This window comes from Myotis yumanensis, unplaced genomic scaffold (genome assembly GCF_028538775.1).
Source record: "Myotis yumanensis isolate MYYU_CA2020_CCGP unplaced genomic scaffold, mMyoYum1.0.hap1 SCAF_9, whole genome shotgun sequence".
Lineage (NCBI taxonomy): Eukaryota > Metazoa > Chordata > Mammalia > Chiroptera > Vespertilionidae > Myotis > Myotis yumanensis.
This window is the reverse complement of record NW_027223760.1, coordinates 51,484,213-52,060,928: the sequence shown is the minus strand read 5'-3', so window position 1 is coordinate 52,060,928 and position 576,716 is coordinate 51,484,213. Positions and strand designations below refer to the sequence as shown.

Below are 576,716 nucleotides of genomic sequence, written 5' to 3'. Positions count from 1 at the left end.
AAGACTGTTCCTACTTTCCATGGTTGTCAGAGCCATATCCCAGGTGAAGAGAGGCTCCACTCCCTCTGTGCTGACACAATATGAGGTTTCAAAGAGATCATCAGCAAGACACTCCTATAGAAACTAGTGGGGACTGCGCTAAATTGCAATATCTCATCCAAATCTGCAGTTTATCCTCATTGTTCATATGATCTTTACAGGTGACATCAGTGTAGTTAAGTTTCTGCACTCAACTACATTTCTTGAAGATCCACAATATCAGGGAATATTTGTCATCCACATTTGTGTTTTTTACATGCTCGACAATACCTAGAAAAGTGGTTCTCAACTCTTTTTGACTATCAGAAATCCTGTGAAGCTTTAAAATTCAGCACTGACTTTGCCCTCCAAGACCCTTTTGTAATAGGTCTGAAGAGGTACCAAGGCATGTCTATTTTTTAAACTTCCCTCCTAAATGTCCATTAAAAAATAAATGGATTCAGAAAGAAAGAGAGTATTACTCCGCCTTAATCTTGCCATTTGTGACAACGTGGATGAAACTGGAGGACACTATGCTAAGTGAAATAAGCCAGAAACAGAAAAACAAATACTGCATGGTTTCACTTATATGAGGTATTTACATTAGTCAAATTTACAGAAGCAAAGAGTGGAATGCTGGTTTCCAGGTGCTAGGGGTGGGGGGAATAAGAAGATCTTGGCAAATGGATAAAATGTTATCAGTTTGCTAAAATCTTAAATTATGCTAGATGAATCAATTCTGAGGATCTAATAATGTACTAGTACACCAATATGACTGTAGTTAACAATACTGTTATTGTCTGCTTGAAATTTACTAAGAGAGTAGATATTAAATGTTCTCCCCCAACACACAAATATAAAAAAAAAATGGTAACTATGTGTGGTGATGGATAAGTTAATTTGCTTGATTGTGCTGAGGATTGGTTAGGGTTAGGGTTAGGGTTAGAATATCACCTCATCAACTCAATAATCATCACCTCTAGTTTCCTAGATGATTCAGGGAATAGCCAGGGTTGCCAAGCACCAAAACAGGAAATACTAAAAAACTGTTGTTAAATAAACTGACTGGTATTTTTCAGTAGTCACAGTAAAAAAAAAAAAAAAAAAATTAATCATATTATTATTTAAAGAGTTGCTTTGTTTGCAAAGTAAAAAATAACTGTTGACAGACACTTGCTCTCAGATCTATTTTGACAAAAAAGAAAAAATTCCAGTAAAGCCTTTATGGTTACTTTCCCTCCCCCCACCCCCCCCAAAAAATTTAAAGATGTAATGATTTCAGTATCTAAAATTAATAGCAAGAACATAGCCATTTAATAAGAGACCAATTGATTTTGGGTACAGACATAAATTAAGTTAAATGATGTTGTGTCCACAAATAGGTTGTAATTTTGATCTAAAAGGTGATCAAATAAAATAAACAGATCAACATTATTTCCATGGAAGAAAGGTAAAGTATATTTAAATTCATTTACCCAGTGCATGCATTCTTATAAAATATATAACATGAATTTAATAAACTTCCTAATCAGGTAGAGAACATTTCAGAACACAGGGGAATAATTTGATTTTTGTAAAAAAATGACTTTTCTCAGCTACCTCTGAACTGTCATTGTTAACTCTATTGCTTTCAACTCTAATAGAAGAAATCTATGTGAATTGACTGTACAAAGTGATTTTTTTCATTCAACACTGACATACATCACCTCTCTTGAAGAATTAATTAACCCAAAAAGATACAGATTGAAAAGAAATCACCACAATTTACATGTGTAATGTAATTTCCTAGGATGTAATTTTGTACCAGAAAGTAGGTAATTTTCCTATTATTGTGAAAAACTATAAATGTTAATAGCTAAAAAGAAATCATGAGTTGTTTTGAATCTTACTCAGAAAACAGCTCCCTAGAAATTACTACAGCTCTGCCATGTGCCAAATGTCACCCCATTTTCCTATGCACATGAGTACTTTACTGTTTTTTTTTTCCTTCTTTTTGTTTATAAACACATTCTTTTATTTTTATTGAATTTATTTGGGTGATATTAGTTAATAAAATTATATAGGGTTCATGTGTACAATTCTATAATGCTATCATTTGTATATTGTGTTGTGTGTTCACCACCACAAGTCAAATCTCGTTCCATCACCATTTATTCTCCCTTCACCCTCTTCTATCTGCCCCACACCCCTTTATCTTTGGTAATCACCACACTGTTTTCAATGTCTATGAATTGCTTTTCTTTGGCTTAACCGCTTCAACTGTTTCACCCAGCCCCCAGGTCTCCCTCCCCTTTGATAGTTGTCAGTCTGTTCTCTGTATCTATGCGTCTGTTTAGACATAGTACTTGTCTTTCTCTGGCGGGCTTATTTCACTTAGCATAATTCTCTCCAGGTCCATCCATGCTGTTGCAAAAGGTAAGATTTCCTTCTTTTTTTATGGCCAAGTAGTATTTCATTGTGTAAATGTACCACAGCTTTTTTATTCACTCATCTACTGATGAGCACTTGGGCTGCTTCCAAATATTGACTATTGTAAATAACACTGCTATGAACATAGGGGTGCATATATATATTTTTCTGATTGGTGTTTCTGTATTCTTGAGATATATTCCTAGGAGTGGAATCGCTGGGTCATAAAGCAGTTCCATTTTTAATTTTTTGAGGTAAATCAATACTGCTTTCCACAGTGGCTGCACCATTCTGCATGCTCACCAACAGTACACGAGGGTTTCCTTTTCTCCACATCCTCACCAACATTGCTTGTTGATTTATTGATGATAGCCATTCTGGCAGGTATGAAGTGATATCTAATTGCAGTTTAATTTGTAATTCTCTCATGATAATGACCTTGAGCATCTTTTAATATGTCTATTGGACATCTCTATGTCCTCTTTGGAAAAGTGTCTAGGTCCTTTGCCCATTTTTATTGAATTATTTGTTTGTTTGTTTTGTTTGGTGTTGAGTTTTATAAGTTCTTAAATGGATAAATTTTTAGAAACATACAATATTCCAAAACTGAATCAGAAAATCTAAATAGACCCATTACAACAAATTAAATTGAAATAGTAATCAATAGACTCCCAACAAACAAAACTCCTGGACCAAGTGAATTTTACCAAACATATAAAGAAGAACACCTTTCCTACTCACACTATTTCCAAATATACAAGAAGAGGAAATACTCCCAAGCTCATTTTATGAGGCCAGCATTGTCATAAAATTCCAAAACCAGAGAGAGACACCACAAAGAAAAAAAATTATAGGCTAATATCCCTGATGAACACAGATGTTAAAATCCTCAAACATATTTGCAAACCAGATCCAGCAATACATTAAAAAGATCATACACCATGAAGTAGTAGGATTGATTCCAGGGATACAAGGTTGGTACAATATCCACAAATCAATAAACATGATATACTGCCGTAGACCAATTCCAGCATGCCATAATTTCAATAGTTTCATCAAAAGGTTAATGAGACTTGGGGACTCAACAGGGTTGAGTCACACATGTAGTCACCTGATGGGAATGGCTAAAGGCATTTCCCCAAACCTGAATAGGAAACTGATTGTGGCTGCCAGACAGTTAAAGGGCATCTTAATCTACATGTTATTGCCTCCTACTGGCCAAACACCTGAACAGCCGTAGGCTATTCCCCTAACTGACAATGCTTCTGTACCCTTTGAAACCTTACTTACCCTTTGAAGTGTATTATCTCCACCTTGCCTTAGGACAAATTGTGTTAATAAAAGCAAGGGTCCTAGACAAGGAGGAACTCTTCAGTTCCTTTAGCTGAAGGTCTTCTGACCCCCAATGCCTTTCAAAATTATATCTCGCCTCCGGACTCTTTATTAGTCTCTGGATTCCTATGTCATCTGCGCACAGCCTTTTCCAGATTCCTGAAGCCTTCTTGATGCTGGGACATGAACTCCAGCAATATACCACATAAACAAAATGAAGGGTGAAAATCTCATAGTATTTATTATGGTTAATAGTATTGTTCTTAATAGTTGATCTTGACCCTAGTGTGGCAAACAGAATTTAGAGAGCCAAGAACTTCTGAGCATTCCTTGAGCATTGAAAGGACAAGAATATGAGGGTATGAGTGCCTAATCTTCACCTGCTCCCTCTGGCAGATTTTCTCTCTAGACTAACAGAACTCTGGGGTTATAAAAAGATCAAGAGCTCAGCCAGTGTGGCTCAGCAGTTGAGCATCGAACTATGACGAGAAGGTCTTGGTTCAATTCCTGATCAGGGCACAAGCCTGGGTTGCAGGCTTGATCCCCAGTGCAGGCTATGATTCTCTCTCATCATTGATGTTTCTATCACTCTCTCTCTCTTTCTCTCTGAATGCAATACCTTAACCAATAAAGAAATTAAAAAAAAAAAATATATATATATATATATATATATATTTAAAAAGAAAAGATCAAGAATATCTACTCCAAACAAAAAGGAATATGAAGCTCTTTTTTATTATTCTGCTCTTATGTATAGGAATTAAAAGTCTGAATTTGTTATTTAAGAATTTCACTTTTTTTTCTTTCTTATTTTGTCTATTGTTTGTTTACCATTATTTCTTCACTGGAAATCATTAACGGTTACTAGATTAAATTGGTCAATCAAAATAGAAAACTACCAACATATAACAAAAAGCATTTTAAAATATAGGTCACTGATGACCTATATTTTGTGTGGGCATGGGCGTGCATGCACACACACACACACACACACACACACAGTGCAAGAGCCCCAACATATTAAAAGTGTATTATCCTTAATTGTGTGTTCTAATAATCTTGGGGTCAGATATTTGAAATTCCTGTCAAATATCAGATTTGTTAAAATAGCTGCTGCTTTCTAATATTTTCCTCTAAAAGAGGCTTTACTTTTTAGGGTTTAGAAATAGATGCCTGTGCCTCAGTAACTATAAAGGGCATGCTGTAATGCATATCCCAGTGGAAACCCCTTTGCTGGGTAGGGACTGCCTAAATGTTTAATGACATTAGCTCCCTGCAAAAGGACATTCACTTCCTACATATGCAAATTTTCTTAATGCGAACCTCCCATATCAGGTAGAATGTATAAAGTTAATGATGCCAGGTAATTACAATCACTATGGTTACTGCAGTCCCCTGAGAAAAATAATGTGATAATATACATGAGTTTTGACTTTCTTTGGAAACAACAGCTTATAATTTGAAAACAGACAGAAAATATTTTCCTTATCTTCCTCTAACTCCTATGGCAGAAACAGGTACAAATAGATTATGCTCTTTATTAACTGATAAACTGATAAGAAAAAGCAAAAATACAATGTTAGTGCTTGTTTATTTTCTACTTTCAATGCCTTTATTTGGAATCATTTTAAATCCCTTTTTCCATTCAATCAGGAAAACACCAAGGCCTTTGAAGCCAAATTTTTTTTCTTAAGTCCTGATCTTGTTAATCCCAGGGAGGCTATATAACTACTGTTTACTGCTATTGTGCTGAAATGACATGACCAGTAATTTTAAACTGGGTAACGAAGTTCTCAAATAATTGTCAGTGATTTGAGAAGCCCGGGAGTGGTAGTGAAAGGATGATTCTTAGGAATCCTTGCTGCGTTGATTTTTTTAATAATTATAATTATTTCATGTTTTCTGAAATATCAGGAAGCAGATAAATAATAAAGCCAAAAGTCTACAACTCTGTAGGCACATGCTGAGCATTTGTTAAGTCTATATTCATCTTATATGAACGTGATCATACAATAAAGTATATTTATAGCTAAGGAGGTTTGGGGGGGGTATTGGATTCACTGATACCTCAGTCCCTCCCACCCCATTATCTCACATCCCTGCTCATTTATTTCCCCAAACACTGATGAAAGTATAACCCTGTTCTTTTAAATCACCCAGGAAAATACTTAGATATCCCCTATGAAGATACTGAATCAAACTGTCTATACCTAGAGCATCATGTAATGAGTATGGCCCACAACGTCACCTCCCTTTAACCTACTAGTTGATTACACTAAACTGTGACTTTCACTCATCCTAAATGAAGGGCCTTTCTAACTCAAGAATCAGGCTTTGGCTAAGAGTTGGTGGCACACAGATACATATTGAGAATTTTGTGTTCTTGAAATAGCTGACAAATATAGTCCCCTGCAAAATGGAAACTAATAGGGTAAGATTCAGCTTTATGCCATTACGTGTTTTAACAATTAACCATTTTAAACTGTTTTTGAGAACACTGGTTGGTTTTCTTAATCTTTCAAATGAAATTCAATACAGCCCATTAGAGATGAAATGAGTTATGGTCAAGCAATGAAAATTATATATATATATACATATATATATATATTTGTTGTTTCTTATTATTTAATTAATATACTATAGGTCTTAGAGAAGTTTTGGGTTCACAGCATAATTTAACAGAAAGTACAGAGAGTTCCATATACCCCTTGGCCCTACATGCTCACAACTTACATCCCATACCAAACTACCAACATCCCATACCACAGTGGTACATTTGTTACAGTGAACCTACATTGTAGTAAAACTACGTTGACACATAATTTACATTAGGGTTCATTCTTAGTGTTATACATTCTTTCAGTTTTGAAAAATGTGTAATGATATCTATTCACCATTGTATTATCATACAGAATAGTTTTACTGCCCTCAATATCCCCTGTACACCACCTATTCAACCCTCACTCCCATCCCCTGTCAACCTCTGATGTTTTTTATATCTCTGTAATTTTGTCTTTTCTGGGAAGTTACGTAGTAGGAATCATACAGCATTTTCAAATTGGCTTCATTCACATAGTAATATTTATTATTTAAGTTTATTCTATATCTTTTCATGTCTTGATAAATCATTTCATTTTTACCATTGACTAATACACAGATTATTCATTTAATCAAGTAGTTTTGATAGCTTCAATTTTGGCAATTATGGGTAAAGCTGCCATAAAAATCTGTGCACAGATTTTTGTATGAACATATGCTTTTAATTTGTTGGGGTAAATACAAAGGAGCAAATAATATATATTTTAAATACTACTATTTCAGTGATGCTACCTCAAGTGGACATATGTGTTAACATTTGATTTGTTAAAACTATTGGTTTATAATAATCACTTAAGCAAAGGTTTATAAGGTTTTAAGTCCATTGAGAATATATGATTAAATTTTTGAAATTTTGACATTTAAAAATAATTATTTTATCCATTAAATGTTGATTGATCAAATTAAATACTTTTATTGAGAGGTCTAAATACCTTTGGAGCCTTGGTAGTGTTCTCAAAAGATTAGAAATCCTATTCATTAGGATTTTATAACCTAATACTTCCATGAGTTAATAATGCTAATGTCTTACTAATAGAATTTTGATAGGTTTGAAGCTTTGTATTTTATTTTAAACTTTCAATGAAAGTTGCAAAATAAGTACTGTATTTTCACTTTTAGAAAAACTGGAAATTATCCCAATACTTGTCATATACATCTACCTGGATTTCTTTGCACTATTCACTTATGGACAAAATAAATGACCAATAGCTTACATTTTTACTATTCCTGATCCACAACACAATATCCAGAAACTATCAATAACATTAAATTATTATGTTATTGATAATAATGCATTGTTTGAATGATAACTACATATCATTTATTATTTCCTGTTCAAAGGATGTCAGAGATTCAAACCCTACTTATTATTTCAGAGATAAACACCATTTTCCACTAAAAGGAACTCCATGAGTATGTGCAGAATTCATTTAAAAATATGTGGTTTTATTGATTTTAGATAGAGAGGAAGATGAGAAGGATAAAGAGCTAGCAGTATTGATCAGCTGCCTCCTACATGCCCCCTACAGGGGATTGAGCCCACAACCTGGGCATGTGCCCTGATTTGGTATTGAACTGGTTACCTCTTGGTTCATGCAAAGGTTGATGTTCAACCACTGATCCGCATTAGCCAGACTGTATAATTAATTGTATTAATTAATTTCTTTATATTTTTATTTATTTCAGAGAGGAAGGAAGGGGTAGAGAGAGATAGAACATCTACACTAATAAAAGAGAAACATGGTAATTAGCGTACGACCGCTACCCTTTTCATTGGCTAATCAGTGAGTATATGCAAATTAACTGTCAGCCAACATGGCGGCCGGCAGCCAGGCAGCTGAGAACAGGATGCTTGGTTGCCCCAGCAATAGAGGAAACCAAGGTTCCCGCCTGCAGCTGCGGGGCTCTGAGCTCCTGAAGCAACAGCTCCAAAAGATACAATGTTTCAATTATAGAAGCTAAAAGATGGTGGTTAATCTGCATACTTAGGCTCCAAGCCGTAGAGCGAAGCCAAACAGCCCTGAAGCCGCAGAGCAGAGAGGCCTCACTGCCCCGGGATCAGCGGAGCCGAGAGGCCTCCCGGCCAGGGATCAGCAGAGCCGAGAGGCCTCCTGGCCTGGGATCAGCAGAGCCGAGAGGCCTCCGGGCCCCGGGATCAGCGGAGCCGAGAGGCCTCTCTGCCGCCTGGATCAGCGGAGCCTGATGGAAGCCCTGTGTGTTTATGCACCCTGGGGGTTCAGAGGTCCTGTCCTAGGCAGAGGCCTATTGTGAAATTTTCGACTCTGAGAAGCAGCCTACGGGCTGGAAGGCAGCTCCTCTGACCTCAGTGCTGGAGAAGACCATTAAGCAGAAAACTAAAGAAACCGATTTTACATCATTTCCCAGGTGGAGAACAGTTGGCATGTAAGCCCCTGACCAGTGCCCAGCCTCTCCTCTGTCAGTCTATCTCACTCTTAGGTACCATGTTCTTTGTTCTGTCTTAACTGCAACTCATTTTTAAACTAGATTGCTTTTAAAAGAAGACTAAATAAAGTTTCCCTTAAGTTATTTAGGTGGCGCTGGGGCTGCTGGGTCTGCTGGGGGCTGATAGAAGACACAAACAAGCAACAGGGGGCCTGTACCCAGCAGCCCCAAGGCCCGCCACCTTGGTGCTGGGGCTGCTGTGGGTATCAGAGACACAAACCCGCAGGCCCGGCACCCAGCAGACCCAAGGCCTTCGTGGCAGAACTAAGGAGCAGCAAGCCAAGCGGTAGGAAGCAGCAAGCAGGTGGGCAGTAACAAGGGAGGGGTCCCGGACTGCAAGAGGGCACATGCTGGGCTAAGGGACACCCCCACCCATCCCCAGTGCACGAAATCTGTGCACTGGGCCTCTAGTCAATAATAAGATTGATCTGCTGCCTCCTGCACAGCTCCCTACTAGGGATTGAGTTCACAACCCCGGCATGCACCCTTGACTGGAATAGAACCTGGGAACCTTCAATCCACAGGCCAATGCTCTATCCATGGAGCCAAACCAGGTAGGGCTAGAACCCATTTTATATTTTGGTCCTTTTCTCTTTATTTCCCATTTCCTGACTACATTTGCAATTGAAAATAATGACAACCACAACCCCACAAACATGTTAGAGTAAAGGCAAAAGGGAACTACTCCTCAGGGGTTCAGGTCTCTGGGATTTGGTTAGGTCACATTTGTAATCAAAGAGGCTGAGTTATATCCAGACGGCCCAAGCAGCATCAAGTATCTTTCAATAATTGATAAAATGTCCAGCCTCCACACTTTCTTTATTAGAGTCATTCAGTGTTAAACCATTGCTGTAAATTCCATCACAGGATTTCTCATTCCCTGTACTATGATTATGCAGGCAGTAGCTCTGAGATTCCCCTGTCAAATTTATCTCTGAATAAGTGCTCCTTTTCCATTTTACTTCAATGTATGACTCCCCAACCACTTAATGCATTTGAATAAAAATATTTATTTTACTACTTCCGCAGCAGACTAGCTCTGCGATGTCTCTGACTTCACAATCTGAATAGCACTGAAAACACTATAATGTGACTACTTGTCATTTATAAGCTATCATTTGCACAACACAGTACTATGACATGATAATAGTGCTTCTTAGAGAATTGTTAGACACTTGGGAGCAAGCTAATATCGTCTGGAGTAGGGATTGGATTGTTCTCTGGAATGGAGCACATTAAGAGTTAAATGAACAAGAACTTCTCAGAAAGAAAATCCCCCAACTCTCTCTGGCTTACTGAAGGGGAGGATTAGGTGCACATGCATAAAAGAATTATCAACTAGGAAATGCCAGCGAATATAAATTTGAATTTATATGTAGACACCAACTAAAAGTGAAGGAGAAAACACTGTGAAATTTCCTGAAATTATAGATAATCCTATACTTCAGCTACCTACTTCAGCTTTTAATTATGGATAAGAAGTTTATCTAAAATATTTGGCTTTGCTTCCTTCCTCCTACCACCCTCCCTTTTACCTTCCTGATCCTCTTCCTTCTTTGATTATCATGATATTAGAAAAATAAATAGCAAAGTTCATGTGTTTTACTTTCTAAGGTAAAAGTCATGTTTTGTATTTAAAATGTGTAGAACATAAACATTTCACCGTGATGCCTTCCATCCACTTGTCAAAATCCTATCTGCTCCATTCCAAAAAGTATAATTTAGATTAATTATAAAATTAGCATATTTTCACAAGAAAGTTAAAACAGAAAACAAACCACATGCCACCTATTCCAAGAAATTCTCTTGCCATCCCCTGGGCAAAATTAATTTATTTTTTCTCTGAAATTGCACAACCCATTTCTTTTATGGCCCTCTTTACATTCAACTCATATAACAGTTATGTATAAAAGAGTGGGAAGCTGAAAAAGATAAAACCTCTTCCCAGTACCTAGATACTAGTACGACCAATATAAGACAATTAATTAACCAAGAACATGGGATAATGTCCAATTCAAGTAGTTTGAAAACAACAGACTTACCATCATGCAGTCTCCATCTAGCTTTCAATTTTTACATCACAGAGCACTTCTCAAAATGAACATCTGGGCAAAATAAAGCATTAAAAATAATAAAAAAACAACAACCCTAGAATCTTGCAATTTAAATTGGAAAGGAGTCTTGAGGAAAATAAAAACCAAACAATCCAGTAGGCTAATGCCTCAACGGTAGTGAACCCTGTATGATAGAAGTGGATATTATAGGTCCAATTAACTATCAGCAGTATCAAATAAGAACCCAAAAGATAGTTAGCAGTTGGTATTATTACTCTAAGAAGAGTATTGCCATATACAGTAAACAAATAACATTCTGCAATGTTCCCATAGGCAAAGTTAAAAGAATGAGAAGAGAAAGTTGTTTACATCGTATTGGTTTAAATACTTGAAAATGTATAGTTGGAGTCAGCAGAATGGAGTGCTTAAAAGTATAGCTTTTAAAATCAATTAGATCTTGATACAAATGTTGGTTTTGTTCCTGTAACTTTAGGCAACTTACTTAACCTAAATGTTTTCATCTATAACATCAAAATACCAATATATATTTATCAGGAGAGTATATAAGCTACTTAACATAGATCCTGCAAATATAACAATGAATTGTAACTATTATTTGGAAAAGTTGGAAGATGAGAAAAACATTTCTGATCACATGAATATTAAACACTTCAGGACACTAAAATGAGAGGTATACCATCATATTTAAAGATCACCTCCTACCTCCATTTCTGTAATTGGCAGTCATCCCATATTCTCTTGGGTGCATTGAGTTGGCAAAAAAAAAAAAAAGACTTCCATCAATTCTTAGTGTTGCCACCTAGAAAATAAAAACAAACAAAAAAGTGTCAGTGTCAAACTAAGTATAAGATCAAAATGTCAAAATGCAAAGGCTGACAAAAATTGTCCCTCTACCTTATGAATGATTAATTCTATAAAGAAATGAAAATCTTCTGCCTTGAGCACAAAGAATGTAACCATTACTATGCTATAAATACCCCAGGCTGAATCCGGGGATAGAGAAGGAAAAGGACAGTGAAACTCATGACATCTTTAAAAAGCCCTTTTCTTACAGGGTTCTAAATCAAAAACAGATTATTCACCAAAAGCTTTTTGATACCTTGAAGGGTTTCTTGGCTGTTTCTTTGGAAGCTATCATTCACTAGTTCTCACTGATCAACATTAGCTGTCACTCAGAGATGAACTTAAATTGCTGCCACAGAGATGGGAAATCAGTACCAGGAAGAAAGTGCCTTTGTAAACCCAGCAAACATATTTTCTTTAAAATGGAAAGGCTGACCATGTGATAGATGCTTTTCATATAATGGATAAAACCACTTTCTACCTCGGGAAGCATGCACACGGCCTCTAGACCTGCAGCTCTCAGGTTTTTTCCCTTCAGATGTAACTTTACTGCGTGCCTACAAGCACCTCCATCTTGCATTTCTCCTTTATCTCCCCATTTCCTTTATTCTTCTGCTTTAAGAAAGGACAATTAAAATAACTTGTATGTTGGAAAATAAGGCTTTGAGTAGAGATTAAAGGAGCTACAGTTATTTGGCAAACATTAGATGGAGAATTGAAATTTTTAAAAGTGCAAAGTATTTTATGGTTGATTCAATTTAATTCAACAAATGATTGTTGGACCCTGAATATGTGCATGGCTTTGTGCTAGGCATCATAAAAGAATATGAAAATGACACAAGTGAGAAACTGACCTGAAGAGACTTTAATGTAGAAGGCAAATATTTTAAATCATGGCGATTAGTAGCAGTTTGCTGTTAATGCTATAATAGATCTAAAGAAAATTCAGACATATCATTGTTGGGGGGAGGGGCCAGTGCTGTGAGAAACAAACAAATATCTTTCAATGGTTCTATCTGAAAAAGCTGAATGGAGTCTCAGTGACAGTAGTGGACCTCAAGGGTCAAAAAGGCAATCTACTAATAAATTGGGAGAATGAAGAGATTAGCCAAAGAACATATGTGCATAGCCATTGGACACAGACAACAGTGTGGTGATGGTCAGAGGGAGGAGAGGTGGGGGGGTAGATAGAGGTGGGCCAAGGGGGGGAGGGATCTGTAATTGTGTCAAAAACAAAATAATAAAAACATTCATACATATATATTCAATAAATAAACAAATAAATTGGGGAAATGATCATGGTAATGAATTCTGCAGATACTGAGACTTCAAGACTGGTTGGGCTTAGAATAAATAAGGAGTAGGATAGGAAAGAGCTACAGAGGTAGTTTGGCATTAGATTAACATGCTAGGCTAAGAAAGCTGGGTTATAAGAAGCCTTTACAATTTTGAAGCAGTGATGCTACATGATCAGAGTCATAGCTTAGGAAGATAAATAGACTGCCAGACAGAGATGGATTGGAGGTAGATAAGACTAAGTTCCTGCAAGAGAAGTAATTTCTAATAAATAATTAGGAAAGAAAGTGAGAATAGCAGGACCAGCTTTGGGGAAGATTGAGACTGATGGCAACAAGAGTTTAAGTATTAGGATGTTGTTCTCTCTTTCAGCAAAATTTTTGGTGAGGCTTCTGGATGTCATGCCAGGGCCAGGCATCAGGTATATAAAAGAGATTGAACATATCACACTATAATCCAATTTATTGATTGGTGTCATTTTTCTAGCATAGAATTTGGAAGTAATTACACATTGAAATCTGTTTTCACCCAGTCTATAATTTCAGAAATTTTACAAAAAAGTTTGCTTTTGCCTAAAGTTCAAATGTTTGCATAAATGTAAACATTGAGAATAAAAGTTTGAAGTGATTACTTTAGGTCCTTACAATGAACATTGGGTATAAAGAAAAGTTGATAATTCTGACAAGTATATTTTTTAAATAATGTAATAGAAATATATGACTAATATGTTAGATCCTGAACTGCCCTACACTTAAAATTTTGATGAACTGAAATTAAGAATAACAACAAATAAAAAAATTATATAGCATTGTTACTTGGTAAGTGTATTACATTTATATATTTGACTAAACATGGAAGTTTATTGTAGGCCCTTCATTGTGAACTTTCCCAGCATGATTTAATAAAAACTGTAGTATACGAATATACAAACTAGTGTAAGAGTCATTACTTTCATTAAGAATATTGCAGTGAATAAATTAACCCAAAACAATAAAACCTGAACAGTTGATATATGTAAGTCATTTACATCTTGTAGACTCATTTGGGGTAGGGAAGAATAAATGTGTTATGGTGGAAGTTTCATTAGCCCTTGCATTTCAATTGACTTTGAAAGCACACAATAAGAATACAAAAGCAATAAATATCATCCATAAACAAGAATACCATACAGGGTTGTGGGTGTTTTTTTTTTTAACAAGATGTTCTGTGCCATTACACTTTAATAGTCCTGCTGAATTTTCAATATGAAGAAAGCTAAGGAGGCCTGCCGTGGTGCCATCACTGTAATCTGCAGCCATATTTTATCCTGCTTTATTACATCACTCTGCATTCAAAGCGCTGTACATGATCATGTCTCATGGGAAATGCCAAAGATGCTGCAGGAAACTTTAAAGGTAATATAGTAGCATTCTGTGCCTGATGCTACACAGCTTGGCTTAGGAGATGTGAATTAAACACTCAGGGTAAGTCACATCATAACTACATGTCATGTCCACCAGATTTATAAGCCTGAGGATTTATTGACAGATACAGATATTTTAAAGGTGTTTTCATTTAGCATCTTATTAGTGTCCTGGTAGATATATACCTAAATGGCCTGCTCACTGCACTCCTGGGGGAGAGTAAAGCCAAAGAGATTTCCTTTGACTGCTTGCCAGGTGCTCCTCTACACTAGTCTTTGGGAGATAAGATTTCTTTTTAAACCTGTCTAGATCAGCATTACCTTTTTTTTTTTTTTAGATTTGTATCTCCCATGCTAGACCAGAATGAAAATTCTAGATTTCAGCATTGACAATGCTGAGTTAAAATCTAATTGGTGCTCCAACAAAGAACTAAAATTAAAATCAGAAAAAATAAATAATCTTCCTAGTACATTGCTGGTGGGAATGTAGACTGGGGCAGTCACTATGGAACACAGTATGGAGTTTCCTCAAAAAATTAAAAATAGAACTGCCATTTGATCCATGATCCCTCTTCTAGGAATATATCCCAAGAAACCTGAAACACCAATCAGAAATAATATATGCACCCCTATGTTCATAGCAGTGCAATTTACAATAGCACTGTAAGATCTGGAAACAGCCCAATTGTCCAACAGTAGATGAGGGGATAAAAAAGCTGTGTTACATTTATACCATGGAATACTATGCAACTATAAAAAAAAGAAGGATCTCTTACCCTTTGAGACATGGAAGGACCTGGAGAGGATTATGCTAAGTGAAATAAGCCAGTCAGAGAAAGACAAGTATCACATGATCTCACTCATATGTGGAATCTAATGAACAAAATAGATCCAGAGACACAGAATCATGGAACAGACTGTGGAATCAGAGGGAAGGCGGAGGTGGGTGGGTGGGTGGGAAGAGATCAACCAAAGAACTAATATGCATATATGCATAACCCCTGGATACAGATGATAGTGTGGTGAAGGCCTGGAGGTGGGGGCTGTTGGGGAGTGGAGGGAGTCAATGGAGGGAAAAAGGGACATCTAATACTTTCAACAATAAAGATACATTTCAAAAAATAATCTCCCTGTAACAAACATTAAGAAAAATGTAAAATGCTTCTTGAATATAGCAGTTACAAAGGAAGGGTCTTTGAAGATGCATTTGAGGATTGGGTGAATTAATACCTGGTAAGCCCCATTTACCACAGCTGGTTGTGCCTCCAGAATAGAAACTTTGTGGTAGCTCCTCCAGTCCAGTAATAACGTGCAGGCAGACATTCAGGGTAAGACTGACAAGCATAACTCTCAACATCTCTCAGTCCCCTGGAGGGTTTGTACTAGAGATTCAATTCGGGTACTTCAACCTGAAAGACATCGGAGGCCTAAAACCACTCGTGTCTGGCCGCCTGTAAGACACCTACACCCTCACCAGGTGTCTCACTTGAATGACACTCCTCTTCCTTCAGCTCTCAGATTTGCCACTTCCTCAGAAGTCTGTTTTGACCGTCCTGGCCTAAAGTAGCCCCCATTCTCAACTCATTTTCTTTTTATCAACTGCTTCCTTTGCTTCTTTGGAGTTTCAAAATCTGTAGTCATTAGGTTTATAGATTTGTTTCCTTCATACTTGTTGAGGATTATGACACTGAATGTTAGCTCCAAAGAGGGAGGTATCATGGCTCTTTTGCATGACTCCATAGCAGCTTCTTGCATAAGGCATAGCATGTGGTCAGGCTTAATCCACATGTTGGAAGGGAGTAAGAAAAGAAATATGTAAAAAAGGATGGAAGGTAGGGAGAGAGGGAAGAAGAGAGGGAAGGATGGAAAAGAGGGTGCAGGGAGCTGCCAGGAGAGGAGAGAGAGGAGGGAAGGGGAGGAAAAGGAGGGAGGAAGGAAGGGAAGGGGAGGGGAGGGGAGGGGAGGGGAAAGGTAGGAGGGAAGGTGGGGGACACCAGAGAAAAGATCAGCAAACTATATGGTTTATAACTCTATTTTTTGTTCTTTGTTTTATTAGACTTAGACTAACTGGCACTATTGTTTGACTAGGGTGAAATGACATAACTGCTTTTGGCCTCATATTCTTTTCTTTTAAAGACTATTCTCTCTGAAGTATAAGTATTCAGTCATAACTACTCTCCCTGTTGTGTGTAGTTCATTCTAAAGTTATCTTTTTTCATTGTTTAAAGAATTACATGTCTCTGTTTTTCCTGATTGACCCCCCAAGCCACTCCCACCCATGAGGGCAAGCCTCCACTGCCCCAGTGTCTGTGTCCATTGGTTATGCTAATATGCATTCATACAAGTCCTTTAGTTGATCTCTAACCTCCCCCACCCCTTCCTTCTCTCTGAGGTTGGACAGTCTGTTCAGTGCTACCTTGTCTCTGGATCTATTTTTGTTCATCAGTTTATGTTGATCATTATATCCCACATATGAGATTATGTGATATTTATCTTTTTCTGACTGGCTTATTTCCTCATTTTTAAAAATTAAAAATAATAACCAGAGTTGCTTGATTGTTGCCAAGGCTAAATGACACAACAATTGTGGAGCTCTCTGCAAATTGTCAAGCATGAGACATAGAAATGTGTAATCTATAAAGCCTTAAAGAAATGTAAGTTGTTACTGTTGTTTAAAGTTACTGATTTCTCCACTGAACATAACTGCACAACTAATGGTTTCATTCTGGTTTCCCTCCATCCATAAGAATACCTGCTATAGGCCGAAACCAGTTTGGCTCAGTGGATAGAGCGTCGGCCTGCGGACTCAAGGGTCCCAGGTTCGATTCCGGTCAAGGCCATGTACCTTGGTTGCGGGCACATCCCCAGTAGGAGATGTGCAGGAGGCAGCTGGTCGATGTTTCTCGCTCATCGATGTTTCTAACTCTCTATCTCTCTCCCTTCCTCTCTGTAAAAAATCAATAAAATATATTTAAAAAAAAAAAAAAAAAAAGAATACCTGCTATAAGAAAATACAAAGTTTCTATTCTGGAGGCACAACCAGCTGTGGTAAATGGCGCTTGCCATGTATTAATTCACCCTATCCTCAAATGCATCTTCAAAGACATTTAAGAGGATTACTCTTAACTGTACATACAGATGTTCCTCGCCTGTGTTGGGGTTATGTTCTGATAAATCCATCACAATTTGAAAATATCATAACTTGAAAATGTATTTAATATACCTAATCTACCCAACATCATAGCTTAGCCTATATTTAATGTGTTCAGAACACTTACATTAGCCTACAGTAAGCAGAATCATCTGAAACAATAAACAGACTAGAATATGGGCTATTTACCCTTTGATCACATGGCTGCTCAGAGAGAGTATTGTACAGCATACATACCATTAGCCCAGGAAAAGATAAAAATTCAAAGTATGATTTCTACTGAATGTGTTACGCTGTCACACATAGTAAAGTTGGAAATCATAGGTTGAATTATCGAAAATATGGGGCCATCTATAGTCTCTTTATTCAACAAATGGTTGTTGTTATAGTATTTGAATAGGCCCTTACCACAGGGAAATATCCTATACAACAGCGGTTCTCAACCTGTGGGTCGCGACCCCTTTGGCAGTCGAATGACCCTTTCACAGGGGTCGCCTAAGACCATCCTGCATATCAGATATTTACATTATGATTCATAACAGTAGCAACATTACAGTTATGAAGTAGCAATGAAAATAATTTTATGGTTGGGTCACAACATGAGGAACTGTATTTAAAGGGCCAGAAGGTTGAGAACCACTGTTATATAATAAAAGGCTAATATGCAAATAGACCAAATGGCGGAACAACCGAACAACCGATTGCTATGACATGCACTGACCACCAGTGGGCGTGCATGGAACATGGCGGGCATTAGCCACAGTGGGATGGTGTAGCAGGTGAGCGGGGGCACCAGACCAAGGCGGGACGCAAGTCACTGTCATCAGGGCGAGCCTTTGGTGGTTATGAAAAGTCTTTGCTCCTGTACCGCCATCCCACCTGGCCTGGAGCTTGCACTCGCTACCGATGCCGGAGTCACCGTTCGCACCCACTGCCAGCGCCCAGCACTGGCCTGGATCGCTCAGCATCATCAGCAGATACGAGCAGTGGCTGCCGGCCCTGATCGCCCCTCAGGGCTTCTCCACGTCCCCCTGTTCCTAAGGGGTGATCGGGGCACCAGCCCCACTCACACCTGCTGCTGGCGCCGGCCCAAATCACTCTGCGCTGCGTCAGCAGGTTCGAGCAGGGCTGGCACCATCAGCACATGGGGGTGGCAGGGGCGGGAGTGGGGCTGCTGGCAGACAGGGGACCAGCAGACAGGGGACCAGGACTGTGGCGGGAGGGTCTGGGCGGGGGCGTGGAGGATGGGCCAAAGCCCACCCTTCTGCCCACTGCAGCCTTGCAGCCCACAGTTACTTTCAAGGTACACGAATTTGTGCACTGGGCCCCTAGTAACAATAATAATAACTTACATTTCTGAACAGTTATTATAAGCTTCAAACCATTCCACAATCCTAAGCTCTTTGTACCATCTATTTCATTTAAGTGTTATAAAATCCTGTGAGATCACAATTATTATTCTTATCTTTGTTTTACAGTGAGTAAACTGAGATACAGAGAGATTACTTATAAGTAACTTGCTCAAGAACCCAGTCCAATAAGATATAAAAGCTGGTTTGGAAGAGGGTATCTAGCTCCAGCACCAGCCCCTGCAGGTCTCTTACAGGGTAATCTACATATAACTCTGTGATTATAGGCCCAGTGGAATTATTCCTGCAAATAGATTGTGATCTGGAATTGTGTTCAGTCAATAGCCCTGAATGATTCTCTTTTGCATACTTAGTAAGACTATAAAATAGTAACAGAGAGATGCTAGAATTGAAAAATATCCAAGTTTTTAAAGGATTTTCAAAATACTTAAAAAAATTTGGCCTTGGGTTTAGCCTGAGGTTATTTTTTACTTTTTCAAAGTGTTCATTGTGTATTTACTGATTTGCAAACTGGTCCCCGTCAAAGGGTGCAGGGAGAGACCAAAGAAAGAGGCAGGCTACCGACTGGTAGGCAGGAACTTATATATGAGGCTTGGGCCACATAAGGCAAGCAGATCTCTGCACCTGCCCACCAGAATCCTGAAAGTTTACATAGAGGCCTTAACTTAGTTCAGTCATGAACTCAATCCAATGGTCTCAACACCTTACTCTCTCAAGGCTGTGTTCTTGGAAGCTCCTAGACTGGGGAAGGTGGTTGGAGGTATATTCCAAGGACAGTGGGAAAGATGAAAAGCCTCTGATGGCCCAGGTCCAGCTTGCAGGTCAACTGGCAGTCACATCCCCATGACCTCCACCAACAGTATTGCCCTTAGACATTTTCAAACAGGAACGAATGAGTATCAGAAACGCTAAAACATTTCTGCATGTTACACAGATCTCTCTAACTCACCCCACCTCCTCTTAATGCTAAAAGCTCTCCTGTTAGTACCAGTAGGTGAGACCAGTCCTGAAAGGTATGCTCTCTCCCATTGGCTGTTTGCTTTGGCAATCGGTGGTTCAACCAATTAGAGATTGGTGTGGGGCGAGTGGGGAGAGCAGATGAAGAGGGGGTTTTGTTCTATACTGCTCAAGTAGAAATTCATTCTTTTCAAGGCTATTACTAGAACTATTGTGCTAACAATGAGACATAACAAAATAGGCAATATTTATTAAGTTTTTACCCTGTGCTTCTTGGACTCTGTTAACCATTTTTTAACATAAACATTAGACTTCCTATCGACCAGTCTATGTAATATATACTCCTGTTACCTCCTTTTCACACGAGAAATTGTTTCAGAGTTATTTATCCACGATCTCACACTATGTGAATGGTGAATCTAATATTTAAAGCCAAATCACCCTGAATTCAAATTCAAAGGCCTTATATCCATGTGTAATATTGCCTTTCCAAGAACACCCTCTACTGATACCTCAAAAACTTCTCTCACCATATGAATGTCTCTCTCTCTCTCTCTCTCTCTCTCTCTCTCTCTTCTTCAGATTTCTGCTCTGCTAATTAGGGACTTACTAGCTCTCTACAGAGAGGGTGAGGAACTACTCATGGGCCCTACCTATGCTGACGTTTGGGTTACCATAGAAATGCTATAAAAATACTTGGCTGCTTCTGTACTTATATGATGAAATATAGAGTTCTTTTTCAGCATATCTTATGAGTCTTGTGGCATGCAGCATCATAAAACAGAAAGATCTCCCTTATTCAAATGTTACAGTCTGAAACTAAACCTTTTAAATGCTACAGCTTTCATACATGTTTTATTCTCAATTACAGTTGATGAAGAATATGCTTACTAAAAATTCCATTCATGTCCCACTTCCTTCGACAGGCCATTGGACATGGCAGCATGACCCTCACCTAGTCTACTGAAATCTATATTTCTGTCTTAACCAGCTTATACCATTAAATAATATTTCTCCTGATCTCACTGTGCTGGCTCCAAGAGCTTCTGTATGGACTGGAGAAAATAATTAAACTTGCTAAGAATTTTCTATTAAATGAAAACTAATAAGGAGTCCAAATTAAAGCAGTGTTGGAAATAGCATATCAGAAGTTAGAAGTGGGAGAAAGATTGGCCAGTTCTTTCAAACACTCAAAGCTCTTTTGGTGAGATAAAGGGATGCTAATGCACAGATTTTCATGGATTCTTCATTTCTCATTTGCAATACCTTCCATAAAGAAACACCTCTGCTATGTGATCGGTAAGGATCAATGGAAACTTGATTTTAACCTCTCCTCAATCCTCTAATTAAAAGAGCTATGATTCTTATCAAGGCATTCTATAATAAAGATGCTGCATATGTTAAGTATCTCCTAAAATTGAGCAATAATATTCCAATAGTTTCTATACTATTCCTAGAAAAATATTCTCATTTTATGACTAATTTAACAAGCAAAGAAACACTTAGACCTTACAGTATTTTGTACCTTTAAAGGCTTTTATAAATATCCAATTAATGCCTATCATAATTTGGCAGCCAGATATTAACTATTCTTTTTTTCATAAATAAACAACATGGGTTGCAGAAAACACCGTGACTTTCCCCAGACACCACACCTATAAGACTGTCTGGACTGAAACTGAGAAGGTGGGAGAATGATCTGTACCTATAAGATTCATACAAGACTTTACAAGATTCTATTTTTAGGATTGTTTTTGTTTTAAGTACCACTCTGCACAAATGTTTGTCATTCTGCTGCCACAAGTGAACAATAGAAGTAAAATTCTGATGAGTTTAATTCAAAAGATGTAATACCCACAAGTTTTAGTTCTGGTGAAACTCTAATTAGTGAGATAGTAATATTTCTCCACCCTTAAATTTATTACCATATGTAATGTTGGAGCAATGACAGGAGATTTTTTATATTTTTTATGAACAAGTAAGAGCAAATAACTTGCTCTGACAATTTTCTATCATGGATTAGTTTCTGAATGAAACAAGAATATTTCTGAACTTTATAATATTAAAAGTTGCATTTTAAACTAATGTTTGTAGAAAATACTATGGGCTAGGCAAAGTGTTCAGCATTTGCACTAATAAATTCTAAACTTTCATTCTCATAGTATGGTAGATTCTTCCCTTTATTAGATGGAAATATGAGACTTGCGGAGGTTAAGGAAACTGCCTACTGTCATCCAATCAGCTAGCAGAAAAGCCAGAATTAAAGTTTGAGTCTGCTAATTTCACCAAGCCCAGGTTCTGAAATCACCACTCACTAATACTTCTGTTTTCTTTAATAATTTACATTTAGATCATAAAACTATAGCACTCTAAGTAAAAAATTAATAATATCAAAAGGAAAGGGTATTTTCAGGACTCCTTACGACTAAAAACTAACAGGATATGACAATGAATTGATCTTTGCTCCTACACTCTCTCGTGCCATAACCTAGGTGGGGGACTGAGTTGCCTTCAACACCAAGGCTAGAGTAACACTGCTCAGGCTCCCCTTTCTGTGTTTTTAGATCTTCTTTGCTCTTCCTTGCAGTTACGTTTCACAAAAAACAAGGCTATAAAATGAGCGCAGGTATCACAGTAAGGCCGGGAAATGCATCTTTTTTCTACATACATTTTTAAATCAGCCCTTTTAGTTCCATAAATTTATCCCACTGATATTGGGACCACAATAAATGAATAGATTAATTAAGGGTAAATAGACATCTTTATGGTTTCCTGTCTTCTCTGTGAGAACATGATATGATTTCCATTTGTTAAAATATCTTTTCATGAGTCTCTAAAGCAGCGGTTCTCAACCTGTGGGTCGTGACCCCTTTGGGGGTTGAACGACCCTTTCACAGGGGTCGCCTAAGACCATTGAAAACACATATATGATTACATATTGTTTTTGTGATTAATCACTATGCTTTAAGTATGTTCAATTTGTAACAATAAAATTTCGGGTCACCACATGAGGAACTGTATTAAAGGGTCGCAGCATTAGGAAGGTTGAGAACCACTTGGAAAGTGTTTTAAAGTTTTCTTCATCTAAGTCTTGGCTATTCTTTTTTAAGCCCCAGGTGGTTCATCATTCTCTTGCTGTTATTAAAAAGTTGGGTTTTGTTGTTGTTGTTTTTTGTTACATTTTATAGTTACTTGTTTCAATATATAAAGGCAATGTATATGAAAGCACTTTATATTACTATGCGCCCACCTTACAGAATTTTCTTTGTTTTTCATAAAATTTCAGTTAGTTATCTTAGGTTTTCCAGGTAAACAGTTATATGACCACTTTACATTGACTCACTAATTTCTATCTCTCCTTTTTCTTTACTAATTACATTACATTTTCTTTACTAATTTCATTCGCTAGTCATTTGAAACAAAGTTAAATAAAAATGGTTTAAAGAATATCTTGTCTCGAATCTAATGAACAAACTGAACTATCAAGAAAAATAGAGACAGACTCACATATATATGAGAGCAGGCTGACAGTTGGAGGGGGCTGGAGGTGTGGAGTGATTGAGCAGAAAAGAAAAAAAGAGAGAGAGAAAGAACTTATTGACATGGACAAGAGTGTGGTGATTGGGGGAGGAGGAGAAGTGGAGGTAGAAGAAGGTATAGGGGGAATAAATGGTGATGGAAACTAAATTAAATCTTAAAAAGAACATCTTGTCTTTTCCCCTTATTTTAAAGAGAAATATGTATGAAAATAATATGTAAATATGAGAAATATGTCATAAAATAATTATATTGTGAAGATGAAAAGACAAACTAGGCTAGAATGGTAAGAGCTGGAGAAGAAGTAAAGCTGCTGAGGGTAAGTATAAGACTAAAGGGTAGGTTGAGGTAACTATACTGCCTAGCAAACACCAGCATCCATAGGAAGTTTGTTAATGAATAAATGAATTGAGGTGGTTTCAAAATGGTTAAAGGGGGTATGAAATATGAGTGGAGATAGGGGAGAGGGGGAACCCAAATGCCAGTAACATTAACTTACAATTATTTTTTAGAAAATGGTTAAATGTCTAAATGGATTTTAATAGCATATAAATATTGTAAATTGTAAACTATAAATTAACAAGACTTTCATTTATAATTAGTGGAATCTAGCTATTTAAAACCATTCAAGAGCAATTCATTATTAATCTACATCTTTTCTAGAAGGCTTTACCTTAAGTGCTGAGGGAATTTGGAGATGTTAAATCCTAGTGCCCCTTTCCCTGGAATTAGAAGTGTAATTGAGTAAATGCATAAACCGAAATATACTGTGTAGTATAGGAAAAGTACCAGACATGGTACAAAACAAGTGCTTAGGTTAGAAGAATGAACTGGGAGGATTGATCAGGGAAGGCTACATGTTTGAGGCTGAATTTGAACAAAAGAGAGTGGGGCTTTGACTGAGAATGTGGAATGAGATGATTATGTAGCACAGAAGTGTGTATTTCTGGCATTGTATTTCTGGCATAAGCAAAGGTGAAGTGAAAATATTAGGTAATAATAGAATCATTTTATAGTAGAAAAATATTTTTTTTGTAGAGGAATAAGTCAAAATTACTAAAAAGGTAAATCAGGGACATGATCCAGAACCTTTCATAGTTAAAGAAAGTTTGGGGATTTATTTTTTTCAGTATAATCAGAGAGATACAGAAAGTTTTCTGGTCAAGAAGATGTATGATTAGAGTATTCTTATTTATTTAAAAACAAGAAGAATGGATGGGAGTAGGAAGGAGCCACTGCCCAGGGCACAACTTTAAAATGCTATCTAGAATTTTTGTCTTAGCCATTATTACAATTCGGCACATCTATTTTTTGAACTTTAGTTCTATGAATGCCAGTTTTGATTTATGTAAATATTGAAAAGAAGGAGAATTAAAAGTTCTTACTTTAATATCGCCATGCATTTGCGTGAACTACTGACATTATTCAACAGAATTTTTAATTAATAAGTCTCCTAAAATTTAGCTACCAAGTGTGCTCCTTGTAAAGTCTACTCCCATGAAAGTTTTAATTTCTTTTTTAATGATAAAAATCAATAGCCTATCATATTTTAATTTCTAAAATCAACCATGATTTGTATATTTCTCTGGCACATAAGCAACCTAAGTAGAACTGCCACTGGACAAGAATTCACATTATTAAATGGAACTGGAAAAAAAATACAAATTTTTAATCAAAGAGGAAAAATAGACAGCTACTCCTAGAAAGTACATGGTAGCAACCCTACACACTCAAAATATAGCATACATAAAATTATATTTGATAATAAATTAGATTAGACTAACAGATTAATTGAACTAAAGAATCCCAGATTTTGGCCATTGTGGTGAATAGATTTTGGATACATCCTATCTAATAATAGACAAACATAGTAATTGACCATACCTCTGCTACGCTTCCCATTGGCTAATCAGCAAGATATGCAAATTAACTTCCAACAAAGATGGCGGCCGGCAGCCACGCAGCTGAAGCGAATAGGAGGCTTGCTTGCTCCCGTGATGGAGGAAGCCAAGGTTCCCGCCTGCCGTGGCCCAGCTCTGAGCTCTGGAAGCAACAATGTTTCAATTATAGAAGCTAAACAAACCCCAGATGCCTGCTTTCAGCCAGCCACGGCCTCAGAGCTGGTGCCAGGCCTCAGAGCTGGAGCTGGCTCTCAGCTCCAGTGACAGCTATAGGAGGTAAATAAATCCCAGAATAAAAAAAAAAAAAGAAGAAAAAAAAAAGAGGCTGGGAGCTTCAGTCACCCACCAGCCTGAAAACGACCCTCAGGCCCTCACCCAGACTGGCCAGGCACCCCAGTGGGGACCCCCACCCTGAAGGGGGTGTGACCAGCTGCAAACAGGCATCAGCTCGTCATCCAGGCTGGCCAGGCACCCAAGCGGAACCCCCACCCTGATCCGGATCACCCTTCAGGGCAAACCAGCCGGCCCCCACCCGTGCACCAGGCCTCTATCCTATATAGTAAAAGGGTAATATGCAAACTGACCTTAACTGGGAATGACTGGTCACTATGACACACACTGAACACCAGGGGGCAGACTCTCAATGCAGGAGCTGCCCTCTGGTGGTCAGTTCGCTCTCACATGGGAGAGCTCTGCTCAGCCACAAGCCAGGCTGATGGCTGCCAGCACAGTGGTGGTGGTGGGAGCCTCTCCTGCCTCCTCAGCAGCACTAAGGATGTCTGACTGCAGCTTAGGTCTGCTCCCACTGGCAAATGGACATCCCCCGAGGGCTGCCAGGATGCTTGATTGCCATCTTAGACCCAATCCCCTGGGGAGCAGGCCTAAGCCAGCGAGTGGTCACCCCTGAGGGGTCCCAGACTGCGAAAGGGCACAGGCCAGGCTGAGGGAGCCCCTACCCCCGAGTGCACAAATTTTTGTGCACCGGGCCTCTAGTATAACTATAGAGCTAATACTCAACAAAGGAGAGAATAAAGGTTTCATAACTGCAAATAAGCAGACTGTAACTTCATAATATAAAAATAATTAAACAATATACAGATGGGAGAGAAAGAAATGAGATGATTTAATCACAATTTTTTATCCAAAAATCAATACAGACTAAAATTGAAATATTAAAAGAAATACACATAATGAACTCATAACCTTAAAGGTCTTCATAATATTTCCTTTATAAGTTGAGAAATTTCTTTACATTCTTATGTAAATGCATAATGTCAGAGCCAGCTAGAGCACTGCTCAGCACTGCTGCTCTGAGTTGCTCTGAGTTCATGTTTTCCTCTAGATTCTTCCCAACGACACCAGGGCAGTTTCCTACTCAAACCCTGCCCACCGTACTAACTGTTGGGAATTTAGTCCAAGTTCCTCCTTTGTCCTCTGCTCACTAGTAACAGGTGTTGGGTCCAAGCTCCTCTGCCCAGGGCTGGACCTCCTCGGATGCCTGGTCTTAGACGGAGAAGTTGTGGGTGTATAAGAATGAATCTTTATTGCAGACGCCAGTGGCCATATAGCCATCAGACAACACAGTCTCTAACATCAGTCCATAAAACAGGCAGCCATACACTGGCTGGTAAGTACATACCTTTCTTACAAAGCAGTAGCATTAGTCTCTGTACCCACAGCTATTATCTGAGCATCCACATGCTGCTTCTAAACTCACTGCCTTACATCATAGTGGTATCTGACCTCTCTGGCTCAGCAGCTTCTCTTGTCTCTCTTTCCCAGCACACTCTAGCTGGTTAACATGCATGGTAGCTATATCTGAGCTTTCTATGAGCTTTAGCCTTTCATTGTAATAGTATCAGCTCTCAGCTCTGTCTCTCCAGCTTCGTCTTCTTCACACTCCTTTAGACTAACTGTTCAGTAACCTAGATGTTACTCCTTAGACAAAGAAGGCTTCATGCCAATAGTTGCATCACTCATATTTTGGCTACAGAATGGCACATCTACGCAGTGTAAGGCTTGCAGCGACCTTGCACCTGCATGAAAGTATCTTGTCCTTGAGCACCCAGAATAGGCCCAAGCTTAGAGTGGCCTTGAACATCTGGTGTATTCTTAGACAGGGCTCCACACATAAGTATTACATTTCATAAAAAAATCGTTCTTATAGTTTCAATTTATTTTGCTAAAATTAAGAGTGAAGAAGCAGACTCGGGCTTTTGATAGCCACCACAGTGAGAAGGGAAGCATTGCCTTTGTATCCCTGGTCAGGTATGTTAGAAAGGGCATGGAAGAGGTGAAATAGAACTTGGCTCCCCACATTTTCTTCCTGTAGTATTTCCTTCACGAAACCAGACTCATGGAAATGAAGGGCAAATGGCACCGGCTATGCACTCTGAGTCTCCATACCCATGGCAAACTGGGGCTCTGCTTTTTTCCTATTTGTGCAGAATGGCAGGAGGGACAAGTGACCGGGACATGAGTTCCCATGGAGAATAGGAACAGTTACAAATAAGGTGCTTTCCTCTGTCACCACTGAGCATAGCCTATTGTCAGTGAGAACCCAAAGTATTAAATGGAAATTTCATTTATGTGTAAAGGGAGCTTTAGATTTATTTTTTTTTAAAAAAAAGAAAGAAATGTTCTTCAAAGGCTCCCTCCTTTTGAAATAGACAGAAAGGCAAGGTGAAATCCATGTAAGGACTGTTCAAAGGCAGCATGATCTCAGTAAAAGGAGCAAAATGAAAATATGTTCAAAGTCATCTTTGTTTTGTCAGAAATATTTTACAAATGAAATCAAGAAATATTTGCTTAGAGCAATAAAAGTCAGACTCTCCAGAATGAAAATGCTACACATGGATATTTGTAGAAAACTGTTCTTCATTTAAAGTAAATTTACTTTACAGAACATTGAACTTAGAGGATTAAGGTGGATATCTATTAAGTTTCAGGAAATGGGCAGCCAGGAATGCAAAAACTTTCTGCCTAAAATACATTATAAAGTACATTTCAGAAATATCTAAGAAAATGTTACTCTATCTAGTACAGTGATATAATAATGTGTGAAAAATCTTGAGCAAAACACTCGCTTCTAAAATACTGAGAGTATCATGGGCCAGAAGAATCAACTGGCTCATCAAAATTTTCAATGCATTTGTGGTCCTTCATGCCAGTTTTATGTTGCAATACAATAAGATAATATAATTTTACTAATTTTGATAAAGCACACCTAAACTTATGCGAAGGGATTCTTGCATTCTCAAGGAGTGTATTCTTCATTTAGTTCATGAAGGAGGAAACTTACTTAAAGCTGATAATTCTTGGGTGGGGTAAAGGGGGATTCAAAGGCATTTGATCACTAGATGTAATGAAAAGGAAGTCACGAGTGTTCTAAGAGTGGAGAATGGGATTGGCCATCCTCTGCTCAAATTTCCATAGTGGGAAAACGATGTCCTGTCTCACCCAAGTTAACTACTTGAGGAAGAGATCCCTCTCAGGCTTGGGCATGGGGAAGGAGACTAGGTACAGTTGGCTATTCTAAATTCCAAGACTGTCACCTTTGACTAAAGTTGTGTCTGGCAATTAGATCAAGTGGTATAAGCAGCATTTACTGATCAGGAAAAAACAAAAACAAAAAAAAACCCTGTGCTTTGATTCCTGTTCAGCACTATTTTGCTGAGTAATTCCAAAATAGTTGGAGTCACAGTTTCTTCATCTGTGAAATGAAAATAGTAACATCTACCTCTCAGAGTTCTTTTGAGTAGTAATCAATACTTAATACTACTTACTAAAAAGAAATTGAATATATATATATATATATATATATATATATATACACACACATATATATATATACACACACATATATGTGTGTGTGTGTGTAAACATAATATTTATGAATACACACACAAATAGGTTAGCTGTCTGGCAGTCTGGCACTCAGTGTGGCAAAGAAAAAATATTATGTACATGAACAGAAAATGGCTTTTGTGTTAAATATTGTGAATACACACATATACATAAAATACTATATGTTTCCTTCCTTCGAGGATTTTATATATAAACACTAGAGGCCTGGTGCATGAAATTTGTGCATGGGGTGGTCCCTCAGCCTGGCCTGCATCCTCTCACAATCCAGGACCCCTTGGGGGATGACTGGCAGTCAGACATCCCTCTCACAATCCAGGACTGCTGGCTCCTAACTGCTCGCCTGCCTGCCTGATTGCCCCTAACCACTCTGCCTGCCTGCCTGATCACCCCTAACTGCTTGCCTGCCTGCCTGATCACCCCTAACCACTCTGCCTGCCTGCCTGATCACCCCTAACTGCTTGCCTTATTGCCCCTAACCACTCTGCCTGCCTGCCTGATCACTCCTAACTGCTTGCCTGCCTGCCTGATCACCCCTAACCACTCTGCCTGCCTGCCTGATTGCCTCTAACTGCCTCTGCCTTGGCCCCTGTTGCCATGCTTCATCCAGAAGGACATCCAGAAGGTCATTTGGCTGTCTGGTCTAATTAGCATATTATGCTTTTATTAGTATAGATTATATTTTATTTACTAACTTAATCTAAATAAAGGTTCTAGGTACAATTATTACCATCTCTCTATTATAGATGAGAAAATAAGACCCAGTAGTAGTAATAAGCATTTGTAGTAGGAGTAGTTTCTGTTATGGTAAACAAGATCTGATGTCATCTAAAGTGTGTGATCACAAAAACAGAAACTCATACAATGAAGAAATAGGCCTATCCATAGATGGTTTGAATAAAAAGTTAATGGAGTAAAGAAAATAAATAAAAAAACAAATTTTTGCATAGGGAATGAGCATTGGGCTTAAGCCTAGTGGGTCACAAGCATCAGGAATAACTTTTTTTAAATACATCTGTTTTCTGTTACTCTAGTTTATTTCTTTTTAAATTTAATTTGTTGGGGTGACATTGGTTAGTAAAATTATACAGGTTTTACATATATGATTCCACAATACATCCTCTGTATATGGTATTGTGTGTTTACACCCTAGGTGGCGTCTCCCTCCATCATTATATATCCCCTTTTACCTTCTGTGTCAAGATATAGTGGAATTAGTGTAACTCAAAATTGACAGCCAAGAATGTGTAGTTTTGTTGTTATTATTACTTATCGATGACGCTATCATGTAAGGATTTTTTAAAGTGGAATGAGAAACTGCATAAAATCTGATCAAAATTTCAACAGTTAAAGGAAGAGAGAGCCTGGAATTAATTGTGGAGGCCCATGTGGAAGAGTTTTCAACTATTTATATTCTTATAATTGGGGAAGCAAGTGTGTGTGTGTGTGTGTGTGTGTGTGTGTGTGTGTGTGTTTGTGTGTGTGTGTGTGAAAGAATAGTGATTCTGCAATGTTATACAGATAGGAATGTAGAGTCTTCAATGATGTTTAAAGATAATCTTTTAAAATATTTTATCTTTTAAAATGCTTTCACGCACATTACCAACCAACAAGCTCTTAAATAAAATGAAAGGTAGAAGACAGCCATTTATTTCATTGCTAGATTTGAAAACTAAAGAATCTTGTAACCATAGCATTTGTTCAATCACAAATGCAGCAAATGACAGATACCAAAAGGCAACCTATATCTCCCATTTCCCAGTTAATTGCTTTACCCCCCTATGTCACATAATCTTTCAACTACATGTGTCATTGTTCCCTTTTCCACATCAAGTAATTATCTAACTTGCAGTATACTTTCTCTGAGGGTGCTCTTGTGAAATTAAAAAAAATAATAATCATAGAAGAGTTAAGATTCATGAAAAGTAGAAATGCAATTTATAAATATTAAATGATAGGTGACTAGAAGTATAAAATAGTTATGCTCTAAGTTTCTAGCAATAATTACACATACTTTTTCAGAGATGTTCTCTTGGGATTCTACTTATTTTTAAATCCAGTACTTGGCAATGCCCTCCCTTAATTTGCCTTTTGTATTGCACGCTTCCTCCTGCACATAAAGTCTGCTACATAATATTGGCATAAATAATTGTAGGATAGATTATTCTTGTAAAATGGTGTTAATTGGGTACCATGGAAAGAAAAGCAGTGAGAATGAATGTTGTGAGGATACTTTAAATCCAAGAGAAGGACTGGCTTACTTGATTGTTGGGAATAGTCTGTCCATAAGGAAGACTGGTTCCTAATGAGGATGGATGCATCACCTAAGTGCATACGAAACGGCAGCAGTGAGGACGAAATTGTGATGCATGTAGAGAGCCTTTACTTTGAACGATGCCTGTTATAAGACCATGTTTGAAGCGAGTAGAATGCATTCTCCTATGGATTGCACAATAAGTAAAATGACATGATGGAAACAAATATCATCAAGCTATAAGAGGCCAGAAATTGTGAGTTCTTTGTTTTCTAAACAAAAGAATTTTCCACTGTCCAAATGTCTGACAGACATTGAGTCTTTTACTCAGCTGAGAATTTGTTTCATTTTCTTAATCAAGATGAATTGCTGTAGACTAAAAAAAATTATTTTCTAGGGGGAAAAAGACCTTTAGGAGGTTTAGTATATTAATAGCTAATGATTTAGTTCAGATTTTATTGAAAACAATTGAGGCAGATAAAATAATAAAGGTAAGAAAATAATGAGTCCCAGCTACCTGCTAGAAGCATGTAAATAATTGTGTATATATAGTTTTTTTACTTACCAGTAATTTCAAAGAAGACATACATATAAATATATAGGAAATATTTATTCTCAAAATGAATATTCCACTTAATATTTTGCACAGAAAACATTATAGGAGATACCTATATTTTTGTCTTTCATGCTATTATGAAAGGATAAGAAATTCTATTTCATTTTCAAATAACAATAATACCGTTTTCTGATTATATAGTACATTCTGTCTGCGAATTCAAAAGGTCAACTCCATGCAAGGTGTAACAGGATTTTATCATTAAATTAATGATATTTCTGGTAGTGAAAATTCAGAAGTGATAAATAGCATTTGATTTTTGCTGTGTTGCTACAATACAGGCACTGAGAAAAATTTAGAAATTTGTGACTTCATATTTTCAGATCCATAAAGAGAACCATCTGAAAAGCTCTATAAATTTACATTATTTTTTCAGGAGTGTATTTTGAATCCTAAAGGTGAAAAACATGTCTAATACAAAGGGTTCATCTTCAATATAAAGTCCGCATTTGAGACCATTTACAGTTTTGCTTGGATTTGAAAATCTGTGATATGGTACTCAATAAATTTCTATAAAAATAAAAGACAACATTTATTGCAATGTAATCTGAAATTCTTATATTTCATCTTTTGTTACATATTTCATATGTATTTCAATATATTCTCAATATATTGGGGAAAAACAATGAAAAATCATACTTTTGTCTGAATCAGTGGGTCCTCTGTAGTTATTTTATACATTTCATCCTCCAGGAAAGAGGTTTAGTGATATAACTTTTAGCAAAGAAGATGAAAGACAAATGATAAGTTCTACGTGTTTCCTGTAGATGTCAGTTACCAGTGATACTGAGTATTGATTACACTGTAATTGTGGGTGAGATTGTAAAGAATATAATCACATATCCAAAAGGTATTTTACATAACAACTACATCTCAGAATTTCAGAGGAAGAAATAAACCTCAGGAATCATCTAATTATCTCCCTAATTGTACAGCTAAAGAAAGTAGAACGCAGAAATTAAAGTAACTTGGCCTTAGGTTATGCAGTATAAGTTACCAGTAGAGCTAGTTCAAATATCTAGGTCTACTAATTCACTGACGTTATTCTCAATTATTGATTTAAGAGTACATTAAGACTCCCAATTTGCCTATTTATGTATATTAAAATGATATAAATATCAAAGAGCAATTAAATTTTCAGCATAACACTTAGTCCCAATAATTTCTTAGATGATTGATTTAATTAATCAGCATACACTGCAACTAAACTCACTGTGACCTGAATAAACTATGACCGAACTCCAGTGAGTAATCTGTACCCATTAATTTGTTCAGTCACTATGTAGTAAGTTACTACTAAGTGCCAGGCACTGTTCTAGGCCTTCAGAGTACAGCAGCAAACAAAAACAAATTGCTATAAATTAAAAAAAAAAAATTAGGGGAAGATGGTACAAAATAAATGTTAGTGTATGATAAGAACTTTAGAGAAAAAAATAAAACACTGGGTAAGAAAGCCTAAGGCTAGCTGGAGTTTCACTTAAATAGGGAGTTCCTAGAAGCCCACATTGGAAGCTAAAGTTGATTGGTTCATGAAAAAGCCATGAGGATGAACATTACTTGCAGTAGAAATAGCAACTGCTAAGATCTTCCATGGGGTGATTCCTGGTATGCTCAAGAAACAGCAAAAGGCAGAGAACATGGATTATGTGAGGGGGATACGAATAGAGATCAGAACAGGGAGGTAAGGGAACTAGACTGGGCAGGTAAGGGATTGGACTTGTTGGGGTCCATAAAGATGTCTTGGACTTTGCTATTTGAAGCCCTCCAAGAGCTTTAAGTAGAGATGTGATATGACCTTTGTTTCGTTTTAACAAGGTCGCAGTGGTTGCCATGTTAAAGACAGACTTTAGTGGAACAACAGTAGAAGCGGGGAGACCAAGAGGAGACTATTGCAACAAAGCAGGCAAGAGATGATTCAATGCTGGCATTGAAGACTATTAGCCCAAAACTCAGTGCTCTTGGGGAATCCATTTTCTATACTATAACAGATTAGTCAGCAAACAAATCACTCGAATAGGGTAATTTGAGATTTTAATAAAGAAGTTATTCCCAAGGGTGGGCCAAGGTTTAAAGACATTATCAGTGGATAATATAATACATTGAGGCTAGTAATAACAGGGGAAAGTACTACCCCCTAGGTCAAAGGGGCAATGAGAGCAACCTATTGCTAGAACATAAAATGGATAGCTATAGAGAGAGGGCCCCCTCATGGAGGTTACAACCAAAAGGGTCATAGTCAACTGACCACAAGCTGGAAGAGAGATAGATATCATGGAAATCAATAGCCCTATATCACCCTCCTCCCTCCCTCTGATTTCCTATTGATGCAGCCTATTGAACAAACCCAACCAGAAACCAGAAGGTAAGGATGGACTCTGATGTGGCTCCTATGGGTGGACTCTTGGAGACAGAGCAGGGTGGGAAGAAAACAGGAAGCACAAAGACAAGATAACACATTGTCCCAACTCACCCCAAATATATTCATGTCTGGTAATAATTCATGAATATGACTAATTCATTAAATTAGTTATTTTTTCTTATCTTGGACAATGATATATAAAGTTGATATAGTATGAATTTATTTTAATGAAAATATTCAGTATATCAGTGAAAAAAATGTTTTTACTCATGTCTATACTATTAAATAAGATATTTCAGAGTTATTAAGAGTTACTGAACATGTACTGGACATTTAAAAAGTTTTCAAGGTGATAATATATTCAAAGTTTTCAAAGTTTTACTTATTTTCTTAACCAGTTTCTCCTCTTTTTCTCTTATCTCGGCCTTCACCCTCAGTCTAAATAGATATTTCAGATGCAGGAAAATCACCCATTTCTCAAGATTAGGTAATTTCTTAAGCTGATTCTAACTTTCAGAGTAAGTCAGAGTAAACTCGGTACCTTTTAGTCTGGTAGAGTTCTTAAGCATAGAAAATAACAGTACTACAATGAAAACAAATATCACATTTTATAATGCTTTTTTCTCAAAGTATTTTACATATAATAACTCAACTTATAAGGAAAACCTACAAATATGGCTGAGGTAGTTAAATCTCTGGATTTTATTTTTAAAATACTAGTAGATATTGTCATCGGTCCAATAAACAAAACAGTAAGTGGAACATAAATTCAAATGACTTTGGTTACCCAGAAACACTTCCTGGCCCTTCCATTCAGTGAAAACTACAGTATGAAAATTTCGTGGGACAGAAAAACAATTTTCCCTGCCTTCTAATTGTACATTCAGATATACTTCTGCTGTGGTTCCTAGGTGCATTTCCAGCCATTAAGCAATTAGAGTGAACCAGGTGAATAGGGACACAGAACCCATCTCACTGAAAACTCACTGTAAGGTATCTTTCTTCCCATTTTCTCTGCTTAACCAACCCATCATACAAGAAACATTTCTTAGATCTTTGTTTTTGCTTCTATAAGAAAACATGTTCCAAGTTCTACTATGATGTTTGCTGGTTAGTTTCTTAGATCACAACATTCTATTTAATATATAATTTATTTGAATTATAGTATTGCAAGAGTTATAATTGTATATTTTGCTCTGGGAAAATACATTACCAGTTCTGGGCTGGTGGAGTAGAAAGAATGTGTGCTTTAATCAGATATTTATTTTATTTTGGAAACATTTTGATATTGCTCACTGTAAGATTCTAAAACATTTTGTAAATGTCACCTCATTTGTTCCTCATAACAACCCTATGAAGATGGCTTATCTTTATCATTCAAGGGTTATTATTATCACTCAAATTTCATGAATAAGGATACTGAATCACAGTGGTTAAATAATTGATCAAAGTTATGTAACTTGTAAGTGGTAGAAAGGCAGTTTTATCTATTCTATTTTAATTGTTTTTATTGATTCTTTTAGAGAGAGATAGGAAAGGAGAGGGATAGAGAGGGAGCGAGAGACATCAATGAGAGAGAAACATCATTGATAAGCTGCCCCCTGCACACTCCCACTGGGGATAGAGTCTGCAACCTGGGCACGTGCCCTGACCAGGAATCAAACCAATGACCTCTTGGTTCCCAGATAGACCCTCAACCACTGAATGACAATTTTAAATAAGTCAGGCTCTATTACTAATATAGGGAAAATATAACTTACCTCATAAAATTATAAGGATTTGTTGAGATATTTAAGTGCTATCGCCCTAAAGTGCCTGGCAAGTAGCCAGGACTCAATAAATGTTACTACCATTAGCTGATTTTATTAAAAACTGGTGCCAATAATGTCAATCCCAATCTCCTTCCAATGCCCTTACATTTATAAAATACTGTACTGCAGTTATCCCTAAACATAAGAGAAGGATGAAGAACCTTGCTCTTCAGTTGACCCAGCCCCAAGAACTAGTCAAGTTATTCGTCTCCCTCTGCAAACTGCCTAAGGCTGGAGGTGTCTTCATCCCCATCGGAATGTCTTCTTTTCCTCTTTCCCGGGATTGGAAAGGACAAAGCCTTCCGTGCATGGAGTAAACAGCACTGAGTAATTCACAGACAGAAATAGGACTTACATCCATGATTCCTGAATATGTAAAGAACACAAAAACTTCAGGTGTTTATCAAACAATGCAAGAAGAATGGGATATTACAGGCCACTTAAGTAGTCACAGCATCCACCAGTGTTCTGATGCCTATGAAGATATTCAATATAAAGAAAGAAGAGTAAAAGACCATGAATAAAAAAGTACAGTGCTTATCCAAATAAGTCATCCATCTCTGTGATCTTCAATAACCTAGTGAATTTAAAGTTTCAGTTTTCTTATTTGCAAAGCAGAGGCCATGATGCCTTTTCTATTCAATTCAGAGTCTGTGGGAGTATTATCTATTCTCCCTATGCTCTGGTTCCTTCTCCAACACAACAAACTATGCTTGGGATTCTTCCTTAAAACAAATTAATTATTGCCAGGCCGCGGTGTGCCTCAGTGGTTGAACAATGACCTGTGAACCAGGAAGTCACAGTTCAATTCCCAGTCAGGGCACATGCCTGGGTTGTGAGCTCTATCCCCAGTGTGGGGCATGTAGGAGGCAGCCAATCAATGATTCTCTCTCATCACTGATGTTTCTATCTCCTTTCTCTCTGAAAGCAATAAATTTTTTTTAAAAAAAGGTTAAATGAGATAGTGAAAGTAAACATGTTTTCTAACTCTAGGAAAATGTTACATGGGGTACTATGGGCCAGTATGCAACCAGTAACAGTGGGCTCTGCCACTGTCCATTTGGCCCAGCATCCTTGAGGGCAGAATATGAAAGAAAACATTGCTTATGTTCTCTATGACACAAAGGATAACCAAGTAGATATTTTATGCATAAATGCACTAAATCTCCAAAACAACCTACTGCAGAAGTTTAAGTTATAACATGATATGATTTCTAATTATGTCTTTCTGTAGGATTCTGGAATTTGTGTTAAAAGGTCACTGAAAGTTTGGAAATGGCATCTCTAAAATTAAAACTGAGTGGCTATGGTCATGTTTATTTGCTCAAGTCCGTGGTCGGCAAACTGCGGCTCACGAGCCACATGCGGCTCTTTGGCCCCTTGAGTGTGGCTCTTCCTAAGCCTTAGGGGTACCCTAATTAAGCTAATAACAATGTACCTACCTATATAGTTTAAGTTTAAAAAATTTGGTTCTCAAAAGAAATTTCAATCATTGTACTGTTGATATTTGGCTCTGTTGACTAATGAGTTTGCCGACCACTGGCTCAAGGCATGGATGGTGATATAAAATTATGATCTACATCAGCTGGCTATGCAGCATCTTCATAAATGCACTGACTCATGCTGTGATTTCAGTCACGTGACATGAGTTTTTTAATTAACTCCCTCTTTTAATTAACCACTCTCCTTTAATAACCCCCCTGTTCAAACTCCTTTTGTTTTTGTTTTACCTTTACTACCTTCTACAAATTTATGTAGATAACCTGGGCAAATGGTGAAAGGACGATAAAGAAACCTCTTTGCTTTCTAAATTTGCATTTTGATTTGTGTGGTGTTAAAACTGTTCAGAAATGGTTAAATAGGGAAAGCATCTACCCAAAGGTAAGAACGTGAGTGAAAATGAGAAACAGCTGGGGGTATCCAGCTAAATGGTTTCCCTATAAATATCCATTGGAATTATTCAGGGAGAAAGAAAAAAAGATTTAGAAGTTTAATATAACAAAGGGCTCGAGAAATTGCTTAAAACAGAATCCTTTTATGCTAAAAGTGGGGGATAATGAAGTGTTGAGAAGGCAATTATCACCTGTAATCTAAATATCAATTGACTGCATGTGGAAACTAATGGATTTGTAAACTACCAAAGTGAACTATAGCTTCTGCAAGGAGTGAAAATGGTATATGCCTTCATTCATTGAAGAAGTATTAAGAATAGAGAGCTTTCATTGCAGCTTTAAAATATCCTAAATAGTCTTAGGATCCATCTGGCATCTTGTCATCTCCATAGCTAGACAACTCTTAGACCTTATTCATTGGCCCACTGGACTTAGCATTTTTGGAGATATACTAGTAGGCACCATCCTAAAATTGTCTATGTTTAACAATTGTGACTTGCTGAATCAATACAGCTGAATTTGACACAAGTTCAGTGTCATTCCTTTGATAATTAAAACACCTTTCTGGACTTGAGATACTGAACAAGCAATGCCTCACCTCATCCAAACCCTGTGAATACTTTAAACCAAGAAATATCTAATTTCAACAAAAGACTCATTCTAAATAACGCAGTTGATAGGGATGTGGCACAAAAATCTCACCTTGTAACAGGAGCCCAGTGTGACACCCTTGATCATCCCCTATATATGACTACAGAGTAGTGAGTTCCTTTAAATTTCCCCATTATTTGTCAACACAAAGCCTGTTCTTTTCATTCCAAGGAGACGAAGCTATACCTTGATATGATGAAAGTCCCTCACAGAGTTCCTCTGGTTTTCTTGAAAATAATTGCATTCTTTCAGAGTTATGTCGACATTTTCTGGAACATGAACAATCTGATTGCTGAGAAAGGTCTTTGTTCTCATGGTCGATAGGCAAAAAGCTCAAAAGATCTGCTTTGAGTGTTTTATGTTTAAAGTACCCTGGGAGAGCTGTCAGGAAGACAGCTGAACATATGCGACTGAAGTTCTGGGGAGAGATCTGGACTGAAGACATGAATTTGGGAGGCATCAGAATATAAGCAATTGTTATTTATGCGCATGGAACTAGGTAAGATCATCTAAGTGCCAGCTGTTAGAGGCCAGAGATAAGTCACATGTTTGGAGAAAACCTAAAAAATCTTTTGAGACTAAAACGTAAAACTTGAAACCATTTTTGCTACAAAAAAAAAATCATCACAGATGAGTGACCCACACTAAATTTAGGTTTTGTTTGGTTCATCTATAGCAAAACTTTATTTTGTTTAGTTACATAGGGCCTCCCACAATGCTCCAAGTTAGTCTTGTAATTCTATCATTTTTATGTTCTATTTTCAAAGAATGAATTAGCATGTTAAAGATACTGATGATTTACATCAGTGGTTCTCAACCTTGGCTGCACATTAGAATAACCTGGGAATCTTTTTAAACTCCTGATATCTGGGCCTCATCCTCCGAAAATTCTGTTTCTTTGTTATGGGGTGGGGCCACAACATTAGTAACAAAGAAACAGAATTTCCGGAGGATGAGGCCCAGAAATCAGGACTTTAAAAAGATTCCCAGGTGATTCTAATGTGCAGCCAAGGTTGAGAACCACTGATTTACATGAAGACTTCATTGAAGCAATTAGATGTGTAAATGACAAAGAGCTGGTGATGAATGTGCTGACAAAGGTATAGCTCAGGTACTGAATGACAGAAACCGCTTCCAGAGAAAAACTCAGTAGTTCAGTGATGAACTGGAATATTGGGAAAAAATGAAATTAGTTTATATGAAAAGTTACATGTTACAGTTGAAGCAATTATTCAAGTAGAAACTTATCTCTGTGATAGTTTTTACTTTTCTTAATTTTGTAGGTTAAAAAAAGGCTACCTTTCAATGAACCATATAACTCAGGTACTTAAAATAAAATGCAAATCCAAGCTGTGTGATAACCGTGTTAAAAGTTGATAGATCTGGCCCTCACTTCCCAGCAACGTGACTCTGGAGACTTACCATCTAGGCCACTGTCAAACTGTGAAAATAATACCTTAGAACATAGAGTTATAGTCTTCTTGTTCCACAAACATTGTTTGAGGTATTTGTCCCTGTTATTAAACATATCAGAAAATCATTTCAATGGTTGCAATAGTCCATTTACTAAAAGTTCTAAACCACTATTTATCTTATTACCCTCTTTTTGGATATTTAGATTATTTTATTCTTGCCTCACTGTTCTAATTTAGGTTTTGCTGTGAACCTCAACCTTTTGATGGTGCAGAAGCTCTAGGAGCCTATTCACTGAACCCTTCTCTTAGATGTTTGCATACCCTCTATTCCTCTCATCTCTTGTCATACCTTCAGACCTCTTCTCCATTTTGACCCTCACATTGTTGACCTATGCTGGAAAAAAATCAATGACAAGAAAATGTCCCAAGCAGCTACAATCACATCTACTCCCTGTTTGTATCTCTGCCTGTACACCCTGCCTCCCTTCTGTTACTTTGCATAAACAGCCTGTGCTATCATTGAAGGGCATCTCTTCCACTTGTACACCTGCTCAAATACATCACTCCAATTGTTTTTCTTTGTCCTCGATACTATTTTTTTCCTCTTGACTAAATTATCTTAAGAGCATACAAGTGTTCTCCTATTTCTCCCATCTTAAAAAATGGGGGGGGGTCCTCAATAACACATCATTATCTGTTCTCCTTTAGAGGAAAACTTCTAGGCAGTTTTTTAAATAAGCTGTCTTTCGTTTCTTCCTTCTCATTTTCTCTTGAATCCAGTCCAATCAGGATTTCACCCCATATGCCACCGAAACTTCCCTCAAGGTTATCACTATCTGCACATTGTTCAAAGCCAATAATAAATTCTCCATCCTCATCTTATCTAAAAGGCCAGCAGTACCTAATATGGCTGATGATGGTCTCCTTAATACACTCTCTTCATTTGGCATCAACGATTGCTTGTTCTCTGCTTTCTGTCCCATTTTACTGTCTGCTCCTTCTCATTTCACTTTGCTGGTTTTACAATATCTACATGACCTCCAACAACTGAAAATCCCCACGTCTCAGTTCTAATCTTAAAACTTTTTTCTTCTACCGCTTTACTCTCCTATGACCTCACCCGTGAATTTAAACACCACTTACATGCTGAAAACCTCCAGCTGAGACCTGTCTGCTGAACACTAGTCTTAGACGTGCACTTGCCTACTAGACATGTCAGCGGGGATGTGTGAGGTATCTCAAAGACTAATCTCATGGCCTGTACCTCCACATCTCCAAACCTGCCCTGCCCACAATTTTTCTAAAATCAATACATGGATACTCTGTCCTTCCCACTGCTCAGACCAAAAAAAGTCATTCATGATCACTCTTTTCCTGTTATACCTCTCCTCTGCCAGCACATTCTTCTGTTTCTTCCTTCAAAATATATGCAGTGTCTAAACATTGCTCCTATCTTCACTACGTATACTCTGATAGCAGCAACCATTACCACTCAGACATATTATTTAATAACCTCCTCACTCAGGAGCATGCAAACGTTTTTCTGTGAAAAACCAGGTGGTAAGTATTTTAGGTACTGCAGGCCATCAGGTCCCTGTTGCAACTATTCAACACTGCCACAATGTGAAAGCAGCCTCATGCAACTGAATGAGTGTGGCTGTGTTCTAATAAAACTTTATTTACTGAAACAGGAAGCTGGTCAGATCTAATCTATGAGCCGAGCCATGGTTTGCCAACACCTAATCTAGTTCAACATTCTGACATCCTAGTATCTAGTTTCAATACAAGAGCCACAGTGATCCCTTTGAAATGAAAATCATAGCACATGATGCCTCTACTCAAAACTGCTCATAATCCCAGTAAAAGCCAAAATTTCTAATGCAGTATAGTTTCTAAACAATATTTCCCCCAAATATTCACAGTGCGGTTCCCTATGATGCAGCCGCACTGATCTTTGTGCTGTTCTCTGACCTTGCCCCAGTGCAGGAGGGCATCAGTCCTTTCCGTTCACTCTGTCTGGAGAAACCCATAGCACCCATGTACCTGCAGAGCTCATTCTCCACCTTCCTTAGGTCCCTGGTCAAATGTCCCATTTTCAGTGACACATTTCCTCCCTTAGAAATTACACTTCAGAGAAGCATGGTACAGACTGATGAATTTCAGAGGGAAGGGGATGGAGTAGTGGGAAGAGATTAATCAAAGAATTTACATGCATATGTGCATAACCCATGGACAGACAATAGTGCAGTGAAGGCCTGGGGAGGGGTTGGGAGTGGGGTAGAGGAGGTCAATGGGGCGGGGGGAGGGATACATCTGTAATACTTTCAACAATAAAGATAAGTTAATATAAAAAAAGAAGAAATTATAATCACCCTCCTCCCATTTTCTTTACAAAAAAGTTGCCTTTTTTTTTCTACTTTTTTCCATAGAAATGTTCACCACCAGCAGCTGGCATGTTAAAATGTTTAATTTCCTTATTTGCTTACCCCCCCCCCCCCTTAGAATATACCCCAGTAGGATATTGAGACATACTTGAGGGTGATTTTGTTTCTATTATTCCCTACTTTGTCCCTAAAGTCTAGAACAGTTTCTGGTACATGGCTAAAAACCAATAAATATTTGTTGAATGAAACATTGTAGATGAACATGGGAAGGGCAAGAGAGGGTCTTGCCCTTGATGCACAAAAGATAAATTACTGTATCAAATGATAGAGGTTATTTAAAGCTTTTAATGCAATTATCCAGCTTTTATCTCTAAACTGTTTGCATGAAGTTTTGATGCCCTTGTTTTCCCCTCTCCCTGTGATAGTTCATTTTATGTGTCAACTTGATTGAACTAAGGGATACACAGACAGCTGGTAAAACATTATTTTGGGGTGTTTTTGAGAGGGAGCTTCCAGAAGAGGTTAGCATTTGAATTGGTGAACAGAGGAAAGACGATGGCCCTCCCCAATGTGGGCTGGCATCATCCAATCCGCTGAGGGCCTGTACTGTGGAGGAAGGGTGAACTCAAGAGCTCCCTGGTTGATCAGAGACATCCATCTTCTCTTGCCCTTGTGCATAAAGACTCCAGGTTCTCAGGCTTCCTGCCTCAGACCAGGATTTACAACATTTGTCTCACAGGTCTCAGGCTTTCAGACTCAATTTAAATTCTACTGCTGGCCCTCCTGGTCCTCTAGCTTGCAGAGAGCACATCCTGAGATTTTGTAGCCTCTTTAACTGCATGAGCCAATTCCTATAATAAATCTTCTTATATACATCTATATCTATATTTATCTACTACTAGAGGCCTGGTGTATGAAAATTCATGCACTCACAGGGCGGAGTGGGGGGGGGGGCGGGTTCCCTAAGCCTGGCCTGTGCCCTCTCACAGTCCGGGATGCCTTGGGGGATGTCCACCTGCCAGCTTATGCCCACTCCCTCAGGGGATCAGGCCTAAGCTGGCAGTCAGACATCCCTCTGGCAGCCCTAGAGCCCTCAGGGGATATCCAATTGATGGCTTAGGCCTGCTCCCCGGGGATAGGGCCTAAGCAGCAGTCGGACATCCTTAGCACTGCAGAAGAGGCAGGAGAGGCTCCCAACACCACTGCTGCACTCACAGCCATAAGCCCAGCTTGTGGCTGAGTGGAGCTCCCCCTGTGGGAGCGCACTGACCACCAGGGGGCAGCTCCTGCATTGAGTGTCTGGCACCTGATGGTCTGCCGCATCATAGCAACCAGTCATTCTGCATTTAGGGTCAATTTGCATATTACCCTTTTATTATATAGGATTGGTTTTGCTTCCCTGGAGAACCTTGACTAATATAATCTCCAAAATGGAAATGACTGCTTATTTGACAAGTTTTCAATATTACCCAACAGAACTGCACATATATGGTCATATGTGTACCCTTTCTAGCTTACATAATCTCATGTTTTTCATGATGCTTATAAATAAAATAGATAGGTCCAATATTTTACCGAGAATCAAAGACCTTCAGTGACTACTTTAAAGTATTCTATGAATTACAGCACTTATCCCTCTAAACTCTAATCATCATTTGTGTTATTGGTGACTCCTACTAGACCATCATGCTTTTGAGCAGGCATAACTAATTTAACAATTAATTTAGTAATTCATTGAACTGGCAATTCCCCAAATCTCTCTTTCAGGTATGAGAAAAGCAAGGAGTGAATAGTTAGCAGGGCTGGAATCAGGGCTTGGTCTCTCTTCTAGCATGGTCTTCTCTCCATTACATCATGCTTCCTTTCTTCCTTTCACAAATAGTTGTCACAGAAGTAGAAAGATCCTTGGAATCAACTTCAAAAACAAAGGCAAACAAAACCCTTACACACTCAACTCTAACTCTAACAAGACAACAGATAATTCATGAAATGAAAAGACTTACATGAGCACAACAGTAGACTTGATTTCACCAGTTTATTTTGAAAACAGAGGCAGTGACAAATTAATCAGTGGCTGCATAGAGAACCTGGCCAGAATAGAGAAGGGCTAGCAGATAAACCCCTTCCAGGACTCTGTGATAGAAATTCTAAAATTTGTTAAGTTTTGGTTCCTGAACTACTGACATCAGCACCACACAGGATGCTTGCTAAGAATTCAGAGTTTGTGACCGCATTGCAATCCCTGAATCTGGAGCTAACACTGGAATCTGAATTTTTTACTATTTACCAGATTTTTCTATACACATTAGCTTTATAATCAGAGCCTTGTTATTCAAACTTTGCTCTGGAACCAGCCAGAATGTGTTAGTGACAATACATGTTCTCAGGCCTCTACTCAAACCAACTGCATCAGTCTGTGCTTTCACGAGATCCCTGGATGATTTGAATACAAATTACTAGTTTGAGAAGTATTACTCTTGAGAGCATCATCCTGCAAGTAATGAGACATAAAGAAACTACTATTTCTCCTATTAGCTAGTCTTTCTTCACACTTTCCCTCAATCGCTGTCCTTGACTACTTTACAAAGTGGACCATTGCCACACATAACGTGGGATTATGTAATGCAAAACAGAATGTTAGAAGAGGATAGGCCCTTGAGAGCATCTTGCTGAACTTTATTTTACAGATGCAGAAAATCAGACCCAGATTGGTCATCTGGGCTCACAATATAACAGATAGCTAAGCCATGAACATACTCCAGGCCCTTGGATTCTGATTTCCTCCTGGCTACTTTGTAATTATAGACTGCTTCCTTCCAGAAGTTTGCCACAATTGGGGTTTTATGAAAATTTTGGCCTTTAACTTACGTAGTTCTTTTCACTGCAAAGTCAAATAGTCAGGGAAGAAATTCATTGTGTTCGTCAAATCATCATTCTTTCTAAAAAGGGACTAATTACAAAAATGAACTAGACTCCTCTATAATCAGGAAGATTATTTTTTAATCTAATTCATTTTTCAGGATAATTACTCAAAATCAATCACTGTCGGTTTATAACAATAATCAGAGAGGAGTTAGAAAATATTGGTGATACTGCAGGGTTCAATTTCTTCCCCAGATAAGAATATCAAATCAATCCAGCAACTTGGAATTGCATTACAGCTATTTCTAAATCAAGTTTAGCTGCATCATTTTACATTTTAAGCCCTTTGGTCTCCAATATTCATTTTTCTGTGTGTGAAAATATATGCACAGTGGATATAAGATGGTATTTTAGAACTAATTACAGCTCCTTTCAGCTTCCTAAAGGAGGCTTTCTTAGCATGAGCAAATGCTTTCCTTCATTTCTTTCTTTGCAACTTTTTGTCTAGGTAAAGAGGACAGAGTCTTGAATGATTCTCTTTTGAGTTGTGAAAGGGACAAATAAGAAAGAGATGTGCCAGTAGAGCAACAATACAGTAAATTTTACATACGAATGATGATCCACTCAAACAGGATTTGTTTCTTAAACAACCTGAGTTATTCTGCCTCTGTACCATAACACCTGTGAAATCATTCCGCACAGTGCCTAACACAGGGGTTCTAAATAAATATTACTATTGTTTTTATAAACCGCAAACCGTAACATAAACATTTCCCTCACATATTAAAGTTAAACTTTTAAATTCCAGTTAATTTGTTCGGAAGAGAAAGCATTACATAACTCAAAGTATAACTGTTCTTACTTAGAAACTGTGGGATAATGTCGGTCGGGGGACAAACAGTTTTAACAGAGGAATCCAGTGTGTGGATTCAGATTGTTTAGTGGGAGAAAAAAAACTGTGCTGACTCATGGTCCATCTGACAATGTTTTTCTGGCCAAATGTTTCATTACATAAGGATTTCTTCTTTGGTATGGCCACTTGCTGTTGAAACTGCTGTGTCTCAGTGTTCACAGTGACCTCAGATGTCACAAGAACAATGCAAGCACAGTGGGTTACTATGTATTTACAAGAGGTAGATACTCAGTCTAAAATGCATTTAGTGGGATAGATCTTGAGATAGCTTTAGATGTACATTCAATAAATATTTTAGCCTCACCTTAGCCTCGGTTTCTTTTCTAAATTGGGGATACAAATAGCTACTTTAGAAGGTCCCTGGAAGGGATTCATGTGATGCTTTATAAAAGGTTTGTAGCAGGTACCTGACCCAAGTTACAAATTCAACATTACTGAGAGAGAGATAAAAACATCAATGATGAGAGAGAATCATTGCTTGCCTGCCTCCTGCATGCCCCACACTAGGGGTAGAGCCTGCAACCTGGGTATGTGCCCTGACAGGGAATCAAACCGTGACCTCCTGGTTCATAGTTGATGATGAACCACTAGGTCATGCCAGTCAGGCCATAGTATTTCTTTAATCTCCTGTAGGATATACTAGTTACAGCCTGACACTATGCCTGCGACTTCCTCCTATAGTCCATTAGGATGAAACAGGACACCACATGTCCTTCTGGGTCCCCTTCATGAAAATCTGGACTCCATTCTCTCAAAGACAATAACAGAGTTCCTTTGCCTTTCCCAAGCTACACTGCAAAACTTCAAATTCAATTCTGCTGTATTTTACAATATATTTCACTTTTAAATCTCTATTTTACTATTTCCCTAACTATTAACAATATTTACCATAAAACTTGTACAAGGAAATGTCTCATTCCAAGGATAGGTAGAGCAACAGTAAGTAAATATCAAGTTTAGGTTTTAGACAGAAGGGTTTAGAAAATTATCATGAATATTTCAAAACCAATAATCCATGATGCATATGACTTTGTAAACATCCATATTTTTCCCCAGAAATCAGAAATTTTTTTTTTTGTAGGGTAGGGAGAATCATTTCATTTTCTTACTTACAATTGCCTATTTGGTTGCAAGTAATAGAAACAAACCAAAAAAGAAACACTTAGATTACACTGTGAAGTTCACAGAATAGAAGAGTTTATCATTAAGTTCTAAGTAAGACCAGAAATCAGGGCAGCTCTAAAGAGTTTAATCTCTTAGAAATTGAGTTGTACAGAGTAAAAATGCTACTAAAATTGGAGTTTGCTAGAGATTACTAAATAATATGAAGTATTGCAAAGATTTATGGCAGAAAGATGAGAAAATAAACATCTTTTAACTGAAATGGTATAAAACAATCCATTGTTTGGATCATTGGAATCACAAAATGAAAGATAAAAAGAAAATACTTATCCCATAGAAATAGTGCCAAAATAAGCACAGTTAACCAAGATAATTCAATGTTCTAAGACTGTCTTCTAATTTTCAAATCATACTGAATAGAAATAAAGCTTTGGGAAAGTTGGTGCTAAAATGGACTATCAGTATTTAAAGGATGTATGTTTTTACTTTAAAAGGAACCATACAAGAAAGCAAGACAAAATACAAGGAAAAACATTGCTTGTAGCTTGATGTATGCTATTAATAACTTGTACCTTATCCTTTATGAAGCAAGGATGTTGACCAAACTAACAGTATTTATGTAGGAACACTGAAGTTAGCCAATTATTCAAGTCCATCTATAAACTTTACCCTACTTATCTAACTTAATTGTCAAGGTCCAGCCCCAGCGGTCCAGCGGTTCCCAAAGGTGTGGATGGAGTCGGCGAAGAATGAAGGACACGAAGGACACGGAGACTGCATTCAGATGATCAGCATAGCCAGGTTCTCTGTTTATTGTCCTGTTACATCTGTATTTATACCATTTGATCCTATAAGCATGCCTCTATAGTTACATCATCATATGTTTTGGATCCTCCTTTGACCTTCTACAGTTCCTTGTTTTATGTTTATAGTTTCTTATCTGACCTTTGATAAAAATCTTATCTCTATCTAGCTCTGTTGATTTTAATCTTGTCTAGGTTAGTCTCTGTGTTCCATTATAAGGGCTAGTTTATTGTCTCTATTCCAAGGTCATTATCCTATTGCTATAAGGAGATTTTCCTATTCTATGGTCTGAGTAAGGATTATGTAGCTTAAGCGTGATTGTTCATAGTTAAGGTGATTAACTACCCGCCTGGCACTTAGTTAAGGGGTTTTACTGATTTATTCCCTTCTCTAGCCCCATTAATCCCTAACTCCAGGGAAACATTCCCACCTGGGGAAACAACTTTTCTCGGGGAGGTGGCTCTGGTTATAACACATAGCACTAAAAAGGGGAAGCAAACATATTAAGAACAGTATGCCATATACGCCAGGTCCCTTGGAACATATGCTGTGCAGATGTTGCTTCCCTGCAGCAACTGTGTCAAGCAGCAAGGATGGACCGGCTTCCAGCACTTAATATCATATAAAGGTATATTTTTATGAAAGACATCGCAAAGAATATATTTTATATGGAAGAAAAAGGACATAGTGGGTGATTGGGAATAAAAGTAGAAAGAGAATAAATTAGCCAAAATCATTTAAAAATATAATTGAAGAAAGTTTCTAAAACTAAAAAATAGAACTTAAAAAAATAAAGCAAATCAGATATCAACATGCTTTAAAATATTTTCTTTAGCTTCTATAATAACATTCAACTTTAGAATACAGTAGAATACTATCTAAAGAATCCTGAAAGGATGGTTGTATAAGAAACCTATATATGTAGGCAATTTGTCTTTCAGAAACAAAATAACGAATAGGCTTCCTCTAGCAACCCTAGACACTCAAAATATAGCATACATGCTAGTAAAATTATATTTGATAAAAAACTAGATTGGACTAACAGATTAATTGAACAAAAGAATCCCAGATTGCCCTAACTGGTTTGGCTCAGTGGACAGAGTGTCGGCCTGCACACTGAAGGGTCCCAGGTTCTATTCTGGTCAAGGGCATGTACCTTGGTTGCCGGCATATCCCCAGTAGCGGGTGTGCAGGAGGCAGCTGATCGATGTTTCTCTCTTATCAATGTTTATAACTTCTCTATCCCTCTCCCTTCCTCTCTGTAAAAAATCAATAAAATATATTTTTTTTAAAAAAGGAATCCCAGATTGTAGCATTGTGGTGAATAGATTTTGGATACATCTACACTAATAAAAGAGAAACATGGTAATTAGCATACGACCGCTACACTTCCCATTGGCTAATCAACATATCCTTATGCAAATTAACTCTCAGCCAAGATGGCGGCCGGCAGCCAGGCAGCTGGAAGCGAACATGAGGCTTGCCTGCTCCAGTGACTGCAGACTGCAACATTCCCCGCCTGCACTGCCGGCCTCTGAGCTGGCAGTTTGAAACATTCTAACAAATATAGGCCGGGATCTCAGAGCTGGAATTATACATTGTTTCGATTATAGAACTGAAACAAACCAGATACCTGCTCTCAGAGCTAGAGCCAGAGCTAAAGCTGGCCCAGAATAAAATTTAAAAAAGGAGCGGTTGGGAGCTTCAATCAACAACCGCCAGCCTGAAAGCAGCCCTCAGCCCCTCATCCAGGCTGGCCAGGCACCCCAGTGGGGACCCCCACCCTGAAGGGTGTGTGACCAGCTGCAAACAGCCATCATCCCCTCATCCAGGCTGGCCAGGCATCCCAGTGGGGACCCCCACCTTGATCCAGGACACCCTTCAGGGCAAACCAGCCGGCCCCCAGGCCTCTATCCTATATAGTAAAAGGGTAATATGTCTCCCAGCACTGGGATCAGCGGGGCCGCGAGGCCTCCTGGCACTGGATCAGCGTGAGAGGGGGCAGCGCCCAAACACCCTGATCGCCCTGCGGCTCTGTGTGTGACAGGGTGCGGCATCCCAACCCCCTGATCGGCCCTGCTCTGTGTGTGACAGGGTGCGGCACCCCAACCTCCCCACCCCCCCACCACAGGCCCTGCTGTGTGTGTGACAGGGGGCGGTGCCCAACCCCCTGATTGGTCCTGCTCTGTGCGTGACAGAGTACAGAGCCCCAACCCCCCTGATGGGCCCTTCTCTGTGCGTGACAGGGGGCAGCGCCCCAACCCCCTGATTGGCCCTGCAGGGTACGGAACCCCAAACCCCCTGATTGGCCCTGCTCTGTGCGTGACAGGGGGTGGCATCGCAACCTCCCCATCGACCCTGCCTTGAGTGTGACAGGGGCGGTGCCCCAACCCCCCAATCAGCCATACCCTGAGTGTGACTGAGGGTGGCATCGCAACCTCCCAATCTGCCCTGCTCTGTGCATGACAGGGGGCGGCGCCCCAACTCCCCAATCAGCCCTGCTCTGAGCCCAACCAGGGGCTGCACCTAGGGATTGGGCCTGCCCTCTGCCACCCGGGAGCAGGCCTAAGCCAGCAGGTCGTTATCTCCCAAGGGGTCCCAGACTGCGAGAGGGCACAGGCCAGGCTGAGGGCCTCCCCCCTTCCCCCCGACCCTGAGTGCACAAATTTTTGTGCACCGGGCCTCTAGTAAAACTATAAAGCTAATACTCAACAAAGGAGAGAATAAAGGTTTCATAACTGCAAATAAGCAGACTGTAACTTCATAATATAAAAATAAGTAAACTAATATGAAGATGGGAGAGAAAGAAATGAGATAATTTAATCATATCTTTTGTCCAAAAATTAATACAGACTAAAATTGAAGTATTAAAAGAAATACACATAATGAACTCATAACCTTAAAGGTCTTCATAATATTTCCTTTATAAGTTGAGAAATGTCTTTGCATTCTTATGTCAATTATTATAGAGAAATATTGATCAGAAATTTGGCAGTTCCCTTTAGTTTGACCTTATTTTTCACTTTGTAGAATATATTTTATCTAGTAATTTATATTAAAATCATGTTTAATACAATCTCAGGTTTTAAAATTACTTCATCTGCCTATATATTTTTATAGAGATAAGTCTTGAACAATGTTACTTAAATGTTAACAAATGATTATATCTAAGATATATCAGATACAGTCTATTTGCTTTTCTTTTCTTACCTTTTCATTTTTTGACTACTTTGACTTTTAATAATATACATATTATATACATTGCATGTATATTATATATACAGTTATATATATATATAATTTTAATGAAAGAGAAAATTTATTATTTCAAAAAGTATACTCATATTATAATATACATAGATTTAGTATTTAAAATATTACTTCTTAAAACTATAAATTGGAGGGTATAGTATCTATCTTAGAATTGACACAGACTAATAGTAAAAACATAGAACATGCCAGGCCGGCATGGCTCAGTGGTTGAGTGTCCACCTATGAACCAAGAGGTCACGGTTTCATTCCCGGTTAGGGTACATGCCCACGGCACATGCCCGGGTTGTGGGTTCGATCCTCAGTGTGGGGCATGCAGGAGGCAGCTGATCAATGATTCTCTCATCATTGATGTTTCTATTTCTCTCTCCCTCTCTCTTTCTCTCTAAAATCAATAAAAATATATTTAAAAATACACATAGAACAGTTCCTAGCACCTAGTAAGAATGAGATATATATTAGCATGTTAGTTACTCCTTCAATTAATCACATTTATACCCACAGGGTTGTTATTTTTACTTAAGTGAGAATTTGATAAGTTTTAATTTGTAAATACTAATATTATATATTTTCTTATGAAAAATGAAAATAACAATAACTATGTACTGAAGTATTATGAGGATTTAAAGAATGAATTACTTATAAATATATATTTTATTGATTTTTTACAGAGAGGAAGGGAGAGGGATAGAGAGTTAGAAACATCTCTGAAAGAGAAACATCGACCAGCTGCCTCCTGCACACCCCCCACTGGGGATGTGCCCGCAACCAAGGTACATGCCCTTGACGAGAATTGAACCTGGGACTTTTCAGTCCGCAGGCTGACGCTCTATCCACTGAGCCAAACTGGTTAGGGCTAAAGAATGAATTACTTAAATGCTGGTGCTAGGTAGTTGTCTAGGCTAATTCTCTAATTAATTCACTACTTTATACCACCACATTGTACTCATTTTTAATTAAATATGTTATGGCTAAACTATTGTGCTAGACACAGTGGTGTACAAAATAGATTCAAGGTTTTTTATGAATAGTTAAAATTTTGAGTGGTAAATAGTGTAACTTAAAATTTCTAATGTCATGATTAACATAGTCAATAGATTTCAATATTGATTGTAAAAGAGTTTAAATGCTTTAACTGCAGTTTTATTTGCACCCTTGTATAAATTAACTCTGACATAATCTTTAACCATAAGTTTATTGAAAGCTTCAATAAGTTTTTAACATTTAATACTGATTCAGATGGAGTTCTAACCTAAATCCTCCTTCATTCCATGTATTTTCTTTCAGAAGACCATGAAGCCATTCTAAAGAAAAAGCAGTTGTAAGGTCAAAAGATCCTCACTGTCCAAAAACCAATGACTTCCCAATAGAAACTATGCGTGTTCTTATTACAGCTAAATTACTTTTTGACAAATCCCTTAGCGTTTCTTACATTAATACATTATTTTAATTAAGGCAATGCATTTCTTTAGTAAAAGAACATTATAACACTCTGGCTCTAAAAATAATAAATTATCAAATTTATATTGTCAGCACAAAATAATCCAATAATAAACACATTCCCTAGAAATTATCTGTTTAAGAATGAGTACAAATTATTGTCTAATACAGTCTTTTAAGAGCCACATTTTAAATTATCATAAAAATAGTGAATTGTTTAGATAAAAAGTTAACTACTTAAGCTAAATATTTGCACACTCTCATACATATAGTAGGAAAATAATGTTTTTAGTGTTTAAGTATTAAATATTTAATAATTATAATTTGCCAGTTTTATATTATACATGATTCACATAAATGCTTTACTATATTACTAGCAATTTAGAGGAAATGATGCTACTTTTTATAATTCTCTGCTGTAAGAGAATTTTGGTGTTGAGTGCGTATTATTGAATAGCTTGTAAGTATAAAATTCATAGACTAATTCTGCAAAGTGTTATACAATGAAATAAGTTCACTCTTGAGAGAAATATTATCAGAATGATAAAACTGGTTTTAGTCAAAGTTTGACACTAAGTCATTATGGGAAAGGGATATTCCCCTTGGTTAGCCAAAAGATGTTAGAATTGGGTAAACCAATAACAACAAATATGTTGTTAAGTGAACAGAGAACTGGGAAACGCAGAGCCAACAGTGGGATGTCTTGTCACACCAGGTAAGTATTGTAAGGACTAAGCCCACCATACGACTGCTGAAGGGGAGTCTCTGTCACACTGTTCCAGCTGAAATCCAGACTCAGCTACTAGACAGGAAAGCAGGCAGGACAATTGCCCCTGATGCAACTTTACTGCCTCCAGGAGGAAATGTTTTCACTGCTGTGGCATTTTTACCAAAAGCAAAGGTCAGACTATCTTCAAATAAACATGCCAATATGTTATGATTACCACACATGTAATCTTTTCTTTTTTATCTTTATTGTTGAAAGTATTACATGTGCCCCCTTTCCCCCACATGGACCAGTTCGACTCCTGGTCAGGGCACATGTCTGGGTTGTGAGCTCAATCCGAGGTAGGGGGCATGCAGGAGGCAGCCGATCTATGTTTCTCTCTCTCTTCCTCTCTATCTAAAAATCAATAAAAATATTTGTAAAACAAATAAAGAGAAATAAGGCAGCTAATAGGTTAAATGAGATTTTGGAAATATTATGGTGTTAGTAAGATAAAAACGGGGGTTTAAAGTCCACCAAAGAAGAAAAACATTTCTTAATGATTTTAACCAAGATTCTAGAATCATCTTAATCACACTGATTGGTCCAAGACAATGTTACTGCAAGGGAAAAATTAAATTCTCTCCTGGGTAGCTATGATCAATCCCCATTATTTAAGGATTCCATATTTGCAATTTTGCTTACTCACTAAAACTTATTTGTAGCCCCTTAAAAATCAATATTTTGGGTGTTTTCACAGTCATTTGTAGACATGCAAGAGGGGTGAACATTTTGAGCTGCCCAGCGCTCACATGCTCAGCTGAGGGCCATAACAAGGTGACCCTCTGCTTTCTTGTTTCAGTTCTCATACTGTAAACAGGTATCCTTTTGTGATGTCATTGTTTAAAATTATTGCAAAGCATAGTGCTGAAGTGCTGCCTAGTGTTCTTAAGCATAAGAAGGCTGTGTTTGCCTTATGGTGAAAATATACACGTTAGCTAAGTTACCTTTAGGCATGAATTATAATACTGCTGGCCGTGTGTTCAGTGTTAATGAATCACAATGTAAGTTAAATAAGGTCTCTTTAAAGAGAAACCCACATAAAACAGTTACATATTAACTGATTGATGAGAATATTGTGACCAGAGGCCCCCAGGAACCTAACCTTATGTTTCCCCTGGGAGTACTCATTCAATATTCACTAATTCAGTGACTTTATAGTACATTATAACTACCCAAAATAGTGAGAGTTGATTATAACATGATCCATAAGATCTAACATTATTTAATAGAAAGCATTAAGCATGTATTCAAAAATTATAAGTTGTAGCAGCAAAAAGACCAAAACACTGAAAGTCAAAATAGTAAAATACAAACACATGATAGAATGAGATCATCAGATGATGCCTATAAAGAAATTATCAGAGAAGATAGTTTAGTTTGAATTTTGTTCTAAATATTGACTTTGTTATGATAAAGATGATAAACACTATAAGATCCCTATAACACTCGCCCCTTTCCCCCCTGGAATATCTATAGCTCTCACTGTCTTGATGATTCCTTATTTGGCAGTTTAGGTGAATATTTATTACTAATATGCCATTATAAATGAACAGATATAAATTGTGACCGAAGGGTAGAATCCATAGACAGTAATTAAATAGAAAGTTTGGAATGATAAAATAAATATTAAATAATTGATATGTTTAAGAGCAGACTAGACAAAGCAGAAGGATTAGAAAACAAAAAAAAAGTGGTGAGTAAAAAAAATCTAGATTGAAGAAAATACATGAGTAAAAAACTGAAAATACAATGAAGAGTGAAAGAGATACATGGGACATAATGAAAAACTTAAATGTAATTTTAAATGGAGTGTAAAAAAGTGACAAGAGAAAATATGAGGTAGAATCAATATTTAAGTGGGTATTAGTCAAAATTATAGGTATTTGTCAAATTGATAAATCATATTCTGTCACAAAAATTAGAAGCTCTTTGAACTTCCACTCAGGCACATCCTGATAAAACTGCTATAAACCAAAGACAAAGAGAAGAATGGTAAGAGCAATAAAAAGTGAGAAGAGAGTTTATTTTCAAAGGGCTAACAGTAAGATTGATACCTGGCTTTTAAACAAATATATTGAAAGCAAAAGACAATGCAATAACAACTTTAAATGGCAGAAAGAATCTATATTCAGTAAAAATATCCCCTTAAAATAAGTACAAGTAAATACTTTTTTTCATTTAAAAAATTGAGAAAATGTGTTGACAGGAGACCTGTGGTATCTTCAAAATATTTCTTCAGGTAGAAGAAATACAATTCCAAATGATGCTATTATAATACAGAAATAACGATGATCAAAAAGTATAAACTTGCAATAAGTCTAAAGAAATATTGACTGTTTAACATGCGGCCTAAGCCCATAGCCAGATGCCTGCACTTGTCCATCCGCAGCTCCTGTTTCCTGAGACTCTACCTGGGACAGACAAAAGTGCATCTCCCTTTCTTCAGTTTTCAATATCATGTCTTGAATTTCCATGTGGAGAACTGAACCAGAAACCTGCCAGGGAGGTCTGTTTAATCTGACTTCTAGTTCCCTGCAGAGGAGCAGAGAGGATGTAGGGAGAATAACCTGCATGGTCCATCCTTCCACACCCATTCACCCAGGGGATTTCACGTAGCATTAAAGTACTGGAAAGGATGGAAAACAAAACAAAGCTAAAAAAAAATGGATGGGAATGAAATCGTTCATTAATTATTTTTTTTTTTTAATATATTTTATTGATTTTTTTTTTTTTTTTTTTTTTACAGAAAGGAAGGGAGAGGGATAGAGAGCTAGAAACATCGATAAGAGAGAAGCATCGATCAGCTGCCTCCTGCACATCTCCTACTGGGGATGTGCCTGCAACCAAGGTACATGCCCTTGACCGGAATCGAACCTGGGACCCTTCAGTCCCCAGGCCGATGCTCTATCCAGTGAGCCAAACCTCCTAGGGCATCATTAATTATTTTAATGACTCAGGAAACAACTTGCTACCTCTAGGTCAGGAGAAGCAAAATGGAAGTTGTGTTACCCAGTACCCACATCACTGTGCTCTGGGGGTTGTTAGAGCAGGTGGACCGCGTGTGGGGATCAAGGAAAGGGAAAATTCTGCATAGTCCTCACCCAACCAGGAGGGTGGTGTTGCCACGCACTGAATATGCAATACTAAAGAAACATAATCAACCCTAACTTGCATAAAGCAAAAATCTATATTCCCACTGATGCTGCAGTAGACCGAGAACCCACAATCATAGTAAAAGGGCCGTGGGGGGGCGGGGGGGCTACATAAATAGGCAGAAAAAGTAAAGAAAACCAACTAACACATAGCCTGCAGCAAGGAAAATATTTCTATTATAAAAATCATATAAAATACTAGCAGTTAACATAGATTATTAACAAATCAATCAATATTTTAATTGTGTTCATTTGAAACCTATGCCTATTAAAGTTTCCAGAAGTAGAAATATTAACAAGCATTTAAAAATCATTCCAATGATGATGTGCATAATACCAAATTCCATGCAGATTGACAAGACCAATGCTTGCCCTAGAGATTATAAACAGTACTAACATGGAAATTTAATATAAACACTGTAGGTCAAGAGGAAATATGGGATACTAAGAGCTTTCACCTGTTTAAAATGCAAGAGTAAATATCTTCAGAAAATGATTTAAATCATGCTCTGAACAGATAGCTCTATGATTTAAATATCTAAAATCAGCAGTTTTCCTGTTCATTTGTATTATCCAAAAATATTTCAACCTGCTCACAAAGGACACATTGAAATAGGTATTACTGACCTTGAATGCCTTCCAAACTACCATTCTCTGATACTAGACACGATCGCCATCATGAGAGGGAACATACCATGTCAAATGTATTTTCTCTAAGAGCATTTATTAAAAACAGTCTACCTTTCTATGCCCCATGTGTTGAGGGAGGCAAAAAGGAAATAATTGGGAAAATGATCGATCTTCTTGCCCAATAATTTCAATCTAGTAGGTAATAAAAACTAATATATTTGAAAAACTCAAAGGAAGCCAGGATAACTGGGTTGTAATGAACGGAGAAGAATAACGCTAAATGAGGCTGGAGAGATATCATCACACCAAATCATTCACAGATAAGAGAGCCACATTGAAGAGTTTGGTCTTTAAGAGTAATGGGATTATACAAAACAAAATTCAACTGTACAGTGCCAAGATCAAGTATGTGTAATTTTGAAGGATTGCTTTATCTGCTATACAGAGAATGGATTGTGTGATTTGATTGCAGCGGTTAAGTAGAGAGACACTGGTGAACCTTGACTGGAGAAAAAAATATTGGAGAATGGAAAAGAATGGGGTGGTCTGAGAGACACCAAGTGAGTAAAATCAATAGAAAATGTTTATAAAGGGGATGCAGAAAGTGGTGAAAGGGACACTGAGGATGATGCCAAGGATTAAGGCCAGCAAGAAAACGTGAATATTGATGCCAAACACTAAAGCAAAACACCTCCGATCCTCTTAAAGTGGCTTCCACCCTCACTGCAGCCCCCTAAGGAGCTTAGAAAGGCCCTTAATGATATTATATCTCCAAAGCCAACAGCCATTTCTTGGTGCTCTCTGTAGCTATTATAGGTTCCCTTGGCTTCTCCTATGTCTCTAATTTTTTATTGTTCCCAATACGGAGTCTTCTTGGAGGATTTATTCCCAGCCAATATTTGGCCATGTTTCCTGTCTTCAGCGATAGTATTACTGGCTCCCCACCCCAGGTACTGCAGTCAAAACCTCAGACTCATTTTAACTCCTCTCTCTCACTTTCTTCTTCTGTCAAATTAGTTGGCAAATCTTACTGATTTTTTTGTCATCTCTGCTTATTTTATTTATTTATTTATTTATTTATTTTTATATTTATTGTGTAAAGTTTTACATATGTTGGGGGGAAAAGGAGACATATATAAAAATCTTATTGATGTTATATCTAAAACATCTCTCATTCATCTCATCCTCTTCATTTCTACACCCTCATTCTACTTCCATTTCTATATATCTTACAGGTCCCACCAATTTCAAATCTATTTTTCATTTCAGTTTACACATTGCTGACTTATTCACTTTTTACAGCTTCTTAATTTCTTCTTCAAAATCTTTAGTTTCTCTGAGAAAAAATTCCCCATGGCATCACCTGGTTTATAATGCTCTGCATATCTGAAGTAACTTATATCCCAATCTTGAAGGAAACTTCCCTCTTTACTGGCCATTCTAAGACTTACCAGTCCACAAGTCCATGCCCTAGAACATGATATCATGTAAGTTTTACATATATGTGTGTGGAAGGCCCCCTGCCAGGGAAGGCGCTGGCTTTCTTTTAAATTCATGTCAACAGAACCCAGGATGAAGGCAGAGCCTTATCTTGGGGGCATATCTAATCAAGAGCTGGGAATGCCTCAGTTGACCTGCAAAGCCAGGTGCCCGGAAATGGGTTCTTGTCTAAATCTAGTCAAGCACCAGGAATGAATGCGATTCGAACCCACCCGGAGGTGACTGTTTACGAGGAAGCTACAAGAACGCACACATTCCCCCTTCTATTTCCCTTAGTAAAACTTCCTGGTATTGGGCTATAAATAAAAGTTGCTGCACTGGCTCTGGGCCCTGTTCATCTATCGGAGAGCAGACGCCACACACGGTCCCAGCTTTCCTCTATTTCTGTCTCAGTCTTGTTTCATGCATTTTCCTTAAACCTCGTCACGTTCTATTCAAGATTTCATCAACCCCCGAGTTCTCTCTCTGTGCTGGTTGCAAGAAGAGAGAATGCCATTCCCCCCATATCTGATGCCATGAACAGGGATCCCCATATATATGTACTAGTATATATATGCACATATATATCTATGGAAAACATATGAAAAAGTTGTCAAACTAGTTTGAATCTGTGAACTAAAAATGTGGCTTAGGAACAGAAGTGGGAGACACATTATGCTATTGAATCTTTTATATTTTGTAGCATGCAACATGTATCTTCAAAAAAATATTCAAACCACCTTTTCAGAACATTAAGATGTAATGATGTCACTTTTATCTCAATATTTAAAGGCCACCATTTAATATTCAGCAACATTCAGGTAGTAAAATTATACCTCGCTTGTCAAAAAACAGTGTACCTTAAACCCAAAGAATTCTTTGTCATTTCAGAGAAATATTCTACCTTAGGCAAGCTAAGGGAAATATTCATTTAGTTTACTCCTAATTTTAAACTGGACCCAAGATTTGCATTTATATGTATTTAGGGTCTACTCACATACAAAGTGAGCAGCGGAGTGAAAGATATCCAACAGCTGTGCAGACCTATTTCTTTTTTGCTTTCTCAGTGTTTCTTTTCATGTTTTGTTTGTATTTTAGATAACATTTCAGTTTTCCTTTAGAAAATCAACTATTTTATGCTTTTGGTCCATGGTGTCTGAGTTCAGTTCATTGTAGCTGCCCCTGGAATATGAGTTTACCTCACAGGGAAACCAAGAATCAGCCAATGAACTTGACTGGCATCAATTCAAAGATGGACAAAACGATCCAATGAAAGTTATTCCCTCGGCTTTTCTGCAATGTTTAGGTAAGCAGCACTCTCTATTTGTGTTATTAAACAAGTAGAATATAAGCCTGGCACTGCTGGTGGTGAACGGAGTCATTCCATTCTGCCTGAAATTAAAGACAAACTGTAGAAATAAAGTCAAATCATGGAGATACATGGATTTCCAATAACCTGGATTAAACACTAAATCCAGTTATGCCTGAATAACTCTGGACTCTTTAGGTAGACATGCCAGTGAATTCCCATTGGTAAAAATAATTCCAGTTGGGTTTGTATGGCTTGCAACCAGAATCTGACTAATACAACAAACTATTTTTCATTTCTTACAATCATAATGAAATAATTATATATTAATTATCTAATAAAATTATTACTTAAATTATTTGATCAATTATCATTCTTGCCAGGTCATAAACTCCAGCAGCAAGGGATCATATCTGCCTTGTTTACTGCTCTTCCCCAGTCCCAGCAGAGAGTCAATATGAGTCAAAGACTGAATCAATTTCCAAAAAAGATAAAAATACTTGGAAAATTCTATTTCAAATTCTGTTGTACTTAAGATTTCAAGTGATGGAAACTTGCCTCTCAGATTTTTTGGTTATAAATTATCTCAATTTCCAATATAGAGACCAGAACCTAAAAAGAATATCAAGCCTTGGTTAGATTTTTATGACCAAGCCAACTGGTTTGAGTCTCATTTTCAGTAAGGAAGAGCAATTTCAAGATTAATAGTCACAAATAAGCTTTTAAAATTACTCCAGGAGCTCTTTATTCAGAAAGAAGCTCCATTTTAAAAAGAAATATGAATTATGATATATGTTTTTATAACATATTTTGAAATGTCAGTAAAGAATGTACAATCTCTGGTATTGTTTTCCATTAATGTTTAGATATTTTGTTCTTTCAAAATAGATCCATTGATTATATTTATCCCTCAATGCTTGTCTAAATTCCATTTACATCAATAATATTTCTTGTTTTCAAATATTTATTCATATTTAAAAATTATGTGCATATTGGGTTTGACTTTTTTTTTTAATGTGAATTCCAGCAGTGGAAATACAAGCGCTGCTGCATGAGATAGCTTTTTCAGAGTTTATTTCAAATAAACTGGGCTTGAACTTATTATGCCGATTAGGGGATGAGAAACAAAAATAGATGATTATTAAATGTGTTCAACATAGATACCTCAGAGAGATTTCTGTGTAATTTGTTTGCTTACTTTTTTTCATTTTCAATATATAATTACAAATTCTCCATGACTGACCTTTTTTTATTCAAATGAATTTTAATAATAGAACTCTTTTATCAGATAATTCTTGATGCTATCCACCATCTGCTAGGACAAAGCTGTAGAACAAAACAGCTTATTATCATCAAAATATAATGCCAGTATTAGTATCAATAGAATTTTACAAATTTCATAACACATAGATGTTTATTTAAAGTTGCAAGCAAATTTTCCTTCCTTATAAATAGATACAAATCCACTCCAATGAAACATTAGTCAAGAAGATTCTGAATCTTAATAAAACATACCTGCAGATATTTAGCAGGATTATATCTGGAAAAAATAACAATAGTTGCACCCTCTTAGTATTAGTCACCTTGGGCTGCTGAAACAAATCACCACAATCTCAAATTATTTTGGAGTAATTTATTGTCTCACCATTCTGGAGGCTAGCAGTCAGAAATGAAGATGGCAGCAAGCCATGCTCCCTCTAGAGGGCCTAAGGGAGGAGCCTTCCTTGCCTCTTCCTCATGGTTGCAATTCTTGGCACTCCTTAGCTCACAACTGCACCATTCACATTTAATATATGTACTGAAATTGAAATCTTAAAAATATGAAAAAAATATTTTAAAAAATATATTTTTTTTGTTAATTCTTACCTGAGAATATTTTTCCATTGATTTTTAGAGAGAGTCGAAGGGAGGGGGAGAGATAGAGAAAAATATTGGTGTGAGAGAAACATTGACTGGTTGCCTCCTGCATGCGCTGACCAGGGCCAGGGATCCAGCCTGCAACTGAGATGCACGTCCCTGACTGGAATTGAACCCAGGACCCTCTCAGTCTGCAGGCTGATGCTCTATCCACTGAGGCAAATCAGCTAAGGCTAAAACTATTAACACTGATGCCCTTACCAGTGTGGTTCAGTTGTTTGGTTGTCGTCCCATGCACTGAGAGGTCACCAGTTCAATTCCTGGTCAGGGTATATGCCCAGGATATATGCCCAGGTTGCAGGCTTGATCTCCAGTAGGGAACATGCAGGAGGCAGCTGATTGATTTTTCTCTCTCATCAAAGTTTCTCTCTCTCTCTCCTTTCCTCTCTAAAATGAATTTTTTAAATATTTTGAAAATACTAGATTTAAAAGGATATGTTTAAAATATAAATACATCATTAAGTTTTGAAAGATACCACAGAACATGAATTGTTCTTTCTGATTTTCCTTGGTCTTACTGTCAGAGAAAATTCTGGATATAACTAAACTAGAAATCTGACTTCCAATTCTCTAGCTTAGGGGAAAGAATTGAGTCAAATGAAAAATACTGGATTTTCACAGGCCTGGATATGAGTCATGCCACCATGAATTGGCTAACACATTTTACCTTGTGCTTGCCTGATTTGTAGATCAAGCTATCAGGAACACAGTACTCTCTCGTGTTTCAAAATTATATTTTTCTGTAAACTTGACCAACCTCACTCACTAATTCAAAAATAATCTAAATTGAAATTGTTGATAGTAGATTAGTAGAAAGCAGGTGAATTTGAGTTTTGAGGATTTTTACGGGATTTAAAATACTTAATTGTTGGCATTTTCAAATGTGACTATGCCCCGGGGCCTAATGGAATGTATCACAGTTATAAAAAAACACACACAAAATGATCTAACTACATTACATGTTTAGAGAAACACAAAATATGTTTTGCTGTCTAGATTGCATCAAAGCCAGTGAAGCTGGCAATGATCAGTCAGGGACCCTCCTGCCTCAGGCTCAGGGGTTATATCCTGCATCTTGGAGAGAGAGGAAGAGAGAGGAAGAGAGAGGGGAGAGAGAGAGAGAGAGAGAGAGAGAGAGAGAGAGAGAGAGAGAGAACATCATCTGACCTCTCCTGCTCAGGCAAAGCAGCTCCACCCCTTTTCCCAGGCACATGCCCTACATAAGCAGGTCTAAACCTATATAAGTGATGTGATTCCCCACATTCATAAAACGCATAAAATTTCCTTGCAGGAATAATTTGGACTAATCCTGATTTTTAAAAAAATGGGGGTTGTTCTAAAAAAAGTCTTTTAATATACAAGCTTAAGAAAATACTATTGAAAATATTACTACTATTATTACTACTGTGGCTGCTACTGCTATTCATACAATTGAAAAAGCAAACATCTGAAGGGCTAAACAAAAGACACAATAATTCTTAGTTTGTGTGACAGATACTGCCCCCCACCAAGCAACCAGGTGGTCTGTAGTTTTCAATTCTGGACCAACAAGAGAATGAGCCTCAAACAGCACCGTCTTTTAGCATACGTGGGCACTCCGTCGCTGCTACAACCTGCAGTGGTTTCTATGAAATCTCTAAACTGATGGAAGGCCTACCTTCCAGCTGAAGACTGCTGCTGCCTTAACACAAGGCCATGCCTTGTTAATATACTTAAGTCAAAGGCCAAGGAGGAATCATTTAAGTTTAGTAAGTTTCCCAGGAAAATGCAGGTCCAGAATCTTATGGCCTGCAGATGAGCCCAGGCCTGGGGCAGGATTCCTGGAGGGAGACCACAGAGATGATAGCAAACACTGATGCTGTTACCTTTGAACATTCTAAATATTTCCATTTCCCCTGATGAAACTACATTTATTATTCAAAGAATGAGTTCTCCAAGCCAAAGCTATGGAAGTTCAAATATACGATAAGATAATGGCATAAATAAGGCCCTTTACTTTAGTATTTTTCCTCATTTTGTTCACTCTACTCACCCCATAGAAATTTTACCTGAGAAACCTCATCATAAAATATCAGTTGTTTAGTAACTGCAACATTATTATATAGTGTTTTCTGCTGGTCAGGTCACCGCATGCGTGACTGGCTAGCCACTGTAGCCTTCCTAACTGATATGCAATAGCTGAGCAGGCGTTCAACACCCTGCTCAATAAATGGTTTCAAGTTGTCCTAACTAAACAGCATCAGTTCAGTAAACTAACATTAATGTGGACAGAGAATCAAACCCTAAATGATTTAAAGAAAAAGGAAACACTAATTTTTGAGACTTATTATATGTTTGTCATTTTGGCTGAGCAATTTATTTTATAATTTATTTCTCACTCAAACCCTGAAAGTTAACTATTTTTTATCACCATTTTACTCTTGAGGAATTCACACTCAAAAAGTTAAGAAACATGTCCAAAGTCACATGTTTATATGTGGGAAAACCTGAATTCCAACTGATCTGCTAACTCCAAGTGCTCCTTGGCTCACACTCGGCCACACTGTTTCTCACTGGCACTAATGTTCACTGCCTGCTCAAATGGCATCATTATGGAACTGAAGCCTAGTTTTGAGGATCATATCCCTACGATTCCCGCCATGAACAAAAATAGCAAAAGAGCTGACTTTTAAAGATTCTATGACTTTGACTTTGGGTAGTGGGCACACAATGCAATATACAGAATGTGGATCACAGAAAAGTACACTTGAACCTTATATACCCTTATTAACCAATGTCACCCCAATAAGTTTAAATTAAAAAAAATAAAGATACTACTATCTAAGTGTTTTACATGCATTATTTCACTTCCTCCTAATGATTCTATGTGCGGGCCTTACTATTAAGTCCATTTTATAAACGAAAAACTGATAAAAGGAGGCTTATTGAAGGTTTCTTAGTCAGAGCAAGGTAACAACCCAAAGCCAGAGCTGCTGCTAACCATGCTGATGGGGGGTTGTGTGTATTTGAGTCTTTTTACAATTCTTTCATCATAGTAAGTCTTTCATTAAAGACTGTTTCTTTTCATTGCATCTTGTCATACTGTGTTATTATAGTTTCTTAACAAATAAAGAGAATAGGAGATGTCTTTTTAAAATGTCCAACTGATCATTCACAAACAAGAAATTGGATATTGACATTTATCTCTCTCAATGAAGACTATGCCAGCATGAGAACTGAGCAATAAACATCGTTCAACTTTTCATTGTTTCTGTGTACTCTGCATCCATATCTATAAGCATTTTTCTTGATATTAGTGTATTGACAAGTAGAAATTTTAAAGGAAAAAAGGCATTTTCATAAATTTTAGAAATAAAACATTTGTTGGCTCTGGTGTTTGTTAGCCAAAGTGTGCTTTAAATGTTTGGTCACAGGTTGAACCTATATATACTCAATAAAGAGGATAATCCTATATAGTAAAATCCTAATATGCTAAGTGTCTGGTCGGCTGTTCAACCAATCAAAGCATAATATGCTAATGATATGCTGAGGCCACTCAACCGCTCACTATGATGTGCACTGGCCACCAGGGGGCAGTCAACCAGTTGATCAGTTGCTATGATGTGCACTGACCACCAGAGGGCAGACGCTCCAACCGGTAGGTTAGCTTACTGCTGGGGTCCAGCCAATCAGGACTGAGTGAGACAAGCTGGACATGCTCTGGAGCTTTCCTGCGGTCCCTCCCCCGCTGGCCAACCTCCAGCATCCCTCCCCAGCCCCGATCTTGCACTGGTGGGGTCCCTTGGCCTGGCCTGTGGCCTCTCACAATCCGGGACCCCTCAGGGGATGTCGCAGAGCCAGTTTCAGCCCAATCCTGCAGGCCAGGCCAAGGGACCCCACTGGTGCATGAATTTGTGCACCAGGCCTCTGGTAATTACATAAATTGTCCTATTAATTAAAATTAAAAGATACATTATTTGATATACTCTGCTTATGTTATAGTCTCTTTTGTGCATGCTCTTTAAAGCCTATGTTTTATACTAACCACAACTTTTGACCATGGTATTCTCAATTTCTTTAAAATTTCTCAGAATTAATGTATTTGGGGTTATTCTATCACTAGGATTATGTAATAGAGAAGTAAAATAATATAATAAGATTTAAAATAAGAACTTTTAGAAATCGGGTAATATTGATGATAGCAAAATAATTCTGAGATTAAAGGAAAAAATACAAACTATAACAAAAGCAAACACAAATAATATTAATACAGATATGCTCTATTGTAATTTATCAGAGTCACAATTAACCTCAGCAGTCTTTGTTTGAAACTATATATCAATTCCAAGTATGTGTTTGATGTAGTATTTTCTTTTCTTGCAAACAAATTTGTGTATGCTCTTTGCTGGCTAAATAAATAAAACCTGTTTTCCTATATATAAATAGAACCTATGTGACAATTGGGCTTCTCTAAGCCCACTGAGAAAAAAAAAAAATTTAGAGGTAGCAACTCACTTTAGATTACAATTAGGAAAATAGTGAAAGTTTGTGTAGTGTGGGGGTGAGGAAGGCAGTACTTCTGGAAAAATCTAAAGAGAAATGTTTTTTAGCTTACAAAAGAATTTCTGGGCTAAAGAGTATTTAAACAAAAGCAGTTGAGAGCCCATTATAAGTTTCAATATGTTTATTTGATAAACATTTCCCAACACAATGGGATACTTTATCATTAGTAAAAAGGAGGCCATCATCCTATATAATAAAAGCCTAATATGCAAATTGACCAAATGGTGGAATGACCAGTAGCTATGATGTGCATTGACCACCAAGGGGCAGCCACTCAGCTCACGGCTGGCAAGTGCAGTGGTGGTGGCAGGAGCCTCTCTGCCTCCACTGCAGGTGAGCGGTAAAGAGTGAGGGGTCCTGGACTGTGAGAGGGATGTCTTACTGCTGGCTTAGGCCCGATCCCTGGAAGCCAGCAGGCGGACATCCCCCGAGGGTTCCCAAATTGCGAGAGGGCGCAGGCCGGGCTGGGGGACTCCCTTTCCCCCAATGCACAAAATTCGTGCACTGGGCCTCTAGTAGTCAAAGAATATCATTAGCATTGATAAGGATATATGTGCTCTGGAAAGAGCATATGCTGTAGGTAGTGTGTCTGCTGTGCAAGGTTCAAACTAAGGTGCCATTGCTTATTTGACTATGAAAGTAGCTTTATTAACCTTTCTGACATCTCCATTACATTGTGCATGGTGTGAGGGGAAATACAATGTCTTATTCATAGCCGCAAACCTAGAATAACCTGATACATCATAGGAGTCAGTCATCATATACAGAAAGTAAAGAATTAAGCAAGTTCCTATCTCTTGCTAAAAGCATAGACTTTATTCTGCAAAAAAATTATAGAAATTGTTTGACAAGTTAATATATTAATTCAACTCTGAAGTAGGGAGAAAGGAAGAAAAGTTTGAAAACAGTTGCAATATATTATATATTGATTTCAGAGAGGAAGGAAGAGGGAGAGATAGAAACATCAATGATAAGAGAGAATCATTGATCACTTGCCTCCTGCTCACCCCCTACTGGAGATCTAACCCAGGACCTGGGCATGTGCCCTGCCCAGGAATCGAACCATGACCTCCTGGTTCATAGGTGGATGCTCAACCACTAAGCAACACCAACCAGGCGATTGCCATATTTTTTAAACAAATGGTTTCAAGGCAATGGCAGTGGGGGGGGGGGGGGGGGGGATGTAAATTAAAAATAAACAAAAATGGGCAAATATTACAAAAGTAAATTTTGTGATTTCATGTGGATTTTAAGACAATGAGGGAAGCCACACAAATGAGAATGATTTCCCAGTACTGCCCACCAGCAAATATTTTTCCTAAGCTTTACTTTTTATTTCCAACTACCTACTCTCTGCAGTCTCCCAAACAATTCAGTCTCAGCATTACAAGACATATTTATGTTCAGACTCTTCCCATGTTCCTGTCCACATAAATAGTCAAGTTGTTTTGTTGCCCGTTCTTTTTGTTGTTGTTGTTTTATTGCTTAAAGTATTACAAAGAGTATTACATATGTCTCCTTTTTCCCCCGCCCTTGACAATCCCCTGGCCTCCCCTACCCCCCAGTGTCTTATGTCCATTGGTTATGCTTATATGCATGCATACAAGTCCTTCGGTTAATCTCTCACCCCCCCGCCCCTCGCCCGCCCTCCAATCCTCCCCGGCCTTCCCGCTGTAGTTTGACAGTCTGTTCGAGGCTGCTCTGCCTCTGTATCTTGTTGCCCATTCTTGCCTTGTGACCAATACCACTGTCTCCAGTCTTTCCAAGTAGATCTCTCACTTGATCTCATGTGAAGAGGGCCTGCCATAGACAGAATGCACAGGTTTTCTTCATTAAGTAGGGAAAAGAGGTTGTAAACAGTTCAGTTTTAGGAGGATAACTGTAGTTTTAAAAATGCAAGAAAGTTTGTGAGGCATATTGTAAAAAATAATATGAAAGGAGCCACTGCAGGAGAGAGCTAGAGCTGCCATCCCAGAGGAACGGACTTGCACTCATCTGCCTCAAACCTTGGGAATATTAAAACTGGGCAAAATAGCCTTTGGGCTAGGCCTAAAGCAGCCTTGTATACCAAACAACTGCTTGCAAAGCCAGCAGGGAAGCACACATCCTAACTATGGACTGAAAATTAAAGACATTTTTTAGAATTAGCAATACCAGGTTTGCTTATCTGCACATATAGAAATTTCTTCCTTAGCTTATTAATAACCACAGACATCCCTTCTGGTCATGTAATTATTCCCCTTTCCTTTTTCATCAATACTCCTTGTCTTCACTTCCTAATCCAGAACACCATTTGGGTTTCTGCCTGAATTAGTGCTTCTGAATAGCTATTTTCTGGATTTCAGATAAAGGCATGTGGCTTTGCCCTTTGACCTTTTATTTTTAGGTTACCAATATCTATGTTGTAAGGATAAAGGAGGGAGGAGGGATAAACGAATATCTATGTAAGAATCATCCAAATATGAAGAGAAATTTTTTTAAAATATATTTTTATTTATTTCAGAAAGGAAGGAGAGAGAGAGAGAGAGAGAGAGAGAGAGAGAAAACATCAATGATGAGAAAGAATCATTGAATGGCTGCCTCCTGCATGCCCCCTACTGGGGATCGAGCCTGCAAACTGAGCATATGCCCTTGACTGGAATTGAACCTGGGACACTTCAGTCTGCAGGCCAAAGCTCTACCCACTGAGCCAAGCTGGCCAGGGCTGAAGAGAAATTTTGAGTTTATTTGAGCCCAAACTAATGACATATTTCGGGTAGGAAGATTTCAAATGGGTCAGACAAGAACAGTTTTGTAGTTTCTCTTATGCATATGAAATTAAGGAGGGAACAAAGGAAGATTACATAAAGGTGGGAAAGCAAGGCCAAGATTGGATTATACATTAGTTCAGATTATGTGCTCTCACACTTCTGAAGGAGGGGCCTGAAGGGGGGTCATGTGTGAGGAGGGCTGCAAATGGGGTATTTCACAGGCGTGTTAACCTAGATGCACAGAAATAAAGGACAGGGCTTGCTGAAGGCAAAGATAACACTTTTGGTAAAGAAGTTATATGCCTGGGACATGACTACACACCATGACCTGCCCAGTTACCAATTTATAATCAGATCATCCTGTGAGATTTCCATAGAACCCCCCTTTTTTGGTTTATAAGAGTAAAGAAGAAAATACAATAAAATGGACAAAAACAATGTATTAGACTCCCACGTGACAATAGGGTCACAGGCAGACAAGAAATTGACTGTTCTTTGTTCTTTCCGGGTATTCGGCTTAAAAGAAAAGACTGAGTACCAGGATGTGGCAGGGGAGCACCTGGAGGCCGTCCATGAAAGCATAAAGCGGAGGTAGCCCTTGCTCCTAACACAGACAAGAAGATACTATAAAGCAGGGGTGGGAACATCTAGCCCATGGGCCAGGTTGTATAAGGCAGTGGTTGGCAAACTCATTAGTCAACAGAGCCAAATATCAACAGTACAACGATTGAAATTCCTTTTGAGAGCCAAATTTTTTAAGCTTAAACTATATAGGTAGGTACATTGTTATTAACTTAATTAGGGTACTCCTAAGCTGGCCTTTGCTAAAAACGTCCTCAATCTGATTGAGGTACGTTCGCTGAGGTCGACCCTTTCCAACTCTCCCATCCACACTTGTCTTGTACACTTGTTTTGTCTCACTCCTTTCCGAAAACCGACTTTGTGCATGGGCCATGAAGTTTCAATCGCACTGTACATGCACGCCCCCACATGGTATTTTGTGGAAGAGCCACACACAAGGGGCCAAAGAGCCACATGTGGCTCGAGAGCCGCAGTTTGCTGACCACTGGTATAAGGTCCACAAAATCATTTATTCTGGCTCTGCAAAGGTATTAAGGCTGAGCTAATTAAATTTTTGACCAAAGATAGCAGGCTAATTTTTTAAAAATATATATATTTTTATTGATTGCCGAGAGGAAGGAAGAGGGAGAGATAGAAACATCAATGATGAGAAAGAAACATTGATCAGCTGCCTCCTGCACACCCTCCATTGGGGATTGAGCCTACAACTCTGGCATGTGTCCTGACTGGGAATTGAACCATGACCTCCTAGTTCAGTGGTTGGCAAACCGCGGCTCAGGAGCCACATGCGGCTCTTTGGCCCCTTGAGTGTGGCTCTTCCACAAAATACCACGTGTGGGCGCGCATATACAGTGCGATTGAAACTTCATGGCCCATGCACAGAAGTCAGTTTTCAGCCTGGGCGAGTCTATTTCGAAGAAGTGGCGTTAGAAGAAGTGGTGGGGGGTGTAAGAAGTGGGGGGTGTTGGTTGGTCGATGGGAGACGCGGTGCAGGCGGGCCACGGGATACGCAGCGCAGGGGAGGCACGTGCGATTCATGCACGAGTTGAATGAGCCAGTCAGTTAGCAGTCTCATTGTGCAGTGGTTAGTGCTAATCGCGTCCGTTTTTAGCAAAGGCCAGCTTAGGAGTACCCTAATTAAGTTAATAACAATGTACCTACCTATATAGTTTAAGTTTAAAAAATTTGGCTCTCAAAAGAAATTTCAATCTTTGCACTGTTGATATTTGGCTCTGTTGACTAATGAGTTTGCCGACCACTGTCCTAGTTCGTAGGTCGACATTCAACCACCCAGTCACACTGGCTAGGGTGTAATTGAAATTATTTTGAAGTTTAAAAACTATAGTAAGGGAATATATAAGTATTATTTATATAAGATTGAAGCGGGTAAAGACTCCCTCAGCTTAACAGCTAAAGCACACACCCTAAAGGAAAATAGGGGTGGATTTGACCACATAAATATTAAACATTTTTTTGGAGAAACTGTTAAAGTTAAAAGTAAAAGCCTTGGAGAAATAATTACAGCATAGATAGGGAAGGAGCATAAAAAGAAGTTAAATATATAGCTTTGAAACTTTATATATACAAAATCTTTAATACCAGCCTAGCTGTTACTAGCTATGCAACTTTCTACAGAATGTATCCATTTCTCTCATTCTTTCTTCAACTCAAAAGTGGGGATTACAATTTTATTTAACAGGGTTACTAAGAAAATTATGTAGGATTATATATCTAAAAGTAGAATGAGTAGCACATGACATAAATCAATAAATATTGGTTAGGAAGGCAAAGGTTTAATATTGTATTAATATACATAATTTATAGGGTTCTTTTAAAAATTAATATGAGAAAAACAAACACCTCAAGGAAAAATTGGCATCAGACATAAACAAAATCTACTAAATTAGTGCAAATGGTAAATCCATCAGAAAAAAAATTCAACCTCACACAGACCAGTACAAATGTCTTAAGAGATGGTTCTAAATTGAACCTAGTTTATATATTATTAATAGATAATGCCTAAGTATTGCGTGAATAAATCTGAAATAAATTTTTCTTATTTTCTTAATTATAGATACTAACTTTAAGCCTTATTAATGTTTTAGGAGTTAAGAAAAATAGAATAAACCATAAGGATAAATAAGATTAAAAGAGAAATAATTTTAAAGGAAATAAATGCATGAAGCCAATGACAAGACAAGGTTTGAATGTAACTTAAAAAAAAAAAAGGCAAAATCAAGGCAGTAGAAGACATATAACAACTCCCAGTTACCATAAGCTAAATATTTATAACAGAAACTCAAGATAGTAATTTAGTAAAAACAGACCACAAAGAAGGAGAAGGGAGGTGGGGAAAGGCGGAATTAGTTGGTGTCAATCACGCATAAAATTAAAATGAGGTATTTTCGTATTCTAAAGTCTTATGTTTTGGAAAGTCCCACTGTTAGGTGGAGAACCTCACCTTCTTTCCCTCCCGCACTCATCTTTTCTCATGATTCATTCTCTTTTCTGATCATATTGTCATCACAGGTGCTGTGGCTCAATAATTAAAAAAAGGTCAACTGTGCCATTGACAGATGGTCCAGACAGCCTCTCTCCAGACCTACCTTCCAACTTCCTCCCTTCATTCATTCAAAAATTGTCAATCTTGGTTTATTGCGAGAAGGAAATTAGATGCCACTTGTGAATCCACTTTAAAAGTACAAAGCAATTGGATAACATTATTAAGATCTGTTTTGAAGGAGCAATTCAGAAAACTTCTGAACACTGAGGTTTGCAAGGCTCTGTTTAATGATTCAAACTCCTATGCCCATTGCTAATGTTTAACCTCGTCATTTGTTCCCCAGCAATGTTATCATCAGCCCCTGGCCCGTATCTGGAGAACTTTGATGCCAGTCTTCCATAAAGAGAGTAACAGTTCAAGGACCTGTGAAATCCCAGTTGACAAAAAAGGGTAATGAGACCACAAAACTGCTTATACTCCGACCCTGAAGATTGAGTATAAATTGATTAAGCATCAATGTGTCCTATGTTTTTGTCCAATCGATTAGAAGAAAAAAAAAACTAATTACCTTGGAATTGGAATAGGGACTGAAAGAAAAGGGAAGCAAAATAGAGACCCACATCACAAAGCAAGAAGGTTACAACCCAAGCCTGCACTGCAGATGTGCAGTAATTGAGCCTTGTCAGGAATAGGCGAACAGAGGGAGAAGGCACCTTACTCACATTGCCTAAGCGGGCCTCCCAACTCCCAGACTGGCTTCCGCTCCCCTATGTCACGCCACCTCCCATTAGAGCCTGTGTTTGTCAGTCTGGGTGTTTTACAAAGTGGTTCATCTCATCCAGTATTTTATGAAACAGATTTTTGTCATAAGGTTGGATCGCAGTGAGGAGACAGGGTAATGTGAAGCTTCAAGTAACAGAGAGTGAGCTCATTATAAATTATTCATGGAAAATATGCCTCTAGAGCAGGGGTGGGCAAACTTTTTGACTCGAGGGCCACAATGGGTTCTTAAACTGGACTGGAGGGCCGGAACAAAAGCATAGATGGAGTGTTTGTGTGAACTAATATAAATTCAAAGTAAACATCATTACATAAAAGGGTACGGTCTTTTTTTTTTTTTTTTTTTAGTTTTATTCATTTCAAACGGGCCGGATCTGGCCCACGGGCCGTAGTTTGCCCACGGCTGCTCTAGAGTCTAGACGGAAAACATACCCCATGTGTGATGAACCCTCATCAACACAAACCTGCCCTATTTTTATTTCCCACTTTGGCTTGACACTTTACATACACAAAGTCTCTCTGAGATTACCGTGGTTTGGTTGATTGCCAATGGCTGATATTACATCGTTGCAATGAAAACGACATTAGCCATGCCTTTGATGTGCCCTGCATAAAGTGGAGATGGCAGGATATGTCGCTGAATATATGTAGCCTACATCTGGCTGAGACAAGATACACATTCCTTCTTCATTCTGAGTTGTGTTACTTGAAATGTTAATTTCCCCGAGCTGAGATTTTTTTTTAAAACCCACCAAATTAAATTTTCTCAAGCACTAAAGTGCAGTTGATAATCTTAATATGAAAGTCTCATTATTTTTCCAAGTTTAATTTTGGCCTATTTACAGACCATTTAGATAAAGCAAATTAAAGAGGCCATTCTGTGCGTGTGTGTGTGTGTCTGTGTGTGTGCGTGTGCGCGCATGTAGGTTTGCGCACGCACGCTTGCGCTACACTGTACACTAGCATGTAAATGAGGAATATCTTAGTTAGGTGGCCAATTATTCTCACTGAATATGTATTTGTGTCTATGCATAGATAAATGCGTAGATACCTTGTTGTAGCTTTGCAAAAATGTACCTGAATTGATTCTTAGGTGGGCCAAAAAGACATCTTGCTCTTAATTTCTCTCTGAAGTGACAAATTATCTAGCTCCAGAATGTTGCTTACCATTACTGGTTGTGGCCTTAGGGACAGTTACTTTATTACCTTCTGAACGGAACTTCAAAGGAATTAATTAATTGATGCTCTTAGCAGCCTCATCCTGACAAAAACATATGATGCTCAAATGTTAAACATGGAACCTCAGATGAAACTGTCAGGAAAAAGCTGAATGTGGTTATTAATATGGCTTTTGATAAATATCTGCTCAGCCTCATACTGTGCCTCGTCTGTTCTCATCTTGAAAAGTAGTTAATCTGATTGATGAAGATCCTGGTTCAGATTCTCTCCCATGCTGAGTTTAATAACGGCACCTTTTTCTTTTCTTTTCTTTTTTTTAAAATCTTATTTCCAAGTGGAAATGTTTGTGACTTCTGGTTTGACTGTTTTCAGGAGCACAAGCTTTAAGTGGAGTCCCTGGCATCTCCAGAGACGGTAGGAGTTCCTTACTGTCACACATCACAGAAGCACGAGGGCTGGTTTTCCAGGGCCTAGCTCTTTACAAAGTGAGGTTTAATGGGGATGCTGTCAAATACTAATGCTAACCCTCCAGGCACAGAGGAGCAAGCCCATCAGGACAAACCAGGCAGCCAGCACAGATAGCCTACCTGCCTTGGCTCATTATCATGATCACAGTCTCCCATGAGCCATGACATTTTTCCATCATAATTCAAATCATTCCACTTATGGATTAAGCAGAGTCACAACAATGGCTGACACAACAGAAAATGGGCTGTGCTTCGTGGAGTGCTTGCTCCAGTTTGTGGAGCCACTTGAGTTCCCTTTACCCACCTTAACTGCCTAGTGTTAGCACACATGGCTCCCTATTTTACTGAAAAGGAAATTCAAAGCAAGAAGATAGTTCAACAATTAATCTGATTGCATGCAGTCAAAGATCAGTTTTGAAATAATTTCTTCATTTCATAGTAACCGATCATTATGGCCATTCAAGAAATACACAGTTTTCTTTGTTTTGATCAACTGTATTTGGATAACATGAATGTGATCACATTATAAATTAGTGCTCAAGAGAGAAAACTGGGTACTAAAATTCCCATTCTTTCAATAAAAGGCCTACAATCAGGCAGGCAACGATGCTCCTGCATTCATTTTATGATCACAAATCAAGCAGAGCCACTGGTGTTTGTCATTTTATTTGTAGATGCAGATTTCAACATCTTTCTGCACCACCTGGTTATGTCACTTGGACCTTCAACTCTGGAAGCTAAGTATGCTTATTAGCTCAAGTTCCTTTTCTGCATCAGTTACTGATGGGTTATTTGATAAGAGGCTTAGTTCACTGTCTTCAATTATTTTCTAAATGTGCTTTTAAATGTCATGTGTGTGCCTGTGTGTGTGTGCATGCTTTCATAAATTTCATATACATACTTGCATGAAGTCTCCAAGCAATGTATATCTTAAATTTTGCATTAACCAATATTGGGTAAGGTAAACATACTTAACTGAAACTGGTCTCTTCATTCAGTGTGTGACTTAATTAATAAGGATTTTAAACTTGTGCCATATCTCACAAAGTTTTTTCTGTAAATATAGCATATTTTATACATTGAATAACCTAAAATGGTCAATTTCCCCTTTATAAAATTATTTCTGGGTCATTTATGGGAAAAAGTCTCTGCTTATCAACCTGACTCTATGGAAATATAACATAGAACTTCACGTTGAAATATCCAGTAACACTTATCCCGATAGGTCTGCTATTCAGGGGAAAACAAAGCCATTACTGTAATTAAAACAGTCACTTGATGAGTTTAATAATCCCAAACAGAGTATCACTTAGCTTCTGAAAAGCAGTAAGACTGGCAGGAAGACTTCAGGACAAAGAGACTTATTTCTTGTCTGACTGTTATGTAACCCTGGGAAAGTACATTCACCTACTCAGTGTCTATAAAAAGCTAGATGCTTTCTTAGGTTTCCCAGTTCCAGCATTCCGTGATTATAAAAATATATTTTTTAAGTTATCTCTTTTATTTGGTGTGAATTTTTAAATAAAAATTAAGAATCACATTGCCAGAGAGAGGGCCCTGATCTGTATCTTGAAGATGAGGAAATATCCTGCCAAGACTAAAGAGGCAGCTGTAGAAGCACATTTGGAGCAGAGGGAGAAGCCTGCAAAGGCCTCGGGGCAGAGTAGGTGGTGCCCAGAGAAAAGTTAGGGTGAGAGGTTCCCCGCTGGAATGTGTGGCAGGCAGATTTCAAAGATGGCCCTCCCTTATCCCCACTTCCTGGTACTCATGCTTTGTAATTCCCTTCTCTTGAGTATGGGCAGGGCTTAAACTATGCTCAGGTTCCTAGCTCACAGAATTTGTGGGATAATAAACATGTGTTGTACTAAGCCCTCAAGTTGTTGCACAGCAATGGAAAACTGATACAAATGTAAAATTCATCAAAACAGGGAGTCTGCTGCACTTAGAACTTGGGCACCTCATACATAAAAAATGCCGAACATATTCTTTAATTGACCGTGGAAAGAAGAAAGGAAGGAAGAAAAGAAGAAAGAAAAACTAGGACTACAAAACATATCAATATTAACATTAGATTTTTTTACTAATCGTCTTTCAAATTACTCATTCTTAATTTTAGGAAAAAATGTAAATGACTTCATTTCCAACCTTTGGGGACAAATGCCATCTCTCTATATAAAAGCCCAGTGACCAGAATGGCAGAATGACCAGTTGCTCCGGTGGCCAACCGGCCAATTCAGCCCCCCTGCAATCTCCTGCAGCCCCTCCCCCTGGCCAGCTCATCCCCAACTGGCCCCCCCCCACCACCCTGATTGTGGGCGGGGCCAGCTGGCCAACCATCCATGGCCCTTCCCCCCACCACCAGGCCCTGCCAGACCCCACCCGTGCATGAATTCGTGCACTGAGCCTCTAGTATAGACATATGAAATGACTATGTAAAAGATATGCAGGGAAAATGGTGTCCTGGGGACATGAAAATTCAATGAAGATGAAAATGAAGGAAGTTGTCTATATTAACTTAAAGAAGCTGGAAAATTATTCTTAATTGAAAGAGAGGTTCCGTCACTGGTTGTGCTACCACCACATCATTTAGTTAATCATTAAACTTATAAATTTCTTGTATTCTCTCCAACACATCTCCTGACAAAAGCAGGATGAACTAAAAAGAAAAGGCAGAAATACCAAGGCTAGCTAAGCCTGTCGGCAGGAATCAAATAAGGAACCTAAGGATCCCCACTAAAAAACTGGTTTGCACCAGAAAGATCCAAAATGACACCTGACACCCCTTCCCAAACAACCTTTTGATGAACTTTTCTTCATTAACACATTACAAATTACATGCACTTTTTTAATGTTAAACTGAGACAAGCGAAGCATGGGTAGGCATGGTCCGTGCATGTTTGAAAACTGTAATGCTCCCTTAGAAATCTAAGAAACTTCACCCTTCCCTGTGCCCACCTACTTCCCCAGACACTTGAATATTTTGCTAATTCCCCAGAAATGGGTAGAAAGAATCATTAGGCATTCGATGATCCTTCTCCATTCCTTGGCCAAGAAATAAGTTTCTGACTTGCTTTGCCAAATACTGTCTGATCCTATTTCTATAAATGACACTGAGCAGAATGCCACAATCAGAGGTCTTTGACCCACCAGGGTCGGTGACAGTTCTGCAGGATGCAGATGAAAGGCTTAGGGATGAGAGAAGAACATTTATAAGAAAAGAAAGTATGAGAAACCAAAGAACTTATATTTATATATGCATAATCCATGGACACAGATAATAGTGTGGTGAAGGCCTAGGGTGGGGCCGGAACTGGGTGGATGGGAGCAATGAGGAACATCTGCAATAGTGTCAACAATAAAGATAAAAAAGAAAATAAGTATAGCTTTTTGACTCGGAAAACAACAGTAGCCTAACAGGAAAGGTGAAAAATTGGTGGGGGACAAAAATGACAAATGAGAGGCATGAAGATTAACTGGCGATGGTGCTTCACAGTCCTGACTCCTCTACAGTCATCCTAGCCCTGAGCTTGTCATGAGGAATCCTGGTCCAGTTATGCATGTAACAATAAGTATGCTATTTGCTTTATACTAAGATGAGGGTTGGGCTTAGTTTTAGAGATAGGTATAGTTAAAGGCTTATCCTCATGGAATAAATATCCCCATATCAGGAGAATCTAAGTTATCAATATTGCATGATTTATATTTTAATGGATCTTTTTATTGTACCTTCCAAGAAATGAAAATAAAAAAAGAACAACAAAATACAATTCTTTCAGAAGGAAGTACAATTACTTAAGTGTCTTTAATTAAAGATTAGCTTTTTCTCTGTGATGCAACAAATGACACTGTAGGGACATACATGGATTAGTGAAAAAGAAAAGTCAGAACTCGAAGTCAGCGAGACCAGCCCCATTGGGTCATTTCTGTTGAAGGCAAATTTCCCTCATATACAAGTTATACCATTAAGAAATCAATATATGGAAAAGAGTCATTCATTTGAGTGTGAATATACATGTGAATATATAGTCAAGGGTATATTTAATGTCTATATTCAAATTAATTCACCAAAATCTCTCTCTAATCTACTATAGGAAATATATTTATGTTGCAATTTTATCACTTTTGGGCAAAAAGCAAGAGAGCTTAATATTTCAGGATTTCCTGGTGGAACTCCTAATCTGAATAAACAAATCATTAGATATTTTAAATAAACTTTTGTTATTTCAGAATAGTTGTTGATTATGAAATTACTTCAAAGGTAGTACAGTTACTAAACATCCCACACCCAGTTACACCTATTATTAACATCTTTCATAGTATGATTTAATTGTTGTAGTTAGCGAACCAATAGTGATACATTACAATTAACCAATGTTTAGATAGTACACATAGTTGCTCAGTTTTTACCTAATGTTATTTTTCTGTTCCAGAATACCATGTAGGACAAGCCTCTTAACTGTGATGCTGTTTCAGATATTTTTTGTTTTGTTCTATTTTGATCAGCTTGATAGTTTTTGAGAAGTACTGGTCAGGCATTCTGTAGAATGTCCACAGGTCTGCCTGAGATTTTTCCCCTAATTAAACTGTGGTAATTTGCTTTAAGGATAAAGACTATTCTCATCACATCATATCAAGAGTTCATACTATCAATATAACATTTAAAAAAATATTTTTGTTGATTTCTAAAGACAAAGGAAGGAAGAGGAAGAGAGAGAGAGAGAGAGAGAGAGAGAGAGAGAGAGAGAGAGTTGATGTGAGAGCGAAACATGGATTGGCTCTTCTGCACACCCCCACTGGGAATCAAACCAGCAACCTGGGCACGTGCCCTGACTGAGAATCGAACTAGCAACCTTTTGGTGCACAGGATGACAACCAACCAACTGAGCCACACCAGGCAGGGCTCAATATAACCTTTAAGTGTTGATATTTATCTTGATCACCTGGCTTGAGATAGTGTTTGCTAGGTATTTCCACTATAAAGTTACTCATTTTTCCTCCTTTCTGTACTGCACTCTTTGGAAGGAAGTCACAATGCACAATGCATATTGCACACTAAAGAAATAGGGAGCGATGCTTCCCCTTCTACAGGGCTAAGTATCCACATAAATTATTTGGAATGTTTCTGTATTAGAGATTAGTCTGTTCTCCCCAATTATTTATTCAATCATTTAGTTATGGCAATATGAACTCATAGATATTTATTTTATAATTTGAGTTATTAGTTAATTATACTTTATTTTGTTGCTTAAATTATTTCAGCTTTGGCCACTGGGGGCTTTTTCAATTTATTCCTGCGTCCTTTTACCACACCCCTGGTCATGTGGATTTTGATTTGGGGTCGGGGGTGGACACTTCCTTACTTTCTAGTACAACATGATGCTCCAGGCTCATCTTATGCATTTCCTTACCCAGGCATAGAATCGGCATTTCTCCAAAGAGATTTAGCAGCATTTCTGGGGACTGGAATCAGAAACCACAATCTGGGTACTAGGACTCTTGGTAATCTGCGTTTCATTGGAAATCTCCATTCCAAAAACAAGCATTGATTTTGTATGTTTCAAATGACACCAGCTTAGAATTCACTGGGAATGGGGAGCCCTGTGAAAGCCTAGGGAAAATTTAAACCTTATATTTCAATAACATGACAACCCACAAAACCCATGTAAATGCTTCTCCCTATAGCAGAGCACTTAGACACAGAAATACTGTATCTGCTCTCAAGGAACATGCTTTTTTAGGAATTGTTTCACTTTAGCATTTGACTGTTCCTCTAATTGAAATGTTTAAAATACATTAATTCCAAGTTAGAGGAAGAGAAAGGGGGGCCTGGGAAAGGCAGCGTGAACATTAGTGACTATCAGAGAAATTAAAAATTGAATTAAAGAACCTCGATAATGTCTTTTTAAAATTAAAATCAGTAAACTTAGTTGCATTATGAAGATTGTAAGTTTTACCAAAAATAAAGGTAATCACATGAAAAGCTTTGTTTTAGAATTTATTATTTCACAGAGAAACGTACAAGATTCCATTATCTCATCAGATTATCTTAAATTGTGAAAACAAAGTGCACATCAGTGGCATCAAATTCCATAGGTTCATCCAAAAAAAAAAAAAGTATACGTTTTTCTAAAAGCCCAGTCTATTAAACCAAACACTGTTAATTCAACAATGTAGTATTTAACAAATTATTTAAAACAAAACCAAACAGGATACTTCTTCACTCTCAGCTATCAGAAGAGGTGATCATTCATTCTGGTTTTCATTCATTTTTCACGATAAAAATACAGCTGAAGATATATAGGGAAATGCAAATGGACAGGATAAGTGTCAAATGTTTAAGAATGATTTATAGTATATTTTACTACTTCCTAACTAAATAAATTGGTAAGACAGAGTAAGAACCTAAGAGGTATTACTTTATTTCAGGACTTAGGCAGTCTAGAAAGGATAGCCAGCTGTGTGAAAGAATGAAAAACACTAGGGCAGAACCATACAATGAAAAGATGTATTTAGAAGGACATGAAGCCCCTTTACTCACATTCCATTGGGCTGGGCAAATCATATATATATAGTGTGGTGTCAAAAGAGAAGAAAGAAATAGACACCTTTAAAAGAAGGATAACACAAGTCCAAACATGACATTAAAAGTGTGGAGATGTATAATCCCAGCATAGATACGGAAAAATTACATTTGAAGATCTGTACCAACTTTAAAAGGTGTGTGTGTGTGTGTGTGTGTGTGTGTGTGTGTATTGTAATTATCTATTTTAAATAATACTTAAAAGAGCATTTCCATAGACAATAAAAAACAGTAGCCTTCATTATAGTTAATTTATCATTTTAGTCAATCTTAATAATAATGCATAGTATAAAATGAATTATTTGGCTACAGTGATAACCATTAATTGTGAAACTGGCAGAAAATGAACAATCTGTGTAGGCCACAGTCTGCATTCATTGAAAATAAACAGAAGTAAGGGCTCTCTGATTATTAAATTTAGACATTGAATGAAATTCACATTCTAAAGAATAGTTTAAATAAACAATATACATTTTTCTCCTAGTGTTTACTTAACAGATTCATGAATAATTACCTATACCAGGAACTGAGGTATAAAAAAGATTACTTGGTCTGCTTTATGTTTCTAAGCAAGATATCCAGAGACAAAGATGCAATAATTTTTATAATTTCATGGCAATTTTCAGGGAAAAGTACCAATTTCACAGTGATATCCAGGGAAATGTGATAATTTCATGCAGATTTAATTCTCTGTTTCTAAACTATCCACAAACACAGCTCACAGGAGTGTAAAAACAGACAGCTTCCAATAAATTTTCAGTATTGTAATTATTAAAATGAATAAACCAGGTAAGTAGAGAATTTTGAAAGTTAGAAGAGTGGATCCTAGAAAATTAAAGGGATGACTATATATTCCCTTGAAGAAAACTCTTCAAAAATGTAATTTTCAATTAAAAATTATTTCAAATCAAATACAATTCCCCATTGAGAAATTCCTAATTAAATTTTGACACAATGTTGCCAATTTTCCCATAGGTAACACAAATTGTCATCTGACAACTCAGCTTGCAAAATCTAGTAAATGTTGATTATTCATGTAATGCAAAAATATGTTTAGTTAATTTTAAAATACGTGTGTTTTTTTTTTTTAAATTACACAATGACATAACAACTCAGGGGCCTGGGACAAGTGAATACTGTTCTGTATGCTCTTTATTAATGCATCAGGACACAATTAGCCAGACCTTTTATTTCAGTCTCTTTTCCACATAGAAATGGTAAACCTTTTAATAAATTTATTTAAGATACATAGAGTTCTTACAATAGCGAATAAAACAAATACACAAACAAATAATTCAACATAAACTTCTTAAGGGTCAATCTACTTCCCATGTAAAGATTTTCTTCAAGCTCCCAATTTAATTCACCTCCAGGATCTACTGTCTTTTGATCCTATTTCAGCTCACTATAAGACCTTGGAAGAGTTTTACCATTTAGGGAGGAGAAGGTAATACAAGAATTAAGAGAAAAATGTGAATATACAGGAGAGGTTAGAATATACTAGTATTCTTGGAGTCTCTCAATGAGGAGACAGCAAACCAGCCTTCCTTACTCATTTTCCTGTATTGCACATATAGTTATTTACATGTCAACAGGTCTTTCGTAAGCATTAACTCATGAAACAGGGGGTTGTGTCTATGAACATAATGTAATGAGACTGGTGTCCTGTTGATGGAACCAGAAAAAAGTAATACCCCCCACCCCCCCCAAAAAAAAAGTACTGAAAATGAACTCAGTGGGGTAACTATTTTAAAGAAAACTAAGGTTATAAAAAAGTTAAGATGAGTATTTTAAAACCTGCTAAAGTTGTGAAAAGTCTTTTTTAATAGAAACAAAACACTCTGAGTATAGGAAAAAACTGTGCATAATTGTCATGTTTGTGGTTGACTATGTTCATTTGAGTAAAGTTGTATATTCATATCTATACATCCATACAAACTCATGAATTATGTAAAAAAGTCACAACTCAAGGATTTTTCAGACATCTATGATAAAATAGGAGCATACTAATGAAAATCCCCAGTGACAGAGACTTGACTTGGGGTGGTAAACAGACAATCCAGTGTACAGATGATGTGTTGTGAATTGTGCACCTGAAACCTGTATAATTTTGTTATCCAGTGTCACCTAAATAAATTCAATAAAAAGGAAAAAGGCAACTGCTTTGGTTTTCTTTAATTTTTTTATTTTTTATTTTAAATATATTTTATTGATTTTTTTACAGAGAGGAAGGGAGAGAGATAGAGAGCTAGAAACATCGATGAGAGAGAAACATCGACCAGCTGCCTCCTGCACATCTCCCACTGGGGATGTGCCCGCAACCCAGGCACACGCCCTTGACCGGAATCGAACCTGGGACCTTTCAGTCTGCAGGCTGATGCTCTATCCACTGAGCCAAACCGGTTTCGGCAGGTTTTCTTTATTAATGGCAACATAAAATGATCTATAGCAATTATTCTCAATGCAATTCTCTCCTGCAATTTTTTTTAAGTTGGCAAGGCACATTTTCTCTGCCATCTTTTCTACTACTTCAGAAATATCTTTAACCATGTACTCGTGATTATTGAAGACAATGTTTCCAGAACATAGCAAGCAAAAGATAGGGTAGCACAAATAAAATTTGAGAAAACAGGGAGTCAGGGCCAGATCACAAAGACTTTCAGTGGGATACGGTGGTTGGACTGTATTCTAGGAGCAATGGGAAACTTGTAACATTGTTTTTATAGGCAGTATAGGGACATCCTCTGATTTCCTTTTTTATTTTACAGTTTATATTTGATATTATACTGTATTTGTTTCAGATATATAGCATAGTGGTTAGAAAATGATATACTTTACAGAGTTGTCCCGCGATATTTTAAGTACCCCTGGCCCATACACAGTTATTACAATACTAGAGGCCCGGTGCACAAAAATTTGTGCACTTGGGGGGGAGAGGGGGTCCGTCAGCCCATCCTGTGCCCTCTCGCAGTCTGGGACCCCTCAGGAGATAATGACCTGCTGGCTTAGGCCTGCTCCCAGGTGGCAGAGGGCAGGCCCAATCCCTAGGTGCAGCCCTTGATCAGGCTCAGAGCAGGGCCGATTGGGGAGTTGGGGCGCTGCCCCCTGTCATGCACAGAGCAGGGCGGATCGGGAGGTTGCGATGCCACCCCTAGTCACGCTCAGGGTACAGCCGATTGGGGGGTTGGGGCACCGCCCCCTGTCACACTCAAGGCAGGATCGATAGGGAAGTTGCGGCGCCACCCCATCACTCACAGAGCAGGGCGGATCAGGGGATTGGGGCGCTGCCCCCTGTCATGCACAGAGCAGGGCCCATCAGGGGGGTTGGGGCTCCGTACCCCGTCACACACAGAGCAGGGCCAATCAGGGGGTTGGGGCACCGCCACTGTCACACTCAGGGCAGGGCCGATGGGGAGGTTATGGCTCTACCCCGTCACACACAGAGCAGGGCCCGTGGGGGGTGGGGGGGGAGGTTGGGGCGCCGCCCTTTATCACCCACAGAGCAGGGCCGATCAGGGGGTTGGGGCGCTGCACCTTGTCACACACAGAGTCGCAGGGCGATCAGGGGTTTAGGGAGCTCCCCGCATCAGGCACAGAGCAGGGCTGATCCGGGGGTTGGGGCACCTTCCCCTGTCACGAACAGAGCAGGGTGGATAGGGAGGTTGTGGCCTTGCCCCCTGTCACACACAGAGCTGCAGGGCAATCAGGGGGTTTGGTTGCTGCCCCCTGTCACGCTGATCCCAGTGCTGGGAGGCCTCGCAGCTCCGCTGATCCCGGTGCCGGGAGGCATATTACCCTTTTACTATATAGAATAGAGGCCTGTGCACGGGTGGGGGCTGGCTGGTTCGCCCTGAAGGGTGTCCTGGATCAGGGTGGGGGTCCCCACTGGGGTGCTTGGCCAGTCTGGCTGAGGGGCTGAGGGCTGTTTTCAGGCTGGCGGGTGACTGAAGCTCCTAACCACTCCTTTTTTTCTTTCTTTTTTTTTTTTATACTGGGCCAGCTTTAGCTCTGAGGCCTCGGCTGCTGAAAGCAAGTTTCTGGCCTTTGTTTACCTTCTGCATTTGATATAATGTTGCTGTCCAGGTGGCTGAAGCCCGGCTGACTAACGCAGGTTTCTGGGGTTTTGTTTAGCTTCTATATTTGCAACATAGGTGCTTAGAGTTGCAGCTGAGAGGCCGGCAAGTCAGGCGGGGAACGTTGGAGTCCGCAGTCACTGGAGCAAGGAAGCCTCCCTGTTCGCTTCAGTGCAGGGCTGCCGGCCGCCATCTTGGCTGGCAGTTAATTTGCATATCTCCCTGATTAGCCAATGGGAAGAGTAGCGGATATATGGCTAATTACCATGTTTCTCTTTTATTAGATAGGATTATTGACTATATTCTTTATGCTATACTTTATATCTCTTGACTTTTTTGTAACTACCAATTTGTACTTCTTAATCCCTTCACCCAGGCCTCTAAACCTCCTCCCCTCTGTCAACTGTCAGTCTGTTTTCTGTATCCATGAGTCTGCTTCCATTTTGTTTATTTACTTTGTTTTTTAGATTCCACATATAAATGAAATCATATGGTATTTGTCTTTCTTGGTCACCTTCTTACACCATATACGAGAACAAACTTAAAATGTAATAAAGACTTAAATGTTAGACTCAAACCATAAAACTCCTAAAAGAAAACATAGGCAGTAAAATCTCAAATATTTCTCTTATCAATATTTTTACTGACATATCTTCTTAAGAATGACAAACAAAAAAACAAATGAATGGGGCTATATCAAACTAAAAACATTTTGCATACAAAAGAAGACCATTAACAAAATGAAAAGACCACCCACTGAATGGGAGAAGATATTCGCCAGTGATATATCCAATAAGCGGTCAATATCCAAAATTTATAAAGAAAGACAACTCAACACCAGAGGAATAAACAACCCAATTAAAAAGTGGACAGAAGACTTGAACAGACACTTCTCCAAAGAAGACATACTGATGGCCAACAGACATATGAAAAGTTTCTCAATATCTCTAATCATCAGAGAAATGCAAATCAAAACTACAATGAGATACCACCTCACACCTATCAGAATGACGATCATCAATAAATCAGAAAACAGGTGCTGATGAGGATGCGGAGAAAAGGGAATCCTAGTGCACTGCTGGTGGGAATGCAAATGGGGTAACCACTATGGAAAACACTGCAGTTTCCTCAAAAATTAAAAATGGACTTGCCTTATGACACAGTGATTCCACTTCTGAATATATTAAAAAAATGAAACACTAATTTAAAATAATATATGCACCACTATGTTTTGTAGCATTATTTACAATAGCCAAGATATGGAAGAAATCCAAGTGCCCATCAATAGATGAGTGAATAAAAAAATCTGAGACAACCCAGCTGGTGTGGCTTCGTGGTTGAGCATCAATCCCCAGGATGGGGCATGCAGAAAGCAGCCAATTGATGTCTCTCTCTCATCAATGTTTCTCTCTCTCTCTCTCTCTCTCTCTCTCTCTCTCTCTCCCCTCCTCTCTAAAATCATTAAAAACGGTCTTTTTAAAAAAAGTGTGGTACCTATACAAAATGGAATACTATGTGGCCATGAAAAAGAGTGAAATTTTACCCTTTGCAACCATATGGATGAGCTTAGAGAGCATTATGCTAAGTGATTTACACTTTTAATATGTTCTTCTGGTAAATGTAAAAACTTGTTTGGAAGTGGGATGAATAGAAGCAGGAAAACAAATAAGGAAGAGATTACAGTCTGTAGAGGGCCTTGAATATCAGGTTTTGGAGCCTGGAATGATAAGATGGTAAAGATTTGCTAACAGTAAATGAATAGGACCAATTCTGTATATTCTAAAAAACAAAAAACAAACAAACAAAAAAAACCTCTGCTAATATATATGCTGGAAAGCTACTGTATAGATAAATATGCATGTATATGTGTGTGTAGAAACAATATGGCCTGAAGTAAAGAAATGACAATAGGAATGAAAAATAGAACACCCGTATGAAAAAATACTGAAAAATTTGTCCATTTTGGTAACTTAGAGATGGACAATTTGAGAAACATAAAATGTTAAAGAGAATTTGGGGGACAACTCAGTTAAATTTTGAAGGTGCTATAATAAAAAAAAATATAAACATTTAGAACAAACTTAAAAATTATCTTTAGGAAAGTTGTCTAGATTTGAGAGCCATTAAAATAGTTAAATAATAAGAGATAAGGACACTCAAAGCAGCTGTAAAGATAAAACATAAGAGCGTTGGTGACATAACCTTAAGGATCACTTAAATATTCAATGGATTAGAACTGAAAGCATGCTTTCTGAACAGCCTGTGATAACATCTTACGTGATCAAGTAAATAATGCATCATTTGATCCAGTCCTGATTAATGTCCCAAGATTCTAATTAGCAAATTGAGGATATCTAGTCCCTTTGATATCTTAACATCTGATAATCAATATACTCTTAATCATTTCTAGCCATATCTTTCTTCAATGGCCTCATCAATAATGAAAAAAATATACTCTTATGTTTTGCCTAATGCTTCTAAGGACATTGGATGGCATCCGTTGCTAGTAGCAAATTTTAAAAAACTGCAACAGTATGAATACAAATCTGGTAAATGCACTGACATTATCAGTGTAGAAATAGTTATGAAATAGTAAGTGATCATCACTACTGAACCTAAAAAGCAATGATAGGTTCAAGAAAAGTATCTCCTGTGGTCAGCTTAAAAAGTATTGCCATATTCACTATTTGTTTTCTGTGCACTGCATGACAATACCAAACTAGAAAATGGGCAGGTATATTTTAATTTCCCAACTTTTGAAAAATTTAAAACTTTTGAAAATATTTTTCCTAAGGTTAGCATTGTGATCTTGTAAATGGATATGGATTTAAAAAATATGAAGAGAACCCTGTTAAGCAATGAATAGATGGAAAATGCAGCTTGAAGCCAGAACAAACTGAGTTAGGATAAAAATTATTACAGTGTTTCCAAGGTAAGATTTGGACCTCTGATTCTAGACAAAGATCTAAAGTGGTAAAGCTGAATGCAGGAATAAGAAAACATGGGTCACTGATGATACTAACTATATATTATTTTAAAGCAGTATTTGGTATAATTCAACTCTCTCCCGCCTCCCCCCCCAAAAAAACAGCAGCAACCAGTTATTGTTTTGCTCATCACTGTGCCTGGCACTGAATATATTTTGTAATATTTATTAAATCAATATACGAATGAATAAATACATGAATTTGTAGAATGAAGTAATTTAGTCATAACACTAGTGCAATTCATGCTAATTAAGATGTTCCTATAAAAACGTAGGCAACAGAAAATCCAAGGAACTCTAATTTTAGTTGAAGCAATTGATTTACATTATTTTATATATATTCATATCAATGTCTCCCAACTTGAAGTTATGTGTCATATTTTAAGACTTTCTAGAGAAAATGATACTGAGTTGTTTGGTTCTAAAATTAACTTTAGCCTTAAAATAAAATACAATTTATAACTCTAACATCTTCTTTTTAAATGAATGGGGTATAATATGTTGTTGATAACAGACATACTTGATTAGACTGTCTAGTTAACTGATAGTGCTGGCAATTGAAATCAGTGAATATAGTTGAAATAGTCAATTATGAAACTGAAAAAGACAAAATGAAGGCTAATATTTCAGAGTTCTATTGCAAAGTGAAATAAATGAATAGTTATCCTGGTGTTTGGATTCTGTTTGAAATGTTACATGTGGCATTTTCCAACAAAAGATGCAATTAACGTCATGGCTGGCACTGGCATATTGCATCAGAACACTTCACTGGATGTCTGTCAAAATCAAAGCAGCTGTCACAATTTAACTTAAAAAAAAAAAGTCTTTTAAAGAATTTCCTGTATACTGATGTTAAGTCAAACCAGTAATTATACAGATAACAGCCAGAAATTTGGACTAGAAAATGAATATATTTATACCCCCAAAATAGTTTTGCTTTACCCTTCCTTGAGTTTTTTAATTTATTTAAGATCTGACTTTGAAAAATGAACAACTCACAAACTCACAAAGTTGGTAACACTATTATGACATTAACGTATCATTCTACGGAACAAAAGGCATTTTTTTCCCCACTAAAAGACACCTCAGATGCCTGCCACAGAAAAATACAGCATTTTATTCCTTATAAATCCGCTATCCTTAGAACAATATGTTCCCCCTTTCAGTACCAAGATTATTGGGTTTCCACAATGACATTCATTTCAGTGATTGAGAAGAGGAAGCATAGATAACTCAAAGCAAGTGACCTTGCGAATAAAGACAAACCTCAGGGGCCAGACTATGTAGTGTATATTTGTGTAACACAAGTACGTATTTTCCTTTTTTTTTCTTTCACTATTCTTCAAATAAAAAAACCTTAGAACATGAAATCTAAGAGAAAATAAATTTACAGATCTCCTTAAAGCTTTCAATTGGGATAGCAATTCTTAGAATGTATTTGGTATTTTGCAGGTCTCTATCCATAACATAGTTTAAAGATAAATTGTAAATAGACCTGGGCCAGAATTTTTATATGACGTTCAGAAGGTCATTTTTACCTTCCTAATTCTACATTTCTTTACTTCAGAAATTGTTCCCCCCTCACTCTTCTTTAAGTTATGCTTTAGAAAAGAACAAAATATTATACAGATGCTAAAAATACATGAGCCCCAAGAAATACTGTGAAAACTAATTATAACATTGAATAAATATGGGAGCCATATTTATTTTATCGCTCTCTTAGAGATTAAAACGGATTTCATTTGAAGTATTTGTCAAAGATTTTTTTGTTTTAATTTGTTGAGAAAAGGGCTGAACCGAATCATGTTGGTGTCAGTGAGAGTAGCCCAGTTCTCTAGGAAAGAAGTTCAGAAGACCTTTGTGTTTTGGGAATTCAAGAGATAATTGACCAGCTGCTTGGGTAAACTCATATTAGGATAGAATTGAGTGAGGAGGGGAGAGAGTGTTTCTAAGAACATTAGGTAGCAGATGCCCTAACCAGGGCTGATCAGTCCTCTCAGGTTTACCTTGTACAAAGCTGAGTAATTTGTGTTTTAACTGAAGGATCTTAAGGCTGGGCCTTCAGCTGCAGGATCCCTAGCATAGACCTCTGTGAACTAGGCCGGCATTAAAGAGGGAGGCCACCCTCGGTCAAGACCACTACAGACTCAGCAAGGATCTGAACTTGCACAAAGTCATTTCAGCAGGCTGCATCTCTCAGGCCACTCTCCAAATTGCATTTTGTTTGCCAGTAAGATAAAATGATATTAACATGACAATTGTCTTGGAAGAGCCCAAAGAACCCCATTTGAAATGGGTAAATGATTCTGGTTCTTTTAGAATATAAAAGATATGTGCAGGTATAAAGGGGAAAGTTGTTAATGTCCCTGTTAATAATACAATTGAGAATTTTGGTAACTTATTAGAAAAAATAAGAAAACTGTCAACAATTTTGTATTTAATGTTTCTATCTGGTTATAAAGGCATATGATGGCATGTAGAATGTGGTAGGATTTGATAAAAATAAAATTCCCCAAACAGCAACAACAACAAAAAGTTAAGAATGGGGAACTAAAATAAACTGTGCTTTATTTGGAACTTTCTTTCAGTTAAAAAAAAGAAAGTCTATGCAATTCAATAGAGGAGCCTTTTCAACAAAAGGTGATAGAACAATTAAATATCTACACGCAAAAAAAAAAAAAATAGACAAATAAACCTCAACCCAAGACTCACATATTATACACATTTAACTAAAAAGTGATCACAGAAGCATATGTAAAATGTGAACTATACAACTTTGAGAAAAACACATTGAGAAAATTTTGGGGATTTAGAGCTAAGCAAAGAGTTCTTAGCCCTGACACCAAAACAATCCATAAAACAAATATTTGATAAACTGGACATCAATAACATTATCAGCTTTTTCTTTGCTAAAGGTTCTGTGAAGAGCATAAAAACACACAAGCTACAAACTGGTAGAAAATATCTGCAGATCACATATCTAACGAAGACGAGGATACAGAATACATGACTCCCACAATTCAACAATTTAAAAAATCCCAATTACAAAATGGAAAAATCACTGTGTAAGCTTGAATAGGTACTGCATGTCTGGAAAACAGTTTAACAGTTTCTTTAGAAACTGTTAAACGTGCACTCCATATGACCCCACATTGCACTTATGGGCATTGATTCCAGAGGAAAGAAAAGTTACATTCACATAAACAAACAAAATAATTAGTGCACAGGTGAATAATTAAACAAACTGTGGTACATTCATACCATATAATACTACTCAGCAATAAAAAACAAACTTCTGATACACACAACAATTTGGATGACTCAGTAAACTATGAGTGCAAAAAAATAATCCCCAAAGGTGTAATGTTATATATTATGGACTGAATTCCAGTGTCCATCCCAAATCCACATGTTGAAGCCCTAAACCACAATTGGATTGGTGTTTGCATGTGGTGCTTTAAAAAAGTGGTTAGGGTTAAATGAGGTCATGATGCTAGGGATTTCATAATGACATTAGTGCCCTTCTAAAAAGACACACCAGGGAGAAACCAAGATGGCGGCATAGGTAAACACCTGAAATTGCTGCCTCCCACAACAACTTCAAAAATACAATGAAAAGACAAAACGGACATCATCCAGAACTACAGGAAGGCTGGCTGAGTGGAAATTCTACAACTAGAAGGAAAGAGAAAAGCACACTGAGACTCAGAGGAGCTGCGGAAGTAAAGTGCAGAGGTACGGAGGCTCGAGCGGGGGCACGGAAAGGGGCTGGCACCTGAGGACATAGCTGTCTTTTTGAATCGTGAGGGAGTCACAAGCTCCTGACTGCTCTGAACTCCGGTTCCAGGAAGTCTCTGGGGTCCCAGGACTCATATGGGGAGAAACTGGACTGTCTGGCAGCAGGCAGAACTCGGAACTTGAGGGCGGCTTTCCCTCAGAGGTGCTTGCAGAAATTACCAGGACACTGAGATACGGGGCCTTTTAGGGGCAGGGCTGAGTATCAGCCATAGCTGCTTGCTCCACCCTGTTGATTCCTTGAGACCCCGCTCCACCCAGGCTGTGGCAGAGGCTTTTGCATATGAATGCCCTGGCCCTTTGCAACCTGAAAATTACTTAACAAATTGCAGCTGGGCCAGACAGACCCAGAAGTTCCAAGAGAAGGCCCAAGGCCCCTCAGCAGCTTGCATTGCTTCACAGCTGGGCCTCATCTGGGCACCTCCAAACCCCCAAAAAGGAAGGGGAATCTGCAGATCTCTTCGTAGCTCCTGCTGGGTAGCCTCGGAAAGAGGCTAAATTAGCACCTCCTTAGATCCAAGAGCCAGTGTACCCAGTGCTCCAAGTGGGACCATCCAGATTACAACTCCTCAGATCCATAAGGGACACACTAAGGGGGCAGACTCAGTGAGCACCAAAGCCCCACTGAAGCAAGTCTTGACCCAGAAAGGTGTCTTCAGCACAGAAGTTCTCCCACTGCAGACACTGCTGATTCTCAATGTCAATTGGCCTGGAGGTCAATTCCTCCCAGTGATACCTACAGCAATCAAGGCTTAACTACAACAAGACTGTGCACAAAGCCCACAAGGGGGTGCACCAAGAGTGTCCACCTCAGATAACTGGGGAGGCTGAGCCACTGGGCCCTATAGGACACCTAGGCCACAAAACCACTCTACCAACGCAGGGAAGCATAAAAAATGCAGAGACAAAGAAACATGTCACAAATGACCTGTTTGGAGGAAAGCAAACGACTGGATATAGAGTTCAAAACCACGTTTATAAGGTTTTTCAAGAATTTTCTGGAAACCACCAATAAATTTAGTGAGACCTTGGAGGATATGAAAAAAGACCAACTAGAAATTAAGCATACACTGACTGAAATAAAGAATAATATACAGAGATCCAACTGCAGACTAGAGGATCCCAAGAATCAAGTCAAAGATTTGAAATACAAAGAAACAAAAAATACCCAACTGAAAAAGCAAAAAGAAAAAAGAATCCAAAAATATGAAGATAGTGTAAGGAGCCTCTGGGACAGCTACAAGCAAACCAACATCCGAATTATAGGGGTGCCAGAAGAAGAGAGAGGACAAGATATTGAAAACCTATTTGAAGAAATAATGACAGAAAACTTCCCCCACCTGGTGAAAGAAATAGACTTACAAGTCCAGGAAGCGCAGAGAACCCCAAACAAAAGGAATCCAAAGAGGACCACACCAAGACACATCATAATTAAAATGCCAAGAGCAAAAGACAAAGAGAGAATCTTAAAAGCAGCAAGAGAAAAAAAGTCAGTTACCTACAAGGGAGTACCCATACGACTGTCAGCTGATTTCTCAACAGAAACTTTGCAGGCCAGAAGGGAGTGGCAAGAAATATTCAAAGTGATGAATAGCAAGAACCTACAACCAAGATTACTTTATCCAGCAAAGCTATCATTCAGAAGTGAAGGTCAGATAAAGACCTTCACAGATAAGAAAAAGCTAAAGGAGTTCATCACCACCAAACCAGCATTATATGAAATGCTGAAAGATATTCTTTAAGAAGAGGAAGAAGAAAAAGGAACTCTTATCATTTGCCACAGCATGGATGGAACTGGAGAGCATTATGCTAAGTGAAATAAGCCAGTCAGAGAAGGATAAATACCACATGATCTCACTCATTTGTGGAATATAATGAACAACATAAACTGATGAACAAGGACTGATCCAGAGACGGAGAGGCATTGATTGGACTGTCAGGCCTTGGAGGGAAGGTAGGGGAGGGTGGGGGTAAGGGGGAAAGATCAACCAAAGGACTTATATGCAAGCATATAGGCCTAACCAATGGACACGGACAATGGCGGGGGGGGGGGGGGGTGAGAGCATGAGGGGGGGGTGTTAAGGAGTAATGTGGGAATAAGGACACATATGTAATATCTTAATCAATAAAAAAATATTAAAAATAATAATAAAATAAAAAAAATAAAAAGAAACACCAGCCCTAGCTTGTTTGGCTCAATGGATAGAGCATCAGCCTGCAGAGTGAAGGTTCCCATGTTCTATTCTGGTCAGGGGCACATGCCCAGGTTGCAGGCTTGATTCTCAGTAGGGGGCATGCAGGAGGCAGCCAAACAATGATTCTCTCCTATCATTGATGTTCCTATCTCTCTCTCCCTCTTCCTTCCTATCTGAAATCAATAAAAATATTTTTTTAAAAGAAGAGACACCAGAGAGCTTGCTTTCACTCTCTCTCCACAATGTGAGAACACAGTTATAAGGTGGTCTCATCCAGAAAGAGCTCTCACCAGGAGCCAAACTGGCCAACACCTGGATCTTGAACTACTCAGCTACCAGAATGGTGAGAAAATTTCTGTTCTTTAATCCACCCAATCTATTGTGTATTTTGCTATGGCTGCATGAGAGACTAAGATGCTATATGATTCCATTTATATAGCATTGTTGAAATGACAAAGTTATTGAAATCAGAATGGGTTAGGTTGCCAGGGTTAAGGTATGAGGGGGCAGGGCAAAATAAAAGTGGGTGTGGCCAAAAATGACACCATGAGCTGTGGTAAGGAAAACGTTTTTTATCTTCATTCCATCAATGTCAATAAAATGGTTATTATATTATCTTATATAATAAAAGGGTAATATGCAAATTGACCTTAACAGCAGAATGACCAGAATGACCACTCGACCAGTCACTATGAGGTACACTGACCACCTCTTGGTCCCTTTCCCCATCCTGCAAGCTCTGATCACCCAATGGTGAACAGTGAACCAGGGGTGGGTGGTGGGGGATGCAGGTGGTGCCAGGCCAAGGCCCCTGCCCCACCAGTCTCCCCACACACAGAAGGCAACCCATGGCAAGGGCGGGGCTGGCTAGTGGGTGGGAACGGCTGACTTCTTGGTCCCTTCCTACAGCCAACAGGCCCTGATCGCCCAATGGCAAATGAGGAACCGGGGGTGAGTGGCGGCAGGGGGTGGGGCCGTCTGTGGGCAGCCAGGGAAGATGACCCTGATTGCAGGCCAGGCCTAGGGACCGTACCTGTGCACAAATTCCATGCGCTGGGCCTCTAGTATATGCAAAATGCTATTGGAGTGAATAAAGGGTACTTAAGCTCTCTCTACATTTTTCTTACTAGTAGTAAAGCCACTATATCTCAAAATAACGAAGTTTAAATGTGGCTATAAATCAGAGAGAGAGAGAGAGAGAGAGAGAGAATAACAGGTTCTAATATCCCCAGCAATAATTTTAAAAATATGAGGAAATAGATAAATGAAGGCAAAATTTCCTGTTTCAGAGAATAATTATCTTTTTTATATATAGTGAAGAGAATGGATATGGAAAATATTTGGTTTGGAGAAAATCCCCTCAAGCAAAGTATATTCTTTATGTTCAAGATGGATTGCTGTTTTAGAGTAACCTATCAAAGCATCTAAAATGGAGATCTGCTCTCACAAATTTCCAGAAAGTTCCCTGTGTCATAGACAACTGTTTTGTCATAGACAAAAATCTGCCAGGTATTACTGGTTATTATGGTAAATAAAAAGGACCTGATTCTACAATTCAGAATTGAAAGTGAATGCCAACCTTCCTCTTACAAAAAAATAAGTAAATAATAAATTGATAGATAGATAGATAGATAGATAGATGATAGGTAGATAGATAGATAGATTGAAAGTTACACGGTTTACATTGCAGGTATTATCACTTGTCAAAAGGTAGAAAGAAAAAGAAGCAACTGAACTCTTCACCATGCTGTTTACTATTTTATTCTTTTACCAAGTAAATTTCTGTTAAATCTGGGTGTTTGGGGCTGATTTCACAGCTGGAATACCTAGACACAGAGTTTAAAAAGGAAACAACTGTATTTTTAAAGTGTAAAGAAATCCATGCATTTATTGATTTTCTTGTCTTTCCCTTCAAATTCTTTGAACTATGATCAAAAAAAGTCTCCATTTTATATGCCACAATTTTATTTTAATAGCTTTTTCTCCATAACAGACTCAGCGCTCTGCCTTCCTAACTAAATAGGAAAAAGCCGTCTCAGAGGGAAAAAAAAATAACTGAGCTAAAGCCAACTCCAAACCATCATTAAACGTGTGAACATTTGAAAGGTCAGTGAAAGGCCGTCTGGTGGCTTAACTCTCTCTGCCTTAGCTACTCTGCCCAGTAGGGCCTCGCTGGGCACAGATATAGATGACATGGTTTATCATTTCCATCCCTGATATATCAATGGTATTATATTCCCTCCTAGTTCCAGCAGCCGAGGAGCACACTTCTGAGAATTCAGAGAATATTTAGGCCCTTAAAACATGTGCATTTTAACTAGTTTCTGATATTGGAATATCATGGACAAACTTCTTGCCAGGAGATGTCAACCAACCTACCATGGAGAAACTTCCAGATATGAGAAATTTGCTCTGTCACAAAAGGTTCTTTGAAATTATTTTTAGACAGCTCTGACAGGTAGATATAGCTTTTTACAATTTAAGTGAATAGGTGCCTAATGCTTCTGATTCTAGTCTTTGGTGCCTATTCAAGATAAGTTAATTCTTCTCTTATTTGACAGCTTGCATAATACTTGAAGACAGTAAACATATCTACCCTAAATTTCCTCTTTATCATGTCTACCCTAAGTCTTCTTGTCCCATTTCATTCTAAAATGGCTTTAAAGTAATTTTAAGTTATTTTGCCTTTCTTATTTTTACCTGTCAGTTAAGCAAGCATTAGACTAATCTTTTTAAAGAACCATATTCTTTGGTAAATACAGTATGATGATTACATATGGATTCAAATTTTGCTCTGGCACTAATTCCATGGCCTTTGCAATTAGCTCACCCTCTTATTGCCTCAATTTCTTTATTTGTAAAATACTGATTATGCAAATACATATCTCATAAGGTTTTTATATGAATTAAATATGGTCATAAATGCAAAAATTTTAAACTGGCTATCAGGCAGTGCTCATTAAATGTTGGCCATCGTGCCCTGAATGGTGCGCTAAGTGGTTAGAGTTTCAGCCTGTGCACCGAAGTGTTGTGGGTTTGATTCTGGCCACAGTCAGGGCACCAATTGGTGTACATCTCACATCAATATTTCTCTCTCTCTCTCTCTTCCTTCCTCCCTCCTTCCCTCCCTCCCTCCCTTCCCTTGATCATTCTAACAAATAAATGGGGAAAATATTCTCAGGTGAGGATTAACAACAACAACAAAAATGTTAGCTACCGTCATCGCTATTCCTGATAAATTATAAGAAGACTTTGGTGAGACAGGACAATTGTCACACTCATTCTTTGCTAATCCTATATAATAAAAGCCTAATATGCAAATCAATCAAACAACAGAATGACCAGCAGAACAAATGGTCGCTATGATGTGCAATGATAACCAGGGGGCAGATGCTCAACGCAGGAGCTTCCTCCAGCCCACAGGCCCCAGGCCAGCTAAGGTGAGTGCAAGCAGGGGGCCCCCAGTCGCCTTGCCAGTTGCCCTGCAGATCGGCCCTAATTGCCGGCCAGGCCTAGGGACCCTACATGTGTACAAATTTTGTGCACCGGGCCTCTAGTCTTCTATAATGTACTCTAAACTCTGATTTGATTTTTGATACCTAAGTAACATACAACCCACAAATCTATAAGAATTCTTACAAATGGACTAAGAATAAGCATATAAATATTTAATGGAAAAGTTGCTCTTGAAGCAGATTCTAAAAACTAGTAAAATTAAGAATAGAGCAATGCCAGAATTTTTTGTTTTAAGTAAAGAAATATGGACCCTGGTGTGTGCTCCTGGACCAACACCTGGTCTGCCTAGTTGAAGCAGAAAAGAGAAATGGTTGAATAGAGGAAGATAATTTTGAAAAGGCCCATTGACCCCAATCCAATTATGAAACACTTTAGACTCTTACAGTGGGAGTTTCAGGTGGAGCATGGCCTGTGGTCAGTCTAGGTAGGTTTTGGACACAGTTAGATACAGGGGGAAGTTGGATATTAGATTAGTAGTAATGCCTAACACACTGCCTCTGCAGTTTTCAGTGTTTTAAATCGAAAGTGACCCTTGTTTAAATTAGTTTAACTTGGATTTCCTGGTCCTTATAATTGAAAGAGGACAAAGGACCATATAACAGTGTTAACAAAAAACAAACAAACATGGGTTTGACACCAAATTGAACTGAATTTTAAAATATAAATTTAATTAACCTTCCTAATGTTTTCATCTGAAAAACAAAATGGAGAAGGAATTTGGAACGATTTTCCTTGGTTCTAAATAGAAGATATGGAGTAACATTTTTATCTAAAAAGAAGATGAAAATATCTGAATTGTCAGAGGTGGTGAGAGACATATAGAACAGTGCCTTTTTTGGGTCACATTTATCTTAGCAAAAAGCTTATATATAACTCTGACATTCTTTCTAATTAGTGAGAAAGAATGGGGGTGATTTCACAGCTGGAATACCTACTATAGAAATAACTATGTAGCGAGCCTATTTTGCTATCTACCCCTAAGTCCCCTGAAATTATACATTTGGACCTGGTGAAAACTGCTTTTACTGAAGCCAGGTCCCTGCCTTTTGGTCTATAGTGAATCTTTCTTTTAAAATATATTGTCCACATGCTGTTCCATCTCTTCAGAAATTGTTAGGTGATCGCTATTGCAGGTACCATGCAATCTGATTCAAAAGGAGCATAGACACTCACCTTGTGACAATTTTGCCTAAGGAAAACTTCCACTCATTCATTCTTTTCTGGTTCACTGGTTGAGGGAAAGCTCCCCAGAGCTTGGCAGTTGCAGCCATTGCATAAGTTACTAAATCTCCATTTGAATATGGACCCTGACTCTTGCACCATTACCCAACTGTACCCCTTAACTCTGTTGAATTACAGAGTAAGCCCAGAGAAGAATTGTACTTCCCAGCAAGGACACGTGAGAAGTTCCATCAGAATCCGATCTGTACGATGGAGAGAGCACGTGGAAACATTCACGAGTGACTTTAAAATGGGAAACAGAACTGGGAGTTTTCCATCATCACTGCCAGTTCCCCTGGGGTCTGTGACAGCCTCACCCCGCGCTGTGGAATAGCCTTATGAAGGGGCGGAAAGCAGCCCCGATGGTGAGATCATCATCCCACAAAACACTGTTATTTACAGATGAAGCAACCTGTCCTTCACCACCCGGCCAGCTATTTCTCCCAGCTTCACTTCCTCAGACACAGTGTTATTAGGAATGACATCTTGCACAGAAAGTGCCAATTCTCTAGTGCTGTAATGACATTTCTTAAAGCACTGTCTACGAAAATGCTCTATGAAATTGTGATTTTTTTGTGTGGCCAGGTCAGTGACTCCAGAATAAAAGAGATAAACTCACAAAAGTTATATTTTATTACATGAAGTCATCATTCCTAAGAACCTGAAACTGAAGTTGGTAACACTTTCCATTTACTTGTCAGGAAACTAGAATAACATGGGAAAGAAAGCATACTATTTCATTTCATTCTCTACCCTGTAAAAGAAAAGGACTTGGGCTATCAACAAGCTGCAGTTTTTCAGTATTTAAGGGACACAAAATAATGCAGCAACCACACATAACATACATAAATATGAGGATATCATAGCATCATAATTTTTAAAAGGCAATTTTTAATTTTTATATCCATATCTATATGTGTAGATATATTATGTCTTACCTAAGCTTAGCAGTCATCATTAAAATAATTTATTAAGCACCTGACTATGAATTTTAGGACAAAGGCAGATAAATTTAAGAAAACCTGGCCTCTGCATTCTAGAAGTTGATCATCACAAGTACACTTATATGAGATAATTAATGAGTACAGTCAGTGCTCTCTCTATATACATATATGTGTATATATATGTATAAAATCTGGAATGTACTCATGCCCCATCTTCCTGACACTTCACGATCCTTCTCCAATAACACTAGATTTAATGACTTTCATTTAATTTGATTAATGTTAAAATTTAAAATCTAATAAAATTTTATCAATTTAAATAAATCATAATGCTTAACTATTAATGAGAATTCAAATTTAAATAAATCATAAAATTTCAATGTTAATGACTGAAAATGCATAATCCATTGAATTCCTTAATATAATAACTATACTTAATATAAAACAATAGCAAAACGCACTACTGACATGAAACTCTGCACGTTAGCCCTGTTCTCATCTCCCTCACTGTCAACAATGGAAAACTAGCAGCTTCCATAATAATTTTACATATTTTATTTTGAGTGGAGAAGAACCACAAAGAAACAGTAGAATTTCTAATTAACTACATTCTCCAAATCTAATACATATCAAATAAAACATGCTTTTTTGTGACTTTTTTTTTGTGATGGCAACATTTTTTTGTTCTCAGTCACATGAGGAGAAATGAGAGAGTGATGCACTGAGTTACAAATAGTGTACTATGAAAATATTATTTATTTTACATGAGAAGAAATGAAAAGACAAACATTTTGACAAATGGTTATTTTTCTAAATTAAAAAATATTTCTTACCTGAGGATGTGTCTTTATTTTTTTTTAGAGAGGGAGCGAAAGAGAGAGAGAGAGAGGAGAGAGAGAGAGAGAGAGAAAGAGAAACATCAATTGTTTGCCTCACATATGCACCCTGACCAGGATTGAACCTGCAACCTTTTGGAGTACAGGATGATGCTCCAACCAACTGAGCCACCTGGCCAGGCCCAAACTATTCTTGTTGAATAAAGCAATTTCATAAAGTTCATATCATTGACCACTCCTACACTCCACAGAATTGATATATCCACTATATTTTAATGAATCCTCTATGATGTATACCAATAATTTTTAATTCTCATTTTACCTTTTAGTTTTCTTATCATTAGCTATATATATATATATATATACATATATATATATACACACACAAACATATACATATACACATATGCCTAAGCGACTGGAAAGACCCAAACATCAGAACAACTGGTCGCTATGATGCGTACTGACCACCAAGGGGCAGATGCTCAATGCATGAGCTGCCCCCTGGTGGTCAGTGTGCTCCCACAGCCAACCTCCCCCCCCCCCCCCCACCCGCCCCGCAACCCCCTGCTGGCCAACCTCCTGTGGTCCCTCCCCCTCCTGCCGGCCAACTTCCCAACTTCCCGTGGTCCCTCTCCCAGGCCAGCAGGCCCCGATTGCCTAATTGGGGCTGGCCCTTGCGCTGAGATGAGGAACCAGGAATGGATGGCGGCGGATGAGGCCCCTTTCCCAGGGGAGCTGAAGGCTGGCTCCCTCTTCAGGGCGGGCGACCAACCTCCCATGCCTCATCCCTCCCCCTGACCAGCTTGACCTGATCAGCCCACTCCCTGCCCTCGCGTTGGTGGGGAGGCAGAGAGGGAAGGGGGGGAGGTGGGGAACCGGTGGTGGTGGAGCACTAATGATGGCCATGTTGGCATCTGGCATCTGTTCCTTCCATGCCAGCTGGGCGACTGTTGCCTCCTTTCCCGACCCTGCTGGGTTCTTTGAGCACCAGCTGAGACAGAGAAGGGGGTGTGTGTGGCAGCAGTGCGGCCACTTTCCCAGGGGGGCTGAGGGCCGTCTCCCTCCTCAGGGTCGCTGGCCAACCTCTTGTACCCTGTCCCTCCCCCATCCAGTGGGGGAGGCAAGGAACCATACAGTGGTAGGGCATCAACAATGGCAGCATCGGTGTCCATTCCTTCTGCACCCAGCCCTGCGACCATGGCCTTCTCTCCAGCCAGGCCTGATTGGCCTGGCACTGATCTGTCCTGATCTCTGGCCCAGGCCTAGGGACCCCACCCGTGCAGAATTTCATGCACCAGGCCCTAGTGTTATAATAAACAGTCTACACAAGTGTTAGCTTCCAAACACTGATTCCCTGCAATTGGAATGGCTGAGCCTGAGAGGTTGTGCATTAAGAAATCTGGATATATATAAACCAAAGTTAAAATGTAACTTTACATTGCCATAAACAGTATATGAGAACTTACTAAAACTATTTATCAGAAGTTTTATTTTTTGCTAAGCTAGTTAACAACAACAAAAATGTAACTATTTCATTATTATACATCTATTTAACTAAGGAGACTGAGCAGTTTTTTATATGCCTCGCAGTTGTCATATTTCTTTTTTCTGTGAATTGTCTTGTGTTCCTTGTCCAATTTTTTATATTTTTATTTTTTAATTAAAACTATATTCAGAAAAGTGAAAACCATAACAATTCTGCTCCCAGTACAAAAAAAAATAATGGTGACATCTCTCAATATTTTATTTTTAAGAAATAAAAGCAGCAGTGATAGCATTGAAGTTCCTCCCTTTTTCCTTCCAGTTTCTTTTTTTTTTTTTTTTTTTAATATATTTTATTGACTTTTTACAGAGAGGAAGGGAGAGAGATAGAGAGTCAGAAACATCGATGAGAGAGAAACATCAATCAGCTGCCTCCTGCACATCTCCCACTGGGGATGCGCCCGCAACCCAGGCACATGCCCCTGACCGGAATCGAACCTGGGACCCCTCAGTCCGCAGGCCGACGCTCTATCCATTGAGCCAAACCGGTTTCGGCTCCTTCCAGTTTCTATCCCTCTTTTTTCTCCCTTCCCCAGCATATATTTGAATGTATTTTTTCTATCTATATATTTTTACTTCTTCGTGGCATATATAGTGTTTTGTTTTATTAATTTATTTAAATGTGGTTATATGGTACTTATTGTCCTGTAACTTTGTGTTTTATTTAATATTATAATTCATTAGTGTTGTGACTACAGATCTAGCTCAGTATTTTTAACTGATAAATATTTCATCATACGAGTACATCTCATTTAATTCATCTGTTTTTATACACAATGACAATTGTGTTGTTTTTCTATTTGTCTCTTTAAGAATAAGTTAATAATTTTAATACATATTTCCTTGAAAGGTGAGAGTTTCTCTAGGGCGATGCTTCTTACATGTTAACCTTAATAGATGTCACCAGGGAATCTTGCTCCACTCTAAGTTCTGATTCAAGTTCAGGGGTGAAGCCCCAGGGGCTGCATTTCTAACAAACTCCCAGGTCACGCTGCTGCTGCTGGCCCAAGGACCTCATTTGAGTTGCAGAGTAGCATCTAACTAGAAAAAGTATTTCTAGTTACAGCATGAGTGAATTCTTATTTTTGCCAAATATCCCTCAAGTGTCCTCTAAAGAATTTGAACTATTTTTATTACTAGATGTGTAAGAGAATTCCACCCCACCCCCACTTCTTACCAACACTTAGCATTGTGATACATCTTTCCTTAAAAGTGTGTGACATGTTATATCTGGGATTTTCTTTCAATCAATTGAAGCCTATTCTGCAAATTTCAATTCATTTTATTTTGAGTAGATCCTAGTTTTCTTTCTTTCTTTCTTTGACTGAATCAATCACACATTGCCAGAAGTTAAGCTGCTTCTCTTCAAAGAAAACAAGAAAACGCTGGTCGTGTCTGATGCTTTAACAATAGTTCTATTCAAACCAGTCACTTCAGACACTCATTACATTTTCATCTACTCCAAGGGAGGAACCAATTTCTCATTTGGATTACTTGGTGATTGGCATCAACATGAGTAGAAATAAAAAAGGCATATTACTGTGTAGATGACAAATGTCACCTGGTTGATGGCAATTATAAGGTGCCATTGCCTTTAGGACACACTATGGTTTCAAAGATGCTTAAATGCCTCAAAAGAAAGTGCATTTTATAATAGAATATGGTGAAAAGCCAATTATTCCAACACTATTTTTTGAGCAGGTAATTCTTTTTCCACTAACCTGGCTTTCTCTTATCATATTCTAAGATGCAATGCATACTCGCATCTTCCTTGGGAATTTCTGTTGTTTTTCCCCCCCATAGATCTATTTCTCCATTCCTGCATCAGTACATACTGTATCATCCACCAGAGTATAGGTCTTAATAATTAAACGATTACATCATCACAACTCCCCTATTCATTTCTTATTCCTTATTTTGGTTATGAACTTGGTTCTTCTTAGATATCTACTATTCTATAAACTTTAATTTCAGCTAATCAACTTCCATACCAAAATCATATTGGGTTTTTGATGGCAACTGTAGATAACTTAGCATCAATTCAGATGACCTCTTTATAAAATTAAGCCTTCCCATTACTGAATATTTTTCATACTGTCTTACCTATCTTCAGTGGGAATTTAACTTTCTTTCTAATGACATTTTGCACACCGTGAAAAATTATTACTGTAAGTCTTATTAGTTTTATGACCACTGTTAATATAATTTTTTCTAAAATTTCTCTTTGGAAATGCTGGTGATGAAATATGATTTTTTAATTATTCCTGCTGTATATCACAATTTCCTAATTATCTTATTTGGACTGTATGTGTCGATTATTTTGGATTTTCTATGAGGACATTATGATGTGCACAAGAATCAAATAGTCTTACCCCTCACTTCCTCTCTCTCTCCCTTCCCACCACTCTCTCTCATCGTTCATTAACTGATTTGACCAGAACCTTTGCTACAATATTAAATGAAAGGCATGGAAACAGGTATCTTTGTCTTGTTCCTGATTTTGTTGAAATGCTTCTAAAAATCATGATTAATTTGCTATATTTAAATACATTTTACTGATTAAAAGCATACTCTTCCATTTAGAATTGGCTTAATGTTTTGTTATGAATGAAGAGCCATTTTTTTCCCTGGGAAATTGTCCATTCCATCTGGGTTTACAAAAAACTGATATAAAAATGTAGAAGCCATTACCCACCCACCCACCCCCAATTTTTAAATTGCAGCATTGAGGTATAATTGAAAAAACTGTAAAATGTTTTAAGTGTACATTGTGTTGATTTGATATATGTAAACATTGTAAAGATTCCTCCATCTAGTTAACTATTAAATGTGAGAACACTTAAAAAGTTCTCTCCTCACAAATTTCAATTATACAATACAGTGTTATCAACTGTAGTCACCAGGTTTCACACGAGATCCACAGATCTTATTCATCTTACAGATGAAAACGTATACCCTTTTAAATTACTTTAAATGCTATAAATGTAATTGATTATTACTACACAAATATTGTACCTTTACTTAATTTAATTTTGACGCTACTCCGGTATTCTGGGTTTACTATCTCTTTTTTAGTATATATTTTTAGCATTTCCTTAGGAACAAAATAAGTTAGACAGCAAAAGTTAAGAGCCATGTGATTTCACTCACATGTGGGATATAAAACTGAAAGCAACAAATGAGCAACCAAGAAAAACAAACATAAACTCATAGCTACAGACAACAGTATGGTGGTTACCAGAAGAAAAGGGGTGGAGGGGAGTAGTAAAGGGTAAAGGAGGTAAAATATGTGGTGGCAGAAGATAATCTGACTTTGGGTGATGGGCACACAATGCAACATACAGATCACGTATCATAGAAATGTACACTTGAATTTTATATAATCTTTTTAACCAAAGTCACTCCAATAAATTTAATTAAAAAACAGCTTTAAAGATTTCTAGGTGAGGGAGTCTTAGGCCTTACTTTTTCAGAGAGAAAAATAAATATATCCTATGAAAAACAAAAAGAACAAAATAAAAAAAGGTATAAACAATAAACAAATGGAAAATATAAGTGCATATTGTAAGAAGCGCCATGGAGATTACTTATTGGTGAGACAGAGAATAATACAGGGATAGGGTACTATATATTTTACATATTATGCTTGAGGAAGAACCCTCCATTAGTTCGGGAGCTAAAAGGCAAAGAATAGTTTAAGTGTCTTTTGCAGGGCAAGCAAAGAGCACTTGCAAAGGCTTTGGGTTTGGAGCAGATATATTAGGAAAATATGAAAATACAGGAGTATCTGTAGTTTAGCCACTAGAGAGGATGGATTGAATGAGGTGAGAAGAATAGAGTCAGGTCATGCAGAATTGTGCATCCCATTGTAAGTAGTTTGTATATTATTCAAAGGATCATGGTTAGACACTAGAAAGTTTTAATCAGTTGTAATGTGAGAGCAACTTGAAGCAATGTGAAGAACCAACAGCAGGGAAGATACAGAGTAACAGGGAGTTAGAGGCTGTGGTAGATTCGGTGGCTTAGAAGGGGGTGGAAGCAGTAGAAATGGAGAGAAAGAGATCCATTTGTGGTATATTCTTGAAGAAGAAACATCAGTAATTACTGAAGTCAGAAAAGGCAAGAATCAAAGCAATTGGAGGGATGGTAGGTTTGAGGATTAAAGATAATTAATATAAAATACCTGGCACAGCCTGGCTGGTGTTGGTAAGTGGTTAGTGTCGACCTATGAACCAGGAGGTCACGGTTTGATTCGTGGTCAGGGCATGCCCCGGGTTGCGGGCTTGATCCCAACTGTGAGCAAGAGGCAGCTGCTCAATGATTCTCTCTCATCGTTGAGGTTTCTCTCCCTCTCCCTTCCCCTTTGAAATCAATAAAAATATATTTTAAAAGAAAATACCTGGCATATAATAGGTACGTAAAACATTAATTTTATACTTTCATTATTTTTAAGTTTGCCATGTTCCTCTTTATAATTTGAATCTTGTGAGGCTTTTAACGTAAAGAACTACTGCAACAATGTAATTCTTGCCATTTATTAAAATTATGTTTTTCACTGAAGGCACAATTTATAGACCTATGACTGTTAAAGCATAGAATTTCAAATAATAAGACATGTCTTTTTTGGCACAATTTGCTCTCAGATAACCATTTGCTATTTTCATAACAGAATCAAGGTGGGGTGTGTGTGTGTGTGTGATTTAACACAACTCATTTTTCCTCTGTAAAGCTTTTGAAGAATTGAAAAAATTCACTTTTTGTCATTTCAAATGGAACTTACCTAATTAGCTGGATTATGCAGATATATTGCATTTGCTGCACTTGGAATTATTCTCTATCCCTCTCCCACTAATCATCAGCAATATGAACTTTTTCTCAAAGTGATATTCTCTATTTTTTTCCAACCCCTATTAGGCAACATCTCACAATGAAAGTCTTTGATACAGACATTTTCCTAATTAATAATTTTATAAATGGAACAGTCTGACAGAAACACACACACACACAAGCTCATTCATTGTGCTTTTTGTATGAAATTGTTCACTCTGGCTAACAAAATACATCCATTATTTTAATAAGCAATATAAAAAATAACAAACTAAAAGTTTGGTTTTTATTGTTTTGCATCTGTGGCTTTTATTTCTCATTGCTTTTTTTGGCAGAGCCTGTTAAATGACCGTAGAAGATGTTTTAACGTTTTTCCGTCCACTTTATCAGTTCATGCTCAAAATATCATTGAGTTCTGTAGAAACTGCTTGGGTCCTCATTAATAAGCAACACTGCTGACTTTCTAATATGTTGTGAGTTTTTAGGATTAAAACTAACCCTACTATTCCCACTGCAAAGCCATTCTGCAGCACTCCCTCTCTGATACCGCCTCTGTGAGCCCCCTTTTTCCTTAAAAGCGGCATGTGCCAGAATCAACAAGTAACCTGCCAATATGGCCTAGCGCTTGATATCTTAATACTAGTTTTTAAATTTAATTATTTTATTTTTCAACAGATAACACATGCACATGACAGAAGATTAAAAAGAGTTTCAAAGTGTACACATTAAAACAAATAATACACTTGGTCTCCCTCCTTCTCCTGGCCCCCAGTCTTTCCCTATCCTGGAGGCAGCCACTGTTAGGCATGTCCTGCTTCTCAATCCGGAATATTCTACTTACTTCCATGTATGTGTGGAAGTATGTGTATGCGTGTGTGCATTTTTATGCACCTGCATAGATGCATGCATACATGCCCATTTATATATTGGTGTGCATCGGTTAACTATTACTATGCCATGCAACACCCAAAAATTAGTGGCTTAAAATAACAAGCCTTTTCCTTACTCATGATTCTGTGCCTTAGCAATATGGGCTGGGCTGGCACCACTTGAGGGTTTTCTGATGATGTCTTTGGGAGTCACTCACAGTCTGTAGTCATCAGGAGCTCAAAGGGGGCTGAAAGGTTGGAAATGGCCTCACTTCCATTTCTGACAGTTGGTACTTGCAGTTGAGACTTTGTTTCTTCTTCCTAACAGAATCAAGGTTTTGTGTGCGTGTGCGTGTGTGTCTGTGTGTGTGGGTTCTTCAGATGGTGGTCTCAGGACAGCAAGAGGGCAAGAGCAGAAGATACAGAGCCTTTGAACCTTAGTCCTGGAACATGTACAGAGTCAATTCAGCTGCATGTTATTGGTCAAAGCTTATACAAGGCAGCTCAGGAATGGGGAAGAGATAAGTTGTAAAATGTACATATATCTGCATAAGTGTATATGTTCGTACATACACACAAGCGCATATTCACACAGACATTACAATGTCATACAACTGTGGAACATCTTGCTTTTTTACATAACAGTACACTTGGTACTATTTCTCTGACTATTTCTATGAATAATCTTCTCTCTTCAGTCATACCTACTGCACTTCCACATGCATGAGCCTGTAGAATACATTCCTAGTATTGACTTGCTGGCTGTGTGAATTTTAAATCTTAACATATATTTAAAAAGTGCTTTCTGTTCTGGTTTGAATTGTGTTCCTCCCTGCACTCCAAATCCAGTACACCCAATGCCTCAGGATGTGAACTTATTTGAAAATAGGGTCACTGCAGCTTTAATTAGTTGAGAGGAAGTCATCCTGGAATAGGTTGGGTTCCTAGTCTAACATGATTGGTGTCCTTATAAATGGGGAAAATTTGAAAATACACACACGCACACACACATGCGCACACACACACACACGAGGCTATGGGAAGATGGAGTTAGGCTGCCACAATTGTCTGGCAATGCCAGGGAACTACCAGGAACAGAAAGGCCTGCAGCTGGTCTTTCGCTAGCACCTGCCAGGGAAAGCAAAGAGCATGCCCTGTCAACACCTTGATTTGGGGCTTCTAGTATCAAAATTGTGAGACATTAATTTCTGTTGTTCAAAGCCACCAGGTTTTCACTACTTTCTTACAGCAGTTGTAGAAAACTAATGTGCTCTGTATAAATATGGTATCCCCAGCAACATGCTTGAGTGTGCCTCTTTCTTCACTTGCTTGCCAGGTTTTTACTTCTGCCAATTTAATGGGTTAAAAATCATAACTTGTAGTGTTTTTCCTATTCTTTTTTTAAGTAAGATTGATTGCAGTTTTTCATATATTTAACAGCCACTTGTATTTTTTTTCCAGAAAATTAGCAACTTGGCATAATCTGGATCTTAGAAAGAAAACATCAACATTATGTTTTCTCTAAACAATGCATATCTTAGTGACTTGGTGGCTCTGTAGAATAAAAAGAAAGTACTTACTTCTATAATATCATGGGATTTTTTTTTTTCTTTTCAGGCCAGAGTCTCAATTAAAGACATTGAACTTTATCTCCTTCCTCAACCCACCTTTTCCCTTATACTCTTGCTCCAGAGTAGCTATGCCCTTATGTACTTCTATGAATGTTACCTATACCTATGCTTCCTCCAATGAAATAGGAGAGAGAGAGAGAGAGAGAGAGAGAGAGAGAGAGAGAGACACCATGGAGACAACCCAGAAATGTATAATTGGAAGTTAGTGGAAGTACCTGGTAATTATAATTATATAACTGAATTTCCCTAGCAAGGATAAAATGAAGGCATCGTTTTTAAAAAAATGAACCTGTGTTCTGAAGCCCAATCCCGTCTTTTTTATATAGGCACCTACAGCTCCCAGACATATTTCCTGAGAAAGCCAGAGAGCACAATCCTGTTTTTATGACATAACCTCCAAAACCATGTAGTTACTTTCACCCCATTCTGTTCATCAAGGGAGTCACATAGCCCCACCCAGTTATAAAAGGAGGGAAGATTGACTCCACTACTTCTGTGGTTTGACAAGGTCCTAGAAGAATATGCAGAATCAGAAATATCACTCTAGCCAATTTTTTAAAAAATCCATTCTCTCATATCTCATTAGCAACTCATTTTACTTCATGCCACTTTCTGCCTTGTTTACAACCCTGACTCCTATGTATTGTTCCTCATCTAAGTAAACACACCTACTGCAATAAACTGGACTCTATAACAAGTATGTGTTTTCTTAAAATCATACATGGATGGACTACATAGAATGGAGTTCATGTATCCAGTGTGTTGGCCCACTACCTATTATTTTTTTGTGTTCATGACTAAATTGATACCGCATTTTCACAAATAAATTCATTTTCTAAAAGTACAAACTTCTTAGCAAGCCCAAGTGACTAACCCAAACTGGTTTATTATAAATAAGATGGAACACAGAAAGTTTCCCAAGGTTAGTGAGAAAACAGCCAGACAAAATGGCAAATTTCATTCTAGCTCCTCACTTTTGTCTATGTCTGATTTAGCTAAAATTCAGATACGTATGTCCTCTGGTTCTAAAGCATGAATAGTAGGTAGTGGAGAAGATCGATTAAGAAGTTCAAATAAAAACTAAGAAAGCTGTTTCAGGACCACTTTGAGAGGGCTTTGAAGTTCATGGCTAGGGGGAGTTATGAGACTACAGATTTAAGCTATTTGGAATGAAAGGAACGGCTTTCGTTTCACCAGTTATGCTAAATTCTTGCCTTTAGAAATAACTTTCTCCAGAACTAGTGTCATGGTGTAAAAACTTTACTTTTTTTTAATCTCTGCTATCCTGTGTAGCATCTCCTGGAGATACATTAGGAATCTATAAAAAGTTCTTCTGTAATTAATATTATGCAAGAAAGTAAACTCTTTTCTCATAGATGATATAGATAGATAGATAGATAGATAGATAGATAGATAGATGATAGATAGATAGATAGATAGATATGAATACACATTAAAAGGCATGAATAAGCATCTACTTCATTTCAAAATACTGTATACAAGCCATGTGCATAGGGAATATTAAATAGTTACAGTATGGCTTTGCAGCAGCACAGGAGGAAAAGCCCTGGACTTGTAAATCAGAGATCAGAATTTGACTCCTGAGTCACTCCTGAGTTGCCCTCTGACCTTCAGGAAATCATTGAATTTAATTAATCTCCCTATCTATAAAATGGAGATGCCAACTATTCTATTATGAGGACAAAATGGAATGTTACATTGAAGTTGCTTTGAGAAGCACAAATAATGGTATGATTGCCTATTTGTGTGGCTAATTCTGCACATGCTTTCTTCATTCTCCCCCCTGTCTATATTTGCACCTTCATGAAGAGCATCACCACTCACCCCGTCACCCAGTGCAGAAACCTGGGGTTACACGAGACCCCTCCTTTCCGAGGTACTCTCTATCCTGGGTGCTTTCGCACGCTCTCCCACTGCCAGGCCTGCACTGTCCTCTCCTGATGCTGACTAAATCAATTCACCGCGTACAACTTAATCATGAAGTTCCTCCTCTGAGAAACATGTTATGACATTCCAGTCATAGTAGATAAGCAGAAATTTTGGTGATTTTTAAATCATGTCCCTGAAATTTCTTTTGTATTATTCGCATTGGCATAGGATAAAAACTACCATTAAAGCATTTCTAGGCTGATAACAAAATGGATAGTTAAGTGTGAGAGGCAAAAATAATTAACCTCTATCATTAACAATTCATCACCCTATTAAAGAAAATCTTAAAAATCAAATTAATATAATTATGCAGTCTATATTCTCCCACCACAATACAATAAAACCAGACATTAATTTCAGATATGAACAAGAAACCAACTAATGATTTTTTTAAAAAGGCTATTTGAAATAAAAATAATTCAAATATAAAACCTAAAATGAAACATAAAATCACATAGAAATGTAATAATTAAAATTTAGAATCTATATTTAAATAAATAAATAAACTTAATTTTAAGTATGTTCATTCTAACAAATCCATCATAAATATAAAAAATCAAGATAAAATGAAACCAGGTAAGTTATAAATCATTTGTAAAATCAGAAACTGTGAAAAGAAAATAACAGTAAGTAAAGTGAATTGTTTAAAAAACAACGAGGTATAGTAAGTATAATTGTACTCTAACTAAACTTGAAAATCTCTATGAAATCAATGTTATTTATATAAAAATTTAACAGAAACTGAACCCCAGAGAAGAACACCTGAAAAGATCGAGAACTTATAAAGTGATTGAGAAAGTTATACTAAAAATTTCCAGGAATTAAAAATAGGAACAGATTATTTTCATATTTCATAAACCCCTTCTAAAAAATAAAATTATTAATGATAAGCACTATTCTACAGCATAAATACAGACCTGCCTGATATTTTTACACACAAAAAAACTTTAGTCCAAAAAAACACAGCTTAATAGCAAACCGATGCCTGCCATTTGATCATCTGACTTTCAATTTGTGTGACTGTTCACACATGGCCTTGCTCTACTTGTTGATAATCATGTGAGCAACTTCCTCCCTCATTCCCAGCTGCCCTACAGCAGGACTGCCTGAGTATTTAGGTGTCTTCTGGCTCCAAAGTGTAAATTCCACATCTGCAAATATAACTATTATTTAAGCCACACTATTTCTATAATAGTTTCCAAACTTTAAAACACCCCACCCTTTTGAGTGATATAAAGTTATAAACGTATACATATTGATGTTCGTTTTATCTACTTATGCATTCCTGTACTTACTATTTTGAGGCACTGTAGCATTATAGAGCCCCGTTTTAATGTTTATAAAGAATAAAGTGTCAGAAAAGTCCCCGGGTGGCAGATATCTAACAGCATGCATATGGGGATGAGTTCTGAACATTTTGAGTCAAACAAGTTCAGTCACTCTTCTTTTTAGAAAGCCAGGCATCTTCTTGGTGAAAATCCTCATACCAAAATTTCAAATGAGCAGACAATTTTCAGATAATTTCAGATTCTCAGATAATTGCCGAACACAAGATTTGTGTTAGCATCATTGAACATCAAGACAGAATATGTCAATTAAGACCAAGGTAGACTCACCATATATGTATTAATTGGTGAATGAACTTGAAATAGAACTCTAAGACTATAAGCTTTTATGTTGTCCTGACTTACTCAGAGGCTGCATTCCTTTATTAATTACATGTAGGGAATTTGACATGAGAACTATGCACCTAATGTGAGTCAACTGTGCATGGAAATTCATGAGCTCAATTCTGATGAAATCAATGAGTACAATGCAGAAGGCCATAGACAAGTTTACACATGAAGAAAGCACCACTATATAAACTTGACTCTTAAACACTAAACTTTTCTCTTTATATCACTAAATTGCCTAATCAAGAAGGTCAAAGACTGCAGAGCAGCTGAAGGTCAGAATAATGGGGTTAAGATGCCAGAGATGTGAGATCCATTCCACACATTCTTGTTTAATACGACACAGCAGGCATCTTTAACAGGCTTTCACACTGATTCTTAAGCCAAATCAATAGTGGTATATACTCTACAATCCTGAATAGTAGTGATTTTATATCATTTTATGAGAGTATTCAAAAAAATTATTTCCTGGAAACAGTTCAGTTGTGGTAGCTCATTGGTGCAAATTCCTTAGTCATGAACTTGTAAATCATCAAAAATCAAATCCTAAAGATGAGTAGGTTCTTACACAAGACTTTCATAGGGTATAATCAAAAGAAATATAATACCACCACTTGTAAATACATCAGCAGAAAACAATAAAGCGGGCAGACTCTCAGATAGCTATATATTATTGATAAATTTAAAGTATGTGTCAAGCTGAAATTCCAATAGAATGTGGTAGTCGTAATGCATAGCATTGATTTTTATCCACAGAAAATTAGACTTAACTTATATACACCATGGGATCTCACAAATGCTTGGAAGCTTAATGTTGAGGAGAAGAGTTGAATAACTGACTATGACATGTCTCTCAGAATTCTAAACCTTTGTCCTTCAAACTACTTCATTATTGTATCACAAGTGTTGTCTTCACCACATACTAAGATCTCTTCCCTTTGAAACCCAGATGCTGATACTAAAAGATCATTTTGTTTGATTATGTCAGTCTTGATCATAGCCTAAATTCCATCTCTTCTCTCATCTTTGGGCACTACTGGATTATAAACTGAAGAAATTGACATTCTCTCTCCGTTAACCTTTAGAGATGCTCAAGGAACTATGCCTTTCTTGTGAAGCCATCTAATTGCTAATCTATAATCCTTTTAATATGCCCAGCTTTTTGGATTGATCTATTGCCAGCTGGCCTAACACTGCCCACAGCTATATTAATCCTATTATTCACATCCTATTACAGAGTATCAGTGAAACTCTTTAATGAATCCTGAAAAGCTTACTTGCCAGATACCAATATTAAGGATGATTACACATGTATTCGCTCTCTTATTCTTAATTATAAGCTTCTGATTGTACTAATTGTATTCAGTGGGGTTCAGAGCTTTTCTTCTGCACAGCTATCTGTGAGCTGACACTGGGTTTGGGGAAATATCCGTTTTTCTAAATGTCATTACCATACATATTATTTTTATCTTTCTCAATGGTAAATAAATTCACAAGATAAAATGTAATATATTTAGAGATTAAATCCTGTTGTAAGGTAAATAAAGTGTATGGTATATGGTAGAATTAAGTAGGATTTATCAAGAGAAGATAAAATATTCTAGAGAAAGGTCTGCCTTTTGAGTTCCTGATATATTCACAGTACCATTAATCCCCTAATAGGATGGATAAATCTGTCCTGGATGATAAGCCTACTTGTTAAGGGAAGTATGTTCTCTATTGAATTAATCACCCCATATGAAAACTGAAACTATCATCAGCCTGAAAAACTATGATACCTTATCATCAATTTTAGTCTGATGAGTGGCTAAAGAGAGTAGCTTTTTTTTTTTAATCCAGTGAAATGCATTGGCAATGATACTGCTTTTATTTTTTTAAAACTGAATAAGTAGCCCAAACCGGTTTGGCTCAGTGGATAAAGTGTCAGCCTGAGGACTGAAGGGTCCCAGGTTCGATTCCGGTCAAGGGCATGTACCTTGGTTGCGGGCACATCCTCAGTTGGGGTATGCAGGAGGCAGCTGATTGATGTTTCTCTCTCATCGATGTTTCTGATTCTCTATCCCTCTCCCTTCATCTCTGTAAAAATCAATAAAATATATTAAAAAAACTGAATAAGTACATTTATAAAACAAAAACAATATTGTTGATGAAGTTATTGTTTTTTTTTTCATGAAAGGGCAAATAGTGGAGCTTTATGCTTATTAAAAGTTCTGGGGACTGGAGTTTCTATTTGGAGGAGGCCTTTGAGATCGCAGAACGGAAGCAAGTGTCTGTACAATGAGACTCTCGCCAATTCCAAGGAGCTATGGATCTTGGCCATACCTAGCATCTTGGGAGATAATTAAAGACAAATATGCACATACATGGATCTTATTGCACCTCCTTCTAGAGAACCTGTCTTGCAGAGAAAGTTCTAGAAGGTAAAGACATCATTGCCCTCTAACATCTATTCACTGTCTCTTTGTAAAATCATAATGATGCCATGAGTTATATTTGAAGACCAGGGTCTTAAGCAAAACTTTATATTGATTGGTCTCTCTTCTAGCCCTACATCCACAGAAATACCACCACTGGTTTCTGCTCCAGTGTGTGAGTGTGAGAAAAGTAGGATGTCAATAAAATATAGGACATCAGGTTAAATTAGATATGTTTTTAAGGATAAGTATATTACAGGTATTGCATAAGAAATACTTATATAAACAAATTATCCAATATATATCTGAAATTTAAACTTAACTTGATATTATATAATTTTATTTGCTAAATATGGCAACTCCAGAGACAGGGCCTGAAATTTTTGGGGGAAAGGATAGAGGAAACATTCTATACTGACACTGTAGGTATTTCTCTAGCTATGGCTCTTCCTGTACTGGTACAACAATAAGAAAAATTACTTTAAAGATATGGCTTTATAGAAATAATAATAAAATTATCAATCTTAGTATTTTACCATTTTGCTGGACACCTGCTATTCCTTTCCCTGGCTTTTTAAAATTTATTTTCATTTTGAAGCACTATTATTTAGCTCAGCCTTTTGGAACACGATTTTTAAAGAAAGACTATGTATGAAAGTAAAGTAATATTGCATCAGATGAGACCTTTGTCTGTCCAGGTGCAATTTTCAAAACAGCAAGAGAGAAAGATTTTACACAGTAAACTAAAAGCATTTAAAACGGAAACTCAAACCAACTAAAATAAATGCACACTTCGTGGTAACCCTCATAGCCCCTAAATGCATTTTAAACAGTAAGTTTCTTTTCTTTTTATGGTGCAGAGCTGCATGTAACCATAAGGGAGGACAGCAAATGTATATACTGAGCCAGTGAGGCAGGAATCACGCCAGGTCCACATTCCCCCACCTGCAAACCTCCTTCTTTCCTGATGTGTTTACCTTAGAATGTGGTTAGAGTTTGGTCAGCAGTGCAAAGTTAGGGTGAGGGAGGGACGAATATTTGCATACTCACACTTTTGTGCAAATGGTCCATGGAGTTATTCAAAGACAGCAAATCTGGTAGAAAGGAAAGTAAGGTATAGATTAAATTGGGTATAAATTGTGAGTTCTAGCTGAGTCTTTTTAAACATAATCCTGGGTTTTTACTAGTCCCACTTTCAATTCCAGTTTTTGGAAGTCCTTAATACAATGAAATTACCCTGAATCCTGATATCCAAATAAAACATCTCTTTTTCTCTCTCTCACTCACAGACTGTTAGAGATTTTTCACTTTCCCCATTGATTTATTTCAAATTGCACCCAAGCCTCCAAGAGTAATTATTATTTTTTTCATAGTACATCATTGTTATAATTTTATGTTATAAGCCTTATTAGCAACTCTTTAATATGGCTATAATGAAATCCTATAAAGTTCATAGCATCCTACAATTTACTCACAAATGTTTATAATTAAAAAAAAAAAACATTTACAAGGCTATTGAGAACATTTAGAAACAAAGATCAAATACATGCTTGGTAATAAAATCAATGTATACCCCGAAAGGCTCTTCTAAAGGCTTAACAGATTGTGTATATTTAACACCAAAACAAAATAAACAAAGCTGGATTCAATGCAACTGGCCAGCAGATGAGTGGGATATATCCTTCCTCACTTAATTTGTATTGTTATGAAGTCAGTAAATGAAACTATTAACAGCAAAATACTTTCTAAAAATAAAATAAAAACAACAATGTAAATAATTTGCTAAGGGACAATTTATTATAAATTTATTGTATTCAAAGTAAAATTAATATTGTACTGAATCAAAAAAAATCATCATATGGTCAAAAGTAGTATGTATTTCAAATTCCAGGAATAAAATATTTTCCAATTGCTTTTTTGTTTTTGTTTTGTTATTCTTTTGCAGTTGACAAAGAGAGGTATTTTTATTTTTATTTTATTTTTTTCAAAAATATATTTTATTGATTTTTTACAGAAAAGAAGGGAGAGGGATAGAGAGTTAGAAACATCAATGAGAGAGATTGATCAGCTGCCTCCTGCACGCTCCCCACTGGGGATGTGCCCGCAACCAGGGTACATGCCCTTGACTGGAATCGAACCCGGGACCCTTGAGTCCGCAGGCCGACGCTCTATCCACTGAGCCAAACCGGTTCGGCTGAGAGGTATTTTTAATTGTATTTTCAGATTATTGTGCTCAAATACACATATATTATTATGAAACTCTGAGTTTTGACATGTGCATACACTACAAAACTACCCAATCAAAATACCTAATATTTTCATCACTGCAGAATGTTCTCTCAATCCTCAATCACAAATAGATGACCACTATTCTAATTCTATTAAAACTAGATTAATTTTGCATCCTTTTAACTTCATATGAATATATTGGTTCAGTATACACCTTCCCACCCTCTGGCTTCTTACTCAGCACAACGTTTATAGGATTCACCCATGTGGTTGCATCATTCTTTTCATCAGTGAGTAGCATTTCATTATGTGAATATAACAAGTTTGCTTCTCTGTTCTCTATTTGATGGACATATGACAAGTTTGCCGTTTGAGACTACTATAAGTAATACTGCTAGGGACATTTGTACATAAATCTTTGTTGAATATATGCTTTTTTTTTTTTTACTTTTGAGTATATAATTCAAATTCATAGGGTAGGTATATATTCAAATTTATAAGAAACAGCCAAACACTACTTATCTAGTCCATGGTGGGCAAACATCTTCTTAAGAGTGCCTCAAACAGATTGTCAAACTGCAGCGGGAAGGCTGGGGAGGGTTGGGGGACAGGAGGGTGGGGGGTAAGAGATCAACCGAAGGACTTGTATGCATGCATATAAGCATAACTAATGGACATAAGACACTGGGGGGTAGGCGAGGCCTGGGGATTGTCAAGGGGGGGGGGGGGAAGGACACATATGTAATACCCTTTGTAATACTTTAAGCAATAAAAAAATAAAAAAAGAGTCCACATATCTAATATTTTAGAGTCATATGTTGCAAATACTCAATTTTGCTTTTATAGCACATAAATAGACAATACATAAGTTAATAGGTATAATAGTATTGCAATAAAACTTTATCAAAACAGGAGGTCAGCACATACGCCATAGTTTGCCAGCTTCCAACCTACTCCAACAATCTCTGCCTTTTAATTATTTAGTCCATTGACATTTCATGGAGTTATTAATGTGGTTATGCTCAGGGATACCATTTTGTTATTTTTCTTCTACTTATACCAACTGGTTTTTGTTTCATTCTCCTTTCCAGTTTTCTCTTGGATTAACTGAGTATCTTTTAATATTCTACTTAAATTGCTCTATTAGCTTTTTCTCCATACTTCTTTGTATTATTTAGAGCTGAGGGTTAAATGTGCATTTTCAAGTTATTATAGCTACTTAGAGTTAGAGTATCATTCACACAAAATGTGAAAACTTTGAAGCATGCAATTTTATTTATACCACCTATGTCCATTCCTTGTGCCATTGTCAGAAATTTTAATTATCCATTCATTATAAACAAATAAATTAACATTTTGCCAGAGAAAGGTAAGTATTACATGATCTGACTCAGATGTAGAATCTAATGAACAAACAAAATTTTAAAAATTAGCATTTTTAGTTAAATAGTTTGTTATTTTTCAAAGAAGTTAAGAGAAGGTTAAAAAAAAAGTCTCTCATATTTACTCATGTATTTACCAATTGTGGTGCATTCCAGCCTTTTGGTAAATTTAAATTTTTAGTTGCTATCATTTTCTTTTGCCTAAAGAACTTTTTTCAACATTTCTTATATTGCAAGTTTGCTGATAAAATATTTTCTCAACACTTTTGTCACTGAAATAGTTTTTAGTTTACCTTCAGCTTTGAAAATTATCTTTGCTAAATATATAATCTTAAACTAGAGGTGTATTATTCTTTGTGTTTGTCATGCTTACTCTTTGATAATATCCTTGGATCTATATTTTAATGTTTTTCATCAAAATTTGAAAAGATTTAACTGTTATTTCTTCTAAAAATGTTGTGCCTTATTTTCTCACCCTCTCTTTCTGGGACCATGGGTCATTCTTTCCCATGTTTTTGCATGGGACATTGGCTTGTTGCAAGCTGTTTATTACAGGACTGTGGGGATCTTCTCTTCCTCTGAAGTATATGGATTTCCCTTCTGGCTTCCAGTTCAATTAATGACTCTTCTTGCCTTCATAGATTTTTAGATGGCATCTGATTTGGTTTTGGTCTTAGTCTGGGGCAAAAATTTTAGTCCTAACATTTAATCATAAAACCTAAAGTGTAGCCATTTTTTGGCTTCATTGTAAAATCCATAGGATTTATTACCAAATACCTTATACATAGGAGAATTCAAATGCAGGTTCTGTCTACTTTGCAGTGGAAAGATAGTCAAATTCATGCTCAACTTTTAAGAATTCAATTGTTGCTTTTCCTTGGACTTTTGGAGTCCCCTCTGGATGTGTATAGGATTTGAGGAGAGGATATTACAGATATGTGGGCTCCCCTTCTGTGAATTCTTCCATTTTCTAATTTCCTCTATTAACTGACAGATTCCTGTGCATCCCTCAACTTGCATATCTTGAACCAAAACTCCAAATAAATTCCAAATTTTTTAACAAATTAAGTTAGCATTTAAACGTCTCTTCTGTATTCATTATGAAAGGTCACAAAGTTGTAGAGATGAATCAGACATGATATGTTATTTGCTGTAGAAAACACACATGAGGCTTTATAAAATGCAAATTTGTAATCAGTGCGATATATATAAAGATTGATGACAGATAACTCACTTTTGGATAAACACCTTAACTGAGAACATTGATTGAAAATTTAATAATATTATTTTGCTTTTATAAACAAAGATACACAAGATATATAGTCACTATTTAGATTAATCTTACTCTCTCTTTTATACAACAGGAATATCTGTGTTGAGTATAACACAAAGGATAGAATTGAAGAAATCAAATCCACCTAATTAGTTTTATTGCATAATACTGAAAATTGCCTAACCTAAAAGTATTAAGGCGTGTTGGTAAGATATTTGAAAATATAGAAAGAAAAGTTGTTTTTTTTTCTATGATAATATATATCATATGTTCATTCATATATAGTCATATATATTCAAGTCATATATATTCAATGAGAAATTTTATGTATCTATAAGCCACTGAGCATGCTATCTATATATATAAAACCCTAATATGCAAATAGACCAAACAGTGGAACAACCAAATGGATTGATTGCTATGATATGTGCTGACCACCAGGGGGCGTTGGCAGCAGGCGGTAGAGTGCAGAATAGGGCAGGCATTGGGATGGTGGAGCTGGTGAGTGGGGGTACCAGACCAAGGTGGGGCGCCGGTTGGTCGCTGTCATTGGGGCGAGCCTCTGGTGGTTACTGAAAATTCTTTGCTCCCATACGTTGCGATCCCACCCAGCACTCGCACCTGCTGCAGGTGCCAGCCCCACTTACACCCACAGCCAGCGCTGGAGCCACTGCTCACACCCACTGCCGGCGCCCAGTACTGGTCCTGATTGCTCAGAGCATCAGTGGGTATAAGTGGGGCTGGTGCCATCAGTGCATGGGAGCAGCGGGAGTGAGACTACCAGCAGACAGGGGGCCAGGGGCTGCGGTGAGATGGGCTAGGCAGGGGTGCAGAGGATGGGCCAAGACCCATCCGTGTGCCCACCGCAGCCTTGCGGCCCACAGTTTTTTTCAAGGTGCATGAATTTGTGCACTGAGCCCCTAATAATTATTATAAAAGATGAAAAGTGTCAATAGAGGACTACATACAGTGTTTTGTTAACACAGAAGGGTAGTTGATCAAGTATGCTTTGGTAAGGTTGCTAATAAGCTAGTCACTGAAGCTTTCTCAAAGAAGATAACATTAATGCTAAGCAAGCAATCCTGTGAGAAATCTTTCAGAATTTGTAATAATGATCTGAAAATAGTTCCCTTGGCTTTCCAATGATGTGTGAAATGCTCTTATTGTGAAAGATGAGAATAAGTTAACCAAATTTGGGCTTTTTGCAGTATTGCTAGTGAATAGACATACCTACAGTAGGTAAAAGATAATAGAGCTAAGAGATACTTTAGGTCGTATTTTTTAATTACTCAAAGTAGCAGAAATATCATTATCACTGACTACAGTTAATTCTGGTATATGGTCAGTGGCATGACTGGAATTCCTTAGCTTTCTCTGAAGAAACGTATCAGGAAGGAGAGGGGATAATGATTCTAATTTTCGTGACACTTGAAAAGATCTGTGGCATCTAAATTATGATATAAAATTTATTCTAAAATGAAGGTGAACAGAATTACGATAAATTGAAAATTAAATATTCATTATATATGAAACCATATTATATTTATGTCCTTTATGCATAATTTATAACAATAGTATTTAAGCACTTCTTATAATCAATGGTATGTTTATACCTACCATACAGTCCTACTTTCTTAAATTACTAACAATACATTAGGGTTAGAGTCAGAGATAGGAAAATGAAAATAAATAAATAACATTTTAATAGGACACACACAATAGTTGTTTCTCTACTTCAAAATACCTATTTACTTATGACTGATTTCTTTGATATTGAGCCTGGCCAAAAACACCGAGAGAAAAAAATAGTTTTATTCAGGAAAAAAAAAAGTCACATTAAAATACATAGCATTAAAAAAGTAGAATTCCTGACTTCACATCTACCTGGATTTATCCTGCTTATGATACAAGCATATTTGCTCCTTGCCAGCTGGTACCATGAAACACTTCCTAAGTAGAAGGTTCCTGAGGGATGAAAGGGGAGAAGTGATTCTTCTTCCTGGAAATTAGCTCTTCTTGGCAAGCTTCTGCAGGGAGGCAACCAGGACCGTGAGCACCTCCCACGGCAGCTTTCTCTGGGACCCCAGAAATTAGCTTTCCAGCGCACTATCCCCACAGTTTCCCAGAGAGTTCCGGGTGCACTATGTCAGTGACTTTTCCACCATCCAGTTGGCCATGGCACACCCTCTCCAATAAAATCTGGACTTCATCCCTGGCGGAAAGAAATTCTTGTCCATATTTGTTTCTGACTTGGTGCTCGGTCTTAGCCCTAGAGATAGTGGCTACTCCTTATATTTGCATTCCTGTATCCTTTTTTGTATCCTCACCTGAGGATATTTTTCCATTGATTTTTAGAGAATGCGGAAAAAAGGGAGAGAGACAGAGAGAAAGAAACATCCATCGGTTGCCTCCTGCACTCGCCTGTTCCAGGGCCGGGCATCCAGCTTGGAAGGTATGTGCCCTTGATGGGAATCAAACCCAGGACAACCTCTCGATCCACTGATCTAAACCAGCTGGGGCGCATTCCTGTATTCTTTAGAGTTCTTTCCCCTTAGCAGGCAATCTTCTGTTTAAACTTCCTTTTCAAATCACTATGTAGTTCTGTATCCTCATTTGATTTTGAGTGCTACAATGATACAAGATATAAATCTAAAAGAAGTAGAGGGCTGCTGTAAGAAAAGAGGTCCTTGCCAAAACCGGTTTGGCTCAGTGGATAGAGCGTCGGCCTGTGGACTGAAAGGTCCCGGGTTCGATTCCGGTCAAGGGCATGTACCTGGGTTGTGGGCACATCTCCAATAGGGAGTGTGCAAGAGGCAGCTGGTCGATGTTTCTCTCCCATCGATGTTTCTAACTATCTATCTCTCTCCCTTCCTCTCTGAAAAAAATCAATAAAATATATTTTAAAAAAAAGAAAAGAGGTCCAATGACGGAGTCCTGTGCTTTCCAACATTTAGAGATTGAACAGAACTGGAAGACTAAACAGTGGAGTCTGAACAAAAAGTGACAACGAGGTAGGAGAAAGACCAAAAGGAAAAGGAAATCCAAGTGAAGAAACTGTTTCAAGAAAAAAAAAATGATCAGTTATATCAAATACATCTGTTAGGTCAAATAAGATATGAACTGAGAATTAACCATTCCATCTCACAGTGTGAGTCTATGTGAGCCTGACAGTAGTACTATCCATGACTGCTACGAGAAAAAAGATAGAATAGGAAATAAAGAATTGAAGATTACCAATATAGATAAATCATTAGAATCCCTTTTCAATAAAGGGAAGTATTATATCGGAGTGTTAGGTGAAAGGAAATGTACAATCTAAAGAAGGTTGTTGCCATTGTTACTGTTATTGTTTAAAACAAGAGAAATAACAGCATGTTTCATTACTAAAGTGAATAATCACTTTGATGGAAAAATTAATGATGCAGGAGATAGATGCAAGAATTACTGTTTCTCCAAATAATTTGAAAAAAATATATTTAAAATCATTTGTAATGCCATCAAGCTAATGGTGCATGTAGGATTAGAACTCAAAATTCAGACCAAAGCCCTGACAGCTACAAGAAAATATGTGATGAATCAGACATTTTGATTTAAATGTGATCAAATTCAAATATACATGATATATATATATATATATATATATAATGTTAAATTATAAGTTTCTACTAACAACAGTACTCTATTTTAGGAATAGTTATAAATGCAAAATTATTTCAAAATAATTTGATATTTTATAACTGCTTTAGACCTTGTCACTATTTAACGATCACAAATGTAAAAAGAAGCATATATATTTTAGGTATGTACACCCACATATATGAGTGATCAATGATAAAATAACAATGCCTACATTTAATGCGGTCTATCTCACCTTATATTTAATTACAGTATTCTTATTATATGTGAATTATCTCAAGAAAAGAGCCATAAATAGTTCAAATGTTGTAAGAATTAAGAAAACTACTTTAATATGCTAAGTGCTTTTCTATATTTTTTATCAGTTTACATTATAAGAAAAAATAGTTAAATTTTTTTCTGACTAGGGTACTTCTTTTCATGTCACACAAAGGCTTAATTATCAAACATGGGACTCCAGGATGCTCCTCACCCCATTCCTGCTATGCAGTATATCCACTTCTCTGAAGAGTATTATTTTGTGTATTATGGACAAAAGATCATAGAGTTCTGATTGATCCAACCACAATCACCACTGAGCCCCTACTGAGCTTTTCTGTGTTGCTCAGTACTGATATTTTCAAAAACACCATTGTGTGAGGAATAGCCAGTGGTACTTAAAATCAACATGAACATTGTTCTATCAAATCATGTGGATCTTCCCCAAAAGTCTCTTTTTCTTTGCTATCTAGCATATACCACCAATTAAACCATGGGACACTGACAGGAAATAATGACACTAATTTTCCCAAGTCAACAGTGTTCAGCACCCAGAGAGCATATTAAACTTTTGTCTTGCTTTTCCTTTCTGGAGGATGTAAAATCTTAGATCCATCTTTTATATCCTTTGTGAAATATGGTAATGCCTTATTTATTGACAATCTGACTCATTTGATTAATATGACACAATAAGTACTATGTATACTGGCAACTTTCTAGGCAAGAGTAGCTGATCATTCGTATTTGGCTATGTTTTTGTTTCTAACAGTCAATTTTTGCATTAATTACAGGGTATTTATACTGATTTATATAATCCAGCATTAATAGTGCTCAGAACCCCTCTTTGGATTTCTGACATCTTTGTCAGCCATGAGCAAAAATAGAATCATCCATCTGAAAAACCTAGCTGATTGGACACCAAAATATATCTCACCAAATATCAGTCCCCTTTTAGGTTCCAAGAAGCACTAATTGCATAAAATTGTATAGATTGATAATGACTTTTAGTTGTCTGTGTTTTTGAAACCCAAGGTCATATGTTATATATATTGTTTTGAGAATGTTTACTATGCAGTACCTTTTATTTTCTTAAAAATCATGAAATGACTCACATAGAATTCAATAATACACTAATCCATCCATTATGTGATTTTTTTACCATCCTATAAGCTGCTGTATAATTTTTCATATTCAAATATTTTTACAAAAATAAACCATTTCAGGTACATGGATGGTTGGTTAGTATGAGTTCCAATAAAGAGCCTCTGAAATACATCCTCATATAACTTTTAGATTAAAAGATATTTGTAAATGTGTATGACTATCTGATATGGGAATTGATTGATCTAACAAGATTAAACTGCGTTATGTTCCACAAAAAATGTTATAACCTTGAGGCAAAGCCATCAAATAGAAATAGCAACATTAATCAAAAAGGGGCTCTCCACAGTAATTGGGGCTTTAATAGAAATAAGTGTATCGAAGCAAAAACAGTTAACACTGTGTACTCTGCTGAATAAGCAAACCCATCTTAACATTTGCTGTAATAGAGAAGGATCTTCCTCAAAATGATGGATTCTTATCTCAGCTGGGAGCTAAGTTTCACCATCAAATCAGTCTTGCTTTCCTGCTGAATATTTCAACTCGACAAGTACTTATGTGCTGGGTGATATGCTAAACTCAAGTTTTTGTTTTATTTTTTCCTTACAGGATACAAAGATCAGATCAATGAAGTTCTTACTTTTAATATTATTATAAGTAAACCAGTCAGTTTTCTTAATTATCAAATGGCCAAAATTTGTAATTGATGATTGTTATGAAAAGACAAATTTTTCTTGGAAAATTATGAGGGTATAATTATTAAATACATATAGATCAAATAACAACATGGCCCACCTATGCTAATGTTTTATTTCCAACAAGTTCAACATAGATAGGCATGTTCTGCCACATAGAACATGAGAGAAATTGGCCATTGCACTATAACCCATTACTCATTATTTTTACTAATGTTTGAGGACTTTCATCTATAATAGTATTTCAAGGCTTCCAAATGTTTCATGGTTAAAAAATATGAAAGTCTAATTCTATATTCCTAATGCTCTCTGGATACAACCACTCAAAAAAAAATAGCTCAGAATATTTCAAGTCCCAGCAATCTTGTAGTCTCCTTTAATGTCCATCACTTTCCCATTCCTGAGCACCTTTTCCTGTTGTCTCCTACCTATAGTAGTCTTACATCATTTTCCAATCATCGGATATGCTCATTCTAATCCTTATTTTTCCTTGCAAAGTTTATTTATGCTGTGAGATATTTTTCAGTTAGCACAGCCAGGCATTACTATATACACTTAGTTTTAAGACCACCTTTCTTTTCTCAGTGTGAGTACACATCTATTTTATACAGGAGGGTACCAGAATGTCATTTTCTGGGATAAAGAACAAACACAGGTTAATGTCCAAGTACATGAAAGAGCTATAAGCTTTCATAATTGCCGTTTCTTTTATTAATGGCTATACAAAGCATAACTCTCCAATAATCTAAGTGTGATCCTATTATGTTGGAGAAAGTGTCATGCTGTGAAATATTGACTAAAATTGGTCCCTTTCACCAATGTAAGCCAGTATTATTCACATACTAGTATTCATATAAATTTCAAGCTGAGTATTTCTTACTGAGAAGCAATAAAGAGAGTAATATAACAGGGAGATCTAAATTAGAACACAGATTTTTTTATGACAACAGAAATGCAAATATGATCCTAATTAATATGTTAATAGCTCTTCTCTATTTATAAATAGTAACTGCAGTCTAGCTTGGACTACTATGAATATAATATCTTTACATTTTCTTCTCCAATAAATAGGTAAAGTTCCTTAGGATAGGAATAAAGTCTATATCCTTCAACTTTTTCATAGAAAGAAAATGTACTGTTCAATAAAGATCTGAGTGTATTAATATAATTGTGATATAGCTTAAATCTGAGACTTTTTCTCACCATGTGCTATATCAGCTGAGAAGAAAAAAATTGGAGCAACATCTTTGACGTTTTCAGGTTTAAGGCCCATCAGGTAACTTTTTAGTTACTTGTGAACCCAGTCATTAATTCACTTATCCAGCCACTTATATAATATCAGAAAATTGAGTTTCTGAAAATGGTTGCAAGCAGCTACCAAAGTAAAGAAATCTAAGGGTTTTACTTTTGATTTAGTTATAGTAATTCAATGGCATGGAAAGTGTTTTCTAAGTAAAAAGAACTCATTGTCCTATTTTCTCTACTTGTGTATGTGTAAAATTACAATAAAATTTTAAAATAAAAAATAAAAGTTATTCTTTTGTTATAGAGAAATAGATTTGCCCTTTAATAAAAATCTCTTGGCACAATTCAGAATTTTTAAGTGTCTTTGAAAAGAAGCTAATATTTACAGCCTTGTGTTGCTATCTGACTTTCATTCTGTCCAATCTTTCCACACAAAAAAGAGGATATGCCAGTATTTCCCTTGAAAATATGTAGCTGATAGAGTACAATAAGAATACATGTTGTCCTGGTAAATCCTAAATAGATATCTGATATGAACTCCAAGGGATATTAAGAAAAAAACAATATTCCCAGGTAATAGAATCCTGTGCCAGGTTACCAGTTACAGAGAAGGGAGCAAGGCTGAAAATGTGACATGAAAAAAAATAGCTCCCTGCAAGCAGTTACCAAAGTAAAGAAATCTGAGGGTTTTACTTTTGATTTAGTTATAATAATTCAATGGCATGGAAAGTGTTTCTAAGTAAAAAACAATCAGAAACAATAACAAAGCAAAATATATTATTTGAGCATGAAAAGCAACTTAACTAGGAGGAGAAATCCTCTTCTGTTTGGAGGAATTCTAATTTCTTCAAATAAATATTTACTATCTATGCTGATGCAGAATTCAATTTCAAGCACAAAGGGAATAAAACATCAGTTTTAGTAATGGATTTCAATCTGGGATGGAAGACAAAAATAGGTGCATGTATTAAAATATGCTAATTTTAGTGTTCACATAATATCATAATTTGTTTTTAATGTACTTTGACAAACTAGAAACAACCAACATTAACAGGAAATAACAAATGTGGTTAGTCTATGCACCCAGTTGTTAATTTACTAGTAGTGATTATTGTACTTCTTGTCATGCATTTATAATGAAATAGCAGAAAAATAAATTAATCTAAAAAACAGTAAGGAGTGGCACTGTTGTTGAATTTATCAGCACTCCAGAGCCTAAAAGAAATAAATGAGGAGCAACAAGAAATCCATTTTATGTACTATATTCTATTCCTAGCACAAAAGAGTTCCATTGAACGCATGGAAAAGTTGCCAGAGCCCTGGGAAAATGTATTCTATTTGACCTATCAAAAGAAAACTCTATCAGCTTAATGGAACCGATTCAGGTTTCCAAATGGATTGAATGACACTGATAACTCCATTCACAGGAATGCTCAATGTAAAACATAAATATCTTAATAGAAATGGGGATGAGACTGGTAATTACATAAACATTTAATGATGAAAATTTCACATATATGGAAGCACTATGAGTCATTTAGAATTGATTTGAAGTAAAAGATTAAAAATGGTAGACTACTTATAGACTCTCCTTTGCCTATTTGGAAGCCTTTTGTCAATTTTCATATAAGTTGTAACCATAGTAACCTTATTCTGTCCTTAAATGCTATAGAAATTGAATAAATTATGGAGTCATGATCCAATAATAGTCAGAATGGATGAAACTAATCTTTAAAAATATACCTCTTGCCCTGGCCAGTGTGTTCAGTGGTTAGAGCATCAGCATGTGCATCAAAGAGTTGCAGGTTTGAATCCCAGTCAAGGGCATGTACCTGAGTTGCAGGTTTGATCCCTGACCCTGGTTGGGGTACATGCAGGAAGCAATCAATAAATGTGTATCTCTCACTCTCTCTCTCCTTCCCTCCCTCCCTCCATTCTACTCTCTAAAAAAAAGGAAGAAGGAAAAAATACATGTCTCACTAACTGAGCATCATTTCCAGAGATGACATGAGTATTATTTAGTAATATAGTTACTTAGGCACTGAATTTTCTTTTCATTTCTTCATTTATTCAACCAACCAATATTAACTACATGTTTATTAAGTGCCAGGAAACACAGTTAGGTTCCTTGCATAAAAAATATTATTCAAAATAATTCCCTCTATAGACTGTTCAATCATTTAAAAGTGGGTGTTGAAATATAGTTACGAGTATTTTGAGGAGTAGCATAAATTTGACCATTGTTTCTTAATAATTTTGGAAGTGAGTGATTTTAAATATCATTCTCTGATGTTGATACAGCAATATGATTCATCTGTCATTCATCTACTACTCATTTATGCTTATTAGTGCTTATCTGTTTAAACATTTTAACTGAATTTATTTTGTAAAGAAGAGACAGGTATTATAATAGGGAAATTCTAAATATGAGCACAATCCTCTGCATGTAGGCACATTGAAATTATTTGTCAACAAAAATAATGTTTTAAGTAAATCTAATTAAAAAAACTTCAAGTTTCCAGAGCTGTGACATATTATGCAGTTTGCTATAACTTAGAAGAAGCCATTTTTGATTGATTTACATCATCGTCAAGGAAGAGGGATAATCTTACTCTGCTGCTTACTGACCATATGATTTAGTTTCTTCATGTCTTAATTTCCTAAATTAAAGTAGAATCCTTCTGTCCCAGAACATTAGAGGACTGATAACGGCTGATCCACACATGGCATACAATATGTGGTAGGATTTTTTCCCTTCACATTTTTACAGTTGGACAAATTTGCAATGTCTTGAAAACCTTCACATTCCCTGGAGATGGGTAGCAAAGGAAAGACTATCTAGTCTAGAGTGGTCCTCTTGGAATTGCTACATTCTCTAAATATAGTCAACAAATGGGAGTGGAGCCTAAGGCTCAGACGAGAAAAATTTTGATGGTTTTAGATGCTACACCTGAAATATCTCCATGTACTTAATAGCTTTCTACCTATCCCTTACCAGCTATATATCAGAGAAGGGAAACTTACCAACTCCTTACCTTTTCCCTTCTAGATTCACTATCCATATTTTATTTCAACCCAGTTAAGTATAGTTGGTCTCCTCAAATCAAAGGTGGGTCTTCCACCTGGACTCCCACTCCTGTCTTTTTCTTTCTCTAATGGATTTGGCCCATTCTGAAATTTGTACAATCTCCCACCTTCAAAACAAAACATTCAACAACTCATGTGTTCCGAGGCAACTACTGTCAGTATATATCCATTTCAGATTCACATTACGACTACCAGAAAAATCTTCTTGAATATACAGCCTGTTGCCTAAACCTACTCCACCATGGCTTCTTCCTCCCCACTAGTATACCTGAACTGTTTTAGATAAGATGACCAATACCCTCTATTTTGATAAACCTGATGGGTGCTAAACCTAATAGAGGCTTTTCTGTCCTAGTTCTTCTTCTCTTTCAGTATGATGAAACATAAATTGACCTCATAACTTTCTGAAACACACTTCTCCTTGACTTCCATATCACCAAAATATCCTAGTCTTTTTTTTAAACCTCCAATTTTCACATTTTACACTCAGACCCATCTCCTTTACCTTCTCTTTAAATGTTAGAATTCGTTAGCGGTTCATTCATCAACTCCTTCCTATCTTCGTATTCCTTCCTAAAAAAAATCAATCATTCGATAGACTTCAATACCACTACTTTACTAATGACCCCTTAATTTATGTCTCCATCTCAACTATCTGTCTGACCTACAAAATCATGTATAGCTAAGTCACTTTGTGCTGGGAATTAACTCTGCCCCATATTCCTTGGTCTTGATATAATGTCCTCACTTTTCAGCAGGCCCTTTCCTAAGGTGTATATTATAGTTACCCCTTCTCCCTAACCTCCACACACTCATAGATACATCATTGTAAGTTACACTCTATCATGATCATAAATAACCTGGGATGCACTGCTCTGTACACAAATCTGAGGACCGATCTGAGGGCACTCAATGGTCAGCCCCAGCACCTGGGCCTTGGCAAGAGCCAGAGCCATGGATCTTTTTGCTCATATTGTGGTTCCTCTGCAACTTCTTAAGTTCACCCTCCCTCTTTGTAGCGGCCAGCCCTTGAAGTGATAGTTACTAGGAGAGCATAGTCGGTCCTCAGTTATGTGGGAGATCCGTTCCTACAGCGACGTAACATGATTATCACCCTAAGTTGGAACCCACCTATATAAGCACCTAGGTCACTCACATGGAGCACATACACAGTGGTAATGAAGTGAAACAGTAAAAAAAATTTAAAAGAAAGATAACAATTTCTGACCTTTACTTGTGGAAAATAAGTAATAAAAAGCATAAAGCACATATGTACATATGTCGAAATGACGGAACTTTTTTTTTTTTAATAAATAAATGGGAGATGGCGACGAAATCACCAAACAACTTACATGGAGTCCGACGTAACTGGAGGACTGTCTGTATTAAGATTCTCCTTAGTTTAGAGCAGGGGTGAGGAATGTCCGACCCATGGGCCATATAAGGCCTGTGAAATCATTTGGTTTGGCCCTGCTCAGGCATTAGGGGTGAGTTAATTAAATGTTTGACCAAATGCAGCAGGTTAATTTTTAAGTTGATAACTCTGTAGGGCCCGCAAATGATGTTATAAATATCCAAATGGCCTTTGGCACAAAAAAGGTTCCCCACCCCTGGTTTAGAACATGGTTTTTTAATCAGGGGGAGTGGACACATATGTTTGGAGTAGATCTGATTCCCATCTACTACACAGTCTGGCCGCACTAAAGTTCCCAGGGAAGAAAGCTGAGTTGATCTCATGTCAGTTTGAGATACATTTTAATACTCTTTCTTTTTCCTATCTCCACCCAAACTAGTTTCATAAGAATTCTGCTGAAGAGACACAAGGCTATCAAACTTTCTCAGATAGTACCGTAAGCTTTTGAAATGAAGTCATGTTTTTAAAGTGGAAGTTAATTTTCAGTTAGCTTATGCTCCTTATCCCTAGAGTAGGATAAGTAAGTGTGCAATTGATTTTAATTTAATATTCATGGTATATTACAGCTGCCAGAGAATATCAGAATTTTTTTAAAAGAAAGAAAGCACAGCCTAGACCTAAACCTATCCTTAGAATTACAGTCAGAGTTGCAAGGACACTCTTGAATACATAAGAGCGTGTATGTAGGAAATAACTGTATAAACATATTTTTAAAGGCAGTGCTCACATCAAACATTTAAAAGCAGGCATGTGCTGTGGAGACCTTAAACAGAGCTGTTTCTCTATGTCATAATCTACTTAGCATTAAAATATAGCTGCAGGGTCTCCTCATACAAACTTCCACCTGGTACATTTCTGTCCAGATCTTGGCTGATTCTTCCCCATTCTGCAGTTCTCAGTTCAAAGGTCACTTCCTGAGAGAGGACTCCCTTGACCACTTAACTAGGCATAAACCAGCTCCCTCCCATTACATTTACCACTACTTTAAGTTACGTTGTGTAGTCATTTGGGTTCTTTTCTGCCTCCCCCAAAGAGCACACTCTAATATAAGTTCTGTAAGATCATTGTCTACTTTCATCATTATAGTAAGAACAGCATTTCCAACATATGTGCGTGTGTGACACATGCCTTTGGCACGGTATAACACAGAAGCACTGATATGAAAATAAGCCGGGGGAATCGAAGATGGCGGCATAGGTAAACACCGGCTATGCCGCCATAAACAACCATTTCAAAAATACAACTAAAAGACGGAACGGACATCAACCAGAACCACAGGAAGGCTGGCTGAGGAGAGACTCTTCAACTAGAAGGAAAAACAACAGCAAACCGAGGCTCAGAGGAGGCGCAGTGTGGAAAATTTAAAGGTACGGTGGTGCGGCGGTGCGTGCGCAAAGCGGGCTGGTGGCTGAGGGCGCGGTTGTCGTTTTCAATCAGGAGCGAGTAGACTCTGGGCTACAGATCCGGGCGAGTCTCTAGGGACCCAGACTCAAACGGGAGAAGCGGGACTGTCTGGCTACGGTCCCTCCGAGGTTTGCAGCGGTTGCGGGGACAGAGAGGCAGAGTCCCTGGGGACGGACTGAGAGCAGACATAGCTGCTCCCTCCCCTGGCCCTGTTGAGCCCGCCCCGCCCAAGCCCTGCACAGAGCCATTTGCCGATCGCCTCAGGCAAAGGCTGGATTAGCGCCTCTCCAGAGGACAGAAGTTTTCCACACAGCTGATTCCTACAGCCAGTCGGCCTGGTGGTCAAATCCCTCTAGTGTTAACTACAACAATTAAGGCTTGGCTAGAACAAGACTGCGCACAAAGACCACAAGGGGGTGCACCAAGAAATTATAAAAGATGCAGAGACAAAAAAACATGACAGAAATGGAGGATATGGAGCTAAAAATCACAATTTTGAGGGCTTGCTATAAACTTGAGGAGAGCCTCACGAAAACTAATGAGACCCTCGATGCTACAATAAAGAAATTAGAAAGTAAGCATACACAGACTGAAATAAAGAATATTATACCCAATAGCAGACCAGAGGAGCACAAGAATCAAACCAAAGATTTGACAAAAAACACCCAACTGGAAAAGCAAAATGAAAAAAGAATCCGAAAGTGTGAAGATAGTGTAAGGAGCCTCTGGGACAGTTTCAAGCGGACTAATATCAGAATTATTGGGGTGCCAGAAGATGAGAGACAGCAAGATATTGAAAACCTATTTCAAGAAATAATGGCAGAAAACTTCCCCCACCTGGTGAAAGAAATGGACTTACAGGTCCAAGAAGCGCAGAGAACCCCAAACAAAAGGAATCCAAAGAGGACCACACCAAGACACATCATCATTAAAATGCCAAGAGCAAAAGACAAAGAGAGAATCTTAAAAGCAGCAAGAGAAAGAGACTCAATTACCTACAAGGGAATACCCATACGACTGTCAGCTGATTTCTCAACAGAAACTTTGCAGGCCAGAAGGGAATGGCAAGAAATATTCAAAGTGCTGAATACCAAGAACCTACAACCAAGAGTACTTTATCCAGCAAAGCTATCATTCAGAATTGAAGGTCAGATAAAGAGCTTCACAGACAAGGAAAAGCTAAAGGAGTTCATCACCACTAAACCAGTATTACACGAAATACTGAAAGGTATCCTTTAAGAAGAGGAAGAAGAAAAAGGTAAAGATACAAATTGACAACAACAAATATGCATCTATCAACAAGTGAATCTAAGAATCAAGTGAATAAATAATCTGATGTACAGAATGAACTGGTGCTTATAATGAATCAGGGACATAGAAAGGGAATGGACTGACTATTCTTGGGGGGGAAAGGGGAATGGGAGATTCGGGAAGAGACTGGACAAAAATCGTGCACCTATGGATGAGGACAGTGGGTGGGGAGTGAGGGCGGAGGGTGGGGCAGGAACTGGAAGGAGGGGAGTTATGGGGGGGGGGGGGGAGAGGAACAAATGTAATCCGAACAATAAAAATTTAATAAAAATAAAAAAATAAAAAATAAAAACAAAAACAACACAGAAGCACTTAACTCTTTCTAAGAGTCAGTGACCTCATCTGGAAAGTGAGTCTGAATATTATTCTACAAGATTGGTAGGAGTCAAAATGGAAATCAAAGGTGTGAAAGCATTTTATACACAGGAAAATCCTTAATATATAAATTGAAACTACAAATACACTTTGAGCCTACAGTTATATATAAAATGAAACTTTAATAGTGCTTACTTTCACTAAGTGGTACCTATAACCAGTATGAAACTGTCTGGTTAGTAACACCTCTAAGTTCTTGGCTCATGAGGTACAGTGTAAGGGTGATATTGTGAATTTCAGGGTTGTTTTTTTCTTTTACTTCCCCCGCAAGTCCTGTTCCATGTCTCAAGTTCTCCTCCATTCCTTTCCATTAATCTGCTAACTTAGGTTCTGCTATTAAATAATGAATTAGTGTTCATTTTTTAGAAAGGCTCATTTTACAGAAAGGGTTTTGACACTTAACATGGCATTGCTTGTGCAATCAGGTCTAATGCTTTTTTTAAAAAATCAATTTATAAATAGACTAGTTCTCTGATGCAAACTCTATTTCATCTTATTTTTTAACCTAAAAATTTAGAGAGAAAACTAGAACTCATAGGACAGAGATTTCCCTTTGATCTTTACATTGACAGCAACTTTTTTCTCAATAAGTTGGTTGAGGTCATTGAAAATAAAGAAAAATATAAGACACACACATAAGAATAAGATTATAATGGCATCATTTGCTCTTATGAGTTTTAGTCCAAAGATCCCAAGCATGTTTTGCAAATGCTTTACTCTCCCATACAATTTTAGAGATTGAAAGGATTCAAAAAGATGTATGAAGACTGGAAGAAAACCTAGGCCATTCTTAAGTGGCTTAGTTGGATAAACAAATCACAGTTGAGAAGTAGTTTGTCAGGTGTATCATGAATGATCTCTCAGCAGTCTCTCAAAATAGAACACATCCGGTCTGGCACAAATGTGACCTGCACCGAACCTATCCGACCTCTCTAAGTAACATGAAGCACATGCTCCTCTTTTCCTTGGCTTACTCAGGGTGGGGAACCTTTTTCCTGCCAAGGGCCATTTGGATATTTACTAGTATAACATCATTCACGGGCCATACAAAATTATCAACTTAAAAATTAGCCTGCTATATTTAGTCAAATATTTAATTAACTCACGCCAAATGCCTTGGCAGGGCCAGACCAAATGATTTCATGGGCCTTATATGGCCCATAGGCCAGACTTCCCCATCCCTAGTTTATATGAACACAAAAATATCTGACCTTTCTAAGAACATTTCTTTAATATTTCTTCTCCCCTCTAAGCTGAGAATTTCTGTCAGGCAGAAATTGTTTAGATTTTTAGGTTGAATGGTTACTGAATAATTCGAGTTTTCATATATATAATTACTAGTATTATATATATAACTGTCCTTGGAGCCTAAGGAGATACATAGGTCATTTTCCCTCTCTGCTTCATGTATCTCCATTCTGTTTTCTCTCCTGAGGCCTTATTTTATTTGTAGGTATTTCTTCTCTCCCATCTCTGTTGTCACATTACACATACCCATAGTAACGTTACTCTTATATCTAGACTTAATATGCACATGGAAACCACATGGGTTCCCTCTGGATTTAAATAGGACTATGTAGTCACTTCCTAATCACCTGCCTGGCTGTGACTCTTGGGATTTTCAGTGGCCTTCCTTGCTGGCAATTTTTGACATGTCTCAGATTGAATTCATTTAACCTTTCATTAATACTTGTTATGCTTAGACTTATTTCGTAGGTAAGGAAGCTGAGCCACAGGAATGGTTGATTAATTTGCCTAGCCTTACATAATGACTACTGGCAAAGTAGAGACCAGACTCAGCTCTGCCTGACCCCTACCTAGTGTTCTCCTCAATACTGCTCAATGGATGAAGGTCATATTTCTGTCTTACTATATATCAGACATATTACTAGGACATATTTTGTAAAAACAACTATTTATAACTCTTTAAAATACTTAATATTGGAACTTACAGAGATATGCACATGGGTAATATGCTTTTCCTAACACTAATATTAAGGGACACAATTCCCAAGATTGTTAAAAAAAAAAAAAAGCATACACACACACACACTCACACTCACACAAACACACTCACACTCACATTCATACGTCCACAGAGAAATGAATATCAAGCAACATATCTCCTGATACTACCTTAAAAATATCTTTAAATACTTCAAGAATTTAGGGCTTGGAACCAAATAGTAAAACCTTCAACACAGGTTGCTAAAGACTTTGTCATCTGTTAGAAGGCCACTAAACTATAAATATATTTGTTCAACAAATAATTCTGGGTTCAGGTGCTACTCTGGGTACTGGTAGGTACAACAGTAAAAAAAGACAGTGGTCTTCATGTTCTCTTGGACTACATGCATGTTTTGTGTTGTAGCAACAGTGGCTCTCATTCTGATTCTTGAGTAAGCTAGGTCTTTCCTACCATTATATCTTCATGTATGCATTTGCTCTCCACCTAGAATGTTCTGTCATACCATCTGCTCAAACCCAAACCACAAATTTCGTTTTAGCTGGCTAGCACTTGCTTACCTCTCAATTCTCAACTTAAAGGCCACTTCTCTCAAAGGTTATGTTTTTCTTTCCCTGATCAAAATTGGATGTTTGTTTGTTTAAAACACATCTCGCCTCTGAGATGTAAAACTCTGAAGTGTAAGAGATTCAAATCTGATTTGTTCACCAATTTATACCCAGCACCTATCACAGTGCCTGACACAAGTAGTCCACATAGTTCGATTCTTGTTTCTTTACTTACTAACATCCTGAACCAGCACTATCAAGACTTCTGCTTCCCTTTTCCTCAATATCAACCAAAGGAACAAAAGAAGGGAAACACAGAATTAAGACTTGTGCAGAACCCATGTGTTGATGGGACAGATTCTGCTTTGACTTGGGGCAGGAAGAAGCCAGGACAGTTGCAGGAGTTTAAATGAAAAAGCCCTGTTAGAATTATGGTTTTTCTTATCCCATCAACTTCCTTAGAACCAACAGTGCTTTTCTCCTAATAAAAGGTCAGAGGCTCAGACCTTTTCCTCAAGCATTTTTACAAGTAAATCAGTACTATGCAAATGACCTTTGTTTTTGAGGAACTGTGAAAAAAATAATGATATATTTCCTGGATTCAGAGGGGAATGAACAACTAGCATTTATTAAGCACATTTTCTGTGTCAAACTACGAAGTGTTTTATTGTCTTTATCTTATTCTACCCCTTAAGAGAATAGCAGAAGTAATCACCATTTTAGAGACGAATAAACTGAGGCTGAGAAATTAAATTACCCCCTAGCTGGTTTGACTCAATGGACAGAGTGTTGGCCTGCGGATTGAAGGGTCCCGGGTTCCATTCCAGTCAAGGGCACATGCCCAGGTTGTGGGCTCAATTCCCAGTAGGGGGCAGGAAGGAGGCAGCTGATCAATGATTCTCTCTCATCATTGATGTTTCTATCTCTCTCTCCCTCTCCATTACTCTCTGAAATCAATAAAAAAAACTATTTAAAAAAATAATTTATCCATAATCATAGTGTTATAAGAATATAAACAGAATATAAGCCTATTTATATATAATTCCAAGACACATGCTTTTTCTTTGATATGTTTATTTTGTAAAGCACAAAGCAAGTTTCATAATAAAACTAAATGTGTGGTGCCTTCAAAATTTCTTGCAGGTATGGTGGAAAGATGAATCCTATTCTATGAAGTTCTGTCATCTTCTCTTGGAAGCATTGGCAATAAAGGTGAGCCATGGATAAAAATGTTGCTATTATTATTATAATCATAATATAAATAAAAATAATAATGGCACTTATAATAAAATAAATATTCATACTTTGGGGTCTCAGAAAAATCTGTTAAGGTACTCAGAGTGATTCTCAACCTGTGGGTTGTGACCCCTTTGGGGGTCAAACGACCCTTTCACAGGGGTCGCCTCAGACCATTGGAAAACACATATATAATTACATATTGTTTTTGTGATTAATCACTATGCTTTATGTTCAATTTGTAACAATGAAATTGGGGGTCACCACAACATGAGGAACTGTATTAAAGGGTCACGGCATTAGGAAGGTTGAGAACCACTGGAATGCATAACACCACATGCTTTATGATGGTCTAAAAATCAAGTACTGTAAATAAATATCCCATAAGCAAATAAAAATTTTGTCATACATTGCTCTTGGGTTTTATATTTGACAAATCCTCTAAACAATAAAAGCAGATGGTAGAGCTAGAGAGTTCCATAATTTAGACCTAACACCCACTTTGATTGGAATTATGTTGGAAAGTAATTATTAACTCTGTATCTAGAAAACAGTGATTTATTTCAATCACCTTGTTTTTTTCAATAGGATTCTAGTTCTTTATTATATTGATTTTTTTAATATCACCTAGCAAAATAATACTGTATGCACCCCTCAAAACAAGTATAGAATCTACTCCTACCCATTTGATGTAGTTTTCATTAAATGCAAACCAAACATGCATGAAAGTTAAAAGAAACTAAGTTTACCAGAAGAAAACCTCTTAGTTTACCAGGGCTAACTTTGTATATATATTTTGGTCTTGAAATAGAGTTAAATACTAAAGAAAATGACTAAATATGAGTGAACTTTAAAAAAGCTGCAGGATTAGAATTAAGTGATTATGAGATTACATTTGCTAAGTTGGAATTTCTTAAAAAAAACACACATTTAGAATAGTGATAATGCTAATTTAGTATTGTAAGATTGCACACATTCATTTGCTAGAAATGTCTTATGCTTCCTTCTCCCATCTTCCATTCTTCCAGGATGTCTTTGTAGATACCACAATGTGTTGAGGGAATGAATTCATGATGATTTGATTTGGTCATTAGCAAGTGAACAATTGGCCACGCTGCTGTCCTGTCATTTCAGATGTGACTAAGAAATAAAACTTTAATTTCAGACTGAAAATGAAAGGGGGAAATTGATGTTTCCTATTACCCTATCCTAAAGTATTTAGCCACTTAGTCATTTTAGAAGAAAAATACATTCATAATTCTGAAGGCTATCATTTAGTTCTATTCACTGTCATTTTATGTGATCAGTCACTTGATTCTGACTCAAAATCCTCAATTAATTTCAATAGCAATTCTGAGTATGTATTTAATAGCAGGATCAAGGGAGGTGGATTTTGTTCTCATTTCATAGCATTTTCTTCTATTATCCCAGCAATCATTTCCCCCCGAGACAACCACCTGAATAGATGGAAACTATTGTTGTGACGGGTTGCTTTGCATCAACTTCATTTTTAACTACTAATCAGAGAAACCTAATTAAATGTGCTATTTTCTTCTTCAATTTTTGAAAGTAGAGGCTTAAAAAGAATTCTCTCACTTTTCCAATTATCAAGTCTGGCTTTAGTGCCGATATAAAATTTGGGTGTTGATTTTCCTGACATCTCAAACTAAAATTTAAGAAGAAAAAAAAAAAGGAAACTATCAGAAACTTAGTTATCTGTAATAAAATTATGTTATCTCTGCTTACTAGGTTGCTTTAGAACTATAGCTTTGAAATCTGTCACAGGTCTTAAAATTGCTGGAGTAGCTGAGGAGAACTGCATTAAAATGCAAATTTCCAGCTGTTAATATTCTTTCAAAAACCAATAATCCCTCAAGGCCACCAATATGTCATAATACTTAATGGAAAAATATCTCTTAGGCAGAATGGCCTTTCTCAGTTGACTTTTTATTAAACTTAAAATATTATATGGTTAAAAAATTTAAAAAGGGAACATAAATATAGGACTCAACCAAAATGTCATCCAATATGTAACTAAATAGAAGGGAGGGAGAGACCCAAATTATGTCACTAATTTGTAAGGAGTACACCTTGCTTATTACTTATTAATCAAGTAATAATTGGTAACCTCTTAGAAAACAACCCAATAATTATATATTTGTGTTGGTTTATGTGTTTGCAAATGTGTTTCATTTTGAAACTGACGAACAGAATTATTTTTTGGCAACGTGAACTCATTAGGCAAATGACAAAAACTAGACATAGAATTAAATATCATTACTTTTTAAATAAGGTTTCTAGAAAAACGAAGTTTTGTGAACAGTTTGTTGCTGCAATATGTGTGGGATTTGCAAGAAATAAGACTCAATTTTTTCTAATATTTTAATGAAAAAATTTGTTCAGAGAAGTTGAAAGAATTGTAAATTGTACATCTATATATATATCCCACCCAGGTTCTATAAGCAACACTTTAATACTTAGTTTGTTACATATCTAAGCATCTGTACATTATACTGAGAAATTCTTACTCTAGATTGATTGGTCCTGAACTGGTAAAAGTCTAGCCAATTCACCAGTTAATTAACCAAGTAGTTAAAAATTATGCCAGTTCCGTGTGGCTCAGTGGTTGAGTGTCGACCTATGAACCATGAACCAGGAGGTCACGGTTTAATTACCGGTCTAGAGTTGCTGGCTCAATTCCCAGTGGGGAAGGGGAGGGCTTGTGGGAGGTGGCCAGTTGACGATTCTCTCTCTTCAATGATGTTTCTATCTCTCTTTTCCTCTTGGAAATCAATAAAAATATATTTTTAAAAAAGGGAAAGACTATCCTTAATATGAAATTTTCTAAAATTCACATTTTAAGTACTTATATTAGGACAATGTCTGCATATGGGTAAGGTCATTCAACCAAATCTCTGATCCAAATGTGTCTATGATTCTATTAAAAATTAACCCAAATAATGTAAACTATTAGATACAAGCACTCTTTGACATCTTTGAATTTCTCCTACACTAGACTACATCTAGAATTTGGTTTAGTTTTTAATGTTTTTGATTGAGAAATTAAGTAGTCCAATTTACTAATCTATAATCCAAGATAGGCAAATGCCTCTAAAATGTGCCCTGCTGACTGGCCGGAGTGGCTCAGTAGTTGAGTGTCGACCTATGAACCAGGAGGCCATGGTTCAATTCTCCGTCAGGGCACATGCCCGGGTTGTGGGCTCAATCCCCAGTGTGGGCATGCAGGAGGTAGCTGATCAATTATTTTCTCTCATCATTGATGTTTCTCTCTCTCCCTCCCTTTCCCTTTCTCTCTAAAATTAATGCATATATATATATATATATATATATATATAATTTTTTTTAAAAGGGGCCTGTTATCCAAAGAGCTTTCTGTCTTATCAACTGCCATTATTTTGTCTGAGGTGTAATTTCCCTATTGACTAGTGGCAACAATGGAAACTAGGTATAAACCTGAATATGCATGCTTGTTTGTGTGTATCGATCAATGAAGTCCCACATATTCAGTATGTGCAAGACAGCCTCACCGGTGCAACTGAATTTAAGTTATCCCAAATTGTAAATAAATGACAAATCAGTTATTAATAACAACAGGTCAGATTTTAGAAATAAAGAAGCACAGAAAGGTTTATAATTTACTCAGGATCCCACAGGTAATAACAGGTGAGTTTGAGTGAATGCCCAAACCTTACTAAATCCAAAGTTATCCTTTTTTCTATACCAGAAAGTTCTCTGAGAATTACCTGTGTGTCTCAGTTTTATGTGCCAACTTGGTGAGGTTACAGTCCTCACTCATCCAACCAAACACAAATCTAGGTGTTGCTCTGAAGGTATTTTACCGATGTGATTCAAGTCCCTAATTAGATGACACTAAGTAAGGGAGATTATCCCAGATAATTTGGGTGGGCCTGGCTCATTCAAAAAGGGGGCGGGGGGAGTGTCTTAAGAGCAGCACGCAGGCTTCCCTGACAAAGTAAAAACTCTACTGATGGACAGCAGCTTCAGCTCTGCGCATGTCTGAGTGTCCCAGCATGCCTTTCCTGACAGCCTGCCCTGTGGCCTTTGGACTTGCCTAGCCAGTACTCACAATTCTGTAAGGCAATTCTTTAAAAAAAAAAAAATATATATATATATATATATATATATATATATATATATATATATTTGTTGATTTCAGAGAGGAAGGGAGAGGGAGGGTGAAAAAAATACATCAATGATGAGAGAGAATCATTGATTGCCTGCCTTCTGCATGCTCCCTACTCAGGATTAAGCCTGCAACCCGGGCATGTGCCCTGACCAGGAATCGAACCATGATCTCCTGGTTCATGGGTCAATGCTCAATGACTGAGACACACTGGCCCGGCTGTAAGGCAATTCTTAGAAATGAATCTGTTAATATATATCTCCCACTGATTGTTTCTCGGCTTGCTCCCTGACTGATACAAACCCAAACACATAAACATTCTGGACCTTCGTTTCATAAAGTTGATCTCTGTACTAGAAAATATTTCTTTCTAGAAGTGATGCCTTGCTTAAGCATTGTTGGTGTTATTCCCAGTAACTGGCCACCTTTCTAGAGTTTTCTACTATAGGTACTATTTGCATATTTACATGGTCTTTAGCAGTATCCTATTTTTTGGAATATAGTGAGGATATGATCTCCTTCTTATCACCACCACCCCCTCCAAAGAAATAGGAAAACTAGAAGAGTGTGGTATCACACAGGCCAAAGAAATAGAGTTTTAGTAAAAAATTTTTAAAGGGTATCAAGAACAGTCAGGATAGTCAGTTTATTTATGAATGTTGTAGACTGATTCATGATTCCTATATTCTCTGATAAAGCTTTGTCATTCAGTTACTCCTCCTGCCATTTAATACTTTTTAATTATATCATAGTGCACAAATTGGAAGTTGACAAAAGACCCAATAATGGCAAACAAATAGGTTTTCAGAGTGGCTAGAATGCCATCCTCTACCCAACCAGTAGGGACTTCTGAGATCTCAGAATAGAATCATGGAAAAAGAGTTTAGAAATAAGAGGATAAAACCCTAGCCGGTTTGGCTCACTGAATAGAGTGTCAGCCTGTGAAGTGCAAAGGTCTCAGGTTCAATTCCTGTCAAGGGCACATGCCTGGGTTGTGGGCTCGATCCCCAGTGGGGGACTTGCAGGAGGCAGCCAATCCATGATTCTTCTCTCATCATGGATGTTTCTATCTCTCTCTCCCTCCCCCTTCCTCTCTGAAATCAATAAAAATATGTTTTGAAAAAAGAAATAAGAGGATGAAAAAGGAATGAACAGAAAATGCATTTTTCTTTTTGTTAGAAGTCCTGTAACTAACAGGCCCATTAGGATAAAGTTCATACCTCAGTTATTTTCATGTGTTATAGCTGCTTAGTTATTTAAGGATTATATTTATATTTGGGTTCTGTGGGGTGTTTTTTTTTACTGAGTAGAGGCCTTTTTTCTACATACTGTGATGCTTTGTCTCCAAATAAGGACTTAGAAAATAAATATTCATCCAATCATTTTTATAGATATTTAAATATCCAGGAATATTCCCTTTATTTTAAGTGATAAAATTGGCCCATCATGGTCTTATCAATTGCTCTGCAAAATATGCACAGCACTTGACAAAATTCTTCATTATGTGCAGGCTATCATGAGTAAGCACATTATATAATCTTTATGTAATTTTCTAATGCCAGAAATAAAGCAAAGCGCCCCAAACAGACCTCTAAAATTATAATGCAATCCACTATGAAAGCCTCCAAATCCTCAAGTTGCTTTCAAGCATAGTTTTGTGCTGCCAGCAGAGTTGCTGATTTTTCAGCTCTCCCTTATAAAATATTTCTTTTCTTTCTGTTTCTGATCCTCTACCTTGCTGGGCAGCCTCATGCCTGGCAGGATTCTTTAGTCCCAAACTAATTGGCAAAAATCCTCCTGGGAAGACAGATTTCCAGCGTTTTAACATCTCACACTATGTCTGTGATCTTGCCTCTGTAAGGGCTGTTGGACATAAGCAACTCAATGTGCAGTTTGTCAAATGGCATAATTAATGTACAACTGAAATTTATTGTTATCTTTCTACCGGATCCCCCCTGGTGCTTGCATATTAACATCAGAGTGCATTTCATTATTTTTCTGAGTTTATTATTATGATGTTCAGAACACTTAATCTTTTTCATACATTCAAACCAGAACACCACTCTTTTACTTTCCAAATTGTTCTCTCAGAGATTATATACTCGCAAGGTCATATTAAATCCTAGAGAAAGGAATAAAGCCTGTTTTTTCCTAGTTAATTCAGTTGCTTATGCATATTTGCTCTGTCTACATGATTTTCTTTTTATTCTTCTTCTTCCATGTTTGGTTACAGCTCTCTGAAAAGAAATTAGCCCAAAAAAAGAACATATAAACACATGCTATCAAAGTAAGTGTGCTTGAATACTACATGTAGATGACCCCTCTCTCTCCACTTACTATCATTGGTTACCACGTAAATCATGCAAAACAGCTCTCAGTTCTGAAGCTTCAAGAGGGTCTCAAGTTTAAAGGATGACTACAGAATAATAATGTTCTGTCAACATCACTCTGGACTGGAACCAGGACTAATTGAGGGGCTTGAAACCTCATGATATCAATTGTTTTGATTGTTCTCTCAGTTCTTGTTTATGGTCCTCTCTATAGTTTTCTACATTTTTTTGCAGCAAAGAATTTTATATTTCACATATAAGATATTTCAAAGTGACTTTCTATGTAATTATAAATCTGTATCTGAACAAACAGAATGTGTAGCTAAGTTCATTATACCAAGCAGTCAACAGGTCAAAGCTGCTAGATTGCATTAGAAGCCCAAAGTGATGTATGCAACATAGCAAAACAAAGGCCCGTTTCCATAAAGCTTACTTATAGAATATTAATATCAGAAATAAAATATCTGAAAACAATTCAGTCCTGTATTTTTTAGTAAGTAAACAAAGGTTCTCCAAAACCACTTTGTTAAGGAATTGTCACAGAGGCTCAATCTCCAAAAATCTTGTTTGATACATTGTATTTTCTTTGAAAATGATTTAGGATTAATAGAATACAAAACTTATACACAATTAAGGTGGTATTAATTTATGTTAACATAACACAGTTCAAATCCTCCAAATTATATCGTAGAGTAAATGAATTCTGGATTTTATATAGAAAGCCTCCAAATAAGATTTTAGTTTATTTTGTTTTAATTCATAAAGCTATATTTAAAATTTAAATACTAAGAGAAACTGAAGCATTGTAGTCCTATAAAATAGAGTTTCAAAATCACTTTCAACTGTATAAACTTATGCATAATAAATATGCACATATAAATGTGTATATGTGACTAAATTAAAGTCATTAGGATATTTCTACAGCAAAAGTCTATTTCATATCCGCTTTCTAGAGATTGATTGGGTTTATGCAAAAAGAATCCACATAATTTTTATGATGACACCATTATCCCTAGAATTACTTACCCTTACTATTGAGTAGGGACCATGAGAAAAATAAAAATAAATTTCTGTTGTGGAAATACAGCAATTTACAGCTAGCACAGCCTACTGCTTGTTGTAATTTAGACATGTCTGGAAAAGGCTGGTTAATATTGGATATTGCCTAAATATTATTTTATTCAAAGTAATCTATCATGAAAAATGAAGAGATCATTTCATGATAAGATTTTACTGGTATGACTGTGAAGCAAACATTATCAATCATATACCCTGAGCTCAGGTCATTAAAAAGAAGAAGAAAATCATTGAACTATTGTTGCTTGAGATAACACTGTTTGAAATTAAGGAATAGCTAGTTCTTTCATTTTTGTCATTTTCAGGAAGCAACGTTATTTGAACAAAACACTCATTTTTTAAAAAATGTTCTTCATGCAGCAAAGAACTACTATAATTTTAAAAATGCCATTTACTAATCTTCTGTGAGTATAATATCTTATATCTAATACCAACGGCGGGCTGCCCAAGAAAAACAAAATCAACCCTGTTCTATCTGGACATTGTGGCTGATTTATTACTTCATGAGGTTTAATCAAGTTTTCCCCATCCCCACCTCAATAGTTTAATTTTTTAAACCAAATTGCTTCTCAGTAATTATTTGTTCTCTAATGCAATTAATCAGTAATTGCAGCTTATCCATTTCTCGATGAAGAAAGGAAATTTTAGTAAGTAAACACGAGTACAGTAATTTTATGTAGTTACACGGCAAACAGGCCTGACAACAAAATCTACCACTAAAACTCATGTTACTAATTTCCCAAGCTGTTGGGTGTGCAGCAGAAACTAGTTGCTGACCCAGGTAAGAGGAACAAGAGAAAGATTATCAAGGGGAGACTGAATTTCTAAAGACTTTTTTGATGTCAGGAGCATATGCATTATTTTTAATTTCTCAGAATATATAGCATTATATATAAGTGTGGATTTCTTCTAGAATACTACATTTGCAATGGGGTATATCTGAGCTATGTGTTATCCTCATTTTATTTCACCTCAAATGAGTACACTGGCAAATACACAGGATTTGGGGTGAATTTAAGTTCTCCTTTGTATCCATCCTCTTAATTCCCTCTCTGAGTCATTTATTTAAATCTATGAAATAAAATATTTAATGCCCACTTCATAGAATTGTTTATAAAATGTTAAGTAGTAGCTCAATAATCTAAATCTGCTCCCACAATTTAAAATTAATGTTATGGTAATAAAAATGATAGGGATGGCAATATTTGAACCTGTAACCCAATTTTTCCTAGAAATCTCGGCTTTTAATTAAGAAGTAGTTATCATGAAAAAAACCATAATTATCCATCTCTAAATATGGAGGCCAGTATTTGTAAGAAGAAGGCACTCTTCAACACTAACCACTGAACACCTTCTAAAATCTTTTATGGGACAATTTAGCCCCAATATATATAATTCAAGAGAAAATTTTCAAATAAACAATCTAACCTTATGCCTCAGGAAACTAGGAAAAGAACACATTAAACAAAAAGTTAGAAAAAGGAAGGAAATAATAAAGATTGGAACCGAAATAAATGAAATAGAAACCAGAAAAACAGTAAAACATATCAGTAAAACTAAGAATTGGTTCTTGAAAGGATAAAATTGAAAAACCTTTAGCTAGACTAATAAAAAAAGAGGAGATAATGCAAAGAAATAAAATTATAAATGAAAGAAGAGACAGAATAACTGATACCACAAAAATACAAAAGAGATGACTATGAGCAATTATATGTCAAAAAATTAGATAACTAAGAAAAATGGACAAATTGCTAGAAATATACAATCTACCAAGACTGGATCATGATGAAATAGAAAATCTGAACAGATAATTAAGGAGTAAGGAGATTGGAAATGTAATTAAAAAAACACAAACACCAGATGAGCATTTTGTACACATAATGAGATGCTAAAACACAGTATCCAAAAAATATGTTGACAACACAGTATACTGTTGAGTGTCAGTTAATTATGCTTGTGATCATGAGCCTGCTAGGAGCTGCAGCTCACTGCAGATACCCAGCATCATGAGAGATTTTCATATCACATATTGCTAGCCTGGGAAAAGATCAAAATTCAAAACACCAAGTATGGTTCTACTAAATTGAGTATCACTTTCATACCATCATCAAGTTGAAAAATCACAAATTGTACTATTGTAAGTTGGGTACTGTTTATCAGGAGTCATTGAATTACAATTATTATGGGTGCTAAAAAAATATTAGGAACAGAAGCTTGTAACAGGATCATGACCAAAGTGAATGGAGAATTGTCAATCTGTGATGGTTAATCTTATGTGTTAACTTGGCTAGGCCACAGTACCCAAATATTTGGTCAAATGCTAATCTAGGTGTTGCTTTGAAAGTATTCTTTAGGTAAGATTAACAATTTGTTCAGTATATTTTTAGAAAAGCAGATTATCCTCCATATATGGGTGCACCCTATCCAATCAGTTCGAGATCTTAAGAGACAAAGACAAGTATCAAAGAAAGAAAGAGTTGTGCCTCCAGACAGCCTCTGCACTCAAAGCCACAACATCAACTCTTCACTGGGTCTCCAGTCTGCCTTGCAAATTTTGGTCTTGGCAGCCCCCACCATTATCTGAGCCAATTCCTTAGAGTAGATCTCCTTCAATATATACATATTTGGTTCTGTTTCTGTGGAGAAACTAAGTAATATACAGCAAAGAAAGACAACACTAAGGAAGTAATGTTTGGTTTGAACTTTAAAAGAGTAAAGAGGAGTGAGTAGAAACAATATTCCAGCAGGAGGAAGGCTTGTCCAAGAACCTCAGGCGGGAACATACACTGCATGTTCAAGGAGTGAATGCAGGGCAACTGAGGGGAGTGCCATGGCATGTGTTAAGTCACACAAAGTCCGAGTGGGTAGAAGGTGGTCATTGTAGTTAAAGACAATTCACACAAGACCATCTTCATTTGTATTTGACTATAATTATTAAACTACTTCAGAAAATTAGATCTACAGAGCATTGGTATTAGCCATCATTTAAATCATCTTTACCCTTTTCTTCTCTACATTAATGGGATGACAGAGAATGAACAACTAACTGCTTTTTACCACCCAAACTCAGGCACATTCTAGGAAAAGTAATGGAAGCAAACCCCACGCGGCTCAAATAGATGTTTAAAAATGTGAGAAAAGATCAAGTATCTGCTACATTAAATCAAAACATCAGTAAAACATTAGCAGAGCTTGAGTGAGCCTGACAAAAGTTCACAAAACAATTCACTTGAGATAATGAGAAGGAAGTTCAAGTGTGAGGCAGGCAGAATAAGATTCAGATTATTTAATATTCCTTCGTTATTGTACTTTCTAAAATGCAATTTGGCCTTATCCTAAAATGTCAGTGCACATTGTTATAAATTTCACTGCACATCTATTCATAGTATAGCTTCTTTTAGACCTTTTCATGCTGTTGTGCACGTTCTCAAATATTTCTGAAACCACACATGCAGTAGTGTTAAAGAATTAGGAAAAAGCAAAAAGGCAAAAGAAAAAAATAAACAAAGCAAAAAAATTGAAATAGTTTCACTGTAGATTCTTTTTACAGTAACGCCTGAGAAAATGAAAAAAAAATATTAATTACAAGAAAACTAAACAAAAAATAGAAATGCAATTTGTAATATATATTTGAGCAGGAAACAATGCTTACACAGCTATAATAATGTAAATGTTGAGTATTTATTTAAGTAACTGGATGGAAGAGGGCTATCTTTATCTTCTCTAATAGAAAATCAATTTTACCTCTAAAATTGATGAATAAGAAGTATGAGGAGAAGAATACTATTTAGCCATATAAGTTGAAAATTTGGGTAAGGGTTTTTGAAATATTGATGAGTGAAGCAAGTGTCTATTTTATCAGAAAATATAATATACATCTATGTTATAGTTATATGTGTGTAATTATAATATATAAGATATAATTAATATGTATTATATTGATACAAATAAGAATAATTTAAAATAACACATTGTTCCTGTTCTCAAGGTGATCATAATTTTCCTTATATCTTGAAACTTCAGTCTTCACATTTTAAAAGCTCATTAATGTGAATAATATTGAACATCACAATAATATTATAGATTTTTCTAGGTATTCATTTACTGTAAGAAGCTTTCAAAACTGGGTTCATCTCTGAGATGCTGTGCTTGCAATTCAAAGCAGCTACCTCCAGATGGTGGCGATGGTTTGCTTTCTAGTTATCCAGGTACAGCAACACATATACACACGCAGTCTGTAGATTCTATTACATTTTGAAAATGAAATGTATTTTAATAAACACTGACTTTATAATTATTCAAAGTGATGTATACACTTTTGGAACACCCTGTATATACTTTGTTCCTTAACTTAAACTAGTTTCCCTGTTTACTTTAATGAATATGGGTTTTGATTTCCATTTACTATAGAGCAATTAGGATTCCTTGGCAACCAGCATCAAATGCCTTGCCTAATTTGCATGTAGCTGAGTCAGTCTTTGGTGAATCCCAATTAGGTCCTAGTTTTCTTGAATCTCAGTCTAGGGCTTTTTCTACTCTAGGATATTTTTCTGTAGTCTTCTAAAAAAAAATGACCCTCCCCATCACCTTTGGATTGTTGAACTCAAAAAATGAGTCAAATCAGAGACACTAAGAGAGATATTGGTGGGTAGAGGAATTTTTGCTGTATCCTGAAATCCTTTCATTTATGAAACTCCATCTGGGCAGAGAGCCAGCCCTGACTTTGTAGCTCCTGGGACCAGAGTTTCTGTTAAATAGCAGTATGGGACGAAGAAGAGAAAAAACTAGGCCTGGTTGCCTAGCACTGTGCTCTAGAACAGAAACAGGCAATCTTTTCTGTAAAGAATCAGAGAGTGTAATTTTAGGCTCTGTGGGTTAAAAAGCCTTGTAGCAACTACTCAAACTGCTGTTGTAGCATGAATGCCGCCACAGACCTACACACAAACAAGAGTATGGTTGTGTTCCAATAAAACTTCATTCATGGACACTACAATTTGAAATTGATATAATGCTTACATGTCATGAAAGTTTATTTTTTCAATCATTTAAATTGTAAAAACAAGTCTTAGATCATGAGCCATACATAAAGAGGTGGTAACCATAGTTTGTCAACTCTTGCTCTAGAGAATCATACAGATAAAAATGGTAAAAGATCCAATGCAATATAAAATGTACATAAAACACACACAATATTATTTGAGTCCAGTACCACAATGTCCACTAAGCCGTTAATACTTTATAATACTCATAGCTTCCCCTCAGATATATTTCTTGGGGGAAAAGTACATCCCCAATCTGTATGATATATTACTACAAACTTTTTAATGGAAGAGGCTCCTTTTCCCCCTTCCTTTCCATCATGAGCTTGATGCTCCACAACCACTGTCCTTGTGGCTGAGCATGGCAAGTGTAGTTTCTATAATCAGAAATGCACTTTTCTTCTCCTGCCCACACTAAGCCCAGATGGCACCCTATTATACCAATCAGAAGTGTAACAAAAAGTTTCTTTCCAAACCTAAAAGAATGATCTGTGGCAAATACAAAATGCCCTTACAAAGCCAAGCAAGGTAATTTGAAAAAAAATGTAATGAGTTTCAGGTTCATGAAATGTGATATTGACAACAGCAGAAATAAATTGCTCCTATTTAACTGCAGTCCAGCTCAGAAGAGATGAACATAAGCCATGCTCCAATAATACAGCTGAAGCTGGACCCTGAAAGACACACTCTATTAAGACCAAAGTGCTATTAAGGAGACAGACTTATACTGTAAAGTTGGAAGGGGCAGAGGAGACGAGGAAAGCCTCAATCTATACATCTCGTGGACTTGACAGCACTTCACTTCTTATAAATCTGTCTAAGTAAAGTTATTAAGTGGCTGAGAAATATACCATTGGCAGCCAACCTGGGACAACAATGGAAAATGGATAGCCAACAGACAAGACAGACAAATAAAAGGGCCAGGGAAGATGCTTGTTCACTGATTCTGAGAGGTAATAAACACTGCAAATGGGATTGTGGCTGAATCTTCCAGCACCAAGAAATAGCAGATTCTGAATGGAGACTAAATAAGTGCATTATCACCTGCTATTTTCTAAATATGGCTGAGTTAGAAGATCTGAATTCGATTGGGAAATGGTCTGTAATTTACTAGTTATAATAAATGTGCTGAACAAAGTCAAAATAAAGACACCAAAACATGAACTCTAGGATAGCTCACTCATCATGTATTCCAGAAGAAAATTTAAAATATTTTAAAAATAGCAGTGTATGCCTTACTTCCCTTTCCTGAGGCTTTACTATCCAATATGACCAATAAGCAAAAAAGTAGTTATTTAGTAATATGTAAGATAAGGCACAAGTTTGCCCATTTTACTTCTGCTGTCACTAAATCTAAGTTATGGTGAAGTATCATAACAAAGCACACATTCAGGAGGTCATTTTAAATTTTGCTAAAATACCAAATAGATGTGTCTTGCCTTACGAAATAGATCAGTGGGGAAAATACATAAAGAAATTGTGTCTATTGAATCTTATTTCCCAAGCCTTATAATAAATAAACTAATAAATACATTGAAGGCACATAGTAAAATGGTAGAGCAAGTGCTGATGTGATACTCAGGAGTTCTGGGTTCAAATCCTGACTCTACCACTAACTAGATACATGACTTTTAGCAATTTCATTTGCTTCTCAGTTTCCTCATCTGCAAAATGAATAGATTCAAATTTCTCTTAAGAATACTTCCAACTGCCGTGGCTGGTTTGGCTCAGTGGATAGAGTGTTGACCTGCGGACTGAAAGGTCCCAGGTTCGATTCCGGTCAAGGGCATGTGCCTTGGTTGCGTGCACATCCCCAGTGATCGATGTTTCTCTCTCATCGATGTTTCTAACACTCTATCTCTCTCCCTTCCTCTCTGTAAAAAATCAATAAAATATATATTTTTTAAAAAAGAATACTTCCAACTGACTTTCTGTGACACTACATTAGTGTGAATATCTTACCCCAATGTTAGACAGGTATAATTAAAAGCTGCATAGAATTCAAAATTTAAAATCTTACTTTTGATTAAACATAGAAAAATAATTCACACCACCACAATGGGTTAATGCCAAGGATCCATGGTTATTTTTATGTTTGAAATAAATAAAGATCTAGTGTGGGGACTACTAGAAGGCACAAAATGGGCCATATCTTATCCCAGGGACATGTTTTGATTGCTTTGAACTGTGTAAGCCAACAATATGTTTTTAATTTTTTAAACTAAGTCTCATCTCCTAAAAATATAGAGACTTTTTAATAAAAAAGATATCAGATCCAGAAACATTGAGTTTTTATTTCTACATTGCAACCGTAAGTTAAGGAACAGCTGCTCTCCTGAGATAGTGAATGAACCTTCCATTCATCACCATCCTCACTATTCCCTATTGTCTCCAGATACCGAAGCCCTGTGTCAGCTGCCATTTATCATCTTTCCTGCACAGTCAGGTGTTTTTTTGGGTTTTTTTAAGCAGAGTTAAGAGAAAATGAAATATTTGTTGAACTCATCTCTCTATCAAAAATTAAAAAGAAAACTACCAGCTTTCAAGAAAACTGGAAGAATACATATGCCTGAGAAGAAAAGTCCATGACCGCTCACATAACCTGCAAATAAAATGATACGGAAAGAATTTAACTTAGTCAATGAAGGAAACCATTTTGCAAGAGTTTCCACCAGCTTGGTCCCTGAAGGCATTTAATTCTGAAAACCTGGAATGAAGAGACACCTAGGGTTGTTTGGATAAAGAAAACCTAATAGAGAAAAAAAACCATGGAATGTCTCTCACATTCCTCTTCCACAAGCCACAGCTGCATTTTATTTCCCAGAATTTTGTGTAAATTGTCAGCTTTTAAAAATAGGTAACTCCAAATGTAAACAAAGGAGCATCTCAAAGAATTATCTCCCTAAATTTCTGTCAACATTTAAAAAAAAAAAAAAAGGTGTATTTTAGCCTCAAGAGAAGGGATTTCTGAGAACTGAATGAGATGCACCCAGGAACAGATATTCGCTTGCTGACACAGTGCAGAGTGCCAGGATCCTTGCATGTGGAGGAAACTAGACTTCAATAACTCTAAGGTCTATGTTGTTAGAAGAGTGAAAGGAAAGGAAGGAAACACGTGGACACTTGATGCATTTCTGAAAAGTAATCCTCAAATCTAACACATGTTAAATACCATAAAAGGGGAGGAGAGCGTCTTTACTCCATTTTAGTATCATTTACTAAAGATGCAACAGGAACAGTTGCCACATTGGTCTGATCATCAGCAGTGCCCCCTATCATACCGATAACCGTCTGGGAACTCTAATGCAGAAGGCCGAAAGGGGACCTCAGTTTCTGTGTGTCTTAAAATCCCCCAGGTAGTTTTTATTATCATCTAGTTTTAGTAACCACTGAACTATTTTATATTACAGCTAATCTCAAGAAGGAATCATATAGATGATCACATTTGTCTGCTAAGTTTCTAGACAATAACACAGACGTCTAAGACTCGTAAGCCCTGGCCAGTGTGGCTCAGTTGATTTGAGTGTCCTCCCATACAATAAAAGGTTGCAGGTTTCATTCCAAGTCAGGGCACATGCCTGGGTTTCGGGTTTGGTCCCCAGTAGGGGGCGTACAAGAGGCAGCCAATTGGTGGTTCTCTCTCACATGTTTCTCTCCTTCTCCCTTCCTCTTTTTTTTAAATCAATAAAATATATTTAAAAGAATCTTAATAAGGATTCTTAGTAAGAATGTCTTCAACAGATCTACAAGAACGCTCATTCTACTGACATTTAATAAAAAGAATCATTTAGAATTCATTTCTAAGTATGACTTGTAAAAAAGTTGAATCCAGTGGAATGCTACCTTCATTTCTAGTAAATGACACAACCTTCAACCAAAACAGTAAAGCATCCCAATACTGATAATAACAGTAGTAGTAGGAATGATGGCTAAAAGAGCAAATTAAAATAATATAGTTATTCTTTGAGACGTAATAAATGCCACTTACAAACCTAGACAATGCACACATTTTTGTCTTTGTTCATATTCACAATTATTCAATTTTCCCATTATATAGACAAGGAAACTGAGGCTCAAGGAAATTAAAGAATTTGTCATTTAGATAGGAGGTCCAATCTCTGTGATGCCCAAGTCCTTGGTCTTATTCATTTCACTGAGCATTTCTGGCTACAAAAAAAAAAAAAAAAAAAAAAAAAAAAAAAAAAAGGTGGTGGGAGGAGTTGGGCATTTTTACAAGCCAAGAAAAGGGCATAGTTACAAGCCAAATTTAGTACGGGGAGTAAAGGCGGAACAGCACTGAGGAGAGTCAGGCTCATTAACTCCCCTCTCCTCTTCTTGCCATAATTAGCCCTTCACCCATGCTGCCTGTTTCTCAAGGCTATTAGATAAGCCAGACAATAAGCAGCCTGTCAAAGAACTCCTGTTTGAATGAAAAGAAACCCAAAACTGAAAAGTAACTCAAACTTAACTCAACCAAGACCTTTTTTACATCATTAATTGAAGTACATTTTAAGTTATTGCATTTTTTTTCCCCTCTCTAGAAATATTAAAAAATACTAAGGAGCTCATGAGTGCCCAGATTAAAAAAAAATCCCCATCCTATTTTATTGTTTTATTTTAGCCTCTTCTTTGATTTGTAATGTATTGCAATTTCATCTACACTTTTCACTTTCATTTTTATAGCAGATCAATTAAAGGTGACTGAACAAATGCTTGATTATACTCTGAAAGCCAATTTTAATATTACTTCCTGATAAGACTCTAAATTATGAGAGATGCAATCTCTCTCATTTCCTTTTACTTACTGAGAAATTCTAGTGTTGTAAATCAACTAGCAGGTATTTATAAATATACATGGAATTTTATTTATCAGTTCTTTATCATGCAAACTAAATAAATAATAACATAATAAAAACAAAGCTGGGCCCTAGCTGATTTGGCTCAGTGGATAGAGCATTGATCTGCAGACTGAAAGGTCCCGGGTTCAATTCCAGTCAAGGGCACATGTCCAGGTTGTGGGCTCAATCCCCAATGAGGGGCGTGCAGGAGGCAGCCAATCAATGATTCTCTCATCATTGATGTCTCTATCTCTCTCTCCCTCTCCCTTCCTCTCTGATTAAAAAATAATAATAAAAATTTAAAAAAATAAAGCAGGAAAACAATGAATCACAGAACTAGATTCTTGTTACTCCCTTATATTAAATCAAACAAATTTAATATTAGACAAAGGCAAGCCACTTTGGCAAATGGGTGTGGATAACTTACGTACATACCAAAGAAACAGTTTCATTCAAAGTTTCCAGAAATATTTTAAAAGCTGGAAGAATATCAACTAGTCTAATTAAGAACAATTTTGCATTGATACATTTAGACTTTCTGTTGTTTTGTAAAATTATAGAATACTAGAGGCCTGGTGCATGAAATTTGTGCACGGGAGTGGGGGTGGTCTTACAGCCCAGCTTGCACCCGCTCTAATTCAGGACCCCTCAGGGGATGTCCGACTGCCTCTCACAATCTGGGACCGCTGGCTCCTAACTGCTCACCTGCCTGCCTGCCTGATCACCCCTAACCACCTCTGCCTGCCTGCCTGATCACCCCTAACTGCTCCCCTGCTGACATGATCTCCCCTAACTGCCTCTGCCTTGCCCCCACCCAGGACCCAGGATTCCCTCCTCCGGCTGGTTGTAGGCACCGGGGACCTGGGCTTCCCTCCCTCTGGCTGGCCGCAGGCACCCAGGACCCAGGCCGGCTTTGCCTGGGCCAGCCGCAGCTGCAGGGGAGCGTGAGCTGGCAGCTTTGCCCAGGCTGCAGCCGCAGGCACCCGGGACTGTGGGGCAGGCGGCTTGTTCCTCTCCGGGCTGCATCCACAGGTGCTGGTGCCTGGCACTGCGGGGTGGGTGGCTTGTCCCTCTCCTAGGTCACAGGCACAGGCACAGCTGCTGGCACCCAGGACCCTGGTTCCTGCTGGCAGCCAGAGGGAAACCTGGCTCCCGGGTACCAGAGGGAAGCCGGTTCCAGCAGCTGGGGGAAGGAAGGCCTACTCTTGCACAAATTTCATTCATTGGGACTCTAGTAGATAGATAGATAGATGATAGATAGATAGATAGATAGATAGATAGATAGATAATAGACTAAATAGTCAATACAATTTTCATCAAGTGAAAGAAGATATTAAAAATCATATCACTTCAAAAGTACCAGGCAGTCAAGAATACAGTACAGTATATTTTCTACGTGATATATGACAAATTCCACAAGTATAAATCACAGAACCAGTGAACCACTTAAGCCAGCATCCTCCTATCTAATAATAGAGAAACATGGTAATTAGCTGTACCTCCACTACCCTTCCCATTGGCTAATCAGGGCGATATGCAAATTAACTGCCAACCAAGATGGCGGCCGGCAGCCAGGCAGCTTGAAGCGAACAGGAGGCTTGCTTGCTTCAGTGACGGAGGAAGCTAACGTTCCCCGCCTGCTGCCGGCCTCTGAGCTTGCAGTTTAAGAAACATTGTTACAAATATAGAAGCTAAACAAAACCCCAGAAACCTGCTTTTAGCAAGCAGGGCTTCAGCCAGCAGGACCACAATAGTGTTTCAATTATAGAACCCAAACAAACCCAGTACCTGCTTTCAGCAGCCGAGGTCTCAAGCTGGAGCCGGCCTCAGAGCTAAAGGAGAGGTTGGGAGCTTCAGTCACCTGCCAGCCTGAAAACGGCCCTCAGCCCCTCGCCCAGACTGGCCAGGCACCCCAGTGGGGATCCCCACCCTGATCCAGGACACCCTTCAGGGCAAACCAGCCGGCCTCCACCTGTGCACCAGGCCTCTATCCTATATAGTAAAAGGGTAATATGCCTCCCAGCACCGGGATCAGCTGAGCTGCGAGGCCTCACATCCTGGGATCAGCGGAGCCACAAGGTCTCCCAGCAATGGAATAGGCGGAGCAGCAAGGCCTCCTGGCCCCTGAAGCAGCATGACAGGGGACAGCGCCCAAACTCCCTGATCACCCTGCGGCTCTGTTTGTGATAGGGAGCAGGGTCACAATCTCCCTATCTGCCCTGCTCTGTTCATGACAGGGGAAGGCGCTCCAACTCCCTGATCGGACCTGCTCTGTGTGTGACGGGGGGTGGCGCCGCAACCTCCCCATCGACCCTGCCTTGAGTGTGACAGGGGTCGGCTCCCCAACCCCCCAATCGGCCCTACCCTGAGCGTGCCTGAGGGTGTCATCCCAACCTCCTGATCCACCCTGCTCTGTGCATGACGGGGGGATCTCCCCAACCCCCTGATCGGCCCTGCTCTGTGTGTGACAGGGTACGGAGCCCCAACCCCCCTGATGGGCCCTGCATTGTGTGTGACAGGGGGCAGCGCCCCAACCCCCCAATCGGCCCTACCCTGAGCGTGACTGAGGGTGGCATCGAAACCTCCTGATCCGCCCTGCTCTGTGCATTATAGGGGGCTGCGCCCCAACTCCCCAATCAGCCCTGCTCTGAGCCCGACCAGGGGCTGCACCTAGGGATTGGGCCTTCCCTCTGCCATCTGGGAGTGGGCCTAAGCCAGCAGGTCATTATCTCCCGAGGGGTCCCAGACTGTGAGACGACACAAGTGGGGTTGAGGGACACCCCCCACCCGCCAGTGCACAAATTTTTGTGCATCAGGCCTCTAGTTTAATAAATAAGTGGCTTATGGATGAAAACAGTTATTGACTATCCAAATAAAGAGAGATAGTATATGTCGGATCTTTAAAGGTTCCAAAATCTCTCGTTGACTCCATTTCTTAGTAATATTTGCAATGAAAAACTTCAGCAGTGTACAAGTGCATACAAATTCAGAGACTACAATTTTGCCACGAGAATGAACATGCTAAATCAGGATAAAGTAAATGGGAATTGAGTACTAGTCAAATCAATTTCTAACTCAGTTTTTCTTATCTGAGGCTCAGAAATAAAAGCCAAATTAGAGAACTGAGTGATTACTATAAATTCTTTTTTATCCTGCACAGATTTTCTACAGAAGTCTGAGGGATGAGAAAGTTGCAGTAGCAGTGGTCAGCAAACTCATTAGTCAACAGAGCCAAATGTCAACAGTACAACGATTGAAATTTCTTTTGAGAGCCAAATTTTTTAAACTTAAACTATATAGGTAGGTAAATTGTTATTAACTTAATTAGGGTATTCCTAAGGCTTAGGAAGAGCCACACTCAAGAGGCCAAAGAGCCGCATGTGGCTCACGAGCTGCCTTTTGCTAACCACGGCCTTATAGTGTCTGTTACAAAACATCTCCTGGCAGCTGAAATCAAATGAGTCAAACCCTGATGGAGGGAATCCTACAGAGGCTTCAGACATGCTATTCGTGTAATACTCACAAAATGCTTAAATATAAATGGAATATACTTAATTCCATTATATTTGGTCCTGCACATTCAGACTCAGCATTAATGCTCATTGTGTATATTTTGACGTATGTTTGGAGCCATATCCTTTGGTCTGGTAAACCTACTTCACTTAAAACTGCTGAGTATGCATTGAATATATATATTTGTCTGTGACCATCCATGGTGCCTTAGTTTACCCATCTTCCCTGAGTAATATAGTCCATTTTTTAACTTTTCTGTTTATTGCCCTTTAAAAAAACCAGAGTGCTAGTTTCAAGGTCTGTATAGGAATAGGTTGTATTCTAGTGTGTATATTTGCAAAATTAGAATCTGCTGTTTTAAGAGATGTAGTGGTATTTAATGATGCTTAGAGACGTGAATGTTAAATTTTAGTTGGGACGAAGTCAAAAACTGCCTTTCCGCCCATTTACCATAAGAGGGAGATATTCATGAAACGTACTGTTTTCATTGCTTAGATTGTGAGCATATATGTGAAACAATGACTAATTTAGTATTTAAGAAGTAATATCTGGAGATGATATATCATAGAATTGTATACTTGAAACGTATTTAATTTTATCAACCAATGTCAGCTCAATAAATTTAATTGAAAAAAAAAGTAATTTCCATATATATTTGTTTATACTGACTAGTGAGATAAAACATATTTTCTGAAATGTAAGAAATTTGGGGATTGGTGCAATAAATGCATTGTTTAATTGCATATGATTAGGTGTTTTTCTACTACTAGGTCAGTACCTGCTTTGTAATGCGTTTGACACCTATCCTTAGCATGACACGTCTTGCCCACACTGATCAGGCCCCTGCTTATTTCTCCAGGCTCATTTCTTACACTTTCTCCTCCCATTCAACTACTGTCAGTGTCATGGCTCTCTTATATGTTTGAGTCTGACCACATTGTGTCTTCCTTCTGAAATTCTCCTCCTCTTGCCTTCCTGAGCCTCATGAAGTCTTTCCTGTGAAGTTTTACTCTTGCAGTGAAGCCTCTGCTGGTTGGCCTGTGTCCCATCTTAATGGAATGACCATGCCCTTCTTTGTGTTTTCCTTACCAGTAAGTAAATGTCCCTTGAGTGAATGAATAAATATAAAAATATGTCATATTTGGGAGATATCACACACTTATAATATTTTAAAAAGTCCATATCCCCGATAAATTGGGTTTTTAGCAATATCAATGCCTGCTTCCAGGAAAAGAGTGGACCTTGACAATTTTTCAAGAATTTGAATATCTTTCATATGATAGAACCATGAATTGCACTGTAGAGATTCAAAATAAATATAAGACATGATGCTTATGCCTAAAAAATTAAAAATGTAATTGGGGAGACTATACTTGAAGTGCCGTTTGTTGTCACATAATATCAACACTATAATGGGGTTTTAAAATATATTCCTATAAAATTTTGAATTAATATACTCCAAAGTATATTAAGGGATTTTTCTGGGTCAGAGAATCAGTAATTTTGGTTTGTTTTTTCTCTGTAATTTCCTAATTGTAAATTGTGTGGGTTTTTTTTGTTTTTGTTTCATTAAGCATAAATTATTTTGTAATAATACTAGTAAGATAAAAAGTGTTCTGTCACCCTAGCTGGTTTGGCTCAGTGGATAGAGTGTCGGCCTGCGGACTGAGGGGTCCCAGGTTCGATACTGGTCAAGTGCATGTACCTTGGTTGTGGACACATCCCCAGTAGGAGGTGTGCAGGAGGCAGCTGATCGATGTTTCTCTCTCATCGATGTTTCTAACTCTCTTTCCCTCTCCCTTCCTCTCTGTAAAAAATCAATAAAATATATTTTAAAAAATGTGTTCTGTCTGACAAAAAATGTAAAAGGAGCTAGAAACATTAATAGGTTAGTAATGCAAGTTTGGAATTGAAAAACATAAATTGATAATATTTGAAAAGGTAATTTGGTAATATATCAAAGCATATAAGAATTAGATAATACCCTTTGACACAAATACAATAATTAATAAAAAATAACTCCTCACAAATATACTGAAAGTTATAAAAACAGAAGAATATCCATTGCAATGTTATTCACAATAATTTAAGAAACAGATGCAAGACAAATGCCCCAAAATAAGTGAACAATTTAGTTAATTATAATATACTAGAGGCCTGGTGCACGAAATTCGTGCATGGGTGTAGTCCCTAGGCCTGGCCGATGATTGAAGCATGAGCATCTGGCACGGAAGGGCAGGTCCCAGCTGATCTCTGGACCCTGGGCAGCACCTGGGCCCCCGGATTCCCGTATGCCCCCCTCCACCTGAGTCACAGCGCCGAGTCCCCATGCGGAGATGCAGTGAGCATGGCCAGACACCACGGGCAGGGCACAGTGTGGGCCTCTGGACCACCCAGCGGTGCTGCACAGAAGCCAGGTGGGCAGCACACTCTCTCCAGGCTGGCCTCGCAGACCAGCTCCTGCACAAACCCACGGGGAGCCCAACAGGCCCCTGAAGTCCCAGCAGCTGCAGCCCAGCTCACCCAGAAGAAGCCACACGGGTGCAGGGCCATCTCTTCTTGGGTACCCAGCACCTGAGCTCAGGGGCTTCCCCAGCGTGAGAGCACTGGCATCCTGGGGAAGGGTAGCAGGGGGAGAGAGAGCGAGCTCAGCAGACACCCCGCATTCTCACTGCACCTCCGTCCCAGTCACTCCCACCCCCAGGTAGCTGGCGAGAGGTCGCAGCGTGTCACTGATACCTGCCATGTTTCACGCCGCCCCCTGGTGGTCAGCGCATGTCATAGTGAGCGGTCGAACTCCCAGTCTCCTGGTCAAACACCTGGTCGAACGACCAACAGAGGGGACAATTTGCATATTAGGCTTTTATCATATAATATCATTTTAGTGAACTTAATCTGTATTCATTAAAGTAATGTAAACTATAGAAACAAAGACAAACATTATACACACTGTTAAAATAAAAACATTTATTATAATCTATGGCTGCAATGATATAAAATATGTTTATAAAGATGATAAAAATATGCAAAATTCGATATTTATAAAGTTACAGAAAGGTGCTATGTGTTGTTTCTGTTTTTAAAACTTTTATTTTAATGTCATAGTTTTGTTGTTACTGTTTTATATTTTAAACAATAAACAATAATTTTAAATAGAAAGTGAAGGAATCTACATGATGCAAGTAAATAATTTTCTGTTATATGTTGTTTTAAGTGATATTTTCAAATTCCTATGTTATGAGCATGTTATTTAGTGCATCAATCAATGCCATGTAGCCACTAAATACTAAGTTTAATATCATATTTTGTGATATTGCCTTGTACACAGTGTTATATAGTATTTAGAGGATTCAACTTTATGTTTATATCAAGGCCACCTATCAGACACTAAATGAATATATTCTGTTTGACAAACGTTTTCAAATATAACTACCAATAAATTTTACTAGGATAGTTGTCTTGTTCCCACTCTAAATCTTACAGCATTACCTCCTTTAACTTCATCTTATTTCCTGGTTTATTAAATCTCAATCCATAATCGAATTTAGGTGACTCCCCTGGTTAAAAATGCACTCATTCCTTATGTTGTCTGGCTATTGTTTTGGTTATCTCCCAAGTTTACTTATAAAAATAAAGGATCATTTGGCTAGCCCTAACCGGTTTGGCTCAGTGGATAGAGCGTCAGCCTGGGGACTGAAGGGTCCCAGGTTCGATTCCGGTCAAGGGCATGTACCTTGGTTGCGGTCACATCCCCAGTGGGGAGTGTGCAGGAGGCAGCTGATCGATGTTTCTCTCTCATCGATGTTTCTAACTCTCTATCCTTCTCCCTTCCTCTCTGTGAAAAATCAATAAAATGTATAAAAAAAAAAAAAAGGATCATTTGGCTATTTTTGAATAAAGTGAGAAAAGTCGCAGAAACACTTCAAGGAAAGCGGAACTGAGAACCTGGTTGCTCCAAATGTTTCCTTGCAGAGCATGTGCCATCTAACACCAGATGGATAAAGCTGGACAGGACGGCAGATGAGGGGAATCCCCCAGCGGAGAACCGTTTCCCTGCTCTCACAGAGCAGGTGTACGGAAGACAGAAGAGATCAGAACTTGTTAGCAGGGCAAGCCAAAAAATTCAGGAATGTGCAAATTGAACAGGTGAAAATGTAACTGGTGATAATTGAAAGCTAATTATCGTCAGCTAGCAATTGGCAACCAGGTGCTTGGAGTCACCTAAAAGGCAAAGCAGGGAGGACTGTGAAGATATTTGCTTTTGGCACAGATGAGATTAATGAGTTTCCTGACTGAGGCTTCAGTATAGGAAAATGATTAGTCTGTTTATTGCTGCTGTGTTTTAGTCTGCCTAGGAGCCAACCAGGAAATAGCAAGGGTTGCAAAGCAAAGTAATTATGGCTTGTAAGAAGTGCCTTATTATTTTTCTAAATTGGTTTTTCCCAAGTGAATAAAGGCAGAACTATTCTAACCGCCAAAGTCATGTCTACTGGCTAAAAGCCATCGTGGAGTATGGTGTCTTTACTTTTTTAAAGCAGGGCTAAACACAAAATATTCCAGGTAAAGAAATGGCTTCAGGTCTATTAATACATATTACATATTCCTTAAAGGCATTTTTTCTTTTAGAATCTACCTTCCCTCTGAGATTCCACAGTCTGCTCCATGCTTCTAGAAGTGAACAAAAAGTTCTAGTTTTGCAGAAGTGTAATAGGTTTCTTTTTCTAGATGTTTAGGTGGGGTTTTTTTGTTCTATTTTGTTGTATTGGAAATTCAGCGCAGCGAGCTAAACAGGAGATGTCATAATCAAAGAGCAAATTTAGAGTCTTTATTTCAAAAGCCCGCGGCTCCGGGAGGACCTGGGTCTCCCAAATTCTCTCGGCCCAGAATGAACCTAGGGGTTAGCTTCTAAAGGCAAACAACAACAAAAAACTATGTGCTGGAATGGGGGCAGTGTGCTTAGCAGATATCTTGCAGAAAGCTTGTAGCCTTGAGCACAGCTCAGATAACCAGAAGACACCTGGCATGGGAGGAACCAAAGACGGACCAGACCCCATAGCTGGCAGAGTGGCTTTCAGGACCAGGTCATTAAGAGGGGGCAGTGACTAGGCTAAAAAGAATGTGCATTAGGTTACTGGCACAAATTCAGATTGCTAGCCCTTCCCCCAAAATGTCTCCTTTTCCCCACTATTCGATCAAGCGTGCTTACAGAAGCTAGAAATAGCAGTGTTACTTCTATCAGGGAGGCTATCTGGTTTAGTTACTTCCTGGAATTAATAGAACAAAGGACCATCTGTGTTTAGCAGAAAATTTTAAATAGCAGTTCTTACAAAATGGAGGTTACAGGAATAATGGAGGTTACAGGATGGAGTCAGTCCTTTCAAGGCCCATTGTTCAATTTAAGACACCTATGTATACACAAAGACCATAAATATGCTATCTTTTTTACTTCCCATATTTTTATCTATAGTCTTCTTGAAGTGGTTTTCGTATATATGACATAGGACTTACAATTCATTTTTTAAAAATCTTTATTGTTGAAAGCTTTACTTATGTCCTCTTTCTTGTCTCCCATTGATTCCTTACAGCCTGCCCTCCCATCGCCCCAGGCCTTCACCACTCTATTGTCTGTGTCCATGGGTTATGCATATATGCATACAAGCTCTTTGGTTGATCTCCTCCCTCCCCCATCAATTCATTTTTTTATGTAGATTTTCAGTTGATTCAGCGGCACTTATTGAAAAGCCTATATTTTTCTGCTGTCCTGAAATTCTGCCTTTGTCATTAAATCAAGTGTTTGCATCTGTGTGGTTCTTCATCCTGACTAGCTTTTCTAATAAATTGACCTATTTTTCTGCCCTTGAACAATTAATATATTTGAGTAATTTATGTTTTTATATCTTGTAGTGTAAGTTACAGCTTTAATCTTTTCTTCCATTTTGCCTTGGCTATCTTCAAGTGTATATTAATTACCATATGAACTTCAAGCTAGATCTTGTTAATTTGACAAAAAAACAAAAACCCTGATATTTTTATTAGGATTGCATTAAATCTATGAATCAATTTAAGGAGAAATGACATTTGTACAATCTACTATTTCCAAGAATCTACTATTTCCCTCCATTTTACTGTTTTAATGTCGAGTCTACATTAAAAATAATTTTTGTTTTCACTTTTATTTTTTGTATACTCAAATTAGAAAAATTTTCTTTCCTAATTTTCTAAAAGTTATTATAAACAAACAAATTATCAAATGACTGTCCTGGATCTATTATTTTCTTGATGTACTGATTATATTAAATTAATTAACTATCAAAACTTAGCCTTTCTATATGTAGCATTATGCAGTCAATTGAGTAAATTTTCTGGAGAAGTTTTATAAAACTGTATTAGAGAGAAACACTTGGAAGCAAGATCTCAACAGACTGAGATAAATGCTTCAGAGAATAAATTTATATATTTATTTATATTTTTAAAAAATCTTTGTTGAAAGTATTACAGATGTGGCCTTTTCCACTCATTGGCCCCTTATTGCCCCCTCACCTCACACACACCCCTACACCCCTATTGTCTGTGTCCATATGTTATGCATATATGAATACAAGTTCTTTGGTTGACCTCTTCCCACCTGCCTTCCCTCTGATATTCAACAGTCTGTTCTGTGCTTCTGTGTCTCTGGATCTCTTTTATTCAACAGTTTATTTTGTTCAACAGATTTTCCAAGTGTCCTTGAAAAACATGCTTGTTTTACAACTAGTAGTTGCAAAACATAACATACACACACATATGTTTTTGTGTTTTGGTGTGTATTTATGTAATATGTAATTATATATTTTATATAATATATACAGATAACTTGTATCTCCACATGTTATTGCTTCATATGCTTTTAAAATATGTTAATAGGTACACAAATATAGAATAACTAGAGGCCCAATGGAAAAAATTCATTCAAGAGTAGGCTTTCCTTCCCCCGGCTGCCAGCACCACCTTCCCTCTGGCACCCTGGACCCGGGCTTCCCTCAAAGCCCCAGCTTCATCCGGAAGGAAGTCTGATCTAATTAGCATATTATGCTTTTATTATTATAGATAGATATGTCTTCCTGAGACATTAACCTTTCTTTTACTATAAATTATATCTCTATCTCTAGAATGTATCTTAGCTTAAAAATCTACTTTTTATAATACTGGATTACAATATTAACCTTTTTAGATTACTATATCTTACATTTTGCTTCCAACTTTCCATGACTTTAAATTTCAGCTATCCCTCTCGTAAGCAACATCTAAGTGATTTTAATATTTTCATTTATTCTTGCAATAATTTTCACTTGTAGTATTAGTCCATTTAGTAGTACATTTGATGCAATTATTGGTAATATAAGTTTTAAATATTACTACTTCACAAATGCACACACTCACAAACACATCAGAATGTATACATATGTAAACTCCACAAGATATTATTTTTAGTATTCTGATCATTCACTATTTAACTTTATCCATATATTTACTCTTTCTGATCACAAGTACTACTAGTATGTGATTTGGTACATCTCCCAATGGCTTCAGATTATTTTTTAATAGAGTGTTACTAATTGTTCTGCCTGGGGAGTTTGTTGTTATGCAAGAAAGTTCACCAAAGCTGGTCAACTGAACAGAAATTTAGGAACTATGAGTCAAAACCAGGGCTCACTCTAGAAGAAAGAAATAGTGGTAATTAAAAAAGGGGGGAGGGGGCTTCATTAAATATGGAAAAGAGTTCATGGTCGAGCAGAGAATTTTAAAGCAGTGTATTGCTTACAATTCAAATCAATTTCTGACCCAAATTAGAAGATCTCACAAACTGGAATTTATATAAAACTGTGGACACACTATGCTAGAGTTTTTTTAGAACTTTATTCTATTTTAACTTAAAAACTCATTTGTCCTAATTTAATACTGTGTGTGAAAACTCTGTTGTGCTACCGTTTGAAATTTTCAATTGCTTATGAACATGCTTCTGTACTCCCAGACACCTTCATATAGCACATATCAAATTGTTAATGTTTGTTTATTTGCTAGTCTTCCCTACTAGACCGCAAGCCCATCAGAATGGAGAGAGAACTTGGCTACAGATCTCATATCCCCAACACTTAGTACAGTACAGTAGGACCTTCATAAATATTCATTCATTGATTTTAAATATTTTGTGCTAAATTATCAAATATTTTCAAGTCATTTATTCATTTATTCAATGCTACCTGTTAAGTATTTGACAGTGAGTATGAACAATTCCTTTGAGAAGATACATTCCAAAAGATTATTTGTTGATGTTTTTGTGGTGGAGATTTGATCATGCTTAATTGTCATTCTGAATAACCTAAGAGGGAGATTATTTAAAAAGAATAAAAAAGAAGAATTCAGTTTCTAAGAAGACAAAGTTTCTTTAGTTGTAACCAGGAGCACCTGGATTGCTAGCTCTTCCACTGTAATAGGAGAGGTAATGTGTAGAAGGACAAGCTACGTTTGAGAATGGGTTCTCTTTTGTCTATCCCTATCCTTTTTTGTATCTGTAAATAGAAAGTAAAATAATATGCTGACACTTAGGGAAGTGAGACAGTAGACCTTAGAAATTTTAAATTGAGAAGAGTGAGATCCTTTGAAATATCAATGTGAAGAGTGAGAGGGTTGGCCAGAGAAATGTACCAAGATTGCTGAATAATACTTAGAGTCAACCTGAACTTAAGTCATGACTTTATAGAAGCAGCAGTCTGTTTGATGGCAATATTTTCTCTTTGTGCTCCTGAGCACTAGTACAAATCAAGCAGATAGTTGGGTTCATCTGGGAATGAGTCTCCAGAGAGGTGTGACAAAAGGAAAGGGAATTATGAAATAAGTGAGAGATTTTTTATGTGATAGGCCTTGGGATTTGAATTGAGGATGAAGGTAGTGAAGAAAGGAGGGAGCTAGGGAGCTGGGAAATGAAGCAGGGGATGGAAGGGCTGAAAAGACCTAAGAGAGGTGTTACTGAACAAATATATTGGAAAAAGAGCAGATCTGGATCAGAAAGTTGTACTATTGAATTAGCAGTTTTAGGATACAGCATTTACGGGGCAAGATATGACTATGGAAGTATGTTGTTGTCATGAAGAGGAAAAAAAACAACACAGAAAATGTGGTCAATGAATTGACCAGTGAAAGATAGTGATCTACTTCCATATAGATTATAAAAACATTCAAGATGATGGAGCTCCTTTGGTTCAAAGAAATGGGTCAATCAGCCTCACTCTAGAATTCTTTAATGCTTCAGACATAACTCTGTATGAGGTAGGGAACCCCAAGCATCAAGAGTTTGAAAAACATTGATGTAAGTTAGTGAATGGTCTCTTTAAAAAAATTAAATTATCTCTCATTTTTCTGCGGTGTCAAAGCAGACAACTGTAAAATGGAGAGAGTATCATTTAGGGAAGGTAGTTTCTGAAATGAGACCATTCGTCAAAACACACTTATATAAACACAATGAAAACTAGTTTGTATACTTTCACTGTTGAACCAATACTTCAGCATCAAAATGGTTGTGCCTGCCCAGCAGCTCCATTGCTATTTCACCCGAAGCTAAAGTGGTGTGAGTAGAAGACCATTATTCTTTACCCCCAGTTATAATCCTGGATCACCCCAAGGGAAAGGGAAATGTTCTTGTACCTATAATCCTCATCCTTACACACATACTAAAAGTAGGACAAAATTCTAGAAAGCTTTTATCCACAGAAAAAGGCATGGAGGGTGACATTTTACACGATTTGTTTCTAGGGACACTTACATCCTTATTTTTAAGGAAGCAAAGCAGTATAGAGAAAAGAATAAAACAGCACAAATAGAAACAAGACAAATAACCACTTCTGAATTGCTAGCAGAGGGTGAGGAGAGGTTAAGTACCAAACAGTTTTCAAAAAAGATTCATAGAACTAATTCAGCTTGTTCTTCTTTGGCAGGAGAAAATTCAGGCCCTTGTAAACACTCCAACACTTTGGGAAGAAGAGTGAGTCCTCTTGCCCTGCAGAAAGTAGGTCACACATATGCCAGGTAGTGTTGGATTATTTAAGGGATCATTATTTTCTTCATGAGTTTCCCCTTAGACCTTTGTTCTCTACCTTTCCCTTATTCATGTCCATGGTTTGGTCATTCCACTGCTCATTAGCATCTAAATTAAAGAGTCGGAACTTAGGTTAAGTTGAGATTTGTTAGATGCTCTTAGAGGGGGATAGAGGTGGGAGAGTAGCGGCAGGTTCAGGAATAAGGTTCATTTATACCAATTATTTTCTTCCTGCCCTACATTTCATTCTTGGAGATACTCTCCATTCTCTCTTCTAAGGCATCATGCTCTATGCTCCCACTGAGTGGGCACTGGTCCATGTAACCTAGTACCCTAACCTTAAATGATGGGAGTGGTAGAACAGTCAACTCAAGATGAACCTGTTAGCCATTTTTCTTTAGGTTGGGATGCAAGAGATTGCCTCTAGTCCAGATTGGGACTTCCAGTTCACACCTAAACAGAGCCAATATTTAGACACAGAAGAATTGAAACAGACACATGGTGAGGAGCAGCTAAGAGACCATAGAGTCCTAAGGAAGAATCAGCACAATTAACTTTCCAATTCCTGGTTCTTGTAGCTCGCAGTGTCTGCCACTAATTCCTGACCCTGAATTTGCAGTCTGACTCCAGAATGTTTCAAAACACACACACACACACACACACACACACACACACACACCTCCTACCGTCTCTCTTTACTTTTAAATTGAGTTCTGTTCCTTATATCTAAGGAACACTTGGTATCCTAAAATTCATTACTGGAATACTAAAATAACTTGAGGCACAAGCAGAATTAACATTTTTTAAAAAGTAAATTATTGCTTGTATAAGGAAATGACATTGTATCGTATGTAAATTAAAAGGTCACTAACTGCAGGGATCGGGCCATAAACTGGCAGTCGGACATACCTCTCACAATTTGAGACCACCTGCTCTTAACCGCTTGCCTGCCTGCCTCCCTGATCACCCCTAACCACTCTCCTGCCTGCCAGATTGCCCCTAACCACCTCTGCCTTGGCCCCCACACCCAGGACCCAGGCTTCCCTCCCTCTGCCTGGCCACAGGCACCTGGGATCCCGGGCGGAACCGCCCAGCCCTGGCTTTGTCAGGAAGGATGTCTCGAATAATGTCCAGAAGACATCCAGTCTATCTGGTCTAATTGGCATATCACCCTTTTATTAGTAGATAGATAGTTAGATAGATAGATAGATAGATAGATAGATAGATAGGTAGGTAGATAGATATGGAAGGATGAAAAATATATTAAAGGTGTAAGAAACTGACAGGCCTATGAGGAATGAATTGGGGGGAAATGTCTGAGCAATTGATTAATAAAGTTGATAGACTTTCAGCACAAGGTATCTTTAGTTTTGATTCCATAATCAGCTGCATGTTTCACTTTGGGGAAAATTACATTATGGAAAGACATAAAACTGGAAATACATAAAAGAGATAAACGATTGAAGAAGTAAAACAAGTCTATCAAATGCAGGAGAGGAGGCATTTTTACCTTCCAGAGTAAGACCTGGATCCCAGGGGCATCCATGTTCTTGCCTCAGCACAAACAGAGTCACCACTCTTTCCTTGAACAAGCAGAGAAAATCTCTGACCTTTGGCTCTATGTGGTAAATTATTCTAATTTTAAAAAAGGAATGTTACCTGGGACTACTAGCACTATAGTATGCTTGTCTGTCTAATTGCAGCATTCTTCTCTAATGCCACCGCTGCTCAACTACCAAGCCCCACAAATTCCTCCATCACTGAGTTCTATGAGTTGTATAATCAATCTCTCTCTCTCTCTCTCTCTCTCTCTCTCTCTCTCTCACACACACACACACACACACACAAGCGCGCGCTCACACACACACACACACACACACACACACACACAACCACTACCACCTAATGATGTGTTTAATGCCACCTACCCTAACTATAACTATGTGCTGGATAGGGTCCAACCAGTGAGATCTTTAAATAAGATTTATCAATGACCCTCACTGCCTACAGGATAAAACCTCAACTCTTTAGCCTAGAATACAAGGTTCCTTGTGATATGGCCCTTCCCACTTTTGAGCCTCATCCCATGCCAATCCCTCTCACTCTAGCCTTGTTCTTACTCAATGTGTTTCTTTCTCACCTTTCCCATGGCACATATTGTACATTCTACCTGGAATATCTTATCCCTTCAGCTCACCAGACCTGACTATCAGTCACTTCTAAAAACTCAATTCAGATTCACTTCCTCTGGAAATATTCACACGTTGCCATTCCCTCCCTACTCTAAGACTGGGCAAGGCATAATTGCCTATTTATGGTACTTTTTCCTCTACTTGACTGTAACCTCTTTAGGAAAGGGAGTATGACTTGCTTCCTATCTTCCCAACATCTACCATAATGTCTAACCCATAATATAAGATCAATACATGTCAGTTTAATAGATATTAAATTAATTTTTGTTTGATTTTGATAGCTGATACCTCTAACAAGCTCACTTTGGGTCTCCTATAGATTAAAACTTAACTAAAAGCTGTTTGGGTCTCACTTTTAAGTTGACTTCTTTTATAGGATTATTTTTAGAAAGAAAGTTTATTATTGATATTAATTTCCACAGTCCAGCCATTCATCTGAACTTTATTCTAGAACAAATGGTCTTTGTGTACAAATGAAATTATTAAAATATTAACATTTTAAAACTACTGCTAAGAAAAGGTAATTCTATATAGGAAAAATATCGAAATTTATTAGCTTTATAATTATAACATTTTAATTAGCAGCAGAAGTAAAAAGGCAAAGCCCATTTTATTTTGCTCATCTCATCAGATGCTCTTACTCTTTCAGAGAGGCAGTTTGGGTTGCATTTGCATACCCTGTCAGGTGTCTAAAACCCAAGTCATTACAGAGATTTGCTAATCTTGGGAAATTCTGCTGCTCATCTGTAATAAGAAGTACTCTCCCAAGAAAAAAAGACTCCCTGGTGGAGTCTTTTTGCAACATTAGATGCAAAGCAAAGCAATTCTGCTCAAGATGGCCTTGAGATGGAGACCATTCATGGATTTTAGCATCCATGAAATTGGAGGAATAAGCATACCTTGAAGATGGTTTTATTTTCTTTTAGCAAGCAGGATAGTGCTTTCTTGCTTTACTGCTTCTTGAAAAGTTTTTGGATCTTCAAATGGCATTAAAAGCTAGAGAATAGAAAACAAAAACTGCAAGCAATTGCCCAGCTAATGTGTGCCTCAGATGCAAAGTTGGGAAAAAGTAGAGCATCTTCAAAGAGGGTAATCAGCTTGTAATGAGTGATAAAAATTCGATTATCTACCAGTGCAAATTTGTGCAACAAATTGCTAACAGCCACGTATGGCCTAGAAACCTATTTGCTAGTTTCAAATCATTTTGACTTTCAAATGAAAAAAATAACCACAAAGACCTCAAACATATTTTGTTCAGGTTTGTTAGCGTCTATCAAATACAGCTTTATTTGCCATTTATGTACTTCAAATTATCTTCAAAATATATCTTTTAAACATAAACCATTTTGGAGTAACAATTTCAAAATATATTCATGGGATAATAATTGATGTTTCTTGAAACAAGAAAATATCAAAATAAACTAGATTTTCATGGTCAAAACATTTCAGAAATCTCTTGAGTAAGCGAAGGTAAACAGGTTTCTTTACTGTTGGATGTCTTAAGGACCTCACTGAACCAATATGCATGTGAATCTCATGACTGAAATGGTTTACCAAACTCATTTGACCATTGAATCTTTTTTAAAGAGCATAACAAGACCACTACTCTACTTTTACCTATTAAAGGCCATATGAAGTACTTGTGACCAAATAGTCATAAAAACATGCAATCTCTGTTACTTCGTTGGATTTTGCTTCTGTATGTCTGTTTTGTTTCACTGCAGTTGCTATACTGCAATGATTCAGGGACAGCCAATTCTCAACATGACATCAAGAGACTTCTAATCATGTGGTCTGACCATTTGGCTTGAAAATAAATGAAATCAGTATGTTAGAGAAAAATACCAAAAATGTTATGAGGTCCATTCTGACCAGCATTTTCACTGTTTAGCTCCATAGCTCATCTCTTGTCCATATCTACTGCCATCTTTTAGCAACCAGACTGTGGAGTAAGTTCTTTCTAGAGAATCATTCTCAATCCAGCCATTCTGTAGATCAAATAAAAATGGGTGTCACTCTCTTTTGGCCCCAAATCTCTAGAACCCCCAAATCTTAAGTCACTTGGTAGCAAAACTCCAACATATCTCGAAGCTGCAAAAAGATAACATTATCATCTTCCCAGAACTGGTAAAGTCCTTGAAATGTTTTTTTCAAAATAATCACTCACTTCTAAAATGGGTACTTAAGTGCAATAAAATTGTCTGTTTGCATTTCCCTGGTTTTGTTGTTTATTTTTTTCTTTGAGGTTTTAATTGCAGAGTAGTTGTAAGTCCAATGAGAACAGGGCTTTTGGAATGTTGTGTTAATCAATGTAACCCTACTGCCTATTACAGTGTCTGATGTACCGCATAAAATATTGTTGAATGAATGAATTACCTTTAGAAAATAAATTTCCCTATCTCTGTGATGATAGAAACCCCTTCTATCTATTATAAGTAAAAGAAAAATGAGAAGTGGCAAGATAATCTGGCCATTCTGATTTTACTCAATATCAGTGGGCTCATTACTGACTTCCTAGGTTAATTCAATAAATTCTACCCTTTACAACTATAAATAATATGTCAACTGGTATCACCTAGCCCTTTGACATGCAAATAAAAGGGATTATTGCAAACCAAATGTAAGGGGTATCTCTCTCAATCTCTCTTGGAATTCTTGGGGGGCCTATATCCCTCCTAGTCATCACTGGCTTCAAGTTATTCTTGCCTCTTAGTTCAGTTTGTCTGTCTGCCCCATATATATTGCCCCTTTCCTTCACTGAGTCACTGCCCTAGGAGAAAGCATCCCGATTCCTTCATTCTGCACAACAACCACTAATGTAAGGTTATGTCTGCAATTGGCTTTTACTAGAGATCTGAGTCAATGGATGAGGTTATATCACAGCAGAATGAACAAACAAGAATTGAATACTTTGTAGTTCAGCTCTGAACATTCTTTGTAGTTCAGCTCTTAATATTCCTTTGGCTATCCCATGACAAGGAAAGTGTAATTGCACATTCTCTTCACAGATTCCTGTGTTCTCATCATGACACCTCTCCTGTCTTGCTACTTACTTCTTATGCAGAGATTTTCCCACACAGCTGTCTGGGAGAATTCAAATGAAAACTTCTCAACCAAACTCATTTTCATACATAATTTTTTCTTATTGAATGGTGTTCTAATTCCAACCCCTCCTCATACTACTTCCCATACCACCTGCAGATAAATGGTGATCCAGGGCTCAAAGGTGAGAGTCGGGTGTGGACTTCTGGGAGCATGAACCTTATTTGAAGATAGATTTTTACCTGCCTTGGGACTGATGGACCCACTGGAAGGACTAAGTCATACTCAAGGTGACATGGACCATTTGAGAGCATCCTTTAAAAGCCCCATTTCTTTTGGAAATATTCCATTTTAAAATCATATTTTTTTTGACACCATCTTTTTCAGCCATGTGTATTTTGTCTTATAAAAGGATACTTAGAAAAAAAACTTTGGAATATGTAGAAAAGTAAAAGAGAAAATACTCATTAGCCCACCTCCAAATAGAACCATACTAATCATTTGAGCATACTTTATTCCATTCTTTTTTCTATACAGGGTTCCTCTATGTGAAGTTGTTAAAACCATTTATATAAATTCATTGATACACCCTTTTTCACCAAAAATATCTTAAGCATTTAAAAAACCATTGTCATAATTTTAATATCTTCACAATTGAAATTAGTATATCTAAAAATATGAACATATTTAAGGCTCATGATATTTATTGCCAATTGCTTCTAAAAAGTTTATATGATTTTTCACATTATGGTGTTTATAACTTTACTACATCAGCTTTTCTGTTGTTTGATCTGAATCAAATATTTGCTGCTGCCAAGGCTGTTGAACTTGAGAATAACAGAGACAACACAAAGTCTTTGAGTTGGCATGGGGTCAGTGAAGGTTTCTGACTATCTTTCATCTTTCCCTGTTTGACTGGGATGATCTGCTCTCTTGGTTATGGAGCAGTCACCTTGCAGACTGTTTCCCTAGTTACTAACAAAAAATTGTGCTTTTAAATGTTGGTCTTTGGGGTTTGTTATTATCTTTGTTAGCTATACAGGGACCATTGTTTTTTGTAACATTTTTCGAATATCAAAATGACACATAGTAACTGTAAAAAATAGAAAGATATAGACAAGTATAAGAAAGAAGTTTTTAATTTTTGATTGTGCAACCAGCTAGCAATGATCTCTAACATTAAGTACATTTCCTTCTGAATGTAATAAAACACACGATGCCACACTCACTGTGTTGCTACCATAACCTCACAACAACCAGGACCGTATTATACAGACAGCCTGAATTCCTGACTTTCTCAAGAAACATTATACTATGAGATTTCCTCATGCCATTAAATATTCTTTGACAATATGAATTTTAAAAGTAGATAGTATCCCACAATATGGATATACCATAATTTATTTAACAGCTCTGTTATTAGACATTTAACCTTTTTTCTTTTTCATTTTACATGATCTTCTTGCATGTTAAAAGATGTAATAAAGGTCCTTGTACATTAATCTTTCCATGGAATTTTGATTATCACCTAAGGATAAATTCTTATGAAGAATTTCTGAGCCAAAATTTATGAGCATTTTTTAAAGGCTTTCAGTAAAGACTTCCAAACTGCCCTTCAACAACTTTACACTAATTTACTTTCCTTATTCTGTTGTTAAGGGGATAACAGCTTGCAAAGACAGAAAGAGTAGATAAAAGATTGTGGAAATTTAACTAATATTTATTAATACCCACCTATGAGCATTGGATAAGTTTATACTTAAAAAAAAGCAAATATACAAACATACTCACAATGAACCTGAATAATTTTTACTGACTGCTCATGAGGTAATTTGCAACAACAATATTTCAAAAAGTAACAGGAATTTCTTTAATTTTTAAAAACAAAACTAGACCAAAAGATGCCTCCTTATACACAAATTTATTTTGTTTTAAAATTCATTATGGACAGAGACAAGTTACAGTGTGTACTCTCTTCCTAAAGTGTGTGCTCTATTTCTTCCAAGTTGCATTTAATATTTTTTATTCAAATTACTCTTAAAAAGTCCATATAATAAAACTAAGCTATCTTCATCTTCATGGGCAAAATTCTCCTGTTTAATACAATGCATTATAATAAGCAAATTGAGTGTGCCATTAAAATGTATGAAATTCTTTTAACACCTCTAGGATACAATTATATATAAAAACATATATTGTAAAAAGAAAACAACCTTTCTTTTCAAAGTAATTAACAGCATGGAAACCACTATTTACCGAGAGCAACATTGAGTGGCATAATTCAGTTCAATTCAAATTCATTAAGCATGAAAGATACAGTCGGTTTATAGTTGTGAGTACAGGAAACATAGAGTATATTCTTGTGTTATTATTTATGAATTATTGTACTATTTGTTTCATTTATTATTTCATATCCTTAGTTATAATTTATTTTCTAGGTAATGACGGCTGGCAATTTAACCTACTTTTGCCCAGGCCTGTATATTCTCAATGTGGTATTAGATTCTACTGGTTTATGGGAAGCCATCAGAGGGGAATGCAGTCTGGTGAGACAAGACTACACAAACAAGAAGGGGTTCGATCATATAAAACCATATGTCAAAAGAAATAGTTCAGTAAGATATAAAGAACAAGGAAAGTAGAAACCAGATAATTTGCATACTTCTTAGTACAAGATATTCAATCCAAATTATCCAAAAGTTACATAGATTCTAGCAAAGCAAATAGTTGTGGTTTTCTTATTCAGTTCATATATAATTTAGTACATAATATATTTTTACTAATATTGCGATCAATATATAGTCTTTGCAGAGGGAATAATAAAGTAGAGTGATAAATATAGTAACTATAGCTTTATAGTTTTTAGAAACAGAGAAATGCATTCTATCTACACATGCCATCTAGATGCGTTTATGTATACTTTCACTATAATATGTATCTAGAAAGAGAAATGTGTTCTTCCAGTCATCAAAGACGTACAAGTTATATACAAAATTACAGCTATCTACACCACATGAAAATAAAAAAAATCACTTATTATCCATATTGAAATTACTGTCACTAGAGTCCTAAGAATGTCCAGATTTATAACTCCAATATGGCAGAAAGATTAATGCTCTAAGTGACCAGCACTACTGCTGACTGACTGGGGGAGGTTAATATGATCACACAGACTGAGTAAATCCAGGGTTCAGAGTCAAAGCAAACTTTGGCTGCGTTATCCAAGTGGAGCACCTGGTCAGTTCCAAATTGATCTGATAGTGGGACATGCCTCTTCCTTTTCTCGGGCTGGCTAAGTAGAACACTCCAAATCAACCTCCAGACAGATGATTTATAGAAAGAAAGGAACAGTATGCAGCCATATAAAAGCCCCAGGGCTTGTTCTCACCAGTTAAAATTTTGCCTGAGGTCAGCCTTTGTTGAGATTTGACCACGATATTTTTTAATAATAGCAAAATAGAGGGCTTTTCTGTAATCAGTAACCTACTATTTTCAGTGTTTCTCCAACTGACAATTCCCTTGTCTACTTACAGTTCTTGTACTTCCAACATCCTATTAAGTAAATTTTCTAAACTTGACTTTATTGCTGGTTCGTAATATTGCTCATAACCAAGATTTAGGGAGTCTGATTAGGCATTACAGGCTAAGATGCCACTCATTTCCTTAATAAATTGTCCTATTGAAAACAATTTGTGTAAATGATGAATCAGTCTTGGAGCCAGGGACAGTAGGCCAAAGGTTCTCATCTATGGCTGCACCTCACTTGCGGAGCTTTTAAAAACTGCTGATGCACAGGCTCCAACCTAGAGATAGATACTCATGTAAGTGGTGTGAGGTGGGGGTCTGAGTATCCGTATTGATTCTTAAAGCTCCGCAGCTCCCTTGTCAAATCTAATATGCAAGTGGTTTAGAGCTACTGATTTAGACTAAAGGTGCATGTAAGGACACATGAACAGAGGTAGTGAAAAGAAGAGTCATTTATGAATAGCTTTGACTCAAGGACCTTCAGAAGCCCATTTGCTTGTGGTAAAGAAACAATGTTGTATTGTCCTTACTGTTACATTTGAATTCTCAGGTTAAACAATATCCTGTACTAAAATCAATAATAGCAGCTAGCATTTATGAACTGGCCACTATGTATAAAGCACCATGGTAAGTCACTTCATAAACATTATCTTATTTAACCCTTATAACCCTAGGAGGGAGGTATTACTACCTCTTATTTCATAGGCCAGGAATCTGAGGTCAAGAGAAGTAAAATGATTTGCACTAAGTGAAACCAAAAACAGCTTAAAACGCAAACCCATATACAGAGCCTTTCCCAAACTCCCCCTACTTTCCATTTCTACCTCCAATTTATCAAACAAAAGCTCATCTGGCTTTAAATATACTCATTGTGAAGTCAAGTCAGCACATTCCAGAGCGTGCAACCTGTCCTCCTCAACTAATTAATACAAAGAATTAAATGTTAATACAATTGTCTGTATTTTGGCCTCAAAAAGAAGTCAACGATGGAGCAAACTTTAAAAAAATCTTCAAAAACATATGAGCTACTTTCTATCCCTCTGAAAGAACTTGAATCCCAAATGAGATGCTCCTGCCTGCAGAATAGCAGTGGAAACAGATATTTGAGCTATCGATATGCTTTGGGGTGATGAATTTACAGGACTTACTTGGACATAAATCATCTCAGAAACAGATTTAAATCCCATTGCATTTCCATACAATTTTCAGCTACTAGTAAGTAGCAACCCTGAGCAAAAACACTCATTACAAATATAAATATATATGTGGAAAGGGCGTGAAATAGTGGAATTCTTTAATATCAGCTAAATTTTTTTAAATTGTTCAAAAATAAAAATCTTTTCTCCAGGATAATTGTTTTACCAACCCAGCTTCCTCTAATGGGGACATTTGACCCAAAATATTTCATGCAAATGAGTAGAAGATGAAGATATTATGGGTAAAGTCCTTAACACTGAAGTTATAAAATCACTTTTTAGAGAAGTTGAATTACCAAGTTATCCCATTCCTGTTTCATAAGAAATAGCATTTTAGAAATCAGGATCAGATTCATGGTTACTTGCTTTACAATCTTTAATAGAGAACCTCTTATATAGTAGTTTTTCACCAACGTTAATGTAAAATGTATCAATGAACATTTCATCTTCAAATATCAAGTGAAAGAAAACATTTTCTAATATTTAGAAAAAAGAGTGATATTGTATTCACATCATTCCAGAGTTTTTCTCGAGAATTGATGCCACCTCAGCGCCTTATCTCAAAGTCAAAGGCATGAACTGGATTCAGGTTTAAGGAAACCATTTGGCACAAAACATTATAATTCAGTCCTTTTTTCATGACTCTAAGCTAATTCATCAATCCAGTAAGAGCAAATACATCTAAAACATTTATTTGTTTAAAGTATTACATATGTCTTCTTTTTCCCCCACTGACCTCTCCCCAGCCATTCTCACCCCCCAGAACATGCCCTCACCCCCACCCCCACTGTCTGTATCTATAGGTATGCTTATATGCATGCACACAAGTCCTTCTGTTGATCTCTTACCCTCCCTCCCTTCCCTCTGAGTTTGGATGGTCTATTTGAAGCTTCTGTGTCTCTGGATCTATTTTTGTTCATCAGTTTATGTTGTTCATTATATTCCACAAATGAGTGAGATCATGTGATATTTATCTTTCTCTGACTGGCTAATGCTCACCAGGCCCATCCATGCTGTTGCAAATGGTAAGAGTTCCTCCTTTTGTACAGCAGTGTAGTATTCCATTGTGTAGATGTACCGTGGTTTTTTAATCCACTCATATGCTGATGGGCACTTAGGTCATTTCCAAATCTTAGCTATTGTCAATTGTGCTGCAATGAACATAGGAGTGTATATATCCTTTCTGACTGGTGTTTCTGATTTCTTGGAATATATTCCTAGAAGTGGGATTACTGGGTCAAATGGGAGTTCCATTTTTAATTTTTTGAGGCATATAGACCAATGGAATAGAACAGGGAACCCAGAAATTGATCCAAGCCATTATGCTCGGTAAATATTTGAATAAGGAGGCAAGAGCATACAATGGAGTCAAGACAGTCTCTTCAATGAATGGTGTTGGGAAAATTGGACAGATACATGCAAAAAAAAATGAAACTAGACCACCAACTTATACCATACACAAAAATAAAGTCAAAATGGAACTTAAACATAAGACGGGAAACCATAAAAATATTAGAAGAATCCATAGGCAGCAAAATATCAGATATATGTCATAGCAATATCTTTACTGTTACAGCTCCAAGGAAATGTTAATTAAGGAGAAAATAAATAGATGGGACTACATCAAAATAAAAACCTTCTGCACAGCAAAAGAAACCATCAACAAAACAATGAATGAGCCCATGGCATGGGAAAACATATTTGCCAATGTTTTATCCAATAAGGGTTTAAGCTCCAAAATTTATAAGGAACTCATACAACTTAACAAAAGGAAGATAAACAATCTAATAAAAAAATCAGAAAAAGGACCTAAAGAGACACTTTTCAAAAGAGGACATACAGAAGGCCAAGAGACATATGAAAACATGCTCAAAGTAATCATCTGAGAGATGCAAATCAAAACAACAATGAGGTACCATCTCACACCTGTTAGAATGGCTATCATCAACCAATCAACAAACAACAAATGCTGGTGAGAATGTGGAGGAAAAGGAACCCTCACACACTGCTGGTGGAAATGCAGACTGGTGAAGCCACTGTGGAAAACAGTATGGAGTTTCCTCAAAAAATAAAAGATTTATTTTAAATAATGTAAATTTTCTCATATTATTAAATGCTTAAGTTAGTTTTTTCTTCTTTTATCAATTGACTGTATTGATCTGTGTATATGAACTTAGCATTGTGCTTATATTAAGAAATAACACCACAGTGAAAGGCTAATGAGATAGGAATCAGAAGACAAGTCCACCTCCTAACTTTCTCTAGACCTGTGACTTAGATCCAATGAGATAACCTCACACCTCAATTTTCTCATGGCTCATATTCTGATACTAGGGCCAATCTGAGAAGACAACTTTGATGGAATAAAATAACATATGTATATAAAATAATTTTAAAAGATGAAAAACACTATTTCCCAAAGCACAATACAAAGAAAATGGTCCCATGAAGTAGTCTACAAAGAAATTTCAGCAGTCAAGTAAGTTTTGAAAATGCTAGGTGATTCCCAATTTATATTCAAAGTTGAAATACTTTCAAGAAGTTTCATAATCATAGTAAAACTCAGTTTCTAGCTCAGTATTCCCCCAACTAATTTGACCATTTTTTTTTTTTACTGTGACATTCCTGCTGCTTAGATGTGCTACACAGTGTGATTTGGAACATGGTGTAGAGTACATTACATTAAAAAACACTGTGATAATGTTAAATTAGGCATAATTTGGAAAAGAGTACAATTTCAGTTAAATGTATTATTAAAAGTGTTTTTAACTTATAGATTAGAACAAAGGTGATGCCCAAAATGTAAGGACAAAATGTTAAAAAATATAGAAAATTCTCAGTTTAAGGAATGTTTTGATACTATAATTTCTCCCATATCATCTTCATTATGAGTAGCTATGAATTAAAGGATTTTCTTCATTTTGTTTTCAATAATAACAACCCCCAAATATTTCTTCTAATGGGAAAAGTCTTAGATTACATTTTTCTCTAATCTTTCTAATCTCACTAATTTTTTTATATTATACTTGTACAAGAGGGAACATCTCTCCCTTGCCACCACACTCACAAATCCTTATTTCTGTAAGAAAAAAATCTGTTCTAAAGATACTCCTGGCCTCTCTGCTCCTTCAGGATTTCTGCCCCTGGGGAACAGTGTCGTATATCTGACAAGTACATGTGCGAAGAATAACTGGGCACGTTTAACTCTGCTGTACCCGTCCAGTTGAGAACAAGCTTGCCCTCCAAAAGTAGGAATTCCCACCTTGCTCATTCTTAAGAATAGTTTGTCTGGTTTTCATAGCATTAAAGAACACTGTGTTATTTTTTTATGTTTTATAGAAAATATGGCCCTTCCTAGATTAACACCTATAATCTGTTTCCAGCTTCAAACAAAATGAAACTCACATAAAGGTCACACTTCATTCATTAATGTAGAAGAGGACGTTTAATAGTGCAAGCACCTCTTCCAATTCTCGAACATTTGCAGATAATTATTTGATTTCCTAGAGAATTTAATGGAAGCCTCAGAACAAAGGTGCCATGTAAAGGTGATTCCAAAGAAAGCGTATTTTACAAGGAAGCAAAATAATCAAAGTAGCTTTATCTTCTCCTGATATGTCAACGGGAGCCTGAAATGTAATTTCTCAAAAGGTCTGATGAGGCAAACTTCTGGTGGCAGTTTCTGGAGGAGCTGAAATGGAAAGCCTGTCAGCCACAGTTCTTGCCAAAGCTGGGGCTATCTGTCTTTCACTGAAGAGATTTGAGTGACATAGCACAGTATCCACTACATTCAACCATATGGATGTCTATAAAGAACACTGTGTATATAAAGCCATAAGTAAAAAAAAAAATTTAATTAAATAAGAATAAAATTAGATACAAGTAAAGCCATAAGGAGGTTAATGATAAAAGGATTTTAAAGGTATACTGTAAAAACACTAATAAATTATTTTTAAGTTTATTCAAGATCCCAGAATATTACCAGAAAAATTGAATTTTTCATAATGAAAAATTTTTAAAACTTTATGAATGGCAAACATTCGCAATGTGTATGTACCTAACACTAGAAATTCAAAATACATGCAACCAAGAAAATGGTAGACATTAGAGAAAAACTAGACAAAACTAAAATTAATAGTTTCAGGCTTTAATAATCTTCTAGTAGTGAGGGAAAAATAATTATATACAAAATGGTGAGGGTATAGAATACTGAAATATCATCAACCAACCAGACATATTGGCATTACAGAAGATCCATGCTGTGAACCATCCACTAAAGCAGACCACAGGCCGAATCATTCAGTAAATCTCAGTAAATCTAAAGAAACTGAAACCATGTAGAGTATGTTCTCTGACCACTATTGGATTAAAATAGGCACCCAAAACAAAAAGATGTCTGAAAATTCCATAAATATTTGTAAATTGAACAGCGTATTTCTAAATACACCCTGGCTCTTAAAATGACAAGGAAGCATAGTATATTAAAATGAGGAAAAATGAAATCAAAACACATCAACATGTATAAACACACAGATCAACGGAACAATGGCAGACCACTTTTATACTTCCAATTAATTTTTGTAAAGTTGTCAAGATAATTAAATTGGGAAAAATAGTCTTTTCAATAAATGTTTCTGGAAAAACTGTATGTCCATTTGAAAAAACACTTCAACCCACACCTCACATAACACAAAAGCTAACTTCAAATGCTGCATAGATCAAAACAAGGAAACAAAAAAGCTAAAACTCCAGAACCTCCAAAAGAAAATAAAGAGTAGAGACATATTTCTTAGGGAAAACACCAAAAAAGCAATAACCATAAAAAATAATATATTGGACTCTACTTTTCTTAAGTTACTATTCAGAAAATGAAAGGCAAGCTAAGGTGAGGAAAATTATTTGCAGCACATAACGGGGTAGACAAAAGTAGATTTACAGTTGTTCGTATAGAAAAAGACATGCAAGTTTTGATTATTACAATAGCTTTATTAACTCAAAATAATGTCACAATGTAACTGTAAATCTACTTTTACCCACCCCTGTATATCTGAAACAGGGCCGATATTCAAAATACAGCCCTGGGCAAAGTAAGTTTACAGTTGCTTGTATGGAAAATAATATAATTAATAAATAATGTTTTGTGTACTCACAACTATAAACCTACTTTTGCCCAAGACTGTATATGAAGAACTTCAACTAATTAAATATTTTAAAGAGTCAAATACATTAAAAGACACTAAAAAACGGTATATAAATAGCAATAGGCATCTGAAAAGATATTCAACCTCATGAGGGATCATGAGGGAAATGTTAACTAAAACTAAATCTTAAGGAGATATTATTACAAAGCTACTAGAATTGCTAAGATTAAAATGACTGTCAATACCTAGTATTGTGGAAGACGGAGGGCCAATGTAGCTCACATTCCTGGTGGTAGAAATGTAAAAATGTATATAGCCACTTTGTAAACTAGCTTGCTTTTTTTCTTAAAGGTAAGCATACCTTGAAAAAACAACTTAGCAATTCCACTGTTATGTATTTACCTAAAAGGATTGAAAACACAGTCCACATGTTCACAAGTATTCAAAGCAGCTTTATTCAGAATAGCCCCAAACTGGAAGCAACCCAACTGGCCATCAACACGTAAACAAACATATTGTAGTAGTTCTACACATGGAATACTACTTGACAATGAAAAATCTATTGATTCATCCTGGCCAGTGTTGTTCAGTAGATAGAAAATCATCCCATGCACCGAAGGGTCCCAAGTTCAATTCCCAGTCAGGGCAAATACACAGTTTATGGGTTCAATCCCCAGTTGGGGTGGATGTGTGAGGCAAATGATTGATTTTACTCTCTCCCCCTCCCCCTCCCCCTTCTTCTCTCCCTTCCTTTCTGTCTAGACTCAATGAGAAGTATATCCTTGGGTGAAGGTTAAAAAAAGTCTATTGATTCCTAGAATACCAGTGCATGATGCATGGTAGGCATTCTGGAAATACATTTTGAATAAGTGAATACTCGGGTGAAAAGTTATGCAGATGGCTCCATACCACCTTTCCTTGGCCTCCTTCATGTCCCACTGCAAAAGCTCAGGAGGCATCTTGTTGGAAATCTAAGGATTCATGAAATATATTTGTAAGCCATGACTTCGTCTAGAAATGCTATTTTACAAATATGTAAGTGGGAGCCCCCAGGGAGGGTGGGGAAAATAAGATTGAAGTGTAATAGAGAGAGTGTTAGACTTGAAGTCTGCTGAGTTAGGTCGAGTCCTATTTTCACTGTACGGCATTTTCCTTGACAGAGCCCTATCAGATACCCTAAACATTCCATTTCTTTCAATGCGTCAGGAATTGACTTCTACCTTTACCCATAAACTCTAAATATGTGACTGAAAAAGAAAGGAAAAAAAGGATGATTGAAGGTGTGTGTTAAAAACTTTATTTACCCTCTACCTACTCCTTCATGCCTCCATAATTATCCCTTTAATCCAAAACCATCATTATAAATGGTTATTGGAGTTAAAATAAAATTAAGAATTTATATTGGAGGGAAAGTACAATAAAAGTCATAAAATCCTTTCTGCAGTTTAATAGATTACTTTGTCCTTCAATCTAAGTGTCTCTGTAGTAAAATTTCTGTCTTAGTGTGCTAGCACTGCATCTTCCACAAAACAGGTATCAACATTTCTATGAATAGTATGAATGAAATACTATCTAGCAGATGTTAATTTCAAGTCACATGATCAATTGTGAAGTAAATGCAATTTTACCTCCCTATAACTTAATTTTTATCTTAAGCTCAAATCCAACCATATGGAAAGCTCTAAAATCTCAGCCAATTGAGGCCAATTTCAGTCTATCTAGGGGTTCTCCCCACCTGTTCCCAAGGTTGCATAAAACTTGCACAAGGCATACATAATGCCATGGTGTTGGGAGGAGGTGGCACCTGATTCTCATTCATCATCAACCCACTTTGGTCTCCTCAGAGATACACATCCCACCTGGCTCCAGTTGTCAGGTACAGTAGAGTGCTCCTGCATATGCCCAACCTCAAGGTCAGGTGAGTATATTGGGTTCTGTCAAGTTTATGCCACTCCTGAATAAAATACTTTCTGCTTTTCTCATTATACTTTTTTAAATCCTCCAACCCAGGTATGTGCCCTTGACTTGGGATGAACCCGTGACCCTTCAGTCAATGGGCTGATGATCTAACCATGTAGCCACACTGGCCAGGGCTCTCATGTGGCCTTTTACACCCCATTCCCAATGGCCTGGAATGGCCTAGAACTTCAAACAGCCATCTTAACTCCCCTGCCAGGCTCACTGCTTCCCCAGATTCCATCCCAAAGCAAGTTCCTTCTGCTACCAGATCCCCAAGAGCACAAGGCATTTCCCAGAGACATGCCAATATTCATAATCTTCCTTCCAATAGTGAATTCCCTTTGTTGATAGTATGAAGAAGGAGCACCTATTCTGAGTGGGAGTAATGAATGATGAGGTATTGGCTCTGTATGATCTTGTTTCCAACAAACTCTACTAGGTATGATGTAGAACTTGGGCCTTAATGCTCCAAATTCCCCATTTTGATATACTAGTACATAATTCAAGCTAAAAACATCAATAAAGAAAATGTTCTTGGTCAGAGCCATTAGCTCTGCTAAATTTTCAAATCTACACTTATAGGTGTAGCAGAGGCCAGAATGTGGAAAGTCAGAGAAAGCTCACATGGTCCAAAGAAGTAAATGTGTGTATAGAGGGGTTGGGAGCATGTACTTCAAAAGGTCATGCCTAGCCCTAACCAGTTTGGCTCAGTGGATAGAGCATCGGCCTGCGGATTGAAAGGTCCAAGGTTCGATTCCGGTTAAGGGCATGTACCTTGGTTTCGGGCACATCCCCAGTAGGGGGTGTGCAGGAGGCAGCTGATTGATATTTCTAACTCTCTATCCCTCTCACTTCCTCTCTGTAAAAAATCAGTAAACTATATATATATATATATATATATATATATATATATATATGATCATGCCTGAGTAATAGCTGAAAATAAATAAAAGAAAAACCTGTAAATTAAAGGAAATAAAGAACTACATTTGCAAACTCAGCTAATCCCTTAATTTTTATAACTTATGGGGAGGAAAATTTTACAAGTATTTCAGACTTAAACACAAGTGTGATTTTAATGATAAACTCAATTTTTCCTTAAATTTGGAATAAAATTAAAAAGTGGAGATCAGCTTAGTTAACAACGAGAAGAGGACTCAAATTCTCTATAACATGAAAATATTTTGAACTTGATTCTAGTAAAACCATTGGAGTATGAACCATTATAGTTTCTGAATTATAGTTAAATTATAGTTTCATTATAGTTAAAGAATGTTAATTTTCAATATTAGGAAATATTGGAACAAGTATAAGTATCCCTGTTATATTCAGAGGGCCAGGCTACAACAGGCAAAAGTATCACTAAGTACATATTCTACTCCCTGTTTTTGTATATAGATCAGGTCTCTAAAAAACTTGAGAAAGTAAAGCAAGAAAATGGTTACAATTTTTTTGGTGTGTTTCATTTAAGAATAAGATGTAGAAACAGCAACAAAATGAAACACGACAGAAAAAAGACTGAGCAATCCTTCCAAATTTCTCCACCTACTTAAGGTTTATGCATAACACGGCCATGCATTTTTGTCTTCCCTCTGTGGGGAAAAAACAATTCAAGGTGTATAGCAGAAGGACACATTATGAAATGACATGAAGAGTGTTGACTGAGAACTATATTAAAATTACTTCACTCATTTTTGAGGAAAAATAAAACTGAAGCCATTTGTTGACACTTTCCTAAACATACCGTAGGATTTCCCTGAAGCAACATCCCTATGCAGGGACTGAGTGGTAATTCAAAATTACATCATAGCTATTTTCATCCCCTGCCCTGCAACTTTCCATCCTTATGAAGCTCCAAGACACTTCCGGCTCTAAATCAACAAGATTTCACAAAGACGGGTTTGGGGAACCATACTGGCTGCCACAGTAGTAGACTGGCTTAGGCAATTCTCAGGTAAGTCACAGCCTACCTCCAAGCATCAACTCTTCATTGCAACAGGGTCAGAATAGGAGCATTTACCTCATAAAGCCACGCTGCTTACATAAGGGACCGAATGGACACCACTCAGCACAGTAATGGGCTCATCCTTAAGTGCCCAGTAGGTATTAGCCATGATCCAGGACTTGCACCCCTTTCTCTTTGGGGTAAAGGGAGTAATAAAAGAAAACAGTCAGCCTGGCAGGTGTGATCAATGGTTGAGCATTGACCTATGAACCAGGAGGTCACGGTTCTGGGTCAGGGCACATTCCCAGGTTATGGACTCCATCCCCAGCTCGGGGCGTGCAGGAGGCAGCCGCTTAATGATTCTCTCTCATTGATGTTTCTATCTCTTGCTCCCTCTCCCTTCCTCTCTGAAATCAATAAAAATATTATTTTTTTTAAAAAAAGAAAAGAATCATTGCTTACCTCTTTTAAGAAGGTCGTAAGTTCTGGTTCAGATGGCAACGCAGAAAGATCCTGAAGTCTCCTCCTCCCCTGCGCAGCACAAATCTATTGCTGCATATGGGCAATTTCCTCTAAAAACTAACTAGCAGAGGCACACCTTCCATCGGGCACATGAGAGGAGCCCACTGCAAGCTGGTCGGCGAGGATGAGACACCATCTCACCATAAACCCCAACACAGTCAGGACAGGGCCCATCAAAACCAGGGGCTTTTTTCTGAGGAGCGAAGGGTTCAGACCCCACATCAGGCACCCCAACTATTAAGACCTGAACCTGAGAGAGGAGGCCCCAAAACAGATGGCTTTGAAACTGACAGGACTGGCGTCCAGGAGACCCGCACAAGATTGTGGGGAACTGAGGACAGGCTTTTAAAGGGCCAGCGCAGACTACCTGACCCAGGCCCAGCTGGGCCCTTTGAAAAGCCCCCAGGCCTCACGTGAAAGCAATTCTTTTGCTAATTTTGAAACAGGGCCCTGCTGGCAGACACCACTTCACATGCTTTTTCTGCCTTACTAAAGCCGCCAACAGGTGCCACCTTTGTTTTTTTAACTTGTTAAAATAAAAAAAAAACACAAAGACCGACCTTGAAAATTTCCTGAGCTCACATAATCCTACACGTAATCAAATCACGTAATCATACAAACAGAAATTAATTTAGTTTATTTTGCAAGTCTAACTTGACCCACATCATTTCTTGCTCATATCTCTAGAAATCATAAGCAAGACATTTCCCCAAGATTGATGAGGCAACCACTATCCAATTCCCCCTTAATTTAAGAAAAATTGAATATTATCGCCAATCACTGTGAAGAATAAACAGTCACTGCTCCCTCACTATATAAGCTGCTTTATCACAATATACCCCTAGGTCTCACTCCATGTTTTGCTTGGAGTGCTCCCAGTTACAATCTGTCTTTTGGTGTACGCACAATAAACTTTGGCTGATTACTGCTTTGGTGATTCATTTATTTCTAAACTTTTGACAGTTCATGGCTTCCAAAGTGAGATCCAAGGAAGACCCCAAAAACTCAGAGGCCAGTGAACAAAAGGGTGCTGGTACCCACAGTCCATTGGCTGCACTGTTTTCTCGCTGACCCTGAAGTTTGGAAGTAAATCATTCTCAGACCTGAGCTCTGCTCTCTGAATTGTGAGCTTTCCCACTTGATGGTGCAGGTCTGTGTTTTGTTTGGTGACGCTTCTCGGTAAGTAACCCTATTCTGTTCAAAGGGGAGGAAAACATGTGATTCCCAGATTTGAAACAGCTGTTAAGAAACAGCTGCTATTCATACCTCTTAAGCAACCTAGGCAAAGGTGGGTTCCACCTGGTCTAAAACTCTTTTATTTCCTTCAAAAAAACTCCTGCTTCCTATATGTATACCCACTGTGGAGCAGGACCTTGTGCCTTTATAGGAAATGGTTAACATTTTGGATGATTTGGGATTCTAGTGGCCACTTTGGGGCAACTAACAAATCTAAGTCCACCTTAAGACCCACCCTTGACAAGAGAGTCTCAAACCTCTGCCAATGGAAGGCATTCTGTAGTATGCAGAAGCTTCTAAAAGACAAAGGGACTTGAAAAATAGCTCAAAAAAAGCTAACTGTTTTTTAGAGTTCAGAAAAATGGCATAAAATTATGTTTCATCAACCCCCAGGTATTGAGTTAAAATGTTCAATGAAACCATATTTCTTTCTTTCCTCTAAAGAAGAAGGAGATGGGGGTGGGGTGAGACAGAAAAAGAAAAATAGCTCAAAAACAATTCTTACAACATGCAAATAAAATATCTTTAATAAAAACCATTGGTCATCTGAACAGGTTACTTTAACTTTGTCCATCTGCCAGAAACACAATTTTGTTCCAATTGTTTTTTAAAAAAAATTAAGTTCTTTATTGTTTAATGTATTACATAAGTCTCCTTTTTCCCCCATTGACCTCTCCCCAGCCGCACCCAACCTCCAGCACAATCCCTCCCCCGCTCCCCCATCTGTGTCCATTGGTTATGCTCATATGCATGCATATAAGTCCTTTGGTTGATCTCTTACCCCCCTACCTGTGGTTGGCAAACTGCGGCTCTTTGGCCTCTTGAGTGTGGCTCTTCCTAAGCCTTAGGAGTACCCTAATTAAGTTAATAACAATGTACCTACCTATATAGTGTAAGTTTAAAAAATTTGGCTCTCAAAGTAAGTTTCAATCATTGTATTGTTGATATTTGGCTCTGTTGACTAATGAGTTTGCCGACCACTGCCTGCCTTCCCTCATAGGTTGTTTATAAACTAGCAAGTTTTGTATTGTGCTTGATTCATGGCTAAAATTTTAGAATGGAAACTATAACCTTTCTGTTTGCATCTCTCTGTATGTTTATGGGCATATATATATATATGTACATATATATATATTAAAGATGTGATATTTTTCTATGTCTGGGTGTTATTGCCAAAATTAACTTATAAAAAGGAGATTAATATCAAAAGTATACTGGTGCAAAATTAGAATATGGTTTTCTCTCTGTTAAAAGGACAGTTTCCTTGTATTTATTGGTGGGTGGGCCTTGACGGCCTTATACTGAGATACGTGTAAAAAAAAAAGAGAGAGAGAATTATTGCATGGTCTCACTTACATATGGAATCTTAAAAAACAAAACAAAAAAACAAGCTCATAGATACAGAAAACAGATTGGTGGCTGCTAGAGGTGGGGAAGTGATGTCAAAATGGGTGAAGGAGGTCAAAGTGTACATGCTTCCAGTTATAAAATACATATGAATGAAATATATAGTATGGTGACTATCTATATATATAAAAGCCTAAGCGACCAGCCAATCAGCTGACCAGCCAATTGGCCAGTAGGTATGACGTGCACTGACTACCAGGGGGCAGACGCTCAACACAGGAGCTGCCAAGCAACAGCAACTTTGTAGAGTGCTCTCTCGCACTCCGGGACCCCTCCGGGGATGTTGGACTGCTGGTTTCAGCCTGATCCCCACAGGCCAGGCCAAGGGACCCCACCTGCGGGAGGGACCCCACTCAGTTCGCAGATGCCCTTAGAGTCCCAGCACCACCCCAGGTATGGCCAGTCAGGGAGGGACAATGGAAAGTTGGCACCAGGGCATGTCTGGCCTGTCTTGCCCAGTCCTGCCCACCGGCCACCTTCTAATTAATTTCCTTTCAATGTGCACGAATCTATGCATCAGGACTCTAGTAGTTAATTACACTGTATTACATATTTGAAACTTGCTAAGAGAGCAACCTTAAAAGTTCTCATCACAAGAAAAAAATATTCATAACTATGTATAGTGATAGAAGTTAGCTAGATTTATTATAGAGATCATCTCAAAATATATACAACATTTAATCATTATGTTGTACACCTGAAACTAAGCTAAGAAGTAAATTATACTAAATTTTTAAAAATTCCATGAAACACTTTCAACATGCTTAGGCTATGTCATTTGACTATGCTTTCTACCGAAAACTTGTTTAAAATGCAAAGAAATTCATTCTAATAATAAAATTGCATTTCAGAAAATTGATGAAGTAACAGAAAAAATATTTTATTTAAAAAAATACTTATTTGGCAATAGTAGCATTCTAACAATTTTCTTGCATTATTTCTTTAAATACAAATACAGTTTACTTCTATATATGAGTCAAGGAATTTGATCATCAGAGAGCAGTCATCCTCCTTATCTCTTTGGAGGCCTGACATAGAATTAGGAACTAAAGAGCCCGCACCTGCCAGGTGTATGATGTGAACAGACCTTTAGCTGTGTGTCTAATTCACTGGTTGGAATTTGGGAACCAACACCTGATACCTCCACTAGCAACTGCAATGGCAACAGCCACTATAGCCACCGACAGAAGGTCTGTAAATTTTTTGCATCCATCACTTCTGGGACCTTTCAAGTCATCTTCCAATCCATCAGTGATACATGCATATTCCTGCAAATGCAGAACTCTAAACACTAAAATGTTTTTAATCAAATGTGGAACACCTGGCCAGTTGCTTGGCAAAAGTAGTCTCTCCTAATTGTAGGCTGTTTCTCTAGACCTTCCTCACACAAACAAATTGAGACTGAAACACTCTCACGGGATTTCTGTTCTTTGCCGTCCTAGTAAAAAGAGAAATAATTATAAATTTACTTAAAAATATTTCTAATAGAATCAGATATAAAACCCGATGATACACTGTAAATTTTTATTAAGAAAGATTGTTTTCCTCATGTTCCCAACCCCTGAAATCACTTTTTTATATGCATGGGACTCCTGAGAAAAGTTTGACCTACCAGTTTTTCAGGATTCAGTTCTGGGTATTAAGGTTCTCAGTTTCTGTCATCTACAAATTAGGTAAATAGTAATTATTTTTATGGAAATAAATGCTTTTACATTTTTAATTTTTGAATGCATCAACTGATTTGCATTCTATTTAAATGAAATGAAAAGATAAATGTACAATAGATTGATAATTGAATAGATATCAATAAATGTCTGAAAGTGGTACATCAATCAAGTCTTCCAAAGCTTTATAAACACAGCCATTGGAATTTGCTTCAGGCTAAAACTTGGCATTCAAAGTTGATGGTGGAGACACAAATTCCTTTTCCAAAGAGCTGTTCTCATTGGTGAAGCTGTTCTTACATGTAAAGCCGTGGGTTCAAGGGAAAAGACAAACACTTTCTCAGGCTTCTCATGATTTTTTTAATCTATTCTGTGCAAAAATATGGCTTACAGTTTATTGCTGAAATGTAGGAACCTGAAGATTCCCAGTCCACAGTTTCAAATATAACAAGTTTCTCAATTACTTGCAGAATAGTAACTCCCAGAACTTCAGGACTGACCTGTTAATAGTTTATACCCCTTTTACTCATGCAGAAAAATTCTCACAAAAGCCATAGACCCCCTAAAATGCCCAATTATAACGATACCATGACAATTCATTGTTTTTATCATAACTACGTAAATCAATAACTTGTATAATTTTTCTTCCATGAGGTAAAAAGCTGTGATAATCATGTCTTCATAACTTCACTCTTACTAAAATGTTTCTGAAGCGAATAGATAATAACAAGCCCATGTTCACATCAGGTGTCATCTATTTCCAACTTGAAGTTTTTTTCTGTATCTTAGCTAAGCTGTGAAATAATATTTGAGACTAAAGAAAATGGTTTCCGTAGTGCAGCTTAAAGTTGACTTTTTCCAAATAACAAATGATTTTCTAGCATAACTAAAACTTTACAGTACTTTTTTGAAGCAACAAGTTGCCCTAATAAAGTTTTTATTTGAACCTTTGAAACTTCATATTCATCATCTTCCTTCACCCACTTCCTTGTCTAAAACAGGAAGAGTATACTGATACAAATAGCTTGTCTTTTGAATCAAAGTTCTGTATTATCATGACCTTTCTATATTACAAATGGAGGTGTTGATGAAGTAGGAGTTTAGGAGAAGTGTGTACAGGTCCAGAAAAAAAAAAGTCCTGAAAGCTTGGAATTTTAAAAATGGAAAACCTTATTAGAAGGAAGTTTGCTATATTTTCTTTTTCTTTTATTTTTCTTCTAAAGAAAAACTACAGAAAACTGATTCAGTTCATTGAATGTTAGTTATCTATGTTCTGAATGTTTACAAAATTTTAAAATAAACATTTCATCAGGAGGCTAAAGAGCAGGGCAGCCAAGCAGAGTTAAAGCATATTTTCATGTCATGTCAAATTGTGGATAGCAAAAGGACAGATTAGATCACATGGTGAAAGTCATGGTCCACCAAGCAAATGATCCTAGAAAACATTATCTTTCCCTTCTCACTTATTCCCCTTTTTGTTAAGAGAGAACTAACTCCTAGGTGATCACTCTGATAAATAAACCCCAGAATAACAAGATTTAGCCATGGAAAGTATGTCCAGCAGCTAGAACTCATGAGCTCTTATTGCCTGGTGATCCAGAGAGTCTGTTTTAACATTAGCTTCTAAATCCCATGGCAAATTAATTAATACCTTGATATAAATGGTTGTCTAGTTATATTGGAAAATTTTGAGAGATGGACATTTAACAGGATGGTGTATCTTTAATTTGCTGATGAAGCCTCTCATTAGTTAAATCAATTACTGAGCTCTTCCTTTAGAACTCTTGTGGTTCAGGGTTCCCTGTAGTACCTTCTGTTATTTTCTATATGAAAACACATTTATTTCTTTATATGCAGCATGAAAGGGAAATGAGAAGGGGTAAGTGTTCTTTATTCAGCCTCTTTAGTTGACCTTTTAAACTCTTCATATCCCAATCCCAAATTTGTGCCTTTAAAAATGAGTTACCTTACATATTTCTTCTTCTGTTTATTTTGCTGGGATTGTATAGAGTAATTGTTTTTAAGAAAAAGTTTAATGTCTGTAAACAATGCTATATAGATAAGTTGACCTCACTTAGTATAGGTAAATCGAGCACTAAAGCATTCTACTGCTGCTGTAATATTCTCAATTGAGCTGAGTCATTACAGTAGAATATCAGCCACAGTCTTCAGACACCTTTTCTTTTTTTTTTTTAAGAAAAAAGATTACCTTCCTCTCAATCCCCCTGCTAAATAAAGACTCTGTACAAGAAAAAGCCCAACCAGTTGCAATTAATTTAGGAGATCTCAATGATCCCCTTGTGTTCATTGATTTTTGGTATTCTTGAATAATTAACATGACAGTAAAGCAAAAATGTATGCAATGCCCTATGCCACAATTGTTTTCCAGCCTTAATATGGAAACTCCTAAGTTGTTTTGACTGGGAAACTAATAGCAGGTTAGATAGTTCTGTACAAGTTTAGAGATATATGATGCAAAACCATGTGTTTCAATACATTCCTCTGGTCAGAACCACTTAAATCATCATCCTACACAAGCACATATTGAAACTCAACTTTAAGCATTTTATTTTTATGTACATTTCATTTTGTCCAGAAATAAAATATCTAAATACAGACAGACTGTAATGGTATAAGTGTATAGCTGTCAACAATACTTGAGCTGAATAAATGCTTTGTACATTAACTTTCCTTTTTTAATGGAATTCACAGCTACATTGATAAAATGGATTCCTCATATCCTTTTTTTTTCTTTTTTAACCAATAACAAGCAGAGAGACAAGTACAAGTTAATATTAATAAGCAGCTCAAATAACACTTGATTAAACTATGTACAATACAAACCATTCATACAAATGAAGACTAGGATATTGAATTTATTACAATATTTGTGTGTAGTAAAGATAAGACAGACACTTATAACTTACATGGTGTCTGTCAGGCATTTCCTTTCTTACAGAATGATCAGAACTTGTTTTAAGCAGCTTTAGCTGGTCTCAACTTTGCAAAAAGTCCAATGGTTGGTGATGAAAGCTGTACTCCAGTATCTGCCCACATGTAAATTCCAAATGTTGGCTCATCTTTACTGAGAACAGGCTCCCTCCATAGAAAAAAGAGCCATCTTGTATCACCTTGAATGTGCCTACAGTATGCTGGAAAAAAAGTTACTACACTTTGTTGTTGTTCATAAAATAAAGAATACTGAGCTCTAAAGACATATTTTTTCCATTTTAACAAGCATATACTCCTACAGTAGTATTTACCAGTACAGCTACTCCAAGCAATAGGTATGCATGAATGGGGACTATTGATTAGCATGTGCTCAAGACTTTAAAGGGGATTTCCACAACAGCAAGTGTTAGAAACTATCCACTGTCAAGTTAATCCTTTTGCCTGATTATATTTGATCCTGAACCATTATGAGTCAGACAATGCAAGCCCTCTGAACAGGAGTCGTGACAGATGCCAGCTGAAATGTGTTCAGTGTGTGTGTTTGTGTACATCTATGTGTGAGATCGTGTCTTCAAGTGTGGCTTGAAAACCTATGGTGATTTACAACTATACTGAGAGATGAAGCTGACTGGGCAGAAATTACATCAGATTGTTTTCCACTAGCAGATTTGCAGCCAGTTGACAAGAGCAGCAGTGTAGACATATTCCAGGCAACAGATGTGACCTTCTTCTCTGAGGTGACAGCCCTGTCATATGACCTTTAACTCCTCAGGCTTCAGTCTCAATCCACCTCACGATCACCCTCATCCCGAGGGGAAGTAAGGTGTGTCGCTGTGATAGTTGTAGTCGGGGCACACTTTCTGTACCAGTTTATAATCTGTACTATAAAAGGAAATGTAAATACAGATCACCTTGAAGGGCTTGGAGCAGAGCCAGGATACATGACTTTGGGTCTGCTCCTGGTAACAGGTTTTTGAAGGGTCATAGTTGCAGAGTGTGTTCTTGGTGGCCTTGTCAACCTTTTCATATTCGATGCGACAGTTAAAGGACTTGGAATCTTTGGCATCAATCACGGTTTGTTGTGCCAAGTCGAATTCCACTATTTTTGTCGGGGGCACCAAGCTGACAGATACATTCCCTTGACCCGTGGAATTATGCCTGAAGTAAACACTGAATGTCCCATTGCCATGATCTACAATTTTTCCAGTTATCAACAGGTTTAGCTTCACTGTTTTGATGTTGGAATGAAAGTCACCCCATCCAAACATTTTCTTAAACTTGCCCGTCTTAACAATGGGCCTTCGCTTGGCCCTGGGCCGAGGCTCTTGAAGGTCCGTGGAGTTCCTCAGCCAGTCCCAGAGGTCTTGCTCAGAATAAGGTTCTGGGGTGTCATATCGCAGGTCTAAATCTGTATCGTTTTCTTTGCCACGAAAAGTCTGTGACAGGAGGCGGCTGATAGACAAGTCTTTGCTGCTTTCTGTCCATATGTGCTTTAGTGTGGATTTGCTGCTTCCCGATTTTAGAAGTTCTGACTTTCCACCATTTGTTAAATTGGCACATGTGACCTGAAAACAGAACAGAAAATGGCATTTACATCTCAGTGTCTGAACATCCAGCACACAGATCAAAGCCCGTTCAAAGAGATGCAGAATCAAATGATGACACTTCTTAAAGTACCTTCAGCATCTGGCCAATATTTATTAATATGTAACAAAATACCACTCCTGGTTTTACATAATTATGTAAGAGATAAGGTATAGGTAAATTCAAAAAAGAAAAGAAAGCCACCACTAAACCTGATGAAAAGACTGTAAAAACATTGACTTTGATGAGTCATAGGTTCATCTAACATGAATAAAGCAAATTTAATTCAAACAGAAATCAAACTAAAGTTATGATTTCTTACCACCAAAATCTAAACAGTTTTAAAATAAAATTTTATAATTCTTTTTTCTACTTCAGAATTACTATAAGCTTTAAAACTGTATGACTCTCTGAAATATGTCAACCAACATCCTATAGACTTTTGTTAATCTATGTCACAATCATGTCAGAAAACTTAGTTTTGCAGAGACTCTGGTATTTTTCACCAGGTCAAAACAAAATGTTTATTATCATTTATTATGAGTAAGGAACATATTGCATAAGACATACTTTTTTATCTTAAGGGTTTTAAAATGTGGTTTAGGAAAAGGGACATAAATGAAAACATCTAATACACAATATCCCATACATAATTGTCAATCTAGAGGGGCTGTACATCCATGGTGCACTGGCTCATGAAGCAGTAATGAAATTGTCCCAAAGAAGGAGGCAAAAGGGAATTAAAGTACAATTTACCAGTGGCATCTGGGAGGGTGGAAGAAAAAAATGTAGAAGCAGGAGACATGATTTCAAGAAAGAAGAACCAATATATTTGAAAGGATTATAAGATTATGGCAGGCAGACAAACCTCTGGTTTTCAGGTAGAATAGAAATTCAGTTCTAAATTATACTCTCCACAGCTGTAGTAATTATGAGTGTGAGCTCCAGAGTCAGACTGCCTGAATCTCAATTCAGGATGTGATGTATGATGCAGCCAAGTTCCTTAACTTGTTTATGTTTCTGTTTTACTCTTCAAAAGAATAGGAAAATGACACCCACTCCTTCCCAGAGCTATTGTGAGAATTAAACAGAATACTCCATTTAAAACACTAAGACAGAGAGTGCCTGAACTATGTTGAGTGTTCAACATTAGTATTACTAACTACTATATACTCTGAATCCCACTGGGTAATATTTTATGTAAATGAATTACTTATAATTGAGAGCAAAAATATTTTTTCTAAAATAAATCTTCCTTTACATAACCAAAACCTAAAACAATTAAAAAGGAAACATATATTCTTGAAAGTGCTACCTTGACAACCAAAAAAAAATATGACAGGTTGAGTAGACAGTAAAACTTACGTTAACAAATGATGAGCATAAGTTTAGCTATTAAATTGTTTAATGACCAGATGCAGTGGACTTTTGCCTTCAATGGGATGATGTGAAAGGCTTCCAGTAGTGCCAACAGTCAAGAAAACACTCTAGAACATCTCAGTTTGGGTAGAGAACCAGAGCAGGTTTCAGCTGTTATCAACACTGTCTTGAATACTCATATTCTCTCTTTCACTTAGATTAGGAGAGGAGCAGGGCAATGTCTAAAAAAGAATATCAATCACAAAAAACCAGGAAGGGTCCATAGGAAAGTTGCCAGACCCTTTCAGAACCCCAATTTATGTTGTTGTATTAATAATTCAATAACTATATAGTGAGACTCTGCTAATATTGCATTAAATAATCCTATATAATAAAACCCTAATATGCAAATCGACCAAAAGGCAGAACAACTGGTCACTATGACGCGCACTGACCACCAGGGGTAGACGCTCAACGCAGGAGCTGCCCCTCATGGCCAGTGCGCTTCCACAGGAGGAGTGCCACTCAGCCAGAAGCCAGGCTCACGGCTGGCAAGCGCAGCAGCGGTGGCAGGAGCTTCTCCCGCCTCCAAGGCAGCGCTCAGGAGCAGCGAGCCTAGCTTCTGGCTGAGCAGCGCTCCACATGGGGAGTGCCATGGAGGTGGCAGGAGCTAAGAACCCCTAGGGTGTTGTCTGCCTGCCAGCTTAAGCCTGCTTAGGCCGGCACATGAACATCCCCTGAGGGGTCCCAGACTGCGAGAGGGTGCAGGCCTGGCTGAGGGACCCCTCCTTTCCCCAGTGCACGAATGTCATGCACCAGGCCTATAGTAGAAATATAAGAATGCGACATGGTCTTTGCCCTCAAGGACGTCCCAGTCTAATGGGAGAATCAATTCAGCAAATAACAGTGATGTGACCAATACTATGTACAACATTGTAGGAGGCACAGTCAGAGTTAAAAGGTTGGGATGTAGCAGAAAATAAGATCCTCAGACCTGAAAGATAAAAGAGGTTTGAGGGTTAAGAAGATAGAGATTGGATCAGAGGAGTTCTAAGCATAAGGAACAAACTGGGCAAAAGAACCAAGCTGAAAGGACATGTCAAACTTGAGACTAGAAAATAGTCTCTGAGCCTTGGGGAGCACTGATAGGGAGGAGAAACAGAGAAACAACTTGCAAGAAGTCAATAGAATTTGAATAAGGTACCCTGAGGTCAAACTGTGCAGGTTCTGCAAAGACATTTAAGCCTTATCTTACAAGTAATGGGAAATCACCATATTTTGTTCTGTTTTGTTTTCAAGAACGCTGTCCTGGCTCTAGAAGAATCACTGAGTGGACTTTGAACGGTGGGTTGATTGGTAGGAAGAGGACTTGGAAAAAGAATGACTAGTTAAATAACTAATTGCAATATTTTATTTCAGAAAGTCAATGAGCCTGAACCAAGGCAGAGAAAAAGAGAGAAAAAAAAAGAAATGGACGTACAAGATATTTTAGAGATAGGATTAACTCAAATTGATAATATATTGGCTACGTAGGAACATGAAAAAGTTAATGTGTTTGCTTACACTATAAGGGATACAGAACAAGTTAGCTGGAAAACAAAATTAAAATCTCATGGGGACATTGAACATTGAAGTGCCTGCAAGTCATTCTGATGAGGCTATTTAAAAGAATGTTTGTAAGATGGGTCCGAAAGTCTGGAGAAATGAGGAGGTGGTGATGTTGATGTAGTATGAGTGGAGGGTACTGTATAGATAGAGCATGGTATAGAGAAGAAGGTGGTGATGACATGTAAAAAAATGCCAATGCTTTGAGGACAAGCAGAAGAGGTGCCAAGGTAGGTAGAGACAAAAGAGAATAATTGAAGGAAAATAATATTGTAGAAACCACGTGAAGATGGGGGGAGGAAAGGCAGGCATGGGCAAGATTGAAATTCCAAGTAAAAGTCTAAAAGAGCTAATAATGCCAATGTGAAAGAAGAACAACTAGCTTGATAGATCTGCTCCCAGATGCAGTCAGGAATCATTGCCTTTCTCCTTCTATCGTACTGCTTCACATCTTAAGAACTTTCATCTTTGAAGCATATAAATATGCACATAAAATAGAAATAGATTTTGAGCCCTACTGAATGAACAACATCATTGTAAAAGAAAACCCTGTGCCCAGAACACCCTCTGCCATTGATTTTACAAACATATTAAGAGAGTTTCCTTTTAAAAGTCACCTAAAGATCCTTTGATGTCAGTACATGTGAGTGATAACAAAACTGGGGAGGATATGGCATAAAGATGAGTACAAAGAAAATCCTGACAACTTCAAATTTATCTATTCTGAAAGGGCCAAGCATTGTGCCTTTTTTCCTACAATTAATGATAATTTTCTTTATAATAACAAAAACACCAAAATGCTATGCTCCCTAGCTGAATATAATGTTCCATGTCAAAAGAGGCCAATGCCCATTTCAGGAGCTGGCTCACTGATTCAATGAGACCATTTCCACAAATTATATGTGTTGCTTGTCTCATTATTTTAGAAACATTGAGAATAATAATGATTCTTAACATGATGAGGTATACACATTTTAAAATAGATGTTTGTCTTGCAAACATTGCTAAATAGGTATAAAGAAAAAGGTCATTTCTTTCCACCATAAACAAAGACAGGTAACATGAAAGACATGTCTGGGGCAGGACCTGTGTATAGGACTAGGGAGAAAAGACTACCATGCAATGTTGGGAGTGTTACTATACTTTGATCTAACTCCTTTTTATGTCTTAGGGCCATACTTTAATATATTTTCAGCATAGGTATATAATCATAACATCAATATGTTAGCTATTAAAATACTGTTTGAAGACACCACTTTTGGGTATTAACCACTCTTTAACTTCATTGCCACCTCAATTATGCTCCTGGCCTTATGAGATAAAATATAAAAATTACACTCCTTCCCTAACCAGTTTGGCTCAGTGGCTAGAGCATCGGCCTGCAGACTCAAGGGTCCCAGGTTCAATTCCGGTCAAGGGCATGTACCTTGGTTGTGAGCACATCCCCAGTAGGGGTTGTGCAGGAGGCAGCTGATCAATGTTTCTCTCTCATCAATGTTTCTAACTCTCTATCCCTCTCCCTTCCTCTCTGTAAAAAATCAATAAAATATATATATTTTTAAAAATACACTCCTTTTACATATACTTTCTCCAACTAGAGGTACCTCCAGATGTTTGTGTACCTCTTTTTACAAGCAATAAGATGCCTGGTAATTTCTGCCAACTTGCACATGGTACTGTTGATCTATTACTGTTTAATATAAATAATTTCAAATTGCTTTGAAAATCATGTACTTATTTCATCAACTGTATGAATACTTGAAGCCAAACAAAAATTTTAAACAACCTGAAGCTTAAATAATGGATCTCTCATCAGTGAATAACTAATCAACAAAATGCAAAATGGCCTTGCTCTATGATTACAACATCATTTTGGCAGTTTTATGATTCACAATGTTAAATATATGTTGCATACTATTAACTGTTAGTGGTTAAGGGCACACTACACTATAGACATTGCAATTAGCATTTTGCATATGGCTCTGATTTTATTTTGAATCACATGCTAGCGTGTGCGCTCTCTCTCTCTCTCTCTCTCTCTCACCCCCCCCCCCCCCACACACACACGCGTGCTCTTCCTAGTTATTCCATGGAGCATGTCCTTTATTTTTAAAAATAATTTAAATCATGCAGTTCTATATTCATACACTTGATAAGGGTTAGCTAGCTAGCCTAATGAGGCAAATAGGAAGGGGGGGGGGGGCGGGTCCAGGAAAGATGGAAGTATTTCTGGCCTGAGCAATTAAAATAGCTATAAACCAAGGACAGAGGTATCTCTGGCTTGAGCAATTAAATGCAGCCCTCACCTGAGCAGCTGGGAGAGCTATGAGGAGTAATAAAACATCTCCAGCCAGAACAACTGAGAGAGGGTCTATGGGAGAGGAGTGCATAGATTGGGTCTGGAGACGCCAAAATGCTTATCTTACTTATACAAAGGATAGAGAAATGACACAGGATAAGGGGGGAAGAAGACATACATTCACAGAGGATAAAGAGAAGTCACAGGATATTGGGAAGAAGGAAACATATTTTCACAGAGGATAGAGGAATGTTGTAAGAGGAGAGAAGAGAGAGAGGGGGTACCACATGGGCTTTGAGCTTTGAAACTAATACTATATAGCAGAATAACCAATGAGGAAAGCATGGTGGTACCAAATTAAGGACAGAGACCAATTAGAAAAGGTCATGTTCAGACAAAGAGCTACAGCCTTTATAACTCAGTAGATGCAGATTGTTTAGATTTTTCTTTCCCATTAGAGAGAGAGAGAGAGAGAGAGCAGGTCTTTCCCATTTGGGGGCTTCTCCTCAGGGGATCCCCTTTGGGGACATCCATGCCCAGATGAAGTTTATATATGCTTCCAATAAACATCTACATTTTTATTGAAGAAATCTGTTAGTTCACGAATTTATTCTTCAACTTCATTTGACAAGGACCCATGAGAAAAATCTACACCCTGAACCCCAAAGTTTCACACTTAACAAAACACTGGAGGCCCAGTGCTCAAATTTGTGCATGCGTGGGGTCTGGCCGGCCGTCACAATAGGAGTGGGGGGAAATTGATGATGGGGCCTGCCGGGGAAAGGGCCGCAGGTGGTTGGCTGGCCGGCCCCGCCCACTGGTCAAACTCATGGTCGAACTCCCAGCCAAGGGGACAATTTGCATATTAGTCTTTTATTAAATAGGATTATAGGAGATGAAGTAAAAAGTAAAAGCCTGACTTCATCATCAGCCCCTGCTCTCTTTGCAAAGACACCTCTCTCTCCAGAAACTGTCAATACTTTATTCATATTTGCAGTACTTTTTCATATGTAAATATTTTACAGAAATAGTGTCGTATTTTATGAATTACATTTTATATGTTTCCCATCAATATTATCTTTACTAAATGGGCATATAGAATTCTATAGTATGAATGTATCATATTTCTACTTTTTGGTGTACCTTTTGTGATAGATCCTTAATCACTACATTGTTTCACAGCCAGGCTATCTACAGTTATTTTTTAGCCTTGATTCCATTGGTTTTTCTGCTCATTGCTGTTTCAGATACCTCATTCTCTCCTCTCTTGAGTTGGATTTTCATTTTTATGGGTGTACAGATTGTGAGATTATTTTAGAAAGAGTACATAGGGGACAAACTATATGAGTTGTTCAAGCCTAAAAATGTCTTTATTGGCAATAAGCTTACACTGGGTATAATATTCAGTCATCTTTTCATTTACTTTGTTCTTTTTTATATTTCTCTCACTGCAATTTTAGGATTTCCTCTATTTCAGGCATTGTCAAGTCTTACAAGGTGGGCTACCTATGCCCATGCTTTCTCTAATCTCTTTCTTAACTAATGTAGAGAAAAGCACATAGACACATCTAGATATGTTAGGCTCTTTTTCATAAAGTTTCCCCAAGAGGACTATAAACTCTTTGAGGGATGTTTTTTCTATATTATGCTATTTTTTTAACTTGGAGGAGCGAGTACCTAGCATAGAGAAGCACTCAATAAATTGCCTGTATGGTTTACATCCTTAGTACATCTATTTCAATAGTGAAGGTTCATTGATACTTTAGTCACAATCAAGATTTGGGGGGAGGACATGTGGCCCTCCGAGATTTCCCTCTTACAAGTTTAGAAGCTGCCCCTCATTGGCAATACCTGGAGTGCCTGTATTATATATGAAAAGCCGCAGGAAATGGGTTGGTGTTTCAATACATCAAAAATACATCATTTCCTTCTGCTACAAAGCAGTGCTCCAGGAACAGCATTAACAATGGAAAAGCAGAAAAGAAACTCCATGCCTCTCCCTTCACCCGGGAGGTGCCGGAAGGCCATATTTCAGAGGAACTAAGAGAATGGGCTTTGCGTTAGGGATCACAGGGCTAAATCCAAAATTGGCTCCTCTGTCACTAATGACCATTTACAGTCACATTTTCTCCAGTTACAAAGTAGAGACGACACTTCACTCATTGAATTTTCATGAAGTTAAAAAGAAAAAGATTTTACATATGAACCATGGGAAACAGTATGAGTTCAACACATGAAGGCTATTGTGCTTAGCTAGGTTATGGAGCCCTGATAAAAAAGAAAGCAGGGCTTTCAGAAAGCACACTGCTATTCTCTTCCTTGTCTTCTGAGTGGTGGCATTACATCTTCCCAGAAAATCTAAACAAACTGAGGTGGAAATTATTATAACTGTAACAACCCTGTGGTCATCTTTCGCAGGAGGTGGTGGTAGGAGATCACACTGATTGTGTTACCATTTAGTATTGGCAAATGTGGGCAATAATTTATCTTTAACATAACAACTTTAGGAGAAGACATTTTGACCAGCTGGGACATTGCATGTCATCCTCAAGAACTAGAAACATTGCCATGTTTCTACCAGTTTGATGAATCATACAATGGCTAAGAATTTTAGGTGTCTATCCCATGGGCTCTTATGATCCCATGAAGGTTGGCTCATTTCTAGCATAGGGTACCATCTGTTCCCTACACTATTGTATTGAAGACTGGTTCTGAATTCATGGGTAATTGAGCTTCTCACAAGTTTGTATAACCATAATAATTAGTTTTGGCTTTTATTTCTTTTCCTGTAGGTACTCTTATGAAAATGTGCTTGGTTGCCCTAGCACATGGTTGGCTCAATGGATAGAGTGTCAGCCTGTGGACCAAAGGGTCCTGGGTTTGATTCTTGGTTGCAGCCTCCTCCCTGGCCTGGGCTCTGATTGGGGCTTGTGCAGGAGGCAACCAATTGGTATGTTTCTGTCACATCAATGTTTCCCTCTGTCTTTCCCTCTCTCTTCCAATCTCCCTAAAAAAATCAATGGAAAAATATCCTCAGTGAGGATTAACAAAAAAATAAAAATAAAATAAAATATGTGGTTTTTTTAAAAGTGCTTGGTTTTTTTAACCACAGGGAGAAAAATATGCCTTGTGAAGAGCCATTACTTATTGTTTCTGCTAAGAAATAGAACTTTTCAGCCTATGAAAATATTGTCTCTGCTTTGTAAAAAATAAATATACACATAACTTTTGATATATAGACAATAATATTGATGAGAAATTGAGAATTTTTATTCCACATAGCCCAACTTAATTTATTCTTTCAAAACACAATTACAGATTTACCCAGGTTTACATTAAAAATGTTGCTTCTGTCGTGACCAGTTTGGCTCAGTGGATAGAGAGTCACCCTGCAGACTGAAGGGTCCCAGGTTCGATTCCGGTCAAGGGCATGTACCTTGGTTGCAGGCACATCCCCAGTAGGGGGTGTGCAGGAGGCAGCTGATCGATGTTTCTCTTTCATCGATGTTTCTAACTCTCTATCCCTCTCCCTTCCTCTCTGTAATAAATCAATAAAAATATATTTTTTAAAAATGTTGCTTCTTTTGTTGGTATTTTATATTACTACCATTTAAAATGTATACAGAATATTTCCTATCAGGGCCCCTGGGCATGCAGTTATAATAATGAATAAAATTATTAAAATAACATGTTGAAACACTATGCCTTGGCTAAAACAAAGCCTCTTAAGCAACTTTTTAAAATTATTTATAAAGTGATTTGAATTTGTCTTTAAATCTAGATGTCTGTAAGGAAAAGAGATATGTTGCATATGTAGGAATAGATGGGGTAGATCTAGAGTCATTCTTTCTGAATTAGAGGTAAATATGAGTGATTGTCCATAATAAGGCTTGTGATATAAATGCTAATGGAAATTTATGGCTTCTTAAAGTCAAATGAAGCACATACCTCTCTAGAATGGACCAAATGAGGAATGATTGACCTACCTCCCAACCCTATTTTCAGCAACTTATCTGAACACTAGAGGCCCAGTGCACAAATTCGTGCACGGGTGGGGTCCCTCTGGGTGTCCTGCAGGGATCAGGCTGAAACCCACAGTCCAATGCCACCTGCAGCTCCTATCTGCCGCTCCTGCTCATCCAGGCCCCACTGTGCCTGCCATGGGCTCATGCCCAATCAGTCCCAATCGGGAGAGGCTCACGCTGCCACAGCACTGCTCACCAGCCATGAGCCCTGCATCTGGCGCCCTCCCAAAGGGAGTGGCCTGTGGGATCGGGATGAAACTGGCTCTCCAACATCCCCCGAGAGGTCCTGGATTGCGAGAGGGCACAGGCCAGGCCCAGGGACCCCATGGGTGCATGATCGGGCTGGGGAGGGACCGCAGGAGGGCTCCAGGGTGTGACCGGCCCATCTCACTCAGTCCTGATCAGCCAGACCCCAGCAGCAAGCTAACCTACCAGTCAGAGCATCTGCCCCCTGGTGGTCAGTGCATGTCATAGCAACTGGTCAACCAGTTGACTGTCTGCCACCTGGTGCTCAGTGCATGTCATAGCAAGTGGTTGAGCAGCCTCAGCATATCATTAACATATTATGCTTTCATTGGTTGGTTGGCTGTTCTGCAGTTCGGTCTATTTCCATATTACCCTTTTATTATATAGGACTAGAGGCCCAGTGCATGAAATTCGTGCACTGGGGGGGAGGTGAATGTCCCTCAGTCCAGCCTTCCGACTGCTGGTTTAGGCCCAATCCCACAGGGACTGCTGGCTCCCAACCACTTGCCTGCCTGCCTGCCTGATTGCCCCTAACCACTTCTGCCTGCCAGCCTGATCACCCCTAACTGCTCCCTTGCCAGCCTGATCGATACCTAACTGCTCCCCTGCAGTCCTGGTCACCCCCAACTTCCCTCCCCTACAAGCCCGGTTGCCCCCAACTGCCCTCCCCTACAGGTCTGGTCCCCCCCAACTGCCCTCCCTCCCCTGCAGGCCTGGTCCCCCCCCCCCCAACTGCCTGCCCCTGCCGGCCCAGTCACCTTCAACTGCCCTCCCCTGATGGCATGGTCACCCTCAAACGCCCTCCCCTGCTAGCCTGGTTGCCCACAACTGCCCTCCCCTGCCAGCCATCTTGTACCCACATGGGAGCAGCCATCTTGTGTGAGGGTGTAACCATCAATTTGCATGTTACCTCTTTATTATATAGGATGCGTTCTCATGTGCAGCAATGGTATATGAGAACATACTGAGTAGTAATAACAGTATAACTAATCCAATAGGAATTCAAATTCCTAAAGAAACAATAACTTTGAAATATTTAGAGATATTATCCTTGATATCCTCTGATTATCCAGAGGTTGATCTGGAAAGCTTTCGGTCTACAACAAAGGAAGAAATCATTATATAAATGAAGTGACAGAAATTAGTTTTCAGAGGAGTATCCCTGTGCCATTTAGATCCTGAATTGCTTCAAAATTCTTCTAGGACCTCTTTTCTATGAAGCAATAATATGTGGACAATGCCCAGTGCTTCCCAGGTGCAGAGTGGACAACAAGCCAGACAGTCAACCCAGAAATATGGAAGGAGGCAGAGATCCTGGAAATACAGTTCTTCCACATGCCTATATAAGTCCCATGGACTAGGAATCTTCAGTGTTCTGAGAAGAGACCAAATCTCGCACAGTGAATGAACCCTTCACCCTTTCATCAAAGGTTGCTAATGCTGGAGTTTGAGTTATGACAGTGAATAAGTAACTATTTGAGAGTCATGCCCTGATTAGAAGCAAGATGTGATAAAAGCAAATTCAGCCCAGAGCACTAGGCCCCACAAGACTCTTAAGAGTAGCTCAGAGAAGACACAAGTGCTGTGCTGAGGGAACTTCAAAGGCCACTCTTCCCATGAGAAAACAATACCTTGAAAGTTCTTACACCAACCTGTTTTTTCTAATGCTCCTCCCATAAGAAGATTGGCACCTATACTTTGACCTTCTGTTTCTTCCTTGCAGGATTCCTTGCAGGGTATGGGTAAACATACTCTGTCCTTTACAGATCTCTTATCTAGTTATCTCAGACTTTGAAACCAGAGATACCTGCTTCCACTAGTCTGGCTAGATCTAACTTTGTTCTCCATGCACCCTCTCCCCCCCCCCCTCCCCCCCCCCCCCCCCCCCCCCGTCTTCATTTCTTAAAGTATGGCATGTGGAATCTCATTATCTCAGAGATCCAGGTGCCAAGGAAAGGGATGTTTAGGCCGAAAGACCTCAAGTACATGCAAAAAGATGGCTTCTGGGTCTGGTGCTGTGGATTTAAGTTCATCAGACATAAAACTGAATGGTGTGCCTGGACCCCAAAAAGAGGAAGACTTTCCACTTTTTGTTACCGAGGGAATTCAGTAAACAGTTTTACTAAATCAAAGAAGGATGCACACCCAACGATTATAGTACAGGAGATGGGTCATGAAGGAAATGAAGCAAACAGACCAGAAATGACTGAAGATGATTTAAGATAAGTCAGTCACAAGAGAGAGGTTGGATGAAAATGCATGTGTAGTCAGAGTTCTGAGACCCCCATTGGTCTTTTTTTTTATTCTTTATTGTTGAATGTATTACATATGTCCCCTTTTCCCTCCATTGTCCTCTTACAGCCTGCCCCCAATCCCTAACCCCTGCCTTCACCCCCCCCCCTATTGTCTTTGTCCATTGGTTATGTTTATATGCATACAAGTTCTTTGGTTGACCTCTTGCCCCCCAACCCTCCTTCCTGCCCCACTCCCCTGCCTTCCTTCTGAGGTTTGACGGTCTGTTCGATGACACTTTGTTTCTGAATCTATTTTTGTTCATCAGTTTATGCTGTTCATTATAATCTACACATGAGTGAGATCATGTCATCATTATCTTTCTCTGACTGGCTTATTTCACTTAGCAATGAGCTTTAAAATGACTTATCACACCATTAGTCATTTGGACTGCTGTGTACACTGTGGCTAGAAGCCATCATAGGAGAACTGGAAGGGGGCAGGCTGTTAAGGTAGACTTTCCTCCCAGGGTTTGTCTCTACACTCTCTTATTTGCAAACTTGGAGAGGTAGTTTAATTACCCTTCCCCAAAGAGCTGGGTAATACTCCCGCTGCCACCAGAGGGCACAGCTAGGACATCTGACAGCTGTCTCCATGGCTCTGAAGTCAGACAGAATTGTCATTAAGGGTCTCAGAGCTCTTTGAGAAAAGATGGATCAGCAGCCTTTCTGCAACTGCTGACTACTGAAGACCCTGGAACCCACTTCTTCTATCGGCTGCAGAGACCAGGAAGATGCTGCTTTGCTCAAGGAGCTACTGTAGAAGTCATCACCAACTAGAGCAGCTGTTATTGAGGCTTCAATTCCTGACAGAGGAGGTGTGCAGGGACAAGGTGTTTAAATTTATGTATTTAGAAAATAGCCTAGGCCGATGCAACATATTCCTACATCTCTAGCCTCATCTTGGCTATTCCTCCCTTTGGCCTCCAGGTTCTGTTCACAGCAGACTTTTTTACGTGTTCTCTTTCTTCCAGGTTCAGGGTCTTTGCACACTGCTTCCCCATTCTGGAAACCTTTCTACCCATTCCCATTTGCTTAGCTACTTCCTATTCATTCTCTAGCCCACCTTAAACTTTGCCGTAGGAATTGTTGATCCTCTCTGAGCAACCTATACTATTAGTTCATAAAAGTAATGCTATTATCTCTCTCTCTATTTACCATCTATCTATGTACATTATTTCCCTGAAACTGTCATCTTCATGGTGGATCCATGTAATACACTGCTTACGATTTTTGTTTACCACACTTTATAAAATGCCAGATTCCAAGTAGGCACTCTACAAATATCGGTTGAATGAATAAATGCATGTTTGAATAGACAGCCTCCCCACACATAATGATATCCCTTTGTAGATAAGCTTGCTTCATCCACAGATAAACAGCTCATTTTCTTGCATAGATGAACGTGTTTAATATTATAAGCTTTCATGGAGGCTTCATGTAATTCTGTAAACAGGCACAGTGATGCAAGAGAACAGGTGATATTTCTCTAGGAAAATACAAGTATGTGACTGCTACAGACCGTTATAACCAGTCAAGAATGTTACATCAAAAATCTCCAAATAAATGTATTTTCATTTAAATAAAAGCGAAAAGTAAATAAGAACAAAAATGCCTCGATGAACACAAGTGTACTTTGGAGGTTTGAAAAACATCAGAAAAACTTAATGAAATGATGAGTGTGGTCTCTTGCGTGGCATAATTTAGTGCTATCCTCTGGATTTTCTTTCGTGACTTTCAGAAATTTGATTCTAAGACTGTAATGAAGGAAAAACGCTTATGGGTATCTAAAAACAGAGGTTTCTTCAACAAAAAACTGTCAGACTTCCCAGGGACATTTTATTTGCACTATTCAAGTGGACATTTGTATTAACAAATAATAATAGCTTTGTAACAGGCAGTTAGGCATATGTTACACTATTCTTTGCATAAATGCCCATTTGCTTTGAAAATGCAGTGGGGTTTTATAAATGTAAAGCAATGCAACCAATTTTATGGACGTGTTTGAAAAGGCTCAGACTTGAGCTGTAAAAGTGTCCATTAACAGTACCAATTTAAATGCTATTAAAAATATGAGTCTTAAAGTCTCATATTTTTGAGCAGCGATTTTCAACCATTTTCATCTCAAGGTACACATAAACTAATTAGTAAAATCCTGAGGCACACATATAACATATTTGTGTGCCTGATCTGACAAAAATAAGTATCATTTCGATTCTTTCACATGGGATGGCTATTGTGTTGGCCGTTATAATTTTTTTTGGGGGGGAAGAGGTCAGGGCCCCTAACTAAATAGTCAGGTGTTGCATGATTTAAAAATTATTGTAGCACACTGGTTGAAAATCACTGTTTGAGGTGTTAGAGTGTAAATAAATAGAGTGTGACTGTGAAATTTGTGCTTTGTGGCTGGATAGGGGAAATTCATGACTGTTTTGAGTTAGAATCGCAAAACATCTGAGGCTAAGGGGGATCTTGGAAATTATTTTCTAATTTAGGAAGCTGAGTCTAATAAGCTGAACTAGTTTACCTAAAGTTCCCAAGATGGCTGGGGACAGAATTAAAACTGTAGCAGAGGTTTTCTGGCATCCAGTCCTTTTGAGAGCTGATACTGTATGTCTACTTCAGAGTTTACCAAAGCTCTGGGAACTAGGATGTCAACTTCAAAATAAGAAACTAGCTTACTGCCCTGACTGGTTTGGCTCAGTGGATATGGTGTCAGTCTGCAGACTGAAAGATCCCAGGATTGACTCCAGTCAAAGGCATGTACCTTGGTTGCGGGCACATCCCCAGTGGCGGGTGTGCAGGAGGCAGCTGATCGATGTTTCTCTCTCATCGATGTTTCTAACTCTCTATCCCTCTCCCTTCCTCTCTGTAAAAAATCAATAAAATATATTTTTTTAAAAAGAAACTAGCTTATCTTTTTTAAAGAGTCTTCTAATTTAGTGGAAGGAAGGTATATGGAAATCGGGCAACACTTGCCAACGTATAAACAGAGGCACTAACAGTGCATTGCAGTTACAGCTTAGGGTCCCCTGCATTGACTGTGTCCACAAACCCATGCTCAGACCTTCTGACACTTAAGTCTGAACAATAACTGCTCCGGAGGACCAGAGAATGAAAATGAGGGAAACACTATCACAAGTTTTCAGTTAAGCAAATGAGAACACAGAGGGAATTATTCTCCAGTGTCTAAAAGAGCAAGGGCTTTACATTTGTTTCGAAAAACCTTCTTCGTTCCTATTTTCAGAAGACTTTTTTTTTTTAAAGCAAAGTTGAAGCAAGAGTCTGTCAGATTCTCTCTTCTATAAATCCATCAGCAAGGACTTGTTAAGTAATGAGGATTTTTAAAATTTTCAAACGTTTTACTCATTTCAAACCCATCTGCATGTCTGCTCACTCTAAAAAACATACATCAGTCTTTTTTACTCTCTGATGGATAAAGGTCCTCATATTTTGGAGCCACTCTCCCGCTATGAGCCTGGAAAGCCAGTAATTCTCAGCAGAGAGTGCTCCAGTAAAGCCAGAGTAAAATGAGCTGCAATAGATGCTGACAATCATGTCAGACTTGACATTGGGGGTGTTAGAATGTGTAAGCATTAAACAGCATATTCCAGGAATATCACTGATATGCTTCTAGTCAAAATATTTATGTCAGAGTTTGACATAGTGTTAAAGGAAGGTGTGAAATTTATGTTTTTTCTCAAAGTGGAGGTTAGTTTTCAACAGTCAAGAAGTACATTTCTAAGTGAAATGATCTTTTGCCAACTAATCTTGGTTCTTTGGATAAACTGCAAGGATGACCAAGTATAATTTGAATCTGTCCAGAAAATAGTATTTCTGTTTACATATTTTTGAAATTGTATAATTTTGATATAATTTCCATCTCACAGAAAGTTACGAGAGACATACATATACTCTTTATCCAAGTTCATCAATGAATTCCATTTGATCACATGCTGCTTTATTGTTCACATGCCCATTTATGCTTAAAGAAGTTCTGGAGTAGTTCCTAAGAAAAATTACATTATTATATAACCATAATATAGCTATCAAAATCAGAAATTTTTAATCTTGATACATACTGTAATTTAATCGATAGTCAATATCAAATGCCATCTACTGTACCCATAGTAGCCTTTATACAATTTTTTCTCATCCAGGATTCAATCTGTGTCATGCATTGCATTTAGTGGTCACAACCCTTCAGCAGTATTTTGTTCTGTTTCTTGTCCTTTACATTTTTGCAAAATGTAAAGTTATAGGCTAGTTAATTTGTAAAATGTTCCTTCGATTGTCTGATGTGCAACTGCTAATCATTTTATAAGAAAGTTCTAGAGCTTTTGATTGACAAAGATGATAGAGGGGAAAGAGTGTTCCTTGATTTGAGAGTGAAGAAAGCAATGTTTTGAGTAGTTGTAGAGAAAAAATTATTGGACTGTGCTAAATCATAGCCTTGTAAATCAAATTATTTAATAACATTTTATAGGTAATTAATTTGCTTTACATATAATTGTTTTATTATTTTTAATAAGAAATTCATTAAATTTTATTATTTTGCGGCCTATTTCATGTCACATTTTGTTTAAATGAAGCTAATAGGTGTGTTTTTGTTTTGTTTTTAAACCTATTTCTTGGATTAACTAAATTTATCAGTCTGAGGCTGATAATTATTTTTATTTTAAAAAGAAAGATGTGTTTTCATTTAATCCTCACCCAAGGATATGTTTATTGATTTTAAAGTGAGGTGAAGAGAGACAGAGAGAAACATTGATGTAAGAGAGAAACATCAATTAACTACCTCCCATACTTGCCCAATGGTGGGTCGAGCACACAACCTAGGTATTTGCCCAGCCCAGGAACTGAACCCATAACTTTCTGATGCAGGGATCCCATAACTCCCACCAACTGAGCCACCTGGCCAGGGCTATTATTTTTTATTATATATTATATATTATATATTAGCATGTTATATGAGTGGATTGATCTCCAACATCATTCCTGGGATGTAGATACCGATAACTCATTGATAGACTGTGGGAATCTAAGGCCCACTGGCAAAGAGACAAGCTTAGAATCACAAATTCAGAAAGCAACAACATTCAGGTTCTGACTTCAAATCCCAGGATTATTCTGCTGTTACCAAAAGAAAAGTGGTTGTATAACTATTGTTATTTGACAAGAGTACACATGGTGATACGGTCTCTTAATGGGCATGAGCCAATTGAACTTGACCAAATAGAGGTATTCCCATGTTTCAACCCTGGACATAGAACTTCAAGTTCAAGTGTAACTTGAATTATCATTCCCTAAAAAGTGCTGTCAAGCATATCACATGGTTCATTATATACCAGGTGCTCAGGTGTGCAGATGCTCCACTCTATCTAGCAGATGCTTCATGGCCAAATGACAATTTTAAAGCCATAATTTCTTAAACCTCAACTTAAACTTCATTATATATTAGAGATAGCAACACCCTTGTCCCAACATTATTTTGAGAATTAGAGACCATGTATGTGAATGTTTTTTACTCAATGAATGGTAGATGTTAATAGCAATTGCTTTAATTTGGTTTATTTTGACTCATCAAGATGGCTATATTGATCCACACAGTTAACTTTGTATGAAAGAATTTAATTTCCATCATTTAAATTCATGTAGGAAAAATTGCATGTTTTAAGTATCTTGGCATAGTGGCTAAAAGTGTGGACTCGAGCAAGGCCACGGGCTCACGTCCCAGCTCTTAAGGCAGATGCCCTTGGCCATGGGAATTGCCTAAATGGTGACTTTCCAAGTCATTCTGGCAACCAGAGAACTATTGAAATGGTAATACACCAAACACAATGATTTTCACTAATAATCCTAGTTTTACAATATAAAATTATTACTTTACAAAGAAACCTGATTCAAACTATAAATTTTTGCATTTGTTTCATTATTTTTAATAACACAGGAGAGAGAAATACCACCCAACATCCCCATCAGAGTTGTACTATCCAAGCCATAACATTTTTTATCTATTCTTCATAGAGAATCCCATTGAAGTTCCATAGAAACCCTTACTTTCTATTATGTCAACGACACCTTCGCTGGCCTGGAGCCATCATCAGCTCTGAGCACTGAACCATGAAGCACTATCTCTGTAACTAGGCCAAACAGGCCATGACCTGACAGGCTACAAAGTGGTCATTATCGCCTATTCAATCTGAAATCTGTGCTTTGCATATTTTAAAACAACTATCCAGTTGTGTTATAGAGGTATAGCTGCCAAATGAATAATTAGATTTTTAGGAGACTATAAAGAGGACCAAAATGCTTTCTACTGTGCCAAAAACAAAGTGGATTCAAATTTTATTCTTCTTCCTCCTCTGTTTTTATCCTCACTCTCTGGCACTCAGACCAAAAATATTTCAGTAACCAATAAATAGACTTCTGCTGCACAATTAACAATAGTCTGGGTTGATGTTCCGTGGGTGCCAAAGCACTCTGTTGTGCACTCTGGTGTTTCCTCGTGCACTTGGGCAGAACACTGTGGAAGGTCGGCACCTAATATTGTTTTGTTAGGTTGATGTGATTACAAAGAGTCTTATAAAATGTAGAATGACTGAATATAAGTATAAATGTCAGAGCTCAGAAGAGATTTGCTTTTATGGTTTAAAATTTAATTTTTTTCCCCCTACTCCCTGGAGATGCCTAAGTAACTCATTTCATACAACAGCTTTAATGGTAGAGATGCAAGTGACTTTAGAAAGATTTGGAATAGGATTGAAATATAACTACATAAAATATCCTATTAACTCTTGCCCCCTGTTTTACATTTTGAAGAAGATTTTTAACTAAACTCTTGAAGCTCCGTACCTATGATGTCATTAAACATTTTTCACTTCAGTGGATTGTGACTCCAGAAAATTTGCAACTACTCTTTTCAGCAGGGGATTAAACTTGCAGGGAATAAATTAAATTGGGTTAAAATGTCTAACGGGGTTTTCAGATGAGTGCTTTATTCAAGTAGCACAGAGACATGTTAACTTGGAAATGGAATTCTAGTTGAGTAAATAACTTTTGTCAAGAACCTACTGCTCAGATACTGCACTGCTCTAAGCCCACTTTATTAATGTTGGTTTGCAATCTTCAGCGCAGGTGCAGAAAGGAATTTTAAATGCAATTAAAGTGAGCTGGAAGGCCACGAAAGTATGTTTTAATCAAATGCGGAGTTCAAGCCTGCTTTACATATAATATGTGCAAAGAGAGATCTCTTTTTCATATTAAGTATGATTACATAAATACTGTTTTGAGAGAAGCAAATGCATTTCAAGGAGCAATGCAAAGAAAGAATAGTACCACATAGTAAGGAACATTGTAAGCACCTAAAAAAATATTGTGCCAGGAACACAATAATAGTTATGGGTTTTGAACCATGAATCATCAAGCCAAAATGACTGTGTATAAATGTGTGCTCCTGTGTATGTATGTATGTGTGTGTATATATATATATATATATATATGATTTTTATGTTTATACATACACATACATGTATACATACATATAATACCATTTTTTAAAAATTATGGTTGAAGATTTATTAGAGAAATCTAGAATTCATTAGTCTCAAAGTCATTTCAAACTTGATATAAATGTTATAAATGTTCTATCAGATTCACAAGTGATAACAAAATAGGGCAAGAAGTTATGAAATTAGTATTCCTGGAGGCATTCTTAATTCAAGAGAGAGGATGCATCATTCACAACGTCATGCTTGCATGATCCTTTGGGAACTTATGAAGGGAAGAAAAGTAGTAGAAGAAAGATGAAGGAGTAGGGCAAGTTGGGTTCATTTCCAATCAGAGGATGGGTGAATGTGTCCTGGCACCTTCCTGCTGTGCTACCCATCATTTTAGATGGTGGGCCTTAGGTAAGTGAGGGAATTATCCTGCAGGAAGGGCCAGGGTCCCCAGCATAGCAGCAGCGGTGGGGCAGGGTCAGCAGAACAGTTCAATGGCTCAGGGCAGTGGCTGAGGGTCCCCCCCACCATGCACAAATTTCATACACTGGGCATCTAGTATCTTTAATATTTACTCTTCTGTAGTGCATAGGTAGAATTCCTATGAATTATTGTGGATACAATAAATTGGATCAAATTCTACTGTACTTAATTATAAGTTTATCTAGAGGCCCGATGCATGAAGATTCATGCAAGAATGGGCCTTCCTTACCCTGGCTGCCAGCACCACCTTCGCTCTGGCCCAGAGCCACCTTTCCGCCTTCCCACGCTGTCCAGAGTCCCGGAGTGGCTGGGGCAGTGCGGAACTTCTGCAGCCTGCCCCACCCCTGGCCTCTCAGTGCCTGCGCATGAAAATTAACCCAGCATCTTTGTTGGGTTAATTTGCATATCACTCCGGATTGGATGGTGGGTATCATGAAGGCATGGTCAATTTACATCTTTCTCTTTTATTGGTGTAGATTATAATTTTTGTAAGTCAATATTTTTTTTTTTGAAGAAAACCTCTCTTTATTTCATTACAGAGGAGCTTTCAGGCCACACTGAAAAAGTTTCAACTAAAAAAAATATTTTTCTTTTACACAGAGGAACCTACAGAGTTGCTTCTTCAGTCAATATTTCATTAAACGGACTTTTGCATGAAACTATGTTGGTGCTCCTGCTGCCCCTCCTCCCCCGGCACCCTCCCTCCATTGAGCCATTAATCCTAATCCCAGTGTTCAGGATTTGGAAATGTTGTATTAACTAAATTCCTTTCCCAGTACTTTTTAAAGAAAGACGTACACATTGAAGTTATATTCCAGGCCGCCTTGAAGGGGAGATGACATGACACGGTTGCCTGGTGTTGGGGGTATGTAATGCTGAAAAGAGGTACCTGAAATTTACATGACATTTGCATTGCTTTACTACTGTAGGAAAGTTTTAAAGAATAATTTAAGTTTCTTTAACACCTAAAGATGCCAGTGCTTCTCCGTCTGCTTACCCCATTTGTTGGCATGTGAACCCAATCAGTGTTACCAGACACCATCATCTCTATATGCACATGTCAGTCACATTGTCTATGTCCAGCACTAAATTTTCCAATCAGGATTTCCATTCCTAGTAATGGCCCCAATTTAGGTGCACACCTTCCTTCCTCTCTCACTTCGACGGACGATTTCTGTTTACTGCCTCACACCTGCAGTCTGTTGTATTCCGATTACCAATCTGCCACTTTCATGATCTAAAATGTTCTCCTGGAGACTCTTATCTAATGTGTGTTACTTTCTTTCCCAAAACTCCAGTTGTCTTCAAATCATGACTCCATATAACCTTCCCAAGTCACTTTATTTGGAATTAAACAGTAACTTGGGCATTTTTGCCTTTGTTATAATTAATTTGCACAGCCTGAAAGGATATCTGGTTCAAATGTTAGAGAGCCACGAGTTCAATTGCTGCTCATCTCTGCCACTGTGTGACCATGAGATGAGCAGACAGCCAACCTTTCTGAGCTTCAGATTCCTCATCTGCAAAAGTAGAGATGCTAATAATATTGTCCATAGGGCTAATACAAGAAGTAAAAGAGGTGATGTTTGTGAAGTGTCTAGGACAGAGTAATTAATGGGATCGGGGCTGTTACTATTTCAGGGGTCTTCTTAAGTTTTAGTTAAATGTTTAATTTGTGATTTTCCTCTTTCCTTCATTCTATTGCAGTTTACCAAGGGCAGACCAGGCACATAATTTTTTTTTTACGTCTTCCCAAATCACAGAAGGAAGAATTCTTCATTCAGTGGGCACTCTACAATATTGACTGACTTTTCAAAGGAATTTGAACTGCTCATTTCTCTGAGCAGTTGATTTACTTTGCTATCTTAGAGTGCCGTGAAAATGTAGCAATATAAAATCTGGTGATATTATGATAGTTGCTGACACAAAGATTTATTATCTAGATGAGACTGTTAATGTACATTGAATTCAGAAAAACAGCCTTGTAAAAATGTTGGATATTTTATTTTAAAAAAAAGAAGAAGAGAATTAGTCCTGAAATTGAGCATACTGAATTCAACATAGAATTAAGGACACATGCTTACTTGTGTTCACTATCAATCGAAACATAGAATCTAGCACCTTAAACCCAGTATCTAAGAGGCAATACCAGGACTATGGCCACATTAGCAAATATCCAATAAATCAAGACCCACCTTTCATTTTTCTTTTGGCAAAGGAACCTTTGAGTTTTCAGGGGAAAAAAAAACCACAACAACAACATTTGAACAAACAAAACAATCTGATCAAGTAGAATTTCTGGTTGTGAAGCCAGAAAGTAAATGGCAGATAATATAAACACAATTGTCTCACAGCTGGATGGCATTCAAACCAGTATTCCTGACTCCAGCCCCTCTCTGCCTTAGTCCACCTTCCATATTATTCTTCCCCAAATATGCTTTCAATATGTCGATTGTCTACTCAAAAACGTCAATGGTTTCCTCATCTCTGTAGGATATTTCTTAGCCTGGCATTCAAGTTCTTCAATCAGGATCATATTTACCCAATTCTGTTCCCTATTATCATTAAAACATGTCCTCAGTTCTTCCCAGTTCATTTTCAGCTCCTTCTTGAATTCAAATCTGTATTCATCCTGCAATAATCTACATCTCACACTATGTGCATGCCCCACATATATCTACACACACACACACACACACACACACACACACACCCTACTCATATTCTCATGGCCACACAAAATACCCTCTTTTCCTATAAATCATGTGTACCCCTAACACCCAGCAACAATCTTGTCTCCAACCAAGAAACATGCCAGATCATGCTTATCTCCCTTTTTCTAAATATACATAGGCCTCCTGAAACCACGTATTCTGATACTGCTTGCAATATGTCTCAACTGTATTCAGTTGGTGTGTCCTATGTTTCCAACCAGATTATGAGCTTCTACAGGAAAAAGCTGCTGCCTTCATTTCAACTTCCACGTCCACCTCAGCGATTCGCTCTGTATAGGACACAGTAAATCTTCTGATGAAAAAAATCACATTTTTTGTGCAAGTAAATATGTCTAACCCATGGCTGTACCAGGCACAAAATAATATTTGATTGATTTAAAAATGAGAGCAGATAAAAGGCAAACACACACACACACACACACACACACACACACACACACAAATACTAGTATACAAACATCTGGAAGGCAGCTGGAGTCAATAAATAGTATGTCAATAAAGTTTTTGTTTTCATACCTAGGAGTAAGATGCGGTCATTATTTGGAAATGAGTCTTTCCTCAGTTTTCCTTTTTACTAGGAACACTCCTGGGATATGACTTGAAAGATATTTTGCTTTATCAAAATTTAAAACTGCTGCATATGGAGATGTAGCAGAAGGTGTGGGAAATAAATTTATTTTCTATGGAATACAGTATCCTTGCTTTATCACAAAACCATGTTTGCGACATGCTCCATTCAATAACCATGTAGGCAAACCTGAAGAGATTTATGTTGGCAGTTGATTACACTTGGCCTTCAATGCCATTTGATTAATGGGTTTCCCCTTGAGCCTGTTTTACTGAAAAGGAATCAAGGTTTAATTCCCCAATCCCAGGGAAATGTGCCTTTTTAAAATGCAAAATGTGAATTTCAGAAGAAAGAGAACGAACCTCATGCATTAGTAAGCCACCCTCCCCTCTTATAAGGAGTCTTGATTAAAAGATGAAAATCCACCCCAAGATTTCCAGATAGGCATGGAGGCCCATTTGCTCTAGCTGCCTGGAGACTTTTTAATAGCAGGCACTTTGAGCTTTTAATGAAAATCAGGTTGAACAGTGTGGCACCAGGAAGCTGCCAAACCTGTCTATCTGCCAGAATAAACTGCTCAACTTGCGGCACCCCTCCTCTTCTAATCAAGAGCTCAAACACCCCCACGAAGACTCAGAATGGGTCTTAAAACCAATGCTCATCCTTATGAGGAAGACTTTAAAAATATCAATACAGCCACTGACTAATTATTCAATTCTGTACATAGGGCAAAGGAGATTCTTTCCTGACCCCTGCAGTGATTAATTTATGCCCCAAAGCATAAGATTTGATTACGCTTAGCATGTATAACATGTGAGCCTATTACTGGTCATAAAATTATTCAGCCACCAGAGTTGGTTCAATGGCCTCCTGAGGCAGTAAGTTCAGCTATTTGGCTGCCTGCTGGTAAAGATATATAGCCTGACATTAGCTCAGAGTTCACCTGCTACTTGTTTTATCAGTACATGTTTGATGTATATGATTTCTAAATCCCCAGAAAATTATTGCACCTGGTAAAAAGAGTAGAGAAATAATTTGTCCATAAAAAACTTAAAGACTGTATTCTCTTGAAATAGGATGTTTTAATTGAAGTGAATGTTCTGATTTAGTCAGAAATCTTTTGGGTTTTCCACTCTTGTTTAAAATCTTTATAAAAACACATTAGTCCATGTTTCTAGCTCAGTATGTACAGTATGGTGTACTCAGTTTAATTAATACCGCTCTGATAACTTTAACCCCCAGAGTGCCTCAAGATCTTCCTATTGAACATTAATTATGATGCTCAGAACAGTAGGTGGCAAAGAGGGAAGGAACTAGGTTTGCAATGCTCAAATCATGTAACAAATCTGGGAAATATTTAGGCTCTTTATGTTGGTTTTATTTTTTTATATTTCACCTCATTTCACACAAAAAATGTGAGGCATCCTACGCATCACAAAACACCTTTTTTTTAATGGAAAGTATTGGGCAAAAGGAAATTGTGGGTAACATACCTATGAACAAGCAAAAGGATAAGAAAGGTATTTTCAAAATAACATGCCATACAGGACCCAACAGGCATAGCTTCGGCTACAAGATGTAAGATGTGACCAGGGCAGAGAGAAAATCAGGGTCAACCACAAAATTCAGTGTTCAAAAAATTAAAGAACAACTATAATAACAACAACCAAACTCTTGTTTTTGAGAAACACAGGCTTTTATCTTAACGATGTGTAGTCGTAATATTAATGTAATTATTATCTTTGATAAGTAAGTTTATAATAAAGTAATTTTATGAGGATTCTCATAAAAAAGGACACTATTGGGTGATGTTGTCCAGTGTGGCTCACACTCTAATGTGCATGTGGGTCATCTGGGGAACTGACTAAAAGGCAGATCCTGATTCAGTACATCGACAGGCAGTAAGTTCAGCTATTTGGCTGCCTGCTGGTAAAGATATATAGCCTGACATTAGCTCAGAATTCACCTGCTACTTGTTTTATCAGTACATGTTTGATGTAAATGATTTCTAAATTCCCAGAAAATTATTGCACCTGGTAAAAAGTAGAGAAATAATTTGTCCATAAAGAATTTAAAGACTGTATTCTCTTGAAATGGGATGTTTTAATTGAAGTGAATGTTCTGATTCACTTCAATCGACAGGTAGGGCCTGGGATTCTGAGTTTCTAATAGGCTCTCGGGTAATGTCAATGCACTGGATTTTGGACAATGTGTTGAGTAGCAGGATGTAGAGACTATTAAGGGTATCTTGCTAGCAATCCATCAATAATAAACTTAACTTCCTATAGCATTCCTCATGATGCTGATGGCATGATACCAATGCAGCAAAGGCAATCCTGTAAAAGTAATTCTATGACGTTGAGTATAAAAACATGCATTCTAGCCCAGCCAGCATGGCTCAGTGGTTGAGCATTGACCTATGAACCAGAAGGTGACAGTTTGATTCCCGGTCACATGCCCAGGTTTCAGGCTCGATCCCCAGTGGGGGGTGTGCAGGAGGCAGCCAATCAATGATTCTCTCTCATCATTGATGTTTCTATCTCTCTCTCCCTCTCCCTTCCTCTCTGAAATATTTTTTATATATGTATATAAAAACATGTGTTCTAGGCATACATATCTCTTAATGTCTACTTTTGCCCAAAGGCAAAATTTAAAACACCTAAACAAGCAAAGGGTGAAGGGTGAACAACACGTCTTCCTTCATGGCAGTTGAGTGAATGAAGTAAGAGGCATTAAATCCCTCATGTCTGATGATTTTTCTGAGTGAAGAAAAAAATGAATTCTCTATAGACTATGATTTGGTTCTTTGTCACTACAGTGATTCAAAATGTAGGACAAATCTTTTGTAATATAGTATGTTATAAATATTTTCAGTTTTGAATTGCCCCCATGAAATTTTCATATTAATATGTATGAATGAATATTAAATTATTTAAACATTTATGTTTTCTATTAGAGCAAAGTTTCAAGCATTGATTATCTTTAAAAGAAAATAAAAGCTCTTAGCTGTGATATTTAAATAATTACTTTAAACTATGTAAAAATAAAGACTAAAAAAGAAAAAATTGAAAGTAAATTATTTCTAAAATAAAATTTTATTTCTCTTTTGAAACAAAATTACAAAGTTAAAAGAAGCGTCCTTTTAGTTCACCTCACCAAACCAGTATTACAAAAAAAATTAAGATTTTTATTTAAGAAGAACATAAAATGATAAAAAATATCAATAATGAAATGGCAATAAATACCTACCTATGGGTGAAAAGTAAGAGGATTATGAAGTTCAAATTGATATTTACAGAATAGTCATGAACTGTAAGAATTTTATCAAGTAATTTCACCTTTCTGAGCATGTATCTCTTTAAAATATCACTATAACCATACCACCTAGGCCTTTCTCACAGGAGGCATAATGTAGGTGAATGCACTTTGAGCATAGAGTACTATATAATCATAAGCTTCTCTCTATTATTATCCATACTAAATGGAGGCAGGAAATAATAGGTGAATGAAACTCATAGATAATCTTAAAATCTTCTTTTAGACAGGTTTATTTTCTTTCCCATCTAACCAGTCTTTACAGGGCACATGCAAAACAGCTCAGTAAGGCTCAGGTCTAGCCATTTATGGAGATGCTAATAAGCAGTAATGTAAATCCAAGGATAGTACTTGGAAGAATAACAGAATATTAGGAGCTTAGCTAATTCCTCATATGAATGGAATAATGGAAACATAGACATAAACCATTTATATATAAACTGCTTCTCTTGGAAGCTGAATTTGAAAATTTAACAGTTACCTAAAGAAAGTGTATAAATAAATAGTAGGCAATATAATACAAATAAAATTGGGCATAGAAAGGGCTCTTTTTTATTGTTTACATTGAGATCATGAATAATTATTTGGGAAGGGATTACCTCATAGATAAATCGGTGCATTTGAGTCAATCACTTTGCAAGTTAGGAATGCAAGACATTAAATAATGAAGACTGTACCACTTAGAAAGACCTATCAGAGACTTCCGGGTATTCACCTAAAAAGATTCAGAATTTCATTCCAAACCAGACAGAATTACAGACTTGATGTTTATCATTTAAGAATTTGAGCTCTGCTGAATTAAACAAGAATCTCCCTAACAGCATATGAACACTCATTCATTCAACCAACAAATATTTACTATCTTCTTTGTAGCAAATGCTAGGTTCTGAGGACACAAAAATGAAGAAGAGCTCTGACATCCACACAGCTGATGACAACCCCGGGAAGCACTGAGAGGCAGTGGGAGAGCAATTGACTCTACCTGAAGGTGCTAGGAAAGGATTCTCAACTGTGACATTTAAACTGAATCTCAAAAAGTTAAATCAAGTCTGCTATTTGGAAAGTAGGAAAAGGGCAGTAAGGGAAAAGGCAGCTGCACTGCAAAGGCAGACAGTCATGAAAGACAGCAACATATTAGGGGGACAATAGGAAGTACTGTGTTGCAGGAATTGAGGATGCAAGGGTGGGAGTGGAAGGCACAGGCAGCCAAAGGAGATGACACTGGAGAAGTCAGGGCCGATGAATGAATGGATTTGTTACGATGCGAGGGCGTTTGGGCTTGCTTCTGTGGAAAGCAGGGTCCCAATGACATCTTTAATAGCACAGTGAAGTAATTTATTAATTTTCACATGGCAGATTCGGTATTAGTATAGAATCTGAATTTTATTGGAGAGAAACCAGGGTTCAGGAGAACTACTGAAGTTGTCCAGGCAATAGACAGGGGGACCTAGGTGCTAAAGTGGCAGAAATGAGAGTAAAGAAGAGGAATGTGGTCTGCAGATATCCCTTATATACACTGATAGGATATACACCCGAGAAAGAGGGAAGGTGGGAAGATGGTGCCGCGGTCTTGATATTGGGAGAGTAAGAGCTGAGAGAGTGGTGAAGTCTTCCACTCGAATAGAGCAGACGTCAGCAACCTTTTCCTGCGAAGGTCCAGATCTTAGGCTACTTTAAGCCTTTGAGAGCCAGTATGCATCACACCTACTCAGCTCTGCTATTGTAGCACAGAAGCAGCCACAGGCAATACATACACAAGTACATGTGGCTGTTACAATAAAACATTGTGGATACTAAAATTTGAATTTATCTAATTTTCACATGTCATGAAATATCATTCTTTTCCTTTTCTTTTAAAGTATAAAAACCATCCTCACCCTTCTGAAATTCCATGTAAACATGAGCAGTGGGCTAGATTTTCCCCCAAGGACAATAATTTGCCAATCTCTACAATAGAAAAAACATGTGAAGAAACTGCAATCGGGTTAAGTTTAAGGTGCTGTGGGACAATCAGGTGAGGATGTACAGAAGGCAGGTACTCGGGTCTGGATCTCAGCAAAGGGAACTGTCCCACATGTTCTAGTAACACCATTCTTTGCCGTCATAAAGGACCAACTATGTGAGAAGGCAAATACAATGGAGAAATGAAAGACTGTATAATTCCCCAACGCTGCTTTTAAAGTACTTTTTAATTGCAGGTAAAGAAACATTTGAGGATTTCATATTGTCAAACCCAGACATTTATCTCTATAATAGGCAGTTAGAGGCCAAGGCCAAAGAGCGAAAGCATCTATGACAGAATTTATAAAAGTAATGAAAGATGATCGAGTACAGGAACTGTCAAAGAAGTAACTAACAATTCATCCTTTATGGGTGCAAGACAGAAATGAAGTTGGCTTTAATTTTAGAAGAGGAATTTCATTTGTTACCTGTCAAACACTGATGCAAAAGATAAATAGCACTCACAGAAACCTCCTTCTTAGGCAATATGTAACACCACTCCACAACTCTGTGCTTGTTAAGTAACATTCCAACCACCCATAAACGATCCTAAATAGGAATGGCTTACAATTCAATTTGGTAAAGAAAGGATGACTGTTTCGGGTGCCGCACAGGATAACTTTTTGGACACATGCAGCCATGCCTTTCACAGGCAGAGGAATCAACAGTACATTTATCATGGGCTTTCACCATTTATTTGGTTGAGGCGCAGTATCTCCGGTCCACACCGGATTTTTAACAGATGAAATATTTCCTAAACCAAGTAATTTGATTCTGTGCAGATAGGAACCACAGGTAGTGTAATTAATTTCTTTTATATCTTCAACAAAGTACATGGATCTTCCCTTTCTATCCATAAGACAAAGCGAGACACAAATCACCATGAAAAGCAAGGTGCAATGTGAAGATTAGAAAATATCCTATGATGTTGTAAATCAAAGCTATTCATTGCCTCACAATAAAGGGGAAGTGTTAAAAATCAACCTTTTAATAGCATGTCAATTTCCAATGTAAAGTGGCCCAAACAGAAGAAAACAGATTTAGTATTTTTTCTATTCTCCCCATTATCAAAACGCTATCAAAAGAATCCTTTGAGATAGTAAAAAAGTGTCATTGATATATTCCCTTACAACTGTTTATATTTTTCTAAGTGTTGCAAATTCTCATAAAATTAAAATGAAAATGCTATAGTCCTTAGAACTATAGGTCACAAAACTGTCATATTGGTTCAAGACTACTTTTTTACATCAAAATTACTGCCAGTTAAGTCCTTCTCGGTATTCTTCTACAGAACAGTAACATTGTTGGCACTTCAAAAGATAACGTATTGACACTAAAAAGAACATTTTACTAGGTGAATTTCTATAATAGAAATATTAGAGATAAAAAATGACCAGCTTTTCTAATAAATAACTATTCATTTAAAAAATCTCAAAGTAAAAATCTATGTTTTCTATTTGTAATAGCCATGAAACATTTACCTAACCAATATGAGAAAAGCTTGTGATAAAAAAAGATATTTAAAAAAACAAAAGAAACATATTTTCAGGTTTAAATTAGAAACCATGGTAAAACCTAGCCTTTTCTACATGATATCCCAACAACTAGAAGCGAAAAAAAAAGCCACAATCAGAATTTGTTCTTCAGATAATGGGCCAAACAATTATTATATCTGTCATTCCCCTTCAAAGTTAATTAATTTAATCACTAAATTGGCTGAATTAACAACTTTATTTTATTACCAGTAGAGACACAGCTTTAAAATACTTTCCTTAGGCCCAGGATTTTAGCAGGACATTCTACTACAAGGAATAAACTTCTGAAAATAAATTTTTATACTGATGGGTCTAATGCAATGAAGATGGGCTTTGGGGACATTCTGAGCTAGATTCAAAACCAGCACCTGGGTTAATGAGCTATGTGTTCTTGGGCAAAGTACATTAATCTAAGAGCATATTGAGTCTAATTCTATCTAGCTTAACATCTGTCATCACCAGAAACCTAAGCTTTCCAGGTTATCTAGCATTACCTAGATCTGTGGCTCTCAATTTACCAATCTATAGGTTCCCTTGATCTAACAATAGTTTATCACTTTGAAATAAAAGTAATCAATATTGTAACCTACACATTTTTCAAAATAGCAGCATAGAGTCCCATAAGATTTATTTCAATATGTAAATGTATGGATACTAGTCTACATTACATGTTGATATCAGATGCTTATACCTATACAAAGAGTCATCAATAAGATAATGACAGATGCAGATAGATATAGAGGTGAGGTATTGGCCACTTAAATATTATGGGCAGCATTGCTGCCAATGACTTGACTTTCCAAATGGTGAACAGCTATTGCACAGTTTTGAACAAAACAAGTACAGTATTTTCTTCAATATACACACCACTTGCAATATTAGAAAACAGTGCAAACTGAAACTATGCACAAAAACACGTTTATATATAACTGTAAATAGGTTTTCACCTCTATGACTCTCCAGCTGCATGTTCAGAGATCACATGGAATATGAGTGGGAAAATGTGTGATTGTGTAGAACTCACCCACGTATTGCAAGATGTCTCCTATTCCTGCCTTCAATAGTCTTTTCCCTCCTCTTCAACTCTCTCTCCCCATACTACCCTCTCCCCAGCAATTCTTTACATAACTCCCAGAGAAATCCTTTCAAAAATGTTAATAGCCTGTGTTACTTGGGCTAAACCCACCGTTGACTTTCTGTCACACTTAGAAAACAGTCCAACCTCGTTTGCATGACCTTCAGGCCCTAGATGATCCTGCCTGTAGCCAACCTCTATGATCTCATTTCTACAGTGTCCTCTATGCTTCATGCTCCAGACACACAGACTCTCTTGCTGGTCCTAGAACACATCCAACTTATTCCCAACGTTGAGCTGTCTATGTGTAGCTCTCTCTGTCTGCAACACACTCACCTGACCCTTGCTCTGGCTCCTGTATCCCACTGGTGTTCTTCACCTGGATGTTGAATTCTCCTTAATGGATATGTATTCACTCTCTCCTTAAGTCATCCTTCTCCCTATGTTTCTAAATGGCACACCCAGTTGTCCAGGCTAAAATCTCTGACAACTCCTTCTCCTTACCTCAGTGTTTATGTTCACCTAATCAATGAGGACTCCTTTTAGTCTTTATTTCTAAAACATATCCCAAATTTACCACAGCCACTGTTACTATTTTTGTCTGAGCTACTATCATCTCTCACCTGTGCCATTTCACAAGCCATCTAACTAGTCATGCTACCTCCATTCTTACCCTCTGTGATCCTTTCTCCACACAGTCTCCAGAGTGATCTTTTAAAAAGATAAATCCGATTGTGTCACTCCCCATTTCAAGCCCTAGACTGATAGCTTAGAGGAGAACACAAACTCTGGGCACCATAATTGACAAGGCGTTGACATCCTGGTCCCTTGCCTTGTCATTCACCTTCGCTTCACTCACTCTCTATACAACTGATATAAGGACAAGACACACTCATTCCCAACCTAGGACTTTTGTTCTATCCTGGAACTACATACCTAGAAATTACATAAAATACAACCTATATTTGTATGGCTGGCATCTTGCTAACATTCAGGTGTCTGTTTAAAATGTCACATCCCCAGAGAGGTCTTTCCCAACCTATCAGATACGAAGAAATCCCCGCTTACTCCCTCTCACAATGCCTGCCTTTATTTTCATCATAGAATTGATCTGTATGTGACACTTTGGGGTTTCCATAGTCATTTATTAATGCCCCTCCCCTGAACAGAACACCTGTGAAAGCAACATCCTTAATGTTTGTACCTAGTGCCTGAAAAATCGTTCTTCAGAGTGGCTGCTGAAAAAAAAATCTCTAAAATGAACAAATGAATGAGAGGTTCAGTATTCTTATAGGATCTTCCTGGATAAAATTACTTAGCTTCATGATTTTCAAACTAGAGCAGTGATGGCGAACCTTTTGAGCTCGGTGTGTCAGCATTTTGAAAAACCCTAACTTAACTCTGGTGCCGTGTCACATATAGAAATTTTTTGATATTTGCAACCATAGTAAAACAAAGATTTATATTTTAGATATTTATTTTATATATTTAAATGCCATTTAACAAAGAAAAATCAACCCAATAAATGAGTTCGCATGTCACCTCTGACACGCATGTCATAGGTTCGCCATCACTGAACTAGAGTATGTGCATCACCAGAAAACATGAGTTAGTTTGCCAAATAGTTCAAATCACTGGAACATGTGTCATATCTCCCTGAAACCATTTTTTCATGAATGTATTTAAAACAATATATGGATGTCAAAATAGATAAGAATAGTAAAGAATTAGAATATACAACTTATATGAGTTTTAAACATACAATAAGATTTCTGTGCAAATTAATGATTTTAGCACTTGCTACAGGCTATGCTTCCCCATCCCCATTATATGGTGTTATTCTCCTCAGTTTTAATGAGTACAGTAATGTTTAAAAAGATTAAGAAGCAAAGGAATGACTCCATGAACAATAATTGGAGCAAGCATGTTTAATGCTCTATTAAAAAATATCAACAGAGTGATCAGTAAGATTTTCTATTTGTTGAGTAATTTCCAATGTTCCAAGTCTTGACATTTACGAGTTGTTGTTGTTTTTCTAGAAAAGCTTCAAGTGTAGTTAGATCCTGTGAGTGGCAGTGAATGCTAGCTGTGTTAGAGGTCAAGCTAGAAGACCAGGACCAAGAGCTATTCAAAAGCCCTTAACCAGGAAAGCTAAAGCGCTCTTATAGCTACCTATCCCTCAGGAAACTAAGAGGTGAGGGTCATAGAAATAGCAATTCAGGGAAGTCTGACTATGAGAATCTGATAAATAAGATATAAAAAGGTGTTCAATAAGCATTTAAGTCAGCAGTAAATTGACTTCCACTAAAGTAATGAAGACATCTAGGAAGACAGCATAACAATAATAATTCGGGTAAACAAACTGCATTCCCTAAAGGAGTAAGTGTCTCTGTCAATAACCAACTGGGTGACTTTGAACAGGTACTCAGTTTCGTCACCTGTGATATGGAGATCATAATATCTAATTCTTAAAGAGATTGATAGGACTACATGAGACGGTATACATCACAGACCCGGCACCCACCAAGCCCTTAAGTTGCAACTATTATTGTTACCAGATAATGCACATACTGCTACAAAAATTAAAAGTACCTTATTCTAATTCCAGATTTAATATAAAAGGGAGTTTGGATCAATATTAGTAATGAATATGTCATGTTATTTTCTAAGAGAAATATTTTCATAAATGTTGATTACTCTAGTTCTGCCAGATATCTACAATTATGGCCTATGCTTTTAAAAGTCTGAAACATCTAATGTTTGGTTTTAAAGTAATAATGTATTCAGAGATATTCTTTGCTAGATGGACCAAATAATCAACATAATCCCAAATCCTGTCCTGAAGTTTTCTTTTTTAACTTAATTTAGCACAGATTTTATGGCATATTCTCATTTTCCTCAACTTTTTTTTTATATGTACACCCATGAAAGCTATCTAAAGGCAAAGGTCATTTTTGTTGCTGTTATTGTTAATCTTCACCTGAGGATATTTTTTCCATTGATTTTTAGAGAGAGTGTAAGGGAGAGGGGACGGGAGGAGAGAGAAACAATGTGAGAGAGACACATTGATTGGCTGCCTCCCGCACACACCCCACCAGGCTGGGGGATAGGAACTGCAATCTAGACACACACCCTTGTCCAGGAATCCAACCCATGACGATTTGGTACATCAGCTAATGCTCTAACCACTGAGGACACTGGCCAGGGCAAGGCAGAGGCTATTTTATGTGACTGCTTTACATGAATTGTGGTGGGGAAGGGGTTGGTACAGGGAGAGGAGTGAGATGAATGTTAAAAGTGACTGACATTTGTTAATTATACCATTATTAATTTCTCCACTTTCCTGCTCGAATGTATAATAATCAATTGAATTATGAATCAAATAACACCCTATGAAGAAAATAGATGTGTTATAATAACCTGGCTAAGCAAAAATTAAATATGCAGGATTCCCAGTTCCCTGGTTTCTCCAATCTGACATGGTGCTAGGGCTTGATTCAGACTAAATTTCACAAAGAGCTCTTTTTCTCCAACATATGGACAGGGTGAGAAATGATATCACCATCCTAGAAACATGTTATTCCAGTGGTTCCCCCAGCATCACTGTGTTTACTGTCTGTGGGACACCGAAAGCTCATTTTCTCAAAGGAAGCTGTGGTTCTTTGACCAGCACACAGTACATGGGTGACAAGGTACAATTCAACCTTCCCCTGGGTGCACATAATGACACACCTGAGTCACAGAGACAACCCTACACTTGTGCTTGGAAGAGGACGGAGCCATGAATGTTTCCCAACATCATAAGCACTTTGTGACATGCAGCTTGAGGAGACTACCCTCCAGAGTGCATCTGGTTGGCCCATAATGCTCCTGGGGTGATAGGTCACAATGACTATCCCTTTCAGTCAGGGCTTACTGGTCAACAAGAGAAGGAATTTTCCAGAAAGTTGTTTTCTGGACTTGAACTTTTCTTCATAGAGCACTGACTTTTCCAAAGATATATTTGGAAAATATATATGAACAATTGTATTACCAATTACATACTGAATGAATACATGAATAACAAGAACCACAAGTAGAATGACCATATAATTTGTTATTCAAATCAAGACACTTGAGAGCAAAAAGGGAAACTATAGTAATAATGCCAAACAGAGAAGAAATCATGTAGTGATTTTAGGAGAAAAATAGTTTAAAATAAGCATATACTCATTTATGCAAACTAAAACTTGGCCAGTGTTGGGGGCGGGGGGCGAGGTTTTCTGTGATGGAAGAGGAGTACTAATAAGATACAAGAGATAACGGGAAAAATAGAAAAAAAATTATTGATTGATTTCCCTCTTGGGGCCAAGGTTTTAAACAATAAAAACTCCAACAGTAATACTATGTATAGTAGTGACAACAATCTATGATGTGAATATTACTCCCATTTTACAGATAAGGAAACCAAAGTTTTAAAAGATTAAGTCTCCCCCGCAGCCTGCCTGAGTGACTCAGTGGTTGAGCTTCGACCTATGAACCAGGAGGTCATGGTTTGATTCCCGGTCAGGGTATGCCTGGGTTTTTAGCTTAATCCCCAAAGTGGGGCATGCAGGAGGCAGCCGATCAATGATTCTTTCTCATCATTGATGTTCCTATCTCTCTCTCTCCCTCTCCCTTCCTCTCTGAAGTCAATAAAAATATATTTAAAATTAAAAATAAAAATAAATAAATTGCCGAAACCGGTTTGGCTCAGTGGATGGAGCGTCGGCCTGCGGACTGAGGGGTCCCGGGTTCGATTCCGGCCAAGGGCATGTGCCTGGGTTGTGGGCACATCCCCAGTGGGGGGTGTGCAGGAGGTGGCTGATGGATGTTTCTCTCTCATCGATGTTTCTGGCTCTCTATCTCTCTCCCATCCTCTCTGTGGAAAATCAATAAAATATATTTAAAAAAAATAAAATAAAAAATAAAAATAAATAAATTTTAAAAAGGTTAAGTCTCTTACCAATGACACTTAGATAAAAAGATGAAAAGTACAGCATAGTGAATACAGTCAACAATATTGTAATAACTATGTATGGTGCCAGGTGGGTACTTGAATTATTGGAAGGAATTATTTATAAAGTATTTGATTGTCTAACCACTATGCTATATACCTGAAATTAATATAAAATAATGTGGAATGCAAACTGTAATTGAAATTCACCTCCTCCAAAGGTGTTTATTAACCTAAAGGGCATCCACTCTGTTATGCTCAAACATAATAATCTCCACACAGCACTTGATATTCTCTTGTGTGTTTTTTATTTCTTTATTTTGTAATTGTTTATTTCCTTTCTCTCCAAATAAAAATGTGAATTCCATCAGAATAGACAACATGTCCATCTTACTCACTATTATATCCCCTGTGTCTAGATGAAAATCTGATACATAACAGGAATCAGAAAGCATTTGGTAAGCAAATGTTTGAATATTTGCTTTACCTTTATATGATAATTGTAGGAATAAAAATTTTCAATTTCCACTTTCCAATTTAAAAACATATTTTGTGTAGGAATAATTTGTTATAATTATTTATGATTTTTTAAAAGTATGTTTATCAATGTCTGAATGTGCAAATTCTTTGATTTTTGTTGAGGTGACTTCAAAAAGTTCCCGAAAGCACTTACTAGTAGTGAAACTACAAACTCTTACATGGACTTATTTTGCAAAACTAGCACTGCCTATAGTCTTCACTTTTAGGAAGACGATTCTTTTTTTAAAAAATAGTTCTTCATTGTTGAAAGTATTACATTAGTCCCCCTTCTTCCCCCATTAGCCCCCTCCAGCCCTCCCCTACCCTAGGCCTTCACCACCCTATTGTCTGTGTCCATGGGTTATGCATATATGCATACAAGGTCTTTGGTTGATCACCTTCCATCCACCCACCCTCCCCCACCTTCCCTTCAAGATTCCTCACTCTGTTCCATGCTTCCATGTCTCTGGGTCCACTCTGTTCATCAGTGTATTTTGTTAGTTAGCTTCCACATATGAGTGAGATCATGTGATACTTAAGACTTGATTCTTAGTTGGAGCTGTGACCAACATTGGTTTAGGAAGCTTTCTGATAACATATCAATTAAGGGACACAAAACCTTGCCTCCAGAATGTTTTTGTATCTTCCACAGTTGAACAATTTAATATAATGTCTAGTCAGGACACCTTAACTTCAGAGTTAAAATTTCATTGAATGTACAGAACAAGGTTGGATGTCCCATTGAATGCTTGCTGACCAATAAAATGTTTGTTTAATTTAACAAATACCCCCCACTGGAGAGGTAGTAGGCATTTCCTTAAAGAAGATAACCTATCTTCCAACAGGGTTGAAAAAAACACTAGGGCTGAGTGGGCCATATGTTACCCTAACCAATCAGGGTCACAGTCAAGTGATTCGCCCAGTACTTAACTAAAAGGAAGTCTCGGAGGAGATCTTATTCACATCTGGTTGGATGAAAGAGGAGCAGTGCAAGAGCCAATGAGCACAGAGACTCATCCAAGCTGGGCAAGGGCAATGCTTTCCAGAAAGTCAGTAAGCCAAAAGCAAGAGCACCAGAGGAGGATTCAAGTTCACGCTGCCCATGATCTCAGGAAAACACTGAGGAAAGCATCAAGCCACTATCCTGACAGCATTTCATAAACAGGATAGTAAAAACCATAAGCATAAAAGCTAACATATTAATAAACGGAAATAACCAAGATTATTTATTTCCCATGTATGTGCTCCAAAATTCCAGCCAGAAGTCAAAAGGCACACCATTCTCACAATTAAAGTTTCCTTTGTTCTCAACCCACTCTATCACATGTGATCATGCTGACATTTCTTGGCTAAGACTATTTTTGTCTTTGAACTTATAGGCAGCTATCAGCAGATCCGGAAATGTTTATTATCCTCGAATTCCCTGCATTCATCAGTATTGCTCCTTTTCTTGTTCTGTGTTAAAGAAAATGACATTAAATAACACTCCTGGTCAATCAGCAATATTTACACAGACTAAAAATATTAATCACAAGCGTCTTCCCAACCAAAGCATCCACGGTGTGCACTAATTGGTTTTAAGATGAAAATAAGACAGGCCACCGCAGAATACATAGCTCTCCCAATTCCCACGTGCAGAGTACGTACATCCAGTTATTGAGTAACGGACTCTTTGTTGCCTCTACTGTCTTGTGTGTTCAAATGAGGTTTCTGAGCAGGGGGAGCCTACTAAACAAGATAATCAGGTCTTAGGTTTAAAGAATAACCTAAATCCTTCACATTCTTCTGACAGACTTCAGCAAGGGACTCAGTAATAATTACCAACTTGGAAAGCCTGCCACAGGGGAACGAGTCTAGGTTGCTTTATTAAAATAACCCAATCTTCTTTCTCAAAATACTCACATTACTGCAAGAGGAAAGCATCTGAGAAAAGTGGTAAAGGAAGGGAAGGAAACCCACATTTACCTGAGCTTATTATGCTTTGTGAGTAAGGGGACAGTGAAGTCCTGATCTGTCTGGCACAATTCATATTCTATGCCAGTTGTCCGAGAGTTAATTACTACTAGTGGTGTCCCCTTTCATTATCAGAAAGTTTGCAATGTAGACAATAAATTATATGGTTACTCTGTGGGGTAGGGAGCAAGCACTATGCTCATGATGGATCCATAGACCTACAGACACAGAGAGAGAAAGATACCTTCTCTCTCTCTATTCCACCCTGCTCTGTTCCCCAGAGGCTGGCCTGTATGGAATGCATTAGTATGTTCTTTCTGCATGAATCAGAGGCACTAGTAAAAATGAGGGAATAAAGGAAAGTAGGATATTTATTCCCTGATCTCATCCCTCTACCAAAGGCCTCAGTCCAGATGACTTTGTCTCCTATAAGCACAGCACTCTTTCTGGGTTCTGTGAACTCTGCACTCCCCCTGGGCATGAGGCCTAGCCAAAGCAATGGCTCCTCCCTCTTGCCAGCCCAGGACACTTCATAATACCTTGCAGATGTCCTTTAACCATGCCCATACCTTTATACTAGTAACAGTCTCTTCCCTCAGTCTCCCACTTGAGTATTTCCTGTTTTCTGACAAGAAACTGACTAAGAGAGTGTTTGTTGTGTTTTTTTACTTCATCTACACAGGAAACTTATGTAGCAGAAAGCACACCCATTTTCCTTGTGAAAAAATTAAGGTTCAGAGAAGCTACCTTATTTTTCCAGCTAGCATGTAACAGCAGAGATTCAAATTGTGTGCCCCTCACTCTGAAACCTACGGGTTGTCCTCCTATATCACGTTCATCAAGCTATAGACTCTCTTCCTGTATTAGACAATGAGGAACACAATAAATTCTTTAAAATTCCAGTGATATATGCATTCATTCACCAAATACTTTTTGAACAAGTGACCATTATGAATTAGGACATGTGCTAATTAGAGAAAGCACTAGAAGAGGTCAATAAAAAGGTCATGGAAAATAAAAGTACCTTGAAACGTTAACTGACATCAGTTTTAAAATGTGACATTACAGCAGCCAAGAGCTTCTTAGACGGATGTGCTCAAAAGCAATAATCCAGTTCTCCAACATTTATCGATTACATTCTGATGAATTGAAATCTTGATTGATATCTGTGTCCTAACAAGAAAACTCTATCTGTAATCTCAAAGTCAGTTTCTCAATAAAGCTGTCAGATGCTGAGCTGGGAAAGAACAGGACCTATGTTTCTCCTTTTCTCGCAGGCACTCCCTCCAGTATAAGAATGACTGTCTTTTGATGAGTACCAAAGGCTTAAAGTTAAAAAGAAGATAAATCCACTTATCTACTTTGAATAAAACATACTAAGCTAGAATATTACTTACTTTATGACCTTTGGCTCCCTTAACTATATTTCCTATTTCTGCTGGAAAATTCGTGATTTGAGAAATCTACAGATTTGGTTTGGCCTAAGGAGAAGAGAATATGCACCATAAGAACAGAAGCAGCAACCTAAGATATTGTGGTGATTGGAAAAAATGAGAAGCACATTTACCCAGATACATACTACAGTATGTTAAATAATAGGATAGAACAAATTTATTGAAAAGATTGAATTAATCATAAGATACCCAAAGGAATTTATGACATATAATAAATTATTAATGCTATTGATTATATTAGTGTTGTTAAAATGTTTACATTTCCATTTACCAAGTTTCTGAATAATGAGTTCTGCTAGAGTAAGCAGGGCTCTCTGTCCAAGTTACCAGGGAAAAGCAAGTCATAATGCACATCTCATAATGCGTGCATTTGTACAAAGAGCCACATCAAGTTTCCAAACATGGACACATTAATTTCTATAGTAATAAAAGCGTAATATGCTAATTAGACCAGATGTCCTTCCAGACGACCTTCTGGACAAAGCCAGGCTACAAGAGAAGCCCGGGTCCCAGGTGTCAGAGGGAAGCCGGTACCAGCTGCAGGGGGAAGGAAGGCCTACTCTTGCACAAATTTCGTGCATCGGGCCTCTAACTTACTTATCTTAACTTACTTATTGACATCAAGTTAACTAAGCATACATTTGTACCATTTGAGAATAAAAGAAACACAGTGCAATGGTTCTGATTTTAAAGTTCTAGAAAAATGAAATTTCATTTATTTGTATTAAACCTGACCAACAGACTTATTTTTCAGAAAAAAAAATAATTTTCAGAATGTGTCAGCATAGTAACTGTATCACTAATTATACCATTTACTAGCATGCAACAGATGCACTAGATATCGTATTTCTCCTTAAAAATCTCATCAAGGTTATCATCTCTATTTCACAAATGAGAAAATGGATTGTCAGTGCAGTTATTTTACTTGGCCTGAAGTCATTTTGCTTCCAAGTAGGAATGCCAGTATTTAAATCCATTTCTCTCTTATGCTATGTCCAGGCATATCTAGAGGAGAACATACCCAGAAATATAAATTTACATGAAGAGGAACCATGTTTCTATGGTTTAAAAAATTAGGCTAAAATGATGTTTCAATATTTTTCCCAACCAACTATCTTCATGTTGATTTTTCCCAAGTTAAACATCAAATGGAAAAAAGGGAATAACACTAGATGTAACACTAGTCTTCTTCAACTCAAATGAAAAGATTTAATGAAATTTGGACTCCCTGTCTCCACATTTTAGCAATTCTCATTTTTGGAGTCCCTTTCTCATGGTTTCTTTTCTCTAGCTACACAAATGCCTCACTCACATGTGTATTAGCTCACTTAAGGCAATGCCCAGTCCTCTATAACCATACCGAGCCTTATAACCCTAACACTCCACCACTCAGACCTACCTCACCGTAGCTTACCTGCTCAGTATCCTCAGAACCTAAGCACTGATGGGCCATGTGCTACAAACTTTACCTAAAGGAGCAGTATGGTGAGGGATAACTTTAACATATAGCATACCTTTAAGTGAGAGAGGGAGGGCTTTTTAAAAATTTAACACTTCCTAAATGATACCATATTGACAGTGATGGAAAGTTAGTTGTCTTCATGGAAAGTTTATCTTTCTTTTTTTCCCCTTTAAAATAACTTTGTATAAGCAGCAACATTAGCATAATCTGTGTACCATAATGTGTAGGTCAGAATAAAATGCAGCTTTTTCGGCCACATATGCAATAATGATGTGAATGACCTCAGTTCAACTTTCTCATAAAATTAAGCTAATTGGAAGGAACCTAGATTCGAGTTGCATGTGGCATTCCTGACCCAGCATTTTAAACATTACTCTCTTTTCTCTTTGATTTAACAATATTAGCATGTAGGCAGGTGAAATGATGTCCAGTGTCCCTTTGTCTTTAGTACATTCATGGGACTAACCTTCTTGATTTTTTCCCCTAACTTATCATAGCAGGAATCTAATTCTCCTATGATCAATTGCATCTGTGTTCAGATGGCCATCCATTTTGCCAGAGCATGCCGTTGGCCCTACAACACAGCCAGGCACTTTCCAATGTGATTTTCCCAAAGGTCACATCCAAGTGTAACAAATTCACCTGATATTTCCTACATCATTTGCATGTAATTTGCTTACGCCTAAATAGAGTATGATTCTGAAGAGTACAAATCTAATTTAAGTGTTCCTGACCCACCACAGTGAAATGATAACTGTGCTTTCTGAATTTTGACAACAGTACAGAATTTCCATTAGATATAAATAGAAATCACCCAACACTTGAGGAATTAATGTATTCTAAATGCAAACTAGAAGCAGGACGCTTATAGATATAAAATATAAGGCACACTTAATAAAATTAAGGTCATACCTAACAAGGAGCTTTAGAAATACCTAATGAAGTACTTAATTTTTAAAAATGGCTCTTTTTTTATTGGGACAGAAGAGGGTACAGGATGCATTATTTGTTTTAAGAAGCCAGGCATGTCTCTTTACCTCATACATCCAATTAGAAAAAAAAAACTCCTTTGGTTTAGGAAATTATAAGCCATTGAAAGCAAATAAGCATGATACAAGAAAACCACTGAGAGTTATTAAACCTTCGTGTGAATGAGTTTAAGGGATAAATGACAATGAACATGTTTTGAAGGGAACAGGCAGAAACTACTCTTGTGAAAAAATCCAAAGCCACTGTCAAGAGAGAGAAAGAGACAAAGGAATAGGCTAAGGAACCAGAAGATTAAGTTTCCCTATGTCCAATTCTGCCCAGAACCAGCCCCCAAAACACATACTGAAGTTAGACAAAGAACACACTGAATCTGAGTCTTTTCTACTCACATTCTAGATTACCCACACTCCACATCAAGTCCCTTTCACAAATATTTAAACAATTAACACAGCAAATACCTGCAAGATTCTAAATGTCACTGAGGGAGCAAAAGTCATAGATTTAAAGGCAGTAAGCAAAAACGGTTCCTGAGGAATAAGACAAACAGCATAGGAAACATCGGATATTGGATGAACTGATTGGGGACTTTCTTTTCAGGGTGTCAAAGGTAGATTTAGAATATAATTCATGATTATATCTGGTTTGCTCTTTAAAGTAAAGGTCCTTCAGACATATACAATCTCTTCTTGCAGTCACGTTTCTGTAATTATGCCATGTTACTCGTAAGACTCTCTGAGCATCTGGACCTCTAGTGCTGAGTACCAGGTCTAGACTTTCCCTTTTATTTCAAGCAACAGCCTCTTCTTCCAACATACATCCCATCTTGAAGCATACGGGAGGGATAAGATTAAGAATTAATGAAATCAGAGTGTGGCCTGAGAGAAAACAGACAAGAGAGTAGAAAGACTGCATGTAACCTTTAGCATCCCAGTCTCACATAGCAAAAGTCCAAGATTCAAAGCCAGGATCCCAGTCAAATGCCTTCTTGAAAATAGCCTTGGTGTAAGGAAACATACATGCACTCCCACGGTGATCACAGCTAAAGGCAAAGGTGCCTCCCAGGCAGAGATAAGAAATTAACGAGCTCAGAGGTGGCTTGATCTGTAGAAAATTGCTTCCTGAAAAGTCAAACCTGTGAGCCTCATGAGACACACTTCACCATTACCAAACCAACCCAGCTCTTGTCCGATACACCAAGCTAAATTATTCACTGTTCTCTAAATACAATCCAATTCTTTCATCTCTGTGTGCTGCCTGAAAGGGTTCCCCACCCCACCCCCAAATTTCTACTTCCAAAACCTACCAGAACTCTAAGATGCAACTCACATGCAATGTCTATAAGGATGAGTCACCCCAGAGGCTCACTCTCCTAGTCTGAACTCTTACGATAATCATCATTTTCTAACATGGTTTCTGCTTTTTTGGAATATTGCATATTTCTTATCATCTCTATCAATCTTTAAATTCCTTGGGAGTAGATTTTTCATGTGTACACTGTCTTGAACATAGTATGTGTCAATAATTATTTGTCAAATGAATGAATAAATGAATGGATGACCAGTTAGAATGGTCTATAAAAAGAAAATAGATCAAGAAACCAGGAATAAAAAAGGCTGTCACTTTTTTAAAAAATTTACACCACTTTAAGAATTTAGGGAATCATTTAGGCAAACCCAGAAATGATCTTGTCAGTTGTACCGGAAGAGTATAAACTGTATCGATGCATTTTCTTTCTGAGAACTACTATCATACTGCACACAACTGGCCCATTTCTGTCTGAAAATCCTAAATTATAGTGACAAATGCCATAGAATATGAGATCTTGGGAAACCATGGAGATGAAACCTCCCTCCTTTCTTCTGGGACACTGGGTCAGTAGCTAAATGAGGAGTAGAACCCAGATTTCTTGAGTTGAAATCAGGGCTCTTTTTGTTCCAGTAAGCTGCCTCACGGAAAATCCATCTTCCCTGATGTCTGAAAGTATTCAACATCACATTTTAATGACCTGAACTATAAAAAGGTTAATAGTGTGTGCATTCCTTTAAATGGCATATGTTGCGCTACATATCTGAAGAGGTATCCTTCATCCTTTGTAAAATAATACAATGACCTCTTCTGACTGGTGGTCAATACTTCTATTTATTCATGCCCAGAATCTAGTCACTGGGCATTCATTTCCATTAAGCACAGTGGGCATGAGATCATGTTTCAATTTTGTATCTGTATATTATTTCCACTGCTGATAATTTAAAGTGATAAATATACATATTTCCCCCCAATGTTATAAAAGTAGGAGAGAAAAGTCTTGCCTCTTATTGTTATGACCTTTATAGGAACCAAAGAAATCTGGTAAGGTGGAGGTAATCTCTTGTATTCATTGCAAAGACTGTGTTAAACATGAAAATATAATCATTGAATCATATTGTTTGTACTGTAAAGATTTTCCAGAGGAATGTAACCCCATATCCAGTTGTATGTCAGAATCTTGTAGGATGTCTTTAAAAACACAGATTGTGGATCACGACCATGACTTTGACTATAAAGTCAGAGTGCATCTCCTAACCACCACCCTGGGACTCCAATCCCAAGGAGCTTCTGATGCTTAGTTGGGTTAAGGAATTATTACTCCAAAGGCCTGTGCCACTGATAGATGTCTGAGTTCTCTTCCCACCTGTGTAGATCCACTCAGATTTTGCTCTTGTTGCACCAACCACCCTGGCTGGGGGCTCCGTATTCTCTCATGCCCACCTAAAGTATCACAGCAGATTTCTATATCCCTGTATTTGGTTTTGGCCTTAGACTCTGAGCAATCACAATCCATTGTCATTACAGGCTGTGGCCCTTGCTTGTCCTTTCAATGACGTAGGCTCCCCAGTGTGTACTGCTGAAAGTGATCAATGGCCTCTGCCCCGAGGACTCATCCAGATCCCCCTTCTGCTGGCCTGCTTCTTTCCTCTCTACTCTTCTCCTGCTCCTTTCCTCTCCTGCTTCTCCCCTCTGGCTCCTGATAACCGTCCCCAGGATTCTTCTGGTTTTGCATCTCAACTTTCAGATTTCTAGAAGAGAGGCATGGTCTCTACCAGCCTCACTGAAATGCACCAGGCACATTGGAGCGGGCCACGCTCCTCCAGACTCCCAGTAGTAGAGCAATACTTAACAAAAATGGATCAAGTTCTCCAAGTAGACCATGTCTCGAAACCGTCTGGACTCAGCCTGCCATTGTGCTAATGCTTCTCAAGAGTCATGACCTCCCTGTAGTAACAATCACAAACTCCTTAATGCAGTAAAATAAAGATTGCATATTCCCATACATGTTGTATTATGAAATCAAAATCCTTACACATGACACTATTAAAATTGAAGACGTGCCTCACCTAATGAAATTGTCCTCTCAGAAGCCCTGTAACCTCACTGCTGTCTAGTCATGGAGTCTCATGGTCTACTGATCCAGTGAGGTGAGGACAGTGTTACCATCCCACCTAGTGGACTTTTCCCACTCCGAGTAGTTTTATTAAATTATGTAGTGAATCATATGTTATACAGATATATTATAATAAACATATGGGAAAAATACTGGTAAAATTATCTCAAAATAAATCAAAATCACTGAACTTTTATAGAAAGAAATATAAATCAATTCCAGATGAAATTTGGTATTTCTGCATCATATATAGCTTTGGTCACAAAATAAGTACTTATTCACAAAATGTGGTGTGATATGATTTAAAAAAAATCTCAAATCTGAACGTAAGAAGACTGGATTATTATTATTATAGCTCAGGAATTAAATGACTTGAAAAGGCCACTTAATTCTCCCACAAATATCTATTTATCTATCTACTTAATGTGATATAATAAATTTTTCTTCATCCCTGTGTCCTAGTATAGAGCATCTAGGACCCTTGGATGATAGAAGCGATAGGAATATCCTTTGTTATTACATAGCAAGTCCTACACGATGGAACTTAACCTGTGGAGTCTGAGCTAACTCCATGTAGTGTTAGAATTGCAATGTGTGCAAAACCCACACACATGGTGTCAGAAGTATTGAAAGTCCAGAACAAGAGGATTTTTTGTTTGTTTGTTTGTTGTTTTGTTTTGCTAATATAAAGGGACTGCAGTAAATTATATGAGACAAGCATTCTACTGGACATTAGCACCATCTCTGTTGCTAACTAGCTATGTGACCTGGAGCAGCTCACTCTGCCTCTCTGAACCTATTTGCTCAGGTGTAAAACAAGGGATCGAACTGGATACTCTCTTCAGGGCTGTCCCAGCTGAAGCATTCAGCAGGTTTCTGATGGCTTCAGATCACGATCATCCTTTCCCAGCACTAACATTCTGTTAATAGAAATTTCCCTCATGGATGATGGGGGAGCTGTTTTATCTCTTCTTTGCTTATAAAATAGGCTGACAGCAGATATTTTCGACTGAAGCTGCCTCATTAGCAGCAGCAGCTCCAGGTGTTACCTTCATATCAATAACTCTTACAATGATCTCTTGTATTATGTGAATTTCCTCCTTTGATTACTGCATGATAATTCTACAATTTTCCAGTCATTAGTACTGGTAGATCTTTTGACAAAGTACTTCACATATCGACACCGGCTTCCTGATTCTACTAGGAACATATTTTTGTTTTTGTATTGTTTTTAAATGCTTTTCAGTCATCAAATGAGTTTTACTTAAGCATCTGTGCTTACTACCTACCATTTACGCTTGAATCATTTGGGGAAATATTCTATAAGAATTGAGATGTGTTTTGCTCAGAGTACAATCTACAATCTTAGATTATTCACTTTGGAGGAACAGACTCCTTATTTTTGTAACATTATCTGGAACTGACCATTCATATGATGTCACATAGCCCATGTTATTTTCCATGCTCTGTGCTTTCTGCACACGCTGTTCCCTCCATCTGAAACACTCCCTTTTCCCTCTTCACCACCAATCCCTACCTCCTCACCGTGTTTAATGCACATCCATATCCCCAATGCCCATCAGAGTACCTTAAGCATGAAATGTTTGATATGAATGTAACTTCTTTTGTACAACTACCCAAAAGGCAAACCCACAAATGGCACTGAATGAAAGGTTTCCAATGATGAGCGTAGTAACCCTTCCATAAATACAACCCCATGTCTGAAAAAGTAATAGATTTTCAAGTAGCTGATTTAGCTTAAATCTTACTGAAGGGATTGTAGCAAATAGACCTCAGTGATTATGTCCACCAAGAAACAATCCTTCTCCCAATTCAGACACATCTGGTGAAGTCCATTAATCAAAGGACTTTCAGCTTTCACCAAAAATAATAATAGAAATTAATTTTTGACAAATAAGAATTAAGACAGAAAATTGAAAATAGGATTCTAATAATAATTCTTCTGGAGTTTCCCTTAATTTACCTGACAATTGCTTACCAATTAAACATATGTAATTGATTATAGTAAAATTCTGGCCAATATGTGAAATACACAGATAAATAAAATGCAGGTTCAATTTCATAAAAATTTGTAGTACTGTGGTGCCTTGAGAATACATTTATCCAGTTCATGAAGTTGAAAATTGTAGTGAATTATATTTAAGTGTAAATATTTCTTAGAGTTTAGGGGACACTCAGGTATGATGGTGAGTTGAGTAAAGAAAAGTCTAGAAAGATGAACCAAAGGAAGGGAGAAGAGAACTGTGAGAATGAAACAGATATCAGATGTAATATTAGAGTCCCAAGCAACTCTGCTGTGGGTCCACTCTAAGTAAACAAAGTGACAACAAAAATGAGAAGAGGAGTTATTAATTATTAGCAGTTTCGGTGCAGACCAAAAACCTGGACACAGTGATGACAGCCTGGAGTTGCCATTGGCAGAAGCAACAATCTCATACAAAGTGACCCACTACCCAACAGGCCCCACAGGACCTGTGAGAGAGAGTCTGTGACTTGGCTGAGAACAGAGGAGTGAGCAGTACAAGCTCGGTCCCAGGGAGGCCTTTGTTCCTGACACCAGCAGCACTGCCCATTGGTGCAAACAGCTCCAATGCAGGAGCCAGTAAGCGACAACCAGAGGAAGTTTAAATGCAACTGGAGAAAAACCACACTGAACTGCAAAAACTATATGAGAAACTCCCACTGAGATATTCTGAAATTGGGGGAGGCGGGGGTTGTACCTCAGAGAGGCAACAGCTAAAGTTCAAGATTCCAGGCAGAATACAGAAAAGGGAAAGTTTCTCTACATAGGGGGAGAGGTGTGAACTTACGTATTGGCAGTGAGACCAATCACCCAGCCAGAGTTTTATTGAGCCTTTGAACTAACTGCCAGCATAACATTCTTCTGCACCCATAACCTGGTGAGTCCTGTAGACAATGATACCAGCAATCTAAGAAACAGGATAATCACCTTCTTTGGAGAGTGCTTAAAATAAGGATGAATTTCTTCCTTTGCTCAACCGATTAGCTCAGATGTTTCCGCCTGCTCCATCACTCTTCAACTCATTCTAGGTATTTTCATTTTTTCATTAGTACCATATAAAATAGAGATGCTTGTATTTTCTGAGACTAAATATTATTTTTTAAAGCTTCAGATAATCTATATCTGTTATACACTAGATCTTTGGACAACTGATCGATACTATAATCTAATTACAATGAAAACATCAGAAGATGGACTGAGTGCATCTTTTCAAATAAACCTCAGTTAACTGATAGCTTAAAAATGCATGGTTTTATTTTCAATAAAAAAATCTTGTTTTCATAGGTAAATTTATCTTTGGTTTTCTTGTTCTAAATTCAATAGACTTGAGTTTTCTTTCAATCTGAGGTCTTACATCTTCGGAAACTAAGGATGGGAACATAGGCTTATCTCTCCTTTTTCCATTTCAAATTATTGGATGGGCTCCATGTCGCCTGGAGCTCTTGTCAGACTTCACAGTCCAATACCTTGATCATCTGGCTTTGTGCTATCACAGTCCTTCTTTACCTCTCTGGGGAACTTCATGTCTGTTGCTGGCATCTGTCCCCTGCTTTCCTCTGTAAATGTCTTAGCAAATAATTCATTTACTATCTACAGTTCCTATTAACAAGCTAGCACTTTCTCTACCGTCTACCATTTCTTAAACGTACTTCTAAATATTTTCCCATTAAAAATCTATATAGTTTTTATATTCACACTCTGGTGACCTTCTACTTAAATGGGATACAATTAACACACTCTCTAAAGAGTCAAAAATTCTGATATAAATATAATAACTTTAGAAAATTTTTAGTTTTAGTTTTCTTCCCCAACTCTGCAATATCAATCTGGTTAAATGTAGCATGAGGAATTTTGGAGAAAAACAAAAAAAGGACCTTAAAAAAAGGGCCTGTTCTCTTCATTTCCTTAGGTCTCAATACCAGACTTGGAAGAATAAAATACATCTGTAAATGTACTTCTCTCTATTATCAGGACAAGACTGATGTATCAGACAGGACACCAGAGCGGGACATCACATTTAATTTGTAAAACTCTCTGAAACTACAAGTTAAATGAGGCTGTTAAAACAAACAAAATATAGACACCCAATTTGTTCAAGAACATACACTTATGCCAGGGTTAGCTTTTCTGCACTGACCAAATATAAGTATGGTAAATATAAGTATGGTAAAAAGAATGATAAACTTATTTTGGTTCAGAGTATCTTTCCCTCTTAATCACTTCAGTTTGTTCTTTCCAATTCCTGAAAAATAAGGAAATTTTAAACAACAGAGTATAAAACTACAGATCATATCGGTACGTTTACTTCTGGCCTTTTAGTTCCATATCATGAATATTAGCTTTATTTGAATTGCTACTCTTGCAACCAGTTAAGCAACTAACCAATATGTCAGAAGCACTGGGAACTCTACAGACATAACCAAGCTCTCTACAAATAAACAAGCATCCCTTGAATTCTGGAGTCACCAGTTACCACGTCTTTTCTAATGATCTAAAGGTATGTATTCAGAATTTTCTCTACAGATTCATGCATTTTTCCTGTGCTTAGACTTGGCTAGGCACAGCAACATTTTAAAGAAATACATTCCAATAATGTACCAACAAAAGCCCCTTTGTGTCCAAAAAGTCTTTTCTAACATGTTTTCTAGCTAAAATAAAGCTCACAAGTGCATAGGTGGAGACTGATTTGGGGCTCTCAGGTGGATCATTATGCAAATAGCTTCAGCTTGTTGCTACTCACTTTCACTCACTCCGCCCAACTGGCTCAGAGCTCCAGAACTCTAGTCTTTGCTTTGGCAGAATATTTTGAACACAACTTAATGTTCTTCTTTTTTTTTTTTTACCGGCTCCCCCTTCCCCAGGAAAAGTTATCCTGACCCTTTTATTGTTGAAATTAAAAAATAAAAGAAACTTAAATACAATGGTGAACATTTAGGGCAAAACAGAATAATAAATTTAATGTTCACAGTTAACGGCAGTTGGCTTATAGGTAAGAGAATAATCGAAGTTGCTCCAGTTCAGCTTCCAGGGCAATTCTCTCCTCAAGAACATCCTTTAATTGTTGCTGCAATTCACTCTTCAATCTGGCCAGAACTGTGTTGGTTTCCTTGCGGCATCTAATTGGTGTCTGAATAGCTTTTTTATCTTTCCCAGCAGACCTAGGAAAAGAAGGCTGTGATGTAAGAACACAGCTAAGATGCCCATCTTTTGTGTATGTTCATCAACCTCTGGCCTTGACTCCTCTTCTGATTTTAATCTTCTTTGAACAGGTCTGGGTGGTGGAGCAAGAGGGGTTGTACCTTTGTCCCCATTGGTGGGAGCACTAGCAGTTGTCTTTCCTTCAATTTTACTATCCGCTTTGGCAACTTAAAGAGAATTTGCAGGGTCAGAAGTCTTTTCAACCAGCAAGACTTCTGGATATTTCTCAGCTTAATCATCTCATCTTGCATTTGCATTTTGCCTGAAACCTGCAAAATGTGGCTGTGCTGGTATCTGCCGAGGTGAGGAACCAGCGTGTGTTATTAGGCCATTGGCATCCTCTGGGCAATGCACTGCGGGACCAGGAGCCTGCGAGCACTGTGGTCCTGGAAGCACTGCAGGAGGATGGGCAATATCACCAGCCTGTTGTTGTCCTGTGGTGGCTGTAAAGGTCCTCCTCACATCCAAAGATGATGCTCTACCAGCGGTTCTCAACCTGTGGGTCGCGACCCCTTTGGCGGTCAAACGAACCCCTTTCACAGGGGTCGCCTAAGACCATCCTGCATATCAGATATTTACATTAGAATTCATAGCAGTAGCAATATTACAGTTATGAAGTAGCAATGAAAATAATTTTATGGTTGGGTCACAACATGAGGAACTGTATTTAAAGGGCCAGAAGGTGAGAACCACTGCTCTAGACTGAGAGGGCTGTGGCCTTAAAGGAGGAGGTGGTGGTGCTGTGTTATCAGGTGACTTTCCTGAATGAGACTCTTTTCCTTCAGACTCAGAACAGAACGGGGAAATGTAAAACTTAATGTTTCTCAGCTTGTTCCCTTATAGCACACAATAGAAGTTTAGGATAATACACATCTTAAGAACAGGAAGTCATAATCCTTTTTGGTTGTTCCATCTAGGATACTCTTTTCCAAGGCTCTATGTAAAGTATAGAAACAGCTGTTTTGAAATGTTAATATCCAATTAAAAGGTTACATGTTGTTTAAACTAACACATCTGTGGCACTGACCACAGGGGTTAAATTGTTTAATTGTTTTGAAAAATATCGAAGATTTTGCCTATAATTCTAAGGTCTAGCCCTAGAGCTTGGCTAGTTTTTCCAGCCAAAGCAGCATTGAAAGCTTTTCATAATTAGATGCAGATGGAGTCAAGGTTGGCAATGAGTGACAAAAAGAGAGACTAGACGGAACCTGTGTTCTGGGCTAGAAATGAAATTACTAACTTATTGGAAGACATTTAAATCTTATAAATGACCGTTAAAATACATGAAAGAGATCCATGTCTGTCTACACAAGACCTTCATATCTTTGTACATGTTACCCTTTTCAGGGAATATACAATCACCCTTCCCCTCCTTCCCCTGGATAACCCACACTCATATATTAGAAAGCTCCATAGACGACCCATCACCCTACCTATCCATGGTGTTCCCTTAGCATCCTCTACTCATCACATTGTATTAAAGTTATCCGTGAACTCTGCAGTGGCCAGTGAGCAACATGGAAGAAGAATGTGTGTTCTCTATTTCTATAACCCCAGTACCCGCCCCAGGTCCTGGCATACTATAAATGCTCAATGACTAATGAATGAATGAATCTTAAACTTTAGGAAAAAAGCAACAATGTGAAGAAATTATAAACAGGACAAGATAAGTAGTACATGTATATCAATTCTTATCTCTAAAGAAGGGGATGGACAGAACCAATATGTATTAAATACATAGCAAGTGCCAGGGTATTACATGTGCTCTCTTAGGCACTTCGAAGTATGCTTAGCCCCATTTTAGAGATGAACTAAACTTACCAAGACAGTAAATAACCTACCAGTTTTATAGCAAATAAATGGAAGAGCTAGAATCCAAATCTAGGTCTCTCTGACTCCTATCCTCTCCCTGCACCCAAGATGGGGGAGACTTAGCCTACCTTTGCTTTGTTCTATTTTAGAATTTACCCACGCACACAGTGTCCAAAAAACCCTGTCAGCAATGGTAGGAAAACGCCAGGACTGCTCTGTCCCTAAGTTGGCTTAGAAAAATTGCATATTTCACCCAGAATTGCCCACACTGACTGGTGGGGGCTTGGCTCTGATACCCCTGAAATAGTCGCCTGTTTCTAGGTCAATTGTTCCTGAGGAGCATTCGTCCATACCTCATCAGAGTGATGCAGAAGCTCTCTCGTTAGTTGCATCCCTTCTGTGATAGGCCTCCAGAGAGCCTGATTTACTCTTTGGTGCATGCTGCTGGCTGTCAGCATGATTCACCCAAAATTGACAAGAACCTGCTTCATTAGCGCAGCTACAATCCCACCTCTCTGTCACTACAGTCACATTTTAGCAGTGTGTCTTGTGATTAGGTTCTCCCGTGCTTCTCATCTCTGGCCTTCTGCTTTTCTGAGCTCCCCAAGCCCTGGATTCCTTTAGAGTGAGTTTACCTCCCTTTCTGCCTCCAGAGCTTTGCTTGTCAGCCTCGGACCCTCAGTGGCTCTCCATTGTATCGTCATAGAGATTGCTTCACCAGAAATAACTTTTTAAATAAGATGCATATTCTGAACATAAAATATAGCAAAGCTCCACAGAGCAGCATAAAGGTAAATGAATAGACTTTGGGAGAGGACAAAGGGACACAATGAAGAGTCGAGAATTCTCTCATGTACTCAGTGTGTGTCTTCAGCAAACCACAAAATCTTTCTAATATCCAGTTTTCCAATTTGTACAATAGAAATATTACTATCTGCCTGCAAAGACTGAATTAAGTGTGTGCGTGTATGTATGTATGTGTGTGTGTGTGGGGGGGGGGGGGGAGGGGTGTGAACCAGGGACTTAAATTTAAGTTGCATCTTACAATATAATAAAGGTCATATTCATGTTTTCACAATAGATTTACACCTCCTAGAAAGAAATCAGTTGTTTGTAAATTTAGGCACAACCCTAATACTGTATTGTATTTGCAAATGCAAAGAGATGATAGATCCTTACTGTGTTATTTGGAGTAGCTTTCTGAACTACAGTGCTCTTTAACTTCTTTATCCATGAATAAATAAAGTATTAATGATATTGATCTTCTTATTTTAGGCTCAAAGAGTGGCTTTTTTAAGTCACTGAAGATATTCAGTGCTTAGCCAATGTTAGGCATAAAATAATTCTAGGAATGTTACCAAACATAATTATTTCCAAGTCACACCATAGCCCCATTATCATTACTATTAATGATAATAATAATAGCACCTACTAAATATAGAACACTTATTCTTTGTCAGGAACTGTTGTAATCTCTTTACATGTATTAACTCAGTTAATTGTCACACACACACACACACACACATACACACATATTCCAACTACATTGCACAAAACTATTATTATCCCAAATTTATACATGAAAGCGTGGAGCACAGTTAAGTAGCTGCCAGTATAATATAGCTACCATCTGATGAACATAGACTACAAACCCTGGTGCTCATCTCCAGAACCCACACTCTTGACCCCCACAATAGCTTCTCCAACTTGAAAAACACCATTTGCAGAACTGACAGTTGGCTTTCACAAACAAACATACAACCTCCATCTACACTTGCCTTCTTACGAATATACCCAAAATATTTTCCCATGGTGGCCTCCAATTTAGGGAGATTACCACAGGCATTTTTCATCAAACTGTATTTGACAACTTAATGTTACTGTCAGTATTTATTTGGTTTAAAAGCATATAGCTCAATTGAAACTATCTGTGATAATAATGCGTGCTTGTTTTTATTGTTGGCTATCTCTTCAATATATATTTTACTTTATTTGTCATGCTTTCCTTTTTATATAGACAATTTATATCCCTTTTATAAGGCATAAAATAATTACATCCAAATTGGCAGTAGTATTTTTACACAACATATGAAAACAGACCAATAATGACTAGTAATTTCTGAGGAATCATTTTGTGTCAGCAACTGTGCTAAGATGTTTTCTATATATCATCTCATTTGTACCAGCTTAGCGAGGTAGAAATTATCTCAGTGTTCTCACATAAGGATATATAACTTTACAAAGGCAATCCCAATGCTGGTGACAAAGAAAGATGAAACCTAGGTCTCTCCAACATAAAATCCAGGCACGTTTCACTCTACCACCCTCCCTCTTACCTTAACAGCACACGAGGGAAAGAATAGATGCTTGGGCTGGGAAAAGCAATGCAGAAACAGATGGTAAAGTGGGCTCTGGGAGAAAAGGGAACAAAATCCCCAAAGTTGAAAAGGGAGAAAAGATCCCTCTTGTAACCCACAGCAGTCAGTACATAATGTTGGTATGAACTGAAATCACTTATGTCACCTCTATGAAACAATATTTCTTCCTTGACTTTGGTCATTTTTATTTCTTCAAAATACAAACCTTTTTTTCCCCAATTGCTTCAGCCATCACAGCAGTTGAGCTCTATAGAGATTAGAAAGCAATTAGACAAAATGAGTTTGAGTTTCTTTTTCGGTCTTTTCTAAACACGCAACAGAATGTTTATATTTATTATTTATTTCATCCCTAAACACCCTCTTCAGAAATGGAGAACTAATTAAGATTTACGTAATAATTTTATGACGGAGCCAGTACCAGACCCAGTTTTTCTGAACAGGGGTGTTTTTCTGAACGAAACTTCTCTAAGACATTAGAACTATTCAAAACAAGACCTAGAATGACCTTAGAAACCATCACAGAATAGCTCCTTCACTATGAAAAAGAGCCTCATTAAGACCTCCAGGAATATAAATAGTATTTCTGTTTTTAAGGGCCTTAATGGAAGTAATTATACGACCTTCCAAAGGACCTCATTCCGATGCTCTAAAATGTTTCTCTCCCTGAAAATGAGGGAAAGCATCAGTATGTTCATTCTTTCTGGCAAATATCTGAAAGATAATCCCAAAAGCCAAACTTTATATTGGCAATCGGAAAAGTGCTTTTAGAATGCTCAGGCACATATTCATCCAAGAAAGCTTCAATGGCCGAGGACAGCAGGGTGCTTAATATGATAAAACCCTTAGTCAATCAGATGGTCTTCCCCACATGATAGTACTTTCCTATAACAACTTACCCAGTTGATTTCTTTTTCACATGGAACTCAAACTGTTTAAGCACAACTACGCACATAAATAGCATGTGTTATTTATTGAACACTAGAGGCCCACTGAACGAAATTTGTGTACTGGTAGAATCCCTAGCAGCTGCCTGCTGCTGGCTGCGTACTCCCTCTCTTCCCCTGGCTGCCTGCTGGCCCCGGCTACTGGGGCTTCCCTCCTTTTCCCCCCTGGCCCCACCCCCTGGTCAAACTCCCAGACGACCTCCCGGTCAAGGGGACAATTTGCATACTATGCTTTTATTATATAGGATATTTGTACAGAAATACTTCTGCCATTACAGTAAGGGATCTAAAAAATGGACATCCTTTATTAGAGCTGAATGGCACTAAATTGGAATGCCCAACTTGACTTTGTCCACAGACCACGGCAGGGCAATTTTTGAGGGATTTCTTGTTAAGGAGCAGGATAGTCATTCAGGAAGATGCCCACATCATAGGTAGGCCTGACCATGTCAGAGGTGCTATCAGCTTGGGTACACCTGACACATTGTATATTGACCTCAAGGATTAGAAAGCGATCCCAAAGGGGTGCACATGGTGCAGGACCTTCCAGGTGAGAAATCATTGGAGAAACAGAAACAAGACAGCCCTGTCTCTACCTCCCTATGTTGAAAAAGAAAACTCTTAGAAGAGGGTAAAGGAGGTATAAATGGTGATGGAAGGAGACTTAACTTGGGGTGGTGAACACACAACATAATATACAGATGATGTGCTATAGAATTGTATACCTGAAACCTATATAATTTTATTAACCAAAGTCACCCCAATAAATTCAATAAAAAATTAAAGAAAAAACTCTTATGTGATTCAAGCACTTCAGGTATAAAAAAGTTGTTCAAATTGCTTTCATATGGTAATATATATCAGGCCCTGTTTTATCACTGACTTTTATTTCAAAGACTATTTCTTTTTAATGAGGACAAAGAGCAACCTAAAAATGAAGTGACTAGGAATAATGTTCAAATGAAACAGTGAAGGATAAATTTCAGTGAGACTAAAGGAAATAAAAAAGGAAAAGAACTTGTACATATTGGCAGAAAATAAGTTTATCTGAGAAGCTTTGTATTGGACAATTCAGATAATAGTTGGTACCATTAAAAGAAATCTGTAGATCTAAAATGTCCTGAGTTTAGGTTAGTTAAGTTCAACCTATGTATGGTTGGATAAGTCTAAATTGGTTTTAAATTGGCTCTAGGTGGAAATGTTTATTAAGAAAAGAGGTGATAGAAATTGAGATATATTTCTAGATAGAAAATGTAGATTTGGAAAAAGAGGATTTTCCAGATGGGAGTCTATTGTGGTAAGAAAGCCAAGAACACTCCTTGAGGACCATATACATTTAGGAAGAAGAAAAAGAATTTTAAAAATCAGAACAAAAGAAAGAGGATCAAAAGCAAAGGGAAGTTCATCTCAGAGATGTAGCAGCCATTCCGAATGCCAAAAATATCACTGGGTTGGATGACTAGCAGTCATTGCTAACTTTGAAGGGAGCAATCCCAGTACTTGTTTATAGTAGAAAACATCCAAAGTACTTAACAATTGAAGATTAAGTCCTGAATTTAGGGTACATAACAAAATATTAAGCATTAAAAACTGATATTTTCAGCCCAGCTGGTGTAGTTCAGTGATTGAGCATCGACCTATGAACCAGGAAGTTGAGGTTCAATTTCTGGTCATGGCACATGCCTGGTTGTGGGTTCAGTCCCCAATAGTGGGCATGCAGGAGGCAGCCGATCAATGATTCTCTCTCATCATTGATGTTTTTATCTCTTCCTCTCCCTTCCTCTCTGAAATAAATAAAAATATATTAAAAATAATTTTCAAATAATAAATGAGATGAGGTAGTTTTCATGCTACAAATATGCAAAGAGTATATCTACTGATATTAACAGACAATTTCATAGCAGTATATATATATTTTCATACGTATGTTTTTATATATACAAATATGATATGTATATATCAGAGTATGCATATATATCAATATATGCTTATATATTATATATATCCCTAAATATCCCTGTATTCATAGACTATATATATATATATATATATATATATATAACCAATGAGAGTCTATCAAGATTAGCATATAAAATTGAATGTTATCCAATACTAGCTATAGTTATATCCATATCTGGAGAATGGAATTAAAGGTGTGGTTTTTTTCTCTTTTATGTATTTTTAAGTTTTTACAATGAATAGATAAAATTTTAATAACAGAAAGAAAATAAATGTCAGTCAAGGCAAGGGAGAAGCAATTTTAGATGAGAAGTAGGTGCATGGAAAGTAAATTTAGTTCAGATTACTCATTTAACAAATTTCGCAATGAAAGGGGGAAGAAAGAGGGCAGCTGTCCCCAGCAGCACCAGGAAAGGAGGTGTTCTTGGTCCTGTGAAAGGAGACAGCAGAGAGAAAGATGAAAGAGAGAATACTTGAGGGAGGAGATGAGATGGAATTAGCCTTCTCTTCCTCTGCAATAAGACAAAAAAGAAAAGCACCAGTGACAATACCAAGAACTGAGATAGAGAGAATGTGTTAGGAATGGAAAGTTACAGCATGATATAGGGTGTCCCAAATTCAGTAAAAAAGATAGTGGAATCTTCTTTTAAAAGAAAATCAGCTGAGAAATGTGGCAGTGGGGGTGGGGATTGAGCAAAAAAGACAAAAAACTCGTGGACAAGGACAACAGGGTGGTGATTGCCAGGGGAGGGGGAGAGGGGGAATGAGGGAGGGTGTGGGGGATAAATGGTGATGGAGGAGACTTGATTTGGGGTGATGAACACACAATACAGTGTACAGATGATGTGTTGTAGAATTGTGTACCTGAAACCTGTCTAATTTTGTTAACCAGTGTCACCCCAATAAATTCAATAAAAAGGAAAAGAATCATAATTAGGATGAGGGGTTAATAGACCCAGATAGCCACTTTCTTCAAGAGAGGGAAGCTATCTTCATGAATCAAGAGCATCAGACACTGGAAACATAATTATTTCTGTGTGTCACAGGGTTCAATTCCCTTCAGCTCTGTTAGGTTTGAGAAAGTTACCTTTGGCTCCCTTGGCTAATGAGTCCAGTAATTAATGCTCTTATTAATTTCCATTAATTAGAATATTAAGTTAACCTATTTTGTTTATTAGTTTATTTTGTTCATGGAACAGACTGATGAATCTCAGAGGGAAGGTGGGGGGCGGGGGCAGGGGGAAGAGATAAACCAAAGAACTTATATGCATATATTCATGACACATGGACACACAATCGTGTGGTGAAGGCCTGGAGGGGAGTGCAAGGGGGGAAGTGGTCAATGGGAAAAAATGGGAGACATCTCTAATACTTTCAGCAATAAAGGTACATTTTAAAAATTAAAGTGCCTGTCAAATTAAAAAAAAAAAAAGAATGGATGAAGAAGACATGGTACATATATACAATGGAATATTACCTGGCCATCAAAAGAATAAAATTTTATCATTCGTGACAGCATGGATGGACCTAGAGGGTATTATTTTAAGTTAAATAAGTCAGACAGAGAAAGACAAATACCATATGATTTCACGTATATGTGAAATCTAAAAACCAAAATAAAACAGAAACAGACTCATAGATACAGAGAACAAACTGATGGTTGTCAGATGGATTGGGGGTTGGAGACTGGGTGAGAAAGGTGAAGGGGTTAAAAAGTACAAATTAGCAGTTACAAAATAGGTATAGGGATGTAAAGCTTAGGAAATATAGTAAGTAATATTATAGTAACTATATGGTATCAGGTGGGTGCAAGACTTAATGGGGGTTCACTACATAAGTTAGTAAATGTCTAATCACTATGCTGTATATCTGAAACTAATATAATATTGAATGTCAACTGTAATTTAAAAATAAATGTTTAAAATATATATATAAAAATTAATAAATTAAAAAATAAAATATTAAGTTAACTTGATTAATTTTGTAAAGAATACCTTCATTTATTTTTTGCCAACTGAAGAAATTGGAACAAATTTAAAACAGGTTTTTTAGCCTCAAAATAGGATGATCTGCAACAGAAGCAGACCTTAGCTATTATTTGAGTGCAATGACATATACATGCAGCCAATTATAGATGAAAAAGCCATGAAATTTTTTTAGCAGAAAGGGACCTTAAAAATCACCAAACACTGGAACCATACAAGTGACAAATGTGTGAATCAGACAGATTGTTAAGATTAGAGAGAGTGATGGGACCCATGGTGAAATGTCAAGTGTGTGTTCCTCCTAAAGGATTTAAAAAAGGAAAATTGTGCACATCATGCCTGCCCAAGGGAAGAGAAAGAAGAATCAGCCAGCAGACGCCATGGGGAACACTGTTCTCTACCAATCCCCTCATTTTCACAAGTAAGGATATATTATGATTCCATGTATATTAAATGACTCCCAGGTCCCAATGTTCTAGCCCAGAGCTCTCTCTATTGCCATTCTCTGACCTGAGTGTCAATCCTTTGTATGTAGACATTCCATCTTCCAACACACCGAAAAAATGCAGCCATATCAGATCAGATGACCGCACCCATTCCTTCCATTCTTTAGCACTTACTGTGTTATAATTATTGAACCTCTTGACAGAGACAAGAACAGGTGACTTGGATAATCTAATTTAGAAATGCCTTCACTCATTTAAGAGTACATAACCTGTATGGAGGTTTATAAAAAAATTAAAACTAAAGCTACCCTATGATCAAGCAATCATGCTGCTGGGCATATATCCAAAGAAAATAAAATCAGAATCTTAAGGAGGTAACTGCACTCTCATGTTTATTGCTGCATTATTCACAACAGCAAAGACATGGAAACAACCTAAATGTCCATCAACCAAACAATGGATAGAGACACTACAGTATAAATATACAATTCAGTCATGAAACAAAAGAAATCCTGCCATTTACAACAATATGGATGAAACTTGAGGACATTACGCCAAGTGAAATAAGCCAGAAAGAGAAACACAAATGATCCCACTATGTTTAGAATCTAAAAAAGTCAAATTCAGAACCAGAGAGTATAATCAATAGTGGTTACCAGGGGCTGGCAGATGAGGAAAATGGGTAAAGGTTGGTCAAAGGATATAAACTTTCAATTATAAGATGAATAAGTTCTGGGGTATAATGCATAGCATATTTGATAATACTATATAGTAAACTGGAATTTGTTAAGTATTGTTTTTTGGTTTTTTTTTTTAATATATTTTATTGATTTTTTACAGAGAGGAAGGGAGAGAGATAGAGAGTTAGAAACATCGATGAGAGAGAAACATCGATCAGCCGCCTCCTGCACATCTCCCACTGGGGATGTGCCCGCAACCCAGGTACATGCCCTTGACCGGAATCGAACCTGGGACCTTTCAGTCCGCAGGCCGACGCTCTATCCACTGAGCCAAACCGGTTTTGGCAAGGAATTTGTTAAGTATTAAGTATTCTCATCACCACACACACACACACACACACACACACACACACTGACATCTTAAATATGTACAAATTTTATTTATACCCCAATAAAGCCATAAAATAAGGCATAACTTTTTTGTTGTTGCATCTTATAAATATTTGATTCAGTTGTGCTGCTTAGTGATGGAGATACATTCTGAGAAATGAATTATTAGGAGATTTCATCACTATTTGAACTTTATAGAGTGCAGTTACACACACCTAGATGGTATAGCCCATTACATAGTTAGGCTGTATGGTATAGTCTATTGCTCCCAGGCTACAAGCCTGTACAGCATGTTATTGTACAAAACAGCATAAGATTAAGTCAAGCACACGAGAAAATTATACAATCAAGAGACACAGTAGACATGAGATGTGTGAGGTGCCTGCCATTGTAACATGATATACTGTTTACACAAATCTTTTTTTAATAAGTAGGAAGGGTAGACTCTAACATAACAAAATACAGTATAAATACATAAACCAATAACATAGTCACTTATTATCATTATCAAGTATCATGTACGGTACATAACTGTATGTGCTATACTTGCATACTATTGGCAGCTCACTAGGTTTGTTTACAGGAGCATCACCACAACATGTGAGCAATGTGTGCTATGATGTCATGATAGGTAAGATATCACTAGGCAATAGGAACTTTTCAACTCCATTATAATTGTATGGGACTACCATCATGCATTCTGTTTGTTTTGTGACCAAAACATCCCATGTGGCGCATGACTAGAATCACACATATCTGTGAATATTTAGGTAACAACAATGGCAGCAGCACAAACATCACAAATTATGGCTTGCTAATAACACTGCTATATTGAGTAGATTTAAAACGCTAGTTGTGCTTTAGTGGAAAAAGTAGGGAGCCTGAATTCGAACGGCCATGGTTAAGCTCTGACTCGGACACTCACTTTCTGTCTGATGTTAGGCATGCAACCTCACTTTCCAATTTTCTCATTTGCAAAAGGGCAAAATGGTAACGCCAACCTATCACCCAGAGATGATGAGAATGGCAAGCCTTTCCTTCACAAACTTTACAAATATATCGGCATGTAGGTAACATTTTAAATTCTGCACAGTTCCCATTTAAGATATCTAGAATAACAAAAGCATAATATGCTAATTACACCAGACATCCTTCCAAACGACCTTCCAGATGAAGTCGGAGCTGCGAGGGAAGCCTGGGTCCCGGGTGCCGGAGGGAAGCCGGTGCCGGCAACCAGGGGCAGGAAGGCCTACTGTAGCATGAATTTCGTGCATCGGGCCTCTAGTAAAATCATTCTTATGTTTGAAATTATCACAGTACACTTTCTCATTCTGGTTAAATAAACTCATGAACAAGTTTGAGCAATTTAAGCCAAACTTATCTCCAAAGATTGAGGGAACCTGTTCTGACAGTTATGAACTGAATTAAATGACAAGCAATTGCCTGCCTTTCTTACTTATGGGAATCAGAAGGCACTCACATCACTTAAGTGCCAGTTACAAGTTTATTATACAGTGTTGAGTCAAAGATGGAAACAGATGCATCTCCAATTGAGATGTACATATTCAATATGCAATATATTTTAAAATATGCAATAATTATTTAAACTGGAAATAATTATGCCAAGGCATAAGACCCTGACAAAGTCATTTTCAAGCTTCTGAGAAAGTTTTTGTTTGGAGGCTACCTGAGAAATCTTTGTATTTTTATTCACATAACATGTTATTTAATTTACAACCATAAGTTAATTATTTTTTGTACTTAGCATGTTTCAAATATCTATACGTTTTCCTTAGTTTTAGAATGCAGAATTCTATGTATCAGTCATACTTGATGGTTCAGTATTTGAAAACATATGCAATGGATTATTTTAATATTATAGAGGATCTAGGGCTTCTCATCATTTAGGAAAGTAAAAATGTAGCAATATCTTTATACTTGAAAACTTTTTATCTCAACCTGGTAATTTTTTTTTAAATCCTCACTGAAGGACATGCTTAGAGAGAGGAAAGGAGAGAGAAAGAGAGGAAGAGAGAGAGGGAGAGGGAGAGAGAGAGAGAGAGAGAGAGAGAGAGACATTGATCAGTTTTGATCAGTTGCCTTCCATATGAGCCCCGACCAGGCATTGAGCCTGCAACTCAGGTATGTGCCCCAACCAGAAATCGAAATAGCAACCTTTCAGTGCACAGGACAAAGCTCAACCAACTGAGCCACTCTAGCCAGGCTCAACCTGGTTATTTCATGTAGTTATTACACATTCTGGGTTTAATTGGGCAAAAGTAATTGTATTTGCCTTTTGTTTTGTCTTTGTTTTACAGGGCCTTTTTAAATGTCCCTCCCTTTATCTATTAATTATTGCTCTAGGCCAGTGGTCGGCAAACTGGGGCTCGCGAGCCACATGTGGCTCTTTGGCCCCTTGAGTGTGGCTCTTCCACAAAATACCATGTGCGGGCGCGCATGTACAGTGCGATTGAAACTTTGTGGCCCGTGCGCAAAAGTCGGTATTTTGTGGAAGAGCCACACTCAAGGGGCCAAAGAGCTGCGTGTGGCTCGCGACCCGCAGTTTGCCGACCACTGCCTAGGCAGTTGTTAGATCCAACTAGATTGAGTGAGACTTATCTTTTGATGTCTGGATTTCATGAGCCAAATTGGTATTTAAGAATCAGTAGCGGAAGGAGATTATCACTTTGACATCGGTATTACTCAGGACGAAAAAAAGATGTCTTTTTACTGGTATAACCCATCCTTAGTCCGAGCTGTTCTCCATCAATATCGATTTGTGTGATGTAACTTTAAGATAACTCAAAAGTTTCAAATCTATTATTTCGAGGATAAAACAAGTACTGAAATGTTCCGAGGTTAGAAAATGAAGACACCCCAATATTCCAAGTTATTCTTGCTTTGACTACTTATTATTCAGACCTGATTTGGAGAGGAAGCAATCACTGCTGTCCTTTTCTATGCCACTGAGCAGCTTCTTAATCAAAAGAGATTACTCGAGGAAAAGATCACTCCATCTAAGGCTATGCTATATATAATGGTGTTAGCCACTTTTTTATTTTCATAAAGGAATGATATATAAATTATGTCCTCTGATTTCCATGTAATTGACATTTCTCCTTTGTAAAATTAACCATTTTTAAGCTGGGAAATTTTAACCTACAGAAGACAAATGGGAAAGCTAAAAATAAATGTTTAACCTTCAGAATGACCTTAAACTGGTTCCTACACTGCATCCCAAAAGGTGTTTGCCTACTTCCAAACCTATTCTTTGGAAGGGTTGTGAATCTTTCCCTTGTTTGGTACTGCTCCTTCAATTATCATAAATATTTTACAATTATCTTTGTGCCAAATAAACCTCCGATTGTTATTATTGAAAAGGATTTCTGTTCCAGTGCTGTCCGATTTATTTTCAATTTATATTTCCTGTCTTCAGGTGACAAAAAGTGAGTTTCACATCTGAGCCTTGTTGATCTAAACATTCAACACGTTTGCCATTGTAATTTCAAAAATATATAGTGACTCGAAGGTGGGAGGGTATGTTCTTCATTTTGAGTAGTTTTGTTAGTCACAACACGATGTTCCTGCTTAATGCCTCCTTTAAGAAATTACACACATGTGCTTATGAAAATCAAAGCACAGTTTTAGTTTGTGCCCATCTCTACCCCTGACTAGGTTGTTGTGACCGTCACCACACAAAGTAGTGCCTATCTGGTAAGGTAATTTGGAGGATTGAAATGAGTTGATACACATAAAACATTTTCACAGATGGCACGTAATAAGATGCTGGATATATGTTCTGCCATTATCATTATTATATTGTTATCAGTTTAAAGTCATCTAAAGTCATATTGCAAGATGAAAATCTCATTGGCATTTTTTCCATGCGGGATTATGCCACTCCTATGTGTTTCCAAGACACCCAACACCAATCCCACCCCAGCACTTCTCTCTACACTGCACAATGTCCTGAATTGCCCATCTATGCAACCACATACACATCCCTAGCACAGGATGATGGGTTTCATCAGGGCTGAGACTATTCAGGTGACTGTACATCCTCAGGCAATTTCACAATAAACAATAATTCAAATAAATAAGTCAACATATTTATTACTAATTCATATTAATCTACTTATCTTAAAAGCTAGTCCCTTTTGATAATACTTAATGAAGGGTCTAAAGAACAATAATCCTTAGTACTGGGGGCATCCGAAGTTTTTCTAGATAGTAAGGTTTCCTGGATTTAAAAAGTCTTTTAAATTCCATTTTATCTTATCTTTGTTCTTGTCAGTAGCACTCTGATAATCTTACTTTTCAACTATGTTAATTAGCCTTCAAAACTGCTAGGGTTCTCCTGCAGTCCTTCAGGTAGGGCTCCAAACCATAGCCTCACAGCCACCTGTCCTTTGGCTCCAAGCCATAAAAGGCTCCCATCTGACAGTTGATCCAATTCAAACTATTCTAGTTCAGCCACACACAAAAAATCATTCTCATGCTGACTTCCCCTTTGTCATTCTTCTATGAGCCGCAGCATTCTAATATTAAGGATCTGATACGAATCTTATCCACATAATTCATCATTTCTTTTAAACTGTTTAAAACTAATCGACCTTCCCCTAATATATTCTCACACAATTTAAAGAATTCTGTCTCATGAAGTTATATAGATATATTACTCTATGTTATTTTATTTTCTCATAAATTGGTTGATCTTCTCTTCCCTACTAGAATGTAAGCACCTAGAAAGTAGAACCATAAAGTAATAGATTTGTTTAGAGAGAGCTGGCTATCAATGTATTTTTATAAATAAGTGGTAATGTAATGTAGGGACAGGATGGATCGAAATGACTGTTTTCATCTTACTTAATTATGCATTCTAAAATCAATGACACAGATGATAAAGGGGCTTAGTTGTTGTTGTTTTTTTTTAAATATCTGAATGTGGCCACATTTAATTTACATGATTTTTTAAAATCTCAAAATCAATTCATAACCAGCAATCAGAATAAAGCTAAATTTCCTTGATGCTTCATGCTTCATATCATGTTAGTTAGACTTATCTTGGCTGTAGTTACAATATGTTCTGATATAATAAACAAATTGAAACTCAAGAAAGAACTTCTTTCTTAAATACATCACACTGTCAATACAGTAAATAGAAATTTGGTCATTAGTCAAACATTTATTGAACACTTACTATAAAATTAGACACTATGGTTACAGTAAGTACCAAGGATAAAATGATGACTAAAAACATTATTAGGAACATATTAGGAACACATAATTTAGGCACTTAGATAATTTAAACATACTAAACATACTAGAGGCCTGTGCACAACATTCGTGCCCTGTGGGGGGAGGGGGTAGTCCCTCAGCCCTGCCTATGCCCTCTTGCAGTCCGGGAGCCCTTGGGGGATGTCCGACTGCTGCGGAGGCGGGAGAGGCTCCCACCACCACCACTGTGCTCACCAGCAGTGAGCCCAGCTTCTGGCTGAACAATGCTCCCCTGTGGGAGTGCATTGACCACCAGGGGGCAGCTCCTGCATTGAGCGTCTGCCCCCTGGTGGTCAGTGTGCATCATAGCAACCAGTCATTCCCCAGTTTGGTCTATTTGCATATTAGCCTTTTATTATATAGGATAAGTATTAGAACCAATTTGATTCATACGTACATGGAAAATACATATGAATGTATCTATTAGAAATACTGCATTTCTGAAGTCACCAAATACTTGTCCATAAACACGTGTTGAGTGAAATTAATTTTTAATTGTTGCATGTTAATGAATTTGCTTTCTCCTTCATAAAACTACTTCTTTTCCAACACTTCTATTATTATTGACACCAAGAAACTTTTAATTTCTGAAGGTTGTGATTATTAGTATTATCTTTCGAGTCTCTTGATGCTAGACTGACACCTGAATGATACCTGAATCTTATAGCCACTATTACTGTAGCTATTGTCACATGTCTCATGGGATGTTTTATAGACCAATCTGTCTATCAACGCTGGGGATGGGGTGGTTTTCAAAGGAGTGAGTATTCCCTTTGCACCTGAATCCCTCAATGTGACCCTACATGATAATAAATTTTTATTATATGTCCTCTCAGTAGAATACAGTTTTAATGGTATTGTGGTATAAATTCAGATTAGTAATAATAAAACAGCCATATTCATTCTGTGGATGTTAAAAATCAGATCAGCTGGGCTGTAATAAGTACTTGTCTTTCTTCCCGTTGTCTTTAACTCCAGCTAAAAATTCTTCCTGAATGTCAATTTAAAAAGGTAAATACTAGTTGGAATCTGACCTTATGAAATCTGCAATAAGTGACTCACTTGAAAAAATCTAATATAATTTGTTTCTGTTATAAAGAAAAAAAATTCTTGAACACTAATTCTGAATTCTCTCAGGAGAAATGGCAGAAGAAATAGATAATATCCAAAAGCAACTTGAAGAGTTTGCCAAGAGTTAAAGGCTAGAGAGGTCTTTGAGTTCTGTAGTCCTACTGGTATACCACCTTCTGAGAATATGTTTATATATCAAGAGAGAGGAAAAAAAGAAAAATAGGATGAAAGCCAAATTCTCTATTTCTGAACTTTGACACATAGAATCCAAATAAGGTTACCTAACTGTTATGTTAATATTACCACTTTTAATCTATACTTTTCTAATGATAATGGTCATGCAAAAGTATATAGAAGGGAAGATATAAACTTGTGTACTATAAGAAATGAAAACAAGAAAATGAATGAGGTCCGATGTACATAATCTTTCTAATAAAATGAAAAATCCCCTGAAAAGTTCAATCAGCTAGAGCCTTAACAGTTAAGAAAATTCTCTGAGGAGGTAGATGGATTTCTCTTCTGCATTTGAGAGGGAAAATGTTCCACAGATTTGAGAAGAGAGAAATCAAAGTTATAAGTTGTTAGTATACACTATATTTAATAGAAAATCCTGTCATTTCTGTAATTGTGAAAAACAGAAAAGCATATTTGAGAAATTAGAAGCTGAGAAATTGTATACCAATAATGTTTGAAGTTATTTGAGCCAAAGTCTTAAGAACTATTTTATGATAGTGCAATGCCTCCCTGCCCAAGCACTATAGAAATCTTCTAGTCAAACTCTTAGTTTAGTGGTTGAGGATATAAAGCAATGTCACACAGAGCAACACTAGAGTACAAGGTGCCTTTTAAAAATCCTGCCACCAAAACAACTACTAAAATGTAGAGTCAGATAAAATTACATTGTAATTCATATACACTAAAATGTATTTGGTTAGGAACATTTATTTATAATGAGTGATATTAAAAGGTGACTCTGAAGTCAATAAATACTAATAATTATAATTCCCGCTCTGCTTTTAGATTTCTACAAGAACATGAATTTCTCTGCACCATCAAAGTCTCCAAGCAAAAGCATAGAAACCTAACAGTTACTTGCATAGTTAGGGAGTAAAAGAATGGATAAGTGCACCTAAGGCATTTTTCCCTTAATTTGTACGAAAGGCATCATCTGTAGACAACAAACTAAGGTACCTATGACACATAGGTGATCATGAGAGAGAGTAACTTATTCCCATAAAAGAGATTATTTTAATGCCACTGTCCAAAAATTAGTTCCATATGGGACTTACCTGTCTTAGTTATTGCCAAACCCCAGTACCTAGAACAGGCCTTTCCACATAGTACATACCCAAACATGTGTTTAATAAATTAATGTTCTTAGAAATCTCCTGAATTTCTAATAATTGAGGGTTAGTTGAGTAAATCTTGTTATATCCATGTAACTGAATTTGAGCAAATATAAAATATAAGTTTTAGAGGTATATTAATTGATATAAGATACTTATGAGATGAGGTAGGTTGCTCTCTATGCAGAATGAATAAAAAGAGACTATTAAACCATAAGTCAATTTTAATTTCATTTATTTCTCTATATAAGATAAATAATATTGTGGCTATACTTATATATAAATACTTTGAGGTGTATATACTAAAGTGTAGCACTGTTTATTTCTGGGTAGTGAAGATATAGGGGATTTTTATAGATTTTTTTATTTTTTATGTTCTACAATACTAATTTATTGCTTGTGGAATTTTGAAAATCATTTTTAAAAGAAAGCTTGGCCAAATGTGTGCTTACATGGAAGGTTGATTTGGTCAAGTAAAGATTGATACTGCAGCTAGGAGCTCCATAAAGTGAAAAAGTCCTTTATAAATTGTTAACAAAATAATTTAAAATTTTCTGAGATTAAAAATAGAGAGAAAGAGCAGGGAGTAGAGTGGGAGGTGCAAGGGTAAATGACCCTATATTGTTCTGTGTGCCAGAAAATAATACAACTGAGTAGAAGTGAGACTTCAAAATAAACTTATACTCATTCTCAATAATTCATATACTGCATAAAACAGAAGATGAGGTAAGTATTTCAACCATGAGGTACCCATTATAATCATTTGAAAAAATGTATTGAAAAATAGTTCTATTATGATAGTGATCAGATGTTGATGACACTGATTTGGAACTATTTTGAAACATTTTCCTTCAAGGATCACAACATGTGATAAAGACAAAATATGAACTTGAAATGATGAGCCAAAGTTAAGTGTTCTGAAGTCGGTCATCCAAAAGACTTCTAGGTACAGAGGAATAATATTTGACAACTTAAAATTATAATGTCGCAAATTAAATCTCCTCTTTTGGATAAATCTTCAATGATACGTGCCTGAATTTGTGGATATTTTATCCACTGCATCTTTTTTTTTTTTTTTTTTTTTTAAATTAAATCTTTATTGTTCAGATTATTACATTTGTTCCTCTTTTTTCCCCCCATAACTCCCCTCCTTCCAGCTCCCACCCCACCCTCCACCCTCACTCCCCACCCACTGTGTTCATCCATAGGTGCATGATTTTTGTCCAGTCACTTCCCGCATCTCCCACACCCCTTTTTCCCCCAAGAATAGTCAGTCTATTCCCTTTCTATGTCCCTGATTCTATTATAATCACCAGTTCATTCTGTACATCAGGTTATTTATTCACTTGATTCTTAGATTCATTTGTTGATAGATGCATGTTTGTTGTTCATAATTTGTATCTTTACCTTTTTCTTCTTCTTCCTCTTCTTAAAGGATACCTTTCAGCATTTCATATAATACTGGTTTGGCGGTGATGAACTCCTTTAGCTTTTCCTTATCTGTGAAGCTCTTTATCTGACCTTCAATTCTGAATGATAGCTTTGCTGGATAAAGTAATCTTGGTTGTAGGTTCTTGGTATTCAGCACTTTGAATATTTCTTGCCATTCCCTTCTGGCCTGCAAAGTTTCTGTTGAGAAATCAGCTGACAGTCGTATGGGTATTCCCTTGTAGGTAATTGAGCCTCTTTCTCTTGCTGCTTTTAAGATTTTCTCTTTGTCTTTTGCTCTTGGCATTTTAATGATGATGTGTCTTGGTGTGGTCCTCTTTGGATTCCTTTTGTTTGGGGTTCTCTGCGCTTCTTGGACCTGTAAGTCCATTTCTTTCACCAGGTGGGGGAAGTTTTCTGCCATTATTTCTTGAAATAGGTTTTCAATATCTTGCTGTCTCTCATCTTCTGGGACTCCAATGACTCTGATATTAGACCGCTTAAAACTGTCCCTGAGGCTCCTTACACTATCTTCACACTTTCGGATTCTTTTTTCATTTTGCTTTTCCAATTGGGTGTTTTTTGTCGAATCTTTGGTTTGATTATTGTACTCCTCTGGTCTGCTATTGGGTATAATATTCTTTATTTCAGTCCGTGTATGCTTACTTTCTAATTTCTTTATCGTAGCATCGAGGGTCTCATTAGTTTTCGTGAGGCTCTGCACAAATTTATGGCAAGCCCTCAAAATTGCGATTCTTAGCTCCATATCCTCCATTTCTGTCATGTTTTTTTGTCTCCGCATCTTTTATGCTTTCTTGGTGCACCCCCTTGTGGTCTCTGTGCGCAGTCTTGTTCTAGCCAAGCCTTAATTGTTGTAGTTAACACTAGAGGGATTTGACCCCCAGGCCGGCTGGCTGAAGGAATCAGCTGTGTGGAAAACGTCTGCCTTCTGGGGAGGTGCTAATCCAGCCTTTGCCTGAGGCGATTGGCAAATGGCTGTGCGCAGAGTTTGGGCGGGGCGGGCTCAACAGGGCGGGCGGAGGGAGCAGTTATGGCCACGCTCAGTCCCCTTCCCAGAGGCTCTGCTTCTCAGAACCCCGGCAGCCGCTGCAAACCTCGGAGAGAAAGCTGCCCTCAGGTTCCAACTGATGCCGGATAATCCCGCTTCTCCCGTTTGAGTCTGGGTCCCTAGAGACTCGCCCGGATCTGGAGCCCAGAGTCTGAGACTCACTCCCGGCAGAAAACGACAACCGCGCCCTCAGCCACCAGCCCGCTTTGCGCGCGCACCTCGGTACCTTTGTATTTTCCACACTGCGCTGCCTCTGAGCCTCGATTTGCTGTTCTCTTTCCTTCTAGTTGTAGAGTCTCTCTTCAGCCAGCCTTCCTGTGGTTCTGGGTGATGTCCGTTCAGTCTTTTAGTTGTATTTTTGAAATGGTTGTTTGCGGCAGTGGTCTCCGGTGTTTACCTACGCCGCCATCTTGGTCTCAGTCTATCCACTGCATCTTTATATTGGTTCTAGTGCTTTATCCTTTTGTTGAATCTGTGTGCTCATTATTCATCAAAGGAACCATCATTTCTCAATCCAGTTCATGTAAATTTCTTAGTCCCTTCCTCAAAATTTTACCGCATTAGAGCTCCTACCATATCATATTTAAATCATCTCCCTACCATTTGTTTCTCTTACCAAACTGTGCAACCTGCAAGAACAGGGACTGTGCCTTGGTGATGTTTTGTATTGGTGGTATTTGTTGTTCAATAAATGATTACTAAAATTAACTGTAGCAATATTCTTTCTCATGTTCCATAGGAGTCATATTTATTAATCTACTTAAGATTTAGAACTTCAAAGGATTTTTCCAAAATATATAGCATCATGAGTCCCTGTATTATGGTAGTTATTTTCCCTTTGAATTTAAACAGACTAAAGTTTCCAGTTAAAGGACAAAGATATGCAGATATAATTAAAAAAAATTTTAAATCCAGTTTTGGGTTGTTTTAAAGAGGTGCAAATAAAGGATGAAAGGAATATAGGAGAATACATATCAACTAAGTACCATCAAAAGCAAAAGGGTTTAAATATATCACACAAGACAGATATTAAGGCAAAAATAAAGCATAGTGGTAAAAAGTTTCCTTATAATATTTTAGTCTAAGATAAGGACGTACCAATTTGATACGTGTGTGTATTTATCAATATAGTTTCAATCATATGTAAAGCAAAAATTAATAGAAATATAAGAAATTGATAAACCACTGTCATAGTATTGGCTTTTTAAGTGGTGTGTTCTCTCAGTAATTGACAGATTAAGTAAACAAAATAGAAATAAATTAGGTTCCAAGGCAATTAACACACTTGATCTAATAAATAGATAGAAAATTCTGCTCCCCAAAATAAGAGAATAATCATTCTTCTGAAGTGCATATGAGAAATTTACATAAATTTACAATAAAAAAGTATAGAGCAAGATTTGAATTTCATATAGTCCATGTACTTACTTAGATCAAAATAAAATTAAGATAAAATCTAATAACAAGAAGATAATTATAAAAACCCACATATTAGAAATTTTAAGTACAGTTGTAGGTAAATCATGGGCCAAGGATACATAAGGTGAAATGTCCAAATTACTTAAAAATAAATGTAACTTACCAAAACTGATGCTTAAAGAAAAAGAGACCTGAATGATTAAGGAAGTGTAATCAGTGGTTAAAATATTCACATAAGAAAAACACCATGCCTAATGGAAATTTTACTAAAGGTGAAGGAACACAAAATCCTAATATTATACAAAATGTCACTACAAACTAAAAAATAGGAAACTCTCACCAAATTATGTAGAGATAATAAAATCAGAAAAAAAGTATTTCAAATATAAAATTATAAACAAATCAACTCATGATTATAGACACCAAAACAAAACACACACACACACACACACACACACACTCATAGCCAAATTGACCAATTATTCCAGATATGAAGATTGATTTACCAATATGAAATCCATTAATGTATTTCATTATATTAATACATCTAATAAGAAAAATCATGTGATCACCTTAATAGATTAGGAAAAACATATGGGAAAATTAAATTGATATTCAAGATTAAAAAACAACAACTCAGACAGAATAGAAGAGACTTCCTTGATTTTCATAAATTAAAGAACACTATATTCAGTGGAATACCCTTACATCTACAAAAAAGACAAATTAGAACTGCATTTATCAACAGAGATGAATCTCAAAACAATTGTAAAGCAAAAACCTTACACTTCAAAAGATGACATTCCATTTATGTAAAATACAAAAGTGTGCAAAATTAGATATAGTGTTTAGAGATATAAACATGAGTCAATTCATTACTAAAAGCAAGGAAACCATTTACATAAAATTTAAGAGAGTGATTGTCACTTGGAGGGAAGGAGGATTATTGGGTAGTCATAAACAGTAAGATCCAATGGTTGTTATAATCTTGTAATTCTTAAACTGGGTGGCAATTATCACATTATTTCTTATATTTAGATATTTTAGATAACTTATATTAAATTTCAATTCAAGACAGCAGATTGAGAACAAATGTTCTTAGAAGACCCAATACAGCAGAAGAAAATGGATCCTAAGAAAATAATCCATCAATAATAGTAGTGTTCAAGATGAAAGGATGCCATAAACAAGCCAGAAATATAAAGAATTTCTAGAAGAGAGAATAAAGATAGATGAAACTAACAGGAACCACATGAGGAAACTTCAACCCAAATGACCTGCGAGAAGGTTCTTGCCAAGGTGAGAATCTTCCTTCTCAAAGGAGCTCCAGAGAATCTCCAAGCTCAGAGTCAGCAAATTCAAAGAACAGGACAATAGTTGGGACAATTAATTAATAGACCATCAGTGAAACAGCAACAACTGTGCCAATATTGGCCCTAGTTCTCCAAGACAAAAAAATAAAAATAAAAAAATAGCAGCAAGAAACACTGACATTTGCTTCCCAGGATAAAACCTTAAGAATTACTTTGCAAAGGAAGGAGAATCTTCCCTGAGGGAAGAATCTTAGCTATTCAGGCCAGAGAGATGAGCAAACCAAACTCCCACAAAAGGTAAGATAACTAAGTAGTATTTGAGGCCCAGAAGTAAAACACATCAAACTTTCTGACCCCAAGATCTTTGTGGCTCATGAATCCCACACTATTACTCAAGATAAAATTTAATACTAATACAAGACCAAAAGCATTAAATGAAACAATCCGTATTTATATTGGTGAGTGGCACAATCCATATCGAGCTTTAAATTTTGTAGATCAAATAACATAGCATTTAAAGTTAACACTCTTAGATATGTAAGAATATATTGTCAAAAGTTATGACCACTGTGGGGCATATTAATATACTCTATACAAAAATAATAAAGCACCCAAGCAAAATTTTAGTCATTTTAATAATAATCAATTAATAATTTATAATAAGTAGCTAGAGAAATTTTGGAAATTACAGAGTTATCCCTTGCAATAATTATAAAATTTGACCATATTAGGCTAATTTTTAAAAATATATACATATTTTTATTGATTTCAGAGGGGAAGTAAGAAGGAGAGAGAGATATAAACATCAGTGATGCTGCCTCCTACAGACTCCACACTGGGCGTGGATCGGGCCCGCAACCCGGGCATGTGCCCTGACTGGGAATCAAACCATGACCTCCTGATTCATAAGTCTACACTCAACCATTCAGCCACACCAGCTGGGCTATTAGGCTAATTTTAAAACCTCAGTGCATTCATATGAGTAATATTTAAATAAACTAGCCAAATTCTCAAATTAACAACAGAATGCTAAACAGAAAATTTCTAAAGACAATGATAACCAGATAACAAAATAAAAAGAGAAAAGCATGAAAAAATTAATCTTAAAACCAATATTTTAAAATATTTATGTAAAATACCTAAAAATGCATTAGCAACAATCCAGCAGTTTCTAAAAATAAAACACACACAAAAAAACAATGCATCATAAACTCAAGTGGATTATCCAAAATGCAAAATTATACATATGTGTTAAAAATTAATGCAAAATAGATTAGCAAAAATTTAAAACATTTTTCTGATGCTGATCATATTAAGCAAGAAAATACACAAATAATTAAGTAGAAGAGTGGTAAAAGCATAAGATCAAACAACACACAGAAGTTACATAAATTGCCAATAACATATAATTAAGATGGTCAGCCTCACTAATGATCAGGGAAATGTCCTTGAAAACAATGATAAGATCATTTTTTAGTCATCAAATTTTCAAAAATTTGGAAAAAATGTAGAAAAACAGTCTTTTCTTCCCCTACTGCTGGTAGTAATGCAAACTGGTATAATCTTTTGGATGAAAAATTAGCAATGTCTATATAAAACAGAAAATGTTTATGTTTTTGTCATAGTACCTGTGGTGTAAGTGTGAAAGTCAAATTGACTACACAGAGTCTAATTCACCAGATCACTCCTCATATCTCTACTTGCCCATGTAGAAGCAGCTATCAGATTATTCCTTTTCCAAGTTAAATAAGATCTGAACTTTCATAGTGTGATATTAAGAAAGTCAGAATATTCATTACATCACTAATTAGTTACTAGGGTTCAATTTTCAGTTTATATGAAATGTTAACAATTATATGATTATTTTTATGTGTATGCAGCACTGACAGAAAAAAAACTGATATTAGCTATGTTACTGACTGCTTCCTCCACACCAGAAACTATACTAAGCACTGTATATAGATTTTATTTCATATCTTTAACATGTTTATGAGGTATTATTATCTTCATATTATTATCCAGTTTAGAGGCAGGGTTCAGAGAGACTAAGCAATTTATCCTAAGTCACACAGCAGGTTAGAGGGTAATTCATGCCCAGATCTGACTGTCTCTGATGATACCAACTCCTATGTTGTGACTGTAAAATATGATCAATAAATCATTTGCAATGGTAAAAAGAAATGCTGTCAAAACTGGTTATATCATGAGTTTTTTTTAAAAAAAATATGTTTTTATTTCAGGAAGAGGAAGGCAGAGGGAGAGAGAGATAGAAACATCAATGATGACAGAGAATCATCAATTGCCTGCCTCCTGCACATCCCTCACTGGGGATTGAGCCCACAACCTGGGCATGGGCCCTGACCAGGAATCATACCGTGATCTCCTGGTTCATGGATCGATGCTCAACCACTGAGCCACTTCGGCCAGGCAATCGTGAATTTTTTATGGCATTGAATTAACTATAGAATCCATTGTTTAAAACATTAAAAATAAATCATTCACTGAAGTAATATGTGCAGCACGGTGCAGACAGACCTGAAAGCTTTTAATGTGCTCTTCTCTCCTCTTAAAAACCCCTCAAAGTTTTTGTTATCTATCAAAAAACATAACTATTTATGAAAAATATGAGACAACAATCAATCCCTAAATAAGACATTCATAGATTTCCCCCATTCTTCTTCTGTAAAGGTTTCCACTGTAGATTACAACTTCTTAATATTTTACATAATTCCTTGGTTTGCTGATATATTTGAAATTAAAATAACACCAAACGTAGCTCATATGCAAATCTGAAGAGTCTTCTTGGCACTGGGAAGGCTCTAATTCTCTTCAGTGACTGCTGGTCCATAGTGACTATGAGCATCTACAGATGGGTGGTCCTTCTGCTTTTCCCCATATGTACAAGGCAATGAGCTTAGTAGTGCCAATTTGGGTTCCTAGCTGTCTGACATGGTTACCGAGGTGTTTGCTCGCTTTTATTAGTCCATTGTAGATGTTGGCTCTCCTCCCAGATTCTCTGCTTTGTTTCCCTAGCTAGCGTTTGTTTGGACCATCTGCTTCACTAGATCAGCATTCTCCTCTCCAGGTTCTTCATCTTTGTCGCTACAAGTTGGAGTATTTTCTTTTCCAAGTAATAGCCACCTGCACCTTATCCATTTTTATATTCAATTCTCCAATTTTCTTCAGCAGACTTTCATTTTTTGGAGAAGTTTGTCTTACTTAATTTGATAGTCTAGAATAGAATTTATTTCAGGTAAGGGCTGAGCTTGTTCAATCCATCTTTTTAAACCCAATACCACATTTAAAATAAATCCCTTTGATTTGCTTTATATCATGTCACTGGAGTCCCTCCTATAAATATATTCACCCAGTTGGATAACTTATTTTCTGTCTTTCAACCACATATCCAATAGAAATACCAATCTCGATGTTAGCCACAAATTCAATTAAGCTGAAAGAACATGGGGAACATCATGAGTTCATTCCACAAATTAATAAAAGCTCAAAGATGACATTTACAATATCTAAACAAAAAGGAGCTCTAGAGTAGCAGACCAGTCTATAGTGGATGCAGGCTAACCAGGGACAGTCCAGCCTCACTAGCCAGACCAGAAAATGAGTTAGTCCCAGCAGCAGGCAAAATGAGTGACATGAAGTGTGAAGGGCATGATTTTAAGCTGCACAAAAGGCAAAGGTCCTGGAAATTCCTTTGTTTGTGTGTAAAATCTGATCACACGTCTGTGATCTCTACTTCCTGAATAGAAAGGGTAGGCCAAAGTAGTACACAAAAGCATTGGAATACCATACACTAGGTTGGTTTTAAGGGAGGGGAAACTGGGCAGTTCAATCTATACATATAAAAGGCTAAATGCAAAGTGTCCCCTCGGGAGTTCGACTGGGAGTTCAATTACTTGCTGTGATGTGCACTGACCACCAGGGGGCAGCACAGAATAAAGGAAGGCCCAGGCCAGCCCTGATCACTGGTCAGGTCTAGGGACCCTATCCCTGCACGAATTTCATGCACCAGACCTCTAGTTAAAATTATAACACAAAGTAGTGTTATGTTCATAAAATCAAAGCCATGCCCCTAGTTCTGGAACTTGAGGACCAATTGACCAAAGTTGGCCTGTTATTGAACCTTCCTTTTTTTTTTCTAACATTTCACTTATTGTAGGGATCCAGTGCTCTCCAAGTCTGAAGAATTGAGTCTTCAGTTGGGCCTAAGCAGTCCAAAGTAAAAGATGAATGGCTAAAATCAGAAAACCAAACAGCTCACTATAATTGAAGGCCTATACAAAACTGATGTTGAGGATTTAAGCCAGGCATGGAATATATCAACATTTGAACATATGCTCAGTCAAATATGGAACTTGTTCTCCCATAGCCATGGCAGACATCAAAAATCAATCACAGCATGCTTTCCCATTGAATGCAAATACATTCTCATTGTCTGCCTTAGCCTGGACTTGATGTCACAATCACTAATTGATTGGATTGGCATTCCAGTTTGCCATCCTTGATTTGCCCTTTGCTTTTAAAATCTTTGCTATTAGGTTTTTATGGAAAATTTTAAAGAAATGTCATTATCTCCTGTATGCAGATGTCATTCCTTTACCTATTAATATGGGTAGAAGGTGGCTTGAAAATATCAGAGGCACTATTGGAAATTCTGCTGACTTATGAATACTTTTGCAGGCCAAAAAAGTATATTTCGGATCTTATCTGGAAGACAGTTCTGCAGATAAATTTCTTTAAATATTCCCATAGTGTCCTGAGTTAAACTTTTGTTTAAAGGAACACAGAGACAAACACAGGGAGCTTTCACTTACATTTACTCAAATATCCCAAAGGGCTGTGGCTGGAGTTTAGCTATTGAGTAAAAGAGTCTCCTGAGTCTATAAACTCAAACACAGTCCTTTTCATGGTATAAATGAAGCTGGGCACAATTAGGCAGAAAACGATATCTTTAAAGGAAAAAGAAAGTCTATGCAGGCTGCAGTCCAACTTCAATAAAAAATAAAAAGGAGAAAGAAAAGCTGTACCCTTGGATAAAGTGACCTTCATTCAGTGGATGTAAGTAAGAAGTCTTACTTTTAAGCACCATATTCCTTGGATTCGCTTTCTCAACAAGTAACACTCTTTAATAAATAGGAGGTAATATTAATATACATTTTATTAATATTAAAAGTTCATTGCAACAATTCAGCAACCTGCTCAATTGCAATTGTATATATTCTAAATTCAGTTGTGCCATTTTTTTTTAATTGTTAAAAAAAAATTTCTACCCTTCTATTGTTAAAGACTCAGGCAAATGCTTCCAAAAAGCAATTCAGGAGAATGCAAGATGATTTCCACAGGGTGTTGACTGTTTAAAATATTTTCTTTAACTTAGTTGTCACTGTCACTCACCAACATTCTAGCAAATGATTAAGCAATGGTTCTTCATCCAAATTATCTATCTTGATATGTCTTTATTTTCTTTTTTCTATGACCATGGCATTGCCCTTAAGATCTAACCATGGTCTTGATAGTCCATGAAACCAATTACTAAGATCTTGTAGAACTTAATGGAATAATTCAAATGGTACTCATGAGATGCAAAGTATTTACAACCTCAAAAAGAGAAAGGTAGAAAAAAGGAACTTGAGAGAAACACTAAAGCTCTTTTGCATTCAATAGCTATCTAACCAAATAGAATATGATGTGAGATTTTAGGGCAAAAGGCAGGGAAAAAACTGCTGTGTATTAGTCCTTAAAGAATTGTACCTTCAGCCTGCTAATAGCTGTCATTCCCATAACCTTTGAATAAATCCAAGTTTACCTCTACCTCAGTGACATAGCACTTTTTTTTTTTTGTATTTGTAAGTCTTATTCAGCACTTTAGTTTGCCTCTTGAAAAACCGCCTACTGGTTGACTGCTTCAGACAGATAAGACTTCTAGACAGCTTTGGACAAAAATGATTACAGATCACCTTTTTAACATATTCCCAATATTATAATGACATCCTCAAAACGTTGTTTGCTTTCAGTTATATATTGATGATAGGAAGCAAAAGAGTTATTTCTACACATGGTAGAAGGTTATAAAGAAATTATTAGGAAATCAAGTACTTGAAAAATGCCTGGTGAAGAAGTTGAAACTTCTGGAGTTCAATACTTATTCTTGGGAAAATTATCAGATATTTGGGTCAGAGATGAACTTTTTATATCTGCTTGCTTTCCTGTTAGGTAAGCAAATCAATATAAGCCCTATCATTTCCAGGGTCATTTCCATCACAAAGCAAATCACATAGTGAAGGAGAGGCAGCTCCTTTTGGACAGAAATCTTCTGGACAATCTCTACAATGCAGATAACTGCAGAAGAAAGCTTTGACTCCAAAGAATTCCATTTCTATTACTTTGTAAATGAATGTAGATGTGGCTATGTGATGGGCCTGAAATGCTCAGACAACTGTGATAACCAAAGGAAGCAAACTTTATCGTTATCCAGAACATGAAAAAAATAAATAGAAGTTACCATTCGAGAGATTTCAGCCTAACATCAAACTCAACTTTCAAGCAATCAGAATTGCCCTATACCAGTAAATGGCAAATGGTTTCATTATGGGGAGAAATCCCCATTGTAAATGCTCCTAAGTTAAGGATTTTTAATAAGTAGGAAAACCTAGTAGTTCAGATTCTTAAGAAATACTTTAACAAGCATGTCTTAAGTTGGCTACAGCATTCACTTGCTATTACTCTTATTTTAATGATTCATTATGGTTATAGCAACATCATCATTATTAGAATTCATGTGAGTTGTTTGGTTTCATGTGAATGTGCATAGATTCCTTATTGATAATGTCTGTAAAGCTCCATGAATTAGTCACCTACATACTAGACATATGAATCCCTGGCAATTTGAAAAAAGAACCACCCATACTTCTATAGCCAAAGTGGAGTCGGATTGCACAGAGCAGTAAAGCAGCAGTTCTCAACCTGTGGGTCGCAACCCCTTTGGTGGTTGAACGACCCTTTCACAGGGGTCGCCTAAGACCATCATGCATATCAGATATTTACGTTACGATTCATAACAGTAGCAACATTACAGTTATGAGGTAGCAACGAAAATAATTTTATGGTTGGGTCACAACATGAGGAACTGTATTTAAAGGGCCAGAAGGTTGAAAACCACTGCAGTAAAGAGTCTTCTTCTTTTTCATCACTACATACTCGATCTACTAGATTCTCAACTAAATAATATATTCCTCAAGAAATTCCAAAAAGCTATACTAAAAGTCTCTTAACAAATTAGAAGATTTCTAGGGGACTTCAGAGCCCTACTTTATACTTCCAACTCTATACCATGAAGTCCCTTCTCATCGTGGGTAGGGAGATTCCAGAATGAGTTGAGATGACATCATGTCAACTTACAAGAAGAAAGCTAGCCACACAGCTACCATCTCTGAGAAGAGTGCTTTCTAGCTCAGAAGAATCATGACGAAACAAGAACAGAGAAATGTTATGCTCCAGTCACTGTTCTAGCTGCTACATTTGGGAAACAGGAAGACTGGACACTAAGAATAAAAGTGAGAAAAATCAAAGGCTCGTACCTAAAGTGATCGATATCCCCCTCACCTCTGAAAAGCATCAAAGTAGCCAGAGCTGGAGCTTTTAGAGAAAAGACCCAAAGACAGGGGCTTACAGATAGGCTTATATGTAAAGAGGTGGACACAGAATCAAGAACACCAATATAGAAGTAAATAGATAACATACTAAGAGAAAAATAGTATTGGATGAGCTGTGAGATGTTTTATATCTTAAATCTGCTTCAAGCCAAAATTCTTTGCTTAGTCACCATGAAGAGAGCTTCATAGTTCAATGTATTTATTTTAAGTGAAGAGATTCATTAGAAGACAGAAAATATCAATTATGATATTTTGTTCTCCAGCAACCAGTCCCCAGAGTGAAAAGGAAGTCAAGGCAATTTTCAAGTTGGCCACAGCCATCTGATGGCAGACATAAGATCTCAGAGCTACATGAGTCTCTAGCTCTTTTTCGGTTTTGTAATTATATCTGGCGACACCAAAAAATATCCTATAACCTACACTATGTAACAGTGTCCTCTGTCAGGCCAGGGGACTGAGAACATTTATACTATGAACGATGCCATTACCACCTTGATCAAATCCATTTGAAACATTATAAAGACGTATTAAAACAAGAATTGTGGTTTTTCAAATTTGTTTCCGGACAAGAGTTATAAGGTGTAACTTGCTTCTAACAAGAGAATGTTATAAAAGAATGGAATAGAATTAAAATGAGTTAATAGTTGTAATATCCCATAATCCACTGCCCTGTGGATGTTGACTACAGTACTTGTGAATAGCTTAACACTGGGGTGACTCAAAATTGTTAAAGTGCTATGAGTGGTAATTTTATGGACAAACTACTAACAAAACAACAAATCAAAGTAATGAGAGTAAAAATGTTGAAATAGTGCTAATCCTATTAATAATGGCATGCTGGAAAAAATTCCTGTATTTGTACTTTCAAACAACAAAATGATATCAAATTATACATAATTTTTAATAGTTTGACTTTCTTTGGCTCATTAGCATCACAGGCCAAAAGAGAACGGGAAAAATGAAGACATAAAAATTAGCTCAATATTTTTAATTAGTTGGACATATATCTTTTGCTGGCAAAAGGATAGCTTACTGAGAACATTAACACATTTTATTAGCTATGCTTATAAAATATTTTTATAAATATCATGACAAAATGCCTGGTTCTGTTTGTATTATTTGCTCAAAATATTTGTTGTTGTGTGTTTATTTGGTCAAATCTTGGAGCACACATGGGGGTTTTTGCTTTTGGAACCTAATTCAGCACAAAATCTAGCTTTAAATGTCTGGAGAATAGTAATTACAAAACACTGTACAATTTTAATCCTTCAATTGGCTTTTTACTCAGTATTGGACTGAATTTAACTCAACCCTTATAATTTTAGAAAATTTCTTAGTAGGAATGACTTTCTATGTGAAATCTCTTAATGAGCACAGGACCCAGCACTATAATGTCACTCTCTAATTGAATCTATTATAATAATATTATGTCAATGTGATGCTGCTGAACTGCCATCAGAAGGCCTTTTAACATGAGTTGTTCTGGCAAAGTTAATGTTATATTTTTTCTAAGAAATATAGGGGTGGAATGTGAGGGAGGAAATATTCACCAACCCATCTATCTTGGCTGCATTCACATAGTACATCCAAATCAGGTAAAGAGAGATAAAATTTTCAAAGTCCTTAAAGAGGATATTCAGGCCAAGAAAACGTAATTCTCAGAGAGAAGAGTTGTAGAATTTAAATTATCCACAGTGAGTGCCTAAGCTGATAAATGGAACTAGATAATTTCTAAACTCTCCACTTCACTTTGTCTGTGTAGCTACAACTGTGTTTAGAGAGTCCCACACACGGCTTTAAATTGACTCATTTGTAATATACTGCAGATGGTACTTCCATTTATTACTGGGGGTTGCTCTGCACTGTATAATAACTTCAGCCTTTGGACAGTAATCTGAACATTTTTCACCAGTGGTCTCTACTTAATAGACAATACCATGTATTTATTACCTACCAATATAAAGAACAATTTCAGTAATTTAATGAATTATCCACATAACAGCTTGTAATATTATTTTAACACACCAAAGTTAAAATAATTTTGCATTATTTTTAACTAGCTATGAAAACCTATTCAAAGATTTTAAACAAAATGATATCTCCTCCAACTGCACATAAGTCATTGCAAGCCTTATATCAGAAAGTATTTATTATGGCTCCCACCAATTCAACTTTTTAAGCAATTATAAATTGGCTATAAATTCTAAAAGTTGGTCTCAGTTCAAGAGTAAACTTTGCAGAAGCAAGCTAGTTTATTTTCAATATCCACATACTATAATTTTCAAAACTCAACTTTAAAAGCTGAAAAATTTTGTGTATAAAATGAATGCTTAAGGAACAAATGCTGTATGATGGTTTCTTTTCCACATTGGATTTTCATAAATATCTGATTAAATTTTTTTCTGTGACCATAACATTCTCCAATAGTGTGGATAAATAATAGTGCCAAAATCCTTAGAATGATTTTGATCACGCAACAGTATTTCTGAAATAGAATCTCGTGTACTTGAAGATTTGTTTTTATTCATTTCTTTTACTCTTTCTTTCCAAAAACAGCACAAAGCCATTAGAACAGTTTACTAGATTTATCTTAAATTTTGCCAAGAATTAGAATGCATGTGGCCTTGACCAATCTCATTAGCCTAATGATAGTGAGATATATGAGGCTTTCCTCATTCCACCCCATATGGGGTCTGGCTTCAAGGGAAAATGCAGCCCTCATAAAATAACCTCAGCCCATAACAACTGCACCACAGTCTGTTCAAACCAATGCATCAAATCTCTGTGAAATTTTCACATTCTAGTTCCAAATTTAGATTCTTTGTTTATCCAGAAAAGACTGATTTGCATTTCTTTTCTTTCAAATACATCAGTCTTTTTTGTATACCACTCAAGAACATACTGGAATCTTCCTGAAGATAATCTATGCCTTGTTTTGGCTTATGAATAGCATCATTTTTTTCACACCCCAGAGTTCTCTTTTGTTACACTTACACAAAAAGGCCTCATTTAATCCAGAGGAAATGAAACTTCCAGTTTAGTAAGTTCTTTCAATCATATCGCCAAAAATTATATTCTTGCCATTGACTTTCTCTTTTAAAAAATGTTTCCTTATTGTTGAATATGGTGTGCTTTTTTTTTTCTGTTTTTTGTTTTGTTTTGTTTTTGGTTTCTGTTTTGTTTATAATGACTCTTCTGACCTTAAATTATCAAAGAACCATGCATAAGTGCCCCAATGTTCCCTACTGAGCTGAATCACTAAAAATCAAGTCCTTGTGAATTTCATTGAAACTTCATCTGAAGACAGATGAAATCTAATTCTGTAAACGCATTAGCAATGTTTTCATTTGCACCTTTTCAGTTCTCTTCTTCACTGTGAAAACCTTTTGAGGAAATATTCTTAAATTACCAAGTCATCCACATATTCTCCCCCTACATTTCCCTTACTTTGATCCAGGAAAAAATAGTGTCTCCATTATGATAAAAAATAATAATAACTTCTGAACGCTCTAATGATTCTAGCTGACAGGATATTCTCTCATTTTCACTTTGGCAATTGCTCTCATGTATACCCAGGATAACCAATTCAGTCTAGACATCACTTCTTCGTTGTCCTTCTCTTTTTTATAAAAACCTTATACCCATGCCATGCCTTTCATCTAAAAATCTCAAAGTGGTTCTTTTTCTCTAATATGCCTTTATATTCTCCAGAGAACCAAAGAGTCTTTTTTTTTTTTCTCTAGCTTTCTTTTGTGTGTGAAATCTGGTCTGGTTGCTAAGAAGCATAGATTTGAATACACTCTCTAGCAGCTTCTACCCTTCTGCTTTTAAGATGGTTATTCTTTTTATTCCATTGAAGTGCATTTGACTATCATTTTTTAAAATCTCCTTTTAAAAGTCAAAATGCAACTCTCTGGAAACCAATGAATCTCATTGCCACGGTATGGTAGGTTCTCCTGCTTCAAGATCTATAATCATTTCTTCAGTGTCAGTAATAAAATGCTTCAGTAACTTCTCCCAGCCCCTTGGCAATCTGCCTATTAGTGTCAGACCATTCTCCCTGCAATCCTACTACTCAAAGAGCCAGGAATGATGGTACTGCCGCTGTGGCAATTTGGAGCACTGAGGCCTGGAAGTCTTTTCTTTGTTTTATATGAGATATTAGATAGAGAATGTATATTGCATAGTTAAAAAGCTTATTTCATTGCCAACTTTCCCTGAGTCTATTTTTCTCTCCCATATAGATTTGTTTATGTATATATGGCCTTTATTTCTAAAATAAAGAATGTTGTTGTTGTTTTTTTAGCCTGCTTTATTTATCCATTGAACATTTCCTTGTTACCTTGCCAAGGTCACACATGAGTGCCCAGCCACACAAATAATAGCTATTGGGATACCAAGTGTACATGAAAATCTGCATGAATCTGCAATTTTTTTCCTTCCTCCCAAGTAGGCCAATTCATATAAACAGGTATTAATCATTTACTATGTCCCAAACATTGGAATACAATGATTAAGAAAATCCTAGTCTTGCTTTCAAAGAAATTGTCTAATGAAGATAACATACACAAATAGAATTATAAACAAGATGGGTGGTTTGCAGTCAGAGGTATTGCAGAATATTTACAGAATGTGCGGAGATGCCTTTAGCCCAGCTGAGAGAGCGAGGAGATCAGGAAAGAAATTTGGAAAGAGAAAGTCTGAGCAGAGGTATACTGAATGAGTAGGAGTTAAGTAGGCAGAATGTGGGAAAAAGCATCAAAGGATAAGGGAAGCATGAATAATGGCTTGGAGATGATAAACACCACATTGCATCTGGGGAATTACTAGTTTGCTATTATTCAAGCATAAAATCGGAGTGGTTATGCCAGTATGAAGAATGGAAGACATTATCATGAACCAGATCATGAAGTGCCATATGCAGCATTTTGAACTTGCAAAATGGGAAATTAAAGAACACTTTAGTTTTGAATGACCTGAAGCCACAAACTGGTGTGTAATATTAGCATAAAGTACGGGCAACGCGTGCTAATGAAGCCCATCTTTATAAGTCGTTGTAAAGGGCCATTTAAGTGAAAAAGATTTAAAATCAACTGCTTGGTCAGGGATCCTGCAGGGCAGTGAGAAAGTCATGGGGTATAAGCTGGGTGGCAAGCTACCCTCAGAAGAAAGAAGGACCTGGAGTAGAAAGAGTATGACAAGTTGCCAAAAAGAAAGTAAACCGCACGGCAATGATTATATCTTTTGAAATGTCAGACATATGATCCATGAACCTCAACAAAATTGTAGGTCGCAACAGACTAAGACCCAAAGATGCATAACCCATTAGGCATGCCCAACCATGCTGCATCACATCCAATATGATGTGGATGCAAGCACTCTCCTAAACCAGAAGTTTCTCCACCCTTTCAGAATTGACTTTCCTCATCCTTTGTTTGCTTGCTTAAAAAGACAGAAGCTCTTTCCTTAACAGAGGGTAAAGAGTGGGTCACCCCAAAACATAAGAAATAACAGCACCTGCACCATCTATACTCCTACAGCAGCAAACAGAAAAGCAGTGTTCCACACATCACAGATAAGATAACGGATTCACCGACCAAACGGAAATTATGCAACCACATAATTGAAGGTCATAGAGAAAAATCAGTCATCTCGAGAGCCCTGGCCTCTGACTCATTGTTTAAAATCCTTCATTATGTCCCTTATCTAATGGAATGCTGTGGGTTAATCTACAATTGCACTTTGCCAAAATCCTTTCCAAAAATCTTTAGCTTGACATTGATCTAGGATAACAGATGATGCCTGAATCATAAGGAGGATTTCAGACTTTTTATCTCTTTTTGTGAAAACAAAGATCTGAAAGCTTTGTTAAGAAAACTGGTTACGAGCCAGTTTCTGCTCAAGCTTTTGGTAAATGTTCTGAGAAATTGGGGACGCAGAGTTAAAAGGAGTTGGTAGATTTCTAACGCAACACAATCCTCTTCAAAAGATCTGTAATTCACATGTTTTATAGTCTGCTCTACACTGTGTTCCACAGCATTTCTTTTAGTCACTGGGAGCTCTGGCAGAGGTTAATTGACCAGGGAAGGCATTTGTCATTCCAGGTTTGTCATTTGGGCAGAATGGTACCATCCTCATAATTCTTTTTGCATATTTGGACCTAATAGGATTTAGAAAAGTTTCTTATGGAATACAGAAAGGTACAGAGTTTTGAGTAGATCTTCCCCCAACTTTCTAGTAGAAATAGTTAGTAATGCATAACAAACCCATTAAAATAGCTCCTTAACGCTTAAAAAATATTTGATATTGGAAATAAAAAAATTACAACAGTTTTGCTATTTAGCCAAGTCACATTTTCTTTATTCCAAAATATTATATGGATATATGACTGACAATTTTAGTTACTGGTTATAAATCAATGAGTCTACAAAATAGAGAGTAAAATGTTTCTAATTCTACATATGGTCTCAGTGGTCACACAATTGTGGCACAAAGGATTCTCAAAATGAGACTATAATATGGAACTTAGAACAGTACTATCTAAATATATATTTTTAATAGAACTGCCAATAGAATGTGAGCATCGGAAGAAATATTGGACATCACTTAGTCAAGCACTCTTTTTTAGGAAAATAAAAATATAAGCTCAGGGAAGTTGTTTAAGAGCCATGACGTAAGCCCAGGTTTTTGTATCTCGAGGCTCCTCAAGTCAGCTTCTCCTCTTCCTAACACTGACTTGTGCTTCCCCAATGAACCTGTGCAATATCCTCTCGTAAACCTCTAGTCTGAGTTGAAAAATAACCTCTTCAACCTCTTTACCACTGATCCCAAATGCCTTTTTTTTACTTCCCCATTTTCTTGACAGCTCTGTATCTTTTTACTTTGATGACTTTCATTCCTTTGTAAAACTCCATCTATTTGTTCGTTCAAGAGGATTTATGGAGCGCCTACTGTGTGCCATGTCCTCCCTCAAATTCTCTACCTATTCCATCAGACTGGGCTTGCTCTGTCTGCTTTTTCTTCCCACCACCTAAAAATAAGCATTTCTCAAGGCTTTTCTCATTTTTCCTTTCGTATATTTCTTCACTCATAACTTTCATTCAATTCCATGATTTCAGCCATCACCCTCTGTGACTGTATGACTAAGTGGCATCTCCTCAGAGCTTAAGCCATCTTCCTCTAGTAAGTGTTCAACTGTGAAGCTCAAATTCACCTGAAACTAAACCATTCTGAAACTGATTACATACTCTTTCCCCAACCTACTTCCTCTGAAGACTGGAAACAAAACCTGGAAACAAAACGTGACCACATGCAATCAGCAAAGCCTTAATGCCAAGACTCATGCTTAAACAAGACCTCTGATGCTTTGGGTTAAACTAATCACCCAGAGTTAGAATTATCCCTGCACATCTACTCCTTCTTTTCCACTCATGATGCTTCCTCTTTAGGCTCCAAGGCCTTACTTATTTCTTCCTCTTCCCTCTGGCTCAATTATTAGAATAAAAATCTTCAACATCCAAGCAATTGTTTCCCTCACCCTACTCCTCAGCTGCAACCATCCTGTTGAGTTGCTACCTTCCTCAGTCACAATTCTTCCCTGTACCTGAGCGTGTGTGCTATGCTCCAGCTCCTGGATCCCAGATCCAAAAGCTCTGACTCCATCCCTATCTCTTTCACGGAGATTGTTACTTTTCAATCTTTGATGGCCTCAGCCTCACTTGACCTCCCAAGTGATACTCATAACATATTTAGTTATATATTGACTTGTACTTGTTTTTTCACAATAATATGCCTTCTCTACCAACTAAATTAAACATTTTTTGAGGGTGAGGATGATATCTTATACCCTAGCCCACTTCAGTGTCATAATAACTATTTGTTGAATTAATGTAGGTAACTGACCATGAAAAAAGCACTTTCTGGAAAATCGTAGGTTATGTGAAACTATATGGTGACAGCTTTTATTCATAGGTTATGAATCATCATTTCAAAGGTAGAAGAAAACACACTTCAGCTAGAAGAGATCAAATCAAATTGGAACACTCATTTCTAAATCTCTCCTGTCTCCACAAGGCCTTTAATGTGACAAATCAGGATGTTTAACCATTTGTGAAAGTGTGCAGATGACTGCGTGGGGGTGTGGGGGGGTGTGGGGGGTGACCAGAAATGTATTAGGGTTCTTCAGGCTCCAAATGACAACTACCTAATCCAATTATTTTAAGGAAAGGTGTTATTTATTGGTTCAGATAGCAGAGCTGGTTTCAGCTGTTTTGTTCAGCTTGATATCAGATGATATCGGCACTGCTCAGTGTACCTCTCAGCTCCCCTCAGGTCCAGTACTAGCTTCAGGAGACATCAAGATGATGCAGAGGCTCCCACCTGCAAGCTTCCTCCTTCAGTTCCAGAAGGGTAGCAATATTCTCTTTCCCAAAAGTCACAGAAGAAGTCTATGCCATGCAATTCACTCTGGTTGACTCTCATGACTAACCTTGAGCCAAAGAGCATGACAAGAGGAGTGAGTACACCACACCGACCTACTGAGGCCCATACCAGGGGCCTGAGGTGTGGTTATTTGGCTTCCTGGAACCACACAGACTGAGTGGGGAGGGGCCTTTCCTTAGGAGGAAATGGATACAGGTGTCAGTGGGTAGGTAAATGCACACTGAGGAAACATTTCCAAGACTCACAGACTGCTATGCACATAAACTTATTTACCTTTCAATAAACTTAATGACAAGTAGGTCTCTCTTCTTCCACTATATATGACAACTGTGCTTCCAAGCTTTTTTTCAATGTCATGGTATATAGAAAATAATAGTAGTCCTATGTCCTACTAAGTGCTGAGAGAGTCAGTATCTCAGCATAGCACCGGACAGCAGCATGGGGGTGGAGAAACTCCATCCAGAAAGCAGCATGATATTGTGGAAAGACTACCTAAGCAAGTGAAGCTTCACGTCCTGGGTTGTAGACCTAGGTTCACTACATACCTGAGGCAAGTCTCAATTTCTCTGTATCTTAGTTTCCTCATTGGTAAAACAGGGGCAATAATACTTTTTCAGCCAAACTCACAGAATTACTGAAAAAAGTCACATAAATTAAGGCATATTGGTATATTTTGTAAACCATAGAGTGTTATACAACTGTGAGGCATTATCCTTATTTTCTAGGACTCAGTTTCCCATTTGAAATATAAGTTGGGAGATAGGAGATCTCTAAATACTTTCTTACACTGAATTAACATTATTATCTAATTCTGCTTCATAGCTGAATTAATCCATCAGGGTCAATGAGGTTGCTCAACATAGATACAACTAATACTATCGAAACATGTTAGTAGAGTTGGCCAGGATATGCAAATTTATTAGAGCTTAAATTATTGATTTCATTACTGAAAACAGCATTGACCATCATTTGTCTAAGCAAACACAAACAAAATAAAACTAAGATTAACCCAAACCAGAGTAAAGGCTCACAATGGAAAGACAATTATAAACTTCATCCCCTAAGCAGGGACAAACGTCTAGAGCCTAGAAGCAAATTACAGAGGTGAGGGAAATAGAAGATTTAGAGGGTAATCTGCACAAAAAGATCAGACATGGACTGCTGACTAGACAGAGACCCTAATTTCCTCCAAACAGAAATTAACGCTCCACCGAAATGCATGCCCATCTCAGAATTATGCCATGAACACATGGCACATGCAGAAATGTTCACCAGGCCAGGCACAATTCTAAAATCAAACTCAAGGAGTTCTCAACTTTCTTTTTTAAAAAAAGAAAATAACCAATGGATGCCACAGGAATTCATTGACATCCCCCCGTTTGTTCATACTAAACTTTTTCTGCTTCCAAATAGTAAAACATAAAATAAAAAGATTTGAATTTCATAATTTTCTTCTTCTACCAGATGCCTTCTGTGAAATATGCAATGGGAGAAGAGAAGGAACTGGGGTTCAGGTAACTTCATAGAGACACACATAGTTAGATATCCCTGGAATTCTGGATAGTGTGCTTAGCATAAACAAATAATATAGGAAGACACATAGAAAGAATACAATCAGCCATTCCCATGCAGATTCAATGTAAAGAGATATTGGATTCAATATATTGCAGAATTTCAAGAGGTGCTCTAACTGGAAGAATGATGTTGTGGTTACACTTCTGGGAATATCTATATGTTATCAAAAGCTAAATCCAGACTCTTCACCTCCAGTTTCTCTCCTAGTTTGAGAGGGAAATGTGAGTCTCACAAATATCTCAGCATCTCAAAGTTTGCTCCATAATATAATACAGCTAATTTGGCTTCTTCTTGTCACTACAAGGATATAAAGAGTATGAAGGAAGAATGTATATAAAATTACTTTTTTATAGAAAATTAATAAAATGTTTAATTATCTTTACATAGCCACTCATTAGCTGGACATCCAAATTGTTAATAGTGGCTATTGTTCTCAAGGATGAATCAAGTCAGCTGAGAATAAGTGCCACACATAGCAGCTGTATGAACACAGTCAGTGACTCAGTAACATCAGATAGTTGAGTAAAATATCAAACCAAATGTTGTCATTCCTAACCTCCATATCACTGTCATAAAATATATCCCAAAATCCTACACGCCAATCATAAAGTGCAAACATGACTAACCATTCTACTTATTACAAACAAGACAAGATATAGAATGCCCAGTGATTCCATATGGGCAGAAAAAACCTAGAACTATTATAATTCTTCAGTCAATGACCCTATTGTCAATTTATTTATGCAAACCCAAAACATGAGTTACCCATAATGCCTCCCTTCCTTAACCCCCATATCTACTCCAAACACCAAGTTCTTAGTTTTTACTTCATGTGCCTATAAAAGAATTTCTCAACCTAGAGTGACATTAGGGCCAGATAATTAATGCTCCGTTGTGAACACTGGCCTGTGTGTTGTTGGTTCTTTTGCAGCAGACTGGTCTCTACTCACTGGATGTCTTTAGCAACCTCCTCCTCCTGCCCCTGAGCAAACTGAGATGACAAAAAATGTCTCCAGATATAGCCAAATATTCCCAGGGAGGCAAAATTGCCTCACTTGAGAACTATTCGTCTCAAACCATCCATTTATTTTCTGATCCACTGAAGTCACTGGCTTACATTGCCCCCATCTCTCAGCACAGACCACTACTATCACAGACTTAGATATATATATATATATATATATATATATATATATATATATATATATGTACTAGTGTATATATATATATGTGTATGTATATATATATGTATGTATATGTATATACATACACACACACACACACGTATATATAGATTTCAGAGAGAAAGGGAGAGGGAGAGAGAGAGATAGAAACAAACATCAATGATGAGAGGGAATCATTGATTGGCTGCCTCCTGCACACCCCCTACTGGGGATCAAGCCCACAACCTAGGCATGTGCCCTTGACAGGAATTGAATCTGGGACCGGAGGCTGACACTCTATCCACTGAGCCAAACCGGGACTATCACAGACTTTTAATTGATTTCCCCACATCCAGTCTACCCTCACCAATCTTATATGAACACTGTAGTTAGGGTAGGGTTTTTTGTAACATAAACTTGATCAGATCACCCCACTCCCTGCTTAAAACACTTTATAGCCTCCATTTGCTTTTAGGGGAAAATTCTTAACAACTGCATGGTCCAGTCTTTTTCTACCTTTTTAGACTCTCTATCACTGTGCTCAATAGCATCTGTCTTTCCCTCAGCTCCTCTTAGCTGGCATGTTTCCACCTGCCTCAGGGCCTTTGCACATGCTTCTCCCTCAGCCCCAAATGCTCTTACCTCCATGTCTCTTCATCTCTCATTATTCCTCAATTATGGAATGAGTGTCTAATACCTTCCAGGCATTTTTTCTGGGAGCTGAAACTTCAGCAATAAACACAAACCCCTGACCTCGTGAAGTTTTTAACTGCCACAAATTGAGTAGAGATAGGGAATAAGAAAACAACAAACAAGTAAATATATAAAATGTGATGTGGTGGTGAAGGCAGTATAAGGGTGATGTGGAGTGCTGATGCAGAGAGAGTTGCCATTTTATATAGGGTCATCAGGGACAGCTCACTGATAGAGAGGGAGCAACTGGGGAAGAATGTTTGGGGCAGAGAGAGCAGCAAGATCAAAGACTCTAAGGTGGAGTTCACCTGAGTGTTCAGGGAACAGCAAGGATGCCAGTGTGGCTGGAAATGACTATGTAAGAAGAAGAGAGTTGAGGAAGAAGGGGTCAGCAGGAAACCAAACCCATGGGGCTCTATAAACTGAAAAAAGGACATGAGATTTGCTCTGAGTGAGATGGGAAGTCCTGACCAGAGACGTCTGAACAGAGATCTAATGTAATGTTTTATTTTAATGGGGTCACTCTGGCTTCCATGTAGAGAATGAACAATAAGAGGGCAATGGCAGAAATCAGGAGACTAGTTAGTAGTCTGCTGCATCACCTATTTAACTCTTATACTTTCTTTCTATGTCTGCTTTATTTCCTCAGGTAAGTCTTCCCATTCCCCTATATGCTCTTATAACCTATGTATCTCTAATTTGTGATGTAGCACCTGGTATCCTTGACATTTTATATTTATTTGTGTTATTATCTAATTAATATTTGTCTTGTTCACTGGTCTATAAGTTCTTTTGGGAAAGGGATTCAACCAGTTTTTCCTTCCCCAATGCCTAGTGAAGAAGTATAGAACAGTATAGGTGCACAATAAATACTAGGGAGGGGAAAGAAGGAAGAAAGAAAGGAAAGAAGAAAGGGTAAAATATTGTCACAAGAGTTATTTTAACAATTCTAGTCTAAGTGTGCCAAAATGATGCAAATATGGGGTAAATAGAGTAGGAATATTTGCAAGGAATATAGGAAGTGTTAGGCCCTACCATCCAAGGGAAATGTGGATCACCAAGAGATAACAGTAAAAACTAACATTTATTGAGAGATTACTAGGTCCCAGCCACTTTAGTTACATAACCTTGTTGAATCCTCTCAATAACCTTAAGGGGTTTGTATTAGTACATTTTTCAGATGAGTACATGTACTTAGAGAGGTTAGTTACACAGCCAAGAATTGCAGAGCTGAGCGTTCCAACCTTCCTGTTTAGCACTATGCACACTGCTTCCTGCAGGGACAGTCAATAGCAATTTTATTAAAGATTTAGTTCCTGCAATCCCATTCCTGAAAACTCATTGTGTCAAACAAATAGCAGGGTTCAAATGCAGTTGAATTTTTGCTGCATATCTTGTGTGTACATTTCCTCCCAACAGAAACAATTCCTTCCAATCAGTGTCATACCATTTCATTTGAAATTTTAATGAGGCACAACAAGCAAAAACGAAGAAGGAACGAAAATGGAAAATTGGAGCTACCTAACAGTAGAATCTAAGAAATTGTATTTGCTACAGAATTAAAGCACAAGATGTAATCCTTAATCTCATTTAAAAGACCCTCGTTTGTTTAATATATTAACAAAGAAAACAGTTTGATGTCACTTTGAGGCATAGAATAATTCTTATTTCAGGATGTTCAATAAGAACAATAACTGCCACAAAAACAAATCTCTCCTTTTGATAAATCTTTAGAGAGAAATAGGAGAAATGTCAACTTGAGGCTATAATTCTGCAATTCTTTCATCACAGCTGTATAATGAAATATGAAATTTCTAAAACATTCATGGAAATATTCAACATTTAAATATTTCCAGTGAATTTTATTTTTCCCAAGGAGGAACTTTTATCTTAAAAGAAGGGGGGTGGGGGAGACATGGAGGGAGAGAGAGAGAGGAAGAGAGAGAGAGAGAGATGTATATACATCTATAAATACATCTTAACTACAAGTATAGTTACCCTGGTATGGCTTATAGTAACAACAACAACAACAAGGATGTAATCTATCTAACAAGAGATAATCCATCAATAAATTATGTCAATCCAGACAGTGGAACACTACACAGCCATTAGAAATGATGCTGTAGAAGTACACTTGTTGACTCAGGACAATGTTCAATACCACATTAATAAGTGAAAACAAATCAGTTTTAAAATATTAAGCACAGTATATTCCCACTTTTCTAAAAATATAGATATGGCTCTAGCTGATTTGGTTCAGTGGATAGATAGAGTATCAGCCTGTGGATTGAAGGGTCCCAGATTCCATTCCAGTCAAGGGCACATACCAGGCTCGATCCCCAGTAGGGGGTGTGCAGGAGGCAGCCAATTAATGATTCTCATCATTGATGTTTCTATCTCTCTCTCCCTCTCCCTTCCTCTCTGAAATCAATAAAAATATATTTTTTCAAAACATAGGTATTATGAACACAAATAAGTTTATAAGAAGAACTATCAAAAAATATACCCAACAATCTCTCCCAGTTATATATTAAAACCGCAGATAAAAATGGTTGCTTACTCCTTTTTACAAAAGATATCCTAAATTAGCCAGCCATTTTACCAAAATCTGCATTTTCCCTAGGCCTTTTAAGAATATTCGGAATCTACATCAAATGCCTTGCTGTAATAAAAATACCCACTGTGTTCCCACTCAGCTTGTTAAGAAATCAAAGAAAGAAATTAAGTTAGTTTGGCATGATTTGTTTTTGATGAACCCATGTTGCCTCCTAATTATCACATTATTTTCCTCCAGATGTTTGCAAATTGAGTGAGCACAGAGATTCTCTTTGTTGAAATACACCATAAAAGAACTGGACAATAGACTATGTTTGAAAGCTTTTGAGTACTCGGTTTGCTAGCATTTAAAATGAAGCTTAGATCTGGCTGGGACCGGGGGGGGGGGGGGGGGGGGGTGTTGGGGAGAACGTGCACATACTTTTAAAAACGACTGTAGCCCTAACCGGTTTGGCTCAGTGGATAGAGCGTCAGCCTGCGGACTGAAGGGTCTCAGGTTCGATTCCAGTCAAGGGCATGTACCTTGGTTGCAGGCACATCCCCAGTAGGGCGTGTGCAGGAGGCAGCTGATCGATGTTTCTCTCTTATCAATGTTTCTAACTCTCTATCCCTCTCCCTTCCTCTCTGTAAAAAGTCAATAAAATATATTTTTTTAAAAAACGACTGTAATTTTTAAAATTAGCTATGTGAAAGTAATGGATCTAATGATGAAAAAAAAAAAAAGCTCCTGAATCCTATACACTAGGGAAGCCCCATGATCCTCTGCTGTTAAACACCCAAACAAATACAAGGTCATGGTGGCATGAGACTCAAACATGCGACTATATACTATATGTAGATACATATGTATATAGCTATAGATAAAAACACACCCATATCTGTAATTTGGCAGCACACTGATCATCTTTATTATGGTTTATTCAGTTTATGAATATTTAATCCCCTGGTGCATAATTGAGACCTAACTTCATGCAACATAAACCAGGAAATAAAGCTGCACTTTTTCAAGACTTTTTATCTCATATCAGCAAGAGCTGTGACTGGACAAAACATTTGCCAAGACTGTTGACCTCTGTGTCTCTTTATCTACAAAGCAAGGTTAATGATACCAGGTTGGGAAGAGGGGTTGATAAATGAATGAGACATCCGGTGAAGACAGAATGCTAGAAAAACGAATAATAATCTAATGTCAAAAAATCAAAACATAAACATAGAATATATTAAATATTCACTTTGATCTGTAACAAGAGGTATTGTCATGCTGCAGAAATGATTAGGTTCTCTTATAACCTAAGAGATATAAATACCTGTTTGTTTTTTAATCCTCACCAGAGGATATGTTTTTATTGATTTTTAGAGGGAGAAGAAGGGAGAGTGAGAGAGAGAAATATCAATCAGTTACCTCCCATATGCACCCCTAGTGGGCATTGAACTGGCAACCTAGGTATGTGCCCTGACCTGGAATTGAATCTGCAATCTTTTGATATAAGAGACGCTCAACCAACTGAGCCACCTGACCAAAGATAAATACCTATTAATTCATTCTTGGCAAAAGTGGCCACGTCAATACTTTTATAAATCTAACTAGAGGCCCAGTGCACAAAAATTTGTGCACTCGGGGAGAGGGGGGGTCCCCCAGCCCAGCCTGTGCCCTCGCACAGTCTGGGACCCCTCGGGAGATAACGACCTGCTGGCTTAGTCCTGCTCCCGGGTGGCAGAGGGCAGGCCCAATCCCTAGGTGCAGCCCCTGGTCAGGCTCAGAGCATGGCCGATTGGGGAGTTGGGGCGCCGCCCCGTCATGCACAGAGCAGGGCGGATCAGGAGGTTGCGATGCCACCCTCAGTCATGCTCAGGGTAGACTGATTGGGGGGTTGGGGCACCGCCCCCTGTTACACTCAAAGCAGGGTCAATGGGGAGGTTGCGGCGCCACCCCCTGTCACGCACAGAGCAGGGCCAATCAGGGGGTTGGGGCGCTGCCCCCTGTCACTCACAGAGCAGGGCCCATCAGGGGGTTGAGGAGCTCCCTGCTGTCACTCACAGAGTAGGGCCGATAAGGGAGTTGGGGCACCGCCCCCTGTCACACACAGAGCAGGGTGGATCAGGGGGTTGGGGCGCTGCACCCTGTCACACTCAGGGCAGGGCCAATGGGGAGGTTATGGCTCTACCCTGTCACACACAGAGCAAGGCCCGTGGAGGGGGGTTGGGGCGCCACCCTCTATTAACCACAGAACAGGGCCGATCAGGGGGTTGGGGCGCCACCACTGTCACACTTGGGGCAGGGCTGATGGAGTGGTTATGGCTCTACCATGTCACACACAGAGCAGGGCCCGTGGGGGCAGGGGGTTGGGGCACCTCACCCTGTCACACTCAGGGCAGGGCCGATGGAGAGGTTATGGTTCTACCCTGTCACACACAGAGCAGGGCCGATCAGGGGGTTGGTGTGTTGCACCCTGTCACACACAGAGCCGCAGGGCGATCGGGGGATTGGGGAGATCCCCCCTATCAGGCACAGAGCAGGGCTGATCAGGAGGTTTGGGCGCTGCCCCCTGTCATGCTGATCCCGGTGCCGGGAGCCTCGCTGCTCCACTGATCCCGGTGCCGGAAGGCATATTACCCTTTTACTATATAGAATAGAGGCCTGGTGCACGGGTATGGGCTGCTGGTTTGCCCTGAAGGGTGTCCTGGATCAGGGTGGGGGTCCCCACTGGGGTGCCTGGCCAGTCTGGGTGAGGGGCTGAGGGCTGTTTTCCCGCTGGCAGTTGACTAAAAGCTCCCAACTGCTCCTTGTTTTCTTTTTTCTTTTTTTTATTCTGGGACAGCTTTAGCTCTGTGGCCTCACTGCTGAAAACATGGATACAATGTTGCAGTCCGGGGCTGACTGAAAGCCGGTTTTGTTTAGCTTCTTATTTGCAACATAGTAATAGTTGCTTAGAGTGCAGTTGAGAGGCCGGAAAGTGGAAAGTGAGGCGGGGAACGTTGGAGTCTGCAGTTCCTGGAGGAAGCAAGCCTCCCTGCTCACTTCAGTGCATGGCTGCCGGCCGCCATCTTGGCTGACAGTTAATTTGCATAAGGATACGCTGATTAGCCAATGGGAAGGGTAGCGGTTGTACGCCAATTACCATGTTTCTCTTTTATTAGTGTAGATGTGATAGCATGAGAATGCTTATACAATGACAAGGTAAGTCAAGTTTCTGTTTAGCATTTCTACTAGCCTTTAATCTCTTTTCCTCACAGATATTTTTGAGAAATTGAAGAGAGAAGCAAAGATCCCCCCCAAAACAATACCTTTATTGCAGTCAAATTCCCTTAGCTGGTTGATTAGATCACTATAAATATTCATAAGAAAATAAAGGGGAGAAAAGAAAGGTAAGAGGAAAGAGGAGAGAAGGGGAGGGAAGGAAGGCAGAAAACAGGAAGAAAAAAAGAAGAAGGGAGAAAGGAAGGAAAGGAAAGAGGGAAGAAATGAAGGAAGGAAAGGAGGGAGGGAGGAAGGGAAAAGGAAGAAAATGGGAAAGAAAAGAAAGGGAAGAGAAGGGAAGGGAAGGGAAGGGAAGGGAAGGGAAGGGAAAGGAAAGGAAAGGAAAGGAAAGGAAAGGAAAGGAAAGGAAAGGAAAGGAAAGGAAAGGAAAGGAAAGGAAAGGAAGGGAAGGGAAGGAAAAAAGAAATAGAGAAAACAAACTCAAATGCTGAACATGACTATAAAATAAACTTTACATACTCACTTACCTTTGTGACACCCTGGATTCCCAGGGAGTCAATTCCTGGTATTCTTTATTAACTTGAAAACATCAAAAAATTCACAATCTTGAAATGTTTATAAGAGCATTTGGTTTATTCTAAAAGTACATTTCCTTCCAGAGTTACATGTGTTCTGGGAACTTCCTGACACCACACATTAACTGCCTAAAGTTTCGCCGATAAAGCCAATTTAAAGAGCTCTCCATGGAGGTATTGTTACTTTAGATTTCGTAGCACTAGTACAAACAAAGCCCTGCTGAGAAGCAACTGCTGAGTGGTTGGTCAGCTGACCAAGGCTCTCGCCATCACTTCACCACAAACCTGATTTAAAGTCAGCAAAATTATAAATTCCAACAAACCAAGGGATCACTTGGAATTATTGGAAAGATATTTGCCAAATGCACCCCTAGGATTTACTGCACAGAATATACTCTTAATTTTACTTTCGCTTTTTTAGTGCCTTCCCTCACAAATTTCCACCAAGCATTTAGGATTCTCACAATGTATCCCAGTCAGGGCACATACCTCCAGGGTCATTCCTTCACGTAATAGTGATTCACAATTCAAATGATGCCATCACCTTTCCTTTGTCAAGATTCTTGTTTTATGTCCATTTCTTCAGAAGTTGGATCTCTGGTAGGTAATTTGCATAGAATGATTGTCCCTCCCATGTAACACATTTATTTTCTGAAGGTTTAACCCAAAGGCATATGGAGATAACTACAAGCCCTTAGGGCTAGCTGGAAGAGAGAGATTTGGGATAAGAGGGACTTCATAGAACTCATCTAATCCTATCAGGTAGAGAGCTACCTGTCCTTTAATGAAAAATTATAAACTGGACTTCTTTTTTTTTTTATAATATATTTTATTGATTTTTTACAGAGAGGAAGGGAGAGAGGTAGAGAGTTAGAAACATCGATGAGAGAGACATCGATCAGCTGGCTCCTGCACATCTCCCACCGGGGATGTGCCCGCAACCCAGGTACATGCCCTTGACCGGAATCGAATCCGGGACTCTTCAGTCCGCAGGCTGACGCTCTATCCACTGAGCCAAACCGGTTTCAGCTGGACTTCTTTTAACGGTGTGACATGATCATGGGCATGGAGATCTGAAAATCTATACTAATAAAAGGGTAATATGCTAATTAGACTGGATGTCCTTCCAGACAAAGCCATGGTGGTAGGGCCAAGACAGAGGCAGTTAAGGGTGATCAGGCCAGCAGGGGAGAGCAGTTAGGGGAATCAGGCCGGCAGGCAGGAGAGCAGTTACAAGCCAGTGGTCCTGGATTGCGAGAGGGATGTCTGACTCTGGAAGTTGGACATCCCATGAGGAGTCCCAAATTAGAGAGGGTGCAGGTCAGGCTGAGGATACCCCTATCCAGTGACAAATTTCATGTACCAGACCGCTAGTAGATAATAAAATTAAGACAGAAGGGATAATGTTAATAAGTATACAAAATGGCATTGAAATGGAAATTCCTAGCTAATTCAACTTTCTTGTGCTGTGGAGAGTTATTGGATTACATGATGTGACAAGCTATCCTATGGTTCACAGAAAGGCACTCTGTTCTTTTTAGAAATTTCAAAGGGAAACAGTGGCCACTTTCCTTCATTGGAATTATCTCTCTTAATGCTGATGGCCAAATGTGAAATAGCAAAACTATCTTGGACTAAAAAGTTCAGTTGTTTCTTTTAGCAAATTTCCAGTTAAAATAAAATGTTTTGAATTCTTGAAAGCTATCACTCTAGCAGGCAAATAAATCAAAATTCAAAACTCTTATCATGTCAACAGCAGTACTTCTACATCAAACAAGTAAATTTTAATAATGCAATACCTTCTTCACTGAGGGATTTGAAAGTCTGAAAGGCATAAATAATCATCCCTATTTATCTTAACTGGACAAATGTTTTTCCTTTCCTTAACAGAAAGTAAAAGACAAAGGTAGTTCTTCCTTGGACCTGCATAAAAAGAAGACTACAGTCTCTGTTACATTAAAATTAATAGAAAAAATGTTCTAAGAGGTTGGAAAAAATATTAAAATTATATCATGTTGAAATCATTCTTTGCTCATATAAAATCACGAGGCCAATAAAATCCAGGCACACAGTGGAGGGTTACACAGGTGATAAGAGTTTTTCTTTGTAATATTAGTTCAAAGATAATGGTATAAAATCACTCATCAATAATAACAAAATTTATACCTAGAAATATCTTTGTCCTTTAGCCCTTGTGAGAGTATCTCAGAGTTCTTTACAGTATCAATCCCATTTTCTTTTCTCTTCATAAAATCTGTTTGTGTAACACAAGTTTCTTATTATTTGAAACAGTTCATGAATTAGCTAAGGCTTGTGTTTCTCTCCCATCTTCCATGCATTGCCAATAGTTTAGACTGTCTCTGATTCTTATATTCTCCATCTATGAAGAGTAGAGAGGACTGTGAAGATATTTTTTATAATGCCTGCTATAGTTTTGGAGTAAAAGATTGAAGAATTACCAAAAATGATGTTTTGGGTTTTTCAGTTGCTTATCTATATTGAGGTTCATAGCTTTTCCTGGCTTAGCTAACACAGATGATATTTCTTTGGACTTAATATATAGTTACATTTTACATGGTCACTGCACGCCTTGGCACACCTCGGCTTGTTCTAGCTGCACCACTCCGATCTCTGCTTCTATTACCACAGGCATTCTCCCTGTGTGTCTTCTCTAAAAAGGACACAGTCATTTGGGATTAAAATATGTCTACTCTACTACTCTAGTATGACTTCATCTTAATTTACACCAACAAAGACCCTATTTTCATATAAGGTCAGATTTACAGGTACCAGAGGTTAGTACTTCAACATACCATTTGGGGAACACCATTTGATCCATAACACTATCCTGTAAATGCATAGCCAGCTATAACAAAACTAAGGTGCCTGGCAAAAGAGTCCCAAAAAGCCGTGTCTAAACCATTGCTACTGGGTACTATACAGAATAATCTTAAGTATTCCCAGGAGGATTTAATGATGAGGTTGGGGGGAGGGGGGGGAACAAAACTAAAAAACATTATTTCCAGAGCTAAACCGATTGTCTTCCTAGGCAATTCTCCTAAAAGTAAGTTGCAGAAGGCTGTGGCATTAATAACCAAGGGCAAAATGCAGTTTGTAGCAATTATACTGATAACATGATCAACTAATGAAGTTCATTAGTCTAGTTGCTGGGAACAGGGATTTATTGACATTTTTATTTGCCACTGGTAAATGAGTACTGCATAGAGAAACACCATTCAGGCAAAGTATGAAGCAAAATGCATTCTTTCAGCATTTCAATGGTCTTAATTAAATTGTGCTTTTAACTCGTTTAAGCTAAACTTAGCCAGAGCATGTAAAATTTAAATACCTATTTAAGCAATAATACATATAAGTCCTATATTAATTATGAACAGGCCAGATATTGCTCCTAAATTTAAAACAATCTAATGTGATCTTACACTGCTCAGGTTCAAACTTGTTGGATTAATTTTATTAATATATATTATGTCCTTAAGTGAACAATCCAGCACCAAAGCCCCAAGTAAAATTGCTCAATAAAATATGTCCTTAGATTATCAAATTTACTGAGAATATATTATTTCCGAAAAGCACCAGAAAATACACAATCATTAAACGTAGTGTTCTACTTCTCAAGATAGAAAAATATCTAGAGAAAAGAAAAGAGATCTTTTTTAGCATACAAGGACCTATGTGTTCTCATTCAATCACAGTGTTCTACCAACTTTATGCCCTTTTGGGTTCTTCAAATATTGTCATCAGTATCACTCCTTGATTTACATATATTATTCTATCCATATTCACTAATATAATAGGATGTGCATTTAAATTTGAACTGGACCCTGCGTAAATATTTCAAATTCACAATATTACATAGCTGATTCATTTAACAAGCTTTCGAAAAGGCAGAGTGTGAGAGGGCAACGGGCCTGTATCTCTGACCATTACAAAAGAGGGTCAGAAATAATGCCTGAACGGCCAATGCCCGGCAGGGGTTGTGTGCTGTGCTTGTTCCAGACTGTTTCCTTGATCCCCATTATGTTGTTAGCTCAGCAGAGGAAAGAGACAGTTTAAAAAATGTCACAGTGGGAAGTGTTTTAACATTGAATGATAAATCCCCAGAGGCAAATGCAAAATATATCCACATTGTTAACAGTGCCTTTGAAGCAGGCACAAGATTGTTAAAATATGTAACTGGGTTTTTTGCCCAATTGGTTGAAGTTGTTTGTGGTTTGGGGTTGCTTGAAAGTGGAGAAAAAGGAGTGTTTTCCATAAAAACATAATTATTTTTGTATTCTTAGATATCTATAGTGTACCAGAAAACATGGAACCATCCTTTTCATGGTCTATCCATATCTCCTAAAATTAACCAACCAAAATATACATAGAACAGTGATGTTAAATTGAGTGTTTAACATATCAAAAGATAAACATGTCTGTGTTACTGTGTTTAATAGCATTATTGTAAATCATTGTTACCCTACCCCATCCCAAGCAATCACCAAGAACTATTTTTCTATGTTAGACTCAGGAAGAATTATGACTATTCAAATATGATCTAAGTATTGTTCTTGAATGGCAGATTCTGTCCTTTAGTGAAAAAAAAAAAAATGTGGCCTCATTTTAGTCACAGCATTGAAGAAAATAACAAAGATATCCCAAACTACAGTCTTTGGAGATTAAAATCAAGAATGGTGCTTATAAAAAGCTGGAAATAATAATTAATGTCTTCTGAAACTTCCACACAGCCCTAGCTGGGGCCTTTGGATGCTCTTTGGTCATAACATCATTTGACTTGTATCGGCCCTACTCTAAAAGATTTAACTTGTCTATTTTCCAAAAGTGCTTAGGTTTTCAGTATCCATTGCAACTCCTTTGTAGGCAAAATTGATATTTTGATCTCCAACGTTGAACATCTGCAAACTAAATTTATATGCATGATAATGGCACACAATCATAAAGAATGTGAAATAATCTGTCTGTGTTAAAACAGATGTCAATTTTTGTTGCTTGTTATTACTAAAACGGGGAATGGAGCTTCTCTCTGTGACAAGTAATGCTGCTTCTAATTCCTAACAGTAAATGCACCTAGAATATGAGCAAAAGTGGCACTCAGCCTGCATATCCATCACCATTTTGATTGTTTGAAATGCATCTGGTCCCTTTGAGTATATTTACTGTGATTACCCAGTTCAAGCCTTTTCACACTATTGTATGTGTCATCAAATGACAGTAATGAAAATAACTGCAACCATTATTATAGGTTTTAGGACTTTGCCATCTGTTGAGTATTAGCCTTTGCCATTCCACAACTGGCTTTCCAGTGAGCCAAAATTACACAGGAGCTTCCCCACAATGCTGCTTTTTTATACCACCTCCCTCTTCCCACACACAAGAGATGAGGCACCCCTTAAACAGTCTTCCTAGAACCTAGCAGTTAAGAATGAATCTAGATGAACCCACTTGATGTTATTTCAAAGCTTAAAGTAAAAAGATAAAGCCTTAGAAATAAAGATGGCATATGCTACACAGTTCTCATAATTAGCAGTAATATATAACATGACATTTCAGCATCAATCTAAAATGGGGGGAAATGACAAGTATTATTATTTCCATGTAATGTAAATTATTTGGAAGTACCCTATCCATCTCTTATGTGAAATGAGTAAGTAGGGACAGGTTATTTTTAGGCCACAGACTTCCAATTTATCAGAATGTCAGCATTTTGACCAGCCACAAATTTGTAATGAATTTGTGTAAACAAAGCCAAAGACATACTTGATTATTCTATTGTTAGCAGTAGTCCATTACCACACCAGAACCTGACCATAACACCTTGTTTTACAAAAGGATTTAATATACATTCTAATCACAGTTAGGTTAACAGTGATAAAATGTTATAAAAAATTATGAACAGAAAGCTCAAATTTTGACTGAAAATAATATTTCCAATATTGTTTGTTTCAAAGCTCCTTTTGCCTAAGTCAATTTTAATAAAAAAAAAAATCTGTGAGAAGCATTCTGCTATGGGAAAGAAAAAGGCACTCATATAGCAAGAGAGCAGGAAGAGAAAGTGCAGATGAAAATGTAATGTTTTCTCTAATTGCAACATCCTATTCTCCCCCCAGAAAGCCTACTTCAGTTTGGGTATATAGTAAGTATTCAAGAAATATTTATAGAAGATAACTGGAAATTAAAGGACCAGGCTACATTAGAAATGGTTGTAGAGAATGTTGAATCAATGGACATTTTTAAAAATACATGGTGTTTTATAACAACTGAATCCAAATCACTTATTATATAAGATTCTGGATTTATTAAGTAGCACATGATCCTAACCAAGACAATGCTACCAACACTACAGGCAGCTGCCACTTCAGTCTTTAAAAGAAGAGACAGAATCCCTCACACTTTTTTTTCATTTTTTTCTCAATTACATGCACTGCTGCTCATACAATGTAGCTAACATTCTATCATCACTGCATTTGTCCCATGAGAGGACAGTGATTTGTGGTATTCATTTTAATGCAAAAGAATAGATTTCAATAAGGATTCTTATATTTTTTTCAGACAGCATTGAAGACTAACTTTTCTTAATTAGTTTGCCAGAAAGTAAATGAAGAAAGAATGATGGATAAGGCAAAAACATAATGGAAAGAAAACCCCAAGAAAGAAAGGAAGAAGGAATGAAGACATTGTACAGTGTTATAAGAAATATATGCACTATTTCCTATTAGGATCCTAGAAAGAGTGAGAAAAGTATGTACCTTTCAATGTCACTTAGAGAGCAACCAAAACAAAGGAAATCATTTTCTATTTGAAAGTAGACTTGGAAAAATAATTCTAAACATAGTAGCTAAAACCTGAAAAAGTACCACGAATGGGGAAGAGCTAAGCAAATGACAATGATGACTAATAAAACCCAAAATAACGAAGGCAGATTTGCGTTGGTCTTCTAAGTAAATGGATAGGACTCCACCTGGAATGCAGTTGAGGACACAGGTATTGATCCAATCTTAATGATGATTTGGCCAGCTGGACAGAAAACGAAAGTAGTAAGAGCAATAATGTTTCAGAAGGTCATAGTGGCTACTGAGGTCACTAAGAACACCCTGTAATACTCAGTGCTCCCTGAAATAATGTTTACTTACTGCACTTTGATTCAACATGCTTTATACTTCTGAATACGTTTCTAAATAATGTTCCAAAGAATCTGGACAACTCTTAGTGCTTTGGTGTCTGTCACGTGCAGGTTCTGTACTTGTGGTCAATAACAAATAATTCAATTCAACCAACATCTCTTAAATATTACCATGTCTAGGCACTATGCTAAAAGCTGCAAACTACAGAAGGGTAAATGGGACTCAAATATTGTTGAGCCTATGCTATTATATCCTCAACCAACAGGAACATGATGTTGGAGCTATGAAGGTGGCCCCTGTATTTATTTGGATTATAGGAGAGTGGGAGACACTGACATTAAACAAGTTATCGCAACAAATTATGAGGATGATAAACCCTTCCCTCCAGACTTAAAATCTAGTGGAGAAAGAAGGGATGCAAAGATAGAGCAAAGGCTGACTAAGAGATATGCTTAATAGAGAGAAATGAGTTGTGCAACAGAGCGAAGCAAGGCATTAATTGTAACGTAGGACATTCTGAGTGAAGGAGGATCTGAATGGGCTTAGCAAGATGGATAATGATGGTGGAAGGCATTTGAGACAAAAGGACCAAGTACCCCAAGCAGCACCTACTCAAGTGACAGAGACCAGAGGATGGCTCAAAAAGTTTAAGGGAGACAGAAAGCCAACGATCTTAAATCTATTCTATAGGCAAGGGATGGCAAGTAAAGACTTTTGAGTTAAACAGTAATGTGATCAGACCTCTGGTTCAGAAAGAACATTTTGGAAAGCATTTGTGAATAATTTTCAAAGCTATTTGAAATAGAATAACTAAAAGAACCTATACCAAAATATTCACAAAAGTGGTATTTTTTAATTATACTGGATATTATTTCTTGGCTAATTTATTGATATTTTCTAAATGTTTTAAAGTGAACATGAATGGTGCTTGCATTTTTAAAGTAAGTTGTATACTTTCCTGATATACTATATCCATCAAAATAAATATACTATTTATTACTACTATAACATAAATACCAGGCGTTGGGCATCATATAAGTATTTAACTTTCACAAGTGATTAAGCCAAAATTCAACCATTGGTCTTTGGTTGGGACTTTTACTGAAATTGACTTAAAGCCAAATATTTCTAGCACAGCAAGTGATGGCATTTTCCTGAATATCCTGCTGTCTCGTCCAAGAATAGCACCACTGCTTGTTGAGTTACAGGAAGAAGAACCAGTAGGATCACAGATTTGGGAAGTGAAGGAGTTTCTCATCATAAAACAGGAAGGCAATAGATCAGTACAAGGTCACATTGACTTCCTGTTTTAGGGAATCAAGTCCTGACATTATAAATGCCAGGGTGACTAGATGTTCCTTTCCCCATTTAAAATGTCATCTACATATGACATTGGTGAGGACAAGCATCAGCATCACTTACCCTTACTGGTGTAATATTATTTGCTCTCCTCATGAAAGAGAACAGGAAATACAGAAGGGCTTCTGGGAGATAGCATCTTGGAGAACTTGGTGACTGAAGGATCACTGGACCCGCCACTTCGTTAAAATTGTTGTAGTTCTTACCCCTAAATATATTAAAAAGTGATTTGGGAAGAAAAACAATTCTTTTTTACTTCCTCTTACTTTGATTGCCCTATGACCTAACACCATGGTAGTTTAAAATTAAAACAAAACAAAACAAAAAACAAAGAAGAGTAATGATGGTAAAATTACATAAGCTTCAGAAAAGTTTATAATTACTATATCAGAAATATATATACTTTCCCTTTAAATAATGGAATATTTGTATTTGTATGAAATCTCCTAAGAAGAACAAAGCAATCCACTTATATTATGCAACAAAATTTAAATATGCTTCTCACACCAAAGATCAAACATAAATCCTTAGTAGGATAAAGAGAAGGTTCAATGAAGGTTCAAGACTTAGGACTGTTTGGTCAAAGCAAACAATTCACAAATCTGCTCTGAACATTTGTGTCTCATTTTTCCCACCTACCCTAGGAAGACAGGGCCTAAAAGTTGCTACAGGTACAGACATCAGGGTCTAGGCACCGCTCTAGGTCAAAACAATGAATCTCCCACCCATCAAATAAATGGCATTGGATTCCAATCTAACTGAAAGAAAACCCCAACAAATAAAGGAAGAAGGAATGAAGGGACTGTACAGCATTATCTAAAGCCCAGTGACCAAGTTTAAATATATCAGACAGAAGAGCCAATACAAGAAGCCAACTGGGTCAAGCACTGAGTACGCTGAAGCATAAAGAGGAAATAAACGGAGCCTTGCAAAAAAATCCCTGGAGCTGGAGTCCAGGTTTTCAAATTATCTTTATACATGGTTCCTCTCAAGCACTGGCGTAGATTTACCAGGATCCATTAGAAGAGTCAACACAGGGGTGGGGTAGCAGTGAGGGAGCAGGCAGTGGCCCCACATCGAGCATATACCCAGTGTCTTGCAATTGGCCTTTTTTAAATAATTATTTACTGAATGAATGAATAAATCCCACTCTTCATTTAAAGAAATATATATATATTATAGTAAGGGATTTGTGGAGGTTGGAAAACACCTTCTACCATGCCAACTTCTCCCCATCAGCTAAATATTAACCTCAGATACTTCTTATTCCCCCACTTCTTTGTTCTTTCATTTCTTAAGCTCTTTCTTCAAAATTAACCTATTCTAGTATTTACTTAATTATCACAATATGACTGAAAGATACATAAACAATCACTAAAGCTGAAAATTCCATTTACTAATAAACTAACAAAAACAGCCCTTCTCCCCCACACACAAAAAATCCCCTAACGTTATGAGGATAACATGGGCACAACTAGATATGAATCAGTCTGGTTCAATAGTACCTGTAATGGCGCTACTTACCTGCGCCACTTGTGAGAGCACACAGTACTAGTTGCATAAACCAGGTCTTTATTGCTAACTAAAATAGAGATGGGAGTGATTGTACTTAGTGTTTGACAGGCAGATGAGAGAGGAAGACATTAAATGCAAAAAGACAAACAGATGTAAATGTATGCTTGTCGAATGGGTAGTTCTGAATTAGAGGGCAGAAAGATATGAAATAGAAGACAGCAGTGCCTATCTGATCCTGGCAGGCTTCCTAGAGTAAGACAGGAGATTAATGGATTAGAAAACTGTGGTACATCTACAAGATGGAATACTATGCTGCTGTAAAAAAAGAAGGAACTCTTACCATTTGCAATGGCATGGATGGAACTGGAGAGCAGTATGCTTAGTGAAATAAGCCAGTCAATGAAGGAAAAATACCACATCATCTCACTCATTCATGGATAATAAAGACCATTATAAACTTATGAACAAAAATAGATACAGAGGCAGAGCTGCCTCGAACAGACTGTCAAACTACAATGGGAAGGCCGGGGAGGGTAGGGGGGGCAGGAAGTGGGGGATAAGAGATCAACTGAAGGACTTGTATGCATGCATACAAGCATAACCAATGGACATAAGACACTGGGGGGTAGGGGAGGCCAGGGGATTGTCAAGGGCGGGGGGAAAAAAGGAGACATATGTTATACCCTTTGTAAGACTTTAAGCAATAAAACAATTTAAAAAAAAAAGACAGGAATCTGAGTCCTTGTTTAGAGCAATGGAATATGATTGTACTTACCAAGCAGGATGAGACTTGTGAGTTATAAAGCTTACTGTGGAGAATGAGACTTTGAAAATGGATGAGACTGGAAGAGCGGTACAACTAGAGGAGAGAGAAGGATACTGAAGACCAGGACAAAAGTAGCTGCAGGGGATGGTTAAGAAGATGAAGTCAGAGTGTAATGACTTTGTGACTGTCATGGCATTCCCTTAGCCCAAATGCCGAGCCCCTTGCTGCCTATAAAAATTCTTATCACTCTCAAGGTTCAGTTTAAGTGATTTCCTTCCAAGAAGTTACCTCTTTGGGAACTGTTCTGTCGTCTGTTCTCCCACAGCCTTTTGTCTGCTCTTCTTATACTGCTGAGTTCATTCTGCCTGAGATCAGAGCCAGCAGTTTATATGTGCACTGCCTCCATTACACCACAAATCCTTGAGAGAGGGCCCTTGCCTGACCGTCCAATCATTCCCTTCACCCAAGAACATCTAGCACAGTAACCTGCACATAGCAATTTGGATGAATTAATGAAGAAATTGAAATGCCTCAAAGAAACTCTTCGCTGGTTTTGCACTGCTATAAAAATAACCAAATGACAGAGCCAAGAGCATGCATAAAATGGTGGGGAGTGATCAGGCTAACTTCATACCACCCAAACTAGGCTACAGAGGAAAAAGTATTAACTGGAACATGAGGTATCTCTAGATAAGCACTGATATTTGTTCCTTTCTAGAAATACTATGAATTTTCATGCACCGGAGGGGGGGTGTCCCTCAGCCCAGCCTGCCCCCTCTCACAGTCTGGGAGCCCTCAGGGGAGGGATGCAATGCCCCCATCACACCTCTGCTGCTGCCACTGCTGGCAGTGCAAGCCTCGGCCAGCCCTGGTTACCTGAGCCTCGGGAGGCCCTGGGCAGCTGGGGGGCTGAGAGGACTGGGGGACTCCAGAGGCAGGTACCCCGGTGGGGCTGAGGAGACTGGGCACCACCATCTTGTGGCTGTGGGCGCCGCCATCTTTGAGGGCATGGCAGTTAATTAGCATATTCCCTTCTTATTGGCTGTGGGTGCTGCCATCTTTGAGGGTGTGGTTGTCAATTAGCATATTCCCTCCTTATTAGATAGGATTTCTCTCTACATCTCCCTGCAAATCCTGACAATGGTAATAGATCCAAGGGCATTTTATTTGTAAACTGCAAACAGATAAATAGCAGCATTATACAAAGTTACAGGGGATTCACTGCAAAAATAAAATTGTTTTTACCTCTCTTCCCCCTCCATTCCAACATTAAAATGGAAAAAGAAAACACACCCTAATGCTCCCCTAGTTAGAAATCAACATAAGCCCTTGGGGCCGCAGAAGAGTCTGGTTATGAGGGAGGTGGGAAGGGGGCAGAGATAACAGCTTCTATCCTTTAATTAGGACTTTGCCACAAAGAAAAGGAACGATGTCTATTAACCAAAGAGAAGATTGGATATGAAGTTATTCATTAACAACTTTTCAGGCATTTTGTATATAATTGAGAAAAGACGAAACACAAAAGCAGAGCTATCTAGGGGTCCTGGCTTCCTATGGATTCCTCAGTATTAATACCACTCCTCCTAAGTCCCTTTGAGGATAGCTGCTTAGACGCTGAGAGAAAATAATTGAACAATTTCATGGTAACATTAAATAGCAGCTTATAATTGACCTCAATGTGAATAGCAATAAAGATGGAGAGAATGACATATGTTCTATATAGTGAGCACGGGCAGGATTCAAATCCTAATGCCTTTAACTCCATCAAGGAAGGGACACGTGAGAAAACTCCTTAATAATCACCCACAGCCTATTTGTTTCCTAGAGCGAAGCTAGACATTTTCATATCCACTCTTCTAATTGACTACACTGAAATGATAGGATCATTGTCTGCAGCAAAAGAACTCTCAGGTATGCATTGATTCAGGGATGGAGCAATTTGGGAATGCCACTTGCTTCCTAAAAGGGCATTTCAATTGGCCAAATCAAAGTGAAGTGTTGTGCAATTTTCTGTATAATCAGGATTAACAGCAGCTAAAGAATGACTGGTCTTCAGAGTAGGAAGGCATGCTGCCAAATATAAATATTATAGCTGCTGCTCACCCCTCTCTGCTCCCTCCTTTTACATCTTGGGTATGACTGTATGAGCAGAGCTGGAGGCATTTATTCACAGTGTTCTGATTCTTCTTTAGACGGCTCTGAAGTCTGGATGAGCAAACTGAGAGAGGCTGTTTGTTTTTTAACGCTGGCTCCCCTGAGTATCTGTTCCCACAAAATAAATCATTCGGAGTCAATATTTAGAGCACCTGCATATGCGAATTTGCATTCAAGGAAATTCTAGACAAAAAGGAAAATACAAAATATTATCAAGTGACACATCCAGTAATAATATAACCCTGATTCAAACGCCTCTCTTCCCTAACTCTGCTCCTGCTCTTGTATCCTCAAACACAGATGCTCCACTATCCACCTACTTGCTCACCCCAGACCTGGCATTGCCATTGGTTAATTCTTGCACTGGCCTCCTGATTGGTCTCCCACCCATCCTATTTGTCCACCACAAATATTTCCACCTAAGCAATCTAGCTAATTCACAAATCTGACCCCTTAATGGCTGAAGCCCGATACCCTGGTTGAAAAGATCCACCTCTCCCAGTTGTTGCCAATCTCATTATTCTCATCTCCTGTATACTCTACTCCCCGACCCCCCATTCAACAGGAATCATCACAGAACTTTCTGTAGTTACACAAACTCATGTTGTAGTGCCAGGCCCCCTGCATTTGCCTATACTCTTCCTCAGCCATGAATGGCCATCTCGACCTTGCCCACTTGGTAAGCTTTCCTTGATCATCAATACTTTGCTTAGGTATCACTGGCTCTAAAACCCCTTCGCTAAGACTACCCCCATAAACAATATTAACAGTCCCTTTTTGTAGTATTCCTGCATCTTGTATATAGGTGTTTTTTCTAAATTGCCTTTATCCTATTAGGTTAAAAATCACACATTGCCTGTACTCTACTAGATGGTGAGCTTTCAAGTCTCCTGAACTAAAGCAATGATGAGGAACATGAGCTTGGGAGCTCCCTCATTTCAAATCCTAGCACCATTCCTTTCTCAGTGACCTTGGGCAAGTTATCTAATCTCCCTGTGACTGTCCTCAACTATAAAATGAGGATCACTATGTATACCTTAGGGAGCTACTGTGAGGACTATAAATCTGATTTTCTGTAAAGCATAGTAAATGTCTAATGAATGTCATTTGTCAGATTGAAAAGTCAATGGCATTCATAATCTCTGATGGACATATGGTAAAGCCCCAGATATAATAATTGAACTGGACTGTGCAAACCGACTCAAGGGAAGAAATAATAACAAAGTTCATTCCAATAAAAACACTCTGGCAGGGGCTGATGCTAGATTTTGTGGGCCATTTTAACAGGAAACATTCTTCTAAGAGACACAATACCTAAATGCCTTTATTAGCTTCTTCCAGTAATGCTAGCCTGTCTTTTCAAACTTTGATTCTCATGCACATTTCTCTTTCCTAGGGTTTTATTTCTACACCACTGCTGTCATTCTTGTCCTGAGCAGAACTTCCCCAGGTAAGCCAGAGGGAGCTAATGAGCTTACTTAAGTACTCAGCAGGAGATAACCTCCCAATCTCAGCTTCCCTGCTCACCTTGGAAAAGCACAATTCTATTAGTCCTTAACCTTACCTACTTTTATATCATTTTACAAAGGAATAATGCAAGACCCCCAGACAATAAACACCACAATGTATAAGTGAATACATATACCTTTTGTCTTTTCTGTAATAAGCACACCAGAGACATATCAAACTTATATACCAAGTTTAAAAGCATTTAAGTATTACTAAAATATTAATTTATAAATTAATTAATCTGAGTACCTTTAAAATCATTAAATGGATTATTTATCTGCCTTCATAATGACCTTTGAAGAGTAAATGGTGCGTTATAAAATTGAGCCACAAACAGGTATATGACCCATTCAAAGTGATGGTCTTTGTGCTATGTTCTTTTTAATAAAACATGAAGTTTTAAAATTCAAAAGAAAAAGATCCCTGCAAAAGAACACAAGGAACAAGAAAACTAGACTCAATTAAAATATACTCAGAATATGCTGGAATCTGCAGAAGTGAATTACACTTCACAAATTGTGGGAAGTTACAGCATTAGAAATTGAATGTTATCAAGCACCTTTCAAAAACTGCCTAGCCTATTAAGTCTATATCATATCCCCAATTACCAATTTACATTTACAGTGTTTAATAGATCTCCACAATGTAGACCAGGTTATGAAATCCCTATGTATATATTTTTTAACTTTAGAAAGTTTTATCAAATTATTTCCAAATGGTTATCAGCTTTTCAACTTGTGCTAAACATGACTTTAACATCCATTTTTTTCTTTAGACAGAAATAAGATATTATTTGTTGCAGTATATCAAGTTACATTTTAAGTATTTTAAAATTCAGGCCATGCCTTGTTTAAATCCATATTTATCTTTATTTTATATTTTCTTATATTAGTGTTCCTCAAAATGAGAAAAGCCTAAGTATTTAAAATCAAATAATTAGTTGGTAACATTCCTTCTTTATACCATAGAAAGCAGTATCACTTCCTTCCTCTGACCACCTATTTTCTGGAGAGAGAAGAAGGGAGAGAAAGAAGTATCAATCAATGGGCTACCTGCTGCATGCCCCCAATGGGGGATCTAGTGTGAAACTCGGGCAGTGGCCTGGCTAGATAGAACTGGTGACCTCTCAGTGCACAGGACGATGTCCAACCCACTGAGCCACATGGGCCAGGGCAACTTACTATCACTTTTTAAACTACAGATCAAAGTATGCTTCCAAAGGAGATTGTGATAATGTTGCAATTTAAAAATTGAGGCCAAATAATTCTCCAGGATGACCTTGAGATTCTACTTACCAGTTTAGTCCTTAAGACTTCATTTTGTCAACTTAGGTAGCTTTTAGTCAGGTACGAGAACACTTGAGACTTACCTAGGCTGGCTCCTATTTTGGCTTCTTTGCTTCTTGCCTTGCTGATTAATGGAAATATGTACTCAGCCTGCAGCAAACGCAGGGAGTTTATTCCCCATGAAAACCTAATGAAAAGGCTGTGCCTCCACTAGGCAATAATTTGTTTAACTTTGAACGTGCCAATTGGAAGCAGCCTTGATTCTTTAGGGATACCAGGGCTCTATTAAGCACAATCTCCCTTCACTGAACCACAGGAAAGTTAAGTAGACTTCCAAAGAAATATAACTTGCCGCCAACTCTCTCTTGAGGAGACTCTATTGAGGCCAAACTTCTTTTCTCTTCCCCTCCGTCCTCTTCATCATTTTGTGAAATTCAGCTGCCGAGGTCAGAACCCACTCAATTTATCTTTTTCAGAGCTTTGTCCCACAAACAAGCAAAGGGAAACATATTTTTAAGCTTGAACAGCTGCTTTCTAGGCACACAAGCTATGCATCTATGTGCTGATGTACTCTGCAGTTAAGAAAATATGCTTTCTCTGTTTCCAGACTTCGAAACAGGTTAGTGCTAACTCTCTCCTCCAGCTGCTCAAGCCAGTTATCTCCTCCCGCTGTTTACCATTTTCCACATTGACATACTTCTGCGTGTCTAAAATATGTGAAGCTTCAAAACAGCCCTTTCAAGTTCCTATCCAGAGTAAACATCAAAACATTTCCTCTTCCTGCCAATACTAGAAAGTGAAAGCAAACTACTGTAGCTGATGTGCATGTCATTACCTCCCCATCCTCTTACGCTTGCATTTATCATTGGCCCAGGGGTCCTCAAACTACGGCCCGCGGGGCACATGCAAATACAAATATTGTATTTATTTCCGTTTTGTTTTTTACTTCAAAATAAGATATGTGCATAGGAATTTGTTCATAGTTTTTTTTTTAAACTAGAGTCCGGCCCTCCAACGGTCTGAGGGACAGTGAACTGGCCCCCTGTTTAAAAAGTTTGAGGACCCCTGATTCAAGCAAATGTGGGGATCACGTGGGATGGTCCCAGAAAACATATGCCTGTAAAGGTAGGAAATCATTAGGGATCTTGAAGAAGTCCAGCTTTCAGATAATCCATTTTACAAGAAGTTCCCACCCTGGCTGGGTTAGCTCATTTGGTTGGCGTCCTCCTGCATAGGAAAGGTTGTGGATTTGATTCCCAGTGAGGGCACATTCGATACCCAGGTTTCAGAAACTGATCAATGTTTCTCTCTCACATCGATATTTCTCTTTCCCCCTTGGTCTTCCTTCCCCCCTCTCTAAAATCAATAAGCATGTTTTCAGATGAGGGTTAAAAAAAATAGCCAAGCTTGTGTGGCTTAGTGGTTGAGTGCCAACCCATGAACCAAAAGGTCACCAGTTCAATTCCCACTCAGGGCACATGCCCAGGTTGCAGGCTTGATCTGCAATAGGGGGGCCTGTGGGAGGCAGCTGATCTATCTTTTTATCTCTCTATCCCTCTTGTTTCCTCTCTCTCTCAAATCGATAAAAACATATTTAAAATAAATAAATAAAATAAAAAAGTGAAAAAAAGAAAAGATATTCCCTAAATCACTGGTCTTCAAAATTTGTGGCTATCATACCTTCCAGAACTTTTAATACTGTATTCACACATTTTTCAATTGACAACTTAAAATTTTATTATAACTGAAATGTTTGTAAAAGATATATATTATCGCCTGTAACATATTGTATATCTGTAAACTATACATTTTACCAAAATCTCAATACTATATATTTTAGGTCTTTCAATATATACCAAATATCTGCATAACCAGTACCTTAAATGACAAAGCCAACATCTCAACTTGTAACTCAATAAAAAGAAATGACAAAAAAATATAATAACAAAACCAGTTTTCATTGTTAAAACAATCAGCCACTTTTTAGATGTTAATAAATCCCTGTGACAATTTTGTCACCTCTAAATTTTAATTTTAAAGTAACTAGGGAGACAGATGAAGAAAGAGACAGCAAGACAGTGACACAGTCTGCCCACATGTTATTTAATGATTATGAAACTTTTCAAGCATTTTGAGTTTATTTACTCAGTTTTTAGGCTTTAAAGGCTCTTCACCTTAATTGACTCCACAGGCACAATTTCAAAAACCAAGAAATTAAAGAATCCCCTATGGTTTAGGGGACTAGAAGGCAATTTATTCCACAAAGGAAGAGAAATCAAGTTTTTGTGTTTCATGCAATTTGCATGTGAAAACAGGTAATGTGACACTAATTCTACAAACATGACATGAGAATTGCACCTAGAATTTTAATCATATTTCTAATCAGTCTTCAGGGCTGCATTTTAGGAAACTAAATTATATTGGCAATAGAAAAATGATTGCTATGTATTCCCCCAAATCCTACAGTTCTGGGTTGCTTTGAGAGAAACTGAAGGACAGTTAAGCCACTTTTGAATGCCTGTTACAAACCCATCATTGCTATGGAGGGAAATAAGAAAAATAAAAGAGTTCATTCCTCTGAGAAACTTGAAGTCTGGTTGGGAAATAGGATTTATGCATCAGAAACAATTAGGAAATCATTCCATGAGCCCAAGAAAATAGTTAATGCTGTGAGGCCTTGGAGTTAAAGACATGGGTCTTGGAATGTTCCAGACCTGGATTTCCATTCTGATTATCAATTACTTCTCACTGACCTTCGCTTCCTTGTCAGTGAAATGGGGATGATGACAGGGATAGGCGAGCTACAGCCCAACACCTGTTTTCATATGACCTGGGATCTGAGAATGGTTTTTACATTTTCAAATGGTTATATCAGCATAAAATAGTATATATTTGAAAATTATATAAAATTCAAACTTCGGTGTCCAGAAATAAAGTTTTATCACAACACCCATTTATTACATATCTTGGATAGCTGCTTTTGTGTTAAAATGGCAAAGTTTCGTAGTTGCTACAGAGGCCATGTGTCCTGCAAAGCCTAAAATATTTACTACCTGGCCCTTTACAGAATAATTTGCCAAGAACCCTGTTGTACAGAAGGAAAAGAAATACATAATATGAGTAAAATGGTTAACACAGAACCTGGTCTAGAAGCAACAAATAAATGGCAAATAATATGACTATAAGATACTATAATTTGAACCAAATGTACAATTTCAAAGGTAAACAAGGCTACAGTAGGCATGGCTTACCCATTAAGTAACTGGCCAATTAAGGCTCCTAAAAAGAAATATTGGCATTGTCCAACCTATAACTGTGCAATCAATACACACAGAGCCTGTCATGCATATGCATGCATGATGGAGAACTGACACCAGGAAGTCATTGTTGCTGAATTCCATGACATTCAGGTGGATGGTGACTCAATTCTTCAAGCTCTTTTCCACCTCAGGACTCTCCCACATGATGTCCCATCTGGTAAGACCACTCTTCTTTCTGTTCATCCCCATCTATTAAGTCTTTGCCTAGCAATGATTTCCTCCAAGCCTGTTTCCTCATCAGCAAAATGGGAATACATAATAATATTACCAACCTCAAATCATTCTTGTGAATGTCAGAAAAGATAAAACACATGAAGATACAACACAATACTTAATCTCATTGTAGGAGCTCAATAAATGATAGCTTTCTTTGTTCTTATTACCTTTCCTTACTTAAGTCCCCATAGATGTGGGAAATGGTACCATTTTCTCCTTTCTGCTTTCCTCATGCTATTCTGAACTGAGCTATTCCCTGGTAGCAAATTAAACATTTCTGAAACTGCATGAGCACTTTAAAGCTCTTGGGGTGCCATTGTGTACACAGAAGCAATACTTAATTGAATAGTAGCCTAATAGCCTCAGAAAGCTGCTGCAATTTAAACAAAAAAAAATGTTGAGTTAAAAATAGAAACAGTTCAGCGAGTGGGAGAATGAGCTTCTATGAGTTGCTTGACATTATTCCTCAACACCCTATAAAAAAGAGCAGAATCTAGCAAAAAAATAAAAATAAATAGATGTACAAATCCAAATTGCTCACCAATTTAACAAAATTGGAGTCAATTACTGTGAAAAAAGGTTTATATACTAAGAAAAATTATTGATTAGGGCAAGGAAGATCTTAACTAAAATAAGCACATCAAGTCAAAGAGTTAATGTTTCCAAATGGCAAACCATGGATTCCAGTCTCCCTCCCTGCCCCCCATGAATAGATTAAGTTTTTGCAAGAAAATATAGGCTTTAGTTTCAGTATCTCAAACTGCTGCATCCTTGGACTAGGGCAGGGACTCTATATCTGTATATGAAGAGACACTTGGAAAAATATCTACCTGACATTGGCTAACCATTACTAATACAATCTTTGCTTGGTGTAGCCTTCAGAGGGGCATAGTCTCTTTTGGAAGGAAGGAGTGAAGGACTCTGGTTCAGAGGCACATATCTAAAGTTATTTTTTAATATTTTTATTGCGTTTTAGAGAGGAAGGGAGAGGGAGAGAGGGAAACATCAATGATGTGAGAGAATCATCGATTGGCTGTTTCCTGCATGCCCCCTTCTGAGAACTAGGCCTGCAACCTGGGCATGTGTCCTGACCGGCAATCGAACTGGTGATCTCTTGATTCATGGGTTGATGGATGTTCAACCTCTGAGCCACACCAGCCAGGCAAAGGTACATATCTAGACCCACCCCAGGATTTGTCTCTCTACTGATGTGAGATAGCAAGTCTCAATTGCCCCAAAATGTCATTTTAGTCTTAGGATCCAAGTGGATTCCCAACTATGGTCAATCTCTGAAACCATGAAAAGAAAGAAAAATGAAGCCATGATGTTGGTCCAACCTTCAGGTTCACTGACGCTTCAGGCTCACTGTCAGAGCCTCTCAGTGCTACCCAAGAAAACTTCCTGCTACGATGGAAGTGTGCTATACCTGCTACTGAGCTCTGCTTATTCACCAAATTCTTTTCAGGTTATCTTTTTTGTTTTACTGACTTATGGGTCTGCCTTGTCTGTTGTTCGTGTGACCCACCCTGCTAACTCCTGTCCCTGGCATCCAGTGTCTGAGCTCATCTCATCACCCTCACCTTTGCTGGGTATGGACTGATCCAGGTACTCTGCCTGGTATACACTCCCTCAAAAACCACTCCTCCACCAGCTCCTATCTTTAGCAAGACTGCATCCACATAGTCCTCAGCTGTCTTCTCCTGGCTACTTTCTTCCTCTGGAGAGTAACACTTTAGGAACCAACATTGGGCCCATAAAAATTATAATTTCTAGAAGCTCTTAAAACTTACACCCTGTGGCTTAATATAATAGAAGCAGCCAAAGATATTTCAGTCCACCTCAAATTCTCTGATTCCCAGATTCCTATTTTATGTGTCTATTTCCATCTTATACTTTAAGATTAGTCTCCCTTTTTGGTGTTTTTTTTTTTTTGGTTTTTTGTTTTGTTTTTATATATTTTTATTGACTTCAGAGAAGAAGGGAGATGGAGAGAGAGATAAAAACACCAATGATGAGAGATAATCATTTATTGGCTGCCTCCTGCATGCCCCACACTGGGGATCGAGCCCGCAACCCAGGCATGTGCCCTGATTGGGAATCAAACCCTGACCTCCTGGTTCATTGGTCGACGCTCAACCACTGAGCCACGCCGGCCAGGCGAGTCTCCCTTTTTGATTATTCATCTATAGTCTTCTTCTACAGCCCATAGCAGAGGAAAAATATTTCAGAGGTTAAATTTTCTTTTTCTGAAGATCCATTATCCAGGTGTGAAAGCAGGCAAACTTTATTCCACCGAAAACTTGTTTTGAATCTTCTTTTCTGCACTAACAACCCACTGCCTTATTCTTAAATTACATACATCCACAAACTAGATATTTTCCCCATGAATTGCTATATAATGCTAATATGTAAAGGGATAAAAAAGAAAGATGATAACATGCATATAAATAAATTACACATTGATCCAACATTATTTCTATAATTGTCAACAATGAAGTGCTAAAGTGGTCTGAACATTTTAACTGTTCCTCCCCTGTTTCTCTAAATTTTAAGCCAAGTATAGTTTTATAAACATACTTGATACCAATTAGGAGAAGGAGGCTGCTCGGCTTTTTCAACTTGGAACACACCAAATATACAAGAATGGGCTCTCAAGTGCCAAGCATGTACATGCATGTACCAGAGGACCGCATTCAAAATTGATTGGGCATCCAACACAAGCCAAACAAATCAGACCATCTTCCAAATCTTTCAAGTGAGAACTAAGGGAAGAGAGTCAGCCCTTCTCTGGAGGGTTATCAGGCCTGGTAGCCTTGAGCAACCACGTTCCCCACCATACATGTAGATGTGTGGTCAGCTGTGCGAAGGGTGGCCAACATGCAGACAGAAGCAGAGTCAATTCCTTATGTTTCCCGGTCCTGGGCATAACTTCCCCTGTCCTTCTTGCTCTACATTACATGACACAGTACAGTTCCAGGAAATTCCCACTTTTCCAAGTTAGTTCAAAAATATCAATCAATACAATATTTTTAAGATTAAAACAATCTACCCCTGAACAAATGCAGCATTGTAGATGAGAATTGGAATTACATACAGAAACCCAGAATATTAAAAATTAAAAATCGCATACCAACTATCTCCAAATAAATATCACATACATATTAAAGCTTATGAGAAACATGGTGCTTGAAATATGACTAGTCAATGAAAAGAAATGTCATTTTGCATTCTCTGACATGTAAATGTTTAATTGTAGTTTGAAAATATCACTAAAAACAATAAAGAGTAGAATTTCCAAAGCATATACAGTATGATCCCATTTTTATAAAATTAGTTCTGATTATCTACCAATTATCTATTTACCAATCTTTATATACTCATAGAGAATTGCCTGGCCATTTACCTAATATTAACAATGGTCTTTTTTCAAGAGCCATATTATTACATGATGTCTCATTTTTTCCCTTTATATCCTTATGATTTACAATTATCAGCTCAAATCAATTTAAATGCCTTGCTCCAGACATATAAATATAGCTTCTATGTGAATACATAAAAGCAAAGGAGATAAACAAACCCAAAGAAAGACCTTGGTTCTGCTCCAACAGGAATACAAGAGATTTTTTTTTTTAAGTTTGAAAATTGCTGCTTTTATTCTAAGACAAGTATTCAATTTAGCATTCCAGCAATACAATTGTCCCCTGAGCATATGACATGGGATCTTATTAAGTTTCCCTGAATCAATCCTGAATTCCAAACTAAACTATCTATTCTTAAGGTCAAAATCACTTCTTACTAGTAAACTCATTTGTACCACAACCGCCCTCCATAATTTTCTCCCCTTCCACCCTCACCCTCTGGGGTTGTAGTAGAGATTCCCAGAGTGTTGTTGGATTTGAATTTTCAGTGTTTCAGGTTCCTCAGTGTTTGGGGATGGAAAACTTGATTTAATTTTAGTCAACCGGTTCTTTTATTTACCTAATCAACTAAGACAGTGTGTGTTCACTCAGACTCTCTAGGTTGCTATTTCTCCATTTCTTTAGTAAACTCTTGTCCAAATCCCTCCACGATAACTGGTAATGGGACAATGTCTATTTCATATTGAGCTTCCTGAACTATTATTCCAAATATCCCCATGGCAAAATATTGTGTAGAGGAATTCATTTTATGACTCTAACCAAATGCCCACCTAGTCAGATCAAGAAATAGTCATTTTCAACACTCAATAAAACCTGCCTGAAAAAACATGGCACTGTCACAAATTGAAAATTAGCATGAAAAAGAACCTGAAAAGATTGCCAAGCCTGGCAGCCTGCCTTCCCTGCCCAGTCACTTAGAGTAACACCAAGGAATTGCAAGTGTTCCAACATATGTGATGCACACTCATCCTTTTATTTTTAAAACACAAAAGAAGCTTTTTGAAATAAAACAATCCAGCCAAAGCATATCACATTGCCAAAGTGAGGGCGAGAATGCAAATAGATTCACAAAACTGATTTAAGATTTAAGGCTTCCTTGATAGGAGGCACTTAGATTGAAGTGTGGCAAAACTGGAGCATGCTCTCCTGGGTCCCAAGACTCTTTCTACTAAACCTGACTGTGTCATCAATAACCCTGGTTATGATTTACCCATGAATGAGCGTATCAAGTTTGACTGAAATAACTGAGTTACTCTGTAAGAAATTCTGTGCTGTATTAAAGCTCCAATTCAAGATCCCTAGTGAAAGATTGCTTCTAGCAGAAACACAAAACCACTGAACTCCCTACCCTCAGGCAGAATAAGCATGTCTCATTGGACACTACAAATAGAGATGGGCATCTCTCAGCAGGTTGCATTCATTACAGAAAGGCATCAATTAATTGAAGAGGCATACATCTTTCATATTTTAAAAACACAAAAGAAAGGGGCTTATTGAAGTATAAACAGCCTAGATGAAGTATGTGATGTTACCAGACATTGCAGAAATAGAATGAATGATTTTAGAAAAATTCCCACAAATTACTTAAGTTTCCCAACAAAAGGGATCTATGAAAACACTTTGTGAGTCTAGTCTCCAAAATTTAACATTACTGACTTCTCTGGTACAGAAAAGCAACCAAAATGCAAAATAACATTTCTTATGCTGAACACCTATGTAGCCTTTAAGTTAAAAAAAAATGGTCAGAAAATGATATAGATTACACTGGTTACCTAAGCAATTCCTACATGACCAGCCTAAAGAGACTAAAATGAACCAGAGAAATAGTTCAAGATCCTTGATGTGAAGAAATATAAGATTGTGAATAATGAGAAAAAGTTACTGAGATAGACAGTCATTTGAAATAGGCTTCCTTGACCATAATAGGATTGTTAAATAAACTAGATATTAATAAAGATGAACATAAACATCTTCAAACTTAAAGACAATCTCCAATTTGCTCATACAGATTCCACTTAGAATCGGTGGTTAGGGATCTAATAAGTCACATATGCTTCCTGAAAAAGTCCTCAGAACCTATAATATTGATCATAATTCCATGTCACTCTATCCCTCTATGCTATAGCAATTAATACTTTGTCTTAGGTGAGCCTTATAGGTGTGTGTCTGTCCCTCTATATGAGAGTTTGCCTACTGAAATGACCTCTTGCAAGACACACCATTCATCTTTAAACACCCAATGAAACTTAAAGTAATAATTTACACATAATAAAAATATGAATCTATATTTGTAAAATCAGGAAAAAATAATTTGTCCTGCTGAGGAAGAAAATCTGTAGGGAAAGAAAGAAACTTAATGTATTTGGAACTCCAACCATGATTTCAGCACAATTTTATTGATTGTGCTCAAATTTTATTTATTGATTATGAAGCATCAATAGTATCTTCTAATTTTCACAACCAGAAATAATATTCTAAGTATGAAGGTTAAGAGTGCAGGCTTTGGAGTCTGACCACCTAGTGTCACATCTGGCCCCACTTACTAGCTGTATGATCTTCAACAAGTTGTTTGACTTGTCTATGCCTCAGTTTAGTCACATATAAATTGAGGTTAATAATAGTAACCACCTCACAGACTTGTGAAATTCACTGAATTTATACATGCAAAGTACATGAAACAGCATCTGATGTAGAATAATATCTGAATAAATGTTAATAGCTTATCAGCTTATTAACAGTTTGGAGGAAATAACCTCAGATGTGTCAAATTCATCATCCAAGACTACAAAATAACTGCTTTCTGACTGCCTACCATTATTAGCAACTGGAAGCTTGGGCATCTTTATATCTTCCCATCTCTGCACAACAGCTCCATGACCAGGCTATGCAGCATAGAAGAATAACTTCCTCTCCCCCATCTCTTAGAGGACTTCCAACAGGAGGTCAAAAGGGAATTGGATGGTGCTACCTCTTGTCTTTCATCAGGTCTGAAGAACTGACCATCTGGCAAATGTATGTGAAGCACTGTCATTGCACTTACAGCTCTGGGTCCCTCTGGGACTTGCACTCCTACTCAAAATATGTCATGTTTTTTTGTTTCTCATAATGCTTGATACATATATGTCTTTAAAAATGTCTATTAAAAGGAAGAAAGAAAGGATGTGCAAAAGCAAAAGTGTAAAATATTTGCTTTCTCTTCTTTTACTCTAACCGCTCTGTAGAGGTTTCAGTAAACCTCCAGCAAGCATTGTAGGGTTTTATTTTATTATTTTAAAATATATTTTTATTGATTCCAGAGAGGAAAGAAGAGTGAGAGAGAGAGAGAAACATCAATGATGAGAGAATCATTGATAGGCTGCCTCCCCCTACTGGGGATCAAGCCTGCAACCCAGCCATGTGCCCTGACTGGGAATTGAACAGGGACCTCCTGGTTCACAGGCCCATGCTGAATCACTGAGTCACACCAGCAAGGCAAGCATTGTAGGATTTTAGAACAACAATTCTTATGATTGCAGAGGTGACATGTGAATGTCATGGACTCCCATTTGGTCCTTGAGCACAACTTCTTTTCCTGCTCATGGGTTTGGCATTTCTCAGGGATCCAGATATATTCAGAAACCCCAGAGGCCTGGATGGGTTGATAATCTCCAAATATAAAGGAAAATATTAAGAAAGTAAAGCTAATTTCATCCGCCAAGAGCCAGAATATAAAATAGTTCACTGATAGAAGGTCTGAAGCTTGAAGGAAGAGGTTCCCTAAAGGGTCTGGAAAAAATTTAATTTGTTCAGCAGCCTAGTAGGGCCCAGTATCATGCACAGCTCCTTTTCTCTCTCCCCACAAGAAGGGCGGGGGGGGGGGGGGGGGGGGGGGGTGGAGAACCACACAGGTCAGCTTGCATGAATAGAGCAGATTCAGCTTGGATGTCAGAGAACATCACTCAAATGCCAATCACCAGAATTCTCAGCTACCCAGAGGTTTGGCTGGATCACTGCCAGTCTGTACTATGACTGATATCTTTTCTTCAGATATGGCAACATTCAAAAATAAAAGGAAAATACGTTCAGCTGCTACCTCTTTAGCAGCTTTGCAATTTCCCAAGGATCAGCCGTGTCCTGTTCTCAGTCCCCTAATCTCAAAGCAAAGTAATAGCTTCTCCTTGCCTAGGGAAGCAGTCTCTGGTTAGCAATTCAAGAATCCTTGGCTTCCCAATCTTTTTCTGCCAGGAGTAAATCAGTGGGTGTACATAAAATGCAAGACCTCATGTAAAACCCTCATTTCTCTTTCTCTGTCTCTTCAATCTTTTGAGGTATCATAGACAGTGAACGTGTAAACTCTTCATAACAGCAGCCTGGGCCATCTCCCCTAAACTCCCTATTCAATCACCACTAACTTTCACCCATATCCATGCTCTAGCAGTGTTCAGGAATCCTCAGCTGTGGAAGGTCATAAGCCCAGTCCATATGCTTATGTCCCCTTTCCCAACGTAGCAGGTCACAGAGAATCAACTTGTTTTGTACTTCTTACTGGGCAGCCCCCACCCATTTTACACTTTTCAGTTCTTGGCCACAGCAGCTGTGAAATAGCATAGACTCTTCCCAGCTGTCTCTATTCACTGCTCCGGATGACAAACAGATAAGTCATTTTTGTTACACAGACTTTGCTTCCAGTCTCTATAGGTCCTGAAGCCAGGGGCATTCAAAGCTGACAGATGCCTGAATCCCTTCTAGCTGGTCCCTTGAAGCCCTGAAGCAGTTTGACAGGGCTGGCTGTAGCAGACAAGCCTTGGGGTTTCCTAACAGTTACCCAGTCATCTAGTCTTCGCAACACACAGTAAAGACACTCTAGCAATCAAGTGGAACAAATCATGTGGATCAAATGAAATCAAGTGCAAAAAATTAATTACATACTGAATTTTGAGTCACAAAACCTGAATTCTATGAGCATTAGACCAACATCCCAGTTCCTGGCTCTACCCAGAATAGTTTTTATTTTTATTTTTTATTGAATTTCTTCAATAAAGGGATGACATTGGTTAGTAAGATTTTATAGGTTTCAGATATACAATCCTACAATAAATCATCTGTATATTGCATTGTGTGTTTATCACCCCAAGTCAAGTCTCCTTCCATCACCATTTGTCCCTCCTTTACCCTCTTCTATTTCCCCCTGCCAATCACCATACTGTTATCTGTGTCTATGAGCCTTCTTTTTCCTTTGCTTAATCCTTTCACCCTTCTCACCCAGCCCCCAACCCCCTCCCCTCTAACAACTGTCAGTCTGTTCTCTGTGTCCTGAGTCCCAGTCAGATAAAGACAAGTACCACAGGTGAGTTTTTTAGAGGCCTTTCCTTGCCTTTACTGAACCTTAGTTTCCTTCATCTCTTTTAAAGCAGGTATTTGGTTGCTTTCTGTCCATATGTCAAGGACACTATAATATAGAAACAGTAAATTCTATAAAATGAAAGTGGTGGGGGAAAAAACCGAGTTCAAGTTCTAGTTCAGCCACATACAACCTTGAACTTCATTTCAAGTATTTCCCCTTAACTCTTGCAAGCCTGTAGTACTACATGGTCTAAGGCCCGTGGTCGGCAAACTGCGGCTCGCGAGCCACATGAGGCTCTTTGGCCCCTTGAATGTGGCTCTTCCTAAGCCTTAGGAGTACCCTAATTAAGTTAATAACAATGCACCTACCTATATAGTTTAAGTTTAAAAAATCTGGCTCTCAAAAGAAATTTCAGTCGTTGTACTGTTGACATTTGGCTCTGTCGACTAATGAGTTTGCTGACGACTGGTCTAAGCTAATGAATACCTGGCTCCTGTCTACTTCTCTAGCATCATCTAGTACCATTTGTCTCTTCTTTGTCCTACTCCATCCATACCTGACCTCTTCTAGTTTTCCAAAGAGCCAGAGCATGCTCTACCCTGACTCGGGACTTGATACACCTAGAATATTTGGCTTCACCTTCACCTACTACATTTTTTCCTCTTAAATAGCATCCTCAATCTTGTAAGTTACAACTGAACTATAGCATTTTCAGAGAAGCCTTTCTTTATTCTCATTTACTTTGGCTTTCCTCTATTTTATGCTTTCATAGTGACTGGTTCTTGAACCCTGGCAGTAATCTTATAATCATTTAAACATGTCTGCCCTCTTCAGTGAAAGCAGAGTCTTTTGCCCTGGCTGGTGGCTCAGTTGGTTGGAGCATTGTCCATCCCATGCACCCAAAAGGTTGTGGGTTCAATGCCCAGTCAGGTCAAGGCACATACCTAGATTGCCAATTCGATCCCCAGTCAGGGCACATAAGGGAGGCAACCAATCGATGTTTCTCTCCCACATCTAATGTCTTTTTCTCTCTCTCTCTCTCTCTCTCTCTCTCTCTCTCTCTCTCTCATCAATAAATATAACCTCAAGTGAGGATTAAAAAAACACACAGAGCCCTAAAACACAGTTTCGCTCAGTGGATAGAGAGACAGCCTGTGGACTCAAGGGTCCCAGATTTGATTCTGGTCAAGGGCATGTACCTTGGTTGCGGGCACATACCCAGTAGGGAGTGTGCAGGAGGCAGCTGATCGATGTTTCTCTCTGGTCAATGTTTCTAACTCTTTATCCCTCTCCCCTCCTCTCTAAAAAATAAATAAAATATATATTTTTTAAAAACATACAGAGATTTTTGTCTGCCTTGATCTCTGCTACTACTCTAATTCCTAGCTCATTGACTGGCATATAGTAGGTACTTAATACAGATTTAGTAACTAGCTCCTCTTCTTAAATCCTCACTAGTTTCAGTGGGCTATACTTGTAATATATTGTGTGAAAGCACTTTGTAAACTGCAAACGTGAATTGCAAATTTCTGTCAAAGTCGCTACTATTATCTATGTATGGTTTGAATTCCAAATATCTTAAATTGTAACTAAATTTCTATGCACTGAAGCTATAGCTGAGCTTTCTTCATTATTGGTTGGGACATGTCTGAGATGTGAACACTACCCTCCTCTGCTATAGAAGGAAGTACATGATGGGAGGGATCTGAATTAGAATCTTTTGTAGTTTAACAAATTGTTCCAAAACTTAGTGCTTAAACAACAAGGAACAATTATTATCTTTCAGTGTTTTTTTGTGTGTTTGTTTGTTTTTTGAGGGGAGGGGCAGAATTTGGGGGTGACTTGGCACGATGCTACTGTCTCTCATGAGGTTGCAGGAATATGTCACTGGGACTGCAGTGACCTGAAGGTTCAAGTAGGGTTGGGAGATCCACTTCCGAGGTTGCTCACTCACATGGCTGACAAATCAGCACTGAATGGAGCCTTAGAAATCACGCATCACCTCCACCATCCTTGACCAGTCACACTGACAAGCCCCGATTCACTGTGGGGGGAGACTACACAAGGGAATAAATACGAGGTGGTAAAGAAAATTGGGAGCCATCACAATTGGCTTCCACAGACTTTTCCCTGTCAAGAATCACTGGTATAGTGTTTTATGCACAGTATGTACTCTAAAAATAAAGTGTGTTGAAATCTGTGTGGAGCTGTTGTGATGGGACCTATGGCTGGAATCATGGCTGGATAGATGAAAGGGGGGCCAAGCAATAGATATCTCATTGTTTGCTTCTGACTCTAGCAAAGGAAAAATCAGGAATACTGAAGCAGTTAATGACACCACACACACATAGCAAAGACTGTAACTACTGGTTTTGAGGAAAAGTGCAGAAGAGAATGTGAGGTATTGATAGTGAGAAAGGACATGTGTCCCTGGAGTGATTCTCAAGTTTCTGAACTCATCTTACTTCCTCTTAGCCCTCTAGCATAGCTACAAACAAAATGTGTAAATAAATGGACTTTTCTTTTTACATAAAAATGAGGTTTAGAAACTACTAAAGTCGATGTGTTTTTGTGTGTGTGTGTTTGTTTTTGTTTTTGCATTGTCCTTGTTTTGGTAATCCATAATTTAGTTGCCCTCATGAATATCATGAATATTATGCAAATATGTTACACAATACAGGGGGGTTTGAGCTTTTAGAATTCTTGACTAATACAAGCATTACTGTAATTATCATTTCAAAGTTCTAATAATAGCATTTTCTTTGACACTGGTTTTGGAAAGAATTTCTAAATGCTTGAGTAAATATTTGCAAATTATGACCATGGAACCGTAAAGGCCATTCACAGTAAGAAGGGAACATTGCAGCCCAGAATTGATTACTTTAATATTCAAGCTTATTAGTTCACTCCAGAAGCATAGCTCTGACCCTATAGGGTGTGTAATCTAATGAATGCAAGAGTAGGGAAGTATTTCAAGAGCAACTGCCATGCACATAGGATGCAAGTCACAAACTGGTAGTTATCCAGAACACCTCCCTTTTCTCTACCTCCCTTATCTAATCCACATCCCCCAGATCCATTCTCTACTTTCCACTGCCCCCACCCAGACCATCACAACAGCTCCACACAGGTTTCAACACACACACTCTAATTACAGATGTGTACACCCCTTACCCACCAGACTGACCTATTAAAAAGCAAAGATCCACCAGACTCTCTTCAAAAGTCTTCTATGGCTTTTTTCATCTTCTACATGAACTAGAGATGACAATTTCTTACATGACCCACGGAGTCATGTATGCACTGGTCTAGATAAAACACTCCCATTTCACCTGACAAGACCCCTCCTCACACTGTGCTCCAGCCTTCTTTCAGTTCTAGAATACACATTCTCTCACCCCTTTCTTCCGTGGGCTACTTTGTCTAGGAGACACCTCATTACCTTCTTTCTTAAAAGCAACTTCTTCATCGAAGCCTTCCCTCAGTGGAAGGGCCTAGTGGAAATTCTTCCTATATACAGTTTAGAGAACTATGATCAAGCCTTGGTAGGTCTTATGACAGCTGTAATTTTTGCACTCTGTGGGACAAATTGAATACCATTGATGTCCCATTCTCCCCAACTCCTACCCCAAGGGCACATTATTGTGCTTCCAGTGACCACCACCAAGTTCCATGCATACCTGATGTTCACTATGTGAAGAAAGATTAAGTACATGAAGTTTTTGAATGTACATCTAGAATGTAGCTTAGACAGGGAATACTCTGGTACACTTATTTAGGAAAAATAAAGTAAAAAGCAGAAGTGTAATGTCTCTAGCTACTATCAATAGCTAGAATAAAAAGGACAATCAAGGAGTGGGGTTTCCCAATCCATAATTCCACTGAGAGGTTTTTATCGGTAATAAAAATCTTTGTAGATAGGCTTGAAATGTAAGCTTGGGGGGGCGGGGGGTTTGCGGGGAGTTCTTTTCCATTTAGAAGCCTTTCAAACATTCAACAGAAGAGAGAGGGACATGGAGAAAGAGGAAGGGGGAAATAGGATGTGGTAACATAATGCAGAATAACTTCACCAGTATCAATAAAGCATTCTCCACTGCCTCTGGTGGCAAACCTTCACCAAATTAAGAGTCTATTTCCATAAAAAGAAAAGCAGAATGATGGCCTAATCTCTCACTTTTAGGTAGAATTTAAAAAAAAAAATCCAATGCTTCTCAGAAATACAGAAAAGCATTATAGAAAATGGCATTAAATGCATAAGACCCATCCAGACAATTCAAATGGAATAAATATATTCACATTGAAAATATGGAGCTAACAAAACTTGTGTTCTTTCTGTAAAAAAGTTAGCAGCAAAAGACGTTCAAGAATTGAATGACAGCATTGACTATGGGTAGGAGTAATTTCGTGTACTTCAACTCTTTTAAAAAAGGATTTTTATGCTTTCTCTTCATTTTAACAAGTTCTAAACATGAACTCCAAATTTCTATTAAGACAGTTACATATAAAACAAAAGAATTTTAATGAGTTTTCTCCCCAAAATACCCAGAGGTACAAATCTACATTAAGGATTAATGACCTGCCAGCTTGTACTTACTTAAAAAAGAGAAGAGACATTCCAGTTGTTGAAATGTAAAAATAAAACAGTCTGGAGTAAGAAAACTTACCATTTTCCCTTTTGTGTCTTCAAAAGAATTGACCTGATTTATTTGCTTTAATTGGCCAAAAGAAAAGAGTATTAAATGGTTGGCCTTTTAAGCAAGAAATCATTCTGTGCAAAGTTTTATGACAAAATTAGAAAGCCTGATCAGAAATACTCTTTTAGTCACTTAAATGATAGAGCATTAATGTCAGAGTCAAGCATAGTAGGAGAAGGAGAGGCTATTTACATTTTAGATTTAACAGAATGTCTCCAATGACTGCGGTAAGGGGGAGGGAGTGCCTCACACTCTCAACCAAGCATGTCCGGTGGTAGGTGCCATAAAATATTTGAATCGCTATTTCAAACTATCGATGCAATTTTATCCCTATTTTTTAAAGCCTTATCTATTTCAAGTAAAAGTTAATTGCTCAGTTTTCCGATTCATTTACACTTGATGCATGGCCATCCCAGGGAAGTTCTATTTGAGGTGCTATGAAACTCTTCTTTTCTCTTTGAATCGAGAAGTGATGTTATGACAGCAGGAGACAGAATCCAAAGGCTGAAAAGATCAAGTTGAATTTGAAACTCAGAACCTACGGGATTTAAATAGATTCCAAATTTGGAAGCTTGCATTCTCCCAGACCCAGTGTACATGACAATGACACCAGAAAAAACAATCCAGGTAAGAATCGTGTAATTGTCAGAGTCAGTGTCTCATATTCCTCTTGGCGGGCATGCTCTCATATAAATGAAGTTAATAGATTCCACCTTTTTCCTTCAGAAAGTGGTAATCCCTGTTGACCATACCGACAACGTTAATCAGAATCTATGCCTGCTTCACGAAAGCATCTATGTAATACGAAAAAATAAGATTACCCAGTGTTGCCTACGAGATGTAAAATAAATCTAGATATTAGACTAGTTTCTTTACATTTTCATATAAATACTTAGTGTCACAGAGAAACAGGATCTCTTGGACAGGGGGGAGGGGATGACGGGGAAGCACACTGCTTCCTGATTTTAAATAGACAATATGTAACTGACTAGACTTTTTTTATTGCATTTTTGCTTTTCTGGTCCCACTCTGAGCCAGGAATGGTTACAGGGCACATCATTAAACAAGAACATGAAACAACTTAAATACTCAATAAATCTTTATAGCACTCACAGTTCTATATGCCACACATTAAAAGGCTTCCATGACATAGAGTTGACCCAGCACTTTCTACCTTCCAGGTGCTTTATGCAGTCACTGACAGAAGTGTGTAAAAATCAATTTATGTTCAATAAGGTAAATGTCAATGGTATATTTAAACATGATGAGCCAATGGCATAGTTTATTTCCAGACATTCAAATTTTGATAGCTGATGACCTTAAATAGTATTTGGGCATGATCCAAAAGTTCAGAGACATTTAATAAACTATAATTAACTGGAAGAAAGTTCTAAAATCATGGCATTCTCCTACCCAAAAGCCTTCTGTGGCTCACAACTCCCTGAAGAAGAAAGGCTATTGCAATAATTTGGCAATTAAGATACTCCATAACCTGGTTCTAACCTACCCCTTTTAGCCTGGTTCCCATCCATCACTCATGCCTTTACACTCCAAACAAATCCAACTATTCTTTGTTGCTGACTACATAACACACTTTCCCATCTCTGTCCTCCAATGTTCCTCTTTCATCCTTTCTGTTGATTCTTCAAGTCTAAATTGGGACAATTGATTCAGAAGGCAGTGTGGTAATATGTGTCACGATCATTAATGTTATTTTATACTTTTATCCTATAATTCCACTTATAAGTCTTAGAAATAGTCAGAGCTATAAATTTTTAAAAACACACAACAAAAGAAAATAAAAACCCTAAGGTAACTAAGAACCCAAACTTAGAGGATTATATTAAAAATCATTATTCAACCATATAATGGGTTCTTGGTTAGCTGGTTAAATCACAGTTTTTACTGACAAGAAGAAATGTTTGCATGTTAAGTGAAATGGTAGGATAGAACACTGCATGTATATAATATGATCTTAATTATGTAAATAATCAGAAAAAAAATGAAAGAAAAAAAAATAACATTGGTATCTCCAGGTCTAGAAATTTGGCATAATTGTTTGTTTTCTGCTGCTTTTGTAAGGTCTCCTCTGCTTTACAAAATTTCTTCATACTAGTATATAACCCTGGTTACCAGAAAAAAAATAACACACTGAAAAGTTTTTAAAAATCCTATATTTTAGGAAGATGCTCACATGCCACCCTCTGTGAAACCTTCTCACATGCCCCTCAATGGAATTAATTCCTTATTTCTCTTTGGTCCCACAATACTTCGTACTTCCAACTTTTTAAAATCACATTTTCAGCTTGATATAGCTAATGAATGAGTTGACAAAAATACCTAACATAGATCTATGTCTTAAAATTTCTAAAAACAGACCCAATTGAAGAGGAGGTTCACCTGTAATGGAGTTTTATTTTCAACATTGTCTTGCTCAGTAGAAGTACATCTGTTTAATATGAGAGTGTCATAGATAAACCAAGCATCAAACCTACTCTCAAAGCTCTACATCTGCACTTTGTTTGAAAACTAAGGCCTTAATATAGACTGTCTCCCACTAAATGCTGTATTAACATTATGAAACAAGGTACTAAAATGTATGCAGGGGTTAAAAAAATACACCAGTAATTTTACCACAAGCATAGGAAGAAAAATCATGGCATAATTCTCCCAGAAAGCCTGTTCTGCTTTATTGCTCCAAATTGTATGAATTAATGTTATATATTTTTCCATGCCATCTTGCAAAATTCTCAGATTACCCTTTAAAAATTAATTTCTATAGCCAATATAATAAAAGCCCAGTGACCGAACTACGGAACAACCAGAACGACCGGTTGACCAGTCACTATGATGCACACTGACCACCAGAGGGCAGACGCTCACTGCAGGAGCTGCCCCTTGGTGGTCAGTGCGCTCCCACAATGGGAGCACCACTCAGCTGATGGGGATAAGCAGCTGCTACCACTGCAGCGGGAGCAGCCACTCAGAGGGCAGGTCCACAGCCCCTTGGCTGACCAGGATGAGCAGCACTCCCTCTGTGAGCTGCTCCCAGCAGGCCACGCCCCCTCACCAGTGCACAAATCCCATGCACTGGGCCTCTAGTCATATATAGAATACAACCTTGCTTATAATTAGGGCATTGGAGAGAGTTATAGATAAAATACATGACATCTAGTTAAGTTTGAGTTTCAGGTAGTGATTCTTTTTTTTAGTATATGTATACACCATGCAATATTTGTTATAATATTTTTATCTGAAAAAATTATTTGTGCTTATCTGAGATTCAAATTTAACTAGGAGTCCTGTATTTTCCTTTGTTAAATCTGCCAACTCTGGGTGGGAAAGGGATTGCATACTTAGAAATTCCACAATCTGGTTAAATAACCTCTCAAACCTATCCCTGGGTAGCACTTCATTTAAACTCAGCAGATAGTAAACTCAGATATCTGAATTCTCCACATCCTTCCAAACCAAGTACATAAAAAAAAGAAAATTCACTAGTACAGTTGCCACAGAATCACCAGGATTCCCTGACCTCTCCAAATTCCAGAACCTGAATTCTTGCCAAGTCTACATGGGAGACTTGCATACAAACTGTCAAGCACTGTTGTGCTGTAAGGTTTTATTTTTATATATTTATACTTAACAGAGGAGCCAGAAATGTTTGACTTTACAATCTCAACATTTTTTTTCAGAGTACTAGTGCACACTAGAGAGCCAGTTCGAATGTGCCCTTGCTCTTTTATAGAAGAACAGTAAAGAGGATATGTCTAGCACTTGTTATTGTTGGATTCGTCCTTGGCGGTAAGAAAACTACTTTCTTCAGGTTTTCTTTTCAATAGTGTGATTCCATTGTCCTCAGTCCTTTTTTATGGATCTTCTCCCATGTCCCATAGTCTGCTTAAAATCAACTTGCCATAGAACATTTTCTTTTTCTCACTATTAATCCCCAAAACTTCTTTCTTATATTTCCCATCATCCACCCAGAAATCCTAGTAAGGAATCACAGGTTTATTTTCTGTGCATCTTCATCAACCACCTGCTTCTTGATCCCTACACCACACCAGTCAAACCTTCTCAGTGTCACCTCTTAAATATGTCAGCGGTCCTCATCCTCTCCTTTCCACCCACCGTCTCTGCCTTGGCCCAGGCTTTCCTGGGCTGTCTCCAGACCAGGGTTTCTCAGAGTTCTATGTGCTCCCGAATCACCTGCGGATGTTGTTAAAATGCTTGTTCTGATTCCACAGGTGGGTGGGCCCAAGAATTCCCATTTCTAACAGATCCTTGGTGATACTGAAGCTGCTGGCCCAGGAACCACACACTTGGAATAATAAGGTTTTAGGTTGCTTTCATAGACTGCCAGCAAGTCTTCCTTTCATGCCAACTAATCACCACATTGCTCTCACTATTCCGGCTAAGACTTTTGTCTGATTCTTTTTGCTACTGAATTACTCAGATGATATGAACCACCCAGTCCCACGACAGCTCATGTCCAGTTCCTGTCCATTCCTCAGACCACATTCTAAACCCTAACCCTACCCACTTCCTTCTGCTCCTAAAACTTGCCTGTCCTTTTTCCAGGCCTTTGTACATTCCAGGTCCTTTGCTAAAACATCCTTAATCTTGTTTGCCTGTATTAACATTATGAACAATGTGCTAAAACACATGCAGGAGCATAATCCATGGACACAGACAATAGTGTGGTGAAGGCCCTGGGGTGGGTGGCAGGTGGGGGCTAGAAGGAGTCAATGGAGGGAAAGGGGGCATCTGTAATACTTTTAACAATAAATATAAATTTAAAATAGATAGATAGATAGATAAATTGTATGCAGGGGTTAAAATATAAACCAGTATTTTTACCATTAGCACAGGGGGAAAAATCATGGCACAATTCTCCCAGCAAGCCTACTCTGCTTTTTCTATCTAAGATGGATATATAACTGTTTGTATGAGTTAACTTTCTATCATTCCCTCTAGCACCTAATAAAATTATTTGCACCTCACAGAATAGGGTGTCTTCATATATTACTTTGCACATGCACAGATAACAATAATATTCAGGGCTTATTATGTACTAAGTACCACTATATGTGTTTTCTGCGTAATCCTTTTAACAATTCTATAAGGCAAATACTGTCATATACCCATTTTACAGATGATGAACAAAGGTACTAAAGGTGACTTTGCACAGGAACACACAGTTTGTTCATGCCAGAGCAAAGTTTCTAGCCCAGAGATTCTGATACAAGCATCTACCATCTTAACATTGCATCACCCTCCTTCTATGATTAAATGTCACTTCAGTTCTTAGACTGAACTATAATGAAATTGCTGATGTCTGGCTCTTTCATGTCTAGAAAACAGCAGTCTCCCATGATTCAACTTTCTCAACAAATTAAGAACTATTTATGGGCAGATGCCATACCATTTTTCTCCATAGAAATTTCCTGGATTTAGCACAGGTCTGTCACATATCTGACACTTAATTGGTCTTTGTTAAATGAAGCAAAGATAGTAACAGCTCCATTTATTGAGGAGTGAACATATGCTGGACACTGTACCAGGTGTTTCACATATAATGTCATATCTAAACCTCATTATAAACCTGTACTGTGGACCCTATCATTTTTGTAATACAAATGCTAACTTTATGGCCCATAGGGGTTAATGCCCATGGACACGCAATCAACAACGTAGCAAAGTAGTACCAAATGCAGCCCTATCATAAGAGACAAGCTCCCAGCCTTCAGTATCGAATGATGTAGGACCTTAAAGAATATCTATTTTTTGTTACCAAGTCTAACCTGATTCCTGGTTTCAAAAATCTTACATATTCTAGGAAAAAGACAAAGCTCTCTTTGTTAGCTTATTTTGCAATTTTTTATTTCTAAAAATTTGAAATGTACACAAAAATAAAGACAAGAGCATAGCAATCTCCCAACTTCAAAAATTATCAAAAATACACTATTCTTGATTTCAACTACCTTCCACACTTTGTCACTGAACTATTTTAAAGCAAGTCCAATATATCATATTATTTCACCTGTATGTTCATCACCCTGTATCTCTAATGTGCATCTTTAAATAGCCAAGGATCATTATCACACTTAACAAAATTAATAAATATCCAATCATAAAGTCTATTATCCAGTCTATGCTCAATTTTCCTTGATCTCAAAGAATGTCTTCTTAGAATGAAATTTTTTAATTAGGATCCTAGCAATGTCTACCCATTGGATTTGGTTGTTATTTATGTGGTTAAGTTTGTTTTAATCTATAATGTTTCACTTCTTTTTTCTCTCATGCCATTTATTTGTTGAAGATCCCGTAGCTATACCTAGGGGCTTAATTAAATCCAGGTTCAATTATTTTTGGCAAAAATCTTCAGAAGTGGTGCTATATCTGTCCTAAGGCACCTATCAGGATATACAAAATGTACAGTGGGCCTAAATTTAGTGACATTAAGATTGATCAGTGGGTTTAAGAACTGTTAGCCTGATCCATTAATACCCTGTGTTCCAAAAAAATTTATCAAAATAATTTTAGAAGTCATTAACTTCCAGTTTCAAGGGCCAATATTTTAGGAATTTTACAAATGATAAATTTTTCTAATTATATTCTTTTTGCATTTGCAAATTGGAATTTTTATTGATTTTCAGCTGCTTGTTGGCCTGCTCAGTATATGGATCAGGATACATATACAAAGATGTCAAACACTACATTCAGTACTGGCATGGAGCAAGATAAAGGTCTCTAATCTTAGAAATTATAATTCAGATCAGGACAAATGAAAAACTCCTCCATCAAATTATAGTTGACATAGATTTCAAGTACCAGCAGGGTACTTGGTTCTTTACAGAACATTTTGGCACTGATTCAATAAACATTTATCCTGTTAAAACTATTATTTTGTGAACTTTCTTTTATGTATTATGGAAGAGATATTTGATGACATGTTGCTTGTTCAACACATCAGATTTGAATTTCTACACACAAAATAATAGAACCATGGTTAACAGGTCATTGCTGTGAAGAGAAACAAATAAAATAATTCTCCCCATTGCATTAACATAGCTTGTTCTACAAAAGATAGCTTTTTTTCATGTAGCTACATGATAAGCTGCCATGCAGGGCATTGTGTAAAATCATCATCTAAACATTTGCACAGAGCATCAGATAAAATAATTCATAGTATTAGGCAGGAGAACATACCTTATGAAAGTACATTATTAATTCTTATTTTCTTATTCATTGTCAAATGAAATTGGGTCCCAAAAAAGAAACATACAAAGGAAAATTTAAGTACTGGAAGTATTTGAGGAAATTAAAACCTGGCATCTTGGTTCAGGACCAGTTATAGAGGACAGCGGTCTCTACCATCCTCAGGATATTTTTAGTAAGTATGCACATAATCTGGTCTATTCTATTCACATGCACTTAGGGTCCTCATGATGAGTATCATTTTTAAAGCCATATGTTTTATCCATCTTTGGCATGGGTCATTGGAAAAATCCTTGCCCTACAATTCAGCAGAATTAACTCCTAATTTCCACACTCACATTGATTAGTTGGTTTTAGAAAAGTCCTTTCCCATAAATATAAAAAGATTGGACTAGATGGTGCAAGACCACCCCTGGCTCAAACTGTCTATGATTTTATTAAGTGCTACACACACACACACACACACACACACACACACACACACACAAAATCTCTACACAATTGAAATTAGTCCAGTGAACTAATTCCCAAGACCATATGTTCTCCTTGGACTAAATTATTTAGATCTAGTATTAACATCACACTGCATCCACATAGCCTCACTAGCAGCAAATACAGTAAATGTACAGGTTTCAAACCTAGAGGCACTGAATACCCAACACAAAGAGAATAATAGAGTTTAAAAAGGTCTGGTGCAAATCACAATATTTTAATATTTGGTCTCATAATTTCACATTTTTCCTATAAGTTATTCAAAACATGACAGATTAAAGTGTTCCAGTTCAGAATAAAATAAAATTTGCCCCTCTTTTGTCTCTAAATATGTCTCACTCATAGTGACCCTATAGTTAGAGGTCCATTCTAAGGATAGTATATTAGGTACACACGTGTCGGTCATTGCAGCTTCTGCCCATGGCTTATTGCACAAAGAAGTGCCCCACTCACAAGTCCCAGGCACAGTATTTACTCTAAGACCCCTGTCAGAGATGATCGGACCAGAAATGGAAACATAAACCAAAAGCAAAAACTTCAAACTTAGCAATTGACCTATGAAAGGACCAGATACTTAAAACAAAAATGGAACATGGCTTCTCAGGAAATAGGTTCTGGAAAACCCAAGAGAGTTTTAACAGTTATTTGGGAAAGTTAAAATCATATTTGGAGTTGGAACCGTAAGAAACTAAAAGTATGAGAGACCAGAGACAATCAGTAAAGAAACCAGTGAGGAGAGAAAGTATATTGGAGGTCAGAGGGAAGCAAAACTTCCATCAGGGAAGTCTATGTAAGGAGAGAAAAAGAAGCCATCTAGTCAACAGAGAGGCATAGGTTCTCACAATGTTCCCACTGAAATTCTGGGCCACATGAATCCTTACTCTAAATACCATTTAGCTTGAAATAATCTGAATAAGTGATGGGTCTTTAGCCATGAAACTGAAGTTAAGCAAAAGGTTTAGTTTAGGAACAATTTCATGGTCATACAAAAGAGGGGTCACAGTGTAGTCACATAGAGAAGTTTCCAATGATTTCATAAGGTCAAGTGCCTGAGGCATCAGGAGAAGAGAGGCCGCCAAAGAACTGAAGAGAACAAAGCTCCTTGGCTGGTGTCTGTGGGAGACTCAGCCAGCACAATGCTGTGCTTCCTTGAAAACCAAAGTGGACAAGAAGGAAGCAACGGAGATCAGATTGTCTTCACAGTGGAAACCTTATCTGGCATCATCCCACCTAGTTAGGAATGGTCAAAGCCAACGGAAACTTCGAGAGAAGTGTTATGTTTTAAAGCACACAAGGAATCTTCCATCCCTTTTTTCCAAAGAAAAGAGTTCTGTAACAGTGAGATTTGTGGGAGAAGACTGAAGCAACAGAAATTATTTTCTTCATTTATTTTGTGACCCTGCAATTCACCAGGGCATGGCCTTAGAAATAAATGTAAACCCACTGTAACGCTGTTTTTCCAAAAATGCTGGGGAACTGTAACCGTGGGCCAAGAGACAGTGTCAGCTTATTCCACAAAATATGTGATGGCAGCACCTAACACATCAGTGGATCCAAAGCTCTTTAATCAGATTTAAGCAGCAAATCTGGATTCTACCCTTCAATTTTTCTGTTGGTTCATGCTCTCCTTGATGATTTTGGCTTTCAAAATGCCAATAGCCTATATTGTGTGCTTGCTTAAAAGCTGGGTATAAGACAAAATTTCTGGCCATCTTCTTCAGAAATACTCTTGAGAGAAAGAAATGAATAATGATGGCAGAGGCACATCTTGCTTGTTTTGAAAGAAAACACCCAGGGTGACAGTGGGCTGAAATCTATCCATCTTCACTCTCCAGGTCTCTGGGGATGAACCTGAAAGCAGTGAGAATCATCAAGAGAAAAACACACCAGGTCACATCTGCTTCGAGATACTGTTTTATAAGCCGGAGGTGATAGGCTGGGAAGAGTACTCAACAAAAGTTTCCTATTTTATCTCAACTGCTTGCTACCTCTGATCCAAAGTTTAAAGGGACTCTTAAAGTCCACTTTCTGGGAGGACACAATCCAGCAAATAATAGAAGATTCAATAGAATGACTGCCCAGGCCTTCCAGAACTGGCAACTGTAGTATCAAGAAAACAAGGAACAATGCAGTCCTATGCCTCCTGTTCCTTCATTTACTTCCAGCAGCGACTGTTTCCTCCACACACCTTTTTATCAGCAGAGGCAGCAGTTGACTAGTTCTATCTAATGAGATTAAGAATGAAAATGGGCCACGCTTCACCTGGATCGGGTTCTGGGATAAAAGAAAATTATCCTGTCTTAATGAATTTCCAGGCAACAAAACATTCCAGTGATGTTTATCCTCTCCCCTCCTTGATTTTCTCTTCCCATCAGGAATTTGGAGTTGACATTCAATCCAACGGGGAAGCCACCATGTTTACTAACTGAGACGGCAGCCACTATCACTCGATCTGAGATATGCCTTCAACTAGGTGCTGCCAACTTTCATTCCAGATGGCTGTTAAGCACCCACAACCAACAACCGACACAGCCTCTGGCAGCATTGGGAAGAGCTGTGAGCAACCAGAAAGCCAGCGAAGTCACGTCTCTGTACAGTCATTCTCAAGCACCAGAGGAGTTCTATTTTTATTAACAGGGCCATTTAGAATAGGCATGAAATTAATTTATTGCTACACTGGTTTGAAATATTTACTTTTTTATTACTTTTGCAGTTGGCATGAATCTGTTTTGCTAGAAAAGATTAGGATGGGGAGCAGACAAGGAATAAGGAAAGACTACACAGCCCATCAGAGCGAGTATTTGGCAAGATTATTGGTATTCCTTCCCAAGGAGCAAGCAGTTAGGCACAGAGCATGGGCCAAATCTCTGATTTCTTGTGCTCTGCATGCAGCAGGAAGAATAGAGGGGCTCTTATTTCCATGCAATGGAACTTATATGGACTTTTCCCCTTTCCTTTGCACAAGCTCTGACTGACAGTGAGCAGATCTGGCATTACCTAACTGAGGAAGCATCACTTATTCATTGATTTTGTGGTTGTTTTGCTCTTTTAATTGCTATTGCCCATCAATTTTTAGCTATGCTCTCTGCAGAGTTTATAGTTCAGACAGGCCAGTTAACTCAGATCAGCGGCATTCCTACAGAATTTCTGTGGGCATTGCTAGGAGAGCACAGTGGCCTTGAACTTCAGGTAAAAAGATAAAGCATTTGCTGGTGAAGTTTGTTTCAATCTATGAGAAGGAGGAATTTCCAAGAGGGTAACTCCTGCACCCAACCAGAGTTATCCCAAGGTAGTTTTACTTCTTTTGAAATCCCTTTCCTTTACTAGCCCTCATATTACAATCTCAATGTTTTTCCTGCCCCTAATTGATCATAGTCAGAAAGTCTTCCTAAAGTCTCATCTCAATCCCTTTTTGCTTCCTCCCTTCCTATGCTATTAATGAAAATGGTAACATCAACATATAATACTTCCATAAGGTTAGCTTTCTGGTCTCCAGATACTATATATTGATTCCGTTGTCCATTTTAGTGCTAACTAAGAGCAGACATATCCAACTTCCTAATGAATGGCACACTCTCAAGGAGCTCCTTGAATTCATAGCCAATAGCTAAATATAACTTGTATAAAACAAAGCTGATTTTTGCCTTGAGAGATGGTTTCTTTTTTTTTAACACACACACACACACACACACACACACACACACAGGCTCATGCACACACAAAGAAGTTGTTTTTCTTCCCCTAACTAACTAGTGACGTACACTAAGAAAGCAGCAAAAGATTCCAAGGACCTAAAGTTTAGGATGAGAGCCGACAGTTTTCTTTGCGATGCGATAGAGAGTTGGTTCCATTTTGACTTCTGAAAGCTTGCCTAATCCTATTTTAGATTCAGAAGTCAGTGTTCTATCTGGCTTATGAAGTCAGAAGATTTAATCCAAATAAAAAGCAGAGATAGCTGTATGATGGTTGGTTAGGATTCATAACTTGATTAAGTACCTCCTGGAGCCATTTCTAAAACATGATGCTGGAACTGCACTTATTTTCACTTTTAATAGCATTTCTTTCTGCTTATACAGGTAATACAGGCCATTTTTTAAAACTGGGAAATTCATAAGAGTCAAAAGAAAAACATATAAATCCTTTATATTCTCAGAGATAACGAGAGGTGTAACTTTCCAGTCATTTAGAATATGCGTGCACACATATATACACTTTTAAACAAAATTGGGCTCATTCTAAAAGTATTATTTGTATATCATGAGCATTGCCAATTATGTCACATGTTACCCTAACATTACTCTATCAACTGTATTTATTCTTCCAATTAGTTTTAAAGTTTCCAGTTAACATTCTCAAGAGCCCAAAATATTAGTCATTAAAGAGTATCTGTGAAAAACTACACTGAAGAAACTAAAGGTTTAAGGAAAAGAAAAACTCATCATTTCACTCTCCTCAGAGCTGAATACAAAGTTATGGAAGCAAAATAGAGTAATTTCATCAATAACTTTAAGGAAATTAACCAACCTTTAAAAGCCGTGTCCCCTTTTATGGAGACATCCTTTTGCTGGAGTGCTTTTGTTAACACTATTCATCTGCCTGGCTCAATTCAACTAAGTTCTGAGGACCAATCTTCCCCATCTAGCCAGCCGCTCCAGCCTTTTCTTAAAAGGCTCTTTTATCTCCTGGGAAGAAGCTAAAGTATAATGGTTAAAAATAAAATGTTAATCTTGGGCAAGTTATTTAAACTTCATATGCTTCTATTTCTTCATTTGTAAAATGGGGATAAAAATATTCCCTTCCTGATAAGATTGTTACAGGGATCATAAGTCAATATATATCAAACATTTAGAATGGTTCTTAGAACACTACAGATATTTCATAAATGCTAAATGTCATTTTCCCTCACTCTCATTTGGTCACTCAATCACATATTGTTTTTCTTTTTCTTGTTGTTCTTGTTGGTTTGGTTTTTGTTTGTTTGTTGGCATTTATTTTGTTTTCCCATTTTTTGTAGTTTTCCGATTTTGGCACAACCCTCTTTTTAGGTAAATACCTCCATTTTTCCTTGCCTGGTGCTCTACTCTGCATTTTCTTTCCCCTTTCTTCCTGTTGAGAACTCATGGGCCTTTACAAAATCTGATTATGTCCTCTGATAGTCTAAGGCTTTAGACTGTCAGGCGGGAGTTAGGGGAGCAGTCTAGCAGAGAAATCAGCCTCAAAAGATTCCCTCTGTGGATCTGTTTCTGATAACAGACTCCCTACACCATGTGACTCAACCCATTTTATAATCTTTGCTCATTTGTTTTCACCCTTGGGCTGAATGTCCTTGAGCGCAGAGGGCCTGTCTCTCAGGTGGAAGTTGAGCTGAAAATAAAATGCACTACTCCATTTCCTGGTACACTATTCCAATTACTGAAACCAGCCTAGAGGAGTGAGGAGAGAGAGAGAGAGAGAGAGAGAGAGAGATTGAGAGAGAGAAAGAGAAAGAGAGAGAGAGAGAGAGAGAGAGAGAGAGAGAGAGAACTGTTGCACAGGCTTCCCTCATCTCCATGACAGAGTGTTAAAAGAAGAGGTGAGGAGACCCCACCATGCACCTAAGGGTAATTTCCTACATAACTAGCTCAGCAGTTGCAAGTGGTTCACCCTCACCAACCAAATTTCCTTGCTAGAATCATTTTCTCTCTTTTAAAGCCTCAGTACACCAAAGCACAAGAAAGCATCAAGTTACAAGTACCAGAACCCAGCTGAGTCCCTGTGTGTGCATCTGTGTATCCTACTGGGAGGGTATATAAGATTCCTGTAGTTGTAATTGGAGCTGCTGCCCTTCGGCTTAGAATTGCATTACTCGAAGAGCAGAGGGGTTGCTGTTGTACGGATGATCATTAATATTTCAATCCAGAGGGGACTGTCTCCTAAACCCTCGGAGAGCTAACGGAGGTTAGGCTGGTGAAGCGCAGCCCAAATGCCATAACCTGCAGCCAGATGCGGGATGAATAACAATGCGTGGAAGAAATAATAAAAAACGGATAAGGGGAGCAAGCTTCTCGTGTTAAACATCTTAGCAAATTGAGGTCTTGTTTAAGTACGTGGGAGCTAAATGCCAAAGAAAAGCCCCCTGACCTAAGCAGCTTGCTGAAAGTGGCTGCCCATAATTCAGCAACTCTGCCTGGAAAGTTACACACAAAAGGCTGAGAAAAGCTGATCTAATAGATCAACTAATGGCCTGGAAGGAAGTTATAGAACCAGACATCTCATCCCAGACTCCTCTCCCTCTCCCCCTATCCATTCCCTCAGGGCTCCATAGCCTTGGAAAAGGGATTTAACTTACTCACCGCAGAAAGGGTAATAAATGCTTGTCAACAAGCTACCATTGGAGGGCACAAGCAAAATAATACGGGTCCAAGTAGGGGGCGCTTCCAAAATGAGAGCAGCTCTGTGACCACAAGGTAAACTCCCATCAAATACAGTCACACATATCAGATCACCTTTCTTCTGGAATTAAGAGTGTGTTCTTTAGAGAGTCAGCGTTCAGCGTCTCTGGTTTTCAAATGTCAGCAGTTTTTGAAGTATCTACTGCCCAGGAGTAAAGCAAGTCTGTGACAATCTCTAGTTTCATCAAATGAGAAGATTGGGTCTGATAAATCAAACTTCACAACTTGTAAACCTTTGATAATGATAAACATCTACAGATGCTGTTATTTTTTATATGACCTGACTATATGTATACTGAAGTTAAGTGAGTGTTAACATGTTCAGAAATGAGATATTTCAAGCAGAATCTTGTTTTGTAGCTGAGGCATCTAAATGAAATGAAAATGAGCCCTTCTCTGTTTTCTTAATAAATAATGAATGTGTAAAGTAAAGATGGCAAATATGGGACTCTTCATTACCATTTTTTTCTTTCATGAAAGATATGGAGGGAATCTTCAATCCTGGCGATCTTTCATGTCAGGCTGGTTGTGATTTCAGAAAACCCGCAACCACTACAAATGGATCAGAGTCAGCAAGCAAGTTGAGAACTGGCCCAGAATGCCATGCCCACATCAAGCTGGTGACATCATGTATTCATTGAAATATCTGAGATTCTATGACTGAAGTCTATGTCTCTGGAGAGTTACCTGGAGGAAAAATATGAGATAATATTTACAGACCTAAATTGACAAGAGCTACAGGTCTCTGCTTAGGCACCAGACCCAGACCAAGCTCTGTAAAAACACTGAATGGATTAATTACATCTAAATGAGGAAAGAACCACTCATGCACTATGGACTTAACTGCTGAAAGTTTTAGGGAGATTGGCTAAGAGGCAAAAATTAGTACCCTCAGCGTAAGTCAATCACTATGTCTTGAGGAATTAGGAAGAAAATAGGAATCGTAGCATTTATATTTTTATTAAATTGGGGAATCCAAATAATGAGTTTTGTCTGGTTGTGAGTTTTCATGAAAACATGTAAGATAAAAGCAAGGCTTAATCATCTAAAAGAAATTGTAAATACTGACCCAAGCCACAAAGGAGGTGACAGGAGAAAGAAAAGACACAGTGTTTAATCAAATGAAAAAAATTTAATGTTTGTATTGATGATCTAAAATTATTGGTATGTGATCAATTTTCCAATGTTTTTTTTTTTCTTTTTCCAGTGGTTCACTCAACTTCCAAAAACAAAACACAGCAGCAACAACAACAACAACAACAACAAAAACTATAGCAAACTAGAGAATCAACACAATGGATGGCAGTCATTACTGAAATAATTAAAAGGAAAAGCAAGCAAGAGAGCTAGGCAGTCCAAACAATCAATTCTAACTATTAAATAACTTGAATTCTGCTGTAAGCTGATAAAACTTAATAAAAATTAATACCAAAGAGAAATGAAAAAGTTTTTAAATATCAGTAACAGTCACATAAAAGAGTTGGATTTAGAGGTAACTTGGGTCTAGGACATGTAAGAATCCACCTTAGCCATCTTCAAAGTTTTGAAGAAGTGAACCTACCACTAAGAAAAGTTCCCAAGAACAAAGAAAGAGATTAAACTAGAAGCAGTTAATGTATGTCATTGCAAATAGCAACCAAGTTTTATTGGCTCCCCTGTCTCCCAGACATTAAAAAATAAAAGATAAAATCAAAAGCCTATTTTGCACTTAACCCTTCACTAACCTTCCCTCTTAAACTTCAGCTGCTCTAGAAATCTAGGATGACAGATGGTCATTCAAGAAAAGTACGCTGGAAGAATGAGCAATTCCACATCCATAACATACAGAAGCTCCCGCCTCCCCAAAAGACACGTTCATGTCTGTTCCTAAAAAAAAAATAAAAAATAAAAAATAAAAAAGATAAAATTCTGCCTCATGAAAGCTGATAATACAGAAACCCATCAAAAACCTAAGTCATTATAAGAATTTAAAATTAAAGTGTTGCTCAGGTGTAAATTTCAAATGAAACTCTCTCCCAGATTTTATTAAGAAAACAGCAAATTAGGAAAGGCAGGAGAGAAAGTGTAATAACAAGCACTTTTTGAAGCACTTTGAGCCTTTCTTTTATGATAGGACTGGGTGTGGTGGGGCAGAGAGGTTACTAGTCTACACAGAAGGGAGTAAGTGCATTAGAAGCTGGGAATGAACTGGGAAGAACTGGTGAGAAAGAAAAGAAGCAATTGCCTGGATTAATTTTCTGTATCCCTTCACTTGGTACTAAATCTGCAGGATGCTTTCACACAAAAAAGGAAAATATGGAGCCCCGCATGCTATTGAATACTGAAACATAAGCTGGGCCATTTATGTAGCCACGTGTAAGCAATTTGGTATATGGATTTCTTTGGGGATTTGTCCTGCCTTGAGAGAGTAACAGCTACTTGAGAAGGAAATGTTTATAGTGCGCCAGTTCTGTGCAACACTCAGAATACCTTTAAAGGAAATAACACTGAAGAAAACCTATTACTGCGGAATACATTACACACAGTATATTATTTTGTCCTCCCAACCCTTAAAGATCATTAGTACTATTCTTCAAACCAGGAAACTGGGCCCTGGGGGAAGGGGTCAGGAATTTATACAAGATGCTAAAGATTGCAAAATAGTAACTGGGATTTTTGACCAAGCCACAGGTACCCAGTGTACCATGCATGCCTCCTTTTGAAGGTTTTAAAGGAAGAAGTTAACTGATCTTGTAAGATATTTGAGAGTAAGCTTGCCTTAGGAAAGGGAGAACTAATGACATTTTTTAAACATTTGAAAGTTTACAATACTTTACAATGTTTTAAGACTCTGATGAAAGTAAAGGCTATACACACACATAATCATGCTGTGTCATAATCAGAAGCTTCAAGTACCCAAGGAGCACATGGACCCAAAACCAGTTCTTTTCCATTTTGTTTTTCTATTAAGTCTAGTTTAATCTCCAACAGTTCTCCCACCCCACTCTTCCAAATCCAGGTTCTTAACCCCTGGACTAATGACTGCTGGTATTTCTTTGGTCTCTGTGCTCCATTGCAATGTCTCACCCGAAAGTAATCATAGGAGACAGGAAAGTGTGAGTTATCAGGTTAGACCACTTGGATTAACACCGTCTTTGCTGTTTACTAGTTGTGACTTTGAGCAAACTACATCCCCTTCTCAATTTCTTCATCTGAAAAATGGTAATGATAAGACATGTCCAACATAATTTGTGAGAATCAAATGAGCAATCATGTATAAACTTTTTAGCCTACTGCTTGACACAAGGTAACAAATAAATAAGTTTTAGCTATCATCATTAATATTGAGAAGAGTTCTCTATCAAGGGGTCCCTGCCTCTTTATGTAATGTGACTGTGTAGTTTCATTAGTAAAGCAGTAGTTGGCAGGCTGTATTTACCAAATATGGTCAAAATAATATCTTCCATCATGTGTGGGCTTCAAAAATATGATCATGCCATTCCTCCATGAAGAGGTAGAATTTGTTTCTGATAAAATAAGGCCACACCAGTTCTAGACATAGCCCTTAACTGGCATGTTAGCTTTAATTCCCACCTTTTGGAACACTCTCTCTTAGAATTCATCTACCATGTTGTAAGGAAGCACAAGTAACCTTGTGGAGGTACTCACATGGAGTGAAACCAAGGCTCCCAGCCAACACTTGCAGCTGAACTCTCACTCAAGAACCACAGCCAACTTGCCTACCAGATGAGCGAACAATCCAGGAAATAGATCCTCCAGGCCTAGCAGCATTCAGCAGTTTCTTTGAAACTTAACTAAATGGCAGATTATTATCGTCAAGCCACGACATTTTGGCATCATTTCTTATGTGGCAGTAGATTCCCAGAACACAGCATTTTATGTAATCACTCTTCCCCCGCCTCCCATTTTCCAGAAATATATTTTTATATTAAGATTTATAACCATAGCATGTGCTTAATGCCTGCTGTTTGCCAATCATTGGTCTACCCTGGATGGAGGGAGGAGGAAAGAATCCATTGCATAAGTAAACATGTTCCTGCCAGCAGGCAGCTACAGTACAGTTGGGGAGAATGACTGCCCCTGTGTGGAAGTAACCAAAGTACATCACACCAAATATCTAACTCTGGCGTAGGTGTTTCAAATTAGAGCAGCCTAACCCAGGTCCATTTGTTCTAAATAGAGAGAAAGGGCTAAGCAGTGAGTACATAGCCAGCGCCAGCTCAGTTATGAAATGCTTCCCCAAGAGTGAGATTTAAGGCAGATTTTTTAACAAAACAAAGTAAATATACAAATGGCAGACAGAGGATATATTCTGTACGTTAGAAATGGTGTATGCAAACGTTCAAGACTAGTGATGAACAAGTCAGAGACAAGACCTGTGAAGGAGACTGCCTAAATTTTAGCAGGGGGTCCTTGCCAAGGAGAACAAAGAAGTGAGGCTGGGGAGTTTGGGACAAGGGGTCAACAAATGTCTACTCAAAGCTTTTACAACCTGGGGTGCTTTGGCCTTGGGAAAGTTTTCCTTTTCTCCTTTCAGACAGAAGCCTTCCCTCCAGCCCTCAAAGACAAGCAGGCTGAACAGTGACTTAGGTGCTTCTGTCACATAATGCCCGGTCTCTTTACAAACTGGCTTGCTGTGTTTTGCTCAGCAGTCCGTGTCATCTCTTTTGTGGAATCAGGATTTCTCAAAATCTGGTCATATCTTCTGCCTGGTGTCTTCTGTCAGAGGTGTCTAAGCGATTCCTTACACATCCATCAAAGAGACAGACTTCAAAATGGGAACTAAAAGCACAGTGACCATATCACTAAGAGCTGCTCTGAGTTGATTCACAAATGCAGCTCCCAATGGAGTGCTGAGCAGAAAATAACTCCCACTGGACTTCAGTCTATCAGTGTGTGTTGGCCTTCCCCAAGCTGTGGGCTGTGTTCACTCCTGACCATTCACACCAGCATATGTGGGTTACATGCTATCTTTTCATTGGATGCCTTTTATTGAGGACCTATGCTTTATCAGAAACAAAGCCAAACTGTAGGGTCCTACTACCCTGCTACCCAAGAGCTATCCTTCCCCACTGTCTCACTTGGCAGAAAGTGGCATCTAGATATGTCCTGATCCAAAGAGGACTCAAAACCCAGGTAAATCAGAAAATCACCAGTAAATCAAATATCACCAGTTTTTGCTTCTCCTCTGGAATTCTGATGGAATCAAGTAAAATTTTAAACTGCAATGAGAAAAGTTGAGGTGTTACTATTTCTCTCTTTTGAAAAAATTCTTAAAATCCTCCTTCACTTGCTGTTACAAACCCTCTTGTTCTGGTGAACAGACTATATCATTTTAAGCACAGAGAATGGGAGGACTTCAAATTGAAAAAGTTAAAGAATCCAGAAAATAGATCAGCCATGTTCTATGTGCAGTATTTTTTAAATATTTTTTATTATTTCAGAGAGGAAGGAAGAGGGAGAGAGAGCTAGAAACATCAATGATAAGAGGAACTCATTGATTGGCTGCCTCCTGCACGCCCCGCACTGGGGATTGAGCACACAACCCAAGCGTGTGCCCCAACCAGGAATCGAACCATGACCTCCTGGTTCACAGGTCGACACTCAACCACTGAGCTACGCGGAGCTATGATATTTTTAATATTAAAACAGATATCTCTAGAGCAGTGGTTCTCAACCTTCCTAATGCTGCGACCCTTTAATACAGTTCATGTTGTGGTGACCCCCAACCATAAAATTATTTTCGTTGCTACTTCATAACTGTAATTTTGCTACTGTTATGAATCGTAATGTAAATATCTGATATGCAGGATGTATTTTCATTGTTACAAATTGAACATAATTAAAGCATAGTGATTAATCACAAAAACAATACGTAATTATATGTGTGTTTTCCAATGGTCTTAGGCGACCCCTGTGAAAGGGTTGTTTGACCCCCAAAGGCGTTGCGACCCACAGGTTGAGAACTGCTGCTCTAGAGTCTCTTTTCTTCCCAAATGCTACTTTGCTTTTCCTGAATTCTGAGAATGAAAAGGGATGTGGAAGTATGGAGAAAAATGTAAATAAGATATGCTAATAGAATCAGAACCTTTCTACTTTAAGGAAATTTATGAATCACAATTCAGGGTGCTGAGGACTGCCACTCACCTACCTATCCACATACACGCAAGCACATGTGCAGCAACCTCATAAACACAACAGCCTCAGCTTCTAATCCAAAAAGCACCAATGGGCTCATCCTGATGAATGTGAGCTGATCTCACACCTTTTGGTCGACCTTCCTTCTCCACTGATGAGTACATCATCTGCAGGTTTGAATCATGTATGTCTCATTAGACTGAAAGACTGCTCCTGGCTATTGCTGTATTTTTAGACAACTTCAGTATCATCCTAAATACCAGAAGACTAGCACTTAAATAATGACCCTATGCAAGCATGAACATATCCTTTTTTCTTTCTTTTATTTTCTTCCTTCATGTTATAAGCTCCCAGGATCCCACATCTTGTTGGGACCAAGATTTTAGCTTTTAACAGGCTTAGCTCCCACCCTGACCACCTTGTGTATCTCTTAAGGCTTTATGTATTAAAATCACACCCTGGCTATTAATATGATCTTTTCAGTTCTCTAGCAATTTAATACTAAATTCCACACTTAAACAAAGAATTTATTCTAAAAAGTGTGCTTGGAAATAGAGTTGAAAAATTTCCCCATTGCCATAGGAAATACCAACACTAACCAGAGAAGCATGATGATATGGAATTAGTAATATGTCTCAACTGGGGTGACCTATAGGCTTCATAGTCTTTATCAAACAGAATGGATGATTAAGATGATCATGACTCAAGATAGTCAATTCCCTTCTTTAAACATGCTAGTCTGGTGGTTCTTGATGATTCATTAAATCCATGGAGATAGGCTAGTTGAAAGACTGATGGACAAAGAGAATATTGGGTGGACAGATCAACTGTCAGCTGGACTGCTACATATAGTTGTTCCTCAGTATCTGAGGGGAATTGGCTCCAGAAACCCTTGGATACCCAAAACATTGGATGCTCAAGTCCCTTCTATAAAATGGCATAGTATTTGCATGTAACATATGCACATCTTCCCATCTACTTTAAATCATCTCTAGATTATTTATAATAGCTAATACAATGTAAATGCTATGTAAATAATGGTATGTTGTATTGTTTAAGGAATATTGACAAGAAGACAAAAACTCTGTACACTTTCAGCACAGATGCAACCATCACAGGCCTGATGATGTGGTACACATCAGCAACAACGTGACATTTCCCCCCAAAATTTTTTATCTGCAGTTGATTGAATCTGCAGATGCATACCTGTGGATACAGAGGACTAACTGTATATGCTAAATTACCACCCTGAGCAACTTTGCTGAGCAGCCCCTCTATCCCTTTAATACCCATCCTGGATTAGGGCTAAAACCTGGGTGGGGCCCCAATAACCCACATAGTCATGAAACTGGCCCAGGCTTCAAGCCAAGGCTATGCCAAATAATATTTAATCCAACAAGAATTTATTTAGCAATAACCAAGTACCAGGCAATTTCAGCCTCAGCATTTAAGTACAGAAAATTATTAGATTGTTTCTGTTTTTCTAATATAATAAGCAAAAAGAGCCCAACTTCTCCCTCAAGAAAAAAAAAATGAATCCGTGTATAAAACACTGCCAAATTTCCAATCATTTGGGATGTTATCTTTTCAAACTCTATTGAGGGGGGTAACTAATTTGTCCACTGGAATCCACTTTCCATTCATTGAATTAAAGGCAGAGAAATAGGTTTGTCCATCTCTGCCTTTTTCTTTTTCAGCCAAACAGAGTCTGTACAATTTACAATGCCAGCTTCACTAAAACGGTCTTTCCATCTCTAGTCACTTTTGACAGAAGGGTTCATTTCAGGGGGATTTTGTGCACGTGTGTTTTTCCCCCCAGTCCTGTTGTGCAGTTGCATTTAGCTTTTGTGAAAATGGCTGCCAGAGTTCTTAAATGGACCTGGGGGCTATTACTTTTCAACACACTTTACAAATGAGCATTAACACCTGCATCTTTAAAAAAAGAACAGAGTAAACATTTATTTTTCTCCAATCTGATTTGCTTAAAAGGTCCTGCATATATCCTGAAATGTAATCTCGTAAGCAGTTTTCAATTAAGGGTAGGTGAATGGTGACATTGAAGTAATCGTGGAAATAAATACAATGTAGCAATCATGCAAAAATGAAAAACAAAACAAATTGAATTTTTTTTCTATGCATTCACATCCAATCAGAAAACTTGGCAGTACACAGGATATTTTTAAATCAGGAAACTGATTGCCCATTGTAGAAAGAAACCAGTTTAAGAAAACATAACTCTACACTCTACAAGGTTAATGTTATTCAAAATGCTAAAGCTAGAAAGATGGTAACCATATTACCTGGTATTTTCACCATTTATGCACCCAGGGGCAGACATGTTTATCATTCACCTTGACGGCCGATTGCTGTGCTAATGCCATTTAAAACTAGATGGGAGAAAATTATATTCTCCTAAGGACTTGACTGATTCTTTTCTTTAAAGAACAGAAAAAAATAAAGATAGCCATTTTGAGTCAAACAAAGTGCTACATAGAAACCTCTGGGCATGAATCGCATCAGGCCTCTGTAATTTTTGCTTGCTATCGGTTATTGCTGGGATAATTGCATAGGAACACTATTTGTGTAATTGTCAGCAGTCATACTCCTGGACCAAGGACCAAGGCCTCCTGCAGATTTCTACAAATCATTACTCTCCTTACAGTTTGTGCTTTCTTTCTTTCTGAAGACCACTGGAGTTAAACTAAATGGAATTATTGTTCTCAGACTTTGGAAGAATCACATTAATTTCTGAGAAGTACAGACAAATTTTGCAGCTAAGCAAACTGTGCCCTTTGTTGAAGAAAAAGAAACACCAGAGGGTTAAAGGGGAAATACGCAAACAAAATGCACGTCTCAAAAGTTGTAGATCTACTCGAACAAATTGAAAGCTAATTTGGGGAACTGGGTCAAAGAAACCATGAGACTGTTTAACTGATAAGGATTGGATATGGGGAAAAGACAGCTGACAATGTATGTACATCTCTGTTTTCTTGCTCATTTGTTTTCTCTTCCAAGTTGTTATAATGCATTAAAGGAATGCAAAGCAATGGATTATAACCTTGGAGTAGTAAATAAGGCTCAAGAATATGTGTATATATACAGAATGGTTTTCCCTTCTGCCAAAATCCTAAACGATAATTCTGCCCCACATAACATATTATAAACACATTATTGGTGCTTACGAAATCTTTCCACATATTTCATAAAAAACAATCTTGGTGAGCACTGGTAAAGAAGAAATTTTAAACTCCTGTGTAGTAGTGTGAGTGGCACTTACATTGTTTTGCTTTCAACAAGCTTGTCAGATTTTCCAACATTTGGTTCATAATATAAAATAGCAAATACTTCTTTAATATTTTAGATCTTAGACAAAGGATGCAAACGGGCATTTCATTTGCAAAGAAGAAACAGAGATGATAAATATTTAAGAAATGGTCATTGAATAGGCTATGATGGTTTGCCTGTCAAATTAATTAAACAATTTTAATGATAATGCCCCAGATTTAAATATAGAAAAATTATTTAGGAGGATGAGGATTTGGTGAAACAAACATCCTTTAATACAGCTGATAGAACAAAAAAAAATCAGTAAGAAATTTCTGTAAAAAATTATAATACATATTAAAGATTTTATTGTAAACTGTATGATCTTTGAAAATGAATGCCTACCCTACATATGGCTATACTAAAATAATTTAAAAATTCAGACAATGATTCATATATAAAAGACTTGTTATTCAAAATAACAGGCATCTGTAAACAATCTAATCATCCAACAAAAGGAACGTATTGAATACATTATGGTATAATGTACAATGAGTTATTATTCACTCATTCAATAGTGTTTTCAAACCCAAAATTCAAAAAATATGTAATGATCTGGAGAAATATTCATATAAAGTAAAATACAACATCCAAAATTGTAGATGCTTGTGATCCCAAAGTTGTTGTGACTATAAATATTCATAGGAACAATGTTAAGTGATAATTTCTGAATAATGGGATTATAAATTATTTTTATTTTCCAATCTGTGTTGATATTTTAGTTTGCATACAATATGCCTATTTGAGAGCCATTGTTTCTGATATAAATTAATACTATACTTTCAAAATCAAGAAAATACAGAAGCACTATGCTTCCCAATAAGACTAGAGAAGAATTTGTGGGATTGACCATGTGTCTGACTCTGAAAAAAGATTTCAGGGATTAAAAATGTGGGCTAACTCTATTAATATGTATGCTTGGAAGCATTGGAACAGTAAGATCCTTTTGGAATGCCATTTTAAAATACATCATTAATCTGGTTTTAAGTTGAGGTGGCAATGAAGTTATTACCTAACCATGAGCCAGATCCCTGCAACCTTCCTTTCGCCCCCAAGCACTTCATGTTCTGTCACTTCCCTTTGGAGTCACACTAATTGTCTCCAGGTTATTTCTAACCCCTACAGCCACTGATGACTGTCACTGGAAGACACATTCTCTAGAGATTTTAGCTAAGAAACAGAGTCAGTCAGAGGCTTATACTATTCCTGCTCTCACTACTATCTTCAGATCACCTCAGGCAAGCTTTACAACCACCTCTAAGCTGGTTTTCACAGTTGAACATTGGGTTGCATTTCTTATCATGTTCTTCCTCACTAAAAAACAACAACAAAATAAGACATAATATCACCAGATCCAAGCTCTCATTCTATGGTTTCAATGTCACTATTCAGTGCTCAGTGTGCCTCTCTGCTTTAGGAAAACGGATGTAATTAAGGAGAGCTGTGAGAAATTATAGCAGTTTAGTGGTTACAACCACAAACCCAAACTGGACTTCCTGGACATCAATCCAGCTCTATCACTCACTAGCTACAGAAACTTGGGCCAATGGCACAGTCTCTCTGTGCTTCCATTTCCTCTGCTATAAACAGATTGAATGAGTTAGTTAACACATATACAGCACTTAAAACCATTTCTGGTATGGAGCAAGTGTTAGCAATTATTATTAGAAAGCAATGTGTCTTTTCTAATGCTATAAATATGTTTACAAAACTTCTTGGGCCAAAAAATATAGATTATACTGTTTATAAACAGTTATTGTCAATAGAGGGGGAAAAAAAAACAACCCAATCTATTGAGTTAGTCTTTGAGGTAACTAACTCAAAACAGGAAAACATACTAGAGTTGTTTTATATTTAGTTTTTACTACTGACAGAGCCTCATTAAATAGGTTTGCTATGCAGTATCCTTACTCAGAATGGAGCCTGGATAAATGAGGATCCCCACGTTGTTTTGCACGTGTTTGTATCTGTTTGTGATGTGCAACTACAGGAACAGGTTTTAAATAATTACTTTTCATTTTGTCTCATGTCAGCCACACGTTAGCTCAGCACAATTTAATGGAGAAGCACATAGTCTCTTACACTTAATGAGGCTGCATTTGATAAGAGACTCTGGTGGGATCTAGAATCATAACGGTAATGAAATCCAAGGTTTGGGTTCTTGGTTCATTAGGCAACAAGACTGACTCTTCAATATCCTTGTTTCCAGAGAGAAAGAAAGAGACCAACTTGTTGATTTTTTTTTCATTTGTTTTTTAACATACTAGCGAATAAATGGGCTTTTATCTTTCCATTTTAAACAAAAGAGTTTCACAACACCTTTGACTTCAAAATAATTTTTTACAAGTGTGATATATAGTAATCCAAGGTTAATCCTAAATATACTTTAACTGCTGAGGGTCACACATATAATGTGTTTGCCAATGTCAAGAGGCAGTTAGTGTCAAAGATGAGATCAAGTAGAACAATTGTTAGTCTTCATTGAGCATCACAGTATTAATTCATGCAATCCTTAAAGCAGTCCCATTTAACAGATGATGAAACTGTGATGGCACAATAGGATTAAGTGACTGGCTAAAGGTCGCACAGTAAGCAGGGAACCCAGGAACTCCAACTCCAGAAACCACACTCAACAAAACTGACCCTAGTGAACTGTTATGGAAAGTCCTTCTCATGTCACAGCATCAGAGGCATATGTGGATGCATCTGAGTGGAAAACCATCCAACAACATAAACATCCCTCTTTCTATCTCCCAGCATTTATACAACCGCTCAATAGCCTTCCTAAGAACCCACAAGTCAACTATGTCAGGGAGTTCTGATACCTGGGAAATAATAGCCTGATCGCTAGCCATCACATTCTTTTGAATTCCTTTTAAGAGAAAATAGGCCTTACGCACATGGAAATATTCTTGGAGAGAGACCATTACTGTACAGCTTGCTCACTGAACCTAGGGCAATGCTAAGCGTGGTACCTAAGCAACAAAGGACTATACCAGAAGTATTGATCATTGAGGCATATAGCAAAGGCCATGAACAGGAAACTTGCTTTTGAATCTGAATATCATTTTATTAAGTTATATGACTTCAAAAGTGTTGCTAAATTCCCCATCTAAAATGCTGACAGAATAAAATGTATACCTTTTCTATTCATTCACTCATTCATTCATTCATTGTGTATCTATTTGGTGCAGCTGGAAGGTGTCTGTCACCGAGCTTGGTATAGGCAGAAGTGAGTTTATTGAGGAGCTAATGCAACTTGAGCTTCAGCCCCCACCCACCCGCCCACCCCCACCCCCCCGCCACTCAGTGGGGCTCCTTCAAGGGAAGGACCAGCAGAGGAGGACAACAATGTGTTCTCATAATCATCGGTTTTTAAAATATTTGCAAGAGAAGCTACTTTAACTGTAATCAATTAAGGCCACTATCTCTTTCTCTCAGATTCCCCTTCTACACTTCCTCCCCTTGTGACTGTGGCTTTGGAGTGACTGAAGGATTTTTGGCATCCACCTGAGGGGAAATTGAGTTGTAAGTAGTTATATTTAGTCGGACCATCATGCAATATAATATGTGGCTCACAGTCACTTCCATGTACACCTAAGCTATTGCTAACCATCTCAGTTAGGAGGGAGTCCAGGAGCACTCCTACTTCCCAGCATGCTCAGTCATCTACAGTGATCACACAGGAGACCAGGGCCAAGGTCACTTTCCAACATGAAAATTCTCTGTAGCCCTTGGCAGCAGAAGTATGTGTGTAAAAGGTAAAGAGACACAATGTTTGGAATGTATAGAGCCATATATTATTATCATCATCATCATCATCATCTGAAATAGAAATTTCTGCTAGATGGTCTAATACTTTAAGCTCTCATTAGCAGACATTAGTTGATAGTTCACTAAAACCTAATAAGCTGATGGTAAGGGATGAAAAGGGATGAGGGGTCACTGGGAAATGAATGAGCAGGAAAGTAGGTGAGCAAAGGACAAAATGTTTTCCCTAACTGAGTTGTGGCTCCTGCTACCTAAGTTAGAAGTTAGAGAAACTTTTTCTTTAAAAAAATATTTTTTTATTGATTTCAGAGAGGAAGGGAGAGGGAGAGGGAGAGGGAGATAGAAACATCAATGAGAGAGAATCATTGATCTGTTACCTCCTGCATGCCCCCTACTGGGGATCGAGCCCACAACCTGGGTGCGTGCCTTGAGCGAGAATTGATGGTGACCTCCTGGTTCATAGGTCAATGCTCAACCACTGAGTCACACCAGCCAGGCTAGAGAACTTTCAATGAGTATCAGAATTATCTAGAAATTTTGTTATGACATTTTATTTCTGAGCTCTATCCCACATCTGCGGACACAATATCTGGTTGGGAAGCCAGGATGTATGCATTTTTAAAAATGTACGGTGATTCTAAGGTAGGTAGTCCATAGATCACACCTTGCTCTAAGGAGACAACTTTCTAAGAAAGCAAATCCAATGAATTCAGCTGGGATATCCACAGATACTTGACCAGAGACCTGACAACTATCAGTCCACCAATAAAGAATATCCCTGTCTGGTTTCAATAATGATCTAATGGAACCTATGTTTCTCCATGTCTTCAATTTCCTTTTTCAAACTCAACTGTTCTGTGACATGAGTAGGAGGAACATACATTAATGTACTCAATTTTTAAAAATCCTCACCAAGGATATGTTTTTATTGATTTGAGAGAGAGAGACAGGGAGAAGGACAGAGAGAGAGAGAGAGAGAGAGAGAGAGAGAGAGAGATGTGAGAGAGGAACATCGATCAGTTACCTCCTGTAGGAGCCCCTGTCAGAGGATTGAACCCCCAACCTGGGTATGTGCCCTGAACAGGAATTGAACTAGCGATCCTTCAGTATACGGGATGACGCTTCAAACAACTGAGCCACACTGGTCAAGGTTATTGTACTCAATTTTGTAAAGGAAGGAACAACAACTCCAGGAATGTTTGCCTGAGTATTCTTTGAAAGGCTAACAGTGTAGGTTTTCTGGGCACTTACACATCTAAATCATACCCCAAAGTGCACAGTCATAATATATACAAAATAGAAATTTCTACTTTACACACTGATCCAAGAACAAGCTTACAAGGTATGCAGATCATTAATATTTTAATTAGCTTGCATCAAAAGATCCCCGACCTTTTGTTGTAATCGTTAGGGTGAAATCAGAAGTGCAACAGCTTGGCTCCCTACACACACTGAGCATTTAGCCTACATACAAAAAGGTGACTTCTTTTGCTCATCAACATAATTAAAAGCAGATATTGACTGCCCTTGTCAGACTTTGGCCAGGAGCTAACTTGTATGAGAACTTGATGTAATCATATTAAGGATTGACAATGCTTAGTTGCCATGGATTGAATAAGAAAAATGATATCAATAATGCAAATGTGTATTCTCTATTGCATGTTAGTAAGCTAATTAGAGTCCAAGCAGTTGATATTTATAATTACTATATTTTGCTTATGAAAATCATCAATATTATAAACACTGAGTATTATTTTATTTAAGTGTTAAACCACCAATGGACCTAACTGAGCAGAATATTGCTAAGAGCAAATACAATACTCTGTTTTAGTCATAGAAGAAGAAAATCATTTGAAGGTTGGTATTTTTTTTAATTTTAATTAGAACAATTGTGTATGAGGCCTCTATGTGCATATGTCCTCTAAGTAAAACCCTGTGTTCAACTCTGGAAGAGGACAGTTTTTCCTGACGAAGTTTACATTATCACAGGGGTCATTCCTCTAGCGATCTTTTTCTTCTTTCTGCTGAACAATACTTTATTCTGAGCAATATAAATAATAGGAATTTGTACTGTAAATGTGCAATACAGGTATAAACGGGATCATGTGGCCCAACTCCATCTTTAACTATTAAATAAAAATGTGCCCAAGATCAGAGTGTCCTTGTGACAGAGCCGGGACTAAAACTCAAATTTGCACGCCCCGCATGCTGCTTCTATCTCACAAGCTCCTCTCGGGGATAAAATCTGTCTTAAATAACATTTCTCTTCCTTTATTTTGGACCCATATGTACACTAAAGATATTTTCTCTTGCAGCTGTTTGCTCATCTGTTAAACTTCAATACACATTTCCTGTGAGAGCAAAAAGATGCTGTTTCCTTCAGCACAAAAGCAAAGATGGGCAGTTATTCATTACAAAATTATTCCATTAAGGTCAAGCTTGACAAAAGTGGTCAGGTTAGTTTCCCTAAGCTTCAACATTCAAGAAAGGAGACTGGGAAGGATAAGGCACATTGCATATCTGTATTTACATTTTCCAAAGGGTGTATCTATGCAATTTTTCTTGACTTTTAAAAAATTCACAAGCTAAATGCTTCATATCTAGACTATACATACATTGGTCAATGGATGAAAACCACTCCTCATACCATAACATAATGTTCCACTTAAAGAAATAATAAGTGTTGTGGTACTGAGAAACAAAAAGGAGCATAATAAAAATGCATTAAATAAAAAAGCCATAAAAATTCATCTAAATCACCACCATCCTTTTGTTTACAACATATGGGTAAGGTGTCTTCCGATAGTGATTGCTTCAAACTCAGAGCATCCTCCCCTGCACAAATCTCTGTTTTGAAAAGGTCTTGAAAGACCCTTTATGAGTCTTTCCAAGCATCTGAGAATCCAAGAGCACAAGAATCTATGTGTTGGTACAAAGCAGAGGTCTCACCTGGGAGTGATTTTGTTTCTCAGGGGACATTTGACAATTTCTACAGACATATATTTATTGGCCAAACTGGGGTGCTACTGGGAACCAGTGATTAGAGGCTAGGAATCCTGCTAACATGTCTACAATGCATAGGACAGGCCCACAAGAAGAAATTATCTGACCCAATACTATCCGGACGAAATAAGTTAAAGCCAACAGCTGCTGTGAGTTCTTTCAGAGAGACATGAAGTTTTTAGTCACTTAACTTATTGAGAACTGTGTTTAAATCATATCACTTGAATCACTACCCAGTTACCAGGAAAATTTTTTAGTAAGAGCCAACATGTACAGCAGCAACAACACTAGGTTTGGGGGCCTGAAGACTTGGTTCTATAGAAGTAGCTTTCTCAGTAATTAGTTGCATGAACTTGGATAAGTCACTTACTAGTAACCTCTCATGTCCTCAATTGCTTCATCAAAAAATGAAAGAATCAAGCTAAGTTAATTCTATAAATCCCTTTCCATTCTAAAATTCTATTATTCCGCCCTAGCTGGTTTGGCTCAATGGACTGAACGTCAGCCTTTGGACTGAAGGGTCCCAGGTTAGATTCCAGCCAAGGGCACATGCCTGGGTTTCAGGCTTGATCCCCAGGAGGGAGCGTGCAGGAGGTAGCCAATCAATGATTATCTCTCATCATTGATGTTTCTAGCTCTTTCTCTCTCCCTTACTCTCTAAAATCAATAAAATATATTTTTTAAAAAAATAAAATAAAATTCTATTATTCAAATGAGAAGTCTAATCACAAGTTTAGAAAAAACTTTTAAAATTAAGATACTTGGATTATTGTAATCATTCTCAAGTGATTCTTACGTATACTATAGTTTGTAACCCACTGAATTAAAATTAATAAATAAGAGAGCCTGTATTATAATACTTCTTAGTGTTGATTATGCATGAAATTCTATAAGATTTCAGAGAAAGGAACATTACTGGCAGGTCAGAATAGTTGAAGGAAATTCCATAGCAGGTAAGACGGGAGCATAAATAGGCTGGGTTTGGAAAGCAAGACAGGAAGCCAGGAAAGGTATTTATATGGAGTTTCAACATTAGCAAAGGCACAGATGTGGGAGTGGATGAGAGTAACTGGAAGTCAATGAAGAGTCCCATAATAACAGTATTCCTGTTGAGCAGAAATAATTGGCAAAGAGAGTTCGCCGTATACATGGATGGTAGAACCGATTTGAAAATATCTATCCCCCCAAAGGACAAGCATCATGAAAAAAAAATTAGTTCACATTTTTAAATCCTATTTAAATGTTGTCTGACTCCAATGGGTTTCACCGATCTCTAGGCCATACATGCAATTCAAGCAGAAAATAAAATTACCCCCTGCATTAAACTGTCCCGATCTCAAAGTCTCCTGATTCATTTCTCAAGAGCACATGTTTATTTGCTGAATAAGTCTTATTTCCCTCCAGTGCCCACACTATTTTGCCAGTGTAAACTTATAAATAAAATTATATTCCTATATTGGCCATTTTAATGCACTCTAACATGATTTCTTTTTCTCTGGAGAGGTGAAAACTTAGAGGTTTTCTCCCCACTCTCTACTAAAACCCCAAAATATTTTCACTTTAATTGTTGTATAGTATAAATAATTCCACTTGTTAATTTGTTAAATGAACTATAACTTTACTGATTTCTAATTTATTTATATTGTGATTGGAGAATATGCTTTGAGTGACTTGAGTCCTTTTAAATGCATTGAGACATTTTATGACCTGGAATAGGATGTACATTCTCCTCAAATTTGTTTCACACATTTCGTCCATCTTTGGTTGTTTTGGGTAAAAGTGTAAATTTGGCCCCTACTACTTTATTTTTACTGTGAGCAGAAGTCCCAGTTAAGGGACTTTAAATATATTGACATGCCTGAAAATTATTTGACTCAATCTCATTAACATTAATTTTAAGCTTAATGGGTATATCAGCTCTTACTATAACCATGGAAATAATAGATGGAGTTTATTTACAATGTAGTTCTCTGTAATGTCTTAATAGAATCAACCTAAGGAATATTTTCAAATACCACTTTTCTCAGATTCTGATGAGAACCACCACCCAAGTCCCCCACGGTATTGGAGACACTTTTTAAATATCCAAGGTGGAAAATAAGTTAATTTCTTAAATTACTTCCCATGTGATTTGATGATTGCACTGTGTCATCATTCACCTCCTTTCCGAAATAAGAATTAACTAGTATGTTGTTTTTAAGAGTATAGAATCTGCTAATAAATATAAAATTAATGTGTGATAAGATGTTATATTTTCCTGAAAAGTATAAAACAAACCACAAATTAAGCCTATCAAAATCACATTTTTGGCTAAATAAACAATGATAAAGGTTTACTGTTTTGGATAAATTCATAAGAAGAAATGCCATGTAATTAAAGTCAGTAATGAAACATTTGTAATTCATATATTCATTGTTGGGCTTTAAGAGTGAACAAAGAGAGAAAGATTCAGTTCCTGCCCTTCATGATTAAAAGTAAAGAATAAGAAGTGTTATCATGACATCTACTCATAAAAAATTTGCAAACTACATTTTGTTTGAAAACATGGATTTGATAATTTATTAATATAAACTTATTGGTAATATAATCATGCAAGCTTTATTTCCAACACTGATAATACTTTGTTTGTATCTAAATAAATACTGTTTCCTTATTTATGAAGTTTAGATATTACCCTTTGACTTTTTGTGATTCTAGATGAGAATTTAGCTCTCCTTCGCCACCACCCTCAATTCCTTCCCTTCTACCCACCCATGTTCCCACTAGAACATATTTACTGTTTTGGAGTACACGGTGTTTAAATTTTAAATAATTTTGCCCTTGTAATATTGTTCATCGAGCCAAGGATATACAATGTGACTTTGTCATTACTATGTATATATTTTCTTGAAGTTACTTATCTCATTTACTTAGATTTACATCAACAATCACTAATATTTTCTAAATGTTTCCACACATCTGTCAAACAGATAATATTTTTCATATTCAAAAACACATTGGATAATCTAACAGTCTTATTTCTTTCCTGGAGACCTTTCTCCAATGGCCCTCCACCCTCCTGTTCAATCCATACCAGTTGCTGACTAGGTCTTAAGAACTGTTGTCGTCTTCTAACATCCAAAGAGAACTGCTCTGCCAATGTTCCCAGGGCAGTGTTTGAATTGATATCCTTGTCTGCCATGACTGGCAGTGTCCAGACCTTGCTTCTAGAGTACATGTAATAACTTCAGATAATTAGGATAGGATAATTTAGGGACTTTACCCATGCATGAACGTTGCCAAGTACATGATGTGCATTACATCATTTATTCTCTCCATATCTCTTTGAGTCTGGTACCCATTATTATGATCCCTATTTTACAGATGAGGAGACTGAGATTCAGAAACATTCAGCAACTTATCACACAGATATAGGGTATCAGAACCTGCTTCCAAACCTAAGTTTAATTGTATCCCTGAGGTTTGCCCATAACCACCTGAGTGCACTGTCTTCATAGTGTATGAGGCATATTCAGCTCTGATTGCTGGGGGAGAAGATAGGAAAGGCCTGAAGGTAAATGGAAGGTTTGTGCTTTTTTTTTTTTTTTTAATTAAATCTTTATTGTTCAGATTATTACATTAGTTACTCTTTTTTCCCACCATAACTCCCCTCCACCCAGTTCCAACCCCACCCTCTGCCCTCACTCCCCACCCACTGTCCTCATCCATAGGTGCACGATTGTTGTCTAATCTCTTCACTCACCCCCACACCCCTTTCTCCGCCCCCCCCCAAGAATAGTCAGTCCATTCCCTTTCTATGTCCCTGATTCTATTACAATCACCAGTTCATCAGATTATTTATTCACTTGATTTTTAGATTCACTTGTTGATAGATGTGTATTTGTTGTTCATAATTTGTATCTTTACCTTTTTCTTCTTCCTCTTCTTACAGGATACCTTTCAGCATTTCATATAATACTGGTTTGGTGGTGATGAACTCCTTTAGCTTTTCCTTGTCTGTGAAGCTCTTTATCTGACCTTCAGTTCTGAATGATAGCTTTGCTGGATAAAGTAGTCTTGGTTGTAGGTTCTTGGTATTCATCACTTTGAATATTTCTTGCCATTCCCTTCTGGCCTGCAAAGTTTCTGTTGAGAAATCAGCTGACAGTCGTATGGGTACTCCCTTGTAGGTAACTGATTTTCTTTCTCTTGCTGCTTTTAGGATTCTCTCTTTGTCTTTTGCTCTTGGCATTTTAATGATGATGTGTCTTGGTGTGGTCCTCTTTGGATTCCTTTTGTTTGGGGTTCTCTGCGCTTCCTGGACTTGGAAGTCTATTCCTTTCACCAGGTAGGGGAAGTTTTCTGTCATTATTTCTTCAAATAGGTTTTCAATATCTTGCTCTCTCTCATCTTCTGGCACCCCTATAATTCGGATGTTGGTACGCTTGAAGCTGTCCCAGAGGCTCCTTACACTATCTTCATATTTTCGGATTCTTTTTTCATTTTGCTTTTCCGGTTGGGTGTTTTTTGCTTCTTCGTATTTCAAATCTTTGACTTGATCCTTGCGACCCTCTGGTCTGCTGTTGGGAGTCTGTATAATATTCTTTATTTCAGTCAGTGTATGCTTAATTTCTAGTTGGTCCATTATCACAACATCGAGGGTCTCATTAGATTTCTTGAGGATCTCACTACATTTATCGGTGGTCTTACCAGTCTTTTCGAGGGCTTCTAAACAGTTCTTTAAAGACCTTAAAAGTGTGGTTTTGAACTCTAAATCCAACAGTTTGCTTTCCTCCAATTCTGTCGTTTGTGTCCTGTTTCTTTGTCTCGGCATTTTTTTATGCTTCGCTGTGTCGATAGAGTGCCTTTCTGTGCTAAGTGTCCCAATTACCTAAGGAAGACACTCTTGGTGCACCCCCTTGTGGGCTTTGTGCACAGTCTTGTTGTGGTTAAGCCTTGATTGTTGTAGTTATCACTGTGAGGAATTGACCTCCAGGTCAATTGGCTGTGAGAATCAGCTGTGTCTGCGGTGGGAGAACTTCTGTGCTGGAGACACCCCTCTGGGGCTAGACTTGCTTCGATGGGGCTTTGGTGCTCACTGAGTCTGCCTCCTGAGTGTGTCTTTTATGGTTCCACGGAGCTTAAAGCTGGATGGTCCCACTCTGACCTCTGGGCTTCCTGGCTCCTGGATCTCTAGGGAGGTGCTAATCTAGCCTTTGCCTGAGGCTATCCAGCAAAAGCCTCCCTGCAGGGCTTGGGCGGGGCGGGTCCCACGGGATCAACAGGGCGGGGTTAGCAATTATGGCTGCTCTCAGTCTTGCCCTCAGAGGCTCTGCTTCTCAGTGTCCCAGTAGTCGCTGCAAGCCCCACGGAGAGAAAGCTGCCCTAGGGTTCTGAGCGATGCCAGACAGTCCCGCTTCTCCCGTATGAGTCTGGGTCCTTAGAGACTCGCCCGGAACTGGAGCTCAGAGCCTGAGACTCCCTCCCGATTGAAAACAACCGCGCCCTCAGCCTCCAGCCCGCTCCACATGCACTCCGCACCTTAGTATTTTACTTCAGCACTGCGCCTCCTCTGAGCCTCGGTATGCTTTTCTCTTTCCTCCTAGTTGTAGAACATCCACTCAGCCAACTTTCCTGTGGTTCTGGATGATGTCCGTTCCGTCTTTTAGTTGTATTTTTGAAGTGGTTGTTCGAGGCAGCAAACTCCCGTGTTTACCTATGCCGCCATCTTGGTTTCTCCCGGTTTGTGCTTCTTAAGGAAACAACTTAGTGCCAGCTGTGCCGCTCGCTGGTCAGATATTCTTGGACAAGTCACATGACATCTAACAATAATAATCATTGTGAGAACCAAAATTTATGGGACATTTATTCATAGATAGGCACTTTTGCATGTTTTATTAATTTTAGTCCCACAAGAATCTATGGGTGTAGGTGTTACCATTATTATTTTTTTATCTCATTTTATAAGTGGAGAAGCATATCTCAGGGTTCCATGTGAGTGATTTGAATTAATCATCTCTAAATCATGTGTTTCTAAAAATACAATTTATTTTAAAAAGTTATAAAAACCTAAGTGTTCTTATTGGATTTGCACATCTCCAAGAGAAAAATAACAATTGCAGAATTTTCAGATGAAGAAAATGCTCAGAAAAATATTTATTGGAGCTTCCAGAGTCACACAGCCAGTGGAGATTAGTACCCAAAAGTGAGGATTCCCAGTTTAACGTTTTGTCTTAAATGAAAGAATGCAGTTAAAGAGGATGGGGGTACAGTAAAAGAGGCAAGGCCCAGAGGTAAAGAATATGCAATATGAAAGTATCTACCACCATCTTTTCTTTCATTCAGCTGAGTGCGAGGTCCCAGAAATACAAGGAATATAAAAGTGAGTATAAAAGCCTTTTATCCTTAGAAGGAGTTCACAATAAAAAATAAATAAATTAAAAAAGAACAACAGGTTAAGAAATTATTTTAAAACCTTATAATAAATATAACTATTTGCATACTTAGTCCAAAAAAGAGAATTGGATGTATAATTTGGCATCTGGAATTTAAAGTATTCATAAAGGAACTTTCAATTTCACTCACTCACTATCACAGCTTCTCTACCTCAGTAAGTGGTTCCATCCTTAGCCACTCACTCTCTCCAAAAATCAGCAGGCACCTTTAGAAACCTCACATCCTGTAGCCAATTCATAAAATAAATCTTCTTAATTCTATTTCCAAGATACATCTCAAATGCAACCACTTCTCTGCTTTCCACAATTCTAGTCTAAGCCAGCCCATTCTCTTGTCTGGGCTTTCAATATAGCTTATAAATAGTCTCTCTTCATCCACTCTGGCACCCTACAATCCTTTTTTTTTTTTTACCCAGCAAGCAATGAATTTTTTACCCATTTTTTAATCCAGCAAAACATGCGAACTAGATGATGTCACTCTCTTTGTTAAGGCTACCGATGGGCATAATAGCCTATTTGTTGTATATGATAACTGAGCTTATTAGTGCTTTTTCAGATAAACTCAAGAAGGAACAACTAGCATCCCTAGTCAGCTGCAACCTACTAGCAAAAAGAGCCATTCATGAGTTTAAATACTGGAATGTATCACATGAGATGGTTCTTCACAGAGCAAAAAACAACATTGCCAGTTAGATCTTCATAATGCAAAAACAGAAATGTTCTAAAATCATTGCCCTACCACCTTAGAATCCACTTACTGTCACCCATCTTTGCTCCCCTCAATATGTGATAAAGATGGAACTTCAAGTATTCTGCATTATTTTATGTATTTATACATGTGAGTCCAATCCCCCCAAATAGAAGATAAATTCTTATTTTGTTATCCAAGATCATATTTCTAGGGGTAAAAAGAAAAAAAAATGCAAAGGTGAACAGAGAAGCATGATCTTAACACTCTGGTAACTCAATCAAGTGGGATAGAAAGGTATTCAATGCATAATTACAAGTGTGATTGTGGAAGTGCAGGGTGTTTAGGGAGCATTGCAAAGGCAATGCCTGCCTGAGCAAGGGCTCATCGAGGCTGGGACCTGAAGAATAGGCAGTGTTCCAAGTTTTACCCCATCAGTAACTTCAAGCAAATGACTTAACCAGACTTTAGTTTCGTTGTCTCTCTGGGGTGAAAATGCCTACCTGACACAGAGTTGTGACAAGAATAGAGTGATAAAACAGATCTGAAAACACATCAAATACCTGAGAGTGTTAATTTATAAATGTAAGCTCCCGTCATTGTCTGGTGTCTCCTCTTTGGCATCCACAAACAACAAGCTTTTCCTCTCTGCATTCTCAAGACCTTACACTAACATCTCTCCCGCTTAGAGACCCAGCTTTTATATAAAAGACTATGAAATGCCTAGTTCCAGAGCCTCCTTTCCCTCTGGCTGCCAAGTAGTGTTAATGGATCGATATAGCTGGGAGATTATTGCTGGTATACAGTCTACAATTTCTTTATACCCAAAGGTTTCCAACCTAGTAGTGAAAGGATTGCACTGTGAGATCAAAAAGAATAGAAAGTTAGCAATCACTGTATTAGGAAACTGAATGCTTCAGTGGTGCTTTTGTAGGCCCTGAAAGGTACTAGAGGCTTTTTCATCATACTTTCGTTTGCAACGTGGCATTTTCATAATTCTCCTCTTTCAGACACCAGTGTCTGTGCAGAACGCTGTGTGACCTCTATGTCAGGTTGTAACGAAACAAATACATGCACAGAAGAGAAATTCTATCTATAAAGTGATAGCTTGATCTATAAAATGACACCCATATTGATTTTTGTGTATTTCCAATGGCTTGACTGATGTTTTTCATTCGATTAGCAAGTTTCAGCATCATGGAAACACAACACGTTGTTAACATTTGGTCAAAACTGGAGATGAATTTTCTTGTTTGTTTATTTTGGGGCTTAGTCCTCTGGTTACCCGAGGTTAATTTTCAAGGTCAGTGAACTGAGGCATACTTCTAACAGAGCTCACAGAGTTTTAAAATATTCCCCTTTCTCCACCCCCTCCTTCCTCTCCTTGGCACCAAAATATTGATCGGCTTCCTATGGAGGTAACCAGAATGCATGCCAAGGAGGGAGCAGCAGCCTGCAGAAATACAAGACTAATGCTGTGAGCTTCTATTTGCAATTAATTTGCCTTTTATTTGAAGAAAGCAATCTTTTATGAATACAAAAGTAATGTAAGTTCATTGTGGTACAAAATTCAGAAAAGGCAAATATTGTAAAGAAGTAATGAAATTACCTGCAATCCCATAGTTAGCCATAAACAATAAAAAATTTTCAATTTGGTTTTTAAAAACTTTCTTGCTGATTCCTCTTAAGGATTTATAGAACCCTGAACCAAAAACACCTATGCTAATTATTCTGATGTGTCACCTAATGTTGATTTTATACATATGTGTATGTGTGTGTGTATATATGTGTGTGTGTGTGTGTATATATATATATATATATATATATATATATATATATACACTAGAGGCCCAGTGAACAAAAATTTGTGCACTGGTGGGGGAGAAGGGGGGTCCCCCAGCCCGGCCTGTGCCCTCTCGCAGTCTGGGACCCCTCAGGAGATAACGACCTGCTGGCTTAGGCCTGCTCCCGGGTGGCAGAGGGCACGCCCAATCCTTAGGTACAGCCCCTGGTCAGGCTCAGAGCAGGGCCGATTGGGGGGTTGGGGCATCGCCCCCTGTCACACTCAAGGCAGGGTCAATGGGGAGGTTGCGGCACCACCCCTTGTCATGCACAGAGCAGGGCCCATAAGGGGGTTGGGGCGCTGCCCCCCTGTCACTCACAGAGAAGGGCCAATTAGGGGGTTGGGGCGCTGCCCCCTGTCACTCACAGAGCAGGGCCGATCAGGGGGTTGGGGCGCTGCCCCCTGTAACTCACAGAGCAGGGCCCATCAGGGAGGTTGGGGCACTGCCCCCTGTCACACACAGCAGGGCGGATCAGGGGGTTGGGGCGCTGCACCCTGTCACACTCAGGGCAGGGCCAATGGGGAGGTTATGGCTCTACCCTGTCACACATAGAGCAAGGCCCGTGGAGGGGGGTTGGGGCGCCACCCTCTATCACCCACAGAGCAGGGCCGATCAGGGGGTTGGGGCGCCGCCACTGTCACACACAGAGCAGGGCAGATCAGGGGGTTGGGGCGCTGCACCCTGTCACACACAGAGCCGCAGGGCGATCAGGGGATTGGGGAGCTCCCCCTATCAGGCACAGAGCATGGCTGATCAGGGGGTTGGGGCGCCTTCCCCTGTCACGAACAGAGCAGGGCGGATAGGGAGGTTGTGGCCCCGCCCGCTATCACACACAGAGCCGCAGAGCGATCAGGGGGTTTGGGCACTGCCCCCTGTCACGCTGATCCCGGTGCCGGGAGCCTCGCTACTCCGCTGATCCCGGTACTGGGAGGCATATTACCCTTTTACTATATAGAATAGAGGCCTGGTGCACGGGTGGAGGCCGGCTGGTTTGCCCTGAAGGGTGTCCTGGATCAGGGTGGGGGTCCACACTGGGGTGCCTGGCCAGGCTGGGTGAGGGGCTGAGGGCCGTTTTCAGGCTGGCGGGTGACTGAAGCTCCCAACTGCTCCTTTTTTTCTTTTTCTTTTTTTTTCTATTCTGGGCCAGCTTTAGCTGAGTCCTCCGCTCTAGCCTTTGTTTAAATTCTGTATTTGATACAATGTTGCGGTCCGGCTGGCTGAAGCCCAGCTGACTGAAAGCTGGTTTCTAGGGTTTTGTTTAGCTTCTATATTTGCAACATAGTTACTTAGAGTTGCAGCTGAGAAGCTGGCAAGGCGGGGAACGTTGGAGTCCACAGTCACTGGAGCAAGCAAGCCTCCCTGTTCGCTTCAGTGCATGGCTGCCGGCCGCCATCTTGGCTGACAATTAATTTGCATAAGGATATGCTGATTAGCCAATGGGAAGGGTAGCGGTCATATGCTAATTACCATGTTTCTCTTTTATTAGTGTAGATATATGGAATAGCAGATTTTTGTAATTCTTAAATTCTATGAAGTATGTTTTTATTTTACAATGCATATGTTAAGAGATCCCTTTCACCAGTAAATGTATTGGTGCCAGAACATTTAGGGGGACAACAAGATAAACCAGGAAGACAAAATCAAAGTGGGGCTAAAAATGGCAAGATGTAAAGCTGGAAAAAAAAAAGATAGGTGGGCTCCAGCTGAAGATAAGTAATTACAGCAGATGACTTATGTGGAGTCTGACATCCCACTAACCTGGATTCTTCTCTTTGCTCCACCACCTCACTGCTGTAAGACCTAAAACAGTTTACTTAATTTCTCTGTGCCTCCGTTTTCCCAACTGTATAAAACGGGCCTCATAGCAGTACCTACCTGAGATTTAAAAGTGAATATATTTAGCCCTAGCCAGTGTGGCTTCCTTGATTAGACCATTGTTTCATGCAACAAAAAGTGTATTCCTGGTCAGGGCACATGCCCAGGTTACGTGTTTGGTCCCCAATCAGGGTGTGTGGGGGAGGAAACCAATTGATGTTTCTCTCCCACATTGATGTTTCTCTCTCACATTTATGTCTCTCTCTCTCCCCCCTGCCTTCCTCTCTCCAAGATAAAAACTAAATCAAAATAAATGTTTAAAGTGAGTACTTGTAAAGCACTTATAATAGGCCCCTCAGACAGCAAGCTGCTGGCAGTAGCAATAGCACAACATTTATTAGACTCTGAGTTAAATGTTTTACATACATTGCCTCATTTACTCCTACACCATCCTATAAAGTAGGATTAAATGAGGATGTATCCAGAATACTTTATCATCCATCAGCTTGAATTACAAGTGAGAAAATGGAGGTTGAGAAAAACGATTCATTATCTTGCTCAAGGCCACAGAATTTGTAAATGATGGAGCCTAAGTTCTCACCCAGGTTTTGCAGCTGCAAATTATACTATTTTTTAAAGTCTGATATTGGGACCACCATCCATATAATCAGAATCTCTGTAACAGAGTCCAAAAACTTACAAGCTTACCAACTTCCTCAGGTGGATTTTGGGCCTCACATTATGACTCTTTGCCTTACAGCAATCTACATGGGAAAGGTACGTTGTCATATTTCCAGAGATGGCTAATGTGAAAACTTCCATTAAGCTCAAAAACTCTTCAGTTTCATTCAGAGCCCTGCACAAAGCAGGCTCTCAGAAAATATCAAAAAATAATCTTACAGGTGGCGAGACTCACCTCCAAGAAAAGTCCCACAGGGTACAATGCAGGAACAGGGCTGTAGTAAATGCTGCCTTTTTCCCACCTGAAGGTGTCTGTTTGCATGTGATTGATTTTTATCTTTCACTTGATGGATTGATACATAGATTTAATTATATCATGTACTGCCCCATCAATACTGCTTTGCAGCTATTTTACATTCAGCCTGGGTGCCAGATTGAATTAAATGGTTTTTTAAAAGCCTATAAAGCAGGAAAATATCTTTCCCTGGTTGGTATTTTTTTACATATTGGTTACTAAGAGTCTGTAAGCTAAAGCGGGCAGTAAAGTTCATTTGCTGGTGAGGAAGCCAATTTGACTTTTATGGCCCTTAATTTTTTTTATGGTGCACAGAGCAGAATTATTGGTGTTGCTCCTAACTGACACACTTCTGTACCTGTCAGGGTTCAGGGCACCTCTATGTGGGAAGCAATTATCCTCACCACCTCTAAGGAGATAAATGATCATATACAAACAACTTCCAGGATCTGGTGATAAGATCCATTTATATGCAATTATTCCTATACAGCCTCCCAGAAGGATAACTGCTTTTCTTGCTTTAAAACTGGGTGTAATATATTATAGACTTCGAGTAATGGCGGATAGAGTGAAAAGAGCTTTTATCATTTAAAAAAGGTTATTGTCACTGCTGAAGAATTCTCAAAAGATGTTACTAACCCATCACCTTTCTTGTATGCCTACTATGTGCACATACTGTTCTACAAATGAAGTTTGCACTAGGAAAAAAAAAACAAGAACAGGCAAAGGGCCTATTTTCATGGAGCTCACATTTCAATGAGGGGAGTTAGGTAATAAACAAAAATAGATTTATCAGGAGATGTAGCATGAGCTGAGATTGCGGGGGAAGCAAGATTAGGGGTAGAGAGGATTTGGAGGGAGTTCTACTGTAGATGGGCAGTTAAAGAAGGTGTCACTGATAGGAGGTAACACACTAGCAATATACTATCTACCTCATATAGGTAGGAAGAGATGTTTAAGATTTGAGGATTTTTCTACAGTGTTGTAGTATGTGTGAAAATTGTTGCTTCATTCAACAAATAGAGGATAATGTATTCTTACTTTGAACTTATTTTGAACTTATTTTGACTTACTTTGAACTTCACACATTTTTTCTTTTTTCTTTTTCCACACATCTTTTTCATTCATTCATTTCATAACTGTTTTGACTCTTAAATTTTCCAGGGACTGTGCCAGGACTGGAGATATAACAGCCCATAGTTATGGAGCATTTATTAAGTGCAAAGCACTCTGCAGAGCAGCTCACATAGCTCTATGAACTGGTAGAACAGATAGTATTTCTACTTCACTAATACGGGATGAAACCCAGGTGAGTTAGAGATGCTTATGTTCTCATCTCTGTTTAGTGCCAGAGCTCAAACTACAATCAGGTTTTCTGACCTCTATTCTCATTTTCCTTAATAAAATGTTAAATTAAGTTCTTTGTCCTCTTTTGAGGCAAATGAGATCATGTACATCCTGAAATAAATATATCTCATAGATCAATAAACCTCAAAAGGCTATATACCTTGAACCCGCTGCCTTCAGACAAATAATTTAGCATTAGCCTCATTTCTAGATGAAGCTTTCACTAATAGAATTCAATAAGCTCAGGAAACAGGTAACTTTATCATATATACCAGATACCTAAGTACCATGGCCCCTCTAGTCAGCAAGGGCCTGCATGGTATCCTTTTCTCTTCTGTAACCCCTGAGAACATCTCTGGACTCACCTCCTCCTTCATGCCCCTTCAAGCACAACTCCAACCCCACACAGGTCAGTCCTCACTGCTGCCTTTGGAAACCCACAAGTCTTTTCGCCTGCCCGCCCAATTGCAGCAGTCCTTCTGAAGCCTGGGCTGGCCACCAGAAAGGTTGTCCAACTTTTACGCACTAAGATCAAAAGTTTTACGAATCCACCCTGTGTAAGCACTTTAGTTCATAGAATCTTAAAGAACAAAAGGACCTCACAGATCATCCTAGACCCGTGGTCGGCAAACTGTGGCTCGCGAGCCACATGCGGCTTTTTGGCCCCTTGAGTGTGGCTCTTCCTAAGCCTTAGGAGTACCCTAATTAAGTTAATAACAATGTACCTACCTATATAGTTTAAGTTTAAAAAAATTGGCTCTCAAAGGAAATTTCAATCATTGTACTGTTGATATTTGGCTCTTTGACTAATGAGTTGACCACTGTTCTAGACCAACCTCCATCCTTCACAAATGGGATCCAGAAAGGATCCATGATTTATGGCAGGTTAGTCTTAGAACCAAACTAGACCATTCTGTTCTGTTCTGTACAAACAAAACAAAACAAAACTCTAAAATTAGTATTTGGGGTGTTTGATAGAAGGCTGATAGAAGAGATATGAGGTGGGGTTGACTTTTTGACACCTCTCAGGTTATATCTCCTAGCCAGCCAGTGACTCTGCCCACCCATGGGTAAGTCCATTTCCAACCTGCTCTTCATGATGATTGGTTTTCTCTATGTTTGATTGAATTATGGCCCACAGGAAATTTTCTGGACTTGTTCCACTCATTGTAGGGTGACTGATAAAGAATGAGCTAAACTAAATCAGGATCTTTTTCCTCTAGATAATAATACACATTTCATAAATAACTAGTGATGTTTCTAACATCACCAGCTTACTTTAGACACGATTAGCATAATGAACATCACCTTCACTGTAAACATGACAAAACTGTGACATAAAGAAGGGAAGATTACATAGTCAGCTTGTGTAAGAAAGAGAACAGAAAAACTAAATTCAGACCATTCCCAGCTTGATATGAATTACTCTAAGCCATTTTTTTGATTCAGGAAAAAAAAAAAGGAGGCAACAATAGAAATTGCAAATATGTATTGACCTCTGATTATATGCCAGGATTCTCCCGGGCTCATTTATCCTCACAGCATCCCTATAAGCTAGGTATCATTACCTTCATTATACATATGAGAAAATTCAAGCTTAGAAGAATTAAGCATTGACCAAGGTAGTAAATTAAATACATGGCAAAGCCAAGCCTTATATGCCTGCCACCTGATTCTTCAGTTCACACCTAACCAATATACTGAACTTGATATATTTTTATTGATTTCAGAGAGGAAGGGAGAAGGAAAGAGAGATAGAAACATCAATGATGAGAGAGAATCATTGATCAGCTGCCTCCTGCATGACCCCCACTGGGGATCTAGTCCACAACCCGGGCATATGCCCATGACTGGAATTGAATCCAGGACCCTTTAGTCCGTAGACAGACTTTCTATCCACTGAGCTAAGCCACCCAGGGCTATACTGAACTAGTATTGAAGGCTTTCCTTGCCAACATGAATAATGGGTCTGGCCAACTGTAGATCCCCATAATAACTCTTAACTAGTCTTCTTATCTCCAGTGTTCTTTCTAAAATGATTATAAAAACACTAAAAATCATAGGAATGATTATAAAAGCACTAAAAATACTAATAATGTTTCCCTTGATCTTCCCATTCATACCATGCCCACACCTTTGTTCATGTGGGGCCTCCTGCTTTGAATCTCTTCCTCCTTCCCTATGGCAGGCAGAATTTTGCCCCAGTCCCTCACCCCAGTGCCATACCCATGAATATGTTACCTTTTATGGCCAAATGGATTTTTCATATTGTAGAAGGGTATAAGAGGAAGTCAGAGAGATGCAAGGCATAAGAAGGTTTTAGTGCACCCCTGTTGACTTAATGATGAAGGGAGCCATGTGTCAAGGAAATAAGAACCAGTCTTATAGCTGCAAGGGGCAGAATTCTGCCTATAACCAGTGAACTTGGGATTTAACCCTGAATCTCAAATGAGAACTGCAGCGCTAGCTGATAGCTTGACTTTAGGGCAGTAAGGCCATAACCAAAGTTTCCAATCATGTCCTGCTGAGCTTCTGACCTAGAGAAACTACCAGATAATAAATGACTATGGTTGTGAATTGCTAAATTTATGTAATTAGTAAGGCAGCAATAAAAATAAATGAATGCACTCCCTTCTGTCTTATAAGCTTCTACTCTTCTTTCAAGGTCCACCTGAAATAGGAATGCAACTTTATTTGCTTAGTTTTACTAAATTTATTGGGGTGACATTGGCTAATAAATGGTGTCCCAAAATTCACGCAAGATTTGAATTTTACGCCATTTGTGCAGTAAAGTGTTTTCAATGGAAAAAAAAGATAGCATGACAGCTGACAGTTCAGGGTTATTAATAATGGAGAGTTACATGAAAGAACAATGTGTTTTCATTGTTGAGCAATATTTTAAAAATAATGAAGGTTTGGCAGCTACAGTTCGCAATTTTTGTGTAAAATATGGTCAGAATAGTGATTTAACTTCATCAACTGTGAAGAGATTAATTAAAAAATGTAGGAAGACGGGATCAATTAGTGATCTTAAAACCTCTGGCCATCCTTCAACAAGTCGTTCAACACAAAACATCGAAGCAGTTCGTGAGAGTGTTGCTGAGAGTCCAGGGACATCAATTCGGCACCATGGTCAAGAATTGGATATTGTGCCAGAACCGGTTTGGCTCAGTGGATAGAGCGCCGGCCTGCGGACTGAAAGGTCCCAGGTTCGATTCCGGTCAAGGGCATGTACCTGGGTTGCGGGCGCATCCCCATTAGGAGATGTGCAGGAGGCAGCTGATTGATGTTTCTCTCTCATCGATGTTTCTAACTCTCTATCTCTCTCCCTTCCTCTCTGTAAAAAATCAATAAAATATATTTTTTAAAAAAAAGAATTGGATATTTCAAGAAGCTCTCGGAGGCCATTTACCCGATATGCTATTCCATACATAACCCTATACTGTATATGAATCAATAAAAATAAAAAATAAAATAAAAAATTTACAATTTTTAATTATAAACCTGTTTTCTATCAAAATTACTTCTTGCGTGAATTTTGTGATACCCTTTAAAATTATGTAGGTTTCAAGTGTACAATTCTATGACACATCGTCTGCATGTTGCTTTGTGCATTCACCACCCAAAGTCAAATATCCTTCCACCACCATATTTTGAATCCCCTTTACGCTTTTGAACAAATATGTGAAATTTTCCTGATGTCTCTTCTGTCAGCCACTACCTCTACTCTACTCTTCCACAAGGTAAACACTGTAACTTCTCAATGGTAAACTGAGCTGTTTCTTGAAAGAAAAATGAGAGGGAAGAGACCACTGCAAAAAAGAACACATCTTTTCATATGCAAATAAGGCATCATTCCAGACAAAGAGTCTTAAAACAAAGACAGTTCAATATGGTCCATGCCTTGCACTTCATCTGTGCAGATTTCATGTTAAAACAAATCGTGTGTTTGTCCATGTTGTTTACTGTGGGATGCAATCTGTTGGAAAAACAAGAGCCTTTCTGTAATCCAAAGTCATGCCTAAATCCAGCCACATCCTCCTGAAATGCGCCCAGCCTGTAGCCCCAGGCTGAGTGGGCTCTCTCTCCCACTCTGGCTCCCGACCAAGCTGTCACCACAGCAGGCAGCCCAGGCACCATGGAGAAGGGCACAATCTGTGATGCTAGTGGTGGGCACCGTCATGGGGCTCTAAGCTCACCCTTCAGGGGAGGAAGAGCCCTTTGCAAGAGAAGCTTTTGTTTCCTTCCCCGCTCTGGCCTCTGTTTTTCTATAAATGAAATTGCTCCTTCACACCACATCTCCTTTCCCATTCAAAGCATCAGTTACTGTGCTCTTGGAGCTGGGTCAAAAAACCACCCTTGTGAGTTCTGTCAGTTACAAAGTGAAGCTTAAGCAAAGAAAATAGTCTACAGAGGGGAGCCTCTTCCCCAGGAAACTCTTTGCATTAAACAATCAGTTAGAAATAGATAGTTAGTATGTCATGGGCCATTAATAGTGGATCAAAATCCATTCAGTCAATTCCCACATCCTATGGGCCTTCTTTTCCCTAAAGCGCACATCACATTGTATGTATCGTTTTGCCATGTTCAATCACTGTAGGTAGACCTCTTAAGGAGGGAGAAATATCTATCTAACAATTTGGAGTTGAATACTGGATGAATGAGTTGGTTGGGGAACACACCAAAGATTCGGCTAATCCAACAAGTCCATTTTTTCTCCTTGCCCGAGTCTATATACATGGAAATATGTCCACTTATGGATTTGTAGAGAAGAAGCCTCATTCAAAAATATGGACCACCTGTAGTAATTCATGCCAAACTTATAATGATTAAATCCTGGTCTGGACTAATGTCCTCCCCTTCTCATTGTTTGGACCAATGAGAACAGCCCTCTGCTACCCACTGGCTATTATTTCTCCAGGTAATAATGAGCGAGGAGAGGGTTTTTAGGTCTGGTTTACTGGAATATCTGGTAGCAAGTATATTCTGTGCATTTTCTTTTGGAAGTTCTGTAGGGAAATGACTGTCGAGAAATCCCTGATAAGATATTATCATCATAGCATTCCTGGCTGGTATTAGAAGAACAGGAATGAAAAGCTGTGGTAGTTTATATGATCCAAGCGAATGATACCCTGACCTGTGCTGAGACACCTATTCTCTAAAGCAAAGGCAGTGCTCAGTTTCTCAGAGGGCCCCTTGTTTGGGCAAAGAGTAGGGAGCAAGCCAACAAGCCACCCTGTGATTTCCACCCTGTGATTGCCAAGTCAGTGCAAGTAAGGAGCAAAAGGATGGGGGCAGGTGAGCCTCTGAAGCAGCTTTGCTGACTGACCATTGCGGTCAACTTCTGCCTGGCGTGCTCCTTTTAAGAGCTTAGCATCCCAGGGGTAAGAGAGCCAGGCCTCAAGACAACACTGACTGAGAATTACTGGGCTCACTACATCCAATAGAAGGATTCATGAGCATGGAAATAGTTTTCCTACATTCTTAACATACCAGAAGCACTGGTGTTTTCTCTCACAACCTGAGAATCAAGACAGGGCATACAGTTCTACAAAAATATATGGCTCATGAAGAAGGAGAGCAAATCAGGTCCAGGACCATGGAACGAAGGGATGAGAAGTGAGGGGTGAAGGGAAGCTGATGAGGTGCCAAACTGGATCCTGAAAGAGCAATCTAGGTTTAACTCAGTGACTCACTTATTCACTCCTGGAACAGATATTGTTGCCTGCTTGCTCTGCATCAGGTCTCTTAAAGATCTGTGGTACAAATTAGAATATAAAAGCTCTGACAAATACTGCAATAAAAGAAAAAAAACTATTTAACCCAAGGTTCCCAGATGTATTTAATACTTAGAATCCTATTTTTTTTTCCTTCTAAGAACACTTCGGCCACATCAGAGAATTTGTATTCCCTGGGACACAGTTTTAGAAATGCTAAGATAGAGAAAATTGTACTTAAATATCATTAAAGGGCAAGTGTATCATCATATTTATCAGATTCTTCAGTCATTTCCATACAATCCTGATATGAAAAAAAAACAACTAAGAATTTTCATACAGAGGCACCTTGGTAGGGAGGCGACTGGCTTCAAGATGCAGATAAATACCACAGAGGTCAAATTAGCAATATCTCCCAATATTAGGGAATGCTGAGTGTACCTGTTATAAGGCACCATGTGTGTGAGGCAGCCATCGGCTCTGTGCCTGAATTCTACACAATGTAGGCTTAAGATGGACACTGAATCAGGCTCAATGTAGCCACAGGAAAGTCCTGAGATAGCAACTCAACCACACTGCCAGTTAGGTTCATTCATGCAATGATCATATGGAGTGCTTATTATCTTCAAACATGAACTACAGCATCTCTTATAATTTTCATCTCTGCATGATTTCCATTTTAAAGGTGAGAAAACTCAAGGAAGTAGAGGTAACTAGGTTTGCCCAAAGTCACACAGCTAATATGTGACAGAGCTGAGACTGAAATCCAGGCCCACCAGATTCCAAAGGCAATGAAAGGCATCATAACACTCTCCAAGGGGAAGTCCCACAGGTGCCCAGCAGACTGCAGAATCCAAAGGCCTTTGAGGTCAGAGCCTGGTACAACCACCCTCACTGCCAGAGAAACAGGGTGCACCTAGGCCCAGGTGGAGAGCAGCAATGAATCCAGCTTTGGCCATTTAGAGATGATACAGGCAGAGGAAACCCGTCTTGAGTTGGCAATTATTCAGCCTTTAAATAGGAAAATTTACTTTCTGTAACCTGGGAGGAAATTAATCTAAATGACAATGGAGTAAAATTAACAATCACAAAATGCAGACTTGAATTTTAAGTCCCTCACCAGCATCTTCTGTGCTTTAAAAGAATGATGGTGAAGCTGATACAAATTCATGAACATATCTCTCAAAGAATTGTCTACTCTATAAAATCAATAATGCATACTCAATAAAATAATATTAACTGCATAAAACAAATTAGATCCATTTTATATGGGGCTTTTGATAATGCTATGGCATAATTGTTCATCACATTCAGTGGTGTGAACTAACTGATTTATAGGCCTGAACACTGTCATAAACTTATGCTGGTGCTGTCACACCTTTGGCCCACAGACTGAAGGGTCCTGGGTTCAGTTCTGGTCAAGGGCACAAACCTTGGTTGCAGGCTCAATCCCCAACCCTAATTGGGGCAACCAATTAATATGTCTCTCTTACATCCATGTTTTCCTCTTTCTGTCTCTCCCCCTCCCTTCTACTCTGTCTAAAAATCAATGAAAAAAATATCCTTAGGTGAGGATTAACAACAACAACAAAAATTGCACACCTCTGGAAAACTAGCACAGCAGAGAGTGGGACAAGAGATGTAGCTGGACTCGAGCAGGTCTCATTGATTTCACAAGAATGGCCTCCTACTGCCCAGAGGTCCTTATGGTCCTTGTTCAATTACAACTTGTCTTGTTCTCTTCCACATAATAAATTCTGATATTCTCCTCCTTGAGTGTTAGTAATGCATTGCAGCCCCAAATATTGAAACATTGCCTCCATAACTACCTGCATGAGTATAGGTCAATAGCTATTAATATTTAGTGATAAGAACTTCTGTTTCTTCTGCAAGGCAGCAGAGCCAGTGCCCCATGCTAAGGCTCTCCCCCACAGCCGTGGACATCTTGGCTCACAGCACCCTACTAGTGTTGCCTTCTTTGGAACATCATTCTTCTTGTCCCTGTTCTCCTCCCATTCAAATCTTCCATATTTTTCAAACCACTTCCATGAACACTGATCGAAACCCTCCTTGTGATAAGGAAACTCGTTGGCCTTACTTCTCACTTGGTGATTATTCTTATACCGCCTGGAGACAATTACTTTGTCATTGTCTTATGTTGCCATTTAATTCTTATGATTTTGTTTAACATAAGATTAGGCAGGATAGGCTCTCTTGTGGTGTCTCAAAAAGAACCCTATATCTTAATGTTATCACCCTTTGAAAGACTGTCAATCACATAAAGTCTAAGGAGGATGACCAGGGTCTCTCCACCATTCAGAGACTCAGAGACCCAAGTTCCCTCCATCTTGGGATGTTGCTACCTCAATGCCTGACCCTCAAAGATATCATGATGGGGAAAGAGGAAGCATGAAGATAGCTAGTTATCTCAGTTCTTCACTGCTGATCCTTGAAGTAACACATATCACACTCACTAACATGTAATTGACTAGTCATACAGCCCACCTATCAACAAGGAGGCTGGGAAGTGTATCATCCCCAGTGTTCCAAAAGAATAGGAAGATTGGATATGGGTGAGCCCTGGCCTAGTATTCTCTGCCACAGCGAGTTTATATCAGGTCTCCCAAATAGACTGGGGCATCAGTGATGACAATGAGTTAAGTGCTTTGGTGACATGGTAATGGGTTGGCTTGTCTGCGTTCTCTAAAGTTCTTCAGTTCAAGGCACTTCTCAGACATATCCTTGGGATCCTGCCAGAGTTCCTAGAACTGTACTTCATATATTAACACCACCTTAGAAAGTATTTACTGATGGGTTTCATCTGAAGACTGGCAGGGAAAACATCATATCTGATCAAGTTTTGTCTCTTCCATAGTTCTTTGCCCCATTTATTGCTGCAGCAAAAGTTGCAGCTTACAAGACAAATGATGTAGCAAGGATGTCAGAATTTCTTGTGGCTATCTCAATCGACACACACAAATGCCACAACTCTGAAATCTCCCCCTTCGCTGGCTTGTATTCCAGGACCAAATAAAGCCAACAACGATGGACAAGACCCTACTAAGGAAAAAATGAAATGACAAAACCTGGCAAGAAATATGTTTATGATACAATGCAACCCAACAGCACATTTCCCCTGAGCAGCCTGAGATAGAAAGGCTCAAGGCTGAGACAGGGGTATGCCCATTAAGAGATGGGAAAAATGATACCTGAAAAGGTTAAGCTTCTTGGTCATAGTCACACAGCCATCCAAGAAAAGCCAGGGAGAGGACCTGCAAGGTTGCTGGCTTGGAGCTGTTCCTGTTAAGTTAGATGATGTTCATTCGTCACTGACAGCTTTGGGGAAAAATGGATCAATAAGCACTTCCCTTTGGGTCACTTTCCTGCTGTGTCGGATTTCTATCTGCAAATGTTTAAAGAGTTCCCATTTACCTGGGGTTTTATGGCTTTGTTATAATTGCCAACACTGAGAGAAAGCTGCCTTCCGTCTGGCTTCTCCTCCTGCAGGGAGCAGTCCAAAAACCATGTCATCTCATTCGTATAACAAAAATGCTTTGAAGGAAAACAAATGCTGCTTTTTTTTCCCCCTTAAAAAATTGTTGAATTGCCTGGAAAAGTCAGATAGTGACTTGCAAAAAAAAGCCTTCCCTTTAGGTTGTCCAACTACTGGCAGGAGAGGATGGATGACGGCCATGGGTTTTCGGAGTGCCTGGTCCAGGTCACCATGAGGGGCTGGAAGATTAGTCCTGAGTGTCAGGACACCACGGTCAAGCAGCTCTCAGCCCAGGTTTCTCCATTTCAAATTCGGGGTCTGTGTCCCCATTTTTATATAATGAAATATATATATTGTGCATACCTTTATATAAATAATTATTAATAAGCGTTATCATGAAGATAGCTGGGGAGTAACATTAGCACATGTACTTATAACTACTTATAACTTGAGTTTTTAGCCTATTTTTGCATGAACTTTTTATTTCAACTTATATGTTACTTCATATGCAAGTACATCCCCACCAATATATATTCTTTCATGTTAAGAAAACAGTGAGAATCAATAAGCTTTTGTTTGCCAATTATTTGGGGTTTTTTTTCCTACTACAACATCCTTCAGCCCATACCTGCCTTTCAAGTAATGCACACAAATATAAAAAGGTAATAGATGGCGGGGGGGGGGGGGGGGAGCAGAGGAAAAGAAATGGTGTTTTGTAATTTATCAAGATAGGAGTATTGACAATTCAATTTCATAGCAAAAAAAAAGCAGAGAATGTGCTTGTTCCGTATTATAACTCTTTCTCTGTGTAGTCTACTCCTTTTCTCTCCTTGGATCTCCTAGCTCAAATGTGTTTTCAGTTTAAATGTATTCATTGCTAAAAACAAAATAGGATTTGTAATGTTGGGAAAGGGTTCTACTAAATTGAATAAGGTGAAGCCATTCTGCGTTTGAACCGGTGAATTACAGAATATATAATAATCAACTCTTTTAGGAACTATTTATATTCCAAGGGGCAGCTTTAATGAATGCCTGTGTCATTTGCTCTACCATTTTAAAAAGTATATTTTTTAGTGTATTTGGCACATTTCCTATCATTTTCTTGAAGCTATTTAAGGAAACTTGACTGTATGAGTATATGAAGTAAACATCTGTCTATCCCTGGAAAAATAATAAATAACTCAGAATAAACATATAAAATTAATCCAGCTGAGCCATTCAGCTCTGAAGCTTGGATCTTCAGAACAAAGGAGAAGGTAATGGGAAGAAGAGAAGACAAATAACAATTAAATACCTCCTCTGAGCAGGCCCTCTGCTACATGCTTTACATAAAATACATATTTCATTGTATTGTCACAGAATCCTATGACGTTGATGTTATCTTCATTTTGAAAGAAAAAAAAATGGTCAGAGGGTAGAAGGACCTGGGAAAGAGACACAAAGAATTTAAGAACTTTTCTATATTCCTCCCAGTGGAAAACAGTTAGCTTTGAGCGCAAACTTGTATGGCTCCAAAATCCATAGATTAAAAAGAGCTACTTATAGCTAAAAAATAAATGTATTTTTTTACAAATTCTCTGTTTTTACTGTCAATATTCTTTCCTCATTTTTATACCTGTTGTGAGTTAGGACAAGTACATATGAAAACACCTTGGAAAAAGTGAGACATCACAATAGCTGTGTTGACAATGAAAACATTTCTTATGCTACTCTTATTAAAACGACATTCTTTCAATATGTCAACAAATAGAACTCAACTCAGGACTGGGGATAGTGCAAAAGAAGGAAATAAATTGTTCTTAACACAAAAAAAGTGAATCTGGGGTTTTCCTTGAATTTCATATTGATCTGTAGTCTTTCAAGTTCAATAATATTTTTGCACACCTACTATGCAAAAGTACTGTGTCATAATCTAGATGAAAAGCACACCTGAGGCTTGCAAAGTACTACAGTACAACTACTAAAATCCAGCACCTACAGATGCTATTTCTATCTAACATTTATCTGTGTGTTTGACAAAGATTGCAATGGTGGAAAGACACTGCTTCAGGTCATTAAACATAGATGAAAATTTCCGTTTCTAATACAATTTTGTTTACCTAAACACAGTCCCAGGCAGCTCTGTTCACTTCTAACACTATTTTAAAGAAGTAAAGGATCGTCTCTGTAGCCCTCTCCCCAGCACGTTTTACATTATCTCAAAGCATTACTAGAATCTGCCTCTATATAAACATCCCAAGTAGAGTATAGGAAAATTAATGTTATTCCCCTCTCCCCTCCCTGACCCCAGCTCTAGTATTGCCATACACAGAAGCTCAATCACAAATATGGGTAGAGAGCTCTTTGGGGAGGGCACAGTATTCCAAAGCCATATGTTCTCTTTAAAGAGAAACGATCCGAGCACCTTTTTAGTCTTTGTGTATCTGTCTGCTTCCAATTCAGAGTCAGATCTCAACCAACATATGTAAAAACAACTGTGTAATGACCACTGCAGACGCCATTTCTCTCCCTCCTGTCCAGGAGATGGGCTCCCACAGAAACTAACCTCACATCTCTGGGCAGCACTGAATTGTGCCCCCTGACCTCTGTGCTGCAGCCACATTGACCTTCACACTCTCCACATTCTCTTTCATCCTAGAACTTCACACATGTCCTTCCCTCTGCTCACAACCCTCTTCTCATTCTGAACAGTTAAACTCCCACATAATATTCAGTGCCCACTGTACAGAGGACCTTCCTCTGAGTGCCCACATCCGGGTAAGGTAGCTCTCCATATCCCTGTAGCACCCTGCCATCCCCTGTAAGGGCCTGCTCATAGGCCACTGTTGCTCTCTGCTGAGTTGCTCTCATACACACTAGTCTGCAAGCTCGGCGAGGGCAAATGCTGCCTCTGTCTTTTTCACTGTTCTACCCTTTATGCTTCACATTATGCCTGCACAAAGTAGATGCTCAGTAAATATTTGTGGACTGAATTAATCCATCAATAAATTAATGTTTGTTTATAATCTAAATATTTAATGATAAATCCTATCAGATTTAACTTTAAAGAGAAAAAAGCCCTGTGATGGCCAAAGAATCATAGAAAAATATCTGCCCTAACGGGTTTGGCTCAGTGGATAGAGCGTCGGCCTGCGGACTGAAGGGTCCCGGGTTCGATTCCCATCAAGGGCATGTACTCTGGTTGCGTACACATCCCCAGTGGGTGGTGTGCAGGAGACAGCTGATCGAGGTTTCTCTCTCATCGATGTTTCTAGCTCTCTATCCCTCTCCCTTCCTCTCTGTAAAAAATCAATAAAATATATTTTTTAAAAAAAAGAAAGAAAAATATCTATCTGCCTTCTTTCTTTTTCATCTACCCTTTTATAGGATACTGGACTTCTCTGCAGTTATTCATGGTTTTGTTTGGTAAAGAGCTTTATAAACCCATTTAAGTGGGAATAAATGACAAGATAGTCATTCTCTTTCTTTCCTTACTTATCACTAAGTTCTAAGCTCAAAAGATTCAAGAGCTCGACTGCCTCTTGGCAACTAGACATAAAGGAAAGAATTAACTAGGATGAAGCAATTCCTCCACTCCAGAGTTGATTTGAGAAAATACTTCCCTAGGGGGGAAAAACAACACATTACCTTTATTGGTCAACTTAATGAAAATCTCAGCAGAATCAAGGTATTTGTGAGCTCCAATAATATCTGAAGAGTTTCAAATGATACTTCATAGAAAACTATTTAATTCCTAATCAGAAAAAAACACAGTACTAAATAAACCTTTGAGGCTCACTATAATGCTCTTTGATCTGTGTTTGTTTTGTTACTTCACAGTGGACAACAACAAATATTCCTGATTGACTGACTGACTAAATGGCTTATTGATTGATGATTGCAATGCCTTAGGGTCCCAGAGAGCATTGAGCCAATGACAGGAGATATTCAGTAACTAACAAGCAAATCTCAGTTAGATAGAGCATGAGAAATGGGAGTGAAGAGAAAGAGCTATAATCCATGGTCCAAAAGATGTGTAATGGTAGAAGAGGAAGAAAGGCAATCTCACTAATGGATGGGAAGGAAAGAGGAGCTAAAAGGCCTTGAGAACCAGTAGAATTTGAGCAGCTTCTTAAAGATGCCCAAGATTTAAGCAAGCAGAACTTGGATAATAGCATATGCTGTTACAGATAAGAAGATGATAAAAGGTTTGGTGGCAGCAAAATATATGACTAAGACAGAAAATTGTGAATAGTCTAGCTTGGCAAGAGTACCAGGTGTGTGTGCATGAGAGTGTGAGTGGGTGAGTATGGTGTGGAAGGGTTGTGGGGGGAGGGGGGCTGGTGAAAAAGGAAGAGGGGAAGATTTAGGGGAGATAAGACTATAAAGTAACAAGTAACTCATGGGTCACAAGGAATAAAACTTTGTATTTTATTTAATTTTCCTGGCTTGGAATGCCTGTGTGATCAGATCCTTGTTCCATATGTGAGTTTATTGATGCCACTAAAATGCTCAATGTTTCAGTACTAACACCTGCAATAAACACATTTCCCAGTGATGTCTCCAAATGCGTATTAGATCTTATCTAAAGTTCTTTAGCATGTGGTAGTAAAAAGTAATATGGAGTTCATGAGTTGCATTATTTCTATACTCTTGGCAAGAAAATAAAAACCTAGTTTTTACTGTGATATATACATTCCTCTTCCTCTCTGTGATAATCAGCTAAAAATGATACACACTTATAAAAGTATTCTCTTGATTCCAAAGACCGAGAAGTAATTTTATAAACAATATATGAATGAGTCCCCTATCCAACTGTGCAGATCTCTACCATTTGGCTGTGAAATGTGGCAACTCTCCAGGATCCCATGCAGGAAATAAAATATTACCCGTTGGAACAGCATACAGTGCCGTGTGCCTCATGATCTATCACCCAATGAATATTAATTGATGATGATGAAGCAGAATCACACAGACTAGTGGGAGTTCTGCAGAACTGTTCCCATTTCCTCCACCTCCCATCTAGACACACATCTGCCCAGGAATGCAGGCTTTTTGCCTCACTCCAAACCAGTCCCCGAGGGAAACATTTTCAGCCCAGCTAGAATAGAAACTAGTTTTAAAAAGGTCATTTTCGCTGCCAAGCCTTTTGTAAACTACAAACCATCTCTTTTCTCTTTCTCACTCTTGCTCTCACTTTCTCTTGCGCGCGCACACACACACACACTGCTCTCTGCAATACTCTGTTTCTTCTGATGCTCTTTGGAAAGGAAGAAGATGATTAAAAATGCAGCTGCTTCTGTGTGGGACAGAGGACATATGGACCATATGAATTAAACTGACTGTAAAACATTTGGACAATAAGACAGTAAAGTAAATTTTCTTTAGAGTGTGTAATCTGCATGACAACATTTTATTTGAGACACTGACTTGTGGGAAGGGGAGGTGAAAGGAGGGGTAGGACATGGCGTAAGGTGAACATTCACTTGGAGAAACAAAATAGTGTGGAAGTGGAAACCTTGGGCTGAAAGTGTAAAACACCAAAGAGATGACAGGTCCTAGTCATCGGACACACATACCCTGTAACATTCAAGAATCCACAGCCACAACGTGAGCAACAAAATAGATAAGTGAGGTAGTAAGTGGGGATGGATTCCTCTTTTGTCTGAACCATTTTCCAATACATTGGACAAAACCCAAAGCTTGTCTATAAAAAAGCCAAAGATTGAATCCCAAGTTCACTATTTACTGTGTAACCAAATGGATGCTACTGGACCTCTCTGAGTATTCCTTAGAAATTAGGCTAATAATAATCAATTTATAGGTTTTGTAAATATTAAAGTCTCAATAAATGCTTGAAGAGAAAGAGTCAGTATGAGGGAGAAGCAACACATCTTCAGTGTAACAATACAAGAAACAGAAGGAATTGAGAACAGGCAAGATGTGGAGGCTATAGGTTGAATTGTAATACCCCCAAAATTCACATGTTGAGGTGCTAACCCCATTACCTCAGAACGTGACTATTTGGAAAGAGGGTCTTACAGATGTAATTTTTAAGATAAAGTCATTAGGGTGGGTCCTAATCTAATTTGATTGTGCCCTTACCGAAAGGGGAAGTTTGGACACAGAGCTATGCACAGAGGAAAGACAATGTGGAGGACAGGGGAGAAGACAGCCATCCAAACCCAAGGACAGAGATATGAAACAGACTCCCCGACACAGCCCTTAGAAGGGACCAACTCTGCCAAAATCATGATTTCAGACCTCTGGCTCCAGAACAGCGAGACAAGACATTTCTGTTTCAGCCGCCCAGTATGCAGTGACTTGTTACGGTAGCCCTAGGAAAGTAATACATAGAACAAGGTACAGGCAAGTCTCACAAACCATATGACATGTGTAGTTCTCTGTGAAGCCCTTGTGGTGAGATCAAGGTGAATTCAAGGAGCTCAAATGACTCTTTCCTCCCTCTTTCATCCTATCGCCCACCACAGCTGGAAATGTCCCTTGCTCCCCAAACCATAATGAGATGCCTGTCGCTGCCCAAAACTATGAAACCCCTTACCTGAAACCCATAGGGCCAGATGTAATTTGTAATTCAGAAATTTTCAGATTTTATAGAAATGTTATGGTGCATGTAGCTTACTTTATGACCTTATAACCAACATATTAATATTATGGTAGTATACCATATAATCAACACATTAACACATGGTAGTATACCTTATAATCAACACATGAATATTTCTGCAACTATGTGTGAATATTAACATTAATGGGGATAAACTAAAACCACATGTAGCCTCACATCACTTCAGGTCAGTTCATTGCCAAATGAGTTAAGAAAAACATTGAGGTTATAAAGCTATGGGGAGTTCAGAATTGCAGATAAGGAACTGAGAACCTATAGATCATTCTGTTCCTTCATATTCCTGTACCTTCAGTTTCCTTCACCTAGAATGCCCTTCAGTATCCTCATCCACAAAAAAAAAACAATTCCTACTCCACATTTATAACCCTGTTCAAAGAGCAACCAGTCTCAAGAAACCTGCCCTCGTTACATAGGCAGTTGGGCACTTCCCCTCCTTCTTCCACGATAACTTCTACACACATGCCTCTGTTTTAGCAATTCTCATCCTGACTGTTTCCACACGCAGAAAGAACACCTTTCTCCGGGCCCTTCGGAATGAAGGTCAATACTATACACCTTCATTTTAATGCAGCACTAAGGGCTACCTGCTAGTAAAGTACCAAGCATGCCAGAAGTTTCCAACACTTAGTGCTTACAAATGAAAATTATTGTTTCTGAGAGTGTACTTAGAATCCAAATTCAGTTTTCTGCTAGGAATTCTGGCTGCCATGTAATGCTGGTCAACACTGCAGAGCTGCTCCTACACACACACACACACACACACACACACACACACACACAGGCAAATGGGTGGAATTTTGCATTTCCAGCAAAAACACCTCATTACCAGCACATTATCAGCACTATAAATTGGATGTAGTTCACATGTGTTACAAGGAGTAAGAAATTACTATTAATTTAACGTCATCATTAGGAATTTATTTTTGTTTTTTTTGGTTCGTCCTATAATACGAAGAAATGTGTGTTTGCGTCAATATTATGTTAGTCTGTGGTGTTTACATTACTAGACTATGCATCATGATTCAAATATGAAACATGCATATCAGTAATCCTAAAGTAACTTCATCATAATCACCCTCTCAAATTTTCCACCCCTGGAAGGGGGCAAAGGGTAGGGTTGGTGAGCCACAGAGTCTTCAGCCCTCCTATGGGGCTTTGCTCAAAAGGTTTGAGAACCAAGATCTTAAGGTAAGTTACTATATAATTATTTAACTTCTGTATTCTCCCTTTCTGCCATGCAGTGGGCATTTAATAAATGCCACCTGATTGCATGAATGAATGCTTTAAGCACCAAAAAGGATCACAAAAATGTCCAGGATTTCGTTCACAACCTCCTCTGGGTATTGCAATGATACACTGAGTTCAGATTCCTTGTGCTTCTTACAGAGAAAATCGTACTGTTCTCTTGGCTTCACTTTAATGCTGGATTTGGAGAGGAGCCACGCAATCCCTCTGGTTCCTTCCTGTCATCTCCTTCAGAAGAGCCAACTCATTTGGGTACTCAGGAGGCTAGTTTGGCAGCTGTCAAGCTCTGGATTATGCTTCTTCAGCCCTGGCATCTGCAGCTGTGGTGAGATCCATCTCTGGCGTCTGGCCTGGCTAGGCTCCAACGGCCAGAGCTACTGGGGTAGGGTCGCCCATTCCTGGGCTGTTAGAACCTCCTGGTGGCTACTCCCTTTCAGTCAACCTTGATAAAAGGAAATATGTCTTCAATTCAGTCCCCTGGCCCATGTCTTACTGAAGCTGCCTGCACTAGGACTGAAATTGTGCCAGAAAATTCAGCAGGGTCTACAAACCTGCTGCGTGAGGATGTGATGCTAAGAATCTAATGTAGCACCAGAACAGAAATAACCGGTATTAGCTGTATTATGTTGCTGGGAGTGGCACATAGATCACCAGTTCTCTGGGGCCAGAGAATCGGGTGGAGGTGGAAATATCTTCCTCAAATCCTTTGGGTACAGTGGGCAGCTTCCCCGATGGTTCTACAGAAGGCTACCTGTCTCCAGGCTTTATAAAATGAAGAGAATAAATGATGAGTCTATACTGCACAAATGGCCTCAACCTGAGAGAAGGGAGAGGGTGCCAGATATCACTGGACCCCAGACCATTTGTAGCAGAAATCTGAAATTCAGGGCCAGGACAACATTCATAGGCAGGACATTCATAGTTTCCACAGTTAGGAAGGAAATGAAAAATGTTGGTTGGCAGCCTCCAACATGAGAGTTGTGGCCTCTACAGAAAAACAGATAAACCCTTCAGGCATTAATTCAGAAAGTCACCAACACAAAACCTGCTAATATAGCAAGGATGTATAAATGAGGTATTCATGATGCCCCATTTTGCCTGTTACCATTAAGGGTTACAATGATTGTTTTATCCTCTACACAATGCATTATTTCTTCAGAAAACTTGTCTATAATTGTAATTCAAGTCTGATTCTTATTTGGATTCCAGTTAAAACCACACTCTATTGTTCTATTGAAAATAAGGTTTGCTTGCAAAGTTGAGAACAACTACTATACCCTCACCTTTATTGATCCAAGGTCAAGGAAGCAAAGAAGACCAGACAAGTACCATATACTACAGGTATTTATTTCCCCAGATCTCATGACAAAATAAATGGAACCTTCCAGTGAAAGGGTACAGAGTTCAAACTTAAATAAATTGGAGCCAAAAGGCAAGTGTTTATTGAGAGAGACAATATAGCTCCAGCTAGGAATACCAAGCACCTTAAATTTGTACTTTTCCCTCACTTTGACCCTATAACAGATGTTTGTTTAAACCAGGTATGTTTAAAGACGTACATATATGAACATATGCATACATAAGTATATTTTAAAGTTATATATTCTTCTAGTTTATATGAGTATATATTTATACAATTCCTGCTAAAGGAGCAGGATTTCCATGCTTTTGTGACTGTACTTCCCACCCTACCTAAAACCAAAATGCAATATTTCCTTAATTATCAAACATAAAAAAGCTTTCAAAATGTATACCTTTCTCTATGACCCTATGTTTTGAATGGGGCTAATGCTAGAACATTATGTGCAGAATTATGAAAACAAACAAACAACAACAAAAACCTTCTAGATCTTAAGTTGCAAATCTACAGACAAATGTTTTGAATTCTCTGAGCCTCAATTTTGTCACCTGTGAGATGAGAGTAATAATTGCCTCCCAGAGTAGTTGTGTGGAGTATATGATTAATGTTTGTGAAAGTATTCCATGAAATACTTGTGTATAGTGACAAACATTCAGAATTACTAATAAAATATGATTACGTTCATCATTTCAGGGCCAGAAATAGGTAAAATGTCAAGTTTCTGCTTCTTGCCTTCTGACACAACTGGATTTCAGCCCCACTTGGCCCTCAGCTGGGCTCCCTTGGATATATAAACAATTTTCCCAGACATATGCAGGAGAGCTCCTTAGAGTAGTGACTGGCCCATAGAGTTTCAGGGTCTGTAGTCAACATTCTAAAGTTTGTGATTAGCTCAGAGCTAGTGATTCTGAAACAGTAAACATCTAAATATAACCCTTCAATGCAAAATTTATAACTAAGGATTTTTCACTAACTCTCTCCTGATGAAGTTTATAAGAGCTGTCATTAAGCAGATGCTTTCAGAAGAAATAACCATTGCTAATTCTCAGCTACATGATAAAATGTCATCCCCCACACTTCCTGTTCCTCTCCACACAAAGGCATTGATGAGACATCCATCATTGTTGTTGGAACATGTGTTAACTATTTCACTGGTGTTAGTGAAGCTCATGGTTAGAAACATCAAAAGAAACTCAGGCCGAAGCCGATTTGGCTCAGTGGATAGAGCGTCGGTCTGCGGACTGAAGGGTCCCAGGTTCAATTCCGGTCAAGGGCATGTACCTGTGTTGCGGGCACATCCCCAGTGGGAGATGTGCAGGCGGCGGCTGGTCGACGTTTCTCTCTCATCGATTTTTTTAACTTTCTATCTCTCTCCCTTCCTCTCTGTAAAAAATCAATAAAATATATTTTTAAAAAAAAGAAAGAAACTCAGGTCACACTGAGTTTCCCAGTTACACTCAACTTTCCCATTCCCCTTTCACTCCTCTCCTCTCTCTCAGATAAAACAAAAGCTCTGCCCACAGAAGACCCTTGCAAGCTCCCTTACCAACCCACACACACAGGAAAAGGGGAAAGAATATAATAGAGAGAGAGAATCAGACGCACCACCAGTTTCCTCAGGTGACTCTGATTACAGCAGACCCCCAAGGCAAATGAAGATGTTTGTTCTCAGAGACAGAAAAGAGAAAAAGAGAACGGGAGAAAGAAAACAACACTCTACACATGATGGCATTACTCCTGATGACAGGGTAAAAGTCGACACTTGGAAAATCAACGTGCTCCTCCAAAGCAAGGTGTTTATCCTAGACACCACAACATATTTATTAATGTGGAATTAAGCTACTCAAATTAGACAAAATGCCTTCCAAAATTAATTCCATCTTGCAATATTAAATCAGCATGACGGATTTTTCAATAACCCTGTGGAATCAACATGTTAATTTTTAAATAATGTATGTGAATAAGTTTTGCAGCTCATCTCAGGCTGGTAAACAGTGGACCCAGCAGTCATGCACTAATGGATAATAGAATTTAATAAAGATGTCAGAATTATGCAAAGTGTTTGGAGTTTTTGTTTCATGGTACTTCATGCCTACTTCAGGCGAATCTGATCATCTGAAATGAGGGAATATCCACAAATATGAAGTTGTTTTTATAAATATCACTGGTTTGAATTGTGTTATAAGAAATTGGGTTGCAAGAATCAGCTCTCTATTTTGCCATGAATCCAGTTCCCTTTCCATACTACCCTGTGCGTCCCCAAATGGCCTTGAGAATAATAACAGCCTCAGATGGATTCTTCTCCTTTTAGGAGACACTGACTTCTCCCTTCCACAGAGACCTGAGGACCAATGAAAAGCCTGCAGATCACTGTACTATGTATTCATTGATGCCACATACATTGCTTGACCCTATACAGTACACAGGACCAGACACCAGGATTCTGCCCCATCCCCCGGATTCACATTCTAGGCAGAAGAAAGATGCTGAGCAAATATGAGATCTCATAAGTGAAGGGAAATTTCTTTTGGTCTGTCTCATATTCTATCCACAATGTTCAACCAACAATAGAGAAATACTTACATTCTCTCTCTCCATGTTGACCTAAGAAGAGACTCCCACAATAAGTATAGCCCTCACTGAATAAATGCATATTGCAATCAACTGAGTGTTTATGTGCCCTTATAATTTGTATGTTGAAACCTAATCCCCAGTGTGACAGGATTTGGAGGGGGAGCCTTTGAGAGGTGATTAGGCCATGAAGGTGGAGTCCTCATGAATGGAATCGGTGCCTTATCAAAGAGCTCCCTCACCCCTCCCACGAAGTGAGGACACAGCAAGAAGACAGTCAACTGTGAACCAGGAAGTGAGTCTACATCATAGGTTGGATCTGCCAGTACCTAGATCTTGGACTTCTCAGCCTCCAGAACTGTGAGAAATAAATTTCTACTATTTATAAGCCACCTAGTCTATAGTATTCTGTTATAGCAGCCCGGATTGACCAAAACACTTATCATGTGACAGGCACTGTTCGAAGCATTTTGCAGACATTTACAACAGATATTTGCTTCATTTAATTCTGGCAATTATCCTATGAGGGAGGGGAGGTAATGTTATTATCATTTCTGTTTTACAGATGAGAATACCAAAGCTTAGGGAATTAACGCAACATAGAAAATGCCACACAATTAATGAAGCAAAAAGAATACTAATCTAAATCAGACAGATACCAAAGAACACTAACTCCACATGTCCTTAGCGATCTAGCTAAGTTTGTCAGCCAAAAACATCTAAATATTCCATTGGATTGAAATATACCTGTAGCTATGCAAACATTTATCTAATTATGATTTTGTTTTGCAGGTAGACATCTAAATTTATTATAGAAAAATAAAAGCTATATCACAATTATCTCAGTATTGTTTCACTGAAAAAATATCAGCCATGATTTAATAATGATTAAATTGGGATTGGGATCTGTATAAAGTTGAAATCAGAAACATTGTATGGGCACCAGGTGACCAATAAAATGAGCTCTACTTATATCAGCTTGGCAACGCATAGGGATTCTTTTTGAAGTGTGTTCCTGATTTCATCATTAATCAGCTTACTCCCCTGTCCCCATATTGACTGGCTATCTGCTTCAATAGAACACTTTTGGCAGTTTTCAGAGCTTTCTCATTCACCTTTAAATTAGTTAACTGCCCAGCCACAAGGCAGGTAGCAATTTATGCCAAACAAATCATGAGTCAGGAGGCACCAAGAAAAGACTGCTTATTTTCCTTCTCCTCTTGTGTGAGGAGGGGGGAGTGTGATAAATGCTTGTGGCTTGGTAAAGTGTACTAATCTACAAGCCTGCTATTATCTTTCTAATGTAACACTCCCTCGAGGATCTCCGAGGAATGATCTAGTTTCAACTTCAGCTTCAATCAATAAACTTGGGAGAGTAGGAAACATGAGCTTCCATTTAATACAGTAAAATCCTACTTTTACACTGTTGGGGAAGGGATTGATGCTCTAAATTAAAGAAATTAAAACATGAATTAAGATATTGGTTGCCACATTTTATGACTAAAAGAATGGTAATAACCAATGTTTGTATAGCTCATGACAGCTCAAGATACCCACTAGGATGCCTTGAAGGCATCTTGAAGCCATCACCACCATCAGCAGGGTATCCAATTATGGACCAGCCAGGCACAGTTCCAAGTGCTTTACATGTGCTCCATTCATGATCTCCCTCTTCACCTTCACATTCTTTGTCCTTGTAATGTTCCATATCCTAGTGAATGAGCCACCACTGTTTGATTACAGAAGTCAGAAATCAGTTATCCATATGCTACCTTCTCCACACCCTCTACATATAACCCATAGCTAAATCCAATCAACTCCATGCCCTAAATCTATTTTGAATGCACCAGCATCATTCTAGGTCTACCACAACCACTTTAGCCCAGAGTCTGTCCCCTGAACTGTTACAATAGCTTCCCAATGGCCTTCTGGCATCCTCTGCCCTCCCACTACACCCCATTCATCTTCCCAGAGTGGACACTGGAAATGCAAATCTAGTCATGTCACACACATCTGTCCATATACTGGACAGACACGCTTTAAGGTTTAGGCCCTGAACCTTCACTTGATCTACAGAGGATATAAGGTATGATGCCTGCACCCTAATACAACCTTCTCCCTTGAAATTTGGCCTCCAGTTATCTCAGCATTGGTTCATATCTTTCAAATTATCATGTATCTGCAACACTGTCCCCCACTCCTTCCACCTGGAATGCCAGCACCATTCCTACTTAATTCCAGTCCAACTGTCAGCTCTCATACCAAACATTACTCCCTTGGATAAAACTGACTTTTCTGCACAGGCTTCCCTTTCCCCATTCAAGTCAAATGTCTTTGTTATACTCACCCCCCCACACACACCCCTGGGACCATGCTGTTCAGGGTAAGCAAGGATAGGTCTGTATTACTCATTAATATATTTCCACATCCTAGATCAGTAATTGAATGATCAAAGGTAGGTAAACATTAATTAAATAATTTAATACACTTCCAAATACTAGTAGCTTTGCCCATGTAATTTCACAAGAGCCCTATAGAAGAGATATTAATATTATCTCCATTTTATAAATACAGTGATTAATACTCAGAAACACCATGTGTTTTGTCAAAGCTCACACTTGGATCTTTTGACTCTCTGGTCCTTTCAAAACACTTTGTTGCCTTCCAAATAAGAAACCATATTGCACGTTGTCACCAGTTGCCATAATGTGTGGGTTGAATATGAACCCATGCAAAGGATGGAAGGTAACAATCATCATCATAATAAATGCATAATTCAGAAAATGTGTTTAAAATATTGAACTGTCCACTAAAATAGGTGTGAAGTGTGTGGCATGTAAATGATAGGTCAATAAAATTACTTTTGAAAATAATAATCACGGCCTCCTCAGTGATATTTTGGAGTTCAACCCAAAAAGCACCTCTAAGAATGTAAGGCCCTGAACACATTCTCTAGAGACAAATTTAGTGCTTCTGAAAGTGCGGTCATCACACAGCACCAGAACCCCACTGGATGCTGTGAAAATACATATCCCTGGGCCCATTCCCAGCCCTACTGAAGCAAAATGGTTGGGTACGAGGTCCCAGAAATCTACAATTTTAATTTGCATGGAAAGTGGTTCTTACGCGCATCAAGTTTGGAAACAGTGATCTCATGTGCAGCAAGAGTGCTTTCAAAAGGCAAGTGTCCTCAAGGAGAAGGCTAATCATCGGGTAAGACCTTGTTCAGAGACACTCGCCTGTTCTTCCAAGTTAATTCTCTAGCAAATAGTGAGATTTCTGATCATTGAGAACAAAAACACTGTGAGTCTTACACAGTTATTCAACTAACAGTTATTAAATATTCCGTGGATGCAAAACTTTAGTGCAAACTGAAATCTTCAAACAGTCACATGGGAGACCTAATGGGCACAAAAAGTGCACATTTTACAAAAAAGTTTTATGAATTATCTAATAAGTGTACCTGGTTATGTATCTCTAGAGTTTGCTAATATAAAAATATGATTTTAAAGCTACTTTTCTTACACTGCTCTCCCCCAGGAATGTCTGCTGAGTGGCTCAGGAATCCAATCTGCAATGCAACATGGAGCGCTGTTGTTTCTTCCTAGACACTGGCATTCTAGCGGTGTGTGGCTCATGAGGGACTGCTGTGTCCACTCAGTTACTCTGGGGCAAATTATAGGCAAATAATAAGGACCTAGAAGTGGATAGGAGGCCAGAGCAAGCCTTCCAGCAGGTTGTCAAAATTGAAAGTGAGCCCAGGTCATCAGAAAAGTTTTCAAGATCAAGAGGGAGGTGTGAATGAGGTTAGGGGTTAGAAACAGGTAGGTAAGGGCATGTATAGACAAAAGCAGGGCCAGCAGAGGCTCAGAGGCTTAGCATTCTGTTGATAAGCAGGAAAACGTTATATTTAATCTAAAATGAAATAAAATCAAATTTTTAAGAAGTTTTAAGTCTCTTACTATGTGCCTGTCATACTAGGTAAAGGTGAGTAAATTACATTAAATAATTGATATTAAAACAAATATATAGGGGAAGCACATATATCTTAGTGTTGTAATTGGTAGGAAATACTAGCAATGGCTAGATGATAAATTTAACTTGTTTACTAACATACCCCTATTTGACAAAAAGGCATTTCTATTTAAATAGCTTCCCATATAACAAGGTTAAAATGTATAAAATGTTATACCGTTCAATGTACTTTCCTGTACATTTTTTAAATTTTGGATTCATAATGTTTCTGTAAAGTAGTTGGGGAACATATTAGTCCCATGGTTTCTGAGACAGGGAAATTGAAGCAAGAAAAGATCAAGTGACTTACCTAGAACCTCACAGTGCTGATTAGTGATGAATGTGGAAACAAATCTCAGAGCTCCCAGTTCTCAGCCAAATACCTTTTTTCTCCAATGTATGAACTTTCCAAAAACAATTATCAAGATTGATCCAACCTCAAATATCATCTTAAATTAATTTTTTCTTTATATGTGAAATATTGAAAAAAGGTTTAGAATATTCATGCAGGCCAACTTGATGGGTATACAGGCCTTAGACCTTGCCCTCTGATTCCTGTCTCCACTGACTATGTGTCCACAACGTTGCAGAACCTTGAATATGCCCCATGAGAGCTCCCTTATCCCTGTGTTGGGGCTCTGGTAGATCTCAGCTTGCTGCTCTGACCACGACCTGGGGCGAGTCTCACGGCCCTTCTGGCTCCCAGTTTCTTCATCTCTAAAATGTTAATGACATAACAGATCATTTATGAGCTTTCTTCCTCCTCTAAACCTCTATGACCCTAAAACTGATAAACCATTCTCAATCTCACTTTCTTTGCCTATAAAATGTAGAATTAGACTGGATGTTACATTAAGTTCTTACCAGCCCCCAAGTGCTTTGATTCTAATATTTGAAGTATGAGTCCTAGGTTTTGATGTGTCATGTGGGCAAGTAATTCATCAGAATCACCTTGGAATTTAAAAAAAATAATTCCACCTGCTAGATATACTGACTCCAAGGGCTTGAATGATCCCAGGCATCTGGGTTTTACAAAGCTCTGGGAGCAGGAATCGCATGGCTGGGTATGAGAATCCCTGTTTCTGGGCACTGGGGCTCGTTGTTTTACAGTCATACATTGTACCGCACAACTCCTGAAAGCTTCTCAGGGCTGATTATTTGCCATTTCATTACTTGATAACAAATTACTTTTCTCATTTTTTCATTCTGTACCCAACTTCAGTTCAGTAGTAAGAACTGATAGGAACATCCTATTATGAAATTTAGACATGACAGATCCTTCATGCTTGAAAGAGCCAGATGACAGAAACCATATCTATGACAGCTGAGAAAAATTTTTTTTCAAAGCTCTAAGAGCAAAGACCAAAAGCATATACTGCAGATCCCAACTCAAAAACAAGTATCATTGAAGGATTTAATAAGACACCTTCCATGATCACTGACCAGATTAGAGTTACAGAGACCTCACCTTTGGTATTTGCCTTTGAACATTGTTTTATTGGAGACTTTTTACAATTCAAATTGTCAAAAGTATAGAGGCTACTATTCAAATTCTGATCCTGTAACTATGAGCTAGGAGACCGCTACCTACTTACTTAGCTTTTGGTTATCTGTCTGAAAAATGAAGAGGCCTAACTAGAGAAGATCTACATTAAGAATGTATGATTCTGTGAAAGGTAAGGTTGGAAAAGTAAAATATGTTGAATTTTTATTTTGCTATCAGGATTATTGATAATACATCTGCTGGTTCTGATGGTTATGGACAGTGTTATTGTCATTCCAGTTAAGAAACAAGTTCCTTTCAAAAATTCTATATTATAGCAGCAGGCAAAACCCTGAGCAGTCTAGACAATATGGTTCCCTTCACAAGAGAGGATGTGTTTGGAAATAGTAATAGAAGACACTTATACATTAGGCACTGTTATAAAGGTTCAAAACACAGGAACTCATTTAATCCTCCCCACAGCCAAATAAGGCAGGTGCCATCTCTGAATCATAGAATGATTAGCAACCTGCTCAAGGTCACAGCTAGAAAATGCCAGGCTCAGATTCACACTCAAGCAGTCTGATCCTAAAGTCTGTCCTCTTTTTTTTAATATGTTTTTATCTATTTTAGAGAGAAAGCAAGGGGGAGAGAGAAAACAAAACAAAACACATGGATGTGAGAGAGAAACATCAATCGGTTGCCTCCCCCACACACCCCAACTGGGTATTGAACCTGCAACCTGGGTATGTGCCCTGAAACCAGTGACCTCTCAAAGCATGGGACAATGCCCAACCAACTGAGCAACACTAGCCAGGCAGAGTCTGTCCTCTTAATCATCATGATATACTGCTTCTCCCCAGCTCAGCAAACTTCAAAAAAACTCCCAATCAAGAATTGTTTCCACAAATCAATGTCACAAATTTTACAGAGTAACTATAAATTAAAAAATTCAAATAGCTGATCCCATGCTGTTACTGTCAGGGGCTATTTGACAGATGGAAATTAATGCTGTCGAAGAGAAACTGAGATTTAAAATACAAAAAGACCATTACTAAAGTCCACACTTCCAGAACACTGAGCCTTTTGCCATCTTTTTTAATTCCCCCCTCACCCAGACACTAATAAAGCCTTTCCCCTATTTGGGTTCCAGAATCTTGACCTTAATGGTCAGGAAACACCTGCCGGTACAAGTCCACACCTGAATGCATTATTTTAACTCACAAATATGTGAGAATGACAGAAAGATTTGTTCAAGATGTTGGAACCCACACTCTATAATAAAAACATTATCCACTTTATTTTTTAGTTCACTGACTTCATCTGAAACAAAGTGTAAAGGATATGGAGAGTTTTCTGTCCATGGTTCTTCCTTCTGAGGGAAGTGGTGATCACCTGTAACTAGTGTGGTTACAGCAGGAGACGCTTAGCTGCTCCAGTCCTTCCCTCTCCGGCAAAGTCTGGGATGGTACAGGAAGCCATGGTTGGTCAGCTGCACAGGCCCACACTCAGACGTCTGCAACTATGGTATGGAGAGTAAGGACCCCAAAACGGACCTTTGAGGGCTCAGCTTTTGCTGTTCTAATATACTTGACCACCAGCTGTCGGCATCAGTTATACAACTTGGGGGCATCCATCTCTATGCAGAACCTGAGAGGCAGTGGGAAGGGTCTGTACCACTCACTCACTGTATCCTATCTTCACACTGTTTGTTTTAGTAGCTCAATAGTTAACCTAACTGCACACAACTTCGGTAAGCCAATCCAAGTCTCATGCTTGCTGATCTTCAGAGCCAAACTGGCTTTTGTGGGCTAGCATAACTCAGCAGGGATCTCTGCTGTTTGTATCTGGGCCCTTATTACACAGTCTTGCCTGGGCATTGGATGAAAGCACAGTCTTGGAGTCCTGGTTGTGGGACTGGCTTTGTAAGACAGCCTGGCTGGGGGGTCTCCTGAGCGTTCCATCTGGGCTGTCTCCGCTGGAAGAAGCATTCTTATGCCCAACTCCTTCCTTTTTGGAGTGTCGATGGCAAGAGTTTAAAGCCTCTTCCTTAAGAGTGGTCTCTTCCTGCTTCATGTAGGAACTGAAAAAGAAGCCTCCACTGGCACAGCTCAAAGACACTTCCTGTCTCACACCATCACCCCGGCACCCCTATTGGGAGTTCCCACTGGTATTACTGCTTCACCTCACCTTGCCTGATTTGAGGTTTACACCATGTAGAATCTGTGTACTTTGTCCTAAATATTCACATGTCCAAGCTGCTGGAATGTCCACTGCCATGTTAAACAATTGGCTTACTGAAGTTGAGTGCAGTTTGGTTAACTATTGAGAAACTAAAACAAACAGTGTGAAGATAGGATACAGTGAGTGACTGGTACACACCCTTTAGTCAGAGCTAAAATCCCAAATTCTCAATGAAGACACCCAGACCCATGCATTGTTTTCCCAAGGCTAACCGAGACTCTATCTGTCCATACCACTCTTTTGATTGATTGACATCACACGTTTCCTTTTCCCAGGGCTAAATCTAAGCTCTAAGAACAACCTGGAGCAGATATCACATTTGATATTTTCCCTAATGTTACAGTAAGTAGGTAAGCAGTTATTAACAACGGAAGGGAGCAACTGGAATCAGACATTAAGCCTGGTTAACTAGGCAGGGGCAGCTTCATGGACACTCCAGGGAACGCTGCATCCTCCAACCTCTGCCAAAGGGACATTAATTCCCTGAGTGGGCAAGAAAGACTGCTTTGCAATCTCCCCAGGGAACAACCAGCCAGTTCCTGAGATTAATGGATGGAGGGATACGCAACAAGGGAGGAATTCCTCTGCTGAGGTATATGCAGTAGAAGCCAGATGAGGAAGCAAAACTAGGAGGCATGTGCAGTGGAAGCCAAATGGTGACTATAAAGAGGAAGAGTCTAGCCTGGGAAAATCTGGGAAAAGACCAGATAGGATAAGGCATGAAACCCAGAAGAGAATATCCAGGAAAGGGATTGGATAGTTCAAAAGAAAGCCTACTGTTGTGCAAGCCCAAGAAAATATAATTAAAGCTTAACAGAGGCTCCAGCATTCATTGGTTCTCTCTCTTCAGCAGCCACGTGGGCTGAATTGCAGCACTGGTCATGGGATCACAGGTTGGATGGGAACAGAAACTGTGCTGGACCACTGGAGCCTTGGATGCTGGCTAATGGCACAGCAGCCCTGGACTTGGTGGGGACAAGTGCAGGCCTGCAGCCCCAGAGTAAACTTCCTCTGCAGAGAGATGGAGCTGAGCCACTTGGTGGTGGATGAGACATCAGGCATGGTGAAGCTGGGCAGTCCTTTGTTTTCGCTCCGATAAGTCTTGCCACACTATACCTCAAGTCCTCCTAAGTGAGTATCCCTGAAATGCATTTCCCACAAGACTGTGGAAGAATCCTATTTCCTCTGGCAACACCAGGACTTGGTACAAAATACCTCCTTAAAATAGTCTGATCACTGATTGCCAGCAATACTGAAGTTCATGACACACCACTATCAGCATCTATAATTCCCCAACAGAACTTGAAAATGAGATGTTCCAATAAGAATAAGCAAAATAAGAGACTATTTTCAATATGGAAAACACTTTCCACAACTAGAACTTCAAAAATGGTTGGTCTCTCATCCTTGAATTCCTTTTAGTTTGCAAATGTTATTAACTTCACCCAAGACTGTCTGCATGATAGGCAGAAACATTTTTGAAAGTAGGGGGGGGGGGGGGAGGGGAAGGAAGAACAGGGGGATTAATAAACCAGTAGTCATTAAGTTATCCTAAATATCCAATTTCAGCCTTGACAAAATTCATCAACTCTATTTTTTTCCTCACTCAAATTAAAGCACTCAGCCATGGTCTGGCAAATTGCTCCCTATGATTTGGTTCTTCTGCTTGATACCTGATTGTTTAGTGATAGAAACTGGTAGAAACTGGTTGACAGGTGTGATAATGAAAGCTAAAATGATCAACAAACCCCAGGGATGCCACTTTCAAAACTGAAGTTGATGTCCATGTAAATAAGGTACTTATAATAATAATAACTTGCATATGTATAGTGTTTCATGGTTTAACAAGCACTATACTTGTTTGACACAATATTCTCACAAAGTAAGCAGAGCAGAGATGATTATCTCATACAGAAGAGGAAAGATCAGTTGTAACATTACTGCTGTAAGGAAATAGGTTAAATATTTTGTTATTCATATATCTCCTTGATATTTATTGTGAGAGGCATTGGTCGTTAAATAAACTTACCTGAGCATGGTAGGAGGACACTACTTTTTTCTTGTGCTACGGTCAGACATTGTTCAGGACAAAACTGATCTAAAGTCAATGTTTTGCCTACATCATCATCACTTGAAGGGCTTAAGATTGTCGATGGCCACTGCCCAGGGTTTCTGAGTCAGTAGGTTGGGAGTGGAGGTTCGGGGCTTGGGGGGAGTGCTCATGCATTTATAACACTTCCCAGGCAACACTAAAGTGAAAGGTCGGGGGACCAAACTCTAACAACTATTTGCCAGGGACTCAGACACAATTCTCTCTTGACTCCTACTGATCCCAAATGAAAACCTGAGCAGGTCCCAAAGCTTTTCTGCTCACTGTTGGGTTCTTCTAAATTGCAGATCCAATTGCTCTAAATTATAAACATAATCTCAGGTTAGAAAGTACAATGTCCAGGTTATGAGATTAATCAAAACTCTGAGCTTAATTTAACGTTAAAACTTCTCCTCCCTTTCTCTTGAGACTTTCCCAGGCTGGTAGACAGCAGAATGGGAAAGAGGGGCATGGCTGGCTTCTCTTTTCTCTGCCTGTGCTCCCCATCCCCCTCCCACATACCAGCGCCTCTGAAAGATAAACCATTCAGAGTTTTGCCTGCATTTTGTTTGCATATTGTCAAAGTAATTGGGGAGGAAGTATACTTGTAGAAATAGGAAAAAAGCAATTTAAGTAATCATTTTCTGAAATCTTTACTATGTGATCTTTATTCTATACACATCTCGTTAAATATCTATGAAGGTATTATTAGCTTCACTTAACAAATAAGAAATTGAGGCTCCAGATGTCAAGTAAGGTTGCACAATAAATAAGCTTAAATCTTAGCTCTCTTAGCAGTAATAATAATAACAATACCTCCTCAAATTCAATACAAAGAGAAAAATTGAATGATATATGTAAAAGTGCAATATATTATCACAGGGTTTAACCCAATATACATTCAAGAAATATTATTTCCTTTTCCTCTTTATAGAAGTAAATATCTGCTTAAAGAAATTAATGCTTTTCTGCCTAAAACTTTTATTCTGCTATGAAAATTCACGAAGTAAATAGAAAACAAAGTGTGCCATTGTGTACTTCCTGTGAGCCTGCTGACTTCCAGAGTCTCAGTAAGGGCCCCAATATTAGAGGCAGTAAATGTCTAGGATACATAGGTATGACCCCTCCAAACAGAAAAATGATTTTAAAAATCAGCTATGTACCGGCCGGTGTGGTTCAGTGGTTGAGTGTTGATCTATGAACCAGGAGGTCATGGTTTGATTCCTGGTCAGGGCACATGCCTGGGATGTGAGCTGGATCCCCAGTCAGGGGCATGCAGGAGGCAGCCAATCAACAATTCTCTCTCATCATTGATGTTTCTATATCTCTCTCCCCCTTTCCCTTCCTCTTTGGAATTAATAAAAAATATTTTTAAAAATTAAAATAAATAAAAATCAGCTATGCTTCCTATGCTTTCCTTTGTTTTACTTTTGCATTCTCATTCTTATTTAAGCAAACAATGAGAATACTGTATCCCATTCTATGGACCCTCAAACTTAGGGAAAATTCTCTCACCTTAAACAAGAGAGTGAGCTCATTTCCATTTACATATGTGGATCTCATCTGACTAGAAGTGGCTCCTTCCAGACTTTTGTTCTTAAGCCAAAAAGTAGACCCTGACATCACTGGAAAGTTTCCTTGACCATATAATCTTTCTGAGTGCATATATATGAGCATTTTATTATATTGCTGACCTCAGTGAGCTGAAAATAGGCAGTTAATTTTCCTCTAATCTCAAAAGTGGACACTTACTCCAGGTCAAGGTGAGAAAATATATTGTAGTCATATAACAATGAAGTTTATACTACTCTCCAGGTTCCTTCGAGGTAAATTAGCCTGAACTGCTCCCTCATTCTCTCAGAACAAAATGTTCTTTCTTCACATGGCACAGACAGATATTCCAGGAGAATATGAGCTTCTGGGAACAGCAGTCAGCAAAGTCAAAACACAAGGTGGCCTGACCATTTATCATTGACTAACATGCTACCATTTTTTATGTCAGCCAGATGCTGGGGTTGAACCCCACCTTTCTTTCATTCTGCAACGTTGAAACAGCCAGAGCTAAGGGGTTAAACTACAAGTAATTCAAAGCACATTTCCTTCCATGACTAGTACTGAAGGCTCAGAAGGAGACCTCCCTCCAAGTAAACTAACGATCATCCCTGCCTTTTTTGGGAGACAGAAGATTTTGTCATGTCATCCTGATGATGACAAAAACCTTCTAGTTCACAGGGCCGCAACCCCTTAACCACAGATTTGTCCTGCCTCATGAAGACAGTTGAGATGACAGTGGAGTATCCATCACATGGTGACCCAAGATAAGATCCTGAGGGATGGTGGATGACACAGGAAGGCTTACTCTTTGAAAATGAACTTCCCGTGCCCATTGACTCTGATAGATTACATTCTAGAAGAGTATTAAAAGAAAAACCTTTTCTTCTTTTTCTTTCTGTCTCTTCCACTTACAACACTCTGACTACAAGGGAAATAATAAATAGAGCTTCCAGACAAATGTAAGGGGATAAACTAGCAAACACTAAGCTTAGGAGCATTAAGAAGGCTCATTGTGCAGTTTTAGAACAATTTCCATGTCATTAGCTCTAACTGCTCCCCCCCCCCACCCCCCCCTACTCCCGCCCAATGAGACTGACTGTCAGAAACAGCATCAGCATTATTTTGCTTTTCACCCTCAGGCATAACAACAGACGATATAACAGTAATAATGATGATGCCACCTTCCATATGTGTAACATATTCAAGTATAAGGAGTTTATTTACATACCCGTTGATTATTTAAGCTCCATGAAGGCAAGTACTGCGCTTGTATAATTCACCATCATATCCTCCAAAGCCTTCCAAAATGCCTGATTGGTAAATGTTTGTTGGATAAATGAATTAAATATATCATTTAATCCTCAGCAAATAATGTCCCCTGAGGAGCATTATTGGTTCCATTTTTCAGAGGTTAAAACTGAGACGGGGGGAAGCAAGCAGTGTGCCCAAGGTACAAACTATTAAGTAGCTGAGTCAGAAAAGAAACAAAGGTCTTCTGACACCAAATTTAGTGCTGCCAAGCCTGATGAGAGCTAAATCATGGGTAAGGCACGTAACAAGATCAGCATGTCCAAAGGTAGGAATAATACCACCTCTGAAAAGAACTGCAAAAGAACAAAACTCTAAGGTCAGATCACAATAAAAGTGCAGTGAGGAGTCAAGTTCAAGAGATTGGTCATTATTAATCAAATTATAGATCAGCCCCAGTAGCCCCATATTTCCTTGCACTTGCACTCAAGAGACCCTTTTGTAAAACATTCACAGAAAAAGATCGATACTTCTCTGGAGGTAAGTGGCATAAATTATGTCTCAACATACACACCACAGGAGTTTTACTGTGTGTTGTATACAGTAATTGCATTTTATAGATGGCTGTGGAAAGCTTCAGTCCTCATTGATTTTGCTCATAAACTAAAAGGCGACAAAAAGAAAGGAACAGCACTTGAGATGAGGAAGTCAGTCAGCTAAAACTGCAAAAGAAAATGAAAACTGGGCAAGCTGAATGTGATCAATTCATGTTTCTCGGAAAATGAATGTAGATATTTGAGTGCCTTCATTATGAGCCAGTAGCAAGACTTGAATGGTACTATGAGAACCTCTATTCATTGAATAGTCATTGGGGGTACCTATCAGCAGGATTTAAGATGACAGGAAGCTAGCCTTAACTAGAGTCCTTTCCAACTTCCCACATTATGGATGCCATCAGACTGCCTTATGAGCTACATTACCTGAATCTTTGTGTTTTTATTATTGCATTTAACATGTCCTTGGGATTTACAATCAAAATTAAAAGGAGAGTGTGATGTAATCTGGGACCATCAATATGTCTGCTAACATTTCTAGTTTCCAAAAGCATATTTTCTAAGCATTACTCTGTTGATTTCCTTCATTTCTTCATGCCCTTCACAGCAAGCAATTCTGAAGGGATATTAATGCAGCATAACAACTCTTTACCCTTTTTCAAGGCCAATTTTGCAATATGGGCAAAATGATTGGAAATGGAGTCCTGAAAACGCTGAAACCATCTGTCAGGGACTCAGTTAAGAAGACCCACACTGTTTCACAGCCAAGGATGGGATAAATTATGCCTGGCTAGAAATGTCCAAAGCAAGTGGATTCCCATTCAAGCTTATTAGGGTAAATTACAAATTTTTTTATTATTCACTGCCCTGGTAAAATCACACTTTCAGATGATGATAAATTCATAGACACAATCCAGTAAAATGTTCCTGTGCACTTTGTAAAGATAACCCTGTTAATATTTAATCACAAACTCCAGGAGTACTGGGCTAATATTTATTCATGAAATGTATTTTGTAAAATATTAAAGAACTGGAGGGTGGGGCTGTTGTGATTAAATTATATAACTTGGGATGTCAAGCTTTAGAATAAGTTAAACATGGTGCCTCCTTCCTCCCTTAAATATTTATTGCCATTATAAAACTATTGACATCAGACATAGAAAACAATGGTTCTCACATTTCTTAACACATATTTCTACACTAGTAAACAGTGGTTGTCAAGATGTTCACACAAATGTTGGAACTGATCTGCTTTATAGGGAGCAAAGCTCTCCCCAATTGTAAGTGTGATACCACACACAATGAATCATCAGCTCCAGGTTCCTTCACTCCCACAAGGTTGAGTGAAAATGGAAAAATGGGCCCTTTCTGTGAAGTAACAAATAGAAAGTTTGGTTAAAAAGTTGCAACTGGTGAGTTAAATGTGTTGGAAAAACAACCTAACGATACTGGTGTGTGAGGACACACACCATTACTCCCCCTCCCCAACACCCCTCCTCCCGGCCTCCTGCTACAACAATGAAATAAGAGAATTGAAAAGTTAGTCCAGTACTTACTGTACTAATCAGAATATCATTCATGGATTCCTTTAGTTTCTCTTGATTTATTTTTGTTATTTAGTCTTAATCTGAAGAGCCAGAGTGATTTGGTTAATTTATCTAAAGTAGCATTCATGAAAGCCCTTTTCATTAGTGGAAAAGAATATTAATGTTCAAAGAATTATGAAATTTGAATGAGTGCAAAAAAAGGCCCAAAGAGCAAGATTAAGTCAGTAAGTAACTCAGAAGAAACACCCCTTAAGGTTGGGTCTCAGGGTTGTAAGTTCCCGGCATCATTAATGAGGTTGCAACAGGAACCAAGGTATAGGCTCAGCGAATAAGGTGGAATTTTGCTTAATCAAATCAAGGGTCCAATCGCCATGAACCAGACATCAATTCAAAATAGAACTAGCCAAGGTATTGTGATGCAGAGAAATCCTCCTGATCCAGCCATTAAATTAGTCCCTAAACCTAGGGCAAAGAATTTAGATTGAGAACCAGGTAGGGAGTTGAAGGTATGCTGTGGCAGGTCCTTTCCACAAGCCACTCATAACACTAACAAGCCACCATTCTAAGTGGCTTTGTAGATCTGAAACCAATGGCAGAAATTTTCAGCTTTTTTTCCTAAATTTGGAACTCCCAATATTTGACAGACAACTATTTTTGAGCTATTCTCTGCTAAGAGAATGTTTCCTCTGTACAGCCCACGGACGCATGAATGAATCCATCATTCAAATACAGTAACAATGTCACCTACTCAACCATTAGCTCCAGCTAGACCTCTAGGGGTGTTTCAGGCACTAACTATGAGAAAGACTCTAAATCACCCAAGCACATCATTCACATTCAGTTCACTTTAATCCCTTTCTCCTTCTTCATTTTGGTGGTTAATGGTTCAATGCCCTGGACAATGGCACCAGAATTTTCTGGAACTGGAACAGATGACTACTGACACCATAAAGACTCATCCTTGAATGCAGAAGAGTTATCTTCCATCTGGAAAGGTCACTCGCCTTCCAGAGGCCCCATATGGAGCACTGAGGGAAGAAGAGAACATCCCACAAGCAGACAGGCCAAACCCACCCTAGCAGATGTCACTGTGATGCTATCCTCACATTTCAGTATCTGATAATGAGACTGCCAATCACCTGAATTCCCCTTAAGCAGGAATTCTATGTCCAGGTCCCATCAGAGCTCCATATGCTATGATTGGCAAATTCAAAGAACTCAATAAAATGCCTCTGAAAGATTTGAGGTTGAAGCTTTCCGTCAGAACCAATATTGAGCTGAGGAAGACTTACTACAGAATCCAGAACAATTACTGAGGTTCACTAGGATATTTAAAGATAGATTTGATGGACAAATTGCATAACAGAATCAAAAGCTGTTATTTATTGAGCTCTTACTATCTACCAGAAACCATACAATGTGCAATGCTTAGATTGTCTCATTTCACCTTCATCACCTTTGAGATTACTCCTACCATCTGCCCATTTTATAAATGAGGAAACTCAGCTTGGAAAAGGTTAAGTCAGGAAAGCCAGGCCCCACAGTTAGTAGGTGACTGACCAGGTCAGAGATGTCAACATGAAAGGATATGTGAAAGAGAAATCCTCCCTTAACTGTAAGAAGATCAAAATATAATCTAAATTAGAATAAAAGTCACCAAATGGAATTATAAATGAAAGACACATTGCGTAGCTTCTGGGAGCACAAAACTAAGAGATGTGAGGCCTCGGTTTCAGTCATTTGGATTTCTATGAGAAGATTAGCTTTATGCTTTTAGGAAAATCACTTAATCAGTTTAACCTCTAGAGTTAACCATTCATTAAATGGTCAAATGGAATAAGTATTAAGAGGGGAAGTCATTGTTTTTTTTTTGAAGCTTGATATTTAAACTAATGTGTGATTTATAAACTAATAGATTATACAATAACTAGGAGCCCAGTGCTTGATTCGAAATCACGAGGCACCGCCCACCCTCTGGTCCTGCCCTGCCTCGCTCCCCGGGTCCCGCCTCCCTCTCCAGCCCTTGAAGCACCCACAGCCTCTGCTGATCAGGCCCTTCCCCAGCACAGGCGCATGGAGGCCCCTGCCGCCCCACCTCTGACTCTGCGCTTGCAACCTCCTCCTTTCCCATAGACCCATTATGGCTTCCCGGTTAATTAGCATATTTCTCTATTTTTATAGGTAGATAGATAGATAGAAAGATAGATAGATAGATAGATAGTACATAAATTTTTAGTACAATATTACATTTAAAAGGTAGCACAGCATAGTATGGTTGAAAAAAAGAATAGCAGAAGTACCAAAATAAGCTATGCTTTCCATACAGTATCTTCATGAATCTTATAAATTAGATATTGTTGTCAACATTAAATAAATTAAGAAGAAGAACTATGAGAGATAAAATGCTAAAGGTCCTAGTAGTCCCATGGCAGAGTCCCATGATAAATACCTAATCCCACCAAGCTATAACTGGTGACCCCTGTAAGCCTCATGATAACCCTTTATAGTTTTTCTAATGTGTTATTTCATGTAACCCTCAATATTCTACAGATGAGAAAATTAAGATTTGTCAAGTTTAAATGACTTAGTCATGTGAATAAGTGTTGGAGGAGGGACTCAAAATAACATTTGATACTAAACTCTGAGCTCTCTCCACTGCTCCACACGGTCTCAAATTTCTGTGTCTCATCCCAGATTGGGAAGTTTCCCTTGTTAACTGAATTCCAAAATTTTACTCTCTAAGACTGCATATTTTGGATAAAGATACTTATTTTAGGGAAAGCTGGGAGTAAGGTTAAATAAAAAGATTTATATTTCAAGAAACTTAAAGCTTCCACAGAGATTAACAAGATATTATACTGCCCTGGCCAGTGTGGCTCAGTTGGTTGAGCATTGTCCCATGCACTGAGAGGTCACTGGTTCAAGTCTCGATCAGGGCAGCTGCCTGGGTTGCAGGTTCAATCCCAAGTGGGGGGCATGCAGGAGGCATCCAAGAGTTGTTTCTCTCTCATCAATATTTCTCTCTCCCTCCCCTCTCCCTTTTCTCTCTCTAAAAATCAATAAAAACATATTTTTTTAAAAGAGAGATAAAGTACCAAGTCATAATAAGTACCATACTTATGGAGTTTAGAGATATAAAATGAAAACAAACAAGAAAAAAGCTTTTCAGTTATATCATCACATAAACCAGTGAGCTGACGATCTTTGAGGAGGAATTAAAGGAAACTAATATTGATGGAACACACACTGCATGCTAGGCACTTAACATATCCATTCAATAAATATTTATTGAGTAATTATTCTACATCAGGTACTCTGCAAAGCTCGTAGTATACAATGGTAAACAATATGAACACAGTCCTATTCTCATATGCATATCCATTCAGGGGAATGGACATTAAACAAATATTTATTATCAAATAAATATAAATTCTGAATTGCAAAACCTGTAAGTGAGAAATAATAAAGGGCAGGTAATAATGGGAGGGTCAGGAAAGACTTAATTAAATAAGTTGTATTTAGTCTGAGAACTAAAGCGGCATCAGTAGGAATTAACCAGATCAAGAAAAATGAGAAGGCCTCTCCAGGTAGAGATAACTGCACACCAAAACCCCTGAGGCAACCAAGAGCCTGGTGTGTGAAGGAAACTGGAACAGTGAGTGTACAAGTGGAATAGCTCAGCAGAATACTCTCCAGGTCCCTCCATGCTGTCTCAAAGGGTAAGAGATTGTTTTTTACTAAGCAAAATAAGCCTTTCAGAGAAAACAAGTATCACATGATCTCACTCATATGTGGAATCTAATGAAAACAAACTGATGAACAAAAAAGACATAGAAACATAGAACAGACTGTCGACTCTCAGAGGGAAGGTGGGGCTGGGTAGGTGGGAAGAGATTAACCAATGAACTTACACGCATCTATGCATAACCCATGGACACAGACAATAGTGTGGTGAAGGCCTGGTGCAAGGGGGCAGGTGTGGGCTAGAAGGGGTCAATGGGTTGGGGGGACATCTGTAATACTTTTAACAATAATGATAAATTTAAAAATAAATAAATAGAACATCTAATTCAGAGACGGTAAAAAAGAAGTGGAATAGCTCGGGATGAGTTCAAGAGAGGTAGGCAGGGGCTAGCTCTAGCTTCTGCTATCCATCAGCTAAGTGAAAGAGGTGGGTCTTTGTCACATGTGCCTTACAGAGGAGGAAACAAAGACTCAGGACAGTTAAGTGAATGTTCTGAGTTCAGACAGCTGGTCAGTGGGAGAGTGCAGTCTCCATGTGCTCCTGGCTGTGCTCCTCCATGTCTTACATCGGGAGTCACGTGATGCCATTTTGCCACCTTAGGCTGATGGGCATTCTGCCTAATTCTGCCTTCAAAGAGAAAATCCACTTACAAGCAGATAAAAGCCACACTCTCCAAAAAATCAGTTTTATCAGAAATACAGGTGAATTTTGGACTTATCTTCCTGACTCTCCTCAACCTGTCCAAACTCAGATGGGGAAAGAAGTGATATTTATGGGGGCCATTTCAAACTCCATAATGTGTGTGTGTGTGTGTGTGTGTGTGTGTGTGTGTGTGTTTTAAATCTAAGGAATCCCTCTTTTTTCTAAGCATTTTATCCTAGCTTGTCGAGCTGGAAAGGGAAAACCAGGCAGGTTGACACTGATCCTGATAAGCAGAGTCAATGTCAGATAAACACCAATGATGTTTAACCCACAAAGGGTTCCGGGAGCTACTGTTCTTATTTTTATGACATTGATTTAAGCTTATCAACCCCAGCTTCCTCTCATTTTCACAGAGGGTCCTAATCAATACCTGAATCCAAAAAGCTCTCATCAGAAAAAATAACTTGTAGTTACTGCCTCTTGAACTCTGTCTCTAATGTATCCCTTGAAATGGATTAGCCTGAAGTTGAAAAATAGGTGTCCTTTTTTTAATACTATATTTAAACCACAAGAAAAAGCTTGCCAAATGGGAAGTTACATCTTTTGAGACCCTCCCCACTTAACCAAAATACTAGACCTCTAGCCTGCCCCACCTGCTCCTCTACTGACCTCCTGAAATAAAATGGAATCTCATGGGACCTGCATAATCAGGGAGTTCCTGGCATTGTCCTCCCATGGAACAGGCAGAAGTAGTGAGAAGTCAGTTCCTCTCACAGGAACACCTAAGATCGCCATGAACAGGACACTCTGAACGATGGGTCCACAGGTTGTCATTTAGGTTGATGTCAGTTTCGGGGTTGGTGTCCTAACAAATGCACTCCATGCTCACCGTTACCTCACCTGTCCTTTTATCCTTTTGGTCAGAAGCTTACATATTTTGTAAGTTGCTTAAGTGATGGTCTCTAAAGCTAAGCGTAGCATGGAGTGACAGGTTAAATATCGTTATTCAAATTTGATCATATTTAGAATGTCACCTGAAAGGTGAAAAAGTCCAATACTAAAGAATATTACAATGTTTTTCCTAGATGAAAAAAGGAGACCATTATTTTTATTGAAGGAAAAGAGAAAATTAAACATACCTACATATGTCCATTTTTCTATCATTACACCCAAAAAGTGATAGCTTCTTGAAGATTTTTTTTTTCATCATTTTTAAAGACACTAGGTTATATGACACTTCTTCAACCAAGTTCAGAATAAATAATCGTAGAGCAACTTATGAAGTGGTTATATTGCATACATTTTTTAAAGGAAGGACTAATTTCATTTCATTATTGCTATAATTTCTAGAATTTTTTTAAATGTATTTTTAAAATACCTAACTTATTTTAACTTATTTTTTTCTTATTTTTGTTGAAAATAAGGTCCAAATGGTACATGGGGCCAAAACCTACTCCTTTGCAACTGCCGTCACTGGACCTTCAGTCTCAGGCATTAATCATCCTGCTTCATGGTGTAGACTCAGATAAGCCACAGCAAATAAAGCAGACTAAATATTTCAAGTACAAGAATCAAACTATTTTGTTGTACCACCCTTCAAACCCAAATAAAATCTTGATATGTAAGGCTCAAGATATAAAGTTTCAGTGATAATTTGCTGAGCACAATTTTAAAACTATTGCGATTGTGAGAGATCCTTGAGGTAGGGCTGTGTTTTATTGACCTTTGCAACCCTAGTATCAGCATCATACCTGGCACATGAATGACACTAGCCAAATTCCTGTGGATATGAATTTGCTGCAGGAGAGAGTATGGAGAATTCAAGGCTTAATGAAACAGAGAGCTCCATAGACAGAGAGAGTTCAAATGTCCTCTACAGTTTACTTTAAAAACACACACACACACACAAAACAAAGTAATGTCCAGCTGCTGCTGGGCTTTCATGGACATGGTTATAAATTTCCAGTAGTTTCTATAGTACAATAAGGAAGTTGATTAAGGCATTAAGAGATGTCTTCTTTGATTCAGTTGAAATCACAAAATGTTAAAGATTAGAATGAACCTTGTAGAGCATCCAGTCTATTGGTTTTCAAATTGTGTTCCAGGGGACTGCAGGGTGCCACAAGGGTGCCTCTGGGACACTTGCAGAGGTGAAATAGGCAGGCATCTGGATACACCACTCCCTTACATTTAGCGCAGCTCCTTTTATAGATCTCATTAAACAATGCTTTACATCCACTTACCTAATTTAAACTTCTAATTTTACAAATATGAATGTAGAGCCCAAACACCCAAGATTTTATAACCAATTAGTTACCCTATATAATAAAAGCCTAATATGCAAATCGACAAACAGCAGAATGACCGGCGGAATGACAAGTCGCTATAACACACACTGACTACCAGGGGGCACTCAATGCAGGAGCTGCCCCTAGCCCACAGGCCCCAGGCCAGCCAAGGTAGGTACCAGCGGGCAGCCCCCCAGATCACCCCGCCACTGGTCACCCCATAGAGGGAGGTGACCGGGTGGTGAGGTGATTGGGGGGCGGGGCCGGCCGGTGATTGGCACCCGGCTGGCCAAGGCAGGTGCCAGTGGGGGCCTCCCTGATTGCCCCACCGGTCACCCCACAGATTGGCCCTGATCGCCGGCCAGGCATCGGGACCCTATCCATGCACTAATTTCATGCACTGGGCCTCTAGTAGAATATAAACAAAAATCCAGTTGTGCTGCATCACACTATTAATACTGGGAATTTTAGGTACTTACTTAAAGAATCTAGCACCACCAAGCTGGTGTGGCTCAGTGGTTGACCTGTGAACCAGGAGGTCAAGGTTCAATTCCCAGTCAGGGCACATGCCTGAGTTGCAGGCTTGATCCCCAGTAGGAGGCATGCATGAGGCAGCCGATCAATGATTCTCTCTCATCATTGATGTTTCTATCTCTCTCTCACTCTCCCTTCCTCTCTGAAATCAATAAAAATATATTTTTAAAGAAGAATACAGCACCTAATACCTACCATAAGTCTAGGAAATAGGGAAGCAGAAATTTGCAATATATTATGTTACTAACAGCACTTATTAGTACACTAGTACATGCATCACATTAGGCCATTTGGAAAAGACATCCACATCCATTTGTTTGTTCCTATAGATTTACAACAAACTGCAAAGTATTTAGAGCAGGAATTTCATTTATTCCAATGAGAAAAACTAAGTTTCAAAACATCAAATATAGTTGTAGTTAACTGGCAAGTGGAAGAGCTGATACAAGAACACAGTTCTAACCATTCTTTCCACGACTCTGTTCTTACAATCCTGGGGCAAGGACAGCCCACCAGTCCCCTGGCTCACTCCACTCCACTGTCACTCAAGCACCACTTACCAAGGATAGGAAACAGGATTCAACACATAGGCTAACTCATTGACTGGCCATATTAATAAGTATTCTGAGACAGAATACAGGTCTAGCAGAAAGGAGTCAGTGAAGTCAGTGATCACTGTCAGCCTTTGGCACAGGACGGAAGAAATGGAGGCACTGATGTCAAATCATCACCGTGATTTAAAATGCCAAAAGTTCAGTAGAGAGAAAGAGCCTGGAATACTAAGACTTAAACCCTGAGCTAGAGCAAGCCAACTCTCACTTTAAGTCACACCATCTACCAGTTTAGGGTTGGAACCAAGCCTAGAAGGGAACCTAACGATCCCCCACCCCCACCCCAAGTCATCGGAATAATAAGTGCTTCCAGATAATTCCCTCGCCTAAACGGCTCCCCAATAAAAACAGAAGTGGGTCCGACTAGAGGAGGTTTGGTTGTGTGGGAAATGGACTTTAAAAAGGGAAATGAAACCACGTCGTTAAACCGAGGCACAGTTAGATGTCGTGTTTGGGCACTGCTGACACGCACTGCTAGCAGGGGCCAGATTCCACGCACTTACTCGGGAAAGCCAGCGAAGCTGCGGAAACAGTTTCCCCTGCAATCCAGCCCCAGCTGTTCAAGCTGAGGCTGCTCTTTAAAGTGAAGCAAACTGGTGAAAAAGCTGAAGTTCAGCAGTTTCACTCTGTTGGGCCAAAGCATCTCTGTAGTCCCAGCCCGCGGATTCTGCTACATCAGCCAGATGCTCAGGGCCTCCCCAGCCAGTCTTACAGGGAGCTCCTGAAAAGTCAACAGGGCTCCATGTGCCAACATGAAGCCGTCTAAACGGGGCCTCGGTCCGGGCACCTTCCCTGCAGCCCTGAGTCTGGTCTGCCAAACCCGCAGAGGCTCCTGAAGCTCCGGTCATCGGGAGTCATTTTAAAAACTAGTTATTAGAACAAGATAAAGCACGTTTACGGCGGTGGAGGCTTTGTGTGTTTGTTTTTCCAGCTCTATGAATTACATTACTTACTCCGAATGGTGGCTTCCTCCCAGTATAACGTCTCTTAAGTTACAAAGAAATTGTTTCAATTAAAAACAATGCAATTGCGCTCACTATTTCACCTCTGATTTCTGTGATGTAATTTCATAGTATTTATTTCATTCCTCAAATCAAAGACAACTGTATGGTGATTACCCAAGGGAAAGTGAGGTGTGAGGAGGTAGAAGAGGGCAAAGCAGGATAAGTGATGAAGGAAGGAGACTTGACTTTGGGTGGTGAACACATAATACAATACACATGATATATTATAATTTTATTAACCAACTAGAGGTGATGAATTCGTGTACCAGTGGGGTCCCGTGGCCTGGCCTGTGGGATCAGGCCGAAACTGGCTCTCCAACATCCCCCAAGGGGTCCTGGATTGTGAGAGGGACCCCACTGGTGCATGATTGGGGCAGGGGAGGGATGCGGGAGGTTGGCCAGCCGGTGAGGGACCACAGGAGGGCTCTAGGGCATGTCTGGCCCCTCTGGCTCAGTCCTGATGGGCCAGACCCCAGCAGCAAGCTAACCTACCAATCAGAGTGCCTGCCCCCTGGTGGTCAGTGCATGTCATAGCAATTGGTTGACCAGTCAACTCTCTGCCCCCTGATGGTCAGTGCACATCACAGAGAGCGGTTGAGCGGCCTTAGCATATCATTAGCATATTACGCTTTGATTGGTTGAACAGCCAACCAGACAACCGGACACTTAGCATATTAGGCTTTTATTATATAGGATGTCATCCCAATAAATTCAATAAAAAGTTTTTTTTAAATCTTTCCCAACTACCATAACTATTTCCATGGATGTTTCTTTTCTCTCTCAAGATGTTTCTATACCAATCTGATTACCACTGCAACTGGATAAATTGCACCTTGCAAATGCCATTCTGATATATGCTCCATGGCCTAACACAGATAATTCGCTTTCAGCCCTATCCAGTCACTCTGGCATTATTTACGAAGCAGTTTCTTCTACACGAGTTCAACAAAGAAGAAAAGAGTTGACTGGTGTCATCATCACTGAGTATTTCTTTTCTTTTTTAAGATATTGACTGAAAAGGTAAACCCTGAATGGAGTTTCAGAGATCTCCATCAATGTCCATGCAAGAGGCTGCTATGGCTCATCAGACATTGGGCACGACACAGTACATGTGTGATCCTCATTCCTGAGCACTGATAGACAAATGAAACCTCACTACTTGAGCCTCTCATGTCCAGTTTCTGCCAGTAATTGAAGTGTCTAAAAGATAAAAAGGAATCTCGCCATGAAATGAAAAAATAATTCCTTTAGTAACATCCATCTTGACAACGACTAACTGTGCGGACCATGATTGCAAACACTTAGTGCATCACTAAGGAAAAAAAGATTTCCCTTCTAGGGCTGCGTGGGGGAAGGGAGCATTTGCCTTGCACAGTGTACAAGTCTTGGTGAGTCATTTTTCAATTCCCAGGTGACCAAGTTCACACAATGGATGGATAGATTAAATAAAGATCAACTCTAGCTTCTGAAAGTACAGCTGGCAGTCATTGTTAGCAGCTATTCAGGGAGTGCTAAAACACTTAGGGCATTGGTATAGTCCACTGAGATTTATTGCCCAGCTCCCCGACACCCTGGTGTTAGAAATTCTCACTGATGACAACAAGCTTTTAAAGTCAAGTTGTTTTCCCTAGAGGCAAATAAAACAGAAAAATGCTGGATTCCAAAAGGAAAGTATGTCTGTTTTGAACCACGTCAGTTCTCTGGATCACTGGGCATACACTCACGTGAAGATGGATTTGCCCTCTACTTTAAGAGTCTTTGGACTTTGGGCTTCAATAAGCTCTCAGACCACATATATGAGCAGAGAAAGACTCATAGAATTTACTCGGAAGAGGAAAGAAAAATCCCACACAATCTTATTTTTGTTTGTTTTTAACTTTTTAATTATAAAATAAAACACCAACACACACACACACACACACACACACACACACACTGACAACTTCTGCATAGTTTAATGAGTTATTATAAGGCACACATCCTGCAACTACAACCCTAAGTCATGATATGGATCTTTGACAGCCACCTAAGACACCTCACCTGTGTGTACCATTCGTATCTCAAACCCCATCTTCCTCCTCCCAAAATTAATGACTAGCCTAACTTATAATCACTTCTTTATGGTTTTATCACATAACTGCCCATTCCTAGATATCATATTTTAGTCTTGAATATTTTATTAAATGAGATACATTTTTTTAAATATATTTTATTGATTTTTATTGATTTTTTACAGAGAGGAAAGGAGAGGGAGGGATAGAGAGTTAGAAACATCGATGAGAGAGAAACATGGATCCGCTGCCTCCTGCACACCCCCCACAGGGGATGTGCCCACAACCGAAGTACATGTCCTTGACCAGAATCGAACCTGGGACCTTTCAGTCCACAGGCCGACACTCTATTCACTGAGCCAAACCGGTTAGGGCGAGATACATTTTTTAAGTCTCTTTTCATCCACAGGTTTCTTGGCTAGCCTTTTTTTGCTTTACAATTATTGGTTCAAGGATCTGGGGCATCTGACCTACAAGAGCTTCCCACAGTCCAGAGATTGCTGCCTGACATAGTTCAGTTCAGTCCCTGTGCCTTGTGTGTTTCCTGCAAATTGGCACCTGGATCCAGAACCTTGACTTATTTTGGGTTCCACCCTTTTACAAATATTTTAATATGTGTGGTCTTTCATTTAAAAAAAGCACTTAATGTCTGTCTTTTTCTTTTAGCAGCTGTTGAGATCTAATGCCTAAATCTAGGAATTCATCTAGGGTTTGTAAAATGGTGATACTAAAGTTTTATCCATTCTTTTTCATTTATTTATTGCAATATTTTTGTAAATAAATGCTTTCCCTCATCTACTATTTGGTTTCCCAATGGTTCATATTGGAAAGACAGGATAAATGTGGGATTCTTTTTTATCAACCCATTTTCAAGAATATTAATTGGATCTCTAGAATCTTTTGAAGGTGGCTACATTTTAAAAATATAGTTATGTAGTCATGAATTTAAGCATAATTTATAGGTTTTATTCAATTACAATTATTATCTCTTTTGAAGCTTAAATTGTCCCAATGGGAGCCTCTTCAAGTTGGCTACTGAGTTCTTTTGACACAACCCCAGTAGATTTTGATAACTTCCTATATGGAATGACAAGATGTGCCAGATTAATTTTATACATTTCCAGCGTCACACCTAGCATTTGCTAATTTTCATAAGTCCTACTTTATTTTTATAGAAAATATTTTTTCAAAGCCACCTCAATCTCCATGTTAGATGTGCTCTTTGTCACTGAATTGCTCATTGTTTTTAGAACTCTCCAGCTGGCAGATATTGGACATATGCAGATATTTGCACATCCAAGACTTCATAAGTTCATACTGACACTTCTAAGTCAAGAATATGGGGTTTTTTATTCAATCATTTCAAGATTACATCTATATCTCCTTTCTTCCACACCAAAAATTATTATTCTCAAAGAACATAGAGTTAGAAAATCACATAATTTCTCATTTACTTTTTCTTATATAACATACAGAACTGTCTCCAAATAACAATGGTAATTAACACTACCACCACCAACATAATTAATGAGAACAGTTTTTAAACATGTATTTGCATTTGTTCATGATTTCCCCACTTATATCCGCATTTTCATAGTTATTCCTTATCTACAGTTTACAGCATACTGCAATTTTATAAATACTTCCTCCATTAGCCTGCAGCTATTCTTAGTTCTTCAAGTAGCCATATGTTCAATATTCATCACCACTCCTAATGACAATGTCTCTCTAGTTATTTTAATTATCGTAAGTTTACTATCTAGTAGACTCCTCAGAAAAAAAATCTCATGGGAGCCATTCTCTTTGGATCATTCTATGTTAAAAACAGTCCATGCTCTTTACAATTGAAGGTCAGTTTTTCTAGCTATAAAAAATCTTTAGCTTATATATATATATTTTGTATCTCAAATATTTTACTTCTAGGTGAAAAGCTAGGGAGGAAAGAGAATGACTGTGTTTCCTCAGTCAGCCTCACCTCAAGGAGAGACATACTTGGCCAGCTGACCTGGTAACCTATAGTCATCAGTCACCTGCACTCTAACATAACTATAAAGAAACCACAAAGTGGAGCAATCTTTGGGCAGACCAGATTTTTTGTTCTGGTTGTTGCTTATGGGAACTATGGAAGTTTGCTGCCCCAGGTCATCTACCAGGAAAGTATCTTTTTAGAATTGTGCCTCAAACTGTTGTCTCCATTTTAGATCCAAAAAGAAGGAGAGGTGGAATCCTTCCTCTGCTCACTCTCCCAACTACGCAGACACAATGCATTTGGGGGTAAGATTTAAGATAGACAAGCCCCAAGTTTCACATTATTGTGACCACATCTGAACTTACATACCTTCCTTGAGCTAAAATTCCTGCCAATCTTCAGTTTGAAATAAACTTGGGGGTGGGTTTAAAAAGGGAGGAACATTTGTAATCTTCTCTAGAAGTCAGCTCTTTGAACAGTTCTACAGTGCTGTTAGATTTTCAATGCAATGATAGATTTATTATCTTTTAACATGAAGCATCTACTTTTATAAAAACCCTGGATGATGTTCATCACGTACAGAACTGCCATGACCAAGCAGAAGGAAGTCAGTACTGCAGGGGTTGTCTTGGCAACAGCTGCGCCCTCCCCCGAGCTGTTTCCCCAGAGCTGTTTCCTGTAAGGGTGGGGTTTGAGGCAGGAACCCGCCCTGGGAGTGTGGAGGCATATCTTTATGCCAACATAGCCAAGGGTGAACCTGAGTAGGGGCAGCTGAAAGGCTTAGAAAAGACAGACAAGAGAATGAAATCTGGGTCTCGGTGGGACGTTGCTTCTCTGAGAGACAGCGACCATGACCACAGCCGTGTCTTTATTTTATAGCAGATTTGCCACGAGGCAAAGTAAGGGTGTGACCAAGATGTTTATAACATTCCCCTGGGTTTCAATCCTACTCAACTACATGTACCTGAATCCTATCAAGCCTACATCACTCAGGCACCTGGGGCCATGTGTTTGGACCATAGGTTCAAGCTTATAACTATAGCTGTTGGCTATAATTGTGCTGGAAGGGCCCTGCCCTCGAAGCTGGGACTTGCACATGGCAATGAGAGGACTGTGCCCTCTCATCAGTCCAAGGCTTGAACCTGTCCAAAACACTGTAGCGGCTCTCCACAATAAAGTTTTAATTCTGTTTCTTTGTTACTAATGTTGTGGCCCCACCCCATAACAAAGAAACAATTTCCAAAGGATGAGGCCCAGGAATCAGGATTTTAAAGATTCCCAGGTGATTCTAATGTGCAGCCAAGGTTGAAAACCACTGCTATAGATAATATTAAAAATATATCTAAACATGCAATTCTTTGTCCAAAAAATGAGCATGTTCAGAAATTAAATGAAGAAAATTTGGATATACTCGATGGAGATTTTCACACATATTTGAGAGAGGATTCTATTGATTTCACAGATGATGCTGAAAAGGAAAATTTCCCCATCAAATTTCTTAATAGTATTACTCCTTCGGGAATGCCATGTCATAAATTAAAATTGAAAGTGGGTGCAATCATCATGCTATTGAGAAATCTCAATAGTAAATGGGGTCTTTGTAATGGTACCAGATTTATTATCAAAAGATTACGACCTAACATTATTGAAGCTGAAGTATTAACAGGATCGGCAGAGGGAGAGGTTGTTCTGATTCCAAGAATTAATTTGTCCCCATGTGATACTGGCCTCCCATTTAAATTGATTCGACGACGGTTTCCCGTGATGCCAGCATTTGTGATGACTATTAATAAATCACAAGGACAAACTCTAGATAAAGTAGGCATAGTCCTACCTGAACCCGTTTTTGCACATGGTCAGTTATATGTTGCTTTCTCTTGAGTTTGAAGAGCATATGATGTTACAGTTAAAGTTCTAAGTACTTCATCACAAGGGAAATTAGTTAAGCACTCTGAAAGTGTTTTCACTCTTAATGTGGTGTACAGGGAGATATTAGAATAAGTTTAATCACTTTATCAGTCATTGTTTGCATCACTGTTGTTTTTGTTGTTTTCAAATCATGTTTTGTTGTTTTCATATCATGGTTTTGTCATTTTTATATCATGCCTCTGTTGTTGTTTTATCCTTTTGTTACTGTTTATTTATATATATTATTTTCATATACATTTTACTATTTCCTTTCATCTCTCACACTTCTATTATAGAGAAAGGGCAAATAGCAATATTAAAGTATCTGCTAATTAATTCCCTTTTTAAAAAAATATATATTTTATTGATTTTTTACAGAGAGGAAGGGAGAGGGATAGAGAGTTAGAAACATTGATGAGAGAGGAACATCGACCAGCTGCCTCCTGCACACTCCCCACTGGAGATGTGCCCGCAACCAAGGTACATGCCCTTGACCGGAATCAAACCTGGGACCCTTGAGTCAACAGGCCGATGCTCTATCCACTGAGCCAAACCGGTTAGGGCAATTAATTCCCTTTTAATGTGCATGAATTTCCTGCATCAGGCTACTAGTGTTAATACATTTGTTAAAAGAAAGCATGTCTTTTGTTGACATGCTTCACAGCCAAGGTAGAAAAGACAACAAATGCACAGAGTTGCATTTAAAGATGTCGGAGCAGAGGAAGTTTAGTATAAAAATATCATTAAAAACTAAAACAACATTACTAGTATATGTGTCAAATAAGATCAAATATGAATCTAGGAGTCTTGAGGCACAGAAAAGAAGCTAAGATTTGAATAATGTTGAAAGGGAAAACAATGAATTTAGTTTGATCTCAAATAAGAAATGATTTGAGGAAAAAGGATTATGTAGGGAGAGACCCAAATGGTATATCTGTGCTGGGGGCATGAAGACACAAAGCCAGGCCTGAAAGACTAGAAAAATAGGTCAAGTGCTTCAGGAAAGAAGGTGATTGGCTGATAGAGAAAGAACCATGGCTTTCTCACATTCACTGACACCTCTCAAAGTGATGTTAAAAATTGGTGCTATAGACAAGAATTCATGAACTGTCTTTAAATACATACATAATGGAAGAAGGGAATACAAATTCTTTAAAATGGGGAATCCATAATATTTTCATATACAGAAAAGGGACAAAAATGTTAAGAAACCTGCTAGAGAAGAATTTAAATTACTTTCAGGATCAACAGAATAATGTGAGTTTCATCCCCACTCCCACTGCTCTAAAAACTAATAAACTTTGAATATCCCTTTTGGCAAGGTGTGTGAAAATTAGAGAGGTTGGACCAGGGTGAACAACATGGCTGTTATCTAGAATAAAAATTAGAAATAAAGGTCATAGATCCAAACACCTGTTTGAGATAAAATTTTACTATGCCTTAGTTTTACTTCAATCAAATTGTTTAGAAGCCCCTAATCCACAATTATGTGTGATATCAGATCCGATTTATTTTAATGGAGGAAAAAAGGTAAGGAAAGAGGGTTGGAGAAGTAAAGAATAAAAATATTGGAAAACACTAGCATTAAGGCCCTGAAAGTGCTTCCCACTCAAAAAGAAACACTTTGAACACTGAAATTTCTCCTAAAATCAGCCCTGATTACCATGCTCTAAGCAGCAGAGCAGGGAGGCATATGAAAGCATCAGCTTCATGTAATTCATAGGGGGTTATTTTCTGGTCTAGTTGGCTTTTCTATAAAGTTATTGCTATTTCTTATAAAGTACCTCCTTTCCATGGTTTTCTTTAATCATGATATAACTAAATCACATCCAAAGTTGCCTCATCTACCCAAATCTTCTCAAACGGTCTATTAATTTTAGACCAAAGATAAATGGTATAAGTTTATAGTTTGGTTATAGAACAGGAAGGCTCATACTTAAGGGAAATATCAAAAGAAACCTCAAGTCCCTGAGGTTCTCTCAGAGGAGACCAAGCAGAAGAGCTTAAATGAAGCCTGTGGGGGACAGGCCAGCATGGGAATCTGATACCTGCGGAGTGGAAGCTCAAGATAACCGCAGCAGTTCTCGGCTTCATACCCTAGAGCCCGCTACACAAAATTTAAACAACTGAAGTTTAGGGATGTATGAAGAAGGAGTCTAAGAAGGTGGAAGCAAAAGCAAAGAGAATAACAAGCTGCAGGAAAACCACACCTCATCACCCTCCAAACCAGAGTGTACAACCAAGGATGACCTTCCCAAAGCAGAGGTGATTTCCAGGACTTTGCCAGTGGCATCCCTGATCTCACAAATGTTCTGTTCTTATACTCTGGCCTCAGCTACATTTATTCTGCTCACCTTGGGAGAAGGTTCATAGAAGAACCAGTCTGGCCACAACATCATGTCTTCATCTTCAACTCCAACTGAGAGGGAAGAAAAAGCCAGTGGGAGGTAGATAATGTACTAAAGATAGAAAGAGGAGCATGAAAGTGAGATTGGAAAAAATAATAACAAAAAGAGGTGGGCTTGGACGAAGTAAACAAGAACAAAAAACAATTAGGGCTGGATTAAGAAAAACCCTGCCTGTGAATTCTATTCAACTATTGAAATCATGTTTCCCAATGTATATAATAATATGAGAGCGATGTTCACAATATGATGATCAACTATAAAAGCAGGTTACGGACAGTTTGCAGAGTACCTACTTATTTTTGTAAATATGTCTAAACATATAGAAGTTAGTATAGTTGTATAAGAATTATATTAGATATGTGTGAAAAGAGATGGGAATAGGGATGAAGGCCAAAAAACCAAGCAGATGTATCCAAAAAATGCTAGCATGAGTTTATCTTTATATACTGAGATTATGGGTGATTTTTCTCATTTTTATACTTCTCTATATTTTCCAATTTTGTACAATATATACAATAAGAAGAATAATTAATAAAAACAAGAAAGCTTTGTGACTAGTTCTTTTTCTGTATCTTTTCTCCCAAAACCCAACACATGAAAAACTATGATCAAAATTGCTTGCACCAACGATTTTGAAAAGAACAAACTAACACAAAGCATGCATAACAATCATTCCAGTCCTAAAACTGTCTTTACACACCTGATTCTTAATTCCAACCAAGTCCTCCCAAGTTCTCAGTTTCAATAAGAAATAATAAACATCATGAAAGAGAGCATCAAACTCAGATTTCTGACAAGGCAACAGTTAAAATTCATGAGGGTACATTTTGCTGTTAATTGGCTATCCACCATTAGAAACCTTGCTTTTTGATTCAGAATAGTCACAGCAGGCGCCTGCAGATTGGCTAATGAGCTGTCCAGTCACTGGTGAATCCGGCTATTCATCAAGCCCCTGGGTAATCTGAAGGGAACTCAGGATACCTGCAGCAGTTCAAGTGGAAAATGAAATCTGAGCAGCCTCGAAAGGGGAAATGACATCCTGCCCAAGCTGAAAGCATCTGTTCTTTTGGGGTAGATTCATCCAGACTGGTCAAATTGGACTGAGAAGTTAACTAAAATAGAAGGTCTATCATTGCTGGAGTTTGGCAGCTTGCCTTTCCTTCTAGAAAAGCATGCCACTTTAATATCTGCCTCAAGTCACTGTCGACTGCCTTAGAATGGCTTTTGAACCTAGTAAATGGGAATATGAGCTTATTTATATAGAAAACACAGCATGAGGAAAAGGACTACTGAAAAAATAGAACTGGAGTTTGGTGGAGGGAGAGAGGTTGTTGGAACTGACAGTACAATACAGTACAATAATAAGTGATATGGGGGGGATCCAATAAGAGAGCAATTATTCACGTGGGTTTTAATCTGCATTTTCCCACCACCATGCCAGTTTTAGACAGCAGGAGGTATAAAAGGACACCAGAGCTTAGCAATGTCAGCCAACTGTCATCCTGTCAAGAGCGCAGACAAATAGTCACCATGAGAAAATCAATAGCAGTGGGAAAAAGGCTTTCGTTGTACATTTATGATGGATAACACAGCCTGGGTGTAATGCATTGAAACAACTAACTGAGATGATGCAGCCCGCTTCAGTCAATGATTTTCAAGCCTTGGATAGGAGCAGCCACACTGCTAAAGCATTTGCAGTTGTAGGCACTTGACAGCAGCCATGTCTCTACATCGAAGAATTAATCCAAAGGTTTTCCCTGAAAACTCCAAGTATGGTAGTAGAAAAAAGAATGGAAAGAACCTTCATTACACCATGTCTAAACACTCAAACTATGAAAGTGACTCTTACCATGGATCATCCTCTGCTTCTAGAACTGGAGGAAAGCACAAACACTAGTAGTAATCTACCCCTTTATGTAAGTTCCACAGGGTGATGTTTCAGTGAGGAGGTAGACTGGCTCTTTTGTTGAACTATGGGGAAAACTGGAACATCAGAGCAGTAATGGTTTTTTCAACCTTCTAGAAACCTGTGGGAAAGCCTAGACTAGGTGCTAAAACCACGTGAGTTTCCTCCTTTTAATCCAGATCCTGGTAGTCAAGACTTCTGCCTCCATTAGGCAAAGTGAATCTATTCTGGCTAATGAGCTGGTTCCATTCTGAGCCTAGTTTCCCACTTGATTAGGCGGAGAAGGATGATTTGCAATCACCAGCTCCTCTGCCTTGGCCTGGTGATTTTGTCTATCTCCTCTCCTGCCACAGAGGTACTTGTGGGATATGGTGTCCCAGTCAGAGTCTCTTTCCTACCAGGCAGTTGGTCCCACCCAGGAGGATGGCATCCAAAGCATCTCTAGAGACTAGGGCTTCTGAGAAGACTGGAGACAACAAGGCAGGCAGACCAGTGACAGACATGGGATCCAGAGGACAGCCACAGCCTCACACAGACCCTGATACTGATTCAAGGTGACTCTTGACATACCAGCCAACCCCTCGGTGGATCAGTCCCTCATCTGAAAAATAGCAATGATCTTATCTCCCTCAATGGAAGATCAGGGAATCAAATGAAATCAAGAATAAGAAAGTACTTTAAAAAATGGTCACTTATAAATTACAGAATTCTAGAAGCACCTTAGAGATCATTTAGTGCAAACCCTTATTATACAGATGAGGAAAGAGTCCCCAAGCAATTAAGTGCTTTGAACAAAGACAAACAGAAGCAGAGCTTCTATACATGTTAAAGCACAATTATTAAAAATTAGTACAATGCCAATGTGACCGAAATATATATTAATAACTTATTTTTCTTACTTCTTAGCACAGAAAGAAGACATATTTTATAGAAATAAAAGGAAATAACCAAAGAGGCCACCAGGTCTGGAATACATAGTAAATGGCTTATTACTATTACATTGTAAACATGATAAAATAATATTTTACATTTTCAGTTTTTATGACCACTGTGTAGGACAGCAAAAAATAAATAAATGAGTAAGACTTACCCATAATCCCTCTCAAGAAAAATATCAGTGTTAACATTATGATAAACATCATTTACTATGAGATTATATTCTACAACCTGTTTTGTAACTTGCTACTTTGAATGAAAAAAATTAAAATTCTATTTTATATCTTCCAACAAAGTAATATCCATGAAACATGTTAATGAGAAATATGAAATAGTAATAAGGTGCTTGGTTTTATGAGAAAAAGAAACCTCCATAAAAGTCTTGATCTATTCTCTAAGGAACAAAAGAATAAATATAGATAGCTCAGGAATAAAAATTTTAAAGTGGTGCCCTGGCTGATCTGTCTCGGTTGGTTGATGTCCCATGCACCAAAATGTTACTGATTTGACTCCCTTTCAGGGCACATGCCCAAGCTCCGGGCTTGATTCCCATTGGGGGTCATGCAGGAGACAGCTGATTAATGTTTCACTCTCACATACATGTTTCTCTCTCTCTCCCTCTCCCTTCCTCTCTTTCTAAAAGTCAACTTAAAAAAATCTTTAATTAAAAAAATACCTAAAAGTCGTTTTTCCAGTTAGTTAAAGGCCATGGAAAAATCCAGTCATGCTAATCTTCCATGCTAAGTCAAGATCTGTTCTGTTGTAAGCAACAAAATGATTTCCTGAGAGAAGTGATTTCTGTTGTACTTACAATCTATTTCCAAAGCAATCACTGATGCAGCAGCTCCTACCCTGAGTTGCAAAATTGAGATATTGTAACTTTCAATATTCACCTGTCTCAACCCCCTGTTCCTCTATCCCTCTTTTGAACCAAAGGTCAGTTTTATAAGAATATATCTTTTATGTTAATGATAATCCTGTGACCAAGAGTTTTTACTCCTCACATATCCTTCCTCTCAGAATGAGGGCTCAGTCTACTTAAAATCCCTTAAGTGCAAGCTTTATTATAGAGTGCTGCTTCAGAGGACTAAAATTCACCTTAAAGAGTGAAATTCAAAGTTGATCATGTCTCATTGCTTGTTCTGAGATGTTAAAGTTGGCAGTTGCACATAGATCATTCAGATTCAATTTGGATAAAACCAGTCCTGCTGAAGTAGCTCTGATTTTCAGATACAAACCCACTGGAAACCTAAATTGCCTCTGCCTAATTGCCAAAAAAGAAAACCCAAGAAGTTCAAGTAGTTACTCCCTTACCTGTCCTTGCCCTAACCTCCAGTGATCTTTCTGAACCACAGAATTTTCTAAGATCCCATCATCATGACCACCTATCTTGCTAGTTCCTTCTGTTTTATTAAAAATATTATTTTTGTCATCCCAGGCAAAAATGTTGAAGAGAAGCAGAGTTCACAATCATTGGCCCTGAAAGCATTTTACAAAAGCAGCACCTTGCAACAAAGTTCTTATGGTTATTAAAAGATTCAACAATAATGATAATAAATTTTCTAAAGGATATTTGAAAGAAGTTGATAAAGAGCCATTATAAAAATCCATATGAAAAGAAGACAGTGAAATGCATAAACAAGGATCTTAAAAGTTAGTGCTTGCCAGGGGTCGGCAAACTGCAGCTCAGCAAACCAGGGCTCTCGAGCCACATGCAGCTCTTTGGCTCCTTGAGTGTGGCCCTTCCACAAAATACCGGCTCTTCCACAGGATACCAACTTCTGCGCATGGGCCACAAAGTTTCAATCGCACTGTACGTGCACACCCCCACGTGGTAGTTTGTGGAAGAGCCACACTGAAGGGGCCAAAGAGCCGCGTGTGGCTCACGAGCCACGGTTTGCCTACCACGGCTTTATACGCACGCACCTCCTCACCAACTTCCAGTACATGTTGGCCCATCCCCACTAACCCAGCCAGGCACAAGGCCTCTCCCTGTGATCTTTCTCTATTTCTACTCTGCATTTCCCCTACAAAGCTGAAGTTGGCCTTCAATGGTCTAAAATTCAAACATGGTTCAGCTTTAAAGAAAGTATAAATTTTCTGATAATTTTTAAAACAACATACCTTGAATAAAGTGAAGTGTTTCCCTTTGTAGGAAAATTATTTCCAGGTTCAGGATTTGTTGGAAATGTTAGTCTATAACTCTTGACTACATAACAAAAACTTCAACTCCTTAAATCCCTCTCATTCTTAGATGTTATATATTAATACCACTTATACATGGACCAAACAATGGAAATCCATATTTAACCATTTCAGTGGTCAATGCAGATCTCTGGATGATCCATCTGGCAATTCAAGTACAGCATAAATGGTGAACAGTGTCTTTTCTGTAAGCCTGGCATGTTGAGCCATGGCTAACTCTAGATCCTTACACTAAACTCAGCCCAAAAGTACTTTCAATCAATGAGACTGCTCCTTAGCTGGATTTATAGAATACATGCACTTTAACTGTAAGACAAGACATACAATCCACATTGTGTAATATTTTCAACATTAAGATATATTCAGAGTAGTAGAGTGAGAGGGGCATGAGCTTTGGAAGCAGTTCAGAACTTGGATGGAAACAAAGTTCTTCCATCATAGGTCACATGGACTTGAGCAAGCCCAATATCACTGAAGTTCAAATTCCTCATATAATATTAGAGTAATGATCACTATATTTCACAAAATGTTTGCATGGATTAGAGATAATGTATATAAAATGCTCACCATGAAATGTCTAGCCTATAGTAGAAGCCATACATATAGAGTAGACTTCTATAGCTAGCAGTAATGATAATGGTGTAGATTTTACCCTCAACATAGTGTACATTTCAATCCACATTTAGAAGTAAAGTGTAAAGATCTCTGGGAGTCTTCACTGTGCACTTATTTTACTTATTCATAGTTAACTTATTCAAGATTAGATGTAATTATCTAATTACCTGACTGTTTCCTGAAACCATACTTTAAAAAGGGAAAGAATAAAGACCAGTAGTTTCATGAAAGGGTCAGGGGAGAAAAACAGAAGGAAATAGGACTCAGAAAATAAATAACTGAGAACACAAAAACATATTTGCCCCTCTATATCATCATGTCCTAAAGGATTGTTCTCACAAAACCCAGAGCTCCCGGGGTAGAGATAAATCCCCCAGCACAGTGTGTGGCACCTGACAAGTACTCAATAAAAATGTGTTGACAAATGGAGATTATATTTATGTTCATGTGACCATTATCATAGAGAGTATATTGGTCACTGTAAGAGAAGTCATTTTCAAAAGTCTACATAAATACATTGTGTAAATCTAGAAAAGCCCAAGTCTTAAAATTTCAAAGATTGCTGATATCAAAAATTTATACTATTGCTTTAAAAATATTTCTTAATTTTATTGATTTCAGAGAGGAAGGGAGAGGGAAAGAGAGATAGAAACATCAATGATGAAAAAAAAATCATTGATCGGTTGCCTCCTGCACACCTCCTACTGGGAAATCCAGCCTGTAACCTGGGATATGCCCTGACCAGGAATCAAATCAGTGACCTCTTGTTTCCTGGATCACCGTTCATCCACTGGGCCATACCAGCCAGACTAAAAAAAAAAAAAAAAAATGTTTAAGGTGTTCTCTTTTTTCTTTGTATTATATGGAATTATAAAAAAAATGACATAATTTTTCTACATTTTAATATTTATTTTTTCTATATCTTAAAGATACTTGAGATGTAAACATTTACTTTTAGGTGAAGTTTGAATTTGTAAGTTTTAAAAAATAGGCATTTCAACATAAGCATTTAGTTAAAAACAAGATTATTAGATCAATGTCGTGAAGAGAAATAGTCTTAAAACCAAAGATAAAATGTAACAGCCTTTAAACATTGATTAATTGCCTTATCCATTTTTCCAGAAATAGAAGGAAATGATATAAATTCTTCTATATGAAAACACCTTTCCAGAGTGTTTTATCTCAGGTAATTTTTACACTAACACAGCTAAAATTACAGCTCAAATCTAAGAATTAAAATTATCATGAAGGCATAACTACTAGGGAAAATTGTAACAAAGAAAGAAAGAAAGAGTATCATCAATAGATCAACTGCAAACAACAAGGAAACTTAACCCAAAACCTTGAACTTTCTCTATCTAAGGCCCGTGTTAGCTCTGAGGCTTCCAGGGAAAGTGCAGGGCCTGAGGTGTGGAGAAGCATCCCAGGCCATATAGCCCTGATCAATGGTGACTAACAATGAGTAGCAGGACATGGGACATATCATCGGTTACACGACACCAGTTCAAAATCAAAAACTAAACAAAAGATTTTCTATTCATGGACTCACAGAGATTATGAGACATATGAAAATAAAAGCAGATTGCGGCAAGCATGGCTTTTATCTAATGGTCAGCATTTTTAGAGAAGAAGCTTTCAAAAATAAAATTGAAATGGGCTTTAAATTTTTGAACTGATTTTAAATCCTCTTCAACTTCTCTAAATTCATCTGCATAACCACTTTAGAAGAAACTCTAAGTTAATATTATTCTTTCTTGGCCATTTGCTAAGACTGTTGAGTGACTTTATTTGTAACGTTCTGGCCAACTTCAAGATTTGATTTTATACACCATCCTATACATTATATGCTGGAAGGGTTTAAGTTTATCATTTATCTGACAATCTCTATGTTTGTTTTAAAAATTTTAGTGAAAATAATATTAAAACATGGTACAAATCACTTTCCTTCTTTTTGCTTCATTTAAATAGGGTATAGACAAATCGCAATTTCTTTTCTCTTTTTGATTTTTGTGTAATTTATTTCACAACTAAATGCCCAATAAACTTTATTAATTAACTGCATACAAATTACAGACATCCCTAAAGAGTGCAATCAATAACACTGATAGCATGAGATGCCCGAGAAACTTGGAATTGGCCTCAAAATAAATTGCAGTGCTTGGTCATAAATTTCTGGAAGAAAATAGGTAGATTACCCAGTGACTCCTTTCTTCTAAGAAAGTCTCTATTTATGATTAATCACTTTAAATCTAAAAGTTCTAAATTGGGAATGGTTGCTATCTTGTTACTGGTCATCATACTAACCAACTGGTCCTGTTTACAACCTGACATCGGTGAACTTCCAAGATGCTCTAGCAAGACTAAAGATGCTAGACTGAAAATTCAGCCTTTTAATACATGGGCTAAATGCCCTGGCAAAGGTTAATTCCAGCTCCCTACTCCCCCCCCCTCCCCCCCCCCCCCCGCCACTTAGTTTATATATCTGCTGCCTTACACTCATGCTTTTACAAAATTAAGGATATAAAGAGCTGACAATATAAGAAAGTCTGCAAGAAGATTAGGGAAACTCAGGAAATTAGTATCCTAAGGGGAGCTATAATAAAAGCCTAAGTTGAAAATATCTCAGAACAGATAGGCAGCATCTGTAAATCATATGCCAATTACATGAGAATGTGCGTGATTTGGCCTCAGGGAGATCCTGGAAGAGGCCTCACCACCTGATGTTTCCATAGGTCCTCATTTAGCAGTTTTTAGCTACTAATACCCTTTCGCAGACCTATAAAATCCATTGACCTTTTAAATCAGATGTGAGTTAAACTTGAGGCCCCAAGTAGTCACAGACTTCCATAGGAAGTAAATGTACTTTACAATAGGGTTTTTGCAGAACTCAGACCCAAATAATAAAAAACATTCACTCAACGCTAAGTGTCAGGCAGTGTGCTGAGTGTTTTGTATTTCTCTCATTTACATTCTTCATCCTTAAAACAGCCCCAAGGGAGCTATTATCTCCATTTTACAAACGTGGAAGCTACTATAGTTTAGAAAGATTAAGGGAAAGGTCCCAGGTTACATAGTGGGAAAGGTCACCTTTGAATCAACCCTAATGACTCCAGTTCCTGGGCTCATTACCACTACTCTGCAGCACCTCCCTCACACATAACTGGGGGAACAAATGGGCTAGCAAACAAAGGACCAGGTCTCAGTATCTCCGAAGTTTTTTCTAGGTCTAAAAACTTTTTAATGGGTAATAGGAATAATATCACAGGAAATCAGATAAAAGGATTTTCACACCTCATCTTCCTTAATAATATATTAAAAACTAAGAATATGTGAATTCATAATGTCCCCTCGAATCTTTATCTAGATGTGAGGCTAAAGAAAAATGAAACATAAAGGGATCAGAACTCCAGCAAATGCTGCAGACACCTTTATTCTCCCAGTCCACATTTTATTTTTCTATTCATAAAAATTCATAATTAAAATTGCAAAGAGCAGCCTAATCTGTTCCCTCATTTTAGTGCTTCCATACATCACTGGTTCTGCTGACCTAATAAAAAGAGCTCATCTTTCCCATATCAATTGATGAACCAAATTACTAATTAGCTGGTGTTCATTTTGTATATAGACGAGGGTTGTATTTCATACATCAACTCTAGGAGCGGCTTCATGCCTTTTTCAACAGTTAACAAAGCAAAATTTAAAAAAAAACAAAAAACATTCAACAAACTCCCTGACACTGTGATGGTCTTGGTGTTGACTTTCTCTAAGTCTGTGATGGCAAACCTTTTGAGCTCCGTGTGTTAGCATTTTGAAAAACCCTAACTTAACTCTGTTGCTGTGTCACATATAGAAATTTTTTGATATTTGCAACCATAGTAAAACAAAGACTTCTATTTTTGATATTTATTTTATATATTTAAATGCCATTTAACAAAGAAAAATCATCCAAAAAAATGAGTTCGCGTGTCACCTCTGACACGCATGTCATAGGTTCACCATCACTGCTCTAAGTCATTCTTTTATATTTTCTTACCACTTTTCAAGATATGAAAATCAGGGAAGGTCAAGAGAGGCCAACAGTACCAAATCCCCTTTTACTGTTTCCCATTTTTCATAGATCATTTCATTAGGAATGACCTGAGTGAACAGAAGCAAGTCAAGGAATAGCCTCAAGATTCCCCTACACACCTAAGAACCACCCATTGAGATTGCCCTGTCCACTCCATAGGAGACTGTGGAGTGGATGGGAACAGCGAGGGAATTCTCACCTTCCTCTTTAAGGCTGAGAGAGAGCAGTCTCCAGTTTTGTTACTAATGCGCCAACACCATCACGTCTGCTCAGGGGGGCTGCTGAAATCCCCACGGGAGTCTCAGCATGTGACATGAAGCCAGCTACTGCTAAGTGAGGTCTAGGGAATAATTAGAAAGCAGGCATTTTGACTTTTAAATATTCTACTGTCTTTAAGTAGTTTAAATAATTCCTAAGCATAAGTGCCGCTGGGGAGAGCAGGGTGTCAGCAGCAGAATGGATGTTGTTGCTAACAGCCAACAGCTGGAAAGGGACTGTGACAATGCCCCCTGCTTTGCAATACTTTCCTGGTAGCCTGCACCGCACTGGCTCCGGAGTCTAATAGCACAATACGGGAAATGAGAGCTCATCCATCTACTTGTCAGGGCCACTGCAGGCATCCCACATACAAGCCTGCCCAGCTCGCCCCGGGCGGAGCTGGACCATGACCTAAAAGGAAGCCTTTCAGGGGTGCGAGGCCTTTTATGGTAATTAATCCTCCAGAAGACACAATCCCCAATGTCACCTGAGCACACCGGAGTAAGTAGGAAATCCCACCATTCTAAATTCCTTATATAGATAGATCACACTGAAATGGGACTATATAAGAAAGTCTAAAGCAGCGGTTCTCAACCTGTGGGTCGCGACCCCTTTGGCGGTCGAACGACCCTTTCACAGGGGTCGCCTAAGACCATCCTGCATATCAGATATTTACATTACGATTCATAACCGTAGCAACATTACAGTTATGAAGTAGCAACGAAAATAATTTTATGGTTGGGTCACAATATGAGGAACTGTATTTAAAGGACCAGAAGGTTGAGAACCACTGGAAAGGAAAACCTGTAAGTATTTCTGTAAGGATGCCGTAATAATCCTCTGGATGTGTTCACTGGGTTTCACTCACACTTTTCCATCAAACAAAAACCTCCCTGTGCAATTGAAAACTTTTGGATTTGGGGAAGACCTCCTGGGCTGTATCTTTTCCTGTTATAAGTGCCAGCATTCCTAATGAGAGCTTCTTCCCCGACCCCCTGCTCCACCCCCCATTCCAGCATCTACATCCACCTCTTAATTGGTCTCCAAGTCTCCTTCTCTCCCATCTGGCCTATATCACACTGCCAGAATAATTTCCCAAAGTACACTTTGATCATATCCCTCCCAAACTCAAAAAACATCAACAGTCCAAAGTCTAAACTACTTGGGCTAACTTTAGGGCCCTCCAGAATATGTGCATATGAATCCTTGGCACCGAATGGCACCAGCCTAATGAGCAGTTCACTCACTATATGAATTCTCAGGAGACTTCCACAGGAGCTGCCAAGGACAGTCTTCAAGGATAAGGAAACCGCATGCACTACATATCTACTACGTGCCTTTCATGCCACTAAACTCTTGGACAATCATCATTTCATTTTTTATTCTAGATTTTAATAAATGAGAAAAATCCTGTTGCAATAACTTTCCCAGGTCATCTGAACAGAACTAGGACTTAAATCTAGCTCTGTTTGATGCCTATCATAAAACAAGTCACGTTATTTCAAAAGTCCTCATGGGTACAAAGTAGGTTTTCATATAAGGAAAATTAGCTCTGGCCGCAAATCTGTAAGAACACTACATAAGGGACTGGCATTTGAATTGTCCCTATTTTTAAGGGATGGGTAAGGCATCAACCGGTAAGTGGTAGGTGTGGAGGGAAACAGCTTGAGCATGTTTAGGGATTAGAGAATAGAGCCATTAGTATGGTTAAATATCAGTAAGTTGCTTTGGATTCATGGAGAGGACAAGGATAGTGGGTTAAAATAGACTGAAAGACAGAAATTGTGAAGGGCTTTGAAAGCCTGGCTGAGAAGTCTGAACTTTCACTGTGGGCAACAGGCAGTTATCAAATACTTTTTAAAAGATGCATAATAACTCATTCGATTTATAGAAAGAAAAATTACCTGAATAGTGAGATGGATGGATTGGAGAGGCAAGAGGTCACAGTTAAGGCAGTTAGGAAATGTTCTAGCAAAAGATATAAAGAAAATATCTACTGAGGGCTAATAAAGGAGGAGATTAAATTGATTATTTAATGGAATTGATAAGATATGACACCTGATTAGTTTTGGGGGAGGAAAAAAGGGATGAATTAAGAGCTCTGAGAATTGCCAAACCTGATTATGTAAGAACATGAAGAGTCACTAAGGTGGAAAAGAAAGAGGAGAAAAGTTTCTGGGAATACTGTTGTTAGCAAAAGACAAGGCTAGAAATATGAATATGGAACTCCAGAAAAGGTCCAAATGGCAGAGGGTAAAGGTGCTGATATGGAGCAGTAGAAAAAATAAAATAATAATAACGCTCAACTTTTATTGGTTGTCTATTTTCTGCCAGGTACTGTGCAGAACCTCATTACACTCTCATTTAGTACTGAAAACCCCCAGTTTACAGATGAAGAAACTGAAGTTTAGAAAGCTGAAGTCACTAATCCAAAAAGGGACATAAAAAAGTCCATAGAAAAAGAAATTCAGTTGGCTCTAAGTACATGAAAGGTAGTCAAACTAAGTCAAAATTAAATAAATGCAAATAATAAAAAAGTTACTATGTGAGAAATAGCTCTCATATTTTGTTTGTGCAAATATAATTTGGAGCAAAAATTTTGGAGGACAATTGGGAAATATCTACCATAATTTTAAATTTACATGCCTTTTGGCCAATTCCACATCTAAGAATTTGCAGTATTGTTATATTTGCACATGAAAGCATAAGAGAGAGAAGGAGAGAGGGAGGGAGGGAGGGAGGGAGAGAGAGAAAGAGAGAGACTGTGTTACTCTCAAAGTTAGCAAAAATAAATAAAGCTATTTAGATGGGGGAAATTCAATGACCTATATAATACTATCTATTTCAAATTAATGATGGACCTTGTAGGTGTCTACAAGGTCTTCCTTTGTCTTCTAGGCTCCTTAATTATTTTCATTTGCCTTTTCTATTTTTCTTCCTCTCCGTTAGAACCTGGTAGTACCTAAGTTACTCTTTATTCAACTGAAGAGAGAGAGAGAGAGAGAGAGAGAGAGAGAGAGAGAGAGAACTGAAGAGTAAGAAAGGGATTTGTGCCAACTGGCACTTCTTCCTGATCATGTCATGTGAGAGAGGAAGGATGAAGAACTGAAAACTGAACATTTAGACAGTAAATGCTGGGGAACAGAGTCCACTCTCCGAATGTCCTTCTCTCAGCAACCTAATGCTGAGCTTATCTCCAAGTAATTCTCAGATTTTTGTGTTTTTCTCAGGCCTCTAAATAGACAATAGCAACATTTTTACTAATTTCAGTACTCTGTCCACAGTATAAGCCAGTCATTTTTAATACCTAATATTGAAATGTTCCAGACACAAAGAGAAAAAAAAAAGTGCTGAGACACAAATTCGAGAATGTCTGGTTCAAACTCATGCTGGTTTGCTTTCCACTTCCCATTATGCCAGGAGTCAAAACAAACAAACAAACAAAAAAACAGCCTTAAGTACAAGAAGCAAAATCCATTCAAAACTTTCATCTGGAAAGATCAGTGCTAGGCATGTCCAATGGTCAATGCAAGGTTGATGCCTGTTGATCCCCTTCTATTACTAATGGAACAGATCTGCTTTAGGAAACTCCTAGGCAACATGTCACGCAAAGAGGAATCGATTTTGCTATCAAGGCTCAAACACCTCGATTTGCACACTACTGCTTGACTTTTTAAATATCGATTCTTAATAGAACTAGATCAAAGCAACAACTGGATGGACAAGAAAAGGTATAGAGTTTCTCTTTACCTTCATCTTCCTTTGGAATGGGAAGTCTGTGGCCATTAGGGAGAATAAATAAAAAAGAACAGAGAAACAAACTGATAAATGATAAATGAAATTAATTAAACTTTAACTTCAAAAATTTAGGCTGGGTACAAAAATGATATATCATTCTTATATTCATTCTTATATTTGTAAATAAGATATTTGTTAAGTTCCTCTTATATGCAAATAAACTTTTGATCTACAGAGCTGAACAGAAGTAACAGAGGACCTAACAAGAAAAACAAGAATGGTTACACTCTTAACTGTAATCCTAAGGGAAGCCATTCATTTTATTAAACTCTGTGGGTCATATGGCATAGCTCAGTCTGGCTAGGCTTCCATACTTTATATACTCATGGTTGCTTTCATTTTCAAGGGATCTTCTGCACTACATCATTCATTCACGAATTCATTCATGCAAGAAATATGTATTGCCTATCTAGCTCTATATTGCTGTCTGTCATTCTCTTCACAGACATAAACTTTATAATGGGATTTGTATCTACTACCCATCCTTACTCTTTCCCCTTAAATTTCCCTTACCTTTTCCACTCTATTTGGATATTTTTACTCCCTAATCTCACAGTTTCTTCCAGCCATTAGAACCCAGTGGACAGGTTTAAAAACTGGAATCAAAGCTGAAGGCATTAGTAGGGGGAAGTGCTGCCCACATTTGCATTAATATTTCTAGAAGGAAGAAGATGGCAGGGAAGTGCACGACTACACATTTTCCTAAAAATGCAGTTTAATATTTCAAAACTCTGGCACTCAAAGTTGTTTTCACTATTGCTGAAACTGTAATTAAACTATTGGGCAATTTGATTAATTTTGTGTTGTATAACAAAAGTCCATGATTCTGCCTAAATATAGTTAAATTAATGGAATATTAATCGGTTTGTCACATCTCCAATCTGTGAAGGGTATTTGGCTTTAATCTGGAAAATCCAGTAAAGTCTCCACATGATAAAATTAATCATCCTTCCCTCATATCATTTCATCTAGAATTCAGGTAAAAATAAGTAATTTTATGTCCTCATTAACCACTTTGCCTAAAAAATACTAAAATTGTTAGATAAGCATTAAATTATTAGACCTCAGAGACAACCCAAGATGTTCATTAAGTTAAATTCTTCTGTTGAGGGGGGTGGGGGGGAATCAACATCAAAAAGCTAGTATATGGAAAGGACGCTGTTTTGTGTGATTATCAGTTTATGGATAAGAATCTCCCAAAGACAATCAATTTATAAATTTAATTTAAGAAAAAATGGGAATCATTTGCTCCTTCTCAACATTGTCCCCAAATTCCATTCCCAGGCCAGAAAGTGTCTTTTCAAAAGGAGTATAAACTGGTCCCTTCCATCAAGATTACTTCAACCTGCTAAATTTGCAATGTTTCACTCATAATTTCTACTGCACTAAATTATTATAACAACTCTCTCTCTCATTTATTACATCTTATTCTTTTCACCAACCCTGTTAAATATCATCATTTCACAGAGACTTGGGGAAGCTGAGTAAGCTTGAGAACAGTTTAGTGTGGGAGAAATATTGAGGATTTGATGTCAGGAGTTTAGGATTCTATTACTTATTCCTCCTGTAACTAGCTATGTTCCTGAACTAGTCACTTTATTCTTCAGCTCGTTTTCCTTAGCATTAAAATGAGGGGCTAGTGTAAGTTAGTGCATTTCAAGCTGTAAATTCTAAGGCTTGCCCAAGACCGAGAGAATCAGAATTAGGTCTTCAGTTACTCATCTGGTCCTCTCTCCACTGCTCAATAAACCTAAAAATAAAAGATTCTTCATGTTCTCTGGAACACCTTCATCTTTTCACATCAGCACAGTCCTACAGACCATGAAGGAAAAAAGAGAAATCGTTTTAGACATCAATTCATTAGGACCACTATATTATTTTTGTGGGCCAGCATATATATATATGTAAATTCAATTAAAATAGGCCTCAAATAATTAAATAAAAACATTTAGTATAACATCATTAAGAATTGCTCTGGAACCTGGCTGAGGTCTTGGACTAGCTGTCTGAATTTAAGCAAGTAAGTGAACTGGAATTGATCTGAATAATTTATAGCTCTAAAATTCTAATCAATGGCAACAAAGATGATAGAAATGCCTATCTTAGTCTTCAGACACACACACACACACACACACACACGGTGGGGAGTGTTGGAAATAGCCTGCACCTAGTGTTTGCCAGAAGGCTGAGAAGCAAGGGATAGATATGGGAGTACTTCATATGGCCCCTCACTGAGAGCTCAATCCGAAGAAATGCTGAGGAAATCTCAAGTATGAGCAATGGGGGAGAGTGCCAGCAGCTATGAGACCTAATGGACCAATGAAATTGTTTGCCTGCCTTCTGAGGCTCCTTTCAACTGTGTTGTTGTTGTTGTTTCTAAAGAAAAACTTGGTGAGAATTAAGGCAATAAAAAGCACCCTACCAATATAAAATGTGGTGTGTGACTAGACCCTCCATTTCTCAACTATGCTAAGAATGCGGGCCTCTATGCCAAGCTGTCATGGGCTCCCTGACTCTAAACTGCCTAGCTTGACAAATGCTCTCTCCATCGGGGTACCAATTCTGATTCAGCATATACCAGTCACAGGTTGCACCTGTCGGTTGTTTCTTTCCCTCATTTAAGAGGAGGCTCTAGAACTGCCTAAGAAAATTAAACGACTTAGACCAGAGAAGTAGATATTTGTTTCATTCGCATCAGTTGCCAACTGTTGTACAATGGTTGCACAGTAAAGAGTATTTCTTTATTCCCACTAGAAATTAAATTAAGTAGTAACGCCAAGAAGTAATGCCTCTTCCATAACTGAAGAGTTTGAAAATACCACTTAAAATGCAAGAAACCCATAGCTCCCACAAAGTGGTTTTTTTTTTATGTCAAACTATTTTATTACATCATAGGGGAACTTAAAACCTCTGATGTTTATAAGCAAACAAAATTATTCTAAATTCTCAAGTATAAAAAATAAGATTTGATTAACTAAACTAGAGAAAGACCAAATTATCTTTATATTGACCCTATAGAAAATGATGTTTTAAATCTGTGGTTATATGAAGAGATAATAAAAGACTATGCTGGAAAAATATTTTAAAGTATATATAGATGAATATTCTATAATATTGTGTAATCATATAAAATATTAACCTGAGAATATTATCCTAAGTGAAGTAAGTCAGAAACAGCTAGGAATCATATCACTTCACTCATATGTCAGATAGAAAATTGAAACTTGTGAACACAAACGGCAGTGTGGTAACTGCCAGAAGGAAGCAGGTAGGAGAGAAGGGGGCCCTAATATATGGTGCCAGGAGAAGATTTGACTTTGGGTAGTGGACATACACTGCAATATACAGATCTTGTAACATACAAACCCACACCTGAAGCCCATATGATCATATTGATCAATGTCACCCCAATAAATTTAATTTAAAAAAAACTCAGAGTAAGGGAAAATATTAATTAAAATGTTGCATTATTTTTCTATTTAAATATTTGTAATTTTACATTAATGTAGTTTCCTGAGAATATAATATTATTCGTGACATTTAAGTTCCTAGCCTAAACAACAAATGCAAAGTAAATTATCTATTTATTATGTCACAATTAACACTGGAGAAATTTAGTGGCAGAACTATCATATTCTTAACCCTTATCTTGTTAGTTTTTCTTTGTTAATCATATTCTCCACAGATTCTGAGTAATACTAATAGGTGTAGTTTAGTAATTCCAGTACAGCTTTCAGAAATGATTAGCTTTATTTTTGCATTACAATGATACACATTAATAGGGGCTTTATAATGGCCCCCAACTCCTGTCTTCCAATTGCTTAACCCCAAATTCTTTTTTTATTAAATTGACTGGGGTGACATTGGTCAACATGGACATATAGGCTTTAGGTGTGGGTTTCTATGTTACAAAATCTGTATATTGCACCATGTGCCCACTACCCAAAGTCAAATCTTCTCCTGTCATCTTATTTAGGACCCTCTTTTCCCAAAAAACTCTTAGCAAAATTATTTTCTTATCCCTTTCTCTAGTTCCTTCGTCTGGTCCATCAGCAGTGTTTGGAAGTATACGTAGGATAATGTGCCACCATTTTGACAATTAATATTGTTTGAGAGTTAGAGAGCTTTTTGTAGACAGTGATAGGGAGAGTGGCGTGAACTAAGAGTTAGAAATAATTGGCAGATAAATAAATTGAGGATACAAATCAAAAGAAAAAGGTTGCTTTCACCAAGCTGAACCTTAATAAGTGAATAGATATAAAAGGACAACCATGACTTATATTATGTCTCATAAAGACAAAAATTGGTTTCCTTTTGAAGCTAATTTAATATAGCTGTGAATTTGTTTGGAAAAATCAACTACTTTTATTTTTGTTGGGTTTTCTGCTCAAAATCAAATAGACCAGAACAAAAGTTACGCTTGCAAGCCTGTCGAATTCCTCTTCCACCATGATTCACTGACCCCTGGAATGCCATGTCTGGCCTGGAAGAGAAGCAGATGCCATTCCAATAAGACCTTTGTTTCCTTGAACCTGCTTCTCCATTTATCATTTTTGTCACATGCTGAGCACACACAGCCACTTGGACCAGACTCAAGGTCCCACAGCCTCTGTGAATTCTAAAGAGATGGGCAGATTATTTCATGAAACTGCTCAAGCTACAGCGACCTTGGCATTAAGAAATAATGATGAACTATCACAACAATTACTCATTATTTATTATTCCCAAATCAGAGATCAATGAGTTAATCAACTACCAACAGGATGAACTGAATTCTTTATCTCCCTTAAAAACATAGGTTTCAGTGAGATCCTCCTAAGTAAATATATTAGGCTTTCACCCCTATGTTTACAGAAAGTGGTAAAAATAATATGAAATCATGTGGCTCTTAATTTCCCTTCATGGAAAAATAAAAATCAGTAGCATTCTAACTCCAACATGTGTAATCCAGGTAAGATATTTAACTAGCCTGTGCCTCAGCTTCACACTTATACAATAACTTACCAACACCAAGCTTCCCTCCTTCCCATTTCAGAGCAGAAGCTACATCTAGAAAAATGCCTGATGACTTCATAGGAGTGGTGGGTACCATTTCAAAGAATCGTCCTGTTTTGTAGGGGTCAGCAAATCAACAACTAGCAAAAAAATAGCTCTTGGGACAAATGGGGGAAAAAAAAAAAAACAACCTGCATCCCATATTTGGTTTGAATGAATAAAAGGCACACCAATAAGCATTATAACAAACCACTTAATATTTTATAGGTTAGTGGCTTCCAACACCATCTGATATTGAATATTGGCCCAAATATTTTTGGGAGAAGTGACAAAAAGTGGACGCTGATAAGCATCAGACAATTTCCTCCCATTGTGTGCCCACAAACGGCTTGTGAATGTTAAAATCCTGGGCTGGAACATTGCTCACATTCTGATCCTTTCTGGGAAGTGCCATTCTCTCCAGACAGTAAATGGCAACCCGGGCCACAAGGCTGTGCAGATGGTGTACAGAAAAAAGGGAAGTCTGTTCTCATTGTGAGCACAAATGCCCTGGCCTGCAAATAAAGCTTTACCTTTCACCCTTCTGCTAAAGCTTAACAGCCCTGATTTCCATTAAAAGACCCACTCATTTCCTTTTTCAATGGCACCACAAAGAAAAATAGGACCAGAGATTACTCACCAAGACACCACATACTGTACATCAATTTTCTTCATGCATGGAATATTATGCCAGCTGATTGAAGTCTCAGGATTAGTCTTTTAAAGTGGCCACAAGTTGATCTTTAATTTGAGCCAATTTATTTTCTTTTCAGCCTTATACTACAGTTCTGCAAACGCAGCGTTATCCCCTTTTGTTAAGTTTACATATAAGAGAACTAACAATATAGTTCATGGAATAATTCATTGATTCATGTGGAGTCTTATGGAAAGTAATGGCATGGCACATACCATTGCAAGCTTACCTCTGATCATTTGAGACACAAACGCCCAGCCCTGTGGTCCATGATTCACTCACTGCATAGTGCATGGCAACTCAAATGATAAAATTAGCAGCGTAAGTGAGATTTCTATTTTTTTTAAATGTCCCGTCTTTTGCATTTACCAAAGGGGGGAAAAAGACGTCTATACACTCTCTTCATATCTCCATTTTCTGTCGCTGAAACACAACTTACCATGAGCACATAAATAAAATGCAGTGGCTCTTAGGAAAGATGACTGTCTAGCTGTAATAATCCCCAAGAATAGAGAAATTCATGATTAACAAAAAGTATTACATTGCTCATTAGCAACGTGAACTCTGGTTTGAATATTGGGATTCCAATGAACGCTGATTGCTAAGAACATTGGCTCATCCTTTCTACCCTTACCATGAATCGGCAATGTTTCTCTAGGACCACATTTTCTTTTTTAAATGCAACCCTTTGCATTCATTCTTAATTTTGAGTATATCCTAGATAGAGTGAGGAGAAGTAGAAGAGGGGTCAGAAAAAGGAGCTAGTGACCAAAACACATCATCAGAGGATCTTCTCCATTCTCCTTCATGAATGGTCCTAATTCTACCACTTCCCCAGTCATTAGACGCCAAATGTGGAAAAGAACTAAGAGCTGGGCAAAGATGAAGAATTGTGTTGCGAAGGAAATGTGATGCACAATGCAGAGGAAATGCTTTGCCCCAGAACTTGTAGTGGTTAAAATTGACCATCCTCTCTAAACTCTAAACACCTAAGACTTAGAAAATCACCTATTATTTCAGCCAGATCTCATTGTTCACTGGCAATCTGCCATGTTCCAAAGGCAGTCCTCTGACTTTTTCTTTCAAAATTATGTATAAGGCATATGTTAGAAAAGTCATTTCCTTTTGGAACTCACTATTACCAATATCAAGATAGTCTTCAGGACAATTATAACATACACAATTCAGAAATTCCTCACCTAAGAAAGTTTAATCAATAAAACATTGAATTTCTTAAAGCAAATGGTTCTTTATGGCTCATTATTAAGAGCATATTTGCCCATTTATATACTTAGAAAATCAACCTCACTGCAGAATGCCCTGTTTGGAACATATAGCCATCTTCAAAAACAATGAGACATTTCCATAAATATTTGATATTTGCACATGGTTTGTTTTTGTTCTTTGAGGGTTTTTTTCCCTTTGGTCTCTTTCCTGCTGATTAAAATATTTAGAATCACTTTCAGATGTTGAGTGACTAAGAAGGCAGGAGCTCATGTCAACTGTTCAGCTCATTGAAAAGGTAATATTTTATTATAATATTTTCTAAATACAGAATAGATGAAAATACTAAATGTTTTTCTCTCCTCCTCCTCATCCTCCTCTTCCTTCTCTCTCTCTCTCTTTCTCTCTCTCTTTATCTCTCTCTAACTCTATAGAAAGAAAAAATATATTTGAAAATAAATATATTTTTTCTATCTTTTAGTCCATTTCAGATTCCAGGCTGGAGTAAAATTCCTGGCATGGTATAATAACTTTTTTCTTCTTTCTCAGCACTGGCCTTGGCAATGATGTTTTATATATGACACCAAATCACAAGGAACAAAAGCAAAAATCAACAAGTGGGACTACACTGAATTGAAAAGCTTCTGCACAGCAAAAGAAACCATCAAAAAATGAACGGCAATCTATGGAATGGAAGAATATGTTTACAAACCATATATCAGATAAGGGGTGAATATTCAAAATATACAAGGAACTCATACAACTCAATAGCAAAAGAAAAATCTAATTTTTAAATTAGCAGAGGACTTAGACATTTTCCCAAAGAAGACATACAAATGGCTAACAGGTACATGAAAAGGTGTTCACTATCACTAATCATCAGATAAATGTAAATCAAAATCACCTCACACATGTTTGAATAGCTAGTATAAAAAAAAAGAGATAAATGCTCATGAGGATATGGAAAAAGGGGAACCATGGTTCACTGTTGGTGAGAATATAAATTGGTACAACCACTATGAAAAATAGTATGGTAGTTCCTCGAAAAATTAAAGGTAAATTTATCACATGATCCAGCAATCCCACTTCTGGGTACATATCTGAAAGACATGAAACACTAACTTGAAAAGATATTTGCAGCCCTATATTTATTGCAGCATTATTTACAATAACCAAGATACGGAAACAACCTAAGTGTCTATCAGTGGATGAACAGATAAGGAGAATGTGACATATATATAATGGGAGTATTATTCTGCCATAAAAAAGAAGAAAATCCTGCCATTTGCAATGGCATGGATGGACTTCAAGGGCCGTATGCTGAGTGAAACAAGTCAGACAGATAAAGACAAATACTGTATGATCTCACTGATCTGTGAAATTTCAGAACATCAAACTCAAGAAACAGAGAGTAGAATGGTTGTTGCCAGGGACTAACGGGTGGGAAAGATATTGATCAAAGGGTACAAACTTTCAGTTGTAAAATTAGGAAGTTCTGGGGATCTAATGTACACATGTGACTACAGTTTAAAATATTGTATTGTATGCCTGAAAGTCACTAAGAAAGTGGAGCTTTAATGTTCTCACCATAACAACAGCAAGGAAATGGTAATTATGTGAAGTGATAGGTGTGTTAATTAATCTTATTGTGGTAAATATTTCCCAATATATCAAATCATCACATTGTACACTTTAAACTTGCATAATGTTATATATCAATTATATTTAAATTAAGCTGGGTGATAGCTCTGAGAGGGGACCAGCTCCAACAGATATTAAATAAAGCTAGACTACCTTTAAAATTAACACAGTGTGGTACTGTTACATACAGGGACAACCGAACAATGGAACAGGAACAGATGGGAAGATATTTAGTATAGGAGAAAAGAGTCATCTCAAATCACTGCAGCAAATGTGGGATTTAAAACAAATGATGCTAGAATGTCTGTTTAGCCATTTACAACAATAAAATTAGACTAACATTTTATACAATATACAATATATAAATTTCAAATGGATCAGGGTTATAAATGTGAAAAAATATGCCACATGTGTGCCAAAAAAAGGATGAATTTCTTTATTAACTGGGTATAGGCTAAAGTTTGCTAACTACCACTATGACTCCAATTCAACAGACTATAAAAAGATTGACAAATATAGCCATATTTAAAAAATTAGTTAAAAAAAGGAAATTCTGTGCCCTAACAAGTTTGGCTCAGTGGGTAGAGCGTCGGCCTGTGGACTAAAAGGTCCCAGGTTTGATTCGGGCCAAGGGCATGTACCTTGGTTGCAGGCACATCCCCAGTAGGAGGTGTGCAGGAGGCAGCTGATCGATGTTCCTCTCTCATTGATGTTTCTAATTCTCTATCCCTCTCCCTTCCACTCTGTGAAAAATCAATAAAATATATTTTTTTAAAAAGGAAATTCTGACATGTTATATCACAGATGAACCTTGAGGACATTGTTCTAAGAGAAATAAGCCAGTCACAAAAGGACATATACTATATGATTCCACTTATATGAGGTATCTAGAACAGTCACATTTCATAGACATAGCCCTAGCTGGTTTGGCTCAGTGGATAAAGCATCGGTCTGCAGACTGAAGGGTCCCAGGTTCAATTCCTGTCAAGGTCATATGCCTGGTTGCAGGCTCAATCCCCAGTGTGGGGCGTGCAGGAGGCAGCCAATCAATGATTCTCTCTCATCATTGATGTTTCTATCTCTCTCTCCCTCTCCCTTCCTCTCTGAATCAATAAAAATATTTTTTTAAAAAAATTTCATAGACAAAGTAGAATGGTTGTTGCCCGGAGATGGAGGAAGGGGGAATGGGGAGTTGCTTTTTAATGGGTTTAGAGTTTCAGTTTTACAAGATGGAGAGAGTTCTGGGAATTGGTTGCACAACAACTTTAATGTATGTAACACTACTGAACTGTACACTTAAGATAAGATTTATGCTATGGATAAGATTTATGTTATGTTGTGTTATGCTATATGTTTTATGTTATGTATATTTTCCCACAATTAAAAATAAAAATAATTTTTTTAAAACTCTATCCTTGCCAGACACCTGCACAAATCAGATTCCTAGGGAACGATTCCTCATGAGTTTTCCCAGAAAGGCAATGTAGGCTGCACATTCATCTCCTGAGCTTTCAGAAGGAGCTGTCTGCATTGATGCTTCCTACTGAGCAGGATCCAGTTAATTTTAACCAGAGCATTTGCAACTAAGAGGAGAATTTGTCAAATGGCTCTAGTGCCAATCCCACAGCAACTCACTCTCCCCCCCCCCCCCGCCCCCACTCTTTTTAATGCCTTATCAGGCACCAACTTCTATAATCTCAAGAAAGTTAGAGAAACCAGGACATGTCTACAGGATGTATACTGTAAAATAATAACAACAACAATAATAATAATTTTTAAAGGGTCAAGCATTTGAACAGAGGCATGGAAAATGCTTTCTCGTCACCACACACAAAATGGCTTTGCTTAGGAGCCTATGTAACTGCTTGAATCACACTTCATGAATAACCCCTGAGTTGAGATATGAAAGAAAGCTATTAAATCAACATCATATGTTCATTTTCCTAGTCTAAAGGCTTCCAGAGCCCTATATAAAAGAGATGGAAAGCATGGTAGAGTTAAGGGTATGGATGAGGTCCCAGCCCAATAAGAACCAAGATATTATAAGAACAAAAACAACCTTGAGAGGATTTAATTGTCAACAAAAATATGTTCACAGGAAAAGCTGTTTGAAGTTGCATCAGTGATAGTAACACATTTAAAGAAAGAATATTAAAAACAACAACAACAACAAATGTGTTTGTCTGCATAGAAAACAGGAATTCAGAGAAGTAAGCAAAGGGATACATGCTCTCAAGGATAGGAAGACATGAAACAGATAAAAGGAACCTTCAACTCCACTTTGTGTTCCGCCATGGCCTCTTAAGAAATATACTTTGATTACCAATTGGACTCCCCAGAGTTACCATATTGAAGGAATGTGCTCTAAATAGTGTTTCAGATATTTTTCTCATAAGAAAAGGGCATTTTCAAAATTATATTCTGATTAGAGTGAGTCTATTTCTCAGTGTTAACTCAGGAAGCACTGGCAAAGTTCAGTTTCTGGGCCCTGGACCAACGCAATTCCACCAAATTGATGCCACGCTGCAAAACCTGTGGGTGGCTAATCAGTCATTCTTCTCTTACCAGCTTTTCCCATGACTGTGTAATGCACAATAGTTAAAAATTTTTACCATATTTTTATAAAAGAGAGTATGGGTTATATTCCACAAAGCAAATCATGAGAGTGGACCCTGGTCATCCAAGTGTATGAGTACCCTGAATGCCTCATGAGAAAGGAAGCATAAAATAGAGATGAGAATGCTCTTCTTGCCTATGTCACAATCATTCATAACCATAAGCCTTTCATAAAGGCTTATAATCAGCCTTTCTCATCAGCCAGTTGAACAGTGAGTCATATGTAAGATGAGTATATAATTTATTTGAAAATAGGAGAAGGCACGTTTGATATAGACAATAGGCATAAAACAGAATGTCCAAGTGAAGGAGAGTATATTATCATCTTAGTTTATGGCCTTGGTCACTGAATATTCATTATATATCTACTCAGAGAGAGGACTAATACTCTTTACAATAAAAACAAAACTTGAAACTTTTGAAACCAATGATCTCAACTCATTATTCAACAAGCCAAATAATCTCCCAAAGACAGAAAAACTTGGAATGACATTGGTCTGCTCATCTACCCCACAATAGGTTCAGCTCAAGGTTAGTAAGAAAAAGAAACTCCTACTGAGGCTGGTAAAGCCATCTGTGATTTGGAAATGGCTGACCGGTGACTCCAGAAGAACAATCAAAAGTCATTAACCATCAAAATCATGACAATTAAACACAAGAATCTATCAGGGTCTTATTATCCAAATTCCAATGAAAAGAATTTAGCCTCTCTCTCTCTCTCTCTCTCTCTCTCTCTCTCTCTCTCTCTCTCAGCAGTTACTTTAATTTCTACATTCATTACTTGCACTCTGCTATCAGGGTCCCCAAATCCTTGACTGATCTACAAGGAAAATAATAAGCAAAATAAAAACAGATGATAATTGAAATACGCTTGAGCCCTCAAAATTTTTCAAAAGCACATTCTTCTCTCATTGCATTTATTCAGCCAAGTAAATTTTATTACAAAGGAAATGCTTTCTGGAAAGATTTGACATTTTTAAAAGTTCAAAGTTGAAGGCACATATTCTATAAATAAACCTACAATGAAGTGCTAAAAGGTTTATTTCTGATTTCTTATTTCACAAACTAGGAACTAGGCATAAAAATACTGAGTCATAAAATGCTTAAAAAGTAGATTACTAGAAACTAATAGAAAACATTATTATCTATTGAGCCAATGATGGGTCAAATGGCATTTTGAATTCTTGCAGAGACTATGAATATGACCTTCATGTATACCATTTACAGAAAGCAATTTTATTTACATTTTTAAATCCACATAAAGGTGAAAGATGATACTGCTGCAAAATGGAACATTTAATTTTTTGCCCCAAGGCATAACTAAGCTCTTCCAAGGTCAAATGTAGTACATGACTGAAATGGAGCCAGACTCTTCCCCTCATCTCCTACCAGAGAGCTTCCACTTTGGGCAGGAGTATCTTGGATTTACTTTTATTCCTCATAAATAAATTTAAAAATTCTAAATCCTATATAGACTGGGTAATTCCATAAACTATTTTGTGAGCATTTTTCTATTTTATTTTTAAATCACATATCCATACTACAGTGAAAATGCTTATGCTAAGATAGTTGAATATTTGGGACTATTTTCACTAGAAGGTAGTTAGCTAAACGTATTTTTAAATGTTTCTTAGTTTGTATCTTGTGCAAACATTTTACTTTTAAAGGAAGGTGGATTTGCATCTCTCTTTTATATCTGGTAAGCTGTCAGAAACACTAGACTCATGAGAATAAACGCCATGAAAGAAACTAGAGTTTTTGCCTATTACAATACTTATGCCCTTATAAATAAACCCTCCTCTTCTCTCCCCACCTCCTCCTGCCCAGACATGGCAAATAATTCACAAAGCAGCTGTGTGATTTGTTAGGAGAGATACAGATGTTAGGGATCATTTTAAACTCCATCATAGATGACTGGAAGGGCTGTGCTTTATGCCCTGGTCTCACTTATTACCTTACCCCAAGGCCCAGGATCATTTTTCATAGCAGTCAGGTCAATAGATGCAGACTTCTTAAAGAGATTGTGTCCCACACACCATCAGCACAGGCTAGAGTCACAACCATCAGTATCAAACCTACATTTATTACCTTGTCTCCCCCACTTATGGGAAGTCCCTCAAGAATAAGAACCACATCTAATAGAATTACTAAATTATGGTAGCACCAGCAGCACACTACAGTTACCCAAATAAGATCTACCCAGAAGAGTGGGAAAGAACTATTCATTAAAGTAGAAAGCAACATAGTTATTTCTTTCAAAAATATTTTTAAACGGACCCATTCTCATTCCCCACCACCATTATATGCACCCATGTATGTGTGCATGTATTAGTGAGCACCACACACACACACACACACACACACACACACGATATAGTATAGTAATTAAAAGCACTGGCTCAAGAATTAGACTGCCTGGGATAGAATCTCGCCACCTTACACCAGACACTCATACTCTCAATGCCTCAATATCCTCATCTATAAAATGGGATGTCACTAACAATATGCCTAGAATGGGTATATTAATCCTATCTAATAAAAGAGAAACATGGTAATTAGCCCTACGACCGCTACCCTTCCCATTGGCTAATCAGGGCGATATGCAAATTAACTGCCAGCCAAGATGGCGGTTAACCACCAACAAAGATGGCGGCTAATTTGCATATGTAGGCACAATGCTGGGAGGCGAAAGGGAAAGGACGGAAGAAGCCCCCTGCCACTGATGGTGATCGGAAACCCAGGGGGGAGCTAAGAGCCGGGGGCAGGGCAAAGGTAGCCCTGGGGGCCGCCTTTGCCCTGCCCCCCAGCTGTGATCAGAGAACCAGGCGCCTTTGCCTCCCTGGCCAGTGATAGCGGGAAGCAGGGGTGGAGCCAGCAATGGGAGCTAGGCAGGGACGGAGCCGGCAGTCCGGGGAGCTAGGGATCCCTTGCCCAGGACTAAAGCCTTGGCCAAAGACGTTAGGCCTGGGCAGGGGTGGAACCAGACATCGCGGGGAGCAGGGGCAGAATCAGCAATCGTGAGCAGCTGGGGGTCCCCTGCCCAGGACTAATGCCTCCACCAGAGGCCTTAGGTCTTGGCAGGGGCGGTGCCAGAGATCGTGGGTAGCAGGGGCGGAGCTGGGAATGGTGGGACCTGGGGGTCCCCTGCCCGGGCCTGACACTTCTGCCGGAGGCCTCAGGCCTGGGCAAGGGGCCGATGCGGTGATCGGCGATCGGAGGGTGATGAGGGTCAACTCCTCTGGCCGAGGCATCAGGCCTGGGGGGGGGGGGGGGGGGGGGGGGGGGGAGCCAGCAATCGGAGTGGGCTGGGGGTCCCCTGCCCAGGCCTGATGCCTGGGCCAGAGGCACCAGGCCTGGGTGGGGGGCGGAGCTGGTGATTGGGGGGATATGAGGGTCCCCTTGCCCAGGCCTGAAGCCTGGGTCAGAGGCGTCAGGCTTGGGCAGGGGGTGGAGCAAGCGATCAGAGGGAGATGGGGGTCCCCTGCCCAGGCATGATTCCCGGGCCAGAGGCATTAGGCCTGGGCGGGGGTCAGAGCCAGTGATCGGGGGGAGATGGGGGTCCCCTGTCCAAGCCTGACACCTCTGGCGGAGGCGTCAGGCCTGGGCAAGGGGCCGATCAGGCAATCGGAGGGTGATGGGGGTCGACGCCTTTGGCCGAGGCATCAGGCCTGGGCGAGGGCGGAGCCGGTGATCGGGGGGAGAGGGGGGATCCCCTTCCCCGGCCTGATGCCTTGGGCCAGGGGCAGAGCCAGCAATCGGAGGGGTCTGGGGGTCCCCTGCCCAGGCCTAACGCCTGGGCCAGAGGCATCAGGCCTGGGTGGGGGGCAGAACCAGTGATGGGGGGAAATGAGGGTCCCCTGCCCAGGCCTGACACCTCTGGCAGAGGCGTCAGGCCTGGGCAAGGGGGCCGATCCTGCGATTGGAGGGTGATGGGGGTCAACGCCTGAGGGCTCCCAGTATGTGAGCGGGGGCAGGCTGGGCTGAGGGACACTCCCCCCCACCCCCACCCAGTGCACGAATTTCGTGCACCGGGCCCCTAGTATATTAATATTAGTGATATTAATAAGACCTTACTGATATCAGTAGCACTTATCATCTCATGGGGTTATTAAGAGAATTAAATGAAAAAAATAAATCATGCTAAAGTCCTGACACATTGCATGGCTTAGGGTATAAATAGGAAAGGGAACATTTTATCCTTTGCCATCAGCCCCACACTACCCCCATTCTCATGTCAAATTGAAGACACAAAATAGTATTTCTGCATAGGAACTTTTCTTGGGTACCCAGGGTAATACCTTGGAAGGAGGTAGATGGGGGCATACAGGAGATATTTTGAGCAGAATATGAGAGGGCTGCTGTGCCTTTCATCCCATCAAAGTATTGCATCTACTACTCTGGGGAGCTAAGGGGCTATTATATCCAGACCTTCAGCTGTAATAAACTTCAGTGGAATAATGTAGCCTGTATACTCTGGCCAAAGGTTCCTCAACTTTAAAACACAGTAGGCTATGTTTTGCTTACCTTGCATGCAAATTTTAAGCGAATTCCAAGTGTTAAAAGAAAAGTAATTAAAAGCAAATACCCCTCACAAATAAATCAATGTTTTAAATCAGATCTTAATAAATGTCCATAGTGTTTGCCACATGAAATTAAAACATCACAAGAATTCTCCTTTCAACTAGGCAATCTGTTCATTGAGCCTGTCGATGACTTGTCTCATTATTCATATAAACATTTAACTAGTTGTTGTAGAAATGGCCATTTTCTTCTGGTATGAGTCACAGTGATTACTATTCACATTAAATACATATGGCTTTATAGGCAGGATTGGGCAACTATACAGCAATCAACCAGCTGCAAGGGAGAAACAAAAGACAGGAGGGTCCGAGGGTAGAATTAGGCCTTGCATTTCATCTCTACAAGGGTTATGCTGGGAGCATGGGAACCTGGTCAGAACCTTTCTCTCTAAAGGGTAGCAAGACCTTTTTTCTTGCTAACTTCACCACTGCTAAGTGCCAGGGACCTTTTTATGTTTTTATTATACACTAGAAGTCCGGTGCACAAATTCATGCATGGGCAGGGTCCAGCCGGCCCGCTCCAATGGGGGCTGATCAGGCTGGGCCAGCGGGGGAGGGATGAGGGAGGTTGGCCAGCCCTGCCCCTGATCAGCGTCGGAGGGCCGATTGGGGGCTTGGCCAGCCGGGGGAAAGGAGGTTGGGAGAGGCCAATCGGGGCCCTCATTGGGCTGATTGGCCGCCACGGTGTGCGTCATAGCGAACGGTCATTCTGGTTGTTCCGGTCATTCCAGCGTTCTGGTCACTTGGCTTTTATATATATAGATAAGTGCAGTTAATCCTCATAACTCTGAGAGGTAAGTGTTGCTAGCACCATTTTAAAAGATAAGACAATTGAGATCTAAGAAGTTTAAAAGTTTGCCTAAGGTCACAATATTAAGAACGTACTTTGTCATTCTCTTCCCTTCTTTTCTCCTAATGTCTTTTTCAATGCTGCTTCCCTTAAGAATGGAAGTGAGGGAGTGATGAGAGAGATGGGGGGGTGGATTTTTGGGGATGACTGAAAAGGGGCCTGTGGCCAGTCAGATCCTCAATGGAGCCAAAAAGTCACTCACCTTTTCATCATAACTCATTGATTTCTACCATGAATTCAGTGTTGACACTTGCACAAGAACCGTGACATTATCCACCTAGCTGCAAGTAGTGGCCTTTGGTAGGATATAACCATCTTTTAGTATGTGGATTTGCATTTAAATGCCTCTCTCTTTTTCACCATTTGTTCAAGGGCAGTGGTGGGGACCCATCAAACTTAGATATGTGCAAATGCGTCCAGCCAAACATTAACTGGAGCCATTCTAATTGTAAATGATTTCAGTCAAGAATGCAAGGCAGGATTAAACATCTTGAGCCAAATCATTCCTTTTTCATGCCTCCACACTCCCGAACATTGCAGCCTGAGAGCAGAGCTGCAGATCTAAAAGTGGTAGCTCAGCCCCTAGGTGCTAACGCCAGATCTGCACTAGCTTGATAGTAGCTGCCTCTGGGTGCAGCTGTTCATAACTCTGCCTTGTTAAACCAAAAGAAATAAGGTTGAAAATCTAACATGAGGGACTCATCATTCAATTACATATTTCTTGTGAAAGAGGCAAAAACTCTGCCATGTTCTGCAAAATCGCCACATCAATAGCAATTAAGTTTCACATCAAGACCAGAGAAATACTACACTGACTACGCATGAATAACTTCCTTTCATATGCCGTGGTTTGCATCTTTCTCTGCATTTAATTCTGGAAAACAATAAATGATGATGCCCTGGTGCAAGAAACTATTCACAAATAATGGAAAAGATATGTGAATAAAGGTATTTTATATTTTCAATTTCAGAGATCAGATAGTCAGCCCCATTACCAACACCACAGCTGCTCCAACAACAAATCACAATTCATCATTCTCCAAATAGGTTTTTGAATCAAACCTGGGATTAATTATGGCATTTTTATTGAAAACTTCTCAGACAGAAAGTATAATGAATCCTATGTAATCCAGTCCATGTATTAAGAGTTTTCCATCGAGTACTGAGCAGCAGGAACAATATATGTAGCTGGTTGGTAAGTTATGACATTATTTCTTATTTAGAGGATGTGTTAATGCGATAGTCCAGTGGCCATATTTACAAGGAGAGGGAATAAAATAGGGGAAAGTGGGATGAAGGTTTTGAAATTGCACTATGCTGCCCTGGCGAGGTGGCTCAGCTGTTGGGAGCATCCTCCCATACATCAAAAGGTTGCGGGTTCCATTCCTGTCCAGGGCACATACCTAGATTGTGGGTTCCATCCCTGGTCAGGGCATAGACAGGCAGCAACCGTTGGGTGTTCTTCTCTCTCTCTCTCTCATTGATGTTTCTCTCCTTTTCTTGTGTGCTCTCCCTTCCTCTCTCTCTCTAAAATCAATAAAAATACATCCCTAGGCGAGGATTTAAAAAAAGAAGAAAATGTCGCTATGTTTTTGGGCCATGTATAATTCTCAGTCCAATAAGGCAAGAGGAAAAAAGTGATTCATTTCCCAATGAAAATGCACAGTGATAAAAAAGAAATTCATAGTAGGGCTTATGGCATATCTTAGAGATCCATAAGTCAAATAACAGAATACAGAGAAATGTCATCTTTAATATATGTTTTGAGGAAGAAAAGAATAAGAACCTCCAATTTTTCCAAATTTTGTCCACACTTTTGCAAAACAAGAAGAGATTTATGTTAATAGTTTCAATGTTTTTAAATCTCATTTTATGAAGTTTGATTCTAAGTTAAAGCCTTCATTCATTTTCTTTTTCAAAAATGCATATAAAATACTCAGAGTATACAATACCAATAAATCTATTGTTAATTTTTAAAAATAATAAAGCAATGTTGGAAGATTTTTTTATTTCTTCCTCAATCACGACTTCATAGTGACCCGTGGATCTCTTTGTAACCAGGTAAGTCAATAAATGCATCTTTCCTGAAATTTTGACTGCTTACTTTGATGTTGCCTTGGAATCTTACACTCAGTTTCAAAACTGGTCAAGTATACAAAAGAGGGGGCAGCCTTATAATTAGCACATCAGTGCACAAAGACAGACAATACATCTTCATCACATTTTCAAACTCATTCAAAACAATCAAACATTTCACCAAACCATTTGCAACTATTGATTGCACACAAAACCTGACTTTTATATTCTTCCTACTTTAAATAGATTCAGTATTTTACAAGGGCTTCACAAGTAAGAGATTTCGAAAGTAAAGCAGTCCATTAATTTTATATAAGCTGTTTTTTATACCTGTGGGCCTCTAATAGCATTTAGCTACAAGATTAAAAGGAGGAAAAATCATTTTCTAAAGTTCAGTTGGAGAGGTTGGAATATATGTGTGTGTGTGTGTGTGTGTGTGTGTGTGTGTGTGTGTGTGTGTATGCCTATATATATGACTAAAATTCCAGCTACCTTGCCAGTAGTTTCTCTTTACCAAAACTGAATTCATTTTATAACTGAAAGTGATGACATAAATAGGACAACAGTCCAGTGTCAGGTACCAGATTCCTATCAAGGAAATGGTACTGTCAAACCCAAGTTGGAATTTCAAGGCCAACAATTTATGAAAACAAAATATTTTCCTGTTATACTTTTTCATAGAATCCTTCAAAGGGTAGATGTACAAATGTACATTTTAACATCCAGTCTTGGTCTGCTGTGTGTCTGTGTGTTTAACCTGTAAATGAAGGGGGAAAAAAGGTTCTTCTAAGCCAGGAAATTTTCTCCAAGTTTTTTTGGCAATAACCAATCTTAAAGAAGGAAATCTGTGCCTCCTTGGTTTTAATCTGTGAATTTCAATTTTATGAAAATCCCTGCCGGTTTGCAGCATCATGCCTTTGTGTTGGCTCTGGAAGACCATGTTGCACTGCGGGTAAATGTGTGCATTGTGATGTGGTTGGGGACAGGGAGAGGCAGCACAATGAAGGGCCTTGCAGCCATTGCCAGCTAACTCTGCTCAGCTTCCTGCATCACACTGCATCCTTGCCATGCTAAGCCTAGTGTACATATCAAATGAGTGGCTAGCCTGGCCTTTTGTTCCACTAAGTTAATACAGGTTAATATGTCGATTGGGATCTCTCCTTTAAAAGGCATGACTCAAAAACTAAAATAAAAGGCATGACTTTGAGGTATGGTCTCACATAAAGAACCTGTTAGACTTTTTTTTTTTTAAAGTAAATTAAAAGGGCATTTCTGTTAATGTCAAAGCAGGCTTATTGCTTTAATGTAAGTGCTTCCTTAATTTTCCATTCTCAGCATGCTACATAAATAAAAGACTCTCCACTGGATATATTCTACATATATCTCACAGATTTTAATTATAAAGCCTCTGAAAATGAAGATGGTGGGAGGAAATGATTCCAGTAGATCATACAGTCTGGGTGTTGTGTTGGCTGGCTGGCTCTGAAGGCAAGGAAACAGAGACACTCAGGTAATCACAATACACCATGAAAGGCTGGGCTCTGAGGAAAAGAACATGCAAGGGAAAGAAGTACATTATTACTACTTTAGTGCCTGGAAGTTCACAATTTTAAATTTTGCTCTCATTAATGTTATTATAATTATGATTAATTTTACTGCAATTAAGGAGTTCGTGTGTTTTTTAAGTGCCACACCCTATCTTCTCTGCAGTAAAGACCTGCTGTAATAAGGGAGGACCCTGCCAGATGAAGTCAAAACTACACATATACACGCGCACACACTCAAACACACTTCAGTTGGCCATGAGAACTATGGCATTATGGGGAGCAGTGAAGACACCACACAAGAATACAAATTTCATCCCAGCAGCTGCCCACCAAGGGTGTCAGACACCTTCTGAGAGTGAGAAAGGCTGTGCCAGGGAGTGCGGGCTTTGGAAGCATGGAGAAATTGCAGGGAGAGGGGTTGGGGATGCTGTGTAACAGAGCAGGCAGATCCTAAACAGTTCAGCGTCTTCAGTGGGTGGAGGCGGGGCGCATTCACAGTCCTGGGAAACAGTGGCGGACAGGCCTGAAGACACCACGCCTGGGGAACCAGAATACCCTGGTCGAGTTACACCTAAACCTTTCCTTCCCTTCTTATTCAATTCCCGGCCCTGCTTCACCTCCAGATCCCTTCTCTTCTCTCGGGCTTGCCTTTCTCCGAGTGGCGTCTCACGTGGGTTGATGGAGCACTACCTGCCGACCTGGGGGTGGGTGCAGAGCCCGGTGAACTGAAAGGACTGGTTCTCAAACTAAGGCGAGAGAAACCGGCAAGACTTCCCAGCTGCTCTTCGCCTTTGACACAGAGAACCCCTAGCGCCAACACTCGGTACTCCCTGGCTTATTTCCAAATCAAAGAAGTAACCGCAGCCCGGGAGGAACTGCGCCCACTCTTAAGTGACCGCAGTGTGGGCTCTGGAGCGCTCAGAAAAGCCGGGGAGAGTGTGCAGGGAGCCAGGGGGCACGGGAGGGAGTGGAGTGGGGCTGGGGAGGCGGGCGATGGTTGTGCAGGAGTGTGGGGGAGGGGAGTTATTTAGGAGCTTGGGGAGAGGGGTTTGTTTGTTTTGTTAAGTAAATAAATAGAAACTTTCCCCACTCCTTCTCGGCTCTAATGATGATAGATTCCACGCTGCATCTGACCCCACGCCGGGAGCCTAACCACGAAAAATAATGAGGTCCCATCCTTATTTATCTGCATTAAAGGCGAGCCAGGCACTTTCGATAGCAAATATATCGATTCCCTTCCCTGGGCCGTGATTTGTCCTGCTCCCTGTGAATAATTACTGCTTCTTTAGAAATTTATAATAATTAGAACTCCTCACTGCCCCCCCCCCCCCACACACACACATATGCGCGCCGCTTTTTAAAGGCGCCTAATCCTGGTGGGCGTCTTGGTGGTCCCACGGTGTTCCCCGAAGGTGGGAGGCGGAGTAGGGATCACTTCTCCCAGTTTGGTTTTACTCTTGCGAGAAAGTTGACTCCCAGCTCCGTACCTCAGTTTCCTTATCTGCCAAACGAAGCTTTTACTTTGTTAAGGACGCTTACAGCTGTACACTACATGATTCATGCTTCTGTCTGGTTACTGTGCGAGGGCAGGGGGGCAGGGGAGGAGAAAGCGGAACAGAATTCACCTCCACTCGGGATGAAGCAGCGGCAATCACGTGATGCCGCAACCACGCAGGGGTGGGGGAAGGGGTGCGAGCGAGAGGCTCTAACCGCAGCAAACACTGGGGACCTAGCGGTCTGAGCGTCTGTTCCCAAGTGACCGAGGGGGGAAGCTGGGTTTTACAGCCACCACTGGACGGTAGGGAGGTGGCTGCGGAAAGCGCAGACTCTACTTCCAGAGGAAGCGAGCGGTGCAGGGAAATGCGGCTGCACTGCGGAGAGCAGACGGGGCGGAGCCTGCGGCGCTGTCCGTGGTCCTGACCTACCGCTCTGCTGGCGGGGCGGCCCGCCCGCCACTGCCCCATTGAATCTCGGGGCCCGCGGCCTCTCTGGAAAACTGCTGCCACCGGAGCACCGACGCTTGGTGGCAGCGGCGAAGAAAAGTTCCCCAGAAGCAACGCTTTGACGTGAGGGCTTGGAGTCCAGAAACCAGAGGGCTGCCCCTATGGTTTTCAAAAGTCGGTTGGGACTGCTGGAAGTCACTGGAGGCTGAAAGCGGACAATAGAGCGCGCAGCTGTGGCGGCAGCGACTCCTGCTGGGAAACTTCCCCGGCCCGAACACTCCGCAGCTCCGGTCAGAGGACCGAGGTTCTGAGCCCAGGGGATGAAGCCTACGTCGAAGAAAGTTCCTCGCCAACTGCAGAAGAGGACTCACAATAGCCTTAAAATTAAATGGGTGAGGAGGGAAGTCTGAGACCTAGGGCGAGCCGTGCCAGGAGGATGCCCTCTGCCTCCGGTGGGGCAAGGGTGCCCAACCTCCCTTTGCGCCCTTTGCCTCCGCTGCCTCGGATACTTCCCATCAGAACCCATTAGGGTGGCGGGATGATGGGCTAGGCCCAGCCAAAATCAGGTTCAGCAGGGATGCGTAGAGCCCCCATGAGCCAGTTCTTAAGGAAACACTCGGGTTTTCTGTGCAGCAATTTATCTAACTGTGGGAGAAAGAAACCTTACAAGAAAAGCCTCTAGGTTCTCCATTCTCATGTAGATGAGGCGATGTGCTGGGACTGCAGCCTATGTACCCCCCCACCATTGTATTTCCGACTTGAACAAATAAAATACCCTCATTAATGTACAGGAAGTGGGAGCGGGAGAAGGCTTTGCTATAGCCGCTGCCGGAGAGCTCGGGCTGCACTCTCCTAGTTCCTGGGACCCCATCTTGCGCATCATCCCAACGCTCCGCTCCCACTGCCACCCACTCTCCACACTCCGGAACCCCTCACTGGACGCCTAAGGAACTTTCTATGACAAAGAGAACCGGAGCACGGGAATTCTGTCCTTCCCCTGCCCCACCCCACCCCCTTGCCAGTCTCCACCCCCATAGTAAACAAAATACTAGAGAAAGCTGTTTACAGAGGAGGTAATTGGGGTTTCCGCCCACCGCAGAAACTCAGTGCGCACCTAGGAAGTTCCAACAGCAGCCAGCGACCCTCGAGGGCAGATGGCAAACTTGGAAAATGGACAAACGCACTGGTGGGCGCGTGGAGGGGCACAAAGAAGCCGCCAATATATATCATCTCAATAAAAAAAAAGAGCCGCTCTTGGAAAGCTTGCATAGTAATTGAGACGGGCGCGCTTTTCTGATCTGGGTTGGCATTTCCTCATCGCGAGCTGACAGAGCCAACTCAGGAAATTGCTGGTAATATTCATCTGGGGAGCACTTTCATTAAACGTAATTCATTCGCCTTTCACAATAAATTGAGTGACATCCTTACCGCAGAACCTTTTTATCCTTGATTAAGTGCTTGCCAAGCTTTGGTTCCCCACTTTATTGTCACATTCCTTCAAGCGGAGTCGTCAACATGCCAATCGGCGGCAGAAAAATGCGCGCGCCGTGTTTACCAAGCTCCGGGAGGAGTGAGTGCTGACATAGAGAGAAAGAGCTGGTCGCGAGCTTAAGTGGTAGATAAATCAAGACGGCAAATTCCTGCAAGCGTGCGGCGGGACTAGACGGATGGCGGCTAGGAGAAGGCAGGGGAAGACGAGAGAGCAGACTCGCTTAGCCACCCGCTGCTCCGGGAAGCCTCTGACCCGGAGAGAGCAGGCTCGCCTAGCCCCGCGGACTGCCGCCTCCCTCTATTAATTAAACCTGCGAGGACAGTTAGGGTCTTACAATGAGATCTGAAGCTCCTAAAAGATGTGGTTGCTTTAAGATAACTTTTCCTGAATCAAATCAAACGTAGACGCTTTCTTTAAAATATATATATCAGAAAGAATGCACACTTATAACTTGCCACTTGAGAGCAGGCAAACTTTCAGGCTTCCATGGGTTTTCTTTATGGACAGAGGAGTGCAAGAAGAGTGTTATTCCTTATGGTCGGATTCCCTTTGACCCTTAACATCAAAGCTGCGACAGCCAAACACACTGAGGGCTCTTCAGACCTCAGGTTTCCAAGCAGAGCTGACAACACTTTCTCATTTTGGGTCTGGGCAAAGCCGGGAAGCCATCTCCTTGGCAATGTGTGGGCCCCTTCTCCGTGCCCCCTATAACATCAGAGAACCCCAAGACAGAAAATTGCTCACTTGAAAGAGCAATATCCAAATGCTTTCATCACTCAAACGTCCTTTTGAAAACACTGTCGACGACGGTTATTACCTGGACAACGCTGTCAATTTCTGTAGTCTGCAGAAAATCTTCCTGCAGCTAGAAAAGTAGGACATTGGGCACCTACCTCAAAATAATAAACCAATTTCCCTGCCGCCCGATATATTTTTCGCCCAGACAACACTTTCATTAAGGAAGAGATCGCCGTCGACAATTCAAAGCCAAATAGAAATCAACTTCGCACAAAGAGGAGCCGGGAAGTTAATGGCTTTCTGGGAAAATATGGGCTGAGAAAGTTGGAGCAATTCTGGTTCAATCCTCCTAATACCGAAGGCAGTTCCCCTGAAGCTATCACTAGAAGGCCCCAGACCATGATAATCCTCCTGGAAGTGAGGCAAAAGGGTGAGCCACCCCAGGGCTTCCCACACACCCAGGGAGCTGCTTTCCTGGTCAATGGAGAGTTGAGCATTTCAGGAAAATGCAACTTCTCCCACAGAACCCTGAACTGAGGAAATATCATGTCGTGCTGCTGGAGCATAGGCTTCTTCTAAAATCTAGGTGTAATCCTATAGTCACAGGGCTGATATGGGGTAGAAGTTTCAGGAAATGCAGTGGGGTTACTTCCAAGAATGGCTTCCAACAACTGGCCTTACTACAGAACACTGAATAGCCTCAGCTAGTTAAGGTGTTATCAGGTATAAGCTCAAATTGATTCAAGTTTTCAATGGGCAGTTGGCTTAATTTTCAAAGGATGGGAAGTACAAATACCTAATCAGAGGAAAGACATTAGTGGTCTCTCTCCTGCTGCTCCCCCCCTCCCCCAAACACACAGACACCCCTTCCCCCAGCTTCCCACATTTCTTAATAGCCACCTTCATAAGGAGTGAATTCACGGAAGGGTCTGGCTTCAAACAGTACAGAGTTACCATTCCATGAAAATACCAATCGCTGTTTAATCTCTATTAAACAATTGGTGTGTAATTCACATTTTAAGGACACCCTAAATTCCTAAATTTGAGGGAATAGATTATTCAAAATGTTTTTTAAGCCCAAGGGTTAGAAAGAAGTATCCATTCTTGCCCACATTGGTTAAAAACAACAACCAGATGATTATCCATTTTAATTCCTAACAGAACTGGCTAGTGGGGCCTAAGTTAGAGGGTCAGCATCTCCTCGCATTAGAATAGTACTGTGGAGGTGACTGATCACAGTCCAATCATTCAAACCCTGTTCAGATTCTCTGGACTCAATTTCTGAGTAACTTTTTTGTTGACATGCCCAGGAAGCACTCATTAGAATTAATTCTTGACCCTGAAAATTGCCACAAGTGAGCCCCCAAACAGAGCATCTCTGCTTTCTGCTGGGAGGTGCTCTCTATGTGTGCCCTGGCCTATCCTGCAGCTTGACCCACTGGGAATAACTCAATTTAGGACACCCAGTCCTCAGAGCCAGAAACCACAGTTCCCTAGTTCACCCAGGGTGCACTTCAATTCAGTTAAAATGCTCCAGTCCTGCCACCCCATTAAGTCATACTGAGATATTCTGGAATTAGTCCAGGACTGACAGGAGAATAAAAATTGCAGGACTTTTTTTTTTTATTTTTAAGAAGTATTTTTATGCCATAGGTGTCTCTCCTGCTGAACTCAGACTTTTAAATCTGCAAAACACAGCATTCAATAAACAGAAGACTTCCTTCACTTTATTTTTTAAAAAAATAACTTCCCACTTCCCAGCATTTATTATTGGAGTTAGCCTTGTGGTAATTTTTTTAAAATTCGAATATGCTTTACTGGGTAACTTTGCAGACACTGTTCTAATTAACTCCCCACTGTAGTACTAAAATAAGCTTCTAATTTGAAATAGGACAGACCCATCTCTCAATAAGCACAAAAAGACACAAAATCCTCAACTTAGAACAGGCACTCAAAGAACCCTGGGCCAAGAAACATACCTTGAGAACATTCACCCACATACAGGCAAACAACTGTGCCTTAAACATGGAGCACTGATCTGCTGAATACAGTTGTTTTTCATAATAAGTTCCTCCCAAATTTGGGAGTATTTTCTGTATTTCTCCATAAACAGAAGACTACATATTTTATATAGGGGATATCTAAACAAATCTTGCTCCCTGGACATAATGTGGTGAAACTCCCTGGGAAACATGACTGGGATTCCAAGAGCTTAAAGAAAAAGGTGTACTGGGGTATCAGCTAGGAAGCAATGCATAAATAGAGTATCCCTGTCACCAAAGTTGTGATGTGAGCTTGTAAAGACATAAATTTACTCCTTAAACTCCTCCCTGGCTTATTTCAATTCAAGGACAGGGGGTGGGGGGGGGGGGGACACAAAATAAAATAACTACCTTTTTGGAACATAACTTGAATTAGCTTCTGACAACCTGCATGTATCTATTGCAGTTGCTTGCAAAGGTCTGGATGTTCCGGAGCACAGCCACCCATAAATGCTAAGTTCAGTTACTGTTTCTGGTGTTTAGTAAAATAGGTGGGGAAAGAAGCTCTGGCCAATTCTTGGTCTGTCACATTGCCCTAGAGCTTTAATTAAGGCTCTTCACTTCCTTAGTTGCCTAAAACCAAACTCTCCTGACTGCCCAATTCATCCTTTAAAATTCGTTTCCCTGGTAAAAGTCAGCTTCCTGCTCCTCCAAGAAAACAGCCCAGGATTCTGCTGGCAAATAACCCTGGAATGACAATCCCGGGAAATACTACCTTGGATCACAACCACCAGCCTTTTGTCTTTGTGGCGCATGTGGATTCCAATCCCCGGCACACAAAACAACTTTAGATCGGAGAGAGAAGAATGGGCTTGTAAATCGCCTTCTCTATTTTATTGTTCACATTTGGTATTGTTTTGAGTGAAACTGGAAAAACTGTCTCCTTTCTCTGTATTGCCAAAAGGCATTCAGGTAATGAAGTCTGTAACTAAACGGTAATTGAATCAGCATAATTTGCACACTGAACGGTTTTCAAATGCTCCCAGTTTACAATTAAAGGAGAATTAATGCGCTTGTTGTTGAGAACGCGGCGCATTAGAATAAATCCAGCACTGTTGCTGTAATGAGTGGGAAACGGTTTAACTGCCAACAAACACATTTAAAATTTAACACAATGTATTGATTTCACTTCTGCTTTTGATAGATTATTTTCCAGAATATCGAAATACTTGCTCCGAGCAATATACTGAGCCACAGCCGCCAGCCTTTGCTGTGTGTGTATAAAAGCACAGTCCAAGGGTAAGGACAGTCCTGAGGTTCAGGTCATACGTAGAGTTATGCAGAGGAGAGGGGTAGGAGGGGTTCGGTGATCGAGGGAATGCTTCATATTTCCCCTCTGTAGCTTTCACTTTGCAGCCCCTTCCCTTCCTTTCAGACTATTTAGTTTCTGTATTTCCTCTGACCAAACTTTCTGCCCTCCCTCTCTGGGCTCTCAATGTCAGCGGGTTTACTGGACACAGGTCGGGGCAAGAACGATTGAAAATGGGAAGTGGGAAGGACACTTTTTGCATTTCGTCTGCGTTGCAGCCAGGGAAGGCACAGACTTCGGCGACAGTCAGAAAGGCTGTTCTCTTGGATTGGCTGCCCAGGCTTTCACCTGTTTACCCCAAGGTGTCCTGTAGGCGAGGACACTGACGCGCAGCGCCCTCTGGCGTCCGCGGCTGCCACCGTCAGGAGAAAAAAGTGCCAAGACAGGCAACATTGAGGGTTCTTAGATTGAAGCTGACTACCCCTTAAATATACACACCCTCACATACATATTCACGCACGTATACTTACACACTCATTTACACAGAGTTCACACAACTAGCAGCCCTACTGTCACGTGCATCGGGGCAACAATGGCAACTCTTTGGCTCCCAGATTTGAAACTCGTGGGATTACGGAAGAGCATTCCCCCATCCCATGTATCCAGCCCATCCGAGATCCCAGACCGCCCCAGCGATCCTTACCCCTATTAGAACACACTGAGTCCTCAGTAAGCTCTGGAGGCACACAGATGGGGAAAGGGGGGTCAGCGTACTCAGCACAACTTCACCAGCAGGGTGAGTGCGCCTGGCCCTCTGAGACATTGCCCTCTGCGTCTCTGTTCCGCGCGCTGCCCACAGCTACCCACACTGCCGCCACAATAAAGCGCTTCTTGCCATTCCCTCACTCTCCCAGGTACAACAGTGTGCAAAGTCCAGACCCCCTAAAATGGCTCTGGGAAGACTGGGACAGTGGCTTTGCTAGAATTCTCTCCCTGACTTCCCTAATAAGGGTCTGGGCACTGGACGTGCGGTTCTGGTTTGGTTATTTGGTGAAAAGGAGAGATTGGAAAAGAAGAAAAGAGAGCTGCTCCATGTTTGCCAGAGCATCTCTGACCTAACTATCTGATCACTTGTGATGTTCCTAACTGATCAGCTTGCCCTGTCTCAACCCTACAAGTCCAACAAAGTTACCTGCACTTCTCATGTGCACATCTCCAACTAGAGGGGGGCGGCTACGAGGGTGGATTCACTTTCAAAGCCACAGAGCAGATTCGTGCTCCCCACTCTCCACTTTATTTCCTTCCCTTTCAACTCTGTGGATACATCCATGAGAGTCCCTGTCTTCCATCCCTTCTCTTTGCCTCCTCCTGTCACAAAGCATCCCGTCTCATTATCTCCTGGGTCTCAGGGTATCTAGTGCGCCCTAGGCGCAGTTCAGAATCCCACACAGGAGAGGGGGGACTGGAGCAGGAAATGGGGATGGGGTTCCCGGAAAATCCCGCAGGGACACGGAGACCAGCTTGCCAAAGTTGTTCCCACACAGTCACCAGGAATGCCGCTCTCGCTGAACTGGCGGTCTCACCCTCCGACCCGCGCGCCCCCAATTGCCCGGCCTCGAGGCCAGGGTGGGATTGCGGGGGCGCAGGAGCGGCCAGGACTTACCAAGTAGACGGTGGGCTGCAGGAGGAGAAGCACGTACCAGCACGCAGCCTGCATCCTCCCGCGTCTCAAACTTCCTCCACGTTGCCTTCGCTGAGTCTTTGTTCCTTCAAAAACATAGATCCACCTGACATCCACTTCACAGAGCAAGGAGCGCTCTCAGCAGCCTAGATACAAATGAAATTAGACAGCCCATGACCACGCGGGCAAGGTTAAGCTTGGCGACCGAGCGGGAAAAGGGGGTTGTGGCGGGGAGGAGTGGACCAAGAAACCCGGGGGCGGGGGCAGGAAAAATCGAAAAGCGCGTCAGTCCAGCGCCTGGAAGCAGCGAGCGCTAGGTCCGCAGGCCGGCGGGCAGGAGGTCGGGAAGCTGAGGGGCTCCTGGAGCCCGGCGCTCCTGGGGTGCGCGTTCCGGGCGGTGGAGAGGAAGGTGGCAGGGCGCAGAGCCGCGCACAGGCTGGTTCGGAGCCCGAGAGGCTCTGGCAGCAAGATCTGCCCTCTTCTTTGATGGTGGGGCGGCTGGGACTAAACGCGGCGGCTGGTTCTTTGCCAGCCCTGGCAGAGCTCACACACGTACACACCCGTGGAGAGAGATGGAGAGAAAGGAAGAGGGAGAGCAAGGGAGAGAGACTGAACTGAAGGAGAGGGGCGCGGGAAGAGGAAGGGTGGGCAGAGCTGACCAGGATTAGGTGCTGGGTATCTCCAGGCATTCAGTGGGGTGGGGGTGGGGGAAGGGGGTGTCAAATGTGCAAACAGGAAAGCCAGGCTCAGTTTACCCATTCGAGCTCCCTGCACCTACAGAAACACACACACACACACACACACACACACACACACACACACACCTCTAGCACTACTTTTATTCCAGCAAAGAGGCACAGTCAGTGCTAACTTCTAGAGTGCACGTCTGTGGGGTTTGTGAGGGTCACCCACCTAGCGCACTCGGTCCCCCAACCAGTGACCCTCCCCGCCGCCCCTTCCCAGTGCCCCACCCCACCCCAACCCTAAGGTACATACCGCACAGGACTGGGGGCGAATCCGGTGAGCAGGGGCCGCTCTGGGCAGGCTCCATGGAGGAGCTACTAGGGCCTGGCGTCTCCGGCGCCCCGGACATGCCCTTCCTGGCGCTTGGTCTCCATGCCCGGGCGCGGACCGGTCCGCTGCCGCGTCCAGCCTCGGCGGAGATGGCGTCCCAGGGTCCCGGCCAGGCTCAGGACTGGTTCCGCGGGAGCCTAGGGTTGGCACAGTTGGATTCACGGTGCAGGAAACTTAAGAGGCAAGAGGGGAAGGGGGAAGTAGAGCAGGAAAGAGAGGAAGGGAGGGAGGCAGAGGAAGGGAGAGAGGTGACTGCGCCAGGATACTGCGCGCCGGACGGACGGACAGACAGAGTGGGACTGGCCGCGCTGGCTCTGGGACCAGCAGCCCCAGGCTCCCAGCTTCCCGCGGCTGCGAAGGATGGTAAAAATGACTTAGGGCAAGTCCTCGGAACTTGAACTTGAGAGATAAGATACTGGCCTTGGCAAGCAGTCCGAATTTCTGAAAGAGGGGTAGGGTGTCGAGCGCCTGGCGGCTCCCGGCACGGAGCAGCAGGATCTGCACCCGCACCCGCGCCCCTGGAAGCCCGGGAGCCAGTCGGGATCCGGATCAGAGTCGCAGGCGCTCTCCGCGGTCCTGCCCAGCCACTGAGGCACAGACGCTCTGGTGTGCGCTGGGGTTCGGGGCGGAGACCCGGTGGAGCGTTCTTCGTAGGTCCGCGGTCCCACGCGCCTACTCCCCGTTCCGGGCAATTACATTGGCAAGTGGGTAAAGGATGCCTCCGAGACTAATTGGTACTTCGTGTAAATAGATGCCGCTCTCAGGCTCTCCGGGGGCCCAGCCCGCAGGGAGAACGGGCTCCTGTGCCGTCTCTGGAGGCCACAGCGCCCCCTCCCCAGGGGACCGGGGGCGTGAGCAGCACCGCGACCGCCAGGGGAGTGGCGGGGAGCGGATCCCGGCCGCGCGTCAGGCAGGAATGGGCGCCGGACAGTGCAGGGCTCCCCTGCCGGCCTCCGGCACTGACGCTGGGCACCGCGGACCTGTGGCTGTGGGGCCCCAAGCGGAGGCGCTGCGGACCGCCAGCCATTCAGCGCGGCAGCCGGAGGACTGGGCGACCTTGTGCGCTGACTCCTCTCTGCGGGCTGGGCCGAGCGAGAGGAGGGGTGGGGAGTAGGGCGGGAGAGAAAGGGAGGACCAGGGTGGGCGGTGGACACAGGGGAATATTTGGCCACCTCCCTCTCTCCTGACACCTCCTATTCAACCAGGGTCTCCCAGTCTTGGTCTCTTTGCTCTGACTCTGTCTGTCTTTCTCAATCTCTCCCCTTGCTGTTTCTATCTCTCAGTATATTTTCCATCTGTTTTCTCTGTCTTTCTTGGGTTCTGAGACTGTCCTCGGGGTCTTTCTACCTGTGTGTACCCCTCTCAGGATTGCTAACTCCCTCCATCTCCGTATAGGGGTCTCTTCCGTCTCAAACCTTATCTCCTTCTAATCCCCTTCGCCCTCTCCAGCGCGCAACTAGATCTGCTGAGATCCGGGACCAGGCCCTGCTGGTGGGTGCTGGCTGCGGCCAGCGCCTCCTCCGCGGGCTCCGACTCCATCCACAAGTCCCAGCTGGGCTGAGGGCATTTTTCTCCCCTCCACCTTGCCTGTGACTTCTCTAAGACCGCTCTTCTCCAGGGCCCGGCCTGGAATGATGCACGTTGCAGGGTGACAATTTGGTACTCATCTGTAGAGTTGGGTTGAAATTGATCTCAGGATCCCAGGTTGGTGGCATCAAAATAGAACCATGCTTTTTAATGAGTTTAGGGAGTCCTTTCCTCCCACGTGGCTGTTGGCCACCTCAGGCTCTGTGGTTTCATCATTGGGGGTGGGGGTGGGGGGTGCCCAGGCACAATGTATGCCCTACACTAGAGGTCCTGGGGACCACAGGTTGAGTTCTCCTGGGGAACCCTAGTAACCCCACCCCCACCCCCAACACAGCAGTAAAATCAGCTGAACCACCCTTTTCTACAGCAAACAGAGAAGCCCCACTGAGACCTTCCCCTGGAATCACACCTCCAATTTAGATTCCCTTGTAGGACATACCTGCCAGGTACTTTGAGGCCTACTGTCTTCCTTCCAGCTAAAAATAGCTCTTTAAAGAGCAAGCTCTTCTAATCTCAAAGTTGTAGCTGCTGCTGCTGCTGCCGCCATGACCTCTTGGAATTCATTGGGGCCTATGAAGAGTAAGGCAGTGAAGCACACTTTCTAATTGGGACTCTGGAAAAGGCACTTTAAAAAGCATACACTTACAGCCCTAACCGGTTTGGCTCAGTGGATAGAGCGTAGGCCTGTGGACTGAAAGGTCCCAGGTTCGTTTCCGGTCAGGGGCATGTACCTTGGTTGTGGACACATCCCAGTAGGAGGTGTGCAGGAGGCAGCTGATTGATGTTTCTCTCTCATCGATGTTTCTAACTCTCTATCCCTCTCTCTTCCTCTCTGTAAAAAATCAATAAAATATATTTTTAAAAATACACTTATATATAGCATACCTGCAATGCTATGTTGGCTATCTTCACTTACCAGGTTTTTCATGCTCTTAAAAAATTTAGAGAAGAACCCTAGCCAGTTTGGCTCAGTGGATAGAGCGTGGGCCCAAGGGCTGAAGGGTCCTGTGTTTGATTCCGGTCAAGGGCACCATACCTTGGTTGCAGGTTCCCTGACCCTGGTCAGCTTGCGTGTAGGAGGCAACCAACCCATGTTGTCTCTCTCAGATTGATGTTTCTCTCTGTCTCTCCCTCTCCCTTCCACTCTCTCTAAAAATCAATGGAAAAATATCTTCAGGTGAGTATCAACGACAGCAAAAAAAGTTTAGAGAAGAAAAATGAATGCCTCAGGGCTCATAGCTGAGGCTGAAAGGTCAAAGTGAGGCAAGGCAAGCTTTGTCTGAGTCCACCCTCTAGGATTTAGGAGGCCATCCTAAAATTGACCGCCATTGTTCTAGCTGCCAGGGCCTCCCAGGCTGGAGTGTGGGACTGGAGTCGATGTCGCCTGCCTCCACCCAGATGCCCAAGTACAATGCTCTCAGAACTGAACTTGCATCTGACCTTTGGGCAAAATGAGAAAGAATCGGGCCAGCTTTGGGATATACCAAGTTCTTTTCTAAACCTGACTTCAAAAACATTCTGCCTTTAGTGCCATTGAGCCTTAAAAAATGACTGCTTGTGAAATAGAAAGATGATCAAGGACCTTAAAATCTCTGTCTGAATGGAACTGATTATTTAAGAAAAGCACCACAGGCACCTGGTAATGGGAACTGGTCTGCCAAAGAGCTTTTTAAGGTAATGACCTGAGATTTTCTGCCCAGACATTCAACTCTTAGGGATCCTATGAAACACTTGGCCCAGGATATAAAACAGCAGTGGAATGCCATCTTTTTTTTTTTTTTTGTATTTTTGCAGGAGTCTTCATTTCCTGTAGTAGTCGATCAGAAAAGGACACTAAGGCATGTAACACTGAAAAACTTAATCATCATTTGCTGAACCTCTCTAATTTTACTGACCTAAAGTTGGGCGGGGGGGGGGGGGGGGGGGGGGCAGGGGGAGACAAGGATGGCCCACTTGCCTCCTCCATTCCTAGCATTTGCTTTAAAAAGAACCAAAACCAATAAGGCATGATTCTCATACATGCTTCTGTTTCAAGTATTCCCCTACTGGAAAGAAAATGCACTCTTAGAACACATCTGTAATCGGCCTTCCTGGGATAGGACAAAAATGCGATTATGCTTAAGGAGAATAGTATTCATATCAACATCTTTAGACTTTACTCATGTTGAGAATCCTTTAAGAAATTGCTGTCTTTCTAAATTTTTCAGAAATTGCTGTCTTTCTAAATTTTGTGTGTGGTGCAACTCACTATACATATAAACCTAGCATGAATGATCACCACAGTAAAACATAGTCCTCTGCCCTCTGCTTTTCCCCAAGTCTACCTGATTTGCTCTAAAATGAATAGCATAAAGCAATAATATATATTTCTCTCCAGGAAATACAGTACATATATTTTTTTCAGAATCTAAAGGGGCTGACCTGAAAAGAAAACATTGATTTTCTTTAATCCTCACCTGAAGATACATTTTTATTGATTTGAGAAAGAGAGAGAGAGAGAGAGAGAGAGAGACAGAGAGAGAGAGAAACATCAATTGGTTGCCTCCCATATGTGTCCCGACCGGGTATCAAACTCACAATCCAGGTATGTACCCTGAATGGGAATCGAACCTGAAAACATTTTGGTGTACAGAATGACATTCCAACCAACTGAGCCACCTGGCCAGGGCAGAAAACATTGATATTAAATAATTGTCTTGAACACAAGAAAAAAATAAAATTAAAATTCATCTGAAATATATTAATACTTCTGTTAACTGGAATTAGCTGTTTTGGTTGATTTGGTTCGGTTCATTTGTGTGATTCTCTTTTCCAAAGGGGAGAGTTATGAATTATCTTGGGGTTAAGGAGAAGAGAAAAAGAAAGAACTTAACTTGGAGTTCTACAAAACTCTGTCTTAAAATGAAATTGTCTTAAAATGCATGAATATCATCATCTTTTACCCAAAATCCAAGTAAAAATAAAAAACTGTTGTTATGAAGCACCCAGCAATTGACTTGCTTAATCTTCAGACCATAATATCACTTTGTACGGAGAGTACCACATTGTACCTATTTTATTCCCTGATAGTGGCCAAAAAAACTTATAAAGCATGTATTATCCTTACACTCTGACCTTAGTGTAACCTGGTATTTGCATGTTTTCTGACTTTGGACAGTGCCTGAAGATTCCCCTGGCCTCAGAACCCTCATATATATAATAAGGAAGTAGAGTTAGATGATGTCTATAGTATCTTCCAGTTCTAAAATTCCTTTATATTGCCCTAACCCATTTGGCTCAGTGGACAGAGTGTCGGCCCAAGGACTAAAGGGTCCTCAGTCCAATTCTGTACCTTGGTTGTGGGCTCAATCCCCATTAGGGGGTGTGCAGGAGGCAGCTGATCGATGTTTCTAATTCTCTACCCCTCTCCCTTCTCGCTGTAAAATAAATACAATATATTTTTAAAAATAAAATTCCTTTATCCTATTTTTGTATAATTAAATGTGAAGTCATCTCTGGTTTCAAAAACTTCACAAATAACCACTGCATGTTGCATTCTAATTTTCAAAGACATTAATATTAAAAAAAGATATTTTGTTGGTGTGTTTCAAAGATTTTAAGTCATCTGCGTTCATGGGTTTGCACCAGCGCCTTGTTAGTGCACTTCTTCTCTTCTCCACCCTTATAACCTTTCTTCTAGGTCAAGGGTTCACTCAATTGTATTAATTATATCATTTTTTCATATAAATTGTTCTGCAAATGTTTTCTAATGTCAATGATTTATGAGAATCTACACTCGGAGTGGCATCCTTATATTATGGATACTTGTTTTTCAAGATCTAAAGCCATTTTCATTACTTTTGAAGAATTCTTAAATGTCACTCAGGACAACTAAGAAACCCCACACCCCAAGCTATTTTGCTTGTGGAAAGAAGGAAATATCATTTGCAAAGTGATTTGGTATTTGAATGTAGTAGAACTTGCTTAATAACTATGAGACATGTGTGCTAAATTACCTTTACAAGAATGCTTTAATAACAAGATTACTGGACTAGAGAGAAAAAATAGCCGTCAAGCTCGGGAATTAAAAAAAAAGAAGGGAAAGGGAATCAAAAGCTTTATGTAGAAGGCATTTTCTTTTTTAGAGGTAATTTATATGCTCAGTCTTTGTATCCACATTTCATTTATTCTGCTAGGTGAGGACAGAAGGTTCTCAAAGGTAGGATAGTTTCAATTATACTCACAAACTTTAAAAAGAGAATGAACACAATAAGAAAAATTGAAGAAAGTCAGCATTAAAAAGGCAGTTGACTGTAAAAGATGGGAAGATCAGGGTCATTGCCCAGAAATCATAATTAAAAATTTTTTTAAATATTGCGAATAAGCAAACCTTTGCATTATAATCTAATTACAGACATTATTCATGGTGGTCTCTCCAGGGGTTATTTATTGACAATTCCCTAAAGCAGAATCATTAAAGACAAAGAACTTGATAACCACTGTTCTCTTAACAAAGTGAAATACAGTATTTGCTTTCAGCCAGAAAGAGCACTGGGACTCTGAACCATGTAGGGATGGAAGAAATGATGAGGACAAAGGCTGACAAGCTCTGGGGTTGTCTGAGAACGGAAAACAAGTCTGCAAGTGCATATTTCATCTCCATAACCTAAAGTACCTCGATATTTTGAAACACACATGCTTTTTCAGCTTTTATCCTGATTTGGCAATATGAAGACAGAACTTTAAAACAAGATGATTTAAACCAGCAAGGGACAAATGGCCTCTTCAACCCAGATATCAGACTGACAAGAATGTCTGGGATTAGACATCTTTTTAATAAGAGATGTCACAAGGATGCAACAGCTCTCTCAATTTCCCTTTTACTTCAACCTAATGAAAACAACTACACCAGAATTTTACTATAATTAATTTCAAGGGTTATGCCATAAAATCACTTAATATTACACTTTTCTGCTTTTCTGGCTCTAATAATAAAATGCTTTTGATAAAATTCAAAGCAAAATGGTATAACATCACAGTTTGTACTACATTGGTGGTAATTTCTCAACGTTCTACAGTTTTCAATAGGCTAATAATGACTACCATTTACTGAGTGCCAGGCCCATGTCAGGAACCAGAGCCTGGATTTTATTTGCATAATCCTACTGTCTCCCTAGTGATTCTATGAGCAGCAATCTGCAATTTTTTTTTTTTTTGAGAGGAAATCTCTCAGATTAGATAAAATCACCTTTACACTAGTTCTCCATCAAAGCTGACTTAAATTTGCTAGCCACTGGGTCATTCATTTCCACTTCCTCCTTCTCCTAACTCTATTCCTTATTTTATTTTCAGTACCACCATTCTCTCTCCAAGTTTTTCAACTAACCTTCGAAAGGTTCCTTCTCAGATTATCCATGGACTCATCTTCATACAATACACATTGGTGCTTCTCAGGGCACTGCCAGTAACTCTTTTTCTCTTTTCACTCTGACTAGGAAATCCTGTCTATTTCCATGGTTTTACCTATTTTTATACCCAATGACCAAGTTCTTAAGTCCAGCCCTGATATTTCTCTTGGCTCAACTATTCAATTGTCTGTATACCCCCTTAGGTGTCCTAGAGATACCTAGACTCAATATGCCTAAAATGGAACACATTATATCTTTACATCACACACATATTCTGTTGGTTGGTGTGATAAGATTTTGGAGTTCTCTACTTGTAATAGGATTAAGCCCATGCCCTTTGCCAAATGACCTCAAAGTGGGGATGTATACCTCCCCATATGTACAAAATTATTTAATTTATTTCTTTTTTTCTTACTTACTTTCTAGGAAATACTTCAAGAGGTATAGCATGTTTCCACTTGTTCCTCTAGCCACCAAGAGGAAGCTGAATCCTAAGTGTGGGTCCTGAAATGAAAAAACACATGAAGCATCCAGAACCTGCCCTGTGATCTGGAGCACAGTCACCAACTGACTTTCAGGTCTGCAGACCCAGAAGTGAGAAATAAATGGTCACTGTTTAACCATCCAGATTTGGGAGTTACTGCCCTGGCCAGGTGGCTTAGTGGGTTGGAGCTGCTATCCCATACACCAAAGGTTGCAGGTTAGATCCCCAGTCAGGGCATGTACTTGTGGCAACCAACTGATGTTTCTCTCTCACATAAATTTCTCTCTCTAAAAAATCAATAAAAAATATATCATCAAGTAAGGATTAAAAATATATATATATATTGGAGTTATTTGCTTTGCAGCATTATCACAACCAAAGCTGGTGAGTTAGTGACACCACTACCACACTGGAAGCCTTACATATCAGATTTATTTATGCCTTCCCCCCCCCACACACACACACATACACATCAAAATATAAAATTACACATCAAAAATAAAATTGCTAACACTTCTCAAATTTTCATCTAATTATTTCTCTTATCTCTCCTCTCTTCTCTGTTCCTGCTAATGCTACTAACTCAGGCTCACATCATCAGTCATCTAGTCTATGGCAATGGCCTTCTAACTGCCCCCCCTTTCAGCTTCTAACTCCACACATATGCCCTCCTCCATGCCACCTGAATGGTGGACTAAAACAAAAATATGTCTACATCACACACTTGTTTAAATATCTTCACAACTTCCCATTGCTTACAGAATCAAGCCAAACTCCTCAGCTCAGCACAGAAGACTGCTTTGGAGCTGGCCTCTGTCCACTTCTCCATCTTCATCTCCTGCTTCCTGGCCCCTGCTTGATGACACAGTTCACATTTATCAGGTACGAGATACATAGAGCTTCCAACACACAACTGTATGTCTCGACTTAGGATCTTCATACCTCTTTCCTTTACTTTGAATCTTCTCAACTCAACCGCTTGGTGAACTACTAATCTTCCTACAAACCTCTACTCAGAGATCATCTCCCCTCCTCTCCACTTTCCTCAGCAATTTGTGCAATAAAACACAATTATAAATTATTTACACCATGCTGTTTACACATTTGTCTTCTCTACTGGATTGTCTAAATTCAGTGGTCATTTATAATCTGACTTGACTTACAAAGCATTTGATTGTGTTGCCTACTCCTCTTTCTTGGTTTCTCCCTACATCCATGAGCACTTCTTTTGAGTCTTTGCTAGGTCCACTGCACTCCTAACCTCTTAACAATGAAGTATTCAAGGTCTCTTCTTTATCTGTACGGATTCCCTTGATGATCTCATATCTTTAAATACTATCTACATACTGATAATATCTAAATATTATCTAAGTTTATATTTTCAGTTTTGTAACCCTTGCCTTGCCTTGAACTAGACTGAGATGAACATTCAGCCACACTTGGAAAACAGAGTGTCCAGAAAACAGCCTAGCAAACCCCTTGCAAGGAAGCATATCAGACACTCTGGAATAACAAGTTTTCACCTATGTAGTGGTCAAATGCTGCATAATTGCAAAAAAGTTTTCAGGCAAATCTCAGCCAGGTGAAATGAGCAAAAGGAATCAGGCCAGAGTGGCTTAGGCCAGAAGGCATAAGTTCCCTCACCCCAAACACTCTCAAAAATTCTTCTCAGAATTAAGCACTGAATGAGAAATTGGGTCTGAATGGGTTACTCAGGGACTGACTCATTAAGCGCCCTCACTTCTAGGGCCAAGTGTGCCTTGGTACCAACCTAATCCCTAGATGTCTCCACATTCTAACTTTATTCTGCACCACTACACTAAAAGAAAAAAAAACCTGTCTCAAATTTCAGTTGTTTCACCCCTTATTAGTATCTCACCCAAAGATGTATTACAATCAGAACCTGCCTTATCCCCTTCTGCTTTCAGGACCAAGTAAAAGAGGGAAGGGGATGGAGAGAGTACAGTTCTGGAAAGGAACATGAGCACCATTATCATAACTACCACCAACTTTGGGCCTAATAAATGGGGTTAACCATACCCATAGGAAAACAGGACACTAGGCCTCATGGCTCTGGTCTTCTGAATGAATCTTTTTTGGCAGAAAAGGTAACTGTGAGGCCTTTGGTCAAGGAAAAACACTAGTACTTTTTCCTAAAACAGTTAAACTCCTATGACATCAGTGGCTCCTGCTCCATGATCTCCAAGGTCTCACTATCCAGCCCTGAATTGTATTTCATTTTCTCCAATGACAGGACTCTAAAGTAACTTATAGCCCACAATTACCTGAATTCAATGGCCTTTCTCAATTTTCATACCAATTCTCCACAAAGCCATAATTCCCAAGTTTCTTACTCCCTGACAGTTCCTTCTCATCTCCTATGCTGGCTCTTCCTACTAACTTTCCCCAGGCTGCCAATTTTCTATCTTTCATACTCTTCCTTTTGACTTAAACTGCAATCCATTATCTTCAGTTACCAGAGGGCATCTTCATTCACATGCCCTACCCCTGTCTAATACAATGTTCAAGAGTGAACTCATCAATTGGCCCAATACCCTCCTCCTCAACACATACACATTCCTATTCACAGATACCTTCATTTTTTAGAATGTAACTTTATTGTGGAAAGTATTACAATTATCACCTCCCGCCCCCATTGACCCACTCCACCCCACCCAACCCAAACTCAAACTATTGTCTGTGTCCACGGGTTATGCACATATGCATATAAGTTCTTTGGTTAATCTCTTCCCTCTCCCTCCTCCCCCTTCACTCTGAGATTAGTCAATCTGTTCCATGATTCCATGTCTCTGGAGATTCATCATCTCATATCTGGACAGCTACCTTGTAACTGGTTTCCCTGGCTATAGTCTTTCCCAATTCCCATTAATCTCACTACTGTGAGTATCATAATAGTAGGGACTATGTCTTATTCACATTTGTACTCCAGGCACCTAACAGGGTGCATAACAAATAGTAGATGCTCAATAAATATTTGCCTGATGGATTGATCAAATCGTTATACCACCCCCAGATTATTTTTTAAACAACATATTGCCCTGTTATTCCATTGGGAAAAAAAAAACTTTTTAAAAATCTTGTCTAAGAGATCAAACGAAGGACTTGTATGCATGTATATAAGCATAACCAATGGACATAAGACACTGGGGGGTAGGGGAGGCTCGGGGAATGTCAGGGGGGCGGGGGGAGGAGACATATTCAATACTCTTTATAATGCTTTAAGCAATAAAACAAAATTTTAAAAAAATCTTGTCTAAGCCGGCAGTCAGATATCCTTAGTGCCGCCACGGAGGTGGGAGAGGCTCCCACCACTGCACTCACCAGCCATGAGCCCAGCTTCTGGCGCACTGACTACCAGGGGGCAGCTCCTGCATTGAGCATCTGCTCCCTGGTGGTCAGTGCGTGTCATAGTGACCAGTCGTTCCCCCATTCAGTCAATTTGCATATTGGCCTTTTATTATATAGGATTTTTCCAAGAAACTATTTCTTCAAGAGGCCTCTCAATCAGAAACATGGTAGGTAACAGAAACTCAAAGCTTCTCTTCTTGAATCTGGGGTAGAATGCTTATATTCACACCTATAGCCTTCTTCACCCCACCTCCTTTCCTCTGCCCCATCCCTAAGCAATCCTAGAGATAGTAACTGTCTAGGATACCCTAAGGCAGTAGTTTTCAAACCTTAGTTTACTGAATTTTTACCTTTAGGGTTTATTAAAACATATATTACCAGGCTCTATTTTCAATTATGATTTATTGGTCTGGGCTTTGACCCTGAAAAGGATGCATTTTAACAAGCATTCACGTAAACCTCATGAACACTGTCAGAACAATACACTTTGAGAAATCTTACCCTAGAAGGTGGTAGATTGCAATTTAAAAGCCTTATCTCATAGAGTGCTGTCTGAACCTCAATTGGTAGCAGTTAAGGCCTATCAAAGTATGGTATTCATCTCATTCATCATGAATCAATATCACACTGTTCCCAAGGATATTTGCTTCAGTTTATTGCCCTGCTATTTCCCAATCATAATTCAAACCTTAAGTTCTTTCTTATGTTGCTCCCCCTAACTAAAATACCCTTTTCTATTCACTTTCTCTTCCTCTGAATCTGTCCAAAATCAATCATTATTATCTATATCAAAGCTTTTCTCCCTGATGCTTCCCCATCCATCTATCCATCCATCCATCCATTCATCCTTCCTTCCAACCATCCATCCATCTATTCATTCATCAATCCATCCATCCATCTTTCCATCCATCCATTCATTCAATAAGAATTTATTAAATGTGTCATGGTTCTAGGTTCTATGAGCACATCAGTGAACAAATAAATACAAATCCTTGTCCTCAGGAATTTATATTCTAGTGAAGGAGGACTGGCAATAAATAAATTACAAGTCAAATCTATAGTAAGTTAAATGGTGATAAGTTGTTCTATGAAGAAAATAAAGAAGAGATGAGAGATAGAGAATGACAAGAGTGAAAACGTAAAAACAATTTTAAATGTCATGGTTCGGAAGGGCTCATGAGAAGAAGGTAATTGAGTAAAAATTAAAAGAGGGAGTAAGCCATGTGGCTATTTGAAGTACTTTCTGGGGAGAAGGAAGGGCAAGTGAAAAAAGCTGAACAGGAGTATAACTCATGTATTAGAGGAACAGCATGAATATCATTGTGTCTGGAGAAGAGTGAGCCAGGAAGAGGTGGCAAAGAGATGAGGTCAGAGGTGAACAATTGAATAGCATTGGAAGGACTTAACTTCATAAGCCCTTACACTGAGCAAAGGAGTGACATGTCTGAGTCACATTTTAACAGAATTATTCTGGGGAAAAGAGCAGAAGCAGAAAGAACAGTTAAAAGATTGTTGCAATAATCCAAGCAAGACATGACAGTGACTTGCTGACATGGATTGTGTTAGGAGTGGTGAAAAATGAACCAATTCTGGATATATTTTGAAGGAAGATGACATAGGTTGCTGATGAATTGAATGAAGGAATTTGAGAAACACTGTAACTCCAAGGTTTTTGCCTTGAGTACCCTGATGAATATGAAGAAGACTGTGAGAAAAGGAGAGTAAAAATCAGATGAGTTTGAGATATAGTAACATGTTAAGTTTGAGGTATATATTAGACATCCCCATGGGTATACTGAGTATCATGAGTCAAAAAATTCAGGGGAAACGTTTGGGTTGAAAATGTAACTTTAGATAGCCATATCAGTATATAGATGGTATATAAAGATATGAGATCATCAAGGGAATCAGTACACAGTAAAGAAGAGACCTTGAGCACTTTATTGTTAAGAGGTCAGAAGTGGGGCGAACCCAGTAAAAGAGACTGAGAAGAGGCACTCACTGATACAGGAGAAAGCCAATAAAGAGAGTAGGCAATACAATCAAATATGCTTTTTAAGTCAAGTCAGATTAGAAATGACCACTCAATTTAGAAATACAGAAGTCTCTGGTGACATTGACAAGGGGAGTTTCAATTGGTGAATTAGAGGGAAGCTGAAAGGAGTGGAATGAAGAAAGAACTGTAAAGAGAGAGAGAGAGGGGGAGAGAGAGAGAGAGTGGGAGAGAGAGAGTCGCACAGCAAGTATAGACCACTCTTTGAAGATGTTCTTTCATCCACTTAATTTCCTTCTCTGGAGTCTCTGTACCACCTAGGACCAGTCTGCTTGTTTCCGCATTTTATCATATTTTACTCTCAATGATACTTAACTCACCATTATGTTTATATCTTCTTTAAAACGAATTTGGATTCTCTTAGTAGAGAGGATCAATATCTCATTTTACACTGCAACACCCCCTCAGTGTTTTTGCAAAATTCTGTGCCTATAGTGGGTATTCAAAAATACATGATGAACTAAATACATATTTCTCTAATAATAGTCTCTGCCCTCTTTTCTAGCTCTTCTGCCTAATTATAATTTTAAGCAGATTGCAGGTCAAATTTCTGTTCCTCAGTTCGACCTTTAAGGTCCTTTTTAAAATGGTCCTATCCAAAATGCATCTTTTTGCATTTTCTTATATTGCCATCTGCTTTAGTTAGGATAGTTTACTGACCCTTTCCTGAAAAGATGCTGCTTATTTTTACCTGTCATTTTAATTATATTATCTCTGTCTGGAAATTTCTCCTCTAACTCAAGGATTTTTCTCCTTTTAGAAACTAACCAAGAAAAAAACCCTAGTCTCATATTTGCTGTAACATATAGTTCTCTAGATCTTAGGCTTATGATCAGTACCACAACATCATGGTCTTTCTTATACTATTGATAGGATTTAAAAAATGACTTTTATATACCTTCCACTTTAAATTACCTTAGACCAAGCTTAATTATTTTAGTTTTCTATTTATTTATCCATCAAATAACACTTTCAGGATCAATAAAAAAAATAAAATGAGAAACAAATATTACCACACATGACATTTAATGAAGGATTAATATGTGATAAAATGAATTTATTATGAATGGATGTATGGATATATAAATGGATAGATAGATAGAAAGAAATCAAAAGGGCTTACTATTGCATAGTTATTTCATACATTATACATTATCTTCTTTAATGCTCTCAAGATCCATAGGATGTGGGTAGTAGGCATTTCATAAGAGTATAATGAAAATAATCTTACAGGTGTGGCCCTGCCCAAGGTTATTCAAAACACTGGAACCTAAATCTCTGACTCTAGAATCCAGTCCCTTCCTCTTTCCACTTTAGTTGCTTCCTAGGTAAAAATATAAAACCACTCAAAATTTAATTCAAAGCTATTTCCAAGTCTTGTCACTTAGAATGGATGAGGTTTTGTTATATTTGTTTTTCAATGAAAGTATAGTTCTTTTAATTTTATCTTTTTTCCCTTTAATAACATATAAACTATTAGCCTTACAATTGATTTGATCATTTAACCTAAAATGTTAACAAAACAAAGTGCAAGTTTCCTTAATAACTCTCTTTGCTTTTGATCCTTTATGTCTAAAAAGCCTTTCAAGCTACAACTGACTCAAACAGTAATGGTTTACAAGTTTGAGTTTCTGAAAATCAGACAAAAATGTTCTCTGGAATAAATTTCCTCTGTGGAGTAAATTACTTTCTGCCACAAGATATTCCTCTCAGATTTCTGATCTTAAGAGAACAAACCATAATTTATAGAGCCTACATGAACTCCACACCTCAGATATATTTTTTAAAGATGTTCGGTTTACTTCCTCAATATAGGAACACTTGTGAATTTTGAAAGCTTTCTTAATTCTTTTAGGTCATTGGGGCACAATTAGAGATCAGAGTGAATAGTTTACTAACAGATATTCCAATATGATTGAATCCTTCAAGGTTAACAACAAAATTCTAGCAATCTTATTTGCTTTACTTCTGGTCATAGGTTCTAAAAAATGAAAGATATATATGGCAACATATGATGCTATAAAGGAAATATAATCTCTACTTAAGAGAGCCACGGAGTTCACTCAGCATCCCAAGTGCCCACCCAGAGTGCCTTCAGACTGTAGCTTATACCCTAAATCACCTGTCCCAAAACTTGAGGTTACATTAAGATCTTCAGAGGAGTTGTATATAAAACCAAAGTGCTATTTTTAATTTTTAAAAACATCTTTGAGCCCTGGCAGGCTTGGCTCAGTGGATAGAGCATCGGCCTGCGGACTGAGGGGTCCCGAGTTCGATTCCGGCCGAGGGCACGTGCCTGGGTTGAGGGCTCGTTCCCCAGTGGGGGGTGTGCAGGAGGCAGCCAATCGATGATTCTCTCTCATCATTGATGTTTCTATCTCTCTCTCCTTCTCCCTCCCTCTCTGAAATCAATAAAGAAATATTTTTTTAAAAAAGTATCTTTGATAGATACATGTAAATATTAAAAAATTCATAAATTTAACTGTATATTAGTAATTATTTTTTTCATTTCATATAACACTAAATACTTTTTGGTTGTTTTCATAGTAAATTGTGAATCTGCAAGTAGAGATTTTGAATTTTAGCTTCTACTATGTCTCAGGTTTCAGAATTAATGAGATTGGAGCCTTTCTATATATTACAGAGAAATCTGACAAATAAGCTGATTGAAAAACTAGGTGTATGCTTTCTTTTACCATTTCCAAAAAGAGAATAGAAATGCAATGATAATCTTTGTGTACTATTTTCTCTTTTGTCAAATCTTAACTGACTTGCAGAAAGTGAATAACGTTCAATTAAAATGAACCAAAAAGAAATTTAAAATACCTCAGTGAAATGATTGATTATGAAATGGATCTTTCAGTTGAAGAGTGAAGATGAAACATGAAAAAGATCAGCTTATGCAGTAGACATTTTTTTACAACTCTTTTTTTACAACATGAGCAAAAAGAAGGAAGGGAGGAAGGAAGGAAGGAAGGAAGGAAGGAAGGAAGGAAGGAAGGAAGGAAGGAAGGAGGGAGGGAGGGAGGGAGGGAGGGAGGGAGGGAGGGAGGAGGAAGGAAGGAAGGAAGGAAGAAAGGAAGGAGGGAGGGAAGGAAGGGAGGGAGGAAGGAAGGAGGGAGGGAAGGAAGGAAGGAAGGAAGGAACTGTCAGTTACTGGGTTACTGGAGAGGTGACTATTGAGCATATTTTCATGTCGATGGTGATGGTTTGCAATGAGTTGATGACTGTTAATCAAACTAAAACTGTGACTTTGAGGATCAATAGAATTTGGAAACGGAAACCTGCAAACAAAGCGATGTTGTTTCTCCAATATAATTTGTTTTGTAAAGTTATTGCCCAGTGAGCACTGCATAAACTCTTATTTCACTCATGACAAGAATGTACTTGGATTTTTAGTGAGTGAAACCATATTAAGAAGAGAAAAAATTCTGATCAGTTGCATCATTTTTAATGTAAAATTTCATGCTCTTCTTGATTCTGACACTGGTGTGATTTGTAAAGGGCTCTAATTGTGGGCAATTATTACAGTCCTCCAGCGCCACCTAGTGCTCCACATACTGCTGTAGCCCAGCTCACCTCTTAAACTAAACTAACACTTCTTACAAAGGTATTCATCCTAAATAAAAGGAACAAGAAGACGTCATAGCTTGATTTTGAAATCTGATGGTCAAGCTATTTTCTATCAATAGTTTTAACTTGCTGAAGAGCTCTTGTCACTTTTGTTGAACTAAAAGTATTTTACTTCTTTGGACTTCATTCCCATTAATAAGTGCCTAATTATCATTGCTTCCTGGCAAACTGATGCAATTATAAGGTTTATCCTGGTTTTGCTAGAAAATAAGTCACTTTATAATTGATTCATTTGAGCATTTCAGAGTGGAATATCTACACATATAAGTGCTAAGTTTATAGAAAAAGCCAAGGAAACACGGAAACAGAGGATGACCATGATTACCCAATTTTTGTTAACTGACTTAAAATTGGTTGAAGACACTCTCAGGTTCTTATTATTAGAAACAGCGGTCACCAAAGAAGGTTAAGGCAGGTGACAGCTATTCCTCCACATACTCATTACCAAGAATTATAATGAAATCATGCCTCAGATCAAATTATGCCACCCATACAGGTATTAATAAGTATTTAATAGCAAGCAAGCACACAACTATTCATATACTCTATTCTGCAAGTTTAACAAACTCTCAGCTATTTTCAGTGCTCAAAAACCTACCTTGTATGAAAGATTCACTAGAGTCAGAACTTTGTTATATTATTATCAGCATCAGGCAACCAGAAATCATCCTAAATCACTGGCTGGACAGAGGACCACTTAAAAGTAAAGTTTAGGCACTATTCTTATATATAAAAGCTACATATCTCCATTTTAATGATAATTCCTGAAAAAAATTTTGTCAGGTAGAGGAAAGATTATGTTAAAACATGATCCACTACAAGTGTCAAGTATGTTAGGCATGTCACAGCATAACACCACTAAGAAAAAAATATGTTCCATTGCTCTTCTTGAACACACATGGGAATGAGATGGTCTCTATATGTGCCTCTTGGGAAAATATCCTATTATTCTTGTCTCTTTCTCAAATCTCTTTATCAAGTAATCCAACAACCAGAAAATGTCTTTGCTTCTAGATGAGGGCAAGGACTGGGTCAGATAAAAGCATCGTGTAAGGAAATAGACTTGCAGTCTGGATCTTTCAAACCCAGATACACAGCAGGGTACTAAACTAGCCTCGTCTGCTCATGAAAAAGCCAACTTTGCTGTGCAACTCCAGTCAGGTAACAAAGGAGGAAGAAGAAAGCTCATCACATAGGCCCAAACGACCTTTCCCCCCACTTGCAGCCAAGTCAATGAAGAGGGAAGAATCCAGGATCCTTGTAAAACTGCTTCAATTTCTTCATTTACAAACACGAATGGGAACAGAAAAGCAATAAGGGCCATTCATTTGATGCTCAAGGGGAGTTATAAACCACCTTGTGCTCCATTTCCAAATAAATATTTCAAAAGGGACACTTGACTTTCGTATCAAAGGAAATTTACAGTATTTTATAACATCAACAAATTTATGTTTTGAGAAATGATGAGTAAATATACCATTGTATTTCAATACAACAGGAGATACACCCAAGCTAAAATAGTTCTTCCCCACCGACGAGGTGCTCCATGTGACTTAAAGGATGCCAGAAAGTTCACCCGTGCCTCAGCATCTCCCACTCACTCAGGGAAGTGCCATCTTCCCTTCTGCTGAGCCTCACACCTCAACTTTCAGGTCAAGGCTCTGATTTAGATGAACCCGAAGGAATGGGTTCTCGTTCTCGGTGTTAAATACCAGAGGCAGGAGTGGTAAACACCCTAAAAAATGCATGTAGAATACTGTGAGTTTGTATGTATGTAACTTCTTCTGTTCCCCTCTGGGAAGTGTGTTTCGCAGCTTTAATTAGATGCTCAAGAGTGTCCCTGCTCCAACTCAAAAGAGCTAATGAGCACTGCCCACATGATTTAACAAGCCCCCTGCAATTATCTTCTTATTATGGATTTATCTATCAGAGTTGCCAATTCCCCTGACAGGACACACGAGAAGGTTAGATCTCTTGCAGGTAAGAGCTGCCTTGCATGACCCGGGCCTGAAGTATCCGTCAGTGATTAGAACCCATGTTTGACAGAACATGGGCTCTGGGGTGAGGCTGCTTTGTCCCTCATCCTGCGTGTGACCGTGGTCTCAGCCATCATTACCCACTGCCTGCATCCTTGCCGTAGCCCACTGATTGCTTCTGCTCTTGCCCTTCCTCAGTCTGTCCTTGGAGCAGCAGCCAGAACGATCTTTACACTGTGGTCTCAGTTGAAAACTTATGTCCACAAAGCTGAAAATATTTACTATCTGGGAAAATTTGTTCACACATATTCTAGAGAGGGTTTGAGGGAGTGGGGTGGTTAGGCATGGAGGGAGGTAAACATGAGCTAAGGAGTTACTATGTCGGATGGTGAACAATGAAGCAGGCAAGGGGACTGAGTGCAGCCGCGGGTCAGAGGGTGTGTGGGATGTAATTAGGGTTAGGGAGGCCTCCTTCTTGGAGAAGGCGACCTGGGGGAAGAGGCTTGAAGTCACTGAGGGAGAAGACTGCAAGGGTATTTAGGTGAAGCACATGCCAGTCAGCAGCACTGGAGAGATCCTGAGGCTCAGGCAGAGAGAGTTCTTAGGTTGGAGAAACAGTGCTGAGAAGAGAACCTGAGGGAGCAGGAGAGTGGCAGGAGGTGAGGTCAGAGAGCAGAGGGCTAACAGAAGTGGAGCAGGGCCTGCCTGCCTGCCTGCCTGCCTGCCAGGTGTTTTACTTCTCTGGCTTCCAGCTGGGAAGTTGTGAGAACATAGGGGCAGAGGAGAGAGCTGTGAAGGGCCAGATAGTAAATATTTTTGGCTTTGTGAACATAACTTTTGGACTCTCTATCATAAGGGAAGAAGTCATTGACACTATGTAAACAAAGGGGAGTGGCTATTCCAAGTCTGCCTGCTTCCAATGATCTTCCTATTTTATATATTGCTTCCCAATATTACATTAAAAAGAAAACCTGTTTGTAATGCACAGTTTGAAAATAAACAAATGTACTGAGTTTCCATTATAAAAGCTCATCAGGTTTATTATAAAAATCTGGGAAAATGTATTTCTGTAGCCATTTTATACTATATGGTACACAGTTTTTGGTACACGGTTGTTGTTTTTTCTTAAATAACATCTGTGCATTTCTATACCTACTGAATACTTTGTAAATATAATTTTTAGTGACTGCTTAATGTTCCATCTAGTCAATAGGCCATAATCAGTTTAACCATGTCTGTATTGTTGAAAATGTAGATAGTTTTACATTCTTTACCAACATTTTTTAAAATGCTGAAATTTATTTATATCTCCAGGAGGTAGGATTACTGGGCCAAGGTGTTTAAGGTTTTCAAAGCATTTTGCCAAATTGCTATCATAGGAAAGTGTACTAATTTAATGCTCTCCAATATGATCAGAGTGGTTATTCCACTGCCATGTTTTAATATTGCTGTTCAAGAGCAATCTCTCTTCCACAAAGGACAACTAGAAGGGAGTCTTGTTTTTAGCCTAACCAACTACAATTTAATTTACTCAGCCCCTGCTTCTAAGTATTAAGTGATTTCAAAAAGAGTTATGCTCTCTGTTTAGGATTCTGATTAAACAGTGAAAAAGTATGTGTGTCACTTGATATTGTAATGTATTATTCTTATTAATAAGTCTTCTGGGGGGAATATGCCTCTGCCCCTAAGGTTTAATCTTGGTTGGCTTACCACCCCTTAATTAAGTAAGAGCTCTTGGTAATAGCAGTTAAATAAATCGACTACTGTTCATAGTGGCTGGGCAATCATGCTCTGATCCTGGCCCCAAGCTTATTGTGAAGAGTCCCCGAATCAATATGTGAACCAAGAGTTATTTATAGATTAAATAAATAGTGTGTATCCTACTTTTCCAATGTATGTACATGTTGTTGTAAAAAAATGCACATTTATTTCAATGTGTTGCTGAATGTATAATAGCGTTTGTCATCAATATTTACTTGGAAGATCCTAAAAATACAACTGCTATTTTGGGGATTCTTAGACATGGGGGGGGGGGGGGGGCATTACAATGTTTCTTCAGCTTCAAAACTGTTAGAAACTACTTCAATAGGTGTCAGAGTTTACCTGTAAATCTGGTGGCGATAGGCAAGGTAGGCAGCTACTGAATACATTAAACCACGTGTCATTCAAATGACCCTTGTTTAGCTTGTGTTCTTCATTGGGTAAAAATTTTAATGATCTTACCCCTTTCCGAGAAGTTCAAGCACTGTCCTTTTTTCAATGAGGAATGCTGTAACAATCTAAAAAGAATTTTTTAAAAAATGACAATGGCACCCGCCTTCAGGGCCCAATTTTTCTTTAAGCCCACGGAATTCGGGGTGAATGCAGCATAGCCCAGCTGCTCCTGTGGTTATTGTGTGTATGTATCCGGTCTGGGCCACAGTGTAGATCTGGGGCATGTGTAGTCAGTGCAGGGTCCAGAGGAAGTACAGGGAAGCTGAGCTAACATCAGCTAATGGGTGATTTTCTTGGAGCCCTCTGCACCCATTTATATATCCTCAAAGCCTGAGTGACCGTGCTAAGGCAGACACCAGGCAAGAAAGAGAAGGCAGATTTCTATAAAGAGAAATGAAAGTACTGTTACTCAACTCTGCTGTAAGACTATGAAACCTTACAGCTTGTTTTATAGGGAGGAGCAGTGAAGCAGGAAATTGCTAATGCAATGTATTTGGAAGAAGAGAGGAAATCAGAGGATACCGGGCACAGATGCAGAGATTGTAATACCTACCTAATGCCCCTGCAGCAGAGACTAATGCATTCAGAGTGAGCATACAAGATGTGAAATGCCACTCAATTAATTATAGACTCGAGCTTGATTAGCTTTAAGGAATCTTATGAACAAAGAAATGGGGTTAATCCATGGCATTTAGTTAGTGGGCTTCATTTTTCCTCACCAGCTTTGATTTGCCATTGCTCTTATTTCTGATAAACCATGGTAGCTATCACATATAACATAGGTTGTAAACAAATATTTGCTGCTACCATTTTATAGAACTTATTTCTCAGATATTCATGCTGTACTACACACATATCATTAAGCCTTCTACATACCTAATGTTCAACACATACCAATATCCAGACAGTATATGGTATAAGTAGCATTAATGGAATCCATTTCCAGATCCTCAAATTCCACATATATGCTTTTTATTTTTTTCCAGAGAGAATGAAAGGGTGGAAGAGAGAGCGAGAGAGAGAGAGAGAGAGAGAGAGAGAGAGAGAGAAGAGAGAAACACTGATGTGAGAGAGACACTTCTACTGGCTACCTCCTACACACACCCTGACCCCTGACCAGAGGCAGGGAGTGAATCCACAGCCCAGGTACGGGCTCTTGACTGGAAATCGAACCCATGACCCTTTGGTGCTCAGGCTGACGCCCTAACCACTGACCAACACCGCCCAAGGCCACATATACTCTTTCTTAAAACTTATTCGCTTAGCTAGCACCCAGATCTTGGTTTCTAAAGACTATTCTCCAATAAAAGGAACCAAGCCTCCTTTAAGAAATGAATTATTTTAGAGATGGGAGAGAGAAAATACCAGATGAGTCTGGAATAATTTATAAGGGCAGAAAATAAGGAAGTGAAAATGGGAGGAGAGAAAGGAGGGAGGAGAGGAGGAAGGGAGGAGAAGGGGGAGAGAGGGAGGGAGGGATAGAGGGAGGGAGGGAGGGAGGGAAGAGGGAGGGAAGAGGGAGGGAAGACAGGAGCATGCCAAAAAGACAACCTGAAAAAGTGAATAGGCCAAAGCTGAAAGAAATTTCCAGGCTTTGCGTATTCCTAGAAGGGCCTTTGCATATTCCTAGAGGGGCCTTTTCTAATTCATATGTCCTGAGAGGGAGCCTTTTAAAAATGTTTACAAGTACCTTATAGACTAACATTGTCTTTCGTTCTAAAAGCAGGTTAACAGATTAAGTGATTTGGCTAACATTTGGTTAACACTGAAAATCCAAAAGTATTTTTCAGACCTTGGACAGGGGGTGGGCGTGGGCAAGGGAAGAAGGGAGGCTGGGATGGATGATGGTTGGGAGTGATGGAGGACCAAGGGGAGGAGCAGGGTGGCCCGTGTACTAATGAAATGCCGAGTTGACATACCTCTTCATGAGCATGGCTTCACTCATATCGTATCAGTTCTGTTTTACCACTTGGCTGAGCTTTTCAATGGGTGCAGGGAAGTTTTGAAAGGCTCACACATACTGATTGACATTTTTATCATTCTCTCTATACCAAGGCTTCCTAACTGGGTTGTCGAATTGTACCCCAGGTTTAGAGAATACGCAATTATGTGCATTATTCTTTGTGGGGAAGTTCATAACATTAATCAAATTCTCAAAAGGATTCAAGACCCAAGATAGGTTAAAAACCAGAGTAGAGCACAGCTACCATTGGTTAAGCATCCATCTGTGAACCAGGAAATCACGGTTCGATTCCTGGTCAGGGCACATGCCCAGGGTGTGGGCTTGATCCCCAGTGTGGGGCGTGCAGGAGGCAGCCGATCAATGATTCTCTCTCATCATTGATGTTTCTATCTTTCTCTCCCTCTCCCTTCCTCTCTGGAATCAATAAAACAAGGAACCCATCTTCTCCTCTCTCTGAGTCTCTGTGGTCCAGGCACATGTTCTATCTGTTCCCACGTCTGCCTATATCCCAGCGTTTTGCCCACCAGTTTTAACATCAGCCAGTGGATCTTATCTGCAGCAATTGTTACTGTGGCTTCTTGGCTTCGCTCACAGCCTAGTAACTATAGAGAGGAAATTTGTCCTCCATTTATTTATTCATGCAATCATTTATATCACTAAAGCTTCATGCATATTTATTATCCAACTATAAACTCTTGCCTGATTCCGCTGCAACCTTCTGAGTAGCCTTAGGAATCTCCCAACTGTCCACTGAGGGGACAGAAGGGAGGCCGACGCCATGACACATTTTCTTCCATTTCTGAATCGACGTTATTTTCAGTTTTCAGTGATACATTTAAAAAAAACTTCCAATCAAGACTGCGAGAAGAACGAAGACCGCTCAGACATGCAAATATTTCTTCGTGACTCCAGTGATTCTGACTCAGGCGTAGGTTTGACAGGAGCCAAATGGATGTGCCCATCACAAGGAAGCCTGGAACTGCTGACACAGGTGATCCCTGGGCCACGCTTGGGGGCAGGCTGCTGTGCGTTTATTGAACTGCAGGCAGCAGACCATACCCTGCCCATCGATCTTACAGGGATCATGATGTCCAAGGGCATACAAGTATCATCAAGGGTTTTCACCAGGGAGCCTGTTGTCCCGAGGCCCAGGGGCCAGGCAGCACTGCGATCACACACAGGGCTCTCGATGTCCGTGTCAGCAGGCAGAGGAGGGAACACAGGCGCGACCCAGAGACACCGCAGAAACAAAGGAGCTTGGTAGGTCGGCAACAACGTGTAGGAGAACCCCCCACAATGGGTCACGTGTTTAATTTTCTCTGAGAAAAGGGGTAATAGTCAGCAAGAAAAATCAGATAATCATAGGGACTTTTATTCGTTTTCTTGGAAACACTGAGGAGCTGGGCCATGGTGGGTGGGCCTGGGGGATGAAGATGCTGGAGAAAAGAAGCTCCGGTGGATGCTGACCCGGGTGAGCAAAGAAGACGTTCGTGAGCTGACCCACCGTCAGCACTACGAGCGAGCGCTACCGGCGCTGCAAGTTGGAGGAGATGGGCTTCCAGGACGGCCGTGGGATATCAATATCCAACCCTTCCACCTGTAGGAGAGTAGAAGCCAAGAGAACAAAGTTTCTGAGGAAGCTGCAGAGGAAGGAGGAAGAGGTGAGGCAGATGTTCGTCAACAAAGAGAAGGAGACAGAGCTGGAGCTGAAGGAGAAGGAAAGGGGGATCCACGAGAAGTCTTCAAACCTGGAGCCCATCCACCAGGAGGAGATGCAGGAGGTGGAGGAAAGGCGCCAGGAGCTGGAGGAGGAGGCTGCTGCTTTAAACCCTAAGGCCCAGCGGGGCCCTGCAGGCTCAGGTTGCATGCCACGTTGCAGGAGCTCCTGAGGAAGGACACGGACAAGGAGAAATCTGGACCCTCAGCCTGGGTGCCCCTAACTGAAGCGAATTCTCTGCTTTGCTCCTGACAAAGGCCAAACCGAAGGCCCTTTCCCAGGATCCACCTTGCTGTCTTTTCCTTCTGTTTGACTTGGCCATATGGACCTTTTAAGGTATCTGTTTTTCTTCTGTTTTACTTTTACTTTTTAGTTAACACACACACACACACAGACTTAGATGTCAAGAGCGGACTTGAGACTTTCATGTTAAGCTGCTGGAGTTACACCTTGCGCCCCTTCTCCCATAACATGGTGTGAGGACGGACTGGGAGCCAGTACAGACTAGTGTTTACAGCCTGGCTCTGTCCCCGCCCACACCCCAGGCTGCCCTGGGCCTGGTGGGCCACCCGTGTCTTCGCAAACACGACAAACCCACCAACACTGGAATCCAAACCTAACAAGTTCATTTTTTTTTTTTTTTCAAAACCAGTGCCTGGTCTTCCATTTACAGTCTCACTATGGCTTAATGGAGCAGTTATCTGTGTCTGGATATTTTAACAAAACTTTTTTTCCAGCACTCAGTGTATGTGTATTTAGAATTTTTGATAAATTATGAAAATTTAATGTGTTTATAACAGAACCATTAGTGGGCATTTAGGGGGTGGGTGGGGTACCAGATTCTAGAAAATGTACGTGTTGAACTGTTTAATTTAAAAAAAAAAAAAACAGATATGTGAGGCTTTTTATGCATATTTTCTGAAGATTCTGGCTCCAGGCTGTGCCAACATAGTATAACGCTATTTAATCAAACACCAGCTTCCTGATTACACCCAGTCCCCAATCACGTGAGCAGCACTTCAGGAGATGCGCAGTGAGAAAGTGAAGTGAAAACATGGGGGGTTCCGTTAATAACATAAGCTAATTAGATCTTTTCTGGCTGAGAAAGACACACTCTGCTCTCAATGGAAAAGATTTCATTTGTCTTCAGAAATACATCCTTCAGAAATACAGCAACTAAGTGGGAAGGTCCTTCACAGCTTGTAAAGATGATGCACCATCTGTAACAAGAAACCGCTACAACTTACCCATAACAGAGCAAAGCGAAGACACGCCCGCTGAGGGCTGCAGGCTGTCTTTGGCTCCACACATACAAAAAAGAAGAACCCAGAGGAATGCTTGTGTTTCCAGACTAAAATATAATAAAAATCCTACTACCGGGAACTTTTCAAAGGTAGTTCTTTGCCATCAGCCAAGAGGATTCCTCTCCGTGGGTGAAGTACACACCTGTTGGCATACATACCTGACAGGGGCAAAATGGGTAATGTTGTGTCTTGTCTCTGTGTGACTCTGAAAACTTGGGTAAAATGCACTGCCTGATGAGAAAAAATGGGAAGACACCAACAGACCACTGGAGAGCCTTCCCTGCCAGTCCTTCCTTGTCCTCTAGAAGGGAGAAGGTTAAGTTCTCATAGAGCCCCCAGAGAATCCTTACAAATACAGTCAGAAAGTAATGCGGAGGCTGGCGACGTGGATAAAAATGTGAACAAACTGGAACTATTACAGACCTCTATATAATGTGTCCACACATGAACTATTACTTCAATTATTGGGGAAAAAAAGTGCAGTCCAAATGTAAGTGCACAGCCATGCATTCTCCGGCACCTTGCAAGTTGCTGTCTAAAGATAGCATTCATGGGTTCAATCTTGAGAAATTCTTTTTTATTTTACCCATGTTATCAACCATCTAATTATACAATGTTTCAGCTTAAAGGGAAAAAAAAGATTTCAAAAGAAAAGGGAGAGATTTGCAAAGTGCCACAGACTGGAAAGAGGTTAGCAGACTAAGGAACAATTGTTAGAAATTGTTAATATTTTGCTAGCTCTGTACACAATAGAAAAAGAACCGCGGAAGGCTGCCAAGGTCATAAAGTTAATTACAGACTTTATGTCTGTAAGACATTACCTGCCCAGGCAAAGGCATGGCAGAGATTATTATGGAGTAGTGTGGATGTGAGTTCAGACTCACTGCTCACAGACAGACAAGTTCAGGGATGAAACATATATGTGTATACGTATATATGTCACACATATTGTGGTTGTGTGGTGTTTTTACTGTTGAAGAAATTCAGCTTGAGTGAATTTAGTGCCATTAAGGTAGGAAGTATGTTTCTATATCTAGTAACAAAGAGAGAGATGAAATATGTGAAGAACAGTGCAGTCCTATGACAGGACCATTTGGCTTCAGAGGCAATACGCCTATATTGGAAACAAAATAGATTGTTTCTGGTGCAGAACCTTAAAGGAATCTATGGATGTTTCTTCTGAGCCCATTGTTTCTTTATCAGAGGTGGACTGGTGACAGTTTAATTGCAATCTCTTTTCGTTCCCATTCATTGCATTGGTATTGTCTCTGACCTTCATCTTTCAAGTCCTAAGGTTGTTTAAAATCGGCCTTCATAGTTGTCTCACTTGGGGGCATGTGGATAAGTGATGAACGTAGGATGGGAGGGTTGCAGGGGAAAACAACAAGTAGCAAAGCCTAGAAACTGCCTCATAGAGGCGTCATCTTTGACAGGGGCCCGAGTCCAGAGCTTCTCCTCGCCCTGTCTTCCCTCGTGCATCACAGTGGCACCCTGAGCCGGGCACTGAGCCTCCGCCCGATGCCAGACAGAGTGGAGATGAGAGTGGGCGATCATGAGCAGGAGAGTTGTGCTTGACACCAGGCCGGCAAAAGACAGAGTAAGGGAACTGACATTGTTTACACTGCAAATGAGCACCCAGCAAAGACACACAAAGGAAAGGTCCCCGAGCTGAATGCATGACTGACAGGACCCAAAAAGGGAAAAGCCGCCCCCTGAGAGGTGTCTATTGATCCTGGTCAGCAGCCAGGAAGAGCTGGGGAAGTGGAGGTGCCCTGCACAGCCCCCATCCCCCAAAGAGCTCCAGCAGAGGCAGGGCTCAGACCCCCAGCTAGCTCCCAGGAGCCAGCCCTCCGAGACATCAGCCTGATACGTGGGCCCCAGAGTCCCTGAATGAACCTTGCTGAGGCCCACTGGGTGGGGACTAGCGTCCTGACAGGACTGTGAGGAACTGAGGGGCCCAGGTATGCTCCCCACTCCCAGAAAAGCGCAGCGGGCCCCACACTTTCAAGGCCCAGGGTAGAAGCTAGAGGACACTCACTAATGAGGAAAACAGAAATGACTCACTGGCCTGTTGGAGGCTAGTTTAACTTAGATTATGAAAGGGATGGCACCCGAGATCTGAGGCCCTCCTTGAAGGCGAATATCTGAGAAGCATATTCAGGTGGAATGGACGTGCGCCCAGCGCAGCGCTCACGCATCAGAACAGAAGACTGTGCATCCTCCACACCACGTTCCAGTGCTGTGCACGCTCTCCCATGTGGTTAAGTCTCTCACTCTGCATACATGGGGGAGTGTCATGTCACACGCGCCTCCCACCCTTCCCTTTGTGTGCCTACTCTTGATAGACATCAAAGCCAACGTGATTATCCACAGCCTGACAGTTCGATGACGACAAAGGAAACAATTCCTACATGCTGCAAAGACTTAAAAACAACTCAGCCAGCAAAATATACGCTTTCAAATGACATTCCAGGAAAAAAAATTTTTTTAAACATATTATGAGATTATTAGGACTAGTGTGTGTGAAATGAAGGCTGTGTTTTTCAAAGTCCTTTACAAACTCTCTTCCTCTACTACCCTGAGTCAATTACACGAAACTGGCCTTAATTCTTTCAAATGCCACTGCTCTAATGAAGGCTTCTACGGAAGACCTGCTTGGCTTGTTAAGAACTGTCACCAAAAAATATCATCGCGTGATCTCTGATATTTTCTAAAGTAAAAGAGCAATTAGAATGTGACTCTGGTTCGAGTTGAGTTGGATCCAATCCAATTAGCTTATAACTTAATAGCTCATTGTGTTTTAGCAGTAGGTGATGTTTAATTAGTTTATTGCTTCCCATCTTAGTTCAGAATTTCACATTGTGAGGAGTTAGAGTTTTAAAGGAGTGGATGAACATTCATCCAGAAAAGTGTGTGCGCTCCAACTTCCCTCAGAACACTGGGGTAACATTCAGATTCCCAGGTGTAACAAAATTACAATTCTCTGACTCCAGAATTTATAGTGTTTCTGGTAGGACTCAGCAGCCTGGAGTACACCAGGCCTGCAGAGAGTTGGGTTTTGTTTTTCTCTTCTCTTCTCTTCTCTCCTTTACTTTTCTTTTTCTTTTTCTTTCCTTTCACTTCATTTTCTGTCTTCCTTCCTTTATCTCCCTCTCTCTCTCTCTCTCTCTCTCTCTCTCTCTCTCTCGCTTTCTCTCTCTCCCTCCCTCCCTCCCTTCCTTCCTTCCTCCCTCCCTCCCTCCCTCCCTTCCTTCCTTCCTTCTTTTCTTTCTTCCTTTGCCAGGACAATGTATACTTTGTTGACTAGTTAGTATCACACCAAGTAAATTCACATGGATCTCACATTTGGAAGGGCAGGAGGACTGCCCCTTTGGATGGACTAGCAGGTCTCCCATTCTTCTCCATCTGTATGAGACCCGAGCCATTTACTTCCTTTACCTGCCTGGCCCCTGAACGCAGGCACACACATCTGCCACTCTGCATCCTCTACCGTGCCACACAGTGTTCGTCTGACCTTCAGGCTCTATCTTTTCCACATCGTGTGGTGGATATTCTGTAACTGGGTTCTGCAATGACCTTGCCCCCTTTTCTCACCAAGTGCACTGGGAATATGACCATTTCGCCAAATATTAGGATATAAAGCAGTGGTTCTCAACCTTCCTAATGCTGCGACCCTTTAATACAGTTCCTCATGTTGTGGTGACCCCTAACCATAAAATTGTTTTTGTTGCTACTTCATAACTGTAATTTTGCTACTGTAATGAATCATAATGTAAATATCTGGTATGCAGGACATATTTTCATTGTTACAAATTGAACATAATTAAAGCATAGTGATTAATCACAAAAACAATATGTAATTATATATGTGTTTTCCGATGGTCTTAGGCGACCCCTGTGAAAGGGTCGTTTGACCCCCAAAGGGGTCGCGACCCACAGGTTGAGAACCGCTGATATAAAGGGAACTGAGACCAAGTTCAACAAATATTTGGATATAAAGTAAATTAAGACCAACATCAGCAAATGCTCTGGTGCCAACAGACATCAAGATGGCTAAGTATTGCCTATGATTTGGCATCAAGATTTAAGGGTAGAAGGTGTTATGAAAGTAAAAGGGTGGGGGTGGGAGGGAAGGTGGGATCCAGGGAAGACTGGGGAAATGAGTGAGTGAGAAGGAGAAAGAGGAGACATGAGGAGGGAAAGACACTCTGTCCTGATAGAGAGCCACCCCCAGTGCCACCCACAGCCCTCTCAGCGGCAGCCCAGTGACACCAGTCATCTACCCAGGATTCCAGCAACACATTAGAATAAAAATGAACAGGGAGTAGGAGGAGAGAGTTAGGACTTTACCTACTAGGCAGCAATGTCATGGAATCACTTGGAAATGAGTAACGGTATCCCATTTGTTCCACCCAGTTCCACTAAGGAAAAGTAGTTCCCCAGGAATGTGTTTATTTCTCTGAAGGTTTTGCTGGCTTGAGTGCTTTTTCCACACCCCCCCCCAAAGTCAGTAATAGACTCTAATCACAACGTCTCCTAATCCGATCACTCTGGTGACAGGAAAAGGGCCGTTTCATTATTTCAGCTTCTTCCCAATATTCAACGCTAGGAGACATTTTGAGGGCACGAAGAGTCCTTGTCAGGAACTCCTTTTACATAAGGCTAAAAAAGAGCCAGGAGTGACACTTGAAATTGATCATCCTTTTAGCCATTCTGTCAGGCTTCCGAAAATTAATGAGTGGGCTGCAGAAGGGAAGTGGCTTACCAGAACATCACCCAGATCTGCTGATCCCGACTCGCTGAAATTCTGCTTACCTAATGCAAAGCTAAACATCTCATTTCTCCCCAGTGTTTACATTCTGCTCAAATCACCGCTTGGGTTTCCTCCATTCCATGTTGCTCCCTCCTCGGAGAAATGACAGTGAAGTACAAAGGAAAGCAGCCAAAGTCACTGTCTTCAGCAGATGGGATGATACAATGGGTCTTTCCCAGACTTAAACTACAAAATGTCTTATATGAAAACTCGAGATTCTGAATGCTGGGTGGCATTTACGCCACAGTATTAATTGGGTGAATATGATGTTCAGATCACAAACGTCAGGAATAGACCCTAATTTCTTACCTGGGTGAAGAAATTCCTTGATCAGGAAGGTGATTCTCCCATGGCCAGGTTTAGCTTTTGCACTCTGTGGGAATGACCTCATCTGTTTCTCCAAATATGAGAAATGCAGCTGCAGGAGCTGTGGAAAGATATAATATTCTCAGTCCCTAAAATACTATAAATTACTGAGCTAAAGGAAAACATAAAGGAGCTAAAAAAGTTTAAACATAACAAGTAACCCTCACTATAAGGCCTTCTCCAAGTTGTAACAGTTGATGAGTAAACATCCCATACATTTTATCCTTTCACTTCTCCTACAAACCCTAGGCCAGGGGTGGGCAACCTTTTTGTGAGTGTGTGCCAAAACCAGCAAAATCTCTGACTCAAAATTCTTCTGCGTGCCAACCCTAATTTTTTTAGAACATGTTACGCCTACTTGATATCTCTTAAGGTGTATGTATGTGAAGAACCTTGAAGAAATAATAAAATTCATTCGAGCGACAAAAACACAGTCTATGATGATGAAAAATACATTTATTTTTTAATGTATACATGTACACTGATAGTCCGACAGAAAACTTTATGATTCTGTTTGATATTATCAGTGGGACTTTTACTGCTGCATCACTGATGGCAGAGATTTTACATCAGGTTTATATTTCGTGACCTTCAGAGATATGCACGAGCGACTACTTTCATCCATCAGGCTATTCCTTAACAAAATTCATCACTGAGAACAAAGATTCACAAGCGTATGTGGATGAAAACATGGAGAGTAACGCTGTTGCAAAGTTTTTTAAACAGAAAAAATTTTCTGGAATGGCATTCCAAGTCCTCAATAGTTCGTTGTCGACACTTCTCTCTGGTACTCCTGTCTCTAATCGCTTTTTATCAATGTTTTCCAAGTCAACTCTAAGGCCAATAAATTTCTGCTTCCAAATTGAGCTACTCTGAAATTCAATCAACTGCATTTCAAAGTCAGCCATGGTTATCCATGAAAACATTTGTAAGTTTAGTTCCTCCAGTTTCATGCTGTCTGGAAAACCTCAGGAATTTTGCTGTCTCTTCCAGTTCTCTGAATTTCACAAACCTCGAGAACTGCTCAATAGTTGACTCGATGATGTTTAAAAACAGCTTTTGGAGGAGAACCAAGATGGCGGCGTAGGGAGCGGACCTGTGTGTGCTGCTCTCTCACAGCATCATTGAAACTATCAACTATGAAGTAAACAACCGCCACTCAGAACCATGGGGAAGTTGGCCCAGTGGGAGATCTACAACTGGAGGAAAAGAAAGAAGCGCAGTGAGACTGAGTGGGAGCTACGGAGGCACCAAAACCAGAGGTACGCAGTCACACACCACGCGGGCTGCAAATGGATTCTCGGTTTTTTACGAACCCTCGAATCCTCTGGGCTTGCTCGGGGCGGGTCTCTGAGGCCCCAGATCCCACAGGGAGAGGCGGCCACGGCCTTGCAGTGGTCGGAGAGCGAGGGAAGCTCTGACACGCGGCTGCTCGCCGGCACCGAGGGACAAGAAGTCCTGGTGTCCCGGAGAGGCGAGGGGCGCGGAGACGCCGCCATCGCTATTTCCTCCACGCTGGTGACTCCCTGTGACCCCGCCCTACCCTCAGGGCTGTGCCAGAGGCACAAGAGGGAATGACTGTGCTTTTACAAACTCTCAAATCCACTGAGCTGGTTCGGGCGGGTCTCTGAGGCCCCAGGCCCCAAGGCGAGAGACGGCACGGCCTTCCAGCGGTCAGGAAGCGAGGGAGGCTCTGGCGCTCGGCTGCTCGCCGGCACTGGGGGACGCAAAGCCCTGGTGTCCTGGATAGGCAAGGGGCCACTGAGTCTCCACCCCGGCGACTCCCTGTGATACCGCCCTACGCAATTTACATTCCCATCTGGGCTGTGCCAGACCCACAAGTAGAAGCGCCTTCTTCTGCAAACTTTCAAATCCACTGAGCTGGTTCAGGCGGGATCATGAAGCACCAGACCCTACGGGGAGAGGCAGCACGGCCTTGCAGCCATCAGAAAGCGAGGGAGACTCTGTTGCACAGCTGTTCGCCGGCACTGGGGGACACAAAGCCCTGGCAGAGAGTCAAGGGGCCGCGGAGACTCAGCCAGTGCTATTTGCTCCGCCATGGCGACTCCCTGAGACTCAGCCCTAATCAATTTACATCCCCATCCAAGCTGTGCCAGGTGCACAAAAAGACCCACCTGCGCTTTTGCAGCCTATCCCAACAAATTGCAGACTTCAACTGCTCGCAGCCATGAGAGACACACTCAAGAAGCAGACCCAGGAGAACCAGGATGGCGGCATAAGGAAGAGACCTGTGCGTGCTACCCCACACAACAACATCGAAACTACCAAATATCAGACAAACACCTATCATACAGAACCATGGGAAACTTGGCCCAGTGGAAGCTCTACAACTGGAAGGAGAGAAAGAACATTGAGACTGAGTAGGATGTGACACCAAGTACAGAGCCCAACCCAACAAACTGCAGATTTCAACTCCTCGCATAGAAAGAAGCGCATAGAGACTGAGTAGGATGTGCTGAAGCACCAAGTACAGAGCCCATCCCAGCAGGCTGCAGATTTCAGCTCCTTGCATCTGGGAGGGACGCAATCGGGGGGCAGAGTCGGGTCCGGGGCCGGCCAGGGCTGGGCTTGACTCGGTCGGCACTGTGGAACTGCTGTACCAGCAAGCGCACAAACATGCCCACTGGTCCCAGTCTCTGGTGGGGCGCTGCGGGACAGCAGACAGGCAGTCTGTGCACTTGGTGGAGGGCAGGAGCGCTGGATGTGCAACCACCAGGAACGCCTGGAGATTTTGTCTAGTGGGGAGCCGCCGGCAGGGGACAGAAGGCCAAACTTCCTGTTTCCCCGGTAAGGCTGGGATGGCCCCGGTGAGGTTGAAACAGCCCCCGTGAGGTAGGGACGACCCCAGTCAGGTCGAAACAGCCCCGGTGTGGTAGGGACAACCCCGGTGAGGTTGAAACGGCCCCCGTGAGGTAGGGACGACCCCAGTCAGGTCGAAACGGCCCCGGTGTGGTAGGGACGACCCCGGTGAGGTTGAAACAGCCCCCGTGAGGTAGGGACGACCCCAGTCAGGTCGAAACGGCCCCGGCGTGGTAGGGACAACCCCAGTCAGGTTGAAACGGCCCCCGTGAGGTAGGGACGACCCCGGTGAGGTTGAAACAGCCCCCGTGAGGTAGGGACGACCCCAGTCAGGTCGAAACGGCCCCGGCGTGGTAGGGACAACCCCGGTCAGGTTGAAACGGCCCCGGTGTGGTAGGGACGACCCCGGTGAGGTTGAAACAGCCCCCGTGAGGTAGGGACGACCCCAGTCAGGTCGAAACAGCCCCGGTGTGGTAGGGACAACCCCGGTGAGGTTGAAACGGCCCCCGTGAGGTAGGGACGACCCCAGTCAGGTCGAAACGGCCCCGGTGTGGTAGGGACGACCCCGGTGAGGTTGAAACAGCCCCCGTGAGGTAGGGACGACCCCAGTCAGGTCGAAACGGCCCCGGCGTGGTAGGGACAACCCCAGTCAGGTTGAAACGGCCCCCGTGAGGTAGGGACGACCCCGGTGAGGTTGAAACAGCCCCCGTGAGGTAGGGACGACCCCAGTCAGGTCGAAACGGCCCCGGCGTGGTAGGGACAACCCCGGTCAGGTTGAAACAGCCCCGGTGTGGTAGGGACAACCCCGGTGAGGTTGAAACAGCCCCCGTGAGGTAGGGACGACCCCAGTCAGGTCGAAACGGCCCCGGTGTGGTAGGGACGACCTCGGTGAGGTTGAAACAGCCCCCGTGAGGTAGGGACGACCCCAGTCAGGTCGAAACGGCCCCGGTGTGGTAGGGACGACCTCGGTGAGGTTGAAACAGCCCCCGTGAGGTAGGGACGACCCCAGTCAGGTCGAAACGGCCCCGGCGTGGTAGGGACAACCCCGGTCAGGTTGAAACAGCCCCGGTGTGGTAGGGACAACCCCGGTGAGGTTGAAACAGCCCCCGTGAGGTAGGGACGACCCCAGTCAGGTCGAAACGGCCCCGGCGTGGTAGGGACAACCCCGGGGAGGTTGAAACGGCCCCCGTGAGGTAGGGACGACCCCAGTCAGGTCGAAACGGCCCCGGTGTGGTAGGGACGACCCCGGTGAGGTTGAAACAGCCCCCGTGAGGTAGGGACGACCCCAGTCAGGTCGAAACGGCCCCGGCGTGGTAGGGACAACCCCAGTCAGGTTGAAACGGCCCCCGTGAGGTAGGGACGACCCCAGTCAGGTTGAAATGGCCCCGGTGTGGTAGGGACAACTCCGGTCAGGTTGAAACAGCCCCAGTGTGGTAGGGACAACCCCGGTGAGGTTGAAACGGCCCCCGTGAGGTAGGGACGACCCCGGTGAGGTTGAAACAGCCCCCGTGAGGTAGGGACGACCCCAGTCAGGTCGAAACAGCCCTGGTGTGGTAGGGACAACCCCGGTGATGTTGAAACGGCCCCCGTGAGGTAGGGACGACCCCAGTCAGGTCGAAACGGCCCCGGTGTGGTAGGGACGACCCCGGTGAGGTTGAAACAGCCCCCGTGAGGTAGGGACGACCCCAGTCAGGTCGAAACGGCCCCGGCGTGGTAGGGACAACCCCAGTCAGGTTGAAACGGCCCCCGTGAGGTAGGGACGACCCCGGTGAGGTTGAAACAGCCCCCGTGAGGTAGGGACGACCCCAGTCAGGTCGAAACGGCCCCGGCGTGGTAGGGACAACCCCGGTCAGGTTGAAACGGCCCCGGTGTGGTAGGGACAACCCCGGTCAGGTTGAAACAGCCCCGGTGTGGTAGGGACAACCCCGGTGAGGTTGAAACAGCCCCCGTGAGGTAGGGACGACCCCAGTCAGGTCGAAACGGCCCCGGTGTGGTAGGGACGACCCCGGTGAGGTTGAAACAGCCCCCGTGAGGTAGGGACGACCCCAGTCAGGTCGAAACGGCCCCGGCGTGGTAGGGACGACCCCGGTGAGGTTGAAACGGCCCCCGTGAGGTAGGGACGACCCCAGTCAGGTCGAAACGGCCCCGGTGTGGTAGGGACGACCCCGGTGAGGTTGAAATGGCCCCCGTGAGGTAGGGACGACCCCAGTCAGGTCGAAACGGCCCCGGTGTGGTAGGGACGACCCCGGTGAGGTTGAAACGGCCCCCGTGAGGTAGGGACGACCCCAGTCAGGTCGAAACGGCCCCGGTGTGGTAGGGACAACCCCGGTCAGGTTGAAACGGCCCCCGTGAGGTAGGGACGACCCCAGTCAGCTTGAAACGGCCCCGGTGTGGTAGGGACAACTCCAGTCAGGTTGAAACAGCCCCGGTGTGGTAGGGACAACCCCGGTGAGGTTGAAACGGCCCCCGTGAGGTAGGGACGACCCCAGTCAGGTCGAAACGGCCCCGGCGTGGTAGGGACAACCCCGGTCAGGTTGAAACGGCCCCCGTGAGGTAGGGACGACCCCGGTGAGGTTGAAACAGCCCCCGTGAGGTAGGGACGACCCCAGTCAGGTCGAAACGGCCCCGGCGTGGTAGGGACAACCTCGGTCAGTTTGAAACGGCCCCCGTGAGGTAGGGACGACCCCGGTGAGGTTGAAACGGCCCTGGTGAGGCTCAGACGGCCCTGGTGAGGTTGAGACTGCTCCAGTGAGGCTGGGACAAATAAAGGGGACCAGTATGGACTGATGAACAGGTGTAGATACAGAAGCAGAGCAACATTGAACAGAATGTTAAACTACAATGGGGAGCCTGGGGAGGGTTGGGGGGGGGATTAAGAGACCAACTGAAGGACCTATATGCATGCATATAAGATTAACCAATGGACACAAGACACGGGACGGGGGGGGGCGGGGGGCAGGGGCCGAGGGAATGTCATGGGGGGGAAAAAGGAGACATATGTAACACTCTTTGTAATACTTTAAGAAATAAAAATTATTATAAAAAAAAAAAAAAAAAAAAAAAAAAAAAAAAAAAAACAGCTTTTGAAGGCTTTGACAGTCTGTTCTGTCATCTTTTGGGAGGTCTTTATGTGCCTCTTGAGGTTTGGGAAATATCTAAATCTCTCACCATCCACATCCCTCTTAAAGACTTCCAGTTTCTTTTCAAAAGCCTTTATGTAACCAAACATAACATCAAGTGTCTTGCCAGTTCCTTGTAATTTAACATTTAAGTCACTCAAATGTTCACAAAAATTGTAAATGGAAGATTATAAGAGAGGGTTTCACATGCCAGCAAAAGTTACTGGCGTGCCATGTTTGGCACGCGTGCCAGGGGTTGCCCACCCCTGCCCTAGGCGCTGGCTAAGCAGCTGCATTACAAAGCTGTCTCCAACAACACTGCCACCTTGTGGGCATTTGAGGAAACAATCAGATCCCACATTTATGAAGTCCTCCCCCCGCCCCCCTTTCTTGGATCAGTTATAAGGGAACTTAGACATATGTTACAATTCCATGTTTTCCTCTTTTGATGTTCATTGTTTAGGTTTTAAAAATCTGTTTCTCACCCAGCCGACATGGTTGGGTGTTGACCCATGAATAAGGAGGTCAACCTTCGATTCTTGGTCAGGGCATATGCCCTGATTGCAGGCTCAATCCCCAGGAGGCGGCTTACAGGATTTTCTCTCTCATCACTGATGTTTCCAGCTCTCTCCCCATCTCCCTTCCTCTCTCTGGAATCAATAAAAACATTTTTTTTTAAATCTGTTTCTTATAAATTCTCTTTAATTCCCATCCTATTCTCTTTTTTGAGTTCTTACAAAATTCATATAGAAAATTTTCACTTGTTTTCTCCTGTGTTCTTTATAGCCTTTTCTCTCAGTTGCTTTTCTAAGTCAAAAAACTTGATAATAACACAGAAAGTGGCTAGGCCCATGGAATCATTTTGCCAATGTTTAAAGCACCTAACAATGTACCAAAGTTATCTTCTGAACATATTTCCTAAAATTGTCTTCTAAGCGTCCTTTCTTCTATACCTCAATTACCAAAGTAAAACACACACACACACACACACACACACACACACACACACAACTCAACAAAAATAGCATTGCAGTTGAAATCACAGGATTGGTGTTGTTGTTCTTTAACTTCTTGGACTCTAATTTCAGCTCTACCACATATTAGCTAAGCAAACTTGAAAAATTACCTGAACCACCTTGTGCCTTAGTTCCTCCTATATAAAATCAGTAGCACCATATTACATACTTTACAGAAATACTGTCCAAAGTCAATTAACTAATACTTGTCAAGGATTTAAATCAGTGCTGGCATACATAAAGCCCTAATATTTTATATATTGTCAATATTGCAATATTATTTTCTGATGCTACTTTTAAAATTTAAATATTTTTACTTAACCCATACTTTTTGAGTTAAATGAATTTGTGGCTTGGTCTGGAGCCATAACTACCATATATAACATTGTTCCAATTAGCAAATATGTCTAGATTTTTAAAAACACTCCTAAACTTTTAGAAAGCATCTTTGTTATAAATAAATTAATAACTATCTCTTCACAATAACTTCACAGAGGCAAAGAAGCCACTGAGTAGGGGAGTGGGCAGAATCTGGCTGCAGATGGGATTAGAAAAGAATCATTTCCTGAAGTATTTTGTTTGGGTTTTTGTTAGAATTTAAAATATTAAGAAGCAGAGACTAGAAAAAAAGGAATACATTCCAAGTGATTAAAATAGTATGTGCAAAATCTTAGGGGAATGAGCAAGTTGAAAGCCTACAATTTTTATAAAGCTCTGCTAAAAAAAAAAAAAAAAATGCCTTGGCAATACAGTTTATTTTAATGGCTTGGTATAAACCCTTTTTCTACATTCTAGAATATAAAACTGCTGTCTTCAAACCTAAACTGTGCTCTAGATCCCAAAACAAAAGTGAAATATATTGTCAGTATTTTTTACCATGCATGTACAGTAGGTGGAAATTGAAAGTATTATAGAGACTTTCCTTCCATTTCTCATAATGCTCTAAACTGAGCCTGAGCTGATGCAGGAGCTCTGAGCAGTGGGGGGTGGGTAGCAATAGGCATATGCATTCATGACAGCAATCAGAATCAGATGCTTAATTTATGCACTCATGGCACAGAAAAGAAAAAAACAAACAAACACGTGAGCACTTACTGTAGCTGCTGCTGATTAGTGACTATTCATTTAAAAGGTACTTGGCTTGTGCCAATGCAACCCTCATGTTCTTTATGAAGAAAAAGTCCATCTTTCAGTTTTCCTATAAATTATGCAGCTTTCTGTTTATTCATCATGCCCTGCTTCATAATAAAGAGCTATTTAGAGAACCTTTATTGTAGCTAAAATACTGGACTCACACAATTAAAGGGAAGAAAAAAAAAAAGCTAGATTAAACCTCCAAAAAGGGACAGTGCCCGAGTTAATGCTTCCCTTGGCCCCAGGGAAACTCACTCTGACAAGCGGGGCTAAAACGTGTTCTGGTAATTGCTTCTTTCCCAGCCCTGCTGAGTAATTGCTTCGCAACTTTGCCCTCCCGGCACACACACATAGAGTTATCGTGATGAGATCTCAAAATGATACCTAGACCCAAAGAGGAATGTCTTATACGTCCCGGAGTCGAGAAGAATGGGAGCGATTACCAAGAGAACTAATTCAGTTTTCAGTCAAGCATCTTAGGCATCCATCCAGAAAGGAAAAGAAATGTATCCAGAATACCAGCTGAGCTTACACCTTCTCTTCTCTCTCTAGACACCAGTCCCCACAGCCAAACACAGCACACCCAGATGTGTTGGCCTCACAGTGTCAATTCCCATCACGAGACTAGAGAATGTAAGAAAGGTCTTGCTGGATCAGGAACGTGGCTTATGTCATCCTGGGAAGATATGTTCATCCTCCCTGACATCAAGAAGGAAGGTTGCCTCTGAAACACCTCTAGATCTCCTTTCTGTGATAAAGCTAGGATGTATGGAATATCACTCTTTTTCCCCCACATCCTTCCTGACCCTGTAAGCATTTTCAGTTTAAACTCACCTCTTGAAATTCTTAAAGTTTATGAAGACTACCATGATAAATAATGTCTCCTTCATTTGCCTTAAAACAAGCTTTTCATACTAGTATATGGCTGGCACAGTGGTAAGCACACAGAAGATATTTGGGGGAAAAAATACCTACCAACTCGAATTGGCTGGATTGGAAAAATGCAGGGTTGAGCCCTCACGGTAAATGCACCACCTGATTGGCTCACCTTGACCGGATGACTTAGGATTCCAATGTGAATATTTTGGCCTGAAAGGGGTCTCTGGCTTCTTAAATATGGATTCCAAAAGAGATGAGGCAGCATTTTCAGTGATCCCACTGGTTAAGGGTATGATTAGGACTACTACCCTCTTCATTGATAAAGTTGATCATATTCCTTACCACTTAGCATAAAGCCATCTGGACAACAAATGGGCAGATCTTGCTTCATGCTGTTCTAACTTCATTTTCTTAAGAAAAGCAAGTTGATCGTTATCTTTTCTCTGTTTCCCTGATCCTCTATAGTCATCCAGCCCTCAATCCGTCCCACTGAACGTTATCGAGATATTTTACTGAGAATTTCCTCCTTACTTGTTATGACCAATTGAGTAATATTTAAACTCAGAAAAGGGACTTGGGATAAATCATTTGTATCTGTGAAGCTTTGGGAGATAGTTTGAAAGACAAGTTCTAAGATCAAAATGGGAAAATCACCAGGAATCCCAGACTACATTATTTCTGTTCCCAAACCAAGCCATCTGTCACCAACTAAATGTTAAACTATGTGTATGTGAGCCCATGCCTTGCAAATGGAGTTAAAATCTTAGTTTGTATGGGATTTGCTCAGTGGTTAGACTAATTTTTTGCAGGTTTAAAGAAATCTATCCTCTACGTTTTAACCCTATGAGAGTGTTACTCCTCAGACTCACTACTCCCTAAGTTATACCCTAGTTAAGAGAGAAACACTCATACTGCTACAGTCATGCAATGATAACATTTATTTTTCCCCCTTCCTGAAAAACCCCATCTCATCCAAAGGTTGAACAGTAAGATACCTGCTCTTCCTGGCTCAGAAATATAAGTAATATTTGACACTAGTGTTCCTTTTCCCTCGGCTGCTGTCACAGCTTATCACTCCCATATGATCATAGGTAGACCCACTGCTTTGACGTATTCTGTTGCTTATGTGACAAAGGCTTACCCACCAAGGTCGGTGGTTGGGTATCATCCATCATGTTGCCAATACGTCTGCCATGATTGATGGAGATGATGCGCTGCGGGGTCCCTGACTTCTGTTACTGTCACATTTTGCCTCTCAGCCACCCCAGGACGGGCGCTCCCAGGCACTGTGCCATCTCACCTCATAACAGTCCTTTAGCTACAGTGGCTCAAGAATCGGCTGGTGTTCACAGAGCAGTGGGAGACAGGAAGCTTTAGTCCAGCATCCTTGCTGAACCAGGGTGTGCTGACACGTGTATGACCTAGGGCAAGGACCCAAACTGAGTTGCAGTCCTTTGCTTGAGTGTAAACATGGATGATTTTTAACCAAATCCACAGCCCTAATAAATAAGCACATACCAAACATTAAAGCGTGGGTGACATGAATAAACCCATTAAAATGACCTTGAATTGTTGGCAAGGTTAGCCATAGATCAGTGAATTGTATAGCTAAAACATAAAAATAAAAAAGGAGTAACCTTCTTGTTTTTGTAGATAACATGCCATCTCAGAGACATGATGAAAATCCTAATCCTAGGTCAATAACACAATACTCTTGATTTCCAAGCTTTCCCTCCTGGCAAACCTGACAACTCCAACACAGGCAGAAGCACAGAAGTCGATTATGGGGAAAATGCAACTGGACTGTGTGTACACTTCCTCTTCGGCGTCTTCTCCTTTTAATCAATAGCACACTGAGTCTCCGGCTCCTATTGAATTAGGTTTACAAAGCTTTTTTTGTTCTCACCTGTCGCTAAGAAAAATCATTCATGGCATCCTGGATCTGAACTCTCGGAGACTGCATGAATCAAAAAGGTAGAAAACGTTCCCTCCCCAGGGAGGCCGCCAGCTGTCTCATTGATTCAGCGCCGCTCCTGGCTGATTCGGAGGCTACTCTGGCACCAGTTCCAGAGAGCGCGTATAATAAGGTACCACAATGCAGACTGTTTCCAGGGAGAAACAGAACATCTGGTCTGGAACAAAGGCAAAGTCCATCGCTAAGCAGCCGCCTGGCCATCCGCGTCCAAGCGTAAACATGCAGGGGCCTGTCACCTGAAAGAGGGGTCCCGGGAGCCAAATAAGTGAAGATAACATGGAAACCGTATGAAAAAGGAGTCCCCGAAAGAGAAACAGCACCTCACTTTCTCATCGTTTTTGTCTAATTGCGAAAGGATACTATTAACGAGGACACTGTTTCTATTTTTAGAAGAAGAAAAAATAGGAGGCGCTCTATTTTTTAATGCAACCAACACTGATAAACATGGAAATTTAAAAAGCAGGAATCAGTCTGTTTGTGCCTTTATTCTGTGTCTGTGTGTGCCCGTGTGTGTGTGTGTTCAATGGCTGAAAGCTTCCCTTGTCATCCTGCTGTTATGAGCAGAGCTAATGACTGGCCTGTGTTCCGTAGAAATATGTCCACTGCCCAGGAGCGATTGATGTGGGCAGTGAACAGGGGGACAGTGAGGAGGAGCAGCATGCTCCATGCCTGCCCTGTGCCTTCTACCAACATGGGCACCTACCCTGGGCACTTTAGAGTCGTAGGCTATCCAGGTGGCTTTAGATGCTATGGTCGTGTTTGTTGCTTTAAGTACTAAACAATGCCTTCAGAAAAGAAGAATTTGATTTCCAACTGCTTTAAAATCCCGATTTAAAAAAAAAAAAAAAAAAAGGCTTACCCTGTTGACAAAGCCCCTGTCAGAGTGAGTTGAGAGTCATTATACTCTATGTAAGGTTTGTGTACTTCATTCCTTTCCAAAGCCATCTGTCTGAATTTAATTCACTGATAATTTTATCAGTCTCCCCATGCTTTGCCTGAAACCTCTCCATTGCATTTTTTATTCTTCACAGATGTTAACTCTTTGAATGACAGTTGGAACGCATTTAGAATTTTGATGAAGATGCACATTCTCTCGGAAGGCTCTCCCGGAGCAGCAGCCCTCTCACACCACCCGGCCGCACCAGCCCTTGTGCTTTCCAACAAAGGTTGTGCTTCTCGGGGCAAAGCCGGTCTAGGACATTGTGAAAGAAGCCACCTGCAGTGACACATTCCAGGCACACTCAAAACCTGTCACTTCAGATGCCTTTTTGGAAATTGGAAACCAGAATCCATTTTATAAGGATAATTCCAACCTTCCTTCCTACCTAATTGGTGCATGTAATATTATCTTTAAGGAAATGCAGACTGTCAACAAAAGATATTATAGATGTATTTAAAAATTAACTGTTTGAAGGAATTATATCTTATTTTTTATTTTTTAAACATATTTTATTGATTTTTTACAGAGAGGAAGGGAGAGAGATAGAGAGTTAGAAACATCGATGAGAGAGAAACATCGATCAGCTGCTTCCTGCACACCCCCCACTGGGGATGTGTCTGCAACCAAGGTACATGCCCTTGACTGGAATCGAACCTGGGACCTTTCAGTCTGCAGGCCAACGCTCTATCCACTGAGCCAAACCGGTCAGGGCTATATATTATTTTTTTAAAAGGCCACTTAAATGCACATCTAGGTTATAGATTATCTCAGGCATATTATCAAATCATTTTGAGAATAGTCTATTATTCCAAATTCATTCAGGGTAAAGTTCTTTTTTTTTACCATTGTCTATTCACTATAGCCTTTTTTAAAAAAATTAAATTTATTGGGCTGACACTGGTTAATAAAATTGTACAGGTTTCAAGTGTATAGTTCTATGATACATCATCTGTATACTGCATTGTGTACCCACCACCCAAAGTCATATCTCTTCCCATAACCATGGATGTGACTCCCTTTACCCTCTGCAATCCCTCCATCCTCTCCTCCCTTTGGTAATCGCCATACTGCATACTGTAATCTGTGTCTATGAGTTTTTTGTTTGTTTGTTTTTAATTTGTTGCTCTCAGTTTAGTGTTCTTCGGTAGATGGTTGGATAACGGAGATATTGTGCATACATACAATGGAATACTACTCAGACATAAGAAAAGACAAAATACTGACATTTGCAACAACATGGATGGATCTTGAGAATACCACACTAAGCAAAATAAGTCAGAGAGAAAAAGTCAAGAACCAAATGATTTCATGCATTTAAGGGGTTGGAAAGGGGAACATTATTTTTGGTTGACATCGCATCCTGCTTTTCACTTTGCCCAATCAGCATCTCTGAGCGTCTTCATGGAACAGGGTGTGAGGCTGGGCACTGTGGGAGATGGATAGGAAGGCTCACAAGACACCGGCTGCCCAGGAGCTTGGGACCCAGTAGGGGAGGTGGGACACAAAGCAGACTGTGACTATACAAAGTGCTGCACAAACACAAGCAAGGCAGGGATTTATTTAACCAGACACATGTGTGCCGACTTCACAGAAGAGATACATTTTTACTTGGGCCCTAAAACCTGGGTAGGACTTTGTAGAGTAGAGATAAGAAGGAAAAGGTATCCAGGCACAGCGAACTTCATTTGGAAGAGCACGGAACACAGGAACACAAAGGGCACCAGGCTGGTTGGACCCGCGCACGTGTGTGAGGGAGAAACTGGAGACAAAGCCAGAGATGTAAGGTGGAGCCGTGGAGGTGGAAAGGTGCCACTGGTGCCAAGAGTGTCTGAGCAAATTGGTCAAAACCAGTGATGAAGAGAAAATCTTAAAGAGCAGTCAGGGGAAGGTGGGTGCAATTGGGGAGAACAATTACATTAAGATAAATAAGTAAAGATAAGAGAAAATTTAACAACCAAAACAAAGAAGCAACATATTTAAAATTCTAAAAGGAAAACAACCAATCTGTTGACCTAGAATTCTGTATTTGGAAAAAATATTTTGCAAAAACCGAAGGCAAAATAATGTGTGTGTTTTTTATTCTTACCTGAGGGTGTTTCCATTGATTTTTAGAGAGAGGGGGAGGGAGAGAGAGAGAGAAATATCGCTGCGAGAGAGAAGCATTAGATGGGATGACACTCCAAACAACTGAGCCACCCGGCCAAGGCAAAAATAATGTGGGGGTTTGGGGAAACACATGAGACATGCAAAAGCTGAAAGAATTTACCACCAGAAGATGTGCACTACAAAGATATGTTCAAAGAAATCCCTCAGGCAGAACGAAATGATGAGATGGAAATATGGATCTATAAAAAAGGAACGTAGAGTCCTAGAAAAGGTAGCTACATGGATAAAGATACACGATTTTATTCTTATTTTTTAGATCATTTGAAAATAAAATTTACTGTTTAAACAAAACTACTGACAATATACCATGGGATTGATAACATTTGTATAAATAAAATATATGACAAATATAGTCCAAAGGCTAATTATTCCATTATATGGGAAATTATATAATACTAGAGGCCCAGTGCACGACATTCGTGCACTCAGTGGGGGGAGGTGAGGTCTCTCAGCTTGCACTGTGCCCTTTTGCAGTCTGGGAGCCCTCAGGGGATGTCTGACTGCTGGCTTAGGCCCACTCCCCATCTAAGCTGTCAGTCGGACATCCTTAGTGCTGCTGTGGAGGCAGGAGAGGCTCCCACCACCGCCACTGCGTTTGCCAGCTGTCAGCCCGGCTTCTGGCTGAGCAGTGCTCCCCCTGTGGGAGCGCACTAACCACCAGGGGACAGCTCCTGCGTTGAGCGTCTGCCCTCTGGTGGTCAGTGAACATCATAGCGACCGGTTGTTCTGCTGTAGGGTTGACTTGCATATTACCCTTTTATTATATAGGATTGATTTTACGTAAACTATGATAAGTTATGAATGCATGTTTTTCCCAAATCAATGTCTTTTAAAAATGAGATATGGTTTTCTTCCAATATAGGGAAGAAAAGAATATCATAAAAATATTTAACTTCAATTGTAATGATACCATATGCAAGTTATTCCAAGTTAATTTAACTTCAGTTTCATCATCTCCCATTAAATGTAATTGAAATACTAATTTCATTACATTGTAAATATTACTCTATTTTTCTCTCTGTTTCTTTCTCTGAGAGAGAGAGAGAGAGAGAGAGAGAGAGAGAGAGAGAGAGAAACACACTAACACAGGCTTCAAAGTTAGTTCATGTGATTTGGATTTGGCTCCACCATTACAAACTGCATGACCTCGACAGAATATTTAACTCTCTTTTTTCTAATCTGTAAAATTAGGATAATAGTGTCTACCTCCCAGAGCACCTTGAGGTTTAATTTAGCACAGGTCCTGCTTTAGTCTCCAAATATCTAAGGGCTGTGTTTTTTGCCTGGTCTCTTCTTGTTGACTCAGTCACCTACCACCAGGTGGCAGAAGATGTGTGATGAATCCCTTGCATAAGGGCATCATGATTGGGAAGACTGGCATTCTAGAGAAAGCAAATGCATAGTATGGACACTTTCCACAGATGGATACAATACATTCTACAGGCAGTTCCTACTGTCCATGAGAAGGTAATGCTTGAGATCTCTTCCAACTCCAAAGAGCCATGGTCTTATATTTCCCAGGAGAGCTCTGGTCCAGGTTAGATGCACAATTACACAGATCTTAGCAGCAGGACTAAGTGTGGATCTAAATTAAACTGATTCTAATTTGAGTATCATGATGAAGAATGGCAAAAACAAATTACAACTCAATGAAATTTTTAAAAATCCATCAGTCCATAAGGATATAAAATATTTCTCACATGTATTTGCTTATGCATATGAATGTACATTATAATTATAAGTAAATAATATTTTAAGTGGGGTAGAGAAAAAAAGCTCTTCTTTACAGAAGAATTCTAATTAATAAATGTAGGAAAGTCGATAGAATGAGAAAACCACCATTAGCAAACCACTGTAGTAATAACTGGCTCAGGTAAGAATCGACAATACTAGTAGATGCTAAAACATGGGTAAAAGATTGTGGAAGAGAATCTTCACACAGTCTTAAGGTATCACTCTACTTATTACTTTTTTTTTTTTAATATATTTTATTGATTTTTTACAGAGAGGAAGGGAGAGGGATAGAGAGCCAGAAACATCAATGAGAGAGAAACATCGACCAGCCGCCTCCTGCACACCTCCCACTGGGGATGTGCCCGCAAGCAACCAAGGCACATGCCCCTGACCGGAATCGAACCTGGGACCCTTCAGTTCGCAGGCCGACGCTCTATCCACTGAGCCAAACCGGTCTGGCTACTTATTACTTATTAATTTCAAAAAGGAAAAGGTATTTTTAAGAGTGAGGAAATCTAATGAACTTCACCTTAATTAAATGACCAAACTAACCTCACCAATTATAGATATAATGATCTAACATGTCTTTTAATTAGATGTATTGAGAAGGGCATATCACCTCATTGTATTCCTACAAAAAAAAAAAAGGTTTAACCTGAATCATAAGAAAACAAATGACTCCCAGTTAAAGAACAAGTTTCAAAAAGATTGGGAAACTGTCCTAAGAAGATTCTAGAGAAGCCTGGCAAGTAAATGCAATGCGTGATCCTTGCCTAGATCCTGGATTTTTAAATTTTGAGGGGGAAAACCACTTATTAATCCTATAAAAGACATTTTTATTACAATTGTTAAATTTTGAATATGCACAGTGTGTGTGTGTGTGTGTGAGCGCGCGCGCATATAAATATATATATATATATATATATATATATATATATATATATATATTTATATATGACCAAATGACTGGAATGACCAGTTGCTATGATGCGCACTGACCACTAGGGGGAAGACACTCAATACAGGAGCTGCCCCCTCACCGCCAGGAGGCAGGCACTCCCTCAGTAGTCCTGCATGTCCAATCTCTGGAGAACGGGCCAGGCACCGACGGACCAGAGCCACCTGCACACCAGTGCCACCAGCACAATCCCGACAGTGCTGCTGGCCTCCTGGAAGTCAGCCTCGAGCACTGCGGCCTCTTCCCCTCCCTAGACGCTCTGCAAGGAAGAAAGGATATAAAAGTGGCTGCCAGGTGGCTCCTGACAACTGGTGCAAATGTCAGCAGGACGGATCCAGATCCCAGTCCAGCAAGGGCATCCCACCACCTGCCCAGAGGGCTGATCATGTCCCGGCCTCCCCTATCCCCCTCAGGACCTCACCCATGCATGAATTATAAGCACCAGGCCTCTAGTAATATTATATTAATGTTAGATGTCTTGAGTATGATAATAATGTTTGATTATGTCAAACAATGTCAATTTCTAGAAGACACGGGCAAATGTCATGAATCTTGCAAGCCTGCAACTAACTGTCATATTGTTCAGGGAAAGAAAAAAAAAGTGTTGTTTGTAAAAACGTATATGTCATTTCATATATATAGCTGAGAAAAGAGGAAGAAGGCATTTCCTTCTAACACTGGCAAAGTCTACAGTCTAGACCAGTGGTTCCCAACCATTTTTTTTTTTTTGGCCATGCCCCACCTAAGCATCTCTAAAGTCCTGATGCAGCCCCCATGACATATAATTCTTATTATTCAAAAAGTGAACTCCTAATCCTGTGGAGGAAGCCTAAAAGGCCATTAACTTGGTCTATCAGTAAACAAGCTTCCAAAGAACATAACATGCATGAAAGAGAAAAATAAAAGAACGAAAGGACAGTTGAAGTACTAAGGGAAAAATCATCATGAAATTGTTAAAAATAATAATAATAATAATAATTTGAAGTGACATGAAAAAATAGCAAATAAAGTTTCAAAACATATAATACAGAACTGAAATGCATAAATGTCACAATATATATTTATATAGTGTATATGAGGTGCCTAGAATCATAAAAAATTCACTGTTAATAACTTATTCTCGAATTGCCCCCCTTAAAAATCAAATTGCCCCCCTGTGGGGCGTGTGTCCCATGTTGGGAACCACTGTTTGAGACCTTCCTTCTATTGAGTTGCCTTTCCCGTTGGAGCCAGAGAAGTGACTATCAGTACATGCATAAACCTGGCTCCTCTCTGGCAGCACGCTCATCTGTAAGGCCACATATGGGCTTCTTCCACCAGCAGCCTGTATCTTTATCTGAATTTATTCTCTACCTGAAATAGAAGTGGGTCATCACATCATACCTGAGAAAGGTCAGACTTCAGAGCTTCTCTCAGCACCCAAGCTGCTCTTCCTTATATTACTACACTTTACAGGGCTCCACCAAGTCTATTTTGAGATTTGTTTTTCAAATTGGGAAGCTGGTATGGTGTCTGTGGTCCATTGAAATATATTTGCCAAAGGAGACACTCCAACCTAATGCCTTCCCACTCCCAATGCCCCCAGTGCTTGGCCCTTAATCATGTTAAACCTGGAACATATATCGGAATTTCTTAGATGTTGAAAGAAACACATGGGCAGGGAATTCATTCTGGCATGGACTTCCCTGACGGAGTTCCCTTGCTGCATCTGAACCATCTTTATGTTCTTCCTTTGTCCTATGCGCTTGTTCAGTACTATGCTATTTGTAAAAGTGTTATCTATATCTTTCACTACTATGTGAGCCTGACTCCAGAGAAAACACAGCAATTTCCAATGTTTTGGGGTGTCTTAGACAAATTGCCTACTGTCTGCATTTCTGTTGCCTCAGCTTTAATAGAAATAATATCTCATTGAGTCGAGTGGGGAGTGAAAATGGGAGCGCCCTGCTTGATTGGGAACTCCTAGTTTTGGAGCACTTTTACAAATAGAGGAGGGACTTCCTCATTCATCTTAGTGTCACAGCACCAAGGACTTTAACCACATGTCTGACTGAATGGTATACCTGAATATAAACAGATGCTTTAACAAAGACAGTCCCCTGCTCCCATATAGTCTAGGGAAAAACATCTTTACTAATAGGTTCTAGAAATATATGCTATGGTAGGTCATGTCTTATACTGAATGGCAATAGTTTCTAAATACAAGAAAATTCTAATTTGATTTTAGAGCATACTGCATTGTTATCTCATTAGATAGTTAAGATTAACCAAGTGATAGAAATATTGTTCAAATATTTTAAATATTTTTATAGGATAGAGTTCAGCAAACTTTTTCTGTAAAAGGTCAGATAATAAATAGCTAGGCTGTGCAGGCCATAACACTGCCATTGTAATGATAAAGCAGCCATACATAGTACAAAAATAAATGAGCATGGTTGTGTTTTATGGACACTAAAACTTGAATTTCATGTGTCTCAAAATATTCTTTCTTATTTTTGTTTCAAGCACTTAAAAATGTTTCTGTGAGCTAAGATCATATAAAAACATGCATTTTTATGTCAGGATGTTACTTGTTAGGATATTACTTGTACAAGATATTAAATGAGTTTGTCAAGCATTTTTATATCAATCTAAATTTTAACTTCTGAAAGCATGACTTAAAATAGATATTGAATTGAAATTAATATTTTAAAATGAAAGAATGAAGACAATTATAAGTGATTCTTTAAAAGTCAATCCTTATTCAGAAATTTGCTGATTTGTTTTTCACTGTTTTTAATGACAATAAAAACTTCTAAAAGTACAAGTAAATTGTAAAATTAATTTCACTGTGTGTACGTGATTATAAGTGATTAAATTATGGTTTTAATGGTTACAGATACCATGTAACATCATATTTTCTCATTCATTTTATACAATGATCCCCTCCCCCCAATACTAACTTAGAGTTTCCATACTGTTTTTTGGATAAATAAACATGTATTTTCCCGACATGTAATCATCCCAATCAGGTGTTCAGTATATTTCAACAGCAATGAGAACTCTACAAAGTCAGAAAGGAAACAAAAGTGCATAAAGAACTCATAACAAAAAAGGAGTATGTTGGATGATCATTTACTCTCTTGCTACTTTGCTCAAGCTTTTAAGGCTCTCAGTTTGAAAACCTGTGTCAATATTAATTGCAAGGGGCAGGGAAAATGGGAGTTATTCACTTATCAAATATTTATTGAATTTCTTTAATATGCCAGACTGCTCTGGCATTAGCAAAGAAATGGTCAACCAGTCAAGCAAGTTCCCTATTCTCATAGAGCTTATAGTCTAGTGAGGGAAGATAGACAAAGAAAAAAAAAGTTAAATAACAATGAGCACAATGCAAATAATTTTCATAGGCCAATGTGACAGATAATAAATACCAGAAGCTAGTTAAACCAGGTGATCAGAAAAAAAGGCCTCTTAGAAGAGGAGGTAATACTGAAATAGAGATTTAATTTATAAGAGGAAACTTGTTGCGTCAAGAGCAAAGAGCAAGGGGAAGTACATTCCAGGCAGAGGAAACAGCTAGTGCAAAGGCCTGCAAGAGGAATGAGTTGGTCTATTTGAAAAAAACATAAAGAATTTCTATATGGTGGAAACACAGTGAGTGAAAGTGAGGTAAGATGAATTCACATGAGTAGGCATGGTTTTGTGATCCAGGGTAAGAAGTACAGTTTTTATTCTACATGTGATAAGGCAAGAACATAAGGAGAGAAACCAGTGAAGAAGGTATTACAGTAGTCCAGGTGAGAGATGATGGTGGTTCTGTCCAGGATAGTAACAATGGAGCTGGAGAGGAATGGAGGTGGAAAAGGTCCATCTGTTTTGAAGATAAAGGCAACAGGTAGGTTGGCTGAAAGGTTAGAGGTGCGAAGCAAGGAAAAGAAGTATCAAGTATGACTTCTCAAATTTTGATTTGAGCAACTGAATGAAAGTTGCTAACATCAAAGCAAAACTAAGAAAGCAAAACTAAGGGGATGCAGGTTTCAGGTGGAGATAAACTATATTGGTCATAGTAAGTTTGAGGTACTATATTCGTTTCCCACTCCTGTTGTTACAAATTATCACAAATTGGATGGCTTATGAAATTTATTCTCTCACCATTCCAGATGACAGAAGTTCAAAATCAAAGTGTGGACAGGGTAATAAATTCTAATCAATCCATTCCAATCCCCTATCTATTGAAAACTGAAAAGAGCTCTTCGATTAAGAGAGACAATAGTATCATGATTAAGAGCAGACATTATTTTTTGCAGGTAAATAACCTGGATTTAAGTCCTGATGCTGCCAGTTATTAGCTGTTGGATCTGGGACAAATTATTTGACCACTGCATGCCTCCATTTCTCTATCTGTAAAGTGGGCCTACAATCTAATTCTGACATTAACGACTTAGAGTTAGTGAAATTTCACAGGTTTAGGGCTCAGGCCTCCACAAGCTACAATAAGCTCAGGGATTCCCAGGCCACTGCACTTCTAACCAACTGGCTACATATTTGGGGTTCCCATTACCAAGTTCCACAAATTTCTAACACAAGTAACAGAGCTCAAGAAAGTGCTATTTTATTACAGTGTATTATAGCAAGAAAAAAACAACAATTCAGAACCAGTGAAAAGAGACATACAGGGGCATAGTCCAGGAGGGTCCCAAATGCAAACCTTCATGTCTTCAACCTGTGGAGTCAGGACACATCACCAACTCACCCAAGCTTCAGTGTCCAGAGTTTTCAGTAGGGTTTCATTGGCCATCTGATTGAACTCAATCTCCAGCCCTACTCCCCTTCCAGGAGGTTGAGCTGATATGCAAACACCCAAACCTCTAATCACTTTCTGGCATAGTCAACCCCTATTCTAAAACTATCTAGGGTCCTGCCTCATTAGCATGAACAATCAAAACCCACCATAAGTAACAAAGACATTCCTATAGCTGAGGAAATTCCAAGTATTTAGAGGTTCCTTCCCAAGTACCAGGAAGAAAGGCCAGCAAAGTCTTCATTATACAACTGGGCCTAATGACAAAACCTACCTCAAAGGGTTGTTTTTAAAGATTAAAAGAGCTCATGAATGTAAAGTGCTGAAAACATTGCCTGGCACTCTAGAAATGTTAGCTATTATTGTTCACTAAATATTAGATATTTCTTCATAGACTCAATAATATTTTCCTCCCTGAGATAATCCACTTTGGCTTCTCCAAATGTAACAGATCCCATCAGAAATTCTTGCCGAGGCTGAATTATACATATTTTTCATCCATCTTTTCAAGATCTGTGACAAGTTTCTAATATAATACCATTGTGTTTAAAGCCTAAAACATGTTGAATGACTGAATTACTAGCAATCAATGCTCTAATTAAACCTTCCAGCTACAATGTGATGTAGCCAATTTATATTTTCCATTTTTTATTTTTTATTTTAACAAATATTTATTTAGTGCCATGTACTATTCTAGGTTCTGAGTCTATAGCAGTAAACCAAAGTTATTGCCTCCATTGAGCTTATATGAATCAAAAGTCATATAAAATCACATTTTAAATATATTCATTTATAATATACATTTAAAATATAATAACACATATAATGGAAAAATAAAGTAAAAGATGGATAAAGATCTACACTTAATTGGGTTCTATATTTAATTGGTTGGTCAAAGAAGTCCTCTCTGACGAGATAATATTTAGGGATCTGAAATGACATGGCTTGTATGTCTCCTGACCTGCCTCCTGCTCTGTGCACCTGTGGTTCTGCCCCTCTGGTTTCTAAACACATAGTCTTTCCTCCTCACCTTGTATCTAGACTAGACCAGTTCAGCCTGTTTATAGTATAGCCGCCCATTTTCTTCCACATGTCAAGGTCAGTTTGAAATTCAGTCATGTCCTCATGTAGTCATTTTGAGTCAGCGGCAAATTTAATAAAACTGTAATACCTATATTGATGTTTTAAGGCTTTCAGTGAGAGAGGGTGGTTAAAAGGGTGATTTTGTGGAAAGGACACAGCCAACTTCAGCAAAACAACTTAGTAGCCCTTCCCTTGAGAAAGCAGCTGTTATTTTTTATTTCTTTTTTTTTTTTTGGTATATTCTGCAACTGCAGATTTCAGTTAATATCAAGTCACTTATCAGAGAGAGTTTAGAATATGGTTTTCTTTATATTCCATTTGACTTATCATTTCTCTGTGGTAAAGTATCTTTGCTATAAAAGCTCTTTTCATAGAAAATTGAGCCTGAGAGTGAAATCTAGGCATTTGAAGGAAATATAGCTGATTCTCTTTCCAGGGGAAAATATCCTGGCTTCCTTCCTAGAACCAGCAAAGTATGAGGCAAATGACAGTCCTTGATTTCAAAGATCCAAAACTACTCCGGGACAGTTGGGGGCAGATCACCAAGGGAAAGCCTACCTCTTTTACTCCACTGCCTATGCAAGGCACAGGGTGCCCAGATAATACATGATAGGCTACTGAAGCCATTACCTAGGAGAAATGCATTGGTAACTTATCTTCAATTCACAAAAGTTCAGCAGAAATAATCATCAAACCTAAGCTGTGAAAGAAAAATACATCAAAGGAAGAAATGAAGGAAAAGAGGTAGGAGGGAGCGGGGGAAGGAAAAAGGAGAGAAAGAGAAAGGAGGTGGAGGGGGGGAAGAGCAGGAGAAAAAGAAAGAAGGAAAAAGAGTCATCAGAAAAGAGCACTAGAAACAAATCAACCCCTTAGTTAAAATCATGGACGGGGTTATGTTCAGCTTTATTGCTAGATAGCAGGGTTGTACATTACAGACTATTACAAACACAATCATATGAACAAAGCAACAGATATATACAATCAAACTGTCTGTTGAGGCATGGAGCCACGGAGCAGAAGCAATCACCGTGGAAAGCAGGGCACTGACAATACAATTTTAAATCCATTTGATAGGCAAACTATATCAGTTGAAATTTCTCAGGATGAATGAGTTTAAAACTCGTTATCTGGAGAGCAGCCTATCCCATGATACCACTTTATTTATTCAGATGGAGAATGGAGAATACGGGTAAACATTACAGCTCCAGCCTCAACAAGGTTTGTAGATCAATCCTGCACAGCATTTGTTCTCTGTGCCTTGGCACAAGGCTCTTTTCCAGTGCAGGAGAAACGAGTGGGGAGTGAGGCCGGCAGCGAAAGGGATATCTTTAAAAGACACCGTGCATGGAACTGTGAAATGACAAGATGTGTTTACTATGCAAGCTGTAGCAACACCGGAAGGCATTCTGTCATTTAATGTTCCTACTTTAGAGTTTTAAATAGCTGGGAAGTGCTCTAGCCCCTTCAAGCAGCCTATCAGACAGCAAGATTCATTATGTCTAAAGGTACCATTTAGCCAGAACACACAGCCAGCAAGGTAACTTCACAAAATGCAGGTCATAAAACACATATTTGTTTTATGGTTACATTTTCACATTTCCCCCTCATTCCTCCACTGGGAACCCTAGTTAGTTTCAGCTGAATGAAGTATCTAAAATGCAACTAAAGGACAAATGTTTCTGTGAAAGTACAATAAAAATAATCCTTGAAGGAATTATGGATTGAAAGGGTTGGAAACATCCTCTATGGAAAGGATAAGAACTGGAATACAGGGGTTAAACATTCACTGTAAAATTTCATGACAATTTCTAGGAGTGGTCTGCAGGTATTTTTTCACTTACGGAAAGGCACAGATAGATTCTCACTGGACAAAGGACTCTGTCTTGATAAATGTCTTAACTCTTCTGCTGAAGGTTGAACCCTCTATCTTATCTGTCCATTTCCTTGAAAATGTGCTGTTTTAGGTAGAAAAGAGAATACAGGGATCATAGGATCTCTCTTGGTGAGCTCACTGATTGGGGGTAAAACATTTAGAATTTCTTGAAGTGAACAGCATGATGTTTGATGAATGTGCCACATGCACTTAGTGGTAAAGAACTGGAGTCAGGTTTGGGATATTGGTGTGGGATTTGGAGCATGTCACTTCACCACCACTTGGGTTTTTGTTTCCTTTTCCATCTATAAAATCAGGAATTTATATGAGCTCATCTGGGTCCCATTCCAATGTTCTGTGATTTCAGCTTTATTAACGACCTTGCAATGATGCAGAATTATTTTGTGTGTGGCGGGGGGGGGGGGGGGGGGAGGATAGAGAAATTTTTCAGAATTAGAGTTCTCAACTAATATGAACTACTCTATCAAACACACGTATTAGCACTTTTAATCCTCACAACAACACAAGGTAATTATTTTAACATTTAAATTATTTTAATAAGGAAATGAGAAAGTCTATGATGATTCAATCAAATTCTCAAGTTTTCACATTGATGAGGTAGGCGAGGTCTGTCGAATACAGGTCTATCTGATCGCAAAGACAGGTTCTTAACCATGAGGCAACATTACCATCCTTAGGAAATGTGATCAATCCCAGGGCCTCATTTTACGTTTGCAACTGACACCTAAACAAGGTCAAGTAACTTTCTCATGTCACAGAACCAAAGGTATCACAGTCAGGACCTGAACCCAGGTTCTTTTTCTTCCAAGTCGGTGCACGCTACCTTACACCACACTGCCTATTTTCTGAAGCTTCGAAAAAGCACATAACTAAGCAGGAAGTTAGTATTCCCTGTGATTCTAATTATCCCATTTAATAAACATAAACTCAAATAACTAGACATCCTAACTGAAGTCTAGGGTAAGAAAATTTCTCAAAAGAACAATAGAAAATAAAACAGACTTGAGACTGAAGATTAAATTAAAAGGGCTTCAATGCCATCTGCTTCCCTCTCCACCAATTTGCAACCAAAATGACATTTAAATTCCTATTATTCCTTGCTCCTGGGAATGGTCTAGCTCTAAAAATATCTTGAGTCCAAGATCCGTGAAGAGCCCTCCCTAGTTTGCAGTGACCTTACCAAAAAGCATGAGCCATGGAGAAGCCATTTAAATGGGCCACCTCCATTTCCTGCAGAAGTTTCATCATTCTTAGCCGAGATGAGCATCTTTTGTAATGTTGAACAGCTTGATGCATAAAACTTTAGTCAATTTTGAGCTGTCATGAAAAAAAAAGCAGCACCTCCTTTGCACAGAGAGAATATATACATATATTTTGTCCCATCAAAGATGACCTGAAAAGTTCGACTCCAATGTGTTTTGAGAAAAAAAATAGCCTTTAAGTTGAGATTGAGCAGGGAAAACTTCCAATAAAAGGGAATATTTTTCAAAAACTTGCAAGTGACTGCAAAGCCAGTTAACACAAAAAACCTTGTCACCTTAAGTATGCCATTTGTTATCACACATGCCGGAATGCATCTATTCATCTTCTTTTAATTGCTTAGCTGCACTAGAAAACACAAAGCAGCTCACCGATGCAGAGACTGTGAAAGAATATTTTGTCATGGAAACTTTGAAAACATTTCAAAGCAAGAGCTCTTCTCTGGTGAAATGAAACCTTCTAGCTGTGTGTTGGGCATTGTATTCAGCTGATAAGTGTCTAGAATAAGAGGCCTTGTCTCTTCGAGGCTTTTGCATATGTCATCTTGTGCTTGCAGATGGCTGAGAAAATCCCAACAATTTCCCAAGCACAGTTTAGGAGAGTGGTGGGTGGTTGTTTCTTCCTCTTTTCTGGAAAAAGGATAAGTGAGACTATATTCTTGAGTCTACATGTAAATACCTGGGTAAAACTGTTGTTTATTGAGCAATATGTTTTATGATCTAGGTGCTTTAACTATGTTATTCATAGAATCTTTTTTTTTAATCTTCACCCAAGGATATTTTTCCATTGATTTTCAGAGAGAGTGGGAGAGAGAGGAAAAGACAGAGAGAAGTATCGATGTGTTTCAGAAACACATTGATTGGTTGCCTCCTGCCCGTACTCTGACCAGAGTCTCGGGCAGGGAGGAGCCTGCAACTGAGGTATGTGCCCTTGACTGGAATCAAACCCAAGACCCTTCAGTCTGCAGGCCAACACTCTATCTGCTGAGCCAAACCAGCTAGGGCTCATTGAATCTTTACAGCAACTCTATAACATCTATTTATAGACGATCCCACTTCACTAATGACAAATCTGTCAATTTGATTGTTAATGAGCAACAAAACCAAAATGTCAGTCAGCCCCCAGGGTCTTCCTACTACACCGCTCTGACTGAGCTTGCTCTTTGCCAAACACTGCCAATGCGTTTACTAAGAATTGTAGGGAAGTCATAATCCAGGACTTCCAAAAGGGATTGGTGACCCTTGTGGATTCAAGATTATTCCAAAGAAAAAAAAATTTAAGAAACTCAATTTCCTCATCTAATTCTCGGCTTTCACATACAATATATTCTTTCCTAAAATTGATCTGCAGAATACACCTGCAGTTATATCTATTGGGTTTTCCTTTCCCCACCCCACTCCCCTTTCGGTTATTCTTTTTCCATTTTACAAAAGAAAAGTACACCTTCCCCCAGACCTTACCTCCTTATGGTGTATTGTATCAGGAGATAATTTGAGATAATTGCTCTCCAAGAAGCATTCTCTCATTGAGACACCCTAAGTTCCCCTTCCCATCAGACACACAGAGAGAAACAATTCTTCTCTTAAGAAGTGAGCTTTTAATAATTTTTAATGGTTTGCAATAATAATATACCTAAATTTAATGTTTGCTTTGGCTTTATAAATTAGTAATTAATAAAAATGTTATAACTCCATATAGGAAAATATTTTAATTCACAGAGCTTTATAAAATTAGAAAAAAAATAATTCCAATTTATAAACATATTGTGGTAGCAGAAAATATGATAGGATGATCCATTAAAAATATGAAAAATATATCTATTTCATTGGGATAAAATTCTGTGGGGGAAGTAAGAAAATAGAGCAATGTAAAATGACTGACTCTTTTTTATGCTTCCTCTTTTAACTTTATTTTTATTTTTAAAGAGGAGTCTGTTCTAGTAATTTTAAACGGATGGTCATGGGCATCAAATCACTTTGGTATCAGCTTCCACTAGATACATTCAAAAATGATGAGTGTAACAGTTTTATTTTTAAAAGAACATAGTTTTAAGGCCAGTTCAGGCTCTCACAAAAATGCCACATTGACTTGTTACTCTTGACAGAGAATGAGAGCAGGAACTAGACACATGAAGATGAGTAAGAAAGGCCAATATTTAGACTATAATGAATGCAAGTAGGTTGGTATAATTTCCTCTCTCCAATCCCATTATATTCATTTCATGAAAAATGCTTTCATATTATACAATTTCCTCTTCTTGTTAATATCTTTGTCATGTGGAAAGATATCAGCATTTTAATGATTTAGTTATTTAAACTTTCTTGATAATCTCTGTCCCTTGATCGACCCTTCCACTTCACCTCTTCTTCTCTAGTTACAAGAACTGAGGATAGGAATTGTCAGCAAATCAACTTACAGAGTGTTGGAAAGGTTATTCTGCCAGGAACTGCTATTATCTTTCTGACAAAAATTATAACAAGCACAGAAAAAGGTGCAACCAGAATTCATTAATAACTACCACTCAGAGAGAAAGGATACCATGGTGCAGATTTTAGAAACACAGAAATGGTTGATATTCAAAGAAATGCCATAACTCATGTTCAGAATTGATCTTTCTAGCCTTTTTGCTGAGATTGTCAATAAGTGAAAATGGCCATTTAATTCGGCAATGGTTGGGGTAATATGATGCCAGTCAACTAAGAAATTAAAAGGTGCTTCATCATTCACCACCATTACAAATATTGCCTGAGCTCTCAAAATAAGACAACCCATTATACCTTGGAATTCGGTTCAGTAAAGGTACATCTCACCCCGGTAGGGTTTTTGTGATAGTGTGTTCTCACCTTTGTACTTTTCCCAAACTATGGGCAGAAACACACACACACACACACACACACACACACACACACACACACACATTGCAATGAGATGACATGATCTTTGACAGTAACACATTTCACTTTCTGGCACATGTCTGTACATTTAACTTTGTGGAAAGGTATTACTAGTTGAAAAAAATGGTTTCAAAGACACAAATTAGCACCTATTATAAAATAAAAATTCATATTCTATGGCTACAAAAATTATTTGTGTCAAATTTGCTGAGTGTTATTTATCATGCAGTGTATATGTTCTACATACTGTATCAATTAGGCATCATGAAAACCTTTTAATATAGATACTTTGATAAATTCCATTTTAAACACAAGGAACCCAGGACTTGAAAGGTTAATTAAATTGTCTAAAGCCATTTGGCAAATAAGGCACAGAGCCCCAATTCAAACCCAGTCCCAACTCAAAACCTGCTCTGTCCAATATGGGGGCCACCGCATTTGCAATGCTGCCAGTAGAAAGTTAACTGAGCCAGATGTGTAAGATATTTTCCAGATTTTAGACTTAGAATGTAAACAGTATGTTAGGTATCTCAAGAGTAATTTTTAAATTGATTACATGGTAAAATGACAATATTCTCTCTATAAATTGAATTAACTACAAATACTATTAATTTTCACCTTTTAAAAAATTTTCAACATGGGTAATAAAAACTTTTAAATTATGTATATGATTTGCAATATATTTCTGTTGGACAGTATTCAACTAAACCATTGGCTTTAGTGCCATATATATGTATGTATGTGCATGTATTTTTTAGTCTAGTACAAAAGTACATAAAATATTAGTCTATATCAGTATGTTTGAGCTGCCATAGCAATACCATAGAATATATGGTTTAAATAATATAAATTTATTTCCTCACATTCCTGGAGGCTAGACATCCAAGATGAAGATGCCAACATAGTTTCTAGTGAGCTTTCTTCCCGGCTAGTGAATGGTCTCCTTGCTGTGTCCTCACATGGCAGAAAAACAGGAGAGTCTCTTCCTTTGTTTATAAGGGCACCAGCCCCATTTGATTAGGGCTTTATTACCTTTACTAGAGGCCCGATGCACAAAATTCGTGCATCGCAGCTACAGTGGCTTGCCTCGGCCCTTGCAGCCCCGGCTTCACCCGGAAGGATGTCTGGAAGGTGGTTTGGCTGCCCAGTCTAATTAGCATATTATGCTTTTATTATTATAGATTCCCAAAGGCCCCATCTTCAACATCACATTGGGGTTAGGGCTTCATCCTATGAATTTTGGGGGGGGGGGGGGGTGGGGGGGGTGGATCTGAACATTTAGTCCGTCAAAAGAGGTTATCTTTGGATAATTGAATTCCAATTGATTTTTATTTTCTCCTTTGTATTTTCCTGGTAATTTTATACAATGTACTTCTTTTTCAATCAGAAAGCACACTCAAAATTTTACAATATTATTGTGATGGGAAGCAGTAGAATCATTCTTCTGGGCCCTTCCTTGTGTTATAATTTTATGATAAAGATAAAATATTTGTCAATATTAAGCATTTATTTCTTATATAGTGTTCTATTGCTTCAGTGAACATATTCATGATTTGTAACTTCTGAGTGGCAAGTTGGCCTTGTTATATAGGAGACTCCAGCAGGACAAGACCACTCAAGGTAGTAGCCAGGTGCTTGTAAGTTCTCCCTCTGTCCCCTGGGAGACTCTGGGCATCCTGACCAGGATTTTGGTGGCTCTGGAAGCATAAAGAAACAAGGAGGATAGCCAAAGTGGAGCAAGCTGAGGGTCCCAAGTAGGAAGCTCAATGCCAATGCATGGGCAGACATAAGAACTGACCTTGCTTGTTCTTAATGTATTTGAAACATTTATCTCTTTGTATATACATAAGAGGTATTAAAAATACACAAAGGAATACACTTGTGTGTATAATATAATAATATATTATTATTTACATGAAACCTGATCCTGATGAAATTTTCAGCCTCATTTAACCAGTTGCCAAATGACCAGGAAAGCAGCCTGGAGCTACGGACGGAGGTATTTTAGGATGATAGGATGCTAAATGGGAGAGACAGATTAGTTACAAGCATTTGATTCTCAATAGATTTCACACCTCCCTCTCTACCCCCATTCTAATAGCCGTATCTGCTAACTATTGAGTAATGAAGTTTAAATTCTCTTGGACTATTTTCATTGCTGCAGTAGCAATCTTTTAACATAGTGCTTGCTCATTCAACTCCCATTATAATTTCCTATGAAATAAAATATCACAAAGTCATTCAAATTCATAGATGAAAGATATATCTGTAGTGACAAAGTAAAGTATAGGATAAAATTCATTACCCTGATAAATTGACGAACATGGACAGTCACTCTGAATAATTCGAGATAAAGAAATTTTTTCTCTCAATGGTTGGATATTTTCAGACTGACTTATCCACCTAATTGCCTCAGCTCTCCATTTCATTTTGCCCATGTCAACGCAACAAAGTCTCTGTACTTGATTTTGAAAGCTTCACTATTTCATGTCACGTTAGCAAGAGAGATGCACATAGCAAATTCTGGATGGGTTCTTGTGACAAATGACTTCTATGGTTTGCACGTGTCTCTTCAATGACAGCTGCTAGGAAGAAGCATCACCTCCCAGCTGCACAACTTGATCCTTCTCTCCCTTGTGAATTGGGAGGAACTGAATGTTTGGCTTTCAAGTGGCACTTCGCACTCTTCTCATTGAATATCACAATTGTGCCCAGACGAAAGGAAACAAAAAACCCCATCATTGGCACTGATGAGAGAAAAAATAGTCCTCTCATTACAGAAATAATAAGCAGGATGTTCCCCTGCAGCCTTTTCCCTTAATTCTCCTTATTGTATTTTATTAAATGATGCGATTTGAAATTAAGGCTCTGGCAACCTTCATGCACACTCTGCATAAACAAGCCAGACAGAAACACAGTTCAAAGAGCACGAGTACACCCCTCCCAGAAGCCATCTGCTTTCTTTTTGTTATGAAACTTCAATTCATCTACAAAACTCTAAAGAAAATATTTATAGCAGAAGTGTAAGCCTGCATTCTGTAGTTGCCTTGAGGCAGGGTTAACGGAATGTTAGAAAATTTGGTTCGATTTTGTCACTTACTAACCAATGTAGAACTAATCATTTAATCTGCCTCCTTTACTCATTCAAGCTTTTTTTAATCTTCTTATGTTTATTGACTTTAGAGAGGAGGAGGAGAAGAAGAGAGAGAGAGAGAGAGAGAGAGAGAAACATTGATCAGTTGTCTACCATACAGGCCCCAACCAGGGATTGAACCTGCAACCTAGGTAGGTGCCCTGACCAGGAATTGAACCTGTAACCTTTTGGTGTGTGGAAGGATGCTTCAATCAACTGAGTCACCTGGCCAGGTCTACCCATTCACTCTTTTATTCACTCATGCTTTCATTCAATGACATTTATTTAAAATCCCCTATGTGCCAGGAACTGTGGCAGGTGCCTCTGTTCCCATTTCATTAAATGAGGAGAATAATTATACTAGCTATGCCTACCTCTCAAGGTTGTTGAAAGCACTGCTATAAACCATAAAACAAATAACAACATCTGTGTTTGTTTTCTAGCAATAAACCATCAAAAGAAAGTGTAACAGTCATTTAGTTTCCCATGCAAAAAAATTAAATTTAACTTAGGAGAGATTTTATTTTATATGTCCACTAGCACAAACTTTCTGCTAATTTTCATTCTGGCAAATCTCATAAAACACCTTCCTCTCCCTATTCTTACCAATTGCTCTTCTCAATGGAGGGAAACCAATGACGGCAAGCACTACAAACTTTCTTAATCACATTGAATCAACATATAAATAAATATGGCCAAACAATAATACTGACATGTAATCCCAGTTTGCTAAGCAAAATGTCACCCTGAACTTCCTTTTCCACTTTCCTCACAATTGATATCCCTCTGATCTGATGGTAGCTTATAACCGTGGCCTATTATGGAATAAGAAAGGACCCTGGAGATTTTGCATGAAAAAAAAATATTTTCATTGTGCTCAACAACTAGGTTTGGATGGGAATACTTGTTTCCACATCATATTCTAACCTATCCTATCAGATTCAAAAATTGTACCGCTTGCCGAAACCGGTTTGGCTCAGTGGATGGAGCGTCGGCCTGAGGACTGGAGGAGGGTCCCAGGTTCGATTCCGGTCAGGGGTATGTACCTGGATTGCGGGCACATCCCCAGTAGGGGGTGTGCAGGATGCAGCTGATCAATGTTTCTCTCTCATCGATGTTTCTAACTCTCTATCTCTCTCCCTTCCTCTCTGTAAAAAATCAATAAAATATATTTTTTTTAAAAATCGTACCGCTGATAAGAGGCAATAACAAAGAAATCAAAATGTATAGCACTGGCTTAGCAATTATTAGACAGAGGGCCATGAGGAAGGCAATTTGGAGGCCCAGAAAATGGCAATCCATTGTATGCAGTGGGAAAGCGATTGGTAAAATTATTTCCTATGGTAATTTGGGAGGTGACCATGTGCTTCTTAGCCCACTAATTTTGGGGAGGAATGTTGAAAGTGAATGCTGGCAGTGTTTGACACTGTATATAGCTTTCTGGCAACATAATCTTGATCGCTTTTAAGGGGTTGGGGCTTGAGGGTAGGTTAGTGGGTCAAGATCATCAGGCACCACCACGCTCTTGGGGGAAAGCCTATGGTGAACTGACTTGTTACTAACAAGGCCTGCTGCCTGTACACAGAGCATGAAAATAGGAATAAAAGCCTCAGATTCTTAGTCATTTTTATGATTCATCTATGTTTTTATGGGCATCCCAGCATAGTTCACCTCATTAGCCATTATAGAGATTTTTAATTCTTGAGTTAATCCTGTGCTCATTCATCAGAATGAATATTAATATCTTTCTAATGTAATTTTTAATTAAATATAGCACCACCATTATAACACCCCAAAGATCTAAACAGAGTTTGAAAGAGAAGACAGACACTATCACAATACAAATCAGAAAATTCTGCTCACATTCTTTTCGAAAGGCTGATCACCTATGAAGTAATGAGAATAAATTGTGAGATAATGTAGGACAGATCTAATTAAGATAATGAGCTATGATTATGGACATGATTTTCCAGGGTTAAAAATCTTAACAAAAGGCAATATAGGGATATATTTTAAATATCCTCTTTGGCCTATTTATATTAGCTATGCCTCTTTAAAAGGAAAACATTCATCAAAAGTAATGACCCTGAGTCTGCTGCAAGTGCAGAGTTTTAACTCATTTGCTATTACTTATGTATTTAATACTTTGATAGACTTTTTCAAAAATTTGTTTTCTATACTTGACTGAAACATATTTTTTTAAAAAATAAATCATGACATCCAAGGGCAAAGAAACATTAGGATCAGTGTTCTCTCTGCACCTTGAAAGCTGTACTATGAAGATATTTTGATTTGGCTAGTACAGATTCAGATGGAGATTTCTGGAAGGAACTAACTAGCTAGCCTACCTTTGGCAGTCATGGTAGGCAAGACTACAGGGGAAAGGTGTCATTGAGCTTAGTAGGTATGCCTGGCTGCCGTCAGCTGCTCTCCAAAGACAGGACAACAACCACTTAATCCTTGGTCAACAATGGTCAATCAGCAGAAATAAATATTTTCTGAAAATCGCAGAAGCGCTGTAGGAGAGCCCTGACTGCAAGGGTCTGACAGCCTTGCATTTTGAAAATTCAAGCACTTCGTCTGGCACCCACTAAACCTGATGGTGGAAGGAACTGTCATCCAAGGGTTGCTAAGAGTTCTGCCCAATTCCTGTAACCTCTCAACTGTGGCTCTCATGGGGAAAAGTCAAATTCTTTAATCAAGGATGCTAGTGCCACAGCGGATCCCAAGCCCAGAGTCAGCCCCACATTTATGCCTTTCCTGGTTACTGTCATTTGCATCAAGCAATATTGTGTCATGGGTCAGTTTTAGACCATTAAGCAAATTCAGCTCATTACCAACAAGGAAATTATAACTCTGCTGCTGTGCTGGACCATTGTGCAGAATTCTGGGCCCCATTTCCTCCCCAGCCTCCAAGACCCTTTAGTGACAACCTGTGTGGCTACATCTAGTGGCACTGCACTAAAATTTTGAAAGCCTAAGGATCTGTGAAAAAGATGGACAAAACAAAAGAATGAATGCTCGAAAGACAAATGATATATTTGAAAGTATAAAAAGAAGAAACCAAGATGGCGGCATAGGTAAACACCAGAGTTTGCTGCCTAGAACAACCACTTTAAAAATACAACTAAAAGACGGAACGGACATCACCCAGAACCACAGGAAGGCTGGCTGAGGAGAGACTCTTCAACTAGAAGGAAAAACAACAGTATTACGAGGCCCAGAGGAGGCGCAGTGTGGAAAATTTAAAGGTACGGTGGTGCGGCGGTGCGCGCACAAAGCGGGCTGGTGGCTGAGGGCGCGGTTGTCGTTTTCAATCAGGAGTGAGTCTCAGACTCTGGGCTACAGATCCGGGCAAGTCTCTAGGGACCCAGACTCAAATGGGAGAAGCGGGACTGTCTGGCTACAGTCCCTCCGAGGTTTGCAGCGGTTGTGGGGACAGAGAGGCAGAGCCCCTGGAGACGGACTGAGAGCAGCCATAGCTGCTCCCTCCCCCTGCCCTGTTGAGCCCGCCCCGCCCAGGCCCTGCGCAGAGCCATTTGCCGATCGCCTCAGGCAAAGGCTGGACTAGCGCCTCCCCAGAGGACTGAAGTTTTCCACACAGCTGATTCCAACAGCCAGTCGGCCTGGTGGTCAAATCCCTCTAGTGTTAACTACAACAATTAAGGCTTGGCTAGAACAAGACTGCGCACAAAGACCACAAGGGGGTGCACCAAGAAAGCATAAAAGATGCGGAGACAAAAAAACATGACAGAAATGGAGGATATGGAGCTAAGAATCGCAATTTTGAGGGCTTGCCATAAATTTGTGCAGAGCCTCACGAAAACTAATGAGACCCTCGATGCTACGATAAAGAAATTAGAAAGTAAGCATACACGGACTGAAATAAAGAATATTATACCCAATAGCAGACCAGAGGAGCACAAGAATTAAACCAAAGATTTGACAAAAAACACCCAACTGGAAAAGCAAAATGAAAAAAGAATCCGAAAGTGTGAAGATAGTGTAAGGAGCCTCTGGGACAGTTTCAAGCGTACCAACATCAGAATAATAGGGGTGCCAGAAGATGAAAGACAGCAAGATATTGAAAACCTATTTCAAGAAATAATGGCAGAAAACTTTCCCCACCTGGTGAAAGAAATGGACTTACAGGTCCAAGAAGCGCAGAGAACCCCAAACAAAAGAAATCCAAAGAGGACCACACCAAGACACATCATCATTAAAATGCCAAGAGCAAAAGACAAAGAGAGAATCTTAAAAGCAGCAAGAGAAAGAGACTCAATTACCTACAAGGGAATACCCATACGACTGTCAGCTGATTTCTCAACAGAAACTTTGCAGGCCAGAAGGGAATGGCAAGAAATATTCAAAGTGATGAATACCAAGAACCTACAACCAAGATTACTTTATCCAGCAAAGCTATCATTCAGAACTGAAGGTCAGATAAAGAGCTTCACAGACAAGGAAAAGCTAAAGGAGTTCATCACCACTAAACCAGTATTATACGAAATACTGAAAGGTATCCTTTAAGAAGAGGAAGAAGAAAAAGGTAAAGATACAAATTGTGAACAACAAACATGCATCTATCAACAAGTGAATCTAAGAATCAAGTGAATAAATAATCTGATGTACAGAATGAACTGGTGATTATAATAGAATCAGGGACATAGAAAGGGAATGGACTGACTATTCTTGGGGGGTTAAGGGGAATGGGAGATTCGGGAAGAGACTGGACAAAAATCGTGCACCTATGGATGAGAACAGTGGGTGGGGAGTGAGGGCGGAGGGTGGGGCGGGAACTGGAAGGAGGGGAGTTATGGGGGGGAAAGAGGAACAAATGTAATCTGAACAATAAAAATTTAATAAAAAAAAAATAGTCAAAAAAAAAAAAGAAAGTATAAAAAGAAAGTTGTCAACTCCTTGTTCCCTGGATTTTTATAGAATTTTGCTTTACACTCCTTTTTTCTATATGTCCTTTCCCTCCCTCTCCTCTCTCTCTCTCTCTCTCTCTCTAAATCTACACACATATCCACATCTATGTTTGTGTGGTATTGTAGAATGGATATTGCTCAAGTCAAGAGATTTGCATTTTCTAGTACTGACACCAGCTCTTACTAGCTGTGCAGGTCTGAGTAACTCACTCCACCTCTCTGATCTTCCATTTCCTCAACTCTGAAACTGGAAAAACACTGTCACTTTGTAGGACTGATGTGAGGACTAAATCAGATTATGAAATGTAAGCACATCTAACCCTCTAGTCTCCATATTCTCAAAACATAGTGCTGTCAATACATTCCCACCATGTTAGGTAATTTAGGAAGCAAAGCCACTGGATGGAAGGCTTACAACCAGTGGTTAATTGATATATTAAGAAAGTAAAATTGCTGAAACCGGTTTGGCTCAGTGGATAGAGCGTCGGCCTGCGGACTGAAAGGTCCCAGGTTCGATTCCAGTCAAGGGCATGTACCTGGGTTGCGGGCACATCCCCAATAGGAGATGTGCAGGAGGCAGCTGATCGATGTTTCTCTCTCATCGATGTTTCTAGCTTTCTATCTCTCTCCCTTCCTCTCTGTAAAAATCAATAAAATATATTTTAAAAAAAAGAAAGTAAAATAGGGGACCACCAAGATGGCGGCATAGGTAAACACCGGAGACTGCTGCCGCAAACAACCACTTCAAAAATACAACTAAAAGACAGAACGGACATCATCCAGAACCACAGGAAGGCTGGCTGAGGAGAGACTCTTCAACTAGAAGGAAAGACAACAGCATTCCGAGGCTCAGAGGAGGCGCAGTGTGGAAAATTTAAAGGTGCGGAGGTGCGCGCGCAAAGCGGGCTGGTGGCTGAGGGCGCGGTTGTTGTTTTCAATCAGGAGGGAGTCTCAGACTCTGAGCTCCAGATCCGGGTGAGTCTCTAGGGACTCAGATTCAAACGGGAGAAGCGGGATTGTCCAGCATCAGTTGGAATCTGAGGGCAGCTTTCTCTCCGAGGTTTGCAGCGGTTGCCGGGGTTCTGAGAAGCAGAGCCTCTGGGAACGGGACTGAGAGCAGCCATAACTGCTCCCTCTGCCCGCCCTGTTGATCCCTCCCCGCCCCGCCCAAGCCCTGCGCAGAGCCATTTGCCAGATCGCCTCAGGCAAAGGCTAGATTAGCACCTCCCCAGAGGACAGAAGTTTTCCCACAGCTGATTCTCACAGACAGTCGGCCTGGTGGTCAAATCCCTCTAGTATTAACTACAACAATCAAGGCTTAACTAGAACAAGACTGCGCACAAAGACCACAAGGGGGTGCACCAAGAAAGCATAAAAAATGTGGAGACAAAAAAACATGACAGAAATGGAGGATATGGAGCTAAAAAACGCAATTTTGAGGGTTTGCAATAAACTTGAGGAGAGCCTCACGAAAACTAATGAGACCCTCGATGCTATGATAAAGAAACTAGAATTAAGCATACACGGACTGAAATAAAGAATATTATACCCAATAGCAGACCAGAGGAGCACAAGAATCAAGCCAAAGATTTGAAATGCGAAGAAGCAAAAAACACCCAACCGGAAAAGCAAAATGAAAAAAGAATCCGAAAATACAAAGATAGTGTAAGGAGCCTCTGGGACAGCTTCAAGCGTTCAAACATCAGAATAGGGGTGCCAGAAGATGAGAGACAGCAAGATATTGAAAACCTATTTGAAGAAATAATGGCAGAAAACTTCCCCCACCTGGTGAAAGAAATGGACTTACAGGTCCAATAAGCGCAGAGAACCCCAAACAAAAGGAATCCAAAGAGGACCACACCAAGACACATCATCATTAAAATGCCAAGAGCAAAAGACAAAGAGAGAATCTTAAAAGCAGCAAGAGAAAGAGACTCAATTACCTACAAGGGAATACCCATACGACTGTCAGCTGATTTCTCAACAGAAACTTTGCAGGCCAGAAGGGAATGGCAAGAAATATTCAAAGTGATGAATACCAAGAACCTACAACCAAGATTACTTTATCCAGCAAAGCTATCATTCAGAATTGAAGGTCAGATAAAGAGCTTCACAGATAAGGAAAAGCTAAAGGAGTTCATCACCACTAAACCAGTATTATACGAAATGCTGAAAGGTATCCTTTAAGAAGAGGAAGAAGAAAAAGGTTAAGATACAAATTGTGAACAACAAACATGCATCTATCAACAAGTGAATCTAAGAATCAAGTGAATAAATAATCTGATGTACAGAATGAACTGGTGATTATAATAGAATCAGGGACATAGAAAGGGAATGGACTGACTATTCTTGCGGGGGAAAGGGGAATGGGAGATGCGGGAAGAGACTGGACAAAAATCGCGCACCAATGCATGAGGACAGTGGGTGGGGAGTGAGGGCGGAGGGTGGGGCGGGAACTGGGAGGTGGGGAGTTGGGGGCGGGGGGTGGGAAAGAGGAACAAATGTAACCTGAACAATAAAGATTTAATAAAAAACAAAAAAAAAAGAAAGTAAAATAATTATTTCTGAAGTTGGCTTGTTTTAAATGCAATCCTCAGGGAAGTAATTAGAGATTGGAAGATTTGAGAAGAGGCTTGAATACAGGCACTGCAACAAGAAGACATAGGAACATCTTTTCGGAGAAACTATATTCACTAAACACATTTAAAGGATATTACACATTCTTTCCCTTAACATTCATGCTCATCCTATTAATTTTCTTTCCTCTCCTCTCAGGATCCAATATGATAGAGTAGAAAGAATATTATGGAGTTTGTAGGCAGAGAGATCTGGCTCAACCACTTAGCAAGTTATTCAGCTCTACAAGCCTCGAAGTTTTTATCTGTAAAATGGACTTCTTCCAAATATGATCATATCTACTTTAAATTAAAAGCACTTCAGACAAAAATGTTAGGCTCCTTCCCATGTATTCCAATAGTTGGAGACTGTTAGCAGTAGAGAAAACAGGACCCTCTAGGGAAAATATTCCAACGTGTTATCATTGGGCTCTCCCACCTTCCTATCTGGACTTGTTTCTCCTGGAAGGGGGCATTTTTTCACTCTCACCTCCTAATTTGGGGAGCGTCATACACCCCAGCTGCCACCATCAGTAAGTGCAGTTTTCCCCTTATTCCCAAACTAGTTTATCCAATTCTCTTCAAGTCTAAGATCAGATCAGCTAATTAATTGCTCTATTCAACATTAGATTGAGAGTGACTGGCAGCCCATTAAACTTGGAAGGTGTAGTTTTCTTTTAAAATCCGCATCCATTGAACATTAGTGGATGCAGTTGGCACTGGCCACTGAATGGAAATAGGGAAAGATGCTTATTCTCCTAAACTTTAGACACAGGAGATGAAAACCTTTTACAAAGGTACTTAGCCAGCTGACCTGGATGAATATCCTCTGCCTTTAAGATCAATGCCAAGCCATGACTGCCTCCTTCTACCTGTCCTCTACACTATCTTTTTTTTTATACTCACCTGAAAGTATGATGTTTTTAAATTGATTTTTAGAAAAAGAGGAGAGGAAAGGAGAGAAATATTGATGTGAGAGAGGAACATAAATCAGCCACTTCCCAAAACCCAGGTATGTGCCCTGACCAAGAATCTAACCCAAAACCTTTTGGTGCATGCAAGGATGCTCCAACCAACTGAGCCAGCTGGCCAGGGCTACACTATCATTCATCAACTGAGGTAACACCCAAATTCACAAACCCAGCAAGCCCAAAACTCAGCCAATTACCTGCCTTCCTAAACCTGTATTTCTTATTCTAGTGAACTAAACCACAAAAACTCCGGTCTGAAATATGGTAGTTATCCTTCGGTACCACAACTCAGTCCTGGTTCAAATCCTTGTTTCTGGCAATGACCTCCCAATCAACCTGCTTTCCCCTACTCTTCCTTCCTCCAGTCAGCTTTCAACAGGACAGAGAGAATGGTCTTTCTAAAGAGCAAATGGAATTACTTTATGCTCCTATTCAGAACCCTTACATGTGTCTCCCTGACCTTTAGGACATCCGAATCCTGAGCCTGTCACCCTCAGTCAGCATTTTCTCCTGCCCTCCCACCAGTCATTCTCAGTATATTACTTTGTGCTCTGTGTGTGGCTCTGATCTGTTAAACAGCTCCAGGTCTACACACAAGCTTGCCTTTCAGAACGCCTCCTCTCCTTAGGCACCTCTTCCGGGGTTCTCCCTATGCCTTCCTGATTCCCACCTACCCTATTCCCTCCCTATCCCATGTCTCTATTTTGTAAAAATCTCTTTTGTGTCCAGTATAATGTGTTTACAATTATTTGTCCACATATTTGGCTTCCCAACTAGTCATGGAACCTTTAAAGATAAGAACCATGCCTTGGTTATCTCTGTATCCTCAGTGACTGTTATAAAGTAGTCTCTCCAGCCTCTTTTCCCCTCTTCTAGTTATATATATATATTAATACATATTAATGCTCAAGCAAGATTGTGGGCATTTTGTCATGATGGGAGAAAGCCTGTTTGTGTGTGTCCAAATTTTACTTTGTCTGCACTAGCCAAGAAACAGTTGAAAGACAGTGTGAAGTAATGAAAATACTAGTTAGTTGTCTGATGTCTGAAGTAATGGTTTATAATTCTAAAAAGCATTGGTATTTATATAGGTCTTAAAGTTGTTGTTTGTTTTACTGTTTTACTTACTCATTGCCTATGTGTCCAATTCTCTTTTTTTAAGATTTTTTTTGTTGATTTTTATTTTTTTAATATATTTTCATTGTTGACTAGAGGCCTGGTGCACGAAATTCATGCATGGGGAGGAGGGGTGTCCCTCAACCCTGCAGGCATCCTCTCCAATCTGGGACCCCTTGGGAGATGTCCAACAGCCGGTTTAGGCCTGATCCCTTGGGGGATGTCCGACTTCTGGTTTAGGCTCAATCCTGCAGGGATCGAGCCTAAACCAGAAGTCAGACATCCCTCTCACAATCTGGGACTGCTGGCTCCTAACCACTCGCCTGCCTGCCTGCCTGATTGCCCCTAACTGCCTCTGCCTGCCGACCTGATGCCCCTAACTGCTCTCCCCTGCCAGCCTGATCACCCCCTAACTGCTCCCCTGCCAGCCTGATCACCCCTAACTGCCCTCCCCTGCCAGCCTGATCGCCCCTAACCGTCTCTGCCCGGCCCCTGCCACTGTGGCTTAGTCCAGAAAGACGTTCGGAAGATGTCTGTTCTAATTAGCATATTACCCTTTTATTAGTATAGATAGTATTACAGATATTTCCCATTCTCCTACCAGCCCCTACCCAGCCCCCAGGTCTTCACTACCCTATTGTCTGTGTCCATGGGCTATGCATATAAATATATAAATTATTTGGTTTATCTCTTCTTTTCCCCCCACACCCACATCGAGGTATGTCAGTCTGTTCCATGCCTCCATGTTTTCAGTGTCCAATTCTTGTCTTCTTCCCCAGATGAATGGAGCTGATTGAATCATCTGTTAAAGAAGTATGTCTCCTTTTTTATTATTGACACTATTACAGAGGTCCCCCCTTTCCCTGCCCCACTTAGAAGAAGAAGAAGAAGAAGAAGAAGAAGAAGAAGAAGAAGAAGAAGAAGAAGGGGGAGGAGGAGGAGGAGGAGGAGGAGGAGGAGGAGGAGGAGGAGGAGAAGGAGGAGGAGAAAATGTCTCTATACATTACAGGGTCTGTAAATCTCAAAAATCTGGTTTCAATTAAAAAGAATGCCATCCCTACATATTTCCTCAAGGAATCTCAATATAGCAAAACAGTAATACCTGTCATATTTTGACATTGCACATAGTATTGTTGCAAAGAAATTATAATTTGGGGTGTTTTGTGTGTTTTTTATCACCGTGTTGTGCCTTATCCATATTTCTCTGATGTTTGAGTCTCAAGGTGCTACAGCAATGCTTTTTATTGTTTTCATTTCCATTTAAGGCAATTTAATCTGAGAGTCATGTCTCTCTTCCTTCTGATGACATTAGTTCTGTCTTCCCTGCTGAAAACCTTTATTTGGGAATAAAGAGCAAACAAAAAGTACATCTAGAATTTTTCAAGTGATAATGAAATATCAGGCCAGCAGCATAAAATGTGATGAGAATATTTGCTGTTTTTCAAGCCCACAAAATGTATAAACCCTTTTAAACCAACTAGAAATATAAATGCATTCTGTTCTGCTCTGGCCTAGTCTATTATTTATGTGTATTCACCACCATGTAAAACAGAAGGGGTTTTCTTAGGCAATAATATGTGAGATCAATTTCATTCAAGATTTAGCCCATTTAATTAAATTAATGTTGTGGGGGAAGGAAAAGAGGTAATTTCACAAGTATGTACATGGGTGAGGTTTATCTGAGGCTTTTGTGGTTGCTGCTGTTACTGGTGTTACTTATTCCTCTTATACCTGATAGTTTGATTTTATTAAAATTGTCCTTCTGACCTGAAAGCATTTTTCTGCATTTAAGATGTACCACTTTACATTATATTGATAATTACCGATTAATGGTTCATTTCCATTGGTACAAAGTGTAGGTTCTAGTCAAAAAGAGTCCTAACAGGATAGACAGTCTCTAGCTTGGGTCTGACTTGGAAAATATTAGCTATGCCAGCTCATCTAGATATTTCTGTCATGTGGATTAGTAATAACCTAAGCCAGACAGGTTCTCACTTTACAACAGGTAAGTTTTATTGAAAATATTCAATTTCCATAAAATGCTGCCTCAAATAACACTGCAAAAACACCACTCATGGGAAATGCTTATGTAGTTGAAAACTAGGTTTCCATAACAGCAAATTAAGAATGCAAAGTCCCGGACTCCTAGAGAGCAAAGGAAGAGAAAAGCTGCCTCTCCAGCACTCAGGTGTCCCTGACTCAACTAAAGCCGAATGGATGCTGGAATCAGAGACTCCCAGAGGCTTTCAGCCATTTTCATGTGAACATTTAAATTGATTCCTGATCCTTCAGCTCTATGAGCAGCGAAGGATGGATTTTATCATTTTTTAAAATTTTTTTAAAGATATAATGCTTCCTAAAGAAATTGAGCATTTTCCAAAGAGGTTAAAAGTGGAAGGCAAGGGGAGGAACAATATTTCAAGAAGGATCCATAAGGGTGCACATCCAGGTTCAGCCCTCTTCTAGGTCAGGCTACTCAGCTCAAGGTTTCATATAAGTTTTCAGCTGGAGTCTCATTAAAATGCATATTATACAGGGAAAATCCAGCCCATAATTACTATAGTTAAAATCCACTAAAATAAATACCATTTCAAGTAAGGTCTCTCTATGGAACAGAGCTATTTCTATAGGCCAACTATTTGTAGATCTGACTTAGCAAATATTCTCTAAACATATAAAAGATCTTCTCTATCATGACCATCCCTACTTGTCTGAACTATGCAATTTAGAACTCAATTTTATTTCCTTGAACTGATCCCCATGTGCTATTATAGTCCCAAGAATTTAAAATAAAAATGAATGCTTGAAGGAGAAGCAGCTTTGGGTCAACTCCAATCACTGTGTTTAGCATAAATAGGAAAGATTTGCACCCAGGAATATGCCTTACACCTGTCCTCAGTACACAGAGTTCTGCAGCTTTGGTTTTGTCCATGACCATTGCAATCCCAGAGCACAGCCAAACCTCACAGATCATTCTGACCCGGCACTGTCCAACCCCTTCAACCATGACTCATCTCTCTGCTTCTGACACCAGAATTTAGTCCCCAGGCTCTGCACCTGTTTTCTTCTAAGGAAAAACATCAAATGAACCTCTGATTTCAATAATAGCAAACTGGACAGTTAATACCAGTCTTTCTACTGAAAACAAACTAGGAAATGTTGGACGAAAGAGTTTTAAAAACAACTTCTTAAAAGCATCAAGGAGCTATCAAGAGAGTGAAGAATAACCAAACCAAAGGGGAGATAACCCAGAAGTAGTGGGCTGCTTTTGCCTATGAACATTTGACTAACTGCAAGGGGTAGCTGAGATACTGAGCTGCACAATTAGCAGCCAACCCCTCAGTTAGAGGGGCAAGGGAGACAGCAATCGAAAGTCCAAGGCCCATCAAGGTAGGGGAGCTTGTTAAACCACCCTTTGCTTTAGGCTGGGACCTCAAAAGTTTCCACCCTTGGAATAAGTGGAATCCCAAAAAAATTAGCTGCCATTATTCACAGACAATATAATTCAGAATGTGGAAAATTCTAAAGAGTCTATAAATAAGTTATTAGAATTAATAAGCAAATTTAGCAAGGTCACTAGATATGAGACCAAAGTCAGCTGTAGTTCTCTATGCCAGCATCAAACAACTGGAAAATGAAGTTTTTGAAACAACTGTCACCCATAATAGTTTCTTGCTATTTGTTTTTTGTAATAACAATGTTTACCAAAAAAAAGTGAGGATGTTCATATACTTGCCTTAAGCCCTACCTGGAATAAAACAACTTGAGGGCAGAGGCCATATCTTTATCCTCCTTGGTATCTCCAGCGTGTCTGCACTGTAGTCAACACAAAGTAGGCACCCAGAACTCAAATACAAAAACACTTCGAGAGACTTGTTTTACAGGCCAAGCAGAATGAATCTCTTCCCAGTTAAAACTGAAACTCTCCTTTGCCTGCCTTACCCCTCTCATCTAAAAAATGTATCACACACACCACAAAAAAATAATAAATTTATTAATTGCAACCAAAAAAAAACCAACTCAGGCTATCAAAGGAAAAAGAAATAAGAGAAAGTGGAAGAAGGACTTCCCTTCATTGTATTCATCATTTCCTTTCACTTTCTAGATCATTCAAGAAATCATAGGCCCTGGCTGGTTTGGCTCAGTGGATAGAACGTCAGCCTGCAGACTGAAGGGTTTGATTCCAGTCAAGGGTATATGCCTGGGTTGCGGGCTCGGGAACGTGCTGGAGGCAGCCAGTCAATGATTCTCTCTCATCATTGATGCTTCTTTCTCTCTCTCCCTCTCCCTTCCTCTCTGAAATCAATTAAAATATTTAAAAAAAACAAAACAAAAAACAACCAGATATTTTGGTTTAAAAAAAAAGAAAAGAAGTCATAGGCATCAGCCCTAAGCCCTTTAAGGTTCTGAAAGACTAGAAAATAAGTACAGTGCTGTATTTTTGTGTAGCTTTGGCATTACTCGAGGTAAGAGACAACATTGTCCATGAAATATTTGTGATATTCTAATAAAAAGTGTTGTGAGCTTCTAAGAATTAATTGAAAAGTTAGATTATCTATGTATATATAAGGCTAAGTGTCCATCCAACTGGTAGCTATGACGCACACTGACCACCAGGGGGCAGACGCTCAATGCAGGAACTGCCATGACGTGCACTGGCCATTTAAAAATAAACAGCAGCACAGACCTGGTGCCGACAAACCAACACTCGGCTTCCCCCAAGTGGGACACAGGCCCTGCCACAACCCCAGAGCGACACCCCACCAAATCACAGCCAACACTGCCAAGACCCCATGGCACAAAATGCGGCCCACAGCACAGCCCAGGCCAGAAACGGTCACTGTGGGCGCTGGGTAATAACTTCACATAGCAACACCTGGCTTCCTCTCCCTAGCGACTAGCCTCCTTGGAGTTTCTTCAGTCCAGGAACATGACTTGCTTTATAGCAAACGTTTGTGAAGTGTTTTCATGTGCCTCATCTCATTTGATCCTCACAGAAGTCCTGGAGTAGGTAGATAGGAGACTCAGTAGGATCTTTTCATTAGCTAAAAACTGGAGATTTAGAAAGTTTGGAAACTTGACCCGACTAAAATGAAATAAGAAATGGTAGAACTTGAAAATGACTTCAGGTTTTCTCACTGTGCAGAATATAGTCAAACACTGCTGCAGTTAAATATTTTACCCTTTTGTTCTCCCTGTGTGATCTACAATAATAATCTGCTTCATGATGATATTTACTGCTGTGTTGGTGACAATTATCTGAAAGAGAAGTTGGGGTGCTTCACTAGGCTGGAAAAAGTTTAGCTAAATCAGAAAACAGGTCTAATTAAGCAAGTTTAATATATATATATATATATATATATATATATATATATATATGGTTAAGTTGACTCGTGCATGCACCATCCTATCTAATAAAAGAGAAACATGGTAATTAGCCATACGGCCGCTACCCTTCCCATTGGCTAATCAGTGAGATATGCAAATTAACTGCCAGCCAAGATGGCGGCCGGCAGCCAGACAGCTTGAAGCGAACAGGGAGACTTCATTGCTTCAGTGACGGAGGAATCCAAGCTTCCCTGCCTGCGCTGCCGGCCTCTGAGCTTGCAGTTTGAAACATTGTAACAAATATAGAAGCTAAACAAAACCCCAGAAACCGGTTTTAGTCAGCCAGGCTTCAGCCAGCAAGACCGCAACATTGTTTTGAATACAGAAGGTAAACAAAGGCCAGAAACCTGCTTTCAGCAGCTGAGCCTCAGAGAGAAAGCCGGCTCTCAGCTCCAGTGACAGCCATAGAAGATAAATAAATGCCAGAATAAAAAAGAAAGAAAAAAAGGAGCGGTTGGGAGCTTCAGTCGCCCGCCAGCCTGAAAACAGCTCTCAGCCCTTCACCCAGACTGGCCAGGCACCCCAGTGGGGACCCCCACCCTGAAGCAACAAGATGGCGGCTAATTTGCATACTGAAGGCAGGCGGCAGCAGACAAGGCTGTCTGTGGTCTGGGACCCGGATCTGTGACCCTTCCAGGCGGGGGGCAGTGCTTGAGGCTGTCCGCGGTCTGGGACCTGGATCCATGTCCTTGCAGGCGCAGCGGCAGTGCTTGAGGCTGTCTGCAGTCTAGGACTCGGATCTGTGACCCTGCCAGTTGGGGGGGCAGCGCTTGAGGCTGTCCGCTGTCCCGGGACCCAGATCCGTGACCCTGCCGGGCGGGGGGCAGTGCTTGAGGCTGTCCGCGGTCCCGGGACCCGGATCTGTGACCCTGCCGGGCGGGGGGCACCTCTGGAGGCTGTCCGCAGTCCGGGACCCAAATCTGTGACCCTGCCGGGTGGGGGGCAGCGCTTGAGGCTGTGCACGGTCCCGGGACTCAGATCCGTGATGCTTCACTGTGGGGAAGCAGCCATCAGTGCCCAGGAGTGATGCGCAAGATCCGCCTCCTGGCCCAGAAGGTGCAGGATCGCAGGGACAGCCACCGTGGCGGGCCAGACTGACGTCCTCCTGGCCGCACCACGGGGGTTTGTGGATGTGCAAAGCCAGAGGCCTCTGGTGTGCACATCCCCCCTGGCGTGCGAACATCCCCCAGCATACTGTCACCCTCCCACGCCTGCAACAGTTGCAAACCAAGGCGTGCACAAGTTCCCCCGGCCTCTCCACCGCACTTCCATCAACCCGGCTTGCCTAACACCTCCACAGGATGTGCACACATCCCCTCTGATGCGCTCACGTCCTTTGGAGAGTGTCTGGGTGTTCTGGGTGCTGAGAGTGGGCGCCTGTGAGATGACAGTGAGAGGGCGGAGTGGTGATGCCCTATTCCCACAGAGGCCAGTGCAGCTACGAGATCACCTCTGGGGAGTTAATGCAGGTGCTGAGGCAGGAGCAGGTGCAGACAGACACACCTGGTGGGCGTGGGCGGCCCTCTCTGAGGTGCCTTCGGTCAGCATTCAAGATCAAGAGCCCAGAGGCAGAGAGGAATTCCGTCCTCTCAGTGAAACAGTGGGATAGTCGGGGCGACTGTAGAGGAGGAATGTGCACTTTGGGTGCCAGCACCCATGAGTGAAGGCTGCCCTGACTGAGCCTTGCTTGCTTGGGGCCTAGCGCACTCCTGCCTGGCAACGGGTGACAGGACGTGCTTTTCCGAATTAATGAGAGAAAACATTGATTCTCCTGCTGCCCACGAAGGTGGAAAGTGAAGTGGGGAGACATGTGGGGAATGAACAAAGTTCCCTGTCTGGAGGTTCCAAATCTGCTGTTGCTTTCTTTCACCACTGACTAAAGATATACAGGGTGTCCCCCCCCAAATGTATACACACTTTGAATACCTACTAATTCCAATGGTTTTAAGCATAAGAAAGGAACAACAATGGAGCTGTTATCTGTTAAAAGTGTGGGCACAAACAGGTAGTTGGACATTCCCTGAGGGGTCTCAGATTGGAGAGGGTGAAGGCCAAACTGAGGGGCCCCTTCTCCCCGCCCCTACCCCAGTGCACGAATTTCGTGCACCGGGCTACTAGTACATATATAAAGCTCTTGCTGGTGCCAATTGCACGCGTGTGTTTCGATCTGTCATTGTCAATCATGAATTTGGTTGACACTTCTATTATAGAGAAAGGGGGAATAGCGATATTAAAATATTTCTTCCAATTAATTTCCTTTCAATGTGCACGAATCCATGCACCAGGACACTAGAGTTAAAATAAAGATAGTGAGGTTTGGGATAAAGAGCCGTATGATACCTGGTTCAAACCCCAGCTCTATCTGTTTATAAGCTGTCTTTCTTTAGCTAAATTACCCTCTCTGAGCCTCAGTTTCCTAAGATTATAAAATGGGGATGATAGTAACCCTCCATCTAGGTTGCTATGGATACTAGTATGATCATACATATAAAAGGACTTGGTAGATAGAAGGTTCTAAACAAATGTGATTTTCTTTCCACCTTCTGCGTTTATTGAAGATTGTGCTGTGGTCAATCCCCAGTTTATAACCTTCAATACTTCCTCACAGCACAGGTTGCTAGACTTGATAAATGATACAGATGAACGAAGAAGCATCTTGAATTCAGCCAAGATGAAATTAAGGAGGTGCTAAGTAAGGGCACTAAAAATTCACTACAGAAACCCTAAAAACACAAAAAAGTAGGAATTGTATTTTACAGAAATAATATAAGATACTGATACATACAATTGTTTGTATAGACTCATTTGAAAGTCACACCCTTAAAATACATCACAATTCTTTTAACATCCTCAAGTATGGTGGTAATGCAAATTTCTAATTTCATTTTAGTTGTCAGTTAATAAACTATTCAGTCTTGGGAAGATGTTTGAATCAGTTAAAGTCCTGCAACCATATTAATTTATATAAATCCAACAATCTCATTATTTCAAGATCCTAAGTCACTTCTTCTTGCAATTCAGTAGTTACAAAAACTGACAAAAATTACTGGATTTACCCAGTTACATTTAAAGAGACTATGTTAATCAAGAAAGTCAACATTAGGAATTGTACTTATCTCTTCCATGTTTATAATGGCAACAAATGAAAGAGTAAGCCTGTCTCATTCCCTGGCGATTTACACTTTTCCCTAAACCAGATTTGAGATCCTCTCTCAGTCTGGTTCCACCTTGCTTACTGGGCAATATTTGTTCTGGCCAGTGGCCACTGGAGCCAAATATCACCCTTTTGCTTATGTGGTTTGTAACCTAACATGTTCTCCTTTCTTCCTCACTCACCTGCACTATCCCCTCCAAGAACCCTCCCTCTGCACCAGGTCCTCAATGAGAACCTTCTTCAGAACTCCTGCCACATGTACAACAACTTGAATTTCTCCCTCTCATGAGTTTCTCCCTCTCATTTCTATCTCCCTAACTACAGTATAAATTCTTGCAAGATGAGGATCAAGTTTCCCCCGTAGCCCGTCTTTCCCACAGCTTTTGGCATAGTTCTCAGCACCTAATAGGCCTGTTGAGTGAGGATGACAGTGTAGGCACAAGAAGAACGTCTTGTTTGCAAACAGTCCTGAATGCTAAACACATCTTAAATCAACATGTGACTCCCACAGAAAACCAAAGCAGGTGGAGGAAGCCAGGGTAGCAAACACAAACACACCAAGAAGCCCCTTAATTCTTCTTTGCAGTTCTGCTTTAAGTTTACAAACTGCATACTGTTGGTCTTTTCATCTTTCCTTGTCTGGGAGTTGAAAAGAATATTGTTTTCCTCTGTGTTAGCCCCAGAAAGCTAACTTCCATGGACCTCATTAGCTGGCCACCTTGCCCACTGGCTTCCAGAAGGTTCCAGTGGGGAGTACCAGCAGATTAGAGGGAGAGGTCAGGGTACTTAGTCCTCCGTCTCCCTCCTTGAGGGGTCCCCAGAGTCTGACTGCATCCTTCCACTAAAGGTCTCAGCAGCCCTCTTCACATAGCCTCCCTGTGTCTGAGTCCTGATAACTCTGTGCCCTCAACCCTTAGATCCAGGGGTGAGATACCTCCCCACCCATGGTTTCCCTACACCCTGCCACACATCTGCTAAGCTCTCTTCAAATTACCCCATTTGAATGGACTTTTCCCTGTCAGGGCCTTGTCTGATAGATGTTTTTACTTTACAACCTTAATAATTTTAGTCTTTATAACATTTCTGGCACATTTCCTACTTTCAAGTAAGCAAGATCAAATATTATAATGTGCCTTTCTCTTTGTAATCAGGGTCATCAGCAGGCCTCTCAGAGATGGTCCGATTGTTCATCAGCTTTTACCATCACTGTGCAGACATTACCTCATGTATTCTTCCCTCCCATCAAAAACAAAAACAAAAAAAGCCTAGAGATGAGTCCAAGAAGTCAATGTTATGGTACCAAGGGAGTACAGCTGTGAAGTGATAGCACTAGGAATGTGAACCCAAGTGTCTCCCTACAAAACCTGTATCATTAACTGGTACATAAAATCAGTCCCCTACTGCATGCGGTGCATTGTCTTAAAGGGTTAATGAGTGGTGTTGATCTAGTGATTCTTACACTCAATAGTTCATACTGCTGTTCTTTCTGAGTTGCAATGATGATTTATATATTCTTCCTCTAAATGATTAAAAATAAATCTGCAGCCCTGATACAAATCTGACAGTTTCTGCCCTATCGGTTCACCTGCCTGTCGCAGTCAGCCTTGAATATTTAATTGGATGCTTATAATCTGCTATATGCCAAGTAACATGAGATACACCCTATTTGGGAAAGTAAGACTCACAATTTCTTGAACAAGGCCTATGAGATTTTGGAACAGAGAATTTGTGAAAGCTATTGTGGTCACTTGGCAGCTCTGTTTTAGATATACTAGAACACACTTTAATGTGCAATGAAACCATATTGTTGGGAGCCCAAGTCACATGGAGAAGACACAGGTAGGAACTTCTGTTCACAGTGTCCCAGCTGAGTCCAGCGTTCAAGTCATCCCAATCCAGGCACCAAGCAATGTGAGGGGAGAAGCCTCCAGGTGATTCCATGCCCCAGCCACTCAGTCAGCCCAACCATTCATTTCTTCCCCGCTGGGCTCTCAGACATCAGGGGGCAGAGATGAGCCATCCCTGTTATGCACCATGCATACTCCTAACTGCAGAATTCATGCATGTAAAGAAGTGGTTTTGGTTGTATGCCACTATGGTTTTAGGTGACTTATTATACAGCCATATGCACTCGAAACATTGACTGTTAGAAATCAAAAGGAATTAAGATACTGGTATGAATTATGGGAAACTAGAAATAATCAAATTACCCCAATCCAGCAACATGCAAGGACCAAACAGAGCAAGAGATAACAATCTGTCACTCACTGCTGCGAGAGGTAGACAAGAAAAGTGCAGATCTCTGCAGAAAGCAAACCAGGTAACAAACCTCTCATTTAGTGGCTTGATTAACGATCTAAATGTCCCATCAAAATTACATTTCCTCCTCTTCCAAAGTGAGGAGGAGATGAGAAAAAAGAAGCTTTTTCTGGAATAAAGAGCAGAGTAAAGGACTTTTACTCTACCTTAAGAGCCATTGCCAACTCTAAGGTAAATTGTATGTGTTGGACCCCATTTTCCTATTTATTACTAACATTAAAATGGAAGTTGTCTTATCAAGCTAGCGATGTTCAAATCCTGCCTCCTATGTATGAGGCGTGGCTGAGGTAGGTGATGGTAGAAAGGTTCCCTGGATCTGAATCAGAAGGAAGGTACATTCGCAAGGCAGTCCCAGGGTACATCACCAAGATGGACAGGCAGGGTCCTAGTGCAAAGAAGCCAAGAGCATAATTCAGGAAGGTAAGAGCCTAGGCCCAATGACTAAGGTGCAGGTGAAATGAGTAATAAGATAACTGAATGGAAGAACAGGAGAAAGCGTCACCCTTTTAATATGGCACATGGTTCTTGAGAGTGTGGCAGGCAAAACCAGTCAAAGGTGGTAATTGGGATCAAATCCCTGCTTGTTCTGCTTTGTGAAGAGCTGGCAGTACAGCCTCATGCACACAACAGCGGTGACTTCAGAACTGGTGACATCCACAGCAAAAAGAATAAACTAGATGATCCCCGGGCAGAGGGACAATGAGCAAAGGCCCTGAGACAGGAGATGCCAGGTGTTCAAAGAATAGCAGGCAGGCCAGTGGGGTCAGAACAGTGAGAAGAAATGAACACAGAGAGAAAACAAAGGCCAGATAACTCAGGGTTTTGACGGCTCCTCTAAAGACTTGAGCTTTTATTCTGGTGACCACTGGAGGGTTTAGAGGAGATAAATGAAATGGTCTGAGAATAATGTATTAAGATTAAACTGAGCCCTAGCTTGTCTGGCTCAATGGATAGAGTGTCAGCCTGCAGAATAAAAGGGTCCCAGGTTTGATTCCAGTCAAGGGCACATGCCCAGGTTTTGGGCTCGATCCCTAGTAGGGGGCATGCAGGAGGCAGCCAATCAATGATTCTCTCTCATCATCGATGTTTTTCTCTCTCTCTCCCTTTACCTTCCTCTCTGAAATAAATAAAAATATATTTCAAAAAAAGAATAAACTGAAAGCCCTAGCTCCGTGGTCGGCAAACTGCGGCTCGCAAGCCACATGCGGCTCTTTGGCCCCTTGAATGTGGCTCTTCCACAAAATACCACATGCGGGCGCGCGTACAGTGCGATTGAAACTTCGTGGCCCATGCGCAGAAGTTGGTTTTCGGCCTAGGTGAGTCTATTTTGAACAAGTATTGTTGACATTTGGCTCTGTTGACTAATGAGTTTCCCGACCACTGCCCTAGCTGGTTTTGTTCAGTGGATAGAGAGTCATCCTGCAGACTGAAGGGTCCCAGGTTCAATTCCAGTCAAGGGTACATACCTCGGTTGCAGGCTCAGTCCCTAGCCCTGGTCAGGGAGTGAATGCAGAGGCAACCAATGGATGTGTCTCTCTCGCATCAATGTTTCTTTCTCTATGTCTCTCCCTCTCCTTTCCACTCTCTCTAAAAATCAATGGAAAAATATCCTTGGGTGAGGATTAACAAAAAACCACCATGAACAACAAAAAGAATAAACTGGAAGGGTTCAAGTTAAAACAGGGTATCCAGTCTGGAGGCTACTGCATTACTCTCTGCCTTACACATATTGGTGACTTGGTCCAAGTAGTGGAAGTGGCAAAAGTGTCTAGGTTCTGAATATATTTGAAAACTAAAACTATAAGAATTTGTTGACAGATTATAAGTGAAATGTTCCCTTTTGCATTATTTTTCTTCATAGCACTTATCATTTACTGACCTACTGCATATTTAATTTTCAATGTTTTTAATGTCCCTCTCATACAAATGAGACCTCCATGAAGGTTAGAAACTTTTTTGTCCATTTTGTTCACTGCTGTGCCCCCAATGCCTGGTACATAGTAGGCACTCAATAAATAGTTGCTAACCAAATTCATTCAGCTGAAGAATTTTAGTAACTCCGTTAAGCTATTTTACTCTTGTCACATCCTCTTCTTTTTGTAGACATTTATAATAAGTTTGATTTCATTTATTCTACCATGAGTCACTAACCACAGTAAATCCCCTTTAAATTGATCTACATTGTTTATAAATTGCCACCGAAATTACTGCTACAGCTTGGTAGCCCTGTTCTGATAAGTGGTATAAACAAACAGCCGTTGTGTGCTACACATGGAATTAGGTCATTGCTGAGTTCTAATCGACTTTATTTAATTACTGTGGATGTCAGTGAGGCATATTCGCAAGGGCAGATGGTGTAACAACTACTCTTGCGCTGAGGTAATGTGCCTGTTTTCTATTTAAAGAATATAATCTATTGATGGAGCTGCTCTGATGCAGCCATTCTGATGCCAAGATAGTATGATGAGACTAACCTGAGGCCACACCTGGAAGCAGGAACATTGTAGCACTACCTGAAAACAAACCATCAGGTGTCCACCTTTCCTTTCCTGCCCAGTGGTGAGGCTCATCCCATCTCAGAGATTCAAGGGCCTGAGATTGTGATGAGATGGAGCCAAGAGTAAACTGAGGGAGAGGCCGAGATTCAGTCCCTCCATTAGGATTCAAGTTTGCCACATTTGCATTTAGAAGCAGACATCAATGATTCTAAATGGAATTTCTGTCATTCTCTAGATATTGACCTATATCTTGAGTGATCCACACACTGAATAATCATTTGCTTTTATTTAATTTTTTTTAGTTGTTTAATAAGGGCACTTGGTTCTATTTTGCATGTGAGAAGCCACACTGGACTCCTTTGCATTTCTGCAATGCTTTCTTCTTGTTAGGCCAGTCTCCTTTGATTATGTTTCTATCACACACACATCACCACCACCACCAGATGAGGAAGGAGAAGGAAGGCATCAGGGCAGAGCATATTTCTTATTCTTAGTTTCAGATACATTGGAAATCCTCGGATTTCTAATGGTTTTATTAGGGTTCTCGATTATACCTGGAATGGTGTAGAAGCTCCTTTGTTAAAGACTTAAAGAGCTGGCACTTAACTACCCGGCTGAAGAGAAGGGCACTGCTTCTCCAACCAGGCCTAGTTTGTGGGCAGCTGGCCTCCAAGGCACAGTTGGCCACAATGAGTCACAGCCACAGGCAATCTTTAAGCAAGTCTTTACTGAAAGGGTGATAATTACCAAGCATTACTTGGGTGCCTGTCTATTGGAGAGAGGTGTGTTGGGAGGTAGGAAGGAAAGGGAATCAGGGATTCAGGCATTATGGGTACTGATCTAGATTATCTTACTCCCTTCCTTTTACTATTCACCAGGGGCCATTCTTTTCTTTGGATGTGGGGTGTGGGAAAGGGGTAGACCATGTGGATTAGGAAGAAGTAAGACCTGATTTTACTCCAAGCTTTGCAAGGACAGCACTTCTTTCACCAACCCATCCTCGTCTGCTTTACTTCTTGCTTCTATCTCCCCTTACCCCTTTCCCCTTTAGTATTCTGTCCCCGCTCCAAATTTGTCCTCCTCTCACAAGTCTCAGCTTTTTAACCATCCCCCTACTGAAATAACTGGGTCCCATCAATCCCTTTTAGCAATCCCCAGCCTGGAAAACAGAATGCAAGTTGCTTTTCTCCTCTGCACTTAGTGTTGCTCAAGAAAAGGGTGGAGTGACTTCCCTTCCTTCCCCTTCTCCTCATCACTCCCAGAGGGAGTGTGAAATGCTTGGGAATGGTGGGAAATTCTTCTGTCTGCAAAAGCAACACGATTAATGCCCAACAGGATCACTTCTTTCCCAAAGTTCTCTATTCTATGAGAGAAACTTTTATCTCCCCAAGTAATCTCTCTTTGACCTTATTTTGCACAGATACCTTTCCCACACCTGCTCCATATCATATCACAATATTTTAGGACCATTTTGGACAGATGCCTGGCCATATGGCCCAACACAGTATATCCACAGAATCAAGGTATTAGAACCAAAGCAAAACTCTAGAAGATTATGAGTATTTATAGGCACTAAATTTCCCCGCAGAAATACCGGTATAGGGTTCACTATAGTCAGCCTTAGACTATGCACATAATGCTAATGTCCCAGCATTGCCCTATAGATTTTGTGTGGAGAAATTATAGTTATCTCATTTATTCTAACTAACCCCACCATTCTGTCCCAAGCCCTGTCCAGTGCCTCCCTCCTCCATATTCCTTACAATTTTGTGTATAACACTGCAGGTCATTCCTATACTCTATTCGCACCAAACTGATAGATAAAATGGGCCATGAATTAAAACATACATTCCTGAAAGCATTGGGCTCTAAGTCTTAAGATAATACCCCAGCCTTATTTCGTTCTTTATCTTCTTCAACTATTCCAAAGACTTTAAATTGCATCTGTCAGGGAAAACTAGAGATAGCATTTTTACATAATACCTTAATAAAAGTGGTATTGACTTTAACGAAAATTACACTGCAGACCTATTTAAATAACTCAGGGCACTGAAAATACATTTTAAAATCCTGAAAAACGTGAGAGACACAGGAAGATGGTGGCTTAGGTAAACATCTGTACTCACCGCCTCCCACAACTACATCAAAATTACAATTAAAATACAGAACAACCATCACCCAGAACTGCTGGAAAGCTGGCTGAATGAAAGTACTACAACTAGAGAAGTAAAGAAGAAAGCACACCGAGACTGGTAGGAGGTGTGAAGGCATGAAACCGGCTGATCCAGCACCCACGTGTGCCGCTTTTTTAATCAGGAGGGAGATCGTCTCTGTGGAGGCTGCCCAGAGAAGCAAGGGGTCCCAGCCCCACACCAGAGCCAGCCCAGGGTCCCAGAGCTGGGAAAAGAAGTACTTGTGGGCAATAAGAACCACAGGTTGTAAAAAAACAGTGCAGATTGGGACTCAGTGACACAGAAGCTGCTGGAGACCCAGCTGTTCCTCTTAAAAGGACGGCATCACAAACTGAACTTACAAGGTCCTTCTTCCTCTAAGCCTCAGCACCAGGGTGAGGACACATATGAGGAGGACTGGATTGTCTGGCATCGGGGCAGGAACTCAGGCAGCTTTCTCCCAGACAGAGGTGCTTGCTGGGATCATTGTTCCTGTGCTAGGACCTCCCCAGTCTCAGGGCTGACTGGCAGCCATTTCTGCTAGCTCCGCCCTGATGATTCCCTAATTTACATCCAATTTACAACCTCACCCACGCTGTGAGAAGCAGCTTTTGCATATAAATGGCCTGTCCTTGCTCAGGGTAAAATCTCTCAAACAAGTACAGCTGGGTCAGGGAACCCCAAACGTATCAATACCATGTGACAAGCACCATCAGGTGCTGACAAATGCCCAGTTTAGAAATTGGGGACAGGTAACAGGCTATCCTCTATGTCACTGTTGTGTGCTCCAGAATTTCTCCTCCCCTTAGACTATATAGGAAAATATGAATGAAGGAGCAATGTCTTTTTTTTTTTTTTTTTCATACAACTGCAAATTTACCAAATTTCCTTTGACTCCTAAATGCTTAAGAAAACAACCCAGTCTGGTTCATTGCCATAGTAGCTGCTGAATTAAGGCTCATTAACTCAATGTACAAATGAATAAATGATAAAGTTAACCGCAACTCCAAATAATAGAGACAATAACTGATTTCAGCATAAAATAGTAAGAGTTTCTAGAGTAGATATTTGCCTACAGTCATGTATAAATAATTCAGATTTCTCTTTGAACCACCTGTCAGTGTTCCAGGGAAAGTAAAACTGACTATATACCTGCTTATTATACCTGTTTCATAAGCCATCGTGAACAAGGATACAGAGGACCCATTTTCTTGTCCACAGACAGAAATTAAAGAAGGAAAGGCTGAAGGGGGGGGGGGGGGGGGAATTGAATAGGAGGGTCTCATCCTTCCAGTAGTTAAGGCAGTTTGGGTGCATTGTAAAGACTCCACACTAGGAAGTCTGAAGCCCTCAGTTAGGGTCCTCACTTTGCCCCTTACTTTAGTCTCAGGAAAATGGTTTTAAATGCCCTGGGACTCAAGTTTCTCATCTTATATTGTAAGGGGCTGGGGGGGGGGGGGGGGGGGGACGGACAATAGACCAATTAATAAAGATGATCATGGCAAATAATGGCAAATGCTATTAAAAAAAGGGGGGGTGTAAAATAGAGCACAATGGCAGAGACTGGGGAAGGTGGAATTCTGAGTCAGCCAGATAGTTTGGAGACTGACAGAGCTAGAAGTGCTGGTCACTCTGTACCACGGGGACTATCAAGATGCTACAGGTCACAAGGTATAAATATCAAATATGGGAGAAATAAGAAGCATTCCATAAAAGTGTGATTGCTCATCCGTGTATAGAAACAAGGAGTCGTCTGAGAGGAGGAGAGCTGGGATTCAGAAGGCAGGGGCGAGGACCTCACAACCATGAAAGGCAAACCAGGAAACAATGACAAAATGAGAACTGAAACCTACCCTTCGCTGCCCAGATTTACAAAAAGGAGCCCAAACCCAGGCCGGGTGTTGTCAGCTCCACAGGCTCTAAACCAGAGGCTTCCCTCATTGAGGGCTGTGCTTTCGTTTCTGGCCCAGAACAAGCATGACACAAGAATAGGAGTTAAATAAGTGAGTGAACAAACAGGTTATTTTTAAGTTTAAGCCTTATTTAAAAAGAAAAAAAGACAACAGGCCCCAAACGGAGTTGGTTATGCTAAGGCCCAGGTCACCAAATCAAGACTAATTTAAATTACAGCTTGTTTCCCAGAAATGGACTCACACCAGTCAATCAGGAAGTGCCTGGTCAGCACCAGTTGGGTTATCTGCCTGATAGGCCCCTGCGACCCCCTAAGGCAGCGGTTCTCAACCTGTGGGTCGCGACCCCTTTGGGGGTTGAACAACCCTTTCACAGGGGTCGCCTAAATACATCCTGCATATCAGATGTTTACATTACGGTTCACAACAGTAGCAACATTACAGTTATGAAGTAGCAACGAAAATAATGTTATGGTTGGGGGTCACCACAACATGAGGAACTGTATTAAAGGGTCACAGCATTAGGAAGGTTGAGAACCACTGCTCTAAGGGAAAGAGGCCTTGCCACAACCAGCCCACTCTTTCCTGGTATAAAAAAAACCCCTTGTGCTCATAAGTCTCTCCTTTTGTACAGCTCCTCGGAGCTTCTTTCTATCTACTAGTTTTGATGCTGCCCAATTCAAATCCATTTTTGCACAAATAAACTGTTAGAAATTTTAATATGCCTCGGTTTCTCTTTTAACAGTTCTGGGGTCAGAAGAATAAACCAAAGGCGACCCCAACAGCCCCCAGGAGCAAGGAGCGACCAGACCCAGGTACCTGCTGAGCGCCCTGAGCTCCCACTTTCTCTCGCTTCAGGAGGCGGTGGGTGCGTCCTTCTTGCATCCCAGTTCCACGGCTTTTCATCCTGATCGTTCAGATTTTATTGGAGCATTTCTTTTTCTGGACTTGGTCTTAAACCTGGCCGGACTCCCACCGGAAATTGGCAACTGGGCTGGGTCCGGGGAATCGGAGCGGGGTCCAGGCTGGACTTATTCTGATGGAGAAACCAGACCGGGTTGGAGGTCAGTCAGTGCTGACGACCAAGATCAACAGTAACTGATATAAATGTGAGGAGTCTGGCAGAAGGCTGACCAGGACTCCTTTTGATATTCACAGGGTGAATATCTACATTTTATTACCTGCTGCTGACTCAATGGCCTAAAGCAAACTCCCCCAAGACCTGGCAATCTTACTGTTTGCTAAACATTACCATTGATATGTCTGTTTGCATTCCTAAAGGCAATTGTGTGTTCTACCTAAGAAAAGCAGCTGGGAAAGGAGCAACAGGGAGAACTTGACTTCTTTAGTTGAGTTATTCTCTGGTTCCCCCGGTAATTATAAAAATTAATATTCCGTCTTGTGTGTACATTTGCGCGTCAGCCCTCCCTCCAAGTCTTTGAACCCGAGAAAGCCACGCTGGCCGTGGACTCTCGCAAGCCAGGGTCCGCCTTAAGCTGGACTGAGGCCTCAGGCGAATAAAGTTGGTTTAAGGCTAAACAAGCAGGTTAACCTCACCAAAGATAATCTTGAATTACAGTAGCCACAGTGGAGAACAATTAACCTAGATAAGTTTATTTAGAGATGCCCTAGAGAAAAGGGGGTCTCCGCCACGCACTCACTCTAGGGTAGAGAAAAAATTATTTCCCTCCTCTACCGTCCCTGGTGAAAAGGTGACCCCCTGAGACACCCCACTCTCCCAGGACCTGCGGACGGGATCCTGGGAAAACAGGCAGACGCTGGCCAAGAGTGAGAATTCTCACTAACACCAGCTTTCCCACAGCTGTTCTCTGCAGTGCCTGGTCGAGAGAAGAAAATAAAATTTCACGTTGTCCCTTCCTTCCCAAATTCTGATTGGCAGGCAAAAATATATATAAAATAAAATAAAATAAAAATTGTAAGAATTAGATCTTTGAATTGTGCTCCTGGATTTGCTTTTGGGTCCCCAATGGCTGTTGATCCTTTCTCCCCCAGGGACCGCTGTTGCCTTCTTGTTTATCTCTTTTTGTGTCCTAAGAACGTGTCTTGGCAACCATCAAGTTGGACACCCCAAAATATGGCCCAACAGAAATGTGGTTTGCACCCCATTGGTAGCCAGGGCCCTACTGACTGTTGCCAACTCTCAGGGGGATTGTTTGTCTTTATTTGTTTGTTTTTGTTGTTGTTGTTAGTCTCACCGGAGGATATTTTTCCATTGATTTTCAGGGAGAATGAAAGAGAGATGGAAAGACAGAGAGAAACAACCATGTGAGAGAAACACATTGATTGGTTGCCTCCTGCACAAGCCAGACCAGGGCCCAGGCTGGGGAGAAGCCTGCAACCGAGGTACGTGCTCTTGATCAGAATCAAACCCCCAAGAACTTTTGGTCCGCAGGCCGACGCTCTATCCACTGAACCAAACCAGCTAGGGCTTATCTTTATTTCTTTTGGTTATCTTTGGGAGTGGCTTTGGATCTTGGGAAGGTAGTATTTTTTGCACCTTCTTTAAGGATGCCTTTTGCATCCAAGGTGTTGTTTAATGCTGCCAGGAATATTTACTATTGTTCTGGCTGAAACCTACAATCTATTGATTTTTTTTCTCAAATAAACTCTTAAAAGTTTCTAATGTGCCTCAATTTAATGTGCCTGCACTAATCCAAGCATTTGCATTGCAGCAACAGCATCTGCTTCAGAGATAGCTCTGGAGACAGAGGAAGTTAGAGCTTTGTTTATAGTGTTGCATTTAAAAGAAAAGATTATCAAATTATTACTCACTAAAAAACATGTTGTTCATTCACCTACTTAATCACAATTAAAAAGGAACTCATAAACAATAAATTACAGGGACAAAATATGAACGATAAAACTTCTAACAGGCCCTGTAACATTTTCAAAAGGAAAAGGAGGCCATTTTTAAAAAGCAAGCTTTGCCAAGCCCTGGGAGAGCCTGAAGGGATCTAAAGCCGTCATTAGCATATCCAGCCACCAGATGTCACCCTTGGTTTAAGCAAATATGCTCTTGGCTCCTATACAATTTTAGTCTCACATTTCTCCTCCACAGTCCTCCAGTTAGTTCCTACCTATTTACAGAGAAATTAGGACTCAGTCTAGCATCTTCAAACTCCCTTTCTAATGCTTTCTCTGTTTCATATATTTTTATTTAAAAAGGAAGGAGGGCCAAAACCGGTTTGGCTCAGTGGATAGAGCATCGGCCTGCGGACTGTGGGGTCCCAGGCTCGATTCCGGTCAAGGGCATGTACCTGGGTTGCGGGCACCTCCCCCGTGGGAGATGTGCAGGAGGTGGCCGATCAATGTTTCTCTCCCATCAATGTTTCTAACTATCTATCTCTCTCCCTTCCTCTCTGTAAAAGATCAATAAAATATATTTTGAAAAAAAATAAAAATAAAAAAAATAAAAAGGAAGGAGGGAAGGAAGGAAAGAAGGAGGAAGGGAGGGGGAGAGGGAAGAAGGGGAAAAGGAAGGGGATGGGGAGGGGAAAGGGAAGGGAAAGGGGAGGAGGAGGAAAGGGAAGGAAGATCAATGAAGCCCTTTGGGTTAGTAAACTACAACTAGGAAGAATTGTATCAAAACAGTTGTATCACAGGGCTTGGATCCAGGCAATAGTATTTGCTCATCTTTTCCTTTCTTAAAATGCCACTCTTGGGTATTGCTAGTTAAAACAGAACTTCACAAAGGGAAAGGGAGTAGTGAAGAACTTGACAATCAAACTTTAATTAAATGTATTCTTTTAATGTAGATAATAGTTAAACAGTAGCCCCTACAAGGCAGTTCCTATCAGAAATTTACAAATGACTTTTCACTGTATGGTTTTTCCCAGGATTACTTTATTCCTTGTCTCTCTATTTTTTTGGTAAGTGTAAAGAAGATTAAATGTTAATATCTTTTGTTGTTAGTCATTTGGCTTCTCTCTATAGATTAGCAAGTAGTCTTTCATTTACATAAATTCATTTTCTCTCCAACAAGACTTCTTATTTATCCTCACCCTCATTTAAATATTCCAACAAGCAATTCTTTTACATTCCTATCTGCTCCTTTCCAGTCTCACAACTTCTGCCTTCTCAGGGAGAAAACATCTAATAGATTTCTATTTTCTAAAGATATTGCAAAGATAACTTGGGATTTCCCCACTTTATAGAAACCATCAGTATTCTTTTTCCCACTACAAATGGAAATCTCAAATGGAGCAACAATACAAGAGCAAGGACCAAAAGGAAAAGTAAAGAAGTGTGTACAACTGAGATTTGAAGACAGAACACTCCAAGTAGAAATTTACTCCTGGCTTGTTATTAACTCACATAATTTTGCCATTGTGTTTTTTTATAGCTCCATAATTTTGCTTTTCTATTTGGCAAATAGAATTAATTATGCTCATTATTCAAACAAAATGACAAAGAATCGTGTGAGCTAAGATGAGCAAAAATGCATAGTTGATTTATTTAAGTCCTAAGAATAATAGTTGATGAGTTTGAATAAAATTTGCTGCTAAAAACATGACATTAAAGATCATTTAAATATATTCAGTGCAGTCATTCATTCTAGTTTTCATGCAAGTTAAGTAGCTTTTTATCTCTAAGGTGCCATCAACAGAACTCTCAGACATTCAAAATACCAGCATTATCTCATTAACACATTTCTGGTCAGTGAGTTGAGTAATGTAGAACTTATGAAAATATGTATTGCCATTCTCTCTCAAATGAGCTGCACATTACATCCATTAACATAACTATATTGATCTAATTTCATTATTTTCAGTAGGGTGCAGTTTGGTAATATAAAATTGACAAATGCAAGCCAAATGAGAAACGGGGGCTTACACAAAAGGTCATAAATTATAAAACCTCAATAAGGAACATCCTAGATAATTGCCATAAAGTAGAAACGTTAAATAGATGCATTTTTTAAGAAAGAAAACCTTACATGTTTTAACCATTTTATTTTAGCTAGACTAAATCTGCTACTGTTAGATCACTTGATAGCTTTTTCAGAGATAGTTTGAATTCACCTAAGTATCTAGGTACTTATCAAATGAACTCTGGAGGGGTCAAATCAGAGCCTAGATCTAGATACTTGGATCCTACCCCCAAAAGATCCTGTTTCAGTTTATCTAGGCTGCAGCCTGAGCATAAGATAGTTTAAAACTTCCCAGTTGCTGCTAATGTGCAGACAAGGTTGAGGAGCCATGCACCAAACCTCACATTACTGCTTTGTTATTTTCCATGTTGCTTATAAGGGGGTTTAGTTTTGAGTTAAGTTTAAAGCATTCTTGGGGGAATCTAAGTTACTGCAAAAGATGATTGCAAACTAAATATTCTTTATAGCCAAAGGAAGAAAAGTGTAATCAGTAGATGCATCTTCACTCATCTCTATGTTAGTTAATCCGTGGATCCATTACAAAATTCCCAAGAGCCAATTCTTTGGAACTTTCACAGGATTTTATTAGTGTTAACCAAAAAAAAAAAAAAAAAAATGTCAAACAAACAAAAAATCCAATATCAAATAATTTGGGATTAAGTAGACTTTTTTTTTTTATAGGATTTCCTGGAATCCATAACATGGTAATAGATTGCAGATCTCCAAGAGGGACAGAATTCCCTGGGTGTCATGCAGTAAATGTGCTGAATGATTGAAGGAACCATGGACGGAATGTTTCATGGGACACACTTTAGGAAATGCAATTTAAGGATGTATTTTTTAGGACCACCATAAAACCTAAATGAACAACAACAACAAATGTTATGCAAAGATTTTACCCTGCAGGTCTAACATACCACTTGCTTTTTAATATTCTCTTTGGATACATCATTATACTGCCTTAAGATACTTGGAAGTTTTCTACCAGAGGCCTAGCACAGTGGTTAAGATTACAAACTCAGGAGCAAACATTTTTAGGTTCACATCCAGCACTTTTTACTTAATCTCTCTGTGCTTCAGTTTCTTCCCTTGTAAAATGGGGAAATTTACCACACCTGCCTCATGGTATGTTGTTCTTGCTAAGATTAGGTTGCTGGCTTTCTGTTGCGATGACAGTAACAAGAGTGATATTTGAAAGTGAGGTGCCAAACTTTTACATAAAGACTTTTTGTCAGAGCAAGTCCTTTCAACATTTTTTGTAATGCAGCTTTTGTGGTAGTAGAGTCCCTCAGTTTTTGTTTGTGAGAAAGACTTTATTTCTCCTTCTATCTAAAGGATAACTTTGCTGGATATATTATACTTGGCTGGTGTTTTCTCTTTTTCAGTATTTTTAAAATACTGTTCCACTCTCTCCTGCTCTGTAAGGTTTTTATTGAGAAACCTAATGATAATTTAATGGGGTTTACTTTGTAGATTACTCTTTTTTCCCTGGCTGCCTTGAGAATTCTTTATCATTAACTTTTGACAGTTTTAATAGATTGTGTCTGAAAATAAATAAGTCACAAGATGTAATATACAGCATAGGGGATATGGTCAATAATATCAATCATATCATAAAAACTATGTATGGTGATTTTTGTGGTGATCACTTTGTTGGGTTATATAAATGGTGAATAATTATGTTCTATATTGAATTATGTTCTAATACAATATCGTATGTTAACTATAACTATAAAAAAGTCATTCCTTGTAAAAAAATTTTCAAAGGAAATTTCTGAAAACCTTCCCCATTATTTCTAAACCATCTGACCCACTTTGAGAATATGAAAGGATTGAGAGAGGGAGAAGAAATATTTGTGAAGAAAACACTCAGAAAAGAGCTGTTACCTGGTTAGTATCTTGGGTCCCTAAATTTAATTACTGAATTGAGCCTGGTTCCTGGATCTTAAAAAAACAGTCTAATGATCTATTACTTACTAGTAAGTAGGAAAATCATGGGGCCTGGGAAATTTTTATCCAAGGGTATGAATGATTACTGAATAAATGTTAAAGGGGCAGGAAAGATGAAAATATAGATGATTTGCTATCATACCATGAGTCCTGAACCAAGTACATTATATATATTATTGATGTTTCACAAATAGCCAGCCAGATATTGCTCCAGAAAATTGGTTTATTTGGGATAAACAAAGGATTGCAATTCAGGACAGGTAATCTAATGGTGAACCATGAACAAATTTGGAGAAACAAAGAAGAGGAATGCTTTTATGTACTTGGGAAGAGTTGTTGTAAATGAAAAGTCCATTGAAAAAACTGAAATTTTGAGGTACCGTGAAAATCCATCCCATGACTTCATCGGCTGAGTTATAACAGTCTCCCATTGGCTGAGCTGTTTCTGGGCAAGAAGGAGTCTTTTTCTTCTCCTGCTAAGATGTTAGAGTAAGATCATTTCCTGTCAGAGATGCAAGGTAGGTCTTCTTGTTCAGATCAGTAGTATGTGTTGAGGGACATATGTGTGAGAGTTCTCACTTCTACCTCCCTATTCCATTTTAAATTAGGTTTCTGCTTGTTCATTTGGTAGAATGTTTTATAAATTCCTATGAATTGAGGGGTGATAATACCCTTAATTTTATATCCATGCTACTCAAAGTATGGTCCTTCAATTGGCAGCATCAATAGTATCTGGGAGCTTTTTATTATCTTTATTTTTTAAATATATTTTTATTGATTTCAGAGAGAAAGGGAGAGAGAAAGATAGAAACATCGATGATGAGAGAGAATCATTGATCGGCTGCCTCCTGCATGCCCCCTTCTGGGGATTGAGCCCACAACCTGGGCATATGCCCTGACTGGGAATGGAACTGTTACCTCCTGGTTCATATGTTAATGCTCAACCACTGAGACACACTGGCTGGGCTCTGGGAGTTTTTTAGAAATGCAGAATCTCAAGCCTCACCCCAGACTTGCTGAATCAGGACCTGCATTACACAAGGTCCCCAGGGGATCCATATGCATATTAGAGTTAGAGAAGTATTGCCTTATACCATTCAGCCATCCATAAGAAAGTCTCAGTGAGAATTTAACACCTACTAATTGTGACATAACCAGTCCATTGAAGTTCATCATAAAGGACTCATAACAGCAACAGGTATGTTACAGCAATTTGGAATTTTCAAAACTCACTTTATCTCACAGTTAGCGGGTTAACTTTTAATCTAGTTTAGGTGTTTTACCTGTTATCTCATGCACTTAGTGCACAGGCAACTGGTTAGACAAGTGACAAGGAAACCTGTCTCTAACACCTGGTGTTCCTGGGCCACCTTCCAATATCAAAGAAAGATTAAATAGTTCAGCATCTGTTACTGGGTAATATATGCTCATTAGCTTATCTTTGCAATATGGCCAGACCATCTAGATTCTGTGGGTAATAAATGAGAGGCAGCCTTCCAGATTACTGTAGCCTCAGGAAAACTTGTGTGGGTGGCCTTATCAGTAGAAATGGATCCTTTAGATTTTTACTCTCCATTACATCAGCCTCTCTCACGAGCTGGGAAGCCCCTAGCTGCAAATCCAAGAGGCAAATCACCTTGTGAGCTTCAGTGGGTGAACTCGAGGATAGAATCTGCAAACATGGATCTCTTCAAACTTTGGAGAGCCAAATAGAATGCAACACGGTACCAGAGAGACACCCAAGGCTCATGCCAGGTGTGAGCACCATGGGCTTATGAATATACCAGATCAATATTTATTGAATGAAGACATATATCATAAACAAATAAATGAAATATATTGCTCTGGAATTTGTGTGTTTTAGGCTAGTTTGTATTCCTAAAGCCTATGAATGAAATCTTAATGCAATTTTTTCATTTCTCCTTTTATTTAAACTCACCTTATAACTGTTGGGATTCCACTGTGTTTCAGCAGAATATTGAAATCCAGACAAGACCATCAATCATAAGATCACTAGCTATAGCACTGGAAGTTTAAATCTGGGTTCTGCCACCTTGTAGGCTATGTAATCTCGGGTAGTTACCTAACATTTGGAGCCCATCTATACTTTCTTGCAGAATAAGACTAGTAATGCCTTGTCTATGGGTTGTTGTGGAATTTAAAGGAGGTAGTATCTGTGGAAGGCTGTAGCATAGTGTGGGTAAATTGTCCATCCTCAATAAATCCCTGTCTATGTTCATTTCCTCACCCACACCATGCATTGTTCTGGTTTTGCTTAAACTTTATTCCTGTCCTTACTAGATTCAACCTCTGAGGGTAATTTAAATTGTCTATTTCTGTAAAGTATTCTTAAAGAGCACAGAATTAGCTTTATTTTTCTATTTCCAAGTTCATTTGTTTATTCATTCATTCTAATAATCACTTATTGAGCACTTAGCAAACCTCTGACTTAATCCAAATATATCCAACTAGAAATCGGCCTCATTAAGAAAAAATTCTATAATTGGTGCGAGTCAAAATGCTTGCTGCTTGTTCTGTTCTGCCTCGAGTCTACCTACATAGCTCATTTCTAATGCCAAGGGAAATAGATCAATATCAAATATCCCAGGATAAGACATATAAAAATTCATATACAGATCTCTTCATAAAAAATAAAACATATTTTAGTAGGAAATGACAGATATATATATAAAATAATATTTATGTGCAGTATTTTTTTCATTTTTTATTTCCTAGGGGAAAAAGCTCAAATATTAGAGTATCTTTTCAGAATAGTACACCTGTCATAGTTTTTAAACTCCATTTGGTGAGAAGTAGCTCCTAATTATAGACTGAATTCTTCAAGATGTTGAGCTATAAATGCCACGATTCTTCCTGAGCAAGTCCATTAAGCCTCACACTGGTAACCACACACAAGTCATTTCTTTTATCTAATCCTGCTCAACGATGAGTTGCTTGTAGTAGGTGCTTTTAAGTTCACAAGTCCTTCAAATTCTACCAAACCAAACCCATGTGGATCAAAGTAAGAAAAACTAATACCAACAGTCTGTAGAGAGCTGGAGCACCATTTTAGGTACGGGATTAGAAACAAAAATGATTTAGCCTCCATTGCCCATGACTTTATAACCTGTATCTTCTGAGGAGGCAAAAAACTAACCTAAGGGGAAAAAAGATTGAACCTATAAATCTTATAGATGCTTTCTACAATAAAGGTAGGAAATGCAAGTGAAAAATAAATCTCAGAAAGAAGGTACACTTTCAAAGATAAAATATTAAGTCCTGGGAACATCGGCGACCACAAAGATATATAGACCTAGTTTAGACAAGAGTTGTAAACTGCACGGAGAAGATGGAATTTCCTTTTAGAAGAGTAATTGGCAAGAGATCCAACCGAGCAGAAAGGCGATGAGACCCTTAGGTGGGCTGTAGGAGCAGAGCCTGGGCTTCTTTTGGATTATGCAACATCTCTGGGTTTTAGGAAATAAGCTTTAGAAAACACAGACTATCAGATGTTTAAATAATGCTTAGAATTGTATTTCATCCCATTGAGCTGGCAACAGTTTCGAAGTGTTCCTCAGAGCACCGCAAACCTTAAATCTAGCACAAATAAGGCTATGTCCTGGCTCATGATTCAGGTGAATCATCTGGTGTCCCCAGCATTCTACCAGGCTCAGAGCAGGTGTTCTGTAAATATTTGTTCAGTGGAGGAGGCTGAACTGAACTAGAATTTTGTTCAGATATTCCTGTATCTCAGGATTTTGGAATCAAGTGTGACCTTTTAGTGTGTGTGTGTTTCTGTAATAAAAATTAAACTAATAACATAGGCTATTAAAAAGATTCAATAAAAGTTAATGATAAATTTTTCACATTATTAAAACAGAAGATCCAACATATAAATGACCAAAATAATTTTTAAATACCATTTAAATTTAAATTATATTTGAAATAATGAAATAAAAGCATCTCTGCCTTTCTGTTCTCAGAAAGGCCTCCCCTGACCTCCCCTACTATTCTCCATTTTAGCATCTTGTTTGTTGCCTTTTTAGTCTATATTTTAAATATATATGTATATGTATAAATACATTTTATATATTTTTATTGATTTCAGAGAGGAAGGGAGAGGGAGAGGGAGAGAGAAAAAGAGATAGAAACATCAATGATGAGAGAGAATCATTGATTGGCTGCCTCCTGCACACCCCACACTGGGGCTTGAGCCCACAACCTGGGCATGTGCCCTGACCAGGAATCGAACTGTGACCTCCTGGTTCATAGGTCGATGCTTAATCACTGAGCCACACCGGCCGGGCACTGGTTGATTCTTGTATGTACCTTGACAAGGATCCCACAACCTTGGTGTATCTTGATAATGCTCTAACCACTGAGTACCTGGCCAGGGCTGCCAATACTCTTGTTGGTTTGTGTGCCAGCAGCTTAAGTTAGATCACCATCTGAGTAAAGTGAATGCAGAGAGAACATGGCTGGGCTACTGCCCACACAGGAAAAAGGGGCTCTGGCTCTCTTACCATACCGGAGCATGGATTAAGAAATTAGGAGAGCAAAACAGAACACCAAATTTGAACTAAGGCCTATCATAGAGACCCTGCCCAGTATTAAAGCTGTGGCTCAATTAACATGAGTCTAACCAACCAGATTAGACCATTGTTCCTTACATATAGCCAGAGGAGAAAAGGCAAAAGCTCTCTCCTCAGTATCTCCCTTCATGGAAAACAAGACTGGCATCCCCTCTCCTATTGGTTGAGGCTGCCATGTGAGAAGCACAGACATCAAATTTCCTTCAGAAGTAATGATCAAGGTTCTATTTAGAAGTTCTACTTAGGGTCTCCTGAATTCATGGAATAGAGTCATTAAGATTAAAGCAGAGAAAAAAGGAGAAAAGTTATAAAACAAGCCCTCAGGAAGGGCCAGCATCAAGTTAGCTGTGATGAGCTACAGTTCTCTCTCTCTCTCTCTCCTCTTAGTCTCTTGCTTATCAGCTCCATTCTTCTTTTACCCAGGCCCCAACCTCCTAACCCCCACCTCACCTCAGTTGGCTTCCTCTTCTGGGTAGCAGTTAGTGTAACACCAGCTTGCAATTATCTAAATGGAAACTTCAGATCTTGAGTCCATTTGACCTTTCAGCTCCAGCCTCCACCATTAACTGACCACCTTTTCCTGATTTAGTTCACATCGCATCAGATCAGTTCCTCTTTAGGCCAGTAGGGGGGATATCTCCCTCCTGCATATACTAACTTCTTAGCAGTACCTATAATGAGGCTTTAAAACATGAGTCAAAAATGCTTCTGAGCCCTGTGGACAAAAAAGGGGCCACATACTAAACCTGACAAGCTGAGGGGAGGCCTGTATGGCAAGCCTTACAAACTCAGAGACCTCAAGTAACCACATAGGGTGGTATGAAATTAAAACTTTCTAACTAAAAACTAGTCATGGTGGGTAGTCATGTCCTAGGCCGCTGTCTTTGTCCACAAAGGACAAAGGTCAATCTTTACCTTAACTGAGTCTATGGTCTTTTTGCATCTATGATAACATACCTTTGGAATGTCAGGATAATTTCCCTTTTCCAAGCCCCTCAAGACACAGTCACTGCACCAGAGCACAAGACCACAGAATCCCTCATTGTTATTGTTATCATGTTAATTGTTAAGTCTTCTGTACCCACTGATGTAAAAGAAGTATTTGCCTCATCATTTTGCTCTTTATCCAATCTCAGAGATCTCCCCGCTTTGCTTTCTCCATCCTCCCTAATCTACCATCAACTAATTTCATGTAACCCTCCATACATCTCCTCCTTTGAGTCTGACGTATAAAGTAAGTGGTAAAACTGCTATGTCCCAGATCATTTTCTCAATCCATTGAGATTTTGCTTGCTGGCAATTGAGGTTAGTTTGGCTCGAATAAACTCAAAAACATTCTCTACAGGTTTAGACGTTTCTTACATCAACAGCCCAATTCCAACATATGTGTATGGGATGGGGGGGGGGGGGGGGGCGGGCCAGGGTGTTCCTATATCACCAAGTGATGCTCAGGACATCAGTGGGTGTCCTACAACTTGACTCAATGCTGACATTATTTACCCAAAGACAGCATCAAATTCCACAGTTGAAGGAGCTCAGTCCTACAAGACACCCACCCCTTCAATTCAGACACAAGTTGCAAGTTCAGGTGCTTCTGCGGTTCCCATAAACCTCTCCTTGGGTTTGATTAATTTGCTAGAGCAGCTCATAGAACTCAGAGAAACATGTTACTTATTAGATGACTGGTTTATTACAAAAGGATATAGCTCAGGAATAGCCACATGGGAGAGAAGCATAGGGTCCATTCCAAGTGGTCCACTCTCCCTAAATCTCCACATGGTCACTAGACCAGAAGCTCTTTGAAACTTGTAATTTCGTTTATTATAGAGGCTTCCTTATCACATCTGCAGGATTGATGTATCTAACCTCCAACCCCTCTCCCCTTCCTGGAGGTAGGGGATTGGGACTGAGAATCACCTTATTAACGTAACAAAGGACACCTTTACAGCTCTCTCCATTAGGAAATTCTAAAAGTTTTAATACCTCTGTTCAAAAAAGGGACAAAACCAAATATATATTTCTCATAAATCACAATATCACAAGTCATAAAATACTGACCAAACCTGAGCCAAATCAGGCAAAATGTGAGCATTGAGGGCAGCAGAGGCCAAGATGAGCTGTTCCGGAATGCCCACTGCATTTACTGGTAGTTGCTCTAGTCTATACCATACTTTCTGTTCTGCCAAATCTGACTGAGCAGAACAGGCAGATAGCAAAGCTTCCAATTAATTAATTCATCTGAGCAAAGTGTCCATTTTCAATTTATTCCCTATTTCTCCTGATTCTTTTCTCACTGAGTAATCTATAAAGATCTAAAAACAAAACTTTATCCCTGTCAGCCTGACTCAGTGGTTGAGCATGGACCTATGAATCAGGAGGAGGTCATTGTTCTATTCAGGTCAGGGAACATGCCCCAGTTGTGGGCTCCATCCCCAGTGTGGGGAGTGCAGGAGACGGCCAATCAATGATTCTCTCTCATCATGGATGTTTCTTTCTCTCTCTCCCTCTCCCTTCCCCTGTGGAATCAATAAAAAATATATTTAAAAAATAAAAACAAAACTTTATTTGAAAAAGGTCAATATTCAGTAAATGGAATAATTTTAACATAACTGCCAAGAATTTTTCATGTGCCTAACTTTTTTTATGCTAGAGAAAATGATTGATTTGACCAAGTAGGTGCATAATAAATGATATTAAGTTATAACTTATATTCAAGTTTAATTTGCCATTTTAAATAAAATTATTGCCAATAAAGATCATCAAGTTTTCTATTTTTTACCGATCTCAGTGAAATTTTATACATGCACAAAGACCATCTGAGTACATAGAAGGTTTCACTGGATAGCTTTAGAGTTATCAGAACCCTGAGTGTTAGTTAGTAGTCATGTCTCAAATGTAAAAACATACTACAGTGCAATTAACTGTGCAAGAAAATAAGGTTCAAAAAAAGAAAAGAAGTTTCAAATCAGAACAAAAGTATTTGTTTTAAAGAAACTTTTTGTGAGCAGCTTTAGAAATATAATTTTAAAAATTGCAATTAGAAAGAAACAATAATAAACATAACCTAATATAG

At 39.0% G+C, this 576,716-nt stretch overlaps 1 protein-coding gene across 1 annotated transcript; it reads right to left on the bottom strand.

Annotated features, from left to right (window-relative positions):
- Positions 1-192,773: 192,773 nt before the first annotated feature.
- On the bottom strand, positions 192,774-473,314 carry NXPH1 (neurexophilin 1). The gene is made up of 3 exons (XM_070424345.1): positions 472,406-473,314; positions 471,392-471,555; positions 192,774-198,663 (listed from the first exon to the last, which is right to left on the bottom strand). The coding sequence occupies exons 2-3, from the start codon at positions 471,443-471,445 to the stop codon at positions 197,902-197,904; spliced, it is 816 nt and encodes a 271-aa protein (XP_070280446.1). The 5' UTR covers positions 471,446-471,555; positions 472,406-473,314; the 3' UTR covers positions 192,774-197,901.
- Between the last annotated feature and the right edge of the window lie 103,402 nt (positions 473,315-576,716).

Excerpts from the sequence above, each read along its gene's own strand:
- NXPH1 (XM_070424345.1), bottom strand. The coding sequence starts at position 471,445 with ATGCAGGCTGCGTGCTGGTACGTGCTTCTCCTCCTGCAGCCCACCGTC. Across the intron at positions 198,664-471,391 it reads TGCAGCCCACCGTCTACTTG|GTCACATGTGCCAATTTAAC; the intron begins GTAAGTCCTGGC and ends TTCTGTTTTCAG.